This window comes from Astyanax mexicanus, chromosome 7 (assembly GCF_023375975.1).
Source record: "Astyanax mexicanus isolate ESR-SI-001 chromosome 7, AstMex3_surface, whole genome shotgun sequence".
Classification (NCBI taxonomy): domain Eukaryota; kingdom Metazoa; phylum Chordata; class Actinopteri; order Characiformes; family Acestrorhamphidae; genus Astyanax; species Astyanax mexicanus.
In genome coordinates this window covers 13,387,401-13,934,155 of record NC_064414.1, presented here as the reverse complement: position 1 = coordinate 13,934,155, position 546,755 = coordinate 13,387,401, and the positions used below count along the sequence as shown (strand labels likewise).

The following is a 546,755-nucleotide window of genomic DNA, read 5'->3' as shown; positions in this document are numbered from 1 at the left end:
CAGCGGCAGCGTGACGGTTCCAGTGAAATAATTAAAATGTAAAAATACACAACAGAGCACCATGTACCACATGAAGTCGGTCCAAGGTCCCACATTTAAAAGTTTCCTGCCGAAAACAGAAAACCATGATTGTTAAAAAGTTTGTGCATTGTTATGCACACCAGTTAAACCTCACTCTGCATCAGGTGGGTTCAGCAAGAATATCTGACTTAAAATTGTTTTTTGCAGATATACCTTCTTTCGCCACGTTTTTTCCCATTTTACCCAAAAGAACAGCCACACTAGCAAAGTCTTCCGACCTGCGCATCCCACAAACTCCAGCTACACATTGATTTTTTTTAATCAGAACAGTGAATGCTATTTGGGAGAACCGTGTGGATATTAAAGACTGTCTAGATAAGATAAGAACAGAACCAGGGTGGGACAGCGTTACCATATGTGAAGCATACAACATCTCCATGCATTTGGAGGATGAGAAATTTATGCAGTTTTTCTACGAGCTAATGCCAGAAGTTGACATTCTGTACAACGTACTGCAAAAACGAGATGTTGATGCAGCCGCTGCAATTGAAATTATTTAAAAGCAACATTGTGTTATGGGCTCCCATATTGAGTGCATTACGGTAGGGGCGCTATTGCGTCTATAACGGTAGCTGATTGCTGTAGTGTAAGCTAAGTGTAGCGCCCCTTAACTCTAGGCTATGCTATATGAGTTAGGTGGGTACGTGCTCTGTCATATAATTAATGAGCTGCTAGACAATGTTTGTATAATATGGAATTAATTACTGCTACCCGTTATTACCTTGAACCCTTTGTGTAAAACCTTACATCTGCCACAGTTATATGTAACTTGTGTAAATAGTATAAGAAACTTAAACCATCCAATATGTGACTCTATACTAGATCTAGCAAAATAAAACACAGCCTATAATAGAAATAAAAAATAAACCATAGAAATGACTTTAACTGTAGCTAGTATATTTATTTTAAATCCAGCCAGCCCAGTATATACTGGAGTTATTTCAATCTAGCTGTTCAAAAGAGATGTTTCAATTCACAGAACCAGTATATAAAGTGAGTTAAACAAAACAATGGGCATATTAAACACAAATAGTTATTTATACTACCCCCTGCAGTTATTAGATATACCAGATTGATAAGTATCAGACTTATTAATTATCAAAACAGACTTATTGTGGGCCCACACTCAATAAACCTTTGAGACAGATAATTTAGGGTTTCAGTTATTACTCATAAAAATTTGAGAAAAACAAATAAACAATAAATGCGGGGTACCCCTTTTTCTGTAGTATCTGTGTGTGTGTACGTTGCAGGCCTGAATAGCTGCTTGTAGAGAACGTTGTTGCCTCAACTAAATGGCCGCTTCGCGAACTTTCGCGCCAGAAGAAACACTTGGCCTACTCAGGTCCGTGGAGTGGAATGGAGTAGAGAGCTGCAGTCTTGCTTCTGAGAGGGAAATCCAGCGTTGCCAGAGGAAGTCTGAGCCTCGCGGCAGCTCAGCCCGCTATCTGGTGAGGGTGGAGGTGAAAACGGTGCACTTGTACCTGGTACTCAGTCTCGCTGATTCAGTCCGCTGGGGAAGCGAACTTTAGCTGACCGGAGTGCTGTTAGCCGATGGGGCTAATGCTAGCGGAGTCTAGTGCACACCTCAGCAGCAGAACCTCAGTCAGAACTGAACTTTTACGAGGGAGCGTTTCCCTCGTTTCTAACTCTTTGGGCTTCTCAGTCCACTTTAAGGCTCTCGTGTTGACAACCACAGCGCTGACTTGCCAACAAACTCACAAAATATAATGTGTTTTACATTATTTTCCTCCTTTGAGATGCTGCGTTTTTCTCTCCCCATATCTCTCTCCCCGTCTCCCCCGCTCTCTCCCAAAACACACACACAGACCTCCCCCTCCTGCCCCCTACAGACAAAAAAAAAACAATCAACAGACAAGGCAGACTCTATCTATGAGTGACAACACTTTTAGCCAATGAAAACGCTTTTCAACTTACAAGTCTCATACTCAGTATTTTAACACATTTGTTATACACAGTTTCTTTTTGTTGTTTTTTTTACCCATGAACTTATATATTTTAACATTTTAACCATATTAAACAGTTTTTAGTGATTTTAAAACCCTTTACAACAGGGGTCTCAAACTCAATTTACCCGGGGGCCGCTGGAGGTAGAGTCTGGGTGAGGCTGGGCCGCATCAGGTTTTCCACAAGAAAAGCTCTTACAAAAACATTCCAATGTTATCAAATGTCTTTATTTTTTAACACAAAATAAGATGAAAAAATAAATTAATTAACAATTCATAAGAAAAAAATAAAAATCAGTAAAAAATAAATTAAATGAAAATAATAATTATAATAATAATTATAAGAATAAGAATAAGAATAAGAAGAATAACACTGAAGAAACCACATATAGTTGCTGACTAGAGAAATGTAATTATTATTATTCAGATTCAAATGAAATTGATTCCTGAAATTGTCTGTGCTCATCACAAATCTTTCTCTTCACTGCAGGCTTTGAAAAAGACATGTTTGGGGCTGTATAATATATATAATTCCACTTGGTGTCGCTGTCGCGTTGAGTCTTTTCTGCTTCTTTTTCTGTCCTGTGGAACAGCAACTTCCGGGTTCAGACAGCGCGTGAAGCGGGAGCAGCCGCGGGAATTGCGCATGCGCAGCGTGCATATAATGACAAGTTCAAACTCGCGGGCCGCGCTAACATTAAACTTTCATATTAAGGCGGGGCCACAAATTATCGTCGCGAGTTTGAGACCCCTGCTTTACAACATAGGCACTTTACGAAATAAAATAAAAATAAATCCAAAATTTACCAGGGGCTACATCCTCCCCCCTCTAAATGTCTGGATGTCCACATCAGACTCTCTTAGGGAAACAAAAATAAACATAGTAAACTAAAAAAAAACTTAGCTTAGCTTAGTTCACTATTCAGAACTGACTGTACTTAAGGTCACCCTTATTGTTCCCCAACTTTATAGTTATACCTCTGTGGACTATGGTAAGTGGCTGATCATATGACCTACCCTTCTCATCATAAGTAAGCCTTAGGACTGGTTTAACTTGTCTTTTTGGAATAACTGGGGCTCTATTTGATCTTAATGAGCTTGGTCTGGACCTAACCCTCCCACTATGGTTATGGTCTATGCCCAGGTCCACTTCTGAGTCAGAATCAGGGTCAGATTCACTTGTGGCTTGATGGCAGTCACTACTGTCTCTGCAGGATAGGCTACTTTGAGTCGGATGCTCATCCGCTCCCTCAGCATCCTGTTCTTTCTCACTGGAGTCATCATCCAGTCTGTAGCTTGGCACCTTTTGTAGGTGTTCTCTGTATGCTTTGTACGGACTGGGCAACTGAGCACCGTCCATATCAGAGGAAGATTCAGTGGACTCTTGGGACTCATCCCTTGTCTGTGTCACCTTTTGGCTTGGTCTTTTGTGTTTGACCTGCATTTTCTGTCGCACAGGCGACCTGTCTGACATCTCCAGCTCAGTTAGCCTCACAGAGGACTCGATAGGCAAAAGATGATCGCGGTGAAGCGTCTGCTCACGACCATGACGCCCCTCTGGTCTTACACGATACACTGGCAAGTTGGGCAGTTTTTTCATCACGATATGGGGTATGGGTTTCCAGCGACTCTGAAGCTTGTGCTTCCCTTTTAAGCCCAGATTCCTCAGCAGCACCCGGTCCCCCTCAGCCAAGACTTGACCCACCACTTGGCCATCATAAGCCTTCTTGTTACGCTGATGCACCTTGTTCGCAGCCTCAGTAGCCAACTGATAGGCTTCCTGCAGGTCTTTCTTGAGCTTTTTTACATACTGCACATGATCTTTCAGAATGACTCCATCAAGCGGGATCCCAAAGCAAAGGTCTACAGGAAGTCTGGCTTCTCGCCCAAACATCAAATAGTACGGGGAGTATCCAGTGGCATCATTCTTTGTACTGTTATAGGCGTGTACTAGATACGCCACATGCTGACTCCAGGTTCTCTTCTTTTCCAGTCCCAGGGTACCGAGCATAGAGAGCAAGGTGCGGTTAAACCGTTCAGGCTGTGAATCCCCCTGGGGGTGGTAAGGGGTAGTGCGGGACTTCTTGACCCCTTGCAATTTTAGCAATTCTTTTATTAGGCGACTCTCAAAGTCCCTACCCTGATCAGAGTGAATTCTCGCAGGAAGGCCATAATGGACAAAGTATTTCTCTACAAGAATTTTAGCAACGGTGAGTGCCGTCTGGTTTCGGCTGGGGAATGCTTGCGCATAATGGGAAAAATGATCCGTGACCACCAAGACATTGCTGAGTCGGGTTCCATTGAAAGGAAGTCGATGCAGACCAGGTCCATTGGTCCATCGCTAGTTATATGATGTAAGGGAGCTGCTCGTTTAGCAGGTGTCTTGCGGACCACACATGCTCCACAATTACGTACATAGCGCTCGGCGTCTATGCCCATCCTGGGCCAGTAGAACCGGCTTCTCAGCAGATCACTGGTCCGATCTGTTCCTACATGACCCATCTGATCATGCAGTGCATGTAAGACTCTCTCTCTGTACTTTGTAGGCAATGCCAGTTGAAGTCTCTCCTCACCAGACAGTTTTTTCCTTGTCCGATAAAGCAGTCCATCTCTTTTGACCAGTTTTTCCCTCTCTCGCTTCCACAGCAGCAGTTCCGGGTTGGATTCTCCCCCAGCCCATACGCCGTCTTCCAAAAACTCCAACACTCTGCCAAGGACAACGTCCTCCTTCTGTGCTTGAACCAACTCAGCCTTGGATATCATCTCTCCAGATTTTCTTTCTAGGTGTGTAGGGTAAGCATAAGCATCCGGGATACAGTCGGAGGTAGCACCCAACTGCTCCACCAAACTAGCATGTGGGCGTTGTGTCTCTCTTATGGCTACTCGCTGGCATATGGCCCTCACCCCCGTGTGTGAGACACTCTCCCATGTCTCACAGTCCTTATCACATGGCAGGTTACGGGACAGCATATCTGCATCCACATTAGCTTTTCCGGGTCTGTATTGGATGTCAAATTCATAGTTGGCAAGAGCTGCAAGCCAACGGTGCCCAGTAGCATTTAGTTTAGCGGTGGTCAGTACATAGGTGAGTGGGTTATTGTCAGTGCGCACCGTAAAACGGGCTCCATAAAGGTAGTCGTGGAACTTGTCCACGACTGCCCACTTTAGCGCTAGAAACTCAAGCTGGTGGATGGTGTAATTTTGTTCAGAGTTGCTTAACTTTCTGCTGGCAAATGCCACTGGTCTTAACTCTTCCTGGTGCTCCTGGTACAAGACAGCTCCTACCCCTTTTAGGCTCGCATCAACATGAAGGAAGTATGGCTTACTGGCATCAGCGAATGCTAGCACTGGGGCTTCAGTGAGACACTGGATTATGTGATGAAAAGCTTCAGTGCAAGATGAGTCCCACCTTGCACCAAATTGCTCTGACTCTTTTCGATAGGCTTTTACCCTTTCTGTAGCCTGCCCTCGTCCATGCCGTGTGGGAGCATACCCCTTGGTGAGATCAGTAAGAGGTCTGACAATGGCAGAGTAATTTTCTATGAAGCAACGATAGTATCCACAAAAGCCTAAGAAGGAACGCAGAGACTTTAGATCTGTAGGCTGAGGCCACCTAGTGACCGCTTCGATTTTTGCAGGGTCAGCAGCAATGCCCTCAGATGAAACAATGTGACCCACATATTTGACCTTGGGTTGACAGAACCTACATTTGTCAAGGGACAGTTTGAGCCCCACTTCCTCCAGCCTATCTAGGACCCTGAGCAGTCTCTCTTCATGTTCCTCCAGCGACTTTCCGAACACAATTACGTCATCTAAATAAACAATCACTTGTAGAAGGTTCATATCACCCACAGCTCTCTCCATTAACCTTTGAAAGGTTGCTGGGGCCCCCGTGATCCCTTGCGGCATTCTTTCCCACTGGTAGAACCCAAGTGGACAGATGAAGGCCGTCTTCTCCTTATCTTCTTCTGCCATGGCTATTTGGTAGTAGCCGCTTCTTAGGTCCAAGACAGAAAACCATCTACTTCCGGACAAACAGTCCAGTGCATCCTCTATACGAGGGGTGGTGTACTGGTCTGGAACGGTACGTCGGTTCAGCGTCCTGTAGTCAATGCACATCCTAATGCTACCGTCTTTTTTTTGTGCCACCACGATAGGAGACGCGTAAGGACTGCGTGATTCCTTAATTATGCCAGTCTTAAGCAACTCCTGTAGGTGCTTCCTCACATCATCTATGTCGGCTGGGGTCAGTTGCCTTGAACGCTCTCTAAAAGGTCTGGGGTCGGACAGCCTAATGTTGTGCTCCACTCCCTTCGCTAGACCCACATCCCATTCGTGGACAGAGAAAACACCAGCTCGCTGTGACAACTTCTGCCGCAGACGATGTTTCCAGGCCTCAGGAATAGGTGACTCGCCAAACTGTATCATCTGAGGATCAAACTCCTTAGAGACCCCTTTAGACTGAAGAACTCTTTCTACTACTGGAACTGGAGTTATCGGGTCGGCAGGACACAGATGACCCATAACTGTCCCTACTGGAAGGATAACATCTTTGCAAGACTCGTTATGGATAGCTACAGTAAAAGCATTCACATTAATTTCCGAGCCAGGCACCACCATGGATTGTAGCAGTACCCCAGCAGGAAGTGGCACATCAGGGGAATCCTCCACCAGGAGAGTTTCTGTCTCCACTTTTCTTTTCAGCTCTACTTTGCAGACAGCCTGGCTGTTGCAACCAGCAGGTAGGGTTAAGGGCCCAGGGCCAGCCCATCGGACACATCCTAATTCGTCCTCTATTTCGGAGCCTTCCATCTTGTCCAGTACACTCTGACTGGCACGTATGCCTAATGTCTGAGCAGTGTCAATGCCGGATTCCTCCTGGCACAGTTTAGCCAACCGTTTGAAAAGACTTGCATTAGTGCCCAGTATGATTGGGGTCTGGTCAGGGCTGTTCGGACCAGGACAAATTAATGCCAAGACGGAGATAGCTGTTGCGGTGCCTATGGCTTTTTCAGGGAACTCTATGTCCACTACTACGTAGCCCAGATAGGGGTAACTAGAGTCACTTAAACCCCATATGGCTAGACCTGTAACTGGCTGAATGGTCACATCTGGTAGGTGCTGTTTGTACCAGCTTTCAAAAATTATGGTAACCTGCGATCCGCTGTCTAACAGAGCATTGCAGGCATGGCCGTTTACTTTTAAGTGCACAACAGAAGAGGGCCCGATTAACCCTGCTGGAAGGCTGTTAGCTCTCTCTGTGGCTACGGCACTCTTCTTAACTGAGCATGCAGTATCAGGTGGTTTATCTGTTTCGGTAAGAGACCGACTCCCCTTGCTCTTTCTGCAAAGTCGGATGAACTTCTGAATAACCTTACTCTGGTTTTCAGAGTTTCGGCATCTCACAGCAAAATGCCCGTTTTCTCCACACCGGTAGCAAAATTGTTCTTCAGATTCTGAAGAAGGATTGTCAGGCCTTTGAGCGTGTCTTGTTCTCATAGCGGGTTCCACCATCAGCGCAGCAGCAGAGGTATTGCCGATGTTCTCTTTCTTGACAGTGGCTTTTCTTTGCAACCTCTTTACTTGTTTTTTCAAGGCATCAACCTCTGGGTCTACACGGCTAGACAGAGACGGGGCCTGGGAGGCCAACAGAGAATCCCCATTTTCGGCTGTAGTGGGAGAGGGCCGGGTGCTTAAGGAAGCAAACAGTGCTTTAAGATCTTTAATCTCATTTCTTAGTATTTGGATTTCTGTCAGACGGCTTTCCTCTACCCACTGAGCTTGTGCTACTTGAACTGCTGGCTTCACTTTCACTCGAGAGGCTTCAAATTCTTCCTCAGTACGAATTTCATTAAGGAGCTCTAAAAAGGATGGGGGGTTATCTCGTCTTTCTCATAGCTTCAGTTGGACTAGCATCATATCAGAGTGTACAGCTCCACGAAGCAGCTGCTCTTCCCTCGCTCTGTCTACTCTACCTCCTGGAAGGCCGCCTCGCCGTACCACTTTGGTCAGTGCTTGTTCCAGACGTCTGAGAAAACTGGACAATTTCTCCCCTGGATGTTGTTGCAGCAATCGGAAGGCAAAATACAGGTCCTCACCTGACTCGGCTGTCCCAAACGCACTTTCAATAGCTTCTAACAACCTTTCAGGAGTAACATCCGGTTCCGCTGTACGCACTGCCTTCACCAATCCCAGGGCTGGACCTTTTAAACTTTCCATAATGCGACGCCTTTTTTCCTGGTGGGAACATGGACTTTCTTCTATCATCATCCTAGCTTGATCCATCCAACTTTCTAGAGGCTCTTCGCTGCTTGGCACTGGTATAATGCCAGAAAAGGTACGCAAACGACGAAAACAACCACCTTCCTTTGGGTTTTTCTCTATTTTGGCAAACAAATCGCCAACTGCTCGAATGATAGATTCAGCAGAGCTACTTGGATGCTGTGCACCCCATAAGTCCTGAAGTGGGCTATGGGCTTCCGCTTTAAGGGCTGGACATTCACTTAACGTGATAAGGGGCCAGGTTTCATTTGCTGTCACTACTTCAGGTGGAGTCATGCCTGTATTTATCTTTCCCTTGCATTCACATAACACCATCATACGGTCCAGCTTCTTATTAAATTTCCTCCCCCTGACTCTCACTCTCCCCAGACACTTAACACTTTGCAGTGTCTCTTCAATTTCTGAAATTTCGTGACCTACGGGGACTAAGACCATTACTGTGTGCATTTCGTCCAGACCTTCACCATGGCACCAGCCCCTAAGCTCCTCCATCAGCTCTGTGTACAGTTCCATTTAACCCCAAAAATAAACTAGCTAACCAGCTCAAATAATCCCAGCGGTGCCTCCAATGTAGCGCCCCTTAACTCTAGGCTATGCTATATGAGTTAGGTGGGTACGTGCTCTGTCATATAATTAATGAGCTGCTAGACAATGTTTGTATAATATGGAATTAATTACTGCTACCCGTTATTACCTTGAACCCTTTGTGTAAAACCTTACATCTGCCACAGTTATATGTAACTTGTGTAAATAGTATAAGAAACTTAAACCATCCAATATGTGACTCTATACTAGATCTAGCAAAATAAAACACAGCCTATAATAGAAATAAAAAATAAACCATAGAAATGACTTTAACTGTAGCTAGTATATTTATTTTAAATCCAGCCAGCCCAGTATATACTGGAGTTATTTCAATCTAGCTGTTCAAAAGAGATGTTTCAATTCACAGAACCAGTATATAAAGTGAGTTAAACAAAACAATGGGCATATTAAACACAAATAGTTATTTATACTACCCCCTGCAGTTATTAGATATACCAGATTGATAAGTATCAGACTTATTAATTATCAAAACAGACTTATTGTGGGCCCACACTCAATAAATCTTTGAGACAGATAATTTAGGGTTTCAGTTATTACTCATAAAAATTAGAGAAAAACAAATAAACAATAAATGCGGGGTACCCCTTTTTCTGTAGTATCTGTGTGTGTGTACGTTGCAGGCCTGAATAGCTGCTTGTAGAGAACGTTGTTGCCTCAACTAAATGGCTGCTTCGCGAACTTTCGCGCCAGAAGAAACACTTGGCCTACTCAGGTCCGTGGAGTGGAATGGAGTAGAGAGCTGCAGTCTTGCTTCTGAGAGGGAAATCCAGCGTTGCCAGAGGAAGTCTGAGCCTCGCGGCAGCTCAGCCCGCTATCTGGTGAGGGTGGAGGTGAAAACGGTGCACTTGTACCTGGTACTCAGTCTCGCTGATTCAGTCCGCTGGGGAAGCGAACTTTAGCTGACCGGAGTGCTGTTAGCCGATGGGGCTAATGCTAGCGGAGTCTAGTGCACACCTCAGCAGCAGAACCTCAGTCAGAACTGAACTTTTACGAGGGAGCGTTTCCCTCGTTTCTAACTCTTTGGGCTTCTCAGTCCACTTTAAGGCTCTCGTGTTGACAACCACAGCGCTGACTTGCCAACAAACTCACAAAATATAATGTGTTTTACATTATTTTCCTCCTTTGAGATGCTGCGTTTTTCTCTCCCCATATCTCTCTCCCCGTCTCCCTCGCTCTCTCCCAAAACACACACACAGACCTCCCCCTCCTGCCCCCTACAGACAAAAAAAAACCAATCAACAGACAAGGCAGACTCTATCTATGAGTGACAACACTTTTAGCCAATGAAAACGCTTTTCAACTTACAAGTCTCATACTCAGTATTTTAAAGGGATAGTTCGGGATTTTTGACATGAATCTGTATGGCATCAACATGACCAGTGTCGTGCATTCTCACTGACTTACCCCCGACCATGTCCGGTGAGCGGAGTTCTTGTCCAGTATTGTCCGAGCCGAAAGTAGTCCGGCATGTTTGCTGGGGTCACGAAACGAAAGCGTTTTTCTTCCCAAAACAGTACGAGTGCAAAAGAGTGATTTATTTGCATAACAAAAAACGGTGTCTGCAAAAGTCACGCCTCATTATCACTGGGGCACTACTTTCATTTTGGATCAGTGCGCATGTCATTCTAACTGCGAGCAGCGCACTAGTCTTTCAGATCATTGGCTGCGCTCAGCTTAAACCAGCAACGCAAAGAGCAAGCTTTAGAGAGAAGTTTATCGGCTTTTAGAAGCTTCTTGAACACAGATTTATACATTTGTATGTGTGTGTGTTAAAATGGTGCGGACTTGTGATTATCCAGGCTGTAGCAACAAAGATGTGGCTGATTCTCCGCACAGTTTCCATCGTATCCCCGTGACTGACATTGCTCTCAGGCAACTTTGGATACTTGCAATGGGCTTCCATGTGGACACCAAAGTGGTGAAAATGAAGAAGCTTCGTGTTTGCGGTGCGCACTTCAGCGAGGATGACTATGTTTCTCCATGCCCGCTGTTGTTTGTGATGCAGGCAGCAGCTGGCCCGCCGACGTCCTCATCAATTGACAGGTTCTGTATCTCGGGCATAACTAAATCCCACTCGTGGCAGCAGTAACATTCCACCTCTGTCGGCATTAGTTCGCACTTCAAACAAGTGCCACCCTTGGTATCGCAGCAGCAGCGGCTCCAGCTTCGGTCTCAATCATTTCTCTGTCCACCCTCTCTCTTTCTGCACGATCCAATTCGATTTGGGCAAGTTCCTCCTCAGTATACTCAGGCTCATAAAGATACCCCCTTGGCTCTGAGCGGAAATCAATATATTCCTCGTCGCTCTCGTAGTCCGACATGTTCCCGAACAGTAAACAGTGAAATCGAAACCGTAGACTAGCTGCCAGGTTGCGCAATCGCGCGCACTGATCCAAAATGAAAGTAGTGCCCCAGTGATAATGAGGCGTGACTTTTGCAGACACCGTTTTTTGTTATGAAAATAAATCACTCTTTTGCACTCGTACTGTTTTGGGAAGAAAAACGCTTTCGTTTCGTGACCCCAGCAAACATGCCGGACTACTTTCGGCTCGGACAATACTGGACAAGAACTCCGCTCACCGGACATGGTCGGGGGTAAGTCAGCGAGAATGCACGAAACTGGTCATGTTGATGCCATACAGATTCATGTCAAAAATCCCGAACTATCCCTTTAACACATTTGTTATACACAGTTTCTTTTTGTTTTTTTTACCCATGAACTTATATATTTTAACATTTTAACCATATTAAACAGTTTTTAGTGATTTTAAAACCCTTTACAACATAGGCACTTTACGAAATAAAATAAAAATAAATCCAAAATTTACCAGGGGCTACATAAGTATGGCGGCAGCCAGTGTGTCAGTAGTGTGTATGTACTCGGTCATGCTGTGTGGGCTCTGGGAACACTAAAAGTAAGTAAAATAGTTTTCATTGTGCTTACTCTGAGAATTAAACCCTTTTTAAATGTATGGGTAGTCAGCATATGACTCTGTGTGAAGCAGAAACGGTCTTTTAGGGGGTATAATTAAATGTAGTTTTATTGTTTGTAGCTCACAGGGAAACACTGTTGTGCTGGGGAATGCTGGCCACTGAGGGGAGCTGTGGCCGCAGCATTTAAAGGGTTAGTCAGTATGAGTTTAAAGGGGGAAATTCTGAGCATGTATGCTTAATGGTGTATTATATGTGACCTGTAGGTGCTGATTTTGGTGGATAACATGAGACTCTTATGGTTGTCATGGTTGCTGTATATGGTAGGTTGTTTTTTTTTTTAGAAGATAATTACAGTGAACATGTACATTCTGCAAGGAGGTAAAATATATTAATTTCGTTTTTTCTCTTAATTGCAGATTTAATCTATGTCACTGTTTTACAGCTGTGAAATATGTATTTTGCTAGTATCTGTTTGTTGTATATTTTTAGTAAATTGGCCTAATGAAGTAGATTCTATCATTAATGCTATGTTTTCTACAGTTTAGTATTTTTGATTAAATAAAGGTAAAAGCTTTTTCAAATTAATTTGCCCTCCCATTATGGTTGATTTATCTTTTGTCTAGAACCTGCTTAGTGTTGGTCGACTGAGAGAAAGAACAGATGTAATTGCTCAGGAGAGAGAAAACGCTGGGAAAAAAAACGGAGGGAAATTAACATTGCTGCTGTAATGAAGAGAGATTTTGCCAAAGCGATCACCTCATTGCTGCACAACTTGTTGACTCTTCACTCTTCACCTTCAAAGTTTGCTAAATCATTTCCCACTGCCGAACTTGACTGTGCACTCAAAATTTGGCCTCTGCTTCAATTAATCCATGAAAACAACCTAATCTGAAACAGTGTCACTGTTAAAGATCATAATCACTACACCATTGACTACTGCTGAGTCGGAGAGAACCTTCACTCAAAACACCATGGGACAACACAGGTTAAATGCACTTGCTATGCTTTCAATTAAAAATGAATTCTTTCATGGATTAGTGGACTTCGACAGAGAAGTCATGGACAAGTTTGCCAAGATGAAAGATTGCCGTGCATCTTTTCTTTTTAAGTACTGAATGTCACCAGTGCGTCTCTTCTGCATTATTATTATAGCGTGTTATTTTGGTAGTGTGCTTCTGCTCTATAATAATACTCTGGTTGTTATCATAGTTGGAACTGGAACACCAGTTGCCACTGGTTAAATTTATTTACACTGCCTACTACGAAAATGGTAGAATTAACTCAAAATAAATGTTTTGTTTATCACCAGTTAAATATATATTAATCAATACTGTACTTGTACTGAATCCGTGGTTGAATCAGAGAATACAGATCAGCACATCGCGCGATTTTGCGAGATCTTGCCGCTCTGCAACGCTCACGCATCTGGTGTAAATCCGCCTTTCGTGATGCACGCGGTGCGCCCCGCAAGTCCCTCCAGATGGTCACTGCACTGTTGGTCAACCTGGCACTTGTGGACGTGCTGCACTGCGTCACGAACTGCGTGCTGCTGCTCTGGCAGCGTGCTGCACCAAGCCAGCAACAGTATCTGTCTGCGTCCCGCAAGACTAAATGGACAGCCCACTACAAGAACCGCCCATCTGTCTTATTTTCATGCTGCCATCTAGTTTGTCTGCAGTAGATTGCAATAGCTGTTCCATTCTAATTTTTTGCTGTATATATTAGTCTCGCTTTATTATTATTGCCTTAATTTTTTTAACCGGTAAACAATATCTTATTCTGTACTTTAGTTTAAACTACGAGTATTTTTGTTTTTTTTGTTATCTTAATATTAGTGTGTTGCATGCCTAGCACAATTAAGCCCTAAAGTATAATGTTCATTCTTATGGCCATTAACCAATACTTAAATATATTCCCTGTTGTAAAATAAATAGGTTATATAAGTTTTTATTTGATTTGCTGCTTTATGTAGCTCTGGTGACACACATTTGTTTCAATACACTTTCCTGACTAACTCGAACTCTATAAATTCTGTTAAATACAAAAAGTAATTTTCAAGTTAATTAAAGGTAGATTCTGTAGGAAAAGAGAGCAAAATTGGAACGGTCCAATTTTAAAATCACATCACAGAGAGTCTGCTCCGCCCACCCACGGGTTGCCAAGTTGGGCCAGGCTGAATCTACACAATCCAGTGAAAGACGTGTTCAGTATCTTCTACCATGGCAAGAAAGTCATATTATAAACTGACTCATGTGAACTTTGAGTAGTTAGCTAAACTAGCTTTATGCACCGCTAGCTGCGTTAGCCTAAACCAAGCCTGTTATACCTGAAAAATCCCACTGCTCCAAAAATACACACCCCAGAGCTGGAGTTACAACTTTACAGGTTCTAGTAATATAACTACTGCTTAGCTTAGCAAAGCCAGTTTAGACTGGTAGGAGAGACCAAGAACGGAAAGGGACTCTTCTAATACCTGTATCTAATGTTATATTGACTGTATATTACACAACAGACATATAAATAAACAGCTAGATGGTTGCTAGGGATGGCCATAAGTAACGTTTATCATTAATCGTTTAGATAACAAATCACTCAATATATAATCACATTCAGAGCTAAAGTCAGTATAGAGACTAACAATCTGTTTTGGAGTATCAGATGTGAGACGGCTGCTCCTTCATTGTGACTGATTGCAGTTCACGTTAGAATGTGTAGCATGACAGCGTTATCCAGCACATTCAGATCACTTTAGCTAACCTTGCTAACCGATCTATTTCTCTCAGATACCCTCTGCCTTTTTTCCCAGCTGCACACAGACCACTGATATAAATGTGCACTAGGGATGTGCCATATCATATTGTACACGATAATATCGTCAACATTTATAAATATCTTAAACGATATTATACCCTAAAATATCATGACATATCACCCATCCCATTTCACATTATATATTTGCTAGAGACAGATTAAATCTGTTCAGTATAATTTATTTTACTTTAATCCTGGATATATGAAGATATTTGGAGTGCAATATTATTAGTCTCATGACATTCTGGATCATTGACTTCTGTTACAAATCTGATAAAAATTCTTGTATTTTTAAATATCTCAGTTAGGTGTGTGCAATATTATATTGTATGTAATAATCATTTTCTTGCAGTGTATAGGGTATTTTTGGAAAAAAAAAAAGTGTTTTGTCATATCGCTGAGAGTATCGTTATCGCGAAAATACCATGCAATATCGTGATATATTAGGGCCATATCGTCCATCCCTAATGTGCACGTTACAGGTCCCAGGCCTGAGACCCATAGACAGATTATAATCCTGAAAAACAGGTTAAAAAGCAAGAGACCAAAACCATGACTGGTGTCCACGAATGCCTCTCTGGTCTGAGGGGGAAATCATGGCTACCTCAGATAGTCACAGCCTAGTCATGGAATAGTTAGCGCTACACTGCCACCTACTGGCAGAATCAAGGTATAGCAGATGAATTTAACTTATTAATGCTTAGAATGGAAGCATATTAAAACAATGAGTGTTACTTGGCAGATTTGATTAATTATCTTAAATGAAATTAACGCAAATGTGACCACACTTTGTGGGTGTCACACGCTCCCGGACAAAACAAAATGGCTCCTGACATTACCAAAACAAATCTCTAGCTTTTATTTTTTTAACATAAATAACCAAGCATGTTTTAGAACCATTTACCACTTCTAGGTCATTAACACAGGTACTGGATAAAATGGAGTTGAAGTAGGGTGAAATGTTGGGTGTGGAATGTAAAAGGGAGGGATTGGTGTGTGTGTGTGTGGCCCCAAAAGCTCCTATGGTGTTAAGAGGTGTGTGTGGCCTAAGCTCAGGCTGGCCTAAAGTGGGGTAGGTAAATCTGTGTGTTGGTCTCCTATCTCGGGAAGATCTCCTAAGTATCTGAGACTGAATGTCAGTGGTGGGGGTCAGAGTAGGATTGGGAGAACTATGCACCACTGCCGGGTCACCGACTTGCTCAGGCTTACTCTCATCGTCCATCAGTCTTGAATCTGCTAGGGAATGTTCTGCATCAATTTCTTCCCCAAGATGGTCTATTCTATTAATTTCCTCTGTAGGTGTCACTCTTTGGGTAAGTTCTTCCTCTCTTTCAGGGTTGTTGTGTGTGGAGCTTTCATCAGGAATGCAGGTAAGTATGGTTCTTTTTTTCTTTTCTCCCACAGGTGTGACCTGGACTGGAGTTTTTGGATGAGTGCCAATAGGGACTTGACTTCTCTGCTTTCCACAGGTAGGTTTCCGGTCAGGTATTCCTTGCTCTTTTCTTATAGGTATTCTCAACCAATATGTAGGCCTCTCATCATCATCAGTGTCACTGTTTGAGGTCTGTTCCACAGGGATCTCAGGCTTTGGCCGTCTACTTCGCTTCCCTTTTTGAGATGCGTCTCTGGGGTTAGGGGTATGTCTGCAGGTAAATCATTCACCAGGTGCAGAAGGTTTCGGTGTAAAATACGTGACTTGGACTCATCATTTTCAGGTGCTACCTTGTATACAGGGTTGTCATGCAGTTGTTCTTTTACCACATGAACTGTCTTTTCCCAGTACGATCTTAACTTTCCAGGGCCTCCTCTCTCACTCAGATTTCTCACCAGCACACGGTCACCTGGCTGTAAGACCGCTCCCCTCATATGTTTGTCATAGTACTTTTTCCCCCGTGCACTTGATCGTTTTCCGTTTTCAGATGCAATGCGGTAGGCCTCAATCATCCTCTCTCCTCCATTTCTCAGCATAACTCTTTGGGGTTTGAATCTCTTCATCTTCTTCCAGATGGAACAGGATGTCAACTGGGAGACGTGGATGCCGCCCATATAACAGGAAGAATGGGGAATAACCAGTCGCTTCATGCCGCGTACAATTATAGCCATGTACGATTTGTGGCAGATGTTCTTTCCTTCAAGCTTTCTCTTTTTCCTCAAGCGTTCTCAGCATTTGTAGGAGTGTTCTGTAAAATCTTTCACCCGGGTTGCCTTGTGGATGGTAAACACTTGTTCTTGAATGCCCCACCCCTGACAGTTTTTGCAAGGTTCGGAATAGTTCATTTTCGAACTCACGACCTTGATCGTGATGCAACCTGGAGGGAAATCCAAATCTGAGAATAAAATCATTGAAGATTCTCTCAGCAGCTGTTTTTGCGGACTTGTCTTTGGTTGCATACACCTGCGCGAACCTCGTGAAGTGGTCTACAATGACAAGTACATACTCAAAGCCACCCTTACTTGGCTCTAAGTGGATGAAGTCAATGGACACAAGCTCGAAAGGTGAGATGGTGGTTATGCTACCCATTGGTGCTCTTATGTGTGTGGCTGGTTTCTTTTGTTTTATACAGGAGCAAAGTCTAGTCACATAGGCCCCAACTTCCCTTTTCATGAAAGGCCAATAAAAGCGCTCTCTAGCCAGATTAAGGACTCTCTCTGTGCCCACATGCCCCATGTCATCATGCAAGTGTTTGAGGACCATCTGTTTGTACTGGGCTGGAAGTACAAGCTGACGTCTATGGCTGGTTCTGCGATATAAAAGACCATTTTCAAGGCAGAGTTTGTTCCATTCGTGCATCATTCGTTTTACTGTACCACCCACTCCTCGCTTCATGTCATTGGTCAGTACTTGGCTTGTTTCTTTTAGTTTCACTACTGGGCCAATAACTGGGTCTGACCGTTGGGCTTTTGCCAGTTCATCATGGTCGATTGCTGACAGGAGTTTCATGCCACTCTGTTCAGAGGAGTCAACTGTGGACAGGTCAAGTACAGCAATCCATGCAACATCTTGGTTCTGTGCAGCATTACCACCTTCCCATGCTGCATTGACAGCTTCTCTTGTCAATTCTTCTGTGCACTCAGAGACATATCTGTCTACATCAAGAGGACACCGTGACAATGTGTCAGCATCCACATTCACTTTGCCTGGTCGGTACTTTATGTTAAATCTAAAGTCTGACAGCTCACCAATCCATCTATGACCCACAGCGTTTAATTTAGCAGTGCTCAGGACTTAAGTTAATGGATTATTGTCCTTATACATGGTGAAATGCACGGCATAGAACAAATAATCCCGGAACTTATCGCAGATAGCCCACTTTAGGGCTAGAAACTTAAGCTTCCTTGAGTGAAGCTTGTAGTTCCGCTCCGCCGAAGTGAGGGTTCGTGAGCCATACCCAATAACTCTCATTCTACCCTCCTGACGCTTGTAGAGGACCGCCCCAAGCCCTTTCTCTGATGCATCAGTGTGGAGTGTGAAGGGCAGGCTGAAGTCTGGGTAGGCCAGCACAGGTGGATTAGTTAACGTGTTGATCAGTCTTTACAAGATTTGCTGGTGATCTTCAGTCCATTGGATCGGGGTCCGTGAAGGCAACTGGGCGCCTCTTTTAATCTCCCTCTTAGTCTTACTTGATTGTGCAGCCACTTTCTTGTCACCCACTTGCAGCAGCTCATACAGTGGAGCAGCGAGCCGGGAGAAGTCCTGTATGTATGAACGATAATAGCTCAGGAAGCCAAGAAGTCTACGAATATCGCCAACTGTACTAGGTGTTTTATCTCGCAAGGCAGTAACAGCCTCAATGTCTTTGGGGTCAATGCGAACACCCTCAGCTGATACCAGGTCCCCTACATACCTGACTTCTCGCTTAAATAGCTCCCATTTGGTAGGTCTCAACTTCACACCATTATTTTGCAAGGCTCTTAGAACTTTCCTTAAGACTTCCACATGGTTTTCAAATGTCTGAGCATAACAGAGAATGTTGTCTAGATAGGGAATACAGCATTCATCATGAAGCTCATCAAGCATTCCTTCCATACTCCTCTGAAAGGCTGCTGGGGCATTAGTCAAGCCAAAAGGGATCCGTAGCCATTCATGTAGGCCCCATGATGTAATGAAGGCTGTCGAATCACGTGACCCCTCGGCCATGAACCCCTGATGGTATGCCTTTCCCTGGTCAAGGATTGAAAACCAGGAATACCCTCCCAGAGTATCAAGGAGATCCTGGATCCAGGGAAGAGGGTGCCTGTCAGGAACGGTTTTCTGATTTAGGAGCCGGTAATCAATGCACAGTCTGAGCGTGCCATTTCTTCCTTACACACACAACTGGTGCAGAATAAGGAGACTTAGATTTTACTATCCATCCACAGGCTAGGAGATCTTGGATGTACTGCTTCACCTCCTGATGAAGTGGCTTTGGGATGGATGTGTATGGCCTCTGGACAGGGATGTCATCTTTTAATGTGATGGAGAGCTGGAGACTTGGAATACAACCCATATCATGGTCATCACGAGCAAAAACACTGGATTCCTCATATAGCATTTCCCTTACTATCTTTTGTTGCTCCTCAGTGAGGTGGCTAATGTCAACAGGGGGATTCCATCGACTCGGCAACTCTTTTTGATCGGCTGCAGGAATTGGTTCTGGTTCTAGTTTGTTCACATCAGACATAGGAAGCTCTTTGGCTGGCTCTGGGTGGTCCTGTATGTATTACAGCTGCTATGGGCTGGCCACATCCTAGTGCTGTTCGGCGGGGCAGAGTGACATCATGTTTATTGTGATTGCCTATGGGAACATTGACAAATGAACTCTTTGCAGAGCAGACCTCCACTAATCCATCTCCCAAATCTAGCTTTTCTAGTTGTGTGTTCTCTTGACTTGGCTCAAACAGCACAACAGAGACTGGAGACTGAAGAGTGTCTGGTAGTTTACATTTCACATGAGCTACTTGTCCTGCTCGAATGACAACATCCCACTGGCCCACCTTCACCAGAGCAGGGATTACCCTTTCAGTTCTCTGTGTCTGAATAAGGTTAATAATAGCATTAGCCTTGTCATCTTCTATTTCCATTGCTCCGCTCAACAGGTTAGCAATTATAGCCAGAATCTTTGCTCCACTCTGTTGCCCCTTTATCAGCTGCTCTATAACATTAAATCCAAGGATTGGGCGTTCCAATGGCCTGCTGCCCACCAAAAATGGCACCTGTATTGACAGATTTGGGTCACTATTGCCAGGCAGATTTACAGTAACCTCAACCCAGCCATCAAAAGGAACTGTATCTCCATTAACAGCCAGCACATTTAGGGGTTGAGTGCCCATTAGCTCACTGAGTGGTCGAACTGTGTGATCAGGCAAATACATCCTCCTCCAACTGCGATCCAGGATACTCACTTGTGCTCCTGTATCGAGAAGAACACTGGCAGCATATCCATTCATGTAGCACTTCAGCAAGCACTTACTACCCACCAACTCAGCAACCTTGTCATCAGTAGATTTGGCCATACTGGAAACATGGTTTGAAACTGTACAGCTGGTACTGGCATAGTTTATCTCAGGCTTGCTAAACTCTTTCTGGTGCTGCAGGCGTGGTTTGGTCTGTTGCAAGGGCTGGATACGGTTTTCTCCTCTGGCCTGTTTCTTTAAACACCCTACAGCCCTGTGACCTTCTTCTCCGCAAGCAAAACAGTGATTGCAGCTGATGACACCCTGTTCTGTACATTTGGGGCATCTGTACACTCTCACAGTATGTTGTGGCAAGGCCTTGCCCGATGCACACCTACAAAGAGTCTCTGGATTTCTGGCTTGTCTCATGGCCTCTATGACATTTGTCAGGGCTTCTGACCCAACCTACGCTGTCTCTCGCTCTCGTCACTCATTGCCTTCATTATTCGCCTTAACAATATCTCATCCGAGACAGTAGGGTCGGACAGCAAAGGCTTCAATTCGTTTCTTACATCACTGTATTTGGGAGCTATGCCTTGATAAATTGTCCGAAGGAACACGTTTTGGATGTTCTGTGGCTCATACTCAATGTCGGCGTTTGCCTGTTTGGATACAAACATTACCTTTTGCTTCAAGCCAATCAGTCTGTACAAAAGCTGCTGTGGTGTTTCATGTTCATATTGCCTGGTGCTCATGAGCTCTTGAAAAAGCTGCTTTTTTCACCCAGGTGCGTTTGGAGAAAACTCTTAATCTCTGCCACAGTCAAATCTGCTTTATTAATCAGCATGTCTTTGAACTGTCCTGGTTTTATGACACGAAGCACACCTTGAATAATCTCACTTTCAGTGTGGTTTGCTTTAAGGCCTTCATCAATTTGTTTGAACAAACTGCTGTAGCTAATGTCAGAGGTGGTGTCACCTACCTGACCCCCATGAACTTTAAACTCTCTACGTTGTAGGAATGACAGATCTCTAACTGAAACTACTGCTTTAGGTTTGTGGAGTGCAGAATGTGCCTTCATCAGGGTAGGAAGTGTACTACCAGGTTGCCCTGTGTATGACTGTCTGCTAAGTTCAGGACTGCCAGATGACACTTTGTATGTAGCTAACTTCCTGCCTAATTCTTCATAGCTTGTCAACAACTGCTGGTATTCTGATGTGTGAGTGTTGGGACTAGTGGCTGTTACTGGAAACCAATCACTGGTGGCATGTTCTACTTTTGCATGTGCGTGTGGTGGTGTGGGTAATCTGAACTCTGTGGGATGGGGTCTGCTCTGGAACATCAACTATAACCTTAGAACCCACTGGTGGACTCACCACAGTAGATATTTGGCACTGAATAAGGTCATCTACAGCATCTTTTAACATTAACAGATGTGAAAACCCCTTGTCCTCTAAGTCAAGCAAAGTATCACACTTCATATAAATACAGATGTAGTCGATGCTCCCTTCCTCATCGTCTCTTTCTACTGTCATGTGTTCCAATTCAGGTACCTCTGTGATGGTCCTGGTTATTTGAAAGAGTTTGTCAGCCGTCAAGGTGTGCAGTCCCTTCCGAATCTTCCAAACCAGTCCTTTTCTCTCCTTGTCCTCGCTCGCCATGTTGCACACACTTCGATGCTCACTGTCACTGCTGACACGTTGCCTTGAACTTCACCAGCCCTGGGATTCGCCAGCATACACTCGATCACACTCTCCGCCAACACTCGTCTTAGGGTTCGTTGATTTATAGACCAGCATCACCAGATTAGTGCTGATCCCAGCGGTGCCTCCAAAAATCTGTTACAGGTCCCAGGCCTGAGACCCATAGACAGATTATAATCCTGAAAAACAGGTTAAAAAGCAAGAGACCAAAACCTTGACTGGTGTCCACGAATGCCTCTCTGGTCTGAGGTTTATTAAAACATGTTTTCTTTTAAGAAATCTCAATTCGTTTTTCTGTTCAGAAATTACAGTACAGGTGCTGGTCAACGAATTAGAATAATTTGAAATAGTGCAATCATGAAATTCTTTGAATGCATTTTTTGTGCAGAAAGCAAATCAGGTGTTCACCGCACCTGTCCTACTTGTTAGACTAATCACAGAACTCGTTACCTGGAAAAAAGCTGAGCTCAGCTGAGCTTTCCAAAAGGCCCATTTAGGCCATTTAACTGTGACACTGTTGTTTTATTGAATTAGAATAATGGAGAAACCGTTTCATTGAATTAGAATAAATGCTCGAATTTTTGTTTTCTGTGAAGAGTGTTCACTGTGCAGTATAAAGTCAGGGTTGAGTAGAATTTCTAAGTAGTAAAATCAATCATGGGTAAGCAGCGCGACCTCTCAACCGGAATAGTGGCTCAAATTCAAGCCCTTCGCCAACAAGGCTTGACCCAAACTAAAATCGCTGAGCAGCTCGGCATCAGCCAGTCTTCCGTCTGCAAAGCTCTCAAGAAAAACTGCAGCAAGCGCACCAACTGTTCCGGCGTCCGAAAAACTTCTGCTCGCGACAACAAGCAGCTGAGAAAGATCGCAGTCAGCAACCGGTTCAAGTCCACTTCCGAGCTCACCGACTTGTGGAACAAGCAGACCGGCGCTGACGTCTCCAGATCAACCACTTACCGTTGTCTGCGCCAACTCGGCTTCAAATCTCGCGTTCCAGCAGTAAAACAGATGCTGAACAAGAAACAAATGGAGAAACGGCTGAAGTGGGCCAAAGAACACGGCGAGTGGACTGCTGAAGACTGGCAGAAAGTGGTCTTCAGTGACGAATCACGCTTCTGCATCTCCTTCGGTGACCAAGGTCCTCGTGTCTGGCGTCGTGGTGGCGAAACCTACAACCACGAGTGCGTGAAAAGATCCGTCAAGTTTCCCCAGAGCGTTATGGTCTGGGGATGCATGTCCGCTCGAGGTGTAGGGAAACTCTGCTTCCTCAAGAAGACTGTCAATGCTGCCGTACAGGGCCGCTGCTAAGGTTTTGGAGGCCCTAAGCATAACTGGTCAGGAAGACCAGTAAGATAAGTAATCAAAACTATTTAAACCTTTATCATCGAAGTTACTCACCAGAATGGGATGCATGGGCCTCATCTTTCTGCTTCTTTTTCTTCTTCTCAGCTCCAGACTCAAACCGTCGCTTCATAGTTGAATTACCATTTAGTAGCAACTTCGCGCGGTGAACTTGTCTCCTGCCAAACTCAAGTAGCGTTGCTACTTTAGTTAGGAATAAGGTTGCCAGATAAGTTACGATTTTTCATCCTATTTGTTTATTTTATTTTAAGTTTTTAACTTACACAAATATTGCACTGGACAAGTTTTTGTATAGAATGGCCACATACACTTTAAAAATGGTTAAACATGCGCAAGATTTAGCGCCTCCATGCATTTTTTGATTATTTATTTGACTGGAAAATGTCACATCTGGCAACAACCAACAGAGCAAACCGAGCCGTGCCATTTCAGGCAATAGGGGTGGGGGCATTATATTATGCACAAAAATAATAACATGCTGCTTTTAAGTAGTAGAGTAGGTGCCCCATGCAATGTTTAAAGACAAAAAAGATGAGCGTATCATAAATAATTCACATTGGGTTTTAAATTTAATAATGTCATAATTTCAACACATTTCATTCTCAGTCAATTTGGCTCCCTGCAACTGCAAAATGGTTGAGGCCTAACGCTGGCTGCATTGTCTGCGTATGCAGAGCGGCGGCCCTGCTGCCGTATATCAAGATGTTCTGGAAACGTTCCTGATTCCGACTGTTGAGGAACAGTTCGGCGAAGAAGACTTCATATTTCAACAGGATCTTGCACCGGCTCATGCGGTAAAGTCGACCAAAGATTGGTTCACTAAAAAACAGCTTGAAGTTTTGGCATGGCCGGCCAACTCGCCTGACCTCAATGTCATTGAAAACCTTTGGGCCATCGTCAAGCGGAAAATTCGCGACAGAAAGCCTACTACGCTGGACCAACTGAAGCAGAACATCGCCACTGCCTGGGAAGCTGTGAGTGCGGAAACTTGCGACAAGCTGGTCAAATCGATGCCGCGGAGACTTCAGGCAGTCATACAAGCCAAGGGGGCAGCCACAAAATACTGAGAAAGTGATGATTGTAATTATAATAAAATTTATTCTAATTCAATGAAACGGTTTCTCCATTATTCTAATTCAATAAAACAACAGTGTCACAGTTAAATGGCATAAATGGGCATTTTGGAAAGCTCAGCTGAGCAAATTTTTTTCCAGGTAACGAGTTCTGTGATTAGTCTAACGAGTAGGACAGGTGCGGTGAACACCTGATTTGCTTTCTGCACAAAAAATGCATTCAAAGAATTTCATGATTGCACTATTTCAAATTATTCTAATTCGTTGACCAGCACCTGTATAATGTAGGTACAATCATTCTACAAATATGTATACAAAAAAAAACAACATACAGAAAGATATTTAGCTTTCCCCTTGTATCTGAGATCCCCTTCATCCACAAACAGCTATACAAATATTTACCATTATTAGAGGTAATTTACCAAAATATATACACTGTTTATATATATATATATATATATATATATATATATATATATATACTTTGACACACTCTTGCCTGTACATGAAATGTACTCTTACTACACATCTTTCACCAAAGACCAAACATTAGAGGTTCACTTACAAACTAACTAACAGAGAACTGAACAGACAGAGAAACACAACAAATTGCAAAGTCATTCACTGCTATGATTATAATACTAGACGTTAAACACGTTAATATGCAGTTAAATGGACAACAATTACATTGTAACACTCTAAAAACAGCTTAGAACCTCTTAATTTTAAGTATTTTTAAGATAGCTAACCTAATTAAAACACAATTAACTCAAACAAAACTAATCAGATCGGCCATTTTACACTCAGCTGCCATTTTATACGCATATACGCATTTATATGCATCTCCACCAAATAAACATTTATCCAATTTACAACTCAATCTAGGTGACTAAATATGAAATAATATAATCTAATAACTAGTTTAAAGTTATTTTAGTGCATTTTAAGTACATAACTCACCTGAAAAACAGGTTAAAAAGCAAGAGACCAAAACCATGACTGGTGTCCACGAATGCCTCTCTGGTCTGAGGGGGAAATCATGGCTACCTCAGATAGTCACAGCCTAGTCATGGAATAGTTGGCTCTACACTGCCACCTACTGGCAGAATCAAGGTATAGCAGATTAATTTAACTTATTAATGCTTAGAATGGAAGCATATTAAAACAATGAGTGTTACTTGGCAGATTTTGATTAATTAAACATATATATATATATATATCTTAAATGAAATTAACACAAATGTGACCACACTTTGTGGGTGTGCACACACTAAATTTTTTTAATAATTTCAACACCAGTCCCTAGTAAGCTAACCTAGTGGTTGTGATAAATTACCTGACTAGATTAGCTAGACAGTTAGCTTACCTGTTCAGGAGAAAAGTAACAGCTCTGGGACGTGTCTTTTTGAAAGTCTCCAACTTTCAACTCACTGCCAATATTCACTCTTGTTATATTCCTGCTTTTGTCACTGAGCTATTTTTACATGCTGAGGCTTTTTAAGCTGTGTAGCAGCTGAGGTTTAACTGAACCAGCTCTGCTAGCTCTGTTGCTGCAGCATCTATCACTGGTTGTAGTGGCAACCTTGGGGGTGAAGTTAATGTTGGGGAACAAGCAGCAGGTGGAGACAGAGGACAAAACAAACACATATAGCCGAGACTGAGTGAACACTTAAAATAGGAACGTGCTGGGGGGGCGCTAGTGAACCAGCATGGAGTAAGACATTTAGCAAGAGAAGCACGCGTTTGGATCCTCTAAATCCGTCAGTAAAACTTTTTTTTCTTTTTTAAAGAGCAACGAATCCTGTGACTAACTTATACTACAACAGTCTGAAGCCAGAATTAATAACAAATATCGCTTCAATGGCCTCGAATCTTTGTAAAAGCAAGCATGAAGGAGCCATTAGCACGGGTCCGAAGGCCACCGTGACCAGCAGCCCAGAGAAACAGCCCACGGCATGAATGCAAGATAGACATCGAGGCCCTGAAGACGGACCTCTGCTCTGTACTAAGAACGGAGATCGCAGCTTTGATCAGGTCAGAAATTAAAGTTGCTGTTGCCGACGAGCTCAGAGCCATAAGAAATGAACTTAAAGAAACACAAACAGAGATGAGGAATAACACAGCCACAATACGCGCTGAGATGACAGAAGTTAAAAGCACTGTCAGCAACAAAGAAGAAGGTCTTTCATCATGGTCGGACGAGGTGACAGAGCTACAACATGCAGTGGCCAAACTTAAAGAAGAGTTGAAGGAGATTGGACCGGGGACAAGCACGACAGCTGCAGTGAGCCAGCTACTGAAAGAGGCACTGCACATAGAGAAAGAAATTGTGGTTGATCGCTCACACAGAGGACTGATGCCAAGGAGGCTAGATGGGAAACCAAGGGTAATAGTAGCAAAATTGCACTACTACCAGGAAAAACTGTGGAAATACTGCGGAAAGCACGCGAAATGGGTCAGCTCCGTTTCAAAGGCGAACAAATTCTGATTTTTCCGGATTACACCATGAAAGTTGCGAAGGCACGAGCAGCATTTAATGATTTCTGGAAAGCCCTCCGTGGTCGACAAGATGTTCGCTACGAATTACGGTACCCTGCCCGGCTCCGAATCTCATTTAAAGGAGAGGAGAAAGAATTTACAGACCCGGGTGAAGCGATGACCTATGTCAGAGGAGTGATAATGGTTTCAGACTGAATAACCATAGTTTCTTGGGACTGAATCCTTTGTTGCAGAAAAGTTAATCTTGTAAAGGGGTAGGATTTTTCCCGTTTAAGTTGTCATCTTCCCAATTATGGGGATCAGCACGGGGCAGATAGGATAGTTAGCTAATGGTCGCAAGATGTACCTCGTTACCAACACGCTATGTGTGGGTTTGTTACTTTGGTGGGGGGGGTAGTGGTCGCCGAGTTCAGAGGGGTGACGAAGGGTGGGAATGTTTCAGACCTGTTTGTATGTTTATAAGTTCTGTTATGTATGTGTGTACATTGCTGGGCAAATCAGGCTGTTGGCATACATCTCAATTTATATTTCCTTCATAATTAAGTATAATGAAAGGTGTCAAAGAATTACAAGTCAATTTCTTGAGCTGGAATGTAAAATCTTTAAATCATCCTATTAAAAGGAAGAGGGTGCTTAAACAACTTAAAACATCTTAAACAACTTAAAACTGATATTGCATTCCTACAAGAAACCCATATGCGTCCAATTGATCAGTGCAGGATAAAAGAGGGATGGATAGGTCAAGCATTTCACTCTAAATGTAATTCCAAAACAAGAGGAGTAGCTATTATAATTGGTAAACATATTCAGAACAGAAGTGGACTCCGACCTGTTAGGAAGATACGTCTTTGTAGTTGGAAAACTATATGAAACTTCTGTCATTCTAGCCAACATTTATGCTCCTAATACTGATGTAGTTTTTCAAAAAACTCTTCTCGCGACTTCTGAATATGAACACACATCAGCTCATACTAGGAGGGGACATGAGTTGTGTTCTTTCCTCACATTTAGATCATAGTTCCCCTACTAAGAAATATGAATCAAAATCAGCACAAGCAATTAAACACTTTTTAAAGACATATGGTATTGTAGATGTACGCCGCTTTCGTAATCCGACCTCTAGGGGATACTCATTCTACTCACCAGTCCATAAAGTGTCCTCGAGAATAGATTATTTTTTCATTGATAAGAAATTTCTCTCCGCGGTAAGAGTGTGTGAATATCAGTCGATTCTTATTTCAGATCATGGCCCACTGCAAATGAGCATGGCGATTCCTGGAACAAAACCTAACCATCAACCATGGAAATTTAACCCATTATTACTTTCTGATGATGTCTTTGTAGAATTTATCAAATCAGAAATTACTTTTTTTTGCTCTCAAAATCAGACCCCAGGAATGCCAATGTCGACGGTCTGGGAAGCGCTAAAGTCATATTTAAGAGGACAGATCATTTCTTATGCTGCAATGCACAGAAGAACAGAAACCGAACGCCTCAAGCGTCTGACAGAGGATATCTTACAATTAGATAAGGCTTTTAGCCAGTTACCTTCAGAAGACATATGTAAACAGCGCACAGTACTGCAAATGGAATTTAATTTACTATCAACAAGACAAGCAGAGAATCTTATATTAAAATCTAAACATAGATCCTACGAATTTGGTGAAAAGGCAGGAAAACTTTAAGCTCACCAACTACATCAGAAAACAAATAATCAATACATTTCTGAAATAAGAGATGAACAAGGTCTTTTGCACATTGACAAATAAAAGATAAATTCGTGTTTTTTCCAATATTATTCATCGTTATATACGTCAGAAGCACCAGACGATGTAACAGGGTTAGAAAAGCTCTTTCAAGAGTTAGAAATCCCCAAGGTAGATTCAGGCTTGTCAATAGAATTAGAACAAGATATCACTGAGGAGGAGATAGAAATATGCTGAGTGGTAAGTCACCTGGGCCTGATGGTTACCTAACAGTTTTTAAGAAATTTTCTGAACAACTTTCCCCACTTCTTCTTTCGGTCTTTGAAGAGTCACTGGCATCACAAACCCTCCCTCCATCTATGTGTGAAGCAACTATATCACTATATCACAACTATAGGACCCTACACGTTGTGAGTCATACCGCCCAATTTCCCTCCTAAATACAGATGTCAAAATCCTCTCTAAGCTCCTGGCACGCCGCCACTGGCGCTGGTTCAATGGTGACCAGATTAAGGGAATTACTAGAGGGAGTAAGGAGTATAAATTGTCTTTATACACAGATGATTTACAAACCCCTTAACAAGCCTTCCTAGGGTGTTGGAGTTATTTAATAGATTTGGGAAATTTTCAGGATACAAAATTAACCCATCTAAGAGTGAACTGATGCCAATAAATCCACAAGCCAGGAGTATTTCCTATAGCACAACCTCATTCAGAATTAGCAAAGACAAAATAATATATTTAGGTATGTGGATTACACATGATCATAAAGATTTATACAAATATAATTATCTACCCCTGATATCATCACTAAAAAATGACATAAAACGCTGGGACATGCAGTCCCACTCACTATGCGGCAGAATTAATATAGTTAAGATGAACGTAGTACCTAGATTTTTATATTTATTCCAGTGCTTACCAGTTTACCTAACAATGTTTTTTTTTAAATCTATAGATACATTAATAATGACTTTTATTTGGAATAGAAAAACACCACGTATCCGGAAGAATATCTTACAGGGAACACGCTCTTTGGGTGGATTAGCTGTGCCTAATTTACAATCCTATTATTGGGCAGCAAACATCAGAACGCTTTTATACTGGGCGAGAGTCAAAGCCCCGGACTGGACACTTTTAGAACAATCATATTGCAAGCATTCCTCCCTACTCTCATAACTGTGTTCAAAACTCCCACTAGGAAAACCCATCTCCAATTATAGCAGCAATTTCACGGTTATTCAGTCAGTAAAGATATGGAACCAATTCAGACGCACATTTAAACTTACAACAGTCCCACTGTCCGCTCCTATTGATAAAAATCATATGTTTAAATCATCCATACTGGATAATGCTTTTAATGTCTGGCAAAAGAATGGTCTCATCATTACATGACCTTTATATAGATAATACAATTAATAGATACATTCAATATTCCAAGGTCACATTTTTTTTAGGTATTTACAGCTGAGGAGTTTTGTGTCCTCACAATATGAAGAGTTTCCAGCTCAACCCACTCTAAATATGTTAGATTCTGTTTTGCAATTAGGGACAGACTCTGAACACCTTATAATCAAAATATATTATCTACTTTCCACACATAATTTGAAGAACTTGGACTATCTTAAAAGTAGGTGGGAGGAGGACCTAGGCGAATTGATATCAGAAGACACCTGGGAAAAAATAATAAGGAGAGTTCACACCTCTTCTATTTGTCAAAGACATAAGCTTTTACAATTTAAAATAGTACATAGAATCCACTGGACTAGACTGAGATTATCTAGAATCAAACCCGATTTGGATCCTACATGTGATCGCCGTGTACAATTGCCAGCAGATTTGCTGCATATGTTCTGGACTTGCCCAAAACTGAATAAATTCTGGCAAACTATTTTCTCTACTTTCTCTGAAGTATTGGAGAGACCAGTAGATTATTCTCCATACACGGCACTACCGTATTTTTCGGACTATAAGGCGCACCGTATTATAAGACGCACTATCAAAGAATGCCTATTTTCTGCTATTTTTCCATACATAGGGCGCATCGCATTATAAGGCGCGTTAAGTGACACTAGAAAGGGTGCTGTGGGAAATCTTACGAAGAAACCTTGTTTTACCTTGAATATATTGACAAGTATCTCACAATCATGATTACTTATCTTGTATCTAAAATTACATAATCATCTGTGAAACCCTGTATTTTGTATGCATTAACCAATACTTACACCACATTTGATCACTTTATTATTCACAGTATATCTTACACACATTTATATTAACACCATATTGACCATTTTTTACTCACAGTATATCTTACATACATTTTATATAGAAAACTAACCATTAACCACCATATTCTTCACGTATATAGTGAAGCATTGTTTTTAACAAGCATGTGACTAAACACAGGCCTTAGGCTGACAAACTAACCCACATGATACATAAACGTATAGACCTAATTGTATAGCGGACGAATCACGCGCCACTGACACCTCACTGAAACCCATTGTGTGATTGCATGTTTTTCTCACTAACCGCTACAAATTATCAGATAGTGCATTCTGCATGACCTAACTTAATACAAAGGAGGCTTCTGGGCAAACAATACGGTCTTTCTCTCTCCGTGCACGTAAAGTCCTTCACCTGTCAAATTGAGGAGGACATGCGCACAGGGAGTGCAACACTGTCTAATTACTGAACAAAGCGGTGCTGTTTCACTGCTCTCCAAGGCCAAAACACCAGCGAATCTTGAGCCATCAGCAAATTCTTGAGCGCTAACACATAACACCATGCATGCTGACATAAGATGATTTTTAGCAACGCCTCATCGGCAGATATCACGTCATTTTTCGTATATACATGGAGTCAGATCATTAGAGGTTCAGAGCATATGTGGAACGGTCAACGACCGCTCTTTTCTGTGTTCTCCTGGATCCAGTCTTTTGTAATAAATACTTGTTTTGCTTCCAACTTCACTCCATCTGTCTGAGACTCCTCTATTCAGCGAACACGTAAGGGAGTTGTAGCCCGGACGAGAGGTGGGGGTAGCCCACCTCACATTTTCATTTCTACAACAGTTGGTGACCCCCGACATTTTGGACCCCGCCGAGTCTGACAGAAGGGCAGCACCGGACGCTGATCCACCCACGGCCGAACTTAAGAAAAAGGTGAGCAGAGCCTGTTTAATCAAATTCTGCATATTGGTGATTTTAAATTTGGGTGGACCGGCCGTCTGGCGGCTGTGCGGAGTGGGGCACGAAGCGTGCCACAGTATTTATTTAAAATACATTAAGCCGGTTGAGCAAGAGGTCTCCCGAGGCCTGTAGCAGGCTCTTTTTTATTTTTACGTTCATTTAATCCGGTTGAGGGTTCTCCCGAGGCCTGTAGCAGGCTCTTTTTTATTTTTTACGTTCATTTAATCCGGTTGAGGGTTCTCCCGAGGCCTGTAGCAGGCTCTTTTTTATTTTTACGTTTATTTAATCCGGTTGAGGGTTCTCCCGAGGCCTGTAGCAGGCTCTTTTTTATTTTTACGTTCATTTAATCCGGTTGAGGGTTCTCCCGAGGCCTGTAGCAGGCTCTTTTTTATTTTTACGTTCATTTAATCCGGTTGAGGGTTCTCCCGAGGCCTGTAGCAGGCTCTTTTTTATTTTTTTACGTGTTCATTTAATCCGGTTGAGGGGTCTCCCGAGGCCTGTAGCAGGCTCTTTTTTATTTTACGTGTTTATTTAATCCGGTTGAGGGATCTCCCGAGGCCTGTAGCAGGCTTTTGTGTTTGTCCAAAGACGGTTGAGGGATCTCCCGGGCCTGTAGCAGGCTTTCGTATTCATTTTATAAAAATTAAAAAGTGTACCGGTCTGTGTGAAAGCGTCTGTGTCCAGTTCTCCTGACGGAGACACAGAAAATGTGTGTGTGGCAGTGACTGGAAAAAGTGTGTGCGTATGCGTTACAGTGTGAGCGAGACAGACTGAATGCAACAAAAGTGTGTGCGTATGCGTTAGAGTGTGTGTGAGACAGAGTGAGTGCTACTGAAATGTGTGTGCGTATGTGTTAGACTGTGTGTGGAACTGTGTGTGCGGTGTGATTGGTTGAGTGTACGAACTCTTGTGTGTAAACGAAATAGGAATGGATGAGTCCCACTGCAGGGGAGGAGTCCAAGGTGAAGTAGGTGGAGTTGGTCCAGCCTATTGGCTTTAGACTGAGAGGTTGGCTATTTGTGAATTAACACTTGTGAGATATCATAGAAAATAGAACATCAGTTCAGTAGGGAAATAGAGTAATACACAGTTAATATGTGGGACAGAGGTGAACAGGGGGAAAAGGCTTTTGTATGGGTGGATAGATATATATATAAATATAAGGATATACAAAACCTAACTATACAAGGTAAAGATCTATCTGTAAACGGAGCAGTGCAGTAGATATTACTAATGATCATAAATAATTCAATAAATAAAAGAGTAAAGTGCGATGACATAGATTACGAAAGTGACTGATGTTACATATAACTATAATATAATATAATATATGCATAGGTTATAAGACAGTTCTAAAATGAAAATATGAAACTGTGAATACCCAATCATGAGTACAGTGTACTGTAATGTAAGCAAGGTTGGGGAAGGTTAATATTAATAATTAAGTTGTTGAATAATGGTGTGTGACTGGATAGATAATTAGAGAATTTAGAGAATTTAATAAAGGGAGTTTGGGGTTGGTTAGCAACACAAATACAAAAGAAAAAGAAAAAGAAAAAGGGGAGTCAGAATTGAGGAAAATAATTACCTTAATTTCGGGTATTACACTATATCTTGGGGGCCCTAACCTAACAGGGACATATGTCTAACTCTATATTATATAAGCAAATCTAATAATGAACATAATGAAGGTGTGTGGCTGTTTCGGAATCGTTTCCTATTGCAGAAAGAATAAGCAATTTGGATTGGCCATTTTTACAATGCTCTGTCGAAACTCAGCAGTATATTTTTCCCCATATAGTTCACTATTAATTAAATTATATTATAATAATATTGTACAGAAGATGTATGCTAGAAATTCCAAAATATACTATGCCATGCAGCACTGTTGTATAAGCTGTACTCAGAGCAGGACAAATAAACATGGTTTCTTGTTTGATTCTTAAATAATCAGTTCAATAAGTAGAAAAATTCTACATAGTGAATAGTGAATGTGTTAATAAGTGTGCCATTCCAAACACAGCTTTTTCTATCAGGTGATTTAGTCAATTATCTTACTATTCGTTTCTTATTCAGACTGATCTCAGTTCAGTGCTGGCTGAATGAGACTTATATAAGACAAATGTAATATCTCATTTCTCTATGATCTCATGGATATCCGTCTATGCTAATATTTTGATCATCTTAAGAGCGATAGTAGATTTCAGAAACCAGTGAGGAACACCTTATTTTTATTTTTTTTATTATTATTTTTTAAAGGAAACGCAGTGTTGCATCTATTTCAAGCTACAGGGAATTTGGTATCTTTCTGATAAGGAGACATAATCAAATGTTGAAAACATGAGCTTTCTATTTTGCTTTCAATATGCTTTACTTTCTGCAATGAAGAACTTGCTTTACTTTCTTTCTGTATAGTATTAAATTAGACTAGAAAAAGATCTGGAAAACAGCATAAATTTAGTTTTCATGCTTCTACAATGCCACCTATAAAACAAATGCATAATTTTCTGGCTGTAGCATGAACAAAATCAGCTAAGCAATATAAAATTGTTTCATCTGCATAATGGTAAAGTTTGCTATCTGAGAAGCAGAGCCAGCACTATAATTTATGTATATATATATTAAATAAACCTGGACCAAAATTAACCTTGTGGTACACCGTTAAGGTACAGATGCCAACTCTTAATAATTCATTGACATGCACTCTTTTGGGTCTATTTCAGAGCAGTGGCATAAAAGCAAACAATTTAAGCTAAATCAAGTGGAAGAGAAGGGGTGATAATGATGGTAATAAATAAAATATGTATACAATAATAACAAATAATAAACCATGGGTACTTGGTACCTTGCACAGGCTTTCACAGTAAACACCAGAGTGTGCGTTTATGACAGTGTGACATACCTGGGTTTGCGTTCCCTGGCTTGTACCCTGCGGGGGCACTACGGCACTGAATGTTGATTAAACAGTGCTGCTACGCTGTGTGTGGTTCAGTGGGCTAGGCTGGTTAGCCTAAGACGGGTAAGATCCCAACGTACTACAACGGGACAACCTAAGGCAGGCACAGTTTCGATCTGACCACCACATGCATTTTAACAGAAAACGGAGACAACATCGTGGAAGGGAAGCGCAGCCCAGGGGGAGAGTGAGTGGATGAATGAAGTGATGGGGTGTGTGTCCGTGGAGGCCTGGGAAGGGAAGACCAGCCCAATGGACAGTAAAAGGGTGAAACAATTTTGCGTTAAGTTCTCTAAAACAGAAACTCTGTTTCAGAAAAAGGGGGAGAGGTAAATAGATAATCATTATTACCACCATTATTCGCCCAGACATTATTTTTTACCTTTTTTCTTGACTTTTTAAACCTATTACCTTTTTCATCCCTCACCACTATTACTAAAAATTTTTGACCAATCATTATTTTATAGACGTAGAGCATTTTTTTTTTTTTTAAACTTTTAGCTTGTTTATCTTTTTAAAGTATGGTTTTAAAACAACCACTATGCGGATGAGCAATTACTTTCAGCAATATTGTAAAAGTTTTAGCTTTTAAGACACACTCAATCCTAACTTTAAAATATGAAATGTAGACACAAAATTAAACTTTCACTATTCAACATGTAAGCCATTTTTTGAACAAGAAAAACAATGTGTGAGGCTTGATAAATTGTTTAAGGAAATAGAGGTATTGTTGATAATTGTGAAAAGCAATCTGCTGTGCATTGCATATGCATAAATACATATTGAACATATTGATCAGTAAATGAAAAGCATTGTTTGGATTTACTTGCTATAATAACGTGGACAAAGCAAAGCATAACATCTGTGTTTATTGATATTGCTAATATTATTGTTTGTAATGGAACGATTGATACAGAGAAAAATAATCATGTTCCACTTATCCCAATTCTTAAAGCACTAAATAAAATCAACTAAATATAGAAATCAAGTCTTTATAAAATCTTGGGAATTGAAAAAGTCAGAAACATAATTTCTTAGTAAAATAGCACACCGCAGAAAATTAAAGTGGCAGGTAAAATAATATAGCCACAAGCGGTGATTCTAAAGTCCAAGCAAAAGTAACCCAAGAAAGCCCAGTACATCAATATGGAACCATTCCTGAGACAGAAGCCACATTATGTGTAGTTTGTGCAGAATTTAAAACTTTGGGCCCTGATATTGTATTAATCAGTGTGGATATGGAGGGGAAAATAGAGCAGCTGATCATTACGATCTATATAAAAAACATGATTCAGATGTATTTCCAAATGTTTGTTTCTTATTTATTATCTATAAGGTATTACCAATACAATATGAGAAGATCTAAAGGAAGCTCTAAGTGGGAGGCTTAACAGCAGGTGCGTTTAAAGCAGCAGTTTTGTGCTGTGAAGCAGTAAAATATGGTCTGTACAATGATGCTGCAGAGTTGAGGTGTGTGATCTTTAGCTTGGTTAGTGTTTGTGAGAGTGGACGTGTTTGAGTTTGTGTGTGTGCATGCATGAGACATAGTGTGTGTCTGGTGATAAACTTAGGCGTGCAAATTGGAAGTGTTTGTAAGATCTAATTTGGATATAAGAGATTGGTTGGTGTGACAGGGAAGCAGTTACACTAAAAGGGAAAGGGATGTGAACAAAAGGAAGGTAAAAGCAAGTAATTAATGGTGATGATAATTAAAGGTTGCAATTTAAAATTGAAAATTCCTAAATGTTAGGGATTTAAAGCACTTTTGACAGTAAAGATCATGATTGAGTATAACTGAAAATCAGGACAACTGAGGAAGGTAAGAAAACAAAAATTGGGCTTAAATCTGTGCACAGACAAAATTTTAATATGAAATAATTAACTTCCATGGGGAAATTAGAGCTCAAGTCAAGTGTGATAGATGTATTTTAACCATGTATTTTAACTTGCAGAAAGGAGACACGGAGGACGCCTTAAAAACTTCCAAAATGAATAGTGAACCTTAAACATGATTATAACGAATACAAAAGTTTCGTTTCAGATCTGTTTACACAGGGGGAGAAGGAGAACGTGGTGCAAAGGTGGACCAATACAGACACGGAGTGAGGGCTCCTCCGCCACTACGCACGAAAGGGGAACGAGCCTGGCTGGATTGAGCCTTTCCAGGTGACTGAGAGAACAACGTACGCAGATCAACTGAAAGGCGAGGGTTCTACAGCTGTGCAGCAACAGAGATCGCTTAGAGAGCCAGAGGGAGAGGTGAGCACAGCAGCTGAATCGTCTGACCCAGATGGAGGCCCGCAGCAGGAAGGAGGGGCAGCAGAGCTCCCGCAGCACGGGCCTGGCCTGGCCACAGCAGAGAAAAGATTTCTCAGAGCACAGCAGCAGACAGCACACAGCCTGGCTGTGACTGAGGAGCAGAAGTGAGGGAGTGACTCATTCAGCAACGTTTCGATTGCGTCAAAGTACACTACATACAGAAACTCTAAAACACATCTCATTAAAGAACACACATAGTCTTATCACACACCAGCTCATACTTTTCATTCACTGATATTGCAGACATCAAGATCAAGAATAAAGCTCTTCGTACGTGGGGCTGAGGTAGTTTACCTTCAGAACCCTGAAACAAGAAGAAAGAAGAGACGAACAAACACGCATTGCAACTTTAACATTTACACATATAGGGGTATAAACTGTGATTTGCTAAATTAGGGGGGGAACACATTATTCTTCTTTGCAGGTTGCCTTGGACGCCTGGACTTTGAAAAAAAATGGAATTGTAAAAAAAAAAAAATATATATACACTCTGTAATTTTAACACTTACACATATAAGGCTATAAGATAACAAGTTTGCTAGATAGTGGGAAACTTAGAGGGAAAACACATTTTATGGTTTAAAAATGGCTTGGTACGGGAAAAGAGAGTGGGACAGGTCAAAGTACGGAAACTATAACGGACAAGCATTTCCTCTGGCTATTCCAATATGGCTCCAGATAATAATAACCGTTGCCCTCATGGGTATCATGATAATAACATTGGCCATCGTATCAAAGCAAGAACAACTAACAACGGTAGAGGGAACAATTGTAAACACATCAGCAACCGTACACCCGACAAACGCAACAACTACAGACCAGACAACACAGCTTAATAGAACCAAACGATCAACCATCAATCAGCCTAACTTAAAATGCATCAGGCGCTGGGGAGGTATAGAATTAGACTAATATTGGGGTGAGATGACAATATGGACAGTGAACTTATGCGACGTGGTTACTTGTGGTAAGCAGGGGTCCAAGGGGGAAGCGGTGTACTTGTGTTGGTCCCGTGATGATAATCTTAAGTGTAACCATAAGGGGGATTCTCACGAAGACTTTCACATTAACATAAAAAAGTTTTTCACCTCATTGCAGCATTTTTTCAAGTTGAGATGCTAAAATAGAATGTGTATTTTACTATATTGTTTATTTTTTCATATATTTTTTTTAAAAATAGAATTTTATTATCATTTGAATCTTATATGATCCAGAATAATTCTCATTACCGTTACAGTAAATGACGAAGCTAGATCAACGGTTCAAAACATTTTTTGATGACTAATTTCATATTTCCACAACAAAATCCCATCAACTTAACAGCACAGTCCTTGACAATTACTTTGATCTTTTTTATTTATTTATTTATAGTTAAGCAACTCTCATTACCGATACAACATTTGTAAAATATCTTTTAATTTTTTAATTAATGGGAATTATTTTAGAATATGTTTGATCAAAAAACTCATGTGGACAACAGGTGAGGGGTATACTATAGTAAAATGAAGAAAAGTTATGATAAGATGTGAAACATTTAAAACAATTAACATTTTAGATCCATAACGGTAATGAGACGCTCTTAGCTAATTTCACAAATAACTTAAAATGCTAATATGATAACAACCTATAACTTTGCCAGCTGTAAAAAGCCTTATATTGTGATAATATTCATGAAATAATTTATTTTTATATTTTTAAAGTAATGAGTATTAAACCATAACGGTAATGATAATACACAGTGTAACTGAGGACAGTTTTAGCAATATTAACACAGATTTCTCAAAGGGAGAGAATAGTGACCAACTGACCTTATATCCATTTTGAAGCTTGTATCTGAAGTGATGCATCATGGGATAGCTGATCAATTTAAAGGCACAGTGTAATTTTTTTTAGGGGGTAAAATCATGAAACGGTAATGAGAAAAATTCTTCGGACACAGTTATTTTGTTTAAAATCAAGTACATTTTTTGTTCAAAAATATTTATATTATGTATAAATGTTGATATTTTAAATGACTTTAATCTATTTTATTGATTCGATATGCTTAGTACTTTTAATATGGTTTAACTTAAAATTAGAAGGAAGGGGTACGGACACATAACGGTGATGAGAATTTCCATATATATTTTTTTTAATTAATTTATATAAAAATAATTTTCTATGATAATGAAAACAATTGATCCATACAGTACTACCTATTTGCTTTACACACAATATCAGAGTTTTTGTGAATTAAGTACTGATTTTAAAAATTGTCATGGACATGTTGCATGCAGCTTCATGAGAATCACCCATAACACCGATTAAGCAGCTTATAAAGCCAGACCTTGTAACAAGTGGGAACACGTAATTAGGTCGACACATGTCAATTGGGATCGGCCTATACTGGAATGTGAGGAAGAGCAAGAGGAACTGCTGTAAACCAACTAGTCTTGGGGATGACTTTAAGGTTATGATGTCACTTCCTCCTTTGATAGAGTTCATCTCATTAGCCGCCTGGGTGGCAGAGGGGCTGTGAGAGAATTTTTCCTGTCAAAATAGGTTGGAAGGCTGCCGCTCTCACATTTTAGTAAAATGTTCATACACATGTTTTCAAGTGTTGAACATATGTAAATACATGATTTGGAGGAATTACGGTTTGTCGACGTATCTGTTTGATACGTCGAAAGGGGGAATTGTGGGAAATCTTACGAAGAAACCTTGTTTTACCTTGAATATATTGACAAGTATCTCACAATCATGATTACTTATCTTGTATCTAAAATTACATAATCATCTGTGAAACCCTGTATTTTGTATGCATTAACCAATACTTACACCACATTTGATCACTTTATTATTCACAGTATATCTTACACACATTTATATTAACACCATATTGACCATTTTTTACTCACAGTATATCTTACATACATTTTATATAGAAAACTAACCATTAACCACCATATTCTTCACGTATATAGTGAAGCATTGTTTTTAACAAGCATGTGACTAAACACAGGCCTTAGGCTGACAAACTAACCCACATGATACATAAACGTATAGACCTAATTGTATAGCGGACGAATCACGCGCCACTGACACCTCACTGAAACCCATTGTGTGATTGCATGTTTTTCTCACTAACCGCTACAAATTATCAGATAGTGCATTCTGCATGACCTAACTTAATACAAAGGAGGCTTCTGGGCAAACAATACGGTCTTTCTCTCTCCGTGCACGTAAAGTCCTTCACCTGTCAAATTGAGGAGGACATGCGCACAGGGAGTGCAACACTGTCTAATTACTGAACAAAGCGGTGCTGTTTCACTGCTCTCCAAGGCCAAAACACCAGCGAATCTTGAGCCATCAGCAAATTCTTGAGCGCTAACACATAACACCATGCATGCTGACATAAGATGATTTTTAGCAACGCCTCATCGGCAGATATCACGTCATTTTTCGTATATACATGGAGTCAGATCATTAGAGGTTCAGAGCATATGTGGAACGGTCAACGACCGCTCTTTTCTGTGTTCTCCTGGATCCAGTCTTTTGTAATAAATACTTGTTTTGCTTCCAACTTCACTCCATCTGTCTGAGACTCCTCTATTCAGCGAACACGTAAGGGAGTTGTAGCCCGGACGAGAGGTGGGGGTAGCCCACCTCACATTTTCATTTCTACAACAGTGCCTATATCAAAGTGAACAGGGGTGGCGCCATGTTTCCCTTCCCCCACCGGGGGTGGTCGCTTGCCGGTGGAGCGTCTCAGTATACAAATCTAGCTCTTTCAAAGTCAAACGAATGCTGGATATTAATCTACACAGATTCCTCTCCTGAAAACTGTTTATTTGGGTGAGTAACGTGCTTCAGTTTATTTACAGTAAGCTTAGATTTCCAGATTTCCAGCGTTAGCATAGCTATCCGCTAGCACGCTAGCTAGTCACCTAAACTAGTAAAGTTAACCCAAACTTAAACGACAGCGTTACACTGAGTAATCCTGCGTGTTCTGGTAAGACAGTGAGATATTAGCTAGCGATTCGTCCCCCGTAGCTTGTTTTAACACGGTAAACAAGCAGATTACAGGCTGATAAAACTCACCTCTGAGAGAGTTAGCGCTTAGCATCTAGCTAATGCTAGCCAGGCAAAGCAGCACAGACTTACAGGCCGATAACTCACCTCTGAACGGTGAACGCTTAGCGATTAGCATCTAACTCTAATAATACTGCTCCAGCAGTATTAAAAGTGCTAAATTTAGAAAATACTGATCTCTGAACAGTGAAAAAGCTAGCTAGCTAAGCGGTTAGCATCTAGCTAATGCTATTGCTGCTCCTGCCTCGGAGCGGCACGGCTCTGCACGGAGTGTGTGTTTACTGCTCCTTACACCTGACGGGTAAAATTTAGATAATACTGATCTCTGAACAGTGAATAAGCTAGCTAATGCTATTTGCTGCTCCAGCCTCGGAGCTGCACGGCTCTGGACTCTGTATAGCACTGAAACTCTGTATAACGCTGCACGGAGTGTGTGTTTACTGCTCCTTACAACCTGACGAGTAAAATTTAGATAATACTGATCTCAGTGAATAAGCTAGCTAGCTTAGCGGTTAGCATCTAGCTAATGCTATTGCTGCTCAGCCTCGGAGCTGCACGGCTCTGGACTCTGTATAGCACTGAAACTCTCTATAACGCTGCACGGAGTGTGTGTTTACTGCTCCTTACAACCTGACGAGTAAAATCCATACAAAAGGCGCACCGTATTATAAGACGCACTGTCAATTTTTGTGAAAATTAAAAGTTTTTAAGTGCGCCTTATAGTCCGAAAAATACGGTATTTGGTATTGTGCCACCAGGTGGTTCTCAGATGGAAGGATCCTTTTCCCCCTACTTTCTCTCAGTGGATAACTGAAGTTGTGCAACACCTCAAGTTGGAAAAGATTAGATACTCTCTTTAAGGATCTCTTCAGAAATTTTACGCAATATGGCAAGGGTTTCTGACCTATATAGAGAAGTTGGGCACATAGATTTGCCCAATTGTGGGTATGTGCCTTAATTGTTTATGGTATGATGAAGTGATGTGATATTTGAGATGGCCTTTGTTATATTTATACTGTAATTATGTTAAGATTGATTGAAGCAGGTTTGGGGGTGGGGGGAACAGAGAGAGGGACAGAATGTATGTTATGTTCAAATTATGTGTTCAGTTAAAAATATGTATGTGTGTAAAATAATAATAAAAAGACCTTGATAAAAAAAATAGGAACGTGCTTTTACTCAACATGTGTCCTTAATATCTGATGATACATTCTGATCATTTCATTATTTACTACTGAAAATGAGTTACATATTTGTCCTTTAATAATTATAATTATTATATTGAATTATATAAAATTAGGCAACTTTATAAAGTGGACACAGTGTTTAAAATTATTCTGTATATTATACAACAATAAACTATTATAGAAATCTGAAGTGTCCTGTATGCTCATTGAAGCTGAAAATGGATAAAAAAAAAAGCAGTCATATCATAATGATACAGTGGTATGAAAAGGTTTGGGCACCCCTGATTATTTTCATGATTTTCCTTTTATTAATTGTGTTCCTCTGCATGAACGCTTTAGTAGATTTTGAGCAGTGTTTAGGGTCGATCACTAAGGTGTTTCGGGTTCTAACCACCTAAATTCATTTAACAGTACCCTGATATATTATTCAGGCTTTCCAAATATCATACTGATACTCCTGGGGGGATCATTCTCCTTTAAAATACACTAGGATGACAGAGTTAGAAGGGTCAGAACACCAGTTTATTAATGTCGCCATTTTGAAAAAATGAGTGTTCCTTGTAGTCTTGCGACTCTAGAGGGTAGTCCTTGTCGTGGGCGTTCCTTGTAGTCTTGCAAATGTCCGTGAGAACATTCGTGAGTTGGTCTGCACATCCTCTGAGCACTGTGGTCCAGGTATGCTGTCTGGTTCTGGGGATTTCCATGTGTTGACTCTGAGTAGAGTTCTCCGCACATCAGCTGAGGACAGGCACAGTACCTGATCGTTTGGAGGAGGTGAGGTCTTCCTAGCTGTCGTGTAGTTCTGTGCTTCGAACCTTGCGTAGAAGGAGTTCAGTGCATCGGGAAGGGAGGCATCACTGTTACAAGCAGGGGGAGGTGACTTGTAGTTGGTGATGGTCTGGATGCCCTGCCACATGCGCCGAGTGTCAGTAGTGTCCTGGAAGTGGGCGTGTATTTTCTCTGCGTAGGCACGCTTTGCCTCTCTGATCCCCCGGGAGAGCTTGGCTCTAGCAGTTCGGAGGCCAGCCTTGTCCCCTGACTTAAAGATCTTGTCTCGGGTTCTCAGCAGCACACACACCTCTGCAGTCATCCACGGCTTCTGGTTGGGGCGGGTTGTGATGGTTTTGGAGACAGTAACATCATCAATGCACTTGCTGATGTAGCCAGTCACTGAGTCTGTGTACTCCTCCAGGTTGATGGAGTCATCAGAAGTAGCAGTTTCTCTGAACATGTCCCAGTCAGTGTGCTCAAAACAGTCCTGAAGAGCAGAGATGGCTCCTGGAGGCCAGGTTGTTACTTGCTTATTCTCTGATTTGGTACATCTGATGAGCTGTCTGTATGCTGGGATGCAGTGGCGGATGCTGGTCTTTCAAGGAGGGGAAGCTCAATTTCAACAGTACATTTTACTTGTTACAGCACTTTCAGTCAGCCAGTTCACTTTATCATACCAGAACAGCTGAAAATACCTGTTACTTTTCCCCACGTTTTGCACTACATTAAACTGAGCAGTTGATCTGCCCGTCTGTTTAAGGAAGACTATCAAATGGCTTCTCCAAAATCCGGTCCACAACATTAAAACTGTCTGACATTATGTGCAGCTTGCACTGGCGCGAGGCTAGTGTGAAGTGTGTGAAGTCTGTGAGTGCTTTGTGGCGGTGGAGGGGCTCAGCAGCTCCCACTGGACAGAAACTGCGATAGAAAAGAGTGATAGAAGTCAGAAAGAGTGATAGAAGTCAGAAAGAGTAACAGAAGTCAGTCTCCAAACACAAGCAGCTACAGAAAAGCACCAGATATAGAAGCTCGATTTGTGGCTAGTCGTTTTTAATAAAGAAAATGCCGCTATAAGGATTAGGAAAGTCTCCGGTTCAACTCAGAACAGAATGAAAATGCACCTATCACACATTTTTACGCTGATTCGCTCATTTCGCTGTCAATCAAAAAGGGACTCCGCCTCAGACAGATCATCCAATCATCATGCAGAAGCTGAGCGTCCGGGCCGGCCGAGGCCAGCCCACTGCTCCATAGACCCCCAGAGACGCTGAGCGTCCGATGGGCAGGACAAAGTCCAGCATTTATCCAATGACTCCGCTATTGAAGTCTGTGCTCTGTTTAAAGCAGCGCTGTGAAGCTGCGGGAATGAGTGAGAGGAAAGCCGCGGCGTTATGTGGGACCCTAAATTAGGATATTAAGGATCAATATATGTTATATTACTCATATATTAGTACAATTTGGCCATATATGAACGAGTTTATTGAGTTCAGTTAAAACTCTGTCTGCTCTTCCTCAGTAAGGCCCAGTCTGTACCAGGCTGCTGTGAACTGAGGGGGAGACAGATAAGAAATATGCTGAGTCATACCAGGTGTCTCAAGAGGCCCAAGCTCCCACGGGAAAAGCTGGGCAGGAGAAGGAAAGGTGGAACCAAAAGCCCCCACCTTTGTTCACCCAAATACTGTATAAAAGTGTGTGTATTCCTCTGTATTATCAGAAGACTGAATCCTTCTGACTGAATCTGGCTGACTTCAAGACAATAAAAGATTAACTTAGAACTTCGGAACGACTCGTCTTCTCCTTTCTTTGACTCAAGGCACTCGTCTGATGTTTATCTTCTTTCTTTTGAATTTAAAACTTTTGTAGTGATGCATGACTAGATAATCTTTAAGAGTCTATTTTAAGCTAGCCCAAGGCTTCCCTTTAAGGGAGGCCTAAGAGTCGTCAAATAACGAACGACATTTTGATGCCCATAACGTGGGGCACGATAAAGAGCCCATATGCAGTAACGATTAGAGACAAGCAGCTGTGACATCTGGTGACAGAGAACAGACAATCTACTTCAGTGCTGGAAGAGAGGTGAGCATAAAAAACCTTTTTCAATTTAATTACTGAAGAGGAGATATTGTGTTTTCTTGGTCACAAAGATGTCATTGCTTTAGAAGTTATAAGAAACTTACAAATTGAATAGAAAAGTTAATATAACAATTAACTGTACAACAAGCAGACGAGCGCTGTGATTTAAAGAAAGATATATACATGTTTAGGAATATGTATATAATTATATAAAATTGAAAACAATTGACAAAAATTTAATTAAAATACCTGATGGGCATCTTAGCGTCTAGATGCCTAAATTCAAGTGAATTACACTAAAATAATTGCATGTTAATGTCTGTCTAAGTGTATGTTGTATGTTTTATCTCCCGGGCGTTAAAGACGGGACACGTCATATGGTGCGATCTAGAAAGCACGACGTTAGACTTGATAACAGAATATGAGAAACAGAGAAATATAATAAGAGCGACGCCAGAGAGTGAAGCGTGCGCCAAAGAGATATAAATAAGAGCGACGCCTGAGAGAGAGCGTGCGCCAAAAAGGCCTAAGAAAAGAGTAATAAGAGATAAAGAAAGGGGAAAAGATTTGGACACCTGTCTGTCTAACAGAAGGTCATAAGGAACCAAATCCGTCTCTTTGTTCCATGAGCGTAAGTTGAGACACTCTATCCTTGACTGTTTTTGCAGCGGAGATTGATTCTCACTCGGAGAAAAACGCTTAGTGCAGAACGCCACTGTAACTGACGGAGAGATGAGGGAACTATCGTAAATCGACTAGTGGGGTATATGTTTTGTGTTGTCTGTTTACAGTCTGTCTTTAATAATGTCTGAGATCTCCATTTTTGTTAAAATATTAAAATGATGGCTGTGCAACATAGAGGTACCTATGATCATTTTGTGTAAATTATTATTGTCACATGTATGAGTGTGTCAGTGTTGAAAGGGTTTGTGATGATTGATTCCCAGGAGAGAGGTGATTGCATGTATGTAAATGTTATTAGAAATGGTTGAATTTGATATATGTACATTATTGCTGTGCGATATTGCTGCATAGAATGAACTACACTACTTAGCACAGACGTGTGCTGAGAAGAGTTGTTAACGTAAAGCTTAATAGGAAGTTTTGATAGAGTGTTGAGTGTTGACAGAGAGAGAGAGAGATAAATAAATAACAGAGATCTCTAGAGACCTGGGAAAGGTAAATGTTATGTGTTTGTTTGTCACTGTCTTTGTTTAAAAGCATATGCTGTGGTTACCATCTTGAATGTTTTTAGTATATACAGAGCTCTTAATATATGTAAATTTATAAGAATTATATAAGAAAGGGAAGAATTATATAAGAATTAAATAGATATATGACACAAGAGAAAAAGCGCTATAAACATAAATGTTTGTTTGTTTGTTTGTTTGTTTGTCTGTAAACTATATGTTTGTTTATAAACCATCATGAGCTTCTTTGAGCCCGAGCAGTACAGCTAATATAACGGGACAAAGACAGTTATTATAAGTATAAAATATTATTGATTCCATAGACCCCAATACACTGTATTTAATGGTAATATAACTTTTATGAGCTCCTGAGCCGAGTCATAACGGTTGAGGAGACATAGACTGAGATATTTCTGATAATGAGCCTTTTGGAGAGACAGAGATGTTTGCGGTTAAACGCTGATCAACGAAGCGTGTTGAAAAATAAGCTCTGATCTACCTCTAAAGGGACAGAACAGTGAGTGTCACTGATAATTATACTAGTGAAGTGTTCAGTATTACTTATCAATAAAAATGTGTTAAAAATGGATGCTAATAATTATGGAAACATGCTTATGAGCTTGAAATTTATATTGTTAGGGTGATTATATAAGAATTATGACTATACTGAGATTGAATATGATTTACTGTTTCAGCCCTTGCTCAATATGTTTTACAAGTGAAAGTGTTATTTTCCTTGAAAAGTCGTTAGGAACTTAAGTACGCTACAATTAATAGTACGTAAATTAATAACGAATGTTTATATTAGTCTATGTTTGCTAACAAAGCCATTACTGCCTAATAATATGTGCGTCTCTTAGTCTATTCATTTTTACAGGCATTCAGTTAACCTCAGTTTGCAGAGGGAAGAAGAGACCGGGGGCGAGAGAGGGGCAGACAGGCCCTCACCCACACACACACACACTCTCACATACTCTCTTGCAAACACACACTGAAAAACACTCTTACACACTGCGCACCTACACGCAGGCGATAATGCAAGTCAAATTATCCTGCTTCTTTCACACATGGAAAGACTTTAATCAAATTCTTTCAATATGGAAAACCTTCTAAAAAGAGTACCATAAATAATGTGACCTTTGCTGGTACTATTCCTCATCTGTTACGTTGATGAGGTTATGATACATTACAAAATCCTTATTTTTTCATTCTGAAACTCTCACCATAAGACATGGTGTCACACCATATGACAGATCACGCAAAAATCTGTATTGTCTGCATTCAGCTAACACATGAACTTGGATTGGCAAATGACTGAAACCATTTTTGGTTACAGCAGAATCACAAAATTGTTGAATAACATGTGAATCATGCTCAACATAGAATACATTAGCTACTCCACTTACTGTATTCATTACACTTTAGATACAGGAATTCTATTTTTTTTTTTTTCTTTCCTTTTTAGTAAATCATTGCATTTTTTTGTTGTTGAATGAATATTATTGACATGAAAATAAGCCAAACGATGGTGGATCTGAAAGCTGTTGATGTATACTTATAAACAGTGGGCTAGTAAATATTGTGACACATTTTGGTTTCTACTTAAAACACAAACTGAAAACTCATGTGTTTATGATATATGACTCTACTATTGGACTATTTTGTGCTGAAACTGAATGTTCAGGTGTACAATAGTGAACTGCAACTGTGTTAGATGAGCGAATGCTATACAAGTATTTAATTTGTGAATAATATGCTATAAACATGAGTTAAAAGGACAACTGCTGATTTAAAAATAATAACAAATATAATAATTACTTAATTAATAAAAATGTGATATGGCATGGCACCATATAACATTCATTTTTGGGACAAAATGTTTTTGTTAGGGGTGGATTATCAATACATGATTGATAAATAAATTACTTAATTTGTTTCTTTGTATTACAGATCTAACTTTGTGAAATGTGCTTGGGACAGTCACTTCATATAAGCTTTTTCTGGTTTTGATTGTAAATTATAAGAAATTAAATGTTAACCCCCATTAATGCTCTGTAAGTTCATATAAAACAGCACTTTGTACACAATCTCATCAAAAGTTTTTACATATTCTTCTGTAATTCATCTATATATATTTGACACGCCCATGTACAAAACTCACAGGCTGCTCAATTTCTTTGTTTTTCCTGGTTATTTTCTGGTCAATAGAACGCTATGTTAATGACATTGGGTGTGATTCTTTCGTATTTTATTTTATTTTGATGTTTGTTTTGTTGTGCCTTGTGTTAAAAATTTTGGTTAAGCAAAATATTTCTGGTCTTACTGTCCAATGCGCTGTGATTCAAGTTTCCTTATTCTTCTGATGTCGGACTGACTTGTCATTTTATGGCCTACGACCCTTTTCCCTGGAGACTACGGGTCAGGGTGAAGTGCTAGTAACCTCTCCCTTGACCTGCACCGTGCCTTTCTACGTGGCGTAAAGTCACAAAAGGCGGAAGACCATCGTTTTACCTTTTTGCTACTTACTGTTTTCTGGATTTGAACTTTGTACTCGTTTCTTGATCTTTGCATTTCTTCTCCAACTCTGTGGACTACTTAATCGAGCACCCTTTGCATTTTCGTCCCATTGCTCCATTTTAATTGGTTGTGTGTTTTCTTTATTTTTTTTTTCTTCAAGAGTGCCTTTCACTGTTTGGTGAAATGTTTCCACGTTGCATATGTGTATTGTGCGAAAGGGGGGACAGGCTTATTTCCTGGCCTATACTTTTCTCTGCCCACGTTCCCAACATCCTCTGAAGAGGCGTGAAGAGGAGCCTCTTGACTGTGCATTGTCTTGGTAACGCTACACAAACCCATAGGGGACCTATGAGGTAGTTTTTCCAGGAAGCAACCAAATGACGTTGGTACTCCCTCATCAGTAAAGCGCCTTTGGTTCTAGGGGGGGTTGGCTATCCTTGACTTTGTTCCAGGGTGGTTTGCCTTAACCCTTGGTTCTTGGGGTATGCTGCTGCATGTGGGGTCACGTTGGGTCGCTTTGCCAGGTGCCATGTTTGACGTGCCGCTCTATGCTCGATTAGTCGCCAGTTTCCAACTGAGGTGGGGAATGTGGGGCAAAGTAAGATACTTATACCAAAAAGTTGTAATAAATGGCCATCTCAATACTTGAGATGTGTAAATTCCTTTGGACCTGTCTGACCCTCCTAGTGGACAATATATTAATATGGAACTTAAACCATATATGCTATTCAATTTATATATCATATGTAATCCATTTGTATATGTGAGTCTTTATACCTTTTGTAGTTACACCATCATTTATTCATCTGTTTTGGTGTTATAGATGCTATGTATAATCATGTATTTCCTACTACTCTGTCATATTTGCTCGCATGGCTTGATATGGGTTTGGGACTTATAAATAGCACGGAACCTGCACCTTAAAAATGTTAAAACTTAGTTCAAAACTTGATCTTTATTTACTAGATAACAGCAAATAACTTAACCAATCCCACCACAATTGATGCGTGGGATAAATCCCACGCAAGGGGGGAATGTGGGACCCTAAATTAGGATATTAGGGATCAATATATGTAATATTACTCATATATTAGTACAATTTGGCCATATATGAACGAGTTTATTGAGTTCAGTTAAAACTCTGTCTGCTCTTCCTCAGTAATGCCCAGTCTGTACCAGGCTGCTGTGAACTGAGGGGGAGACAGATAAGAAATATGCTGAGTCATACCAGGTGTCTCAAGAGCAGTGTAGGGTACGTTACTTTGAAAAAGTAATTAGTTATAGTTACTCGTTACTTCTCCAAAAAAGTAACTGAGTTACTAACGGAGTTACTCCACTATAAAAGTAATTAGTTACCAGTAAAAGTAACTATCGCGTTACTTTTTATTATTCGCCCGTCAAAAAAAGGAAATCAATTATGCATTTACTATTATTATTAGAAAAATAACAAAAAATAACAAACGAAAATAAACCCAAAATGTTGAGAAAAATATAATCTAACGAATTACAAAAAAATAAAACGAAATTCTCCACACAACCAAAGAAAATTACTAAAACTTGTAATACTGAAAAAAGCGGAAAAACGCGTCTGGGGATGAAATTTAACAAACCAAGCCACACTCAAAAGAAATATGTATATATAAAACAAAATAATGGACAAAAACAACAATTTAATGCCCGTTAAAATGGTATTAATATAACAGCTTCACCAAAAGAGAATAGAGCTTAGATCATGCCCAAAAAATCCGACCCAGCCGGAGCCCGTGCACATTCTGCCCAAGCCCGAACCATAAACTGTCATTATGAGCCTGACCCGATCCGCCCCATAAACTGTCTGTTTTCGGGCTGTTTGAATGAGCGAAATATAATCAGAATTATGTTAATTAACACTGTAACATAGAAGCAAAGAACTATTATTTAATTTAAATGATTTTTAAGAACAGCTACACACAATGCTGCAAGTCAAACGCGGAGGCGTTCACGTGCGCCCAGAGCTACGTGATTACAGTTTTCATTTTTATTATAGTTTAATTTTATTTTGTTTTTATTTTTTCTGTTCATTTTAGGGTGGGCTTGCTAGCGCGAGCGCTTTACACAAGAACTAACGGACCACGAGTGCCGCGCGCTCGGCACAACAACTCCCGCTGTACAACTCCGCTGTACAACAGCGCTTATAAATAAATTAAACACAAAAATGAGGATATTCTATCAGTAATTTCAGTTCGTTTTAGTTAGTTTTATAAACACAAAATACAGTTTGAGATAGTTATGTTTTTTCCTTTTAATTACCGTTTTTATTAGATTCAGTTAACACAAATGTTTTTCACTTTCAATTTTCGCTATTTCGTTCGCTTTAGTGAACAATAATAATTGGTTACTAAGCAACATTGTGATTATCACACCAGAGCTTTATATAAAATAAAAATAGGAGCCTGATTTCGGGTCGGTCCTCAGGTCAGGTGGGATTCGGGCAGAGAATCTAAGCTCTAAAATAGAAAGCAGCAGCACCACAAAAACCGGAGCAGCTAAAAAGAGCTTAACGTCCTTAATTCGGAACTTGGCCTGTCCACGGCAATCACTGAATTGATTAGAGCAGCAAATCGTCACAATTGTGCCTCACTTCACCACGCCAAACCACAGGCACAGCGGCCAGAAGCTCAAGTTCACCGGACAGAGGAGGGGTTAACCAGGGCAAAGCGAAATAAAAAAAAAAAGTTCATAGAGCTGCTAAAGTAACGTGCAGTAACGGGGTGTCGGAAATGGTAACGGCGTTATAGTTACAGTCATAGTAATTAGTTAGATTACTCGTTACTGAAAAAAGTAACGGCGTTAGTAACGCCGTTAGTTTTAACGCCGTTACTCCCAACACTGCTCAAGAGGCCCAAGCTCCCACGGGAAAAGCTGGGCAGGAGAAGGAAAGGTGGAACCAAAAGCCCCCACCTTTGTTCACCCAAATACTGTATAAAAGTGTGTGTATTCCTCTGTATTATCAGAAGACTGAATCCTTCTGACTGAATCTGGCTGACTTCAAGACAATAAAAGATTAACTTAGAACTTCGGAACAACTCGTCTTCTCCTTTCTTTGACTCAAGGCACTCGTCTGATGTTTATCTTCTTTCTTTTGAATTTAAAACTTTTGTAGTGATGCATGACTAGATAATCTTTAAGAGTCTATTTTAAGCTAGCCCAAGGCTTCCCTTTAAGGGAGGCCTAAGAGTCGTCAGATTACGAACGACAGTTACCAGTGATAAGAAGCTGATTCTGAACTAAGTTCAGCGCGTTGTAGCGCATATTTAATCAGTGACATGTACACACCTCCGCGGAATTTGCTGGAGAGGCCAGCATTGCGATCCGCTCTGAAGCATAGCATGCCGCTCACCTCAATGGCGGAGTCCGGGATGGAGTCCGTTAACCACGTCTCCATGAAAACGAACACACAGCAGTTCCTGAACTCGTGCTGGGTTGTCTGCTGGAGCCGGAGATAGTCTAGCTTATTCTCCAGGGAGCGGACGTTGGAGAGGAGGATGGATGGCACCGCTGGCTGGCTGGAGTTACCCATTAGCTTAGCGCGGACTCCGGCTCTTACCGCGCTTCCGGCTCCTCGCGCACACAGTTTTATTTACTTTTGAAAACATTCTTATTTTATTGTATTCAATTCAAGCGTTTCCAAGAACCACAATTTTGTATATGAATGGACATTCATCAAAATAAAATAAAATAAAAAAATAGCTGCAGCTTAAGTTTGTTTGGTTTGAAAAGGACCCCTGTCAATTGCAGTTTGTGGAACAGTCTTTCTGTAGAGCTGTAGAATATGTAGCATCTCTTTTCTTTTTATTGATGCAGCTTATACCACTTCAGTGGTGCTTTGGGTGGTGAATAGTATTCACTGAGTGTCTCTCTGTCCTTCTCTTTTTCCCTTTGCTCTCTCTCTCTCCTGTTAGGCTGCCGCTCTTTCAACAAGTCTCTCTCTACCTTGTGCTCTCTCTCTCTCTCTCTCTCTCACACGATACCCTCGATAATATGAAAAATAATATAACTCAGACACACTGAGTGAGCTTTTCAGAATTGAACAGCGAATATAATATTCACAAAAGTATAAGTTTACGAGAAGCTGAACTACTGTCCTCCCTCTAGACTGAAATACTGCACGATAAGTCTGACCTACAGAGGGCGCATCAGCTCACTTATGGCAATTACAAAACAGTTAGAGAAAAAGTGAATGAAAAATTCGTAAAGGTCCTGAACATTTCACATTATAATAAAATAAGAAAAAAAATGTAATAAAAATAACTATTTTTAGGGTAGGTTACATCCTCACCTGCTGGACTCTGACATCCCATTTAGATACTTTAAACAAAACTTGTGGTCATAAGGTTCAATAATAATTCACTATGAGTCTGCTGTACCTTATTCTGCTGTTGCATTAAATCAATTAACTGACTAGTATTACTGTGGGGGCTTTTGATAGAACTTTGTAGAACTAGCTGTCCATCCCTCATAATTTCTTAATCTCACAGGAGGGTTTCTGTCTCATTGAGGACGTCAAGGTTTTGCTTGTGGCTTTTCTTGGGATACAACTGTCTGGTCTTGCTCAGTTCTACAGGTGTCTGCATTGTTGAGACTGAGACATTATCTTCAGACATGTGACTGTTTGCGAAGTAGATTGAAAATCCTTCTCCTTCTGTACAGAAACATCTTTTAGTGCTCAAGACTGCTTCTCTCACACATCTCTCTTCTTCGCTGATGGTTCTCTGCTTTCTGCTGCATGTAACATGAGGGTTCGTGACGCACGCAGACTCGTCTTGCAAGCTGTCCTGACTGACTGATAGAAATCCACAGGGAAGTAATAAATCTCTGTGCACCACACGTTCTCGTCCCTCTCCATCATCGGAATGGACAACATGCACAAGAATTTCCTCATTGGGCTGCTTGATCACTGTATATACAGTGGGTTCCCAACAATCAGCGATCTTGTGCTTCTTTCTTAGGCTCACATTGTGTACAAGGACACAATCACCTACTTCAAGGCTAACAGCACTCACTTTTTTATCCCATCTTGCCTTGTTGAGAGCATGTCTTTTCTCTGCATTTTCTGAGGCTAATTTCTAAGCATATCACAGCCTTTTCTTCAGTTCAGTGACATAGTGTGAGTAAGTTTTAGGATTGGGTCCAACTGGACTTATTCCAAAGCACAGATCAATGGGCAGGCGGGGTTGACACCCAAACATTGAGAAAAATGGAGACTTTCCTGTTGCTTCATTTTTTGCACAATTATATGCTTGTACCAAAGGACGCAAATACTTTCTCCACTGCTCCTTTTTCTTGTCACATAGAGTAAAGGTCTGCGCGGGACTGCTTTTTTAAACCCGCTTCTGTACCGATACCGCCCACTCCCGTAAAAAATCCATTCTTTTAATCCCGCGCCCACCTGCCACATACAAATTTCCTACAAGAAACGTTTTTCCGAACAGTAGGCTAAATTCAACCGCGGTCACGCCATCTGCACTTAGAAAACGCTCGGTCGCGCTATCTACACCGAAAACTGGAGTGCGCGTCTAAACCGTGTTTTACGGTAGCCGCGTGCACAGCGCACCCGGAGGAGCAGAGGCTGGCGCTTCTCGTGCAGAGACTTAAAATGGAACAGAAACTAGTTTCACACCTAAATAAATATGATTTAATGAGATCTAATCCACAAATATACACCAGAAAGACCACTGCTTATCTGTAGAACAGTGTAACGTTTTGGAAATGTTTGGAGAGCTATTAAATAAGCAAATCAAATGGTTATCATATCACAGCACTAAATTCTTAGAGATCTTATTCTCAGGTAACCCAGATATATGTTTGAAATGATATTACTGTATCATTTTGGAGTAATTGGATACCAAACTTAGAAACACATTCCATAGTATGCATGACATGAGTAACAAGTGATATTACTGTAAAAAATTGGAGTAATTAGATACCAAACTTAGAAAAAATATCTATTCGGTTGTGCTTAAACCACATTTTGGAGTAACATGAGTAACAAGGTTTTATTAATGCAAAATATTGAGAGTACAATCAGTCATGAAACCATCACGCTCTGAAAGTACTCTGAGACTAACAGTTAATGAATAATGAAATGAATAATGAAATTTCCCATGTCAGGACTAATTGGATACCAAACGCGATTTTACGGTAAACAGCCGTGCAGGCAGAGAGCACACTGAAAAACACAGAGAAGTGGAGACCAACACGTTTCAGTTCATTCAAACACACATTAGACACACAGCCCAGACACACAGCCCAGAAACGAGAAGAAAACGGATTAAAATAACTTACCTCACTGTAGATTTTGTGCAGTACACTATCTATTTGATATAATACATAACAATCAGTGTTTAAAAGAGAGAAAGAGAGAGGGAGAGAGAAAGAGACAGTTTTATATTAAATTAAATTTAATTTAATTTCTCATGAGTTTCCCCAAAATGCCAAAACAGATCCAGTACCTTGTAAAAGAGTCCATCCTAGACTATCACTTCAGCAAGTGTGGGCAAATTTCACTGTATAGTTTATTTTATATTCATTACATTTTTTTAAATCCATGCTTCAAATGAAATTTCTCATGATTTTCCCATAATGCGAAAACAGGTCCACAACCATTTGAAAGAGTCTGTCCTAGGCTATCACCTCTGCAAGTTTGGGCAAATTTTACTGTATTGTTTATTATATATTAATATTAATTTTGTAAATCCATGTTTACAATTACATTTCTCATGATTTTCCCATAATGCCAAAACAGGTGTACTACCATTTGAAAGATGTAGTCCCAGGCTATCACCCTTGCACTGTATTATTTTTATTTGTTTAACAATTGCTAGTGTCAGATGTAAATTAATTTTCTTATTTTTCCAATATGCCAACACAAGGTTACTGAGAGGCAATCCTATCAGTTGGTGAAACTATCAGCACTGTGTATTTCTGAAAGCTTACTATATATAGCACCCCTGGCACTTGAGGTATTACAATATTGCAATTACACTTGTTTTGTTATACACTTGTTTATTCCAATTGTGTTTATTGGAGCAACACAATAAACTGCTGAAAAAACTGGAGAACTTTGTGACTTCATGCAAAATTCTATTTTCATGAGCTTTTTGAAGTATGTTTGGGGCCTTTGTCCTACTAACAGACCCATGAACTAGGATGGCAGACTAAACAAACAACTCTGAAGCTGATCAAAGATAGAAAGCACAATAGATTATCATGAACAAGAGAGAAAACTTTGGTGGACTAATTAACAGACCACAGCAGTTGATTACAGAAACATTGTTAGTGTTGTAACAAAATACTCATGACAGAATCATAATCTATTGTTTCCAGAAGAGTTCATTTACAAAAGTACAGAGGCTTCACTATTAGCAAGAAGAATAGAAAGACCAAGCTGGAACTTGACAAGACCATAAGACAAAGATGATGCTGATGAGACAATGATCAACCTTTACCAATGTGATTAAGAATTAAAGTTTGGATAAAGGACAAAATACATTTTGCATTGTCATGTGTTTTCAAGATATTAAACCAATTTAGATTATTAAACCAATTCTAGATTGTTTCTACATTCCGTGTGTAAAACAGATGCATAATTTTCATTAAGTCACAAATGTCAAATGACATTTAGCACTTCCAGTGTTATTTAAGTACCTAGGCTTCTCTTGGAGCATAAATATACAGTATATCTGTATCTGTATTTATTTTATATAGTTTCATTACAAAAATACAGTGAATATTATTGTTTTTCATGTTGCTAATAAATGTATTTAGAAAAGCAAAGTACTTACAGTTACCTTTTTTATTGTTAATATTTTCCACCAGTATAAAAAACATCTGAAACAGTACTTTTAAGTTCTGTTTCTTTTAACACAAGGGATGATTCTGTGAATGGTTGTTTCTGATTTAAATAAATAATGTCACATATGGTTAATTCATTGCAATTACAATTACCATCATTTTACTGACCATACAAAAACACGGACTAAACCATTTGAAAACAAGGGGTGTGTACAGTGACATAAATAATAGCTAATGGATGTTCAATTAATACATTAATAAAAATGCAAATAGTAATTTGAACTAATAGAAATAAAAACATTTTTTAATTGTGAGTTTATATTTTCATGTTTAATTGAGAAATATGGATGGAGCAAAAGCCATCAACCCCCCACCCAAACACAGACGCATACTGTTTAGGCAGGCCTACCTGTTTCAAACAGTGCTTGCTTGTTATGAGTACTCATATGCTTAAGAATGGCAGCACAACAAAAAGGGTAATCTGTGTTATTTATTTAATCGGTAGTTTAATCAGAAGATTGTTTAGAGAACAACACTTTTTTAGGATTTACCATTTTAAAACATTTGGCAAGGTAAGTTGTGTGATGACGTAGCCGTTTTTAGCTAATTCCAGTACGCTGGCTAAATAAAATGCATCAATATATTATGTATATAACTGGAAGTGGATAGTCTTCTTGTGTATTTTTCTTCTCTAGGCCAAAAAAAAAATCACTGCAGAAAATATTCAACAGGGAATTGCCATTTTAGAAGATTCAGACAGAGTGGGCACTGATCAGCATCCTTATGACAAGTATGGCTTCTGGTCTAAATTGTGTCAGGAGCTTGCTGTCCCCAACACTGCATAACCGGAAAAGGTTGAAAAATGCACATTTTCAAAGTTTGAAGGTATTTGTAATAATTATTGTACCAATTAAAACATGTTAGTCACTGCAATACAGTAATAACTGTTTAATACATCATGTGTTTTGGGTTAATTTACATAGAGCTCTAAAGATATGTGTTTAAACATTTAACAAACTCACAAACAAGACCATCCATGAATACTGTAATGATCTACAGCCATATGTTCTACCAATATTTTACATTGGCATACAGTAGGTACTCTAATAATAGTAGTATGTGTATAGAGTGGATAAGATGTGAGAGAGGAGGGGACCGTTCAAGAATGTGAAGCAAGTGTACATTCTACTGACAACTCCCTGGACAAGGTCAGTAATAAAATAACACAACAGAAGGAGTTGTTATGTGTGCAAGCTGTAAAGGCTTTCTTTAAATAAATTAACATTGTGTATTTAATACATAATGCTCTTTATTCTTTGACCTTTTCTGATAGATCGCTTTAAGTTAATTGAAAGTACACATAACTTATACATCAACTGTTATCATGTATGCATTGCAGGGATTTTATATAAACATTATACCAAAAGCCAGAGCTTGACAAGACGTAAAAATAATAAACGGTTCAGTAGATTAGTATAATAATATATGTAGGTAGATGTGCAAGATGCAAGTGACTGATTTAATATAATTAATAAAAATAATAATAGTTTGTCACTTGTAGGGGTTTAATCTTTAATTGTCTATTAAATATTCTTATTGTAATCTCTTTTTCATATTTCTCTGCCTACCTAAAACATATCTTTTACATAAAAGTTAGAGGAAGAGCAAGAAGATGGCAGAGAAAAAAGCAAGAATTGTTCCTTTCAAGAAGCAGTTCTTCAGAAAGGGTAAGTAAAGGATGTATTCTGTTACTTGTTACTGTTTCTATCATTACATAAGTGTACCTATATAAATGTTAGTATTTTTGAACGTATTACATTACATTATATGATATTTAGATTTAGTGTCTACGTCTATAATGTGTCCAAAATGATTTTGTTGCTTAGTATAATAACTGTAAAACAAAGCTCACAATTATCTCAAAGAAAAAACATTTGAGCTGGTGAATTAGAAAAAAACTGATGTACATTTTATTTATATGTATCGATTGTATTGTACTGTAAGTTAATTTTGGAGTTATGCTATAATCGTTTTATAATTTAAAGGTGTTTTCTTTTGCAAGAAATGTTATCTTTATAATCAGTAGTATTCATCAGCAAAACTTGGACTATGCTCACCAATACAATGGTAGAATGAAATGTTATTCAGAAGGGAAATGAAAGGAAAAGTTTAAAATGAATAATATATATTTTTTAATGCAAAGTGTATGGGTAATATATTGAGCTACAGAAATACTGTGTAACACACTTATAATACAAAATGCAGTTTTACTGTGCCCTGTAAAGTTACGTATTGTAGATACGTATTTATTTGTTTATGCTGAATAACATTTTCAAGTCTGACAAGGAAAAGAGACAAAGACATGGATCAGACCCCATTACGAGTGAAACCATACAAGAATGGGTGAGTAAAGGATCTGTAAAATTGTTTTTTTTTTTTACATTTTGACTCCAAATTTACTTATTTAAATATGTTTGTTTTGTTGTTTATGCTTTGAATAAAAGACAAGACCCACATTCCTCTCAGAGTAAAAATTCTTCTGAGCAGGTAAATAAGGAACAAAAGTTATGAAATAATTCTTTATAGTATTTTTATATTGTAAATTTCATATTACATTTGTATGGAAGCCCATTCCCGCCACCTAAAAAAAATAAATAATCCAGCAAAATGTTTTTTTATTATTATTAAGTAAACTGCTATCTCAATATTTTGAGATACTAAGTCAATATTTTGAGATACTAAGTCAATATTTTGAGATACTAAGTCAATATTTTGAGATACTATCTCAATATTTTGAGATACTATCTCAATATTTTGAGATACTAAGTCAATATTTTGAGATACTAAGTCAATATTTTGATATACTAAGTCAATATTTTGAGATACTATCTCAATATTTTGAGATACTATCTCAATATTTTGAGATACTAAGTCAATATTTTGAGATACTATCTCAATATTTTGAGATACTAAGTCAATATTTTGAGATACTAAGTCAATATTTTGAGATACTATCTCAATATTTTGAGATACTAGTAGGCTGTACAGAGACAGAAGCAGGTGAGACAAAGATGCAAAATGGATACCATCATTGAGGACTACTTCAGACGTGGATTCACAAATCATGAAATATTGGTGCTTTTAGAGGAATCACACAATATCAAAATAAGCCTCCGGATCTTGGACGAGGCTGAAGTTAGCTTCTTATTCGCCAGTGTCTTATTCAGATTTCCGTTCCACCTTAAATGCTGGCTGAACATTCATGCGGCCGCCTGTAGATGGCGCATTTTAACAGTAAAAAACAGCATGTAAGCAAAGTGCTGTGAAAACGCTCTGAATAAAGGGGAGAACACAATGCGAGGGACAGAGTTTAACTCTGAGTGAAATATAATGTAAATAAAATTAAATATGAATTAAAACGTTATTGCTCTCACTTTTGGCCTAATTCCCAGGTCATTATCTACAGGTGGCCGCATGTATATTCAGCCAGCATTTAAGGTATCTCAAAATATTGACTTAGTATCTCAAAATATTGACTTAGTATCTCAAAATATTGAGATAGTATCTCAAAATATTGACTTAGTATCTCAAAATATTGACTTAGTATCTCAAAATATTGAGATAGTATCTCAAAATATTGACTTAGTATCTCAAAATATTGACTTAGTATCTCAAAATATTGACTTAGTATCTCAAAATATTGAGATAGTATCTCAAAATATTGAGATAGCAATTTACTTAATAATAATAAAAAAAAATTGCTGGAGTATTTTTATTTTTTAGGTGGCGGGAATGGGCTTCCATACATTTGGGATTATGCTATAATTGTTTTATTATTTAAAGGTGATTTTTTTTTCAAGAAATGTTATCTTTATAATCAGTAGTATTTATCAGCAAAACTTGGACTATGTTCACCGTTAAAAATGGTAGAATGAAATGGTATTCAGAATGCTGCTTTTTTACTTAGTGCTGAGCAACCTGGACAGTGCTTTTCCTTTTTGGTCCGGAAGACACAACTATATGATTTACCAAAAAAAAAATGTAATGTGACTCATCATAACACAGGACATGTAAGGGCTGGTGGCCGACTGAGGCGTCCTCCGGGGCATCGGTGGGCGCGCCAGGCCAGCGCCGAGGGTTAATTGGCTAATTACCAACACCTGCTCTGAACACCTTAAAAGCAAGCCAACCACCCATTTGGCGCTGGATCTTTCACACTCATGGGAGTGAATCTATGCCCAAATGTTCTCTGAGCTCCGGCTCTCATTTCCCTTCTTTCCTATCCACGGCAAGTGCTGTTATTTCCCTCTGGAGTTTGGTGTGGCTGTGTAGAGCAGTGTGCTCCACCGCTCCCCTCTTGTTCTCTGAGTCTTTGTTTGTGTGTGTTTGTGTGTGTGTGAGTGAGTGAGTGTGTGTGTGTGTGTGTGTGTGTGTGTGTGTGTGTGTGTGTGTGTGTGTGTGTGAGTGAGTGAGTGAGTGAGTGTGCGCGGCAGCCGCCGCGAGGCACGCGGTCTGCTCACCTTTTCTCTCTCCTCGCTGTTCCTCTCCTCTCTGGTGGAGCAGCGTTTAATCCATGAGCACCCCACTTCACTTCTTTGTTTAGTTTGGAAGCTCTTTTGTTTTTACCTCTTGCCATAAGAGGTAGCCGCACTTTCCTGCGGTCTTTGTTTACATTTTCTCCCCCTCTCTTTCACGCACGCTCGGCGTGAGGTTTGTTTTCCACCCGTTTTCCTCCTCCGCCCGCTTATAAGGCGGTTAAAGCGGCCGCGTCCCAATCGGCTTGTTGGTTAAGCGGTTAGAGCATTGGGCTGCGTTCGCGACAGCCTGGGTTGGAACCCCGCGTGGAGCGGGGTTTAATAAGAGGAATTATATATATGTTATATGTATATTATATAATATTATATTATTATATAATATTATATATCCTATTAATATATATATATATATATATATATTAACGATTATATATTATTATTATTATTGTTATTATTATTTATCTTTTTCTTGGGTTTACCTGCTTTGAGATCAACTGCTCTGCACTTGGGTCCTACAACCTTTTGGGCTGGAGAGCTGCTGCTCCCCGCCCATTACAGGACACTTTTACAATTTGCATCTGTCCATCTCAGATGAGCTTGCTCACGCAGTTGTTAACATCCTTGCTTTTGAACGACTGAGCCTTTTAGGGATACTCTGTCATGAATCTCACCTGTTTTAAATGAACATGTTCATTACATTACATTACATTTGGCAGACGCTTCTTTCCAAAGCGACTTGCAATAGTGAAGTACAAAAGTAATAGAAGTTAAAGGTAAAGCATCTTTAGATGCTCACCTGTGGAATGTTCCATTCAGGTGTTTTTTGAGTGTTCCTTAACTTTCATAGTCTTTTGTTGCCCCTGTACTAACTTTTTTGGAATGTGAATGAATATTAAAAAAACAAAGTGTTTCCATTTTTAACATTATATATCTTGTCTGTGTAGTGTATTTAATACAATACAGGTTGAAAAGGATTTGCAAATCATTGTATTCTTTTTTTAATTATGTTTTACACAACATCCTGTATTGGGGTCAAAAATTGTGTACTGGACTGTATGTTCTATAAAGGTAGGGTCACTGGCTGGAGACCTATATTAATGTTATATTGAGTTGATAAAGTGCCTGAAATAAAGAACAGTGATCTGGAATTCTATTTAACTGCACACAGCACTGTGACAGTTTTGACGATCACAATAAGCTTATGTGTAGTTTAATCAATTTAAACTAATAAAATATCATTAGAAATAAAAATTAAGCTCATCCTTTTTTATATATTTAACATTGTATTTCAGACTTCAGTGAACAGAAATATGTTTAAAGCATTAAGATCAGCAGTGAAGGAGCCAAACTCAGACTGGAATTATTATGTGCACAGCATACCAGACTCTGATTTTTTCTACATACCAAAAGAATAGTGGAAACATTTAAGGAAGCAACAGTGCAAAAGAAGCTTTATTGGACTTGAATGGACAAATGTGATATCAAAAGGCATCCGTTCAATTTATCCTTACTGCAGTTTTGGCTTCATACGCCACACTGTAAAAAGCATAAATTCACAAAGGAACACTCCATTGTTCAAGTGTGAAGGCTACTGTACATTTAGTGACTGCTCAGTAACTTGCTGAAATTGATCTGAAGGCTAAAGTGGAGTTTTATGGTGATATTGTTTGACACTGCAGAAAGGAACTAAGGCAACATTATTGTAGGAGCCATTTTTGCTCTTTGTTTGATTTGTATTATTTAATTTATTTAATATGTTTTGTAATCATCATCAACTGTCTGTGTCTAAGACTGTGCTCCATCTACAGGTAGAGGGTGGTGTTCCAAACCTATTATGGAAGTTGTCTACCTGGCCTCTGGGGGGGTGCTGACACCAGCTGAGACAGTCTTTAACCATGTGGTGCACCTGAGTAGTTTGTTTGTTTAGTTAACAAAGGCAATTCATTTAAAACCTTTAATTTGTTTCTTTTTCTTTAAAATAAACAACGAAAACATCAGAATCAACTGAACATCTGCATGGATCTGGATTTTTTGTGCATTGCATGTGTTAAGAAACACTCTTCAGTTACTCCCACCTTGGATTAGTGCTGGATCAGTTTTTAACCAGCAAACTTTGTTTTGGTGGATCAGAAGCCTTTTTTGCCGAAACAAAAAGTTAAAGACTTTGGCTGTGGATTTTATGAGACAACACTGCAAGCAAGTAGGACACTTCAATCAAGATCCTGAAAGTCTTCAAATGCTTCACCAGTAAGTTCATTGTGTGGATATTTCAAGTGGACATAATGAAAATAATGGATTCCGTGATATTGAAGAAGTGCTGTGGATTATGAACTCTTTAAAGTGGAACACAGGCTCTATTGTGTGCTTTGTAAACAACAAACAATCAAAATAACCAAACCAAAGTGTGCACTGTTGGATTTAAGTGAGTATTGGACAAAGCTGACAAAGCTGGAAAGGAAACAAACTTTGTGAAGCAGAATGGCTGCCTCTGACTCAGAAATATCCACAGGCTCTGTTTGCAAGGATTTAAATGAAATAGCAAAGTTAAAGGCCTCCAGAGCTGGCAAAATGTCTCATATCACACGTAGAATTAACATAATCAATGCCCTGATGGTGGATGTTGCATATGTGGATGAAGTTAAAGCAAATATGACAAAATTCAACGAAATGCTTACTGACTTTAAATCTCACCATGTATTTGCAATTATTGACTGAAGAAGATAAGACGGAGGATGTGAACACTTGGTATCAACCAAAAGTGGAACAAATAAATGCTTTTCTGTCCAGTGTTACCAAATGGCTTTCTGCAATGGAAAACCCTGTTTCCCCCAATGGTGCTCAAGTCACATCTTCAGATTTTAAACCTACAACTTCAGATGATAATGTTTCGGTAGTTTCATCTGTGAGCAAAGGTTCCAGCAGATCTGGAAGATCTAGCACACGCAGCAATGCATCATCCACAGCTTCTGCTCGTATCTGTGCTGAGGCAGAAAGGGCAGCATTAATGACTAAAGCAATTGCACTGTCTCAAAAACATGCATTGGAGGAGCAGCAGGAGCAGCTTCAAAAACAAAGTGAAGAACTCAGAAAATGGAGAGAGACTTTAGATCTTCAATCCGAAATAGCAGCCACAAATGCTAAAATTGACTTTCTAAAAAGGGCAGAAAATAGTAATGTGAACTCCCCATCAACTGATGCAATGAATGAGTATCTGGAAGAAATGCAGTTCAACAACATTACTTCTCCAATTGTTCGACCTAGGGAAGGAGTCCATGTTCAGTTTCCTGTTCTGCTCAACTCAGTGCAGTCTGATCTGACTATCAACACTGTTCCAACTCAAGATCAGTACCAGCAGAGTTCACAGATCTCTGAACAGCCAACCTCTGAAAAAACAGCTCAACCAAACATGACCCAGGAACATGAAAATGACAGTCTTTACCAGATACTTCAAAAGCAGAATGAATTGACAAGCATTCTTGCAAAGCAGCAACTACATTCATCTTTGCCAAAGCTGGAAATTCAAGTTTTTGATGGTAATATTCTTCAGTACAAGACATTTATTCATTCCTTTGAACAAATGATTGAGAGTAAAACTGACACCAACCAAGAAAGATTGCAGTTTCTTATCCAGTACACCAAGGGTCAAGCAAAAGAACTCATACGAAGTTGCCAACACCTGTCTCCAAGTGCAGGTTACATCAAAGCAAAGAAATTACTCAAGGAACACTTTGGTAATGAGTATAAAATATCATGTGCTTATATTGAACAAGCGTTGTCATGGCCAGTGATTAAAGCAGAAGATCCTAGAGCTTTGAAGGAATTCACATTGTTTCTCAGAGGGTGTTGCAATGCTATGACAGAAATGGAATATATGGAAGAATTAGATATAGGTTCCAACATGAGAGCAATGTCACTCAAACTCCCTTACAAACTTAGAGAAAGGTGGCGCACAAAGGCATGCAACCTGCAAGAACAGCGTGGCAGCAGAGTCAGAATGGCTGATCTCGTCTGCTTCCTAGAGAAACAAACTAGCATCATATCACACCCAGTGTTTGGTGACATTCAAGAGTCAGGCAGTAACAAAGGAAAACCCAAAGCAACGCTGAAACTTAAACCAAAGGATAGTTTTGCCACCAGCATAAACATAGAAACAAGACAACAAACACCCAGGAACTGGCAACCACCAATCATATGCCTGTTCTGCAGTGGTAGACATGAGCTGGCATCATGTTCAACATTCGATAAGCAGCTGCATAAGCAGAAGATAACCTTCTTACAGCAGAATGGAATCTGCTTTGGATGTCTCAAAAGAACTGGAAATTTGAGTAAAAACTGTTCTAATCGTCATACCTGCAGTACATGTAATCAGCAGCATCCTAGTGTTCTTCATATTAAAGCAAAGAAAACAGAACAACCACTGCAAACACCAGTCAGCAGTGCTCAGGTTTCTGTTCAGATGGATGAGCACAATGGGGCCGGCAGCTCTCAAAACTACTCAGACTGCTCATTATCCATCGTTCCTGTGAAGGTAAAATGTTCTAAAGGAAGCCAAATCATTCACACATATGCTTTTTTAGATCCAGGAAGCTCTGCAACCTTTTGCACGGAGAACCTTATGAACAAGCTCAACATGACAGGAAGAAAAACAAACATTCTGCTTAGAACAATGGGTCAAGAAAAGTCTGTTCAATGTTATGTCATCAATGGACTTGAAGTGTCTGCCTTGGATGGAAATAACTACATTGCCTTGCCAGAGGTCTTCACTCAAAAGAACATGCCAGTGGACAAACACAACATACCAACCTCAAGTCAACTGTCCAAATGGCCTCACTTAAAGGAAATCAAGATTCCTCAGATCAAGGCCAGTGTGGAGTTGTTGATAGGAAGCAACACTCCCAAAGCCATAGAACCATGGGAAGTAATCAACAGCAGTGGAAACGGTCCGTATGCAGTAAGAACTCAATTGGGATGGGTTATTAATGGACCAGTGAAAGACAGTAACAGCACTGACAAGAGTGGCTGTCCTTGTGTTACTGTAAACAAAATCTCATTAGAAGAACTGTTGATTCAACAATATAATCATGATTTCCCTGAAAACTCCTCTGTAGACCAAATAGAAATGTCAGTTGAAGATAGGAAATTCCTAAAAATCGCAGAGACATCAGTGAAGCTACAGAATGGACATTATAGTCTTCACTTACCTTTTAGAAGAGAAATGCCAACTATGCCTTACAATCGTTCGATTGCAGAGCAGCGTCTTCTGAGCCTGAGGAAAAGGTTCATGAAAGATGAAATGTTCAGATCTGAATACACTGAATATCTTACAGAAGTGATCAGTAAAGGACATGCTGAAATAGTCCCACAACATCAGCTTGAAGGGGAGGATGGTAAAGTCTGGTACATCCCACATCATGGTGTGCATCATCCCAAGAAAGGCACCATTAGAGTGGTTTTTGATTGTGGAGCAACATTCAAAGGTACATCATTAAATTCTGAACTTCTACAGGGTCCTGATATGACAAGCACACTTTTTGGAGTAATCACAAGATTCCGTCTAGAGCCAATAGCTGTGATGGCAGATATAAAAACCATGTTCCACCAAGTTAAGGTCTCAAGCTCATGTGGATTTTATGCGATTCTTATGGTGGCCTGGAGGAGATATTAGTATTTCTCCTGTTGAGCACAGAATGCTGGTACACATTTTTGGTGCAGTGTCATCTCCCAGCTGTGCAAATTTTGCATTGAGACAAACAGCCAAAGACCACAGATACAGTTTCAAGACAGAGGTGGCAAATGCAGTGGAGAACAACTTTTATGTTGATGATTTTCTTCGATCATTGGCAACGGAACAGGATGCAAAGGACTTTGTGAAAGACCTCACTGCTCTTTGTGAAAGAGGTGGATTTCATCTCACTAAATGGATCAGCAACAGTCGTGCAGTACTGTCATGCATATCAGAGGAAGACCGAGCCAGTGAGGTAAAGAAACTGGATTTGGACAGAGACAAGCTCCCAATGGAAAGAGCGCTTGGATTGTTATGGTGTGTGGAAACTGATGCTTTTAAATTCAACATCGCTGTTAAAAGCAGACCCCACACAAGAAGAAACATTCTTTCAATGGTGAGTTCCATTTATGATCCACTTGGCTTTCTGAGTCCATTTACTCTTACTGCAAAATTACTACTTCAGGAGCTCTGTAGGACAAAACTTGCCTGGGATGAGGAAATATCTCAAGCTGCTTCTGACAAATGGAAAAGATGGATTTCTGATTTCTGCATGCTGGAAGATTTCAAGGTGCCACGCTGTGTAAAACCAAGTTCATTTGGAGCACCTATTCAGTAGGGCTGGACCCGAATATTCGGGTATTCGGATATTCGTTCGTTGAGTAGGTATTCGGTTTTTAATTTTGGTATTCGGATATTCGTTTTTTTTCTCCTTTCCAGAGTTCCACCTCACTCTAACCACTTCTGTTCTCGCGGGTCCCGTCAGAATATCTTGCGCGCGGGACAGAACTGAACTGTTATTGGCTGGAGCGGGAGTTTAATCCAGACGATGCGGGAGCAAATTAATAAATAGTTAAGAAAACTGTAATAACGCGCAGGATGGACCGACACACACACGCACACACCGATGGTGTTTGGACTGGGGTAAGGAACGGGACCACACTATTCAGCGCTGCTGTTTTAACAAATATATAAGTAAATTTGAAGCATTAAATGTAGTTTATTTAATTTATATTAGGAACGTGGGGCGGGAGCGGCAGAAATGTGTATGTGGCGGGCGGGCGCGGGATTAAAAGAAGCAATTTTTTTGCGGCGCGGTAACGAGACAGAAACGCGGGAGCGTGGAAGAGTGGGTTTAAAAATCAGTCTCGCGCAGACCTCTATTATACATGATAAAAAAAATGCAGGCTCTTCGAAACTGATTTATATAATAAAACGTAAGGGGTAATGTGGCAACAGTAGGGGCTAAATCGGTTACAAAAGCCTGGCCTACAAAAATGATGTCTGAACGAATTTCCTCTTATCTAATATAATTTAAAATGGTTTAAAAATATAAAATAATTTCTAAGCAAACGAAATATTTAATATTGAGCTTATAGCCTAAGTGCAAAAATACAAAATCAGTAATACGGCTATATGCCCTGCACAATGCTTAAACCGAAATAGACCAAGTACAATAACGTCATTAACAATGACTTTCCTCTACTCTAATATAATTTAACATGGTTTAAAAATATAAAATAATTTCTAAACAAACGAAATATTTAATATTGAGCTTATAGCCCAAGTGCAAAAATACAAAATCAGTAATATGCCCTGCACGATCCTTTAACCTAAATAGACCAAGTACAGTTTACAATGACTGTCCTCTAATATAATCAACAATGTTTAAGAATATAAAATACTTCCTGAACAAAAGTTTTTTTTGTTTGTTTTTTTAAGCAAATAACCTAAGTGTGAAAACACAAACAGCAATTTACTGGGCTGGCTTGCGCAGCGGAGAAACCGTGCAGCAGCAGCCTCCTAGCCTGCTTACGCAGCGGATAAGCCGCGGTGTAGGGCAGCAGAAATTCCGGGATGAAAACACAAAGAAATCTGGGCTAAAAACACAGAAAAAATATGGGGTGAAAACACAAAAATCCGGGATAAAAACACCAAAAATCCGGGGTGAATATGTCTCGTTGGTCAGAGCAAATTGAACATTTTTCAGTGGATTAAAGGGGCCGTGATTTGCTTTTTTTTTTTTTTTTTTTACCTCTTTTTTAAAAAAACGAATATTCGAATATTCGCTTCGAATCAGTGCCGAATATCCGGAGCTCAAAAAACGCTATTCGGGCCAGCCCTACTATTCAGGCCCAATTACATCACTTTTCTGATGCCAGCGAACTTGGATATGGTACAGTAAGTTATTTGAGACTTATCTCTAATAACAACGCTGTGCACGTGGCCTTTGTTCTTGGTAAAGCTAGAGTTGCTCCTCTCAAGCAAATAACAATCCCACGTATGGAGCTTACTGCAGCTGTACTTGCTGTCAAAATGGACAAGATGTTAAGAAAGGAATTGCAGCTAGAACTCATTGCATCAACCTTTTGGACTGACAGCCAATCTGTTCTGAAATATATTGCAAATGAGGATGCCAGATTCAGAACTTTTGTTGCCAACAGGATCTCAATCATAAGAGAGAACACAGGGCTGTCACAATGGAAATATGTTGGAACAAAGATGAATCCGGCAGACATGGCATCAAGAGGTATGAGTGGCAAAACATTTGTGAAACGTAAGGAATGGATCCATGGGCCAGTGTTTCTGTGGAGGACAGAAGAGAATTGGCCTCATAACCCCATGGAGTCCTTTAATCTCTCACAGGAGGATCTTGAGATCAAAAGGAACTCAACAGTGTACAGTTCAGTCATTGAGACAAAAAATCCTACAAACCAGCTACTCACTTACTTTTCCAACTGGACCAAGTTAAAGAGAGCAGTGGCGTGGTACTTAAAGGTAAAGAGCATTCTTCAGGCAAACTGTGAAAAAAGGAAATTGAACCAAACTTCTCCTTGTACACGCAATTACACCAGGAACCAGAACAAAATGCAGAGAGCTCAAATTGGGCATTCTATAACACTTGATGACATTCTGAATGCAGAAAAGGCTATTGTTATGTTCTGCCAGAAACAAACCTATGCAGACGAAATAGAAAAACTGAAATTGGCATCCAGTAAAGGTCTAAACAAAAGGAGCAGCATCTACAAACTAGACCCAGCGCTGAAAGGTGGAGTTTTAAGAGTAGGTGGGCGTTTAAAGAGGTCTGCTATGCCTGAAGAAACTAAGCATCCAATGATTTTGCCAAAACATAATCATGTTTCCACACTCATCCTACGTGAAATACATGAAAATTTAGGACATGCTGGCAGAAACCATATGCTCTCACAACTTAGGAGAAGATTTTGGATGGTAAATGCCAATTCTGCAGCTCGAAATGTAATTTCCCAATGTGTGGTGTGCAAACGTGCCCGAGGATTATATTATTATATTATATATATTATTATATTAGAGCAGATGAGAGGAAAAGAACCAGCAAAACTCTAGAGACCAAGCTCCCAAGAGCACTTTACTTGGAAAACCTTACTAATTTAGGCAGTGCAATAATTGATTCAGGAAACCGGGATGAGTGTCCAAGTTCTTCAGTTCTCAAAACAGTGTCATGGGCTGCTAGGCGACAGACAAGATGTCATCCAGATGAAGTTGTCAGCCTAAGCAAAATGTTGGAGAAGAAGACAAATTCCCCAGTGGATGTCCTGCAGAAAGTAATACTTCATCCTCGAGGTGTTATGCTGTGGTCAGAAAGGAGCCTTGAAGTGTTTCACAGTCGAGTTAAGGAGGACATTGTCTATCTTGATGCAACTGGCAGCATAATGAAACAGGGAAAATCAATGAAGGCACCCTTTTATGTGTATGAGCTTGTAGCAATCAACCCTAAAAAAGGATCTCCCCCTTTTCCAGTTGGGACCTATTTGACCTGCAATCACACCACAGCATCTGTCCAGTACTTACTTGCATCATTTCACACACATCACAGGAAAATGTATGGGAAATCCGTGCATCCCAAAAGGATTGTCTGCGATGGATCAGTTGTGCTTTTACAAGCCATTGCACACACATTTTTCAACTGCAATTTGAACAGCATCTTGTCCATTTACTACAGAATTGTCATAGGAAAAACCACCATGCAGGACTGCTCAGTCACAATTCTGCATCGCTGCTTGAGCCACCTCATGAAAAATGCAAAATCTCTCTGCAAAAAACAGTATGTATTATTAAATTCAGTATACTTTTATCTATTTAGAATACAATTCAGTGCCTTAACATATTTATGACCTTTTCAACAGCCTTCCAAAGCATTATCGCTTTGGGATGCATGTAAATGGCCTGCTTACATCAGCAAGCACCATGTCAGAGCTGGAAGAAATGATAACAAGTGCCACAGTTGTCATCTCTAGCCCACATGCTGGCCAAAATGTGGAAAAACATTTTCAAAATATTCAGATGATGCTTGCATTTCTTGGCGAACAATTTGTGGTGGAATCCCAAATCGAAACTGAGGGCTTAGCCCAGGTAAAAATCCTAATCCAATTTTAATTCTTCAAAGAATTCTGGGTTCTGTTTTATTTATTTATTTACTTATTTTAGGTATTTCGATGCTAGGTTAAAGTTGTTATAATGTAGTATACTATAATATGGTTTTCCTTCACCATTTGATGAACATCTGAAGGACATTATTTGAAAGGCACCTCTAGACCTGGAAGGAAAAGTCAACACCTATTACTCTGTGTCCTTTATTAAAACACTGGTGGCAAATATGCTGCCCCATGTTGCTCTGTGGTCTGGCCTAATGCTAGGTAAATATAATAATTTTAAAATATGATTTTATTTTGTTTGTTTTAATAATCTGCTTGTCTGTTAACCGTCCATATAGGTAATAGGATCCTGGACAATGTGTTTTAGGCACATATGATTCTTAAATTCAGTGGTTAATGCTGTGATGCATTATGAAATACAGTTTTTTAATGTTATTGTATACTTTTAAAATCACATTTTGTATTGACATACACATGCTGTTACAGGAACACGTATTATGCCAAATGCCACACCTGGAATTATCTCCAGACACTTTACCTGCTTAACTGATGATGGATTACTAAGGGCATAGCCCATAACAATTTTTTAGAAGATTTGTTTGTGTAGAAAAAAATTTGTTGTAATTCCTAAACACTTCATGGGATATTTTCATTTAACCCATTAAATCAAACCTGAAAGTCTGTACTTTAACTTTTCATCTCATATGTTTCATTTCATATCCAGTGTGGTGTCATGCAGAGCCCAAATTATTAAGATTGTGTGAAAGGGTATAAAGTTGTCTGGTTGCCCTTCACCCTTTCCCGGATTCAGTTATCGCCTGCCCTGGTCTGGTTCTTCTGCCACACCCTGATTTAACCTTGAGGGAGATTGAAAGAATCACACACGCAGTTGCTTCCTTTCACAATCTAACTTTATTAAGATTCACACAGTTCTTTATACCAGTTAATACGTGCATCCAGCACAATGTACAAGAAATTTTGAACGCTATGTCCTGTAACAGTGGCTGTGTACAAGATTACCCAATAAGGACAGTACATATTCAAATTACAATACAGCACCTAGAGGCTGCTTGTGCAAGACAAGAGAATAGCCATAAAACGACAACTCAGTAAGGAAGTACATATGCAAATTACAATCTGAGTTTATTCGGGTACAGGCATAGTCTTTTATTTGTGCAGTCAAAAAGAGGAAGTCCCTTCTTGCTTCTGCAGCAAAGGTGTTAAAAAAATTAGCTTGTTAATTTCTGACTTAAGTGTATCATAAAGCAAGCGAGTAGAACACATACTGTTTTTGATACCTTAACATTCTGTCACTGTCCAAATATTTCTGGAACTGTAGGAACCCTTTTGAAATGCCATTGACTATCTATTTTTATACATTTTTTTTTAGACCAGTTTTTTAAGTTAACTTATCAGTTTCATAATGTTCCATTGGTTCCCTAAATGATTGATGCCAGGGAAATGTATGATTCTTTTTCAAATTTAACGCTTCATTTAAAATTCTCTGACACATTTTCATTTGCATTGAAGTCTTATTGAAATAGACTAGACATTAATCACTTATCCAAAACTCCATCCGAAGAATACATCAAATAAATCAAACTTTTGAATTCTATGGAAATCATACAGATTTGTCCATTAGATAGTAATTTGGAAAATTATTGTGTATATAACTTAATTTTACTTTCTGACAGTGAATTCGGTAGTATTTTATATTTCATGACTTAATTTTTTAAATTGACTTCCATTTAAAGTTTAAAGAAAGTTTCCTGCTTCTGCAAAGTACATATTTTGTTTATATTGGATCATTACAACATTTCACAAATTGTGCTGTATTTCAATAGCAAACCTTGGCAAAGAAAGAAACAGGGGCTACTGAGGACACAGAAAAGAAAAGAAAACAAAGAAGATACAAAAAAAAACAAAACAACAACAGTCCTTGGACCAGTGTGGCAGAATTTTAGCCCAAATAAAGAAATACCAGTGCAAAGATTTAAAAGAGCACCAACAGTTTAGCAACATTGGTCCCACTTTATAATAAGTGTCCCTAAGTACTATGTAGTTACATGGTAACAATCCATGTAACTACAGTGTAACTACTGAAGAAGTACACATTGTTACAGATTAACTACATAGGTACAGGTTATGTAATTACACATGTGTATTAAGGTTAATTTTGACTTGTGTAAGTACACATGTGTACCAGGGGGAGTGTACTTACACAAGTAATAGAGCACGTGTACTTACACTTGTGTAACAATGTGTGTGTACTTACACATGTGTAATAGTGTGTGTGATAAGTTGAGTGTAAACTTATCCAACAGATATTGTCTGATATGTAATTAGGGCTGATTGAGTGTTTTGAAAACTAAAATATTTTTTTAGATTTGATCATGGGAAGAAAAGGATGTCAGCATATCATCCCCTCAGGGGGAAAGTACTCATTGATATCCAGCACATTACGTTACTTTGTTAGCTCACCTAAAGACTCCACTTATGTTCATTCAGAACAAAAACCTACAGGTTTCCATCTTATAAATCAAATCATTAAACACTCCTTCTTTTAATATTTAATGTAATGTTTAACTATACTTAAAATGTAATATAATTAAAATGTTTCTAACCTTTATCTAGTTTTAATGGTATGATTATGTTGCCATCACATTATCAGGGATCAACCCCTCTATAACCTTGCAGATCTATAACAGCAAGTTTCAGCAAACTGAATTGTAAAGATAAAACTCCTAAATATCCTATTTATTACACTATCCCAAAAGCAGTACTCTGATTAACAACCTGTAATTTACCAGTACTTACATAATAACTACACAGGAACATTTTAAAGTGTAACATTAAAATGCTATATAATAAATATTTTTAACTTTGGTACATGTATATCATATTTAACAGCAATGTACATACACAGTACTTACACAATAACTACACAGGAACATTTTAAATTGTAACATTAAAATCCTATATAATAAATATGTTTAACTTTGGTACACATATTTCATATGTAACAACAATGTACTTACACAGTACTTACACAATAACTACACAGGAACTGTCCACTTATTTTAAAGTGTAACATTTAATGTACTTACTGTGGGATATATATGTTTAACTTTGGTACACATATATCATATGTAACAGCAATGTACATACACAGTACTTACACAATAACTACACAGGAACATTTTAAATTGTAACATTAAAATCCTATATAATAAATATGTTTAACTTTGGTACACATATTTCATATGTAACAGCAATGTACTTACACAGTACTTACACAATAACTACACAGGAACATTTTAAATTGTAACATTAAAATCCTATATAATAAATATGTTTAACTTTGGTACACATATTTCATATGTAACAGCAATGTACTTACACAGTACTTACACAATAACTACACAGGAACTGTCCACTTATTTTAAAGTGTAACATTTAAAATACTTATTGTGGGATATGTTTAACTTTGGTACACATATTTCATATGTAACAACAATGTACTTACACAGTACTTACACAATAACTACACAGGAACTGTCCACTTATTTTAAAGTGTAACATTTAAAATACTTATTGTGGGATATGTTTAACTTTGGTACACATATTTCATATGTAACAACAATGTACTTACACAGTACTTACACAATAACTACACAGGAACTGTCCACTTATTTTAAAGTGTAACATTTAATGTACTTACTGTGGGATATATATTTTTAACTTTGGTACACATATTTCATATGTAACAGCAATGTACTTACACAGTACTTACACAATAACTACACAGGAACATTTTAAATTGTAACATTAAAATCCTATATAATAAATATGTTTAACTTTGGTACACATATTTCATATGTAACAGCAATGTACTTACACAGTACTTACACAATAACTACACAGGAACTGTCCACTTATTTTAAAGTGTAACATTTAAAATACTTATTTTCGAATAAATGTATTTAGGTTTGGTACGCATATATCATATGTAACAGCAATGTACTTACACAGTACTTACACAATAACTACACAGGAACTGTCCACTTATTTTAAAGTGTAACATTTAAAATACTTATTTTCGAATAAATGTATTTAGGTTTGGTACGCATATATCATATGTAACAGCAATGTACTTACACTGTACTTACACAATAACTACACAGGAACGGTCCACTTATTTTAAAGTGTAACACTTACTCTGACAGATCTGCGTTGGATTATAGTATCCTAAATAGTAATTTAACAGTCACTACCTAATAGATCACTTTATGAAAGTACACAATCACAAACGTACAGAACACAATAGAAATGTTTATCCAATGTTTTAACAATAAAATTATCATGATAAAATAAAACATTTCCAATGAACCTCTATTTCCCTACAGCAAAAGCAAACAAAAAAAAGCTCATGAATTCATGAGGCATGAATAAAAGTTCAGCATCCCTGCTTGAAGAAGCTATCTTATCATTGGAGACAATACACCTCCCACTTGTCCAACACCTGTAACACAGGAAAAGAGAAGTTAGAGATGATGCAAAAAAAAAAACATTTTTTGGACAATAATGCACAATTATTCATGAATTTTACCTGTCAGGTATTAAGGATCAGTAAACTCAAGTGGTGTACAGCGTTACAAAGGAGTTTATAAAGGAGCAGTATTAGCATTAGCTAACTGTAGCACTAGTTTTTTCGCTGTGCAAAGGTGCGTCATTGCTGTTTTAAAACAAGCTACATGAGATGACCTGGTAACTAATATCGGCCCGGCCTACCGAAACACTCAGCAGTCGTTAGTAGCGCTTAGTGCTAGTAAATGTTAGAACCTACGTTTAAAAAACAAATTTCAGGAGAGAAATCTGTGTAGATTAACATCCAGCACTCGTTTGACTTTAAAAGAAAATGCTTTTTTTAAGAATCGCTCCCAGCAGCAATACATGCTGAATTACATGTTTCTTACTATTGTCGCTTACAATATGTTGCGCCTTATTTATGAACATAGAACAGAAAATACACGTTTGTTGATAGTGCGTCATATAATCCATTTCCACATACACCTGAAAAATATATTACAAATAAATAATGCTGAACCATGCTTTGTTTTCTGAAAGCCCTGAAAATGTAATTTTTTCATTTAGTTCTACTCACTCACACAATCTGAGCTCCAATTCATCCCAAACCACTTGGGTTGAGTTTTTGTATCAAGCGTTTGTGAAAACCAAACACTTTTTTGTCTAATAACTACCTGCAAACGTGTTTGATATTAATCTAAAACGCAGTAAATAGTTCAAATAAAGAACAAACATTAATGAGAATGTGTGTCCAAACGTTTGACTGGTACTATATACAGCTCTGGAAAGAAATAAGAGAAAGAAAATGAAAACCTATGGAATATAATCAATTGCTTGATTTTTTGCAGCAGGAGTGGCATAAAGTTATCCAAAAGCAGTGTAAGACTGGTGGAGGAGAACATGATGCCAAGATGCATAAAAACTGTAATTAAAAGTAAGGGTTATTCCACCAAATATTGATTTCTGAACTCTTAAAACTTTATGAATAGGAACTTGTTTTCTTTGCATTATTTGAGGTCTGAAAGCTCTGCATCTTTTTTTTTTTTTTTTTTTAGCCATTTCTCATTTTCTGTAAATAAATGCTCTAAATGATATTTTTATTTGGAATTTGGGAGAAATGTTGTCTGTAGTTTATAGAATAAAACAACAATGTTCATTTTACTCAGAAACTGATTCAGAATTTTTTTTTATTATTAAATTCATTTTTAATTTTATTCCAGAGCTCTATATACATATAGGTTTGCACACCCATTCTCATTTATATTAATATTCACTCTTTTCTGTATTTTATATTTTTGTCCAGATAGCTGTCCAGATAGCTGTCAGGTTTTTCTATTGGAGAAAGAGAACTTTGCTTTAGACATTAAACTTTATGCAAGAACATGGCTTTAGTGTAAAATAACCCCTTATAAAGCCTTGTCCCGTATACGGGCTAAAGGTGTAGGTGATTTTTGCAGTGAAGTAAGTTATTTATATTGTGAAAATGTGAGGGTTTGTTTTCTCTCTACTCAACTTAATAATTCCAAATCAGTAACAGGAATCAACCCAATTTCTGCAGGTTTAAAAATAGACAAAAAACTACACACATAAAACTAATACAACTAAAGGTTTGGAGGACATGACCTGTTTGATTTGTATTCAGGAACATGTTGATTTTAAAATGAAGTTCAGGAAATAGACAATTTTATAATTTTATTTGTTATATTTTGACATTAGCAGATTTACTTTTATGGAGGAAATCTTTAGTAGTTAGAAAGTTAGTTAGAGCCATTTAGTACAGTGCATTGTTCATGGAAAATGTGACTGTTGTTGCCTTTTTTGTTTCCATAAAAATGTAATAATAAAACAATATAATAATAATAATAATAATAATAATAATAATAATAATAATAATAATAATAATACGCTGTACCTTTATAACTTAATTGTAACTTTAAATTTATACACTTTCATTCAGTCAATATATTAACTATGTTATAGCATAATTTAGCCAGTAAAAAAAAGAAGAAGACATCTTGCAGTTCTAAAAGCAGTACTTTGTGTAGAATGCTGTAATGTGTAATTGTGATAGTGTATGAAAGATCTTACCGTTTAAGCCCGTCTGATCTGCAGTGTGCTGAAGCTTCATCTTCCTCCCACAGCAGCAGCAGCAGGAGCAGGAGCAGGGCGGATCTCTGTACAGCAGTCCTTACTTACAAAACCAATTAATTAGTCGTCTGTTTCCTTTACCGTTTTTAAAGCAGTGAATTAAACAAACCATCGTATGCTGTAAAATATATCAGCATTATCCGCGTTAACTCTGTTATTTTCGCTTTTTTCTGACGATCCGCGCGCCTTAGTGGAGGACTTGGATTTTGAATTTTCCGGTATTTTCCACTGATTGGATGAGCACGGACGGATTTGATTGGCTGTTGAGGCAACGCGATATTTCCCCGGTTTTTGCGAGCAGAGCCGCGCGCGGGCGCGCTTGTGTGTGTGTGTGTGTGTGTGTGTGTGTTTGTGTGTTTGTGTGTGTGTGTTTGTGTGTGTGTGTGTGTGTGTGTGTGTGTGTGTTTATGTGAGTGTGTGTGTGTGTGTGTGTGTGTGCGTGCGTGTGTGTGCGTGTGTGTGCACGCGCGCTGACGGTGGAGGAGAGAAGCTGCAGTGTTTGAGTCTGGAACTTTGTCTGAAATAAGAGTAAATGTTCCTGCATGTTTACATTAGATTGCTGCTGCTAATGCTTCATAAAATGGCCCCTCCAAGACCAGCAAGGAAAAAGATGCCTGCCAGAGCAGCTGAGGAAAAAGGTGAGTTAATCAGCCCACACAAAACATTAAAACACTGGACTAGTTGGCTGGTGTAATATAACCCCAAACATTTTTTTTTAATATATAATGTTTACATAAAACACTCGCTATATATTAATTTTGTGGACATTAATTCTAATGAATGTAATTAGCTACTTCATTGCTGGCACACACACACACAAGGGCATAGGAGCGGGCTTGTTTTTTTTTTTTTTTGGGGGGGGGGGGGGGGTGGGTTGGGTTTGGCAGACACCCAATTACTTTTAATCACAAAAAATATTTTTTTTTCTGTATTCTGTTTATTATTAGTTACATGCAAGTAAAGGTGACTTAACAACCTAAGTTACTCTATGTTACTCCACATTACATTTACATAGAAAAAAATATGTTTATATTAATATTATTAAAATTGATCAGTTATCACCTAATATTTAAAATAATATAACAATATATGTTGTATATTTACATTTTCTTCACTCTTAAAAAATACTTAGAAGCATTGGGTCCTGTGCTTTTAATTTGTTTATTCTAAGTGCACTTCTTACGATGGTGTCCTTTTATGTAAAAGAAAGTAACTTTTCGTTTCATAGAGATTTTTGGCAGAAGTCAGGACATGTGGTCTTACTGTGAACTACAAATGAACAGAAGTCAGATTACAGCATTGTATTATACAACATATTATAGAGCTTTCTATAAATGCACTTAATAAGGTAAGTGGTGGTATGATGTGTCTAACACACTGCTGGAGAAACATGAAGCTCCATAGGGGGCTAAGGGATAACAGGTAAACTCAGTAAAGGACTGTTTTTTTAGCTAATCAGTTTAGGGCAGTGTCCAGGGTTTAAAAATTGCTTTAAACTACCAACATACAGTGTTGTACTAAACTATGGCTATCCACTACATCCAGCTTCTAGCTAACTAGTTAGCTAAATTAATTTTCGTTCATTATAGATCACAGTCCTGCAATTCCAAATTAATAAACACTATTTGAAAATTAAATGATCAGGCACATCAGGGCAAGTTGAACATTATATATATATATATATATATATATATATATATATATATATATATATATATATATATATATATATATATATATATATAGTTTATTTTTTCTTAAACCTGGACTCCCTATCTAGCCAATTCCAAAATTAAGCTAACTGACTCAAGCTGCAGTGTGGGTTTGATCTGTGTGTTTTCATTCAGAGAACTGCCTTTATAACCAGCTATCGAAAACATATCCACCACAATACAATAACTACATTTTGCCATATTGTCCAGCCCTGTTCACCATTTCTTTTTAGAAGCAAACTAGACTTAAGTGTATTTTTTTTTTATATAAAAAAGCATTTATTTGTAGTTTTTCAGATTCATATTTGTCCAAACTAAAAACTTGATCTAGTGGATGTTTCTACTTAATTGAGCTTTCTTGTCATGATGGGGACGGAATACAGACACTCACGGAACCAGTTTTGAGATTTTATTAAAAATCCACAGGGTCCAGGGATAGTCAAAACAGAAAGCATATAACGCCAGCAAACAGATACCTAGAGGCTAAGACCATATCAGAGTCGGGAGGTAATACACGAGATAATCCACAGTGAAGTCGAGAACAAAAAGCAAGGTCATTCACGGAAAACAATCACAGAATAATAACGCTTTGTAAAGTGGTAGAAACCAGGCAATACGCGACACAGGTTTGTGCGCGCAGTGTCCTTAAATAGGGTAGGTAATCAATACTACGGGCCTCCTGGAGGAAGCAGGTGAGGTGTCACGTGAGTGGGTGTGTGTGTGATGTCAGCGGGTGGTGCGTTCTGGGTAGTGTAGTTGTTAGACTGAAAACCTCCGTTGGAGCTCAGTGTGGAAGGAACAGAAGCGCCTACAGCACCAGATGTGACATTTCTCTACTTCAAGTGATCTCTCCTTTATCAAATTGATCTAATTAATGTGCACAAAAGATGATGCGAGATGTAGTTCATGTTTTGAAAATTTGGCAATTTTATACTTTTATGTAGATTAACAGGCCGGGATTTTTGTTAATTGTTTGCCTAGCATTACACCACTAAATCTCGTGGATTTCTATTTAGTCATTACATAAAAAGCTTTCATGTTTGATAAGGAACATTACTGAAAAATGTAATTGTAATTGTAATAGAAAATAAAAAAAATAATAATCTGCTAATGTCAAAATATAACAAATAAAATTATAAAATTGTCTCTTTCCTGAACTTCATTTTAAAATCCACATGTTCCTGAATACAAATCAAACAGGTCATGTCCTCCAAACCTTTAGTTTCATTAGTTTTATTTGTCTAGTTTTTTTAATGTCACCTTTACTTGCATGTTTCGGTAGGCCGGGCCGATATTAGTTACCAGGTCATCTCATGTAGCTTGTTTTAAAACAGCAATGACGCACCTTTGCACAGCGAAAAAACTACTGCTCCTTTATAAACTCCTTTGTAACGCTGTACACCACTTGAGTTTACTGATCCTTAATACCTGACAGGTAAAATTCATGAATAATTGTGCATTATTGTCCAAAAAATGTTTTTTTTTTTGCATCATCTCTAACTTCTCTTTTCCTTTGTGTTACAGGTGTTGGACAAGTGGGAGGTGTATTGTCTCCAATGATAAGATAGCTTCTTCAAGCAGGGATGCTGAACTTTTATTCATGCCTCATGAATTCATGAGCTTTTTTTTGTTTGCTTTTGCTGTAGGGAAATAGAGGTTCATTGGAAATGTTTTATTTTATCATGATAATTTTATTGTTAAAACATTGGATAAACATTTCTATTGTGTTCTGTACGTTTGTGATTGTGTACTTTCATAAAGTGATCTATTAGGTAGTGACTGTTAAATTACTATTTAGGATACTATAATCCAACGCAGATCTGTCAGAGTAAGTGTTACACTTTAAAATAAGTGGACCGTTCCTGTGTAGTTATTGTGTAAGTACAGTGTAAGTACATTGCTGTTACATATGATATATGCGTACCAAACCTAAATACATTTATTCGAAAATAAGTATTTTAAATGTTACACTTTAAAATAAGTGGACAGTTCCTGTGTAGTTATTGTGTAAGTACTGTGTAAGTACATTGCTGTTACATATGATATATGCGTACCAAACCTAAATACATTTATTCGAAAATAAGTATTTTAAATGTTACACTTTAAAATAAGTGGACAGTTCCTGTGTAGTTATTGTGTAAGTACTGTGTAAGTACATTGCTGTTACATATGAAATATGTGTACCAAAGTTAAACATATTTATTATATAGGATTTTAATGTTACAATTTAAAATGTTCCTGTGTAGTTATTGTGTAAGTACTGTGTAAGTACATTGCTGTTACATATGAAATATGTGTACCAAAGTTAAAAATATATATCCCACAGTAAGTACATTAAATGTTACACTTTAAAATAAGTGGACAGTTCCTGTGTAGTTATTGTGTAAGTACTGTGTAAGTACATTGTTGTTACATATGAAATATGTGTACCAAAGTTAAACATATCCCACAATAAGTATTTTAAATGTTACACTTTAAAATAAGTGGACAGTTCCTGTGTAGTTATTGTGTAAGTACTGTGTAAGTACATTGTTGTTACATATGAAATATGTGTACCAAAGTTAAACATATCCCACAATAAGTATTTTAAATGTTACACTTTAAAATAAGTGGACAGTTCCTGTGTAGTTATTGTGTAAGTACTGTGTAAGTACATTGCTGTTACATATGAAATATGTGTACCAAAGTTAAACATATTTATTATATAGGATTTTAATGTTACAATTTAAAATGTTCCTGTGTAGTTATTGTGTAAGTACTGTGTAAGTACATTGCTGTTACATATGAAATATGTGTACCAAAGTTAAACATATTTATTATATAGGATTTTAATGTTACAATTTAAAATGTTCCTGTGTAGTTATTGTGTAAGTACTGTGTATGTACATTGCTGTTACATATGATATATGTGTACCAAAGTTAAACATATATATCCCACAGTAAGTACATTAAATGTTACACTTTAAAATAAGTGGACAGTTCCTGTGTAGTTATTGTGTAAGTACTGTGTAAGTACATTGTTGTTACATATGAAATATGTGTACCAAAGTTAAACATATTTATTATATAGGATTTTAATGTTACAATTTAAAATGTTCCTGTGTAGTTATTGTGTAAGTACTGTGTATGTACATTGCTGTTAAATATGATATACATGTACCAAAGTTAAAAATATTTATTATATAGCATTTTAATGTTACACTTTAAAATGTTCCTGTGTAGTTATTATGTAAGTACTGGTAAATTACAGGTTGTTAATCAGAGTACTGCTTTTGGGATAGTGTAATAAATAGGATATTTAGGAGTTTTATCTTTACAATTCAGTTTGCTGAAACTTGCTGTTATAGATCTGCAAGGTTATAGAGGGGTTGATCCCTGATAATGTGATGGCAACATAATCATACCATTAAAACTAGATAAAGGTTAGAAACATTTTAATTATATTACATTTTAAGTATAGTTAAACATTACATTAAATATTAAAAGAAGGAGTGTTTAATGATTTGATTTATAAGATGGAAACCTGTAGGTTTTTGTTCTGAATGAACATAAGTGGAGTCTTTAGGTGAGCTAACAAAGTAACGTAATGTGCTGGATATCAATGAGTACTTTCCCCCTGAGGGGATGATATGCTGACATCCTTTTCTTCCCATGATCAAATCTAAAAAAATATTTTAGTTTTCAAAACACTCAATCAGCCCTAATTACATATCAGACAATATCTGTTGGATAAGTTTACACTCAACTTATCACACACACTATTACACATGTGTAAGTACACACACATTGTTACACAAGTGTAAGTACACGTGCTCTATTACTTGTGTAAGTACACTCCCCCTGGTACACATGTGTACTTACACAAGTCAAAATTAACCTTAATACACATGTGTAATTACATAACCTGTACCTATGTAGTTAATCTGTAACAATGTGTACTTCTTCAGTAGTTACACTGTAGTTACATGGATTGTTACCATGTAACTACATAGTACTTAGGGACACTTATTATAAAGTGGGACCGCAACGTTTTACATCCTGATTACTGGCTGACAAGTGATGAAATTGACTTGGCATGCTATTACCTTGCCAGGGACAATGCACACATTAATGGGTTTCAGTCGGTTTTGCTTTATAGTGGTCTGCAATCAGGAGGGATGGTTGGTACTTCAAAAGGACACTTTGTTCAATTGCTGAACACTGGGGGTAATCACTGGGTTACTGCCAGCAATGTGTTTTGTGGGCAGAATCAAATCTGTGTCTATGACAGTCAACGTCACAGACTAGACGAGTATTCCAAACAGTGTTTGTCATGGATGCTGAGACCAAGCAAGCCTGAAATATGGGTGATCCAGCCAGATGTGCAACAACAGAAAAGCAACATATGTGGATTCTTAGCCATTGCTAATGCTTATGCCATCTGCAAAGGTATTCGTCCTGAGGAATGCTATTTTCCTGAAAAACGCATCCGCGCTCAACTTTATGCCTCTCTGGCTAAGAAAAAGACACAGTTTGACATTAGACCAAGCAAGCAACACAAAGAAAAGAAGGATACACAAGAGACATTTGTTGCAGTTCACTGTCTATGTAGAACTGCTTATGCTGGAGAGCTGATGGTCCAGTGCAAAGACTGTCAAGAGTGGTCTCACCCAACTTGTGCTGATATTCCAGAAAGTGCTCTGGATACAGAAGAACAATGGAAATGCTCAATCTGTTCTTAAAAAAAATCACGGTATCAAGAGAAATATTGCTCTGTGAAGGATGAAGAGGAAAATAGCAAGCCTTGAAAAGTGTGTACAGTAAAAAAAAATCAGAAAAAACAAGTGTTCCTTTAAAATTATTTCTAGAAAAAATTATTGGTCTCTCTCTGTCTCTCACTCTCTCTGTTTATTTGTGTTATATGACTTTTGGTGGCAGGTGGTTGGGTGTATATATTTTTAATGTTCATTATATGATTTATGTAGATATTTTTGTTTTAGAATAGCACTGTTTATACTGTTATACTCTGAAAATGTTTATTTACATTTTATTTGTAACAAAGTTATTTCATTTTAAGAAATAAAACTTAAAATTAAAAAATTTATACTTCTTATATATACTTTTATACTACTTAAATATAAAGAATACAGCACACATAAAAAGTGGAGACTGTTATAGTCAACCACATGGAATTACTTTTGAGTTTAAAAGAAAACTTAATTTGGTACTAATTATATAGCGGTGTTGTTACATTACTAAGTCAGAAATACAAATCAATAAAATAAGTAAATCAGTATTGATGAAAAACTGTGAAATGTCCTAATTTCAAAATATGTACTAGAGATAATCAAGGAAAGCCTCCCTCACAAACTGGGATTACAGGAAAATAATTCCATCCATTTTATTGGATCTGCAGTAAGAAATACTGTAAAACAGTGCAGTTAAATATTTACACACTTTCCGAGGTGATAGTCCAGGACAGACCCTTTAAATGGTTTTGGCATTATGGGAAAAACATGAAAAAATTAATTTTAAGCATGAATAAAAATAAAATAAATTAATATAAAATAAACAATACAGTGAAATTTGCCCAAACTTGCAGAGGTGATAGCCTAGGACAGACTCTTTCAAATGATAGTGGACTGGTTTTGGCATTATGGGAAAATCATGAAAATTTTAATTTTAGGCATGAATAAAAATATATATATATATATATATATATATATATATATATATATATATATATATATATATATATATATATATATATATATAAAATAAACAATACAGTGAAATTTGCCCAAACTTGCAGAGGTTATAGTCTATGCTGCACTCTTTCAAATGGTAGTGGACTTGTTTTGGCATTATGGGAAAATCATGAAAAATTTAATTTTAAGCATGAATAATATACATTAAAAATAATATAAAATAAACAATACAGTGAAATTTGCCCAAACTTGCAGAGGTGATAGCCTATGCTGCACTCTTTCAAATGGTTGTGGACCTGTTTTGGCATTATGGGAAAATCATGAGAAATTTCATTTGAAGCATGGATTTTAAAAATTTTTATGAATATAAAATAAACTATACAGTGAAATTTGCCCACACTTGCAGAAGTGATAGTCTAGGATGGACTCTTTTACAAGGTACTGGATCTGTTTTGGCATTTTGGGGAAACTCATGAGAAATATAATTTAATTTAATTTAATTTAATTTAATATAAAACTCTCTCTTTCTCTCTCTCTCTTAAACACTGATGGGATTGTTATGGTATTCTATCAAATAGATAGTGTACTGCACAAAATCTACAGTGAGGTAAGTTATTTTAATCTGTTTTCTTCTCGTTTCTGGGCTTAATGTGTGTCTGAATTAATATAACTGACTGAAACGTGTCGGTCTCCCCTTCTCTGTGTTTTTCAGTGTGCTCTCCGCCTGCGTGTCTGTTTACCGTAAAATCGCACGTATACGCGCACCTACATTTAAAGCGCGGGTGACTTGACTGGGAATTTCCGAAGCGTGGATAGCTTGACTCCGGTGATAAAAGTTACTTGCGGATTAGAAGTTCCGGAGCACTGTTGTGGACTTTTTGAGCTACTCGCAGCGCATTTCACATGCAAATTTACCCGTGTGGAATTAGCGCATGGTGGCTAGGCGCAGTAAGAAAGTAAGGCACAGCTGATCCTATATATACACAAAGAAAAAAGGAAGAAATGGCTGGTGTAGTAGGACATATTGGACTACTTGATGAGTCTGTGGAGTCCTGGGGTTTATACACAAAACGTTTTGAGTTCTTTGTGCTGGCCAATAGCATCAAACCTAAAGTGATTGTGCCCAAGTTTCTCAGTGGAATGGGTAGTAAAACCTACAACTGCTGCGTAGCCTGCTGCAACCTGAGAAACCTGGTGATTGCTCCTATGATACTATTGTAAATACACTGAAAATGCACTAAAAAGCCCCTCATAATAGCTGAAATATTCAGATTTCACAAACGAAATCAGGAGGAGGAAGAGTCAATTTCACAGTTTGTTGCGGTTCTGAAGCTGCTTTCAGAAAACTGAGTTTGGATGTACTTTGAATTACACCATAAGAGACAGGTTAGTTTGTGGCTTGTGTAGTAAGCTCATTCAGAAGCGTGTTGTGTTGTCTTCAATAAACAGTCCTTTAGCTTCGTTTTTTTAAGCCTGCTTTATTAACACATCTTCTGTTTACAACCCGGCTGCCATATCTATCTGTCCCTCTCTTTTTCCGCTCGCTCTAGTACTCTCGCGCTCTCTCTAGTACTCTCTAGTAACTATACTACATTTTCCTCCCTTGTTTAGAACAAAAGCACATTTGTAACATGTAACAAATATCTCTCAATATAAATCTTAAAACAAATCTTTTTCTAAATAAATCTCAAAACAAATCACATTGTTTCTAACTTTTCAAAGAAAAACATTCTCTTTTCAAATCACAGTACACAAACTTGTCAATAAATCAAATATTTCTTTCCCCCCTTTTAAGTCTCTCTGTATCTGCTGGGCTTTCTGATGACACAACCCTTCCTGGTTGTGATGACCTCAGATACAGGTGGTTCTGGTTCAGGTGAGATCTTAAATGTTGGCGCAGTCTCCTCAGTTGACACATCTACTGTGTCATTGTTGACTTGAGCAATGGGAACCAATAAAGGCTCTGTAACATCAAAGTCCATAACTACAGGTGTGTGATAGATAGATAGATAGATGATAGATAGATAGATACTTTATTGATCCCCGAGGGGAAATTCTTGACATCCAGCAGCAGGTGTGTATAGTACATAAAGTTACAAAAAGATAAAAAATATAAATGATACATATAAATAAAACAAAAAAATAAATAAAATGAAATTATAAAAGTACAGTCTTTAGTGTGTGTGTGTGATGTAAAATGGAGGTAGTGCAGTTGAACACAATAGACAGCGAACACCAGTTGATGTGCATAAAGTAAGGATAAGGATAACTGATGTCAGCCATACAGAAAGTGCAAATACAGTTATATAATAATTTAAATTTAGTAGTGCAAATGATACGTAAACAGTAGATGAATGAACTAGTGAATGAACTACTAGTGCAAAATAGGGTAGAACTATAAAAATAGTGTTATGGGCATCAGCAAGATAGTGTGACCATAGATGGGGATATGTCCATGGTGTGGCCAGAATTGCTGGAAAGAAAAGGTGTCACAGAGTCTTCAGTTTGCTGTGCTGAGATGAGTTGAAAAGTCTTATGGCCTGAGGGACAAAAGACTTTCGAAGTCTGTCTGTGGAGCAGGACTGGGACAGCAGTCTGCCGCTGAATGAGCTCCTCTGCCTGGTGATGGTGCTCTGCAGAGGGTGGTGAACATTGTCCATGATGTTCAGCAGCTTGCTGAGGGCTCTCCTCTCTGCCAGTGGTGTTAAGGACTCCAGCTCTAGTCCCAACACAGAACCAGCTTTCCTCACCAGCCTGTTCAGTCGTCCAGCGTCCCTCTTGCTGATGCTGCCTCCCCAGCACACTACAGCGTAAAAGAGGACGCTGGCTACCACAGACTGGTAGAACATCAGCAGGAGTTGATGTTAAAGGAGTTAAAGGACCCAAGCCTTCTGAGGAAGTACAGTCTGCTCTGGGCCTTCCTGTAGAGGGAGTCAGTGTTCACTGACCAGTCCAGCCTATCGTCCAGGTGCACACCAAGCTATCTGTAGGACTTGACCACTTCCACATTGACCCCCTCGATGGAGATTGGCTGCTGAGCAGAGGGCCTGGACCTTCTGTAGTCTATGCACATCTCCTTAGTTTTGGAGATGTTCAGCTGTAGATGGTTCGTTTTGCACCACACCACAAAATCCTCAACCAGGGTTCTGTACTCCCTCTCATCACCATTACGCACACACCCCACGATTGCAGTGTCGTCAGAGAACTTCTGCATGTGGCATGACTCCGAGTGGTATTTGAAGTCTGATGTGTACAGTGTGAACAGGACTGGAGAGAGAACAGTCCCCTGTGGTGCTCCTGTGCTGCTGATCACTGTGTCAGAGGAGCAGTCCCTGATCCTGACATGTTGTGGTCTCCCAGTAAGGTAGTCAGTGATCCAGGTGACCAGGTGCATGTCCACCTCCATCTTCATCAGCTTGTCTCTCAGCAGTAGGGCCTGTATGGTGTTGAAGGCACTGGAGAAGTCGAAGAACATGACCCTCACAGCACCTCCCCCCTTGTCCAGATGAGAGTGAGCTCTGGGCAGAAGATAGAGGATGGCATCTTCCACTCCCACCTTTTCCCGGTACGCAAACTGCAGTGGGTCCTCAGCATGGTGGACCTGAGGTCTGAGGTGGTCCAGCAGCAGTCGCTCCATGGTCTTCATCACGTGAGATGTCAAAGCAACCGGCCTGTAGTCATTCAGCTCCTTCGGGTGTGCCTTCTTAGGAACTGGAACGAGGCAGGTTGTCTTCCACGTGGCAGGAACTCTCCCTAGACGCAGACTCAGGTTAAACACATGTTGGAGGGGCTCACCCAGTTGAACAGCACAAGCCTTGAGCATTCTGGGGCACACTCTGTCCGGGCCAGCTGCCTTCCTGGGGTGAAGTCTCCTCAGCTGTCCCCTGACTTGGTCTGCAGTAAAGGTTGGTGGACTGGAGGAGCTGATTTGTCTGCTAGCTGATAGTGTTGATGGTGGTGATGATGATGATGAAGAAGATGGTGGGGGTGAGGGTGATGGTGGTGATGATGATGATGAAGAAGATGGTTGGGGTGAGGGTGATGGTGGTGATGAAGATGGTGGAGGTGAGGGTGATGAAGATGATGATGGAGGAGAGGGTGGTGGTGGTGATGATGATGATGAAGATGGTGGAGATGGAGATGATGATGGTGGTGGCAGTGGAGATGGAGATGATGGTAAAGCTGCAGGGGGGTAGAAGGAGGGGGCAGCAGGAGCAGGACAGTCAAACCTGTTGTAAAAGTTGTTAAACTGGTTTGCTCTGTCCACACCCCCATCTGCTGGGTTGCCGCTGTTGTTCTTGCACCCAGTGATGGTTTTCATCGCACCCCAGACTTCCTTCGTGTTGTTATCTTGCAGCTTTCTTTCCACCTTTTTCCTGTAAGACTCCTTGGCCTCTTTAAGACGTACCTTGAGTTCCCCCTGTACGCACTTCAGCTCTACCAGGTTTCCATCTTTGAAGTCGAAGATGTTTAACATTCCTGACCACCCTTGATCCATCCTCTGTGTTGACCAGTTCAAAGGAGTTGTCTGCGGTGTTTCTCAGCAGTACATAGCGAGTGTCTCTGAATGTCGGGTCTAATTTCCCATTCTCCGTACTAGCAATGTAAACTACATCACCAACTTTGAAGTTGTGCTCCTTTGCTCGTTTGGTCTGGTCAGCATACTGTTTCATTTCAGTTTTGTATTTGTCGTGATGGTTTCTGATATCTGTTGCTTTCTCCTTTTCTTTCGGAGTTTTACCTTGCTTCTCCAGGTATGGACACTTAGTGCGGATGTCTCGTCCAAACATGAGCATGGCAGGTGTTTCTCCTGAAGCTCTGTGTGGAGTTGAGCGGTATGACATTAGGATCTTTGGAAGTTCCTCTTTCCATGTCTTCCCTTCACACTTGGCTGCTCTGAAGGCTTTCTTCAGATATCTGTGAAACCTCTCAATTTTCCCGTTGCTCTTTGGATAATATGGTGATGCTCTGATGTGCTTAATTCCACATGACGTAAGAAATGACTCGAATAACTGTCCTACCAACTGCCTGCCATTATCAGTTACAGCCTCTAGAGCAGGGGTGTCAAACTCATTTTGGCCGAGGGCCACATTGGCATATTGGCTGTCCTCTGAGGGCCAGATGTAACTTATAAACGTAATAAAATGTAACCAAATGTAATATAAAATTAATGTAATTACTCCTTAATGTTAAATAACTCTCAATATATTATTTATTCAATCAAATATTACAGTTGCATGGAAAAAATGTTTGCTTGTTGCTCTATTAACATAAATCCTTTGTCATGTTATGAAATACAAAAACTCCATCAATCAAGAACCAAACTATTCAAGTGAATAGAAATGACATCAAATACAAGTTATATTAACTTTGATCAAAACGTTTTATACTGAATTAAGGCTTAATAAGATCAAAAATTGTGAGCTGTTAAGAACGTGACAGATTTAGCATTTCCTCAGATTTAGCAGTTCCTCATCCAACCACTAGTCGGAGCTGCAGCAGCAGCAGCACAAGCACGCAGTCTTACTTAGTCAGAGCTACAGCCCAGCCACGGGCTACAGGGCTCATATGTTTATTAACGTCATTAAAACAGATTTTCAGGTAACTTATTGTCTTATAAATATTCACACATAACTTATATCTCTCCTAAAAAGCGTTTATTTTGGTCAGTAACACTCTTCGTAACACAAAAGGCATACCGGTCTTTCGCCTTGAAGCGCAGCCGTCCGTCTGCATCAACTTCTCTTTTTCTGGACATTATGGGATAAACATTTGTAAATCTCATTTCCACCCGTGAAGTTACGCCTTCCCTCCGGTTTCCAAATCAATGACTACACTGCCGTGTAGTGGCAGTAAGCCGTAACTTCGCGGGTAATACAATCGACAAGCATTGTGGGAAATGTAGTTTTTGGTCAAAGCACGCTTCTGATCTATTTATTATAGACAATAAGATCTTACAAGCTCTCGCGGGCCACATAAAAAGACGTGGCGGGCCACATTTGGCCCACTGGCCTTGTGTTTGACACATGTGCTCTAGAGGGTATCCAAATCTAGCAAATATCTTAGTCAGCTCTCTAACTACAGTGGCTGAAGAAATATCTGAAATGACTACAGCCTCTGGAAAGGAGGTATAGTAATCTATAACAGTTAGTACATGCTGGTTTTGGATAGGACCTACCAGATCAATACCTATCTTAGTCCATGGTCTAGGTGGTAGCTCTAGAGGTTGAAGAGGTTGATCTTCATGTAAGGGTTGGTTGAGAACACAGGTGGAACAGTTTCTAATCAGTCTCTCTACATCTAGGTCCATGTTGGGCCAATAGAATTTGCTCCTTAGATACTGTTTTGTACGGACAACCCCTTGGTGAGTGTCGTGTCCGATCACCAGTGCTTGTTTTACCATTGCACTTGGTAACACTATCCTGTGACCTCTCAGCACAAGTCCATCATGTGTGCACAACTCTCCAGCACATCTGTTGTAAGGCTGCAATTCCTCTGGAACTGGGTTTGGCCATTTTCCTGTTTCCACAATTGTCTTTAGTTGCGTCAGTGTGTGATCTTCTGTCATTTTCTGTTTTATGTTTTTTAGGGGCATAGCTTGTACTCCATGCATTGTCACTGACAACACTCTGTCGACATATGTTTCCACATACTCACTGTGATCTGTCTCTGATAAGGGAAGTCGTGAAAGTGAATCCGCTACATTGGATTTTCCAACTATGGGTTCTATCCTGTATTCATATGGTAGTAGTCTCAAGCCAAGTCTTTGTTCTCGTGGTGGTGACATTGTTGATTTCTCTGGGTTAAACATGTAAATGAGGGGTTTGTGGTCAGTTTGGAGAGTAAACTTGGCTCTCCACAAGTACGTTCTAAAATGTTCCACAGCCCATACGCACCCTAAAGCCTCACGTTGTATCTGAGAATAGCGACGTTCCATTGGGGTCAGTGAACGGCTTGCACAGGCTACTGGTTTGTTCTGTCCATCTGATTGAGTTTGTAGCAGAACTGCACCTAGTCCTACAGGACTTGCATCACTGATGACTACTGTGGGTGCATCTAGTTTAAAGTAAGCCAGGCATGGCTCACTCACCAATGCTTCTTTCATAGCTTGGAATGATCTCTCTGTTTCACTTGTCCACTCCCATGCTTGTCCTTTTCTAGTCAGTTTCCTTAGTGGCTCGGATAAGTTTGCATAATTATGTATGAATTTCATCAGAAATCCACAAGTTCCTAAGAACTGGATGTTCTCGGGTCTAGGTGCTTTGCAGATTGCCTCAACCTTTCTTGGATCTGGTTTGAATCCTTCGGCGGAAATCACGTGTCCGAGTATCTCGATTTGTTGTAGGCCAAATATGCATTTTTCTCTGTTCAGAGTTAGACCTCTTTTCTCAAATCTCTGAAAGACTTGTCTCAGTCTCTGTTCCAGTTGCTCTTAGTTCTCTCCAAATACTACTACATCATCCATGTAGCAAACAGTGCCAGGCATTCCACATAATATGGATTCCATAGCCTTCTGGAAAGCTTCCGGTGCGCTAGATAATCCAAAGGGGACTTTTCTGAAACGGTAGCACCCTCTGTGTGTAATGAATGTCGTCAGTGGTCTGGATTCTGGGGCTAAATCACACTGCCAAAATCCCTTCCGTGCATCTAGTTTAGCAAACACCTTGGCTCCCTGCACTGCATGTAAGATGCTATCTACTGTTGGAACTGGATGTCTTTCTCTGATGACTGCTCTATTCACTTCCCTGAGGTCTATGCAAAGCCTCACTTCTTATGTGTCTTTCTTGGGTACGATCAGGATATTAGAAACCCATTCTCAACCTTCATTCACTTCCTCTTTTATACTTTGTTCAAGCATCTTGTCTAGCTCCTGATTTACAGCTTTTAACATGGGAAAGGGAATTCTCCTTAAACCCTGCGCTACAGGTGGCACTTTCTCATCGACTGTAACTTTATGGCTGTAACCTTTGATTTGACCTAGTCCTTTAAAAACTAGTGGGTACTCTTTAACGAGCTCCGTCTGCTCTACTGTTCTCACTGTCTCTCCTGTGTTAAGAATCTTTAATTCAAAGCTTGTTTTTCTACCTAACAGGGCTTCTACATTTCCTTTTATCACATATATGTTATCTTTGGTTACATTGTTTTTTCACTTCATTTCTGCCTCAAAGTACCCTATACGGTCAAGTGGAGTAGTTTGAGCATAGGCATAAAACCTCTTCTTGGTTGGGCTCAGTTTTGTTCGTGCAGACAATGTTCTTTTGTATAGATCCTCCCCTATGAAGTTTCTACCACTTCCTGTGTCTATTACCATTTTCAGCCTTTAATTAACCATTAATCTTGACTGTCTCAGTACCTTCAGGATCTACAGCATGGATAAATTCATCGGAGTCTGAATCAGAAGCATCCTGTATAACTGCTCTCACAGGTTTACCTGACTGTATCTTTTCTTTTCCTTTATTTCTGTTCTTACATGTATCACTGTTCCTTTCTGTCTGTTGTTTCTTTTTCTTCTTAAAACACATGCGAGCATAGTGTCCTATTTTCTTACAGAAAAGACAAGTCGCTGTCTTTGCTCCACATTCATCTGCTGTGTGAGTGCCCATTCCACATCTGTAACACTGGGTGTCACTGTTGGCTTGCACTTGGCTGCCAGTAAAACCGTTGCTGAATCCGGGCCAAGGTGTTCTCCATTGCTAGGTGACCCCCCAGCGGATGGTGATGTGCTAGGTGCATCACCTTGTCCACGTGTCGGGTCGGCACCAGGAGTTGCTCCACGGTCTCCCCATTGATCTTCACCACCCTGTAGGCACGCTGATCCCTGACCATAAAATATGTTGGAGCTGGTGCCGTGGGTCCCACGGCCCTCCCATCAATCTCGGCGATGGCCTCCCAGATGTTTTTGAGCCTGGGGTCCTCCTTCTGCTCGCGGCTAAAGCACCCCTCTCGGAGGACCTGCTGATGGAGAGAGAACAGAGGATTAGATAGTGGGTCTCTCTCACCTTCGGAGGCGCTTTCCTCGGAGGGGCTGCGGCCGCTCGCAGCCAGGGCAGGTCGGAGGGATGGCCCCCTTCTTCTCCCACTTCTGTGACCGGGCCGAAACTGTGAGGCTCTGTTCAGCTCTTCCTCAAACTGCGGGTAATCCCTGCCGATGAGGAGGGAGACGGGAAGATCGGGGACGAGGCCAATGGTGATGGGCCACTGCTGCTGCGGGCGGCCTAGGGACACCTTTGTGGTCCGTACGGTCTTTTGATCCCCATGGACACAACTGACCTTTATGGTGGTGTAGTCTGCACGTACCCAGGGAATGGCCTCGGGACGGGCCAAGGTGACTGTACTCCCGGAATCCAGGACGGCTTGTACTCGGCGGCCATTGAGCTGGAGAGTGCAGCGAGGGATGGGTCGGGCCAGACCAGTGTGGAGTCCACAGCCTGCTAACCAGGCTTTTGCGGCTGGGCGATGTGGACTTTCTGGGGCTGTGTTCATGGGCTCGTCAATCGGCCCCAGCGGGGGCTCTTTGGGCCTAAAACCAGGTCTAGGACCTCTAGTGGGGTTTAGAGGGACACCGGAAAAAAGGGGCCTATCCTTCTGGGTAGGGAAAGGACCAGGGCTTCTTTTCTCTACGGGTCTTGCCATGGATAAGATGGTCTGCGCCGACTCGGTGGCCTCAACCATCCCTCTCATGGTCGGGGCTCCTTGCAGGCCCACTGCTGTTTGTAGCTCTGAAGGCAGTGTATGGAGGAAGTGGTGAGCTACCACTCTCTCCACTACACCCTCAGAGCTAGTCTGGTCTGGCTGCAGCCATCTTTTGGCTAAGCGGAGGAGCTGGGTCATTTGGGGCCTGGGGGGAGCATTGGGTTTAAAAGTCCATTTATAAAATGATATGGCTGATGCTGCCGGCCCTAGACCTACACGGGCCAGAATCTCCTCCTTTAAAAGCTCGTAATCTTGAGCTTGGATAGGGGGCAGGGAGAAGTAGGCCAACTGGGCCTCGCCGGTAAGAAAGGGGGCCAGGATGTTGGTCCACTCCTCCTTGTTCCATAACTCTCTCTCTGCAATCCCCTCAAATGTGTACAGGTAGGCCTCCACATCGTCTCCCGGAGCCAGCTTGGTCAGGAGTTGGTGAGCACTGCGACGGGGATCAGGGAGCGAAGCCAGCTGTCCTGCACGACGGGAGGAGAGCAGATCCTCCGTCAGCTCCCGGAGCCCTCGCGCCAACTCCCGGGTGACCTCCTGCTGTTGGAGGCTGGTCTCCAAGAGATGCTGGAGTACCTGGTCCATCTCTGAGAGAGTGAGAGAGAGAAAAAAATAGAGAGGGAGAAAGACGTCTTCCTCGTTGGGGGCTCTGTTCGGGAGGCTATAGAGGAGCTTCCGACAGAGAACCGGGAGGTTAAGGCCCAGACTCCAAAAATATTTGTAAAAAAAAATTTTTTTTATTTTTATTTTTTATTATAATTTATATATATTTACACCTGCCTCTCCTTCAAAAGGGTCCAGTTTCCCGCATTCTCCACCAGTGTGAGCAACCTAGCTAGGAGGACCCAGTTGAAGCAGGAGTCAGAGGCAGGTTCAACAAAAAGCTCCCCGTAGGGCGTTTATTAATAAAAGGGAAAAAAGGAAAAACTATGAAAAAGCAAAGTCCCTGGTTCAGATGACCGAGGCTGTAGGAACCACCAGGCTAGAGGTTAGTCCATCCAGTGACTGGAGTTTTAGGACGGGGATCCCTTTGTGCAACGGGTCCAGATTCAGCCTTCTAAGTCAAGGAGAGACAGGAAAAAGTGTTAGTGTGGAGCTGGGGACAAGCCAAACCATACTCAACTCAGCCTCAGTAATACTGAGGCTTTTAAAGGGCAGCTCCACTCTCTGGCAGCATCCTGATTAGTGGCTGCCAGCCGCGCCTCGTCTGCTCCTCCAGCATGCAGGTGATCAGTGCGCTGTCCTTGGTGCTGAAGGAGCGGGAGCTTTGTTGATCCTGGCCATGTGCTTTCGGGCGCTGTCCGGTGCTGCAGGAGCTGGAGCTCCGGATCTGTCTCTGGGAGACAGCGAACCTCCTCCTTGCGGGACCTTCACGCCACAATATATATATATTTATATATATATATATTTGAGAAACATGCTACTATATTTGGAAAGGAGCTTGGAAGCATGAAAGATATCACAGTAAAGCTACTGTGTCAAGCCAGACTGAGACCTGTTCCCTGTGCTATCAAACCCAAGGTTGAAGCTGAGCTGAACCACCTAGTGGATGTTGGAGTACTGGAACTGGTTAGAGTGAGTGAATGGCCACTTAATGATTGTTCCAGTCATTAAGTAAGACGGATCAGTTAGAATCTGTTGGGACTTCAAGGTCACCATAAATCCAGTCCTGGCTGCTGAACGATATCCACTTTCCCTGATTGATGATCTTTTCTCTAGTCTTTCCGGAGGCCAGAAATTCAGCAAGATAGACCTGTGCCAAGCTTACTTACAGATGCATGTAGATCCAGACTCTCAAGAGTTACTGATTATTGTAACACACAAAGGATTCTATAGGTACCGTAGGCTTCCTTTTGAAATTACCTCGGCCCCAGCATTGTTTCAACGAGCAATGGATCAGATCCTCAGTGGACTGGCGGGTGTACAATGCTACCTTGATGATCTTTTGATCACGGGCAAAGACGACAGTGGTCATCTCAGAAATCCTCATGCTGCTCTTCAGAGGCTACAGGACTATGGTATTCGAGTCAGGGAAGGGGATAAATGTAAGTCCTTCCCCCCATCAGTAGAGTACCTTGGCCATGTGATTGACACCACTGGTCTTCACAAGGCCCCATCCAAAGTCAAAGCAATTGTTGACGCTCCATCACCACAAAATGTGAGCCAGATGCAATCCTTCTTAGGATTACTGATATATTATTCAAAGTTTGTGCAAAATTTGGCAAACACACTGCGTCCACTTCATAAATTGCTAGTTAAAAGTCAAAACAGTGGAAATGGATTGATGGATGTGAGAAGGCTTTTAATGAGGCAAAAACAGCCTTAACTGAGTCAAAGACCCTCACACACTTCAACCCTTCTCCGCTGATTCAGTTGGCATGCGATGCATCTCCTTATGGGGTGGGTGCTGTTGTGTCCCACATTCTACCAAATGGGGAGGAAAGCCAATAGCTTTTGCGTCACGGACCTTGAGTAAAGCGGAGAGCAACTACGCCCAAACTGAGCGTGAAGCGCTAGCTATTGTATTTGGTGTCAAGAAATTCCACCAATTTCTTTTTGGACGCAAGTTCATTCTACTTACTGATCACTGACCACTGGTTTCAATCTTTGGTAGCCAGACTGGCATTCCATCACTTGCTGCCAGCCACATGCAGTGATGGGCCTTACTATTGTCTGGTTATATGTATGACTTCAAGTACCGGAGGTCTGAACTTCACTGCAATGCCTATGGCCTGTCTAGCATGAAAAACACCAGCAAGCAGAAATCCTCTACTTCAAGGAGGTCCCGATGCTCCAGTGACTTAAGCTCAAGTGCACATGTGCACACGGACTGACCCTGTACTGTCAGAAATGCTGGATATTGTCTCCTGTGGGAGAAGAGGAGAGATGACAGAAAGTCTAAAGCCTTATCTGTTGAGAAGAAATGAGCTCACAGTGCAGGCTGGTAAACAACTATGGGGGTTTTCGAGTGGTAATACCACCAGCACTGAGATGCCAGGTGCTAAAAGAACTTCACTTGAGGCACTGTGGAATTGTGAGAATGAAAGAGATTGCTCACAGCTACTTTTGGTGGCCTGGGCTAGATGCAGCAATTGAGGAGAAAGCAAAGACTTGTGCAGCTTGCCAGAAACAGAGAAATGTGCCACAATTAGCCCGTCTACATTCATGGGACTTTCCAGATGAGCCATGGCAGAGAATCCACATAGATTATGCTGGGCCTCTAGAAAATCACATGTTCCTTATTGTTGTGGATGCTCATAGCAAGTGGCCAGAGGTGGCAGTGATGAAAAGCACAACTGCAGAGAAAACCATTGAGGAGCTCAGGTCAATCTTCAGTTGTTTTGGATTGCCAACTCAGCTTGTGAGTGATAACTGCTCACAATTTGTGTCAGAAGAATTCCTATCCTTCTTAAATGCTAATGGAATCAAGCACATACGATCAGCACCCTATCACGCCGCAACTAATGGGCTTTCTGAAAGATTTGTCCAGACAATGAAACAAGCTCTATATTTATCTCGAGGCAATGGTTCTCTTAACAGACGACTTAACACATTCCTGTTGGCATACAAAAACACCACACATGCCACAACTAAAGTCACTCCGGCATTTGCAATGTTCAACCGACAACTTTGTACTAGATTGGACCTTCTGAGACCACCAAGCACAAGACAAGCGGTACAGTCACAACAACTCAATTGAAGAGGTGTGGCAAAGCAAAGCACCAAGTTTTCAGCCAAGGTAAGAGTGTTCTGGCACGAAACTACAGCAAGGGTGCAAAATGGGTTCCAGCTACAGTAGTTACACAAACTGGTCCTGTCTCCTATACTGTCCAAACCCAAGATGATGTGACATGGCGAAGACATGTAGACCAACTGTTGACTTCAGCAAAAGCCAATGATGACACACGCCAAAGATGAAACCATCTGACTTTGTATCTGATGTCGGTGTCAACAAGGAACCTTCTTTAGAAAATCAATCAACAGAATTGGCTAAAGACTGGAACCTGACATGCCCTCATTCTCCAACAGCTGTGTTAGAGACGCACGCCTCTACAAGTCCCTCCACAACTGTGCCATCTGAGATTTCTGGACGTCGTTATCCCTCTAGAAACAGGCGACAACCTGAGAGACTAAATTTTTAGTCTAGTGGCTAACCCATGGCATTGGGGCAAAATAATCCCCAGGGTTCAACCCGGGAACTGAGGTAGTCAAACCTCTTTCTCTAGTGTTCAATACTTAGACTGTATTTAGTTAAATAATAAAACTGTGAATATTTGTGTTACTGGTGGGCATTTCAATTAAAGGGGGAGGAAAATGTTGTGTATAGTTTATGCATTTTGACCCTCATGGCATTTTGTCCAGTACAATGCAATTGTAGTCCTGTGCTTGGGTATTGTAGTTTTTTGAGAATGTTAGTAAAAACAAGTAAAGTGCAGACACTCCAGCCTCTCTGTTCATTTTGAGTTAAGTGAATAACTCGCGACGATACACAGTATCGTAGCTGGGTCCTGGTGCAGCCCGTGCGGCACTGTGCTGCTGCTGCTCGTTATCCGACATAGCTCTGATTCTAGTAGTCCTCGTCTCCTGCTTTCAACATTGTCCTTGCGTTTGGGTTCGTGGCAGACCGTCTTCTCGTCGCCAAATGTTGTGTTGTCTTCAATAAACAGTCCTTTATCTTTGTTTTTAAGCCTTTTTGTTTTTTTTACTAGGAAAAATGAAACTGCAAATGAGGTTTTCCCAGAGAACATTTGCTACTGTCTTTGCAGTCTGATCCTTTTGTGGGAAATGCGAAAGCATATTTAGTTAAGTAGTCTGTGAGCACTAAAATATTTCTAGTGTCACTGGAGTCTGGCTCTAAAGACAAATAATCAATGCAAATCAGCTCTAATGGTCAGTAGGCTTTGTCTCATATCCCATATGTCCAGTCTCATCATGAACTCCTTCTAAAGCTCTGTGCCTAAAGCTGCTTGGAACCACCGATTATACTTCTCACCATGCTGATTTGACGCTTGTCGATAGAGAACTTGGTCAATCAGGGTCAACCGGGATCTTTCTTTCCAAAGCAAGAATGTCTCTCTGAGCTCGTTCTGCTTATCCCAATCAGTTAGTTTGACTGTAAAAGCTCAATGACCCTATTTACGGATGGATCTTCTCTCTGTAACTTTTGCCAATCTTTGGGGGTCATACTGGGTAAAACGGAATGCCCAGGCCAAGGTTCTGTCGTAGTTAGGTTGTCTGGAATAGCGCTTTCGTCACAGAGTAGAGTTTCTATTGCTGGAGTCATCTCAGTTTGACGATCTTGTTGCTAATTTTCCTCCTCTGAAGGTACTGCACCTTTCATACACTGGGAACCATGTCTCAGACACAAAGTATTCATGACATCTTGGTTTAGTATATCGAACTCTTGAGGGGAGTTAGAAGAAAAGTGTCTGAAAAATACATTAAAAGTCCTGAACATTTCACATTAAAATAAAATAAGAAAAAATAACAATACAATACAATAACTGTTACATTATATTATATTACCAATAATGTATTAGATTTAATAATTCTAATCACCACATACAATAGTTCCTGTAAATGTGCTTTCTCTCAGTTGTAACCTGCTGAAAATACTCTGCCACTCCTTAGATCGTAAGTGTTACATTTTCATTTTTAAGGGTAAGCAAAAATTTACCAATGATTTTCAGACAAGCCAAATTTGACGAAAGGACTATTATTGATATATATTTTTTAAATCATATCTGCAAACAATATTTATTATTGAATTGAGTGTTTTGTGTTTTAGATTCATAAGAAATCTGTTTGCGCTTTCAGTATTTTTTGGCTCAGTTGCGTTCACTCAGCTGTGCTTCTGGATTGGTTCTGTTCCTGTCTACTTCTGACCCGCTAGCTTAATAATGCTAGCAGCTACCAGGTCATACAGCAGCATTAAGGACTCAGTAGCAGTGTCTGGCCCAGCCGCGAGCCTTCAGGTAGATCCCTCTACTCCCTCCCGCTGAGCGGCTCTGTGTCCCCAGGTACGGAGAGATTAACCGTGCAGACCCGTCTTTGGGTTGAACTAGACCATGATCATGCTGGGTTAAAGGCAAGGGCGTAAATTAGAAATCTGAGGGTGATTTTTGATCCCCATCTAAATTTGCTGGTCATACCAAAAAGCTTCTTCAATCATGCATCCTTTAGCTTAGAAACATGAGCAAAGCCAGAAACGTCCTAGCCTTTTTTTTTTACACTTTTTTTAATGCAGCTTGTACAAAATGCAGCTGCTTGTCTATTAACCAGGACAAAACGTAGAGGTCATATTATCCCAGTGTTGGCCTCTCTACACTGGTTATCAGTGTGATATAGAATTGATTATAAAATTTTTGTTTTGACTTACAAGGCTGTACATAATGAGGCCCCAGTTTACATTTCCGAGCTTTTATGTTTAATTAACAATTTAAGATCACTAAGGTCCTCCAACCAAGGGTTAATGACTGTTCTAAATCAATGTCTTAATTAAGGGTGATTGGGTTTTGTAGCTTATGCTCCCCGACTGTGGAATGATCTCAGACTGACATCAGACTCTCAACATCAGCTTATGACTTTAAGAAATGTTTAACGACTTATTTTTATTCTCTTGCTTTTTGTAGTGTATGAACATTGACAGTTTGTTACACTGATTTGTCTGTGTTTTGATTATTTGATCAATTTTAATATATTTATTGTAAGGGCTGGTGGCCGACGGGGGCGTCCCCCGGGGCATCGGAGGGTGCGCCAGGCCAGCGCCGAGGGTTGATTGGCTAATTACCAACACCTGCTTTGAGCTCTTTAAAAGCAACGCCAACCAACCACTCGGCGCTGGATCTTTGAAGCTCGTGAGAGCGAATCTATGCCCGTTTTTCGAGCGAGCCTCGGCTCTTTTTTCTCTTTTCTTCCCTGCTATCCCTTTGGAGAGAGTATTGTTCAGCACACGCTGGCATACTCCTCCCGCATAAGTATCTTCCTCTATCCCTTTCCTCTCCCTCTCGAGTCTGGTGGAGCTGTGTGCTCTCTCCTGTGTGTGTGTGTGTGTGTGTGTAGCAGCCGCGAGGCGCGGATTGCTCACCTCTCTTTTCCCCCCGCTGTTCCTCCCCTCTCTGGTGGAACAGCATATAATCCACAAACTCCTTAGTTAAGTTTCGTTTCCTTTGGAAGCTCTTTTGTTCTTCACCTCGTCTTATAAGAGGTAGCCGTTAGCTTCCGCGGCGAGTCTTGTTTACATTCTCCCCCACTATTTCACTCACGCTAGGCGTGGCTTTGTTTTGCACCCGTTTTCGTCCTCCGCCCGTTTTCGTTGCTCCGCCCCTTTCGGCGGAGGCTCTAAGGGCGAATAAAACGGCCGCATCCCAATCCGCTCGCTGGTGCAGCGGTTAGAGCACTGGGCTGCGACCGCGACAGCCTGGGTTCGATCCCCGCGTGGAGCGGGGTTTAATAAGGACATATATATATATATTGTGGGGCCTAAATTAGGATATTGGAAATCGATATGCGTCAGTCTTCATACTAAAGCAACACTTGGCCTTATATGAGCAAGTTCATTAAGTCCGCTCAGCATCTGTCTGGGCCTGTAACAGGCATGTCTCGGGGGAGACAGCTACATAAGATAAACAGGCCATACCTTGGCCGAGTTCCCAGAAGATGCTATATGGTGGCTAGGGAGCGTATCTCTAAATTTGTTGGACGAAGACCAGATGTCCACCTAGACGCTAGCTCTCTTGGGAAAGTATGTGCTCGTGAAGGTCATTTTTTAAAAAACCCATACCATGTTGGTTTGGTTACAATTAAACCCAATTAAGGGAATATTGGCATAATGCCATGGCCTTGACTGGAAAAAACCTCCCTAAAAATGATCATATATGGGAACAATTATGTTCAACTGGAAAATGGTTATACAACAGTAAAAGGTGGAGCCTAAGGCCCCCACCTTTGTTCACCCAAATGCTGTATAAAAGTGTGTGTATTTCTCTATGTATTCAGAAGACTGAATCCTTCTGATCGAACCTGGCTGACTTCAAGACAATAAAAGATCATCTTAGAACCTCGAAGAGCTTCGTCTTCTCCTTTCATTAACTCAAGGCACTCGTCTGTTATTTTTATCTTCCTACTTTTGAACTTAGAACTTTTTACATTTATGCATGACTAGATAATTTAAAGAGCTCATTTTAGCTAGCCCAGGCTACCCTTTAAGGGTGGCCTAAGAGTCGTCACATACGGCACGACATTTTGGCGCCACAACGTGGGGCCCGATAAAGAGCCCATACGTAGTAACGATTAGAGACCAGCAGCAGTGACATCGTGAAGAAGACAATCCTCTTCAAATCCTGAAGGACAGGTGAGCATTGAAACCTTTTTCAATTTAATTACTGAAAAAGAAATATTGTGTTTTCTTGCTCACAAAGATGTCATTGTTTTAGAAGTTAAAAGAAGAATCTAAACTTTATAAAAGAAACTGTAATAATTTAGAACAAGCAGACGAGCGCTGTGATTTAAAGAAAGATGTATACATGTTTAGAAATGTGTATATAACATTATAAATTGAAACCAATTGATTAAATTCGATAAAAATATTTGATGAGCATTTTTAGCGTCTAGACGCCTAAATCTAACTAAATTCAATTAAATTCAACTAAATTCAAGTAAATTAAACTAAATTCAAGAACATTATAACAAAAGAATTGTATGTTAATGTCTGTCTACTGTCTGTTATATGTTTTATCTCCCGGGCGTTAAAGACGGGAAACGTCATAAGGTGCGATCTAGAAAGCACGACGTTAGACTTAATATAAAGACATGAGAAAAAGAGAATAAGTACAGGAAAAGAGAGAAAGTATAATAGCGACGCCAGAGAGTGAGGCGTGCGCCAAAGAAATATAAATGAGAGCGACGCCAGAGTGAGAGCGTACGCTAAAAAAAGGGCCTAAAAGAGTAAAAGATTAATGGGAAAAGACTTGGACACCCGTTTGTTTAACAGAGGGTTGTAAGAAAACTAAGTCCGCCTCTTTGTTCCATGAGCGTAAGTTGAGACACTCTATCCTGACTGTTTTTACAGCGGAGATTGATTCTCACTCGGAGAAAAACGCTTAGTACAGAACGCCGCTGTAACTGACAGAGAGACGAGGGAAAGCTATTCAAATCTGACTAGCAGGGTATATGTTTTGTGTTGTCTGTTTAAAGTCTGTGTTTAATTATTGCCTGAGATCTCTAGCTTATTTTTGTAATAACTGCTTAGACTGTGTTAAAACTTAAGTAAACTGTTCACTGTTAATTGTGACTTGTTAGAAAACTTGTTTAAATGTCAGTAATGTTAATTGATGTTGTTTAGTTATGAGCCCACCCAGAAAATTGAGAGTTTGTAATAGAGTCATCATTACATGTTTAGTCTCTATTACCGCACACCGTAGGCGTGACATTTTTTGTAGAGTGGATATTCGTGTTGTTCTTGTAAGAAGAGTTGGTCGTGAAGTGGTTAAGGGCGTAAAACAGCTGCAGATGTTTCTCGACCCGGACACCTATAGAAAAAATGAGTAAAAATATAAAAATGCACCAGCCTACTACATGGTTAAACTCGGTTAAGCAATATGCCAAAATACAGTACAAAAACTTGCTGATAACCATAGCTACAGTGACAGTGGTTTATCAGAAATTTCCAATTGATTTTGAGGCAAGTAACAGAGAGGACAGAATTATGAGGTACTGTAAACAGTACCGACCGAGCAATTGGAAATTGTTCGAAGTATGGGTTGGTGAGAACATGGTTTTTACATCTAAATCATGGCTCTCACTGCTAATGAACGGCCAGTGCAGGTTTAGGGGTATGACTCACTTACAGATGCGTTTACAGGGCTTAGAAGCCCCTGGCCCTACAGTGACACTTGACATTGAACAGACGCGACGAGCGCGCCGTAGAATAAACAGAGCCAGACTTAAAAAATACCGAAAACAACGCAGACAACAAGACGCTAGAGAAATGAAGGTGATTAAGAAGTGGAATGCGTCACGAGCGCTAGAGCAAGGAGCATTCGTCTAGAGCGAAGTGTACAGGCTTGTAAATGTGCTGGCTGTAAATACGCACACACATACTATGTAATCACCATACACACACACTCTTTAACCTCACTCACATGCTGACCCACCCATATATGGCCATGCGCGCACATACACAGACACACAGACACACACACACACACATACTTACACTCTAAAAAACATGAAGATGTTATACTAAGCCATTGAATTAAACCAAAGACAATCATGGCTCCTGTTTCATGATAACAAAAAGGGTGCAATATCTTCATTCTAATCCCGAAATCTATTTTGAAATGTAAATATATTCTCTCAGTTTCTTTTTAGAACACCTCAATCGGCTGAACGACAGTCCCACTTGAGGAGAAAACGAGAGACTAACGTGGTGACACCCTTCACGCAGAAACAGATAAGAGTACATTTTACTCACTCTTAATTCATTTATTATGGGTAATAGAAGCACCAAGACTTGTAAAAATGAGATAGATCCAGCACAGCTCCTTATCGAAAAAGGGGTTGGCACTTATGCTGAACTGACCCAGTGTATGACTAGATGGCATAAATTGACAGCCAAAGCTGATAAGCAATGGCCCCTAGCAGGGACCTTTGACCCAGAGCTGTGTAACATGATACGTGCCTTAGAGCAAGAATCTTATGTGTGGAATAGCCGCCAGAGAATTAAACAACAGAGAAGACTGATTTTGCTGAAGGCATTCATGGACCATGGCCCTAAGCCAATGAATGCCCAGACTAGCCCTACCAGTCCAATTCCAATTCCAGAAAGGCCTCCGCCCTATGCTTCTGAGAGAACTCCAACCACAGGGCTTTACCCTGTAACAACATGTTGGCCGGATGCGTCGATTGAATTAAAAGGCACATTAAGCTTTGATAGCACATCAGATGCCACACCTGATGCCCCAATTGTTAGACCTGACCCATCAACTGGCAGACCTGTGACCACAGCGGTAGAAGATCAAGAGGCTGCAGAGGGGCACAGTAAACACACACCAAAGCTGACACCCACTTGGACAGTGCCAAAAACCGCATTGATGACTCCAAACATGTTCACTGCAAATGGCTCCTCAACAGGACCTGCTAAGGAACTGATGAGAGATGAAATGACATCAAGAAGTGATAGCAGCATGAAAAAACTATCCGACGAGGATGGAGGAGCAAGATCACGCACCCCAGCTGTTGAAGAACAACACTTTCCAGACGCTGAAGAATGTTATCCTCCTCAAGTGCGATTCCTCGCAGCTCCACTACAGCGGAGAGTTACTGGCGTGCTGGAGATAGAACCTGAAGCAAGCGCCAGGCAGAGACGAGACGACTTCCAGAACACTTACAACGAAACAGAAAGGGCTATTGAGGAAGAGTTAAAGAAGTTGAATAATAAAAATGCAGAGAACTTGACAACCCCACGCTTTGTTTATGGCTTGCGTAGGAGCCGATCTGTTGAGCTGCAGACACCACTAATGCCGAGAGAACCTGTTTTGACCACAGATTTCCCTCTCACTGACACTGATGAAGAACCTACAGACTGGAGACCACCCCAAGGCCGGAAATCACCTCAAGGACCGAGACGTTCTAAACGCATTGAACTGAGACAAAAATCCAAGGGCCCTCTCAGACCAATTAAGCAATGTAGGTCATCCCTGATCTGCCCCATAATAGCTCAGGGCCAGAGTAGTTCATATGTGCCCTGGTCATTTATGGATTTGAAAGGCCTGGTTGAGCAACTACCCAACATTACCGCAGGAGGGCAGAAGTGGATCACTGCTTTTGAAGACAAGACATCAGGCTACACCATAGCCATTGGAGACATAAAGGCTATCCTGTCGCACACCGTTGGTAAAGCCAGAATGGAAGACATATTTTCACTGGCCAACTTTAAGAACCTGGCAACAAAGCAATTCTTCGAAGACACACCCTTCAACTACTACAGAAACAGACTCTGGGATGCCATTCGTCAAGAATTCCCAACTGACATGGATCCAAGTCAATTAGACTCACTTGAGCTGAAACCTGACACCCCTGCCAGCGAGTATATCACCAACTTTCAAAAGAAATGGCTAGAGGAAACAGGTACTGCTTGGAACTCTTCCAACCAGTGTCTGTTCAAGATGATGCTCAGAAAGAGTTTGCCCAAGGAAGTGCAGGATGCACTTGATGAAGTAGTGGGCTTGAACAACATGGAATGGAACATGTTCAGAGATCACATCATCCATCATGCAGAGAGATACAAGAAGAAGAAGGCACAGAACAAAGAAGAATTGGATAAAATAACTTTGCAACTACAGAGAGCACAATTAACAGAGTTGAAGAAAAAAGATAAAAAATCAACTGACCTCATGGCAGTGATGACCCCTGAAAAACCCAAGCCACCAAGTGCAACCAATCAGATTTTGCCTGTTCTGACTACTCAAGCACCAGCGCAACAACCAGTGCAAGTCCCACCGGGGATGCAACCACAACAACCTGTACCTGCCACTCAAATGTTTCCTGCCCCTGCAACATCAATGATGCCGATCAATACCATGACACAGAACCAAGGCATGCAGCCCAACACTATTCAGATGACCAACCCCAACCTTAACCAGCTGCAACGACCTATGCCACCTGTCAATGTCTATGTTAACACAGGATCAGGCAACAGGGGAGGACTCAGAGGAAGAGGAAGAGGTAGAGGCCGTGGGATGCCAAGACCCAACTTTAACCCATTCGGAATGCCTAATGCGCAGACCCTGGATCAACTAGACACATTTGCCATTCCAGGTCAAAGTTCCCAACAAGGTCAAGGATACCAGCAAGGTCAAAACTACCAACAAAGCCAAGGCTACCGACAAGCTGGAACTTCTCCTGTTTGCTACACATGTCACCAACCTGGCCACTATTCAAGAAACTGTCCGAATGCTGGATGGTACTGAAGATGCCCGGAAAGCCTTGAGGGGGAGAACATTCAATTGGCAGTATCAAATTCATCTATTAGTGATCCAAAAGTACAGGTTAAAATTAATGGTGAGAAAAACGTATTGTTCTTAATTGATACAGGAGCCACCCACTCCGTAATTGGTCCAGAAGGAGTAAATCTTCCCCTGTCCTCTCATCAACTAAGGGCACAAGGCTTTTCAGGGAAAACACAAACACTAAAATTTACTGAACCTGTACACTTAGCTATAAACGACCAAACCGTGATAGCTCCTTTATTATATTCAGAAGCATGTCCAGCTAATCTCCTAGGTAGAGATATCTTGTGCAAATTGAATGCAGACATTAAATGCTCACCCGCTGGACTATACATAGACTTCCCGACCCCAGCTTATCAGATGTATATAAAAGCAAAAGAAGGAAGCCCTATCAAAGATTTGCCAACGGTTTACTGGCTGAGGCTAATAGATAGCTTACTGGACAGGTTATACCACAAGTGGGAACCTTGGATTGAGAGTCATAGACCAGATATGAAACATGTGACAGATGACCTACACTGTACACTTTTGTACGATCATGACAAATCCCAGACTGAGTATGATGCATGTTGGCAACAGTGCCTGCAAGGTAAATCGATCACTCTAAGAACAGGTGACATGATTATAGGTCCACAAGGAGTCGCTGTAGAAGCCTTGATGACAACTTGTTGCAATGGTACAAGGTTGAGAACTCTGTACCACATGTATCTCTTATGGTTGCTAAGTACAATCAACCAATGGACTTAGGTCCAATGGTGTTAGCTAGCAAAAAGATGACATGGATTGAAACAAATGACGAGTGTGTTTTCGAATCGGCTGATCGAACATACTATAAAATATCAACTAGGTCGGTTAATAGAACAATAGCTGAAAAAGTAGCTGTGGATAGACTAACACCTTATATTCAAGCTAAACTGACCAAGGATCAGGAAGAGCTGCTAAAAGCAGTACCTGAGCAACTATGGACCAAACATCATACAGATGTAGGCTTTATTAAATCTGTGGAGCCAGTTAAGGTGGTTCTTAAGCCAAATGCCAGATTACCTTACCAAAGACAATATCCCCTGAGTAAGGCGGCATTTGAGGGAATTAAACCAACAATTGAGGGTTTGCTACAGGCCGGAGTTCTAATGGAGACTGCTAGCCAATGCAATACACCTATTTACCCTGTGAAAAAACCCAATTCTGATAAGTGGCGATTGGTACATGACCTAAGAGCTGTAAATGCTGTCGTGGAAGGTGAAACTCCTGTAGTGCCTGACCCACACACTCTATTATCAAACATACCATTTGATGCTATGTTCTATAGTGTTATTGACCTTTGCTCAGCTTTCTTTAGCATTCCACTGGACGAGCAATCCCGATTTTTGTTCGCATTCACATATGGAGGCAAACAATACACATACACCCGTATGCCACAAGGCTTTAGCGAAAGCCCTAGTATATTCAACAAAACAGTAGCACAAGACCTAGGCGACATCGAAATCAGCAGTACTTTGATTATGTATTTTGACGATCTACTGATTGCATCAAAAACCAAACAAGAATGTCAACAAGACACAATAACAGTTCTAACAAAATTGGCAGAGAAAGGCCACAAGGTTAGCAAAGCTAAATTGCAGTTTTGTGCGGAAGAAGTAGACTATCTTGGTAGACGCTTAAAGGGTAATCAACGTACAATTATGCCAACACACATTAAAACCATCCTATCTGTTCCTAAGCCAATTACAGTAGGCCAAATGCTTACATTTCTAGGAATGGCTGGCTATAGTCGACAATGGATTTGTGATTTCGCACTTAAAACCGCTCCCCTTAGGAGATTGGTAAAAGCAGCCGGACAGAGAGACCTTAAAGGGATCTTGATCTGGGACGAGGAAGCTGAACAAGTTTTCATGCAGATCAAGCGTGATCTGTGCAATGCTCCTGCATTGGCCAACCCAGACTACTCAAAACCTTTTGAGCTTTTTGTATCTGTAAAGAAGGGGTTTGTTAACGCTGTTTTAAGACAATTGTCAAACCCCATTCAAGGCTACACTCAAGTAAACACCATAGCCTACTTTAGTACGCAACTCGACAAAATTGAACAAGGCATGCCACCTTGCTACCAAGGTTTGGCAGCAGCTGCCTATGCTTTTGAAAAAGCTACTACAATCACCATGGGCCACCCAATTACCATGTACACTAACCACTGTCTGCACACGTTGCTGACTTCAAATTCCTTTGTGCTGACCAATGCTAGACGTACAGGCTATGACGTCATTCTATCTGCACCTGAACTAACCATCAAACGCTGCAACAAAATTAACCCAGCTGACAAGATACCACTCCCCACGGAAGGTACGCCACATGATTGTGAGCAACATACCTCAGATTTCTTAAAGCCAAGACCTGACCTAGCAAGTGAGCCTCTAACGTATAATGACTTAATTCTCTTCGTTGATGGTTCCTGTTTTAGAGGACCAGAGGGAAACCTAGCTGGTTTTGCCGTAGTAAATTATGATCAGACCACAAATCAATTTGTGACTCTTTTTAAAGCCAAAGTACCACAGCCTTGTTCTGCTCAATTGGCAGAACTTAAAGCTTTGACAACTGCTTGTCAATTAGCTAAAGGTAAACAAGCAACTGTGATTTCTGACAGTTCCTACGCCCACGGGGTGGCGCAAGTGTACGGATCTATCTGGGCCCAGCGCGGGTTCGTACGTGCTGATGGTACCGAAATTTCACACGGACAAGCCATTTCAGACCTCTTAGAAGCTATTTTGCTACCTGAAAAACTTGCCATAGTTAAATGTGCCGCTCATAGACATGACGATTCTTTGATCACCCAGGGCAACAATCTGGCAGACCAGGAGGCAAAGGATGCTGCTACTACCACTTTACAATGTCCTGCACAAGACCGAGATAGGCTCCAATTGGCAGAAGAACAACAAACTGACTATGCAGCAGACTTAACTAGTTTAAGTGAATGCCAAGAAAATGCCAGTATCTACGAAAAGAATGTTTGGATTAAAAGAAGAGCTAAACCAGAAAATGGTGTATGGTATGGCCCAAATGGCCTGCCAGTAGCTCCCATTTCCTTATTAAATCTTTTAGTTGCTGATGCACATGGCATTGCTCATGTCCATCGGAAGGAAGTTATTAAACTAATTAAGGCTGAGTGGTGGACTCCCTATTTGGTTCATACTGTAGACCAATTCCTTAACAAATGTGCTGTATGTGTACAATACAACTTTAGAAAGTCTCTGACTGCTCCATTAGGACACATACCTGCTCCTGATGGTCCATTTAGACACCTGGTAATGGACTACCTAGACATGGGAAAGCCCATACGGGCATTTCGCTACATAATTGTAGTCACTGACAGATTCAGTAGATGGACAGAAGCGCAAGCAACCCAAAAAGAAACAGCCACTGCAGCTGCTAGATTCCTGATCCGAGAGGTGATTCCTCGATTTGGAGTGCCTGATACAATTAGCTCAGACAACGGGTCACATTTTGCCAACAAAGTCATCGCAGCCATAGCTAAATCACTTGGCATCAAGCGTAGGCTTGGTTGTGTCTATAGACCACAAAGCCAAGGTATTGTTGAAAGACAGAATGGAGTCTTAAAAGCAAAAATTGCAAAAATCATTGCGCACAGTGAAGGGAAAATCAATTGGCTCGATGCTCTACCATTAGCCTTGATGAGTATGAGAATGACAACCAACAGGGTCACTAATTTGACCCCACATGAGATGGTAACAGGGAGACCAATGCCAATTACTTATCTTAGGGCACCATACCAAGGCCCTAGTCTTGAGCAACTCCAAGACGAACTCCATAATTATGTCACATGTCTTACAAAAATTCACAGAGACCTGAATGTACAAGCAAAAGGTGCAAGTGCTAATAGATCTGTTGAGATCGATAGCTCAGTCTCTGAATTGCTCCCTGGAGATTATGTTTATGTCAGAGTACACAAAAGGCAGTGGGATCAGCCCCGACGGGAAGGTCCATATAAAGTAGTTTTGGCCACACCCACTGCTGTTAAGGTGGAGGGAAAGACTGTTTGGTTCCATTTAAACCATTGCTCCAGAGCTCCCCTAGTGGACCAACCACCGCAGCAATCAGATGAACAACCACCACAACAAACTGATGAGCAACCTACTGAGCATACACAAGGTGACCCTGCTCCTGTCTCACCTAGGGCAGGACCAAGTGGATACCAGATCCAGACACGACTTCGTAAACGACTGGCCACTCCTGATCGTGGTTCAGATTCTGATTCCAGCTAACTCACTGCCAACCAAACTTCCGGTACCTTGCAACTTCTTTCCTTGAGAGAAGACATGCCCCCATGGCATCCTTTTAGGCATCCTGGGTTTTGCGGACTTACAGGTACCACCCTTATTTTGATTATCGTCTCCTGCATTATTGTTTTTGCTATCCTTTTTTCGGAACACTCTGCACAGTCACCTCACGCGGAACTTGAACTTTGTGCAAACTGTTCTTTTGAATTAAATACTACTGGACAGTACTAATTAAGTACTTGGACATTTTTCTCATTTTATTTTTACATTATTGTTGTGAATGTGAACTTTGATTGTGTGATTTGTGTATGTTTTTAGCCGAATTCCACCTGATGAACCCCTGTCAAGCCTTTCATATTCCGACCCTCCCTTATCCATTACCTGTTTTTTCCTTTTTCAAAGACCTACCTTTATATTTAATCAAAGCAGACATCTCTACAGCGCACACATTTATAGCACCATCCTCTAACCACTCTGGACCAAATGGTATTGTAGATACTGGTTTGGAAACATACACTGCTTTTATTCCTTTTCTGGAATCTACTCTATTGATTAACCCTGAGCACCTTTTAGTTGCTGAGATAGTTAGACCAAACTTTACTACTGCCATTGTATGGTACTTTGCTACTCCAGGTGATACCGCCTCTTTAAGTCGTCGACAATATTTTCGTTCGTATACAACAAGCAAGTCCTCACTAAAGGAATACTGCTGTCATTGGATCGCATCCTAATTATGGGACTCGCACAGCTCAAGACCAAGGGTCTTGGCCTTTGGGGGTGCCATAGAGACCACCTTTTACTTTGGTTGACAATAGTCCTGGCAGCATTTATTACCTCTGCTTTAGGTGCCTTAACAATATCCATGATTTGTAGCAGGTACCAAATTGACTCCCTGGACGCTATCACCAGCCCTAAGACTCACAACTCTTCGCTAACCGTTTTCAAACGCTCCCTTGATACAAACAAGTACAGACGTTCCATTGTCCATCAGACTTGGTTTGAAATGGGCAATCGCACGTGTGAACGATACTGTCCCTATGTTGACCCAACAATTTGTATGACGACATCCAACCTGTTTTCATCCTTTTCCTATGCAAACATTTATTTTGAGTGGACACTATATAGCAAATCTGATTATGAGACAACTAAAAAACGCTGCCTGGCATCTCCTGCCAATATCTGTGACCAACCTGCTAACTGTTTCAATTCTGCTCGCCTTAAGAAACGCCCTAGCAAGCTTCTGCGTTGCAGCCTAGCCTTGTTAATGTCATATTTTCTGACCACTACACCCTCAACACGTGACAGATACACCTACTTCCAAGTTGAATTTCGATCAATGACCTCTGTAGCTTTCCTAATTGACACAAAAGGTACATTCTCTGTGAAGGCTTACCCAATTGGCTCCAACTGTTCACAGCAGGCTCATTATACTTTGAATGCATTTTGTGAGCCTTTGATTTGTTATGAACAAGCCAGATTGAACAGAACTCCAAGAGCTGTGGTCCATTCCTGGGAAGCCCAGAGATTATTTACGTTTGATTCCTTGAACCCCAATGACTTACCTGATACAGATAATGATCCTGGTGTAGTAATTTCTCAATATGCAGACCAAAATATGTTTTATCAGTATTTGTCCTACACTGCTGAGTCAGTTGCTTCAACTGACTGTTTAGCTTGCCACAACGGTAACAGCGTCCCTACTATTACCCCCATTGACGGCTTAGATGCTGTGACTAATAGAACAGCCCCATCCCCTTTGCAATGCTTAATGTCTTCATTGAATATTCCCAACCAACACTCAGCTGTTGATCCGAGATGTACTGATACTGATAGCCCAATTGTTCCACCACCTCCAGTAATACGTGATACTGGAGCTCAGTATCCTTTTTGTTTTTGCAGAACCGATACACGACACACTCTTCCTGAACTTGACAAAAGATGTCGTATTAGACTTAACCCTTTTGGTACTGATATACTTACAGGATACAGATATCTTAAGGTTAACTTAGCTAACGGTACCCTTCCCCTAGCTGATCTTTTCTGGATATGTCAATCAGACACTAAGCTGCTCCAGTCCCTTACTAACACATGGACTGGCTGTTGCGCTCCGGTCACTTTAACCGGTTCTGTTTCAGTCTTGACTTTTGATGATACTTTGCCCAGACACAAGAGGGATCTCTCCTCTGGCATCTCAGACATACAAAATGTTCCTGAGCTAAATTACTTAGGCATTCCTGTTAAAATTCCCAAGGAACACCTGGTCATGAGTGATGGCAGCATTGGAGCTGCTGGTATACTGTTTGCTGGAATGCAAGCCTATAGAAATGGCCACTGGATTAATTACATTTGGTACAATCAACAGAGATTTCTCAATCATACCATTACTGCTTTAGAAGCCCTTGGTGAGCAATTAGACGCTACTTCAAAAATGACCCTTCAAAACAGATTTGCCATTGACCAAATGAGAGCACCAGATGATGGTGTCTGTGTTTTGATTGGCGATGAATGCTGTTCCTATATTCCTTTACACACTGGCTCCGACGGTAACTTTACTAAGGTAATGTCTAAACTTAGAAAACTGCGTGATGAACATGTCAGAAACACACAAGCTGCACAAACCTCATGGTTTAATTGGTTGTTTTCTGGTGAGTGGAAAGCTCTGTTAATGAGAATGGCTATAATGCTTTTGTATGTTATTTTGATTTTGATGTTTGTTGCATGTTGTGTTGTTCCTTGCCTGAGACTGTTGGTTGAACGAACTATTTCCTCAATCTCTGGACAATATGCTGTTTTTCATGCGTCCGTTGACTCCTCAGCGGGCCTTGACGTAATTTGTCAAATGGGCCAGGGCGTGCCCCCGGACAAATAAGGCACCTGCGCTCTTCGGGTCAAGGTGAAGTGCTAGTAACCTCTCCCTTGACCTACACCGTGCCTTTCTACGTGGCGCAAAGTCACAAAAGGCGGAAGACATCTTGGCCGCCCACCTGATCTTGTATTTTTACCTTTGTTTTTACCTTTACATTTCTCCAACTCTGTGGACTATTTACTCATACACCCTTGTCTTTCTTATGTCCCAATGTTACATTTAATTGTTTGTGTGTTTATTTTACAAAGCGTGCCTTTCACTGTTTGGTGAAAAGTTGTTACATATGTGTATTGTGCCTAAGGGGGGACAGGCTTATTTCACCCTTTCTTGCCTACTGCTCGTGTTCCCAAATTCCTCTGAAGAGGCGTGAAGCGGAGCCTCTTGACTGTGCATTGTCTTGGTAATGCTACACTATTCCCATAGGGGACCTATCAGGTAGCTTTTCCAGGAAGCAACCAAATTGACCGGTATTTCTCCATCAGTATAGCGCCTTGGCTCTAGGGGGGTTGGCCTTCCTTGCCTTTGTGCTGGGGAGGTTTGCCTTAACCCTTGGTTGTTGAGGTATGCGACTGAATGTGGGGCCTCGTCGGGTTGCTTTGCCAGGTGCCATGTTTGACATGCCTTTCTATGCTCATTAAGTCGCCAGTTACCAGCGAGGAGCAAAAGGGGAATGTGGGGTTTCTAACTAAGATACTTATGTCAATTTTGTGACAAAAACATCTCACTACGGGAGATGTGTAATTTGGACCTGTCTGACCCTCCTTGTGGACAATATACCAATATGAAACTTAATCCAATTATTCAATTTATCATATGAAATCCAATCATAATAATCCATTATGTAATCCATTTGTAATCCATTTGAAAGTGTGCATTTCCATGCCTTTGTAGTCACACCATCATTTAACCGCCTGTTTTGGTGTCATGTAGATGAATATATATAACCATGTATTTCCTACTATCCTGTCATGTTTACTCACCTATATGCATAAGATTGTGTCAAATCAATATGGTTTAAAAATGAACTTGGGACTTAAACTATTTACGAGCACGAAACTTACATATAATAATAAAATAATTAAAACAACTTAGTTGTATGTTTTGAATAACAGCCTGAGATACCAAATTATCCCATTATTGTTCCGTGGGACTAAATCCCACGGAAGGGGGGAATGTGGGGCCTAAATTAGGATATTGGAAATCGATATGCGTCAGTCTTCATACTAAAGCAACACTTGGCCTTATATGAGCAAGTTCATTAAGTCCGCTCAGCATCTGTCTGGGCCTGTAACAGGCATGTCTCGGGGGAGACAGCTACATAAGATAAACAGGCCATACCTTGGCCGAGTTCCCAGAAGATGCTATATGGTGGCTAGGGAGCGTATCTCTAAATTTGTTGGACGAAGACCAGATGTCCACCTAGACGCTAGCTCTCTTGGGAAAGTATGTGCTCGTGAAGGTCATTTTTTAAAAAACCCATACCATGTTGGTTTGGTTACAATTAAACCCAATTAAGGGAATATTGGCATAATGCCATGGCCTTGACTGGAAAAAACCTCCCTAAAAATGATCATATATGGGAACAATTATGTTCAACTGGAAAATTGTTATACAACAGTAAAAGGTGGAGCCTAAGGCCCCCACCTTTGTTCACCCAAATGCTGTATAAAAGTGTGTGTATTTCTCTATGTATTCAGAAGACTGAATCCTTCTGATCGAACCTGGCTGACTTCAAGACAATAAAAGATCATCTTAGAACCTCGAAGAGCTTCGTCTTCTCCTTTCATTAACTCAAGGCACTCGTCTGTTATTTTTATCTTCCTACTTTTGAACTTAGAACTTTTTACATTTATGCATGACTAGATAATTTAAAGAGCTCATTTTAGCTAGCCCAGGCTACCCTTTAAGGGTGGCCTAAGAGTCGTCACATACGGCACGACAATATATATACATATAATTTTATTATTAGAATATTATATATCCTATTAATATATATTTATATATATTAATGATTATATATAATTAATTATTATTATTATTATCATTTTTTCCATTTTTCTTGGGTTTACCTGCTTTGAGATCTACTGGTCTGCGACTGGGTCTGCCGATTGTGTGGTTGGAGCTGCTGTTTGTATAGCACTCCACCCCCACCCCCCTTACAGAAAGATCCAGCCAGAGCCATGGATCCAGCGGACCATGTAGATCTCGAGCAGGTAAAGACTGCTCTTGTGAGTCAGGGAGCCGCTATTGGGAGGCATGAGAAGACCTTGCAGCAGATTCTTTCTCAGCTGCAGGGCCTGACTAGTTTAGTCTCCCAAGCCCCCCCCACACCCCACACAACTGGTTCCTCAGGTGCCTGAGCCACCTGCAGAGCCCTCTCTACCAGCCCCAGAGCGTTATGGGGGCAAACCAGGGGGGTGCAGGGGGTTCCTGCTCCAGTGTTCACTCGCCTTTGAGCAGCAACCATCCCGCTTTCCGACAGAGCGTGCGAAAGTGGCATACATAGTCTCCCTTCTCACCGACAGGGCCTTAGCTTGGGCCACCCCTGTATGGGAGAACCACCCTGACGTGTGTGCTTCGGCGGCACAGTTTGCTTTCTCTCTGTCACGAACGTTTGATCTCCCCGTTCGCGGAGAGGAGGCTGGGTCCCACCTGTTGCACCTCCGTCAGGGGAGGAGGTCAGTGGCAGATTACGCCATTGAGTTTCGCACGCTCTCGGCCGAAAGTGGGTGGAATGCTTGTGCACTGGTCTCGGCCTTTCAGCTAGGGCTCAGTGAGGAGCTTAAAGATGAGTTGGCCTACCGTGACCCACCTGTCTCCCTAGAAGAGCTCATAAAGCTCGCTCAGCGATTAGATAATCACATCCGGGAGAGGAGGAGAGCGCGGAGTTGCTCTCTATCCACTCTTGGGCCTCGCCAGGTCCTTGAGAGGCGGCCAGACAAGGGTGCTCGGCCCGTGCAGTTGGGGCACACTCGACTTCCCCAACAGGAAAGGGAGGCACGCATGCGGGAGGGTAGGTGCCTCTATTGTGGGGATACTAACCACCTCCGGCCAGCCTGCCCTGAACTCTTGGGGAGAAGCCAAGGCCCGTCAAAGCCAGGGGGACCTTTTACGGACATTATGACTCTTCCCCGGAACCAGGGAGTGTTCCTCAGTGCCACGCTTGCGTGGGGATCAACAGAGGTTCGCCTACCCGCGTTTATAGACTCTGGGGCAGCAGGCAACTTTGTGGATCTCCATCTAGCCAAAAGGTTGGCTCTGCCGCTAGTGCCGTTGAGTGAACCTCTGCCCATTGCGGCGATTGATGGTCGGTCACTGGAGCCGGGGAGAGTCTCCCACCAGACCCGCCCTATTACTATGCGTGTCGGTTCCCACTCTGAGCAGATGGTGCTCTACATCATCAGTGCTCCCGACCTTCAGTTGGTTTTGGGATTTCCCTGGCTCCAGCGACACAATCCCCGCATTGATTGGCTGTCTCGATCAGTCATGTCTTGGGGTTCAACCTGCCAGGCTTCCTGCCTGCAGCCACGTAAGGTGCCTCAGGAGGCTGATGCTGATCCCGTGGATCTCAAACATGTTCCTACGGGATACTGGGATCTTCGGGAAGTATTCAGCAAGCAGCAGGCAAAGCTACTGCCCCCGCACCGTCCATATGATATTGCCATAGACCTCCTCCCTGGCACAAGCCCACCCAGGGGTAGGCTGTTCTCCCTGTCAGGGCCAGAACGCCAGGCGATGGAGGACTATATTCAAGAAGCCCTTGCCCTTGGATTTATTCGGCCATCTACATCCCCGGCCGGAGCAGGGTTCTTCTTTGTAGGGAAGAAAGACAGGGGCCTGAGACCCTGCATCGATTACAGAGGTCTCAATAAAATAACAATTAAGGAGCGATACCCTTTGCCCCTAATGACCTCGGCCTTTGAGGCACTGCAGCAGGCTTCCATCTTTACCAAACTGGACCTGCGCAGTGCCTACAACTTGGTTTGTGTCAGACAGGGGGATGAATGGAAGACGGCGTTCATCACCCCATCCGGCCACTATGAGTACCTGGTGATGCCGTTTGGGTTGATGAACGCACCCGCCGTCTTCCAGAGGTATATCAATGAGGTCCTCAGGGAGGCCCTGAACAGGTATGTGTTTGTCTACCTAGACGACATCTTGATCTACAGCAAATCGGTAGACGAACACATTACCCACGTTACCATGTCCTCCAGTTACTCTTAGAGAGCCACCTATTTGTAAAGCTGGAGAAATCGGTGTTCCATGCGCAGACAATATCTTTCCTGGGGTTCATTGTGTCTCACAACACTCTGCGCATGGACCCGGCCAAGACCAAGGCAGTGGAGAACTGGCCCCGGCCTACGTCTGTGCGTCTTGTCCAGCGCTTCCTTGGCTTTGCCAACTTCTTCCGGCGCTTTGTGAGAAATTTCAGCACGGTAGCTGCTCCATTGACCGCCCTGACGGGAAAAAATGCAGGGCGGTTCAAGTGGTCCACTGAAGCCCAGAAAGCGTTCGACAACATCAGACGCCTATTGGTTACTGCCCCGATTCTCCAGCTGCCCAATCCAGATCTTCCATTTATAGTGGAAGTAGATGCCTCTGAAGTAGGGGTGGGTGCAGTCCTATCCCAGCGGTCAGGTCCTGGCCAGCGACTGCACCCACGCGCCTACTTCTCTCATCGCCTAACCCCAGCTGAACGGAACTATGACGTGGGTGACCGCGAGTTGTTGGCGGTAAAACTCGCACTGGAGGAGTAGAAACATTGGCTAGAGGGAGCCAAGCACCCCTTCCTGGTCTGGACAGATCACAAGAACCTGGCCTACATCCAGCAGGCCAGGCGTCTTAACCCCCTGCAGGCCAGGTGGGGGCTGTTTTTCACCCGGTTTGATTTCTTACTGTCTTACAGACCAGGCTCTAAGAACATCAAACCGGACGCTCTCTCTCGCCAATCATCCAGACACACCCACAACTATTGTTCCCCCAGTCCGTGTGCTAGCTCCCATCCGTTGGGCCCTTATGGATGAGGTGCAGCGAGCCCACCTCCCCGAACCAGACCCAGGTGGTGGTCCGCCGGACCGGGTATATGTTCCCCGGCCACTGAGGAATAGGGTACTACAGTGGGCCCATGCGTCCCCTCAAACAGCACACCCGGGCACCACACGCACGCTAGAGCTCCTCCGACTACGCTTTTGGTGGTCGCGTCTGGAGGCAGAAGTACGGGCCTATGTGGCTGCGTGTGCGGTGTGCGCACAGTGTAAGGACCCCAGAACAAAGCCCACAGGTCTGCTTCAGCCGTTAGCAGTCCCATCACGTCCTTGGAGCCATCTGTCCCTGGATTTCATCACTGGGTTGCCTCCATCACGGGGTAACACAGTGATTCTTGTTGTTGTGGACAGATTCTCCAAGGCCTGCCACTTTGTGGCCCTTCCCAAACTTCCATCTGCGAAGGGGACGGCTGAACTAATCTTAGAGCACGTAGTCCGGATCCATGGACTACCTGCAGACATCGTGTCAGACCGTGGGCCACAGTTCACCAGCAGGTTCTGGGGTGCCTTTTGTCGACTGTTAGGGGCCGAAGCCAGCCTTTCTTCAGGCTTCCATCCCCAATCTAATGGCCAGACAGAAATGGTTAACCAAGACCTCGAACGAACCCTTCGCTGTCTGGCCTCCTCCGCTCCGTCCACCTGGTCCGACCAGCTGAAATGGGCGGAGTATGCCCATAATACTCTCTGGCACTCATCTCTAGGGATGTCGCCCTTTGAGTGCCAGTTTGGGTATGCTCCGCCTACTTTTCCCGGACAGGAAACGGTCACTGGAGTTTCCTCGGCCGACCAGACAGTCCGCCGTTGCCGCCGAGCCTGGAGGAGGGCTCGGGCTGCCCTCTTGTCTTCCAGAGCGACCCAGAAGCAGCACGCAGACAGGAGGCGGCGGCCCGACCCCTCTTATCGTGTTGGTCAACGTGTCTGGTTGTCAGCCAAGGACATCCCGTTGCGTGGGACCCCGCGCAAGCTGGCCCCACGTTACCTGGGGCCCTTTAAGATTCTTCGCCGGGTCAATCCGGTGTCATACCGGCTCGCCCTGCCACCTGCCCTTAGAAGGGTCCACCCGACCTTCCACGTGTCCCGCCTTAAGCCCTACGTCTGTTCCTTGGGTCCAGCTGCTCCCCCGGGCCCCCGTACCGTTGGTGGTGCCCCCGCCTACACCGTCCGCCGGCTCCTGGACTCCCGTAGGGTACGCAGGGTCCTCCAGTATCTGGTGGACTGGGAGGGGTACGGGCCGGAGAAGCGGTCCTGGGTACCGGCTCGCCACATCTTGGACCCGGAACTGGTCAGGGCTTTTCGGCGGGACCGTGTGGCGGGTTTAGGGCCGTCGGGTGCCGCCCCTCGAGGGGGGGGTCCTGTAAGGGCTGGTGGCCAACGGGGGCGTCCCCCGGGGCATCGGAGGGTGCGCAAGGCCAGCGCCGAGGGTTGATTGGCTAATTACCAACACCTGCTTTGAGCTCTTTAAAAGCAACGGCAACCAACCACTCGGCGCTGGATCTTTGAAGCTCGTGAGAGCGAATCTATGCCCGTTTTTCGAGCGAGCCTCGGCTCTTTTTTCTCTTTTCTTCCCTGCTATCCCTTTGGAGAGAGTATTGTTCAGCACACGCTGGCATACTCCTCCCGCATAAGTATCTTCCTCTATCCCTTTCCTCTCCCTCTCGAGTCTGGTGGAGCTGTGTGCTCTCTCCTGTGTGTGTGCGTGTGTGTAGCAGCCGCAAGGCGCGGATTGCTCACCTCTCTTTTCCCCCCGCTGTTCCTCCCCTCTGGTGGAACAGCATATAATCCACAAACTCCTTAGTTAAGTTTCGTTTCCTTTGGAAGCTCTTTTGTTCTTCACCTCGTCTTATAAGAGGTAGCCGTTAGCTTCCGCGGCGAGTCTTGTTTACATTCTCCCGCACTATTTCACTCACGCTAGGCGTGGCTTTGTTTTGCACCCGTTTTCGTCCTCCGCCCGTTTTCGTTGCTCCGCCCCTTTCGGCGGAGGCTCTAAGGGCGAATAAAGGGGCCGCATCCCAATCCGCTCGCTGGTGCAGCGGTTAGAGCACTGGACTGTGACCGCGACAGCCTGGGTTCGATCCCCGCGTGGAGCGGGGTTTAATAAGGACATATATATATATATATATATATATATATATATATAATTTTATTATTATAATATTATATATCCTATTAATATATATTTATATATATTAATGATTATATATAATTAATTATTATTATTATTATCATTTTTTCCATTTTTCTTGGGTTTACCTGCTTTGAGATCTACTGGTCTGCGACTGGGTCTGCCGATTGTGTGGTTGGAGCTGCTGTTTGTATAGCACTCCACCCCCACCCCCCTTACATTTATATATAATTATTTTAAGCAATTTTTGAGTTGAGTTGTTCTGGTTTGAGCTTACTCACTGGATCAGGCTATCATCATAAATATTCCTGTGCGTTGCTTCTTTCAGCTTTCCGTCAACCCTGACCAATATCCCTGTCCCAGCTGCTGACCTCACAATCCACAGCACAATGCTCCCACCACCATGCTTCACTGTTGGGATGGTATTTGGCAAGTGATGAATAGTGCCTGGTTTTCTCCAGACATGACACCAGAAAGGTTCATCTTGGTTTCATTAGACCATTAAATCTTGTTTCTTGCAGTCTGAGAATCCTTTAGGTTATTTTATGCAAACTTCAGGTGAGCTTTCATGCATCTTTACTAAGGAGAGGTTCTCACATAAAGTCCAGACTGATAGTGCTGTAATGGTTGACCTTCTGGAAGTTTCCAGCTGAAGACTACTGAGTTTGTTGAAGCAGCCAAGAGTCCTCACTGCTCCCAATTTCTTCAATTTAAGTATGATATGGACAAGTTGCTTTTGGAAATAGATAGGTGGTCTTTTTAAACCATGTCCAATCAACACAGCTAATTTTCGAGTGTAAATACATATAGTACAGACATTGGCGTAGGAACCGGGGGGGATGGGTGGGACATGTCCCACCCAATATTAGAAACAGGTGGATATGTCCCCCCCAAAAATGAAATAGTTTCGCTCAGCTCAGTCGTACTGTTAATGAAGAGACCGACCGCTAAGCGCTAGGAAACCAATCACGGTGCGTTTCAGGGAGAAAGTCCCGCCTTTCAGAATAAACAGCCAATCAGCTCGCTGGTCTTGCGAGAAGAGTTAGCGTGCTGGTGGAGGAGAAGCCCCTCCCCCTCGCTGTGAGATTTAGAAGCGGTGTCCAGCATCAGCTGGTGTTGAAGTAAATCTGGATATACGGCGATTTTTCTAAGAGGTAACGGAGCTAACCATGTGACCTGTGTTGAGATTATTTCTGATAGCTGGTTAAAAAGACTCCTCTCCAAATCAAAACACACAGATTAAACCCACCGTGTGATTAATAAACTGCAGCTGTGTTAGTCAGTTATCTTAACTTTGGAATTAGCTAGACAGGGAGTCAAGGCTTAAAAAAACATAAATGTTATGTTCAGCTTGCCCTGATATGCCTGATCAGCTAATCACTATTTCATTTTCAAATTGTGTTTATTCATTTAGGATTGCAGGACTTATTGTAAGCTATAGTAAACTAAAAAAATAGTTAGCTAGAAGCCAGATGTAGTGGATAGCCAGAATTTAGTACAATACTTTATGTTGGTAGTTAAAAGCAGTTTATTAACCCTGATCTCTGCCCTAAAATTGTGTGTTTTCCACCAGATCCAACTGATTAGCTAATAAACAGTCCTTTACTGAGTTTACCTGTTAAAACCCCTTAGCCCCCTATTGAGCATAAATCATTATGTATGTCAGCAGTGTATTAGACACATCATACCTCCACTTACTTTATTAAGTGACTTTAAAGCAGAGTAGGCAGTGGGGATATGCAGTAGAATGTGTAGGAACAGGGTTGAGAAACACTGCTCTAACCTGACTTCTGTTTATTTGTAGTTCACAGTAAGACTAAATCCTGAGTAAATAGAGGGATTCCAGGCGAATCCAAATGTTTTTTTCTTTAGTCTAATATTTATATTAACTTCTGTCAAAAATCTCTATGAAACGTAAAGTTACATTCTTTTTTCAAAAAAGGACACCATCATAAGAAGTGCTTTCAGTAGAAACAATTAAAAGCGCAGATTATAACTGATCAGTTTTTGTCATATATGTATATAATTGAGACATTTCACGCATATTTGTTTAAATGTAATTTGGAGTAACATGGCGGTTGTAAAGTCACCTTTACTTGGATGTAACTAATAATAAACAGAGTACAGAAAAAAGGGATTACTTGTGATTAAAAGTAATTCCTTAAATGTTGTTCTAAGAAACTATGTGGGCTTTGGTGCATATTAGCAAATGTGTCCCCCCCAATATCAAACCCGCTCCTACGCCCTTGAGTACAGAGTGTAAATACAAAAAGTAAGTTTGTACACATCTTAAATTCTCTGTTTTTTCCCATTATTTAAAAACTGCATTGCAGATGAATTCTAAAGTCATCCATGCTATGAAGAAAAACATATGAAATTATTTAGTAAACAATAAAGTGTCAAATACACCAGATTATGTTTTATATTTTGGATTCTTCAAAATAGAACCTCTTACTTAAATGACAGTTTTGCACATCTTGGCTGGATTTTCTCAGTCAGCTTTATGAGGTAGAGTCACCTGGAATGGCTTTCATTTAATGGCTGTGCTGAACTCATCAAGAGTTAATTACTTGAATTTCTTGTCTCTTAATGTGTTTGAGAGCATCAGTTGTAAAGTTGTGAAGAGGTCATTGGGAACCAGCTTTGTAACAAAGAGTAAAATATTTTAAAGGGGTCTGAATACTTTCCGTACAGCAAAAAAGACAAATCATTACAGCGCTTTTGCATAAACTGTACATATTGTGTGTGGTGATTCACTGACCATAACAAATGCTTTTTTTATTATGAGTGAATGTGGTGATATTCTTAGTCAACTATACTCATATAAAGTTAAGTTTATAAAACAAAAGTGAGTTTTTGTAAAGATTGTTAAATATAAAGGAGAGATTAAGGTTTAAGTTTGTAGATTTTCATCATTTGAAAAAAAAAAAAAAAAAACTGCAGCTACACCTATTAATATGTGGTGTTATACATTAAGAACCACTGCCCTGATCAGAGCTGAGGTACAATGTAGTACAATGCAGACGTTGATGTGTTGAGCAATTTTACTCCATTTATTCTTACTTTTGTTCCTGTACAAAAGGCTGCAATACAATCCTTTTCCAAGTATTTTTGCAGTTTAAACTTTGACCTTTTGTTTTGTTAAGATTGCAACAGTGCTCCATTATGACTAGCGGTTTGAATATAATTTTACATTACGATCCTATTCAAACTGTCGTAAACTCACAAACAGCTACAAACTGGGAAAGGGGGGGAAAGGTGTGTTTTTATGCCTAACTTTGACTTAAAAATATTTTTTGCACACCTTCATATATTCCACTACTCCATAAAGAGGCGTCTGTGTAACGGACTCTGAGTATTAGATTTTATTGTCTGTATTAATTATGGTATCCAGATTGCTGGGTTATTACAGTAACAGTGCTGAGGTCTGACAGGGCTGTGTGTGTGTGTGCACACTCCGCTCCAGTGTGCGGCGGTAAAGCATGAAGTCTAAACATTGTGCTCAGAAATAAGGAGGAGCAGCACCAGAGCTGGTTTATGGCGAGCCTGCGCACTTCCCGTCCTCAATCGGTAAATATCTGCACACCGCTAGAGGGAGCCCGCGAGTGAGTCCTCCGTGAATGGAGTAAAACAGTGATAATATACAGCTCTGCAAAGAATTAAGAGATCACTTTAGTTTCTGAATCAGTTTCTCTGATTGTGCTATTTATAGGTATATGTTTGAGTAAAAAGAACATTATTGTTTTATTCTATTAACTATGGGCAACATTTCTCACAAATTCCAAATTAAAATGTTACCATTTAGAGCATTCAATTGCAGAAAAAAGGAAACTGCTGAAATAACTAAAAAGATGCAAAGCTTTCAGACCTCAAACAATGCAATGAAAACACGTTCATATTTATAAAGTTTTAAGAGTTCAGAAATCAGTATCTGGTGGACTAACCCTGGTTTTTAATCACAGTTTTCATACATCTTGGCATGTTCTTCTCCACCTGCTTTTGGATAATTCTATGCCCCTCCTGGTGCACATATTCAAGCAGTTCCAGTTGATTTGTAGCTTGTAATCGTCCATCTCCCATTATATTCCCGAAGTTTTCAATTTGCTAAAATGAAAGATTTTTAAATGGTCTCCTTTTTTTCCAGAGCTGTATTTATAAACTCTGATTTTGCTCAGTTGCTCAATATAAACACATTTATTTTGGACTCTGGAGCGCCCTCTGGTGGTGTGGAAAACTCGGAAGACTCATTTGTGGGTGTTCTCCTGTGTTGAGGGTCTGTGGCAGTAGCAGGCTGTCAGTAGCTGTGGTCGGTAATTTCAGGCGCGTGTGTGTAATGAAAGACTGAGAGTATGAGCTGAAGCTAACTGTTCTCAGGAGTTAAACACGCGCTGCGGATCCTGAGCTGGCTGAAGTTTAAACAGCGAGTCATGACCGGGTAGCTGCTGCAGTGAGACCCCCAGCCCAGTGTTCCTCCCCGCGCTGAGCTGTGTTTATCTCTGTGGCGAGGCAGGGTGCTGGCTATTAATTAGGAGAAATGAGTAAAAGAGAAGGTAATTTCGGTTCATCAATTACATTCTTGTTGCTAGATGTCTACCTGTGTGCGTTGCTTGGATACACACACCTCGGTTAATAATAATAACACAACTGTATTTTTAATCAGGTAACGCAAGCGCCCGGAAACGGAGGCCGGATTCAGATCAGAAAACTGAGGATTTTGTCAGCCAGTCTGCAGTGATTTCAGCCTTCAGAGGTAATTCACCTACACACAGCTTATTAACTAACTAACTAGGTTAATTTACCTAACAAACACCTTAACTTACTAACAAAACTAAAGCTAAGTAAATTACTAATTAACTAACCCACCAACAGTTAACTAACTATATGTAACTAGTTTAAGTAACACACAAACCAAGTTAACTAACTAATCTAACTAACTTACAAACTAATTGAATTGCTAAGTATCTTACTAACATACAAATTAATCTAGTTAACAAAGTAAATTACAAACTAACTAGGTTAAGCAATTAACTTATTAGCTTATTAACTAACCAACCACCCTTACTTTCACGTGGAGTATAAACTGATCTAGTTATGTTAGTGCCTACTGCGCATGTGTGAATCAGACTTTACTTTTCGGATTTGAGCCATTGACAGTATATATTAACTGGACCAAGCCATCCTGCTGATTTCAACGGAGCCAGGTGAGGCCAATCGTGTCACTTCCTGATCGGCTTCAAACAACCGTACTGTTTATAGGAGCTGCACAGAACTATTCACTCCAAAAAGAACACAGTGAGAAAACCTTAATTCCGTCTTAGAATGGGTCTTTTATTGAATGAACAGCAGATAAAGACTATAATTACTGATAGCCAATATCAGTCCACAGATTTACTGAAGAATATTCTTAGTTTGTCTATATAACAAGTATTTAGAAACTCTGTAATGAAAATAATAAGTGTGAAATATAAACATTCTATCTATACATTATAATTCTCATGGTCTATCTTACTTCTAATTACTGCTATCTTACTATCTACAATGTATTATCACTGTTAGTAGTAGTATTATATTATTATATTTGCATAATAAGAGGTTACTTTGACCCTGTTCGACGGCAATCGACTCTGTACCTTTGATTTACAAGGAGCAACTTCTCCAAACATTACAGCACGGTATTTTGGGTCGCGTTTTTTTCACGTCATCGTTAGCATAGTTGCATAAAAACGTTGTTTTCTAAAGCTATGAACAGATTATTAATCTCATGGATCAAATGACAGAAAACCCATTCTTCGAAAAAAAAGAACATGGGCCGTGTCATAATCAAAAACGGCTTGGAAATACCTTTATCATTGGTTCAAAGAACGGTCAAAATGAATGGTCCTCTCATCCCTCAGCAGCACACTTCCGGTGGCACGTTTGGAAGGGAAAAGCTGGGGGCCTGATTTGAGCACAGAGAGCAATGCTTTGTTTACAACCAGCCTGACGATTTGGGGTAATTATTAGCGGCGATAAAAGTCTCATGGTGTCAGAAGAAAAACCATAGTGAGCCGACGAAAAGTTGGACGTGTGTTTGAGGAGACTGGAGAGTGCGTCGTGATGGCGAAGTTTGAATTTTCCAAGCCAGAAGCATGGCCGAACAGAGATTCGCCAGGTACTGCGCCAGGTCCCTGCTTACAGAGGATGAGAAAACAGTGCAGGTAAATGCCTTGATTTCTTCAATAGTAGCAGAGGCGGAGCACATATTTAAGTCATTTATGTTCGAGAGCGAGGGAGATGCCAGTAAATACTCTGTAGTTATGTTCAAATTCGACAAACACTTTATCCAGAGACGCAACATTATATATGAGCGTTTGAAATTTTTACTCAAGAGTTCAACTTCCCGGCGGAAGTGTGGAAACATTTGTTAGGCAGCTGTACGAGCTAGCTGAAAATTGTGGTTTTGGAGCTCAGAAAGATGAGCAGATGTGAGTAACTGGAATTCGTGACAAGCAATGTCACAAAAACTGCAAATGATCCAATACTGCGGACTGCAATTGAAATTGCCAGGCATTGTGAGTTAATAAAAAGCAGAATACAGATGGAGGAAAAGGTGCTGAGCAAGTGAAGGATGTAAGTCATGCACAGTCAGAAAGACAATTTAGCAAAAATAAATATAACAGCGAAAAAAGGAGCATGATCATGGGGGCTGGGAGCAATGTCCTGCAACAAGAAAAAAAGTGCAACAAAACTGGACACTTTGCTGCAGCATGCTATTTAAAGACAGCTGTGCAGGAGATTACTGAGGATGATGAAGACACGATGTTCTTAGGGTCAGTTGAGCTAAAACAAAGCAAAGACTCTTTGTTAATAGAGGATGAGCTACCTTGGCGCACCACTTTAAATTTAAGTTTTATTCAAAATTTATTTAGGCGCCGACACTTAGTAATGACGGAAGCCACGTATAAAACATTAAAGAACAAGCCCAAGCTCTGTGCAGTGAAAAATATGTTAGTGTCCTGGAGGAATTGTGGCCACTAGAGGGCAGTTTTTAGCTAAAAGTAAGGCTCATGTCAGGGGTCAACTACGAAACTGCTGCTTTCGTGAAGTAGTGGTCAAGACTAATTGGGGAAAACCTCCTTAGCAGAACCATGGCAACTAGATTTTGCTTAATTAAACACATTGACGAGATTAGTACATTTAGTGACCTAGGCACCTTAAAGGGATAGTTCGGTATTTTTGACATGAGTCTGTATGGCATCATCATAACCAGTGTCGTGCATCCACACTGACTTACCCCCCACAGCGTCCTGTGAGCCGAGTTCTTGTCCAGTTTAGGTCAAAGCGAAAGTAGTCCGGCATGTTTGCTGGGGTCAGGAAAATAACTCCTTTTTCTTCCCAAAGCAGTACGTGTTCAAAATAGTGATTTATTTACATCACAAAAAACTAACCCTGCAAAAGTCACGCCTCGTAAATCACTTGGGTCCTACTTTTTCTCGTTCCATATCAATGCGCGCAGCGCTGCAACCTGACAGCTAGCCTACGTGTTTGGGTCGCTTTGTTTACTTCTCGCCTCGAGAACATGTCTGACTACGAGAGTGACGAGGAAAACATTGATCACCGCTCAGAGCCACGGGGATATCTTTATGAACCCGAGTATACAGATGTTGAACTTCGCCAAATGGAATTAGATCGGGCAGAAAGAGAGAGGGTGGACAGAGAAGTGGTGGAAGATGAAACTGGAGCCACTGCTGGAGCTGCGATACCCAGGGTGGCCGACAAATCCTGGTGCACTTGTTTCAAGTGCGAAATAATGCAGACCGAGGTGGAATGCTACTGTTGCCACGAGTGGGACTTAGTTATGCCCGAGATGCAAGACCTATCCATTGATGAGGATGTCAGCGGGGCAGCTGCTTGCATCACAAACAACAGTGACTTCCCTGCACTCCTGAATGCTGGTGTGTTGAGAACTTTTTTTTACGCTATGAGCGAATGCTGTAGAGAACATTGGTAGGCTACAGTTTTATTTACCTGGGGTGCAGGGACAGCAGATTTCTTCAGAATCCGTTTCTTCATCTGTCGTTGTCCAGGACATGTGGATAAAAAGTCATCATCGCTGAAGTGCGCACTGCAAACACGAAGCTTTTTTATTTTTTCCACTTTTGTGTCCACATGGATGCCCAGCGCTAGTACCCAAAGTTTCATCAGAGCAACATCAGTCACAGGAAAACGATGAAAACTCTGCGGAGAATCAGCCACATCTTTGTTGCTACAGCCTGGATAGTCACAAGTCCGCACCATTTTAACACACACACACACACACACACACCTAGCTATATATATATATGTGTTTACAAAGCTTATAAAAGCCAATAGACTTCTCCCTAAAGTTAGCTCGTTTGCGTTGCTAGTCTGAACACAGCTGCTAAGCACTGCCAAAACACAGAACAAGTTGACGCGTGCGCAGCTCGCTGTCAGAATGACGCGCACTGATACGAAATGAGAGAAAGTAGGACCCAAGTGATTTACGAGGCGTGACTTTTGCAGGGTTAGTTTTTTGTGATGTAAATAAATCACTCTTTTGAACACGTACTGCTTTGGGAAGAAAAAGGAGTTATTTTCCTGACCCCAGCAAACATGCCGGACTACTTTCGCTTTGACCTAAACTGGACAAGAACTCGGCTCACAGGACGCTGTGGGGGGTAAGTCAGTGTGGATGCACGACACTGGTTATGATGATGCCATACAGACTCATGTCAAAAATACCGAACTATCCCTTTAAAAAGAGAACCAGTGAAAATCACCCTGAAAGATGGGGCACAGCCATACAGTATCGCTACACAACGACAGGTTCCTATTCCCCTACTTCCTAAAGTTGAAGAGCAGTTAAAGAGAAAGGAGATGATGGGTATAATAGAAAAAGTGACCCATCCGAATGGTGTGCGCCCATGGTAGCAGTAATAAAAAAGAATGAAAAAATATGTGTCTTAAAAAGACAGGACGAGAATGTGAAACGTGAGAAGTTAATTTTGCCTACCTTGAATGAGATTGCCCAAGCTAGCAAAAGGTAGCTCCAGTTTGGATGCCGAGAGTGGGTTTTTTGGCAAATCCCTCTGGAGGAAAATAGTGCGTGTCTGACAACCTTTATCACACCCCTAGGTAGATACTGTTTCAGGCGATGAATTGAAATTACAACTATTAACATATCCTTTATGCACTCATTGTAGTAAGCACTATTGGGTAAAATAAAGTAAATTAATCAGACAATTTCATTGGCGTACAGAAATAATCATTCAACATGTTTCCACTTAGCCAAGATTGTATAAACATACATAAAATGTTGCGCTGGAGTTGTTGGAGATGCAGCGTTGGCATTATTGGAAAATATTGATAATGGCCAAATTTATTGAGAGCGCATTTTCTGTGACCATTATGATTTTTTGGCCCATGATGATGACTGGCTTATAAGCCGTTTTAGATTTCCAAGAGCATAAGAGGATAAGACAAGCTGAATGTGTGACGTGTGGCTTCTTGATAAGCAACTCATTTAAAGCATTTAAATGAATGCATTTATTATCCATCTTAGAATAATACAATTTAAAACATGGGTAATTATATGATCGCATATAGAATAATAATAATAATAATAATAGCCTAATAATTTATTATTATTATTATTGTTTATTATTATTATTATTATAACATTATACTCTGCTTAATCGAGGTAGGAGACATGGCAGGTGTGATGTTTTCGTGCACTTGCGTTTGATTTCAAGTTGATTGCGATGTACTAAGAGAAATACTTGGGATTCTGCCTACGCACGGTTTGATAAATCCGGATTTTTTTGTGCGCACGGAACTTTTTAGGTCTGAGCGTACGGAACATTTTAGTAGGAAGTCCACGCATGTCTTGGTACATAAGGCCCCAGGAGAATCTCGCTATCTTTAAGAAACTCCTGAAGACAGAGTTCTTCAAAGAGCACTTACCGTTCTAACACCTCTAACTAGGCCTGGACAATAATTCGATATCGGTATTTATCGCGATAAGAAATGTTTCAATAACGGTGATATAAGTTTTGTGGTATATCGATATGTATTATTTACAGAATCACGGACAGGCGTTTTTTACTGGCGTCAGCTCGCCGCAGAGCTCAACACATTCAGCCCCCGTAGCTGGGCTACGTCAGTGCGTGATGACATAACCACACAGGCACGTAGCCAAATAGGCTAGGCTAGGCAAGGCTAGGTTAAAATGGCTAGGCTCGGGTCCGCTTCACTACGCAGCAAAAATGTCTCGCGCTGGAGCCAAACGGAGCCGGGACGAGCGGATCCAAGGCTAAGGTAGACTCGGTTCGGTCGGCCCCGGATGCTCGAGGCCGGCCGCGGGTCCGCTCGCTCGGCCGCGGGTCCGCTCCCTTGCCGCTTTGCTGCAAATTGTGCCAGAGAGTGCAGCCGACCAGCAGCGGTAATGTTAATACATCTAATCTGTTCCACCACTTCAAGCAACTCCACTACATACAATATTTTTCTTATACTGACTGAAGCACTTCTATAGCTTATGTTGTAACTAAGTTATTCATAGTTGATAAAGCCTGTAGGTTTGTTTATTTGACGGGAAAATCTTGTTGCTTTTATGTATATAAAGGCTTCTTGTATTCTATATCCTAGTTGAAACACTTTTGTTTTAATCTGTTAAATTTGTTCACAGAGAATAAGAAGCTCTGCCTCTGTTGTAATTTAAAGTTATTTTTATTGGTAATAGTTATATAGGCTTATGTTTGACAGGGATGTCATGTTATTATTTTGCTATATGCAAATAATATTGAGCATTGATTTATTTTGACTACTTTTATTTCTAAAGTAGTAAAGTTTTTGTGAAAGGAGGTTTCAAAGACTTAAATAAAATTTTCAGACAGTAGTAGGTACAGATTTCCATTAGATAGATAGATAGATAGATAGATGTGCATATAATGAGGGTATCTGATGCCAGCCAGCCATCTGATGTTCCCTTAACTTCTATTACTTTTGTACTTCACTATTGTAAGTCGCTTTGGACAAAAGCGTCTGCCAAATGTAATGTAATGTAATGTAATGATTACCACACCGTTGCTAGATTTACCTTGGCAAAAGCTTGCTGCTGACCTGTGCGAAAGCAAAGGTACAGGTGCTGGTCAACGAATTAGAATAATTTGAAATAGTGCAGTCATGAAATTCTTTGAATGCATTTTTTGTGCAGAAAGCAAATCAGGTGTTCACCGCACCTGTCCTACTCGTTAGACTAATCACAGAACTCGTTACCTGGAAAAAAATTTGCTCAGCTGAGCTTTCCAAAAGGCCCATTTAGGCCATTTAACTGTGACACTGTTGTTTTATTGAATTAGAATAATTGCTCGAATTTTTGTTTTCTGTGAAGAGTGTTCACTGTGCAGTATAAAGTCAGGGTTGAGTAGAATTTCTAAGTTGTAAAATCAATCATGGGTAAGCAGCGCGACCTCTCAACCGGAATAGTGGCTCAAATTCAAGCCCTTCGCCAACAAGGCTTGACCCAAACTAAAATTGCTGAGCAGCTCGGCATCAGCCAGTCTTCCGTCTGCAAAGCTCTCAAGAAAAACTGCAGCAAGCGCACCAACTGTTCCGGCATCCGAAAAACTTCTGCTCGCGACAACAAGCAGCTGAGAAAGATCGCAGTCAGCAACCGGTTCAAGTCCACTTCCGAGCTCACCGACTTGTGGAACAAGCAGACCGGCGCTGACGTCTCCAGATCAACCACTTACCGTCGTCTGCGCGAACTCTGCTTCAAATCTCGCATTCCAGCAGTAAAACCGATGCTGAACAAGAAACAAATGGAGAAACGGCTGAAGTGGGCCAAAGAACACGGCGAGTGGACTGCTGAAGACTGGCAGAAAGTGGTCTTCAGTGACGAATCACGCTTCTGCATCTCCTTCGGTGACCAAGGTCCTCGTGTCTGGCGTCGTGGTGGCGAAACCTACAACCACGAGTGTGTGAAAAGATCCGTCAAGTTTCCCCAGAGCGTTATGGTCTGGGGATGCATGTCCGCTCAAGGTGTAGGGAAACTCTGCTTCCTCAAGAAGGCTGTCAATGCTGCCGTATATCAAGATGTTCTGGAAACGTTCCTGATTCCGACTGTTGAGGAACAGTTCGGCGAAGAAGACTTCATATTTCAACAGGATCTTGCACCGGCTCATGCGGCAAAGTCGACCAAAGATTGGTTCACTAAAAAACAGCTTGAAGTTTTGGCATGGCCGGCCAACTCGCCTGACCTCAATGTCATTGAAAACCTTTGGGCCATCGTCAAGCGAAAAATTCGCGACAGAAAGCCTACTACGCTGGACCAACTGAAGCAGAACATCGCCACTGCCTGGGAAGCTGTGAGTGCGGAAACTTGCGACAAGCTGGTCAAATCGATGCCGCGGAGACTTCAGGCAGTCATACAAGCCAAGGGGGCAGCCACAAAATACTGAGAAAGTGATGATTGTAATTATAATAAAAAATATAGCCGCAAGCGGCAATCATCGGGTTCAAGCACCAACTTGCACAATGGTGCCTACTGGAGCATTGAATGGTGATGTGTAAGAAGGTCTAATATGATTGGAGATGCCCTGTCACATTTAGAAATTATCAAGTTTTTCACCTGTTATTAATGTTGAGCAGAGGCCTTTCAACCTGATCAGTGCTTAAATTCACATGTAAATCTAGTGAACTTTGTAGGATATTCATTAAGTGAGTTATAACTAGTCAAAAGGTGTCTACATGTTATTGGTATTGATCAGGTGGCTTCAACCAGAATGTTCACAAAGTGGTATTCAGATTGACCTTTGAACCTTTGCAGAACAAGCTGAAATGTTTGACCAAACAAGTTTAAATTAACACAAAGGAGTGAATGTTCTGATATGACATGTAATTACGAAGTTATTATAAATCTAGTTCTGAATTAAATGGCGCTTCATCAAGCACCAACTAGCACAATGGTGCCTACTAGAGCATAGGATGGTGATGTGTAAGAAGGTCTAACACAATTGGAGACACTCTGTCACATTTAGAAATGATCAAAAGTCTTTCACCTGTTATTAATGTTGAGAAGAGGCACAAAGGAGTGAATGTTCTGATATGACATGTAATGTCAAGTTATTCTTAATCTAGTTCTGTATTAAATGGCGCTTCATCAGAGTGATATTGTACAGAGGTCTTTAACATTGTGAGATTACAGCAAATACTGCAGAGTTACAGCAATTTAGGTTAGAAATTCCAAGGACGCACAGATTGCTTGATGCCTGGACACTATTGTATGTGAAATTTTCACAAATGTTTTTAATGAACATTTACCTAGAGACTCTACAGTGTGCAGCAAGACTGAAATGGAGGTGATAGGCCAAATATCCAGAGAGTAGTTTCAATATAGCTATTTTCAAACAATTAGCAATTATGAATGAACAAAGCACTTTTTAAACATAGTTGTATTGAGAAATTTGTCAGAGCCACTGTACTAAATATGGCAAAAACAATTAGATGTCAAAATAGTACAGCATGATTGACATATACTCGTTTTTTTGGAACAGCGCCCCCCAGTGGGCGGATTGTTTCAGCACTTTGCAGGTCACTACAGTGTCTCCACCTAAACATAACTGCCAAATATCATTCAGCCTGCCAAAATGTCTGCTGAATGCTGATTGGCTGATGGTGTTCAGCCATGTTGATTGATTAAGTTGAACCCTTTGAACATCCTTTAGAGGCTGTATGATAGATTCTGCATGCAAAGTTTCAACTTGCTAGGTTGCACGGTTGCTGAGAAACAGTGCTCCAAATTTACCTCTTGAAGTGAATGGGGCATATATCCGGAAGGACTAATTTGCATATGGCGGCCATATTGTTTACATATTTCAACTTTTTCTTAATGAATATTGAAGCGCATGCTCTCACGAGTGTTTTGATACCAAACATGCCAGGATTGGTCAAAATTCCTAGGACTAGTTTGCAAAAGTAGGTTTTGCATATTATGCAAATTAGCACAAAATCTATATAGACGGAAGTGCATGGTCCAAATTGGAAAGTTGTTGGTATTGACCCAAGGAATCCATCAAAAAAAGAATTTTGAATGTAGGTCTTATGGTTTTTGAGTTATTGAGAAAATTGTGAAAAATGAATTTCCTTGTTTATAGCGCCACCACTTGACCAATCGTTGCCATTTTTGTTGTCCACCGAGATGCACTGATCCTACATCTACCTACCAAGTTTCATTTCTCTATGACTTACGGTTTAGGCTGCACAACTGTTTTTACAGGAGAAAAAGAATAATAATAATAATAAATATAGCCGCAAGCGGCGATTTACGGGGTTCGAGCGTTACAGGCAAAGAGACCCCTGGAGGCCAGTTAGGCTTAAAACATGTTGCCGGTTGACCGGCATCGCCAAACTGGATGAGGATGACTAGCATGACCGTGAAGACCAAGCTAGATTACCAGCATGACTAATCTGGATGACAAACTTGTTGACCATATTGACCAAGCTGGAAGACCATAATGACCAAACTGGATGACCAGCATGGCAAAGGTGGTTGGCCAGTATGACCAAGCTGGAAGACCACCATTACTATGAGGACAAAGCTGAATGACCAGCAGGACCATAATGACCAATGTGAATGGCCAGCATGACCAAGCTGGGTGACCAGCGTGACCATAAAGACCATAATGGCAATGCTAGATGAGTGGTGTGAGTAAACTAGTTGAAAAGCATTGATAAATTGAGCTGTAGTGTTCATCAGGTTTTATGTGGTGTCTTACTGCACTCTAGTGGGCATTTGGTGAAACAAATTCAGTTCTTAAATTGAAAAAACACAAGGCATAAAAAGGGCATATAAATAACCCCTATATAGTATATAAGTTTTGACCCGATTAACATTCCGCCTGTTAAAAGCTTGCTGGAATGTGATTGACTAATAGTGACCACAAAAGTGTCCATATCAAATTTTCATTTGGTGTACCATTAGTGCATGGGCCATAGATGATAATTGGCTAGGATGACCTTGATAGCTTGTATGGTTCTAGAGAAACAGCTATCGAGCATTGGCCCCGCCCCCTGGGGGGGTGTATGTCTACTTAAACTGACAGGGTATCTGAGAATCATGTAATGATCAAAGGACTGAAGTGGTATTAGTGTCAGGTTAAGCATTCAAAAGTTATAAGTGTTAAAGACATTTTACTGCACCACGGTAGAACTCATTTGCATATGGCGGCCGTATTGTTTATAAATGTAAAGATTTTTTTAAATAATTATTGAGGAGTAAGCTCTGCTGAACTGTTTGACACCAAACATGTCATGATTGGTCAAGGATCCAAGGACAAGATCTCAAAAGTAGGTTTTGCATATTATGCAAATTTTAAGAAAAAATTAAGTGGGTGGAGCATAAACAAGAATGACCCAGGCGGCTGACCAGCATGAACAAGAAGGATAAATATGTTCAATTAAGCAAGACAAGCAAGATTGAATAAGTTCAGCAGAGCTTTAATTTAGAATAATTCACCTGTAGCTGTTTCACCAAATGACCACCAGAGCGCAGCAAGAGACCACATATAACCTGCTGGAAATCTATCACTCTATCAGAAAGACAGAACATTCCCTATCAGTGTGTTTCTATTTATTAAAAAGAGAAGAAAAGTCCGATTGGGCTCCAAATTGGTACTCATGATCAAGTGGTCTGTATATACATGTATGTAAATTTGTGTGTTGATAGGGTCAAAGGTTCCTGTCTTCTGACCATTTAGGTTTGAAAAAAGCGATAATACAGGCTTGAGGCCTACAAAATCGCTGTAGTTTTCCAGCCGTTGTAGAGGCAAAACATGTCCGATTTGGCTGAAAATTTGCAATCAAGATCAGTCTATATATGTGTATAAATTTGTGTGTTGATAGGGTGAAAGGTTCCTGTCTTCTGTCCATTTAGGTTGGAAAATAGCGATAAATAGAATAAATTGAAAATAGTTATTTTTTCACTGTAGAGCCTACTGAAGACTTATTTGGCTCATACTTGGCACATGTACTTCAAATGTCATTGTTAATTAGTAGCTTCAACAGTTTTGGCATGTTTTAAACGTTGACAGAGTTTTGGCCAAATAACTCTGAAAAGGCTTTCACGTACATGTTTGATCAAGGTTTATGGGCCTCAAATAGTTAAAATGTCAAGATTTTTTTGATAATTATTTACCTACAGGGTCTCAAGATTGCATCAAGACCAAATGTGTTTTGATTGATTAAGGACTTAAAGACAAGTTCGAAAAGAGCAATTTTTACTCTTTTGGCCACTGATGAAAATCTTTGCATTTTTGGTAAACATATGTAATTACAAAGTTGTAAAGGCTACAGCAAAGTATACAACTAAAAAAGAATAACAAGCTTAGGCCACTTGTACCTTTAGCTATAACTGATTTTCTGCTATAGCGCCCCCTTGAGGCCAATCAACGCCATATTTTAATGGATGATAGAAGGCCCTGAGATACATGTAGGGTATAAGTATCGTCCTGATTGGTCATTGTTTAGCCTGTCAAAAGCTTGCTGGAATCTGATTGGCTAATAACGATCGCAAAAATTTGCATATCAAATTTTCCTTCAGTAAAACATTAGGACATAGGCCATAGATGATACATGCCAAAGGAGAGCTTCATAGCTTGTACGGTTCCTGAGAAACAGATTTTTAGCTTTGGCTCCGCCCCCTGGGGGCGTATGTCTACACAGATTGACATGCTACCTCAGAATCATGTTGGCATCATAGGACTAAAGTGGCTTTAGTGTCGGTTTAAGCATTCAAAAGTTACAGCTGTTAAAGTAAATTTGGGTGTGCCACGGTAAGATTAATTTTGCATATTATGCTAAATAGCAAAAAATCTAAGTGGGCGGAGCTTAGTGGTTCTATTGACCTTTTTGATTTGCCATTAACCAAGGAATCATATAATGCAAGAATTTTTGATCTAGCTATCAGGACGTAGGAGTTACGGGGCCAAACGTGTTGACCTTCGCCATAGCGCCCCCTTGAGGCCGATCGGGCTCATCTTTTGAATCTGAGTAGCGGTGAGAAGTACTACCATATGACCAAGTCTCAGCCCTGTAGGCCTTACGGTTTCTTCTGCCCAATCACTTCTATGGCAGAAAAAGAATAAGAACTATAATAATCAGAACAATTACAATAGGGTTTCTAGCACTACGTGCTCGAACCCCTAAATATAGCCGCAAGCGGCGATTTACGGGGTTCGAGCGTTACAGGCAAAGAGGCCCCTGGAGGCCAGTTAGGCTTAAAACATGTTGCTGGTTGACCGGCATCACCAAACTGGATGACCAGCATGGCAAAGGTGGTTGGCCAGTATGACCAAGCTGGATGACCAGCATTACTATGATGACAAAGCTGAATGACCAGCAGGACCAAGCTGGATGACCAGCAAGACCAGAAAGACAAAGCTGGTTAGCCAGTATGATCAGCATGATTAAGCTGATTGACCAGAATTAACAAGCTTGTTGACCATATTGACCAAGCTGGAAAACCATATTGACCAAACTGGATTACCAGCATGGCAAAGGTGGTTGGCCAGTATGACCAAGCTGGATGACCAGCATTACTTTGATGACAAAGCTGAATGACCAGCAGGACCATAATGACCAATGTGAATGACCAGCATGACCAAGCTGGATGGCTTGAAGGCTGGAAGGCATAAAAAGGGCATTTAAATAACCCATATATAGTGTATAAGTTTTGACCTGATTAACATTCCGACTGTCAAAAGCTTGCTGGAATGTGATTGGCTAAGAGTGACCAAAAAAGTGTCCATATCAAATTTTCATTTGGTGTACCATTAGTGCATGGGCCATAGATGATAATTGGCAAGGATGACCTTGATAGCTTGTATGGTTCTAGAGAAACAGCTATCGAGCATCGGATCTGCCCCCTGGGGGTGTATGTCTATTTAAACTGACAGGGCATCTGAGAATCATATAATGATCAAAGGACTGAAGTGGTATTAGTGTCAGGTTAAGCATTCAAAAGTTATAAGTGTTAAAGACATTTTACTTTACCATGGTGGAACTAATTTGCATATGGCTGCCATATTGTTTACAAATTTAAAGATTTTTTAAATAATTATTGAGGAGTAAGCTCTGCTGAACTGTTTGACACCAAACTTGTCATGATTGGTCAAGGAGCCAAGGACAAGATCTCAAAAGTAGGTGTTGCATATTATGCAAATAATAAAAAAATTAAGTGGGTGGAGCATAAACAAGAATGAACCAGGTGGCTGACAAGCATGACAAAGAAGGATAAAGATGTTCAATTAAGCAAGACAAGCAAGATTGAATAAGTTCAGCAGAGCTTTAATTTAGAATAATTCAACTGTAGCTGTTTCACCAAATGACCACCAGAGCGCAGCAAGAGACCACATATAACCTGCTGGAAATGTATCACTCTATAAGTAAGACAGAACATTCCCTATCAGTGTGTTTCTATTTATTAAAAAGAGAAGAAAAGTCCGATTGGGCTCCAAATTGGTACTCATGGTCAAGTGGTCTGTATATATATGTGTGTAAATTTGTGTGTTGATAGGGTCAAAGGTTCCTGACTTCTGTCCATTTAGGCTTGAAAAAAGCGATAATACAGGCTTGTGGCCTACAAAATGGCTGTTGCTCTTTGGCCATATTAGAGGCAACAAATATCTGATTTGGCTCAAAATTTGCAATCAAGATCACAATATCATTCTATATATGTATGTAAATTTCTGTGTTGATAGGCTCAAAGGTTCCTGACTTCTGTCCATTTAGGTTTGAAAAAAGCGATAATACAGGCTTGAGGCCTACAAAATCGCTGTAGTTTTCCAGCCGTTGTAGAGGGAAAACATGTCCGATGTGGCTGAAAATTTGCAATCAAGATCAGATTATCAGTCTATATATGGTTATAAATTTGTGTGTCGATAGGGTGAAAGGTTCCTGTCTTCTGTCCATTTAGGTTGGAAAATAGCGATAAATAGAATAAATTGAAAATAGTTATTTTTTCACTGTAGAGCCTACTGAAGACTTATTTGGCTCATACTTGGCACATTTGCTTCAAATGTCATTGTTAATTAGTAGCTTCAACAGTTTTGGCACGTTTAAAACTTTGACAGAGTTTTGGCCAAATAACTCTGAAAAGGCTTTCACGTACATGTTTGATCAAGGTTTATGGGCCTCAAATAATTAAAATGTCAAGATTTTTTTGATAATTATTTACCTACAGGGTCTCAAGATTGCATCAAGACCAAATTTGTTTTGATTGATTGAAGACTTAAAGACAAGTTCGAAAAGAGCCATTTTTACTCTTTTGGCCACTGATGAAAATCTTTGCATTTTTGGTAAACACATGTAATTACAAAGTTGTAAAGGCTACAGCAAAGTATACAACTCAAAAAGAATTACAAGCCTAGGCCACTGGTACCTTTAGATATAACTGATTTTCTGCTATAGCGCCCCCTTGAGGCCAATCAAAGCCATATTTTAATGGATGATAGAAGGCCCTCATATACATGTAGGGTATAAGTATCTTCCTGATTGGTCATTGTTTAGCCTGTCAAAATCTGGCTGGAATCTGATTGGCTAATAGCGATCACAAAAATTTGCTTATCAAATTTTCCTTCGGTAAAACATTAGGACATAGGCCATAGATGATACATGCCAAAGGAGAACTTCATAGCTTGTACGGTTCCTGAGAAACAGATTTTTAGCTTTGGCTCCGCCCCCTGGGGGCGTATGTCTACACAGATTGATGGGCTACCTCAGAGTCATGTTGGCATCATAGGTCTAAAGTGGCATTAGTGTAGGTTTAAGCATTCAAAAGTTACAGCTGTTAGAGTAAATTTGGGTGTGCCACGGTAAGATTAATTTGCATATGGCGGCCATATTGTTTGCAAATTTCACAATTTTTTTGATAATTATTGAGGTTGGGACTCTGCTGAGTTGTTTGACACCAAATATGACAGGATTGGTCAATGACCCTAGGACAAGTTCTCAAAAGTAGGTTTTGCATATTATGCTAAATAGCAAAAAATCTAAGTGGGCGGAGCTTAGTGGTTCTATTGACCTTTTTGATTTGCCATTAACCAAGGAATCATATAATGCAAGAATTTTTGCTCTAGCTATCAGGGCGTGGGAGTTACGAGGCCTAACGCGTTGACCTTCGCCATAGCGCCCCCTTGAGGCCGATCGGGCTCATCTTTTGAATCTGAGTAGCGGTGAGAAGTACTACCATATGACCAAGTCTCAGCCCTGTAGGCCTTAGGGTTTCTTCTGCCCGATCACTTCTATGGCAGAAAAAGAATAAGAATAATAATCGGAACAATTACAATAGGGTTTCTAGCACTACGTGCTCGAACCCCTAATAATAATAAGAAAAATCTTAGCAAAAACAATAGGGTTCTACGCACCTTCGGTGCTTGAACCCTAATAATAATAATTATTCTAATTCAATGAAACGGTTTCTCCATTATTCTAATTCAATAAAACAACAGTGTCACAGTTAAATGGCCTAAATGGGCCTTTTGGAAAGCTCAGCTGAGCAAATTTTTTTCCAGGTAACGAGTTCTGTGATTAGTCTAACGAGTAGGACAGGTGCGGTGAACACCTGATTGAATGAAAAAATGCATTCAAAGAATTTCATGATTGCACTATTTCAAATTATTCTAATTCGTTGACCAGCACCTGTAGTCATTACTTGATCAAGGTAGACTACTTTTCCAGATGGCCCAGATCCTTGGTTTGCCAAAGACAACTTCAGACACTATCATACAAAAGCTGAAAAGTGTCTTCACACGCTGTGGAACTCCAGAGAAAGAAAGTTACGACAGAGAACGGTGCTCAATCCCCTGCCGAACAGATTGATGTTTTGCAGCTGAGTACGATTTTCAGCATGTTACTTTAAGCTCTCATTTCTCACAATCCAAAGGTATGACGGAACGAGCTGTAAAGGCTGCGAAGTGCATCTTACAGTAACATGATCCCCACCTAGAGAAATGCTGTTGTCGCAAGTCTGCTACTGCCTGATATTCTTTTAATTGTCAGTTGTGTCAGACTTTCTGCCTCTTGTCAGGCTGCCATTGTAAATAAGAAAGTGTTCTTAATGTCTTGCCTGGTTAAATAAAGAATAATAACTAACTAACTTTCTAACTAATTACTAACTAACTTACTTACCTACTGACTGTTCAGCTATCTTACTAATTAACTAACTTATAAACTAATAAACTGTCTTACTAATTAATGAACTAACATACTAACAAAGTAACTTGCTAACTTTTTAACTAATGGACTGACTGTGTAACTAATTAACTAATTTAATAACTAGCAAACTTACTTTGTAACTGATTAACTAACTGTCTAAATAATTAACTTACTTACTATCTAGCCAATTAACTAACTTGCTATTTAATTAACTAACTTACTAATTAATTAGTTATCTAATGAACAAACTAATGGTGTTGTCACTTTAGTGAGTTGACTTTCCTCCCTGCCAGAATTCGTCTTTCGGACTTCGACTGCAAGTGGGTCTCGCCTTTAATCTGTTGTACCCATTCTGCTGTGTGACAGGGAGATGAACTTTATCACAAAGCTGCTTCTTTTTCTTCTTCTGTTGTTTAATGGGTGATGATAGCCTAACCCCAATTTCTGTAAAAATAAAAAAAAAGTGCATTTTACATCGAATTTCTACTTTAATGACAGAAAAAAAACTTGCCGTGAATAGTTTTTTTATGTTTGTTTTAGCTTTATTAGGAGACGTGCCAGATTATTTTTTAAGGAGATTGTAGGTTACATAAATATGTATTAAAGAGTAACTACACTCTTATACATTTTTATATTAATAGCTGATTAATAGTTTCTCTGTAACCTGTTCACTGCAGCATTGAAAACATTATGCATATTATGCATATTGTGCATATTAAAATGACTTAATTATTATTCAACTGTATAAGATATATATATATATATATATAATTATTAAAACTTTTTAATGTTATTTTTTGTTTTGTACCACAGTGTTTCAACAAGAACTTGACACCAGGCATGATAAATATGAGCGCTTGGTCAAATTAAGTCGAGACATCACGATTGAGAGCAAGAGGACAATATTCCTGTTACACAGAGTAACCAGGTAAGACTTTCCTAAAGACAAGTGTTTTTTTTTTTAACAACACGGTAATAAAAGATGGTTTGGCACTGATTAGACCACAGTGCAATGCGATTGGCTGAAAGGTGTTCTATGAGTGCTGATATCAGCCGGGAGTGCACTGTAACTGATGCTCTCCATGTATTACTCCGCCACATACAGATAACCTAGCAACAATGCAGCGCTTACCAGCCAAACAGCTGAAACTATTTCAACTCGCAGAGTGTTTATAACCAAACAGATCGTGTTTTTTTCATCCTGTTTAGTTCAAAATCTATCAATAAACAGAGATAATGGAACTGTGGTATAATCACAATTATACAACAGTTAGTTCCGACCTCACATTCTGATTGGTTGAGAAGTTTTGTAGTCGTGATGATATTTCGTGATAACATCACGGCCTTCTCACACTAAACTTGTATCTCTCCGCCGACGCGTTGCCGAGTAACGGCGTATATACACAGGACACCCGCAGCAGCGTTAGCTTAGTACAGACTAGCGCTCAGCCGCGGCACGCTCGCCCGCAGTGCAGGCTCGTCTTTAGTGGAAAAAAGGGAACGAAAATCGCTCGGTTAATACTGCCAGAACGCTAACCAGCCAGGCTAGGCTAAGCTTAGTTAATGCTGAGCTAAAGCAAGCTACGCTAACCTAACCACAATCCAGCCAGCTAGCTAAAACCAACACCACACAGGAAAATAAACAGAAGCCGTGATGTTATTTCGTGATAACACACTCCCTCTCGTGTTCTATTGCTTGATAATACACTTGAGCTTCATGCTGTAACGTGTAATATTGGCACTGCTGTGCTGATGTATGACCGCAGTGCCAATCTTTCACATTACAGCACGGACCTCGAGTGTATTATTACTTAAGTATAAGTGATAACGTGTTTCAATGGTTATTGTGTCACATTCTTCCTGCAGACATGTCTTAGAACCATATGGACAAGAGATGCTTCACAAAAGTTTGAAATTTCTATCAGCTGTTGCTGAATGATGTTTTTGGATGCAGTGCGTCTGAGGGATTGGGGATACGGGTGTTCAGCTTAGGCTTGTGCTCTTTACACACTGAAATTCCTTCCCATTCCCCATTTGTGACAAACTGGAGATCCTCTGCACATCTTTACTTCACAAAGACTCAACTTTTCCTGGATACTACTTTTGTTCCAAATCATGATTGTATGAAATTACATTTTATTTAGATTTTTTTTACCTCATTAGAAGCCTTAACATGCCCCGACATTTTTAGCAATGTGTTGCAGGAATATATGTCTATTAATAAATTAATTACAGGAGGTTACTGGGAGTTGGATGCTTAGGTGTTTCTTTAGTATATGGGGATATTTACTAAGTTAAGGGAATTGGGGTATCAAAATTGGTTGTTTTATAGTATGCCAGGTGGTTGCAAATGTGTTTCTAGCCAGTTACTATGGTCTCCAAGATGGTTGTGAATGTCCAGCTAAGTGGTTTCTAGGGTATCCCAGGTGGTAGGTAAGGTTTCGCTAAGTGACTGCTGGATAGTTGCCATATACCAAGTAGTTTCTAATTTGTTGCAAAGCCATTGCTAGGTGGTTGCTATTATATACCACATGGTTGCTAAATTGTAGCTAAGCAGTTTTCAGGTAGGTGTTACGATGTGGTCAGGCAGTTGCTATGGTGTCCAAGGTGGTTGCAAATGTATTGCTAGGTAGTTTCTATGGTAGCCCAGGTGGTTGCTTACTAGTTGTAAGGCAGTTGATAATAGTATCTCAAAGGGTTGCTAATGTGTTGCTAAGTGGCTGTCCTCGGCAGCTACCTCTGAATTTTTTGTTGAAATACACTGCTCAAAAGAATAAAGGGAATATTAAAATAACAGATCCTAGATCTCAATGAATATAATATTCCAGTTTATTTATTACATAGTGGAATGCGTTGAGAACAAAATAACATAAAAAAGATCAATGTAAATCAAAATGGAGGTCTGGATTTGGCATCATATCCAAAATCAAAGTGGAAAATCAAATGACAGGCTGATCCAACTTCAATTGAAATTGAAGACAAGTTTAAATGAGGCTCAGTAGTGTGTGGCCTCCATGTGTTGGAGTCTGTGGTGCAGTGTGGAGTTGGTGGATGGAATGAGACATGATGTGCAGATGCGCTCAATCGGACTCAGGCCTGGGGAACGGGTGGGCCAGTCCATAGCATCAATGCCTTCATCTTACAGGAACTGCTGACACACTCCAGCCACATGAGGTCTAGCATTGTCCTGCATCAGAAGGAACCCAGGGCCAACCGCACCAGCATATGGTCTCACAATGGGTCTGAGGATCTCATCTCGGTACCTAACGGCAGTGAGGGTACCCAAAGAAATGCCACCCCACACAATTACTGTCCCACTGCTTAACCGGTCATGCTGGAGGATGTTGCAACAGCAGAACGATCTCCAAGGTGTCTCCAGACTCTCTCACGTCTGTGGCATGTGCTCAGTGTGAACCTGCTCTCATTGGCAAATCTGCCGATCTTGGTGTTTTATCTGGCAAATGCTAATCCCCCTGCACGGTGTTAGACTGTGAGCACAACCCCCATCTGTGGACGCCGGGCCTTCATACCACCCTCATGGAGTCATGCACATGGGAGGAGTTAACAGTCTTGCTGCTGGGTTGTTGCCCTCCTACAGCCCACTACCTATCTCCTGGGGTACTGGCCTGTTTCCTGGTATCTGCTCCATACCCTGGACACAGTGCTGACAGACACAGCAAACCTTCTTGCCACAGCTCACATTGATGTGCCTACCTGAGCAACTTCTGTGGGTTGCAGACACCACCTCATGCTACCTTTATGGTGAGAGAATTGACATAAGTGACCAAAGCATCAGCCAGAAAGGATGAGAACAGAGAAATGGTTTGTGGTCACCACCTGCAGACCCAGTCCTTTATAGGAGTTGTCTTGCTAATTGCCTCTCATTTCTACCTGTTGTCTGTTCCATTTGCACAACAGAAGGTGAAATTGATTTACAATCAGTGTTGCTTCCTATCTGGACAGGTTGATTTCACAAAAGTGTGGTTGACTTAAGGTACAATGTGTTGTTTTAATGTTCCCTTTTATTTTTTTGAGCAGTGTACATTTAATGTTACAGTGTACCCAATGTGGAAGAGGTGTTAAATGAGGCTGATAACAAGCTGGATGGTGTGAGGCAGAAGATCGGTCAGATCGCTGAGGAGCTGAGAGGGGAAGATATCTACCAGTTCCATAAAGCCTTTACATCAGGTTGGTCTCCACATCATGAAAGCACTGTACATTTTTCAAGTGAATACAATGTTTACAATGGATTATGCTTTACTGGGTGGTTCTGTGTCACCTGCTGATTTACTGAAAGAGTAACATTTAATTCAACATTTGAATTTTAACAGCAGCAAAATTATTAGTATTTCTGAATCATTCAGAACCTGCTCGACGCCCACATCAATCTCTCAACTCAAGAAAGTAACTAAACTCCAAACTCCAAATCCAGACCTGCCTAGGCCTAACACTTTTCATGGGTTATTTTCATAAACTTCACTGAACAAATATTAATTTAATCTAATTGATATAATTTTATTGAGGAGTCCGCTTAAAGCAAACACTTGGACAATTCCTGTGCTTTCTCTCTTGACTAGGGCTGCAGCTATCGATTCTTTTAGTAAACGAGAGTACTCTACTGAAAATTCGCTTTGATTAATCAAGTAATCGTATAAAACATATTTGCCTGCCTAGAAATCTATTAAAAATACACAAGAGAAAACATTTCACTTAATAATGAATGACCAATTGGTTTTATTTTTAAATTCACAAAGTACATTTCCAAATTGCAAACACATAAAAAAAATCATAAAAATAAAAATCTAGAAATCTAGAATATAAAAATAAATAAAACACAAAATAGACATAAATACCACAATAAATAATTTAATAATTAATAGTTTAATAAATTAGGTCAAATTATTTTTTACAAGTATTTATTGTAAGTATCAAAAATATAGGGCATTAATCAATAAAAAAGGCATAAACATTGGCTTTATTTTGTGCATCTTCTGAACAGCAGAGACTGCCAGTTCTGCCAGTGTTGGATAAGCAAGCTGCATTCTGTTCCCACCAAGTCAGTGTATTCTCCTTCTTGGACAGGGGATGTTCATATCTAGTAGAGGTGTGCCAAAAAATCGATTCACATAAGAATCTTGATTCTCATTTACTACGATTCAGAATCGATTTAAAATGTCCCAAAATCGATTCTGAGGGGCGGGTTTTAGACTGATTTTGGGCTGGGTATTTTTGTTGGACCTGGCAACCCTGGGGATAGCGCTTGTCCTTTCAAACGGAGATCTTCCAGACACACACAGAGCGTAGGTGTTTGAGAATCACCGGTAAGATGGCAGAACAAGCACTATATTACATTAGATTAACGTGTAGTTTCAATGTTTTATGGCAGAATGCTTCATAACAAGCATAAAAAAGATCGCTAGTAGTTAGTTTCAGTAACTGTTAGCTAGCTAACTAGCTAACTTTCCAGTTCCACCTTAAATAACGCTACAGGTGGCAGCGGGCTGCAGCATTTAAGGCGGAACGGAAAAATACAATAAGCTAATCAGAGCTAATTTCAGCTCCTCATCACAGAGGAATTAAGGAATGGACCATATGAATTAATTTCTCCACCTCCTGCCCCCTTTCTGAAGAAATACAACGACCTTAAATTAACTAGTTAATCAGCAGCTGCTCCTGAACTTTAGCGCTCCACTGCTATCATCACATCAGCCCAGCAGCGTCACCTACACACCACCGCTAGTAGCCTGGTAATAAAGCAGTGTTATTTATTATTTATTTATTGTTCATTAACGTCATTGTGATATCCCAGTGATTCCTCTGTCACTGAGGACCCACATTCCTGCACATTCTATTGTTTTTGTAACACATTACCTGCTCCAGGACCAGTGTATATTATGGAGGGTTTTTTTTCAATAAGATTCATAAGCCAGAAGCAGAAATTTTTATAATTCAAATCGTTTTGAATCAAAAATCGATTTTGAATCGAATCGTGGCCCCCAAAATCGGAATCGAATCGAATCGTGAGATAGTAAACGATTCCCACCCCTAATATCTAGTTCATTGACATCAGTAAGACAAAATTACATAATACAGTAAGTTCATGGCCGTGTATTCCGGCCAAAGTAGCTATAGCTTAGCTTTATCATGAATTTATTGTTTATCTTCTTAAACTTCACAGCGCTGTGTTTACTGATTACATAAAGCCTGTATTAAGTCTAGAACTTGTCTCAGTTGTAATAAACTAGCCACACATTAGACAGTATTCCTAAAAATCATTATTCCACAGGGCCGTTATGTTATTATATACATTAAGTTAAGTTAAGGTGCAGCATTAAACACCTGCTATTGTGGAAGGCCAGGACCTTGCTGCACCAAATAGATGTCGCTGTGTTTTTCTTGCTGTCGATTGTACATGTGTATATTTCCTTTTCCCTTGTTGCTTCCATATTCCTGCTTCTCAACCAAAAAAAAAAACCTCCTCCATCTTTTTCCTGTGCAAGGGAGATATCTATTTTGTGTTTTATTTATTTAAAAGTGTTGTGCCACATTAAAAGAAGTCTGGGCTCTTAGTTTTAAAATTAAATAAACGATTCCTCAAGTCACAGAAAATTACTGGTATTTTTTAATCAAGTAACTTGAATTACTCGAGTAGTTTTACTTGACAAATATACTGAACTATACTATGGCTAGAGTGAGCTTGCAACACAGCAGCCATGCTCAGTGGCTCAGAGCCTGTGATCTTGGTGAGATCTGGAAGGTTTACACACATGCGCTGGCATTACAGGATGATGTGGGATCGTATAAATAAATTAAGGAGTGTGTTACATTATGCAGTACCAGACCTTTGCAACCTCAATTTTTCCTCTTTGTGTACAAGGGGTTCAGGAGTATGTAGAGGCTGTGTCCTTCCATCACTTCATCAGGCATCGCACCCTGCTCAGTCTGGAGGAGATCAATGCTGCTCTTGTTTTCATCAAAGACGAGACTGTGGTAATAAAGGTAAAGCATGTACCAAATTGTTGATTTGGTTCTTTTCTGCCATTTCTCTGATTGTATTGGTTTGTAGATTATTGATTGTTGGCTTTAATTGAAGTGGCCATTAATCTTCTTTGTCATATGATTGCAAGACAATAGGCCATATTTGGATATTGTGTTTGTATACAGTTGGAAAATACAACCAAACAAATATCACTGTGAAAATCACAATAGATAACAATAGCACAATACTGTGATTCTATGATACTCAATACATCAGAAGACAATTATCGACTATACTTTACGGTACCTGTTACTAAAGAGAATAAAAAAAAAACTTCTAAATAGGCAAATATTAGGAAATATGGATTTACTTTATTTATTCATTTGATCAGCAACACCATATAGAGTATGGTCTATGTTTCAATAAATGTTTCAAATGTTGGTAGGTATTGATAATGTATCACAAACAAAACAATACAATATATGGTGAATATATGGTGAGTGTAGATATGAAATCTGATATTAGACATTTCCTTATCAGGTCTCTCTTTTGTCTGTAATATTTGTTACAGTTAACAGGCATTATTTACCTTCTCTTCATGTCAGGCACCCGGTGAGATTCAAGGAGCATGTGTGTTGACCTTCCAGGTGACATCCACTGACTACTTGCTGGGTGTGGCTGATCTGACAGGTGAGCTGATGCGTATGTGCATCAGCAGTGTTGGAAACGGTGATATGGAAACTCCTTTTGAGCTCAGCAACTTTCTGCGGGACATTCACGATGGGTTCGCTTATTTAGGTAATGTTGGTCCTTATGAAGTCTCTAAGAAGCTGCATACTCTTCGTCAGAGCCTCGGTAAAGTGGAGGATGCCTGTTACATGCTCAGAGTGCGAGGGTCAGAGATTCCCAAACACATGCTAGCTGATGTTTTCTCCAGCAGGACGGCAGTGATGGAGCAGGATGAGGAAGTGGCGTGAAGACTGAGCGAGGCCTTTTGCCTCTCAGATCTTGCCTGTGTTGGTAGTTTGTTCTTATATAGTTTGTGCATGTTAGCTTGGAATGTCAAATTAAGAATTAGGTTCAGATGTATTTTGACTTTTCAAATATTGTTTGATTTAGTGATATTATTGTTTGTTTTCTTAGCATTTTTTAAACACAATGAAAGAAGCAGCTCTCTTTTCAACTAAGCTGTCTGCTTCAGCATTTGGTAATTGTATTAAAATTGCTGTTGAACATTTTAATAAAACTTGTTTCTGTTATAACCATTCACTTTCTGCTGCTGTTAAGAGTAAACAGACATTTTTAAAATGTATCTTTTTATTGGGTTTTCCATTATGTACAACAATATAACAAAATGAAAATGTACGAAGTCCAACATAATTTCTTCCGATTGCCAAGTCTATACACAGAAAGGACGTAACATCATAATATGTAGAGGTAAATATCTAGAAGGAAACTCAGTTAGCCTTTTCCAGATACAATTTGGGAGGGGACCAAATTCTGGTCAATCTTGTAGAGTTCTGAGGCTTCATGTACTAAAGGTGCGTACGCACAAAAACACTGCGTACATATTTTCACGCTCACGGTCAGATGTACTAAATTTGACTTGAACATGAGAAAGTGTGTTCCCCCACGGCACTTTCGTTTCGGGCGTACGCCTTTTTTTTTTTGTACGTATGTATTGTGTTTTTGTCATTTGGCGACACTTAGAGGCGATGCATTGAAATTACAACTATTAACATATCCTTTATGCACTCATTGTAGTAAGCACTATTGGGTAAAATAAAGTAAATTAATCAGACAATTTCATTGGATTACTGAAATAATCATTTAACATGTTTCCACTTAGCCTAGATTATATAAACATGCATAAAATGTTGCGCTGGAGTTGTTAGAGATGCAGCGTTGGCATTATTGGAAAATATTGATAATGGCCAAATTTACTGAGAGCACATTTTCCGTGACCATTATGATTTTTTTGGCCCATGATGATGACTGGCTTATAAGCCGTTTCAGATTTCCAAGAGCATAGGAGGATAAGAAAACAAGCTGAATGCATCACGTGTAGCTTCTTGGTAAGCAATTCATTTAAAGCATTTAAATGAAAGCATTTATTATCCATCCTAAAATAATACATTTAAAACATGGGTAATTATTAGTTATTGTGCTACTTTTTTGTGCGTACGGAACTTTTCAGTTCTGAGCGTACGGAACATTTTAGTAGGAAGTTCACGCAAGTCTTAGTACATGAGGCCCGTGGTGCAGCTCATAGGTTAGTTTTTCCAAAGGTAACCATTTGTCATTCTGCTTTAACTGCATCTTTTTGGAAGGAATGTCCATGTTTTTGACCATAATAATAGAATACACTTTCTGGCGAAATCAAATAAAATATGTGAAAAACATGTAGAACCATGCCCATTTCACGTTTGAATTATTAAGGAATATCATGTACAGTCGAACTGGGGTAAGATACATCTTATGGAAGACTAATTGAAGTACATTTAGGAAAGAACAAATATCTGACCAGACTTTATCTTCAAACGTCAATCCCAGGTCTTTCTCCCAAGTAAATTTCAGAGTATAATAATAAGAAGAGTCCATGTTGGATAGAGTAGTGTAAAGATTCTGTTTTCTGAACTATTCAAAGTAATCTGTTTCTATACTTCATTAGGTTAAATATGTATGATTAGAAAGAAATGTATAAAACTCAGTATTCTACACATATATTTTTGTACTGTATATAATTTGCCATCAGCTCCAGGACTCCTTGCAGAATAGCACAGACTGCCAGACTGATTGTAGCAGGTGTTAATCTCTTAAAGACATTAAAACAGCACTGAGTAAAAGACAGTTCAGAAGCATTCAAAATCATGGACATAGTTCAAATCATGAACCCTCATGGCATTTTCTCATAGTGTTTCCACTTACGGCTCATGTAATAATTGAAGTAAACTCAATTTATGACTGAAACTAAGTATTTAAATCCTTCTAAAGCTCTGAAAGCCATGGTCCCTTTACATTTAACCCCTTCTATCCACGCTTACTGGGTAATATTAACCACTGGAAAGTCGCAAAGAGGTCTTGCAGTGAGGTGTGCTCTCACTTTTGTTAACAGATATATAGACATTAATGTTGTGAGCACAACAGCATTCACAGAGCACAGTGAATCTATAAAAGCCAGACACTGACTACTCTAAATTGCTGCCTTTTGTTGTAGATAAACATGCGAAAAATGTAACTAGCGGAATGAAATCTTCTACCAGAATAATAAACTGGTGAGTCAGTAACTGATTAAATGAAAGCTTCTATCAGTAAAATGAACTAATGTCTGTAATTGGCTGAATATTAGCTTTAACCAGAAATAAAAATACTGGTGTGTGTCAGTAACTGAGGAGAACTTCTTTATACATAATACTTTGCAATTGATGACCTGAACATTGTTCACAAAGGACAATCTGTGTTTAAAGTTAAAACTATACAATTAAACATTTAAATCTGCATAAAATTCCACTTTGCTTCTTTTACATTATTTTACTTGACATTTTAAATATCCCTCATTAAAAGTTGTAATTATTAAATATTTCCTTCAGCTAAAATCCACTTTTTCTTGTTCTTTGTGAAATACAGTAGGTCTCTTTGAGTTGTATATGATGCTGCACATGAAACTTCCTCAACTTCCATTTTCTGCTAGTAAAAGGAAACATTTAGAAAAATGAGTCGATCAGGAAAAGCACCGTGTCTGCATCAACCCATAAATTAATATTTAAGGTCTCACCCACCTTGGCTAAGAAACAAATGGTTAGAATTTGTCTATGTAACACTACCAACGAAGTAAAATTTAGATACAGTGGTGTGAAAAAGTATTTACCCCTTTACAGATTTCTTTTTATTTTTCATTTTTGTCATACTTACATTTTTCAGATTATCAAACAAACTTTAATATCCGTCAAATATTTCCTGAGTAAATATAAAAAGCACTTTTTTACATGATGATTTCATTCATTAAGAGAAAAAAACTATCCAAACCAGTCTGGCCCTATGTAAACAAAAGTGTTTACCCCCCATAACTTACTGAATCAACAACATCAACAACATGAAGCAGATAAAAGATTTAAAAAATCAACACATACTCCCCCAATCTGAAGAAACTTAAATACAAATAAGAAAACGAAGTCACTAATCATCTATCAGTCTGGAACAGGTTACAAAGTAACTTCTAAAGCTTTAAGACTCCAGTGAACCACTATGATTCACTATTATTCACTAATGGAGAAAACATGGTACATTTGTGAACCTTCCCAGTAGAAACCAACCGACCAAAATTACTCCAAAAGGACATGAACAACTCATCCAGGAGGTCCCAAAACAACCAAGAACAACATTTAAAGAACTGCAGGTCTCACTTCCCTCAGTTAAGGTCAGTGTCAACGATTCAATAATAAGAAAGAGAATGTTCAAAAATGGTCTCCATAGGAGAATTTCAAGGCTAAAAACACTTCGTAATAAAAACAACATGGAGAATATCCGGTCATCTGTTCATGACCTCAAGCTCAGATGTACTTAGGTTCTGCAGCAGGACAATGATTCAAAGCACACAAACAAGTCCACCTCTGAATGGCTTAAAAAAATAATAACAATGGTTTTGGAGTGGCCTAGTCAAAGTCTGATTAAGATGCTGTGGATGATATTAAACAGGAGATTCAGGCTGGAAAACCCTCCAATATGGCTGAATTAAAACAATTCTGTTAAGAAGAGTGAAACAAAATTTCTCCACAAAAATGTGAAGGACTCACTGCCAGTTATCAGTAAAGCATGAATGCAGTTGTTGCCACTAAGGGTGACAAAACCAAGTCATTAGTTTTAGGGGGCAAACACAGACAGGGCTAGATTGGTTTGAATTACTATTTTTCCTTTAATAAAATTATCATTTAAAAAGTGCTTTTTATATTTAGTCATATTATATTTGTCTGATTTAAAGTTTGTTTGACATTCAGAAACAAAAGAAATATGTAAGGGGCAATGTTCACTTTTTTTTTTTTTTTTTTTTTTTTTTTACAAAAAACAGCTCACAGAGCATTCATTGATACCAGAGACCACAACAGACATTTTAAAAGGAATGAAAAATGATGAAATGAGACCTTTTTTAATTGATTGACATCCCTAGTACATAATCGATATTTATACTTTATATATAGTATGTATGTATAGTATCTTTATATATAGTGTGTAGTGCAAAATTGGGATGCAGCCATCTTGTACTTTGTTGCCTCAACACAAGGGTTAAATGTATTCAGAGACATTATGAACATGTTATGATGTTATGCAAGATATAAGTAAAATGTACTTGTTACGTGTCTGCATGTTTGCTCTCTCTTTCTCTCTCTCGCAAGCTTGCTCTCTCTCTCTCTCTCTCTCTCTCCCTGTCTCTCTCTCTATAGGTGGCACATCCTGTCAATCATCATTGAGCATGCTGCCATCTAACCAATTGAGCGGAGACTGAGGCGGGGCTTTCAGTATAAAAGCTGCATGAAGGAGCTGCGCGGCAGCCTGCCGGCACACATACTGACCACTCGTTTGCACGCTCAGTTTTTATTGTGGTTGCACTCTGTTTTATTGTGGCCGTTAAGCACTTTTCTTACTGCTTTTGTCAGAAACTAGTCGAGATCTTGCTTTTCTGTGTTAAGGAAGTAGTGCTTTATTCACAAGCTCTGTTTTTGTTCAGTCCTGAATTTTATATCTTTCTCCCCCTCAGATTGAGAACAGGTTAGACTGTGCGCGCACCAAGGGCGTAGGAGCGGGTTTGATATTGGGGGGGACATGTCCCACCCATCCCCCCCGGTTCCTACGCCAATGGCGCGCACCTACATTCCACCACGTAGGTAATTCATTGTATAAACACATTAGATTAAAAGGGCGGGTACCAACATATGTATTTTTGTTTTATTAGACTAGTGTAGCTAGATAGGTTTTTGTTTGTTTATTCCTTTTCCTTTGGGGAGTTAGGCTAGTGTCTTAAAAGAGCTTAGTGTGATTTTGTTCTGTTCTGTTCTTTTCTTTGGTACCGTTCATCTTCTCTTTCTGAGGTGAGGTTAATCCAAATCATGTCTGTCTCTGATGTTTCCCCTGTTTGTTGTTGCATAAGTGTAAAGCAAAGAAAAGCCTAAATAAATCAAAATGACTTGTTCTGCTTTAAGCTGCCTGCTCTTCAGTCAATTCACTCCTTAGATACCAGTTTCAAGTTCCACCTTAAGCGATCCATATCTTAATAATGTTACTGGTTTCGCTCTACACCCCTAGACCATGGCGTATTAAGTAGTGGGAACATAACATGTAGAAGCTGGTCCGGGATATGTCTGTCCTGTTTTGGTCGCTCTTGTATGGTTGTCTGCGTAGTGTATGACCGTTAGTAGGTATGGCGTGTTTTGATTTAAAAGTTTTGATCGGCCAAGTGGTGCTGTGACACAATCAGAAAATGAGGCGTAGACCCTTCTGATCATTTTGGTTGGAATTTTGTAAGCAATGCAGCCATAACAGGCTGAAAAACAAGTCGATCAGGAAAAGCACCGTGTCTACCTCAACCCATTAATTAATATTCATGGCCTTAACCACCTTGGCTCACGACCGTCCAGAGACAGAGCTGAAGCCTTCGGCAAACATGTTTAAAGAAAGCTGCCTCTGAATTAAGACACCAGGACTTCCCCTACAAGTGTATTATAACTTAGTAGGTGCCGTTCATCTTTGGCAAAAGATGGCAAAAGTTTGTTTTTTCGAAATATTTGAAGCATACTTAGATAATTGGTTGCATCCACAGCAATCAAAATAAATTTACAGTAAAAGAAACTGTAATTATTTTGTATCTTTTGGAATAGGAAAATATCTGTTCACAACAAAACATTTGGATGGTGATTTCTTTTACATACATTTATTAAAAAGAAAAAAAAGATCAAGGTCTCTCTCAACTAGCAACAATAAAAATGGAATGAAAATAAACATATAAACAACTTGTATGTTTATTGCCGTTTTATTAAGCTACATACATCATAGGCTAGCCTACTCAGATCATTCTTCTATGACTTAGTACAGACAGAACATTTTAAAAATAAAATAAACTTAGCTTAAATAAACTTAAATAAAAGTGTTAAATACGTTAAAGACACTTCTGCAGCCGTTCTGTACAGACACAAACACCTTTGGAGAGTGGTTTGCTGACTTGTGGAGTTTGAAGATTGAGGTTATGTATGGATAGCCGATTTTTTAATGCTGAAAAAGTATACATATATTTGGTAAAACAACAGAGGAAAAAGAATGCTTACAAATATTTACCCTCTTTTTCCAGGCACAGACTCTTATCAAAAATAAATACAGTACACCACACTCTTAATAGCAACTCACAATTTGTGCTAATTTTGTGCTATCTTCTGTTAATATGCAGTACATTTGCCAGTGATAGATCTGAAGTCATACTCTAAGACTCACAGTATTAATTTAACACTAATAGTGTTGATTTAAATAGCACATTTGTTTACCACATTTTATTGCTAGGCCATAATGACTGAATAATAATCTATCTAAATTAACTATTTAGTTCTTAGCTACACATCAAGTACTGTGCAGGGACAGCACTGCATGTTATTGGATCTTAACAGGTTTAGGATGAAACACATGCAGGACTTGGGTTAATTACATTCATATTTCACGGTCATTGTCCTACAGTGTCCATGTAGAGTTTCATATAAGAAAAGGAGTACCTCTTGTCCTGTACATTCCTCCCTGTCCTGTTGTTCTCTATATGACTCAGCATGAATTCTGTTACTGTAACCTCTCACAGCTAATCAGTACGATACCAGCAACATCACTTACACTACATACATTATTTCAGTCATCTTCTCTTTAACCCCAGCAGGAATTGTAAGCAAGGACAGCTCTCTGGCTTTAGAAACACACACCTCTACTGAAGAGGATGGGACACACTCCAAGGGGAGCAGTACTGCAGAGGAACGCTTCTTGTTCCTGCCCTCTTTAGGAGCTTTCAACTCAAAACACCAACAGCACTTCGGGGGCATGGGCTGAACTCTAACACTAATTATTGTCCTGTTTGCCTGTGTGGACAGATTAGAAGTACTTTAAGGCTTTTTGTCCATCGTGTTGAAGAACCAATTAGTGAATTTTCTGAGCTGGGCTGCAGCTGTTTGACTCTCCTCCTGTAGACGCATATTATCCTGCCGAAGATGTTGCACCTCTACCTGTAGAATGGCTTTATCCTCTTTCTCCTGTGCAGAGTAAGCAGAGAATGCACCACAGGCAAAATGAAATGTTATCAGTTGATGGGTAATAAAACTTGCTTGTATTTCAACAGTTACAAAGTGTTTGCTTGATAATTTCACACATTTATAGAGGAGAATATTCTCTCCTGGGTTTGTTGTTTCAGCACTGCAGAAATCATTTTAAAGATTTTAACCTATAAGCCTATTCAATTCCAGCATCAGCTCACCAACTATTCAGCTCTTTACTGTCTAAAACCAATTTACTGTCAAGACTAGAGGCTTTTACTGATCACAGATTGACGAGATCCCTGACGAACACAGTGATATTTGAGAAGTGAAATGAAGTTTATAGGATTTACAGAAAGCGTGCAATTAGGCAGGTGCAAAAAAAAATGACATCTATTTAGTAGATCCTCTTTTGCAGAAATAACAGTTTCTAAACTCTTCCTATGGGCTTATCTCATGTGGGTCAACATTTTGAAAATTTCCTGTGCGAAAACAAGGCTGTGGTGGGAAGAATTCCGGAAGTGTCATGTGGCACTGCAGGAGCGGAACAGCAAGTTCAGTCGGTGATGCTGGTATGGCATATTGTTATACATATTTAAGCTTCAGAAATATGTTTAAAGAACTAAGGTTTCAAGAAAGAAACATTTATGTAGTTAGTTATGACTTAACTATCTTTCCACATGCAACATCCTCTGTCTTGACGGAATACAAACCAGAATATTTATTAATCTTTATTAAACTGCTTGCGCAGCTAAAATGGCTCCCACCGTTCGCTATGGTTGTTGCTATGATGTTGCTAGGCGCTTTCAATGGTGTATGTGGTGGGTGCTAAGTAGTGCTGGATGATATGGCCAAAATTTATATCACGATATATTCCTTAATTTCGGTCGATACGATATAATTTCGATATCAATATAAATAGGCCTCAGAAAAACTGCTAAGAATCCCTGCAATGGATATCTGTACACTACTGTCTGAAATTTTAATTTAAGTCTTTAAAGCCTCCTCTCACAAAAACTTTAGAAATACTTTAGATAAACAGATAAATATTACTCTCATTACATTGTGGATGTCGCACAACTTCCTCCTATTAAATAGTGAAAAAACAGAAGTTCTCCTATTAGGCCCCAAAGCTGCTAGAAATAAATTATCAGACTTAATGCTTAATCTGGACGACTTCTCAGTCACACCTGGTTCAGCAGCTAAAAACCTTGGAGTTATCATAGATTCAGATCTAGCATTCGATAAACACATATCTAATGTTACTAGAACAGCTTTTCTACACCTCTGTAATATTGCCAAGCTAAGAAATGCCTCATTCTTGCATGACGCAGAAAAATTTGTCCATGCCTTCATTACCTCAAGGCTAGATTATTGTAATGCGCTACTGTCTGGATGTTCCTGCAGTAACTTAAATAAACTTCAGCTAGTTCAAAATGCTGCAGCCAGGGTCCTTACTAAAACTAGAAAATTTGACCATATTAGTCCAGTACTATCAGCACTGCACTGGCTTCCAGTCAAATTCCGCATACACTATAAAATTCTCCTGTTTAAAGCCCTACACGGGCTCGCTCCTGAGTATTTGCGAGACCTCATCTCCTGTTATGAACCACCGAGATTACTTAGATCTCAGGGTGCTGGTTTCTTAGCAGTTCCTAAAATTCAGAGGAGCTCTGCAGGAGGATGAGCTTTCTCTTATAAAGCGCCTCAACTCTGGAATAATCTCCCCGAATATGTTCGGGACTCAGACACAGTCTCAATCTTTAAGTCTTGACTGAAAACTTACTTGTTTAGTTTAGCTTTTGGTAATTAATGTTTTTTCCTTTAGATAAGGCTGCAGATTCAGGGGTTCATGGACAGAGGGAATTGTGGGTAAACTGAGATGCTGGTGCTGTTGTTCACTCAGGTTTGTGGAGGGTGGAGTGGGTTGATGCCAGTGTTTCAGGGAGCCTCCATGTCTATGTTACCTTCTGGCTCTCTGCCTTTAGTTAGGCCGTTTTATTTAGATCTGCCGGAGTCATTAGCCACACTCTGATAATGTTTTATATTCTCTGTTTTACATAAATCCAGTCAAAACTAATTCCATCTCTCTGCTTTCCTCCGAGTTACTGACTGCCCACCTGTCTGACCCGATACCGAGGGATGTTGGACCCTCAGGCTCTCACGTCTCCTGTCCAGCCAGACTGATAGAAGTTTCTGAAGTAAGCTCTTCTCCACCACCACCACAGATCAGCTGCTCATCGTCCATCTTATTCTCCACTACAGTTTACATCCAAGCCATTAGTGGCACGCTATTATAGTCCTGAATATATAAAACCTATGTCGATGTATAAAAGACTTTTTAAATTTTAATTTAAAAGCTGTTTGACCAGTGGTAGGATGGTCCCCCCTTAAATGTGAGTCTTGGTCCTCCCAAGGTTTCTTCCTCCTCCTGCAGCTCTGAGGGAGTTGTAAAAAGCGCTATACAAATAAATTTGATTTGATTTGATTTGATGATTTAGAAAAAATGGTCAGAATAAATCAATGCTCACTTTTATTTGCATGTAGCAAAATAAAAACATGACATCCCTGTCAAACATAAACCTATAACCTATACACATATTACCTATATAAATAACTAAGCTCCACTCTCCGGAACAATTTGGAGCAAGCTGAAGTCTGAAGTTTATCAGACCTTTGAACGCCGAACCACTGAATTAGACCTGCCGCCCTCAACTACTTATTCTGTTTAATCACTTGTGGAAGCGTCAGGTGCACTCATTCTGCTAGGGCTAGGGTTGGTTTTGCTTCTTCGCGGGTGGGTTTTAGGTACGGAGCGGAGCGCAGCCGAGATCCGCTCGGTAAGGGTGGGTTTTAGGTACGGAGCGGAGCGCAGCCGAGATCCGCTCGGTAAGGGTGGGTTTTAGGTACGGAGCGGAGCGCAGCAGAGATCCGCTCGGTAAGGGTGGGTTTTAGGTACGGAGCGGAGCGCAGCCGAGATCCGCTCGGTAAGGGTGGGTTTTAGGTACGGAGCGGAGCGCAGCCGAGATCCGCTCGGTAAGGGTGGGTTTTAGGTACGGAGCGGAGCGCAGCAGAGATCCGCTCGGTTAGGGTGGGTTTCGCTTCATCGTGGGTGGATTTTAGGTGCGGAGCGTAGAGGAGCGGAGCGGAGAGGAGCGGAGCGGAGCTGAGATTCGCTAGGTTAGGGTTGGTTTCGCTTTATCGCGGGAGATTTTAGGTGCGAACCGGAGCGGAGCCGACACAGGTCTAGCCTAGCCTAGCCTAGCCTATCTTATCTGGCTACGTGCCTGTATGATTGCGTCATCACGCACTGACGTAGACCGGCTAAGGAGGGCGATTGTGTTCAGCGCTGCAGTGAACTGACGCCGCTAAAAACGCCTGTCTGTGAATAATACATATCGATATGCCACAAAAATGATATCACCGTTATTGAAACATTTCTTATCGCGATAAATACCGATATCGAAATATTGTCCAGGCCTAGTGCTGTTTCTGGTGGTTGCTATGGTGTTGCCATGTTTTCTGTGGTGGTAACTATCATGTTGCTAAGCAGTTGCTAGGTGGTTGCTATTGCGTTGCTATATGGTATCTATGGTGGTTCCTTTGATGTTGCTATGCAGTTGCTAGGTGGTTACCAAGGCATTGCTATGGTATCCACAGTGTTTGCTATGGTGTTGCTAATCAGTTGCTAGGTGTTGCTAAGGTGTTGGTAGGTGGTTGCTAAGGCATTGCGATGGTATCCGTGGTGGTTGCTATGGTTTTGCTAAGCAGTGTTGCCATGGTGTCTGTGGTGGTTGCTACGATGTTGCTAAGCAGTTGCTAGGTGGTTGCTAATGTTGCAAAAACATGTCGTTGCTATGGACGATAGTTTGCTCTGGCCGTGCAGGTTGTCCAAACTTTTGACCAAAAGCTGCTTTATCCAATAGCTCACAGTACTGGAACGCTGGCTGGGGTGCCGGGGTGTCCAAACTTTTGATCAGTATCTGCTCCATAGAGCAGCTCCTCCATACACTCACAGTACTGGAGGAGCAGGGGAGAGAAGAGGTTCCGTGCGCAGAGCTGCTGGTGTGCGAGATCCAGCACTGGGGCCCCCATTCATTTCTATGGGGAAACTTCCTACAACAATTGTACGAAAACCGTTCATCGTATCGTTTTGTATATTTTCGTAAAGAGCGCGATAAGTTCTATAGGACATCTGATTTTCATCTTCATATCTCCAAAAATCTGACATACACAGGCTTTCTAATTTCTCCCCATTCATTTTCAATGGTTTCGTAGGTTAGCTAATGTTGGCTAAAACCTTAATTTACCTTTGATATTAGTAATATACCCCTTTATCCATTCGCTGTATCCTTTTAACAAAACTGCTCTTGGTAATTAACATCCTTCTTTAGCCCATTTTTCTACATCGTTCATGGTAAAACATGGTAAAAGCTGAATATTTGTGGTCCACGCCATTGCATAATTAATAACCAGATAAGCTGCAATGTAGGAACTCGGGCTGGCAGATAAACTTGTTCAGTGGCTGGTTCATAGTCTATTTTGATGGACAACTGGTCTCTAATGTTACGTCCAAAAAATCATATACACAATTTCCATTGTAATAAAAAGAAAACAGGACACTGTTTTAACTGGTAAGAGACTGTTTACCTTTCGTAAGTCATGCTGCAGCTGCCTCAGGATTACTTCCAGCTGGTTGACTTTGCCAGTCAGAGTGGCAGGTGAGTTTTCCCTACAGAGAGACAGACTGTTAATAAGTTAAGCATTATCACAGTCTGAGCATTCCAACAAAACCTTATAGGAGACGCATCAGACAGCTTTAATATCTTTACCTGATAACACTTAACAATAAGGGTCATAATTATCAGTACTAATCAAAGTAATAAACATTGATAAATGGTTAACCCTCCTATTATGTTCGTCAGAACCAGCAATGGTGTTCCTGGGTCATATTGACCTGTCGCTTGTTAAATTATCCAAAAGATAAAATCCTAACAAGTGCACGGTAAGCCCGGATAAGCTGAATTTATTTAAAAAAAAATTGAGGAAACCGGTTGCCTTAAAAAAGGTAAGTAACGGGTAAAGAAAACTTAAGATAGCATAACTTAAAACAACAAGTTATTCCAATTAAAAAGGGAAGTTGATTTAACTTTTTTATTTTTGTTATACTCTGAGACCAGATAATTTGAGTTTACTTTACTTTTTTAAGGCAGCCGGTTTGCTAAAATGTTTTGAGTAATGGGGAATGAAAACTTGAGTTAGCATAAATTAAAACATCAAGTTATTACAACAAAAGGAAAAGTGGACTTATTTCTAAGGGAGCCCAGGGGCAATCACTACACACTGATGGTGAGTGTCTGTCAGAAACTGTTGGACACACCCAGTATGCAAATAGATTGTGACAGAAGCCAATGGAAAAAAAGCTGTGAATGACAACAGACTAAACTCAGTTATTATAAGTCTGTTCAACTCAAAGATCTCTGTTTGAATGTGTGTGCCCACAAATGCCACAAAACTAACTTAAAAAATAGTTGAGCATTGTTTAGAAATCTCCAATTTTGTGTAAAACATACTTGCATAAGGATAATTCACTCGTTTTCCATAAAAAATACATTTTCAAATCTTTTTTTAATGTTTCACTACTATATTACTTTTGAAAGACCAACATATAAAACAGTAGTTTTACATAACTTTAAAACATAACACTTCAATTTTGTTTTCGTTTACATTTTTGCAGGGGGTGTTTGCAAATATTTGGGATGAACCATTTTCATATTATATGTTGATTACGCTAATTAAGGCAAGCAGAAGAAGTGTCATACTAAAAAAATACTTACAACCTTTTTTTGGAACGTCAAGACGGGTCAATTTGACCCGTAACATAACAGGAGGGTTAAGCAAAATCTTAACTAATATTTAATTGACACTAATTAAGACATTGTTAAATCTTACTACATTTTAATGCTTAACCTTTTTATGCAAGAATTATGACAACACCAGAATCATTTTTTTCTTTGTTTATGCTCATAAAAAAGACTGAAAAATTAACACATGTTGCATCCATAACAGTAAAACAAATGAGCATAAAAAATAATGACTTTTAAATAGCCTTCCTGTAGTGATCAATATGTGTTAAGGGGTTAAGAATGTTGTAAATAATAATAAATTGAAACATTAGTAAAAAAAAATATTGATTAATAATGTCTTAACTAGTATAAATTCAATGCCTGTTTGGGGAACAACACAATATGAATATGACTCACGGTTTCACACTGTACTAAACGATAGCATTAAATCAGTTCTGGATGGGAGCTCCATGAGATCAAGCAAAATAAAATAGAAGTAAAGAAAATGTCTCTCAGTGTAAGAGAAAGAAAGCTTGGAAGGAGGTAAAAGTGGCCCAAAACAGATCTTTTACATCACATGTGACACAGGTGTGTTGTTTGTGTGGCTGTGTGAAGCTGAGGCAGAAAAACAAGGTAACTGTTTCGACTGATTGTTGTCTCTGGTCCAGGATTATTAGAAGGCTTGTGATACAGCCATGTTTTAATGAACTGGCCAGCTACAGCATGGAAAACAAATAAAAACTAAAGCTCTGACTTAAACAAGTCTGAACCCATTCATAGCTCTTGAGATTCTAACATCAATTGAAATAAGAGAAATGCTGTTGTGCATGCATGTCAGCTATCACGTGTGAACTGTTCAGACAAATGTCAGATATAGGTCATAAAATGACTGTATAAACATCAAATAATACAATTTAATTTGGTTAGAAAATCACATTTATTACTTTTACCTGCTGTGTGAATGTAGCCCAGGACTTAAAAGAGGAAGACACTGGATACAAAAACTAATAGCAATATTACACTAATCCCTGTTCTAAGATAGGGATCTGGGCCAGGCTCTACCAAGCTGAAGTGCTGGACTCACCCTGTCTTCAGTGTGGATTCTCCTACTGCAGCTACGTGTCTAGTGAGCTCCTGGGAAATCTGCAGAGCCTCAGCTCTCTGTATGTCTGTCATGGTGCAGAAAGAAGCCACACGCTGGTCTAGAAGCACAACACACAAACAATTAACATCTGTGAAAGGGCTAAGAAAATAAGCAAGTAAATTTTGCTAATTTCAAAGTCATATGGAAACAACAACAAGAACATCCTCATTTTAATCCATTTAAATGTATTCACAACTTTCTGTTGATGAAAAATTTAGGAAACCCACATTTATTACTACTAAAATTAGAATCAGGTGCAGCACATAAGTTACAGATGATTTAAACACTGTCAAAGACCTTACAATAAAGATCAAAAGTAAATATTCTGACATTCTTCACAATACAAATTTGTTTTCTTCACAATACAAATGTAGGTGCTGGTGGCATAAATCTCATTAAGTAATCAGTCTCATAAAATTACTTGCACCTTACAAATATTGTAGTTTAAATTAATATTAAAACTACAATTGTTCTTATAAAGTTTTTAATTAATAAGTCACAATATCAGGATTTTAATCAATGATTAAAATTCTGATATTGCTGACTCAGATTCTGAAGGTTTTAAATTGAATTATTTTATATGGTTATTGGCAGCAACCAGCATTCATGAAATCAACACAGACACCTTGGTGAAATTAATGGACATTTATTAACACACAAACAGCAGTCAGTATATTTACAATATGAGAGCTAAATGGTTATTTAGCTAAGGGTGTGTGTGTATAAGAGAGTGAGAGGGAGAGAGAGGGAGATTGCGTGTGTGCGCGCGTGCGCGAGAGATGAAAGGGGGTTTTCGTGTATGTGGAGTGTGCGCACGTGTTCTCGCGGGTGCGCGCGAGAGGAGGAGCGTGCGTGCGTGCGTGCGCGCGGACAAAAGATAATGGCACAAATTCGTTTATATATATTTATATTTATGTTTTCTTTAATGATTTATTCATTTTAAGTTAGGCCTTGGTTAAAGTGCATGCTTTAGTTAATATATGACGCTGTAGTTTATGCAGAATTATCATTGCTGTTTGTTGGTATTAAATACTTTACATTTGTCAACTTTAAGTTCAAATAGTATTTGATAGATTAAAAACAGTTTAGTGACTGAGTAAAGCCACAGTGCAAAAGAAGAATATGTGGTAACATTAAGCAACAACTTATACATTCCAGAGATATTTTTGTCCATTTCCATTTAAATATACTACAGAATCACAGAATGCACAACTCTCAAGCAGTACACCTTTTGACACATATTTATTTCTAATGATATGACAGATATACCCCCCTCAGGCAGACACTCAGTATATTTATCACCTAATATATGTATCCAAATGGACCAGACACCTATACATGCATGATAGATTATTAAAACATAACTGTATTGAACTGAAAAAAAAAACTTAATTTACCTAATATAGATACTTACCTTCTGTATGCACTCCAAATACTTATCTTACTTAAATCCTACCCCTGTAAATACATATATTATTTTTTACAAAAAATATCTAAGATTTTCTAACAATAAATCAAACCTTAATCTCAATAGAAAAGGTAGAAAAGGGTTTTACCATATTATACCTCTTCTTACACAAGTTAGAATAGGTCTATGGGCTATATAATGAAGTTATTTTCAGAAAAAAACACTCTCCCACCAGCTCTGTCCCTACCAGTTTCAGTCTCTTTCAGAATGAGCTGTTTAAGGGCTCTGTCACGTTTATGCACATAAACTGTTGATGGCCAAGCCATCTATGTGCTGAGCATTTACCACCCATTAGTGTTAGCTTGTGCTAAATGGCACAACACAAACAAGCTATTTCATGCTTAACTGCGATAGAAGCCTAAAACCCGTCATTTGAAAGTTCTTACATCTCCCTTATCTGCTGACTTGGCACAGAAGATAAAGATCCCTCCCTCAAACAAAGTCTGCTGGCTAATCCTACTGTGTACTATTTGAGGTTCTCAAACATGGTGTTTCATTAATGGCTCTAGTAGTGGGGCTTGATGTGTGGGCGTGGTGCCAGGTGGTTCTCTGCAGATTTCCTTATTTTTTGGTCTGAATAACGGAGCATCCAAATGTCTCATTGTAACATATGATTTCTAAAACCAAACACTTTCATCTGATGGACAGATTTTTTTTGTTGCTTGGAGTTCTTATAGGGGCAGTCGAGGTCACTGAACTTTGTTTAAAGAATACTTTCAAAACAGTTTTAAACAGTTGGACCATTTAGTTGAAACTTACATATTACATGCAGGCACACACTCACTCACACCCACACACAAAAGCTTCATACCTTCAAAAGCTCGAGCTGCATCAACCAGATGAGACCAGTCCAGGTCTGTGGCTGTGTCTGGGAGGGGCATGAGCCCTGGGTCATTAAACTTTGACCTGTCTGCCAGGGAGCCATCAGAAAACCAGAACTCATCTGAGAACACACAGACACACATCCCTCAGTCATGCCTCTCTGACACAGTAAAGTTAATTTTCCTTCCAAAGCCAAGTCTGTTTTAACCCTGCTTTCACTGATCAGGCCACTGTAAACTCTAACACAGAAAAGCCTCTCTTTGACAGCATGAGAGCCAACTAGCAGTCCAGGTTAGACCATCTGGGCAGGTCAGTAGGGTTGACTAAATTACACTGCGTTCCAAATTATTATGCAAATAATATTTTCCCCTGATTTTTTCTAAATGGTACATGCAAATGACAGTCAGTATAATAAAAGTCATCACCTGTATAGTATACATTGTTTTTTAATGAACAAACCTCCCAATGATAACAGGAAATGATGCTAAAAATCAAAATGACCTGTTTCAAATTATAATGCACAGTATTATAGAGTTTTAAAACATTTTATAGGTTGTAAAGAACTGAAAATGGTAATTTGTTGAATTGGCAGCATTATGAGGTCATATTCACTGAAATCAAAAGCTCTTTCAATCAAAAACATCCTTACAGGGTAAGTTACATGTTAACATAGGAACCCTTCTTTAATATTACCTTCAAAACTCTTGCATCCATTGAACTTGTGAGTTTTTGGAGAGTTTCTGCTTGAATTTCTTTGCATGATGTCAGAATAGCCTCCCAGAGCTGCTGTTTTGATGTAAACTGCCTCCACCCTCAAAGATCTTTAGCTTGATTATACTCCAAAGGTTCTCGATACGGTTGAGGTCAGGGGAAGATGGTGGCCACACCATGAGTTCCTCTCCTTTTATGCTCATAGCAGCCAATGATACAGAGGTATTCTTTGCAGCATGAGATGGTGCATTGTGATGCATTAAGATGATTTTGCTCCGGAAGGTACGGTTCTTCTTTTTGTACCATAAAAGAAAGTGGTCAGTCAGAAACTCTGTATTGCTAAGATCAATTTCACACACTCAGAAACCCTAAAGGGGCTCCCAGCTCTCTACCCATGATTCCGTCCCAAAACATGACTCCTCCTTGCTGACATCACAGCCCTCATCAGTAAACAAGACTGTCTGGGCCACTCTAACCGTTTCTGCTTGTGAGCTCTGGTTAGGGATGGCCGAATAGTAGGTTTGTGCACCACAGCAAGAATCCTACACCTTAAGGTTCGCAGGACTCCAGAGGCACCAGCAGCTTCAAAAACTGGTTTGTAGTGCCATTTTAGCAGCTGCTCTCTTAATTTTTCTCATTTTGCCTTTATCTGCACAAACCCGTCTGTGCTCTGAAACGGCCACAAATCTTTTCACAATCAGTGATCACATTCTGTGAAATGTTTTCATAACGCTTTTAGGCAGCAGAGAGATCCCTTTTTCTTTCCCATGTTGCTTGAAACCTGTGGCCTGCCTGCTTAATAATGTGGAACATTTTTCTTAAGTAGTTTTCCTTTCATTGGGCTCACCTGGCAAACCAATTATGACAGGTGGCTGAGATTGATTTTAGTGATCCAAAGAGCCCTGAGACACAACAACATTCTTGAGTTTAATTGAGAAACAAAAAATGTGCATAATAATATGGAACAATTACTGATTGTTTAATTGCTGTATGATGATGTTTGTAGTGTTCTTTGTGAGGAATAGCCATGTGAAGGAGCTGATTGGTGAGCCCTCAGTTCAGGTTAGAGGGACCTGTCTGTTCTAAAGATCTGTGTTTAGTTATTCACGCTCCTGCTATTTATTAGCACTGTGATCTTAGAAGTTCTGAAATGTCTGTGTTCCACTGAAAAGTCTGGTTCCACTGTCACTGTTTGTTTTTATAGAACACGCTATTTGAATGTGCTCTGTTGCTCTCTTGTGTGCAGAACAAAATATTTGGGATATTTAGCCCCCAAACTTCCACTGTAAAGGCTAGTAAAGTTACTGCGTTTAAAATAAACACTGTGAAAATTAAAAAGTTCTCAATAGTTAACCAGTCAGGATCCATTTAGGGCAGTGCCTCGAACACAGACTGCGGCCCATCTATCAGTGACCCCCACTCTACAGAATTCCTTATTCTGCTGTTCATCCTCTGAATCCAAACCGTTTCCAAACAATCGAGAACTGTGTTTATGTGGTAATGACTTATTCAGCAGCCAAATCACACAGTAATTGGGTCCCTTGCCTAAAAATACAGAGCAAAAAACAAAGCTTTCGTTTTTTTTGGTGTGGGAAATTGTTAAAAATATTTATTTCTTAGTTCTCTGATAAGTAATTATTTTCAATTGAGTAATTATTTCTACATTCATCAAGTAGTTCCGGTCACGGCACATAGATATTTTAACAGCCCCATTTAGGTGCCAATTTGGAAAAGGGAAGAAAACACAAAAAGGAAAAAGCCTGAGCTGCTGTTTTTCAGGTAAGTTGTACTTTTAAAGTATGTCTAGTGAACATGATACATTTGTTAATGAAGCAACACATATACACTGCATATTTGTTACACTGAGAAATTCCCAGAGCTAACAGTGCTAACGCTTCAGAGCTAACAGTGCTAACGATATCTAGCTGTAGCAAACAACAGCAGGCACGGGAGCAAGGGTAAAGCACAAGTGGGCACACAAACACAGTTCTTTGTATAATTTACACTTTTTGAGTGTTTTAGAATGTTTTAAAACGTAAATTGTTTAAGTAACGAAGTTGACCCTTGTTTCATTTGAGCTTTATACTTCAGTAGGCTATCCTGTACACTTTCTTATTAGGTATCATCTATATATATTAGTAATATTTTCCAATATTCCTGTGTTCATTACAATGGTTGGCAAGACCATGTAAGTCGAGTTTAAACGTCAAATCTTTGTAAGGGACCGCCCACCACCGTGAACTGAAAATGGCGGGTGGGGAATGCTGCATGGGGATGTGAATTGGGTGGGGAAAAACTTTAACGCCACTTAAAATGTATTTTACCATGTTTTAACATAACATTTATCACATGAACGGGCATTAAACAATCAATTACAACTAAGAAACACAGTGTTTTAATAATAATGAGTTAAATTAATCTCAGTTTGCTACGTTGGCTGAGCTAGTTTAGAGGCTCTGTGCAGCTGCGCAGCTTCAATACGTCTCCTCACTTACTGAGGAGGATCCAGTGTGAGACCAGGAGACTGCCTGCACAAGGCTCGCTAAACAGAGCTCCACATGCAGCTGTGTTTGTGTGCAGAAAAACGTTGCATCGTGTAAGTTGGCTGCCAGCGGACGAGCAAAAGATTAATTCATCAACCCTTTCGAGGCTGTGAAAGACATGCACCATTTTTGTCACACTAAATTCCTATTCAGTGTCGAGTTTATAGTGGTTAAAATAAACATAATAAACTAACAAACATTAAAAAAGAAAGTGTTCTGCTATACAGTATGTGCAGGTTTTAAATATTTATGTTTATTATTATTTTATATTTTATTTTGTATTTTTCATGTTTATTCCCATGTTTTATTTAGAAATAATTACATTTAATGCACATGCACATTTTCAAATCCTTCACAAATTATGTACAACAAGAACATTTAAATATCTAATGTCTAATTTAAATGACTAAAAAAACTTTAATATTCTAAAAAGAAGAATTAGTTTTATTCACTTAACCATCACAATAAAACTGCAGTTATAGAAGTGGCTCAGGTAAGCGTCTGTCAAGTGCTTGTTATATGTTGTTACTTTTTTTTTTATATGTTTTGAGTTTTGTATAATTGTATAATTATTACATTATTGACAGTTGGCATACAGTTGCAACTGGGGACTGTACAAATTACATACAAAAACAATTTAGACAATGTTTATCATTTAAGTGCTCTCAGGTTTATTCATTAGTTTATTTCATGTTCTATGTCATGGTATCGCCTCACTATGCAGACTCAGTTCAGCTGTAAATACAGTTTAACATTAAACGTCATTTCCTATTTTAAGATTGTATTATACCATGCAAATGCATTTTGGGTAGAATATCCAATGATCAATGTAATAAAACTGTCACACCTTGGCCTGTGTCTGTGCAGTGTCTTTCCTTTTTTGTGGTTCCTTTCTGCTCCTGACCTGTTCTCTATTGTTTACCTGTCATGTTTCCCAGACATGTGGAGATCTGTCCAGATCTAGTTTATTTGTTTTGTTTAACCTCAGACCAGCTGTGTTTTTTGTCTTCAGTGTTTCAGGTTTGCTTTTTGAAGTTTGTTTCTTTGTTTGTTATTTTTGCTTGTTTGTTGCAGTCTTTTAGTTTATCCTCAGTTTTTTAGTGTTTTGTTTTTGTTAATTTAAAATATGGAAAATAAAGACTTGCGTTTGCATCCTGCCTCCTCCTCTGTGTTACATGACGCGACCCAATAAGGATGCAGCAAGTCAACTCATGGCAATGGAGGAGCAAATGGAGTTTTTAAGAAGCCTCGTATCCAGGCTACAAGATGGACAGCCGCTCTTGTTACCCTCCTTGATGCAACCCCCCAGTGAGTACGATGGTGAACATAATGCAGTACCCCATCTACTTGGAACATTTGTTGTGCCCTACCCCTCCAGAACTTATCAAGGTACTTTTTATAAAGACTTTGCTGAGGGGTAGGGCTTCAGAGTGGGGAGACATTATTTTTGAAAGAAGGCCTGAAAGGGCAAAGACTGTGGAGGGGTTCTTTGAGTTGTTGAAACTGAGGTTTTCTAAGCGTGCAGCTCCAGCTCCAGCAGCACCCGCTGCGCCAGCACCAGCTCCAGCACCTGCTGCTCCATCTCCAGCTCCAGCACCAGCAGCTCCCACTGCTCGAGCTCCAGCACCAGCAGCACCCGCTGCTCCAGCCTCAGCTCCAGCCTCTGCTCCAGCGCCAGCAGCTCCCGCTGCTCCAGCTCCAGCACCAGCAGCTCCCGCTGCTCCAGCCTCTGCTCCAGCTCCAGCAGCTCCTGCTGCTTCAGCTCCAGCAGCTCCAGTTCCAGCACCAGTTCCGGCCGCCCCGACTCTGTGCCCGCGGCTCTGGCCGCCTCTGGACCTGTGCCCGCGGCTCTGGCCGCCCCTGACTCTGTGTCCTCGGTTCTGGCCGCGGGCACAGAATCAGGGGCGGCCAGAGCCGCGGGCACAGAGTCGGGGCGGCCGGAGCCGCGGGCACAGAGTCAGGGGCGGCCGGAGCCGCAGGCACAAGTTCTGTAGCAGAGGCAGCAGGAGCTGCTTGAGCTGGTGCCGGAGCTGGGGCAGCGGGCGCTGGAGCAGTGGGTGCTGCTGGTGCTGGAGCAGTGGGAGCTGCTGGTGCTGGAGCTGAGGCTGGAGCAGCGGGTGCTGCTGGTGCTGGAGCTGGAGCAGCGGGAGCTGCTGGTGCTGGAGCTGGAGCTGAGGCTGGAGCAGCGGGTGCTGCTGGTGCTGGAGCTGGAGCAGCGGGAGCTGCTGGTGCTGGAGCTGAGGCTGGAGCAGCGGGTGCTGCTGGTGCTGGAGCTGGAGCAGCGGGAGATGCTGGTGCTGGAGCTGGAGATGGAGCAGCAGGTGCTGGCGCAGCGGGTGCTGCTGGAGCTGGAGCTGCACGCTTAGAAAACCTCAGTTTCAACAACTCAAAGAACCCCTCCACAGTCTTTGCCCTTTCAGGCCTTCTTTCAAAAATAATGTCTCCCCACTCTGAAGCCCTACCCCTCAGCAAAGTCTTTATAAAAAGTACCTTGATAAGTTCTGGAGGGGTAGGGCACAACAAATGTTCCAAGTAGCTGGAGCACTGCATTATGAAGGCCCCGCAGGACCCATGTTCACTATCGTACTCACTGGGGGGTTGCATCAAGGAGGGTAACAAGAGCGGCTGTCCATCTTGTAGCCTGGATACGAGGCTTCTTAAAAACTCCATTTGCTCCTCCATTGCCATGAGTTGACTTGCTGCATCCTTATTGGGTCGCGTCATGTAACACAGAGGAGGAGGCAGGATGCAAACGCAAGTCTTTATTTTCCATATTTTAAATTAACAAAAACAAAACACTAAAAAACTGAGGATAAACTAAAAGACTGCAACAAACAAGCAAAAATAACAAACAAAGAAACAAACTTCAAAAAGCAAACCTGAAACACTGAAGACAAAAAACACAGCTGGTCTGAGGTTAAACAAAACAAATAAACTAGATCTGGACAGATCTCCACATGTCTGGGAAACATGACAGGTAAACAATAGAGAACAGGTCAGGAGCAGAAAGGAACCACAAAAAAGGAAAGACACTGCACAGACACAGGCCAAGGTGTGACAGTTTTATTACATTGATCATTGGATATTCTACCCAAAATGCATTTGCATGGTATAATACAATCTTAAAATAGGAAATGACGTTTAATGTTAAACTGTATTTACAGCTGAACTGAGTCTGCATAGTGAGGCGATACCATGACATAGAACATGAAATAAACTAATGAATAAACCTGAGAGCACTTAAATGATAAACATTGTCTAAATTGTTTTTGTATGTAATTTGTACAGTCCCCAGTTGCAACAGTATGCCAACTGTCAATAATGTAATAATTATACAATTATACAAAACTCAAAACATATAAAAAAAAAGTAACAACATATAACAAGCACTTGACAGACGCTTACCTGAGCCACTTCTATAACTGCAGTTTTATTGTGATGGTTAAGTGAATAAAACTAATTCTTCTTTTTAGAATATTAAAGTTTTTTTAGTCATTTAAATTAGACATTAGATATTTAAATCTAATGTCTGTGCCCGCGGCTCCGGCCGCCCCTGACCCTGTGCCCGCGGCTCCGGCCACCCCTGACCCTGTGCCCGCGGCTCCGGCCACCCCTGACTCTGTGCCCGCGGCTCCGGCCGCCCCTGACTCTATGCCCGCGGCTCCGGCCGCCTCTGACTCTGTGCCAGCGGCTCCGGCCGCCCCTGACCCTGTACTTACTGCCACCCCTGTCCATGTACCTGCACCACCCGCCCCTGTTCCTGTGCCCACTCCCAGAACTTTGTACACTCCCAGGCCTGCTCCCTCTGCTACAGAACTTGCTCCAGTGCAAGCAGTCCCTGCCACTCTTGTGGTACCAACTGTGCCCGTGGCTCCTCCTCTGTGTTACAAAAACCTAATATATATTTCTGTTCATTTAAACCTGGTTACCTACAATGGCTTGTGGTTAAAGAACACATAATTGTTAAGTATTGAAAATAATTATAACTACTAATTTTCTTTTTACGGATGCTTATCTGGTGTGTTTATGTTCATGCATACATGTCTAAGTAAGGAGAGTAAGCATGAAAACTGTATTTGAGTGGTTGTAGGAAGGGTAACAAAAATAATATATGTTAAAATAAAGCTTTAATTAGAACATGTTTACAAGTAAGGCTATAGGTTTTGGACCATATCTGCTTTGGGTATGAAGATGTTTAGCATAGAAGGTGGGGTGGAGCTGGGCCAGTGCCGGTCTAACTGTAAATGAGTCTGTGCTGTATTTGGACCAGATTTAAAAAATGAGTCATAGACAGAGGTGGAAAAAGTACTGAAAAATAATTAAAACCACACCATAAAACATTTTCAAGTTTCTATTTCTATATTTCTATTTCTTTTTTTCTTTACTGCTAAAAAGTTATGGTCATATATGACTATAAACTGTATTTTTATAGTTTTACTGTTCATTATTATTTTTTAACTTGCCATTGCTATGCTTTAACTGCTATTAACATGTGTTTTTTACATTCAAGCAGATCGTTTAATGTTCCCAATAAAAACTTAAGGAATTATCATTAAAAACACGAATACCTGATCAGGGGAGGGATGAGGGTTGTATTCAGTGAGGGAGAGAGGCAGGGCGAGGTGAAGCTGTGCAGAAACACTGGGAGAACTACCGGAGCTAATTAGATCGCAGCATAGTCTTTTTCGATATAAACGATATTGTCATATTACATCTTGTATATAAAAATATATGAATATTACCTAAAATCTTAATATTTCACCCAGCCCTACTGACAGTTATCTACGAGTGTGTGAAGAGGCAGTACTTACTGCGAAGGTTGGATACAGGCTGGCTGAGGCTAATGCGAGGAGGTAGAGTGCTGTGGTACGGTCGGGTGCTGCTGAAAAGGATGTCGTTGGGCACAGCCTGATCCAGCATTGAGCTTCGGGAACTGCTGAAGGATGAAGCTTTGCGGTTACTGCACACACTCTCGTCTGAGAGAGTGCGGTACAGAGAATGGCGTGCAGATGGGCTGCGAGTAGGTAGTGCCTAAAAATAGACAAATGTATAATATAGATTAAGGGTAAAACTCCAAATAAAGAGTATGGCAGAAGTATAAATTAGAAAAGTGTGTTTTCTGAAGAGAACGTACAATGGTTGCACAGCTAACATGGCAGGTCCTTGCTATAGTGTCGCTAAGTGGATGCTATTAGTTGTGATGGCGTTGCTAAGTGGTTGCTAGGTGGTTGCTAAGGTGTTTCTAGGTGGTTGGTATGGGGTTTCTAAGTGCTTGTAGGTGATTGCTTTGGTGTAGTAAGATTAGTCACTAGGCTGTGGCAAACTTGCTGTTGCCATGGTAATTTGTTGGTTGCTAAGGGGTCGCTAGATCTTTAAAGCTCAGTTACCCGGCCTGATGGAGTACTTGAAGTCTGGTAGCTGTCGGTACACAGAAACTCTATGGCTTAGGAGTGTACAATAGAGAACAGGGGTTAGTGAGAGAAAAAGGAATGAACAAACTGACAAATAAATTATTGCAGGTCTAAATGACAGTGAGTTTATTGTTGAGGAACTGCACTAACATGATATATCCAAAAAGGTGTGAATAAGTTGAGGTAAAGTATAGTACATCCTGCAGAGAAATAAGATTAACTAGAGTGTATTACCTAAAGGAAACTCAGGCAAGGGTTGCTAAGTAGTTGCTAGGTTGTTGCTATAGTTCATTGCTGTAATGTGTAGTCGAAAAGAAAAACAATTATTTGTAATTTCTCTTATATATATATATATATCCATAAATTGTTAATTAAATGTGTTCTGATCTTCATCTAAGTCACAACAATAGACAAACACAGTCTGCTAAAACTAATACCACACAAAAAAATATATGTTTGCATAGTTTCATTGAATACAACAGTGATGTTTTTCTAAGAGCTGATTGGAGGCAGGATGTGATGAGATTGGATGTGTTGGTTAAAGCTGCCCTGCCCTTTAAAAACACATACCAGTTTTGAATTTGCTGTTCTTAAGAAGCATTGCTCGATGTGAATCATGCCTCACACAAAAGAGCTCTGAGAAGACGTATGTTCAAGAATTGTTGACTTGCATGAAGCTGAAAAGGGTTACAAAAGTATCTCTAAAAGCCTTGATGTGCACGGTACAGTCAATCTACAAATGGAGAAAGATCAGCACTGTTACTACTCTCCATAGGTGTGGGAGTAAAGATGACTGCAAGAACACAGCGCAGAGAGATCAATGAGGTGAGGAAGAATCCTAGAGTGTCAGAATTTTCTGACACATGCTAACATTTTTGTTGGCAAATCTACAAGAAGGAAAACATTAAACAAGAATAGAGTTCATGGGAGGACACCACGGAGGAAACCACTGGTGTTCACAAAAAATTGCTGCACATTTATAGTTTGCAAAAGAGCACCTGGATGTTCCACAGCAGTACTGGCTAAATATACTGTGAACAGATGAAACCAAAAATTAAGTTGTTTGGAAGGAACAGCTAATGCTATGTGTGGAGAAAAAAGGCACAGCACACCATTGTTGTGTGTCCAAAATGAGAGAAAACTCCATATTGTAACTGAAACGAAGCTGCTTTCATTGTGAGGAGCAACCGCTTGCTGTGACCCAGAGATTGTGTACTACCGGGTCCGTTCCAACAACATAACAGGAAAAGGGGGAAGGCTACACACTACAAAGTGAGCATAGTTATTAAAGGCATAGTACTGGCAGTTGCTCTACATCCCTTTTCCCTAGTATAGTACATAACAGAACTAGTTTAGCAATAATCTGTAGCATACAAAATGCTGCAAAATATTTATATAACAAAAAGATAACTTGCAGTTAAGCATATTTTAAAATAAATTGTGTATGTAAAAACAACACTTTTACACTTTCAATAAATGTCTCTGAGAACAAAAATATAGTGCAAGACTTAGTGACTGCAAGTTCTCAATGCCTAGTCCATGTACTTGGGGTTGGGACGAACAGTGCGTCCTGAGCGTGTTTTGTAAGGACTGGGAGTAGTAGGGTTTTCAACTGATAGTTGTGCTGGAGTTTTTTGAGGTGGTTCGGCGCGCATAACTGGAGTATGTTCCATCAGTCTCAAAGCTTCCCCACCAAGTTGCAGGTTCTCTTTATTGTGCTGGAGTGTCTCCTTCACAGGCAAGAGGTGTCTGCGATTTCTCCTGTACACCTTCCCTTCTGATAGGACTGTGTATGACCTTGGTTCACTTCAAGTGTCTTTCCCGATGCCCATATGATCATGACCTTTTGTAGTTTGCATTCGTACTATTTGACCTTCACTCATTGGAGTTAGTGGCCTGCTGGACTTATCATAGCTTCTCTTCTGGCATAGTCGTGTTTTTTGAAGTTGTGCATGAATCTGGCTGGTTGAGAATGAAGATGGTACAAGTAGATGTTTGTGGATAGGTAATGTTGTGCGAGTCTGTCTGGATAGAAGCCTCTGTGCTGGGGAACCAAATATGGAGTCACGTGGCACGTTTCTGAGATTCAGCAAGTTGTGACATCAGTGCCATCTCGCTTGGATTTCTCCAACAGTTGTTTTGCACTTCGAACAGCTCGCTCGGCCAAACCATTTGATTGTAGATATTCTGGGCTACTGGTTTTATGCTCAAAATCCCAAGTTGCAGGGAAGGTTCTGAATTGGTGGCTTGTGAATTGTTTTGCATTATCAGAAATGAAGACATGTGGTGACCCATTGGCAGAGAAGTGTCTCTTTAGTTTTCCAATGACCTTGCTGACGTCAGGTCACGGAGAAAGTTGACTTTAAACCATCCTGAATAGGAGTCGGTGAGTACCAGGTAGTGATGACTGTTCCATTCAAAGATGTCAGCTGCTACAGTTGACCAAGGCAAATCTGGGATCCTGTGTAGCTGTAGTGGTTCTTTCTGCTGATGTGGTCTCGTACTGTTGCAGATTGAACAAGACTGCGTTTGATCTTCTATGTCTTTGGTCATAGTGGGCCAGAAGATTATACCTCTAGCTCTGCGCTTTGTAGACTCAGTACCTGGGTGTCCCCTGTGCACAATCTTTATGAACTCTGACTGTAGTGATTGGGGAATCACTGCCTTGGGGCCATTTCTCACAATTCCTTCATCCACAATCAGCTCACGTCTGAATGGGTAAAATGGTTGAATTGTGGGTGGTACACTGTGCATTTTGCTTGGCCAACCTTGCTTGATGATGTTGCTTAGCAGCTGTAGCATGGCATCTTCGGCAGTGTTCTGTCTCAGCTCCTCCAGGCGGGATGAGGAGATATCACAGATGTTCATGACCTCCAAGGTGTTTTCCTCACTTGCGTGTTTCAATGTGGAAGGGCTTGGTGCTCGAGATAGTGTGTCATTTGTTTGCCTTTCTTGTACACCAAGTTAAAGTTGTATTTCTGTAGCCGTAACATCATGCGCTGCAGTCGTGCAGGAGCGGTGTGGATCGGCTTTCTGATGATTGTCACCAAGGGCTGGAGGTCTGTTTCAATGATGACTGACTTGCCAAAGATGTAGTCATTGAACTTACAGCAAGCAAACACAACAGCAAGTAGCTCCTTTTCGATCTGCGCGTAGCACTTTTCTGTTTCTGTTAGGGTGCGTAAGGCATAAGCTATAGGCTTGCCTTCTTGTAAGCATGCTGCTCCACTGTAATATGACAGAACTGGTGGGTTTGATATGCACTTGTTCAGTGTTTCGAATGCATCTTGATGTTGTTTCAGCCAACACTATTCTTCTTGTTCTTGTGTGTCAAATGGCGTAGTGGAGCTGATACCTCACTTAAGTTTGGAATGAATTTCCCCAAGTAGTTTGTCATTCCAAGAAATCTTTGGAGTGCAGTGACATTTGTTGGTACTGGCATTTCAGTGATTGCTTTTGTTTTGTGAGGGTCGGCCTGCAGACCAGTGCTGCTGAATACGTGGCCTATGTAGCTCACTTCCCTGAGCTTGAACTTGCATTTGAGCTGGTTTAGTTTTAGATCAACTTGTCTGGCACGATCAAGGACCTTTTTTAAGTTTTCGTCATGCTCCTGCTCATTTTTTCCTCCCACTAAGTTATCATCAACAATGACTGTGCATGGATATCCTGCAAAGAGCGCTGCAATACTTCGCTGGCTGAGTTTATTCCAAATGGCATCCTGAGGAACCTGAATCTGCCAAAGGGGGAATTGAACGTGGTGAGCAGTGAAGATTTGTGGTCTAGCGATATTTGCCAGAAGGAATTCTTTGCATCTAGCACAGAGAAAACAACACAATTTGACATTTGAGCTGCGACTTCTTCAACAGTGCGCATTGGGTGGTGTGGTCTTTTCAGAGCCACATTAAGATCTCTGGAATCTATGCAAATCCGAATATGGTCAGTGTTCTTCTTGTGGGTTTCTACCATTGATGAAACCCATTCAGTTGGTTCGGCTTCGACTTTGTCTTGCATGGCTAAAGGAATTCGCCGTGCTGGTCGGACGACTGGCTGCACTGTTGGGTCTATTTTCATTGAATATGTCACAGAAGTTTGCCTACTTCATCTTTAAAAAAGATCTGCGCAACCTTCAAAGATTTTGGATTTGAAGTCAGAGCTATCAGTGGTATTGAGCTGGTGGGCCTCTTTGTTTAGCACTATGAGTCCCATGCGTAAACACTCCGGTAGGCCAAGTAGTGGCTGAGCATTTTTTTCAATCACATAAAATTGTAGATCATAGCTCTGACCTGCTGAATTACATGGTAATGTGACTGCTCCTAAAGTGCTTATCTCATTGCCACTGTACGCAATTAACTTTGGAGATGTCGAGTTGTTCTCCTTGACGTGCGAGATTGAATGTGTCGTATGAGATCACATTGCACTTGGCTCCAGTATCGACTTTTAGATCAATGGCTTTGCCATGTATGTGAACAGTGCTGTACAATTCATTCTTATTGATTTTAGCAGCATCAACACTGTGTCGAAGTGTGACACCATCAATGAAGAATGATTCCTCAGCAGTGCTGTTGGTGTCGTTTGGCTGGATTTGATGCACCAACTTTGTAGGTCTGTGTTTATTTTGAACCTTGTAAGTGGACCTACAGCATTTTTTAAAATGGTTCCACTTCTTACAGCTGTTGCACTGTTGGCCATAAGCGGGGCATAGCTCTCTTTTAGCTGCATGGCTGCCTCCACAGTTGCTGCAGCTTGTTATGGTACGTGGAGCTTTAGTTTGAGGTCAAAATTTCGGCTTGTGACCTTTCCACTGTTGCTCTGGTGCCTTTCGTACACTGTCAACAGTAGTTGCAGACTGCTGTGGCATTGCCAGAGTTTTATTGTGCTGCTCTGTTAGTTTGTGGATCTGGCATGTTGCTATAGCCTTTGCAAGGGTTAGTTCAGAGTCACGCAGCACAATTTTTCTGAGATTATCATTACTGATGCCACAGACAAGTCTGTCTTTGATGAGCTCCTCTTGTAAAATACCGAAATTGCAGCTTTTCACTTTAATTCTGAGGTCACTGACATATGATTCAATGGACTCACCTGGTCTCTGGGACCTTGTGCTGAATTTGTGTTGAATTTTCAGATCTCTCTGAATTTCCTCTTTAAACAGACAGGGTCCTCTCTGCTTTCTGCTGGCGTTATGCCGTTCTCGCCGTGTTCTCTCACCTCTGGTGCGTAGATAAATGAACGTTCACGTTCTATGGCTTCTGGACCAGCGAGATTAAACAAGATGTACGCTTCTGTCCGTAGCGGTTTATCTGCGTGCGCAGCTGCAATGAATATGTCATATTCTTGCTCGAAAATGCGCCAGTTTTCGGCAATATTCTAGTTAAATACGAGAGGGTCTGGTCTGCGGAACTCTCAGGCCATGCTGCAGTGTAGGCTGGCAGATTAGCACTTTTACTCACAGCTTGTCACACCATTCTTGTGTTTTTCTTTTTGTCTTGAAAGTCTCGTGGCTCATTTATCTTCCTGTCTTCACAAAGTTAAATTCACTTACTTTTGACACCATATTGAGTGTCCAAAAATGAGAGAAAACTACATATTTTAATTGAAACGAAGCTGCTTTTATTGTGAGGAGCAACAACTTGCTGTGACCCAGAGATCGTGTACTACCGGGTCCGTTCCAACAACATAACAGGAAAAGGGGGAAGGCTACACACTACAAAGTGAGCATGGTTATTGAAGGCATAGTACTGGCAGTTGCTCTACAACCATCATCAAAACCTCATCCCAACTGTGAAATGTGGTGGAGGGGGCGTCATGGTTTGGGGCTGCTTTGCTGCCTTAGGGCCTGGATAGTTTTTTTATTTTAATAAATAAATTTAATTTAAGTGCTTTCTACATTTACCCAGGTTATCTTTGTCTGATATTAAAGTTGGTTTGAAAATTCTGAAAAATATCAGTATGACAAAAAAAGAAAAAAAGAAAAAACGCCACTGTATCAGAGAGTATTGTATTAAAATTTGTGAATGTTTTCCCAGGATTTCCCAGTCCTAATGATTTTAATCTACAATTGTGGTGTAGATTGTCACAATACATGAAATTTAAATAAAAGTAAGGAATGACAGGGACCCTACAAAACTATTATATTGTTGTTGCAAACTATGATACCAAAAAGCATCACAAATTAAACCGTTAAAAAAACATAGAAAGGGTGGGGGGGCGCAAGCGGACACTGGATGGTTTAGACGTGCTTCCCCTGTGCTCCTCTCCACTGTGTGAAGTATTCGGTCATTACTTAATTTTTTACATGTTTAGCTCGCTTTCTTTTATCTTTACCACCTTCTAAAAGACTGAAGATGCCAAAACCACAGAAGACCGCGGTTTCTCCCAAGCCAGAGTGTGGAAAACAAGTGGATAAAGATCCTGGAGAAGACGGCGTGCTAGCAGAGCTAGCTGAGCAAGAGGAGTCATCTGTAGACCCAGTTACCGAAGGGACAGCACCAAGAAACATCCTCTCCGCGATACAGAACTTGAGCAAGATGATGACAGACCAATTTGATGTCTTAGAGGCAACTCTGATATCCACCCAGGTGTCCTTGCTGAGTCTGGGGAACGGTATTACAGAAAATGAAGAAGCTAACTCTAGCTTTGATCGCCGTCTCTCCACTCTTGAACAAGCATGCATGAAAATGCGTGCAGAGAACGAAACACTCTGCTCTAAAGTAACTGATCTAGTGGCTCGCTCAAGGCGTCAGAACATTAGAATTATTGGTTTACCCGAGAAAATCGAAAACAGACACCCAACGTAGTTTCTGACAGAGTTTCTCCATGAGCTTTTGGGTGCTAGTAACTTTCCTAAGCCAATTGTGATTGATCGAGCTCACCGTTTGGGGAGGCTCCCCTCGGATGGAAATGCCCGGCCGCACGTAATGACAGCCCGGATACATCACTTCCAAACAAAAGAAAAGATTCTACAACTGGCTCGCCGACAGTTTCTGCTGAAGTACAAAGTAAAGCAATCCATATCTTTCCTGACTTTCCAGCGGATGTTTTGAAGCAATGACGGCCGTTTGTGGAAGCTAGAAAAAGACTCGTAGAGGCTGGCGCAAGGGTTGGCTTCGTTTATCCAGCTCGGCTCCGGGTTACCCTGGATGATTCCACAGAGGTATTTTCTTCCCCAGAAGAGGCAATGGCTTTTGCTAAAACTTGCTAAAATATGTTATGCCAATTTGCTGACAAGTGCTATGTGGTACATGACACTTAGCTAAACGTGTTGATCGGAACATTTTATGACCTTGTTCATGCATCTTTAAATACTGGAGAGGTAATGTTAGGGGCCGTTTAGCGCAGTTGAACTGTAAGTTAGTGATTCTTATGGCCCGGCCGCCTCCACGTGAGTGTATGGGGACTATGTTCTCACTTTGTTTGGGAAAGTGGGACTTGGGGTGTTCCCATCGTTTTGTTTTAATTGTTTTGTTATAGGTTTTTATTATTGTATCGCTGGGGCGTCATGCATGCATTTGTTCATGAGTCTGATTAGAAATGCATCCTAGTGTTCCTTCGCGAGGTGGTGGCATTACATTTACCAGCTGGAATGTCCATGGACTGGGCCATGTCCTTAAATAAGCAAAGGTTTTCTCCCACTTAAAATCCCTGTCTGCAGACATTTTATTTTCACAAGAAACTCACATTAAACCCTCTAGGGCAAAATTGTTGAAATGCAGCTGGGTTAACCAGATATTTCAGTCCACATTCTCTAGCAAAGCCCGGGGGGTGGCGATTTTGATTTTTGGCAACCTCCATGAATCTAGTGGATATATGGAGGCTCCAACATCCTACAGACCGAGATTACTCATTCTTTTCACAAAGACATTCTTCTTTCTCAAGAATTGATTACTTCTTAATAGATTCCAATTTGATTTCAAATGTAGTCTCCTTCAAATATCATAATATCCTAATCTCTGACCACTCCCCTGTCTCACTGGTTCTTAATCTTAACCATAAACAGCAGCAGTACTCATCCTTTATTGCTTTGTGACCTATCATTTAATCAGTTTATATCTTCTAAAATGGCTGACTTATTGAAATTTAATGACCACGCGGAAGTAACAGATTCTACCTTATGGGAAACCTTTAAGGTGGTAATGAGGGGACACATCATTTCCTTTGAAACCTCAAGGAAAAAAGAAAAACAAAAGCGGCTTTTGGAAATTGAGGAAGAGCTAATACAATTAGAAGCAATTTACAAATTGGCCACTGACCCTTCCACCTTGCAAAACATTCTTAGGCTAAAATACGAATATAATAGCATTCTGTCTGACCAAGTAAGTGCCCAGCTTTTTAAATTGCGACAAAACTATTTAAAATTTGGGGATAAGCCCCAGGAACTACTTGCTAGACAGCTGAGGGGTCTACAAACCAGTAGGCCCATACATCAAATTAAATAAAAAAATTGGAGCAATGGTCACTTATCCTAAAGGTATAAATGAGTGCTTTCGTACATTTTACCAGCAATTATACACATCTAAAGCCAAGGGCAATGCCTCTGACTGGATGGCACATCTAGATCTTCCAAAATTGAGTAGTGTAGCTGTTAAGGCGATAGATGCTGATATTAACATAAAAGAGATTTTAGATGCTATAAAATAATTTCCTAATTCTAAGAGTCCTGGCCCAGATGGTTATGGTATAGAATTTTTTCATTAAAAATTTCCAGAACAATTTGCTTTCCTACTGCTGAGAGTGTTTACTCAATTCCCAAATTCTTTAATTCTCAATATCTCACTGATCTTAAAAGAGGGTAGAGACGAAACTGATCCTTCATCTTTCCGTCCTATTGCCCTGCTGAACACAGATATGAAGATTTTCACTAAATTCCTAGCAACCAGACTGAATAAGTATATTGCCACCATTATTCATGCTCATCAGACCGGATTTATTCCTGGTAGATTTTTTTTTATGTCAGAAGGCTAATTAATATAATGTACAATAATTATGAAAAGGACCATGAAGTAGCTGTACTATGCTTAGATGCAGAGTGGCAGTATATGTGGAGAGTGTTGGAGGAATTTGGATTTGGCTCGCAATTTATCTCATGGATTAAAATGATATATGCCCGCACAACCTCTTGTATCTTAACTAATCGTGACAAGTTGACTTCTTTTTCACTGCATAGGGGGACATGCCAAGGCTGCCCACTTAGCGAGTTGCTGTTTGCAATTGCAATCGAGCCCCTGGCTATTAGTATCAGACAACATGCTCTTAAACCCATACATCTAGGTAATGTAGATCATCACCTTTCTCTGTATGCGGATGATGTAGTACTTTTTATGTCTCAACCTGCACAGTCTATCCCCATTTTACTAGATCTGATAAAGTCTTTCAGTGAAATTTCTGGTTACACAATTAACTGGCAAAAGAGTGAATTTATGCTTTTAGGTAGAGACCCAGAAGCTAATTTACAAAATGAACTTTCTTGTTAAACCAGAAAAGCTTAAGGAAGATATAGAGCGATGGCGCACCCTCCCTGTCTCTAAGTAAGGTCGTTTGAACCCTATTAAAATGGTCACTCTCCCAAGGTTCCTATATCTCTTTCAAAATCTTCCCATTTTTTTAACAAAATCATTCTTTAAAACTTTAGACTCCATGATTCTTCCTTTCCTTTAGAATTTCAAAGCTCAGAGAATATCAAAAGCTCACATACACAAGTCAAGAGAGAAGGGTGGGATAGGTCTGCCATGTTTTCTGCATTATTACTGGGCAGCAAATCTAAGGACCTTAGTCTATTAGTCTCAAGAGACATTCCTGCTTGGGTTGCTATTGAAAAGAAAAGTGTCATGAACAGTTCGCTTCCAGCACTTCTTTTTTCAGCGCCTGGTCTAGCTGCAAACATACAGCTGCACAACATAATAAGTTTGGGCAGCTTGAAAATCTGGCAGCAGATTAGAAAGAACAGTAAATGGTTAGACACGACCATCCATACTCCAGTTTATCGTAATCATGCATTTCCCCCATCTTTCTTAGATGTATTATTTAATAGCTGGAGACAAAAAGGCATTGATTAATATATTGATTAAATAGATTTATACATTAATAAACTGTTTGCTACATTTACTCAATTAAACGAAAAAATCTCTATTTCATCAACTAATTGTTTTTAGCTACTTACAAATCAGGAACTATATCCTTCAGAATATACCTAACTCATATCCCTGCAGAAAAAAGGTGTTATATATACACTTCTGTTAGGCCCACCAGATTCTAAAAAGTTGGTCTCTGATTTTGTTAAGATATTTTCAGAATACACTAGTTCTGCTACACAACTTAATAAAGCAGCCTGGGAGAAAGATTTGGGGATCCCAGATTGATGATGATGATTGGAATGAGAGCCTCGGAAGAATACAATTCTGTTCGGTGAATGTTAGTGATAATTGCAAAGAGATTGATTCTATGGCTGTGGAAATCAGTAACTGTTCCCACCTGTTCCCACCTTCAAGGAATGACTGGTGTATTTTACTTGGAGAAACTGAGATATGGCCTGATGAACAAACTTGAGGTTTTCCATAAGATTTAGCAGCCGTTCCTGGATCGCCTGGCTCAGAGTGAGGGAGATTGGTTGTTAGCCCAGCCTCCATAATATGCCACACACATTGTTACTATGCACCTAGTTTGAGATGTATAATAGCGATGCAACAGCTTTATCACTGTGATGAACGCCCAGCAATGCTGTGTTTTGGTGTTTGTTTTTTGTCTGTTAGTTATGTTTGTGTTTTGTGTTTTTTTCATTAACCTTCATGTTAACCTTCATGTTAGGATGTTGTGTATGTACATTGTATGTAGTGCATTCTTCCGTAAAATCTGAATAAATATATATATTAAAAAAAAGCATAAAACAGAGACAAAAATAGTGCAACAGTACAAAATGACACATTCAGATACTATTTATTACCTTCCTGTGGTTCTGCTCCCCAGGTGGGCTCATCATCAGTTTCAGGTGGTCTTCTGGTAACATTCCTGCTTTACTCCTCCCCTCTCTGTTCTCTGCTACCGTCATGCTCTGGCATGGTGCCATCAGGTACAGCTGCCTGGAGAGGATCATAGGTCAAAATAAGGTTTAATCAGAGGTGATATGAAATAATATGATAAATAAAATCAGCCACTTGCAATAATTTATAGCTCAGACAAGCATACTATTCTTATTGAGTTTTTTTACTGCCACTTGGTCTGTCAAACCTGTAGCTAAGACTGGACAATGATGAGATATTGATATTTATCACAATAGAAAATATTTCAATCTCAATGATCCCACTTTAAACACATTTATAGTATTTCAATATGAACAAGGGCTGGTAACTACAGTGGCGTGAAAAAGTATTTGCCCCCTTACAGATTTCTAGTCTGGCCCTATGTAAAAGGTGTTTGCCCTCCTATATTAACTGTGATTAATCTTTAATTTTTGGAAAGATTAGTTTAATTTAAATACTAACCACAATCAGGCCTGATTACTGAATCAGGAAATCACTTAAATAGAATCTGTCTAACAACATGAAGCAGATAAAGATTTCAATCAACACAACAAATCAACACATAATCTGAAGAAGCTCAAAAACAGATGAGAAAACAAAGTCATTAATCATCTATCAGTCTGGAACAGGTTACAAAGTCATTTCTAAAGCTTTGGGACTCCAGTGGACCACTATGATTCACTATTATTCACTAATGGAGAAAACATGGTACATTGGTGAACCTTCCCAGTAGAAACCAACCGACCAAAATTACTCCAAAAGGACATGAACAACTCATCCAGGAGGTCCCAAAACAACCAAGAACAACATTTAAAGAACTGCAGGTCTCACTTCCCTCAGTTAAGGTCAATGTTAATGATTCAATAATAAGAAAGAGAATGTTCAAAAATGGTCTCCATAGGAGAATTTCAAGGCTAAAAACACTTCTTAATAAAAACAACACGACAACCCATCTCATCTTTTACCAACAAACATCTTGATGATCTACAGAACTTTGGGTAAATATTCTTTGTACTGATGTGCCAAAAGTGGGGCTTTTTGGAAGGTGTGTGTCCCATTACATCTGTTGTAAAATTATCACATAACTTAAAAAAATAAACATCATACTGAATGTAAAACATGGTGGTGGTAGTGTGATGGTCTGGAGCTGCTTTGCTGCTTCAGGGTTTGGATAACGGGCTGTAATAGATGGAAACAGATATTCTGATGTTTACAATCCTGAAAGAGAATATCCGGCCACCTGTTTGTGACCTCAAGCTCAGATGTACTTGGGTTCTGCAGCAGGACAATGATCCAAATCACACAAACAAGTTCACCTCTGAATGGCTTAAAAAAACAAAATGGAGGTTTTGGTGTGGCCTAGTCAAAGTCTGATTAAGATGGTGTGGATGATGTTAAACAGGACGTGGCTGAAATAAAACAATTCTGTAAAGAAGAGTGAAACTAAATTCCTCCACAAAGATGTGAAAGACTCGTTGCCGCCAAGAGTGACAAAACCAAGTTATTAGGCTAGATTGGTTTGAATTGTTTTTGTTTCTTTAATAAATAAAATTATCATTTAAAAAGTGCTTTTTATATTTACTCAGGTTATATTTGTCTGATATTAAAGTTTGTTTGACCTTCAGAAAAATATCAGTATCACAAAAAAGCAAAAACAAAAGAAATATGTAGGGGGCAAATACTTTTTCACACCACTGTACATGCCGGTGTAGAGTGACATACAGATATAATACACACATGATATCAAACAGCAGAACCTATAACCAGCATCATTCTGTTATCAAAATCAGCAAGTCAGTCAGTGTGTAATTACATACACAACATATCATTGATTATACTGCTTATATTGATTTGAAAAAAATCTATTTTATTTTTTACAAGTAAGTTAAGTAACAGTTTAATGCATGGTACCATTCATAATACTACATTCATTTCATTTCATTTCATTTCATTTATTAAATTTGACAAGGCAGGACACAACAGCATAAAAACTATTTTTAAGCAGTGGGACCTGAAATGTGTCAAATATTCAACAATCAGTATAAAAACAGAAACATATTAACTTTAGAACAATACCATAAAAAGTCTAATACATAAAACTAAGTAAGTCACTTATAATACAATTTAAGAGCACGAGGAATAAAAGAGAGTTCATGTCTTTTAGTTTTGCTCACAGGTACTACTAATTCCCGCTGCCGACGAAGTGAGTAAGTAGATGTTGGGGCTAAAGGCAAAAAGTCATGTAGAGGGGATGATTCATCCTTAAGAATGTCGGTGAGGACGCGCAGGGTAGCCTCATCACGCCTTTCACTGAGTGGTGGAAGAAATGATGATGGGATGCCAATAATTCTGCAGCACCGTTTTTGAACCCTTTCCAACTCTTCTGAGAGTTTTTTTGTCAGCCCACCCCAAACTGGGCTAGCATATTCAAGGATTGGGCGTATGAAAGTCACGTATATCTGTTGTAGCACGTCACAAGGAAGACCAGCTCTTTTGGCAACAGCAAGATAATGTATCCTGGGTCTTGTCTTTAAAATCAAATAGTTAATGTGAGCATCCCAGGATAGATCAGACGAGATCTGAACTCCAAGCAATTTGAAAGTGGTGACTCTACTAATGTTTTGGCCAGAAATGATCGGAGAAGGTGGAGAAGGGATATTGTCCTGACGTCTAGCACTGATTACCATATCCTTGGTCTTAGCTCCATTCATTGTCAGTGAGAACTCCTGTCCCCAGTCAGCCACTGAGTCTAGGGCTTTCTGAGTCAAGCCTGGTAGAGACCCCATCAGAAGCTCTGTGATTGTAAGATCATCTGCATATTTCACCGGAAGAAGAGAAGTAGGTAGACGAGAATCCAGGCTGTTGATACAAATAACAAAGAGCAATGGAGATAACAGACCCCCTTGTGGGACACCAGAAGGTATTGCATAGGGCTCAGATATACAAGAACCCCACTGAATCCTCTGCACTCTGTCAGTCAGATAACTCCTCACAGTGAGCCAAAGGGGGCGTCTGATAGCCATATTAGCAAGTAACTGTAGCAGTTGACAGTGCTTTATGGTATCAAATGCACGTGAGAAATCAACAAACACAGCATGAACATCCATCTTAGGTTGGTTGTTAAGTGCTTCATGCCAGCTTTGCAGAATCTGAATCAGAGCAGTCACAGTTGATCTTTTTGTCATGAAACCATGCTGGGAAGAGGCAATTTTAGAAGCTGTGTCCTCCAAAAGGACATCTCTCAGAATTCCTTCATATACTTTGCCAACACAGCTGACTAAGGATATCTGACGATAGTCAACTGGAAAGCTAGGCCTAGCTTTTTTAGGCACAGCTTTGACCAGTGCTTCTTTCCATGGCTTAGGAAATGTATTGTGTTGGATACATGCATTGAATATATCACACAGCACCGGTGCCAATTCTTCATGAAAGGACTTTAAAACCCAAGAGGGTATACCGTCAGGTCCAGCTGCCTTTCCCCCTTTGACTCTACGGAGTCTACCTTTGACCTGACCAATACTCAGAAAGGGTATGGAGCCATTCAAGAGTTTGTGGGAAATATCCTCCTCAGAGGGAGTAGTATGAGCCACTTGGTCCCATACTGACGTGAAGTGGTTGACCAAAATATCACATTCCTGCTGCAAAGACTCGGGATCTTGTGATATTATAGCCTGCTTAGAATTCTCTTTTCCCATTAGTGCTGAAATAGATTTGAACCACTGTTTAGAACTGGAAAACCGCAGTTCCTCCACCTCTTTCTTGTAGTACTCCTGCTTTGCTGTCTTGATCTTTTTTACGATGACTGATTGTAGATTTCTATAAGCAGTTTTATTTCCAGAGCAAAACTCAAACTGTCTCTTTTTTATCAGATGTTTAATTTGCACGGTCATCCACGGCTTGTCTTTATTAGTAATCGCCACCTTCTTTAGTGGGACAGCTGTATCCAGAATAGAGGAAATCATGGAGGAAAAAGCTTTAACCTTTACCTCTGGGTCTGAGGCCTCAAAAATGGGAGAGAAATCAGTAGTGTTCATGAGAAGGCCCAACTGCCTCAATGCCTCAGGAGTACGTTTACGGCATATGATGGACTGCGTGGGCTGAGAGGGCCATTCACCAGCATTCCACAAGATGGTTTGATGGTCAGAAGTGCCAACTGGGGGCAAGTGCACTGGTAGATCATACATGGAAGGAATGTTGGTAAAAATTGCATCAAGCTGGCTGGCCTTCCTTGTTGCCCCAGCCACCACTTGCTTCAATCCATGTCTGACACAGATGGTTTCGGACCTATACCTGTTAGTGTCCCCAAGAATGACAACTGCAGCATTCTGATATTGGCATTCAATATTCCCAAGACAACGATCAAGATATGATGTAATCAACGAATCTGGTTTTGCAGATGTTGAAGAGTGAGGTGGAATATATAACACTGCAGCAATGATGCAATTTAGCCCTCGAGGTAGACGCCTAGGTCGCATCCAGACCCATAAGGCTTCAAACTCCTCTTCCTCCAAGTGAGACAATCTCTTCTGTAAGATGTCACTCCTAGCATACAGGGCTACCCCCCCTCCCCTACTGCTCTCCCTATCCCGCCGATGTAAAGTATATCCAGGCAAAGTGATAATAGAGTCTGGAATGTCAGGATTCAACCAAGTTTCAGATACAGCAACAACAGCTGAATTGTTGTTTACTGATACCGTATACAACTCGTCACATTTGTGGCGCAGTGAGCGCACATTAGATAGAAGAAATCCAGGCAAAGATGGCTTTGGGTTACTATGAGCCATTTTTATGTGGACTAAGTTCCTAGGGTGAGAGAATCCAGTAGATGTAACCAATTTTTGACAAGTCAGCTCCGGCTTGGTGCCAATTACGGTTACACAGTCGTTTGGACGGTTCCCCACAATTGACTTTATTGGTCGAATAACATTCTTTCCAGCTTTCTTACCCCTAGGGCGAGATCTTAGTCTCAGTATTCCCAGATACTTAAGTATAGACTTAACATCCGAGGGCAAGGGTGTAGCAGATTTCCTTAAGCTTTTTAGAAAATAATTTTCAGTGCTATAATCAAACTGAGCCATTGTCCCAGAAACAGTGTTAAAAAAACAGTGTAAAGATCAGCAATGGTCTCCATGCAGAAGTAGGCCTTGTTTCCTAGAATCCATCCAAAATCTCCAAAAATAGATTACATCCAGGCATATTGGCATTCAAATTCCATACCCAGGCCTGCAAGGTTTTGACTTAATTGAGTATTTAAAAAAAACAAATTGAATTAAAACCAATATAAAATTCAACAATAGTCACCATGCAGCAGTAGGCCTTACTTCCTAGAATCCTTCCAAAATCTCCAAAAATAGATTACATCCAGACAAATAGGCCTTCACTTTCCATACCCAGGCCTACACGTTTGACTTGATTATGTTAATAAAAACAAATTGTGATTAAAATCAGTATAAAATTCCAGCAATAGCCACCATCCAGATCCACCGTGAAGACCAAGTTTCCTAGAATCCATCCAACATCTTAGAAGGTGTATAACATCCACAGCTCTTAGTCCCAAAATTACTCATATTCACTCTCAGCAGTTTTATTTCCTAAGTAGTTCTCAGGAAGTCAATAAAAAAAAATAATAATAAATCAATAAAAACTAAAAAAATTAAGATCCTCATTAGAGCCCAAAGTGCATGCGGCTGCCCATAAAAGCGCCACCTACTGGCTAAATAACAGTTGGACACTGTAAAAATGTAATTGCAAAATTGGTTAGGTCAGAAAACTAAATCACACAACACTTACATAATAGTACATTACATAATAAAAAATAGGAATTTGATGACAAAATTGTCTGACAAAATGGGTTTTAATAGGAATTATTGTAGAGGGAAAAACAGAGTCCACTATGATTTATTTTATTAAGGGCATAAGGACATAAATAATATATATATATATATAGATATAAATAATATCTGTCCTGCAATTTTGGTTTAGTTCACATTAATTATGTTAGTAAAGGAAGTGTAGTAAAGCAGGGTGAGGACATTTTCCCGAGATATTCTGAATGATTTAGAGCTTAGATCGGGTCCAAAATATCCAGCATGACCAGGCCTGTAAACTGCGCTTTTGAGCCCGAGTCCCTAGTTTATTTAGTAAGCAGAGTGTTAAAACTGAGCTTTAAAAAAACAGGCTTGGGCAGAGAACCTAAGCTCTAGTATGGGTTATTGCTTAGAATTATTGTAAATGATTTTAATAAAGTTCTGACTTTCAATTCACTTAAGAGCAGGGATTTATGTGGTACACGGTGCTCTGTTTTGTATTCACATCCATCCCTGCTCCTTAAACACACATGGATACGAGTGATTTGAGTTTTTATTAGTAATATTACTTTAATACTTTCTACTGCTATGTAGTTTTTCGTTTTTATATTTTAGATCATATTTTTGTTAGCATTTTGGGTTTAGTTTAGTTGGTTATTTTCCATTTCATATTTAATAAAATTGCGGTATTCATTTTTTATTTCAGTTTTTTTAAGAGCAGACATTATTTGTCTTGCAGAGTAAGACTTATCTGACTTAATGTGTGTTATAATCAGTGGGCCTTATAATCCAATGCGCCTTATAGTGCAAAAAATACCATATGAGCTCTTCCTGTCATCAACATACTGATGACTGTTCCAGAATTCATATATTTAACTGATTCTTACAGAAATGCTATAAAAGCAGGAAGAGCACCTGGGGAGGCAGCAGTCTCTCTGCTGCTGAGAAAGAAGTGAGACAAGGAGAAACGGTAATTAACACTGCTCAAAGTTTAACCTAAAGACTGCAGGTTTCTCTCTACAGACTGAGAGTAAAAGCCATAAGACTATATCTAGGGCTGGATTAACTTTGGATATAGTCAGTTACTTTATTATAACCTGAAATATAACTCCATTTGCTCAATATGCTCAATTTGATCAATTATTTTGGTTTCATTCACAAAAAAACTGGGAAAGGTCATCATGAGTTTTATCACATTCTTTATTTTCTTTACATTTTCTAAATGTTTAAGTCTTAATAAAAAATGTGAATGCAAAAAAGCTCTTCCATAACCCTGTATTAAGATCAGGGTGAAGGTGAGATTACAGAGCCCACACGGCGGCGCCCCACTTTAGTCATACTGGAGTCTGTGAGTGGAGTGTCAGTGAGTAGTGTTGGCAGGGTGTTAGACAGGGTGTTACACACACACACACACACACTCTCTCTCTCTCTCTCTCTCTCTCTCTCTCACACACTCTCTCTCTCTCTCACACACACACACACACACTCTCTCTCACAGCGTACAGGGAGCGCTGGTTCGCTCCCGTTTTAAAAATGTGTCTGAGATGGATGCTCCTTCTAAGTTCTTTTTTAGTCTTGAGCAGAAAAATGGACAGAAAAGGTTCATGCATGCCGTGCGAACAGAATCAGGAGATCTTGTGTCTGATCTTACTGAAATTCGCAGGCAGACAGTTAGCTTCTACTCGAAGCTTTACGACAGTGAGCAAGTGGAAGCACAGGAGGTGGAGGAAAGCTTTCTCTGTAACCTGCCTAAGCTTTTAAAACAGTCTGCTGCAATGCTGGACAGGGATTTGTCCATGGACGAATTGCACACAGCTGTCCAAGGTATGGAGAACGGGAGGTCACCAGGTATTGATGGTCTCCCTGTAGAATTTTACAAGTCCTTTTGGTCTGAACTGGGGCAGGATGTGCTCAAAAGTAGCTTGGTAGAGGGGAAGCTTCCTTTAAGCTGTAGAAGGGCAGTCCTCACTCTTTTGCCCAAGAAGGCAGACCTAACTGACCTGAGTTACTAACGGAGTTACTCCACTATAAAAGTAACTAGTTACCAGTAAAATTAACTATTGCGTTACCTGCCCCGAGAGAGAGAGAGAGAGAGAGAGAGAGGCGCAGCGCATTTTGCCTGATTTCTCTTGATTAATAGTACATTTGTTGGCTTTAGTGAGTTTAATATCATGAATTTAACTACACTTGTCTGACCTTATTTATTAAAACGTTTTTTTTTAGAAGAGAGATGTTATTCTGCGCGCAATGCCGCGCGCGCTGCGCCACGCACCAGTTTGCGTGCCTGCAACATTTAGGCTAGGGCGGAGACAGAACAATAACAAAACAATGCCATGTGCTCAAAAAAGCACATGGCTGGAAACACAAGACAGGAAAACAGGGCAGGAGCACAGAAAACCAAAAGAGGGAAAAACACAGGACAGACACAGGCTAATATGTGACACTGGTGATAAGAAACGAATTCTAATATATAGCTTTATATTTCTGTGTATTTCAAATGGTTTAAGTTTTATATAATTGACGGGCAGCACCAGACGCCAACAATGTGCTTTATTTTTCAGATATAAAAGTGAAATTCAGTTAAATAATAGCAAAGTTAAATAAAATAAATTTATGTTTAGTCAAAGTTCTTTTCTCTTTTAATTTTCCATATCAAAAACTCCAGAGTGAGAATAAGCATCTGTTGAAATTCTTAAACAGCAGAATGCCTGTCTGCTACAGTTATAGTTACAGTTATTTAGTCTGTGTACTAAACATAAATATAAATCCTTATAACTGACAGAAATAAATATAACTAATAATAATTTATAGTTACTGTGCAGATTTTTAAGTATATTTAATTTTTATAGTTGATTGCTGAAGGCTCTGGGTGAGCTTTATTTTTCTGTGGTAAAGAAGGGTGATCAATCGCGCAAAGCTTTTTTCCGCCACCAAGACACGTCAGAAATTTACCTGAACACACATCATTTCCAGACCACCACGCCCATCAGCGTTAATATATTCCAAAAGTCCAACGCTATTTTAAGGATGCGTGCAAGATAGACTGTTGACGAGTGGCAACGCGCCACGCTACACGCCATGCGCGGGGTGTACGATAGGGTCTGTATGCGCGAAGTTAAAAAAAAAAAGTTCATTCAGCTGCTAAAGTAACCTGCAGTAACGGGGTGTCGGAAATAGTAACGGCGTTATAGTTACAGTCAGAGTAATTAGTTAGATTACTCATTACTGAAAAAAGTAACGGCGTTAGTAACTCTGTTTATTATAAAGCCGTTACTACCATCACTGCTAATAATACAGCTGAGCTGAGCGAATCGATTCGGGGCTACTGAAAGCCCAGGCCAGGTGACGCCCCTGTGTATTATCATACATGAACAAACAGCTCTTACAGAAAATACCGACTAGAAAAAACTTTCTGGCATCGATTTGGTGCCCCCTCTAGTGCAGCGCCCCTATGCGTCGCATACGCTGCATACCCCCTTTTTGCGCCACTGCACACACTCTCACTCTCTCTCTCTCTCACACTCTCTCTCTCTCTCTCTCTCTCTCTCTCTCTATCTCTCACTCACACACACACAATCACACACACTCTCTCTCACACACACACTCTCTCTCACACACACACTCTCTCTCTCACACACACTCTCTCTCTCTCTCTCTCTCACACCCACAATCACACTCTCTCTCTCACACACACACACACACTCACACTCTCTCACTCAAATTCAAATAAGCTTTATTGGCATGACCATGTTCAACAGTTTTGCCAAAGCATTATCACAACATAAGACAAGGGCACACTAGCAGGGCTAGCAGGAACTTCAAGCTACACCAGACTGCTCTTTTACTTTTTTTACTTTACTTTCACTTCAGATACGCTGTAGCAGCAACAGCAAACGCGCTTTTCAGCGCGATTTTTCGGACAAGGTTGGGCGATTCTCACTTGAGCGGGGCGTGGCAAACCCCCTCTTTCACACTTTCTCTGTTTGCGGACCTCGGGGGCGTTACTCACGGCTTTAAAAGACAGTCTGGTGGCGCTGATTTCCTAAATAAGACAAGGGCACACTAGCAGGGCTAGCAGGAACTTCAAGCTACACCAGACTGCTCTTTTACTTTTTTTACTTTACTTTCACTTCAGATACGCTGTAGCAGCAACAGCAAACGCTCTTTTCAGCGCGCTTTTTCGGACAAGGTTGTGCGATTCTCACTTGAGCGGGGCGTGGCAAACCCCCTCTTTCACACTTTCTCTGTTTGCGGACCTCGGGGGCGTTACTCAAGGCTTTAAAAGACAGTCTGGTGGCGCGGATTTCCTATATCGCCCGCAGCTGTGCGCAATGTAGAATCCTATTTCGTCACTCACACTCGCCGAGGCGTCAGCTGTTGTGTGAAGACCCTCTCGTGTGAAGACCAACGCGGGTAAAGACCTGCGAGTCTACCTGCGCGAGTCCACCGAGCAAGGCCACTGACAAGGCAGCCCGTCCTACTGCCTCACAAAATGTGCTCCCAACACATCTCAGTTATTTTCGGCACGCACAGAAGGCGTAAAAACACAAACAGGCGCCAGGATCATACTAACCTGCGTCCACTAAAACAAACCACGTCCACTACTACCTCATTCTCTGTTGGGCTATGGAACTGCCAGTCGGCTGTTAATAAAGCAGACTTTATCGCCTCTTATGCGAATCATCAGTCATTACAACTGCTGGCACTGACTGAAACTTGGATCAAACCTGAAAATACTGCTACTCCGGCGGCTCTTTCCAATTATTATTCCTTCTCCCACACTTCTCGTCTCTCTGGACGAGGAGGTGGAACGGGCCTATTAATCGCTAATGGCTTAAAATATACTCCACTATTACCGGCAAACACATTCAATACATTTGAGTATCATGCCACACTGGTTAATACTCCAGCAAAACTTGCCATTATTGTTCTCTACCGTCCTCCTGGACAAATGGGCGAATTCACGCATGAACTTGACATGCTGCTGTTTTCTATCCCTGAGCAAGATTGTCCCATGCTCATTCTAGGGGATATGAACATCCACCATGACAGTACCAGCTTCACAGACTTCCTATCCCTCATGCAGTCTTTCGAACTGGAGCAGGTCCCCAGCCCTCCAACACATAAAGCTGGCAAACATCTAGACCTGATCTTCACTCGTAACTGTGACACCGACTCTCTAACTGTCACTCCTTTGCACGTCTCAGATCACTACTTTATGAAACTCAATGTTCATATTTCAAATAAACCCACAGCTACTCCTATTATGGTCTCGTTCCGCCGAAATCTTCGAAATCTCTCAGCAGACCAGTACTCCTCGCTGGTGACTGACAATATGCCTCCACCAGGCTCATTTTCATCACTCAATGTAAATGATGCCACTGATACTCTCTGCTCCACACTAAGCTCCTGTTTGGACAACCTCTGTCCTCTTACATCTCGAGCCATTAGCTCAAACAAACCGCAGCCATGGCTTAAAAATGACACACTCAGGGAACTACGCTCCAAACTCCGAGCTGCCGAAAGAAAATGGCAAAAAAACAAGCAGACCTTCTTTTTCAGCCAACCTCACTACTGCTAAAGCTGAATTTTATCACAATAAATTCTGCTCTCTCACAGACTCCCGGAAACTATTTGCTACATTTAAATCACTACTCAACCCTCCGCCTCCTCCTCCGGCTACATGCCTTACGGCTGAAACACTTGCCTCATTCTTTACTGGCAAAGTAGCGGCCATCAGCAACCAGTTTACTGATGCACAATGTAGCAGTCCTACTACATCCTCTACTGCCCGGTGTCCCTCCACCGAAGGCGTTGCTTTCTCCTCGTTCACTCCTCTCACTGAGAATGAGACACTGGCTCTCCTAACACGTAGCCATCCTACTACGTGTCCGCTTGACCCAAACCTACTGCAAACTATCGCACCTGCAATCATTCCGGCTATCACTCACACGATCAATGCCTCTTTAACTTCTGGTGTATTCCCGACTGCTTTCAAACAAGCACATGTGACACCACTGCTTAAAAAGCCTTCTCTCAACCCCGCCCAGGTTGACAACTACAGACCGGTCTCACTGCTACCCTTTCTCTCTAAAACACTAGAAAGAGCAGTTCTAAATCAGGTCTCTGGCTTCCTCTCCCAGAATGACCTTCTGGACCAGAACCAATCTGGGTTCAAAAAAGGACACTCTACCGAGACGGCTCTGTTGTCTGTGACTGAAGCGTTGAAAACTGCAAGAGCTGCAGGTCAGTCCTCAGTGCTCATTCTGCTGGACCTCTCGGCCGCATTTGACACAGTCAACCATGACTTTCTCCTAACTATACTCTCAAACATGGGGATCGCAGACAATGTGCTGTCATGGTTCAGATCGTACCTCACTGGGCGCTCGTTCAAGGTGTCGTGGCAAGGACAGCTGTCCTCAGCCCGCTCCTTATCCACTGGGGTTCCCCAAGGTTCGGTACTGGGACCCCTTCTCTTCTCCATATACACCACCTCTCTTGGTCAGGTTGTCCGCTCACACGGATTTTCCTACCATTGCTTTGCTGATGACACCCAGCTATACCTGTCGTTCTCACCTGAAGATCACTCAATCTCTGCACGGATATCGCAGTGTCTCTCTGACATATCCTCATGGATGAAGGAGCATCACCTTCAATTAAATCTCTCAAAGACTGAACTTCTCTATAAGTATCGACTCTCTCTCTCTCTCACCGACAAAGGTTGCTAGGAACCTGGGTGTTATGGTTGATGACCAGCTCTCCTTCACGCACCATGTGGCCTCAGTTGCTCGGTCCTGCAGCTTTGCGCTCTATAACATCCGAAAAATTAGACTGTTCTTGACGCAACAGGCCACCCAACTCCTGGTGCAAGCGGTCGTCATCTCACGCCTCGACTACTGCAATGCGCTGCTAACTGGCCTCCCGGCCTGTGCAGTAAAACCACTCCAGATGATCCAGAACGCAGCAGCACGTCTGGTCTTCAACCAGCCAAAACGGGCACATGTCACCCCGCTGCTCATTGAGCTCCATTGGCTACCAGTTGATGCTCGCATCAAATTCAAAGCTCTTACTATCGCCTACAAGGTGATGACAGAACAGGCTCCTTCCTACCTGCACTCGCTCCTGAAGGCTTACGCTACCTCCTGGCCGCTGCGCTCCTCCAATGAACGTCGCCTCGCTTTGCCAAACATTCACACAAAGCAATCCAGACTGTTCTCATACAGAGTTCCCCAATGGTGGAACAAACTACCTTCCACTACCAGATCAGGAGAATCTCTCGCTATCTTTAAGAAACTCCTGAAGACAGAGCTCTTCAAAGAGCACTTACTCTCTTAACACCTCTAACACACTAACTACTTCTAACCTCATTTCCTTCTTCCCCTCCTTCACTCCTCTATCCTATTATTCCCCTTTGACCTCCTTTTATCCCTATCCAAAGATGTTTTACCTTTAAACTTATTTTACATTGTACTTGACTATTGTAAGTCGCTTTGGACAAAAGCGTCTGCCAAATGTAATGTAATGTAATGTAATGTAATGTAATGTAACACAAGTGGACAAGTCTAAACATTAAGAAAAACAGATGTATAACCAAAAATAAATACATAGACATGAAATCTACTGAACACTATTAAAACATTTGAACAGCTTTATGAACAACATAAAAAAAAAAAATATTTATACTATATAAATGGGTACAGAGAAAAAATAAAAAATAAAGATGTTCACATTCAGGGCTGTGTGGTGTGGTGTGTGTGTTTGTGTGGGTGTGTGTGGGTGTGGTGTGTGTGTGTGGTGGGTCACTCACTGTCCCGCATGTTGTGGCAGGCTGAAACGTATTGTGCTGCCAGGGCGCTGCAGTCTCTCTCTTCTCCTAACAGGACGGGTAGTTTGTGGGTATCAGAGAGACGGCTGAACTGGGGGTGAATTTGATTAATTTGTCTATAATAAATTTCCCGTATTTGTTTGTATTTCTCACACTGAGTGAGAAAGTGCAGCGCTGTCTCTACAGTGTTGCTGTGGCACTGCTGGCACACTCTCTGCTCTATAGGGAGCCAGGCCTGTCTGTAGCGGCCGGTCTGTACTGCCAGGCTGTGTTCACTCAGTCTGTACTTTGTCAGCGTGGTTCTGTGATTGAGATCAGTCACTGAGCTCAGATATTCAGCTACAGTGTACTGACGCTTTAGGGCCAGATAGCACTGCATTCTGCTCTGTGCTTGTGTTTTAGTGTTCCAATGGGTGATGTATTTAGTTTTTTGGAATGTGAGAATTTGGTTTGGTCTAATTGAGTTGAGTACAGGCTGGTCCTGATGGTGAACAGTGTTAGTGTGTGTTAGTGAACTCAGGCTCAGCACCAGCTGTGTGAGGGAACTCTTTTTGTTGCTCAGCTCTTGGCTCTGCAGGGCTTTATAGTGATAGGAATGGGGGTCACTGTTTTTTAGGTGTAGCCAATATTTAACAATTCTTTTTTGAATTTTGAGTAGTAGTGGGTCCTAATTCAGCTCTACAGGCGTTGTTCGTTGTTTTTCTGTGGACCTGTAGAATACTCTTACAGAATTCAGTGTGCATAATTTCAGTGGGATGTTTCTCCCATTGGTCAAAATTATAATTTGATTGTGCCCCCCATACCTCACTTCCATATAGGAGAATTGGTTCTATAACTGATTGAAATAATTTGAGCCAGATTTTGATTGGTATTGGGATGGGAATTTGGCGTTTAATAGCGTAGAACGCCCTGCGTGCTTTCTCTCTCAGTTCATTTACTGCTGGACTGAAGTTTCCGGTGGAACTGAACTTCAGACCTAAATAAACGTATTCTTTACAGCTATCTAATTTGTGTGTCCCTATTGTGAAACAGGAGGTGCCTCCCTGAGATCTGGATCTGTTTTGGAAAATTATAGTATTGGTCTTTTTAAGGTTTACTGCCAGGGCCCAGGTCTGGCAGTACTGCTCCAGCAGGTCCAGGTTCTGCTGTAGACCCTGCTCTGTGGGGGACAGCAGGACCAGGTCGTCTGTGTAGAGCAGGAATTTGATTTCTGAGTCGTGCAGAGTGAGACCCGGGGCTGCAGATCCTTCTAGAATAGTGGCCAATTCATTAATATAAATGTTAAATAGTGTTGGACTTAAGCAGCAGCCCTGTCTCACTCCACGCTCCTGAGAAAATAATTCTGTTCGCTTGTTGCCAATTTTTATTCCGCACTTATTATTTGTGTACATAGATTTAATAATGTCATATGTTTTACCCCCTACACCACTTTCAAGAACTTTGTAGAATAGACCGTTATGCCAAACTGTATCAAAAGCTTTTTTAAAATCAATAAAACATGCAAATATTTTCTTTTTGTTCTGTTTTACGTGTAAGTCAATTAGGGTGTGTAGGGTGTAAATATGATCTGCTGTGCGGTGATTTGGAATAAATCCAATTTGACTTTTACTCAAGACACTGTGCTTCATAAGGAAGTCTATAAGTCTCGAATTCAAAATTCTACAGAATACCTTCCCCAGATTACTGTTCACACAGATTCCTCGGTAATTGTTAGGGTCGAATTTGTCTCCACTTTTGAAAATGGGAGTTATAAGACCTTGACTCCAGATTTCAGGGAAGTAACCTACACTCAGACTCAGATTGAACAGTTTAAGAATTGCCAATTGGAATTTTGTACTAGTGTTTTTGATCATTTCATTTAAAATGCCATCAGATCCACAAGCTTTTTTAGATTTCAGGGTTGATATTTTAGATTGAATTTCCTGCTCAGTAATGGGGGAGTCCAGGGGATTCTGAAAGTCTTTTATTGCTAATTCTAATGTTTTTAGTTCTTCTGTTATATTTTTCTGATCAGTTGTTATATTGGTGGGTATTTTATTATATAGTGATTTAAAATGTGTGGTCCAAATTTCTCCATTTTGAATAGCCAAATCCTCTGATCTAGATTTATTGAGATAACTCCAGTGTTCCCAAAATCTATTTGTGTTGATGGACTCCTCAATTAGTGTCAGCTGTTTGTGTGCATATTGTGCTTTTTTGATTCTGAGTGTACGTTTGTAGAGGTAGAGTTATAATGTTTCACAGTACTGAAGGCGTAAATCTGCGTTATATGGGTCTCTGTGTTTCTGATTTGACAATTTACGTAATTCTTGTCTAATTCTTTGACATTCTGTGTCAAACCATTTATCATCTTTAATTTGTTGGGGTTTGTTCTTTAATTGTTTTAATTTGCATATTTTTGCAGTTGAAATGAAAATATGGTTTATATTTCTAACTGCCAGATTGATGCCTTCATTACTGTGAGTGTATGTGGTGTCCAGAAAGTTGTCTAAAAGTGTTTGAATTTCTTGATTTCCAATTGCTTTCTGAAACTCTTCTGTGCTGTTTTGGGCCCATCTGTATGGTCTCCGGATGTTGTACAGCTTGCTGGGCTGTGTGTGTGCTGTGCTGTTAGTCTCTGTCCTTTCAATGAACACAGTAATTGGACTGTGGTCAGACAGAGGGGTTAGTAGTTTTACAGTGAATGCACTGAGAGAGAAAGGGTCTAAATCTGTGATCATGTAATCTACAGTACTGTTGCCAAGAGGTGAGCAAAATGTGTATCTTCCTAAAGAATCCCCTCGTGTCCTACCGTTGACAATGTACAGACCGAGGCTTTGACAGAGCTGCAGGAGGTCCCTTCCATTTCGGTTCACCTGTGAATCAGAATTATATCAAGGAAGGTTAATTATGTTTCTTGGGTATTGATGACCGAATATATAATTATTTCCTTTCTCTGTGTTGAGGTCAGGTAGAGATCCTGTGCGTGCGTTGAGATCCCCACAGATCAAAATGCTTCCCTGGACCTGGAAGCTGCTGATCTGATCATGTAAAATAGGAAAAATATCTTCATTATAATATGGGGATTCACTGGGAGGAATATAGACACTACATAAATAGATGTCTTTTGGAGTGTCAGTAATATCTTTGTTAATTTTAAGCCAAATATGTGATTTTTCCAATTTTATTGGGACTACAAATTTTGATAATTCTGATTTATACCATATAATAATTCCACCAGAATCTCTACCTCGTTTAATATTAGGGTGTTTAACAGAGATAATTGCTTTATAGTTTGCGGGGCAGTGAGTGAGTGAGTGATGGTGTCAGATCTACACCAGGTTTCTTGTAGGATTATGATGTCAGTGTTTTTGTGTTATATGTGAATTCATTGTTTTTAGTTTTGTACCCGAACAGAGATGAATTTATGCCCTGAATGTTCCACATTGAAATTGATAGTGTTTTAATTTTAAAAAGTGTAAAAGTGGGAATTATTTTTAAGAATGAGATAAACCAATGTATTTAAGAATTCAAAAATGTATATGTAATTATAAACAAACCATTAGTAATCTATGTACAATTACATTCATGTACATTTGTAACAATATTATTTATTTATTTATATATTTATTTATTTATTAATATGTGATGTATGTTAAATGATTGTCACTTAGCTCAGTAGTCTGCTACATAAAAGGCTGAGTAGCTGTTTGGTCTCGCCTAGATCTGCAGCACTGGTGGAGTTGTTTACCACTGCAGCATAGGTCTGCCTCTGTGGCTGTGGTTGGGGGCCGGGTGCTGGTGGTGGGTGCCTCAGTTTAGGTGCTGGCTGTGGATGGATCAGTTTGGGTGTTGGCTGTGGGAGCAGTTCCCTGGGGGCTGGAGGTCGAGATGCAGAGCTGGGTTTGGCAGGTCTGCGGGGGGGGGGGGGAGATCCAGTGTGCTGGAGCTGCTCTGGGTGTGGGATGGCTGTGTGGAGGTGGGGGGTAGAAGTGATGGAATGCTGGGAGTTGTCTGTGTGATGGAGTGTGGGGTCGTCCGATGTTGTGTAGGCTGGAAGGTCTGCTGCTTCTCAGGGGGCTGTCTGGGGTGCGTCCGAGGGCCACGTCTTTTAGATTTTTGGCAAATGTTGCTACACAGTCTTTGCGCAGGTGGACGTGGTCATGGAGACTGTGGACATTGAGGTTGGGGTGGTGCACCAGGTGCATGTTAGCCACTGATGCACAACTGCGGGAGATTTCTGTATTAATCTTGTGGATGGTAGCAGGGTGGAAGTCTCTTCGGGGTAAGATGGTTGAGATGGAGATCTTTGTGGTGGGAAAGGTCTGTGTGGCGGTTTGTGCTACTCTCATTACACATTCAGCTACTCTGTCTTGCTCTGCCCTTAAGTCATTAGTGCCAGTATGGATGATGATGTGGTCTGGCTCACCTGAGATGGCATGGGTAAGGAGCTGAAGGGCATCTCTGGTCCTGGCACACCAAACTTTAGAAACTTTTTTCCCTGGGAAAAGCTGTTGCTCATTCAGGAACTTCCCATTTGAGTCAATTAGAATGATAATGTTAGAATCTGCAGGTACTGGACGGGTCTTTTTTCAGCGTGGGCGGGGTGTTGCTCTGAGTGGGCAGGTCCTTGTTCAGAGTGGGCGGGATGTTGCTCTGAGTGGGCGGGTCTTTGTTCAGCGTGGGCGGGGTGTTGCTCTGAGTGGGCAGGTCCTTGTTCAGAGTGGGCGGGATATTGCTCTGAGTGGGTGAGTCCGTGTCCAGAGAGGACGGCTTCTGGTTTCAGGTGGGCAGGATTTTGGGCAGAAAGTTCAGGGTTCAGATCAGAGTGGGCAGGTCCTTGCTCTGCTGATTGCTGATTGGATTTGAGGTTTTTTATTTCCTCCCTCAGGTGGTTGATGGTCTGGTCTCTAATCTGCATCTCCTCTCTTACTGTACTGAGTTCCTTTCTCAGAGACTCTCTGTCTTGCTGAAGCTCCAGCACCTCTCTTTTAAGCTCCAGCAGGGAGTTCTCCTGCAGCTTCAGCTGGTGTTGAATCTGCTGGGAATGGTCGTTGAATGGCGGGTTGGACAGAAATAATTCTTTTAGTTCGACCAGTTCTACCTCGTGCAGGGAAAGGCTTTCTCTCAGTTGGGACACTGTGCTCTGCAGTTGTTGGTCCTGATCTGTCTTTCTCTCTGAGGGGTGTTGCTGGTCTCTTCTCCCCTCTCCTAAACCCTGGTCTGAGCTGCTGCTGTCCTCCTCAGTTTCTCTCCTAGTCTCTGCCAGTGCTTTGATAAAGTTAAAGTCCTGCTGGACAGAGCTAAGACTGGCCTCACTACCCTGAAACATGATGGTCCCATTGTGATAAACATTTACAGTGAGGAAGCTGTCCCCATCTTCATTATCTATCAGTATCTGTCTCCCGTTACAGATGCCTCTCTTTCTGTAGTTCTGGTAGTGAGCACAGATGGCGCTGTGCCAGGCTTCAGTGTGCTCTGTGTACAGCAGGAGGTTTGTGACAGTAATTTTATCTCCTGTTTGTGTGGAATCTGCTGTGAGGGTCTCTGTGTTTTCCCTCAGTGTTCTGTGTTTAAAAGCCTTTCTGGCCTGAGAGGTTTTCAGCTCTGCAGGGTAGCTGAGTGTTAGGGGGAGGAGCTTCCCCGCTGTTGCATCAGCCATGGCTAATTTTCTGTTGCTAGCTAGCTAGCTAGATTAGCGCCGGAGCTAACTTAAAAAGCAGTTATTTCTTCAGCTAGTTAGTTGAGTTGGAGGTGCTTACCTCTGTGGTTTATTAGAATTTTGAAGACTTCTGTTCCTTTTCCAGTGAATTTCTTCTCCTGTTCAGTAGCTGCTGCGGCTTTTCTGTTAGCTGCTTCCAGCTAAGTTTAGCTTTTGCTTATTTTCTTCTGTAACTGACCTTTTTTCTCAGCAGAAAGTTGATCAGTTTACTCTTTCTTGGAAATAAGAAGTTTTCAAAAGGTTTCCTTTGGTTTATCTCATTTTTAAAATCCTTTTATTTGCAAAAGTTTTAAGAGCTGTAGTGAAGCATGTCCACTCTCTCTCTCTCTCTGTCTCTCTCTCTCACCTGAGCGGAAGTGAGTGCGTGAGTGTGTGCGGAGCGTGTGAGCGAGCGGCTGACTGTTTGCCGGCTGAGTGAGTTTTTCTAAACTTTTCTATCCCCTTTATTCACTGTCAGTGTAATATTAGTGGTATTCTAGTGTTTAGCTGGGGCAGCGTCTCCCCGTTTAACTTTCAGACACGGTTGTAAATGTTTCCCGGACCCCTCCGTGTCAGTGGAGGCATGTTTAATAGCGGTTAGCAAAGAAGTAGGAGCTAAAAACATCAGGTCAGCTTCCAGAATGAATAAGGCCATAGTAGTGTTTGTGTCCGAGGTAGAAATGATTCATAAGGCTAGTGGAAAAAGGTCTCGGTATTAAAGATGAGTTTGTGCCCGTTCTTGCTTTGTCCAGTCCATCTAAACGAGTCGTACTTTCTAATGTCCCGCCAGTAGCGTCGGATGAAATGCTTAAGAACATTTTAGAAAGATATAAAGTACTGGGTCCAGTGAAATTGATTTCTCTCTTTTGTAAATCTGCCGAGTTTAAACATGTCTTGTCATTTAGACGCCAGGCGTCTATGATATTAAACACACAATATGACCCGTTAAGTGTGTCTGTATCTGTGACAGTGGAGGGAAGGAGCTGCACTATTATTATAAGCTCGGAGTCTATGCGCTGTTTTTCATGTGGAGAATTTGGCCATATTAGACAAATGTGTCCTCAAAATGTTCACACTGAGTCTGGAGCTCGGCCGGATGGTCCGGGGGTGAGCAGCACGGAGGACTCGCACGCCCAGCCTAGCACTGAGCGCGCAGCTCCGGCTCCACACGCACGCGAGAGCGCTGCTGGAACAGGGCCAGCGGTGACTGTGCCGGCGGGCAACCTGAACACTGAGCTGGGAAGGGAGCGCTCAGCGGCGGCTGCTCAGGCGGCTGAGAGCGGGGCTGGAGCAGAGCCTGTCGGTGACGGGCGCTCTGTTTCTGGGCAGCCCGCTGAGGTGCTTACACAGGCCGGCGGAGCTGAGAGCGGCCCCGCCGTTGATATTAATGTTCAGGTGGAGGAAACACAGGAGAGTGTTGCCCACGGAGATGGACCGGAGCTTTGTCAGTGCAGCATTCCTGACCGCTCCATTTTTGATAATCTCTTTTTAATATGAGATATTTTTTTAAATATGTTGAGGTGGAGGAATTGAGTATTGGGGCATTCTCATTGGAACAAGAAAAGGCGTTCGATAGGGTGGATCATTCCTACCTACTGGACGCTCTTGAGGCCTTTGGGTTTGGCCCACATTTTATATCATGGATTAAACTGCTCTACACTGATGTCTACAGCCTTCTTAAAATAAATGGTCATCTCACAAGAACATTCAGTGTCCAGCGTGGCATACTGCAGGGTTGTGGTCTGTCTGGCCTCCTCTATCCACTGGCGATTGAGCCACTGCTGAGGAATCTGAGGAAAAAGATCAGTGGAATATCAGCCCAGAGACCCAGTAACGCACCCACTGAACCAGTTAAGTTGACTGCATACGCGGATGATGTGACAGTTTTTATAAAATCTGATGATGATGTTGTTTGGATGACACACTGCCTCCAGCTTTTCCAAGCAGCATCATCAGCAAAAATAAACTGGTCCAAAAGTTCTGCTCTTCTAGTGGGCCAGTGGGGAGAGCAAACAGTTCCATCACTTCCTCCTCAGTGTTCCTGGCGCTCAGATGGTATGAAAGTACTGGGAGTTTTCTTAGGGACTGAGTCCTTTATGAAAAACAACTGGGACGGATTGGAAGACAAAGCTGTGGGTCGGCTACAGAGGTGGAGGTGGGAGGTGGGTGATTAACAATCTCATAGCTTCCATGCTATGGCACCGAATGACAGTTCTGGACCCCCCCACTACCCTTGTGCGATCTGTTCAGAAGGCCTGCATTGACTTTTTTTGGGATGGTTTTCACTGGCTTCCTCCTGGAGTACTACTACATCTACCTCTGGATGAGGGAGGTCAGGGACTAATTCAGATTTCTGATAAAGTGAAGGCCATGAGACTGAACACTATCAAAAAACTGCTTTATCAGGATGACTCTACCCCTTGGGTCCGGTTCGGACTGGCATTGCTCAGGACCATGGGCCGGTTGGGCCTTGATAAACAGCTATTTTTAATGTCATGTGATGATTTAAAACGGATATCTGTGCCGGGTTTTTATGGTTCTGTACTTAATTCATGGGGCTGCTTTACAGTGCAAAGAGAAGATGGGGCTCATTTTGGATTAGATGAACCCATATTCTCTAATCTTTTCTTTAACCGCAATGTGGACTGTCTCAGTTCTACTGCTTCTGCTTTTATCAGAGCAAAAGTGGTAAAGATCAGAGACATTGTGGATTTGGCTGCAGGACTTTGGCACTCTGCTGCTGAAATTAAAACCATGGTCGGTATTAGCCTGGTTTCTTCCTAAACACTGCAAAAGCCTCTTTTTCCCAACCTTATCGTGACTTTATATCTGTTGCTTTGGCTGGTGGGACTCACTCTCAGTGTTTTCCACAACTAAACATCACACCAAATGTTTTTATGGATGGAGAAACTGGGGGGTGTGGTCTTCTGTCTGCTGAGGGCCTCCTGAGTGTGCCTCTCTCGCGTGCTGGTAAGAGGGTCTTGTACCAGTGTATATATATAAAATCTGATCATTATGCTGAGCTGCGGGGGAGGGTGGACTCCAAGTGGAGAGACCACCTCTCAGTTCCTGATAGTCTGAGGCCATCATGGAGGCTCCTATATAAGGCCCCTCTGCCTAAACGCTCTGGAGACCTTCAGTGGAGGATTTTACATTGTATTTTATCCACAAATGCACATGTTTCTAAAATTACTCCAGATGTATCACCTTCATGTGTATTCTGTCAGTCTGTTGATACTGTTTTTCACGCTTTTACTTTATGTACCAGACTGACACCACTGATAAACTTATTGTGTGCAGTCCTTTATCCTATAATATAATGGCAAAAAGCAATAATATCCACTAAAAAATCAAAGTAAATTCTGTAATTGGAATATATAAAACGTTAACATTTTCTGAACAAACAAGGGGATGAATGGTTTACTCCAGGTCAAGAACTCCCATCGCTTTCCTCTGGCTCTGTTGGGTCGGGCTCAAGAAAATGGTCTGTGACGTAGACCTACATTTTTTTATGTAAGAAATCACACTGTGACCTTTGTGATTTTGACCCTGTTAAACAGCGCAGGTTCTATACTGATGACGCAGAGACTATCTATTAAACCCAGTTACACCCTACACACATTACAGTTACCTGTACAGCCATTTCTTCTCGGCTATTTTTACATTTATTGCATCTCAGTAGCTAAAGTACCTCAATCAGCTTCCAAACTATTTTAAGCTGACCAGCAGACACAACATTACAACACAAGTACAACACTGTCAGCTTGCACTTACAGCTGCTATCTCAGTATAATGGAACAATACGGTATTAGACCCAAGACGACTGTTGACACAATTTCCTTACCCAAAGAAGCCACCGTCCTTCTGGGAGAACATCCTGTTGTAAGATAAGATTAAATTAGAGCTTATTTATTAAATAACATAATTGTACCATTTACAGAAATATTCAAGGCTGTTTTGTTGCTTTTGATGCTCAAATCTGTATGTTGCATTATGAAATCTAAATACAGCTATACAGTTAGACACTGTACCTCAGTTTGGTGAGCTCCTCCTCTGCGCCATTGTCTTCTTGATGTTCTGTAGTCCAGCTTTCCTGCTCCACAATTTCCTGTCCATGAAGGACCATGTGGGCCGCTGCAGTGGCAGCCATGTCTGGGGGTGGAGGAGGCGCACAGCAGGGTGCTGTGTCTATGCCACTGTCTGTGGAGGCTCCTTTGATATATGTGAGGCCAAGCATCTCAGGGTCCATCAGGTCACCTGATCCAAAATGCTTTTCATCACTGTTACTGCTGGAGGCACTGCTGGACAGAGTATTGCTACTAGAGTGGCTACAATTCTTATCTCCACCCTGATTGACACAAACATACACACAGAACATTCAGATTAATCAGGTACACATGTCCAGAGGAATTAAGCAGGGTTTTGTACACTGTAAGAATGCACAAATGCGGAGGATTTTCCACTGAATGCCACCAAACCAGATAAGACCTGTTGTGGCACAGACTCCAGCAGCAGATCGTGCCTGTAACTTGTGAATCCAAGTCAAAACGTCTCACAGATGTTTGATCAAATTGAGATCTAAGGAATTTTGGAAACCAGGGTACCCTTGATCTCTTAACCTAATAGTTACAAAGATATTTCTAATAAAGGGTTATCCAATCTCTACTGATTAAAAAAACCCTGGAGAGATGTGAAGAATGAGAGAGGTGTAAAATACCATCTGTGCTTGAAAATATCACATCATGAAAAAGTGCAGTACTCCAACAAAGTATTAGTTAGACAAACACTTTTTCTATTGTTTCCTTTGTAAATCAATGTGTCCCTTAATTGTTTTCATGCCTTTTACATTTGTCTACAATGTATTAAATAAATTATATAAAGAAATAAAGAAAACATTTAACGAAAATGTGTGTCCAAATGATTGACTGGTACTGTATGTTAAGTGTAAGAAAAGGATCACATCCAAACCTAATGATCCAATAAAAGTGAGAGGAAAAACTATTAGAAAGAGAAAATATGGGACAAAGAAATTCACCCTACGAGCCGTTAAGAAAAAAAGTGAGGTCTGACACCAGTTTAGATTGCAGTGTGCTTCTGACAGCACAATCAAACAGCAGCACCAAGGGCAGGCTGACCTTATCACCACTCATTCATCAGAGTGAAGCCAATGCACACTGACAGCTATACCAGCAGGGCTACACGTGTTTGTTCATGAACCATAACCAGCCGAGGTGATGTTCTGTACTCAACCCAAAGAAACACACAAGCATCAATTCTGATTAATATGTGAACACAAAACACAAAAGTATTCAACCAGACAAAAGTTTAAGGAAACACACAGTTTATTTGCCCTTTTTTGTACCATTTAAGCGCGTGACCTGAAATGGTACAAAATCCAGTGAACATAAATGGTAAAAAATGTAAAGGAAAGGAAAAAAGTTCTCGAACTAAAAAAATATGTACTGTAAAATATGAAAACGTATTTTTTTTTTAAAAGGAGGGGGTTAGGAAACTAGACACACTTTAGTTTAAGACTAGAGACACTGCCTATTGAGCAAGTGATATGCTTACTTACAGTAGCAACCAATCACTACCTGACACCAGTTCTTTGCACGTTTTGATACACAAGAAAGAGGACCAATGGCCCAGCCCACCAAACCTGAGGAGCATCAGCCATATCTTATTCTTCAGCACCATCAAGTAAAATCAACACTGAGAAAGATAGACTTTTCCAAGGCAAGGTGTCAGGTAAACTTATGTGCGGACCAATTAGCAAGTTTATTTCTAGATTTTAGATCTTCTTGCAGCAGGCTGTAGTTCCTACCCGCCTAAAAAGTCAGCAGTAACCTGCCTTAATGATTACCAACCAATTGCTCTCTCTCTTGTCATCACAAAATGCTTTGAGAGACTTACCCTTAAAAAAAAACTCAATTCATACAAACACCAGGAATTGTTCCATAGGGAATGCCATATCCATTGCACTCCACACAGGCCTGTCTCACCTGGAGCAACCTGGTGTCAGAATGCTATGTATCGATGATAGCTTTTGCCATTTTTTGTTTGTTTATATATTTGTCCGTTTGTACTTGTTTTAAGGGCCATACATGTGGGGGGGGGGGGGGGGGGGGTGTTCTTGACCTGTGTGGATGTATAATGACTTTTTAAAATAATTTAAAAGCTGTCTGAGCACCTTTTACCCACCTGGTAAGATGTGGACATCCTAGATTCTGTCCACAAGGCTCTGAGCCTGCTAGAGATTTTGGCCATAACTCCCTTATTCTGTCATTTATGAGTAAAAAGAAATCTTTCAGTGTAGCAGAAAGTGATTTGATTTATATCGTGATACACATCGATATCGGCTGATATGGAAAACTATATCGTGATAAGATTTTTTTCCATATCGCCCAGCCCTACCCCACATCATTCACATGTGCTCAGTCCAATCCTCTTTACACTTTTTTACGCATGACTGCACCCACATCCATGCCTTTAACACATTAAAACATAATAAATATGCTGATGACACTGTAGAGATAGTCTGCATATCAAACAATAATGAGGTTATCTAAATCTCAGAGAGAAGATTCACCATCTGGTCCTAGTTTTGAACTCTGTTCTGAAGTATATTTATGACCGTGTGATATTTTAGCTTCTCTTTTTTAATAAACTTGCAAAATTTTCTACATTTTTGGGTTTTTTTTCTGTAAAGACGGGGTGCTGAGTGTACATTATTAAGAAATAAAATTACCTTTTTTGTTTTTAGTAAATGGCTGCAATGAAACAAAAGTGGAAAATTTTAAGGGGTCTGAATAGTTTCTGTACCCACTGTACAATGTACCGTGACAAAAAAGCTTTGTTCTAAAAAAACACAGAAAACTCTGAAACTATTAAAAACCTTTTGTTTGAAATAACAGATGAAGCCAGAAATCAGTGACTCCTGTTTGCTACACCTTCAAAAGAATCTTGGAAACTAGAGAAAACTGGTACAGGAAGAGGTCTGGCTGATCCACATGACAACAGTGCCTTTAGCTTAGCGTAACATTAGATTAAATTTCAGTTTCAGCAGTTAAAAGAAAAAATAAGAGCTCTGAAGTGCAGTAATAAAGCTATTGCTAAGATGAGATAATATAAAGACAGCTTGTGTGGGCCAAACAGCACTACCACTGGACTACTAAACATTTCACTAGTAGTTGTCATCTACAGCAAACAACATTAAGGCCTCGTTCAACACAAACAGTTTCCAGATCTGCTGGAAGGAAACTTACCCTAATGAGTTTGCTGGGTGAGTCTTTGCCTCTCTCTTTCATAGAGTTGAGTATCTTTGTGGGAGGGATGTGCCACTTGGCCTCTGAATGGGAAACACATTAAAGACAGAAAGGAGTATTTGGAATAGGCCAAAAAAGCTTAATGCATTTCATTTAAAAATTGCATTTGACTGCATTAGTGTTAAAAATTCCAATCATGTCACTAAAGAGTAGAAGAGTGAGGTTATAACGGTACACAAAATCAAGGCTAGGTTCACACCAACCCAGATTCACTGAATTAATTTTAGTGTTGTCAGTGGTGCCAAAAGTATTCTCTCATCTGGTTTCAAACCCTTTAAACCTATTCTTAATCCATACATAGGGTTTAAGATGTTGACAGCCCACCCTTTACAGCTATAACAACTTCTAAACCTTGTGTAAAGCTCATTATATTAGCATATAAAGTACTACCTTGTACCACATAATCCATTTGTGAGAAGTTTTCAACATACCAACCATGCTTGAAAAGGTCTTGAACAAACGGTAGATAGAACAGGATTATTCGGCAGGTATAACCATGTTTGCTTCACTGTATTCTCTAACAGGCTACTAGTAACGTCATAAAAACTAGACAAACTAAATGGAATTACCAAATAAGTCCACTAGGGGGCAGAAAAGCACATTAAATCAAATCACGACTATAAGCAACACATTGACACTTCCTCAAGCTCATTTGTGAGATCAGAGACTTGTTTGCAAGACCATCTCCATTCCAATTCGTCCCAAACATGTTTAATCAGGTTGAGGTCAGGCCAGTCAAGTTCTTCCACACCAAACTCATTCACCCAGGTCTTCATGGATCTTGCTTTTAAGAGTTCCATTTACCTAAGGGGCCAAACCCAATTCCTCGAAAACAACCCCACACCATAATCCCCCTCCACCATACTTTACACTTGGCACAATGCAGTCAAGGAATTAAGAAAGTCTTCTTCTGATGTACCATGCTTGGTGAGGTAAATTGAGAAGGAAAATATTAGAATAACAGAAATACTTTTTAAGCAGAGAGAGTGTGCTTGTGAAATTTTCATATTTACACTAATATAGTGTACTAATACACATACATTACATCTCCGCAAAACGCAAAAGAGTATCATAAAATGATTGAGAGCTTTAAAACACACACACACACACTAACACCGCAAATAGCTGGACATAGCAGGAAATTTAGCATTTTGAATTTGGCCCCTCACTCTCTTACCTGCAGAATGTGCTCTCTCCAGTGTGCTCTCTCTGTCTCTCAGTTCATCACTCTCTCCTCTCATGGCCTTGTGCAGGAGTGGTGACTGGGAACTGCTTGGGAAAAGAAGCATATAGCATGCGTTTGTTTTACAGCAGTTTGTATTCTTCAATATATATATATATATATATATATATATATATATATATATATATATAATATAAATAATAAATACATAATCTCTCCATAACTGACCCTTTTGTGGATGCTGCTTTTGTAGCGAAGCATGATTATAATAGCCTGTTGACATCATCTGTTTCAAATCACATCTTAATTTTGTTTTAATATATGTCAAAAGGATGTATATCAATAAATGAAATATATTCATACTAAGGTTGGGACAAAATATACTGTTCTTGAGCTAATCTACACTATGTGCCTCAGCAATCACTGACTCTGCAAATAATTTGTAAAGCCCATTTTCAACTTTTCTGTGAAATGATATATTGCGCCTTTTTTCTCTATTGTTTTGTGTTGTTCCAATACACACAAAGGAAATAAACAGGGGGTGACAACATTTTTGGCAATGACTATTTTTGGCAATGACTACATATATATAGAAACATGTTTAAGCACATTGGTCACTTATTTTATAATTAAGGTCATATATTAACACCATGTTCTACCAAAGTGTTTATGCCCTTTGTGTATATATATATATATATATATATATATATATATATATATATATATATATATATATATATATATATATATATATATATATATATATATATATATATATATATATATATCAATCATTCTCGGAGTGTATTTATAGGGCTATGTTTTTGATACTGGATGCCTAAATTTAATTCAGGATATCCACCCATATAATATAATATGATCCTAAATTACCCAATAGGAACCCTCAGCAATACTGAACAGATCTGCCGGATAGGTTCAGTTTACTTCGTGTTGAAAACAGTAATTGTGGTGGTAATGTGCACACTTTACCCCTCATATCCCGGCTGTTGGCTCCAGGTTGTGCTCACAGATGGTCCTGGATCACTAGAGGAGGACTGGTTACTTGGTGAGCTGCGGTAATGCTGACTGACTTCGGTCTTGCTATTGGAGATATGAGGATTTTCCATGTCCTGCAAAGCTCTTGAGTTAGCGGGAAATCGAGAGAGAGAGAGAGCGAGAGAGAGAAAGATTCTGCTTATATATGCTTATTATACATGCTTTGTGTTCTAAGAGTTACAGGTATTAGAAAATGTACTTATTAACTAAATACACTTGCTTTTAAGAACCACAAATTAGGGGCTTATTAATGTTTTTTCTGTGCTCAGTAAAGCACCATATTTGGGTCTGTTATGCTGAAATCACTTATAATTGCTGTAATAGTTGCAAAAAAAATTCACAGTAAATTCTTACTTGTCACAACCCTATTAAGCTAAGTATTGAGCACAAAATAAAAATTGTAATTCTACATGTTATTCGTGTGTATCCATAAGAGTTTTAGATATTATCAGGTTTATTTCTGTATTGTGGAGTTAATAAGGTTTTAATACGTCACTAAGGCAATAAAAAGTGTACCATATTTTAAAGTGAGGTTCCACTCATCACTAATTTCACGCTTAAAAAAAGCACAAAATGTGTACACATGTACACATTTTGTGTAACGGGGACGCATTGTGACCTCCTAGATTCTATGTTGTAAAGTACAGAAATAGTTTGATCTCGCATTTCGCCCAAGGTCTGTGTGAGTGTGTTCACAGCTGTTTTTAATTTCACTCAAACAACAATAATCTTTATAATTTTTTTGTATTAATTATTTGATTAATTGAAATAACTATGATTTTTCACAGAAATAGAAATAGTGTCTAGAAATAACAGCCTATCAATTAGTGGTATTGATTTTGGATCATGATAGATACTTCAAAAGCTTTCAACACAAATTATGTACTAAGCACACACAGAACAAAGCCGAAAAAGTGGTAAATAAAGAATTTCCAAATGTGTAATTTACTGAGCAAAGAATAAGACATTAATATGACTCGAATACATGTTCCTTAAAATATTTTTTATAATTACTACCCTCTGGTAGAAACAATTGGCTTGTTTCAGCTTTAGGCATTTAACAGATAGCTTAACACTTGCAATACTGATTTGCTGGTATATTGTGGAACCCATTTTCCTATTGAAAAGTAGAAAAACACAGAAGCACTTGTTGCCCTCTAGAATTTCTGATTTATAAGAAATACAAAAAATTACCAAAAGCAAAAGCAATTTGGAAATTTGTGAGTTGACAGTTCCTTATCACAGCTTGTGATGCGCCTCACATTACATTTGCCAACCAAGTCGCAAGATCTGAAAATATAAGCCAGACTTTGTAATAGTTAGGGTGTTGAAACCTTTGCACAGGCAGCACTGAGAGGCAATATAGAGAGAATATTCAGCCTCAAATGCTGTGATTTTACATTTGTTTCATGTGCTTGTTTCACATGCCGTTTGACATGTGCCTTTCAGATAACTAAACAAATGTTCATTTTTGATTATTTCATCTGAAAGTTGATCAGTTAAGCCTTTGTGAAAATTTCTCAACTGAGGTATAAAACTCCAATCATTGTTAGGCTTATCACTGTAAAATCTTTTAAGTTTAACCCTATTCCGCACAGTTTGGCCCCTGCATGATTAGGAATTGAAAAGATATTACAGCAAATTCTTGTAGATCCTGAATAACAAGATGTCCCTTGTTTATGATCACTTATTACTTGTGAAATTCGTTATTTTCACCCTCATATTTTGTTTAAAATTATGTATTAATAATGAGATTTTATTTTATTTTTTAAATAATTTGTTATTTGTACCTCCGGACAGGAGGATCGGAAAAACTGCACACAGCGCATTTTAGTAACGTTACCTCCACTGTGTTAGGTAATGTGAGAGTAACATTAAATTAAGCTGTGAACATGTTAATAATCCACAAACTGCAGAGATGACAGAACCAATCCAGGCGCTGTTCCTGTTTCAGGCTTTATGGTCAGGTAAATTAAGGTCACTGGTTTATACTGATTACAACACACCTGATCCAAACATCTTATTTTTTCACTGCATAATAAAATGTATCAGAATGTATAAACAAATCCCTGTAACCCACACTACTGACCCGCTGTAAAATCCAGAGAGGCTGGGGAGGAAACAGGCTGGATGATGAGCTCCAGTAACGGTAAATGATGTATTTTGAGTTTGCTGGTGTAGCTGGTCTGTCAGCATATCCAGGGTGGTGTTGGGTCAGTATAATTAAAGCTCATGCTGATAGAGGTGTTGTGTAGAACAGATGAACACGCCACTATCACTGGTCTCAGCTACACTGGTAAAAGGTGTTTCAGCGCTTAAAACTGGTTCTGGGTAATTCCGCACTGTTGGAGTTTTCAAAAATCTCCACCTTGGAAGGCGTTTTCGAAAACCTCTGTTTACAGTTAGCGAAAACGCCGTGTGGACGGAAGGCCAAAACAGAGACAAAAACCTCCGTTTTCAAAAATACCCAGGTTCTTGTGGACGGGGCCTAAAACTAGACTAAAATGTGACTAAAACTAATAATATCCGATAGACTAAAATGTAACGAAAACTGTTATACATTTTAGTTAAAAGACTAAGACTAAACTGTATCAAAATCACCTGTCAAAATGAACACTGTGATATACTCTTGTATTTTGCTTTATGTAGTTGCCTGCATTCAGGGAGAGGAATAATCCTTTGATTAAATATAATTATATTAAAAATTCAAGTGCTATTGCAATTTAAATTAAACAGACAAATAATGTATGTGTTTTTAGTTTATATATTTGTCCATTTGTACTTGTTTTAGGGCCATACATGTCGGGGGGTTCCGGACCTGTGTGGATGTATAATGAATTTTAAAAATTAATTTAAAAGCTGTCTGAGCACCTTGTACCCACCGGGCAAGATGTGGACATCCTAGATCCTAGATACATATTGATATCGGCTGATATGGAAAACTATATTGTGACAAGATTTTTTTTCCATATTGCCCAGCCCTAACATACAGTTTAGTAAACATTTATGAGGATTATTCCTGGATACAAATAGGTAAGCACACTCCACTGCCCTGCACCTCTGGGTCTTCCTAATGTCACAGGGTTAAATGTGATTGGGTTGAATTTTTCAATTTTCAATTCTATCAATTTTTTAATACAACAGGGTTGAAATGTTGAACGTGGGTGGCCTAAACCTGAATCTCCAACTATTTATATTATATTATATTATATTATATTTATTTTGTTTTGTTTATATTTTGTTTTGTTTTGTTTGTTTTGAAGGGTAAAGTTTTTTCTATGATACTCTTTTTAATGAACAGGGACGCAAAATAATGTGTTGCTTTATTACTAAACCCCTCTCCGCACTGGGCATGACCAATCCTGTGGTAAGATCACATGGGGCTCTGGAATTTCTAATAGTAAAAATTATAGTGTATCACAAGTAAACTGCACTAAAACACACAGGCACTTTCATTAAGATACTTTTGCAGGGACAGTCCTAGTATATTTAGGCAGCTCGTTCCCATTCATTTAATGAAAATGAAGCCAAAATCTTCCTCCATGTTGGCGATCCTGAAACCAGAGTCTGCGCAGTAGAGACCAGAGGAGGGAGAAAGACTGTGAAAAGACAGCCTACTCATTTAAATAACCCCGCCCCTGAGGGCTGCCTCTGCAGAGCTCGCACAGTAGGTCACAGGCTGACGGTCTGTTATTGGTCCCACCCATTCAGTCATTGGTCCCTGGTTCTGTTTTGTCATTGAAACCTATGGGGATGGGTGGGGTTACACAGCTTTCTGAAACCGAACAGCAGGGGGCGCCCGACCTGTGGTGGCTTCACTTTTGAGAGACGATGCTCTGTCCAGCTATACACAGTCTATGGTGATTAGTTACTACTTAGTGATTAGTTATTTACTTAGTAGTTTGTATTTAATAACAAGGATGTGTCTAGACTATGCTCAGACCTGGAGCATCTGAGAGCAGATTAAAATGACAAAATACAATAAGTATAAATAATATAGATAAATAAATAAATCTGGAACACCTAGAGCCAAGACTGTGGGAATACCTGGAACTGTCTGGCAGCTTTCTGTCAAAAGATGTGCTGCGAGGGATGGAGGCCTGGCTGTGCTGCAGAGCGGACTGGCCCTTGCCTCGCTCTTTGCACTGTGTGGGAGATCCTCGTGGAAGGGGCTGACCTGCTATGGTGGTGGGAACCCGGTGCCAGGTGGTGTTCCTCCTGAAGGGGGTCTTATATTCGCATGGTGTTCCCTCACTGTCCAGTTTGTACTCCACCATGGGGATGCGGTATAGCTCTGAACAACCCCTGAAACAGAAAAATGTACATGTTCATGCCAAATACAATACAAGATGATTATAAATAAGCAATACTTCAATATACACTGTAGATGGTAAGAATGCCGTAAGGAACTGCAGTTTTTTTTACATATTGCACATCCTGAAATCAACTTAATATTCTAGTAATCACTGTAGTTACAACAGCAAATTCTCAATCAGCTGAATTTCTCTCTGACCCATAAAGAAACCAACTACTAGACAACGATTAGAGGAAAAATAGTATACTGGTACCCAAATGCTGTCATTAACTTAAACCATGTAGTCAAGTTTTAGGACTTTCACTGTACAAGGCAACAGCAATTAACTCTAAAATTTTAGATTTTTAATTTGGTATAACAATGTACAATGTATTTTAGTAGTAGTTTGTATTTAATAGGAGGGATGTGTCTGGACTGCTCAAATAAATGACAACATATAAGATGTAAAAATAAATACATGAAGAAAATTAAATAGATAAATATAAAAAAAGGACTAGAAGTCCTTTTTCACTTTTCAATTTTTATTATTTAATCATGACTGCTGATTTTATTTGGTAGCCCTGTTTTGATCTAATTGACTTGATTTTCTGTTCTATAGATTTGTTTCCATTATTTCTACCTTATTTATTAGGTAGAGCTGGTGATTTGTGAGTTGATGGTTGAATCTTCAAATGTTACTGAAAAGGAGCAAAAAAAAAATATTTTGTGATGCTTGGTGCATGGATAAGAAGAAAATATACTTTGAGGCACTTTCACAGCAGGTACTGTTTGGCGAATGGGGGAGTTATAGAGGAAGAAACATAGCAACTCTGGAAGAGAGAAAATAAAATGGTCTGTACAGGAAAAATTTACTGTACAGGAAACCTGATATCGTGACCACTTGATAGTGCTGATTTACGTGCCATGCAGGTTACTGATGTTTAAATGGTTTTGCCAGTGTCTTTTCTTTATTTATAGCTTATGGAATGTATTTGCAGTCATTTTAATATTACTGGTAATGCTCAGTTACAGGTATAGTTTAATGCTGATGATATTCTAAGGGCTGATAAAAAGGGTAAACCCTGGCCGATTGCTGATGATCACTGGGACAGCTACATGCTTAGTTATTGTTTCAGATGAATTTTTGCAGTTTGCAAAATGTAAGCCAAGTTGGCTAGGATCCTCCACTGGGAAGAATCCTGAGGCTCAGTAAACAGCTAAAACATTCTATTCCTCTTGCCAGAGAGGAGACTGGGTCAGAGATCTTTTCATCACATTCTTCTGAGAGTGTCTTTCTTCAGCAGGTCTAAGCGTTTCAGAACCAGAGACCGTGTGACCTGGAGGGGGCTTGCGTATGAGGGACAGTTTCAAACTGTGGCTCTATATAGGCAGGAAGTCAGAAGGCAGCAGGTGATCCATAAATATGGGCGTTCTTTATTTATTTTAGGGTGGAGAATCTGTGATTAGGGAGATTTGTCGAGGCTAAGAGTGGTGTTTAGAGCGCTCACCACCACGCAACTTCACACAAAATATGCTCTATGACTCCGTCCTGTAGGTGTGATGAGGACACAACCATCCCAGCTTTTAAGTTTATTTTTTTTAGACATGCATTGTTTTATTCATATTCCTCTATATTGGTTACGTTATGTTTAGCTTTAAAAGATACTACATGTCCTGTGGTTCCAGAGGGAGACTTTTATTGTGAAGCAACCAGGAAAAGGAAAGGAGTTATTGTGCGATTGTCTGTTGGCGGAGGACAATAAAAGAAATGTTCTTAAGTTGTATAGTTCGTCCTTTTTAAGTTACATTGGTAGCAGGGGATGGTTAGTAACTACAGAGTCCCACCAACATTTGATAAAAGGAACCGGTATGAAAGTTGGAAGAATGAAGTCGCTATTTGGACCAGAGATACGGAACTGGAGAAAAGTAAGCAGGCGTTTGTTCGTGGCTCTGGTGCTGTCGGGAGGAGCGAGGGGGACGGCGATGGAAATACTGGTACATGACTTGAATAAAGACACCAGCATGAACACTTTTCTTTTTAAAACTCGATTATTTGTTTCTCAAGGAAAACATACAATGCATACTCAAGTTTTGATGTTAAGGATGACCCGGGCAATGCACCAGGAGGTTGCTGTCTCCTCAGTTTTGAGGATCTGCTCACACCTGCGGGTGATTTGATTTAATGTTTTGGTGTGCACTGTTTTCACAGATTCACGAGGTCTTCTTCGTTCATAACTTTTCCAAGTGTTATTATATCTTTATCTTGTCTTTGCTGGCTTTTGACCTTTTGCATTCTTGTTTTGACTTTGGAAGATAATACACTTTGGAAGATAAGAACAGGTAGCACAGTTACCAGATTTCGAAATGGAGAGGACCTTCAAGCTGAACTGGTTTGTTGTGTTGGCACAATGTCACTAGATCAGTTTGTTCAGAGTGCTATCCCCCTGGACAACTTGCTTTAAGAGAAGCGAAGACTAAGGGGGTACTCACACACAGGTCTAGCCCCGCCTCTCGTTGCTTCCATAAATCGATTCAGCTCTGCTGCAAATGAACCAGAGTCCATGCAGCTTGGCTGGACACAACTGTCTCAGGAGGTGAAACAGCGCTGGCACAGAGAGAGACTCTGCCTGTTTTGCGGCCAACCTGGCCATGTCTGCTCATTCTGTTCAGCATGTCCCAGCCCTGTTGGGATGTCAGAGGTTAGTGTATCTCTCTTTTCTTCTTCCATTAGACAATTTTATATTTCTGTCAAACTGGCTTGGGGTTCAGACTCTTTTTGTGTTTCAGCGCTCGTAGATTCCGGAGCTGCAGGGAACTTTATGAACAGGGGGTTTGCCAACCATCTGCAGCTGCCGCTGAGGACTTGTTTAAGCCAGTCAAAGGTGAAGGCACTGGATGGATGTCCTTTAGTAGCAGGGACTGTCACTCAGGTTACAGAGGAACTACCCATGAAGGTGGGCCAATTTCATGAAGAGACACTATCCTTTCTGCTCACTGACTCTCCTGATTACTCCCTGATATTGGGTTTCTCTTGGCTTTGATGACCCTGTTATTTAATGGAAACAGGGTGACGTTATCCAATGGACTACGTACTGTAAACAACGCTGTATGATTCGTCCCTTCTTAGCAACTTTAATTGAAAGCCCTCAGATGGAGGAATGCACTCTTACTTATCCAAGTCAATATGCTAGCGAGTTAGCGAAGGTATTCAAACGCAAGGCTACTCAGTTGCCACCTCACAGACCTTGGGACTGTGCTTTGACTTACTCCCTGGCACTTCACCTCCTCACAGTAGGGTTTATCCCCTTTCAGAACCAGAGACCCAGGCTCTTGAGAAATATGCATATATAGCCCTAGCCTTAGCTTACATTAAACCTCCCATTTCTTCTGCAGCTACTGGCTTCTTTTTTGTTGAAATAAAGGATGGTGGTCTGAGGCCATGTATTGATTATAGAGGGCTGAATACCATTTCAGTCAAGTATCCCTATCCACTACCGCTTGTACCAGCTGCTCTCAAAAAGCTCAGGAGCCTTTGGCCATTCCAGGGCGTCCTTGGTCCCATTTGGGCATAGACCTTATTACTGACCTACCCATTTCCAGGGGATTTACAACAGTTCTGGTGATCATAGACAGATTCTCGAAAGTCCGTAGACTCATTCAACTATGTAAGCTCCCCTCTGCCTGGGAGACAGCTGAAACTGAAACGGGAGGGTTACAGGCCTGAGGAGCGATCATGGGTGCGTGCAGATGACATCTTGGACCCGTCGCTGATTGCGGATTTCCACCGCAACCATGCAGGCCATCTATTGCGGACTATATAATCGATTTTAAACAGTGATACTCAGTGATGGGAGTAACGGCATTGAAATAAACGGTGTTACTAACGCTGTTACTTTTTTTCAGTAACGAGTAATCTAACTAATTACTATGACTGTAACTATAACGCCGTTACTATTTCCGACACCCCGTTACTGCACGTTACTTTAGCAGCTGAATAAACTTTTTTTTTTAACTTCGCGCATACAAACAAAGGGCCCTATCGCACACCCCGCACAAGGCATGTAGCGTGGCACGTTGCCACCCATCAACAGTCTATTTTTAAGCCTTGCACGCCTCCTTAAAATAGCGTTGGACTTTTGGAATATATCAACACCGATGGTGGTCTGGAAATCATGTGTGTTCAGGTAAATTTCTGGCGTGTTTCTATCTTGGTGGCGGAAAAAAGGTTTGCGCAATTAGTTTTTTATTTATTTATTTATTTATTTATTTATTTATTTAGTTTAGTCATGTTTAATTCGGTTGAAAACACATATACATACACATAAACAGAAAAGTTTTCTGTTAATAAGCATATCAACAACACAAATATGAACCGAAAATGTATAGGCTGAAGCTTTGGCTTATTTTTGCCTATCCTTTTTACATTATCTCACATTCTATATTCCATTATTTTGCAAATCAAAAACACAAAATGAGTCAAAATAAAAAAATAAAAAATAAAAAAAAAATCTCACTATGCCACACATTCCACATATAATCACTGTTCATGTTTATAGGAGTTTATTACTTTTCTCTTGTAAGTTTTTTTAAATTTGCTGAGTGAACTACACATTTTCAATTCATTGTTAAAACCATTCCACAAAGTGACCCCCCTGACTGATACACATCTATTTTTTATATTTGTTCTTGCTCTTATTTTTTTAAACATACTTGTTGCTCTCAGCTCATACTTATTCTCTCTCAATTCAAATAGCTTCTGAATACAGTCAGGAAGCGAATTGTTTTGCATTCTATACATTATCTGTGCAATGTGTAAGTCAACTAGATCAGTGAATTTTAGAGCCCATAAATTAATAAATAATTTGTTTGTTGATTCATAGAAGTCTGCTTGGTTAATAATTCGTATTGCTTTTTTCTGTAGCATGAAAATTTGATGCGTGTTAGTTTTATATACGTTTCCCCATACTTCCACACAATAGGTCATGTATGGAACTATGAAAGAACAGTACAGTATAAATAATGATTTTTGATTCAAAATATGTTTGGTTTTATACAGTATTGCAATGGTTTTAGAGATTTTAGTTTTTACATTATTTATATGTGGTTTCCAACATAATTTATGATCAATTATCACACCCAGAATTTTTTTTTCATATACTCTTTCAATTTCAACATCATCTATCCTAAGTTTAGCTTCATTTCTGATTTTTCTATTACCAAATATTATAAACTTTGTTTTACCTAAATTCAACGATAGCTTATTGATATCAAACCATCTCTTTAAAGTACTCAATTCTCTTTCGACTGTATTCAGAAGCCATTCCAATTTCTCCCCAGAACAATATAAGTTTGTATCATCAGCAAATAATACAATTTTTAATAGTTTTGATACTTTACAAATGTCATTTACATACAATGTGAACAATTTGGGTCCTAACACTGAACCTTGAGGAATCCCACAAGTGACCTTCAATAAATCCGATTTACTATTGCCTATTGATCACCCTGCGCTCCAAAATACCCCATACCATCACTTCCTTACCACAGAAAAAATAAACCTCACCCAGAGCCTTCAGCAATCAACTATAAAAAATAAAATATACTTAAAAATCTGCACAGTAACTATAAATTATTAGTAGTTATATTTATTTCTGTCAGTTATAAGGATTTATATTTATATTTAGTACACAGACTTAACTGTAACTTAAAATATAGCAGACAGCCATTCTGCTGTTTAAGAATTTCAACAGATGCTTATTCTCACTCAAATGCTGGAGTTTTTGAAATTGAAAATTAAAAGAGAAAAGAACTTTGACTAAACATATATTTATTTTATTTAACTTTGCTATTATTTAACTGAATTTCACTTTTATATCTGAAAAATAAAGCACATTGTCAGCATCTGGTGCTGCCCGTCAATTATATAAAACTTAAACCATTTGAAATACACAGAAATATAAAGCTATACGTTAGAATTCGTTTCTTTTCACCAGGGCAAATTTATTAAAATATTAAATATATTAATTCATTAATTAAAATATCGTCCAGCGCTCTAAAATGTCGTAGGCAGGCAAACTGGTGCGTGGCGCAGCGCGCTCGGCATTGTGCACAGAATAACCTCTCTCTCTTCTAAAAAAAAAAAACATTTTAATAAATAAGGTCGGACAAGTGTAGTTAAATTCATGTTATTAAACTAAAGCCAACAAATCAGGCAAAATGTGCTGCGCCTCTCTCTCTCTCTCTCTCTCTCTCTCTCTCTCTTTCGCAGCGCGGAGCTGAATTCAGCGCGAGGCTATAAATAATATAAAACTCAGTTCAGTTAAATTAAAAATAAGTAAGGACCTGTAAGTTTATCAAATACTGTCAAATATAAAGGATAGGTTGAGGTTTTGGTGAGCTGTTTTCATGATTTGAAACTGAAACTAACTGAAACTTGTATTATTCTGCGCAGAAAGCCTGTGATTGTTTTGATGAGTTTTTTAATGGATTGTTGTGTTTGTCCATTCTTTTGTTTTGTTTATATATACATTTTTCCTTTGAGTGTGGTTTGGTTTGTTTAATTTTTATCCCCAGACGCGTATTTGGTTCTTCCGTTTTTTTTAGTTATTTTCTTTGGTCGTGAGTGTGCAGTTTTTATATTTTTGTCAACATTTTGGGTTTATTTTCGTTTGTTATTTTTGTAATAATAATAGTAATTACATGATTTATTTTCTTTTGTTCATTTTTTTTACGGGGCAAATAACAAAAGTAACAGTTAACTGTTACTTTTACTGATAACTAGTTACTTTGCTAGTGAAGTGAAGAAGAAGTGGAGAAGTAACTAGTAACTATAACTAAGTACTTTTTCAAAGTATTGTGCCCAACACTGGCGATACTCATGGATGCATAAGTACAACATGGAACTTCCCGACGCAGTATTAGCATTCAAACTTCTAGATATGGCCTGCTTTGATGTGAAAGACAGACAGCTTGCTTTGACTGCGAGTACAGAATTGACTTTTTGTGTAAATGAAGTCAGCACAGAAGAGGATTTTTGGGTGCAAAGTCATCTGATGATCATTGGTAATTAACCAGGAAACTGCATATGTAACAGAACAGAGACGACAGAGGGGCATCTACTGAGGCTACACCTACTGAGGCTGAAATCTTCATGACAGAGTGTTTTGGTTTTGATATAGTCGATAAATATATCCACGCTATGTGACACTGCACACCCATTAACTAGTTCTGGAAAAAAGTTTTCAACCTCCTGTTTCATGCCTTAACCACCCAAATCCAGCCAACACCATCACTCTGCCTACTAGGAGACACATCAACCATTAATACAACACCAGAAAATAATAGAATAATCTTGATGTTGCTAGTCATTGCCAAGAAAACCATCCTCATGAACAGAAAATATATATATATATATATGGGTGGTTGACATATTTGGCTGAAAATCTCAAAATTAAGTCACAGAAATCATTAACACTTTCTCTTATCTTTCTTATCTTTCCAAATATACAGGGGTTAGACCAGCGTTTCTCAACCTTTTTTCTATCACGACACCCTTTAAAAGTATGCAAAATCTCAAGGCACCCCAGTTTACAAATGGGGGGCGGGGGGGGGGGGGGGATTGCTGGCGCAATACTTCAGGTGAGAACGAGGAGAGTTGCTGGCGGAATATTTTATTTCAGGTGAGAAGGGGGGGTGGGGGGTTATTTACAATTAGCGCGAAACCTGCTGACTTTTCAAACGAGTGAAATACTCTGCTACACTCACTGCTGAACTACCACTGGATGAAGAAGTTAATGGCTCCGATTCAGAGTTATCTGAACCTGCAGTCTTCTTTTAAAAAAACGTTCCATGCGAGCTTGAGCGCTTCACACTACTCTCGCAGTGCATCGCGTGGGGGAAAAACTTTACAGTGTGTCCCAATTTAGGGGCCGCATCCTTCGGAGGCTGTATTCGAAGACAGATTGCGTCACAGCTGCGCAGTAATACACCGCCTATCTCTGTGGGTCGCATCCTCCAGAGTATGCTGCCTGTGAATTGGGACACACACCGACACGCGCTGACTCTGGAAAGGAAATATGCAGGTGATGCGCAATATTTTGACGGCACCCCCGATGAAGCCAGACGGCACCCCAGGGTGCCGCGGCACCCTGGTTGAGAAACACTGGGTTAGACAATGAAGCGGAAACACCTGGTTTTAGACCACAATAATTGATTGTTTTAGTGGAAACAGGAGAGTTGAGGTGCACATTGAATTCTGCCGTGATTTGGGCAGTTGTGGTTTTATATTTTTTTAATACAATCCGGGTTAGCACCCGAACATCCCTTTCAGACAGCTTCCTCTTACAGCGTCCACAGTTAATCCTGTTGGATGTGGTTGGTCCTTCTTGGTGGTATGCTGACATTACCCTGGATACTGTGGATCTTGATACATCACAAAGACTTGCTGTCTTGGTCACAGATGCGGCAGCAAGAGGTGCACCAACAATTTGTCCTTTTCTGAACTCTGGTATGTCACCCATGATGTTGTGCATTGCAATATTTTGAGCAAAACTGTGCTCTTAACCTGCTAATTGAACCTTCACACTCTGCTCTTACTGGTGCAATGTGCAATTAATGAAGATTGGCCACCAGACTGCTCCAATTTAGCCATGAAACCTCCCACACTAAAATGACAGGTGTTTCAGTTTCATTGCCCAACCCCTGTATATATATGGTCTTGTAGATTTAAATGTACATTTATTCACTAGTTTACGGTCTTAGTAACTAAACTTGTCATATGGTGTGGCATGAATGTTATTGTGTATTAAATTAAAAATGGGTATAATGTGATAATGTAAGTAAATTTATCCTGATTCTTTATCATTACTATATAAAGTATAGCATTGCTCACGTGCAAATATGTTATCTTTTGTATTATTTTTTATTATCTACACACATAGGAAGATGTTTAATCGAATTATTTCTATATACTTGTTACCTTTGCTGGCACTATTCTCCATATGTCACATTGAAGAGTTTATGATAAATAAACAAAATCCTTTTCTTTTTTTTATTTTGAATGTCACACCGTATGACATGGTGTCACGCCCTATGATGAATCACACCACACAACCATGTGTATGCAAAAATCTGTATTAGCTGGATTTAGCAAACAAACAAACATGGTTTGGCAAGTGACTGAAATTATTTTCAGTTACAGCAGAATCACAAAATTGTTGAAGAAAAAGCGAATTCTACTCAACGTAGTAAAGAATGTTTATAAGACATTGACTAATCCACTTACTGCATTCATTAGATGTTGCAGTTTTATTTTAAACTGTCGAATATTAGGTACAGGAATTCTAATAACCTTTAATAAATCATTTAACTTTTTTATATTTAATGTATAATTTCTTTTTAAAATAAGAATCAGCAAAACAATGAAAGCTGTTGATATATTGTTAAAAACATTGTGACACATTTGGCTTCTACTTTAAGAAACAAACAGAAAAAACATGTGTTTATAATATATGCCTCTACTGGTTTTGTGCCGAAGCTGGATGTTCAGGTGTGCCACAGTGAACTGCAGCTGGGTCAGATTGAACTTTTCCTTTGAGTGAATCTGCAAGGGGATTGTTCCCTTGTTGCCATATAAATATTACATTTGTGAATAATATACTATAAAAATGTGTAAACAGATGAAATATTTAAAACACTTAACTATTACCTATAATGTATCTAAGAGCTTTATGCATGTAAATCAATGTTGGGACAAAATGTTTTAGTTAATGGTGGCTTCAGAATATTATGCTCAAACTTTTAGCCAAGCAGACTCACAAGTATACACCTGAGTTATCAATATATAATTGATTAAACAGAAAATAAATTAATTTGAAATATGATTGGGAGAGTCACACCATTTAAGCTTTTTCTGGTTTGACTAAAATTGTGAAAAAATGTAATGTTAATCCCAAGAATGCTTTGTAAATTCATATGAAACAGCACTTTTTGAACAATTTCATCAAAGTTTTTGACATAATTTTCTATAATTTACATATATTTGACACACTGGGCCAAAAAAAGGCCACATCATATCAACCACCCTTATATATATATATTTTCTCCCCCCTCCTTCATCTCACACCCCAGTCTCTCTAACCCTGAACCCCCAACTGTATTTGCACAAAGAAAAAAAAATAGTTTAAAAAAGAGTTCTTTTTTAGTTCTCATCATATCAACACCTGGTTTGATAAATTGGTAAACTTGGTAAATCAGGTAAGCTGCTAACGGAACTGAACATATACACAAGCTGGCTGAAGAGCATCCAGGAGAAATCTGGAACCACACTTTGTTCTTCAGCTTGGATCACAGGATATAACATACTTAGTTAAAAATGAGAATTTCTTGTTATATTTTACTGTATGTATGTTTATTTGCATCTGTTCAATGTATTATCTGCTGTAGTCAGAAAACTGTGTAACAATTATTTCTGTGTATGGGATAACAAAGAAAATATGCTCTGAAAAATAATGTGGGTATGTTGATAACGACACTCCAAGTACCAACAGTCCTGGGGTGAATTGATGCACACACTAATCTTCTATTTGTATTTGTACACGAATCAAGCAATAACCATTATGAACACCTTTGCATACTTTCTCAGAAAGAACCCAAAGGACCGCCACAGAGCAGCTATTATCATTATTCTCAGCACTGCAGTGATTAGCACTGATTAGCATGGTGGTGGTGTATGGGGTGTTAGTGTGTGTTGTGCTGGTACAGTGAATGGATCAGATACAGCAGTGCTGCTGGAGTTATTAAACACTGTGTTTAATCTCTCACTGTCCTCCACTCTATTACACACTCCTACCTACAGCTGCTTCACCCTACAGATAAAGTAAAGTCAGAGACAGAAGCTCTGAATCTGCTGCTGCACAGACTGTGTTGGTCATCCTCAGGTCCTTCATCAGTGCACACAGGAGGCTGCCCAGAAGATGCTGCACAATAGCTAAACGCATTGTATTGGGGAATGCAGGCAGTGAAAAGAGGTGTGCTATTTAAGAAAGGTTTGTACTCTGTATCATGTTTCAAACTACATCCCATTTCACACAGGAGTTCTCCTTTAAGACCAACTTCCTGATTCCTTATGTGCTATATAATATGGATGACTTGACAATGTAGGGGATAAGAGCAAGTCCAAGCTTTTAACTGGTACTGTAAAATGCTGCACTTAAGTGCCACCATCAGGCAGCTGGAAGTCATTTAAAACCAGTTGTACTTATTGACCTTTGCTTAGACCCAAATTACTATTAAAAATTAGTTCAATTTTCAAGAAAAACTCTTGGTGCCAAGGAGGTGCTAACAACCTGTTTTTTTTTGTTTTTTTTTTTAGAATTAAGTTATCAGATTATATATAAAGTTATCATTTAGTGAAATAAACCATAAATATATTGTATATTCTTTTTTAAATGTTTCTATATTTACATTTATTTTTCCAGTCTATAAACATTTGGATCTAATACAGCACATATTCTCTTTCTTCATTATTAAATCACAGACTTCTGTCTATATTACTTTTGAATCTGCACTCTTAACTTAAAAATAAAAATTTATATCATATCTAACCCACCTAATCAAAGTAAGGGTGTGTGTTTTTGTTAAAGAAGTGGACAAGTAACACATGTTTAGCTTAATATCTATCCATCATGTTTAAGCATCACCAGAAATGGCTTACATGTGTTTCTCAGTGGTGTGTAAAAGAAACAAAACAGGTTGATTTAACCCCTGTCCCATGGCTATATTCAGTCTAGTTTTACCTAAACAACTATAACTAATATTGTACCCTATATTTCAGCAAATAAACTCAAATAGGTTTAAAATTCAGATTTTCAGTGCTTGTTTATTATCTTTAATGAATTTATTAGTGGATTCCTCCATTAAAGCTCCCAGTTCTGCAGTGAAGGAAAAGCTCTGGCTCATGTCCATATCCCGCTGTTCCTGTGTAAATAAATAGACTTTCTGGGTCAGGCTAATATTATACCCACATCTCGCTTTACTCTGGAAAGGCCACTGCAAATTCTTAAAAAGGCACACAGGGAGGTAATCCACAGCAGAGTAAAAGGATTAGAATGTTCTCTTTTTTCCAAATAAAAATTGTTGACAATCTGACAAAGTATGACATTAAAGCATTTTTCAGATTATCAAACAAACTTTAATAACAGATAAATATAACCTGAGTAAATATAAAAAGGACTTTTAAAAAAATTATGATTTCAAAAAAATATATCCAAGCCAATTTAGCCCTTTGTGAAAAAGAGTTTGCCTATGGAAGTAAAACAGTGTCACCAGACTTTGAAATTTAAAAGCACTTGAATTTTTAGCACTGAATTATTTTACATTGAATTATTGCATGTGATTTTTTTTTGCCTCTGAATTAAACACTTTAATTTTTCAGTATATCATTTTCACTTATTTTATTTTAATGTAAAAAAAAATCAAAAGTAAAAATTCAAGTTTAAAAAATTCAATTAAAATAAATTCAGGTTGCTCAAATTCGACGTGTCAAATTCGACTGCTAAAATACAACGCTCAAAATTCGCTGTAAACATCCGGGACACACAGGATGAGCAATCGATTCAGTCTTCAATCGAGCCAACAACCAGCCAATCACATCACGCTCCGAAGATCACGTGACAGATAGCGCCTCACGGCTCAGAGCCGCTCAACGCCAGTCACAGCCCCCTCCGCCGCTGCTCTCGAGTAGGTGAGTTTAAAACAGCTGAAAACAGGGCATTTACCTCACCACTGTGGCCATGTAATATCACTTAAACAGTGCAGAAATCCTCACTTTAACCACGGTTTGCGCTGTGGTTTGTAAACATATTCAATTAAGATAGATATCCAGATATACCTTGTTAAACTAACTAAATAAATAAATAAAGCTCCTCTGTTCATTTCAGAAAGAGCTTCAAACACGAACACTAGATCAATTATTTATAAATACAGCCAGACTCCTGTTCCCCGGGAGAATATACCTGTGACTCCTACCACAGACTCTGTAGTTCCTTTTTCTGACTCTGCCGTTCCCGTCTATGGACAATCCCCGGTCCGGAACTACATCTCCCAGCATGCACCTGACAACACCACGTGTTCGGACTCATTCGGCTCATTCGTGCGGTCTACGTCACCGGAATTCTAGACTGTGTTCAGGTGTTAGTAATTTAGTTTAGGTATAAATACCTGTCTGTTTGTCTCGCGTGTTGCGAGGTATTTTCCCTGTTCACCAGCGATATACTGAGCGTTATTTTCCTGTCTGTATTACCCGTGTATGACCATTACTTGTTCTTTTCGACTACGTTTTTGCCTTATCCTTTTGTTCTGTTTGTATTGTGATTTTCTGGTTATTTGAACTCTGCTTCTGGTTTATGGTTCGTTTTCGGTTTGTGATTCAGCTCTGATGTTTTGGTTGGTTGTTTTCCTGGCTTTGACCCACGCCTGTTATCTGACTACGCTATCTGCTTACGTGCTTAATAATAAAGCCTCGTTTTGTTTTTACAGCGAGCGTCTGACTCCCGTCTGTGGCGTTACAGAATACCTCGCCATTATGCAGACGGCGGACTTCGAGGCTCTTAAAAACGCGGTTAGTGATCAGGATAAGATGCTACAACAACCAGCAGCTTTTTGAAGGATTTTCTCAGTCTGTTACTACTATGGCTCAGCGTCAGGAAGTTCAGCGGGACCAGCTGGCCCAGGTTATTGAAGGTATGAAGCAATTATCTACTCAGTTACAAACTTTGGGTGCTTCTGCTGCTGTTCAGTCTGCTCCCAGCCCCGCTTTAGCTCAGGAGTCTACTAGACACGTTTTTTCTGTGAGTAAACCTGATAAGTTTGATGGCTCCCCTAATTTGTGCAAGGGATTTCTGTTGCAGTGTTCTATCTATTTTAGTAATTCTCCTCCTAGCCACGACAGCTCACGTATTGCGTTCGTAGTTTCCCGTATGACTGGTAAAGCACTAGATTGGGCTACAGCAGTATGGTCTAACTTACAATTATGCACTTATGAACAGTTCATTGATCAGATCAGTACTGTTTTTGACCACCCTCACGAGGGAAAATCTAATGGAGAATTACTGGCTAAAATTAAGCAGGGTAATCGGTCTGTGGCTGAGTTTGCTTTGGAGTTTCGGACACTGGCTGCTAGTAGTGGGTGGAATGAGCCAGCCCTGGTGGTGATGTTTCGTAATGGTCTTAATGCTGATGTACTAACAGAGCTAGCTTGCAAAGATGATAATCTTTCTCTGGATGATTTGATCAAGTTAGCTATTAGGTTAGATCAGTTATTGCGTGAACGTAAACCCCGTAAATTTTTTCAAAACGCTGGCCCAGTTACTCATAGACCTTCCACTACTTCCACTCTTCCTCATCCCCCTCAAACACCTTTGCACCGCCGTGAAGAAGACAGGATCCCGGAACCCATGCAGTGTGACTCATCTCGTTTGTCTCCTGAGGAAAGACTTCGTCGTTTACATGGTGGTCTATGTATGTACAGTGGCGGGGCTGGTCACGTTTTACGTGATTGTCAGTCCCGTCCGCATAGACGTCAGGCGCTGACCCCTGGAAAGTGGTGAGTCTTCCCACTCAGGGGTTAGTTTCACAGTCTTTCTTGTTACCTGTTACAAGAAAGACTGTGTTAAGTTAGCTACCAGTTTTCTACATGTGGAACTTATTAGTTTTCTCATCCTAGACACTTCAGAATTTCCCATAATTTTAGGTCTGCCCTGGTTAAAACAGCATGACCCTCTGATCTCGTGGTCAGACCAAGAGCTGCTTTCTTGGTCCCCCTTCTGTTTGGAGAACTGTTTAACTACCCCTGTTTTGTCTGTTGGTGCCACTTCTGTTGAGAACCCTGCTATTAATACTAAGTTACAGATCCCTCCTGAATATTAGGATCTCCAAGAAGTATTTAACAAAGTAAATGCCACCAAATTGCCTCCTCATAGAGAATATGATTGCGCTATTGAGCTCCTTGATGGGGCTACTCTACCAAAGTCCAGAGTTTATCCCCTTACTCAGGCTGAGGAGAAAGTTATGGAAGAATACATAGAGGAGTTCCTAGCTCAGGGTTTCATCCGACCGTCCAAATCTCCAGCAGCTTCTGGGTTCTTTTTTGTTCAAAAAAAGATGGAGGATTACATCCCTGTATAGATTATAGAGGTTTAAATCAGATTACTAAACCATATCCCTATCCTCTACCTCTTATCCCAGTAGCTTTAGAACAGTTAAGAGAAGAGTTAAGAGAGTTTATCGGAGGTTTATTAGAAATTTCAGCAGTATTGCTGCTCCGCTCACGGCTCTTTTGAAAGGAGCTACCAAAACTTTGACATGGTCTAGTCAGGCTGAGCAGGCTTTTCAGACTCTTAAGGATTCATTCACTTCAGCTCCTATCCTTAAACACCCTGATCCTAGTCAGCCCTTTGTAGTAGAAGTTGATGCTTCAGAAACCGGTGTAGGTGCAATCTTATCACAAAGATTAGGGGATCCTCAGAAACTTCACCCTGTAGCTTTTTTCTCCCACAAACTCACACCCACTGAACGAAATTATGGCATTGGTGATAGAGAACTACTGGCCATTAAACTTGCATTTGAGGAGTGGAGACATTGGTTAGAGGGGGCTAATCATCCATTTATGGTGTTAACTGACCACAAGAATTTAGAATATTTGAATTCAGCCAAGAGGTTAAACCCTCGTCAAGCTCGTTGGTCCCTGTTTTTCTCTCGTTTTGATTTTTCTATCACTTATCGGCCTGGTTCTCGTAATGGTAAAGCTGATGCCCTGTCTCGTATGTATACTGATGAGGCACCTTAAGACACTTCCTCTGAGACCATCCTGCAACCCGGTGTGGTCGTGTCCAGTATCAGATGGGAGGTCGATGATGAGATCGAGAGGGCTTTACAGGATATTGAAATACCTTCTCAGTGCCCTTCAGATAAGTTATATGTACCTGTTAACTTTCGAGATCGTTTGATTACGTGGGCCCATTCATCTATTACTTCTGGGCATCCTGGTGAGACCCGTACTCAGCAACTTTTGCTTAATAGATACTGGTGGGAGAGCATGTCTAGTGATGTACACAAATTTGTGTCCTCATGTTCTGTCTGTTCTCAGTGCAAAACCCCCAAGACTCTGCCCGCTGGCAAACTAGTCCCCTTACCTGTTCCCAGTCGTCCCTGGTCTCATTTGGCTGTAGATTTTGTCACAGATCTTCCCCTGTCTCAGTCTTACACTACCATTCTTACAGTCATTGATAGATTCTCCCGTGGAGTTAGATTTATTCCCTTTCCATCACTTCCCACAGCGTTTCAGACAGCTGAGGTCCTGTTTAACTATGTATTTTGCATTTTTGGTATTCCTGAGAATATTGTATCTGATAGGGGCCCTCAATTTACCTCTCAGGTCTGGTCAGCCTTTTTTGAACTTTTAGGTGTCTCTGTAAGTCTGTCCTCTGGTTATCACCCAGAAACTAATGGTCAATGTGAAAGGATGAACCAGGAGCTAGGTAAATTCCTTAGGCTATATTGTTTTGAGAATCCAACAGACTGGTTTCGTTTTCTTCCCTGGGCGGAAATGGCTCAAAACTCCCTCACTAGCTCTACCACAGGACTGACCCCTTTCCAGTGCATATTAGGATATCAACCCCCCATAATGCCTTGGTCTGGTGCCACCTCTGACATACCTGCCGTCGATGATTGGATGAGGAGAAGCGAGGAGGTGTGGGAACTTACTCATCAGCGTATTGATGCTGCTCTTCGTCGACAAAAAGCCAAAGTGGACCGCCATCGAGGAGAGACCCCCTCCTATCAAGCTGGAGACAGAGTCTGGTTGTCAACCCGTGATCTTCGTCCTTCAGAGGGAAGTAAAAAACTTTTCGCCAAGTATATTGGTCCTTATAAAATTTTGAAACAGGTTAATGAAGTTACTTATCGTTTAGATTTACCCGCTCATTCACGTTTGTCAAACTCATTCCATGTTTCTTTGCTCAAACCCGTTATTTCAGGTCCGTTGGACGAGGCTACGCCTGGGGAGACTCCTCCACCTCCGGTGACTGTTGATGGGTCGACTGTTTATGCTGTTCGGCAGTTGCTGGACTCGCGGCGGCGTGGGGGCACTCTGCAGTATCTGGTCGACTGGGAGGGTTATGGTCCAGAGGAGAGGAGCTGGATCCCTGCATCGTATGTAGCAGATCCTGGCTTGATTGCTGACTTCCATCAGCGTCACCCCGAGAAACCGGCTCCTCGTCCTAGAGGTCGGCCACGACTCAGATCTCCCAGTTCCTCCAGCACTCGTCCCAGGGGCCGCCCTGCATACAGATCTTTGAGCTCATCAGGTGCCCGTCCTGGTAGCCGTCCGAGAGGTCGTCCAAGGAAATCCAGTTCTGTCCAGCAACGACGTGGCCTCAGTAGGTCACCCGGAGACGTCACCGGGGAGTTGGTTGCGAGTCGTCACGGGCAGCCTCGCTCCTCGGCCTGCCCGGACTCTTTGGGGGGGGTACTGTGACGCCTACCACAGACTCTGTAGTTCCTTTTTCTGACTCTGCCATTCCCGTCTATGGACAATCCCCGGTCCGGAACTACACCTCCCAGCAGGCACCTGACAACACCACGTGTTCGGACTCAGCCAACCGCGGCTCATTCGTGCTGTCTACGTCACCGGAATTCTAGACTGTGTTCAGGTGTTAGTAATTTAGTTTAGGTATAAATACCTGTCTGTTTGTCTCGCGTGTTGCGAGGTATTTTCCCTGTTCACCAGCGATATACTGAGCGTTATTTTCCTGTCTGTATTACCCGTGTATGACCATTACTTGTTCTTTTCGACTACGTTTTTGCCTTATCCTTTTGTTCTGTTTGTATTGTGATTTTCTGGTTATTTGAACTCTGCTTCTGGTTTATGGTTTCGTTTTCGGTTTGTGATTCGGCTCTGATGTTTTGGTTGGTTGTTTTCCTGGCTTTGACCCACGCCTGTTATCTGACTACGCTATCTGCTTACGTGCTTAATAATAAAGCCTCGTTTTGTTTTTACCGCGAGCGTCTGACTCCCGTCTGTGGCGTTACAATACCGGGGCCCATGTAATATACCGGGGCCGAGTTCAGCAGCAGTCCGGTGTTTAGAAAGCTCCGTGCTGCTTCACCTGTGCACAAATATCACATTTCTGTATATTCTGCAGTTTGGGTACTTGTGTCTTTGCCTTTTATTAGTCTGAATAAAGCCAGACCGCATTAAATCAGCATGTTTCTCTCACGGAGTGAATTAGAGTTACAGTGCAGCTGAAGCTCCGGTCGGAGGAGGACCCGCGCAGCCAGCTAGCTAATGCGAAGTGGCGTGATGGATTTACCCAAAAAAAAATTTTTAAACCAAAATAGCTTTTCTCAGTTGACAAATGGAAACATTTGCAGAGCGAATTTCCATGACTTTTCCAAAACTTTCTGGGTATTTTTATTTTTCCAAACCTTGTCCAGGCCTGGACATTTTCAAATTCCATAACTTTTCCAGTTTTTTTTACACCGTACGAACCCTGTGTTTATAAGAAAATCCTGAAGGAGAGTATCCGACCATCTGTTCATGACCTCAAGCTCAGGTGTACTTGGGTTCTGCAGCAGGACAATGATCCAAATCACACAAACAAGTCCACCTCTGAATGATCAAAAAAACAAAAAAAAATCAAGGTTTTGGAGTGGCCTAGTTAAAGTCTGATATAGATGCTGTGACATGATCTTAAATTAAAACAATTCTGTAAAGAAGAGTGGACAAAAATTCCTCCATAGAGATGTGAAAGACTCACTGCCAGTTATCAGTAAAGCTTGATTGCAGTAGTTGCTGCCAAGTTATTAGGTTTAGGGGGCAAACACTTTTTCACACAGGGCTATATATATATACAAACACACACACACATATATATAATCTTTTCTCTGAACCCGACCATTTGTCTTGTGAACAAAAATATTGAACAGATCAATGTAAAGTAAATTAAGTTAATTAAAGTAAGTTAATAAGACTTCATATTTAGTTGCAAATCATTTTCTTGCGATAACTGCGTCACGTCTATGACATTAATAAACTTTTATTTATTTTTTTGTAATGCTTTTCCAGGCAGTGTGTTTGGGTCATTATCTTGCTATATGATGAAAGATCTAACAGTCAGTTTGGTTTCATCTTTCTTTAATGATTCTACTGAGTTCATTCCCTGAGTTTCAATCCCTGAGAAAGCCATGCAAGCTCAAGTCATGACATTACCTCCACTGTGTTTCACTGATCTGCTTGTATGTTTGGAATCATGAGCAGATCCTTATTTCCCACAATTTTAGCCTTTTTATTACTGAAAGTTAATTTTTGTCTCGTCAGTCCATAGGTTTGTCTTTGTACTTCTTGGAAAATTTCAGCCTGGCCTTCCTATAAAGCAAGGGTCTGCAATTAGTTAATTATGCAATTATTAATTACAAGCCAGATGTTTCACAATTGGAAAGTGAGGCAGAATAGGGTAGAGTGATGGTAGAGCGATGGCTGAATAGGGTAGAGTGATGGTAGAGCGATGGCTGAATAGGGTAGAGTGAGGGTAGAGCAAGGAAGAATAGGGTAGAGTGATGGTAGAGCGATGGCTGAATAGGGTAGAGTGAGGGTAGAGCAAGGAAGAATAGGGTAGAGTGATGGTAGGGCGATGGCTGAATAGGGTACAGTGAGGGTAGAGCAAGGAAGAATAGGGTAGAGTGATGGTAGAGCAAAGGCAGAATAGGGTAGAGTGAGGGTAGAGCAAGGAAGAACAGGGTAGAGTAAGGGTAGAGCGAAGGCAGAAAAGGGTAGAGTGATGGTAGAGCGAAGGCAGAAAAGGGTAGAGTGATGGTAGAGCGAAGGCCGAATAGGGTAAAGTGATGGTAGAGCAAGAAAGAATAGGGTAGAGTGATGGTAGAGCGAAGGCCGAATAGGGTAGAGTGAGGGTAGAGCGAAGGCTGATTAGGGTAGAGTGAGGGTAGAGCAAGAAAGAATAGGGTAGAGTGATGGTAAAGCAAAGGAAGAATAGGATAGAGTGATGGTAGAGAGAAGGCAGAATAGGGTAGAGTGATGGTAGAGCAAGGAAGAATAGGGTAGAGTGAGGGTAGATCAAAGGAAGAATAGGGTAGAGTGATGGTAGAGAGACGGCAGAAAAGGGTAGAGTGAGGGTAGAGCAAGGAAGAATAGGGTAGAGTGATGGTAGAGCGAAGGCTGAATAGGGTAGAGTGAGGGTAGAGCAAGGAAGAATAGGGTAGAGTGAGGGTAGAGCAAAAGAAGGATAGGATAGAGTGATGGTAGAGCGAAGGCAGAATAGGGTAGAGTGAGTGTAGAGCAAGGAAGAATAGGGTAGAGTGATGGTAGAGCGAAGGCCTAATAGGGTAGAGTGAGGGTAGAGCAAAAGAAGGATAGGATAGAGTGATGGTAGAGCGAAGGCCGAATAGGGTAGAGTGAGGGTAGAGCAAGGCAGAATAGGGTAGAGTGATGGTAGAGCAAAGGAAGAATAGGGTAGAGTGATGGTAAAGCAAAGGCAGAATAGGGTAGAGTGAGGGTAGAGCAAGGAAGAATAGGGTAGAGTGATGGTAGAGCAAAGGAAGAATAGGGTAGAGTGAGGGTAGAGCAAGGAAGAATAGGGTAGAGTGATGGTAGAGCGAAGGCTGAATAGGGTAGAGTGAGGGTAGAGCAAGGAAGAATAGGGTAGAGTGATGGTATAGCAAAGGAAGAATAGGGTAGAGTGATGGTAGAGCAAGGCAGAATAGGGTAGAGTGAGGGTAGAGAAAGGAAGAATAGGGTAGAGTGATGGTAGAGCAAAGGAAGAATAGGGTAGAGTGATGGTAGAGCAAAGGAAGAATAGGGTAGAGTAAGGGTAGAGCAAGGAAGAATAGGGTAGAGTGATGGTAGAGCAAAGGAGGGATAGGATAGAGTGATGGTAGAGCGAAGGCAGAATAGGGTAGAGTGAGGGTAGAGCAATGCAGAATAGGGTAGAGTGAGGGTAGAGCAAAGGGAGAATAGGGTAGAGTGAGGTAGAGCTAAAACAGAATTGGGTAGAGTGAGGGTAGAGCAAGGCAGAATAGGGTAGAGTGAGGGTAGAGCTAAAACAGAATAGGGTAGAGTGAGGGTAGAGCAAGGCAGAATAGGGTAGAGTGAGGTAGAGTAAGGCAGAATTGGGTAGAGTGAGGGTAGAGCAAGGCAGAATAGGGTAGAGCAAGGAAGAATAGGGTAGAGTCACGGCAAAGCAAGGCAGAATAGGGTAGAGTGAGGGTAGAGCAAGGCAGAATATGGTAGAGTGAGGGTAGAGCGAATGCAGAATAGGGTAGAGTGAGGTAGAGTAAGGCAGAATAGGGAAGAGTAAAGGCAGAATAGGGTAGAGTGAGGGTAGAGCAAGGAAGAAGTCAAGTCAAGTAGTTTTATTGTCAATACTGCATATGTACAGGACATACAGAGAATTGAAATTACGTTACTCTCCTTCCTAATTTTACAGCAAGTACAGATAATAGATATAATAAAGGAGAATGGGAGACACTATGTGTACAATACAGCAGGGACACAAATAGACATACATGAGACAAAAACAAGGTGCAGTAGTGTGGGGGAGAAAAAGATATATAAATAAAAGTAAAAAAATAAATAGATATATAATATAAAAGAGTGGGAGACACTATATGTACAATACAAAAAGACACAATAAACATACATAAGACATTAGTGCAATATTGATGGTGACTGAGATGGAATGACAGTATAAATAGTATATAACAGTAGTGCAAATATGGTATATGGTATATAGCTTAAGGCTGGTAAAGTGAATGGGTGCGTAAGTTCTTAAAGTCCACAGTTTAATTAAAGTGGAATTAAAGTGCGTATTGACAGTGCAAGTATAGCAGTAGTGCAGGTATTGGGTGTGTAGTGCAAGTCCGTTTGGAAGGGACCAGTACTTTGTGCATTGTAGTGCAGAGTTTCAGTACTGTATTATTGGGGGGTCAGGATGCTGAGTGAGTGTGTGCTGGGGGCAGGATTGGGATGGGGGGTAGAGCAGGAAGAGAGTTCAGCATCCTCACAGCCTGATGGATGGGGCTGTCTCGCAGTCTGCTGGTCCTTGCCCCGAGACTCCGCAGTCTCCTCCCTGATGGCAGCAGGCTGAAGAAGCTGTGTAGTGGGTGGGAGGGATCTCCTGCCAGACGGAGGGCTTTCCGTGTGAGGCGGGAGCTGTACAAGTCCAACAATCTTCTCAGCTGCTCTTACGATGTGCTGGAGGGTCCTGCGGCAGGATGCTGTGCAGGCCCCGTACCACACGGTGAAACAGCTGGTCAGGATGCTCTCGATGGCCCCTCTGTAGAAGGTGGTCATGATGGGGGTGGGGGCTCCAGCTCTTCTCAGCTTGCGGAGAGAGTAGAGACGCTGATTTGCCTTCCTGGCCAGTGATGCTGAGTTGGTGCTCCAGGAGAGGTCCTCTGTGACGTGCACACCCAGGAACTTGGTGCTGCTCACCCTCTCCACTGCAGTTCCGTTGATGGACAGAGGAGTGTGCAGTGTGTGAGTTCTCCTGAAGTCCAGAACAATCTCCTCGGTCTTCTCTGTGTTCAGAGAGAGATTGTTGTGTTTGCACCAGGAGGCCAGGGGGCTCACCTCGCTCCTGTAGTGGGACTCATCGTTGTTGCTGATGAGGCCCACCACCGTTGTGTCATCCGAAAACTTGATGAAGAGGTTGGAGATGTGTGCTGGTGTGCAGTCGTGGGTCAGCAGAGTGAACAGAAGGGGGATCAGCACACATCCTTGGGGAGCCCCTGTGTTCAGTGTGGTGATGCTAGATGTGTTGCTGCCAACTAACAGCCAGTAGCACAGTGATGTGCTCAGCCCCAGACTGTCCAGTTTGTGAGGCAGAATAGGGTAGAGTGATGGTAGAGCGAATGCAGAATAGGGTAGGGTGAGGGTAGAGCAAGGTAGAATAGGGTAGAGCGAGGAAGAATAAGGTAGAGTGAGGGCAGAGCGAGGGCAAAGGAAGGCAAAATAGGGTAGAGTGAGGGTAGAGCAAAGACAGAATACAGTAGAGTGAGGGTAGAGTAAAGGCAGAATAGGGTAGAGTAAGGGTAAAGGCAAGGAAGAATAGTAAAAGCTTAAAACAAAAAAATTCTCATTCTGTGAAAGTGCAGCCAAATCAAACGCCATGTGGTGAAAAATCTTTGAGAAGATTAATCTAATTTAGGTTTCATACAGATATTTCACTTTTCAAACAGCTTAATTATACATTTGATCTATGCAGACCATACTTACAAACTAATAAACAGACTATATGAAACTATTCAGCCATTAGGGTACCTACAAACTTATACACACACATACATACGCTATATAAAACTATTCAGCCATTAGGGTCCCTACAAACTCATTAGAGCTTAGATTCTCTGCCCGAACCCGACCGGACCCGAAGCCTGAACCAAACTCGGGTCGGGCCGAGATTTCCCACCTCATTCCTCGGGCCGGGATGGGTTGGGTTCCAGAAAATAGTCTGAGAGGCATCTGTTTTTTAATTATATATATATATTTTATATAAATCTCTAGCGTGATCATCACAATGTAGCTAAGTAACCAATTGTTATCATTAACGAAAACGAACAAATAACTAAAACTGAAAGTAAAAAAACATTTTTGTTAACTGAAACTAATAAAAACGGTAATTAAAAGGAAAAAAAACATAACTAACTGGAACTGTATTGTGTGTTTATAAAACTAACTAAAACAAACTGAAATTACTGATAGAATACCCTTGGTTTTCGTGACAGTTAATTTATTTTAATAAGCGTTGTTTTCATTCGAGCAGTTTTACTGCGCGCGGTGTTGTGCCGCACGCGGAGCGTGTTCCTCAGATTGATCTGATACGATGTGTAAAAACTAATAAAAACTAGCAAACCCACTATAAAAACGAACTAAAACTAACTGGAGGAGAAAAAGTGAAAACAAAATAAAATTAAACAATAATGAAAATTTCAAAACTATTATAACCTTGTAAGCTACAAGTTAAACATTTTAAAGAAAGTTACACCAGTTAGAATGTTATAATCACGCAGCTCTGGGTGTGGGCGAGCTCCTCCTCTTGTCCGCGACTTGCAGCTGTGTTTTTTTTTTTAAATAATAGGTCTGCGCTCCTTCAGTGTTTCAGTGTTAATTAACATCATTCTGAACAGATTTCGCTCATTCAAACGGCCAGAAACAGCCAGTTTATGGGGCGGGCGGGTCGAGCTCGGGCTCATAATGACAGTTTATGGTTCGGGTTGGGTCAGGCTCGGACAGAACCTGCACGGGCTCGGGCCGGGTCGGGTCGGATCTGATTTTTTGGGCCCGATCTAAACTCATACACACACATAAACACACTATATACAATTATTCAGTCATTTGGGTACCTACAAACTCATACACATACACACACACACAATATAAAACTATTCAGCCATTTGGGTGTTTCTGCTGTTTTCAGCCATTTACAGTGACTGACCTAATTTAACAAAGGCCCGGGCAATGGGTTGTAGCACTCTTACAATTTGTGAAATGAAGATGAAAGAGACTCTATATCAGTGATTGCTGTATATAAACATCTGTTTCAAAGAGCCAGTAACTTGTTAATCACTGTTCCTGGCTACATACAGATACACTATGTAGCTTACAAGCATAGATATTACCTTAATTTCCATTTAAATCAAATCAATTAGTCAGTTATTCAGTCAGACTGACCATGCAAAAAATAGTGAGGAAGGCTTTAGGGGAGCTTTTCTACTTTTGGCACTGGAAACCTTCTGTGTGTGCAGGGCAAGATGCATTCAATTACACATTAGGCAAACTTATCCAGAGCGACTTACAAAAGTGTTTTATTGTTTATATTGAAAATATTCTAGTTTGTAGAGACTAAGACACTCAGACACTGATAAATACAAAACGGTTCAATATCCGAAAAGGGTTGTCTCACTGGATCTTTAAACTGCACAATCACAATAATACCTCAAAGTCTTTCAAAGCTTAGTTTTAGAAGAAGTCCTGAAAGATTCTGAAGTGGTCATTACAGTTGCTTGACTTGAAAAAGATGAAAAAGATATTTGGAAAAATATGAAGGTCATTGCAGCATGCAAACCCAAGAACACCAGTAAACTAGAGGACATTGCCAATGAAAAATAGGCTACGATTCATTGCTAGACACAAGCATTCCTGAGATTTTCTTTAAGAATTCCTGTACTTTATAGTGTATGAACAAGAGTCAATGTTCACCAGACATCCATACAAAAAACATAAACCAAAAGAGTGCCAGCCAAATTACCTTCTTGGTGCACCGTCCTCATAAGGCTGGATGATCACCACTTTGACAGTGACTGAAGTGCGCAGCAGGTCGATCATCTGCTCATGAGTGAGTGTTGCTACAGCCACCTTGCAGATCTCCACCAGCCGGCTACCCTGCCGCAGACCTGCTTTCCAGGCAAATCCAAAGGCCTCCACATCCGCCACAATGCCTTCAAAGTTCACATGGAAGCCCAGCTGCCCCAGACTGTTCCGCCGTAGTGTCATCTCCAACGTCTCACAACCCCTGCTGACAATCTGAACACACACACAAACATATTGTCACACTAGCAGCTTCAGTGATATAAAAAAGTAAAAGAAGAAGACTCTCCAAGTCACCCACAAACGCTCCTCTGACTGAGGCTTACTGTCTCATCTCTCATGATATAATATATCCTGTCCTTCTGGAAGTAAGTTGGATGATATTCATGCATAGGGTATTTTTGTCTCATCACATTATCTTCCTCTACTGTCCAAACACACAAACACAGCCTTTGAGGGTTAGTTAAGGTGGTTTGGGTATGTCACAGTGTAGAGAAAGAAAAAAGGATGTATGACTAGGCTTTGACAACTACTGCCTAGCAACACCTGAGCAAACACCTGGCATATCATAGTAACAGCCAAGTGACACCATAAAACATCTTTTACTGACTTTCTGTCAATTTTATACTTTCTGATGTTTTTTCTTTTAGATGGTTTTCTTTCACCCCACCAAAGCCCTGTTTTTTGCCTGACAGCCACCACATAAGCTACCACATAATAGACCAAACAGCACCTTACCTGCCCCAGACACTGCTCATAACACACAAGAAATACCAAAAATGATCTACTATGGTTATCAGCTTACATAAAGATTGCTGGAAGCGCAGACCTGGTTATCTGACTGCTCTGACCTACTGGGAGCAGCGTGTCATTCAATTCTAAACAATATAATAAATTACTTTACTTACTCTGACAATCCACCTCCACTGTTACATGTACCCATTTTAAAAATGCATCATTTCCATTTTAGTTTGCCTTTTTATTTTAGGACACTGATTTCATAAAAGTTGCTAATTTTTAGGCTATATATTATTTATGTTGAGTTTACAAAAAAAATCTGGCATTTGACTTGAACTCAATGTGTGCTTGTGCAATAAACAGAAGTACCCTAAGGCTAGAGAGACACTTATTTGAGAAAACTCATCAAATTAAGATGTGATATTAATTTGACAAATATGTCTTTAATATAATGTCTACCCATCAACACAGTTCTTTTATTTTAAAAAAATACGAGTCTGGGCAAACTGAGCAATCTGCATACTGTGAGTGTTTACATACTGAGTGTGGCGAATTTCATAATGCTATTGTTTGACTCCTAAAATTAATCAGAAATGTCTCTGAGTGTTTTGTATGCTCTGAGCACCTAAGAGCAGCTGCATGTTTTGTTTGCACTTTGCCTTCACCAAAATGTGATTAATTCCAAGATTATCTCCATATTGTCCTTGATTCACTTCAGGTAGCCTAGTTCTTCTTATCAAGGACTGACACCGGTGGCAAAAGTCGTGCTGAGAAAGAATCACCTTTACTTCTAAAAGACACAGCAGTCAGGATCACGCCTTGGCCATGGCTTAATTTCAGCTACAGAGTGCTTTTTCTTATGTTAGACAACTGCCATCATCAGGACCTCATCCAGTAGATTTTGACTACACTGCTATTATTTCACTGTTTACTTACTGGAAACTAGCAGCTGAAAATGAAAGATGCCAGTGACTGCTACAGGTTAAAGGATTCAGTGCAAGAGTAGCATTCTTACCCTACTAGGTTAATTTTACACTCTAATTGCAACATTAAATAAAATAAGTGTTTTAAAACACTTATCACACTCTGTATCAGTTTACTTCCTCTCCACAAACTGCTGCATTAACAGCTGAAATATATAAGCTGTAAGGTGAGGGGAAAGAACATTAACTGAGGTAGCTAGTTACATAGCTTTTTTTACTGTGGGTCTCAGTGATCTCGATATGGTTTTAATTTAAAAGACCATTTAGGGTTATATTTTCAGTAGTAAATGATAAAATGATTAGGATGTGTCATTAAAATATTAAGGAAGGTCAAGCAATGTCAGCAGAGCTAGCGCCAGTATTTTCTTAGTAAAACTGTGTGGTATGGTAAACTGTGGGTGTGGTCTATGTCTCTGCCTGCTGCTCATTCCCCAACACCAACTCCACCCTCTTTTATTTGTAATTTTAAAACAAATTTTAAAACAAATGTACAAGTTTCATTTATGTTTTTTGCTATTGCTAAATGTAATTGCAAGAGATTCAGTCTGAAAAAGTTCCCATATGGAAACAATTCTTAAATCCCATTTATTTTCTTAAAAAAAAAAAACTAAAACGTGACACAAAAAACTAAACCAAAAACGAAAAAAAAAGGGTTCACAGGGTTCTAACAAGTGTACACATCTCCTTTACTGTGTCAGTCAATATATACTGTAATAAGCTGCTTGTATTAAGCTAGATTTTATTTGTTTTTTTGTATTTAGAAAAAAAAAAAAAATCTTTTAACGCAAATATGCATGTGTACTTACTCTTAAAACTAGTATTCATTTACACTTAGATGTTACCTCTAGTGGAACTCTGATACAGTCTCTGAAGACATAATCTGAGAGGAATACTGATCATGTGATCACAACATCAATTTCAAGTTTCAGTTTCAGCTCATGTGAAGTTAAAGAAGCGTAATTAGAATACAGCAACATGAGGCCAACAGCACAGCCAGGTAAACTATTCACCAGTCCGAATGTTATCTAATCCTTCAGAGAAATCTTGTAAGAGGCTTATCACAGATTTTTCAGGGGGTTATGGTGAACCAATTAAAAACTCACACGTGGTTTCACTCTAAGAAGTTTACAAGTTGCAGGTATGGCAGTCACACTGAACATACATGCAAGAGATATAAAGTTAATTCTTAATCACAAAAATCCCCAAATACTTTCATCTTAAACAAATCCCTGAGACCAAGCAAAAAAATACATCCTTTTAGATTAGATCTCTAATAACGAAGGGCAACTAACTTGTTCTACTGAGGCAGGAAAAAAAAACTGCATTGCTCACCTCAAGTCGTTGAACGATTTCTCTGATGTCCAGCCCACAGCTGCTCTGTGCTAAGAGCATCACACATTCCCCACGTTCATAAAAAACCTTAATGCTTGTAGAACTGGAGGTCCAGCCAATCACGTCCCGGCAGGAACAGTTAAAAACCACATTCTTGGACTCCTCCTCAATGAGCACAATAAACTCATTGGAGATACCGAGCAGGCACTCCGCATCTGTCGACTGTCCAAAGTCCCGTGCCATTACGCTCCATGTGACGGCTCCTACGCTGTGCAGGTGTGCATCCTTTCTAGGCTTGACACGCTCCTTCCTCTTAGCACCCAGAGTGATGAAGCTGAACTTCACTGCCGAGTCTACAGTGGCAGTGCTCACAGAGTTCTCCGCTAAGTCTTTAAGGTACTCTTGGCGTGTGCGTGTTGCCATGGCACAAAATTTCTCTGACTTGTGGGCCGCATTCTCACCATTTATCACTTTGGCCAGCAGAAAGTCCCTGAAAACAGCTGACTTTGGGAAGGTTACACCTTTAGGAATGGGAGGACCAAATGGAGGCACATCTTTTGATCGAGATACAGCCACACTGCAGGGAAGATGGAGAGAGAAAAGGATCACATTAAGAATGAGGAAAAAGGGTGAAAAATAGTGTTCCAAGAAGGAGTTTAACAGGGTAAGATCTTTCTCTTATAAAGCCCCAACTTTGGAACAACCTTTCAGAAAATGTTTGGGCTCAGACACAGTCTCAATCTAGTCCAGACTGAAAACTTACTCGCTTAGTTTAGCGTTTGGATATTAATGTTTTATATCCGTGTGTTCATAAAACTACTGCAGATCCATGTGTTTGTGGAATTGTGGCAAACTGAGGTAAACAGCTTATGCTGTTGTCCACTACAACCCACTGCAGGCTGATATATTTATATCTGCCACATTAGCCACAGTCATTGGCCACATTCCCATAATGTTACACATTGCCTCATTGGGAGTTCTGTATTGTATGATTCTGCCTGATTCTCTATCCTGTGATCACATTTCGCTATATAAATAAAATAAATTCGATTTGATGTACATGTTTTCCATGAATCTAGTCAAAAATCTTTCTGCCTTCCTCCGATTTATTGACTGGCCATCTGTCCGGCCTGACACTAATGGACGTTTGTTAAAGTCAGCTGCCTACTGCTCAGTTTGTCACCTGCCTCGGACTAGTTGTTCACCCTCGACTACCAACTAAACTATACGTTTACTGAAGAATCTAACTAGGAATTTTCTAACTGCTTCTATTGATGGTGTGGCTAATTACTCAAATATATATGACCTGTGTGGAGTAGTCGGTAGAGTCGGACAGGTTTGTGAGTTGGTTCCTCCCAGTGTTTCTGAAAAGCTACTTTGTAATAAAATCAGTTGTGAAAAGCTCTATATAAACAAATAAATTAAATTTAAAGTGATGAACTGGTAATCTGAAATTAGAATGTCCGAACAATCTTTAGATTTTCAAAAAATGAAAATTAAAGGTTAATTGTTTTACATCAAACATATAAAGAGTCAGTGTACAGTAACATTACTTCATAAATGAACTACTTATTTAAGAATCTCTGTATGAGCAACTGCAGTACTTGGTGGCAAAATTAAATGTCATTGCTGACCTTTTCTACCTTTCCCAAATAAATCTGTGGAGTAAAAATCTCCTCAGGGATGTACCTGTAGCAGACAGTTTCAGTGCACGGATTGTGGACTTTGACAATGACGAATACATGCTGGAAGTGAGAGCGAATATTTTTTGGGGTGAAGGGAAGTGCTCCCGGCTCTTGAAAGACGATGGTGACGATATCGTTTCCAATGTGTCTCTTTCTGAGCAGCTAGAGGAAGAAACAAAGAGTCAGAGATCAATGATTGACACTCACACCAGTGCTTATACTGCTAAATGATTTGTTTTACTCCGGACTGTCTGTCTGCACATCAAGCAAGTTTGACAAATACATGAATATTGACATAAAAAAGTGACAGCCTAACATTATTTTTAGTCCTGTAATACAAATTATAATATTTGATAATCATTCTGATAATTAATCATTTTTAGCAATTATTCTTTACTGAATAAAGTCGCTGTCCTTTCTGTATCATCTCGGCGTCCAGTTGGCATAGTGGGCGGTTAGCCAGCTAAACAGATTGTGTTAGTACCGCCTGCAGAGAGTTCAGCTTGTCAGCTAGTTTAAGCGTCTGCTTTTTACCCTCTGTCCAATCTTCCCCAGAGACGTCACTGTATTTCTAAAGAAAGCTTTTGCTGGTGGGCTGGATGTACTTTTTAAGGCCCTAAATATAATGAATAAAACTGTTGAGTAACAGTTTTAGGGTTTTTCCCAATTTTTGCTTTTGAAAGAGGCCATCATTTTTCAAGTATGCCAAGGTAAGAAGGATTATTTATTACATGAAAGAAAAATATAATTTGTGATTATACATACACTGATCAGGCATAACATTCTGACCACCTCCTTGTTCAAAGTGAGCAGAGAAACTACCACTCAATTCGTAGTTTCTCTGCACACTTTATTGTCCGCCTTTTATTCTACTCTTCAATGCTTAAGACCCCACAGGAGTGGTTGGTTATTCTCAGCACTGCACTGATTAACACTGCTTAGCATGATGGTGGTGTAAGAGGTGTTGGTGTGTGTTCTGCTGTGAATCAGATACAGCAGTGCTGCTGTATCTCCACTCTATTACCCCCTTTCCTCCTATCTGTCCCATCTTTTTAAATTACTCCTGTGGGGTCCTGAGTACTGAAGAACAAGGTGAAATTATCCTAATAATAAAATATACAGAGAAACAGATACAGCTGAAAATATGGATACTGAGTGTAGAAACTTGGAGGTGGTCATAATGTTAGGCTTGATTTGTGTATAAGGTACATTTTTCATGAAACCAGAGGGCATAACTGGTACACTGAAAAACGCTGGAAAACCCAAAAGTAATTCATGAATCCACCTCCAGACTGTGAGTAAGACAATCATAATTATAGTCTCTCTAAATCTAAATAAATAATATATTAGATATAAATATATTAGATATAATATAAAACTTTACCTCTGGAATATCCAACATAGGATATCATTTTCTCCTCAACCCTTTATACAAAGAAATCAAAGCTTTCCCCTCAGGAAAAAAATACACAAATGCTATCGCCTAGCCATTTTTATGATATGTGACAATATGATATGTGACAATTATGATATGTGACAATATCTTAATGATATGTGACAATACTGTCAAGAAAAAAGAACAGGGCATAAAAGATGCACTCTTCTGTTTTTAAATGGGGCTCCTGGATAGTTAAGTAGGGCATTATCCACAGAGCTGGACAGCAGCTAGCTGATTTATGAAGTTTGCAGAGCCAAATCAGACAAAGTTGGGACAAAACAGAAAATGCAGATAAGAGCAATATTTCTTCTTGCAACACAAAAAGACATTTTGGTCCTGAGGATACCAAGTCCTAAAGAATTTCAGGTGTTATCTACTGCATCTCAGCAGTGCACTGACACACACCTATACCATGACAAAACCTGACTTTTGGATTTTTTTTTTGCTAAGAAGTCTGGAAGGTACTTTTCATGTTTAGTCCGCAGCTTATTTCTTTCATAAAAGGTCTGGAATACAGATTTGTCTGAGCACAATAAACTGTGTTTCTGATGTGTAAAGGTTATTTTTCAAGTAAAGTCTAGAAGAGAAGTGGACGATGCTTCTGGACGTGGTGAACATAAGGCTTGTGTTGTGTACAGTAAAGCTGTAAGTGGTATTAGTGAATATAGTAACTCTGTATTGTAGAGCTTGTTGGTGATAAAGGACATGGTGATCATAAGGCTTGTGTTGTGTACAGTAAAGCTGTAAGTGGTATTAGTGAATATAGTAACTTGTATTGTAGAGCTTGATGGTGATAATGGTGTGTATCTTGTTCATGTGTTTCTATCAGCTATTGTTGAATGATGGTTCTTGACTGTTTGAGGGATCGCAGATACGGGTGTTCAGCCTAGTCCTGTGCTTATACTCTTTACACACTGGTTTCATGATGTTACACAGACGAGTATTTAGCAGGAAAGGTTAGTATAGTATTCTATAAGCTTAATTTTACAGTGATTTACAGCAACTATTTTTCTGTGGTGAGTATGACCAGCCCTCTAATGATATGTCAGTGATCATTACAGTGAGTCCAAGAAGTATTTGATCCCTTGTTGATTTTCTTCGTTGGCCCACTAATAAAGACATGATCATTCTATACTTTTAATGGTAGATGTATTCTTACATGGAGAGACAGAATATTAAAAAGAAAATCCAGAAAATAAATCTAAGGAATATATATTAATTGATTTGTATTTCATGGAGTGAAATAAGTATTTGATCCCTTAGTATTCATTAGCAGTTCTGGCTTTTACAGACCAGTTAGACACTCCCAATCAACTTGTTACCTGACCTGAAGCCACCTGTTCTCACTAATCACTTGTGTGAAAAACACCTGTCCACAGAATCAGACAGATCACACAGATTTCAAGTCTCCAACATGGGTAAAACCAAAGAGCTGTCACAGGACCTCAGAGTCAGAATTGTTGACCTTCACAAAGCTGGAATGGGCTACAAAAAGATTAGTAAGGTGTTGGATGTGAAAGTAACAACTATTGGTGCAATTATCAGAAAGTTTAAAGAGTATAACATGACAATCAACAGACCTCGGCCCGGTGCTCCAAAGAAGATTTCGCCTCGTGGGGTGGCAATGATGCTGAGAACGGTCAGAAATCGTCCTGCAACCACTCGGCAGGAGTTAGCAAATGACCTGAAGGCAGCTGGGACCACAGTTTGCAAGGAAACAATTGGCAACACTTTGCGCAACAATGAATTCACATCCTGCAGTGCCCGAAAGGTACCCCTGCTGAAGAGAGCACATGTGGAGGTGCGCCTCAAGTATGCCAATGATCATTTGAAAGATGAACCAAGATATTGGGAGAAGGTTTTGTGGTCAGACGAGATCAAAATTGAACTTTTTGGCCTCAACTCCACCCGCCATGTGTGGAGGAAGAAAAATGCTGCCTATGACCCCAAGAACACTGTGCCCACCGTCAAGCATGGAGGTGGAAGCATAATGTTTTGGGGGTGTTTCTCTGCCAAGGGTACAGGGCTACTTCACCGCATCACTGGGAAGATGGATGGAGCCATGTACCGCACAATCCTGAGGGACAACCTCCTCCCCTCTGCCAGGGATCTGAAAATGGGCCGTGGTTGGGTCTTCCAACATGATAACGACCCTAAACATACAGCAAAGGCAACAAAGGATTGGCTCAAGAAAAATCACATTAAGGTCATGGAGTGGCCCAGCCAGTCGCCAGACCTCAATCCGATCGAAAATTTATGGAGGGAGCTGAAGGTCAGAGTTGCCAAGCGACAGCCCACCAACCTTCATGATTTAGAGAGGATCTGCAAAGAAGAGTGGGCCAAAATTCCCCCTGGTGTGTGTGCTAAACTTGTGGTTAACTACAACAAACGTCTCACCGCTGTGCTTGCAAACAAAGGCTTTGCCGCTAAGTATTGAGTGTGTTTGGCAAGAGGGATCAAATACTTATTTTCCTCATTGAAATACAAATTAATTAAAATATATTCTTTAAAATTATATTCTGGATTTTTGTCTTGATATTCTGTCTCTCCATGTTAGAATATATCTACCATTAAAAGTGCAGAAGGATAGTGTCTTTATTAGTGGGCAAACAAAGAAAATCAGCAAGGGATCAAATACTTCTTGGACTCACTGTATATATACAATATACAGTATTTTGCATTACTCTTATTTTGTTTTTAAATCTTATAGAAGAACATGCAGCTCTTAGATAAAGGTGCCTGGCTGAAAGATTCAGACTTTTACTCTTCCTCACCATTTATCACAATGGACATTAAACAGTGCAACTGCAGTTCTGCTTTGAAATCATAGAAAACAACAAACCTCAACCTCTCCTTTTTATTTTTCAATCTTTACTGAAATTAACTTTTATTTTACTGAACTTCACTTTTACATGTGTAAGTTCAGTAAAAATGGTGGTTATAGTTTGTTGTTTATCTTAGTTTGAACTGCACTCTAGAGTTTCAATAGTACTGGTTCCCAAGGTAAGGAACCCCTGAGTTATAAGATCAGAATGACACAAATCTTACTGACATGATATGTTTTAGTCTGTACAGATGATTGTACCATTATATTTCTAGTCTGTATGATTCATAGGTTTATATGTCTGTAACAGACATCTGTTTTGCATTCACAAAAACAAACATCCACCTACTCAGTGTACAGCAGCGCTCAGTAAGCCCATCTGTTTCAGATCAGTGTGCTTTCGTATTCATTTGTTAACTGAAAAAGCCGCAGAAAAACAGAAGCTCTAAGGGTTTAGCTATCATGTAAAAAATCATCATTCCTGATCTTTTACAAAAACCCACAGAGCTCCTAATTTGACCTTGAGATGTCCTTTCGAGACGTGAAGATAAAGACACTGACCTGTTGTCTGTTGTTAGGCGTGTATGGGAGGAGAGTGGACACATGAAACATCAGCTCATAGTCTTTGTAAGTAGTGTAGAAGGAGTGGGTGCCAGTGGAGTCTGCTGTAATTGCAAGAGACATAAGAGGCTCAATTAGACAGATATAGCACAATGCTGCGAAGATAACAGATCCAAACCGATGGAAGAAGACAGTAATATGTCTATGCACTTTTACAAACATATACATATACCTTCAAAGGCTACATTCAAACAGCAGGTAAAAGTGTCCCAAATCTGACCTCCTGGCCAAATCCGATGTTTATTTTAGGCCGTTCACATTATCTATTAAATGTGACCCATATCTGACATTTGTCTGAATGGGTTGTGCTTTGTAAGTGACACATGTGCTAAACAGCAACGATCATGTTGTTTCAGTTTCAATCACTTTCAGAATCTCAAGAGCTACGAATGAGTTCAGCCTGCAGTTGGGTTAATTACCATGTAAAATGTACATGTTATTCGGACACAGACAGGTTTTCAGATTTTTTAAAGCTGCACCTGCAATTGCCAATTCATTAGAGGCAGCTGCAACACAAGCCTTCTATTATCACTGGAAGAGAAACATCAGTTTAAATATACCTTACTACCCCACCAATGAACCCCACTGCTGTCATCCATTTTACTGTCTTCTCACAGTCTTTTTGTTTTTTTTTCTCCTTGAAGTAAAAGTTTCATGAATTCTGATTCTAAGAGTCCCACTGACATGAATTACATATTTATTATATTTTACATATTGAAGTGGCCCAAATCTGAATTAAAAAGGTCAGATTCATTGTGATTTGTTGTTCAGACTGCCACACAAACGTGTCACATGTGACGTAAAAGATCAGATTTGGGCCACATTTACCTGCTGTGTAAACAGTGGTAGTGTGCCTAAGAGACACCTAGTTCTGTCAGATGTCCTGTGCCATTGACAAAAGAAAGTCATTCTAGTCAAGCATCCTGAGCTGCCTTTAACTTTAATCAAAGTGTATGAAGACATATTTAAAGTGATGAGGTGAGAAAGCATCATCTACTTTACCCACGCAGAGAAAGCAAGGCTAACTGTACACTCTCTCAGACTCCAGCTGCTGATGGTAAATCAGCATGATCCAGGATTTAAACTGGAGATTCTCAGATCTGAATGGCAGCAACTAGCAGTTTTTATCTGCCAATACTTGTGCATTTTGCACGTATCTTAAGATTCAGGATGTTAATTTTTACCACATGCTCTTGTGCTATTGTGTACATACTCTTATTATCCAGCTGTGCCCTGTACTTGCTGAAGCCCTTCAGACGAACTCTCTGGCCCAGAAGATCAAGGAATTCTTCCATCGCAGGTCCCGCACTCTCGTTATTGTACATTTCCTCCTCTGTGCTCTGACCCGCTTTACAGTACAATACACCCACTTTGTGCTGGAAACTCAGCTGCAAAAACAAACACACACAGTATTCAATTACTTTTTGGTGTAAAAAAGATATATTCCATAAAAAAACATCAGAGCAATTTTTCATGATAATATTGTACAGTGATATGCCCTGTGATTCCTACCTCAACATAACAATTCGCAATGCCATTACATATTATCTGAACTCACATTTGTTTAATGCCAGCAGAATCTGGACTAAAAATATAATGGGATCTTCATCTAATTTCTAAGAATCTATAAAGAAGAACCAATTAAACGATTAAAACACATAAAAGACAAATATCTTTGTCATAAAAGTAGAATGTATGTGAGCCTTTACTAGTATGGGACAATGCATGTGTACAAGGGTGTAGGAGCGGGCTTGATATTGGGGGGGACACATTTGCCAATATGAACCCAAGCCCACCCAATAGTTTCCTAGAACAACATTTGTGGAAATTACTTTTAATTAAAAGTAAATTATTATTATAAGGTGATTTTACAACCTAAACATGTTACTCCACATTACAGCTACTGTTGTTAGAAAAATTATGCAAGCAATGTCTGAGTTATCACCTAATATTTAAAATAATATAACAGATTATTATTATTGTTATTATTATTATTATTATTATTATTATTATTATTATTATTATTATTATTATTATGTATTGGCATGTCAATTCTGTTGTATATTTACATTTTCTCCTGCACTTTTATTTTTTTCTACTGAGAGCTCTTCTTAAGATGGTGTCCTTTTATGTAAAAGAATGTAACTTTACGTTTCATAGAGACTTTTATAAACGTCAGGATATGTGGTCTTACTGTGAAATACAAATGAACAGAAGTCACGTTACAGCAGTGTTTCTCAACCCAGTTCTTACATATTCTACTGCATATTAAAACTGTTCTGCATATTCTAGAGCTTCCTCTGGTGGATATACATGATTAATTTAGGCTCCATAGGGGGCTAAAGGATTTTAACAGGTAAACTCAGTAAATGACTGTTTATTAGCTGATCAGGTGGAAAACACTAGTTTAGGGCAGTGATCGGGGTTAAGTAACTGCTTTAAACTACCAACTTAAAGTACTGTACGAAATTCTGGCTATCCTCTACATCCAGCTTCTAGATAACTAGTTAGTTAAATCAATTTTCGTTCATTATAGCTCACAGTAAGTCCTGTAATCCTAAATGAATAAACAGTTTGAAAATTAAAGTGGTTAGCTGATCAGGTACAGGGAAACATTACATATATAGTTTATTTTATTCCTTTAACCCTGACTCCCAATCTAGCTAATTCCAAAGATAAGCTTACACACTAACACAGCTGCAGTTTATTAATCACAGTGGGTTTAAACTGTGTGCTGATTCAGAGACGTGTATTTTTAACCAGCTATCAGAAACATATCATCACAGTTGAAGTGGTTAGCCTATCGTTACCTTTCTTTTAGAAAAATCTCCGTATATCCATATCTGTTTTAAAATCAGCTGAAGCTGCTGCGTCCCGATCCCGCTGCTAAATCTCACAGCGAGGGGGCGGGGCTTCCCCAACAGCAAACTGCCTCTGCTCCGCGCGCCGCAAAACCAGCAAGCTGATTGGCTGTTTCTACTGAGAGGCGTGACTTAATACCTGAACCGGCTCCGTGATTGGTCCGGTCTGTCTCCTCATTAATAGTACAGCTGACCTGAGCGAACTGATATCATTTTTGGGGGGGACAAATCCACCTGTTTCTAATATTGGGTCCCCCCCGGTTCCTACGCCTATGCATGTGTATGAGGTAATGTATGACTTCTTTTATGTTTTTCCGTGATTTATGTATCCTAAACCTCTTTTGGGATCAATAAACTATCTATGTATGATTTGCCACCTGCCTTGAACTAGATAACAATCAATGAATAATAGGGGTGTCACGATTCTCTAAATCCTCAATTCGATTTTATTTAGGGTCACGATTTGATTCAATTCTCGATTTTCTTTTTTTTTGTACAGCAGAGAGTTCTATGCCAGTTTTAGATTAGTCTAGTCATTGGTTTGATTCATCAAATTTACAATATCTAATACTTCAAAAGGTGGATTTGATATAAGTGATGCAAAGTGATACAAGTGATCTGTAATACACCACATTAGGCACTAATGATTTAAAATATAAATTTAAATAATTTAATTAACATATATTTGTAATGCCCTCTAGTGGCTTTTTGTGGTAGCAGCAGTGTGCACATAACAAAATAAATAATAAAAAAAAATACTGGAACAGTCATGTAAAAAATAATAGAACAATTAGAGCCTTAACAAACTGAACTCTGTCCTACTATAACAGTTACACATGAAAAATAAGACTTTAAGACTTTTTCTTTAACCAAGATATGTTATTAACTTTATCAGAGAGAAAGATGCTTCTTAACCCTGTCAGACCCTGCATCCATTGCAATGGACATTCTTCTTTTCATTCTTCTTTTTTGTCCATTCTTTCACTTTACACAAATTCAGACCTATTATTAATAAGAATGGACATTTATTAGCCAATCAAGCAGTAGATTAGCCCCGCCCTCTGCATTGCAAATATAAAAATCTGCTCACTGAAGTCAAGCATCCTAGCATCCCAGCTAATTTGGAAGAGTAAACACATTTTCCCCGCAGTTTTAAAATGCTTAGAGGTCATTTGTAAATATATATATATATATATATATATATATATATATATATATATATATATATATATATATATATATAATGTTAAGTGTTGCATAAAATAAAAACACTTTAAAAAATAACAGTTTTTAACAAATGACTGCACTGCAATTAACAGACAAAATACAAATAACATGTTTGATTTTTATTTTTTAATTACTTGTTATTTAATGTATTTTTTTACTGAATCCTGTTTTTAAGCTCATTACAGACAGAAACAGCCTTTATATATATATTTTTTTTTTCATCATCAGAACATACGTCAGGTCTGAAAGGGTTAAGGTACCAAAACTATTAACATATTTAAGGCTAGACAAAAAAAAACTGTTATTTTTTTATTTTTACTAATGGCGCCATTTGCGCCATTAGTGTAGCTTAAATATAATACCACAAATACTATTTTACTTTTGTAGAAATACAGTATTTTATAATAAAATTAACAATAAAGATCAAACGACAACTTCTGACAAGTCGTTTAGAGGGTAATTTGGTGGCCAATCCAGTGCAGTAATATCATGGTTAGTAAACCACTCAGAGGCAGATTTAGTATTATTGGCCTTGTGAGGTTTTATGTCCTGCTGGAAAATAAAATCAGCATTTCTGTAAAGATTGTCAGTTGATGAGAGCATGAAGTGCTCTCCTGGTGGATTAATCACAGTGGACCAACATCATCAGATGGCAACGTCCCTAACCCATCACAAACTGCACAAAAATGATACTGACTGCAGACACCTTGGATCATGTGCCTCTCCACCATTACTACAGACCCCAGTACCCTGATTTACAAAAAAAAAAACATAAAATGAATGTTATAAACAGCCAGCCAACTCCTGTCTCTTAAATGGCATTATTATATTTGCATAAATATTTGCATTATAAAATGCACAAACAGCAAAATATACATAATATAACACACAAACTACCTTCTGTCTCCTTTAACAGCAGCAGAATCTTTCTGATCAGTCAGTGTGGCTTCATATCACAGTAATGCCTGACCTTCACAGAGAGAAACTGAGTGGACGTGACAAGAGAGAGAGAGAGAGAGACGGAGACTGTGATGGTTGAGAGAATAGAAATATGAGACAGTGCCTTCAAACAAGCACATGAGTGCTGCTGTCTCTTTCTGAGCCAAGTGCTTTACATTATGCCATCTCAGGCGGGTGACATCACTGTGCATTTGTGCCCCCGTCAGCCTGGAGCCCCCGTCACAGCACTATTGTGACATCTGTACATCAGAGACACCAACAGCTATATACTGGTCAACTGCCCAATCAGCCCAGACATCCTCCTCACTCCGAACTCCTGTGTCTCAGGACTCGCTTTATCATGCCTTTACATGTATTAGTATGGTGGCCTGCAGAGTCACAACACAACAACATTCACAAAACAAACACTGCATAAAAAACACTGCTCTTTCAAAACCCTGCATTAACTCACACCAAATGCATTTAAAAATGCTCAAGACATCATTTATAGCATCAACGATAAGGTGTTCCTGGAATGTAATACACATTTTCACTGGCCATTGTTTCTTGGTGTAGGAAAATATCACGATTATATTGTACCAGGATATTTTGTTTTGTTTTATTTCTTTGTTTGGTTTAGTCGCTCAGACGCCGTTTATTTATGCAGTTTATTTACAAATATTTTAGATATTTGCATTTTTTATGTAATATTAGTTTTTTGTTTTTGTACTGCTGGAGTTCAATATTTCAATTTTATATTTTGGAATTTGTTAGATTATGTTTCTTTAAGCATTTTAAGCTTAGATTAGTTGGTTATTTCCAGTTTCATATTTATTTTTCGTTCATTTTGTTCTAACAGTTATTTACTTTGGGATATTTGCTTTTTTGTAATATTCGTTTTTTGTTTTTGTACTGCTCTGTTCACTATTTCGTTTTTATCTTTTAGAATTCGTTAGACTATATTTCTTTTAGAATTTTTAGCTTACTTTAGTTGGTTATTTTCCAATTTCATATCTATTTTTCTGTTATTATTAAATGTTGTTATTAGCTTATTAGTTTATTTGCCATTTAGCATACAGAACGTCTCACTGATCTTTTTAATGAATGTTGATTTATTAATTTAATAGCTGTACCTAACTATTTCAAGCCAGACAGACACTGCGTGATTTTTAATGAGAGCTCATCTGCACATTTGAATGGTTTGTCCTGTAGGAAAAATGCACGCGATTTATATGCTGACACTGTAGTTCATCATCTCTGCACCCAAAACTGTCCATATCTTGCCTGACAGACATTCAAAATCCCCCGCGAGCATGCCAGGTGTGCAGCGCACTGATTAATCCATACATTGAGCTTTAAACATGCGGATGAGCTGTTACTGGTGGAACTTAACAAAAATCACAGTGATTTGTTACATTAAAACATAGGTCTATGTCACAGACCATTTTCTTCAGACGAACCTGACAGAGCCCCGCGGAAAGAGGTGGGAATTCTCGGCAAGCCCGAGGTCAGTCAGGCTCGCATTCAGGCTGGGGTTCAGGCTGGGGTTCTGGCTCGTGTTTAGGGTCAGGTTTAGCCTCAGGTCAGTCAGGGTCACGTTCGGGCTCAGGTCAGTCAGGCTGAGGTTTAGGCTCAAGTTCACGCTCTGGTTCAGGCTTGGGTCAGTCAGGTTGGGGTTTAGGCTCGTGTTCAGGCTCGGGTTGAGGCTCGGGTTCAGGCTTGGGTTCAGGCTCAGGTTCAGGCTTGGGTTTAGGCTCGGGTTCAGTCATGCTCACATTTAAGTTCGGGTTTAGGCTCGTGTCAGTCAGGCTCGGGTTCAGGCTCAAGTTCAAGCTCGGGTTCAGGCTGGGGTTTGGGCTTGCATTCAGGTTCAGGTCAGTCAGGCTCGCGTTCAGGCTCAGGTTCAGTCTCGGGTCAGTCAGGCTCGGGTTTAGGCTTGTGTTTAGGCTCAGGTCAGTCAGGCTTGTGTTCAGGCAGGATTTCAGGCTCGGGTCAGTCAGGCTGGGGTTTAGGCTCAGATTCAGCCTCTGGTTCAGGCTCGGGTCAGTCAGGCTGGGGTTTAGGCTCTTGTTCAGGCTCGGGTTTAGGCTCAGGTTTAGGCTCTAGTTCAGGCTCAGGCTCGGGTTCAGGCTCGGGTTCAGGCTCGGTTCAGTCATGCTCACATTTAAGTTTGGGTTTAGGCTCGGGTCAGTCAGGCTCGGGTTCAGGCTCAAGTTCAAGCTCGGGTTCAGGTTGGGGTTTAGGCTTGCATTTAGGTTCGGGTTTAGGCTTGGGTCAGTCAGGCTTGTGTTTAGGCAGGATTTCAGGCTCGGGTCAGTCAGGCTGGGGTTTAGGCTCAGATTCAACCTCTGGTTCAGGCTCGGGTCAGTCAGGCTGGGGTTTAGGCTCTTGTTCAGGCTCGGGTTTAGGCTCAGGTTTAGGCTCTAGTTCAGGCTCAGGTTCAGGCTCAGGCTCGGGTTCAGGCTCGGGTTCAGGCTCAGGTTCAGTCATGCTCACATTTAAGCTCGGGTTCAGGCTCTGTTTCTGACTCGGTTCAGTCATGCTCACATTTAAGTTCGGGTTTAGGCTCGGGTCAGTCAGGCTCGGGTTCAGGTTGGGTTTCAGGCTCGGGTCAGTCAGACTGGGGTTTAGGCTCAGGTTCAGGCTCGGGTCAGTCAGGCTGGGGTTTAGGCTCTTGTTCAGGCTCAGGTTTAGGCTCGGATTTAGGCTCGGGTTAAGGCTCGCACTCAGGCTCGGGTTCTGGCTCGGGTCAGTCAGGCTCGCATTTAGGCTTGGGTTCAGGCTCGTGTTCAGGCTCGGGTTCTGTCTCGGGTCAGTCAGGCTGGGGTTTAGGCTCGTGTTTAGGTTCGGGTTCAGGCTCGGGATCAGGCTTGCGCTCAGGCTTGGGTTCAGGCAGGCTGGGGTTTAGGTTCGTGTTCAGGCTGGGGTTCAGGCTGGGGTTTAGGCTTGGGTCAGGCAGGCTGGGGTTTAGGTTCGTGTTCAGGCTCGGGTCAGGCAGGGTAGGGTTTAGGTTCGTGTTCAGGCTGGGGTTCAGGCTGGGGTTTAACCTCGGGTCAGGCAGGCTGGGGTTTAGGTTTGTGTTCAGGCTCGGGTTCAGGCTCGGGTCAGGCAGGCTGGGGTTTAGGTTCGTGTTCAGGCTCGGGTTCAGACTTGGGTTCAGGCTCACGTTCAGGCTCACATTTATTTTTCTGTTATTATAAAATTTTGTTATTAATTTTCCATTATTTTGAAGAGTAGACCTTATTTGCCTCACTGAATAATACTTTGACTTTTATTTCCCCAGAGGAGACTTGTGACTTGACTAGGACTCGTGCCCAAAGACTTGTGAGCATCAGAGAGATAATAAGAGGCACAATCCATCAAACTTTTTGACAGGTGACCTTTGACCTTTGCTAGGTGCCTTTTTTGACCCCTCCCCCACACCACGTGCCTCTAATTTCTGGAATGTGACCTTTGACCCCTCAGATCACCCTATGATGACATCTGTTAGTAATTATGTTTTCATTCATCTGTAATTACCTTTGACCTTTGCCATGTGCCCTTTGACCCCTCCCACACCCCGTGCCTCCTTTTCTGGAATGTGACATTTGACCCCTCAGATCACCCTATGATGCTGTCAGTTAGTAATTATGTTTTCAATCATCTGTAATTACCATTGACCCCTCAGATCCCCTGACCCTTGAACTCTCTTAATTATTTTTCTGATATCAATGACCACGAGTCTCCGGTAATTATTAACTGGTGGTGTGTAATTACCCCTGCCATTCGTCATTCATGTTTTGGATATGAGGTAATTTAAACCATGGTGACACACCGCCCCGCCCATCCCTCCGCCCTTCCTGCCCCATCCCCACCTCTTCCCGTCCCGCCCAGCCCCGCCCCCATCATTATTCAGATTGTCCTGATTGGTCAAAAAAATATTCCCGCCAAAAGTATTGACCAATAAGGTTGTTATTCCTATGGAGCAATCACAGCAAGCCTACGAGTGAAATGTGTATTTAAGAGATAGGGGTTAGCGAGATGTGTGAAGGACCGAGAGAACGGAGCAATGGAGTGTCTTTCTAATGCACCGAAAAAGCCATTTCCTGCAATGTCCAGAACTATGATAAAGTTGAGCGAGTTGGACAAGACTCAAGTCTGGCGTCTAGTAGACGGGACCTACTTTGGTTTTGTTTTTGATGAGGACTCTCCATACGTCACTCTTTTTAACAGCGAGACAGGAAAAGTTGTGGATGCGTCAGATCGAGTCGCAGTGCATTATAAGAGCTGGACCATATTTTCAGGACACTGTAAAAGCATGACCCATCATGTGAAAATGTTCTGCATGGATGAAAATCCTAGCTTCTCTGCAGTGATGGAGCCATGGAGACCCTCAATAAGAGAGGAAGATCCACACTTCCTAAAAGTATATGCCAGCAGGGGTGAAGATGGAGAGTTTGTGATATGCCTGTCTAAGCTATGCTGTCGCAAGCGGACATCAGATGGCAAGCGGGTTTATAAAGATGCCCACGTCAAAGTAAGGTGGCGTGACTGGAAAGAACTGTATGACGATTGGGTAAGAAACATTGATCGGTTGATTGATGAGATGGAAAAAATTAAGGGTCTGGAAAGATTGAAAATGAGGTTGAACGACTATTTTGAATGCAACATTAGCCACCCATTTACCAACAACGTTGTGGGCGTGGACATTGACCTTGTGTATGTGAAAGAAGTCAAGGGAGGAGTCAGAGTTTTGACCCGCCCACAAATGACGCAGCATATAAACCCTATGGTTATCGAGTCACAGGCTTCTTCGTCTCCTGGGGCAGCATCAACAACCTCTGAAAAATGACTCAAGAACTCTTAAACCTGTACTCCTATGTTCCTAACATGGACTATATTACATCAGGATCAACTCTGAAGCCGGAAACATCGGATGAAACTGACGGATGTATAAGCGCGGCTGTGCTTTCCATCATCCGGGGTGTGACCGGTAATCTGCTGGATCAAATTATTGTAAAGGATATGAATCAACACTGTAACGGTTGTGCAATTGACCACCCCAGTCAAATACAACACAGTTGTCTCTTTGACCCTGAAGACTACTATCTACACTTCAACGCTAAAAGACTTTTGACAAAACTGTTTAAGCCTTGGCTGAAATACACCTTAGCCAGAGCGCTAAAGCTGTGCGGAATTTCGTCCATACCGTGTTTGGAAAAAATCCAAGCCGTCGCTGAAGCGGTCGTGTGTGAATTGCGAGACGAACCTGACTTCAAGGCGGCTCTGAGAAACATCAAAGATAAAACTTTACCGGTTTACAACGAACAAGTGAGCGAAGATATTATTGATTACTGGAATTTCCACAGCTCTCTGGAATCAACCGATCCGCCGCTTGTATGGGTAACTTCATCACATCCCTCAAAGCCTTCTCCAATAAACGACTGAAAGACCGGGCTGCATCTCTACTCTGCAAAGTGATTGAACTCAGAGTTAATAATGAGACATTTAATACAAGTCGCTTGATTATAGATCAACACACAGTTTCAGAAATAGAAAAGAAAATGGATGTTGTACGATGTTCAACAGCTGAATGGGACAATCTTCTCTCTACGTCTGTAAGTAGCTCATACCCGTTGGACGAATTTATACATCAAGTTTTAAAGCAAATGTTTGAAACATCATTTGATTATAGTTCTAGTCATTTACTATGTATCTTTACCTATGTAATCGATGCGTGTGTTTTAAAAATGTCAAACAAGGAAAATGTCGATGTTGGAAAAACTATAGACTGTATGTTATCTTTTTTAATGGAAAAAAATGTAAATATTTTTCACATAACTAGACTTTTGAGTTTGTAAGAATAAAAGATGATTACACACTCATTTCATGTCCATTATTGCGGAGACACGGTAAAATGACTGAGCGGCTGTTGAAAAATATATACTATAAGCCCTCAAACCCGGGGTCTTATGGAGGGGTTGAGAGTTTACAAAGAGCTATAGTTGAAAAAATAGGTGCGAGAGCAAACGATGGCGATGTGAAAAACTGGTTGGCGGCCCAGGATGCGTATACTCTTCATAGGTCTGTTTCTGTGAAATTTAAAAGAAACAGAGTTTTTGTCAAAAACATGGATGAACAATGGCAAGCTGACTTGGTGGATATGACTAACGTGTCAGAAAAGAATGACGATATGAAATTCATGTTGACGTGTATAGATATTTTATCTAAATATGCTTGGGTACGTGTAATGCGAAACAAGAGCGGCGCTGAGGTGACCAAAGCGTTTGATTCCATTCTAAAGGAAGGGAGAGTTCCTAAAAAACTGCAAACGGATCAAGGAAAAGAATTTTTCAACAAAAACTTTCAAGGTTTAATGAAAAAACACAACATTGTTCACTTTGCTACCGGTACTGGTCAGAAAGCATCCATCTGTGAAAGGTTTAACAGGACGCTCAGGAATAAAATGTGGAGATATTTCACAGCCGTTAATACTAGAAAATATATAGATGTAGTTCAGGATTTGGTTCACGCGTACAATCACAACTACCATAGCAGCATCAAAATGAAACCTGTCGAGGTAAACAAAACAAATTCCTTCCAAGTTTTTAAAAACTTGTACGGTTTGATACCTGCAAGAGCAAAGAAACTACGCTTCAAGTTTAAGATGGGTGACACCGTCAGGATTTCTCGAATAAAAAGACAATTTGAAAAAGGATACGAGCAAAATTACACGGATGAATATTTTACAATTTCCGAACAGATACCGAGAGAACCACCGGTATATAAACTGCAAGACGCAGATGGTGAAAAAATAGAAGGTACGTTTTATGAACCGGAACTGCAAAAAATTATAGTGGGAAAAGACAAATCCTATAAAATAGAAAAGATATTGGAGGAAAAGATTCAAAATCGGAAAAAGATGTGTTTAGTGAAATGGGTGGGATGGCCTGATAAATTTAACTCTTGGATCCCAGCCAAGGATGTTGTGGACATTGTCAAAGAATAAATTGTTTCATTGGTAACAAATTGTTCATCATAAACTACGCACCATGGAAGAGAGCGGTTTCTTTGTGACTCTCCCCAGCAACTCTTCCAACGACATTTATCCAAATAATAAGATTTCTTGTTATACGACTAAATTTGCAAAACCCATCGAACTGACCGGTGACTGGGAGGTAGCGCTCACAGAGGTGCAATATCCACATACCTGGTACTCGTTGAAGGATTGGGAAAGCCTGTTTTTCATTCGCTTAAAGGATGGAACAAACAAAGAATTTTATACATGTCAAATGTATCATGGGTATTACGGCAACATAGAACATGTGGTTTATGAGATGAATAGAGTTTTAAAAAGTTTAGCTATTGACTTAAAAATTATTTACAATGCGCTGACCAACAAAATTCGCATGCAAACCGATAAGCCTTATACACTGGAGACTACTCCAGGAAATTTATCCCGCATACTCGGCATGGATCAAAACAAACCACTCACGCTTGATGACCCTGAAGCTCCTTATCCGGCCGACATTCATGGAGGATTTTACACCATGTACGTGTATACAGACATCATACATTATCAAAGGGTTGGGGATAGTTTTGTACCGTTGTTGAGGTGTGTACATATAAGAGGGAAGAACAACGAAATCGTCACAATAACTTATGATAAGCCACACTACGTACCTGTGAGTAAGAGTCTTATAAGCGATATTGTTGTCGAGGTAAAAAGCGACCAGGATAACCATATTTCTTTTCTCTACGGAAAATTTGTTGCCAAGCTTCACTTTAGACCGGCAAAACATTCTTTTCGGGTTTGAACAATGATTGGCGGAAGCTACATAGACCCTCAGACCTATGTGGACTATTACAAACATCAGGCAGGCAATGGACTTCCCGGGTTCCATGGAACCCCGACCATGTACGGATCGGGGTTCGGTGGAATCTTTAAAGCACTTTTTAGAATGGCTGTACCGCTTATTAAAAGAGGAATAACGATCGTGAAACCTCATTTAAAAACCGCAGCAAAGGGTATCGTAACTGACGTTGTGAGCAACATCGTATCAAACAGAGCTTCGCAAAAGCAGGAGGGGTCAGGACTAGCTGCAATTACACGCAAGAACACTAGGAGACCTCCAGGGAGGCGGATTGTAATAGTGAATAAAAAACGCAAGACCTCTGAGAAAAAGGTCAGACTGACAAAGACGGCCAAAAGGAAGAACAGGAAGCGCTCTCCTTCCTTCTCCTTCAAACGAAGAAATCTGAACATATTCTAAAAGCAATGGCTTTCCTGCATAATCTTTCTTCAGAATGCACCAAGTCGGAATTGGATATTTTTACGCTGCCGTACACTCAAACTAGCATTGAAAAGTACACTTATGTTGAAATACCGCCTCTTTCAGCTGTGACGGACAACGGACCTTTGGAGTTTTACGTGGCTGGTAACGGTGAAGACTACCTAGACTTGAACAATACGTTTTTACATCTGAGGTGTAAAATCACAAATGCTGACGGTACAGATTTAGCTAACGATGCAAAGGTCGGAGTTGTAAACTATCCTATAGCGTCTCTTTTTTCACAAGTAGATGTTATGCTGGGTGATCGACTCATTAGTCAGTCAAGCAATACCTACCCTTACAGAGCTATAATGGAATTACTCTTAAATTACGGTAAAGATGCCTTGGAAACGCTATATACAGCAGGTCTGTTTTACAAAGACACAGCGGGTCATATGGAATCAACAGATCCTCAGGGTCAGAACAGTGGACTCAATAACAGGGCCCTTTTTAGCTCTGAAAGCAAAACCTTTGACTTGATCGGCCATATCCACTCCGATATATTTTTTCAGGATAAACTTTTACTGAATGGAGTTGACTTGAAAATTAAAATGGTGCGAAGTAAAGATGAATTTTGTCTAATGAAAGAAGGAGCCAGGGATTACACTCTTAAACTACTATCGGCTTCTCTCTATGTGAAAAAAGTTTCAGTTTCTCCGGCCGTCAAATTGGGTCATGCGCAGGCATTACTTAACGCGACTGCTAAATACCCCATCGAAAGAGTGTGCATGAAGACGTTCAGTCTACCGGCAGGGAGCCGTATATGTACACAAGAGAATTTGTTTCTGGGACCTCTCCCTAAACGTCTTATATTTTCGATCGTGGACAATCAAGCGTACTCGGGTGATTTTCGTTATAACCCTTTCAATTTTAAACATTATGATACAGAGTTTATAGCTCTTTATGTTGACGGAACACAATACCCTGCAAAACCATTTCAACCTAATTTTGAATCCGGTAACGTCGTCCGTGAATTTCAGTCTTTGGTTTTGGCATCCGGAAAACATCTTAAAGATCAGGGTCTTTCAATAAATCGTCAAGAATACACGCAAGGATACACGCTGGTTGCTTTCAACCTAAGTCCTGACGATGATTGCGGGCAGCATCTATCGCTCATAAAGTCGGGAAATATGAGGTTGGAGCTAAGATTTCGAAACCCTCTTCCGAGGACCGTAAATCTAATTGTATACGCCAGTTTTGATTCAATTCTGGAAATCAACAATCGACGAAACGTGCTCATCGATTATCAGTAAATCATGGACACCAGAGAACTTTTAGAGTTGATGAAAAGCTGTCCTTTTGTAAAAAAGATATTTTACGGTGTTTTACCCTGTGACGAGTTACCTGAAGGTGTGATGATGCAGTTTCCTGCACTTTTCATCGTAAACACTCACCCCAGTCACATGCCTGGAGAACACTGGTTGGCAATATGTCTCAACGACGGTACTTCGGGAGAATTTTTTGATTCGTACGGAAACTCCCCAATTTATGAACTCTTTCCTGATTCTATTTATTCTTTTTTAAAAAAGAACTGCGTTGAAATAAAACACAACTCGAAGCAAGTGCAAAGCTTTGACTCAGTTTGCTGCGGACAACACTGCATATTCTTTTTATGTCACAGAGCTAAAGGATATTCTTTTAATCAAATTATGTCTTTGTACACCAATGATTTGAAAAGAAACGATGACATGGTTGTATCTTTTGTGAAAAAAATGTATCCTAGAGTAAATAAACACTGTGTCATGAAATGTGTTCAATGCGTTAACTCTGGTGAAAAATTTAGAATGTAATTCATAATGAAATAACGACTATGAAAATATAAAAATTCGTTGTAAATGCATTTATTGAAATAAACAATAAGATTACAAAACATTTTTTACATTGCTTCATCATTATTACATCATTATATGCATACACACACACACACATTTAGAAATTTAACCATGTTGTAGGGTTAAAACTAGGAGACTTAAAAACTGGTTCAAGAGTATCAATTGAAGAGTCAGAGTCGCTACTTTTTGAACTTGGGGGTGTCGAAGCGGCGGGGGAAAACAAATACTCGGATTTCTTAATGTCCGATATTTTACGTCGAACGCCTACGTTAGGAATAGCTGAAAAGGGCATGTTTAAACCTGCCACGGTTTGTAACATTTCCGACCACCCTAGGGGTCTCCGATCATCAGACACTTTTTGAGGCGCTGTGAGGTTTTTAACCAAGTCCAACATGTGCGATCCTTTGATTGTTTTGCCTTTGAAAATAAATTCACCCTTGTCATTCCACGAAGCTACGTCGCTAGACTTTGATATTTTCTCCATGATGTAAGAAGCATTTTTTCTTGTTCTGGCTGCAACATTTCCAACAACCTCTTTTACAACGTCATCTTCGTATGAGTGATGATCCCTAGTCACATCCGTCACGGGATTATTTTCAGTTTCAACGGGTAGGGATAGTGTTAGCTGACTCTTTTGCTCATCCCCTTGTTTGACTAAACTTAGAAATCTTTGCAAGGATGAAGCGTAAAGTTTTGCCTTTTCATAAGGTGTCAAATCAGACCTGGACAGAATATGACGCATTGTTTCATCTAAATCATTTTCCACAGTCTTTCTAACATTTTCTGTATCGCTTGTTATGGCTTTAAGCCTATTCAATTGATGTTGAGGTACCAAATACATTTTGTCCGCAGTTTCCATGCTATTTCCGTGGTCCTAACAAACTGCTAAGAAAAGGGACAGCTACACTTAGCAAAGGTAGAAGAAACCCTCCAGACTGATTAATAGACTTTCTTTTAGCTTCCACAGATTTTCTTTTATCAGCAAAAATCTTAATCGATTTCTTTTGCCTTTTCAATTGACGATACTGTTGCGACGTTAGAGGAATGTGTCCTCTCAGTAGATTAAGAGCTAATTCACAGATGGCTAGTATGAGGTCTCTGGGAGCATTGTGCAATATAAGCTTTCTTTCTCTAGGCGATGCTTGATATAGCGATCGCAACGTCTGGTAATTTCTTTGTAGTCGAGCGGACATTATGTCAAAAAACTTTTTTCTTGGGTATATAAACGGCAGGATTCTCCCAGGAAAACAACCCTGATCTGAGACGAAGTTCTTCTGGCGTTGATGCTTTCAAGTCTACAAATAAATACCCGTAAGGTCTGGCTGTGGCATCCTGGAAACACTCCAACATAAATTTTCCGTTTCCGGGATACATTTGACGCGCCAGCACACTGATCTGTAATTTATCTCTAGGATTTTTAAATAGAACCATATAATTGGTGTTTAAATTTATAGTTCTGCTACTTTTCCCTTGAAAAAACAAATTTTGAACCAAATAGATGACGCTCAGGTTTCTATGGTGTGTATATTTTGTGAAAGCATTCTGTACCTCCAAATTATTACTAGCCGAAAGCATTAAATCATCAAAAATGACCAGGCTTGATGTGTGCGGTGGAAAAATATTATCGTCGCACAAAGAGTCGGGTATACCTTGAACAAAGCGAATGTTTACAACGTTCATCAACTCATCATAGAGAGGTTGCCAGCAGGAATAACACCATACAATTTGATCCGGAATTTTTGACATTGAAACCGCACAATTTTCTAGTAACGTTTTGATAAAAAACGATTTCCCGCTATTGCTGGGTCCACAAACGATACATGAAAAAGGAATCTGAAGTCTAGCGTCAAACGAGTTGGGTATCACCATTTTACAAGGTAATTTTCTGTCAATAACCGTAAGGTAAAGTTGTCAAATCTGGCAGCAGAATACGCTTGTCATACACAACTCTGAACCGTTTCTTTTGTGGTTTGTTTTTCAAATGAAAGCCTCTTTTATCTTTTACAATTTGGTTATAAGACGTCATAATTTCAGCGTCACAGTCGGGGTTTTTAAAGGTTTTGTCAACCAGTTCTGTCAACGATTTCAAATTTACATATTGAGCATTGGTATAGTTTAACGTTATACCTTTGACCTTCATCACACTCTTTCCTTTGAGAGTGCGATACCCGTAGGTTTTTGGTCCCCCGCTAACAAATTCTACAATTTGATCACCGGCATCCAATTCACTCGTCAGACCCCCCAAGTAATCGCCTAGAGGCGGCATCCAATCACCCTGTTGACTTTTGAAAATCACAGAGTCTGTGTCCGTATAGAGACACCTCTGTTGGAGTCGATCCATCAGGTTGTACAGTTCAAGTCTAGCGTACGCTGTGGTAAAAATTCCTATAAAAACGTTAGCATTACCCGGTTTCAGAAACCTCTCATCACTGTATCGCCACTGAACCATCGCCACATCCTTGTTCAAAAATGAGAAATGACTTACATCATACACGTCAGAAAACATGTATTGTAAAAACTCGCTAGGGTCTTGGATTAGAGTCGTGTTTGACCTGTCGGATCTCTGACACATCTTTCCCCACAAGGAATTTAAAGCCAGTTTTGCTACAGATCTCTTGGCAGGATTTACAACTATGTGTGAAGGATCAAGTTCTATGCCTTCATTCTCGCGGTACTTTTCAACGTATTCTTTTTTGCCAACCTCATCAACTACCCAAGAGGGGTACCCTGAGCTTTCCTGTTTTGTTTTTAGAAACATTTTAATGTAATCTGCAAACAACTCATCCGTCTGGTTAGGAAAGTGCCAGATTTCGAAAACCTTCAGCACTCGGTAACCTTTCTCAAGAGCCTTCAAAACCTCTATGCTAGCCCAAGTTCCAGTCAGAGCCCTCTCCTCGTCCGTGTGGTTACAAATTTGCTGTTGTAGTTCAGCACACATTCTACACAAAGGAAACAGGAGCTTGCTTTTCACTCTAAAAGGAAGAACAGGAGCCCATAATCCTTTGGGAGGTAAGATTTTTAGTCTCATGAGACCGAAATAATCTTTCAACGGCTTAAAGTTGCGAAAGATGATAGTGGGGTGACCTACGGGGTACCTCTTTGTCTTGTTTACGTATGGATAGAGAGATGTGAAATCATAGTAATCTATTCTCTCACCGGGTTGAGCCACATAGTGTAAATGCAACGCATTTGTACGACCGCCAAACAGAGCGTCTCGCGGGTTCATTCGCTCAGGAAAGTCAAAGTGATCAAGAAATTTTTTAACATCATGATTTGATCTTTTCATCTCATTCCATGTATGTTCCCATATTACTGTGACGTGCAAGTTGTGAGTGTTTTGTAAAATCTGAATCTTTTCCAAAGACTGCTGCAAAATTTCACCAAAGGTTTGGTAAGTCTTACTTAGAGGATGAGTCAGGTTTGAAGGGAAGCATTTGTCACATCCGTGATAAAAACATCCGAGAAACTCAAAAGCTTTTCGGACACCACCATCTTCAAAGTAACCGTCTACAAAGTAGTTGCCAATCTTTACCTCGCCTTCATTAAGGGCATGCTGAATGGGTATATTGTCTCTGCCAGAGATGTATTCAAGCCATTGTATTGCGGGCGTGGAGAATGATTTCTGCCTATTGATGTAATTGTCCAGAGGCGGAATGGTTAACATGTTCTCAGGCAGGAAGTTGGTTCTAAAGATTTTCAAACATACGCTAGCTATGGTGATGCACTTGAACGGATCTACACCCGTGCTACTCAGTATCTCATTCCTGAAAGCCATGCACCCCATTCTGAGTATGCGAACATCATTTTGACAATAAGCAACCAACTCTTGCTTAAAGTCAAAGACCTTTCCGTCGAGTGTTTTGTACCACTCAAAAAATTCATCTCTCTCTTTTGACATCATGCTATCTACACCGTAAAACTCGGGATGTGGATATGGACCTACATAGTTTTGATTTTTTTGGATATTCCAGAAATGCGGAAAATACCCCTTTTTTTCAGCCGTGAATCCCATAGCCTTGGGAATTGCGCTAAGTTTCATGGGCAGAAACGAGAGACTGTCGATGTATCTCTGATCAAACTTTTTATCTTCAAAGCACAAGATTTTACCGCCTTGTGCTATGAGGCAAGGCGTAACACCTTCTACGACTAAACGGTTCAACAGTATGTAGGAATCGTACCCTCTAGCGTTGTGGGCTATAAAAGTATAACCTTTGTATTTGTTCCTCCGAAACTTTTTGAAAAATGCGGAAACACAATCGGTACCTTCAGCAGACCAAACATTACCTTTAAAATCAATGCAACATATATAGTTTGCTATGTGGTAGCCCGTCTCCTGATTAGATTCAAAATCATAAAAGATGTACTTTTCATCCGACTGTTCTCGTTTTAAAGGTTGCATAAAACATTGATGATCAAAGTTAGACTCAATTTTAGCGCCGCAGTGTCTACATAGGGCTTTACGACACTCGTGTTTTTTTGAACCACGATCCTGCAATGTGTTGCACCCGGTACAGTAGAACCTAGTTTTACACAAAGATTCATCCGTACCATTCTGAGATTTATGCTTTTGAAAACAATACTGGGATCTACAGATCCTCAGACAGTCTTTGCACTGTACAGTTTGCTTAGCACGTTTGGGACATTCGCTGTCGAGACACACGTTGCAGTGGTAATCACATTTATGATGTTTCTTATTGTTAAATCCTGCATAACAGTATGAACATACATACGTTGTACCTAGTACAGCTTTGAGGTTTTTCACTCCATAATAATGATTCTCGTGCAAAAACAGAAACAAGGTTTTGCTGTGGGGTGTTTTGGTAGTCTGAAAAAAAGAATACCCTTTTTTGACCTTGGTGGTTCGGAACAACACTACAATTTTGCAATTCAACTTTTGCTCAAATCGTGTAATGTCTGCAAAGCTAACCGTATCATTTACAGATAATCCTACATCAGATTGTAATTGTCTCGCGTTTTGTTCTATTTGATAATCACTTTGTTCCGGATTCAGCAATTTGGAAACGTTTAAAGCAAAACAAAGGTTGTCACGGTTATCAAAAACGTAAAGATGTCTAATTTTTTGTTGTACAACGTCAGAATTGAACATCTTGGACATACTATTGCGTGTACCACCATGTGGTGCATGTACAATTCGAATCACCAGTTCTATAGTTTCGTCAGAAAGTATTTCAAACCTACTCTGTATCGATTTTTCTATCATGGTCAGAATCGAATCGAGTTCTATGTTACCATTGATTACCTCAACACGCGATGAAACATTGAGAGATTCGCCTTGTATTTCAACATGAACTACGTCACGCGGGCCTACTTTAGCGTTCCCAACTTCAAGCATGCGGTTTAAAACCTCCAACACATAGTTGTAAAAATCCCCAAATGAATCAACGTTTCCTAATGAGGAAAAGTTTATCCTCCGTCTAATTTCTGTTGTATTGAAGTTATCTATATGATTTATAACTATGTTTGGATCTAAAACATGTCCGGGTTGATCATCTCTCCCAAATCCCATTTGCTCTCCCTCACTCACACTAGGCATGTGATGTATTTCCGGCTGTTGCTCATTACAGCTGTTGAGTGTATCGATATCCTCCATTTCATCAGTAGATGTAGAAGGGCTATTTGAAATATTCTCGTTAACAGGACTACTTGGTAAATTGTGTGAATCCTGACCCATGTTTGCAAGAATTTCATTTAATCTCAAGAGACTCTGGTTTAGTTGTTGTAATAATTCCTGAGATGTTTCAAACGAATCATTTATAGGGGATGGTACAGTGGCGACACAAGGTTGTGGTTCTGTCATGCTTTCATTCATCTCATTTATCATTTCCATTAGAAAAGGGTTCAGAGCTGTGCATGTGTTGTGCTGCGTTAGAGCGGTTTGAATGATGGATAGATTTTCTGACATATTTTCAAGATTAGAAGCTAATTCATGATCCCTGTGTTCATCAATAGACCCCAATCTTTCGTTAACCTCATTAATCTCATTTACCATTTCTAACAGAAAAGGGTTCAGAGCTGTGTTGTGTTCTATTAATGCATTTTGTATGTTGGTTAAGCATTCGCTTAATCCCGAAAATAAATTGTATGGTGTTTCTGATGTATTTTCTAGATTAGATACAATTTCAGAGCTGTGTTCATTATTAGAAGTCAACCTTTCATTACTACCATTAATCTCATTAACCATTTCTAACAGAAAAGGGTTCAGGGCTGTGTTGTGTTCTACATGATTTGTTTGTAGGTTTGAGGTACTTGGTTCACTGATTAATGAATGTGGGTTATTGTTTGTTTCATTTGAATAAGGTGAGTTGTTGGATTTTTTAGATTTATTCTTATTTAACAAAGAATCACAACCGGGGCGTTTCTGTGACATTATTATCTATATCCTCAATACAATGTCTAACCAAGAGCATTACACGGTCTGTAAACAAAGGTAAAGCCAACCTAAACTCCTCCCGTGATCTGCTTGCAGCTGCACGTTCCAGCCTCCGTAGCGAAATTTCCACGGCCCTTTTCAGATAACGAAAGTCGTACAGGTCGTCCAGTTCGCATTCTTCTTGTTGTTGGAGATCTGTAATACAAAAAAAAAAAAAAAAAAAAAAAAAAAAATTGAATTATTATTGCTGTATGCATGAGTGTGTGTGTGTGTGTGTGTGTGTGTGTGGGACTATTGAAGACCAGGAGCCATGGGCCCCCATGGGGTGGGGGCTATGGGTGGAGTGTGTGTGTGTGTGTGTGTGTGTGTGAGTGTGTGGGACTATTGAAGAACAGGAGCCATGGGCCCCAGGGGTGGGGGGGGGCTATGGGTGGAGAGTGTGTGTGTGTGTGTGTGTGTGTGTGTGTTTCTGTATGCGTGTGTTTCTCACCGGATAAATTTCGGTGATCAGACAATGCCGGACTGTTTCCTATCGAAAAAAAGATTTCAATTAGCGCACGTTATTTAACAAAGGATAATTATTACATAATTTCAAAATTTGACTCACTAGGTGTAGTTGGTCGGTAATCATTTGATTGCTGACTTGTCACTATGGAAGGAAAAAGAGAAAACATGTTTTACTTTTTCGCGATTCCCTGTAAGAGTAATCCTGTATGTATAAGTTTCTTACCAGAATTAACATCATCAAATTGTAGATTGTCAGACAATCCCGGACTGTTTCCTATCGAAAAAAAAAAGATTTCAATTAGAGCACGTTATTTAACAAAGGATAATTATTACATAATTTCAAAATTTGACTCACTAGGTGTAGTTGGTCGGTAATCATTTGATTGTTGACTTGTCACTATGGAAGGAAAAGAGAAAACATGTTTTACTTTTTCGCCATTCCCTGTAAGAGTAATCCTGTGTGTATAAGTTTCTTACCAGAATTAACATCATCAAATTGTAGATTGTCAGACAAAGCCGGGGTGAAACTGTTTTCTAATGAACAGAAATCACATGAGTTAGAATATTTTAAATGAAATATTTACATATATTACATATTTCATTAAGTTTCACTCACCATGAATGGTTAATCCGTAGTTACTAGGTTCCGGATGAAAAGCTATAGAAACTAGAAAAGGCAAAGTTCGTGAACGAACTTTAAGTTGGCTTGTCAAATAGTTACTAAGTTGTGTAGTGTGTGTGTGGTGTGGAGTGTGTGGGGTGTGGAGTGGGTTGTGGAGTGTGTTTGGTGTGGTGTGTTTGGAATGTGGTGTGGAGTGTGGTGTATGTGTGGTGGAGTGTGGGGTGAGTTGTGTGTATCAGGTGTGGAGTGTGTGTGGTGTGGTGTGTAGAGAGTGTGGTGTGGTGTGTGGAGTATGTGTGGTGTGGAGTGTGTGTGGTGTGGTGTATGTGTGGTGGAGTGTGGGGTTTGTGTCAGGTGTGGAGTGTGTGTGGTGTGGGGTATGTGTGGTGTGAAGTGTGTGTGGGGTGGAGTGTGTATGGTGTGGGGTATGTGAGCTGTGGAGTGTGTGTGTGGTATGGAGAGTGTGGGGTATGTGTGGTGTGGGGTGTGAAGTGTGTGTGGTATGTGTGGGGGTGGAGTGTGTATGGTGTGGGGTATGTGAGCTGTGGAGTGTGTGTGTGGTATGGAGAGTGTGGGGTATGTGTGGTGTGGGGTGTGAAGTGTGTGGTATGTTTGGGGTGGAGTGTGCGTGGTGTGAGGTATGTGAGCTGTGGAGTGTGTGTGTGGTATGGAGTGTGTGGGGTGTGGGGTATGTGTGGTGTGAAGTGTGTGTGGTGTGGGGTATATGAGCTATCGAGTGTGTGTGTGGTTTAAAGTGTGTGTGGTGTGGGGTATGTGTGGTGTGGAATGTGTGGTGTTGTGTGAATTGTGTGTGGTATGTGTGGGGTGGAGTGTGTGTGGTGTGGGGTATGTGAGCTGTGGAGTGTGTGTGGTTTAAAGTGTGTGTGGTGTGGGGTTTGTGTGGTGTGGATTGTGTGTGGTGTGGGGTATGTGTGGTTTGAAGTGTGTGTGGTGTGGGGTATGTGTGGTGTGTGGGGTGGAGTGTGTTTGGTGTGGGGTATGTGTGGTGTGGAATGTGTGTAGGGTGTGGTGTGGAGTGTGTGTAGTGTGGGGTGTAGACTGTGTGTGGTGTGGGGTGTGTGTGGTGTGTAGTGTGTGTGGGGTGGAGTGTGTTTGGTGTGGGGTATGTGTGGTGTGGAATGTGTGTAGGGTGTGGTGTGGAGTGTGTGTAGTGTGGGGTGTAGACTGTGTGTGGTGTGGGGTGTGTTTGGTGTGGAGTGTGTTTGGTGTGGGGTATGTGTGGTGTGTAGTGTGTGTGGGGTGGAGTGTGTTTGGTGTGGGGTATGTGTGGTGTGGAATGTGTGTAGGGTGTGGTGTGGAGTGTGTGTAGTGTGGGGTGTAGACTGTGTGTGGTGTGGGGTGTGTTTGGTGTGGAGTGTGTTTGGTGTGGGGTATGTGTGGTGTGGAGTGTGTGGGGTGGAGTGTGTTTGGTGTGTGGTATGTGTGGTGTGGAATGTGTGTAGGGTGTGGTGTGGAGTGTGTGTAGTGTGGGGTGTAGACTGTGTGTGGTGTGGGGTGTGTGTGTGGTGTGGACTGTGGAGTTTGTGTGGTGTGGAGTATGTGTGGTGTGGAGTGAGTGTGGGGAGTGGACTGTGTGTCGTGTGGTGAGTGTGTGGAGTGTGTGTGGTGTGGGGTGTGAAGTGTGTGGTATGTGTGATGTGGAGTGTGTGTGGTGTGGGGTATGTGTGGTTTGAAGTGTGTGTGGTGTGGTGTATGTGTGGTGTGTGTGTGTGGTGTGTGTAGTGTGGTATTGGTTCTGGTGTGGGTTGTGTTCAGCAGTCTCTTCTCCATACAGATACAGTACTGAGGAGCAGGGCAGAGAGGGGGGCCGTGCGCAGGATCGGCTGGTGTGTGTGAGATGGCCAACATTCCGCCCATTCATTCCTATGGGGAAAGTTCGTACGATACTTTTACGAAAACCGTAAATCGTATCGGTGAGATCAGCATATCGTCTGAAACGTCTCTGCAAGTTCTGTATGTCTTGTGAATTTCGTGGTTCTAGCTTGAAAATTGTGACTTTTACAGCAGTTTGAAAAAAGTGTGAATGGAAGTCTATGGGGAAAAAAGTGACTTTGACGGAACCGTGCTAGAACCCTGGTTCTCCGATCGCTTAGAAAAGCACAAGCAACTTAAGTGGCTATGGGTTCTACCATCCTGTGAAGTTTGGTGGTTCTAGCTCGAAAACTGTAGGAGGAGTAGCGTTGAGAAATTTTAGCGTAGAAGAATAATAATAACTAGATTGCAGTTCCTACAGAAACTGCGAGTGTGATTGCAGTGCTGGCTGGTATCTGCTATGGTGTTGCTAAGGTGTTGCTAAGTGGTTGCTAAGGTGTGGCTATGGTATCCGGGGTGGTTGCTAAGGTGTTGCTAAGTGGTTGCTAGGTGGTTGCTAAGGTGTTGCTAGGCGGTTGCTAAGGTGTTGCTATGGTATCTGGGGTGGTTGCTAAGGTGTTGCTAGGTGGTTGCTAAGGTGTTGCTAGGCGGTTGCTAAGGTGTTGCTATGGTATCCAGGGTGGTTGCTAAGGTGTTGCTAGGTGGTTGCTAGGTGGTTGCTAAGGTGTTGCTAGGCGGTTGCTAAGGTGTTGCTATGGTATCCGGGGTGGTTGCTAAGGTGTTGCTAGGTGGTTGCTAGGTGGTTGCTAAGGTGTTGCTAGGCGGTTGCTAAGGTGTTGCTATGGTATCCGGGGTGGTTGCTAAGGTGTTGCTAGGTGGTTGCTAGGGTGTTGCTATGGTATCCGGGGTGGTTGCTAAGGTGTTGCTAGGTGGTTGCTAGGTGGTTGCTAGGGTGTTGCTAGGCGGTTGCTAAGGTGTTGCTATGGTATCCGGGGTGGTTGCTAAGGTGTTGCTAGGTGGTTGCTAAGGTGTTGCTAGGCGGTTGCTAAGGTGTTGCTATGGTATCCGGGGTGGTTGCTAAGGTGTTGCTAGGTGGTTGCTAAGGTGTTGCTAGGCGGTTGCTAAGGTGTTGCTATGGTATCCGGGGTGGTTGCTAAGGTGTTGCTAGGTGGTTGCTAGGCGGTTGCTAAGGTGTTGCTATGGTATCCGGGGTGGTTGCTAAGGTGTTGCTAGGTGGTTGCTAGGGTGTTGCTAGGCGGTTGCTAAGGTGTTGCTATGGTATCCGGGGTGGTTGCTAAGGTGTTGCTAGGTGGTTGCTAGGTGGTTGCTAGGGTGTTGCTAGGCGGTTGCTAAGGTGTTGCTATGGTATCCGGGGTGGTTGCTAAGGTGTTGCTAGGTGGTTGCTAGGTGGTTGCTAGGGTGTTGCTAGGCGGTTGCTAAGGTGTTGCTATGGTATCCGGGGTGGTTGCTAAGGTGTTGCTAGGTGGTTGCTAGGTGGTTGCTAGGGTGTTGCTAGGCGGTTGCTAAGGTGTTGCTATGGTATCCGGGGTGGTTGCTAAGGTGTTGCTAGGTGGTTGCTAGGTGGTTGCTAGGGTGTTGCTAGGCGGTTGCTAAGGTGTTGCTATGGTATCCGGGGTGTTTGCTAAGGTGTTGCTAGGTGGTTGCTAGGTGGTTGCTAGGGTGTTGCTAGGCGGTTGCTAAGGTGTTGCTATGGTATCCGGGGTGGTTGCTAAGGTGTTGCTAGGTGGTTGCTAGGTGGTTGCTAGGGTGTTGCTAGGGGGTTGCTAAGGTGTTGCTATGGTATCTGGGGTGGTTGCTAAGGTGTTGCTAGATGGTTGCTAGGTGGTTGCTATGGTGTTGCTAGGCGGTTGCTAAGGTGTTGCTATGGTATCCGGGGTGGTTGCTATGGTGTTTCTAGGTGGTTGCTAGGTGATGTATATGCATAAATTTGATTAAATGGTGTTTGCACGTTGCTACGCAACGTGCAAATACATCAATCAGCTATGCACGCTAGGTTGCTCTGGCCGTTCGGGGGTGTCCAAACTTTTGACCCGTGGCTCCATTACACACAGTACTGGGGGGCCGGGGTGTCCAAACTTTTGACCCGTGGCTCCATTACACACAGTACTGGGGGGCCGGGGTGTCCAAACTTTTGACCTAACGCTGATTTATCCCATAGCTGCTCCATTACACACAGTACTGGAGTTCTAGCTACCTGTCCTTCGATCTAGCTGCCGTCCTCCGATTGGCCCCATTCATTCCAATGGGGCCACTTCGTACGACATTCGTACGAAATCCGTACGTCGTAACTTTTCGTAACGCATATTTTCGGAAAGAGCTCAATAAGTTCTACAGGTCCTCAATTGGTTTCATCTTAGTATTTCAAAAATTGCGACGTCCACGGGCGTGCAAAGTTCTGCCCATTCATTTTCAATGGGCAAAAAAACGCGTACTTACGAAGTTTTTACGAAAAACGTAAGTCCGATCGGAAAGCTGTATACAAGCCCACCATTCCCGATATGGACGCACGTTTTCTCTTTTGAACGAAGTCGATATTTCGAAAACTGCGGCACTAGTTAACCGGACAAAAAACAGGTGGAATAATAATAATAACTAGATTGCAGTTCCTGCAGAAACTGCGAGTGTGATTGCAGTGCTGGCTGGTATCTGCTAAGGTGTTGCTAGGTGGTTGCTAAGGTGTTGCTAGGTGGTTGCTAAGGTGTTGCTGTGGTATCCGGGGTGGTTGCTAAGATGTTGCTAGGTGGTTGCTAAGGTATTGCTAGGCGGTTGCTAAGGTGTTGCTATGGTATCCAGGATGGTTGCTAAGGTGTTGCTAGGTGGTTGCTAGGGTGTTGCTAGGCGGTTGCTAAGGTGTTGCTATGGTATCCGGGGTGGTTGCTAAGGTGTTGCTAGGTGGTTGCTAGGGTGTTGCTAGGCGGTTGCTAAGGTGTTGCTATGGTATCCGGGGTGGTTGCTAAGGTGTTGCTAGGTGGTTGCTAGGGTGTTGCTAGGCGGTTGCTAAGGTGTTGCTATGGTATCCGGGGTGGTTGCTAAGGTGTTGCTATGGTATCCGGGGTGGTTGCTAAGGTGTTGCTAGGTGGTTGCTAAGGTGTTGCTAGGCGGTTGCTAAGGTGTTGCTATGGTATCTGGGGTGGTTGCTAAGGTGTTGCTAGGTGGTTGCTAGGTGGTTGCTAGGGTGTTGCTAGGCGGTTGCTAAGGTGTTGCTATGGTATCCGGGGTGGTTGCTAAGGTGTTGCTAGGTGGTTGCTAGGTGGTTGCTAGGGTGTTGCTAGGCGGTTACTAAGGTGTTGCTATGGTATCCGGGGTGGTTGCTAAGGTGTTGCTAGGTGGTTGCTAGGTGGTTGCTAGGGTGTTGCTAGGCGGTTGCTAGGTGGTTGCTAAGGTGTTGCTATGGTATCCGGGGTGGTTGCTAAGGTGTTGCTAGGTGGTTGCTAGGTGGTTGCTAGGGTGTTGCTAGGCGGTTGCTAAGGTGTTGCTATGGTATCCGGGGTGGTTGCTAAGGTGTTGCTAAGTGGTTGGTAGGTGGTTGCTAAGGTGTTGCTAGGCGGTTGCTAAGGTGTTGCTATGGTATCCGGGGTGGTTGCTAAGGTGTTGCTAGGTGGTTGCTAGGGTGTTGCTAGGCGGTTGCTAAGGTGTTGCTATGGTATCCGGGGTGGTTGCTAAGGTGTTGCTAGGTGGTTGCTAGGTGGTTGCTAGGGTGTTGCTAGGCGGTTGCTAAGGTGTTGCTATGGTATCCGGGGTGGTTGCTAAGGTGTTGCTAGGTGGTTGCTAGGGTGTTGCTAGGCGGTTGCTAAGGTGTTGCTATGGTATCCGGGGTGGTTGCTAAGGTGTTGCTAGGTGGTTGCTAGGTGGTTGCTAGGGTGTTGCTAGGCGGTTGCTAAGGTGTTGCTATGGTATCCGGGGTGGTTGCTAAGGTGTTGCTAGGTGGTTGCTAGGTGGTTGCTAGGGTGTTGCTAGGCGGTTGCTAAGGTGTTGCTATGGTATCCAGGGTGGTTGCTAAGGTGTTGCTAGGTGGTTGCTAGGTGGTTGCTAGGGTGTTGCTAGGGGGTTGCTAAGGTGTTGCTATGGTATCTGGGGTGGTTGCTAAGGTGTTGCTAGATGGTTGCTAGGTGGTTGCTATGGTGTTGCTAGGCGGTTGCTAAGGTGTTGCTATGGTATCCGGGGTGGTTGCTATGGTGTTTCTAGGTGGTTGCTAGGTGATGTATATGCATAAATTTGATTAAATGGTGTTTGCAAATACATCAATCAGCTATGCACGCTAGGTTGCTCTGGCCGTTCGGGGGTGTCCAAACTTTTGACCCGTGGCTCCATTACACACAGTACTGGGGGGCCGGGGTGTCCAAACTTTTGACCCGTGGCTCCATTACACACAGTACTGGGGGGCCGGGGTGTCCAAACTTTTGACCCGTGGCTCCATTACACACAGTACTGGGGGGCCGGGGTGTCCAAACTTTTGACCTAACGCTGATTTATCCCATAGCTGCTCCATTACACACAGTACTGGAGTTCTAGCTACCTGTCCTTCGATCTAGCTGCCGTCCTCCGATTGGCCCCATTCATTCCAATGGGGCCACTTCGTACGACATTCGTACGAAATCCGTACGTCGTAACTTTTCGTAACGCATATTTTCGGAAAGAGCTCAATAAGTTCTACAGGTCCTCAATTGGTTTCATCTTCGTATTTCAAAAATTGCGACGTCCACGGGCGTGCAAAGTTCTGCCCATTCATTTTCAATGGGCAAAAAAACGCGTACTTACGAAGTTTTTACGAAAAACGTAAGTCCGATCGGAAAGCTGTATACAAGCCCACCATTCCCGATATGGACGCACGTTTTCTCTTTTGAACGAAGTCGATATTTCGAAAACTGCGGCACTAGTTAACCGGACAAAAAACAGGTGGAATAATAATAATAACTAGATTGCAGTTCCTGCAGAAACTGCGAGTGTGATTGCAGTGCTGGCTGGTATCTGCTAAGGTGTTGCTAGGTGGTTGCTAAGGTGTTGCTAGGTGGTTGCTAAGGTGTTGCTATGGTATCCGGGGTGGTTGCTAAGATGTTGCTAGGTGGTTGCTAGGTGGTTGCTAAGGTATTGCTAGGCGGTTGCTAAGGTGTTGCTATGGTATCCGGGGTGGTTGCTAAGGTGTTGCTAGGTGGTTGCTAGGGTGTTGCTAGGCGGTTGCTAAGGTGTTGCTATGGTATCCGGGGTGGTTGCTAAGGTGTTGCTAGGTGGTTGCTAGGTGGTTGCTAGGCGGTTGCTAAGGTGTTGCTATGGTATCCGGGGTGGTTGCTAAGGTGTTGCTAAGTGGTTGCTAGGTGGTTGCTAAGGTGTTGCTAGGCGGTTGCTAAGGTGTTGCTATGGTATCCAGGGTGGTTGCTAAGGTGTTGCTAGGTGGTTGCTAGGGTGTTGCTAGGCAGTTGCTAAGGTGTTGCTATGGTATCCGGGGTGGTTGCTAAGGTGTTGCTAGGTGGTTGCTAGGTGGTTGCTAGGGTGTTGCTAGGCGGTTGCTAAGGTGTTGCTATGGTATCCAGGGTGGTTGCTAAGGTGTTGCTAGGTGGTTGCTAGGTTGTTGCTAGGGTGTTGCTAGGCGGTTGCTAAGGTGTTGCTATGGTATCCGGGGTGGTTGCTAAGGTGTTGCTAGGTGGTTGCTAGGTGGTTGCTAAGGTGTTGCTAGGCGGTTGCTAAGTTGTTGCTATGGTATCCGGGGTGGTTGCTAAGGTGTTGCTAGGTGGTTGCTAGGTGGTTGCTAGGGTGTTGCTAGGCGGTTGCTAAGGTGTTGCTATGGTATCCGGGGTGGTTGCTAAGGTGTTGCTAGGGTGTTGCTAGGGTGTTGCTAGGCGGTTGCTAAGGTGTTGCTATGGTATCCAGGGTGGTTGCTAAGGTGTTGCTAGGTGGTTGCTAGGCGGTTGCTAAGGTGTTGCTATGGTATCCGGGGTGGTTGCTAAGGTGTTGCTAAGTGGTTGCTATGCGGTTGCTAAGGTGTTGCTAGGCGGTTGCTAAGGTGTTGCTATGGTATCCGGGGTGGTTGCTAAGGTGTTGCTAGGTGGTTGCTAGGTGGTTGCTAGGCGGTTGCTAAGGTGTTGCTAAGGTATCCGGGGTGGTTGCTAAGGTGTTGCTAGGTGGTTGCTAGGTGGTTGCTAGGCGGTTGCTAAGGTGTTGCTATGGTATCCGGGGTGGTTGCTAAGGTGTTGCTAAGTGGTTGCTAGGTGGTTGCTAAGGTGTTGCTAGGCGGTTGCTAAGGTGTTGCTATGGTATCCGGGGTGGTTGCTAAGGTGTTGCTAGGTGGTTGCTAGGGTGTTGCTAGGCGGTTGCTAAGGTGTTGCTATGGTATCCGGGGTGGTTGCTAAGGTGTTGCTAGGTGGTTGCTAGGTGGTGGCTAAGGTGTTGCTAGGCGGTTGCTAAGGTGTTGCTATGGTATCCGGGGTGGTTGCTAAGGTGTTGCTAGGTGGTTGCTAGGTGGTTGCTAAGGTGTTGCTAGGCGGTTGCTAAGGTGTTGCTATGGTATCCGGGGTGGTTGCTAAGGTGTTGCTAGGTGGTTGCTAGGTGGTTGCTAGGGTGTTGCTAGGCGGTTGCTAAGGTGTTGCTATGGTATCCGGGATGGTTGCTAAGGTGTTGCTAGGTGGTTGCTAGGTGATTTATATGCATAAATTAGATTAAATGGTGTTTGCACGTTGCTACGCAACGTGCAAATACATCAATCAGCTATGCACGCTAGGTTGCTCTGGCCGTTCGGGGGTGTCCAAACTTTTGACCCGTGGCTCCATTACACACAGTACTGGGGGGCCGGGGTGTCCAAACTTTTGACCCATGGCTCCATTACACACAGTACTGGGGGGCCGGGGTGTCCAAACTTTTGACCTAATGCTGTTTTATCTCATAGCTGCTCCATACACTCACAGTACTGGAGTTCTAGCTACCTGTCCTTCGATCTAGCTGCCGTCCTCCGATTGGCCCCATTCATTCCAATGGGGCCACTTCGTACGACAATCGTACGAAATCCGTACGTCGTAACTTTTCGTAACGCATATTTTCGGAAAGAGCTCAATAAGTTCTACAGGTCCTCAATTGGTTTCATCTTCGTATTTCAAAAATTGCGACGTCCACGGGCGTGCAAAGTTCGGCCCATTCATTTTCAATGGGCAAAAAAACGCGTACTTACGAAGTTTTTACGAAAAACGTAAGTCCGATCGGAAAGCTGTATACAAGCCCACCATTCCCGATATGGACGCACGTTTTCTCTTTTGAACGAAGTCGATATTTCGAAAACTGCGGCACTAGTTAACCGGACAAAAAACAGGTGGAATAATAATAATAACTAGATTGCAGTTCCTACAGAAACTGCGAGTGTGATTGCAGTGCTGGCTGGTATCTGCTATGGTGTTGCTAAGGTGTTGCTAAGTGGTTGCTAAGGTGTGGCTATGGTATCCGGGGTGGTTGCTAAGGTGTTGCTAAGTGGTTGCTAGGTGGTTGCTAAGGTGTTGCTAGGCGGTTGCTAAGGTGTTGCTATGGTATCTGGGGTGGTTGCTAAGGTGTTGCTAGGTGGTTGCTAAGGTGTTGCTAGGCGGTTGCTAAGGTGTTGCTATGGTATCCAGGGTGGTTGCTAAGGTGTTGCTAGGTGGTTGCTAGGTGGTTGCTAAGGTGTTGCTAGGCGGTTGCTAAGGTGTTGCTATGGTATCCGGGGTGGTTGCTAAGGTGTTGCTAGGTGGTTTTTAGGTGGTTGCTAAGGTGTTGCTAGGCGGTTGCTAAGGTGTTGCTATGGTATCCGGGGTGGTTGCTAAGGTGTTGCTAGGTGGTTGCTAGGGTGTTGCTATGGTATCCGGGGTGGTTGCTAAGGTGTTGCTAGGTGGTTGCTAGGTGGTTGCTAGGGTGTTGCTAGGCGGTTGCTAAGGTGTTGCTATGGTATCCGGGGTGGTTGCTAAGGTGTTGCTAGGTGGTTGCTAAGGTGTTGCTAGGCGGTTGCTAAGGTGTTGCTATGGTATCCGGGGTGGTTGCTAAGGTGTTGCTAGGTGGTTGCTAAGGTGTTGCTAGGCGGTTGCTAAGGTGTTGCTATGGTATCCGGGGTGGTTGCTAAGGTGTTGCTAGGTGGTTGCTAGGGTGTTGCTAGGCGGTTGCTAAGGTGTTGCTATGGTATCCGGGGTGGTTGCTAAGGTGTTGCTAGGTGGTTGCTAGGGTGTTGCTAGGCGGTTGCTAAGGTGTTGCTATGGTATCCGGGGTGGTTGCTAAGGTGTTGCTAGGTGGTTGCTAGGTGGTTGCTAGGGTGTTGCTAGGCGGTTGCTAAGGTGTTGCTATGGTATCCGGGGTGGTTGCTAAGGTGTTGCTAGGTGGTTGCTAGGTGGTTGCTAGGGTGTTGCTAGGCGGTTGCTAAGGTGTTGCTATGGTATCCGGGGTGGTTGCTAAGGTGTTGCTAGGTGGTTGCTAGGTGGTTGCTAGGGTGTTGCTAGGCGGTTGCTAAGGTGTTGCTATGGTATCCGGGGTGGTTGCTAAGGTGTTGCTAGGTGGTTGCTAGGTGGTTGCTAGGGTGTTGCTAGGCGGTTGCTAAGGTGTTGCTATGGTATCCGGGGTGTTTGCTAAGGTGTTGCTAGGTGGTTGCTAGGTGGTTGCTAGGGTGTTGCTAGGCGGTTGCTAAGGTGTTGCTATGGTATCCGGGGTGGTTGCTAAGGTGTTGCTAGGTGGTTGCTAGGGTGTTGCTAGGGGGTTGCTAAGGTGTTGCTATGGTATCTGGGGTGGTTGCTAAGGTGTTGCTAGATGGTTGCTAGGTGGTTGCTATGGTGTTGCTAGGCGGTTGCTAAGGTGTTGCTATGGTATCCGGGGTGGTTGCTATGGTGTTTCTAGGTGGTTGCTAGGTGATGTATATGCATAAATTTGATTAAATGGTGTTTGCACGTTGCTACGCAACGTGCAAATACATCAATCAGCTATGCACGCTAGGTTGCTCTGGCCGTTCGGGGGTGTCCAAACTTTTGACCCGTGGCTCCATTACACACAGTACTGGGGGGCCGGGGTGTCCAAACTTTTGACCCGTGGCTCCATTACACACAGTACTGGGGGGCCGGGGTGTCCAAACTTTTGACCTAACGCTGATTTATCCCATAGCTGCTCCATTACACACAGTACTGGAGTTCTAGCTACCTGTCCTTCGATCTAGCTGCCGTCCTCCGATTGGCCCCATTCATTCCAATGGGGCCACTTCGTACGACATTCGTACGAAATCCGTACGTCGTAACTTTTCGTAACGCATATTTTCGGAAAGAGCTCAATAAGTTCTACAGGTCCTCAATTGGTTTCATCTTAGTATTTCAAAAATTGCGATGTCCACGGGCGTGCAAAGTTCTGCCCATTCATTTTCAATGGGCAAAAAAACGCGTACTTACGAAGTTTTTACGAAAAACGTAAGTCCGATCGGAAAGCTGTATACAAGCCCACCATTCCCGATATGGACGCACGTTTTCTCTTTTGAACGAAGTCGATATTTCGAAAACTGCGGCACTAGTTAACCGGACAAAAAACAGGTGGAATAATAATAATAATAATAATAATAAGAAGAAGAAGAATAAGACTTAAGAAGAACAATACTGTGATTGCATTACTGCAATCACACTAATAATAATAATAATAATAATAATAATAAGAACTAGATTGCAGTTCCTACAGAAACTGCGAGTGTGATTGCAGTGCTGGCTGGTATCTGCTGTGGTGTTGCTAAGGTGTTGCTAAGTGGTTGCTAAGGTGTGGCTATGGTATCCGGGGTGGTTGCTAAGGTGTTGCTAAGTGGTTGCTAGGTGGTTGCTAAGGTGTTGCTAGGCGGTTGCTAAGGTGTTGCTATGGTATCTGGGGTGGTTGCTAAGGTGTTGCTAGGTGGTTGCTAAGGTGTTGCTAGGCGGTTGCTAAGGTGTTGCTATGGTATCCGGGGTGGTTGCTAAGGTGTTGCTAGCTGGTTGCTAGGTGGTTGCTAAGGTGTTGCTAGGCGGTTGCTAAGGTGTTGCTATGGTATCCGGGGTGGTTGCTAAGGTGTTGCTAGGTGGTTGCTAGGTGGTTGCTAAGTTTTTGCTAGGCGGTTGCTAAGGTGTTGCTATGGTATCCGGGGTGGTTGCTAAGGTGTTGCTAGGTGGTTGCTAGGGTGTTGCTAGGCGGTTGCTAAGGTGTTGCTATGGTATCCGGGGTGGTTGCTAAGGTGTTGCTAGGTGGTTGCTAGGTGGTTGCTAGGGTGTTGCTAGGCGGTTGCTAAGGTGTTGCTATGGTATCCGGGGTGGTTGCTAAGGTGTTGCTAGGTGGTTGCTAGGTGGTTGCTAGGGTGTTGCTAGGCGGTTGCTAAGGTGTTGCTATGGTATCCAGGGTGGTTGCTAAGGTGTTGCTAGGTGGTTGCTAGGGTGTTGCTAGGCGGTTGCTAAGGTGTTGCTATGGTATCCGGGGTGGTTGCTAAGGTGTTGCTAGGTGGTTGCTAGGTGGTTGCTAGGGTGTTGCTAGGCGGTTGCTAAGGTGTTGCTATGGTATCCGGGGTGGTTGCTAAGGTGTTGCTAGGTGGTTGCTAGGTGGTTGCTAGGGTGTTGCTAGGCGGTTGCTAAGGTGTTGCTATGGTATCCGGGGTGGTTGCTAAGGTGTTGCTAGGTGGTTGCTAGGTGGTTGCTAGGGTGTTGCTAGGCGGTTGCTAAGGTGTTGCTATGGTATCCGGGGTGGTTGCTAAGGTGTTGCTAGGTGGTTGCTAGGGTGTTGCTAGGCGGTTGCTAAGGTGTTGCTATGGTATCCAGGGTGGTTGCTAAGGTGTTGCTAGGTGGTTGCTAGGTTGTTGCTAGGGTGTTGCTAGGCGGTTGCTAAGGTGTTGCTATGGTATCCGGGGTGGTTGCTAAGGTGTTGCTAGGTGGTTGCTAGGTGGTTGCTAAGGTGTTGCTAGGCGGTTGCTAAGGTGTTGCTATGGTATCCGGGGTGGTTGCTAAGGTGTTGCTAGGTGGTTGCTAGGTGGTTGCTAGGTGGTTGCTAGGCGGTTGCTAAGGTGTTGCTATGGTATCCGGGGTGGTTGCTAAGGTGTTGCTAAGTGGTTGCTATGCGGTTGCTAAGGTGTTGCTAGGCGGTTGCTAAGGTGTTGCTATGGTATCCGGGGAGGTTGCTAAGGTGTTGCTAGGTGGTTGCTAGGTGGTTGCTAAGGTGTTGCTAGGCGGTTGCTAAGGTGTTGCTATGGTATCTGTGGTGGTTGCTATGGTGTTTCTAGGTGGTTGCTAGGTGATTTATATGCATAAATTAGATTAAATGGTGTTTGCACGTTGCTACGCAACGTGCAAATACATCAATTAGCTATGCACGCTAGGTTGCTCTGGCCGTTCGGGGGTGTCCAAACTTTTGACCCGTGGCTCCATTACACACAGTACTGGGGGGCCGGGGTGTCCAAACTTTTGACCCATGGCTCCATTACACACAGTACTGGGGGGCCGGGGTGTCCAAACTTTTGACCTAATGCTGTTTTATCCCATAGCTGCTCCATACACTCACAGTACTGGAGTTCTAGCTACCTGTCCTTCGATCTAGCTGCCGTCCTCCGATTGGCCCCATTCATTCCAATGGGGCCACTTCGTACGACATTCGTACGAAATCCGTACGTCGTAACTTTTCGTAACGCATATTTTCGGAAAGAGCTCAATAAGTTCTACAGGTCCTCAATTGGTTTCATCTTCGTATTTCAAAAATTGCGACGTCCACGGGCGTGCAAAGTTCTGCCCATTCATTGTCAATGGGCAAAAAAACGCGTACTTACGAAGTTTTTACGAAAAACGTAAGTCCGATCGGAAAGCTGTATACAAGCCCACCATTCCCGATATAGACGCACGTTTTCTCTTTTGAACGAAGTCGATATTTCGAAAACTGCGGCACTAGTTAACCGGACAAAAAACAGGTGGAATAATAATAATAACTAGATTGCAGTTCCTACAGAAACTGCGAGTGTGATTGCAGAGCTGACCGGGGTACCCAAACTTTTGACCAGTTGCTCCATTACACACAGTACTGGGGCACTGGGGTGTCCAAACTTTTGACCCGTGGCTCCATTACACAGTACTGGGGCTCTGGGGTGTCCAAACTTTTGACCCGTGGCTCCATTACACACAGTGCTGGGGCTCTGGGGTGTCCAAACTTTTGACCCGTGACTCCATTACACACAGTGCTGGGGCTCTGGGGTGTCCAAACTTTTGACCCGCAGCTCCATTACACACAGTGCTGGGGCTCTGGGGTGTCCAAACTTTTGACCCGTGGCTCCATTACACACAGTGCTGGGGCTCTGGGGTGTCCAAACTTTTGACCCGTGGCTCCATTACACACAGTGCTGGGGCTCTGGGGTGTCCAAACTTTTGACCCGTGGCTCCATTACACACAGTACTGGGGGGCCGGGGTGTCCAAACTTTTGACCTAATGCTGTTTTATCCCATAGCTGCTCCATTACACACAGTACTGGAGTTCTAGCTACCTGTCCTTCGATCTAGCTGCCGTCCTCCGATTTGCCCCATTCATTCCAATGGGGCCACTTCGTACGACAATCGTACGAAATCCGTACGACGTAACTTTTCGTAACGCATATTTTCGGAAAGAGCTCAATAAGTTCTACAGGTCCTCAATTGGTTTCATCTTCGTATTTCAAAAATTGCGACGTCCACAGGCGTGCAAAGTTCTGCCCATTCATTTTCAATGGGCAAAAAAACGGGTACTTACGAAGTTTTTACGAAAAACGTAAGTCCGATCGGAAAGCTGTATACAAGCCCACCATTCCCGATAAGGACGCACGTTTTCTCTTTTGGACGAAGTCGATATTTCGAAAACTGCGGCACTAGTTAACCGGACAAAAAACAGGTGGAATAATAATAATAACTAGATTGCAGTTCCTACAGAAACTGCGAGTGTGATTGCAGTGCTGGCTGGTATCTGCTGTGGTGTTGCTAAGGTGTTGCTAAGTGGTTGCTAAGGTGTGGCTATGGTATCCAGGGTGGTTGCTAAGGTGTTGCTAAGTGGTTGCTAGGTGGTTGCTAAGGTGTTGCTAGGCGGTTGCTAAGGTGTTGCTATGGTATCCGGGGTGGTTGCTAAGGTGTTGCTAGGTGGTTGCTAGGTGGTTGCTAAGGTGTTGCTAGGCGGTTGCTAAGGTGTTGCTATGGTATCCGGGGTGGTTGCTAAGGTGTTGCTAGGTGGTTGCTAAGGTGTTGCTAGGCGGTTGCTAAGGTGTTGCTATGGTATCCGGGGTGGTTGCTAAGGTGTTGCTAAGTGGTTGCTAGGGTGTTGCTAGGCGGTTGCTAAGGTGTTGCTATGGTATCTGGGGTGGTTGCTAAGGTGTTGCTAGGTGGTTGCTAGGTGGTTGCTAAGGTGTTGCTAGGCGGTTGCTAAGGTGTTGCTAGGTGGTTGCTAAGGTGTTGCTATGGTATTTGGGGTGGTTGCTAAGGTGTTGCTAGGTGGTTGCTAGGTGGTTGCTAAGGTGTTGCTAGGCAGTTGCTAAGGTGTTGCTATGGTATCCGGGGTGGTTGCTAAGGTGTTGCTAGGTGGTTGCTAGGTGGTTGCTAGGGTGTTGCTAGGCGGTTGCTAAGGTGTTGCTATGGTATCTTGGGTGGTTGCTAAGGTGTTGCTAGGTGGTTGCTAGGTGGTTGCTAGGGTGTTGCTAGGCGGTTGCTAAGGTGTTACTATGGTATCCGGGGTGGTTGCTAAGGTGTTGCTAGGTGGTTGCTAGGTGGTTGCTAGGGTGTTCCTAGGCGGTTGCTAAGGTGTTGCTATGGTATCCGGGGTGGTTGCTAAGGTGTTGCTAGGTGGTTGCTAGGTGGTTGCTAAGGTGTTGCTAGGCGGTTGCTAAGGTGTTGCTATGGTATCCGGGGTGGTTGCTAAGGTGTTGCTAGGCGGTTGCTAGGTGGTTGCTAAGGTGTTGCTAGGCGGTTGCTAAGGTGTTGCTATGGTATCCGGGGTGGTTGCTAAGGTGTTGCTAGGTGGTTGCTAGGTGGTTGCTAAGGTGTTGCTAGGCGGTTGCTAAGGTGTTGCTATGGTATCCGGGGTGGTTGCTAAGGTGTTGCTAGGTGGTTGCTAGGTGGTTGCTAAGGTGTTGCCAGGCGGTTGCTAAGGTGTTGCTATGGTATCCGGGGTGGTTGCTAAGGTGTTGCTAGGTGGTTGCTAGGTGGTTGCTAGGGTGTTGCTAGGCGGTTGCTAAGGTGTTGCTATGGTATCCGGGATGGTTGCTAAGGTGTTGCTAGGTGGTTGCTAGGTGGTTGCTAGGGTGTTGCTAGGCGGTTGCTAAGGTGTTGCTATGGTATCTGTGGTGGTTGCTATGGTGTTTTTAGGTGGTTGCTAGGTGATTTATATGCATAAATTAGATTAAATGGTGTTTGCACGTTGCTACGCAACGTGCAAATACATCAATCAGCTATGCACGCTAGGTTGCTCTGGCCGTTCGGGGGTGTCCAAACTTTTGACCCGTGGCTCCATTACACACAGTACTGGGGGGCCGGGGTGTCCAAACTTTTGACCCGTGGCTCCATTACACACAGTACTGGGGGGCCGGGGTGTCCAAACTTTTGACCTAATGCTGTTTTATCCCATAGCTGCTCCATACACTCACAGTACTGGAGTTCTAGCTACCTGTCCTTCGATCTAGCTGCCGTCCTCCGATTGGCCCCATTCATTCCAATGGGGCCACTTCGTACGACAATCGTACGAAATCCGTACGTCGTAACTTTTCGTAACGCATATTTTCGGAAAGAGCTCAATAAGTTCTACAGGTCCTCAATTGGTTTCATCTTCGTATTTCAAAAATTGCGACGTCCACGGGCGTGCAAAGTTCTGGCCATTCATTTTCAATGGGCAAAAAAACGCGTACTTACGAAGTTTTTACGAAAAACGTAAGTCCGATCGGAAAGCTGTATACAAGCCCACCATTCCCGATATGGACGCACGTTTTCTCTTTTGAACGAAGTCGATATTTCGAAAACTGCGGCACTAGTTAACCGGACAAAAAACAGGTGGAATAATAATAATAATAAGAATAAGACTTAAGAAGAACAATACTGTGATTGCATTACTGCAATCACACTAATAATAATAAGAAGAAGAAGAAGAAGAAGAATAAGACTTAAGAAGATCAATACTGTGATTGCATTACTGCAATCACACTAATAAGACTTAAGAAGAACAATACTGTGATTGCATTACTGCAATCACACTAATAATAATAATAATAATAAGAAGAAGAAGAAGAAGAATAAGACTTAAGAAGAACAATACTGTGATTGCATTACTGCAATCACACTAACTAGAAAAGGCAAAGTTCGTGAACGAACTTTAAGTTGGCTTGTCAAATAGTTACTAAGTTGTGTAGTGTGTGTGTGGTGTGGAGTGTGTGGGGGTGTGGAGTGGGTTGTGGAGTGTGTTTGGTGTTGTGTGTTTGGAATGTGGTGTGGAGTGATGTGGTGGAGTGTGGGGTGAGTTGTGTGTATCAGGTGTGGAGTGTGTGTGTTATGGAGTGTGTGTGGTGTGGTGTGTAGAGAGTGTGTTGTGGTGTGTGGAGTATGTGTGGTGTGGAGTGTGTGTGGTGTGGTGTATGTGTGGTGGAGTGTGGGGTTTGTGTCAGGTGTGGAGTGTGTGTGGTGTGGGGTATGTGTGGTGTGAAGTGTGTGTGGGGTGGAGTGTGTATGGTGTGGGGTATGTGAGCTGTGGAGTGTGTGTGTGGTATGGAGTGTGTGTGGTGTGGGGTATGTGTGGTGTGGAGTGTGTGGTGTTGTGTGAATTGTGTGTGGTATGTGTGGGGTGGAGTGTGTGTGGTGTGCGGTATGTGAGCTGTGGAGTGTGTGTGGTTTAAAGTGTGTTGGTGTGGGGTATGAAGTGTGTGTGGGGTGGAGTGTGCGTGGTGTGGGCTATGTGAGCTGTGGAGTGTGTGTGGTTTAAAGTGTGTGTGGTGTGGGGTGTGTGTGGTGTGGGGTATGTGTGGTTTGAAGTGTGTGTGGTGTGGGGTATGTGTGGTGTGTGGGGTGGAGTGTGTTTGGTGTGGGGTATGTGTGGTGTGGAATGTGTGTAGGGTGTGGAGTGTGTGTAGTGTGGGGTGTAGACTGTGTGTGGTGTGGGGTGTGTGTGGTGTGTAGTGTGTGTGGTGGAGTGTGTTTGGTGTGGGGTATGTGTGGTGTGGAATGTGTGTAGGGTGTGGTGTGGAGTGTGTGTAGTGTGGGGTGTAGACTGTGTGTGGTGTGGGGTGTGTGTGGTGTGTAGAGTGTGTGTGGTGTGGACTGTGGAGTTTGTGTGGTGTGGAGTATGTGTGGTGTGGAGTGAGTGTGGGGAGTGGACTGTGTGTCATGTGGTAAGTGTGTGTGGTGTGGGGTGTGAAGTGTGTGGTGTGGGGTATGTGTGATGTGGAGTGTGTGTGGTGTGGTGTATGTGTGGTGTGTTCGTGTGTGTGTGTGGTGTGGGCTGTGGAGTTTGTGTGGTGTGGAGTGTGTGTGGTGTGGGGTATGTGTGGTGTGGAGTGTGTGTTGTGTAGAGTGTGGTGTGGTGTGTGGAGTGTGTGTGGTGGGGTGTATAGTGTGTGGGGTTTGGTGTGTGTGGTGTGGGGTATGTGTGGTTTGAAGTGTGTGTGGTGTGGTGTATGTGTGGTGTGTTTGTGTGTGTGTGTGGTGTGGGCTGTGGAGTTTGTGTGGTGTGGAGTGTGTGTGGTGTGGGGTATGTGTGGTGTGGAGTGTGTGTTGTGTAGAGTGTGGTGTGGTGTGTGGAGTGTGTGTGGTGGGGTGTATAGTGTGTGTGGGGTTTGGTGTGTGTGGTGTGGGGTATGTGTGGTGTGGGGTATGTGTGGTGTGGAGTGTGTGTTGTGTAGAGTGTTGTGTGGTGTGTGGAGTGTGTGTGGTGGGGTGTGTAGTGTGGTGTGTAGAGTGTGTGGTATGTGTGTGGTGGAGTGTGTGTGGTGTGGGGTATGTGAGCTGTGGAGTGTGTGTGTGGTTTAAAGTGTGTGTGGTGTGGGGTATGAAGTGTGTGTGGGGTGGAGTGTGTGTGGTGTGGGCTATGTGAGCTGTGGAGTGTGTGTGGTTTAAAGTGTGTGTGGTGTGGGGTGTGTGTGGTGTGGGGTATGTGTGGTTTGAAGTGTGTGTGGTGTGGGGTATGTGTGGTTTGAAGTGTGTGTGGTGTGGGGTATGTGTGGTGTGGAGTGTGTGTTGTGTAGAGTGTGGTGTGGTGTGTGGAGTGTGTGTGGTGGGGTGTATAGTGTGTGTGGGGTTTGGTGTGTGTGGTGTGGGGTATGTGTGGTGTGGGGTATGTGTGGTGTGGAGTGTGTGTTGTGTAGAGTGTGGTGTGGTGTGTGGAGTGTGTGTGGTGGGGTGTATAGTGTGTGTGGGGTTTGGTGTGTGTGGTGTGGGGTATGTGTGGTGTGGGGTATGTGTGGTGTGGAGTGTGTGTTGTGTAGAGTGTTGTGTGGTGTGTGGAGTGTGTGTGGTGGGGTGTATAGTGTGGTGGGGTGTGTAGGGTGTGTGGTGTGTGTGGGGTTTGGTGTGTGTGGTGTGGGGTATGTGTGGTGTGGGGTATGTGTGGTGTGGAGTGTGTGGGGTGTGTAGAGTGTGTGGTGTGTGGAGTTTGTGTGGGGTGTGGGGTATGTGTGGTGTGTGGGGTGTGTGTAGTGTTGTATTGGTTCTGGTGTGGGTTGTGTTCAGCAGTATCTTCTCCATACAGATACAGTACTGAGGAGCAGGGCAGAGAGGGGGGCCGTGCGCAGGATCGGCTGGTGTGTGTGAGATGGCCAACATTCCGCCCATTCATTCCTATGGGGAAAGTTCGTACGATAATTTTACGAAAACCGTAAATCGTATCGGTGAGGTCAGCATATCGTCTGAAACGTCTTTGCAAGTTCTGTATGTCTTGTGAATTTCGTGGTTCTAGCTTGAAAATTGTGACTTTTAGAGCAGTTTGAAAAAAGTGTGAATGGAAGTCTATGGGGAAAAAAGTGACTTTGACGGAACCGTGCTAGAACCCTGGTTCTCCGATCGCTTAGAAAAGCACAAGCAACTTAAGTGGCTATGGGTTCTACCAACCTGTGAAGTTTGGTGGTTCTAGCTCGAAAACTGTAGGAGGAGTAGCGTTGAGAAATTTTAGCGTAGAAGAATAATAATAATAAGAAGAATAAGAAGAACTATAAGTTGGCTTTGACAAGCCAACTTAAATATAAATAAACATTTGAGTTTCATATTGAAGGAATCAAATCATCACGTTTGAAATTAAATAATTATTTTTAATCAAAAATTAATAAAATCTTACTTTGAAATGGATGATATAGCACACTTTCGTCTGTCACAGCATCACAGTCTGTCACAGTTTCAACAATGAAACATTCTGATCCTAAAATAAAATAAAAGATGATTGTATATACTACATATTTCATATATTACGTAGAAAAGTAGTCTTAAATATCACTTACATTCAGTTTTGCATAGGATACATAGAACAATGTTAACTACTCACATTAATTAAGCTGAAAGATGAGTGATTCCTATTAAATTCCTATTAAACCATAAGAAACAGTCATTTAACTACTTAAAGGTAATTTTAATAAAAGTAATATATTGTGATAATTTCATATTAAAAGTTTTTTTCTCTCACCAAAGTCCATATTGCGGTTGAAATCAAGGAGCGTCAAAGCGTTTGAGGTCTTCAAGCGTCGGGGGCTGTCTCCAGAATGTATATTGTGGATTACCAAGGGGTTTTTATACAGTGATTTTGATTGAAGACCTCAGGTTATGACATCACAGAAAAGAGTGGGAGGTGTGTGGTGTGTGTGAGTTTGTGTGTGTGTGTGTGTTTCATTCATATCAAGCATCCGCTTCAAGGTATGAAGTTATCGCTATTTCAATTAGAAATTCAGCTCAAGTTATTGACGGTCGAGTTATAGTATTCATTATCAGTTTTTTTTTTTTTTTTTTTTTTTCAAAGGATTCAAAACATCAAAAGACACTGCTCTGTTTTAAATTTTAGTGATCTGATCAGAACATTCATGGATAGACAATGCAGGAAACTGCATTTACCCCCAGGGTCTATTGAATCATCAATAGTCTATACTCTGTTGGGAGTCACATGAAGCAACATGTGAGAATCAAACAATGGGCTAGTTCACTAGTTCCTTTACCCATCAATACACTGATTGATTTAACTAATTCATATCATACTCTCAGGAAATGGCTTCCTACCTCCCACTCCACCAGCAACCACTTACCTCTCTCTTTAGCCTCAAGCAGTGGGGTAACCATCTCAACTCACATGAAAGAGAGGTAATTTAGCTAAAGTATAGAAAAGTATAGGCTAAAAAAGTATTAAAATGTAATATAAAAGTTTAATGTTTAAGAATATAATTAATGTTGGTTTTGTATGTTTGACAATAATCAGAAAATCTATTTGTTCATGTAGAACAAACTGTCAATTATTGCAAAGTAGACACGATTCATTCTTTTGAAGTCTTCTGAATTAAAAACAACCTGGAAATCGCACGAGTGCAGGTCATTTTCAATTGCATAGCATTTTAAATCTTGAATGACACTGAGGCTTACATTACATCCGAGGCTTGTCATAACCGGCGCGAGATTAAAACGCCTAGACTTTCCTGTATTCAGAGGTTTCCAAATTAAATTCATGTTCTCCTGAAAAAATGGGCTGCATTCTGTATTTCTGTAATTGACGTAGGCATTAAAAACAGAGCAGTGTCTTCTGAAGCTAAACCATTCTATATGGTTCAAAGTAAAACGAGCTGAGGCATCATCGTATCTAACCGTTTTTCCGACGTACATAGCAACGCTATATATATCCTTAAGAAAAACATATCCGAAGTAAGTTCCATCTGACAAACGCCAGACTTGAGTCTTGAGCGCTCCTTGAGCGACTGGTTCAGGAATGCTCTCCATTGTTCGGTACCTTTTTAGATTCTCGTCATCGTGCTCTTCTTCTACAGATCCTCCCATATGGTCTAACGCGTAGGATTTCTGGCTTTCATCCAGACGGTCCGGGTTCGAATCCCGGTATGGGAAGCTTTGGTTTTCAGCAACCTCAGAAAGACACTCCATTGCTCCGTTCTCTCGGTCCTTCACACATCTCGCTAACCCCTATCTCTTAAATACACATTTCACTCGTAGGCTTGCTGTGATTGCTCCATAGGAATAACAACCTTATTGGTCAATACTTTTGGCGGGAATATTTTTTTGACCAATCAGGACAATCTGAATAATGATGGGGGCGGGGCTGGGCGGGACGGGAAGAGGTGGGGATGGGGCAGGAAGGGCGGAGGGATGGGCGGGGCGGTGTGTCACCATGGTTTAAATTACCTCATATCCAAAACATGAATGACGAATGGCAGGGGTAATTACACACCACCAGTTAATAATTACCGGAGACTCGTGGTCATTGATATCAGAAAAATAATTAAGAGAGTTCAAGGGTCAGGGGATCTGAGGGGTCAATGGTAATTACAGATGATTGAAAACATAATTACTAACTGACAGCATCATAGGGTGATCTGAGGGGTCAAATGTCACATTCCAGAAAAGGAGGCACGGGGTGTGGGAGGGGTCAAAGGGCACATGGCAAAGGTCAAAGGTAATTACAGATGAATGAAAACATAATTACTAACAGATGTCATCATAGGGTGATCTGAGGGGTCAAAGGTCACATTCCAGAAATTAGAGGCACGTGGTGTGGGGGAGGGGTCAAAAAAGGCACCTAGCAAAGGTCAAAGGTCACCTGTCAAAAAGTTTGATGGATTGTGCCTCTTATTATCTCTCTAGCATCTCTGGTTTAAACCCTGGATCCACTAGATAGCAGGGTTGTACTTTTCTTTAATACTTTAATACTATGATAGTCTTTCCCATTTGTGAAGTAGGTGCTATTTCTCCCTGCTCACCTAGTAAGCAAACATTACCTATTAGGTCAGTGTGCCATGTCCCATTCCTCTAAAGAATTTTAAAAAAGTGATGAAGGAATGACAGATCAAAAGTTAGGTACTTCAGTAGTACTTCTACGTAGCATGCACAATAATTCACACGAAATACAGTATTAAAAAAACTAAACAGACTCCAAGCAGGGGTTAGGAGTTTAATTAAACAGATTATATTAGATTTAGATCTGATGACCGTTTAGAAATGCATTGGTGTGAATTTTTCAAAACATGACAATGCTAGCTGAAAAAAGTCTATTTTGGCCATTAATACAGAATTCTTATTCATTTTCTTTTGTTAAAGTGAAATATATTGGGAATTTATTTGCATTAATTAATAAAACATTACGCCTCATACGGGAGCCGCATAGGCAGGCAAGCAAACCTTTCAAATGTTATGAACAAACATACAGTGGTGTGAAAAAGTGTTTGCCTCTTCCTGATTTCCTGATATTTTGCATGTTTGTCACACTTAAATGTTTCGGAATATCAAACCAATTTAAATATTAGCCAAAGACAACACAGGTAAACACAAAATGCTATGTTTAAATAAAGGTGTTTAGGTGTTGTAGAAAAACCTACAAACCTACATGGCCCTGTGTAAAAAAGTGATTGCCCCTTGTTAAAACATTCCGTCACTGTGGTTTCTGATACCTGAATACACTGTCTCTAGCCACACCCAGGCCTGATTATTGCCACACCTGTTCTCAATCAAGACATCACTTAAATAGGACCTGCCTGACAAAGTGAAGTCCACCTAAAGATCTTTAAAAGCTACACATCATGCCGAGATCCAATGAAATTCAGGAACAATTGAGAAAGAAGGTAATTGAGATCCATCAGTCTGGAAAGGGTTATAAAGCCATTTCCAAAGCTTTGGGAATCCAGCGAACCACACTGAGAGCCATTGTCCACAAATGGGAAGACATGGAACAGTGGTGAACCTTCCCAGGAGTGGCCGGCCGCGCAAAATTACAGCAAGAGTGCAACGATGACTCATCCAAGAGGTCACAAAAGACCCCACAACATCATTCAAAGAACTGCAGGCCTCACTTGCCTCATTTAGGGTCAGTGTTCATTCCTCCACCATCAGAAAGAGACTGGCCAAAACAGCCTACATGGCAGAGTTCCTAGACGAAAACCACTGCTGAGCAAAAAGAACATTAAAGCTCTTCTCAATTTTTCCAAAACACATCTTGATGATCCCCAAGACTTTTGGGAAAACATTCTGTGGACCGATGAGACAAAAGTTGAACTCTTTGGAAGGTGTGTGTAAAAGAAACACTGCATTCCAGAAAAAAAGAACATTATACCAACAGTAAAACATGGTGGTGGTAGTGTGATGGTCTGGGGCTGTTTTGCTGCTTCAGGGCCTGGAAGGCTTGCTGTGATTACTGGAACTATGAATTCTGCTGTCTACCAAAAGATCCCAAAGGAGAATGTCCGACCATCTGTTTGTGACCTCAAGCTGAAACGAACTTGGGTTCTGCAGCAGGACAATAATCCAAAACACACCAGCATGTCCACCTCTGAATGGCTGAAGAAAAACAAAGTGAAGACTTTGTGGCCTAGTCAAAGTCCTGAGCTGAATCCGATTGAGATGCTGTGGCATGACCTAAAAAAGGCTGTTCATGCTCGAAAACCCTCCAATGTGGCTGAACTACAACAATTCTGCAAAGACGAGTGGGCCAAAATTCCTCCACAGTGCTGTAAAAGACTCATTGCAAGTATAACCCTAGCCAGCGGTACAAGATGTACGCCAGTGTGGGGTATGGACCAGTGCTCTAGGTTCTGGGAGTAGTAATAGTCTAACTAGCTTGAATCAAAAGACTTCAACCCAGATAAAGACTTATGACCTTATATTTACTTATCAACAAAATAGGAAAAAAAACACTTTTACAGCTTGTTATTGAATAACAGAGGAATACCAAAAGAAAACATCAGAAAAAAATTTGCAGTACATTTCTTAAAATCCCATAATGTGAAAATAAAAATAAAATAAATAAAATAAAATAAAAAACCTTCAAATGTTTTATCTTCTTTACTTTTAACGTCTGTATTCACACTGCTTTAGTGTAATGGTTCACTTAATTTAATTCACTGTTTATCAATACTTCCTATGTTTGAGCTCTTCCTGTTCAAATTTAATTTGTCAGATTATTATTATTCCTTTGGTTAATTATGTTTTACTAGCACTGTCTTTTTTCTACTTTTTACTCTTTAAGTTACTATTTTAAGCATTTGCTTAAAATTTAGCTGCAACCTCACATTTTATTTTCTGTTGGTTTAACCAATTAACTTGAGTTTGTCACAGAAGGTGATGTTTCTTTCACCTTAGCTTAACTCATAATCAGTCAATTTCCAAAAAAAAACACATAACAATAACACAATACTTGTCAATAACAACAAAACTTAATCATGCTCAATTTACTTTCAAATCAAAGTTCACTCAGTAACCTTTTAAAGTCCTTAATAGGTTTGGCTATATCAAAAAGTAAATAGCTCTGTTCTTAAGTTAGGTGAAAAAGGAGAAAAACATCCTGAAGAAAAAAATGAATGTTCTTAAGTTAGGTGAAAAAGGAGAAAAAACATCTTGAAGAAAAAAAAAAGGAAAAAAAAAAAAAAATCCTGGTTGTATCCAAACGTGTTCCTGCTTGAATACAGTAGCTGAATTTCGGTAGCTGGAATTAAAGTTGGTCCTACCGTTTCAGCTTGACACGACAAATTCCTCTCACCAAATTAATGAATCCACATTTGGTGCTCCTCTAAGACTCTAAACTCATGGGTGGCTCGCCATCTTGGCTCTCTCACGCAGTGACACAGAGTCTGTGGGGCCAAGAGAAGGGGCAAAAACCTGACCTGGTGTTTAAACAGCATCATATTAGAAAATAGCTTACGCTTACTTACATTTACATTGCTTACACAGTTCCAATAACACTCTCACATCATGAAAACAAAATGTTTTTTTTCCTTTTACATAGCTTCTATGTACATGAATTCAAAATGGCTGGCTACACAGATCCATGCTTAACTAGGTCACTCAAGAAAACCATCATAATGAACTCAACAAATACAGCACTAGCTGTCTTTAAAACAAAGTAATATGAACTTTAAACAGACAATTGTACCCTTTTAAACCTTAATCTTGTACTTTCTTCTCATATGAAGTAGTGTTTTTAATTAATTTATTTTTTTACTCACCAAATCCTCCTTTACAGGATTACTTCAAGTCCTGGTGGAAGACTGCAGGTTTTAAAACCAATATATCACTCCTTAGCAAGGTTTATTTCCTAATAAAACCATCTTTTAACCTTGTTTTAAACTTGCTTCTCCTCTCTCTCCTTACAGCGCTCTCACTTTGTCTCTCTCAATCACACTGATTAACAGGTGGAGCTATGCTAACACTGTGTGTGTGCATTTGCATCAAACTCTTAAAGGGACAGTAACCTATTTTTCTATGGGTTTAAGAAACTACTGGGTTACACTCTCCCCTCCTTACACTTTGCACGTCCCTGTGCACAGTAACAATTCACTACACCCCTTGACTTTGCAGACTAGTACGTTTAGAGTCAGCAAGAGATTCAGTAATGGCTGAACTTAGGCTCTGGAGCAAAGACTGAACTATAGAAACTAGAGGATTCCCTAATTCAGGGTAAGTCAGTATCTTGGGCTTTGTCCTTTGCCTTACAGATCTCCGTAAAGGAGTACATTCATCTTCGTAATTTCCTCTTGAGTTTCCATACATTTGTTCCCTTACATCTGGGTCCTCAAGTAACTCTTCTGGACCGGCATCATGATTTTGTAGTTCTTTTGGAATCGTCCTTAATGGGTGTATCCTACCATCTATTAGGGCAGGTTCCAACTCTAATTCTGTTTCATTCACATCTCTTTCACAGGAATCATCGAAAGGAGCGCATTCACTCACTGGATCTTCAGGAAATGGATCATCAACAGGTAAGTTTCTTTCCACAGGTCTACTTTCATTTTCTTTACTTGCTTCAGGAATAACAGTGTCAGGTAAGTATTTCTGCAAGCTGGGTTCAAGAATGTCTCGATCCTGTGTCTCCCGTCTATGTGTTATAAACACATGCTCGAAAGAGGGTGGCATTAAAATTCTCTCTTCAGTGACCAATTTAGGGATCTGCACAAAAGGACCAACATAGTGGTGAGTTTCATAATCCTCTTCATTATCCACATTATCATCCACTTCTGAACCATTTGAACATTCAAAATGAACATTTGGAATCTGAAGAGTTGGAGGTCTTTTTCTAACCTCAGGTTTCTCTGGTTCTTTATGGAACGCAGGCAAGAATCCACATGACAAGAGCAGGTCTCTGTGTAAAGTTCTTGTGGGTCCATCTGTGTTTTCGGGCTTTACTGTGTACACAGGTAATTCACCAGCTTTGCTCACTACCACATATATGGAGGGTTCCCATTTGTCGGCTAATTTGTGTTTCCCTCGAAGGCGCATGTTTCTGACTAATACACGATCTCCAACACAGAGCACCGACTCAGTAATTCGCTTGTCAAAATGAGCTTTGTTCTTCTCTCCTGCCTTTTCAGCATTTCGCGAGGCTATGCTGTAACCCTCCTGTAGTCTGCTTTTCAAATTCTTCACATACTGTGAATGTGACCGCAACTGACTCTTGTTCACTGAAGTGTTGAAAACTAGGTCGATAGGTAACCGAGGTTGTCTTCCAAACATGAGTTCATATGGTGTGTATTGTGTTGATTCATGTTTTGTACAGTTGTAAAAATGTACCAAGGGTTTCACAAAGTCCCTCCAGTGTGTTTTCTCATGATCTCTCAAGGTTCCCAGCATGCTTAGGAGTGTCCGGTTAAAACGCTCAACAGGGTTACCTCTGGGATGCTATGGCGTTGTACGTGTTTTATGAATTCCCATAATACCACACAACTCCCTTATTGTCTGCGATTCAAAGTCTGCCCCTTGATCGCTGTGTAATTTCTCTGGAATGCCATAAGAGACTATGAAGTTTTCCCAAAGACATTTAGCCACAGTAGAGGCCTTTTGATTAGGAGTGGGAATCGCCACTGCAAACTTGGTGAAAAAGTCAGTGATCACTAAAATGTCTTTGGTATTATGTGAGTCCGGTTCCAGTGACAAAAAATCCATGCAAACTAATTCTAACGGTCTTGTGGCTTTAATATTGACTAAAGGAGCAGCCTTTTCAGGCAATGTCTTCCGGCAGATGCATCGCACACATGTCTTTGTCTTTTTTTCAACATCGGCACTCATTCTAGGCCAATAAAATCTTGCACGAACAAGATCAAGTGTACGCTCTATTCCAAGATGGCCCATGTCGTCATGGAGACTCTTAAGAACCATGTCCCTATATATTTCGGGGAGGACTAATTGTTGACAAGTCTCACCACTATCTTGCCGTCTTCGGTAAAGAATTCCATCCCTCAATTCCAGCTTTTTAAATTCACGTAACATCAAGGAAAGCTCTGGAAGTTCTGCTTGTACTAATGGAGGAACAGTTTCTTTAGTCTCCAATTGGTGGATAATAACACCAATAACAGGATCAGCCAACTGTTTGTCTCTTATCTCTTGGTCCGAAAGCACAGGAATTGTTGACAAACCAACAGGGAACTGGTTTGGGTCAAAACTATCTGGTATTGCTTCAACATTCGTGGCTAACGATTCAACCAGAGAAAAACTTGTTGTGTTAGTGCCACTATCAGTCACTTGCTGGGCCTGATGTTTCTCAAAGACAGCCTGAACAACATCTGGCATGATCATATTGTCATCTTTATGTGAAGCGTGACAACGAATGAACTGGTTGATCCTCTCATGTTCTTTTCTTGCATGCAAATCATCCATCTCCTTGCCATGTGGCCTTCTAGAGAGCCCATCAGCATCAAGGTTTTGTTTTCCAGCCCTGTACTGAAGCTTGAAATTAAATGTCGAGAGCGCTGACAGCCACCTATAACTGGTTGCTAGTTTGGCTGTAGTCAGTATATATGTCAAAGGGTTACTGTCTGTAACCACGGTGAAGGGACTGCCATATAAATAGTCACTAAATTTTTCAGTGACAGCCCATTTAAGGGCCAAAAATTCAAGTTTATGAGCTGGGTATCGAGACTCACTTGGGGACAACCCACGGCTGGCAAATGCAATAACTCTCATAACTCCATCCTGATCCTGGTATAGGGCTGCACCCAACCCAGTTGTGCTAGCATCAGTATGAAGAACATATGGTAGTTTAGAGTCAGCAAATCCTAGGATTGGAGCAGTGGTGAGCTTTTCAATTATCAAATTAAAAGCTTCCTGGCAGTCGCCAGACCAGCGACTTCCAAATGGCTCTTTTGGATTGTGATAATCTGCTCTCTTTTTGAGAGAATTTCTCTTGTTCAATGGTGGATAACCAGCTGTTAAATCGTTCAAAGGTTTCACAATCTTTGAGAAATTCTGGATAAATCTTCGATAATATCCGGCGAACCCTAAGAAAGTACGCAAATCTTTGAGTGTTTTAGGAGTTGGCCAGGTTCTCAAAGATTGTATCTTCTCTGGGTCTGTCTCGATTCCGTGTTGGGATATGATGTGGCCTAAATACCTCACGGATGTCTGGAAAAACTTGCATTTTTCTTGAGAAAGCTTCAGCCCATACTCTTTTAAACGATCAAGTACTCTGAGCAACCGGCTCTCATGCTCTTCCAAGGTGTCAGAGAATATTATCAAATCATCCAGAAAAACTAGAACTTCCTTCAAGTGCAGGTCACTCATGCACTTTTCCATTAGTCTCTGGAAAGTACTGGGAGCATTCGTTATCCCTTGCGGCATTCGATTGAATTCCCAGAACCCCAATGGACAGACAAAAGCGGTCTTGTGCTTATCGGATTCTGCCACTTCAATTTGATAATATCCAAATTTCAGGTCTAACACAGAGAACCATTTGGAGCCTGCTAAAGCAGAGAGTGTTTCTTCCAAGTTGGGAAGAGCATAAGCATCCTTGATGGTCTGTAGGTTCAACTTCCGATAGTCAATGCACAACCAGACATCACCTGTTTTCTTCTTGACTATGGGTGACGAGAAAGATGACTCTGATTCCCTGATTATCCCAGCTTCAAGGAGCTCCTGTAAATGCTTGCGAACTGCTTCCAAGTCCTGGGGATGAATGGGTCTGGCTCTATGAGTAAATGGAGTTTCATCACTCAGCTTGATATGATGAGTTACTTTATCAGTTCTGCCAAAGTCTAAACTATATTGGGAGAAAACCTCTTGCATGTCATTCAGCTTCTGAGAAATCCTTTCTTTCCACTCAGTAGGTAACGGTGAATCCCCAAAATCAAGGTTTAGACCATAACAACTAACTGACTCATTTGGAGTTTTTATAGCAGCTGGGTTGGTTTGAAACACTTGCCGCAGTGAATGTAACTCAGCAACAACTACATTAGATGGAAGTAGAATGTCATGATCTGTTTCATTCTTCAGAACTACAGGAAGCTTGGAATATGGGTTTTCTGGAAGGGCAAGTAAGCAACTTGTGACTAGCAAACCTCCAGGCAGAACAGATGTAGAAGATGGTTCCATCAAAACCCATTTGTCATTTGCACGACTGAAAACTCTGGTTGATGCTTCTAGTACACAACTTTGACCAGCTGGGATAGTTTTAGGTCCTGTGCGAGGCAGATGTACTAAGCCTATTCGACTATTGTCTTTCTGCTTGGCCCTGCCCGCAAGTACGTTCAGGACTGACTTGAGACCATATGGCAAAGATTTATTAGGATTATTTGATTGTACTTTGGACAGTTCTTCATAGGCATGATCTAGAGTATTGGTGCCTATCAAAATCACGGACTGGCTTCCACTGCATGTATCAGGAACAACCAAGGCAAGGGTGGACAACTCAATCTGGGCTCCAAAGAAGCTTTCAGGAAAGGTGACTTCTACCTCAATGTAACCCAGATAAGGGACGCATTGTCCATTTGCAGCCTTTACTTCCAGTAAATCGCTAAGAGGATGAATGGTTAGATGTGAGAGATTGTGTTCATAAAAGGATTGAGGAATGGTAGTAACCTGAGAGCCTGTGTCTAAAATGCTCGCACATTTTTTTCCTGCTATGTAAGTTTCTGACATGCATTTCTCTCCAACTAAACCCTTTGGGAGTAGGAAGTTGCCATGCTCCATGACAATATGCTGGTTGGTTGCTCTGCACTTGCTGGGACCTTTTATACTTGTGTTAGCCCCTGTTTGTCCCACGACAGAGGCTACTGCCAGTTTAAAGTCAGAGACTTCTGCTGAGAATCCCAAGCATTTTGTTTCTCCCTTAACTGCTTTCATTTAAGGGCTACATTTCATTTAACTGGCACATTTACTCGCAATGTGACCATCTTCGCCACAGCTGAAACAATACCAGGCCCTTGGCCGATCTGTGAACTTGTGAAAATCATTAGGTGTGATGTCTTGCGATGTCACTTGGACTGACTGGGATTTTTTGATGTTGGTCAATGGTTTTGTCTCAGAGGGTTTCTTTGAACTCAGTGTGGTTACTTGCATCTGTAAGTCAGCCACTTGTTTCCTTAATTCTTGCACTACCCTGTTCTCACTCGGAACTGTTTGTTGTTGTTTTATCTTCAGCTTTGTTATCTGGTCCTGCAGAGCATCAACTTGTTTCTTTAGATCTGAGACAAGGTTACATTTGAAGTAGGACTGGAAATGTCCATCAGCTGGGACGTCACCCGTGAGCGTACAGCACCCATGTGTTTTCGCATCCTGCTTTCCTTAGCCATTTGCTTGTTTTCTTCTGCACGTAACAGAAATAGCAGCTCTGAAAATGAGGGTGGTTTATCTTTTTTTTGCTCAAGCTGGAGTTCAGCAATCAACCGATTATCCCAGCAGCCTCTGCAGAACTGACGTAACAACTGCTTATCAATTTCACTGGTAGACACACTGCCTTGCTTGGCAGCCACAGTCAGCACAGAGTGCAGCCGATGCAAGTAATGTGTAACTTTCTCTCCAGCATCTTGAAGGGTATTTAGGAACTTAATAAACACTTCATCACCATCTTCCACAGTTCCATAAGCAGAATCTAATAAGCACAAGTAAGATATGGGTGAAGCTTGTGAACCCAGTGACTTAACTAAGTCTATAGCTGGAGGCAACAAACTATCAAGAATTTTCCGAGTTCTGTGCAAGTCAGAAACAGAGGGTTCTTGAAGAAGGAGCTCGACACTACTTCGCCAAGATTCATAATCAGCTTCATTTCCGGGGCGTGGTACTTTCCCTGAGAAAGATCTCAGTCGGAATGGGGAGTGCATGTGTGAAGCATTCTCCTCACTTCGGACGATGTGTTCAATGATTACTCGTTGAACTTCAGGAGGGTTCATGTTTTCTACTGAGATTGTAGAAGGTGGTGTCATGGTCACTTGTGGGTTTTGATCAGAATGGAGAGATTCAGAAGGTGGGACTGGCTGGGGAGGCAATTGCTCTTGGTTGATCACGACTGTTCTAGGAACTACAGGGTAAGTTTTAACTGACCCTACCTCTCTACATCTGGAAAGTTCCTCCTCCAACAGATCTTCAAAAGACTTCCCACTGAGCTTAGATACTCTTCGTAATTCTTCCAAGTACCCCTTGGTGATGCTACCAGTAACAGTGGGGACATATGCACTGGACAGTGCTCTAATCTCAAAGGTAAGTTCAGGTTGACGGGAATGCACAAGTTTGTAGGGTAACTGTGCCTCTAAAGTTTTGACTGCCAGACCACTTTCAAACTCAACGATGACTGCTTTATGATAAGGTGAAGTAGGTTCATCTATTCGAATTACCCTAGTAACTTGGCCATATCTGTTTAAGAAGTCATTTAACTCGTTGTCTAACTCAGTACCAGTAGTACCGCTAACTAGCAATGCATTTGGTACTTTAATTCCTTCTGTTTCCACTAATTCCATTCTGACAGTGATCTACTCTTGTTGTAAAGGGTTTGTTTTAATGAGCTTTACTTTGCTAATTAAACAAGTTTAAACTACTCCTGGCTGGCTCGCCAATATTTGTTATAACCCTAGCCAGCAGTACAAGATGTACGCCAGTGTGGGGTATGGACCAGTGCTCTAGGTTCTGGGAGTAGTAATAGTCTAACTAGCTTGAATCAAAAGACTTCAACCCAGATAAAGTATACAGACTTATGACCTTATATTTACTTATCAACAAAATAGGAAAAAAAAAAACACTTTTACAGCTTGTTATTGAATAACAGAGGAATATCAAAAGAAAAAATTTGCAGTACATTTCTTAAAATCCCGTAATGTGAAAATAAAAATAAAATAAATAAAATAAAATAAAACACCTTCAAATGTTTTATCTTCTTTACTTTTAACGTCTGTATTCACACTGCTTTAGTGTAATGGTTCACTTAATTTAATTCACTGTTTATCAATACTTCCTATGTTTGAGCTCTTCCTGTTCAAATTTAATTTGTCAGATTATTATTATTCCTTTGGTTAATTATGTTTTACTAGCACTGTCTTTTTTCTACTTTTTACTCTTTAAGTTACTATTTTAAGCATTTGCTTAAAATTTAGCTGCAACCTCACATTTTATTTTCTGTTGGTTTAACCAATTAACTTGAGTTTGTCACAGAAGGTGATGTTTCTTTCACCTTAGCTTAACTCATAATCAGTCAATTTCCAAAAAAAAACACATAACAATAACACAATACTTGTCAATAACAACAAAACTTAATCATGCTCAATTTACTTTCAAATCAAAGTTCACTCAGTAACCTTTTAAAGTCCTTAATAGGTTTGGCTATATCAAAAAGTAAATAGCTCTGTTCTTAAGTTAGGTGAAAAAGGAGAAAAACATCCTGAAGAAAAAAATGAATGTTCTTAAGTTAGGTGAAAAAGGAGAAAAAACATCTTGAAGAAAAAAAAATGGAAAAAAAAAAAAATCCTGTTTGTATCCAAACGTGTTCCTGCTTGAATACAGTAGCTGAATTTCGGTAGCTGGAATTAAAGTTGGTCCTACCGTTTCAGCTTGACACGACAAATTCCTCTCACCAAATTAATGAATCCACATTTGGTGCTCCTCTAAGACTCTAAACTCATGGGTGGCTCGCCATCTTGGCTCTCTCACGCAGTGACACAGAGTCTGTGGGGCCAAGAGAAGGGGCAAAAACCTGACCTGGTGTTTAAACAGCATCATATTAGAAAATAGCTTACGCTTACTTACAGTTGTGGTCAAAAGTTTACATACACTTGTAAAAAAACATAATGTTATGGCTGTCTTGAGTTTTCAATAAGTTCTACAACTCTTATTTTTCTGTGATAGAGTGATCGGAACACATACATGTTTGTCACAAAAAACAGTCATAAAATTTGGTTCTTTCATAAATTTATTATGGGTCTGCTGAAAATGTCACCAAATCTGCTGGGTCAAAAATATACATACAGCAACATTAGTATTTGGTTACATGTCCCTTGGCCATTTTCACGGCAACTAGGCGCTTTTGGTAGCCATCCACAAGCTCCTGGCAAGCTTCAGGTCGAATGTTTGACCACTCTTCTTGACAGAATTGGTGCAGTTCAGCTAAATGTGATGGTTTTCTTGCATGAACCCGTTTCTTTAGCACTGTCCACATGTTCTCAATGGGGTTTAAGTCAGGACTTTGGGAAGGCCATTCTAAAACCTTAATTCTAGCCTGGTTTAGCCATTCCTTTACCACTTTTGATGTGTGTTTTGGGTCATTGTCTTGTTGGAACACCCAACTGCGCCCAAGACCCAACCTTCGGGCTGATGGTTTTAAGTTTTCCTGCAGAATTTGGAGGTAATCCTCCTTCTTCATTATCCCATTTACTTTCTGCAAAGAACCAGTTCCACTGGCAGCAAAACATCCCCAGAGCATAATACTACCACCACCATGCTTGACAGTAGGCATGGTGTTCCTGGGATTAAAGGCCTCACCTTTTCTCCTCCAAACATATTGCTGGGTGTTGTGGCCAAACAGCTCAATTTTTGTTTCGTCTGACCAGAGAACTTTCCTCCAGAAGGTTTTATCTTTGTCCATGTGATCAGCAGCAAACTTCAGCCGAGTCTTAAGGTGCCTTTTCTGGAGCAAGGGCTTCTTTCTTGCACGGCAGCCTCTCAGTCCATGGCGATGTAAAACACGCTTGACTGTGGAGACTGACACCTGTGTTCCATCAGCTTCCAAATCCTTGCAGACCTGCTTCTTGGTGATTCTTGGTTGACTCTTGACCATCCTGACCAATCTCCTCTCGGCAGCATGTGATAGCTTGCGTTTTCTTCCTGATCGTGGCAGTGACACAACTGTTCCATGCACTTTATACTTGCGTATAATTGTCTGCACAGTTGCTCTTGGGACCTGTAGCTGCTTTGAAATGGCTCCAAGTGACTTCCCTGACTTGTTCAAGTCAATAATTCGCTTTTTCAGATCCACATTGAGTTTCTTTGACTTTCCCATTGTAGCTTTTGTAGCTGAGTCTAATCACTGGGTCAAATGAGCCCTATTTAAATGGGCTCATGAGAAGTCAACAGCTGTAGTCAATCAGAATCACTTACAAGAAGTGAAGAGGCCATGACATGAAGCTAATTTGATTGACACAACTCGCTACATCACCAAAATTGACAAATTTTGTTGCTGTATGTATATTTTTGACCCAGCAGATTTGGTGACATTTTCAGCAGACCCATAATAAATTTATGAAAGAACCAAATTTTATGACTGTTTTTTGTGACAAACATGTATGTGTTCCGATCACTCTATCACAGAAAAATAAGAGTTGTAGAACTTATTGAAAACTCAAGACAGCCATAACATTATGTTTTTTTACAAGTGTATGTAAACTTTTGACCACAACTGTACATTTACATTGCTTACACAGTTCCAATAACACTCTCACATCATGAAAACAAAATGTTTTTTTTTTCCTTTTACATAGCTTCTATGTACATGAATTCAAAATGGCTGGCTACACAGATCCATGCTTAACTAGGTCACTCAAGAAAACCATCATAATGAACTCAACAAATACAGCACTAGCTGTCTTTAAAACAAAGTAATATGAACTTTAAACAGACAATTGTACCCTTTTAAACCTTAATCTTGTACTTTCTTCTCATATGAAGTAGTGTTTTTAATTAATTTATTTTTTTACTCACCAAATCCTCCTTTTACAGGATTACTTCAAGTCCTGGTGGAAGACTGCAGGTTTTAAAACCAATATATCACTCCTTAGCAAGGTTTATTTCCTAATAAAACCATCTTTTAACCTTGTTTTAAACTTGCTTCTCCTCTCTCTCCTTACAGCGCTCTCACTTTGTCTCTCTCAATCACACTGATTAACAAGTGGAGCTATGCTAACACTGTGTGTGTGCATTTGCATCAAACCCTTAAAGGGACAGTAACCTATTTTTCTATGGGTTTAAGAAACCACTGGGTTACACAAGTTATCGCAAACGCTTGGTTGCAGTTGTTGTTGCTAAGGGTGACCCGACCAGCTATTAGGTTTAGGGGGCAATCACTTTTTCACATAGGGCCATGTAGGTTTGGATTTTTGTCTCCCTTCATAATAAACACCTTCATTTAAAAAATAAATTTTGTGTTTACTTTTAATGTCTTTGACTAATATTTAAATTGGTTTGATGTTCCGAAACATTTAAGTGTGAAAAACATGCAAAAAATCAGAAAATCACGAAGGGGCAAACACTTTTTCACACCCCTGTAACATGATTTTGTTCATTCTCATATGGAAACCATATAATGCATTTAACAGTCATTATTTAATAGAACTTGAATAAATGTTCTGACATAGACCACTGAAGTTGTGTCATCATTTTGTAGTCGGTGCCATGTTATTTTTGCCCATATTTGGGGTTCCATGTCTAAGCGGTCCATGTGAATTGGGAATATTAATGGGCTTTTCAAAAACTGGCCTCTGTCACATTCTATGGTAAATAAATATGTTCAGAACCCTGTACGTTTTACTCTGTGTACATTTACCTCCTAAATATCACTGGATCCTCTGAATTTCGAGATAGTTTAAGGGGAGTAATTAGAAAAATGCTAACTTTAAGCTAATGCTTTACTATCATCGCAGCACAGGGGCTGGAAATGACCCCGGACTGGATTCTGCATAACAACAGTGAACTCTGGTCAGATCGTGTTTTGGATTATTATGTTTCTTCACAGAGGATCATTAAAGTATTTAAACAGGTGAAAACTCTTTCAGTAATGTTGAGCAGTGTGATGTTGAGCAGTGTGATATTGAGCAGTGTAGACTGTGTTAGAGCTTTAAAAGGCAGATAATAAGAGAAAGTGGCTCTCAGTTCAGCAGCGCTTCCCTGAAGGGTTTAGTATTTAATTACGTAATTAGTTTATGCTAATTACAATATCTGATACAATATCCAAATAATCAACTAACAACTAACTAATCAACTAATTAACTAACTACCTGCCCTCACCGAGGCGACAACCAACCAGAAACACCCATTTATTTCACTGCATAATAAAGAGGGTTAATGTTAAAATGTGTTACAGCTGGCTCTGGAGTATCACTGACCTGTTTTAGTGATTTTATGCTGTGACACTCTCAGCTCTCCTCACTAAGGGCAGTTAGTTTATTAGTTGTCTCAGCTGTGTTTAATACGCTGTATAGTTACGCTGGTGTTGCGCCAAAAATAGTCCCCGGCTGATCTCTGGAGCTGGGCTGGGAGGTCAGTACACTCCGCTGTAGCATTAGCTTAAAGTTAGCATTTTTCTCATTACGACTCTTAAACGATCTCATAATTCAGAGGATCCAGTGATGTTCAGAAGTAAAATGTACACAGAATAAAACGTACAGGGTTCTGAACAGATTTATTTACCACAGAATGTGACAGAGGCGGGTTTTTAAAAACCCTATTCATTTTTCTCCCATCACATCAACCCTGTTACATCAACTCCACCACACTTAACCCTGTCACATAAACCCCGCCACACCCAACCCATCACACCCAACCCTGCCACATTTAACCCCGTCACATCAGCCCCACCATTCTCAACCCTGTCACATCAACCCAACCACGCTCAACCCTTTCACATCAACCCCACCACTCTTAACCCTGTCTCATCAACCACACCACACTCAACTCTGACAAATCAACCCCACCACACTCAACCCATGTTAAGTGTGGCCGACCCTGCCACACTTAACCCCGTCACATCAACCCCACCATTCTCAACCCTGTCACATCAACCCCGTCACATCAACCCAACCACGCTCAACCCTTTCACATCAACCCCACCACGCTTAACCCTGTCACATAAACCCCGCCACACTCAACCCATCACACCCAACCCTGCCACACTTAACCCAGTCACATTAACCCCACCATGCTCAACCCTGTCACATCAACCCCGCCACACTCAACCCTTCCACACCCAACCCCTTTACCCCAACCCTGCCACACTCAAGCCAGTCACATCAACCCCATCACATTAACCCCACCATGCTCAACCCTGTCGCATCAACCATGCCACACTCAACCCATCACACCCAACCCTGCCACACTTAACCCTGCCACACTTAACCCCATCAAATTAACCCCACCATGCTCAACCTCGTCACATCAACTCCACCACGCTCAACCCTGTCACATCAACCCTGCCACACTCAACCCCATTACATCAACCCCGCCACACTCAAGCCTGTCACATCAATCCTGCCACACTCAACCCATCACACCCAACCCTGCAACACTTAACCCATCACACCCAACCCTGCCACACTCAACCCAGTCACATTAACCCCACCATGTTCAACCCCGTCACATCAACCATGCCACACTCAACCCATCACACCCAACCCTGCCACACTTAACCCTGCCACACTTAACCCCATCAAATTAACCCCACCATGCTCAACCTCGTCACATCAACTCCACCACGCTCAACCCTGTCACATCAACCCTGCCACACTCAACCCCATTACATCAACCCCGCCACACTCAAGCCTGTCACATCAATCCTGCCACACTCAATCCATCACACCCAACCCTGCAACACTTAACCCATCACACCCAACCCTGCCACACTCAACCCAGTCACATTAACCCCACCATGTTCAACCCCGTCACATCAACCATGCCACACTCAACCCATCACACCCAACCCTGCCACACTTAACCCTGCCACACTTAACCCCATCAAATTAACCCCACCATGCTCAACCTCGTCACATCAACTCCACCACGCTCAACCCTGTCACATCAACCCTGCCACACTCAACCCCATTACATCAACCCCGCCACACTCAAGCCTGTCACATCAATCCTGCCACACTCAATCCATCACACCCAACCCTGCAACACTTAACCCATCACACCCAACCCTGCCACACTCAACCCAGTCACATTAACCCCACCATGTTCAACCCCGTCACATCAACCCCACCACTCTCAACCCTGTCACATCAACCACACCACACTCAGCCCTGTCACATCAACCCCGCTACACTCAACCCCTTTACACCCAACCCTGTCACATCAACCACACCATACTCAACCCTGTCACTTCAACCCCGCTACACTCAACCCCGTCACATCAACCCCACTGCGCTCAACCCTGTCTCACATCAAACCTGCCACACTCAACCCATCACACCAACCCTACCACCCAACCCTGCCACACTCAACCCCATTACACCCAACCCTGGCACACTTAATACCATCATATCAACCCCAACATTCTCAACCCTGTCACATCAACCCCGCCACACTTAACCCATCACACCGTACCCTGCCACACTTAACCCCGTCACATCAAATCCACAATGCTCAACCCTGTCACATCAATCACACCGCACTTAACCCTGTCACATCAACCCTGCCACACTCAACCCATCACACCCAACCCTGCCACACTTAACACTGTCACATCAACCCCACCATTCTCAACCCTGTCACATCAACCCCACCACGCTTAACCCTGTCACATAAACCCCGCCACACTCAACCCATTACACCCAACCCTCACTCAACCCCATCACATCAACCCTGTCACATCAACCACACCAGGCTTAACCCTGTCACATAAACCCTGCCACACTCAACCCATTACACCCAACCCTGCCACACTTAACCTCGTCACATCAACCCCACCACTCTTAACCCTGTCACATGAACCCCACCACGCTTAACCCTGTCTCATCAACCACACCACACTCAACTCTGACACATCAACCCCGCCACACTCAACCCATGTTAAGTGTGGCCAACCCTGCCACACTTAACCCGTCACATCAACCCCACCATTCTCAACCCTGTCACATCAACCCTTTCACATCAACCCCACCACGCTTAACCCTGTCACATAAACCCCGCCACACTCAACCCATCACACCCAACCCTGCCACACTTAACCCAGTCACATCAACCCCACCATGCTCAACCCTGTCACATCAACCCCGCCACACTCAACCCATCACACCCAACCCTTCCACACTTAACCCCTTTACCCCACCCCTGCCACACTCAAGCCAGTCACATCAACCCCATCACATCAACCCCACCACGCTTAACCCTGTCGCATCAACCATGCCACACTCAACCCATCACACCCAACCCTGCCACACTTAACCCCGTCAAATTAACCCCACCATGCTCAACCACGTCACATCAACTCCACCATGCTCAACCCTGTCACATCAACCCTGCCACACTCAATCCATCACACCCAACCCTGCCACACTCAACCCAGTCACATTAACCCCACCATGTTCAACCCCATCACATCAACCCTGCAACACTAACACATCACAACAAACACTGCCACACTCAACCCCATCACATCAACCCTGCCACACTCAACCCCATCACATCAACCCAGCCACACTTAAGCCTGTCACATCAAACACGCCACATTAAATCCATCACACCCAACCCTGCAACACTTAACCCATCACACCCAACCCTGCCACACTCAACCCCATCACATCAACCCCACCTTGTTCAACCCCGTCACATCAACCCTGCCACACTTAACCCATCACACCCAACCCTGCCACACTTAACCCCACTACACCCAACCCTGTCACATCAACCCCACCACACTCAACCCATGTTAAGTGTGGCCGACCCTGCCACACTTAACCCCGTCACATCAACCCCACCATTCTCAACCCTGTCACATCAACCCCGTCACATCAACCCAACCACGCTCAACCCTTTCACATCAACCCCACCACGCTTAACCCTGTCACATAAACCCCGCCACACTCAACCCATCACACCCAACCCTGCCACACTTAACCCAGTCACATTAACCCCACCATGCTCAACCCTGTCACATCAACCCCGCCACACTCAACCCTTCCACACCCAACCCCTTTACCCCAACCCTGCCACACTCAAGCCAGTCACATCAACCCCATCACATTAACCCCACCACGCTTAACCCTGTCACATAAACCCCGCCACACTCAACCCATCACACCCAACCCTGCCACACTTAACCCTGCCACACTTAACCCCATCAAATTAACCCCACCATGCTCAACCTCGTCACATCAACCCTGCCACACTCAACCCCATTACATCAACCCCGCCACACTCAAGCCTGTCACATCAATCCTGCCACACTCAATCCATCACACCCAACCCTGCAACACTTAACCCATCACACCCAACCCTGCCACACTCAACCCAGTCACATTAACCCCACCATGTTCAACCCCGTCACATCAACCCCACCACTCTCAACCCTGTCACATCAACCACACCACACTCAGCCCTGTCACATCAACCCCGCTACACTCAACCCCATTACACCCAACCCTGTCACATCAACCACACCATACTCAACCCTGTCACTTCAACCCGGCTACACTCAACCCCGTCACATCAACCCCACTGCGCTCAACCCTGTCTCACATCAAACCTGCCACACTCAACCCATCACACCAACCCTACCACCCAACCCTGCCACACTCAACCCCATTACACCCAACCCTGGCACACTTAATACCATCACATCAACCCCAACATTCTCAACCCTGTCACATCAACCCCGCCACACTTAACCCATCACACCCAACCCTGCCACACTTAACACTGTCACATCAACCCCACCATTCTCAACCCTGTCACATCAACCCCACCACGCTTAACCCTGTCACATAAACCCCGCCACACTCAACCCATTACACCCAACCCTCACTCAACCCCATCACATCAACCCTGTCACATCAACCACACCACGCTTAACCCTGTCACATAAACCCCGCCACACTCAACCCATTACACCCAACCCTGCCACACTTAACCTCGTCACATCAACCCCACCACTCTTAACCCTGTCACATGAACCCCACCACGCTTAACCCTGTCTCATCAACCACACCACACTCAACTCTGACACATCAACCCCGCCACACTCAACCCATGTTAAGTGTGGCCAACCCTGCCACACTTAACCCGTCACATCAACCCCACCATTCTCAACCCTGTCACATCAACCCTTTCACATCAACCCCACCACGCTTAACCCTGTCACATAAACCCCGCCACACTCAACCCATCACACCCAACCCTGCCACACTTAACCCAGTCACATCAACCCCACCATGCTCAACCCTGTCACATCAACCCCGCCACACTCAACCCATCACACCCAACCCTTCCACACTTAACCCCTTTACCCCACCCCTGCCACACTCAAGCCAGTCACATCAACCCCATCACATCAACCCCACCACGCTTAACCCTGTCGCATCAACCATGCCACACTCAACCCATCACACCCAACCGTGCCACACTTAACCCCGTCAAATTAACCCCACCATGCTCAACCACGTCACATCAACTCCACCATGCTCAACCCTGTCACATCAACCCTGCCACACTCAATCCATCACACCCGACCCTGCCACAGTCAACCCAGTCACATTAACCCCACCATGTTCAACCCCATCACATCAACCCTGCAACACTAACACATCACAACAAACACTGCCACACTCAACCCCATCACATCAACCCTGCCACACTCAACCCCATCACATCAACCCAGCCACACTTAAGCCTGTCACATCAAACACGCCACATTAAATCCATCACACCCAACCCTGCAACACTTAACCCATCACACCCAACCCTGCCACACTCAACCCCATCACATCAACCCCACCCTGTTCAACCCCGTCACATCAACCCTGCCACACTTAACCCATCACACCCAACCCTGCCACACTTAACCCCACTACACCCAACCCTGTCACATTAACACCACCACATTTAACCCATCACACCAAACCCTGCCACACTCAACCCATCACACCCAATCCTGCCACACTTGAACCCCATCACATTAACCCTGTCATATCAACCTAATCACACCAAACCCTGCCACACTCAATCCATCAAACCCAACTCTGCCACACTTAACACAGTACACCCAATACACCCAACACTGCCACACCCAACCCTGTCACATCAACCCCGCCACATTTAACCCAATACACCCAACCCTGCCACACTTAACCCATCACACCCAACCCTGCCACATTTAACCCCATTACACCCAAACCCATCACACCCAACCCTGCCCCATTTAACCCCATTACACCCAAACCTGTCACACCCAACCCTGTCACATCAACCCCGCCACATTTAACCAATACACCCAACCCTGCCACATTTAACCCCATTACACCCAAACCTGTCACACTCAACCCTGTCATGTTAACCCCACTACGCTCAATCCCGTCAAACTCAACCCCTTCACATTAAATGCCCACACATTCAACCCTCTGTCACATTGGAAAGACACAGAGATTGTATCAAGGAATCATACTGTATTGAAATGTGCATTGTCTGAGTTCACTGGTTGTCTTTTTTATATTTTAAGGATATGGAGAAACATATATATATAATTTACAGGAAAGTCAGACAAAATAGACAAGCCTACTAAAATGTTGATGTTAATGCATCATTTTATATAAAATATGAAGGTGAAACCTGGAAAAGGTTTCAGTCAAATTGTGATCATACCTGTGGTGGGAACATGTATTTTGAAAGTTTAACTAATTAACATAAAATGATCAATGAAAATATAAAATAGACAAACAAAGAAGATAAATTAAGAATCACTGATGTATAATGCAGACTACTGATTGAAGAACCAGATTTGTGTTCTCTAAAAGTGTTACCAGTATTTCTATTGCAACTTTTACAAACAGTTTAATCAAAACATATTACCCAGCCAAACATTAACAAAATAGCAATAAAAGTCACAAATATATAAATGTAAATGTGCCACAACTAAATAGGCAAAATTTAATGGCAGACAGAAACCTATTTATTCACTTTTAGCATTGTTTTTTCCCTCACAAGGAAACTAGAAGGACATCCTAATCTGCTTTGACAAGCACCACTGACTGAATCAGTGAAACACAGCCCTGCACTTTTAAATCCAGCTCTCACATGCATGACCTTCAGCGCTAAAATCCGGTTGAAATAATGTCAGTTGTGGATTCAACGTTGAAAAAAAAAATGTTTAATGTTAAATGGTTGTTAAAAGGTTAATAAAATATGTCTAAATTAACATTAACATTTAAACTTGAAATCAACATATACTTGGACTCATGTTATCGGAATTGTGCGTTCCACCTAACACAATTTCTAATCTAAAAAACAGAAAACATCTCTGTTAAGAGTACAGTTTTTAAGTCATGAGGTGAGATGAAGGGTAAGAAACTCACGCCCTGCTCATCCAACCTGATGAGCTGCTCTGGTACTCTGGGTGAGTTAAGGGCTAGTCGCAGGCACTGGATGCTGAGCGCTGGAACCACATACTCCAGCACCTCTTTCAGTGGGAGGCCGCGAGCTGTACCATGCCTCGCTGTGGAGGGGACAGCATCTTCTAGAATAGCACCTCGGAGAGTAGTCAACTATAAAAAAAAGAGACAGAAAGAGACAAAGTCACAAAGTGCAAGACTGTTGATCTAAAATCATAAAGTAAAAATATTTGAAGTTAAGATATTTTGCAATTACAATACAGAAATGAACAACACAATGCAACAACACATTCTTCCTTCAAAATATAGAAGCCAAATGGATTTAATCAATTTACATATAGCATCAGATCAGATTACTAAAATGTTATGCTGCTCTCTTTACCAATCTGTAGCAAGCCTAATACTGTATGTCTAATAGCCTGATGTAGGCAAAACTGCAAAAAATGTGTCACTATCTAAAAAAACACCTTTGATGTCATTGTTATCACTTTTCAAATTCATTAGAAGAATGGGACATGGCACCCTGACCTAGTAGGTAACGTTTGCCTGAGGGTGAACAGTGAAAACGCAGTGTTCTCGTAAGGGAAGTGATGGCTCAGTGGTAAGGGCACTGTTTTATTAATGACAGGATTGTGGGTTTGTTGGCCAAGTTCCCTAAACTGCCACTGATGAGCCTTTGAGCAAGATCCTTAACCTTCTCGGCTCCCAGGCACCTCAGTGGTGGCTGCCCACCACTCTGGGCACACAGTCCATTGTGTGTGTGCTCAATGATAACTCAGGGGGGATGTACTGTAGGCTACATAAGACTTAGCTCTAGCAACCGTGTTGTGGGAGTTGTGAGGACGGCCTGCTCTAGGTGTGTCCAAATTCTTTAGCAAGGGATATTCAGTGACTTGTTTTTTATATCAGTCCCCTGAATTATACTCTTCAAAAAACTTTTTTCAAAGTAGCATGTAGTGTTTGATTGTCTTTATGGTGAATTAGTTTGCAGCCAGGAATACTGCAATTAACTGTGAGACTAATAGCTTATGATTTGAATTAAATAATAATGCAAGCATTTTTATGATATTTATTTTATTTACGTGACAAATGGATCTGATCTAGAGTGAGGGAAGTCGTCTTGCAATACAAGTCTTCAACAATGGCCAAAAATTATGTTTTTGGTTTGAGACAGAATCAACATACTACCGTCCCAGTAAAAGTAGACACAATTTACTTTTGTGAAGCCGAATCATTTGCTCCAGCACTACCACATGCAAGCAGCTAATCTGGGACTGTTTGCATGGCAGTGTGGGTGAGTAAGGCCCCAGTGAGCCAGAGGGTAATGAACCACACTGAAAAACCTAGTATTTGAGCCTGGAGAAGCATGTTTTACACAGCAATGCCAGCTATTGTAAGAGAAGGGGAGAATTCCAGTTAAAGACAGCTCTGAAGTTTGGATAATCCAAGCTCACAAAGGGGCTGTACTGTTATTAGGTTTCCCGGCAATGTAGAAGGCCTTAAAGCATGTGCTAAACTGCTGATGGACCAGTGCTAGCGTCACACGCTGTGTTGTGTAAGAGGCTTCACTGCCCTCACTCTCGGACTGAGATGACACACCCCTTCTGGCAAATACTATGTGTGTGCTGCATGTATATTATTGACCCTCTGTGTATGTGTTTTAATGGTGTCAATTGATTACAATTTTCTCTTCTTAAGACTTTACAAAGAAATGCAGTGTGAAAATAACTTGGGGTGTAGTAAAACCTAACACAAAGGTTTGTTAAATATAGCCCACCTCTGCTCGAATTGCAGAAACTCCAGCAGCTGTAAACTATTTACACACATCTCTCTCTGATGAAGACAGAGATTTCTGATGTGATTGGCATGCTCTTAGACATTTTTTAAGTGTCTACTGGTCACACAAAAAATAGGTAGAATTCACCAATTACAGATGAAATGTAGATAAGAGAAAGTAAGAGTAAGAGAAAAATAAACTACGATTAAGAGCCCAACCCAATAGCTTGGGAAGAACCCAGTAAGAAGTTGGGGCCACATGGGAACATGATTAAAAAAATAATGTGTTAAAGTTTCCGGAATTGCATAAAAAAATGAATACAAATTTATCACTAAAATCCCAATAATGGCATGGCATTAATGTCTGTGATGACTGTATTTACATTTCTGACCAAACTTTACTTTTGGTACATGCAACTATTTTTATATTGTCCTGCTTAATTTATGTCATGTACATAATGTCATATACTGTCATATGTATATTTACTGTCCAGTAAATGGACTATTAGAAAACAAAATAAGAGCATTTCGACCAGTCTCTTTCTGAATCATTGAATCATTAACACTTGCCTTAACTGAGGCAAGTGAGACCTCTTTCTTCTTTAAATGTTGTTTTGTGTTCTTTTGTGATCTTCTGGATGAGTGGGTCGGTCACTCCTGGAAAGTGATCTATGTTTTCTCCATTTGTGAATAATAGCTCTCGTTGTGGTTCGCTGGACACTTAACATTTTCTAAACTGATAGATGTCAATGATTTTGTTTTCTCATCTATTTTTGAATTAATTCAGATTGCAGCATAATCTGTAAAATTCTGAGATCTTTTAGCTGCATCATATTGTCAGACAGGTTTTATTCCAGGCAAACAGAAAGTGGCCAGGATCTCCATAAATAGCTCTGGCCAAGCCGAAGATATGTTGGTTAGTAGGTGGTTCTCTCTCTACACAATCATGGCTCTTTAAAGTCGCTGACTGGTCCAGATAGGAAACCTGCTAGATGTCTGCCAGCACCAGTGACTTGTTGATGATCACTTGGTAATGTCTGAGCAACGATTCAGCAATCACTTAGTGATTGCTTGACAATTGCTCGACGATCGCTCTGCAACTGTCTTTCAGCAGTTTACACTACCTGACTGAGTGAGGTTTTTGTCACGAATCTACAAAAAAACATTTGACATGTGGAAAAAGTGGAAAGCTAAAATTTTTAAGTGAAAACTAGGCATTAAATGTAGCTGATGTGCAGCACCATTGTGTACCCTCAGAACAACAAAATGGTCAGATTTTGTTTTTATTGCTTAACTAAGTCTATTCATCCTCACTTTTTATGCATTTCCACTCCAGTGTTGTTTCGTAAACAGAAAATCACTGCATTAGTCACAAGTAATTGCATAGACACATGGTAAACCAGGAGCAGATGAATGAAGGATTTCTGGAATATAAAGCCCTTAAATTTGTCAGTAACCTCTTGAATTAGTATAACTATACTGTATTTGATTGTGGAGCATAAAGTCGCTGTTTTCATTTTTTGTGTATTAGGTAATTTCTTTCTAAGCGGTTTCTAAGTACAAAAGAAGACAAGAACTGGGTGTTTTAAAAAAAAGGCATCTGGGACAGGACCTTTACCTGACTCGTCCTGACAATGACACGATAATTGTATGGTGATCCCTCTTTCTCTTTCCCATCTTCAAGCTTCTCTCTTCGCACGCTAATGGCCACAGGCCCCAGGTTATCATCCACCCCAAAGTAGTTCTGGTGTTCTGTAAGTTATCAGTGAAAGAGAAAAGCAGAACAGACAAAACACAGAACAGACATTAGCTGTTGACTCAGAGGTAAAAAATTACCTGTATGTTTTCGAAAGACACACACACACACACACACACACACACACACACACACACACACACACACACACACACACACACAAAGATATAAATTAATCAACCAATCTATATTTAAACTCGGAATACATTGAGGGGCACTCTCGTTTGCCCTCATTTATCCAAGCATTTCACATATGGGATTCAGAATGTAATTATAATATTCAGAAATATAGCAGGAAAATTAAAACATACCATACATTTAATGATAAAAAGAATACCTACAAAATAAATAAAACTATGAAACTGAAACAGAGAATAATAAAATAACTAAATAATATAAGTAAATAAAAACTTTGATTGATATTAGAAATGAAGAGTTTAAAATTATGACCGACATCATTGAGTGAAGTTCAGTGTTTGCTGTAGTGAATTCTAGCTCACTAGATGTGCATCCACACTATGGGCTACTCGTTAACTGTCCTTGCTACTCATGCATAGGATGACCTTGACTCTCTGCTACATATAGTGTGATGCTAGCCAAGACAGGTGTCTGTTAGCTGACATAACAGAAGCAGCTATTTGCATTTTCCTTCAAACTGCCCTTAAATGTGTTCACTGTTTGATATGTTAACAAACATAAAAAATAACCCCAAAAGTTATCAAATATTATTTAGGTCATGTCCATCTATTGTATATAAAGTCGATAATGTAATAACTGTGACAGACCTAGTTGTATCCATACTGCTGTGTGACACGCCTGCATGTGGCTTTCAGAACGGATTTTACAGGTTCTTTTTCTCCTTCTATTGTTTGATGGGTGATGATAGCACTTGGTGTGAAAGTCTACACCATCTGCTTTTGTCCGAACAATGCTTTAAGTATGCTTTTATACATAATGCTTTATGTCTGCTATTTTGGTTCAGACCAAACAAGACAGGTGTAAAAGTCCCCTAAATAATAACAGAAGAAAAAAAGTCAAGAACACTCTTAAGGGAGTAGGTGCATTTACAATAGGTGACATCTACATAATTGTAAACTTATTTTTTTCTACAAGAATTACATCATTGTACCATTTAAGGGTTCAACAAATTGAGTATAGAGAATGAAAAAAAATCACAAGCTGATTTATACCATTTCATTGGTGTAACATTGGTGAAAGCAATGCTATGGCATGAGCCTGGGTTTACCGATTATATGACTGTTGATAGAAGTAGCAGTGTGAATTATTGACTGTATAGAGCTATTCTAAATGCTGCAATACTGTTAAAGAGGCGCTTTTAATGAGTAAGGCTGTCAATGTTAACACGCTAAATTATGCAACTAATGAACAATAATGCATTCATTTTTTTCACAAAGTAGATTACTATTTTATTTATTTAAACATCCACAGACAGACTCACACAGCTGCTGGGACTTTTCCTCATTCTAGGTTGTTGAAGTTGGGATAGGGAGCTACACTAGTGTTTATTTCCTCCAATAGTCCTTTTCATTAAATTCAGCACATCAAATAGTAAAGAAAAACATCAAAACTACCCCAAGATTTTATAATACAGCAAAAAGCATCTTCCAGACACACTGAACACACTATTTATGTCCTCCACCCAAAAATATACCAGCATATATACCAGCATTATTAAAATGTACACACATTGTGCACACAAACAGAAGTTAATGTTACCAATCTATAACTACTTTTTATTTACATTTTCGATCAAAAGACGGTCAAACTTCTACTCAACCTCTACCCAGCAATCTCCCTTTTATAAATTCACAGTGACAGATTAACTGGGGCACAGCACAGCACAGGACTCTAGGATGGAGGCTCAGATGATTCCTACATTATCATTACCAACAACAAGCTATTATCTTTGATTACACTTCCCACTAGGAGTCTGTTAGGGGTTAAAACCTCTGGAAATGGCTTAACCTCCTTTCTTTAAAATGTAAACATCCCTTTTTGAAAACAAAGCAATACATCTAAAAGGACAGACAGTAATAAAGATACAGTGGCTTGCAAAAGTATTCAGACCTCTTGAATATTTCCATATTTTGTCACATTACCACCACAAACAAAAAAATATTTAATTGGAATTTAATGTGAAAGACCAACACAAAGGGATATACAGTTGTGGAGTGGAAAGAAAAGTATGCATAATTTAAAACATTTTTTACAAATAAAAAACTGAAATTGCGGTGTGCAAAAGTATTCTATTAGTGCAACCAATTGCATTCAAAAAATGCCTGATGACTGCTAATGACTAAAAAGAGACCACCTGTGTGTAATCTATTCTTAGTACAAATGCAGCTGCTCTGTGATGGCTTCAAAGGTTGGTTAAGAAAATTTTGGGGAGTAAACAGCATCATGAAGTCCAAAGAACACACCATACAGGTCAGGAATAAGGTTGTGGAGAAGTTAAAAGCAGGATTAGGCTATAAAAAGATTCCCCAAGCTTTAAAAATCTCACAGAGCACTGGAAATAGAAGAAATAGAAATAGTATGGCACAACTGTAAACCTACCAAGACCAGGTCGTCCACCTAAACTTACAGGCCGAACAAGGAGAGCACTGATCAGAGATGCAGCCAAGGGACCCATAGGTACTCTGGACGAAATGCAGAGATCCACAGCTCAGGTGGGGAAATCTGTCCTATTAGTAGTGCACTGAACAAATGTGGTCTTTATGGAGGAGTCCACACCTTAACCCAATAGAGAACTTGTGGCAAGATCTAAAAAAAACTGCTGTTCACAAACGCTCTCAATCTAATCTGAATGAGCTTGAACTGTTTTGCAAAGAAGAATGGGCAAAAATTTCAGTCACTAGATGTGCAAACAGAGACATACCCTAAAAGACTTGTTATTGCACTTGACTCAGGGGGGCTTTAGTTTATTATTTTTTTTTTTTTATGTTTTGAATCATAAATCATTTTCTTTTCACTTCACAATTATATACCACTTTATGTTAGCCTTTCACATTAAATTCCAATTAAATATATTTCCGTTTGTGGTTGTAATGTGACAAAATATGGAAATGTTCAAGGGGTATGAATAATTTTGCAAGCCACTGTATGATAATTAGATTTATGAGACTTTAAATTGCATTATACTGAGGCTTTATATATGTATATCCAATTTATGTAAGAAAAAAGAGAACTGAACTAGAATATTTCAAAGCAGCATTAGCGTTGGGCGGAATCCATCCGGCGATAAAACGTTATGGAGGAAAATATATATCACGATAACTATGATAAGCCAGGCGATAGGATTCGATAAACTTTATTTTCTATTTCCTGTTAAGTAGCGCTGTGAACAGGCGCAGCACGCGATCAGGCAGCACGCTGAACAGGTGCCTTCACTGCTTTTTACATTCTAATAAACTAATAGGTAACGCATGTTAGCCGTGTTAATCCACTTTCTGTGTAAATTAACGTTAACTTCAGCACGAGTGATGGGTTAGTACATAAACACACAGAAAAGCAGCACCTTCCGTTTTTTTCCTAACCCTCACTGTTTCTGTTAGAAAACCCTGAGGGCAGAATTATCCTCTGTCTCTGTGCTGGATATTTTACTAAATACAGAAGATTATATAATCTGTGTAGCTGTATTTGAACAGAGCTAAACATTGCTGTATGTAATGTAAGTTTAGTCTACTGAAAGCCAGTAATGTTAGTATAAATCTGTACTGCAGTAGAAGTGGAGCATTTCAGAAACATGACTTTATTCGTCTCACCTCCATTACAGGTCACTTGCTTTAAAATATTTAAATGTAGCATAATTTAAATGCAACAAAACTTAAAGGTTATTATTTTAATACACATTAGCAGTAAATCATCTCAAAATAACAACAAATATAAAATAGAAAAGAAGTAAAATACGGAGCCCCTAAAGGGACGTGGTGTATTTTTTTTTTTACATAGAAAGTGGTGAGCACCGCTTACTAAGTCGTGAGCACGACTTACTAAGTCGTGAGCACCACATACTAAGTCGTGAGCATGACTTACTAAGTTGTGAGCACCAGATAACGGTAGCTAGCAAGCTATAGTTTAAACTGGCATATGTTCCACAGTGTAATGTGATTAACTAGCTAGGTTAGCTAATATTATATGCCAGTTTAAACTATAGCTTGCTAGCTACCATTATCTGTTAGTATGTGGTGCTCACGACTTAGTATGTGGTGCTCATGACTTAGTAAGTTGTGCTCACGACTTAGTAAGTGGTGCTCACGATTTAGTAAGTGGTGCTCACGACTTAGTAAGTGGTGCTCACAACTTAGTAAGCGGTGCTCACCACTTTCTATGTAAAAAAAAAATAATACACCACGTCCCTTGAATGCACATATATACATTTTAGTCAAAAGACTGTTTCAAAATCACCTTTCAAAAACACTGTGATATACTCTTGTATTTTGCTTTGTATATGTAGTTGCCTGCATTCAGGGAGGGGAATAATCCTTTGATTAAATTTAATTTTTTTAGGAAGATGGTGCTCACGACTTAGTAAGTGGTGCTCACGATTTAGTAAGTCGTGCTCACGACTTAGTATGTGGTGCTCATGACTTAGTAAGTTGTGCTCACGATTTAGTAAGTCGTGCTCACGACTTAGTATGTGGTGCTCATGACTTAGTAAGTTGTGCTCACGATTTAGTAAGTCGTGCTCACGACTTAGTATGTGGTGCTCACGACTTAGTAAGTGGTGCTCACGACTTAGTAAGTGGTGCTCACGACTTAGTATGTGGTGCTCACGACTTAGTATGTGGTGCTCACGACTTAGTAAGCTAACCTAGCTAACTCACGACTTAGTATGTGGTGCTCACGACTTGAAATAAAGTAGTTACCATTAGCTAACCTAGCTAACATTAGCTAATACATTTCACAATGAAATATAGATAATATTAGCTAACCTAGCTAGTTAATCACATTACACTGTGGAACATATGCCAGTTTAAACTATAGCTTGCTAGCTACCATTATATGGTGCTCACGACTTAGTATATGGTGCTCACGACTTAGTATATGGTGCTCACGACTTAGTAAGTCGTGCTCACGACTTAGTATGTGGTGCTCACGATTTAGTAAGTCGTGCTCACGACTTAGTATGTGGTGCTCACGACTTAGTATGTGGTGCTCACGACTTAGTATGTGGTGCTCACGACTTAGTAAGTTGTGCTCACGATTTAGTAAGTCGTGCTCACGACTTAGTATGTGGTGCTCACGACTTAGTAAGCTAACCTAGCTAACTCACGACTTAGTATGTGGTGCTCACGACTTAGTAAGTCGTGCTCACGACTTAGTAAGTGGTGCTCACGACTTAGTAAGCAGTGCTCACCACTTTCTATGTAAAAAAAAAATAATACACCACGTCCCTTGAATGCACATATATACATTTTAGTCAAAAGACTGTTTCAAAATCACCTTTCAAAAACACTGTGATATACTCTTGTATTTTGCTTTATGTAGTTGCCTGCATTCAGGGAGGGGAATGATCTTTTGATTAAATTTAATTTTATTAGGAAGATGAGGAGGAGGTGGGTGCAAGGCTGTTCGACACGCAGGTAGAGAGGAAGTGACAGTTATATAGGTTGGAGAGTGGGAGGAGTAAGGGTGTGGATAAAACTCCCAAAATTAAGTTATATAACTCCACTTAGAGTTTGAATGTGATTGGGCTTTCAATTTTCACTTCTAATATTTTTTCCACATACAGTGTTGTGACTAAAGCGGATTTTTTTCTTTTAGGAACTTGCAATTTAGACCCGATAGCTGCTGTGCTTTCAAACACATTGCTTTTAGTGGGTTAATCAATATTTATTTCAACAATGTGCATATGTGGCCGAGCATTTTCTAAAGTTTAACTGGAAGGTGAGTCTTTCCTAACTTTTACAGACAGGAATATGCCTGGAGGATAAAAATGGAATTAGTTCTATTTTTGCATAATGCAGGAACTTTGAATCAGTTTAAGTAACTTTAGACAAAACTTTAAACCATTCTGTTAAGTACATATATGGACCTGAAAGAGGTAGTGGATAATATATTTTATTATATCACATAAAAAAAACATAAATTATGTGAAACTCAATTCTGTTATTAAACAAATCAACTGATCTGTGAAATAACACACCACTACAAAAAATAAAAGGTTCATATTTTAGCTAGAATATATATTTTTTACTAGCTTAGGTACAGTAATATTTGAATACAGGTGTCAGAATAATCTGAGCAGACAGTCAAACAGGAGTAGAAAGTCTGGGCTAGAGTCTATACCAGGGTTAATGTGTGTGTTACAAGGTATTCTGTAATCTGTAATTTGTCCGGCAGGTTTTGGTTTCACACTGCAGTTTAGTGACTGACCACACGAGAACTTTACTACATCCTGTCCTCATCACCTACGTGGGTGGAGTCTCCCTATGCACTAGTTGGTTTGTAGAATGCTGTCAGTTGCTTTTCCAGCTATTGTGCTGAATTCTGCCTCCCTGCCAGAATTCACCTCAAGCACAGTGCAGCAGTGTTCACCTTGGATTCCTTTTTCTGTTCCTAAGTAAAACAGTGGGACACAATAAAATTGCAGAGGGGAGTGTGTGTGTGTGAATGTGTGTGTGTGAGAGAGAGAGAGAGAGAGAGAGAGAGAGAGAGAGAAAGAGAGTATGTGAGAGAGGGATTTTATGAGAGTGACTTTGAGGGAGTGTGAGAGAGTGAGTGAGTGTGTGTGATAATTTCTTATAGGTAATTGGTAACTTTCTCTCAGAACGGCAAACTCAGTCTTCATCATTTTATGCAAATATCACTAAACAAAATACATGTAGAACTATAATTAATTAGAGCTGGAAAGATAAAAGAGAACACAAAAGAGTCCTCACTAAAATCACCAGGTTCATTCCCATGAAAGACAGACTGCACCACAATGCATGTTTTATAAGTAATTTTTTAGCATGCTCAGTTCAATTCCCTATTCTCACCAAAAAGCAATGCTTTAAATCTAGCTGTTCTCCTGCCACTGCATTACCATCGATCCCTTCAAGGGAAACAGCTGCACTGCCTGCCCCTCTCTATTCTCATGACAAATTACAGTCTTAAGACAGCAGCACAATCTCACTATTCACTGCTCTTACATGGAACACACCCTACAGTAAAGAAATGTAACAAAACTGAAATCTGAATAAATGTGCTCTGACAGACACTATTGATACTAACTGGAAGCTATAAATGTAATCACACCTGCCTACAAATAATCTGCAAATCAGATTAATTTTTACGGGCCCCTAAAGCAACATTATGTAAAAAAAAAAAATGCTACTTATTAAGGCAAGAGATCCTAAGGCGTGGCCACGACTTACTAAGGCGTGAGAACGAGATAATTAAGGCGTTGAAATCAGATCCTAATGCGTTGGAACGATATAATTAAGGCATGGGGACAAGATAATTAAGGCAAGGCCACAATGTATTAAGGCATGTGAATGAGTGTCACTCCACAGTGCTCTCCTTCCACACTCCCGAACTCCACTTCCCAAAAACCCACTGGCGATGACATCACATCAGCCGCTCACCTTCACCCAATCGCGATACGCTCCCCCGTTCAGAGTCACCTGTGTTCTAGGAAGTTCTGGTTCATAGTAATTCTAGTTTTGTATATATAGGTTTCAGTTGGCGTCTGTACTTTGCGAGGTATTGTCGACTCATGTTGCGTACTGAGCATTTTTCACAGCCTTTTTCTGTCTGACCTTTTGTTATGACCTATTTTTCTGTGTTACGTGCATATGCACGTAGAAAGTGTTTTTCTCTCTTTCTCCCCGTTTCTCTCTCTCTGTCTGTCTCTCTGGCTGATTAGGTCTGGTGGGATGACCCAGTAGGAGGAGCGTCGTCTGGCCGCCCAATAGATCTTCCCCGCTGGATCTTCACCCGCCAATGACCTGCATGTTCTGACCGGATGGGGCGGGCCTTTTCAAATATAACGCAGCTCACTCGCGTCAGTCGGGAGATGAGAGCTGAGAGGAAAGACCTGTGTTTGCGAGAGCTGTGATTATTTAAGCTGTTTCTGTCTGTTTCTGTGTTTCCTGAGAATAGTTGTGAGTAGTGGATGTTTGGCTGAAAGTGGAGTAGGTAGTTTGTTTCTGTGAGAGTGAGGTGTTTGTCTGAGTGTTCTCCCTCCCTCACCCTCCACTCTGTTGCACTTTGGTGGACAGATAAGTTGGGCCCTTCACATTATTCATCACGTAGGTAACACAATGTCTAGACACACCAGGTAAGGGGCGGGTGCCACTATTGTATTTTTGGTTTAGTTTAGTTTTTGGGTTAGGTAGTTTAGCACTTGTATTATTTTCTTTCCTTTGGCACCGTCCACAGTCCACCTTAGGCATTTTGGTTTGAAGAAACGGCTTATTGATTATTATTATTATTATTATTATTATTATTATTATTATTATTATTATTATTATTATTATTATTAATATTTTTTTGTTATATGCTTGTTTATTTTTTGTGTCTTTCATTTGCTATTTGTGTAATTGTACACTTTTGTAATTGTGTAAAACATCCAGTAAAATCCCTGGTTTTCTCTTTTCTACTAAAGCTCTGCTTCCAGTCCCTTTATTCAATCAATTTTTATTTTTGTTTACTTCCTGATTCACCCTAGACCACAACACCTTTAATTGGGAACGTAACAATTGGGGGCTCGTCCGGGATAAATTAATTGATTGGCTATTAATTAATTAATTCTTAATTGATTGATTAATATTGATTAATTTTTTTTTTTTTACATATTTCATCTCTTGTATTGAATACTGTATTAAATGTGGCTGGAAGTAGGGTGATTTTGTGTAAGAGGTAGTTTTTTTTGGACATTTGTTGATTTTTGGTACTTTTTTTTTTGTAAGATGGGTTCCTTTGATGTGCAGGCTTTCCTTGAGTCCCCTAGTTTAGCTGTTTTAGAGTCTTGCAAAAAGGATGAGTTGCTTCAAATAGCTGGCCACTTTAAACTTACTGTTACCAGAGCAATGTTTAAGAAAGACATTCGGAATTTAGTGACACAATATTTAATTGATGTGGGTTTGGTTTCTGTACAGCCCGTGGCAGACACTACTGGTGAGGCGTCCTCTTCTGTGGAGGTTAGCGCAGTGGTTGACGAGGGCCTCCCGCACTTGGGAGTTCTGGACAGCTCGGACGGGCCAGATGAACCGGTTACTCCGTCAGCGGCGGCAGAAAGTGAGGTAAGGGCTGTTCTTCCTCCCTATGACCCTGAATCCCCGCCCTCCGAGGCGGAGGGTCCTTTTGACTTTCGCCTAGCTCGTCTCCAGTTGGAGGTGAAGGAGAGAACTGAGGCGCGTCAGCTTGACCACGAGTTTCGGTTGGCCGTTCGTAAGTTGGAGTTGGAGAATGAGCGTGAGATACGGCTCCGCGAACTGGATTTGAAGACGAGGGAACTCGCCTCAGTCCAGCTCAGTCAGCCACTCGCGCTCGCTCAAGCAAGCGCTGCGAGCGTTGCTGCCCCGTCTAACCCAGTCCCGTCCACCGTAGGCTCCACCCCCACTGTGCAGTCTAGCTTAAGCTCCACCCCCACTGTGTCATCTCCGTTGTTTGATATCAGTAAATATGTGGCCCTGGTTCCTCCTTTCAGAGAATCAGAAGTAGACACCTATTTTGGCGTTTTTGAGAGGCTCGCTGTTATGTTGGGATGGCCAAAAGAGGTTTGGACTCTCTTACTCCAGTGTAAGTTAGTTGGGAAGGCTCAGGAGGTTTGTTCAGCTCTTTCTCTTGAAGATAGTCTTCAATATGATGTAGTTAAGGCTGCTATTATGCGTGCTTATGAATTAGTCCCCGAGGCTTATAGACAGCACTTTAGGAGCCTCCGTAAACAAGCATCTCAAACGCACGTAGAGTTTATCAGAGAAAAGTCGGTCCTTTTTGATAAGTGGTGCAGCGCTTGTAAGGTTGACAGTTTTAATTCTCTGCGTGAGTTAATCCTCCTAGAGGAGTTTAAAAATTGTCTACCAGAACGAGTAGTAGTGTACTTAAATGAACGTACGGTGCCAACTGTATCTCAGGCTGCCGTTTTTGCAGATGAGTTTGTTCTGACCCATAAGCAGACTTTTAAACCTGTCGCTCCGCAGGCTGTAAACGTTTCTGGTGGGGGAGCTAAAGTTGTTCGCGGTGCTGGTTCTCCGCCGCGCTCTCATGTCGACAGAGAATGTTATTATTGCCACAAAATAGGTCACATAGCTGGTAACTGCCTTGCCCTTAAGAAAAAGATGGGGAGTAAGCGTGTTGATGGACCAGCTAAGCCTGTAGCTCTTGTGGATCGTAGCTCTGTACTGGTGAGTGAGTATGTTAGCTCTTTACCGGACTCGTGTTATAGCCCATTCATTTCACGTGGTGAAGTTAGCTTAAAGGCAGGTGAACCTGCGGTCCCGGTTAACATCTTGAGAGATACTGGTGCTGCGCAGTCCCTTATTTTAGCAAAAACTTTGCTGTTTGGAATGGATTCTTTTTGTGGGTCATATGCTGTCTGTAAAGGCTTGGGCAATGAGTATGTGAAACTGCCGTTGCACACTGTGTGTCTGTCTTCTGATCTGCTTTCTGGACTGTTCAGGTTTGCTGTATGTGATGCGTTACCCGTGGATGGCATTACCGTAATTCTGGGCAATGATCTCGCTGGTGGGAAAGTGTTCCCAATTTTAGAGATTTTAGATTCGCCCGTTTTATGTAGTTCTGATGTGTGCGAGAGAGAAGAACCTAATGTTTTTCCTGCTTGTGTGGTTACTCGCGCCCAGGCGCGCAAGTTTGGAGATGTTGAGCTGTCTGATACCTTCTTAGCTCGTGATGTAACGGATGAGGTCGCTGATGCACTCTTAGCTGAGGGTTTCCCTGCGAAACAGAAAGTTGAGCTAAGTGAGTTACTGGATTGTGGTCTTAGTCGGGAGTCACTTATGAAGGCTCAGAAAGACGATCCGTCTTTAAGAAAATATTTTGAGAAGGCTGTTGAGGATAATAGTGATTCAGACAGGACTGTGTGTTATCTTGACAACGGACTTTTGATGCGTAAATGGAGCGCGCACAAAAACCCCGAGCTCCACACATACTACCAGGTTATCGTCCCCCTTGCTTATAGAAGACACATATTAAGCATAGCTCATGATGCGCCGTGGTCGGGACACTTAGGGATAACCAAGACGTACAACCGTGTTCTGAAATATTTTTTTTGGCCATCACTTAAGCAAGATGTTGTGGAGTATTGCCGTACTTGTCATGTGTGTCAGTGCACCGGGAAGCCTAATCAGGTGATTCCCCCAGCTCCTCTTTGTCCAATTCCCGTTATGACAGAACCTTTTGAGAGGGTGCTGGTAGACTGTGTTGGTCCGTTGCCAAAGTCTAAAATGGGTAATGAGTTTCTTTTGACAATTATGTGCACAGCTACGCGCTTTCCTGAGGCGATTCCCCTCAGAAAAATTACAGCGCCAGTGATTATTCGTGCTCTGATCAAGTTTTTCTCTACCTTTGGGCTGCCGAAAATTATCCAAACAGATCAAGGGACAAATTTCATGTCGAAAGTTTTTAGTCAGGTCATGAAAACTCTAAACGTGCAGCACGTTGTTTCCTCTCCCTATCGTCCTGAGTCGCAAGGGGCTCTCGAGTGCTTTCACCAGTCACTCAAAGCAGCTTTGAGAAAATTTTGTTTTGAAACGGGTAAACAGTGGGACGAGGGTGTTCCAATGATGTTGTTCGCTTTGCGGGAAGCTGTACAAGAATCTTTAATGTTTAGCCCTGCAGAGCTGGTGTTTGCTCACACGTTGCGTGGTCCCTTGAAAGTAATGCAGGAATCACTTATGGAGATCAGCAATGCTGGTCAGCCCAAATCAGTTTTAGAGTATGTGAGTTCGTTCCGTGAGAGGTTGCACAAGGCTTGGGAAATAGCAAGGGAGACTTTACAGTCGTCCCAGGAGCAAATGAAAAAAGTCCATGACAAACGTGCTGTATCACGCAGTTTTAATCCAGGGGATCAGGTGCTCGCTCTCCTGCCTGTTCCTGGCTCCTCTCTTTCTGCTCGCTTCTCAGGTCCTTATTCTGTAAAAAAAAAGTTAAGTGACACAAACCAAAAATCTCATTAATACGCCTGATAGAAGGAAAAGTTCTCGTGTTTGCCATGTTAACATGCTGAAGCTGTATCTCACCAGGGAAAGTACAGCTGATGCCACGAAGCCGGTTTTGGTTGCTGCTACAGAAGACGTGTCAGACGACGATGACTCGTCGCAGTTGCGTTCCTCCAGCATTGTTAGTGCTCGCGTCCCTAACTCTCAAGCAGTAAGTGAGCTACCCACGAGTTTAAGCCACCTAACTCAAAGTCAAAGAGAAGACATTCTCTCTTTAGTTGAGGAGTTCCCTGAGCTGTTTAATGATGTCCCTTCACAAACATCTGTGTTATGTCACGACATAAAGGTGACCTTTGAACGCCCGATTAAGCAGCACCCATATCGTGCTAATGCAAAAAAGAGAGAACTGATGAAAACTGAGGTAGAGTATTTGTTGGAACATGGCTTCGCAAAACCTAGTGTGAGTCCTTGGAGCTCGCCATGTTTACTTATCCCTAAACCTGATGGTACTTTTAGGTTCTGTACCGACTACAGAAAGGTTAATGCTGTTACAGTCCCAGATTCCTATCCATTGCCACGAATGGATGACTGTATAGATAACATTGGTTCTGCTAAATTTGTGACAAAGCTTGACTTACTGAAAGGATATTGGCAGGTTCCTTTGTCCCCAGAAGCGTCGGAGATATCAGCGTTCGTTACACCTGATCATTTCCTACAGTACACTGTAATGGCGTTCGGTTTTAAAAACGCTCCGGCTACGTTTCAGCGGCTAATTAACACTGTTTTAGGTGATGTCCCACACTGCTCCGCTTATTTAGACGATGTTGTACTTTACAATCATGATTGGCCCTCTCATGTCTCCACCTTGCGAGAGGTTTTTAACCGATTGAAGTATGCTTCTCTGACACTGAACTTAGCTAAATGTGTGTTTGCCCAGGCTACTGTTTCATACCTTGGTATGGAGGTTGGGAAGGGTCAAGTGCGCCCTCTGGCGGCAAAAGTTGCTGCAATTCATGTGTTCCCAGCACCAAAGACTAGGCGTAGTTTGCGTCGGTTTCTTGGCATGGCAGGCTACTACAGACGTTTTTGTAGAAACTTCTCAGATGTGGTAGAACCTCTCACTAAGCTCCTGAGTCCTAAAGTGGATTTTGTTTGGTCTCCTGCTTGTGAACACGCTTTCACTAGTGTGAAGGTTTTGTTAACCGAAGCCCCTATACTTTTGGCTCCTGATTTTAGTAAGCCATTTTTGCTGGAGGTAGATGCTAGTGATGTGGGCGCTGGGGCAGTTCTTCTTCAAGAAGATCCAGATGGCATCCTTCATCCCACTTGTTATTATTCCCACAAATTTAACAAGCACCAACGCAATTATTCCACCATAGAGAAAGAGGCACTAGCCCTGATTCTAGCAGTACAGCATTTTGAAGTTTATGTTGGGGGTTCTTCTTTTCCTGTGGTTGTGTTTACTGGCCATAACCCATTAGTTTTTCTGTCCAGGATGTTCAATCAGAATCAGAGACTGATGCGGTGGGCTCTTCTACTACAGGATTACCAGCTGGAGATTCGACACAAAAAAGGTGTCGATAATGTTGTGGCTGATGCACTTTCTCGTGTATCATAGTTTTTTTAACACTCTCTTGGTGTTGTTGTTTAAATGAAGTACTGACGAAAAACATTTTTTTTTTTTGATGTAACTGATCGCAAACTGTGTTGCTCTTTTTAGGGGGGGCGTGTTACGTGCATATGCACGTAGAAAGTGTTTTTCTCTCTTTCTCCCCGTTTCTCTCTCTCTGTCTGTCTCTCTGGCTGATTAGGTCTGGTGGGATGACCCAGTAGGAGGAGCGTCGTCTGGCCGCCCAATAGATCTTCCCCGCTGGATCTTCACCCGCCAATGACCTGCATGTTCTGACCGGATGGGGCGGGCCTTTTCAAATATAACGCAGCTCACTCGCGTCAGTCGGGAGATGAGAGCTGAGAGGAAAGACCTGTGTTTGCGAGAGCTGTGATTATTTAAGCTGTTTCTGTCTGTTTCTGTGTTTCCTGAGAATAGTTGTGAGTAGTGGATGTTTGGCTGAAAGTGGAGTAGGTAGTTTGTTTCTGTGAGAGTGAGGTGTTTGTCTGAGTGTTCTCCCTCCCTCACCCTCCACTCTGTTGCACTTTGGTGGACAGATAAGTTGGGCCCTTCACATTATTCATCACGTAGGTAACACAATGTCTAGACACACCAGGTAAGGGGCGGGTGCCACTATTGTATTTTTGGTTTAGTTTAGTTTTTGGGTTAGGTAGTTTAGCACTTGTATTATTTTCTTTCCTTTGGCACCGTCCACAGTCCACCTTAGGCATTTTGGTTTGAAGAAACGGCTTATTGATTATTATTATTATTATTATTATTATTATTATTATTATTATTATTAATATTTTTTTGTTATATGCTTGTTAATTTTTTGTGTCTTTCATTTGCTATTTGTGTAATTGTACACTTTTGTAATTGTGTAAAACATCCAGTAAAATCCCTGGTTTTCTCTTTTCTACTAAAGCTCTGCTTCCAGTCCCTTTATTCAATCAATTTTTATTTTTGTTTACTTCCTGATTCACCCTAGACCACAACACCTTTAATTGGGAACGTAACATTCTGTATCACGGTTATTGCCTTTCGTTTTTGCCCTTATCGGATTTGTTGCATTATTGGACTGTCTTTCTGGCTTTGGATCTCAGACTGTTTTCCCTACTATGTTGCCTGTTTTTAGTGTGAGAGTTGTTTACCCTGTTATCTGGCTGTATAATCCTGTTAACCACTCTGTAAATAAACCTGTCATTATCTTTTACTCGGCAAGCATCACTCCTATCTGTCTGTCTTACAATGAGGTCCTAAGGCGTGGTCACGACTTACTAAGGCGTGGGAACTAAATAATTAAGGCCTGGCCATGACTTATTAAGGCATGTTAAATCCATTAATTTGTTTCACAGCAAAAAAAGCAAGCAGCTCCCAGGGGTTGTGCATAATATGACTGCCTAAGGAAGGTAAACGGGTCTGCATACTGTCTGAGCCAGTCAGCTTTTATAATGTCTTAAGTCATGGCCATGGCTCAATTATCTCATTCACATGCATTAGGATCTCGTTCCCACGCCTTAATAAGTTGTGGCTATACATTAGGATCTCATTCCCACGCCTTAGTAAGTCATGGCCACGCCGTAGGATCTCATTACCCCGCCTTACTAAGTCGTTTTGAACATGATGTCACCTTAGGGTCTCTGTACATTTAAATGGCATAATAAAACAGGAAAGGACATTAAATCTATTATAGCAATACATGAAAAGTGGCAATGTGTGCATTTCTAGAATTTCCCCTCAGGGATCACTAAATCTATCTATCTATGTCAGCATTGGTCACAGTATTGCATTGCTTTGTGGAACTGGAGCTTTAGTGTTTATCCACTTCACAGCATTGTCATTGTTGGAGAAAATGATTAAAAGGGTGTGACCATTTTTATGGCTCAGGATTAAAGCAATAAAATACAAGACTCATTTTTGCATTCATAAAAACACTGTCAAGTCTTACCTTTTGTGTAAAAATATTTATGATAATAGTATGCTCCCAGATCGATGTGTTCGATTATGTATCTCTTGACTTTTTCGCGGTGGATGGGCTGGTTTTCTCGTGGTACTTCCAGCACAGAAACGCCAGCATTGGTGCAGTGTGAGCTTAGTGAGGATTCAAAGGAACAGTTTTCTCCACCCCCACTGTGGGTAGCATTGTTGATCCTAGAGAGAGATATCCTCCTTTCTCCCTCACCACCAATCTCGTTGCGGAAATGAGGGCAACTCAGCACCAGGCCGTTGCTCTTCCCATCACCCTCGTCAGCATCCAGGTCCTCTTTAGGATTCAAATCTTCGTGGCTACCTAGTGGAGATTCAAATAAAGGAGCGGGGCCAGTAGCATTTCCACTTTCTCCAACACTATCAGTGACCTGGTACTGTGAAGCAGCTGAGGCACCTGTAGTGGTGTTCTTCCTCTGGCCAAGGTTGGCTCGGTTTGCCACAGCTTCACTAACTTTAAAGAGGATACTCTGGACGTCGTAGTGAGCAAAGCACTTTTGGAAACTGAGAGGTTGCCGGTCGTCTTGCTCTGTGGAAAGCCGGAAGCCATCGTGCTCACTCTTAGTTCTGAGTTTCCGGAAGAGAGATGTTTCAGATGGGTCCGTCCTAAGACGCCGCATAAAGGACTTGTCCCGCTCACGAGTGTAGAAAATGGAACTATCCACATGGTCATAGCCTGAGATGCGAACAATTTCTCCACGGGCTATGCGGGCAGCAGTCTGCAGGCTAGGTGAAAGAGTGGTGTCGCAGCACAGAAGCTCAGAAAAACCAATCGGAGGAATGCCTCGATGACCCAATGCATCTACTTTGCAACCCTTTATTAACGTAAAGAACCCATCAGGACCTAGGCCTTGACGGTCAATAGAGGAAGTGCTGCCATACTCCCGATGCAGCGAGGCACCAGTGTTTGGGTTGATAGCATTTTGGTCCATTAAGTCCTCTGCATCAATATCACTGATTGTCACATCACTGTTACTGCGCTGTCTAATGGGGTGAAGTCCTTTTATAGGGGACCGGCTCAACAGTTCATTCAGTGAGTATTTAGTGTCAGAACAATCAGGTTCTAAAAGTGCTTCATTCACTTCACAGATTTCTTTTTTTTGATCCAACTGTCCATTTTGAAAGCCCATGATGATGCTTTCATAGTTCGGCCCACCTCTGCACTCCCAGTTCTCTTGTCTAGGGAGCCATTCAGACGCCCTGGCACGCATACCCATTTTGGGCATGGCAGAATTTCCATTGGCTTTTGCATCCCATTCAGGCTTTCCCTGAGTACCAGCAGGTGGGGTTCCCATGTTGCCATTCAAACTCTTTAGCTTCTGATTGAGCTCCTCTGAAGAAAGCATCACTTTAGAGGAGCCCTGAAGACCTACAGTGACTGTGGGCAGTAGATTGGTCTTGCTGTCTACTCCAAGGTTCAAGCTGATATCCTCCTGGCAGCTGCTTGGGAAATTAAGATTCTAAGCCGCATATCAATTACATTGTTCTATGTCCTGTGAGTCTTTGGAAAGAGAGGTCTGTGGTCCCCACAAGTTTTAAAAACGTTGCAATCCGACCAACCTTCAACAAAAATCCATTTCTTCAAGCATAGCGGCTTTAGTGACCAACACTGTTCAGGCTTTGTTGATCAGTTTGATGTTACTTAAGATGAACCTGCAAAGGTAAAAGAAAATAATTAATTATAGTACATCTTTTGTAAAAATATGTACATTACCAGCCTTATTGTTTAGTAGTCCAGTAGCAATGCTACATTATCCAGGCAATTTTATCTTATCAATGACTATTACTGCACTTCACACATCAGACCTCTAATTCTTCTCTTTACTGCTGAAACTGAGGCAAATGTATTAAGGAGCAAAATCCACAGTAAATATACAAAAACACAAAAAGACTGGCAAACTGAAACAAATTTTAAACAACTGCAAAGAATAATAAAGTAATCAAGTATATTAAAATTATATATTTTCTATATATTTTTTATCTTTGCAACATACACTTTTTCTTTTGATTCTCTAAATTTTGATTGCAGATTTTATTTTTTGCAAAAAACTTTTGGCACAAAATTTATTTCATATATTTTTCTCCCGCCCTCCTACAGGTAGAGGCTGAAACAGATCATGTGTCACACTTTAGCCCGTGTCTGTCCAGTGTCTTTCCTTTTTTTCAGGCCTTTCTTGAAAAATAATGTCACCCCATTGTAAAGCCCTACCCCTCAGAAAAGTCTTTATAAAAAGTACCATGATAAGATCTGGAGGGGTAGGGCACGTCAAATGTTCAAAATAGATGGAGCACTGCATAATAAAGGCTTCACAGGTGCCATGTTCTCCATCATACTCACTGGGAATGAACATTAAGGAGGGTAACAAGAGCGGCTGACCATTTTGCAGCTCAGAGACTAGGTTCCTTAGAAACTCCTGTTGCTCCTCCATTGCCAAAAGTTGACTTGCTGCATCCTCAGTTGGTCGTACTTTATGTAACGTAGAGGAGGAGGCAGGATGCAAACGTTAAACTAAAAGACTGAAACAAACAAGCAAAAATAACAAACAAAGAAACAAACTTCAAAAAGCAAACCTGAAACACTGAAGACAAAAAACACAGCTGGTCTGAGGTTAAACAAAACAGATAAACTAGATCTGGACAGAGTAACAAGACAAGATCAGACAAAAAGCACGACAAACCACAAAGGAGCACATGGGGTATTTATACACAGGCACACACTAGGGACACCTGTGGAGGTAATGAGGGAGGCGGAGTTACAAATGAGACTGGAGGGGTTACAGATGACAAGGCGGGGCTACGGCGGAGACAGGACCAAAACACAGTAGCACATGGCTGGGAAACATGACAGGTAAACAAAACAAGAGAACAGAGGACAGGAGCAGGAAGGAACCAAAAAAGGAAAGACACTGGACAGACACAGGCTAAGGTGTGACATAATGCATACGTTAAAGTTTAAGTTAATAGGTTTAAGATTCAGAGAAGTCGGTCAAAACTGCTTTTTGCATGCAGAATCTTTTAATTTAAGGTAGATCATTTATTGTGGAAAAAAATGATGAAAAAAGGATTTAGTTTAGGATTAAACGTCTTCACATTAGCAAAATATATATCCAAAACCCTCTAAATCTTTTTATATCTATATCAGTGTTATATATCTATAACACTAACTGTGAAGCTCAGATCTTTAAAGCTAATTGTTTTTTGAGCCCTATAAAAGACTTTCAATCAGTTTGCACACGGTCCCTTAGCTAATGTAGGAATGAGACTTACACAATTTTAACTGGCCTTGATTTCTAAAGCGTGCTCTGCACTCAACTATTTGGTTTGTATATTTATCATATGGGTACTTGTATGTTTGTGAACTTAGGAGCTGCAATATATAAATTTGACTTATTCCGTTCTGTAATTTTGTGTCAAAGCAAGAAAAGCAATTAATATATTAGAATTACTAGAATTACAAAATAAATTGAAAAATAATATAATAATAATATATATAATAATATTGATATATAGATTTTCTTATTCTAACATAACTTACTTTGTTACAGTCCTACTAAACTCTGTATTGTAATGTGCCATCACAATTCTGTTTCCAGACACAGTTAATGTTTACATTTCAGTCATTTAATTTTTGAAAGAGGACAAACAACATCTGGAGGAAATGTAGGCCACATCAAGATTAGCAACAACACATGCTGCACAATCTCTGCATGCATGAAAAATTAAGCAGGAGCAATGAGTTATTAAATATATGAAACAGTAAATACAGTAAAAATGCAGATAATCAGAATCAGCTCTAAACACTAGACAAGACTGGTTCAAGCTTATTTTTTCTTTGCTTAATATTTTTGCGAAAGTCTAAGTAAAATACTGACAGGCACTTTTAAATTAATAAAAAATAAATGTATAAATCTGGAACAGAATATCATTTAAAATATCTTGTGTAGTGTAGTGTCTCTGACTACCTTGAAGTGTATTTGATCATATACCAGATAAATGGTTGCAAAAAACAATCATAACAAATGCAGTTTCTAAGTTAAATGTTTAAAGAACACTAAAATCGTGTCATTTTGTAGTCAGCACCATGTTGTTAATGCCCATATTTGGTATTCCGTCTCTAAAATGAATTTCTCAATTCATTGTTTAAGATCATTGTTTAAGAGTCATAATGTGAATACAGCTACAGACAATCTAATGCTACTGCACACTGAATTGCCCGTAGGGGCTACAGTGTTCGTATTAAACCACCACTTAAGCTCTGGTCGATGACAGATGATTAATAAAGTATTCAAAGAGATTAAAACCACTTTCAGTTTGGTCATGTTAAGCATTGAAGCTTGTTACTTTTAGAGCTTGTAAAATGCAAATAACAAGAGAAAGTGAGCATTAGCTGCTCAGTGGTTCAGTCCCGGTTCTAAAAAAACGCTTATTGGCAGGTTTTACTGTTTAATTTCAGCACACCTGATTCAACTAACAAGCCTGTGCTGAGCAAGCTGGGTGTGTTACAACAGGAAAACACTAGTGCTACCCCAGAACCAAGACTGAGAAGAGTCTAAGAAAAGAATCTAAAACGCAATGTAAAGAGACTTAACATGGGTTTTCTTCCATTTAAAACCTTTTATAAGGAAAAAGTTATAAAAAAAACTACAAGCGCCCCTCTTTAATTAAACTCCATAAGAAACTCTTAGACCATATTCATGAGCGTAGGAAGTGATGTAGCTGTTGACACTTAGGACACTTCCGTTTAGCGGTAAACAGTGTTCAAAACAGTGAAAGTTAACTATGAAGGACCAAAAATTAAGTATAAATAAATAAATACACATATAAATGTAGAAATAAATAAATATATAAATAAATAAATGAATAAATAAATAAATGTTGAAATAAATAAATAAAAATATAAATACATGTTAAAATAAATATATAAATAAATACATATATAAATAAATACATGCATAAATAATTTTATTGGTAAATAAATAAATTAATGTATTTATTCATTTATATGTGCATTTATTTATTTCAACATTTATTTTATTTATTCATTTATTTATTTCAACATTTATTTATTTATTCATTCATTTATTTTAACATTTCTACATTTATTTATTCATTTATTTCCACAGTTCCACATATTTATTCATTTATTTATTTACCTATACAATTATTTATACGTGCATTTATTTATTTATTTATTTATATATTTATTTATTTCAACATTTATATATATATTCATTTATTTATATATTTATTTATTTCTACATTTATTGCATTTATTTATACTTATGTAATTTTTGGTCCTCCATAGTAAACACACGTCCTTTTGTTTTTCACACTGCTAACCTGCCATGTAGTTACAGTGTCAGCTCACAACTTCTCCCTCCTTCTTATCTATAAACCATGCAGAGTACGTGTTGGATAGCGTTTGACTTGCTACAACCTCAAAATACACTATAGTGATGCTTCTCTACTATAAGAACAAATATTCCCAACTTTTCCACTGAGAAAGTAATTATATGCGTCCAAACTGCGGTAGGCTTTCACTGTCTCTCTGGTGTAAACACACTCCGTTTCAACAAGGTAGTGATATACATCTGGGTAGGTCACCTCTGGCAAGCGTTTTAAATCAGAGGAAAAAAAAACTTCCCTCTTAAATCCTTATCAAATGGATCAGGAGAAGAGGTTTGATCACTAATTATTAATTTCTGACTATAGCATGTTTGCTCTGTGTTCGGGAGATTTGCGAAATATGCGCTCCTAATTTTGACAGCTGGATATTTAAAAATAGCGCCACCAGAAGCGTAGAAGGAACAGACATGTGCAGTACTCATTGAAAGGGTCTATAAGATGTCTATGCCGTTTCCTCTCCTCACAGGCAGTTAGCTAGTTAGCTAAATAGGTAGCTAGCTAAGGATAGCTAAACACTGGCCACAGTTAAATTGGAATAGAAATTACTTTTGAAAATGACTGGATTTTTTAAAATTAAAACGGAATACTTAACGGTCTAAATAAGCCACTTTAAAATAGTTTGTTGTGGAAAAATCTAAATAAAAAAGCTTGATGATGAGGTGTGAGAAAATTTAGACAGCACAATATTTGTCCTCAGGTGTTAAATTTATTCCCACCGTTAGCTTAGCTTTAGCTTAGGGTTAGTTTAAAAAATAGCCTAGTGTGAGACAAGGTCTTGCAAGATTAAAAGGGCATATACAGTATTTCTCGTCAGGTGTTAAATGTGCATTCCTGCTGTTAGCTTAGCATTAGTTTAGCATAAGTGGGAAGAATTAAGTTAAATTAAAATAGCCTAAGTGTGAGACAAGATCTTGAAAGATTAAAGGGCACAGCTTTCTAGTCAGGTGTGTATTCCTGCCGTTAGCTTAGCGTAAGCTTAGCATTAGCTTAGCCTTAGCATTAGCTTAGCAGTAGTTTGAAGAATTAAGTATATGTAAATATTATATAAGTAAGCCAATTTTAAATAGTTAGTTGTTTGAAAAAAATATTCAAATGGGCTAGGGGTGAGACAAGGTCTTGCAAGATTAAACAGCCGGATATTTTTGGTCCAGAATTAAATGTGTATTCCCACCATTAGCTTAGCTTTAGCATGACAAATTAAGCGTTTGAAAATATAATATAAATAAGCCATTTTAGAAATTGTTTGTTGTTGGAAAAATTTAATTAAAATAGCCTAGAGGTGAGACAAGGTCTTGCAAGATTAAAACAGCACAATATTTCTCCACTGTTAGTTTAGATTTTAGATCTTAAACATTAAATAAGCCCATTTTAAAATAGTTTGTGGTTAAAAAAATATTAAGTAGCTTAGGGTGAGACAAGGTCTCCCAAAATTCCAACGATTAAAAAAAAAATACGATTAAAATAATTAATATTAATCTATTAATCTATTAATATGCAATCTATTTCTGCTTACAAATATGGGATATGACTGCAGATTGTATTCATATTTCTAATTAGTTTTTTCTACTTGTGCACATGAAGTCATTAAATTTGAAGGGACAGCCACTGAGGGCTGAGCAGATGTGTGCTAAACATTTGAAACATGCACCACAAAGACGTGGAGGACACACCGCTGTCTTTCAGGACTGAGAATCTGAGTAAAGGTGAAATGGTGTTTAGTGACGGTGTAATGGTGATAAGGATAGGTGTAATGTTAAAGGTGTAACCGTGTTTGGTTAAAGTGTTATTGTGTTAAGTGAAAGTGTATTAGTGTTAAGGGAAAAGAAGCATTTCCCGTTTTTGAACTGTTGGTTCTACATTTTTAACCTGCAGCTTATTAATGCTCTAGTGTAGGGGTCGGCAATAGGTGTGGATGTGGCCCACAAGCATGAAACATTTGCCCCGTGAGGTTGTTCGAACTATAAATAAAAAAAGAAATGAATAAAATGCCTCTCTGGTCAGATTTTGTGTACATTTTGTGTACTGTCTCTCTGTCGCGCTTGGCTTTAGTTTCCGCCCCTATCATCATATAACAGCGTTTTTTCAAATGTGTAAATTACCATTGATAATAATAACAGTAATAATAAATGAGCAATGAAAAAAATAAAAATACGTTTTACAATAATCTCTAACAACTCTAAACTATATCCTGATATATTGATTTAGGGTTTTCAAATATCCTGACTAAAACATTTTTATGGCTTTTTCTGCCATTTTTACGTTTAAATATACACCATGGTGACATGGTTTGACAGGATAGCACAACTCGACAGAACAATTCAGTAGCTGGGGCAGCGCATTGGACGGCGACCCTGTTCAATCCCATGTGAGGAACGCAGCTTGTGACCCACCATGTAATGACTTGAGAAATTATTTGGCCCGCGTCCAAACTTAATTGCCGACCCCTGCTGTAGTGTTACGGTTAGATAATACAGTGTCCAGATTTTGCAGTGGTGGCGTCTTATGGCGTCATTTTACTGCCAATGGTCGAGAGCGAAGTTTTTGAATGCAAGAGCCTATTTTATGCAGTGTTCACAGTTTTTTTTTGCTCACGTGTAAAATAAAGGTGTGCTCCCAAAAATTGACCATGCTCTCTCTCAGATTAACTCTCCTCTTGTAGCGAATCTGCGCACGCGCTCTCAGATATATCATCTGATATATCATATATCAGATATACCATGCTATCTGGCTGTTCTTAAGTCAATATTTTGGGATACTAAGTCAATATTTTGGGATACTAAGTCAATATTTTGAGAAACTATCTCAATATTTTGAGAAACTATCTCAATATTTTGAGATACTAAGTCAATATTTTGAGATACTATCTCAATATTTTGAGATACTAGTAGGCTGTACAGACACAGATGCTGGTGAGACAAAGACGCAAAATGGAAACTATCATTGAGGACTACTTCAGACGTGGATTCACAAATCATGAAATATTGGTGCTTTTAGAGGAATCACACAATATCAAAATAAGCCTCCGGATCTTGGACGAGGCTGAAGTTAGCTTCTTATTCGCCAGTGTCTAATTCAGATTTCCATTCCACCTTAAATGCTGGCTGAACATACATGCGGCCGCCTGTAGATGGCGCATTTTAACAGTAAAAAAAGAACATGTAAGCAAAGCGCTGTGCAAACGCTCTGAAAACAGGAGAGAACACAATGCGAGGGACAGAGTTTAACTCTGAGTTAAGTATAATGTAAATAAAATTAGATAATCAAAATATTGACTTAGTACGGAGCCCGGGAGGGGCCGTGGATAAAAAAAATAATAAAATCGAGTGAACGATGTAGCAGTTCGTGCTCACGTTTTCTTTAATTCGAGTGAACGATTTGCAATTCGTGCTCACGATTTCTTTAATTCGTGCTCACGATTTCTGTAATTCGTGCGCACGATTTCTGTAATTCGAGTGAACGATTTCTGTAATTCCTGCTCACGTTTTTATGCGCAATAAGACAAGAAGCTCGGAGGGAAAGGAGCATTTTCTCTCTTGATCTGTTACAGGGGTGCAGTGATGATAATCAGTTATCTACCTTTATAACCTGCTGATATTAATGCACTAGTGTTACAGTTAGATGTACAGTACAGTGAGCAGATTTTGCCTGGTGGTGGAATCTCTACAGCGCGTGGGGGAGAGCCGTCCGCGGCACGGGTTCCCTGGCCGCGAGCGCAGGTCTTCACGGAGCTTATTTACCAACAATATAGACAAATATAGTCAATTCCAGTCATGATTAAAGGAAACAAACATTACTAATGCAGGATAACTGTGTGTTATTAAAACCAGATCAAAACAAAGTTATAATGCAATGTGGAACTGTTTATAATTTCTTATTTTCAACAATAGTATAACGTAAAGAAGTATAATTATATAAATGTACAGCTATAAGACTTAGGTCCAAATGTACACTGTAAAAGTTAATAAAGATAATACAAAATTAATGCAAGGTGTGACAGTTGTCTATGAATGGCTCATATAAGAGCTGCTTTAAATATGTAACACTATATAAAATCAAAATAGCTGGTCTAAAATACTATTAATACAATGTATTAAGATATTTAGTAAATAGGCATTTCATATAATAATTTGGATCAATTTGATAATTTATTCCAATATGTTTCCTAAAATAATTAAGTTTCTATATCTGATGAAATGTCCTGAATATCTGCTTATTCTCAAATCACAGTGTCCTGCCCAGAAACATGCCACAAGCTTCAAATAAAAAATATAATAATTATAAACTTCTTAAATGTATATTTTCTGAATTATGTGTTTATTTATTATACAAATTATTAAAATATAGATTAAATCTATCATAAAAGTAATAATGATGTAACCAGATTTAAGAAGGTGTGCATTTCCTTGGAGGCTGGCTGAATGTTATTTAGAAATTAATAAACACATTTGCACATTGCATTATAACTTTGTTTTGATCTGGTTTTAATAACACACAGTTGTCCTGCATCAGTAAAATGTTTGTTTCCTTTATTCATGACTGGAATTGACTGTATTTGTCTACATTGTTGGTAAATAAGCTCCGTGAAGACCTGCGCGCGCGGCAGGTGTCTGGCGGCGGGGGAACCGATGCCGCGGACGGCTCTCCCCCACGCGCTGTAGAGATTCCACCACCAGGCAAAATCTGCTCACTGTACTGTACATCTAACTGTAACACTAGTGCATTAATAACAGCAGGTTATAAAGGTAGATAACTGATTATCATTACTGCACCCCTGTAACAGATCAAGAGAGAAAATGCTCCTTTCCCTCCGAGCTTCTTGTCTTATTGCGCATAAAAACGTGAGCACGAATTACAGAAATCGTTCACTCGAATTAAAATAAAACGTGAGCACGAATAGCAAAACGTGAGCACGATTTAGAGAAAACGTGAGCACGAATAGCAAATCGTGAGCACGATTTAAAGAAAACGTGAGCACGAATAGCAAAACGTGAGCACGATTTAAAGAAAACGTGAGCACGAATAGCAAATCGTGAGCACGATTTAATTATTTTTTTTATCCACGGCCCCTCCGGGGCTCCGTAACTTAGTATCTCAAAATATTGCAATTTACTTAATAATAATAAAAAAATGGCTGGAGTATTTTTATTTTTTAGGTGGCGGGAATGGGCTTCTGTACTCAACTTCCCCCCTGTGTGCTCGCGGAGCATTCCCTGCTCGAGCGCGGAGCTTTTCACAACAACAAAGCTCGGTGTCTTTTTTTAGCTGTTTAGTGTTTTTTAGCTCACGCCAACGATTGAAAGAGATTCCTATATGTATTCTTGTTCGGTCTCTAGGGGATTAGTCTCTCTTTCTCGCTTTCTTGCTTTCACAGACATATTCGGTCTCTTTCCAGCTTCTGCCACAGTGTCTGTATGTTAGTTAATAGTGTCGTGTTCGAATGAACAAATCTTTTGAACAAATCTTTTTAGTAAACGGATTCTAATGGTTCATCTAAATCTGAATCTAAAAGAGCTGCTGTGCCCATCACTATTAGTTAGTGTATTTAAAGAATGAAACAACTGGGTTTTTGTAGTCCTTGTAGAACTGTTCGGAAAGCATGTCGCAGCATGTCGCAGTTCTGGAAAGAGGCGCGGTTCTCGCAAGGGGGACAAAATGTTGTTATTAATGTGATTATTTAATTAGATTAAACTAATGCAAGGTTTGCATTATAAAGCTATGGTAAGACCTTTTTCAGCTCAATCTCTCCATCACAAAGAAATGCAGTTGCTACTGCAGGGCTGCCACAAACAGTTTTAAACGGCAAACGGTTTATCAGTTTCAATACTTTTCACCTGGATGATATTTCTGTCATTTAGATGTAATTATTGGTATGATGTGTGTTTGGCTGGATGATCTGAAATGTGGGAGTGACAAATATGCAAAAATAAAGAAGAAACTGTGCAAGAGGCAAATACTTTCTCAACGCACAGTGGCTGTCTTTCATTAATGTGAAGAAATCAACAGCTATTATCAGTGGTTAACCTCCAAGGTCGAGAGTGGGGGTGGAAGACTAATTACATGGATGAACTCATTTTCTGCCTTCACGCTCTGGCTGGCTTGTTTTCGCCCCTCTTGGCCCACAGCAGAGCTTTTCAGCAGGTCTTAAAATACTCCTTTGGCATCATGGCCTGATTAAAGGCTGGAACGATGTCTGTTGTCACAAGCACTGAAATGTGGCCATGGATGTCCTTCTGCCCCAAATCAGACTTGCTTGACAGTGCTTTAAGAGGCTTAATTTAATAGGAGTGCACTGGTGTGGGAAATTTGTGCTGATGTCGAATATCCAATATTGCACACATATACACATCTGGGAGGATAATCAAATTAAACTAATTTGTAATCGAATTACTGTTTTTAATACAATTTTCAAAATGTTATAAACAAGATTGTGCATCTTTACATATAGAACCTGCCAGAGTGAATCTCAGTAGACAGTTGTTTCTGATAGAAACCTGATTTTCTTATTTTACAATTTTCCTTACATGATAGAAGGTTAGGCTTGCACTGTCTTTAATATAAAAGTTTCATGTAGTGTTAAAGGGGGCTGCTTACTTTTTGAATCAAAAATATAAAAAAAAAATTAAATTAAATACATGTTAAAAAAACAGTAATTGTCATCCTTTAAAATGGTGCTGTCTGTTTACAAATTAAATAATAGATTTTTATGTAAGAACTAAAGATCATAGTAGTTGAGAATTACTCACATACTTGAGGAACACTGAGAATATACGTATCTGCAGATATGGGATAGGTTTAAAAATATTTTTTAGACTCAAATTCGGTCTTTACAATAAATACAATAAATAAATAAAGTGTTGGTTTGAAATATTGGCCAAATCTAAGCATTGGACAGATGCTGATGATTCTTAGTAGAGATTGATCAATCAATTTTGGGGCCATTTATGAATGCCAATCGCCATCAGAATTAAATGGCTGATATTGAGGATGGGGCCAAATACAGTGTTAGCCTCTCTAGGAAAATTTGGCAATTTTCTCATTTTGGATGCCTCTAAAAAACACTGGAACTCTGAACTGGCTGTACAGAAATGAAGGTCTTCACTCAAATACATGTGTTAGATTGAAATTCCAGCGCTAAAACTCCATTATTTTGAATGTTTGCGATTTGGTTTGGTAAGTGATGTTTGTTAGCTTTGCTACTAACAGTACAGGCTGAAAGAGGGAACTCTGGACTTTCAGCTCCAGAGTTCCATCTAGTGGTTAAACCAGTATCAGCTGCTTCTCCAAAGTTTAACTCCTGAATATAAACTAAACCCCTCTCAAGATCAGCAAATTAGAGAAAAACAATCTATCATTTCAACATATACATTACAATCTGGGCATGTGCAAGACTCACAGGGCAAGACGTGCATTGTTATTTAAAGCAAAGTTACTGGGATTTTACAGGGATGCACCAATGTGGGAATTTGTAGGTTATTCAACTAAATGAGAAAATGCAGCTTCCTATGACTGAGAAGCCTCTACAATAAGACAAAGATGCTGTATTCCCACACTCCCAAATATTATCCGATCGGCTAAATTTTAAAAAAGACATATCGGCCGATATACACTGCTCAAAAAAATAAAGGGAACACTCAAATAACACAATATAACAATATAACAAAAGTAAATCAAACTTCTGTGAAATTAAACTGTCCACTTAGGAAGCAACACTGATTGACAATCAATTTCACCTGCTGTTGTGCAAATGGAATAGACAACAGGTGAAAATTATTGGCAATTAGCAAGACACACTCAATAAAGGAGTGGTTCTGCAGGTGGGGACCACAGACCACTTCTCAGAACTTATGCTGTCTGGCTGATGTTTTGGTCAGTTTTGAATGTTGGTGGTGCTTTCACACTCGTGGTAGCATGAGACGGACTCTACAACCCACACAAGTGGCTCAGGTAGTGCAGCTCATCCAGGATGGCACATCAATGCGAGCTGTGGCAAGAAGGTTTGCTGTGTCTGTCAGCGTAGTGTCCAGAGGCTGGAGGCGCTACCAGGAGACAGGCCAGTACACCAGGAGACGTGGAGGAGGCCGTAGGAGGGCAACAACCCAGCAGCAGGACCGCTACCTCCGCCTTTGTGCAAGAAGGAACAGGAGGAGCACTGCCAGAGCCCTGCAAAATGACCTCCAGCAGGCCACAAATGTGCATGTGTCTGCACAAACGGTTAGAAACCGACTCCATGAGGATGGTATGAGGGCCCGACGTCCACAGATGGGGGTTGTGCTCACAGCCCAACACCGTGCAGGACGCTTGGCATTTGCCAGAGAACACCAGGATTGGCAAATTCGCCACTGGCGCCTTGTGCTCTTCACAGATGAAAGCAGGTTCACACTGAGCACATGACAGACGTGACAGAGTCTGGAGACGCCGTGGAGAGCGGTCTGCTGCCTGCAACATCCTTCAGCATGACCGGTTTGGCAGTGGGTCAGTAATGGTGTGGGGTGGCATTTCTTTGGAGGGCCGCACAGCCCTCCATGTGCTCACCAGAGGTAGCCTGACTGCCATTAGGTACCGAGATGAGATCCTCAGACCCCTTGTGAGACCATATGCTGGTGCGGTTGGCCCTGGGTTCCTCCTAATGCAGGACAATGCTAGACCTCATGTGGCTGGAGTGTGTCAGCAGTTCCTGCAAGATGAAGGCATTGAAGCTATGGACTGGCCCACCTGTTCCCCAGACCTGAATCCGATTGAGCACATCTGGGACATCATGTCTCGCTCCATCCACCAACGTCACGTTGCACCACAGACTGTCCAGGAGTTGGCGGATGCTTTAGTCCAGGTCTGGGAGGAGATCCCTCAGGAGACCATCCGCCACCTCATCAGGAGCATGCCCAGGCGTTGTAGGGAGGTCATACAGGCACGTGGAGGCCACACACAATACTGAGCCTCATTTTGACTTGTTTTAAGGACATTACATTAAAGTTGGATCAGCCTGTAGTGTGTTTTTTCACTTTAATTTTGTGTGTGGCTCCAAATCCAGGCCTCCATTGGTTAATAAATTTGATTTCCATTAAATTATTTTTGTGTGATTTTGTTGTCAGCACATTCAACTTTGTACAGAACAAAGTATTCAATGAGAATATTTCATTCATTCAGATCTAGGATGTGTTATTTGAGTGTTCCCTTTATTTTTTTGAGCAGTGTATATATATATATATATATATATACAATATATACTTTACCACCATAGGGCTGGGCGATATGGAAAAAAATCTTATTACGATATAGTTTTTCATATCAGCCGATATCGATATGTATCACGATATAAATCAAATCACTTTCTGTTACACTTAAAGGTTTCTATTTTTACTCAGAAGTGACAGAATAAGGGAGTTATGGACAAAATCACTAGCAGGCTCAGAGCCTTGTGGACAGACACTAGGATGTTAACATCTTGCCAGGTGGGTACAGCTTTTAAATTAATTTTAAAAAGGGGACAAATATATAAACTAAAAAATATGTAAGACCCTTTACATTATATGTCTGTTTAATTTAAATTGCAATAACACTTTATTTATTTTTATAAAATTATATTTAATCAAAAGATCATTCCCCTCCCTGAATGCAGGCAACTACATAAAGCAAAATACAAGAGTATATCACAGTGTTCATTTTGACAGGTGATTTTGATACAGTCTTAGTCTTTTCACTAAAATGTATAATAGTTTTAGTTACATTTTAGTCTATCGGATATTATTAGTTTTAGTCAGATTTCAGTCTAGTTTAATTTTGGTCATATAAAAAGTATGTATTACATATGTTTTACTGTTTTTCTATTTTCTATTTGTTGTAATTTTAGATAATTTACTGCTTATGTTTTTTTTTAAATAAGAGCCTTTAGTTTTTTTTTCATTTAAATTAAGCTAACATTTAAATATTTAAAAAAAAAAGTGGCCTATAATGGAGGTGGGAGGAATAAAGTCAAGTTTCTGAAATGATCCACTTCTACTGCAGTACAGATTTATACTAACATTACTGGCTTTCAGTAGACTAGACTTACATTACTTAAGTGTATTTAAAACTCCAGTTCAGTAACAGCAATGTTTAGCTCAGTTCAAATACAGCTAGACAGATTATATAATCTTCTGTATTTAGTAAAATATCCAGCATAACAGACTCTCTATCTGTTAAAAACTATAAAACACAAAGACAGAGGAGAATGCTGCCCTCAGGGTTTTCTAACAGAAACAGTGAGAGTTAGGAAAAAAGATGGAAAGTGCTTCCTTTCTGTGTGTTTATATACTAACCCCTCACTCGTGCTGAAGTTAACCTTAATTTACACGAAACGTGGATTAACACGGCTAACGTGCGTTACCCATTAGTTTATTAGAATGTAAAAAGCAGTGAAAGCATCTTAGCTAATGATGACAGATTGCACAGATCCCTTTTACACCTAAACATCGCTAACTTTAAACTGGAGACAAGCTAATCTAACTAGCAGCAAACAGAGCAGCGTTTACCTGCCTTCAGAAATCTGAACAAGCTCACCTCTCTAAATATCTTGGAGACGCATGCCTCATATTTAAAAGGTGAGTTTTCCAGTGTAGCGCCGCTGAATAGTATAAATGAAGTTTATCCAGTAAATGGGAGAGAAGGAGCCGCTATGTGAGGAGTTCAGAGTGGAGGGGCTCGGGGGGTGGGGCGGAGGGGGATGGTGGAGAGGGGAGGGGAGGGGTTGTACTGGGCTGAGCAGCAGTTCAGCGTGCTGCCTGATCTCGTGCTGCGCCTTTTCACAACGCTACTTAAACGGGAAATAGAAAATTTAGTTTATCGAATTTCTCGCCCCGACTTATCGCGATATATAGTTTCCTCGATAACTATCGATATCGTTTTATCGCCCAGCACTATACCACCATTTACCATTTTTACCATTATTGTTTGTGTTATGAAATTTGATGGATGAATCAAAACTATCTGACAGCCTCACTGGTAAAGTAAATAAAAATAAGGTCTTGGACTCCTGATGTAGCACATCAGCAATAAAGATAGAGACTCTCAGTGCGGGCATAGCTACATATGGTCTATTTATGGAAGCAAAGATACTGTTCATGGTTTATCATTACACAGGCACTTGTGTGTATTAAAAAAAGATATTTCATATATATATATATATATTATCTCTGTTGTATGCCACATTGTCATGTCTACATTTCTGGATCATGCATTAATTGATCTATTAATACAATTAGGTTCTTGCAGTACATTATGGATGAATTATGAGAGGTTTCAAGGGGACGTTTTAGTCAGTCGGCTAAGCGGTAAGCTCAGAGTGTGTTAGCACTGATGCTAACTGTTTTCAGAGCTATATTAATTACTGAATTTTGATAGCAAAATTGATGCCACTTTGCTGGTTAGATACTCCATGTTGCTAAGTATTAAGTGTTGCTGTTTGATAGGATATGTGTATGATGTGTGAATGTTACTCAGGTCTTTAGTTATTAAGCTCAGAACACCGGTGCATAGTTACCAGCTTATTGTGACTCTGAATGTGAATTTAAAATTTTCCATGGCAATTTGTATCAACATTGAATTACTTTTTAGCCCTACCCATAACTTTAACTGAATGTACACAACAAACCTAACTTATAGACTTCCCTAACCGTAGCAATACAACAAATATCAGTTCCAGGATCAAGTGACCGTGTTTGTTCATGACCGCAGTGCCAGCACAGCCTTCTTGGTGGCCTCCCTCCAAAATGGCCATCTGTTGAAGGAGCAGTAAGAGGCAGTGCCGCAACCCTCAGGGAGACCATGCAGCTGAGCAGACTTCAACAATACCACCAGAGGCAATTACCATAACCATGTATCCCAACTGCTGCCTCACTACTCTTCTCATACTACTCATGAACTGCTCTACACAGTAAAAGACAGAAGGAAAAAGAGTAACAGATTTATGTGTTCAGCTCAGTGTCAATGCAAACTAATCAAAAATTCTAAAAAAACAGCAGGTTAAGGTTAAGAAGGTCACGTACGAGTGCATTTTCCATCAAACTTACAACACAGCCTTTTAAGGTCACCCAAAAAAAATATTTACAGTCACAAAACGTTTTTGTCAGGTCATCAATGCTGCGCACATATATACAATTTCAGTGTTTCAGACCTGACAAACTGCTGAATCACTCATATCCTGTATCCTGCATCAGCTCTCTGCACACTTATCCATATTGAGTCAAAACTAGAGGTAGGACACAATACTAATTCAGTACATTTCTGATACTCAATACTGTGCGTCAAATATTGATATATTGCAAAGATTTTAGTGTAGCATAGCATGTTTTACTTTCACATTTTAACAGCAGCACTTTATGGCTATGCTATAGCATTTAAACAATAATGCCACACGTGTAAGAGTTGCAGTCAGTGTGTGTTAAAGAGACAAAAGTAAGCTAAGCTTACTTAGCATATTAGTGAAACTGACGTCAATAAATCAATAATTTCTGGTATTTGTTTATTTAGGAGTATTTTATCCTCCTTAGTAACACAGATGTTGTGAAGTATTGTAAAAAATTGTCTTGTGATATATTGAGTAGCGCAGAATCAGGTAAAGTTTTAGGGTTGATTGATGGTTAAGGTTAGGGTTAGGTATAGGTTGAGTTGCATTTAACAGACATTCAGTTAAATGTCAGTTAAGTATCTATTAGTCAACTGTTATGTTATTTATCCATAATAAAGTGTTACTGGAAATCTAGCAGATTTACTAATACAAGAAAGACAAAGCACAGATACAATACAATTTGGTTTTTAAAAACCTTTTCTGAAAACTTATTTTCCTTATCTCTACACCCAAATCCTTTTACAACTGTTGACATCTGCACGTCTGCCTGGTCCAAATTTATTTTTTTAGTGCTCCATTCCCTGCATTGTCAGAAACAGCAGTCACCTTGGTTTTTCCATTTGGCGGGTTTGTAAGAAACTTCTGTGCGAGCAAATGAGGAGGTGGAGCAACGTCTGGCAACCATTGAGGCTCATTTAGTTGAAATGCATACAGCTGCCCTCTGAACCCCCCACAGCTCTCCTCATCCTTCACTATCCCACTGGACACACAGCGACCAACTGTTGAGATGTTATTATCATATGTAAAGGGTGGAGAAGAGGGTGCAAGACTATGACATTCAAGCGATCAACCTCACTGAAGAAAAAAACAACAGAGAAAGATCAGGGGAAGAAAACGGAGTGGGTCAACTCTTGTCACCCCAGTGAAAAGCCCTATGTTCTAATCCATATTACAGCAAGAACAATTCAACAAAGTAAGGAAAAAATTACTTTAAGAAACGAAGTTCAATCAATCTGAAATACCCAAAAACTTTGAAAGTATCCTCAAGTGCAGTTTTGATGAAACTGGCTCTCCTCAGGAATGCCCTAGGAAAGGAAGAGTTACCTCTGTTGTACAGGATAAGTTCATCAGAGTTACCAGCCTCGGAAACCACAAGTTAACAGCAACCCAGATAAACGCACCTAAATGCTATTTTGGATCGTTTAACTCTTTTAAATTACTACATGATTCCTTGTGATTTGGATGACTATGAAGTAGTATTCATGTACAATGTACAAAAAATAAAAGCACCTTTGGCTGGCACTGCACTTTTCTAGATGTGACAGGTTGGTTTCATAAGTGAGAATGTCATAATTATCTATGAAAAACATTTAAATGAGAATGCGAAAGCTGTAGAAGAAAAAATATATATACATTTTATTAAGTGCAACACACCATGTGTTGCTACTGTCTTAGCTGGAATTATTTATTTATTTATTTACCTTTATTTAACCAGGTTAGTCACATTGAGATTACAAATCAACTAATCTACACCCTTATAACATAGAGAAGTAAATACACACATACATACAAACAAAATACTTTAACAAGAACAAGCATATGTATAAACATTTGTGACAGATGATTTAAATTCTCTCAGTGAGATTAACTGATCTAATCTAAAATGTTTCTGAAGATCATTCCAGGTTGAAGGTGCGTCATAACTGAAAGACTTCTCTTCAAATTCAGACCGAACAGCAGGAAAATCTAATGTTATATAACTCCTAGAGCGTAAATTATACAAAGAACTGTTTCTTATTTATGTTGTTAATTATGGTGACAATTAGCTAAAAATTTCAACCCTGTCACACTGGGAAGGCGCAGAGATGCCTAGATCCAGGAATAATCCTTGTAAGTGTTTGTTGAACTGTATGTACTGTACATTTAATAGGACTGGCAGAAAAATCTAAAAGCCTACTAAATCTTTTATGTTAATGCATAATTTGGGATAAAATATGAAACATTAATTTTACAGGTAAAAAATAAATATTCTGCATTAAAGTGTGAGTAGTCTCTTTAACCATGTTATTTGATATGTTTTTTTATTAATATGTTGATTATAAGATGAAATATTAAGTAAATGTTTGTTGAACTGTATGTATAATTTACAGGACTGGAAATCATAATATTCATGCATATTTTTAGACTAAATATGAAGGAAAACTACAAGAATTTGCATCATTATAATCACTCTGTGGCTGAGCTGTCTGTGATGGGGTAAAACAGCTTTCAGTGAGATACCCTAAGTGATGGTAACAATTAGGTGGGAAAATGCATTTTCTCAAAGGTTTAACTAATCAACTATCAGATAAAATTGTCAAAAAAACTGTTTTTTTTTTCTTCATAAAAATATGATCCAAAAGAAAGCAGCCTCAGAGAATCACCCTTATATTAGCTTGGGCATTTCTGCAGACTTTATTAAACCAGGATCAGTATTGGCATTACGGAGCCCCGGAGGGGCCGTGGATAAAAAAAATAATTAAATCGTGCTCACGATTTGCTATTCGTGCTCACGTTTTCTTTAAATCGTGCTCACGATTTGCTATTCGTGCTCACGTTTTCTCTAAATCGTGCTCACGTTTTGCTATTCGTGCTCACGTTTTCTCTAAATCGTGCTCACGTTTTGCTATTCGTGCTCACGTTTTATTTTAATTCGAGTGAACGATTTCTGTAATTCGTGCTCACGTTTTTATGCGCAATAAGACAAGAAGCTCGTAGGGAAAGGAGCATTTTCTCTCTTGATCTGTTACAGGGGTGCAGTAATGATAATCAGTTATCTACCTTTATAACCTGCTGTTATTAATGCACTAGTGTTACAGTTAGATGTACAGTACAGTGAGCAGATTTTGCCTGGTGGTGGAATCTCTACAGCGCGTGGGGGAGAGCCGTCCGCGGCACGGGTTCCCTGGCCGCGAGCGCAGGTCTTCACGGAGCTTATTTACCAACAATATAGACAAATATAGTCAATTCCAGTCATGATTAAAGGAAACAAACATTACTAATGCAGGATTAAAACCAGATCAAAACAAAGTTATAATGCAATGTGGAACTGTTTATAATTTCTTATTTTCAACAATAGTATAACGTAAAGAAGTATAATTATATAAATATACAGCTATAAGACTTAGGTCCAAATGTACACTGTAAAAGTTAATAAAGGTAATACAAAATTAATGCAAGGTGTGACAGTTGTCTATGAATGGCTCATATAAGAGCTGCTTTAAATATGTAACACTATATAAAATCAAAATAGCTGGTCTAAAATACTATTAATACAATGTATTAAGATATTTAGTAAATAGGCATTTCATATAATAATTTGGATCAATTTGATAATTTATTCCAATATGTTTCCTAAAATAATTAAGTTTCTATATCTGATGAAATGTCCTGAATATCTGCTTATTCTCAAATCACAGTGTCCTGCCCAGAAACATGCCACAAGCTTCAAATAAAAAATATAATAATTATAAACTTCTTAAATGTATATTTTCTGAATTATGTGTTTATTTATTATACAAATTATTAAAATATAGATTAAATCTATCATAAAAGTAATAATGATGTAACCAGATTTAAGAAGGTGTGCATTTCCTTGGAGGCTGGCTGAATGTTATTTAGAAATTAATAAACACATTTGCACATTGCATTATAACTTTGTTTTGATCTGGTTTTAATAACACACAGTTGTCCTGCATCAGTAAAATGTTTGTTTCCTTTATTCATGACTGGAATTGACTGTATTTGTCTACATTGTTGGTAAATAAGCTCCGTGAAGACCTGCGCGCGCGGCAGGTGTCTGGCGGCGGGGGAACCGATGCCGCGGACGGCTCTCCCCCACGCGCTGTAGAGATTCCACCACCAGGCAAAATCTGCTCACTGTACTGTACATCTAACTGTAACACTAGTGCATTAATAACAGCAGGTTATAAAGGTAGATAACTGATTATCATTACTGCACCCCTGTAACAGATCAAGAGAGAAAATGCTCCTTTCCCTCCGAGCTTCTTGTCTTATTGCGCATAAAAACGTGAGCACGAATTACAGAAATCGTTCACTCGAATTAAAATAAAACGTGAGCACGAATAGCAAAACGTGAGCACGATTTAGAGAAAACGTGAGCACGAATAGCAAATCGTGAGCACGATTTAAAGAAAACGTGAGCACGAATAGCAAAACGTGAGCACGATTTAAAGAAAACGTGAGCACGAATAGCAAATCGTGAGCACGATTTAATTATTTTTTTTATCCACGGCCCCTCCGGGGCTCCGTATGGCATAAACAGAGCAGTTAATCAGCCTGTAGAACTATAGCACTGGGTTTTTGTGTTCATTTTTATGTAGCTAAAAAAAATACTTGGCCTAAGGCCACTTTTATATTCTATACAGCAGCAATTGAATGGCATCTGCCAATTCTGGGCGCCTTTGCACCGCCCTTCCCTAACAGTGAGTGACTTCAGCTGTCAGCAGAGGACAGTGAGTGGATCCAGTCATCACTCCATCGCTTCACAGAGCAGAGCAGCACAGAGAGATATAACACACCATTGCTAGGCAACCACAGTCTAATATGACTGTCCTCAATGACTGTGTTATTGGTGCAGTCTCAGCCATGCTGAAAGGGCAGGGCTTTTAAAGCTGTGAGGCCTTTATTAAAGGATAAACCCAGCGCTGGATCAGATTCAGGATCAGGCATAAGCTTAAATCTAAATCTTGATTAAGGATATTAGTGTTACTAACAGCACAGTTGGTCCACTGCACCTTTTAACTCTAAGGTAACTGGTATTATAAATCCATTATAAATTATTATTCCAACTGTGCTACAAGCTTATATTTTGAATTATTTTAGTCTATATTAAATAAAAATAGCTTATGTTAGGGCTGCACAATATACCATTTTTGCATTGTCATCGCAATGTACAATGTACAGGACATGCATGCAATCTTGTGTAATGTTAAATTTTAAAGTTTAAGAATGGTTTTGCTAATTGATACAAAGGGAAACTTATTTCATGTTCTCATTTCCAATCCAATACATATCTTCCAGAGGCAGATTATTATTGTTTATTTTATTCTAGTTTTGGATACATGAAATGCATTATTAATGTTATGACGTAAAGGATCATTGACTTTTGGAGAAATCTAGTCAAAATTGTTGTTTTTAAATATTGCAATTTATTTTGCAGAACAACAAAAAATTTCAATGGCAGTTTTTTTTCCAATATCGTGTAGCCCTGGCTTATACAATAATCAAAACCTGCAGCCTCACACAGGATAAACCTTAAAGGTTTCCTTCCGCTAAATCCACTTTTTCTTGTTCTTTGGGAAATACTATAGGTCTCTCTGAGTTGTTTATAATGCTGCACATGAAACTGTTCCTCAACCTCCATTGTCTGCAGTAGCTAGAAAAATAAAATATTTAGAAAAACGAGTCGATCAGGAAAAGCACTACGTCAACCAGTGCATTATTATTCATGGCCTGGCCCACCTCGACTCACGACCGCTCATAGGCAGAGCTGAAGCCATGCAGTGACACAGACTCGTGAAAGGAGCTAACAGTGCTAGGAACAGCATGGCAGTTCGTTCCTGTGTTATTTGTGCAAATAACACATCAGTGTTTATGCTTTTCATAGTAATTCAGAGCTAAGTAAAAATGGTTCGAATTTGTCTATGGAACACCACCAGCCTGAGCGGCTCTGCTGCAGATTTTTACTTTCTGTGCCTGGATTACCCCCCTTCTGTGTGTACTATACTTTACATCGAATCGATTTTGTGTTTTACAAAGACTCTAAGACTAGGTCAGTGGCTGAACAGCACTTAGCAAGGCATTACACATGTTGTAAAGTAAGATATGACATTGCAAAGACTGTTACTACTGTAAAAATGTCTTTATTTGAAAATATTTCTAACTGTTGTCCACCTCCTGGTGTCGCAGTGCTGATAGCCAATCATAGGTAATATGTTTGCATGTATGAATATCATATGATATCACATATATTTCAAAAAACATTTAACATGTTCACAGGTGAACAGATTTGATTAGACTTTCTATTTCTTATATATGATGGCATAAATACACAGAGGCTAAAATTAGCACATGAAAAATAAATGGCTTTTTGTTGATGGTGGTCAAGGTGTGCTTTCAGCTATGAGACATTGTATAATTAGGAAACAAGCCAAATAAGTTAAGACTGTAATAGTTTAGCCTGAGGCAGAGGTCTGGTACAGGCACTGTGGATACATATGTGGATACAGATCCATTCTTTACTGTTCTATCTATATTTCTATATCTAATTTGTTTAGTCTATTTTTTTTCTTTATTTTCAATCCTCACTGAAAGTGGCATAAGGAACATGCTTTGTGTGTGTAAAAAATAGGTGCAGATATACGCAACTCACATGCAAATGCCCATGCAAAACAAAACAGCCAATGTAACGGTTCATTTACTCTTATCTTAAAAGGCCTGTTAAACCAGCAGCAGCAACAAAGAAAAAAGCTGGAAAAAGCAAAGTTCAGTTACTTGTTACTCTGCAGGAAGTATATATTGATTCCCACCACTAATCGTAAAAGGGGTCTTACCAGTTGCTGGTAGCAACTGACATCCAGCGATTAACTTTTACTTTATACAGAAAATCAAAGAAAACCCTATCCAAGAATTCTGGAACTTATAATATTACTAAGTTGTATGCATAGCCCCCACATGTCTGTATGCACTCCCAGCAGTGTCTGGGCATGCTCCAGTAGATAATGTAACTTAACTGTAGCGTGTGAGATGCACTGATGAATAAAGTCCCAGGAATGTGAGAGCCAGTCAGTGGCATCAATGCCTTCATCGTCCAGGTACTGCCTACACATTCTGACCACATGAGTCTGTGAATCATCCTGCACTGGCAGGGTCCAGTGCACCAGCAACAGGTATGACAATGGTTGCAGTACCTAACAGCATCTAGGGAACCATTGGCTAGAACATGGAGGTTTACATGACCCTCCAATCAAAAAATCCTCAGACCACCACTGTCCCATCATCGAATCAGTCATGCAGGATGATTCTACAGACAGCATAATATTCACCATGGCGTCTCCAGACTTCCAGATCGAGATGCACAGTGAGTACAGGGCCCACTAGTCCCACAGGTCCAGCCTGATGAAGTCTTTTTCTGACAGTTTGTTCAGAAACATGCACACCAGTGGCCCCCTGGAGAACACTTTGCAGGGCTCTGGCAGTGCCCCTTCTGGTACTCCTCACACAAAGAAGCAGATATCAGTCCTGCTGCTGAGCCAATAGTCTTCTATAGCCCTGTCCTCCTCTCTTCCATACTTTTAAAAGGTCTTATTTAATCGTTTTTTCATTCATTTTAAAATGTCTAGTGAATGCCACTTGAGCTGATCCATTATAACATTGCTTCAAACCGAAATGATAGGATTTCATATCTTGCTCATGAATACTCATACATGCAAACTAGGGATATAATGGTATGGAAAATGAACGGTTTGGGATAATAAACCCCACGGATCGGTACGTTATCTTATATATATAGGCTGGGCATTCTCCATAGCCTCGCCTTTATTAATTTCATAATAACAATGGAACTTCATTATAATCATGTTTTATTTTTTGGCATGGAATGTTATAACAAGGCTCGATCACTTTTATTAAATGCTTGAAACCAGGGTTCTCTTCTGCTCCTCTCCTCATCATGAGAGGCCCTTTTAGATCTTGTTGGAACAAACAAACAATGAGCCTGATTGTGGCACTTTAACAGGAACAAAAACAACAACATTACTGATTAAACTACACATATTTTTTCCTAAGCATATTACTGGATGCATTTTAGTGTTTGAGTTATTTTTAAGAAATATCGGCATTAGACTGTCAAAATTTTATTATATTAGTGGTGTCAATCACTTAAAAATTTAATGCAGTATTTCCCAGTATTATTGTGAGGGGACAGTACTAAAAAGGTAGTGTCGTTCAGGTCTGGCAGACTACATCATTTTTACTGTATTATAATATCTCAGAGAAAGAGCGAGAGAAAGAGAGAGACGCTGGGAGTGAGAAAGAGAGAGCGAAGAGAAAAAGAGAGACAGGAAGAGAGAGAGACAGACGGTGCGAGTGAGAGAGGAAGAGCGAAGGACAGTATGAGTGAAAGAGAGTGAGAGAGAGAGAGAGAGAGACGTTGGGGGTGAGAGAGAGCAAACAAGCGAAAGAGAGACAGATGAGCGTATTATCTGCGTTTTTGCATGTGCTCTCTGCTTGTGTCCCCCAGCCTGCACTCTGTTTCCAGGCAGAGCTAAATTTCTCAGCGCAGGCTAAGTTAGTAGAAAGTTGCTAAAAGCAACAGTGCTACAGCTGCACTTCCGCATTACGTTCATTGGTTCCACAAGTCTCCTATAGACTGTTGTTCCAACTACTTTTGTGCATGGTACAACCGACTCTACTACCATACTGTACATCATGGAAAAAACGTAGACAGACTGGTCGTTTCAAGAAGCAAGATAGAAGCAATTATGCACCTAGTCTATCGACACCCTTTGGGGGCTCACCTGGCCTATGAAAACACCCTGGCACGCATCAGTGGCCGTCGATTCGAGCAGAAGTAAGGAACCATTGCCAGAGGTGCCCTCGATGTCAACTCACCTCCCCCTTGAGACCGCCAAGGGCCCCCTTAGTCCCTCTTCCTATTATTGAAATCCCGTTCGAACGGTTTGGTCTAGACATAGTAGGGCCCCTTCCCAAGTCCAGCCGGGGACACGAGTACATACTTGTCATGGTAGACTATGCCACCAGATACCCGGAGGCCATTCCCCTTAAGAAAGCCACCTCAAAAGCCATTGCAAAGGAACTGTTAACCCTCAGCACCAGGGTCGGCATACCCCAAGGTATCCTAGCCGACCAAGGGACCCCCTTCATGTCCCGACTGATGGCCAACCTCTGCTGGCTCCTCCGAATAAAGCACATTAGGACATCCATTTATCACCCGCAGACCGATGGGTTGGTTGAACAGTTCAACCAGACCCTTAAGCGGATGCTCAGGAAGGTGGTCGATGAGGACGGGTGGAACTGGGACCTCCTGGCTTTGACCGGCTTTGCTCCCTTCGAACTGTTGTATGGAAGAAAAACCCAGGGGCTTACTTGACGTGGTGAAGGAAGCCTGGGAGAACCAGCCCTCCCCCCACCGGTCCCTCATTGAACATGTAAAAGGCATGCAGGATCGCATTGACCGCATCCTGCCAGTGGTGAAGGAACATATGGAAGCAGCACAAAGGGGTCAGCAGACAGCCTATAACAAGACAGCCCAAGTAAGGGTGTTCCAACCGGGTGACCGTGTTGTAGTCCTGGACCCACAACAGCCTGCAAGTTCCTGGCCAGCTGGCAAGGCCCATACACAATAAAGGAGAAGATCTTGGATGTCACTTACCGCGTCCACCAACCGAGACGCAGGAAGCCCGATCAGCTCTACCACGTGAACCTTTTGAAGAAGTGGGTTGAACCCGTGCCCCTTGCATCGGCTTTTGCAGACAAACCTGACTGGGCCGAGGTGGAACTAGTTACTTCTCCAAAAAAGTACCTGAGTTACTAACGAAGTTACTCCACTATAAAAGTAACTAGTTACCAGTAAAAGTAACAATTGACTTAATTTTGTTACTCGCCCCTTAAAAAATGTAAAAAAGAAAATAAATTATGTAATTTCTATCTTTATTAGAAAAATAACAAACAAAAATAAACCCAAAATGTTGACAAAAAAATTATCTAACGAATTTCAAAACATAGAAACGAAAAAGGTTAAAATGGTATTAATATAACATAATATAATATAGCAGCTAGATCAAACAGTTTAGCGTCAGTCATAAGGAATTTGCGCGCGGCAATGCGATTTAAAAAACAAAAAATAAATAAGGTCCTATCAAGTGAAGTAAAATATATGGTATTAAAAGGTATTAAATTCACATATTTATTGATATTTAATCAAGAGAAATCAGGCAAAATGCGCCGCACCGCGCTGCGCTCTCTCTCTCTCTCTCTCTCTTTCGCAGCGCGGAGCTGAATTCAGCGCGAGGCTTTAATAATATAAAAACTCAGTTTAGTTAAATAAATTAAGATGAGTGAGGACCTGTAAAGGTAATCAAATATTGTCAAATATAAAGAATAGTTTGAGGTTTTGGGGAGCTGTTTCAATTATTTGAAACTGAAACTAACTGAAAGTGATATTATTCTGCGCACTAATAGATAGCCGTTGATTGTGTTTTAAATTTGTTTTTATTTTATATTAATTATTTTTTATTCATTTTAAATATTTTTAGTATTTTATTGATCAGTTTCATGTGCAGCATGCATATATATAACTCAGAGAAATCTATTGTATTTCACAAAAAAACAAGAAAATGTGGATTTTTAGTGTGTTAGACTTGTGACAGAATTTATGGATGTGCCATCCTGGAGAAGTTGGACTACCTGTGTAACCTGAAAGAGCTGCAGGTAACACCTCAGGCTACCAGTAGTGACAAGGACACTAGCAAAATGCAAGAATAGCATCAGGATGAAGGATGAAGAGAGAGTATATGTCTGTGGCACCACCTGCTAAACTATTCCTTTTCTGTATGTTGTTTTGCTGTTGCATCTTCAGTGGTTCACCTGTTCTCACTTTCATTTGCACCAAAGCAGTTTTCACAATTACTTATGCTTCCTAACTGGGCAGACTGATAGCTGTTAAGCATAACTGACTTTGTATTACACTGTGATAAGTAAGTGTTTCCTTATTTTTTGCAAACTGAGTAATTTATTATGTTTTGTTTTTCATACCTATTGTAAAACAGTCCAAGACCACAGACTCTTAACTAAACTATTTTACGTTCTGAGAACTCTCCTTAGTGATGCCCGGCTGTTAGCATCACAACTAACGCACTATTTTAGGCTTAATAATGCACAGTCAGAACAATCTACAGCCATGATGCATCCTACCAAACAGTTAGACCTGCCCTATTTAACAAGCCTGTCAACAACTACCAATGAGAAAGCCAGATCAGAAAAAAATGCTAAAATCCACTTTTTCTAGAAATCAGTTTAAATCCTATAGCAGCAATCCTGTTCAAATTAAATAGCCTTTGATGCATCATATTTGTGATGCTGGATTAATCCATTATTATTATTCTGTCAGTGCTTAAGGGTCTTTTTAAAATACCATCATGCTATAGAGGTTATCCTACTGTGAACATCTTGTACATCTCAATATGTGAATATCAGGCCAGCTAACTATAGACTTCTTTTCTGCAGTCAGCAGCCTTTATAGGTTAAAACAGGATCTAAAAAAAAACAACCTGAAAAAAAAAAATCCCTGTCTCACAAATAGAACCAAACTATTCTGGGCTTCCATTAGCACTGCATGGCTGGTCAGATCTCTTTAAACACATAATACATCCATGCATGCTCATGATTCTTTGTGCTACAGCCCTCTATTCCGCTCCATCTGAATCTAATTTGACCTTCGCATTCAGCGATTGCTGCACACATCAGTGAGTCCACTAGTGAGAGGCAGAAGAGAAAAAATAGCTCTGAGTAAAATTCTTTTGATACATTAATCATTTATTTATCAACTTTGGACAGTGCATGTGCCATAACCATTAATTTAACTTAAATATTTTTAGTCTGCAGATCAATTATTATATTAGGCTTTTAGAACAGAGCTAAAATCTTACTGACCACCCTGATGAAAAGACTTTTCTAATTCAGAATAAAATACTTTAAATAGTATAACATAGGCCTAAAAAAAGATGTATTCAAGAGGGTATGAGGGTAATCAGGTGATTGCTAATGTGTTGATTTTGCTAGGCAGCTGCTATCATAAACTTCAGAGGTAATCAGGTGGTTGTTAGGTATCCTATGTTGTTATTATATCACAGCTGGTTGCTAAGATGTTGCTAGGAGGTTGCTGTGGTATACTAAGTGGTTGTTAAGTTGCTGCTTAGTCAATGTTGTTGCTAGGTGGTTGCTACTTTTATCTACATTGTCATTATGCTTTACTTTCGGTATTCCAAGTGGTTGCTAAGCTATTTATTGCTCGATAGTTGCTTTGATATTGCATGTGGTTGTCAAAATGTTACCAAACGGTTGCTAGGCAGTTGTTCTGGTATCCCAGTGAGTTACTAGGCTTTTGATACATGGTCTATAGGCCGCTTATTAATTTATACATGCTTTAATTTATAATACCACAGTAGAGTAGTGTTACATTCCTTATTAAATTCCACTCTAATCCACAATCTGTTTTCAAAAGCAGCACCACCTGTTCCTCCTGCCTTATTAGTCAACCAATGCACTGGAAGTATGTACTGTAAAAGTTTGGACACACCTTCTGATTTAATGTTTTTTCTTTATTCTGTTATTTAATTTTATTTTCTACATTGTAAATTAGTATTAAATACATTTAAAGAAATAAGGGGCACATATAGAATTACGTAGTAAAGAGTAAAAATAGTGTCCTCCACAATCTCCTGATCTAAATCTGATGAACTGAGATGGTGTACAGCCTAAAATGCTCCATTATTATTTTTCCTCATAAGTTGCCGCTCTTTTCCCTCGCCACTTTAAAATACCCTCTTCTCAACTAAAACCTCCACCACCTGCTCCTTCTTCCTGTGCGCGGCTGACGGAACGCTGAGCGTGTTGTCACATTAAAAGCGTGAGTTTTTTTATTAAATAAAACATTACTCGAGGCACAGAAAATTACTTGATCAATTTTTTTAATTGAGTAACTTAAATAACTTGAGTAAACATTTCATAACTTTATGTTTAATATCGTTCAGTAAACGGTCACCTTTAGTATTAATTACGTTTAAAACGACACATTAAACTTTTTTTTTTTTTTTAATTACATATTCTAGTAAACTGGCCTTTTATATTAGCTTTTAGCCAATAAAAATTGTTTGAAATATGTCACTTTACATGTATTGTATATAAAATAAGTTAAATTATGATAGCAAAATTCTCACGATACTGAGATGCATAATAACTGAGATACACGATTTCTGAGATGCATAATATTAGTTTGTTGATACTGTTTGTTTTATATAAATATAAATGAAGTAAAAAATGAATACAAACAGCCCCACGTTTTAATACAATCACACTTCTTGTCTTTATTTTCTTAAATGAGATATTTTCTCCCAGAAAAGTAAGGATAATAAAAGGTGGGTAATGTTCTCGAAATGCTCAAGTTTCTTTTGTATTCCCCAGGTTTTATTTCTCCAAACTTTTAAAGAACAAATCCCATGTCATATAATCTGTGCTGTGTTTATTTGATTTATTTACATCTGCAATGTTCTGTTCTACTTTAGTTATTTAGTTATTTATGTGTTCTGTACTTTTTTTGTATGTTTTAGGCAGCCTCTTTATATTCTGGCACTAGTTTTTAAAGGCATATATCATGTAATGTTCTTTGTATAAATTTTTTTTGCTTGTTTTTTATAAAAGTGCATCATCTATTAATTACCAGAAAATATAGTTCTGTGTCAGTATTTAAATTGCCCACAAATGACTTCCAGGGATTATTGGAGGTCCATGACCATCAAGCATTTTGAACTCTCTTTCTACATGGTACTAAGCAATAAACACATGATTAAGAAGAACCATCTGTGGTTAGGTGTCCCAATAGAGCTAACTCTCTGGGTGGGTGGGAAGGAAGAGATGAGTGTGGGCACCTGATAGTTCATATAGGAGAACAGTTAGCACACATTCACTGGGTGAAAACTGTTTTGCCCTATGTCTCCTATAGACAGTCTTTCTTCAGGTCCTATACTTGTGATACTCATGAAACTTGTGAAATGTGAGTCACTCTCACTAGCAGAAGGAGATCTTGTGTCACTATAAAGAGTCCAGAGCAGAGGATTAATTTGTGACTCCATACCAACTTGGAGTCATCTGCCACTTTGCTTTTCCTTCTGCAAGGTCATTCTTTATTCTACCTTTTATACAGCAGGTCTTTAGTGCCCCCAAGGCATGGCATACTGTTGGCAATGTGGCGGTAAGAAACTAAGCCCATCCTACTGGGTTTCATCTGTTAGCACATCAACACAGACCGAGAATGTGTGAATAATGAGCCTCCGGTCCACAGCAGTCACAAAGCTCATATCTGCAGTGAAGGCCTGAGTTTATGTGTGGAAGCTCAGACTGCCTTAAGTGAGCACCAACATGAAGTCAATGACTCTGGTAGGGTGTAAAGGTAGGGGTGAACCATAATGATATGTCTCTCACTAAACCTAATCAAAGTCCTTGTAGGCAAGTCAGACTATTCTGAATGAGAACAGGCAGTTATTTACAGTCATGTAAGACCAGCCTTTGGCCACCTATTTGAATGGAGAGACACCAAAATACTGGAAACCAAAGGTCAGATTACCATTTTAACAACATAGTTTAAAATTACTGATAAAATCTGATGAAAAACCTCATGAACAGTTTGTAGCATTTGATTCAATAATGGCCAAAAAAACTGCTTCTCGGCTTGTTTTGGCTACTGCGCCTGCAAAGATCTCCAGAGTGAAAACTGAAAAAAGAAATAAATAAATAATTACATAAATGTAAAGAAACACTTGGGTTTTGTTGCTTTTTGTTCTGTTGTGCTCAATTCTTACGAAAACTACCTTGACTCGTCCATCAGACTGCCAGATGGAGAAGTGTGATACTTTCAACCACTGCGCTGCATTTTTTAAGGTGTGCCATGGAAAATGATCCAATTCCTAATTGGTCATTACTTGGCACATTGTCAAGTGACAGTATTTTCTTCTGCGTCAGTAGGGGCAGCAGATTGCTAATTGTCTTAATACTCTGAGACAGGAGATGTGACCCAGCTGTAGTGATGAACGAGGCGGATGATTAGTGATGGAGAAGTTTTTGAAAAAGAATAATCCAAACTCTGAACAGGGCCCAGGACAAAATCCAGACCCTGATAAAGGCTCTACTACAGGTGGAAGTAAAAAGAAAGCAAAGACAATAAACTCGGGGCAGTACTGCAAAAGCAGTGACACCATTCATTGTGCTTGATGTGGTGAAAAGCTAGCTAACATTGTGCGTTGTAAAATCGTAAAATTGGGTACTACTGTATGTGTAAGACAGAAATGAATTGAGACAGACATCTTCTGATCAAGACCAGTCAGAACCAGTTTTTGGAGAACTGTCTAGGGTGCCTTTCTCCATGACCTTGAGGTGGGGTTTGTTTATAAAAGCTTGTGTCTGGGAAATAATCTTTGAACTTCTTTTCTTGAACTCCTTGAGAGTAGAAGTCGTTCCCAGAGCTTTAATAGAGTTTTAATAAATTGTTAATTGCTGAAGATCAAGTATCCTGTCTCTCTATATATTATGTCTACTTTCTCCCAAACTCTCTATATATATTATCTCTAGTTTTTGTGGTTTTCCCAACACTGTCTTCAATCCCTCCCAGAATATCAGCTTTGTGTTCATCTAAACAGGCCCAGGTTTCACACTGAGTGACTATCAATGAATTAAGTGAGCATTTTGTTATATTAAGCTAAAAAAGTGTCATTTTATAACATTTTTGGTTGGTGGTGTGCCATTGGATCTGTGCAATGTATAAAAATGATTTGCATTGCGTTTAGTGATGTATGACTTAGATGCAGCTGTTCACCCATGGAAACCTATTCCATGAAGCTCTACCCACAGTTCTTGAGCAAATCAGAAGACCACAAACTTGGAGGTCTGTAGTGATGGACTCTGCAGAAAGATGGGTCCTCTGCACACTATGCTCCTGAGCATTCAGTGCCCCTGCTCTGTTATTTTATGTGTTCTTACAATTTGTTGCTGTTGATCCTAATTGCTTTCATTTTGTTATAAAATCACTGAAAGCTGGCTGTAGAATATTTAGTAGTGAGGATTTTTAGAAACGTAGTGTATATCGTAGTTAAGTGTTACTTTTGTGTTTTAAAATCAGTTTTAAACAATCTAAATTCAAGAAAGTATAGTTCACTGATGTGCATTCATAAACTCGTATTCATAAATATTGCAATAATTTGACAATTTGTGGTCTCCATAATGTTTCGCATGCACATGCACCAGTAGAGCTGCGAAAGCCTTTAGCAATTCTATATCCTAATGATGTGAAGGGTTAAACGAAGCATATTTTCCCATGCTTTATAAAAGAATGCAGTGAAGAATGCATAAATAAATTCAACTAGGCTTGCAGCCTTAGCAACCATTCCTGCCATAGAATAGAAACACTGTAGACGTGTGCAGCATCACATGGTCTTTGTGAAGTGATTAGAAGATGCTGCAGACAGCAAAACCTGAACTCACATTAAATTTCTACAGTAAAGTTTTTTAGCACAATGAGTAATAAAATAAAGCCTAATTATGGAATGCTTAAACTAAAGAAAAGGACCTGTGGAAAAAAACTTGTAAAGTTGTTCTTAGCATATTCTTATCCTTCTTCCTTTGATTCATTCTGTGACTCATGTTTTCCTCAAGCCGGCCACCAAAATCCCTCTACATAATGGATTAGACGTTTCTGTGGACTAAAACAAATTCTACATCACAGCTCTGATGCTCCCATGGCTGCCACACTCTCTCTATTCTGGAGTTTGCACATTTCAGAGTAATGTAAAGCATCTCCTAGTTTAAGAAAGGGAGTATTCATTCTGTCCCGTCAGCAGTCCTGTCTGGAGTCCTGTCTAGTCCTATTCCTATGACAGCGTTCTCTTCCTCAGTAAACCCTCGCTAGCAGTTCCTGCCACTCCTGCTTACAGTCCCACCCACTCCGATGACAGCTGCACAGACGGCTCCTGTATGGGATCTTGACGCTGCTGTCCAGCCAGCCTCCTAGTTCCCTGCCAAGCCTGTACTCCTGCTGCCTGTCATGCTCCATCTGTGACTGTCAAAGTCCTGCACCTAAATGTGCTGTACAGACGATGAGTGTATGTAATTCTTTGTTGTAGTACCTGTTTGTATTAGGCAGTGCAATGCTACACTTACATTTCAAAATTAAAATACTCTGATTCTCACAACCATGGGCTGCAGATCAAATAAACACTGCTACACCAACACAAACATAAAAAACACAAGTTATTAACTATGGAAATCACAAGGCATCTCACGATAACAATATCACAATACTGTAAAACTCAATATACACGGGTTGGAAAATGAAACTGAAACACCCGTCATTTTAATGTGGGAGGTTTCATGGCTAAATTGGAGCAGCCTGGTGGCCAATCTTCATTAATTGCACATTGCACCAGTAAGAGCAGAGTGTGAAGGTTCAATTAGCAGGGTAAGAGCAGAGTTCTGCTCAAATGCACACAACATTATGGGTGACATACCAGAGTTCAAAAGAGGACAAATTGTTGGTGCACGTCTTGCTGGAGCATCTGTGACCAAGACAGAAAGTCTTTGTGATGTATCAAGAGCCACGGTATCCAGGGTAATGTCAGCATACCACCAAGAAGGATGAACCACATCCAACAGGATTAACTGTGGACGCTGTAAGAGGAAGCTGTCTGAAAGGGATGTTCGGGTGCTAACATGGATTGTATACAAAAAAACATAAAACCACGGCTGCCCAAATAACGGCAGAATTCAATGTGTACCTCAACGCTCCTGTTTCCACCAGAACTGTCCGTCGGGACAATAAATTATTGTGGTCTTAAACCAGTTGTTTCAGTTTCATTGTCCAACCCCTGTATCTCATGGCGTCTGTGTTACTGAATAGGATAAAATACTCCTAAATAAGCAAATCAGGAATTATGGATTTATTGGTGTCAGTTTCACATAATTTAACAAACAACACCCTATTCATTTGATTAGTAAATAATGAAGCAGTAGCCCTAGTAAGTCTAATTTAGGGTGAGTCTTAGGGAGTTTAGAGCCCTTAAGTTTAAATAAAAATATTCATTTTGATGGCATGTATAGATATTGTATTGCAAACAAAAACAATACAATATATTGCAATATAAATATTTAGTCCCACCCTATTATTTATATTAAATAATAAGAAGTATGATAATAAAAGCATTAATTAGTTTGGCAACAATACTTTAGTAGTGTCTAATGAGGAAGGCATCACACTCAATATATTATTTACTCTTTTACCCTCAGGATGAATTCTGTTTAAAGCCAACAGATTGAAACCACAGATGATGAATACTTGGGAGGATGCCTAGTCAACATAATCTCTCATTGTATGTCTTATAGTCTATTAGTTAAATATTTGGTGCTTTGGCTACAATTCTCTCATACTGGTCACTGGATATTCAACATGGCACTTCATTTCTGAGGATCAGAAAAACAGAATTATTCCTCTCCACAAAGATGACTTATAAGACTTTCCCTACAGCATGTCACAGGCAGAGATTGGCTTTAAAAAATAGACGCCTGAGAAAATGGAAAAATTAGAAATAAAAATAAATAAATAGACGCATGAGTGCTGCAAGAAGTGGGAGGTCGTCCCTAAAATGTTTAGGCCATACGCCATATACCATACTAGAAGGAAGCCTTCTCGGAGGCTGCCGAGTAAAACAACCTGGTGAGAAGTACCAAAATCTCTAACATCCACATGTGGTGTCATGTGGTGAAGGAGTGGAAGAGGATTCCAGTGGCAATCTGTGAAGCTCTAGTGAACTCTATGCCCAGAGTCAAGGCAGTGCTAAAAATTAAAGTTGGCCATACAAAATACTGACATTGAGCATACTTTGGCCATTTTCCCTTAGGGACATACTCACTTTCATCCCCAGTGGTTTAGACATTAATGGCTAGATGTTGAGTTATTTTGATATATTTTGATATATTTGATATTAAGTATTTATACCCCATGAACTTTTTCACATTTTGTCACCTTACAGCCACAAATGTAAAATGTATTTTATAAAGATTTTAAATGATGAACCAACACAAAGTAGCACATAAGTGAAATGAAAATGATACATTGAATACAAATCTGAAAAGTCTGATGTGCAAAAGTATTCAGCCCCCTTTACTCTGAACCCCCTAAATAAAATCCAGTGCAATCATCTGCCTACAGAAGTCACTGAATACGTTAGAGTGCAGTGTGTGTGTAATTTAGTCTCAGTATAAATACACCTGTTCTGCGAAGGCCTCAGAACTCACCGAACAGGTCAGATGTTGAGTTGTGGAGAAGTTTAAAGCAGAGTTAGGTTATAAAAACATATCCCAAGTTTTAAGCATCCCGATGAGCACTGTTCAATCCATCATCCAAAATTTGAAAATTTATTCTTCAACGGCAAACCTACCAAGAAATGGCTGTCCACCCAAACTGACAGATCGAGCAAGAAAAGCACTAGTCAGAGAAGCAGCCAAGAGGCCCATGGTCACTCTGGAGAAGCTTCAGAAATCCACAGCTCAGGTGGGAGTATCTGTTGACAGGACAACTATAAGTTGTGCACTCCACAAATCTAACCAAGTCCTTGTCTACAAAATGCTCGCTACTAACCCTAGCATTGTGGCTAAATGGAGCGCCGCTAGCCACCGCCGAAGAACAGCTGTCCACTTAAGAGTCAAGATATGAAAGTAAAAGTGGATCTTTTTCTTATTCTTCACCCTATAAAATTTACTACACCCAGTATTACTACACCCAGAGGCAATACAAAAGTGGTCCCCTTTGCATCGATTTTTGGTTTGACTTTTATTGTCCATTGAGGAACTACTGTAGGTTAATAGTTTATGTTAGTTCGAGAACCAACCTCGTGATGTCACTTTCAGCACCGAGACAAGATGGCACTACAAAATTACATTTAGATTGCTCACTGACAACTGTTAAATGTATAAGATTTGTTAGAGTGAAAACACATCTTGTGAATTATACTAAATACTTGAAGTGTTTTATGTCCACTTTAAGGTCATTTTTTCATAACTCACTGGCCATGAAAGACTCACTGCAAGTTACCACAAACACATGATTGCAGTTGTTGCTGGTAAGGCTGGCCACTCTCTACCTCAGTAACTGCTGTGATCATGTATGCTCACCTTATCCTCACAATGCACATTATTATACCGTATCGGTACTGCACTGTCCTTTCTTTTAAATTGTCTGGTCTTTAGTATTTATTGTTATGTTATAGTCTTATGTTGCATCACACCCTGCACTTTATGTTGTCTATTGTTTGTTGTCCCATGTTGCACCATGGTTCCAAAGGAATGTGATTTCACTACACTGTGTACCTGTATTCAGCTGTAATGACAATAAAAGCCTCTTGACTCATTTTATTGTTTGTACACAGTTGGTTGAAAGTTAAAATGTAAGGTAAATAAATTATACATTTAAGCAATAATACATGAGAGGGAGTGCTATAACATGTAATATTGGCACTGCTAATATTACACGTTACAGCACAAACCTTGAGTGTATTATTGTGATTATACCACAGTTCCATTATTACTGTTTATTAAAAGATTTTAAGTTAAAGAGGACAATAACATACAATCTGTTTGGCTATAAACACTCCACAAGTTAAAATAGTTCCATTGCTGCTCTGTTTGTAGCTGCACTGTTTGGCTTGTAAGCGCTGCGTCATTGCTAGGTTACCTGTAGGTGGCGGAGTAATACATGAAGAGCTACAGTGCATCTCCGGGGGCCAGTTGTTCAGAGGTAATCTGATCGGATTTTGGTTATCGGATTGGATCAAATCTGGAAAACGGGTTGTTCAAAAGGGAAAGAAGCATTCTGAAATCGGATCAGATCACGTAATCCAATCCTAGTTTGTAAATGGATCAAACCTTCAGTTTCTGTTGTTCAAAACTTTTCAGTAGGATTTGGATAACTTTGATCCAAAAAAACAGGATTACCCTGATCCCAACAAGGGGTAGGATTTCAAGGGGGATTTCAGGAAGTAAATGTGGTAAAACTTTAAAATCAAAGTTTTAAAGTAAAAAAAAATACATTTGTACAATTTAGTGTATATACATTTACTTCTATTTTGCACTTGACCTGTTTAACCGTTACAGTAATAAAGTAGACATTGGCTACCAATTAAGCCTTTTACTATAGTAACGTAAAAATAAAAACAATCTTGACCCCATTAAATAAACCCCCCAAAAGATTTCAATAACAAACAAAAATAATATATTCATTTTTTCATCTACGTCACTGTCATTCATCACTGTATATTAATGTCAAAGAAACATTTATCAGATATGAAGCTGTCAAAAATAATTTCGAACAATTGAAAAGAACACCAGAGTTTGTTCTGGTTCTTCAACAGGCTCAGGTGCATCATGAACATCACAGAGAGGGACATTGCGTCTGGTAGCAACATTGGGCAGGACAATACATGCAAGTGTTATGTTGCATGCTCCCTGTGGTTCGACTCGCAAATAGTTAAGGCATGCAAAGCGTCTCTGCAGAACACTCGATTGCTCGTATTGTTTTGCAATAAGCAGTATCTTGTTACTGCAAGAAAAGGAGTCATCAACCCCTGTTGGTTCTTCTATCTGTTTTTTACATAGCTGGTAATCCGGATTAGGTAATCCTGAAAACTGTGTTTCTGGATCAGGTTGATCCAATCCAATATTGCTTTGAAAAACTGGCTTAAAAGTAAGACAGATCACCTGATCCTGGATAGCAAAAAATGTGATTACCAAATCTGGATAATTTTGATCCGGATTACATTTTTTGAACAACTGGCCCCGGCTGATAATGGCACTTATAGAACGCCTCTTAGCCAATCCCATTGCAGGGTTGGAACTAACTGTGGTATAATAGTTTTTATAGTTATACTGGGGTGTCTAGTCTCTCTGTAACCATATCGGTGCATCCCTAATAATAATAATGCCTACATTACTGATTGATGTTTATAAGAAATGCTTGGCCTGTACATAATAAAGGGACTTTTCTGCACTTTGTTCAATACAGTCTGAGGTTTCCATCAGCCCACTACCAAAAAATCTAAGTCATTATTTTTTTGCACAATGCACTACTTCACTCTGAATGACTGTTCAAACCTCAAATAGCTGACTTATGCAAGGTGGAATGCCCTCTTTATATGGAAGTAAAACAGTGTCACCAGATTTTGAATTTTAAAAGCACTTGAATTTTTAGCACTGAATTATTTTACATTGAATTATTGCATGTGATTTTTTTTTTGCCTCTGAATTAAACACTTAAATTTTTCAGTATATCATTTTCACTTATTTTATTTTAATGTTAAAAAATTCAAAAGCAAAAATTCAAGTTTTAAAAATTCAATTAAAATAAATTCAGGTTGCTCAAATTCGACCTGTCAAATTCGACAGCTAAAATACAACGTTAAAAATTCACTGTCAACATCCGGGACACACAGGATGAGCAATCGATTCAGTCTTCAATCGAGCCAACAACCAGCCAATCACATCACGCTCCGAAGATCACGTGACAGGTAGCGCCTCACGGCCCAGAGCCGCTCAACGCGAGTCACAGCCCCCACCGCTGCTGCTCTGGAGTAGGTGAGTTTAAAACAGCTGAAAACAGGGCATTTACCTCACCACTGTGGCCATGTAATATCACTTAAACAGTGCAGAAATCATCACTTTAACCACGGTTTGCGCTGTGGTTTGTAAACATTAAATTAAGATAGATATCCAGATATACCTTGTTAAACTAACTAAATAAATAAATAAAGCTCCTCTGTTCATTTCAGAAAGAGCTTCAAACACGAACACTAGATCAATTATTTATAAATACAGCCAGACTGTGTGGAAGATAATTACTACTGTAGAATCTGAGATAGTAACTTAGTTAGCTAAATTATAGCTACCTATCTAGCTAGTTAGCTGTGGGACTGTGCGATTATAGACAAGATACTACCTAGTTAGCGGTTTGTTTAGCAATACCTTATTTACACTTTGCTGCAAAGTATGTTGCTTAGTGTAATGGCCACTGTCTAAATAAATATATTGAGCTATATTACACTTACTCTACCCCTCTCAGGCTGGTCCTCTCATTAAATAAAGGAGATTTATTAGAATTGCTTTTTGTCTCTTTACTAACTAATTTAACAGAGATAATTTAAGATATGACCAGTATTTATTTTATGATATTAATTGTAATGTTTATATTTAATATATATTTTATATATTTGTTAACAATTCAACTCAGGCTTTAACTGAGGATATCAACAGTAAATAATAGTCCTAAAATGCTTGTGTAATTAAGATACAGCATGATTAGTCCTGTTTACTAGTGCATCTCAAAAGTGAAAAATATATATGTGTTTAATATTGTTCAGTAAACGGTCACCTTATGTTTAAAGTGACACATTTAACTTTTTTATTTTAAGTTTAAACTACATATTCTAGTAAACTGGGTTAAGGTTAGGACAGTAATTCTGGTTTAATTATTAACTTTTAGCCAGGTAAAAATGATTGGGAATATGTCACTTTTACATGTAGTGTAATGTATAATTTCTGTTAAATTATGATATTCTCATGATCTTCAGATTTTCTGAGATGCATTAGTAATTGGTTTGTGCCAAAACCAATGCAATAGTAATTGCAAAAATGTTTTATATAAATATAAATGAAGTAAATACTGAATCCAAACAACACCAAGTTTAACACAGTCATACTTCTTGTCTTCATTTTCTTAAACAGGATATTTTCTCGCAGAAAAAGAAAGGATAATAAAAGGTAGGTAATGTTCTTAAAATGTTTAATTATATCCATGTATCAAATGCAGTAATTTTTCAAGTTTCTTTTGTATTCCACAGGTTTCCTTTCTCCAAACTTTTAAAGAACAAATAAAGAAATCCAATTTCATGCAGTCTGTGCTGTGTTTATTTGATTTGTTTACATGTGCCATGTTCTGTTTTTCTTTAGTTGTTTACATGTGTTCTGTATTTTTTTGTATGTTTTAGGCAGCCTCTCTATATTCTGGCACATCATATCATGTTCATCTTGTTTGTATAAATAATAAAAGCTGTTGCAAATAGTGTGGTTCCTATTCATAATCCAAATAATTCTGCATAAAATCTTCAAGTGGTGACTTCAGAATATGGACAGATCTTTGTATTCTTTGACTTCGTTCTTTTCGTGGTGAACTCTCCATAGCTGCAAGCTGAAACTTCTCCATCTTCTTTTCAACCTTAAATAAAAACATCAGATTCACTTTTAGCGACAGCATTTACAAAATGTGATAATTATTATTAACATAAAACATTTAATAAATATTACTAATAATACTCTCTCACGGGTTGCAATATTTGATTCTCATTTATTAACATGACCTAAATATAAATAAAAATGTATAAAATACATCACTAATAAATATTGCACTGATTACAAATTAGATAATGCCCACACATACATCTAGACATAGTTACCAGCCTGAGAGGTATATAGTAACTGTAACAAATCTCCTTTATTTAATGAGAGGACCAGCCTGAGAGGTATATAGTAACTGTAACAAATCTCCTTTATTTAATGAGAGGACCAGCCTGAGAGGTATATAGTAACTGTAACAAATCTCCTTTATTTAATGAGAGGACCAGCCTGAGAGGGGTATAGTAAGTGTAATATAGCTCAATATATTTATTTAGACAGTGGCCAGTACACTAAGCAACATACTTTGCAGCAAAGTGTAAATAAGGTATTGCTAAACAAACCGCCAACTAGGTAGTATCTTGTCTATAATCGCACAGTCCCACAGCTAACTAGCTAGATAGGTAGCTATAATTTAGCTAACTAAGTTACTATCTCAGATTCTACAGTAGTAATTATCTTCCACACAGTCTGGCTGTATTTATAAATAATTGATGTAGTGTTCGTGTTTGAAGCTCTTTCTGAAATGAACAGAGGAGCTTTATTTATTTATTTAGTTAGTTTAACAAGGTATATCTGGATATCTATCTTAATTGAATATGTTTACAAACCACAGAGCAAACCCTGGTTAAAGTGATGATTTCTACACTGTTTAAGTGATATTACATGGCCACAGTGGTGAGGTAAATGCCCTGTTTTCAGCTGTTTTAAACTCACCTACTCACCTACAGCAGCAGCGGTGGGGGCTGTGACTCGCGTTGAGCGGCTCTGGGCCGTGAGGCGCTACCTGTCACGTGATCTTCGGAGCGTGATGTGATTGGCTGGTTGTTGGCTCGATTGAAGACTGAATCGATTGCTCATCCTGTGTGTCCCGGATGTTGACAGTGCATTTTTATGGAACGCCCTTTGGGTCTTTACGTCTACATTGACGTCCGTGTTAACACGTCCAATTTGAACGTCTTAAGACGGCAAATCTTACCGTGTTAACACATTACTTTTGGACGTCTTAAGACGTCCAAACGTCTTAAGACGGCAAAATGTGCCGCGTTAACACGTAACTTTAAAATTGGGTGCTACCACTGCACTCACATCTGAGGGGGGGGAATCCAAACACTGCAAAAAAGCCCCTCCAAAGACCCACCCTGACCTTGCCCCAAATTACTCTCACAGATAAACCCACCCGGCACACATGGACCATTGCGATTACAACTTCACAGCTGCGTATAAGACATGTGATGCATACGTATCCTCAGAAACAGCCTACGTAGAGCCCATGTGACCACAACGTAGAGCCCATGTGACCACAACATAAAGCACATGTGACCACAGCGTAGAGCCCACGTGACCACAACGCAAACCCTACATCAACAAGGGGTGGGTACATTTGAGGCAACCAATAGTATGGAAGTACTATCATCTAAACGTCTTAAGACGTCCAAAAGTAACGTGTTAACACGGTAAGATTTGCCGTCTTAAGACGTTCAAATTGGACATGTTAACACGGACGTCAATGTAGACGTAAAGACCCAAAGGGCGTTCCATACATTTTGAACGTTGTATTTTAGCAGTTGAATTTGACAGGTCGAATTTGAGCAACCTGAATTTATTTTAATTGAATTTTTAAAACTTGAATTTTTGCTTTTGAATTTTTTAACATTAAAATAAAATAAGTGAAAATGATATACTGAAAAATTTAAGTGTTTAATTCAGAGACAAAAAACATCACATGCAATAATTCAATATAAAATAATTCAGTGCTAAAAATTCAAGTGCTTTTAAAATTCAAAATCTGGTGACACTGTTTTACTTCCATACCTCTTTAACCTAAAAGAGCCCATGTTGTGGTATGTGTGATACAGACCCTTTAAAAGTTCCTTACAGCACTCTGTCCTTCACTTAAAAAAAAGTTCCTTACAGCACTCTGTCCTTCACTTTAAGGCTGCGTCCAGAAACCCCAAAAGTGTCTCCTTTTTCCTACCGATCCTCCTCCTCTCCTCCGTGACCCGGAAACTGATTTCGTGACGCCATCTTGCCGCCTGTCCGAATACCGTAGGAGACGAAAGAAGCCGCTTAAAATCCACCTGTAGTAGGCTTCCAACGGAGGTTACATCAGTGTATCCTACTCCGGAAGACTTTTAAGGATTTTCCAATGACATCACTGCATCCACGCCCACAGAGCACGCGAAAATGGGGAAGGCAACGCCCAAATATACGTCATAAACATATTAATTAACTAGGTTCCTTATCTAATTAAACAGCCAGTAAAGCAGTAATATAATTTATAGTTTAGATAAACTGTATGCTCAGTAAAACTATATTTATGACCCTATGTGTATCATGTTATACATATAAAAACATATATTATTTATAATATATATATATATAATATATATATATATATATATATATAATTTTAATTAATTAATTTATTTACTTATTTATTTTAACTTAGGGACTGAGGTCTGAGGTCAGACAGGGCTGCCAGAGTCACTGGTCAGAGATGCGGCCAAAAATGCGGCTGGGAGTAAACAGGATTTTATTGGAATATCTGAATTTTTAGCTGTGTGTGATAGTAATGTTCTGAAACGTGCTGAAAGTGAGCGTTGTGATTGGCTCAGTTCAACGGTAGTCAACATCCTATCTAAAAGGGATCAGCTGTCCCATTTCCCCAATTACAGCTCCTTCCCTCCATTCCTCCTCCTCCTCTCCTCTCCTCGATTCCTCCACCTCCTCTCCTCTCCTCGATTCCTCCACCTTCTTCCGGGGTAGGAGAGGAGGAGTAGGAAAGGAGGAGTAGGAGAGGAGGAGTAGCAAAAGTTTCTGGACGCAGCCTAAAAGTTCCTAACAGCACTCTGTCCTTCACTTTAAAAGTTCCTTACAGCACTCTGTCCTTCACTTTAAAAGTTCCTAACAGCACTCTGTCCTTCACTTTAAAAGTTCCTTACAGCACTCTGTCCTTCACTTTAAAAGTTCCTAACAGCACTCTGTCCTTCACTTTAAAAGTTCCTTACAGCACTCTGTCCTTCACTTTAAAATTTCCTTACACCGCTCTGTCCTTCACTTTAAAATTTCCTAACAGCACTCTGTCCTTCACTTTAAAATGTCCTAACAGCACTCTGTCCTTCACTTTAAAAGTTCCTTACAGCACTCTGTTCTTCACTTTCAATGTTCCTTACAGCACTCTTTACTTTTCACGAAACTAGAAAGTACCGCAATAAAAACAGTAAAATACTCCATTTATTCAGTACTTTAATACAATCGGCACCAGGTGCCGAATTTGCCAAAAAATAACACCATATTGTTTTCTCAGCTTAATCACCTAAGGATGGAAAAACTTATTAGCATAAACCATACATACGATTAGAAAGAGCTAGAAAGAAATCTCTCCATTTCTAATAACTACAGCGCTATTGCTCTCCAGTGAGGATCTGTAATTAATTCATTGTGAAAAACACTCAATAATAAATTTTTCTTCAAACTTTCTTACACAGTAATATTCTGTGACTCCTTTACTGCTTTATTTCTGTTTTCAGCACAAAACGTTTTCTAAAGTATAATCCAGTGTCTGAGACGAGCTCTGTGTGTCTCTGAGTTTCCCCGCAGAATGTTTTGAACTATTGATTCGAATTAACACTTGGTAATCAATTTACTGAATGAGTCGAAATCTACACTCAACCCATATCATGTTAGTTCCTCAAAGCACCCTCGGCTTTTCAGCGACTGAGTAAATTAAAACACAAAATAATGAGAGATTTTCTGGTTAGGAGTGGGTCACCTCTCAGACAGCTCACAGACCAAGTTAACTCTCAAAGAAATTCCATAAACTTATTATGTTCTTACTTGAAATTAAGAATAAACATAATTACAACACTGCTCATGAAGTCCCTCATTGACATACTGATCATCCTGAGAGCATCACAGGACAGTGTGTGAATGAAAGTGTGACCTAATTTCCAGAATGTAGTGGTGAAGGGATAGAGCTGAAGTTTCAACTAGCTCCTTTTTAAAAGTGTATTATTGGCTTCAACAGGTCTGATCCAGCCATTTTAAATACTTTAAATGTTTATCGTTTCATATAACTACTTTAGACACCATTTCTTAAACAAATAAATTAAATACAAGTTTTGATCATAAGCCCACTATTATTTCAAGGACATTCTGGCCAGTGGGCCAAAAAGCAGATGGCCATGACTATTCCATTTAATTCAGGCTATGTTACACATGAATAAGAGATAGAGGCCAGAGATTTATATTTTTATTTATTTTAATGCTAGGTTATATGACATCTATGCCATAAATATAACACGATAATGGGGCACAGGGGCATAGCAGCAAATTCTGGGCCCTGTACACTGTCATTGTCAGTGGGCCCCTATCCATGCCAGTACACAAAGAACATGAGAGGGAAAGAAATCAGGATTTTTACGAGCCCCTCTCTGTACTCGTGCCCCAGGTAGTTAGAGTTAGAGTAGCAGGTGTAGCGTAATTTGTTTCAAATAACGTAACAGACCTTACCGTTTTATACGATCATGATAAAAACACTTGTATTTGCTGTAAAAAATGATATTACATTTCGTAGATTTGGATTTTTCCTCGCGACACCTGTAAGGAGACAATAGAGCGTTCTCTTCTCGTGCAGCTAACCATCATTTACTGTGATTAACATCAATTAAAATCTGGGATCGGCCAAAGCATCATGTGTACAGTGTGCGCTATGGCTAATGGCCTACTGGACTGGCCGATAGCGATGGTTTCAGTCACTATGCAGGTCTAACCAAATTTAGAACCAGAAGGAAGCAGTAAAACATCGTGTGAAGACGAGAACCAGCAGCAGCATCACTGTTAAACAAACGTTTACCACAAGATCTTCCACAGAATCCCAAAACCTTCACAACACAAACAGGAAAAAGAGCCCTCTTGTGGAGATAAACTACAATACACACAAGACACTATATATTATATCCATAAAGCAATATTGTTTCAGTTAGATAGAGGGTATTCCCTATTTACTGGTATATATGCCAGACAGCAAAAGGACGTTTCATCAACTAATGAACAATTTTCCATCGTCAACGCTGATCGACGTTACAATGTATGTGGATTCACTGTTGATTCAACGTCATGGTTTTATATGTATGGTTTGAATTAAAATTTACTTACATTAAATATATATATCTTGTTTGTATTCTATCCTATAACATGTACTATGTTGATATTGCAATGTAGAAAGGGACAATTAATTAAACAAAATAATAATAATATTAATTTTATTGTTTGAGGGAAGCACCTTTCACCTAAAAGAAGCATTTTTGTTAGTGTAGATTCAGAGCCCGAACCATTCAAATCTCTTAATACACGAACGTTTATTGAATGTCAGAATTTAAAGATAAACCGATATGTTAAATAAAGGTTGTTTAAAGGTTGTTTGTTTTTCCATTATCAACATAAAATATGTAATCTAACCAAAATAAAAAATATTTTATTAATATTCAATGTTCTTTACTATCAGGAATGTAGGCATAAGCCTAGTTTGACTTTCTATTCTTATATACTATTTTATATCTCTATTGCTATATTTGGTGGGTCTGTGTCCACCTTGGAGAGTCTATTCTGTACATACTACGGAGTAAAAAAAAGGGCCATAAATACTGGTTCAAATGTAGCCTAAACTAAGTGATCTTACTTTTCATACAGTTCTTGTTTAATAAGATAAGCTTAGACATGATATGAGTACTTTAATCTATAAGGTAGCCTGTAGTCCTGTAGACAAACATCATCCATCCTAAGAGGAAACTGGTGCTGTGTTATAAAGCAGCTCACAGAATCAAAAGTAAGTTTATATATTAAAACACAGAGGAGACAAACACACGATGTTTTTTATAAATATTTACAAAACAAATATAGAGTGGTAACGCAGATAAGAATACGCGCCAAAGCAAAACAAAACAATTATAAAAGCCACAGGCTTACAGCTTACTTAGCTAGAGTAACAGCGTGTATAATAACATTAATAACAGCACAGACTCTTATCTCTTTCTTGTTTTTTTTTTTAACTGTTTCTCCTGGAACACGGAAGGCTAATTGTAGCTAATGGATCACAGTGGATGTAACACATCTCACCCCACAACAATAAAAGGTAACTTCAACAATGGAATGCACTGCTGCCAGGCTTCAAGTGAACCCCAGTAACACATAAACTAAGGCTCGAGCTTACCTTCAGCATTAGGAATAAGGAATATAAATCCGCTCGCTGTGAGAAGGCAGTAAATTTATGTTGTAGTAAATCCTGTAAAAGCTCCAGTTCCCCCAGACACTCACACAGCCCGGCCCCGCCGCAGCTCCATCCCACTGACCTCCCCTCCCCGTAACCGTGCCGGCCGCTCTTAGCTCCGCCCCCTCCCTCCAGTTCACGCGATGATTTGTTGAAACGATGCCAAGTTCCATAACCTTAGACCTAATAACCCTGATGGCAAATAACATTTAATAAATGATAATGTTTTGCTTGCATTACATGTTTATAATAAAAATAAAAAAAACTCTTTAACATTGCCCTATAGATATTGGTTAATGTTGACAAACGTTTTACGTTTGGTTTTAAATCTAAAATCACAATGCTTTTAAATAGAAGGTGCATTTGAAAGCATTTAAAAAGTATATTTAAATGTAAATAAAAAGTCCGTGTTAGATTGGCAGGTTATTGGTTAGATTGAATTACATTATTATTTATTACATTATATTTATATCACAAATGTTAGTAATTCTGATTACATTCAAGATTTTTTACATGTAGAAATGCTGGCACTAAACAGTAATGATAATGTAGTGTGGTTTAGGCATTCTAGAGCTTTTTTACTTTAGTATAATATGTCAGGGTGGGTTTAAGGTTTTTTTAATGAGAATATTTTAAATGACAGTTTTACTGAGAGCTAGTTTAGCTCCATATTCCACACTCAACAACCTGGAAAGAGGAAACGTGTGTGTGTTTGTGTGTCTGTGTGTGTGAGCGATAAAGAGAGCATAAAATTCAGCACAAATAAAAAGTAATCTACCTTCTGAACTATTCATGCATTGTTTTATCATTAAATAAAACACTATATTGCTAAATGTGTCACCCAGCCTCTACAAACATTGATTAATGACGTGATTAATTAACATAAAAAATTATGTGTGCATTTATATGTTAAAACAGCCCTAATAATCACGTTATTATTATTATTCATTATTATTATTGTTATTATTATTATTACTTTATTGCAAGAATACGGAAAAAAGAACAAAACACAAATGATTACATATTTAACGTATGTAAAGTTTATTAAAAACAACATAAATAAATCAATTCTGATATTGGAGGTCAATGTTTCAAAGCAATAAAGAGAAAAAATAATATAAAGGGCCTGCCCACATCCTATGTCCCCTTTAGATCAAAAAGTGACTGCAAACCGCTAGAGGGAGCCCGCGAGAGCGCCCAGAATGAATGATGGTGATTAAAGCTAAACATAAGGGAGGTAAATCCTGCCAAAAATAAAACAGAAATGAAAACACTAAAATTAAATGTATTACCAAACAGGTATTTCACAGTCAAATCTGAAACGAAAAAGCTAATTGTGAAAAGAAAAATGAAAGCTTTATCTTGGGCTTGCCTTTTCTTGAGGAACTGCACGATAGATGTCAAAACTAAAATTAAAATGCAATGGTTCTATTTATTTTTCCTTGCAATAGGCTGCATGTCTGAAAGAATTAAAATAAAAATACAAAATGGGAAAAATCAATAGCAAAATGACGGTGTGTGATTCAGTTTTTGGCATGGACGGCGCTTTAGTCAAAAAAAAAAGGGCAAAGTATTGGCACTATGTGCTGGTGATTTATTTTTCATTTGCTTTTCGTTTTCAGCTTTACCAGCATGTAAATACATGTATATTAACAGTAGGTAAGGCTACAACTATGAAACCTCCCACAAAACCATGAATGCGGTTTGTACATAGATAGATAGATACTTTATTTATCCTGAAGGAAATTCAGGTACTGATGTCTAAGACATTACATTAAATACAACCCCATTAAAATCCCTGGAATGTAATCAAGAAGAAGACCGATGAAAACAAGCAATCAAACAAAGCTGAACTACTTGAGCCATGAATGACATAAAGTTATTCAAAAGCACTGTGTAAGACTGGTGGAGATCATGCCAAGACGTATGAAATCTGTAATATAAAAAAAAATCAGGGTTGTCCCAATAAACACTGATTTCAAAACTTTTAATAATAATAATAATAATAATAATAATAATAATAATAATAATAATAATAATAATAATAATAATAATAATTATTATTATTATTATTATGTTGTCACAATTCAGCACTAATCGATTATGCCTATTAGGCAATGTTAAATAAACTTTGTTTAAAGGTTGATTTGTTCATCATTAACCATACATTATGTAATGGAACCAAAACAAGCAAAGTTTATTCAGTGTTCTTTGTAACAAGGGAAAGCACCGCCTAAACAGCGTGTAAACTACAATTCCCATCAGCCCCTGCTGGCTTATTTCGTATGAAAACGCGACGGTGGCGCTGTTGCTAGGAGATACTGTCGCGCCGCCAGTTTTACTGCTAAACTGCGTTTCCTTTAGTTTTATATACATATAGATATAGTTGTATACATTTCTGCTTTTATTAAATTCGTTATTGAGCATAGCCTCGGGTTGGAGCATGGCAGGAACACCTGAAACTCTGTTTTTCTTCGAGGTTTTTGTGGATTATGTTCGATTCAATGGAGCTGGGAAAGTAGATAAAGTAAAACCTGCTGTTGGTGTGCGCTTCTTGGATTTCCCCACACTTTTGATTTACAGCTCAGAAGATCATAATTTCTTATCAAAAACGAGTTCTGATAAAAGACTCTCATCATCATGTGCATCTTCACCAACAGGAGAGGAAAGTGTTGCCTTTTGCTTCAAAAAAGGCAAGTCCTGCTTGTTTAAAATCAGTCTGGATGCTCTTCACACTCACCTATCCAGCACACCTGTCTACACCATGCTGCTGGATGTAGGGGGAGATGATGTTCCTAAGCTAATTGGAAGTTCATTTATGTCTCTGGCAAAACTGACAGCCTCTATCAAACTTGACGTGGAAAAACATGGTATTTGGACGCCAGCAGCTTATGGAGAAAACAGGATTAATTGCCTTTTGAACCTTATGGGTGAAAGAATAGGAACTATATCCCTTGCCTGTAAACTGGTAAGTTTGGCGGCGAGTTCAATTCCAAATATAACTAAAAGAAATTTGGAATTAAGTACCGGTTCAGAAACAAACCCCACAAAATCGGCAATAGCTGAAGAGAATCTGAACAATAAAATGTCAGTGGATAAATTTCAACCACCACACCCTGAGAACAGCACAGTTACCTCCACTTATGTTCAGCAGCCATTGTGCATTAATAAGCACCCAGTGTTGTCTGAAACATCCAAAACAAACAAGCTGCATATTTCTTCAGTCTGTTCCCAAGAAGAACAACACATAAAGGAATACAGAGCTTCGTTTCATGAAGTGAAGTCTGGTGGTGATCAGCTGTGCAGCACATTTTGTCCTCCTCCTCTGTTTTACAATTCCAGTAGGAGGAATCCACAACAGCTCTCTGCTAAAAGTTACCAGATGGTAAACACCACAGCGGAAAGTCTCAGGATGATGGATCTGACAACCAAAGACTGCAATAATGAGACTTGTCAAATGGAATGTGTCCATAGAGTTAAAGAGGAACCAAAGAAGAGTGAAGAGGCTGGTTTACATCCCAGTTCCGGGACACTGATTAGCCAAACTGAGCCCACTGTTCTCAGGGATGCTATTAGGCAGTTGCCTCTGCTCAGCACGCTTCTTATTGAACTCTCACATCTAAATGGACAGTTACAGTTGCAGCAACCACTGCCAGTTCAGTCTGCCCAAGAAGGCTTTCTTGGCCTTATGTCTGCAATAAGTCCACAAACTAATGTTCTCCAAACAGCTTTATCACTAGTTCAAGGACCTGATCACTCAATCACTAATAGAGACTTATTCGCTGAATGTACTGGTAGAAATACACATGGAAACTCTCATGTGTCTTCTAAAAGCTGCATATCACCTTTTATTTCTACAAAGAAACAACCAGTTGGTTCAAAAAGTCACCGGGAACTGTCACACCCCAAGCAAAAGCTTAGGTATGGTTTAACTCACAGTTTTCGCCTTCGCCTTAGACAGATCAAGCCAGGTTTGATGAGGCACCACGAATGCATGGAAAAGTCCAAAACTAGAGTAATAGTTAATTCACAGAAAAAAACATCTGCCAAAGAGGATCATACATCAGCTAGCCAGAGTTTCAGCAGAGATTTGGAGAAATGTGGTCAAACAACTGAAACTGACTGTTTGCTACCTGAAACTGCTGGATTATCACATTCACAAAAGTCATCAATGGGAAAAGACTTCCACAATAAGAGAGATAAAGTCCATGTTCAGAGTGCACCTGGCCAGCATTTTGACCACAGTACCTACGAGAAAGAAACAGATCCATTTTATTTAGTTCAAAAAAGCACTGACTTGCAGGGCTCCAGTGAAAGTGATGTGGGAAATAACGGACACTACAGACCTTCTCACAGGTCAGACTCTAATAGCGAGAGTAGTCCAGAGCCATGTAAATACCAGGATGATTTCACCAGTTTGGACCCCACAGATGGATCACCTAACCCCCTCAGTAGCCCTGAACCATCCAGACCACAAATGACACAGATTTCCAGTGGCAGCTCCAGCTTAGGCAGCTCCAGCTCGGTCAGCTCTGTGCACAAAAGCAGACCTCACCCTGTTCCTGTTAAAACACAGACATCTCCAAAACGCTCTCTCAAAGGGACTTGCATGATAAAGCCTGTAACAGCTGCTCTCAGTGACAGTACACCATCAGGATTATCAGATGATGCTAAGAGCAGAAATTCTGTACATCCTCACAGAAATTCTGAATCATACAGGAGTTTCCCAGAGAGTCCCACAGTATCCAGGAAAGTTGAGTCCCCAATGAGTGACCAGGCTAATGAGATTGCACCAATGAAGGAACAGTATGTAGACAAGTTTCAAACCTCTGACGAATTTATGCTGGAGTCAGTATCCTCAACAGGCCCTAAGGAGAAGATGGATAAACTTAGTTCTTTAGGGTTTCAGAATAAATATCTACCCATCTCAAAACTGGTAGTCAACCAGCTCCCAGGCTATACACTATGATAACTAAACCCTATCCTGGTATGCAATGTAGTAAAATAACCTAATGGGGGGTATGAAAAAAAGGTGTACTGATGTATTGTGCAAAATGTATTTCCTTTGACCTGTTTATGAAATACTTCATATTTTGTGCATAGTATGTACTTTTATTTTTGTGTTTTGTATTTTGCATTTCTTAAGTTTTATGTGTTTAGTATAAACCAGAGGTGGGACAAAATATTAGTATCTCACTATATATCGTTTCCTTTTTGTTAGCAATACATTATTGATATCTGACATCAAAAAGGTATTTTTCATAAACATTACTCGGTGTGGTGGTGCTAATTAAATGAATAGGATAAACCTGCTGTGAAGAACATTGAGTGTGAAATTCTGTAAAACTTACAACAAAAAATCTATAACTCCTTGTATTTGCTTATTAAGGTGTATTTTTGATATGTTTCAAAACAATTATGCTTATATTTTTGTCATGCCTACACCTATTGTGTCTTTCTCATTTCCATAAATGGGAGCATACAGTCTGTTAACTCATGATAACAATACAAAGTGTTTTTAAAACACAGCTGTATATTCTTTACATTGTTTAGTGAATGTCATTTGGTCATTGGGTATTATAATAGGAAGTGAACACACAGAAATGCAATAATGTAAGAACATTTCTTAAAGAAGTAGGTTCCACTACTAAGTTTAAATAATTTGGATGATGTGCTAAAGAGTAAAGCAGGCCAGTTTGCAATTTAGTTGGAATAAAATAAACACCACAAAAATTAGAGTAATCTCCACAGATCGGTTTTCACAAACACATAGCTGACATAGTTATAGTGTTTGATGGGAGCGATCTGGGAAGCCTCCACCCATGGATTCTGGACATGTATATCCTTTAATCGTCATGTATATCTTTTTATTTGATAATTATGATAATTCAATAATAATAATAATAATCATTTAACTGTAATCATTAGCAATAAATTGTGCAGACACACCACAGTTTATATTTTTAGAATCTGTTATTCCACTAGGATCTTTGTGTTGTTAGAATATCATGTTCATTTAGAAGAGGCAAGGTTGTTTTATGCTGTGACAGGATGCAAGGACAAGATGTTGACAACTGCAGAGGGAGATTTAGCCCGGATGAGAGATAGAGGAACTAGCTATCTGTGTGATTGTGCTAGTAACCTCTCCTTAGATGCACTCCTGTTCTACATGGTGCAAAGTCACAGACAGGCCAGAAAACACAGAAAACACAAAAAAGGCCACAGGAATGGACAACAACATGCTGTTTGTGCATATACTTTGTTGATGCAACATATATAATGAATTGTCATGTATGACCAGTAGTGTAATGTTGATACATTTGAATAACCAATCCTAGAGATATTCATGTCACTATTGATTATTATAGAACTAGTGAGAACATGCATTCTGATAAAGTAGATTTACATGTAATTGACATTCAAGTATAATTTTTAATGCAGAGACAGAGAAGTTTGACTGTAGCTCTTGATCATTTACAACATTTTTTCTGTAATGCTTTTTATCTTACTCCCTTACTTTTTGTCTAATAAATCTACTGGTGTGTCTGTAATACTACAATGATTTTCTTCAGTAAATTTTATTCTAAATTGGATATCCTGATTCCTGTTTTTCTTGTCCATCTGGCCGTGCTGTGGTAAATTACCCTACAGCTTGTTATGCTGGTATGAGTGGATCAGATACAGCAGTACTGCTGGAGTACTCCTCAATGTCACTGCTGTACTGAGAATACTCTGCAGCGTCCTGTGGGCTGGATCCTGGTAGCGGCGTCCCTTGGGCACTGATAAAGGACTAGAGGATGACCCAACTGTGCAGCAACAGATTCAAGGTGGAGCAGCTGTAGGTAAGAATGTCTAATAGAGTGGAGGACAGTGAGAGATTAAACACAGTGTTTAAAAACTCCAGCAGCACTGCTGTATCTGACCCACTCATACCAGCACAACACACACTAACACCTCATACACCACCACTATGCTAATCAGTATCACTGCAATGCTGAAATTAATGACCCACCACCCAAATAATAATAGCTGTTATGTGGTGGTCTCTCCTGAGCGGTCCTGAGCACTGAAGAAACAGGGTTTACGTTTAAATAATAAACCAGTCTGTACTGGGTATAGAAACAAGGAGATGGTCTTAATTTTATGCTTGATCTGTCTACATTTATGGCATTACTCAGACACACAACAAATCAAAGTGCTTAACCAATAGATATCAATGCAAGAAAATAATACATTAAAAAGCATTTATTTGAAAACAAAAGTGAAAAAAAAATGAAATTCTGCATAATATTTAAATAGTGTCAGGTGTCTTTGGAAGCTTGGTACACTTGGAAGATCGTTACTCACGTGAAGGCATTTAAAATAAATGTGTTGTTTAAAAAAAGGTGGGTTCTTCTGGCCATTTAACCACTGGAGGCTAAAAAAAATAATTATGTGTAAAACTTAATTATTTGTTATTTTTCCCTTTTGGTATACTAATAAATTAAGTTTTTTTTTTTATTATTTGGCTTTTAGGGTGTTTTCTCCCTGATTTAGTGATTTATATTATTTATGTCGGTTATTATATGAGAGTTGGGGCTCTTGTGGACGCACCAGCAGTGCGCATGCGCATGAAATACCCACACAGGAAGTTGTTTTGCAGCTGTAAATAGAGCCATGCTGAAGCACGTGTTCCTCACAGGCTCTCCAGGTACAGTAATAATAATAAAAATATCATACTGTGTATAATCTAAACGGTATTGATAGACAGGGTTTTAACTGTTATATAATGGTGTTTCTGTTTACGTCTCAGTATTTAATGTTACATGTTGGAGTGAAGCTAAGATGGAAGCACTGCTAATCTGAGGAAATGCATCAGACTTTATAGTAATAAACCCGCTTTAAACTGAGTTTATTTGGGATTTTAACACTAACAACTTGTGAGCGGATGACAGTAGTCTGCAGATACTTCAGTAACAAGGACAGAGGAAGCACAGAGACTCACCTAAATCGTTATTTAACTTTTTGTCTGAACAGTACTTTGCATGCTATCTTTGTTAATACAAACAAAGTTATTTTATTTGTCTCCTAAATGAGAAATTTTGCTTGGACAGAGGGCATGCTGCACATCACACAAGAAAAAAAAAACACATGGCCAACATAACATTACTTCCCAGTGCATTACATTTTTGTACTTTTACAAAGACCCACAACATTGCTGTTATTTAACATCTTTACTGACAGAGGTACAAAAGAATGTTTGTACCTATTGTACCTACACAACGGGACCCTGTATCTCCTACCCGAATTAATGAGCTGGTACTCAGGATACAGCACATGTGTAGTATCAGATCCAGTGTTCATAGCTTGCCTACATAACGCCTGCTCCCACAGCTCTTGCCGAGAGAGGAGCAAGGTTGCCCATAATTTCCCCTGCTGTCTTTACTAGGCTCATAATTTGCGTCTTTGATTCAACTGTCAGATTGCCAAACCAACCAGTAATGCTGTATCTCAGAATTGACTCAATGGTTGCTCTGTAAAATAAATCAACATAATATTCTTACAGACACCAAATAATCTAAGTCTACGAGGAAAATGGAAAAAGTCGCTGGTGAATTTTAGAGCACACAGTGGTCACCTGTGTACTCCAGGTCCAATTGCTATCTATATAAACTTCAAGATATTTAAAGGAGCTCACCTGCCCAATCATATGGCCATGAATGGACAAGGTCGGTCATGATTACTGACTGATAAAGGGAACACCAACATTTCTGCAGTCTTACTTGTGTTATTCTGTAATTTATATGCATCACACCAGGCCACAAGATTTTCTACAGCTATACCGTGAGTGTGTTAGAGTAATCTCCACAATGAGACACACCCCCTCCTTTATTCAATCAGAATAACATGCATGTTCTTCAACACCTCTACATCTTCATTTACCTTCAAATCAGTACATTAAATACATATTATTATTCCCAGATAAGAGTAGAAGGTGTTAATACCTCTGTAACATCAGAGTCTGTATACAGCAATGTATGTGACATTTTTACTTCCAGTCATGAGGCTTTACTATTATACAAAATATATATAGCATTTCAGCTGCATTACAAACAATGATGTATAGAACAACAAACAGGCATACACTTTATGTATTGGATACAATGCAAAATCAATTTTTTATAAAGTTTTATTACAATTTAATTTTAGTAGCATTTTAGGTGTGTGATTTGATATTAGTTGTATAATTGTATAATTGTTGTATAATTGTATAAATTGTATACATTAAAAAAAAATTATAATTGTATAAATTAAAAAAATGCGCTTTTAAATGAATTAATAAATAAATGTATACACACAAATAATTGTCTAGATAAATCAATAAATTATTTAAAACATTTCGTCATCAAAAAGTGTGCACTTAAAATTAAATCATTAATCTGTTTCCATATTTCTCAACTTTTATTTGGGGCTATTTCTGCATTTATTTATTTATACATTTATTGAATGATGTTTTTCCACATTTATTTATTTATGCGTTCATTTATTTCAGCATTTTATGTATTTATATATTTCAGCATTTATTTATTTATTTATTCATTTATTTATTTAAACATGTCTCCATTTATGTATTTATTTCCACATTTCTTCATTTATTTTTTAGTTAGGTGCACGTCCGGATGGCTCTCCCACATAAACTGTGATACAGGGGTCTTTACTTTTACGTGGAACAACGAATAAAATACACAAAATAAACGCTGATTTTTTAATCCTGTGTTTTTGAGCGTTTATTTTTATTTTATCATATGTGTATTATACAGATAGATGTCACCAAGCATGCTTACCATTTAGAGTTTGCATGTTTTTTTTACAAATTCAGTTTTTTTTTTACATATGCATTTTTAATAGGTTTTAGATTCATTGCACAAAACACAAATGAGCTGCATACAATCTAAAGGTAAAATGCAATGGTAGTGCATGACTGCTGACACCTGGCTGTACTATACACAATAGTCTTTAATATACTATGTAAAGCATAAATATGAATATATAGTAATTATTCTGTTATCAGAATTCTGAAGGGTGTGAATGTTTGGTGATACGAGCCACACATGTGTTTGGGAACGCCTGTCTGTGTCCTGCACAGCTGTTTTAGTGTTCTATATATTATGGCTACGATGCTGTTCAGTTTTAAAATACATGATAAATGTATGGTGTCCAAACTTGGTGTGCATATTTGTTTACCTCTAGCAGTGCTATACACAATAGTTTTTAGTGTTTTAGTATTGCACCAGAAATTCTATTGAATTTTTTAACTTGATATTAATTAATAATAATTAGATTTAGCAAAGGGTGTGCTTACTGTGACACTTGCTGTACTATATACACAGTTTGTAGTGCTGTTTGTAATGCAGCTGAAATGCTATTAAGTATAAAAATATATTTAAAAAAAAAATGTAAAGGGTGTGCTGTGTTTCTCCTCATAACTGGAAGCAAATGTCACATACACTGTTGTGTGCAGATTCTGGTCTAGACTGTGATACCTCCAAAACTGAAGTTATGGAGGTATTAACTCCATCTACTCTTATGTGTGTGTGTGTGTGTGTGTGGACGGATGTAGAGGCGGTGTAGAAACACATGTATAATATTCTAATTGGATAAAGGGGGGGTTTGTCTGTATTAACACAGATAGCAGATAGCATGCAAAGTAAATTTCACCCTAAAAGTAAAAGAAAAGGTGTGGATGAGTCTTTGTTTTTTTTTTTATTTATGTCGAATATTTAAAAATTTTAATATTCCAGTTCCAATTCATGAATTTTCCTTACTCTAGATAGAAGAGGATTATCCTTTATTAATCCCATAGTGGGTAAATTAGCATATCAGTTAGCAGTTATCATAACAGGCCTAATAGTACAATTACCCACATTTTCTTGCCTAAATCTTTTTATTTTTTAGGCGTGGGGAAAACCACGCTAGTGCAGGAAGTGTGTAAGTCGCTGGTTTCTGCAGACGTGAGCGTCCACGGCTTTTACACAGAAGAGCTGAGAGAGAGGGGGAAGAGGGTGGGCTTTGATGTCGTGAGCCTAACAGGAGAGAGAGGACCCCTGTCCAGAGTCGGGTACTCCCTGCTTTACTGTTTTCTTTGTTTACCTGATAGTGATGTGTCTCTATTAATGTTTCTCATGTTCTTTATTTTATCACAGGACTGATATCCCGGCTGGCAGGCGTGAGTACAGGGTCGGCCAGTATGTTGTTGACCTTCCCTCGTTTGAGAATGTTGTTTTGCCACTTTTTCAAAATGTAAGTAAAAATACAAATTAATTTTTTAATACAAATATTACCCTCTTTGTACCCTGACAAAATGCAATTGTGTAGGAAAAAAATCATAAAGGAGAACTCCAGTGTGAAATGGACTTTGGGTGAATTAAAACGTGATAAAAAGTACTTCCTCTTGTTAAATAGCCCACCTTCGCACTCCCGCAGCTCAGAGTAGCTCCACACTTCATTTGTAGAATCCAGAGATCCCTGACATTTAAAACGAGCATTTTAGAATTTTAAACTGCACAAAAAGCCACCATTAACATCCAATAGCGTAGGTAAATCTCTGGGCACCGCCATCTTAAAATTTAGTCACAAAAATCATTTGTCATGCATGACTATGTGATGTGAACAGTGGCTTTTAATAAACTTTTTGTGCAGTTTTAAAATTCTAAATGTCTCGTTTTAAATATCAGGGCTCTCCGGGTTCTACCAATAAGGTGTGGAGCTACTTTGAGCCTGGATAACGATGGACAAAGCAATTTATCTGCAGGCGCAAGGCATGCCCCGTATCACTCATTCTAAAAGCCTGTTTGGTCAAAGTGCACAAAATACTGGATCTCCGACAGCTGTGGGAGAGTGGAGGTGGGTAAGTACTTTTTATCTCGTTTTAATACACACAAAGTCCATTTCACACCAGAGTTCTACTTTAAAGAGTAGCTTCTATTTACTTTAAACCACTTGGTTGAATATAAGTTACAGTTTTATTACTCCACACGGTGGCGCTAATCAAATGAATAGGGGAAACCTGCACTGAAATGCAGTGAAATGGAAACCTGGTTGTGAAATTCTGTGAAACTGACACTAATAAAGCCATAATTCCTGATATGTGCTTATTTAGAAGTTTTTATTCTCTTCAGAAACGAATTCGGAGAGAATTTTCTTGTGATATATTGAGAATCGCAGAATCACAATATCGGGATACCCCCCCCCCCCCCCCCCCCTGTAAACACAACTTGTTAAGGAACTGAGTGTAAAGTAAAATGTATTAGTTAAAGTTTAAATATTTGACATTCAACATTCCCTGAAAAGCTGAATGTGTATTTAATTTCTAATTGGGTTCATTTGAATTTGCAAAATATTTCTTATGAATTTCTTATGAATAAATCTCTGTTCAATGGGCGGGTCTAAAATTTCATTTGAATATTAGACCATGTCCACACAGTTCTCAGAGAGTTCTTTCCTATTTCTACTTTTTGTTTGATATTTAAACTATACTATGCTGAAAAATAATTAAATCACATAAAATCTGTTATGTGATGGATACATTAAAATCTTTTTTATTGCTAGATTCAGCCCTCAGTAATTACTATTTTACACCTTAATCTTACACCAATCAGGCATTACCAAACAAATCATTATTACCACCTTCTAGTTTCTGCACCCACTATCAATTATTTCAGCTCCACTAATCACTTTGTAGATCTATAATTACAGACTGTAGTCCAGTATCTGTCCTTCTCCTTTTACTCTGTTTTTCCCTGTGCTCAGGACCCCACAGGAGAGACCACTATAGAGCAGCTATTATTATTTGGGTGGTGGGCCCGCAGTGACACTGATTTGCATTGTGGTGGTGTATGAGGAGTTTTTGTGTGTTGTGATGGTACGAGTGGTTCAGTGACACAGGTACACTGGTGGTGCATTAGGCTATGTTCAGACCAGCCTAACAATACTATTTTGGGCGTATCTAGACTGTGTCCAGATTTATATTTAATAGTCTGGAGAGCCTGAATCAACAGAAATCTTTTACCAACACAAACAGTGTAGCAACGGATGAGCGCACACTTTACTGTATCTATAAGCTGGAGTGAGGTTTTTCTTGGAGGAAACAGTGTTTGAGGTTTGAAGCAGCACTGCTGTATCAGATACAATTGTACCAGCACAACACACACTAATACCCCATACAGCATCACTATGCCAGTGTCCCACATTTGTTATTTTAGTTGTTGGTTTAAAGATGCTCTTAAGAAGTCATCTTCAATTACCCTGTTATTCATGTCATTCCTGCACTTTCTAACAGGTAGGTAAGGGCAGTAGAAGTTTGTTTATCATAGATGAGATTGGAAAGATGGAACTCTTCAGTCAAGCATTTATTCGTGCTGTGAGACAAGCGCTGGACAACTCGGCCTGTTCCATCCTGGGAACCATTCCCGTTCCTAAAGGAAAACCCCTGGGTCTGGTAGAGGAGATTCGAGCAAGGAAGGATGCTAAAGTCTTTATTGTGAGTTGTGGCAGTTTATGTACACTAAATATGGGCATGAAAATAAGTATTTGATACAGTGCTGATTTTGCAATGTTTCCCACCTACAAAGAATGTAGAGGTCTGTGATTTTTATCATAGGCACACTTTAAGTGTGAAAAAAAATCCAGAAATCACATTGTATGATTTTTTAATAATTTGTCTTTTATCACATAAAACAATATTTGATACAATAGAAAACCAGAACTTATTACTTGGTACAGAAACCTTTGTTTGCTATTACAGAGGTTAGATGTTTACTGTAGTGCTTGACTTAGTTTGCAGACAAGTTTGGTTTTATCTGACCACATGACCTTCTTCCATGCCTGGATCCTCTGGCGAATTTCAAACATGCCTGATTGTGTGTGCCCTGCAGGATTTTAATAATTCTTATAATATTTAAAATATATAAAAAGTTGTATTTAAATATTTGCAGAATTGTGAAGGTGTCATGTTGCATGTTCTTTATTCTCTAATGTTGATATGCTAATGTACGCTCTGACTTTATATACAATAGTTGTTTTGCAACAAAGTAAGCTCAGTGATAATAAATCTCATTTGCTTGTTTGTGTTTTAAACCTTGCAGGTTACAAGGGAGAACAGAGATACTATTATTAGTGAAATTTTGGTTGCAGTAAAGGAATGTCTGAAATAAACAACATGCCAAAAGAACAGCGGCCAACAGTCAACCTTTTTTTGTTTGTTTATTAAAACATGTTTTTGTAACATTCTAATCTTCACATTAGAGAATAGTGTTCTTGCTCTCTTCTGCCTGTTATTTCTTAGAACAATGTAGCACTTTGTAATATATTTAAAAAAAAAATTGCAAAGTGAGCATGTATTATTTAATGTACTTTCAAGGTGGTTTTCTTTGATAAGTTTTTGAGGCATTGCATGTAATGTAAATTATTTTGATCTGTTGCTGATGTAAACAGAGATATTTGTGCATTTTTGTAGCAGTTATTAAATTCTGACTTCAACAGTTGGAGGGAGAGAAGAGATTTTTCTTATGTATCCTCATGTAACTTTTATATCATGTAACATATTTTTTGCGCAGTAAGGCTAAAAATAAACATCTATTTTCTGGTCTGCTGGGTGATGAGACCTGTATGTAAGTAAAAAAACAAAAAAAAACAAACTGTAAATCTAAAAAAAAAAAAAAAATGATAGATGAGTCAGACAATATAAACAAGTGCTGGATGTTGAGCTTCTAGGTTTCTCTCCTGAAAACCATTTATTTGGGTAAGTAAAGCGCATCTGTTTATTTACATTAAGCTTAGATTTCCAGATTTAGACTGAAGCTGGATAGCGCTACGCTGAGGAGTGTTCCGGTAAACCAGGGCAATGTTAGCTAGCTAGTTTTTCCCATGCAGCTTGTTTTACATAGTAAATGGGCAGGCTACAGTTTGATATACCCACCTCTATATGACGAAAGAACTAGCGGGGTTAGCGGCGAATGTGCCCAAATGGTTTGTGACCATTTTGGTTTGTGACATTTCTGGCTATAACTTAATTGTCCCTTTTTCATCTTAACTTATATACACCAACTCATATATACACTCAATTAGTCTCTCAGGAGGTTTATGTGTGTGTGTCGACCTTCTACCACTCAATTTCTCCTGGTCTGAATTAAGCACTGGTTCTTTTAAGATATCTCATCAATTCCTCCGTAGAACAGCGCCATCATCTGTCTGGATTGTGTATGACCTCAGTTGTACCTCTTCCAGCACAGTAGCTTTTTGTCTCCAGGTGTCCTCTTTGTCCTTGAGCCTCACTCCGTCCATGTAACCCCGGGAGCTGCCTTGCTTTTGTGTCAAAGTAGAGCTTCTGTTTTGACCTTTCACACTCCTTGAGGTGTTTCACTATCCTGCCTTCCTTTGTTTTAAGAAGGTCTTCTCTCACAGACAGATTGGAGCAGAAAAGGTTTTGATACTTGCACAGCTAATTGGACTGTTGTCAGTAAATACCTCTTTAGGTACGCCATATCTGGAAAAAACGTAATGCATGTGATGATGTTCTCTGCTGTAAAAGAACCTAAATCAAATACTTCAGGATATAGTGAGTAATAGTCAGTGACTATCAGAAAATCTTTGTTGTTGCAGGTGAACAGATCAGCACCTACTTTCTGATAGGGTCTCTGTGGCACTGGATGAGGCCAAATCTGAAACCCCTTTGTTGATTCTGGGCCAGTACATAACTTCACGTGCCCCATCTCTTGCTCTTCTCCATGCCCAAATGACCCTCGTGGCCATAATTTTTTTTGTAACATTTTTGGAATTATTATTTTACTTCCCTTGTATATTACATTATTTACTACAGTAAGCTTAGCTCTACAATTCAAATAGTCTTCGATATCTGAGAAACACTGCTGCCGCACTTGAGGCCATCCCGTTAACACCACCTGTTTTAGTTGTTTCAGAATTTTCTCTTCTCGGATCAGGTGCATTTTTGAATCTGAAACAGCTAATGATAACGTCACCATACTCACATAGGCCTGCACATCCTCCGCTATTTTGTGGATTGATGGGGCTTTTGGATCCACAGCTCTGGAGAGTGTGTCTGCTGTATACATAAACTTCCCTGGTATATAGGAGATATTCAGGGTTTATTGTTGAAGTTTGATGATCAGCCTCTTTATGCGCAATTAAGTGAATTTGAAATGCCTTTTCTTGATTCCAATCCAATAAGTTTTTTTTTTTAACTTAGCCATCTCAGTGGTGCAGTCTTTTCAGAGAGACTGGGTATGAACTTTCCCATATAACTGATCATCCCCATGAACCTCTGCACATCATTCTTGCACTGGGGTCTCGGCATATTTTCAGTGTCAAAAACTTTTATTGGATCAGGTCAGATGCCCTTACTGCTGATGATGTTTCCCACAAATGGCAGTTTAGACACACCCAGGTGGCACTTGTTCAGTTTCAGGTTTGCCTTTCGTGTAGCTTCTAGGACTTGTCTGAGTCTGGAGTCATGCTCTTCTTTTGTGGCTCCCCATATAATGAAGTCATCCATGGACGTGTCAACTCCTTCAGTGTGCTCATAGACTAGGTGTATTGTTTTATGGTACATCTCAGGAGCTGATGCAATCCCGAAAGGCAATCTCAGGAACCGGTATCTTGGAAATGGTGTGTTAAATGTACACAATTTAGAGCTGGCACCATCCAACTTTAGCTGCCAATATCCAGAAGAAGCATCCAATTTGATAAAGAACTTTGCATTTGCAAACTGACCCATTATGACTTCACGTGTAAGTAGTTTGAAGTGTTCTCTTTTATTGCCTTATTGAGATCTTATTGGATCTAAACTAATTCTTAGCTTGCCATTTTTCTTGTCAACTGTTACAAGAGAACTGAAACCACTTAGTGGGCTCATCAATTTTTTTGAATGACCCCAAGATTTTCATTTTGTCTAGCTTTATTTTCAGTCCATGTCTAAGTGAAAATGGCACTTTTCTGCAAGGGTGTATTACAGGTGGTACAGTCTTGTCAATTTGAATGGTGTGCTCACCAGGTAGACAGCCCAGTCCTTTAAACAGATCCATGTACTCTTGCATCAAGCTGTCATAGTCATTTCCAAGTCCACTTTCAACTACTTGGACCCTAGGACTCTTTACTAGATTAGGTTTTTCACATGCCACCAAACCAGGTATGGCCTGTACCTCTTTTGGCACCATGATGAACAACAGTCTCTTTGTACGTATGTTACCCAAGCTAGACATTTTCCTTTACCTGGAATATCAGTTCTAGCATAGCCAGTAACCTTTACTTTGGCATCATGCAGTGCAGGTCTTGGTTTCAGTTCATTGTACACACTTGGTATTCAGTTTGAACTTTATCATTTTATCTTGCACTTGCGGAGGTATCATCCAGTCTTTTTTGCTTTTGTTTATTTTGTAACAACATTTCCACATAGAATCTCAATTTTCATTCACTGCATGCACTTGACTTTGTTTCTTTCCGCTTTTACAACAATGTGCATAATGATTAGGTTTTCCACATTTATTGCAGTTTTTTCCATATGCTGGACATTTGCTGACTTCCACAGCGATCACATTGTTTTTTGTTTGGATCTGGCGGGTTCCTGGCTCCCCAAGTCAGTAGCTTGTCTTTCTGTGCATTGCTTGTTTTTCTCACATGCTTCTTCAGAGCATCTATGGTGTAATTTTCAGTCCCTGTGTCATGTGGACCCTGTCTGTTCTCATGTTTCTGTGTTTATTTACCTTTTCTGGCCCTGTCTCATGTCTGTGTTATATCCCCACGTGACCTGTGCTCCTCTGTGTCTCCTGTCTCAGTAGTTTTCCACTTACCTGTGTTCATTTGTAGCTCCGCCCCTCAGTACCAGGTGTTTCCTGTTTCCTGTGTGTGTCCACCACTATTTATAGTCCGTATTCCCTTCTCTCTTGTCGATCCTTGTACGTTTTTTCGTCTGTTATGGTTGCGTAACTGGCTCCTATGTTTCCCGTGTTTCTTGTTTTCAGTTTAGTTTCAGTTTATTTGTTTATTTTTGTCTTTTGTTATCTGTTCAATAAATATACTCACATTTGCGTCCGGTCTCCTCGCCATTCCTTGCTGCACCCTGACAGAAGGGAAGAACATGGAGGCTGACGGGGATAGGACAAGGACGTGACACGGTCTCAGCGGCTCTACACAATACTAGTGCCTTTTTCTAGGTTTAAATCTTGCACTCTAAGCAGTCCTTCACGCAATGCACTACTCAGAATCTCACAGACAATTCTATCTTTAATCAGACAGTCTGTTAACTCACATGTTTTGCTGCTGTTCCTCAGCTCCATCACATACTGGTCAATTGCTTCTCCTTGTTTTTGCACACGTGAAGAACCTGTACCTTTCATAAGTCACGTTTTGCTTTGGAATGCAATAAGTCTAAAATCTTTGCATTACTATGTCCAGCTTTATTGCGTCTCCATCCTCAAACACAATTATTGTTCACTTCCAGGGCTGACTTTTTCAGCATCAATCACAGATAAGTATAATTCAAACCTTTGCTTAAATCTCCTTCAGTTCTCTGCAACGTTACCAGTTAACTGTAGCATCAGGGGTGGTTGTAAGCCCTCCATTCTCCTGCTCGCTAGTCACTTTCTATTGGTTAGCCTGCTAGCTAGCACAGCACAGCTCACAAAATCAAACAGTGTACTTTATTTGGTATTGTTCCTTCTAAATCAGCACCTCTGACACCATGTCTTGGGTTCGCAATAAGCACACCATAAGTTTAGAAAGGAAACTGCGTTTACTGGTTGTTTAACAGAGTCATTACACCAGGCTCACTCTATGGTACAGCACCTGCACTAGTTCACTCTTTAGCATCTTGCACATAACATGAGAACTAAATGCTTATTGGCTGCATATCACTGCAAGGGTTGTGCCAGATGGGAGAGTATTTGGTAGGTGTGAGTAATGCAACATAGAGTACCAGTCAAAAGTAAAGACACAATCTCTCATTCAATGTGTGTTTGTTATGATTATTATATTGTACATTTAATATTAAAGACTGTATTAAAGCTATACAGCTACACATTTGGAATTATTCTGTAAAAAAAAAGGATCAAACAAACCATAATATGTTTTATATTTTAGATTCTTCTAAGTATCACATTTATCTTTGAGGACAGATCTGCACACTCTTGGTATTTTAATCTCAGTGTCTTCATAAGGGAGAGTCACCTGGAATAGTTTTCTCAGCATCTTAATTTTTTTTTCCTAAACTGCTTTTAACCAGACTCATATTTTATTCCCAAAAGAGCATTAAACACATCAGATGTTGACATTTTACCATGTCAACATGGTAACAGCACCAGTGGTATCAGAGGAGGAGCTCAGGCGTACTCAGCTCCTCTCCTGTTGCCTCTTTCCTCAACAGGCTGCAGCTGTGCTGTGATTACTGAACACAGAGCGTCAGGCCTTCCTTTAACACCAGCTTTTAAGTCGGACACATGAAAGAACCACATGGTAATAAAGGCACAGGCCATGGGTGGCTGATGTACCCCCACAATGATAATATAGTTCTAGAATAAAGATCTATTGTTTTCGTTGCAAAGTTTTCTTTGCAGGACCTGCCTGCCCTCACCTGTTCAGTGTTCCAGCCATCGCAACACACACATTCCCAATCACTGCATTCATTTCAATAATAATTTATTTCCCATTTCCTTTACACATATCCTGTTCCTACAGTCCCGACATCTGATCCCGGGTCTGCTTTAATGAATCTGTGTGTGGCAGAGGGGAGTGATGAGAGTAACACTAGAGGACAGAGGTTAGAACCCTGAGGGCCACCACAACCCTATACCCATCACACAGCCTTTCTAATGACTCTAATGAAGGTTTAACATAGAACAAGAAAGGCCTAAACCACTGAACATTTGCAGTGCCTACTCCCCCCCCTCCTTTTAATATAAAATATTAGTTAACCCAGTGCTATTCTATCCCTTCATGAAATAGTCCATTCTGCTTAATTGATAGGAAAATACGATAGTCCACTCTGGAGTTTCTGGTTTGCCTACAAAAACTTACCGTCAGTTAAGTTGTTGTAGGCAAATCACCATTAGCAGCTAACCACTGGTACTAGCCTGACAAACCCTAAATGCTCATCCCACATAGCTTGTTTTAACTTGGTTAACACGCAGACTACAGTCCAATGTACTTATCTCAAAAGAGCTAGCGGTTAGCTTCGGACTAAACTGAAACTCCTGTATAACGCTGCACGTCAGCGGAGTAGCTTTACTGCTCCTTACAACCTTACTGGTAAAATATACATAAGGCACACCAGATTATAAGGTAAATACTGGCAATACTGGTGTGTAACAGGGATGCAATGGTACAATGTGGCCAAGGTGCTACTACTCACACTTGCAGAGCCAATTAACAAATAGAAAAAGGCACAGATTAATTCAATTCACAAAATGTATTATAAAAAAGGAAAACATATTCCTACCACTAGTCAAAAACAGGCAAAATTAAATAAAGTGCAATAATATGTAAGAAATGCTTGCACACTGTGCTTTATCTGCTGACTGTCTTTTACCTTGTTTATTATACTTAACGCTGAAGCCAAAATGGTCCCAAACAGCGGTTTTATAAGCTGACTGCACCTCTTTAAATGTTCCTTTCTCCGTTTTGCGTTCACTAGCCTGATCATGCAGCTGAGAAAGTTTTGTTTAATTATCGCTCAAATCTTCAGCACCTGCCTTCAGAGCGCTGATTTGCTACTGGGAAATTCAGAAATCATTCTGATTGGTTGTTGCATGGTTATGGAGAGACACGCTGAGAGAAGTATATAAAAAAGTCCTGAGAGTGAGTGTCTTCAAGTGCTGCTTCACTGCGGGAGCATTCATGCTGGGACATTCAGCACCATGTACAGCAGGAGAGCGTTCGTTGGCTCTATTAGTGCATCGTGATATCGTGGTTCTTCCAGGTGTATCAAACCAAACAGGCCGAACCGATCGGTTCGATAAAACACAGAGAAACGTTGCATCCCTAGTGTGTGTGTTCATTTAGGTTTATCACTTGTAGTGTCAGTTTCCTGTACAGGTATTAAGCCTAGTAAATTTTGCTTCTCATGGGAAATCCCTATTTATAACACTGTGCAGGCCAGGACCAGGCATAATCCCAGTCTGGAAAGCTGCTCCATACAGTTTCCTCTTTACATGCTGACAGAGGGTCAGTAAAGGTCAACTCTAGCCTCTAACAAAATTCCAGACCCTTTGTTAGCTCAGCCAGGCTGGTGGGAGGTCACGCTTTTTAGGCCGCTGGCAGTAAAGGCAACACATCACCCTGTGACCTGCCATTGACCAGTTCCTCTCCCATTCATGTGGCCAGAAGAGATGGATTGTTCTCCCACTTGTTAAATTAACAGCTGACAGGCAGTCAATAATCCTTTCAGTTGAGCTCAGCTCATTTGTCAGTGTCACATCAAACAACAGGAGGTCACAAGCAGAAATTAAATTAAGGTTATGAAATGTTGAACACAGTATAGGACAGTAGGATGCTAGCATTAAATAATTTGCAAATTACACTACCCTTATTGTTTAATAGTCCAGTAGAAGTGCTGCCTGACCCAGACAAGCTGCTTTTTTATTTTCTCATTTTATCAATGACTTTATTACTGCACTTCACCTGTCAGACCTCTAATTCCTCTCTTCACTGCTGAAACTGATACTTAGTCCAGGTCAGCCAGACCTGACTCTTCCTGTATCAGTTTTTTCCAGTTTCCAAGAGTCTTTTTTAAAGTTGTGGGAAACAGCACTCACCGCTCTTTGGCTTTATCTGTAATTTCTCTAAAGCAAATACTTATACTTTTAATAGTCCTCTGTGTTTCTGTGTCTTTTTCCAGTTATGATGAAAGTCTGAATGTGCTCTGTGTGTGTAAATGCTGCATTAAGTTGAGCATCTGCTCTAGTACTGCTTTACTACAGTCAAAAAACACATTTTATTTCCATAACTACAGACCAGCTGTAAGTTGTCAACAAATGACTTATAGTTATATAGTTCTTTTTTTCTGAAAAGTGATGAACACTGAACATCTGAACTATTGATTATATCTGTGTTGGAACAGCAGACCCAGAATGAAACCAGCAGCAGAACAGCACGAATGGAAAACACATTATTACTACTCTTCACCTCTGCAGAGTCTGTCCTGCTTCAGGGCACAACACATTTAAGCATTTAATGCTGTCTAATCCACTATCAACACAAAGAATGGTGGAGCCATTGTTTACCGCTCACATCTCCTGCTGCCTCTTTATTTCTCTTAAACTGATCTGCTCTGTATCAGTTTATCACACGGCCTGTATTGGTTTGCTTTCTCATCTCATTTAAAGAGGGATCTGTGCAGTGCTTTGTATTTCACACGTAATCAAATATTCAGAAATTATGTATGAATACAGAACAGACCCTCTGAGTTAATAGGATTAGAACCATTGGGCCATCTAGCTTCAAGTCATAACAGCTTTTCATATGCAAAAGTGTGGAATGCTGACCTCAGAGATTCAGGCTTCAGCTCTAAAGCTTAGAGGACGATTAGTGAAGCTTTACCACAATACCATGTATCCTTTTCCCCCTGTCTTTAACTCTTTCATGCATGGTTTGGACAGCTATTTATTAGTTATTTTCTATATGCTTCGGTTTTACTGTTATGGATGCAGGACAGCCTTTCAAAAGGTTTCTAACAACCCTGCACCACACCACCATGCCACCAATAACTGCAGGTAAAACAAATCACACCAAACCAAAATGGCCTGCCGAAGGTCAGAAACTCCATCAGCTTCTGGGACTTCTGTAAAATCCATCTTCAAAAACGCATCTCTGCTGCTAAATAAAATATGAGCGCAACAAGGAGCATATATGGACATTATGCACTCTAGGGATATTTCCACTACAAAATGTTTTCACTCAAACTACATAACAAGAATACATCTTAAAGTATTTTTTGTAAAGCACACTTGTTTATTTTTTGTCATTTACAGTGCTTTTACTGTGAAATTAACAGGGTATGGAAGCACAATTGTTTAGTTTTGTGTATATCTTATCATATATAATGTATTTCTTAATTTCGATTGATACAATATAGTTTTAATATATTATATGAACATTATTAAAGCCACTGCCTGCGGTGTACATCATGCACTGATACAGCTGGTTGGAGTGGTAAGAATTTTTGTATCAGCAGCTGAAGATTCTTAAAAACTGCTATTCGCATGAGGCGTGTCGAGATGCTCTTTACTATCTTACACCCCCTCAACAGTCTATTTTCACGCCTTGCACCTGCACTGTTAAAACAGCGTCTGAGTTTTAAGCTGTTTCTCAATCTGCGTTCTTGTCTGTCCTTGTGTTCTTGTGGACTCGGGAAACGTCATCAGTTTCAGCCCAAGTACTGTTCCAATTAGATCACAGTTAGCCAAGTTCACCACAAATACCCGGATGTGTTCTTGCTCCTTTCACTCTATCAAGGATGTGTGGAAGGTGACTTGAGTGCACTTTTTACAGTCTGACATCCTAGAATGCACCTCGCAGCAGTATCAGTGGAGGTGAGAGTTCCTACCTGTAAATTATACGTTTTGAAAATAGTACTGCTGTGATAAAATAAAGTTCAAAGTTATTTTTAGGCGGGAATTTAGTGGTTTAGACTTCAGATATGTGGTTTATTTGTGAAAATGTGCTCCTGCAAAAACACTTTTCGTTCCCCTGAGAGGGTGACATCATCAAGTACGCAGCTGTTCCAATTACAGAATAAAAGTCTTGCATCCTCATGTCCTCGAGAGTATGCTCTCATGAACCAAGTCCGTTCTTGCCAATTCTGGGAGTCCAAACTTGTGTACTCCTTGTTGAGAAATTGCCTAGAAAATTACACCGATGGGCGTGATGGTCTGGAAGTGAGGTGTGTTCAGGTATGTTGCTATTTTGGCCGTGGAAAATGTAATAATGTATTTAAGAATGTAAAATAACATTGCTGTTCCCCTAAATGAGCTGCAAGAGTACCTTCACAGCATGAACACGCAAGTCAGTATCCTCTCCTGAGATGCCCAAAGAACTGCACTGTTAAGATACGAACGAGCCAAAGTCAGAGAACAGCTGCCTATTAAATGGAATAGCAACTGGCTCACTGAGTGGTTTATTTCCCCCTACGCCTAAAACACACCCATGAATAATTAAAAGAATTAGTACATGCCTTTGCCTTTTTTGTCCATGAGTGGACACTGAATAACTCTTAAACTATTAAAAAACAAACCATTCTAAAGCCTAAAAGGTGTATAAATCCAGTTGGGGTCAATCACTCAGCAGCTTAGAAATACCACTGGGGGTTGTAGTGACAGACAGCCACAGAAACAAGGAGGGAAATTTACATTTTTACCACATATAGCCTCCTCCCAAAACAGCAAGAGCTGCATCTTTTGTTTCTGCTATTCCCAGAAGACATCTGTGTTTGAGATCAATGGATAAATATGAGGCAGTATTTCAGCATTTTATAAAAAAGTGTATTGTTGATACATTACATTAGACATGTCAATGTTTCTGTACTGTGATTTATCCAAGCAGAATAAAGCAGTATAAAAAATCATTCAGAAGAAAACACACGTCCACTTCAGAAACAGCAAACAGTGAACATTCAGTATACAGTGTGAGAAAAACAGAAACACAGTGTAAGGTGCAGTCATATTAGAGTCTCTGCTACTCTCTGAAAAGTCGTAGATTCTTTGGTAAGGGAAACAGTATGGACAACATGGGATTTAATCAGTTGGAAAAAAATAGATAACTTCAAATCCACTTATTACAAACAACACAACAAAAAACAACAGAAGTTTAACAGAGAGATCATAGGCTAGAACAACAACCCTGCCATACACACAGAATGCTAAAATATGTGAGAATCAAGTCAACTAGCAAATAACAGTGCCTTTACCAGTAAAAACTGTTTTATTATATACTGCTAAGACAGTAGTATAGCTCTTTAAAGAGAATATTAGAGAAAAAAAGTATAAGACTTCAGTGTAGGCCAGTATTAATAATGCTACTAGACCTACATAAGCGCTTCCTAACAACTAAAAAACGTTTATGAAGCTTTATAAACAATATTACACTATATGTATACTGTTTTGCTTTGGCTTCCATGTTTTATTTAGAGCATAGACAGTGTAAAGGTACAGTGTAATGTCACTGAAAATCTGTCATTTGATATAAACCTTGTGAACTAGACATCAGAGCCTTTTGAAATAACCATCTATAAATGTTTATGTATGTTTATGTCAGGTTTTATAAGGTACTTTATGTTGGTGTCATGTAGCTTTATTAATACTGGCCTACAGTGATGTGTTCCCAAAACCTTTATTCTAAAACATCAGTTTTTCAAAGTTTTTAATGTTAAATGACTCAAAAGATACAATTTCTCAAAAAAAATACTACTTCTCATTATGTTACCATAAATATATATCATATAAAAACACACTTTACAGTCCTGCGTCCTGCACATTCAGTGACATACTAGCCTGCTGTGTCACACAGGATTCAGTTATTCCTTCCCAAAGAACTTCCTAAGGGTGTGTTTGTGCTGAGGTGGTGGGAGGCTGGCATAGCCCCGGAGAGGCAGCTGGGAGAACTGCGGTCTGCAGGCACTGGGCTGAGGCAGGGCAGCACTGCTGCATGCGGCCAGCTTCTCTCCATCCCCTATAAACACAGTCACTGAGTAGGTAGTGTTGTCGTTTTGGATTGTGCCTGAAGGGGGCAGCGCACAAGGCTTAATCTGCTGGTAGGTTGCTACAGTGTGAAAGAGACAAACAACAGTCAGGCTGCGTCCCAATTACACACCACTCACTAATGCTATAAGGTATATACTGCACACTAATGCAATAAGGTACATACTGCACACTAATGCAATAAGGTATATACTGCACACTAATGCAATAAGGTACATACTGCACACTAATGCAATAAGGTACATACTGCACACTAATGCAATAAGGTATATACTGCACACTAATGCAATAAGGTACATACTGCACACTAATGCAATAAGGTACATACTGCACACTAATGCAATAAGGTACATACTGCACACTAATGCAATAAGGTACATACTGCACACTAATGCAATAAGGTATATACTGCACACTAATGCAATAAGGTACATACTGCACACTAATGCAATAAGGTACATACTGCACACTAATGCAATAAGGTACATACTGCACACTAATGCTATAAGGTACATACTGCACACTAATGCAATAAGGTACATACTGCACACTAATGCTATAAGGTATATACTGCACACTAATGCAATAAGGTACATACTGCACACTAATGCAATAAGGTACATACTGCACACTAATGCAATAAGGTACATACTGCACACTAATGCAATAAGGTACATACTGCACACTAATGCAATAAGGTACATACTGCACACTAATGCAATAAGGTACATACTGCACACTAATGCTATAAGGTATATACTGCACACTAATGCTATAAGGTATATACTGCACACTAATGCTATAAGGTATATACTGCACACTAATGCTATAAGGTATATACTGCACACTAATGCTATAAGGTATATACTGCACACTAATGCTATAAGGTATATACTGCACACTATTGCTATAAGGTACATACTGCACACTAATGTTATAAGGTACATACTTACATCTAATGTCAAATGGCCCTTGTTAATCTATTTGGTAAAAAATAATAAGGCTAAATCAATTTAGGGTAAAATAAATCTTAGCTAATTGCTAACTGTTCATAGTTAAGATGTAATTATCATTCCATTTTTTTGTCTCCGTTCATTATTATTTACTACGTTCTTAAGCATTAAAAGATATTTTAAGTTAAGATATTACTTAACCATTTCCTTAACTATGCATTTTAAGAAATTAAATTAAATTATATTACATATTTAAGTATTGAGTGGTTTTCTCTGTTCTTTGTAATGTATTTGTCACAATTACACTGTCACAATTAAGTACTAAAATAAAAAGTACACATACTACTAACAGCCATTACAAATACTAGACATTTTAATTTGATGTAATGAAGATGTGAGTTCTTAACGTTGTAGTGTGAGTAAATCAGTTGTACCTGATGTAAAAGAGTAGGAGCGACGCTTGCTGGTAGTGCAGTCTTGTTTGGAGGAGGAAGAGGAAGGTACAGCGCTGGGACTTTGAGACTGGAGCTTATGTTCCATCAAATCACCCAGAGAATCTGATTTACCAAAAACATCAACAAACCAGGGTTAAAAGGAAAGGACTTAATATGAAAAAAAAAAAAAAACTGACACAGTGCTGTCAGACAAGTGCCATTCTCCTGGCAACCACCAAACTCAGGCTCATCCATCGGATTGCCAGGCGTAGAAGCATGATTCATGACTGCAGAGAACACATCTCCACTGCTCTAGAGTCCAGTGGTGCTTTACACCACTGTAGCCGACACTTTGCACTGTGCTTGTTGATGTAAGTTTTGGATGCAGCTACTTGGCCATGGAACTCATTCCATAAAGCTCTCTACACATTGTTCTTTTGGCAATATAGTGTTTTATATCAGTTGTGGCTGGTGCTAAAAACATAATGCATATAAATGAATAATATAGCCTAAACTCCTACAGGGACCACACTGGCCTTCTTTTGTAGAACAGTGGCATGATGGATCTCCCAGGTTTCCACAGTGCTGAGAGGTACTTATATCACTACTTTCTGTAGACACAGCAGTTTTAAAGCTTTTAATGTCTTGACATGATTAACTAACAATAAAATCCCATGTTAATCCAATAAATATGATTTAACAATAAATAGGTTTACCTGCATTTGCCTGGATTCTCAGAATCCATGTTTTCATCAGGAAAAGAGAGGAGGCACTGAGGAGGTACTCTGATCCATCTCGTAGCCTGTAATAAAAAAAACATGGCACATAAATTAATCCTTAAAGAGGAGCAGCACAGGAGAAGAGGCTAACAGTGAATTAAGACTGGTGTTGCCAGAAAGCATGATCTGCACAGACTTAAAATAAAAGAAATGCCAACATGATTAAAAGTTCAGTGGTGGTATTCAAGGTGTAAAATGTACTTTTCACTCAACGTTCAGTAAAGTTCAGGCATTCTCTGACCCGGCATCTATTCCATCCCTTTAATGTTATATTTACATATTAGATTTAATGTTAATTACGATGTTAGCATCCGAGTTTAGCAGCTCAGTGAGTGGTTTATCAGTATGTGCTCTGACCTCAGACTAAAACAGTTTGGTTTCTTGGTGTATTCCGGTGCTGGCATACATTCTGCACCAACTAGGCTCAGTGGCAGGCTGGTCACAGAGCTCTGGGGAAATTACACAAAAAAATTATAACTGAGTTGACTACTGCTCTGCAATTGTGACAAACAAAAATGGAAAACAACCAAAAATGTAGCAAAGACAAGCAGGCTCTTTTTTCTTACCCTTATTGTGTCTTTCCTGTCTTGGTAAAAACTCAGTGTTCGTCTGTACAGAACAGCATGGCAGGAGCTCCACGCCCTGCTCGGCGCCTACAAAGACCATACGTTACTACAGTGAGGAAAATGAGTATTCAACACCCTGCAACTTTGCAAATTCTCCCACTTAGAAATCATGAAGGGGTCTGTCCACTGTCTGTCATCTTAGGTGTTTGTCCACTGTGAGAGACATAATCCACAAAAAAAAATCACAACGTATGATTTTAATCATTCATTTATGTGTTATTACTGCAAAAAGTATTTAAACATCTGTGAAAATAATAATAAATTGGTACAGTAGTCTTTGTTTGCAATTACACATTTTCTGTAGTATTGTACCAGGTTTGCACACACTGCAGTAGGGATTTTGGCCCATTCCTCCACACAGATCTTCTCCAGATCAACCAGGTTTCTGGGCTGTCGCTGGGAAGATTTTCTATAGGGTTTAGGCCTGGAGACTGGCTAGGCCATTCCAGAACCTTGATATGCTTCTTTCTTACAGAGCCACTGGCTGTGTGCTTTGGGTCATTGTCATGTTGGAAGACCCAGCCACGACACATCTTTAACGCTCTAATTGAAAGAAGGAGGTTGTTCCCCAAAATCTCACAATACATGGTGATCCTCTCCTTAATACAGTGCAGTCGTCCTCTCCCATGTGCAGAAAAACACCCCCGAAGCATGATGCTTCCACCCCCAAGCTTTACTGTAGAGATGATGTTTTTGGGATGATACTCATCATTCTTCGTCCTCCAAACACGGCGATTGGACTTAAGACCAAAAAGTTGTATTATGGTCTCATCTGACCACAGAACTTTCTCCTATGACTCCTCTGGATCATCCAAATGGTTATGGGCAAACTTAAGATGGGCCCGGGTGTGTGCTGATGTAAGCAGGGGAAACTTCTGTGCCATGCATGACTTTAAACTATGATGTCTTAGTGTATGTCCCAAAGTAACCTTGGAAACAGTGGTGCCAGCTCCCTTTTTTAGGTCATTGACCAGCTCCTTCCGTGTAGTTCTAGGCTGATTCCTTACCTTTTTTTAGGATCATTGATATGCCACAAGGTGACAGCACTATATCAGATCTTGCATGGAGTCCCAGTCCGAGGGAGATTGACAGTCATGATAAGCTTCTTCCATTTTCTAATAATCTGCTCCAACAGTTAATCTTTTTTCACCAAGCTGCTTGGCAATTGCCCCGTAGCCCTTTCCAGCCTTGTGGCAATCTACAATTTTGTCTCTGGTGTCTTTGGACAGCTCTTTGGTCTTAGCCATGTTAGTAGTTGGAGTCTTACTGATTGTGTGAGGTGGACAGGTGTCTTTATGCAGCTAACGACCTCGAACAGGTGCTTCTAATTTAGGATAATAAGTAGATTGGAGGTGGACTTTAGAGAGGCAGACTAACAGGTCTTTAAGGGCCAGAAATTTTAATTTGTTTAAATACTTATTTGCAGTAGTAACACACAAATAAATTATTTAAAAATCATACATTGCGATTTCCAGACTTTTTTAGATTATGTCTCTCACAGTGGACAAGATGTAAATTTCAGACCCCATGATTTCTAAGTGGGACAACTTGCAAAGTCACAGGGTGTTCAAATACTTATTTTTCTCTTTGTACACTTAATGACAAGATGATGAACAGTCACATTAAACTACAACCCCAATTCAAATAAAGTGGGGGCGTTGTGTAAAACATAAATAAAAATACAATGCGATGATTTGCAAATCGTTTCCAATCTATTTTTAATTGAATAAACTACAAAGAGAAGATATTCAATATTCAAACAGATGAACTTTATTGTTTTTTGCAAATATTCACTAATTTTGAATTTGATGATGTAACACGTTCCAAAGAAGTTGGGACCTTATCTGTTAACAAGACTCAATTAACATATGGGAACTGAAGACACTATGTATGTGGAATTCTTGCCTATTCTTCAGTTGCTCAACAGTCTGGGATCTCCTGTTGTCGTATTTTGCGCCTCATAATGCTCAACACAGTTTCAGTGGGAGACAGGTCTGGACTGCAGGCAGATCAGTTAAGTGCCCGCACTTTTTTTCTACGAAGCCATGCTTGGATGCCAGCATATGTTGCTCCAAAACCTGTATGTACCTTTCAGCATTAATGATGACTGTGCAGATGTGCAAGTTACCCATGCTATCATCAGAGACGCTGCTTTAGAATTTTGTGCCGAGAACAATGCGGACAGTCCTTTTCCTCTTTGAACATGATGTCCATGATTTCCAAAGACATTTCGAAATGTGGACTCGTCACACTACAGGACACTTTTTCACTTTGCTTCAGTACATTTCAAATGAGCTCAGGCTCATTGATGTGGGTTTTTAATACAGCAGGATCGAAGGTCACAGGCATTTCTTGCCATTTACTTGCAGAGATTTCTCCAGAATTTCATCCCAACTTCATTGGAACTGGGTTTGTAAGATGTTTTATGTAAAATTATCTGTTTAGTCCCTGTATTGGGATTTGTTAAAAACCTTTTTTTGCTAGAATGTTTTTTTTTAATAGTACTGTTTTTTTGAGCTAATAAACATTAGGGCCCTATTTTAACGATCTATAGCGCACTAGTTATTTGTGCTTTGCAGCTGGATTTAGGGGTGTGTCCTGTGTCTTTGGTATCGTGAGGGCGTGAAAAATACGCCTTCGGCAGCTCCAACGGCACAAAGGGTGTGTTTTAATTCCCTTAATTATTCATGGGTGTGTTTTGGGCATAACGTGAAATAAACCAATCAGTGTGTCTGTATCCATCCCCTATAAGACACAGGTGCGTGCTGTTTATTCCTATTTTAAGAGCGCATAGGAAACTGACTGCGCATCACGCTTTATTGTTTATGTAAAAACTGGGTTTGCAACACTATATATTAATCAAGCAATCGATAATATACACTGGAGGGGGACCCTCATTTACAATGCCTTTGAGCATTTACAGTTTAAAAGGGATTAAAAATATAAAAACTATGTAAATAAAAATGACATTTACTATAGACGAATAAAATATATACGTAAAAAAGGGAAAATAGGACATTTTAAAAAGATCATAAACATTGACATAAAAAGGAAAGAATTTATATCTTATGAAGAAAATAATAATAGCGGTGAATATAAAGTAAAATGATAAGAATGATAAGAGATTATCAAATTTTTATCAATAAACTAAGAACATGGGAATCTTAGGGAATATATATATATTTGATCAATAAAAGAATAAAAATTATTAAATGAGAAAAAATATATATAAAATATAAACTCATTAAAAAACTCATTTAAAACAATCGCAGGCTTTCTGCGCATAATAATAAAGGTTTCAGTTAGTTTCAGTTTCAAATCATGAACAGCTCACCAAAACCTCAACCTATCCTTTATATTTGACCATATTTGATTAACTTACAGGTCCTTACTTATTTTTAATTTAACTGAACTGAGTTTTATAATATTTATAGCGTCGCGCTGAATTCAGCTCCGCGCTGCGAAAGAGAGTGAGAGAGAGAGAGAGAGAGAGAGAGAGAGGCGCAGCACATTTTGCCTGATTTCTCTTGATTAATTATCAGTACATTTGTTTAGTGAGTTTAATAACATGAATTTAACTACACTTGTCCGACCTTATTTATTAAAACGTTTTTTTTAGAAGAAGGATGTTGTTCTGCGCAATGCCGAGCGCGCTGCGCCAAGCACCACTTTGCCTGCCAACGACATTTTAGAGTGCTGGACGAGATTTTAATTAATGAATTAATATATTTAATATTTTAATAAATTTGCCCTGAAACGAATGCTAACATATAGCTTTATATTTCTGGGTATTTCAAATGTTTTAAATTTTATATAATTTACGGGCAGCACCAATGTGCATTATTTTTCAGATATAAAAGTCAATTTCAGTTAAATAATAGCAAAGTTAAATAAATAAATTTATGTTCAGTCTTTTTTAATTTTTCATTTAAAAAACTCCAGCATTTCAGTGAGAATAAGCATCTGTTGAAATTCTTAAACAGCAGAATGCCTGTGTCTGCTATATTTTAAGTTACAGTTATTAAGTCTGTGTACTAAATGCGTGTGTTTTTCCGCCGCTAAGATAGAAACACGCCAGAAATTTACCTGAACACACGTCATATCCAGACCACCACGCCCATCTGCGTTAATATATTCCAAAAGTCCATTGCTATTTTAAGGACGCGTGCGCAAGGCATAAAAATAGACAGGGTGTACGATGGCAACGCGCCATGCTACACGCCTTGCGCGGGGTGTCCGATAGGGCTCTTACTCACCCGCCTGCCTCCAAGCAGCAGCTTGTGTTTCCTCTCAAGTGTTCCCTCCATGGACGGAAACTCCTGTCTTCCGCTCTGTTATGAATATAGGGACACGGTACATATCAATCTTCCTCTTTTTTCCCAAAATCTACAACCTAATTTTTGATGTTTGGAAACTTTACAGTAGAATCCACAGTGAGACTAATATTCTACCTATTCTAACAACCCTCAGTGTTAAACAATCACCAGATATGGAGTTCTTTCTCAGAGTTAAAATTCATCTCCCCACAATGTTAAAATTCCATGTCCCACACTGTATTCCTAAGACGCTACAACTATTTATTTGGCTTCACTCTCAGCATGCTCTGCAATCACTTTTATTTTTTGTTTGGGGTTTTTAGGGGGTTTTGTGTGTGTTTGTGTGTGTGTGTGTATGTCATATGTGTGTTTGTTTAGAAAGATGAGAGTAAGTTGTGGTGGCTTTTGGTGTTGGGTTGGAAGTTAGAAAAGGGTTTGCAGCAATGTGCTGCTAATTTATGAGAAAATCAGTGTTGTTTTGTTGTTTAAATTCTCTAACTAAAGTTCTAACTAAAGTTTGTTCAAGATTATAATTTGTCCTGTGCTTTAACTAACTTTTTTCTCAATTCATTTAATGACAAATATACCGTGGCTTACAAAATTCATACTCCTTGAATTTTTTCAAATTTTGTCATCTTACAACCACAAACTTAAGTTTCTGAAAATACAATCTGAATAGAGTGACATGCAAAAAGTATTTAGTCCCCTATTGTCAATAAATTGTTGAACCATCTTTTGCTGCATTTACTGCTGAAAGTTTTTTGCTGTATGTCACTGCTTTGATCTAAAACATTCCACTGTAGCTCTGGCTGTATGTTTAGGGTCATTGTCTTGCTGGAATCTATTTCCCAGTCTTCGACAGGTTCTGATAAAGTGATAAATTTATTTATTTTAATGTCAAAGTCGTGATTTGCGGTGTTGGCATCATTTTAAATAAAAATAATTGAGTTTAAAAAGCTATAAAAATAGAACATAGTTTTAAACAACATATGACAATTTTATATGAGCTAATGCTGGACGCACAGTGTTAGTATAAATAAAGTCAGAGCTATAAAACATACTGTCATACACTAAAAAAGTCTTACCTCTGGGCTAGTCGTGGTTTGCTCCCTGGTGTTGGGGTTGGATATCTCAGTGGCAGCTCCCATCAGATCCATGTGAACAGACAGAAGGCTCATGGATGTATCCTGTAAGAAATACCCGTCATGTTAAAGAACACAGAAATCCATCATCTCTCTGGCTTATGTTCAGAACTCAAGCTTGTTTTCTTAACAACAGCTTACACACCTCACCTTAATACCCCCTTTATCATCACCCTCCTTCTCTTCTTCCTCCTCCTCCTTCTCCTCCTCCTCTTCTCTATACTGGTAGATGTATTTTTGCGGGTCCTTATGCTCTGGCAGTTTTACAGGTTGTGATGCTGTTTCATTGATCAGCATTGACTCTTTGGGAAACTGATCCTGCTGAGGGAACACACCCCAGGATCTTCTTTTCTTATTACATAAAATATGAGCCTCTGTGTTGAGGCTGGAGTCTGTCCTGTGATCAGTGAGAGCCTGAATGCAGCATGGAAGTCTGAACTCAGCTGTTAGGAGGTTGGGTGCAGAAGTGGTAATCATCTTTCTGATCAGCACCGCTTGTTCTTTGGGTGAGTGCTCCCTCTGCTGCCCAGGAGAAGAGCTGCTGGTCTGAGAGCGGTTGCTGTGGTACATGATATCGGAGCAGATGCTCTGACGATAGCTATTAGTCTGATTCCAGATATCCTCCAGCTCCTTCTCTTCCTGTTCAAACTGCTGGTGGTCAGGGTGCACAGGGCCATCCACAGGCGAGTTATTGGGCTCTTTATTCAGACACTCCATGTTTGTCTGAGACTCTTCTACTTCTAGAGAATATAGTTTTCCCAAAGCTTTCCTCGGCCCTGGGTACTCAGAGGTGTCCAAGTATGGGATCTCAGTGCATAGCTTAAAGCTTCCAGAGCTTGAGTGTCCAGAGTCCACTGAGTCTTCTCTTCCATTGGCTTTAAAGACGACGTGTGAGGCATGGCTCTGTGCAGCTGGAGGACTCTGTCTTTGTGGTTGTGAGCAAGTGGGCTTAGCTTTATGGTAGTGATGACCATGAAGATCCTGGATCAGAGTGTGGACACTGGGGCATATGTGATTTTCTGCTGTCAAGTCGTTATGTGGGGCTGAAATTCTTTCTTTCTCATTCTGGTCTCGACTTTCCTTGATTCCATTAGGAGGATGAACAGGCTGGTGAGCACACTCTAGTCCTGTTTCTTCGTGTAAACTGCTGATCCTAGAGATGCGCTTCAGCTGGATACTGGTTAAATTTCTAAGAAATGAATTTTGACTTTCCTTAAAAGAGATGTGTTCAACAGGTGGAGGAGCTGGAGGAAACTCAGTTGAAGAAATTGAAGTAGCATCTATACGAATTTCTTCATTGTCCTGACAGTCAATCTCAAGTGTTGTTTTCACTGGGGTAACCTTAGTGTGTTTAGCACCCTCATTGTGGTGTGTTGGTTGTGACTGGGCGAGTTTGAAGGTGCTTAGAGCTTTACACTGCTCTAAGTGAGAATCCTTCTCTTGGAGAGCTGTCTTTCTGGGCTCAGCTGGGACAATGGTGATGATATCTTGAATTGAAGGGATGTGGCTCATGTCTTTGGGCAGGTCAAAGCTTAGCACTGAGCCTAATGAGAGGAATCTGCAGTGGTTCTTCACATGGCCAGTGGTGGCAGCGGCAGACTGCTCCATCACAACATTTGAATGAGGAGAATCCAGTCCTTTCAAGCATTCAGCAGCTGTGTCTTTAACCAGGTGGTTCTTCACATAGTCCTTGAGCTGAGTCTCTTTGTTCTCTGACTTTCTCTCGCTCTTTCTCTTCTTCTTCTCCTTAAGGGGCCAGGTATGCATGCTGTACATGACAGGCTCATATGCTGGAGGAGAAGATACCTCCTCCAAAGGTTCTACTCTCAAGATTCTTTGTACAGTGTGCCCATGAACATCTTTCTTCTTCTTTCTCTTTTTGCTTTTCCTTCTCAAGCTGCTGAAAATGGAGCTGGTATTGTTATTCACCAGTAAGTCAACAGAAGAGGTGCTGTCCACCTCAGGAGAGGAAGAGGAGCACAGAGAGGCACAGGGGGAGAAGGAGGTGGAGTTGTGCATCATGTCGTGTAGTTGATGCAGTGTCATATTCTCATAGACGGGAGTTGCTGCTCGAATGGCATCCTTAACATGCAAGTATGTACTTACCTAAAATGAAAGGAGAGGATTATGTTAAAGATTTCATAAAAGTGTTTATTTTCCTGACTATCCCCATGTGTAAGGTCATTATTAAGCAAGCATAATTCAAATGAATTCATTTTCTGCCTGTACTGTAGTAAAATATTTCATGACAAAAGACATAATTAGTTTTGTGATGCCTTCAGGATATTAATATTTACTCTTTTAAGCTATAACCTAAAATATAATATCAAATACTACAATGTAACATCAAATGTCATTCATTTCATAATTTAATTAATTAAACCGTGTAATTCTGGCAAAGTTCTAATTAAATTTTTTCTCAAATTTTGTATTTTTTTTTAGGTTCTTTAGTAAGCATGTACAGAGGAGCCAGAGAATTTTTAAGATATCAAACTTTCTTTTTAAATCAGTCTTTTGCTAATTTATTTAATTGAAATGCTAATCCACAATTTGTAATTTACGCCCACTGAAGTATGTTATAGTTGCTGTATCTTAGTAGATTTTACTTAAATAATGTTAATCATATTAATCCATGCATCTTCCCTACTGGTACCTGGCATCATTTATTTGCATAATGGGCTTATCACCCACCACTAATTCACCATCCATTATGCAAAAAAAAATAGTTTTATTACATTTGGTTAGAATAACTTTGGTAATATAAATCAGAAATTACAATTTAAAGTCAATAAAAAATAAACTCAACTACACTGAGAAAATAAAACTGCATTTTAGGTACACTTAATTAGTAAACATTAAGTAAACATAACTTAATTTAACTAATTTACAGTTTAAGGTGTAGGAATGCCTTTTTATTTACATAATGTAAATACTATTTATACATCGGTTACTGATTATTACTGTAGACTCTAAACTAAATCAAATAATACAAACAATATACTGAAAGGAAACTGTAAGAAATGTTCAGTTTCATATGATTACACATAGTCTAAATCTGCTAGTAGTGTGTAGGAAACACAAAAGAACACTAGCATGATTGTACAGGCACACGTCTGGCTTTTTTCTACAAGACTTTAATGAAAATCGTCTGCTCTTCAGCATGTCGTCATACTCAGCTGTAATGGCTCGGCCTTTCACCCGTGTGACTAATCTCGTGTTTCTGCGGCGGCTTTAGACCATAAATCATGCAGTGCGGTTAGGAGGCCCAGAGAAAGTTCACTGCACATTCCTGCAGCAGCCCTGCTGTAACCCATTTAAATACTGGCCTTTCATGGGATCTGAGGGTGATGTCACATCCTGCTGTCACACTATGGACATAATTGTTTTTTATCAGTCCCAAAAAAGCTTATAAAATGGTTGAAACTGCACACTCTCAAAAGTGTTAAGTAACTTACAGTACACACAAAAAGATTAAATCATGTCTTAACTGATTATTAATTGACACTAGATTATTATTATAATGATTAAACATTACTACATTTTAATGTATAAGAATTTAATGCATTTTTATAAAGAATTCAGCCTTGTAACTCTGCATGAACAGATGTCATCAGGAAAACAGTATAGAATACCAAGAGCAAATAGAAATAATTATAGGAGGTCATTTGTATCAAATGCATTAGAATGAATCTGTATTTTTTATTTTGATATATACAGTACACTCTAAAAAACAAAGGTGCAAAAATATGTGCAATTTAAGCAAGAGGTGCTTCTATGAAGAATCTAAAACATAAAACATATTTAAACTTTTTTGTTTACTAAATAATTTCATATGTTTTATTCAAAGTTTGGATGACTTTTATATTATTATACAATGTTAAAAATGATAAAATAATGAAAAAACATTGATTTAAAGGTGTGTCCAAACTTTTGACTGTTATTGTATGTTATACCTAGTACTTGTCTTTATGCTATGAGTGACAGAAGATGAATAAACATACGCCATTCTATTATTGTCTAATGAATTAAGACATTCGTTTTAGTTAACTAGTATTAAATAATAATTAGTTAAAAATGCTGTCATAGGAAATGTTAATGCACCCTTAATTGAAAGTGTTTTAATTATTTTGACATTAGGGCCAACAAGTATTAATCACATTAGTGCTACTAAGGGCTGAAGCATGAGGACTACTAAGAATGAGTAACATAAAAGACAGTAATAGCAGAAATCAGTCCTGATCAGTTTCTGCCACTGTGTGTTTATGCACAAAGAACTCTGGGGTCTCATTATCAGTTATTCTCACAAGCTAAAAGCAGATATGCATGTTTAAATAACTTCAGATATCTATTTTTCGATATATATATATATATAAAAGTCAAATCTGATTTCAGCGTGCCTTAAATCATCCACGTGATTTCAGAACTCTCTGCAACTTTTCAGAAAAACAATATTTTCTTGCTTTTACTTCCCAAAATATCCCAAGAATATTTTTCTAATCTGAGCTGAAATGTGGCTTTATGTTTGCTTTGGATAAAATCCCCCAGCCTAGCTAATGTCCTCAGTGTTTGGGCCAGGTCTGCCCTGAATTAGGGTCTCTGAAACTGTATTTAAACTATTATCTGATTGCTTTGTGGTAATTATTTAGAAAGATGTACTATGATGCACAGTATACACAGCTACTGGATAACTGTTGGCTTGTTTTAAAGTGGTACAGAAGGTCTGTATTTGTATCTGTATTTTTCACACTATAAAGCCCTATCCAGACGAAATTCGTTTTTCAGGGGGACATCTGTGAAAAATATTTCACACTTCTACTCAGTGATAAAACGATTGCGTCCAAACTGCAGGTGGAACTGTAACTGCTTCATTTTCAGTGTTGGGCACTTTACTTTGAAAAAGTAATTAGTTATAGTTACTCGTTACTTCTCCAAAAAAGTAACTGAGTTACTAACAGAGTTACTCCACTATAAAAGTAATTAGTTACCAGTAAAAGTATCTATCGCGTTACTTTTTATTATTCGCCCATCAAAAAAAAAGGAAATCAATTATGCATTTACTATTATTATTAGAAAAATAACAAACGAAAATAAACCCAAAATGTTGAAAAAAAAAAAAATAATCTAACGAACTTCAAAAAAATAAAACGAAATTCTCCACACAACCAAAGAAAATTACTAAAACTTGTAATACTGAAAAAAACGGAAAAACGCGTCTGGGGATGAAATTTAACAAACCAAGCCACAATCAAAAGAAATATGTATATATAAAACAAAATAATGGACAAAAACAACAATCTAATGACCGTTAAAATGGTATTAATATAACAGTTTCACCAAAAGAGAATAGAGTTTAGATCGGGCCCAAAACGTGCACGTTCTGCCCAAGCCCGAACCATGAACTGTCATTATGAGCCTGAGCCCAACCCGATCCGCCCCATAAACTGTCTGTTTTCAGGCTGTTTGAATGAGCGAAATATAATCAGAATTATGTTAATTAACACTGTAACATAAAAGCATAGAACTATTATTTAATTTAAATGATTTTTAAGAACAGCTACACACAGTGCTGCAAGTCAAACGCGGAGGCGTTCACGTGCCCCCAGAGCTACGTGATTACATTTTAATTTTATTTTGTTTTATTTTTTCTGTTCAGTAAGTTTTTAGGGTGGGCTTGCTAGTTTTTATTAGTTTTCACACATTTCACATCTTCTGTTTCTCTTTCATCTGCCTGGCGCTCATATTGTAATCCCATACATAGTTCTGCAGTTTCTCAATGTTTTCTGTCGTATTTTGCGAGCGTTTTACAAAAGAACTAACGTCACGGACCAGGAGGTGCCGCGCGCTTGGCACAACTCCGCCCGCTGTACAACAGCTCTTATAAATAAATTAAACACGAAAATTCAGTAATTTTAGTTCGTTTTAGTTCGTTTTATAAACACAAAATACAGTTTGAGATAGTTATGTTTTTTTCTTTTAATTACCGTTTTTATTTCAGTTAACACAAATGTTTTTTCACTTTCAGTTTTCGCTATTTCGTTCGCTTTAGTGAACAATAATAATTGGTTACTTAGCAACATTGTGATTATCACATCAGAGCTTTATATAAAATAAAAATAGGAGCCCGATTTTGGGACGGTCTTTGGGTCAGGTCGGGTTCGGGCAGAGAATCTAAGCTCTAAAAGAGAAAGCAGCAGCACCACAAAAACCGGAGCAGCTAAAAAGAGCTTAACGTCCTTAAATCGGAACTTGGCCTGTCCACGGCAATCACTGAATTGATTAGAGCAGCAAATCGTCACAATTGTGCCTCACTTCACCACGCCAAACCACAGGCACAGCGACCAGAAGCTCAAGTTCACCGGACAGAGGAGGGGTTAACCAGGGCAAAGCGAAGTTTAAAAAAAAAAAGTTCATAGAGCGGCTAAAGTAACGTGCAGTAACGGGGTGTCGGAAATGGTAACGGCGTTATAGTTACAGTCATAGTAATTAGTTAGATTAATCGTTACTGAAAAAAGTAACGACGTTAGTAACACCGTTAGTTTTAACAACACTGTTCATTTTAAAGGTGGAATGGAATAGTAAGGAACTATCAGTGTATTGGTGTATTTGGGATAGTTTAAACGAGTAGCTACTAGACAGTTTTAGTATGTGTTCACCTTCTACATTTCAGAGTTTGGTTTAAACATGTTTACTCTTGCTTTAAGTTTTAAGGTTTTGGAAATCCCTGTGTACCTCTAAATATTTTTGCTATCCATATGTGATCCCTAAACTATTACCTATTAACAATCCAACCTTGAGAAGAACCATCACAGGTTTATCAGTTCACTTTACTAGAGCATTTTCTTATGCTTTTCATGTAATGAAGAATAGTTTATCTGTATCATCTGAATGATATAGGAGACTTTTCCTAACTTGATGTGAAGGGGACAACACCACCAATCCCACCGCCATTCATATCATCTCTCTATGTTGTAACTTACTGTGTACTTGTCACCGAATGGAGCATTTTATTTCTAAGATTACCTGTAATTAGACACACACCTGTGAATAACACCTCTACCACAATAAAGTATATTAAAGCTTGTTTTGTAACTGAATCTGATTAAAATAATGATAATTTGACAATAAGGGCAAAACAACCCAATAAGAACTGTTTTTGTTAGTCAGGCTCTTACACAGCAAATCATCATGCACACACTAACATAAACACACACACAAACACACACACACACACACACACACACACACACACACACACACACACACACACACCAGTGAACTATTCACTCATGCAGAGCCACTGACCAGAACCATATTTACCTCTTCTGCACTGTGTTGATAAAACTTTTTCTTTCGCTTTAAACTACCAAGAAGTCCCTGGCAGCGTTTCCAAAAGCTTTTACAGACAGAATTGTGAGGCTTGGGAGGCTGAAGAAGGTAAGAAGAAAAGAGAGGGATGGTGGCAAGGTACAAGAGAGGGGAAATGAGGAGTGGAAGAATGATATGTATAGACAATTAAAGAAATAACAAATACACTGCAAAGATTAAAGATCGTTTAGGCTTTTGGGGACACTGATAATGAGAACGAGTATGCATTTTTAAGACTGGGTGAAGAATTTTGAGTTTACAGTAAGGTCTGATCAATACATTTGCTGAGCAGTGAAATTGATGTATTATCTATATATTATTTTTTGATGTGAAGAATAATCTAAACAATACATTTTCACGAATAAAAGAGGACAACAGTACAATACAGATTACTGAACACGTCTCTTATGTATAGACCATGTTCCTACATAAAACAAGGAAGGGAGAATTATCAGCCACTGTACACATTACTGTGTGAAGTATCAACGGCAACATATCATAATAATATTGTATTGTGAGATGCCTTGAGATTCCCATCCCTACTAACAGCACCAACTAATACAAAAAAAGAAGTTTTAGCCAATTAACTACACATTATTTGACTTTATTATTTAGGCTTTAGCTTATACAATTCATAAAAGCCATGTGTGCATGAAGTTTATCACTGTGTGATAAATATTTTTGTTATAAAAGACTTATACACAGCCATCCAAATCCTCTTGATGTACACTTCTTTATTGAGGTGTACATCAAGATGTATCGACAATTATAGGGCTGTGACACACACAGCTGTAATAATATTGGGTGGTCTGTGTGAGATTATTCTTACCCTGTGCACATCCTCTGGTAATTCCTCCACTTTTTCATGGTCTGGTTCCTGTAACTGCAGCTGATTGTCCCCTGAATTGCTGAAGCTGAGAATCAGGTTGACTGTGCCTCCGAGTGAAGGTGTGTTTTGCTCTTTCAGCTCCAAGTTAGGAGAATGAACTTGTTCAGAGGCAGGCTGGGACTCACTGTCTTTGGGACAGATGCTTTCCATCACCTCATATCCATCATCCAGCTGCTTCCTGTCTTTAAGACCACCAGGGATCACAGTAGTAGAATCTTCTGTCCTCTTCGGTTGTTCAGAAAGGGTCTCTGACTCAAGCTAAAATCAGTGTACCTTATTAGAAGGCATTCCCATGTTTTGATGCTATGTACCTCACTATAGTAATATTTGTATCCTTACCAGTGGAACAAGAGCCTCTGAGTAAATGTCATCGGTGTGTGGCTCCTCTGATCTCTTTCTGTTTAGCCATTGGTCTCTCTGGACCCTCCAGTGGACTAGAATCCATCCTAGCATGCTCCTGAGCTCTTCCATCCTCTCTTTGATCTATAGGGATAATACATAGTTCAGAATCAGTGGGTCAGTTTCCCAGACAAGACAAGACAAGGGATGTGGTGAGGATTGTAACCTCTCTCTAGAGAACTTTCCAGAAAAACAACTTACATAAGATCTAAGGGGGGTGAGACCTGCCAGTGATTTAGCTACTAAGATATATGATATTCACAGTCCCACAAAATTTACCAGATCAGTCTAGTTTAAGTATGAAACACCATTTATCCAAACCACCCAAACCCACATATACACCATCATGGACATAAACAATGAAAGGAGTCCCTTAATTCGTTCTTTGAAGAATGGACAGTCTATTAGTCAATGGATTCAAATAGTCCCACTAGTCCAGCCAGAGTCCTTAGCAGGGTTTAGAGCGGGTGAACAGTCTTTCTAGTGGTTGTCTGCTGACAGAGGTTGATAAGTCCTTGCTTCAGGCTTGACTCCTCTTGGGGTCTCAAAGTCACAGGGATTTGTGGACATACATAAACTCCCTCTGCACACACAAACTCCAAGAGGAGTCAAGCCTGAAGCAAGGACTTATCAACCTCTGTCAGCAGACAACCACTAGAAAGACTGTTCACCCGCTCTAAACCCTGCTAAGGACTCTGGCTGGACTAGTGGGACTATTTGAATCCATTGACTAATAGACTGTCCATTCTTCAAAGAACGAATTAAGGGACTCCTTTCATTGTTTATGTCCATGATGGTGTATATGTGGGTTTGGGTGGTTTGGATAAATGGTGTTTCATACTTAAACTAGACTGATCTGGTAAATTTTGTGGGACTGTGAATATCATATATCTTAGTAGCTAAATCACTGGCAGGTCTCACCCCCCTTAGATCTTATGTAAGTTGTTTTTCTGGAAAGTTCTCTAGAGCAGTGGTTCCCAACCTATGGGTCGCGACCCAACCTATGGGTCGCCAAAGATCCACGATGGGTCGCGAAGCCCTCTTGATTTTAAGGGGTTTAATATTAATACTATATATAGTCTAGGGTAAGCAAAATTCGCCGCGCTGCGCTCTCTCGGTCTCTCTCGGTCTCTCTCTCTGGCGCGCGCGCGGGCGCTCTCTCCGGCAGCGCGGAGCTGAATTCAGCGCGAGGCTGAATATAATAATATAATAATATAAGAATATAAAACTCAGTTTAGTTAAATAAATGAAAATGAGTGAGGGCCTGTAAAGTTAATCAATTATTGTCCAATATTTGGACAGGTTGAGGTTTTGGTGAGCTGTTTTACTGATTTGAAACTGAAACTGAAACTGATATTCTTTTTTTTTGTTTGTTTGTTTTTATTTTATATAAATTATTTTTTATTCATTTTAAATAGTTGTATTATTTTATTGATCTAATTATTTTTTTCTTCATAAGATAAAAATTCCTTATGTTTTATGTATAAATTTTTCCTTTTTTTCAGTTTTTATTTGTCATTTCTAAACCCCCCCCCCCCACCCCAACCCAATTATACACTTACATCTTTTACATTTGGGGGGGGGGGGGGGGGTGGGTTATGTTGGGTCACCAAAGCTTACAATGGTAAAAATATGGGTCCCTGAAGAAAAAGGTTGGGAACCACTGCTCTAGAGAGAGGTTACATAAATGGCGCCCGAACAGGGACCTGCTTTTTTCTGGTAGGCTAGCTACTAGTTTGTGGAGTCGACTATGGAGGCTCGTGAGGCTAGTACAGGTGATGCACCCTCACCCCCATTAGATTTCACTGCAGGTCCTTTTGTGACCCGGAGAGGATCGGTCAATGAAATTATTGATACATTGAGTCGTTTGTATATTGACTCTGAAGAGGAAGAAGTGGAGCAAACATGTCTCGAGGAACAAGAGGAGTTACCAGAGTGGCCCTTACCACCTCCAACACTAGATGCCCCTATCGACGACAGTCTACATGCTCGAGTTGCAGAATTAGAAAAGTGTTATACTAGCCTTGAGACTAAGGTACAAGAGATGGTAGAGCAGCAGCGGACAGAGATGGTCGAAGAGATGGAAAGATGGAAGGAAGAGGTACGTAAAACATGGACTGGATTGGAACAGAATGATAAGAGGATTGAACAACGGCTGTCTTACAATCAAGAAAGACAAGGAGAGAAATTAGCTAAATTAATTGACATGGAAATAAGGGAACTTGGAAAATCTGTAGTGGACTGTCTCAAAAGGAGGGACAAACAGTTAGAGAAGCGTTTACAGTCTGTCCCACCTACAGCTTCTACACCAATCACTCCGGCTAAGACTGTCAGACATACTCTTGGGTTGGGCCGATCCAGTCTTGTTCCTGAGAGTTGGTCAAGTGCACAAGTGAAACCACCCATAAAGCTGGAATTTCCCAAATATGGGGGACCTGGGGAGGAAACAGATCCCATCACCTTCATTGAAAAGTGTGAAGAGTTTTTAGCTGTTCGGCCCCTGACCAATCAGGAAACCTTAGCAGCCCTGACATCAGTACTCTCGGGTACAGCCAAAGATTGGTGGAAGGCCGAAAGAAAGAGTGTGAAAACCTGGGGTGCCTTCAAGACCATCTTCCTTAGGTCCTTTCTGTCTGAGGATTATGAAGCTGAAGCTGAAAGGCGTCTAAGAGATCGACATCAAGGTATCAATGAAAGTATAAGGGATTTTGCATTCCAGTATCGGGCCTTGTGCCTCCGCTGGAAAGAAAATATGCCTGAAAAGGAATTGTTGCAAGCAATCTTAAGGAACTGTAACCCCAGGCTTGCCAGTCTGCTGAGGGGAGCCGTCAGTTCAGTGGATGAACTGGTAAGAGTGGGAACCTTAGTGGAAAGAGATTTGTTGGAGGCAAAGAGCTATTGGAACAGGGCACATCAGGACACTTCTTTGGAGAGAACCCCGGCGGGGAAGGGAGCAAAGCGAGGTCATCCCCAAAGTTTGGGTCACACCAACATGGTTCAACATGCCTCACCACAGATCAAAACCCTAACATTACCACTTTCTGTTCGAGGTCAGCAGGTTACAGCCATGATCGACACAGGCAGCACCTTTTCTTTGATACAAGAAGGTACCTGGGACCGTATGAAGAGAACTCAAGAGGTTTGGAGAAGTGGTAGAGGTCAAAAGTTTATTTTAGCCAATGGTCAGACACAAACGGCAAAAGGAGTGGTTGAGTTGGACTGTGAGCTGGGTAAATGTCAGGCAAAACGCCCATTTTACGTGATGGAGAATAAAGATCATGTATTTTCCCTGGTGTTGGGGTTGGATTTTCTGCATGACACTGGCCTTATTCTGGATTTTCAGAAGGATGTCTACATCCTGCCAGGAGGCGATACTGTTCCGTTTGGTGGTGAAGGAGAAAGCCCTCCTTTTAGTTATGCTGACATGAGACTGTGCATAGCCCAGGAGGACTATGTTCCCTTGGACTATGAAGAAGAGCAGGAGATAAATAAACTGGTAGAAGGAGCAGACGTCACATCCCAGGCAAAACAAGACCTGCACAAGCTTTTGTCCCAGTGGCCATCAGTATGCACTAATCAATTAGGTCGCACCATGATAGTCTTACACCACATTACTACCAATGACAATCTTCCCATACGTCAGAAGCCTTACAAAGTTTCAATAGAGAAGCAACAACTCATCAAGGAAGCCATTGAGGACATGCAGAGAAGAGGCATTGTTAGACCTTCTACTTCACCTTGGGCATCTCCCGTTGTCCTGGTCCCTAAAAAAGAGGGTGGTGTTCGGTTCTGCGTGGACTATCGTAGGATGAACTCCAAAACCCACCTAGATGCATACCCTATGCCACAGGTACAAGAGATCTTAGAGTCCTTACATGGGGCTGCAATCTTCAGCACCTTAGATCTTAAGAGTGGTTATTGGCAAGTTGGTCTTGAACCTGATAGTATCCCTAAAACTGCCTTCATCACATGTCAAGGACTTTACGAATTTACAGTGCTCCCATTTGGGATAAAGAATGCGGCTGCCACTTTCCAGCGATTGATGGATTCGGTACTAGTTAATTTGAAAGGGAAATCGTGCTTTGTCTATATCAATGACATTGTAGTTTATTCCAGTACCATCGAGCAACATCTAGGCCACCTGGAAAAAGTGTTCAGATGTCTCCACCAAGCGGGGCTGACACTAAATTTGAGAAAGTGTAATTTGCTGCAAAGATCTCTCATCTTTTTGGGCCATGTAATATCTGGAGAAGGCATCTGCACTGAGCCGGGAAAGGTAGAAGCAATACAAGCCTTTCCTGAACCACGGTCAATCAAGGAATTGCAACGGTTCCTTGGAATGGCGGGCTGGTATCACCGTTTTATTACACACTTTTCTGAGAGGGCTGCTATACTTAATGCCCTAAAGAAGAAGAACGCCCCGTGGATCTGGACGCAGGAATGCCAGAAGGCTTTCGAGGACATAAAGCAGGCTTTAATTACAGCACCCGTGTTGACTCCCCCTAATTTTTCGGAACCGTTTCAGATACAAACCGATGCTAGTGATCAAGGATTGGGTGCTGTGCTGTCACAAGGGACAGATGGTCTTGAGCTTGTCGTAGCCTATGCTTCCAGACTCTTACAGGGAGCAGAAAGAAATTATTCTACAGCAGAGAAAGAGTGCTTAGCGGTGGTATGGGCCGTGGAGAAATGGAGAGTATATTTGGAGGGACGACATTTCACAGTGATAACCGACCATTCAGCTCTCTCTTGGGTCTTCAACCACCCTAAACCAACCTCCAGATTGACTCGGTGGGCTATCAGGCTGCAAACATTTGATTTCACTGTTCAGTACAGAAAAGGTAAATGCAACATTGTACCTGACACCCTGTCACGAATACCAGACAGAATGACAGAAGGGGTAATGGCACCTTGTCAAGTTACAGGCTCTTCCGATGGACTCCCTGTAGACTGGGCAGAAATAGCCAGAGCACAAGAGGTAGATGGGACATTACAACCACAAAGAGATGAGGCTGGTAATCAGGAAACTCGAAAAGACAGGATTCATTTTGTAACTAAAAACGACATACTGTTCAGAGCTGTACCGAATCAACAACTGGGTCACACCTTGCAGGTGGTACTCCCAGTACAGCATAGGGAAGCTTTCCTGCAGTATGCGCATGACAATCCATTAAGCGGACATCTGGGACAAATGAAGACCCTTCTACGGCTATTAAATATAGCGTATTGGCCATCAATTCGGAGAGATGTTTGGACATACTGTAAAAGTTGTGAAATATGTCAGAAATATAAACCTCGTATTTCCAAGTTGTCAGGCAGACTTCAATCCACTCCTGTGGTAGAACCAGGCTACATGCTAGGGGTGGACCTCATGGGTCCTCTGCCTAAAAGCCCAAGACAAAACGAACACCTCTTAGTCATCGTGGACTACTGTAGTAAATGGGTCGAGATGTTCCCATTGAGAGAGGCAAAATCCTCACAAATTGTCCAAATATTGATTAAGGACATCTTCACCAGGTGGGGAACGCCAGCCTACCTAGTATCCGATAGGGGAGCTCAATTTACCTCCCGGCTCTTGCATGCTACTTGCCGTCAATGGGGGGTTGTCCAGAAACTCACCACCGCTTATCACCCCCAAACGAACCTGACTGAACGTGTCAACAGGACGCTTAAAACCATGATTGCATCATATGTCAAGGACAAACATCGTTTGTGGGACCAGTGGATTCCAGAGTTCCGCTTCGCCATCAATTCAGCTTGGCAGGAGAGTACAGGTTTCACTCCTGCTGAAGTGGCGTTGGGAAGAAAACTCAAAGGACCATTGGAAAGGTTATTGAGTCAGCCTCCTAACCCAGATCATGACGCATACAAAGTGGTCTGGGTAAAAACGCATCCTCTATCTAGGGCAGACAAGGGTTTTGCTGCTAAGTTAGCTGAGAAGTGGAAAGGCCCTGCCAAAATAATTAGGAAAATTAGTCCTGTGAATTATGAGATTGAATACCTTGATGACTCTAGTCGGGTTGACACCATCCATGTAGAAAATCTAAAGTATTACTACGGTTGGGTTGGGTCAACTCTTAAGGGGGTGGGTGTGTAACCAAATTGGCTACATAGCCTTATTTATAGAGTTTTTGAGCGTTCTGGCCTCCCGGCCACTAGGGGGGCTTCTAGATTTTTTTGCCTATGCTTTGGCTGCATACAGGAGGTTTAAAGAGAGAGAGAGTTGACGGGTGAACACATTGCACTCTGTACTGCGTCTCCCTGGGAGGAAACCTCATGGTTTCATGCCTTCTGTAAGTACTTTTGTCATTGTGTTAAACTGTGTTAAACTGTTGTTGAGGGGTGTGATTACACATGTAAGGAATACAGATTGTGAAACTTAGTGAGTAGAATGCTAATGCTAACATGCTGATGTGGAAATGTTTGTTTTATGCATGTGCTAATTTGATTATGCTTAGGTTAACTTGCTAATGCTAACATGCTAAGGCTAACGTGCTAATGCTAACATACTAATGCTAACATGCTTTTGGGGAAATATTTGTTTTATGCATGTGCTAATTTGATTATGCCAATGCTAATTTGCTAATGCTAATATGCTAAGGCTAACTTGCTAATGCTAACATGCTAATGCTAACATGCTTTTGGGGAAATGTTTGTTTTATGCATGTGCTAATTTGATTATGCTAATGCTAACTTGCTATGGCTAACTTGCTAAGGCTAACAGGGTTGCTTGATTATGCTAGTACTAATAGTGAGGGGCGGTCTGATAGGGCTACTTTTGTTGTAATAATTGGAGTTTGTGTGTGCAGAGGGAGTTTATGTATGTCCACAAATCCCTGTGACTTTGAGACCCCAAGAGGAGTCAAGCCTGAAGCAAGGACTTATCAACCTCTGTCAGCAGACAACCACTAGAAAGACTGTTCACCCGCTCTAAACCCTGCTAAGGACTCTGGCTGGACTAGTGGGACTATTTGAATCCATTGACTAATAGACTGTCCATTCTTCAAAGAACGAATTAAGGGACTCCTTTCATTGTTTATGTCCATGATGGTGTATATGTGGGTTTGGGTGGTTTGGATAAATGGTGTTTCATACTTAAACTAGACTGATCTGGTAAATTTTGTGGGACTGTGAATATCATATATCTTAGTAGCTAAATCACTGGCAGGTCTCACCCCCCTTAGATCTTATGTAAGTTGTTTTTCTGGAAAGTTCTCTAGAGAGAGGTTACAGGATTAAGAGCCTTGCTCAAAGTCCTAACACTAGCTGCCCACCAAACAGAATTAGGACTGGGAGATCTTGTTTTGCTAGTTATGATGCCTGTTTAAGCATAAAGTCCTGCCCCTTAAGAAAACAAGCCAATCAGTTTGCTGCTTATGTTGCAAATGGAGGAGCGTCAGTGTGCCAGTGGGGAACCCCACCCTCAATATTGAGATCTTCACAAGCGCAATGTTTTTTTGTGCATATGGAGCCGAATGCTACAAATTAATCATGAAGTTTTTGTCAGATTTTATCAGTAATGTAAAATATGTAATTCAAATGTTAATCAAACAAATGGAAGGCTGGTCCTTTATAAGTGAGTGTTGCTGCCATTGCAAAGATGGAAAAGTGTGTAGTCCAAGACTTAATTTCTGTCCGGGAAGACGCACCCATTACTTTTGATTAAAATAACTGCAGGACTATCTAACTAGTATTTGAAGTATCATAACCTCCCTGCTCTGCTCTCTACTACTCTGGTCTGCTGCTGTGCTGGTCTGCTGCTGTGCTGCTCTGCTGCTGAAAGCTTGCTTTAATCTTCAGCTTCTACACTTTTCTCTGTTTTCTTCTCTTTTACTCTCTTCACACTTACTAATCCACTTTTAGTCTGCTTCCTCTTTGCTCTACACACCTATTAATCCACTCTCAGTCTACTTTTATAGACTTTTTCCTCAGGTTTGCTGGATTAGCTGTTTGCTGCTGCAGTTTGTTTGTGTAAGTTTCTAATTTCAACTGAAACAAGGTGAGTGCTTTTTTTCTCCATGGCTTCTGCTCAGGTTTACACCTGTTTAGAGTGTGGCATGTATAGCTTAGATCCCTTATCCACCGATACTGGTAACAATAGTGGTATTTGTACTAAGTGTGAGATAGTTAGCTCCTTGGTGGATAAGGTGAATAAGTTAGAGCTGCACATCCGGGGTTTAATAAGGGATAGACAGCAGGATTCACTGTTAGCAGCCCCGGGTGTCTCAGGGAGAGTTAGTACCCCCTCGACTCCGGCCTTAGAGCCCTCACAGCGGGGCGAATGGGTAACGTCTCGGCGGCATAGTCGAAAGGCTAAGGCTAATGCTACCGCAAAGGCCACAGCCAGCCCACCTAAACACCACGCTCCCCCAGTTCACGTGTCAAACAGGTTTGCCCCGCTCAGTGAAGCACCAACTGAGGAGCCTGTTAAAGGTACTCTGGTGATAGGAGACTCTATCGTCCGACACGTGAAATTAGCTACTCCTTTAGGGGCACCAGCGGCAACAGTTACTTGTTTACCGGGAGCCAGAGCACCGGACATTAGTGGCAACCTTAGGTTAGGGAATAGGAGATATTCGAGGGTAGTAATTCATGTAGGGGCCAATGATATTCGTCTGCGGCAGTCTGAAATAACTAAGGCTAATATTAAAGAGGTGATTAAACAGGCCCAGACGCTGTCCGAGGAGGTAATCTGCTCTGGCCCCATCCCAATGAGGCGTGGTGATGAAGCTTACAGCAGGCTTTCTTCGCTGAACCGCTGGATGTCCAAGGTGTGCAGAAAATCATGTGGGCTTTATAGATAACTGGCTACACTTTGAGGGCAAGCCTGGTCTTTTAGGTAGGGATGGTGTCCACCCCACGCGGGAGGGTGCTGCCTTACTTTCATGCAGCATAGCTCATAGTCTTTTAGTTAGTCGGCAGAGTAGTATTAGAAGCTGCTGACAATCCAGAGCCGGGACCAGGCCGCAGACAGAGAGGCTTAACCGACCGTCTGCGAGCTGCAAAGAGACGTTACCTAGATACCAATGTATTCAGACTGTGTCTGTCCCCCGAGTCAAACAAAAACATCAAAAAACTAAAACAGTAAATCTAAATAACTTAACTTATATTAAACAATCATATCCAGACTGTAGTACTAACATTTCAAGCCTAAAGATTGGTTTACTTAATATTAGATCTCTAAATTCAAAAGCAGTTCTGGTGAATGAAATGATAACTGATCAGAAATTCGATGTTCTGTGTCTGACAGAAACCTGGATTAGGCCAAATGAATATGTAGCATTAAATGAAGCCACCCCTGCAGGCTATAATTATATACACAATCCGAGATTGTCCGGTAGAGGAGGTGGGGTCTGCATATTTTTCCAAAGTACCTTAGTTAGCAATCAGAAACACTATGAAAATTTTACTTCTTTTGAGCTTCTTTACACCAGTATAATTAATCCAGTTACAAAAAAGAATGCATTTTCTTTAATTAACATCTACAGACCACCAGGGCCCTATTTAGAATTTTTAAAAGAATTTAGTGATTTTGTCACAGACTTAGCAGTAAGTAATGATAAAGTGATTATAGTTGGAGACTTCAACATTCATTTCGAAAAATTGGATGATCCATTAAAAAAGGCATTCACATCGATTTTAGACTCAGTTGGTATTACTCAAAATATAACAGGACCTACTCATTACTGTAATCATACTCTGGATTTAGTTTTGACCCTGGGTGTGAGCATAGATAACCCGAATATTCGTTCTCAAACCTCCGCAATTTCAGATCATTACCTTATTTCATTTAAATTACATCTTAGTCATAATATACGTACATCCCCTAGCTACTCTGTAAAACGTTCAATTACGCCTTTTACAGCCCAACAATTTACAGATAAGCTTCCAGACTTATCAACTCTAATGTACTCTCCTGTAGACCCAGTAGAACTAGACAAACTAACCGAAGGTTTAGAAAATACCTTTCGCTCTACCTTAGATGTTGTAGCACCCCTTAAACACAAAATAGAGAGACAGAAAAAGCTCGCACCGTGGTACAATGATCAAACTCGTACCTTAAAGCAGTTAGTACGAAATTTAGAGCGTAAATATCGATCAACTAAACTGGAAGTGTTTCACTCTGCGTGGAAAGACAGTCTTGTTAAATATAGAAAAGAACTTAATAAAGCCCGCTCAGCATATCTGGCCTCACAGATCGAGATAAATAAAAATAATCCTAGAGTTCTCTTTAGTGTTATTTCCAAATTAACTAAAAACCAGGCAGGTACTGAACCTCAGATTCCAGCCATTTACACCAGCAACGATTTTATGGACTTCTTCAATAGTAAAATTGAAAACATTCGGGATAAAATTAAACAGATAAATATTACATCCTCTCTGTCATCTGGTCTGGCTGATCTAGAACAAAACTCTGTTACTGAAGTTAGGTTGGAAGTCTTTAACCCACTTCCACAGCTAGAACTAGAGAAAATTATCTCCTCTTCAAACAGCACAACCTGCACACTTGATGCTGTTCCCACAAAATTATTAAAACAGGTACTGCCAGATATAATTAAACCTCTGTTAATGATAGTAAACTCATCGCTCGCCCTGGGCCATGTACCCAAAGCCTTTAAAACAGCTGTAATTAAACCTCTGATCAAGAAACCAAATCTTGATCCTAGTGTACTGTCTAACTATAGACCTATTTCAAACTTACCGTTTATTTCTAAGATTTTAGAAAAAGCTGTAGCCCAACAACTTTGCTCTTACCTGCAAAGAAACCAGATCTATGAAAAATTTCAATCTGGATTTAGGCCTTATCATAGCACTGAGACAGCTTTAGTTAGAATAACAAACGATCTACTTATAGCCGCCGACCAAGGCTGTGTTTCCTTACTGGTACTTCTCGATCTGAGCACAGCCTTTGATACAATAGATCATACTATCCTTTTAGAAAGACTAGAGAACATGGTCGGTGTAACCGGAACTGCCTTAGCATGGTTTAAATCGTACTTAACCGATCGCTATCAGTTTGTGAGGATAAATGATATGTCTTCCAGTTATACCAAGGTAAGATATGGAATTCCACAAGGCTCTATATTAGGACCGTTATTATTTACATTATATATGCTCCCACTGGGCAAAGTTATTAGAAAACACAATGTGAATTTTCATTGTTATGCGGATGACACGCAGCTCTTCATATCAGCCAAACCTGATGACAGAGTGAGATTAAAGAAAATCGAGGATTGTGTAGAAGATGTAAAATCATGGATGTCGCACAACTTCCTCCTATTAAATAGTGATAAAACAGAAGTTCTCCTATTAGGCCCCTATTAGGGTTCTGTATTCTGTATTTTCTATGTGTAATGTTTTGCCTGATTCTTTGTCCTGTAATCATGTTTCTGTAAAGCTGCTTTGTGCCAACACCTGTTGTAAAAAGCGCTATACAAATAAATTTGATTTGATTTGATTTGATAACCTCACCATCTTGGCCAAGTGGTGATCCTCACTGAGGAGCTTCGCCCCTGCAGCAGCTAGCAGATCAAAGTCCTTGAACTTTAGTTCTATTTGCTGGTCCAAATGTTCAACAATGGAGCCATGGCTTTCTCTGTCCTCACACAGAGCACTCTCTGAGAATATGCGGGAACGAGTGTCTTCTGTCCAAGATCTGCAATATGGGGAATAAAAATGCAGTATAGGAAACAATAGGGGAAAAGCATTCTATGATCACATCAGCACACCAAATAAATGCATATGCACGTCCACTCATTCATAGCTCTATAAAATGAGCACTCTTCAATTAACAGATTCCATGTGCATACACTTACATACAAGTACAAAATAAGTTTTTATTTATACATACATCATTTCCAAGTAGCTCCTAAAGAAATGACGAAGGTGGCTGAATTGCAGCAGTCTTCTCTGGTTTTCAGCCATACTCCTGCCTAACTCCTCCCATGCTTGCAGGCTGGTTTCAACTTCAATCTTTAGAGCATGCAGTCTCTCTGGGCACAGAACTGCTAACTGAGCAGACAGACTCTCCATGACCTTCACCTCCTCTTCCAATGCATTATAGTGCACCTATGGAAAAACAAAGATACACTTTAAAGCTAAAGTAAATTATCGCTAGTTATGCATGCAGGAAGCTGGATGCAGTTATAGTAGTGGCCACACAGTTAAGTGATTGATAATAATCCCCATGAAAAGCATGTGTCAAGAGAATTAAATACCAAAACACCATGTTCCTTGCTATAATCAATCAATTTATCAACATTCATACTCAGAGTACATTAAGGGTGGCCCTCTTTTACAATCAACTAGGAGTTTAAAAAAAAATTGTGACCCCAGTGAGCTAAGTTTTAGAGTGCACTGTAGCTAAAAGCAGATTTTCCCAGTTTAGTAAAAACTGAAGGGGGATCCAGTCACTTGAGCGAGTCTGGTAAGTTGTGTTATTATTAATAAGCATTTGTGTAAAATATGTGGCATATGGCCTGAAAGTGCTTTAAAAAATAAAATAAACTTTAAAATAAACCAGAGTGTTTTCCGACACACAGAAAGAGAAGATCCCCCAACTTTTTCATACAGCAAACAATTATGTCCTGTACGGTCACTAGTAATGAATGAGTTGCTGATGCATATCTGTAAATCACATCACCATAATCTAGCATAGATAAAAGTGTTGACTGTATATCATTAAAAGTGAGCTGCAGTTTATCTACAGCAGCACTACTGTGGTCAGCTGAGCAACATAAAACTATGTCATCAGAATATTTTTTTTTCCAGTCAGCAATGGAGGTGACAATATAATTTATGAATACATTAAATAATATCGGCCCAAGTACTGATCCTTGTGGGACACACTCAGAGATGGGTAGCGGTTCGGAGCATACTGTGCACACATTACTTGCTCTTCTGAGACACAATCAACCAGAATCAGAGAACTACATTTACAAGCGGAACTAGCGTTATAGTTCATGCCTTCTGACCACCAGAGCAGTTATGTAGTGTATCAAAAGTACCAACATGTTACGAAGGCAGACTCACCACTGCTTAGCAAAGCCGCTGACAGGACAGAACTACCCAGGCCTGAAAATGAGGCTACGTTCATCCTGGGTTTATTTTAAAGGGGAAAGTCTAGCCACATGTCTATGAACTGAACTGACTGACAAAGGGTTTGCGTATGGAAATGAATAATAAGTCTATTTCTGAGTGGATGAGCAAACAGGCCAGTCATCTAAATATAAGAGAATCTTAATGTCTGATGCCAACAGAGGATAGGGCTGCTGGAATGCCCCTGATAAAAATCTACGTGGCCAATCCAAGGCAAAGCTGAATGTATGCACATTTAACTAAAACATGCGGTTTTGAAAGGCTTGTGTGATGTAGTAATGTACACATACGTGTTCCACAGGTCGAGTGTTGTGGAAAGAAAAATAGTACAAGGTAAACAGCACCCTGAAAAACTGAACTTATTTAGCATTTGTAGGGGACAGCTGGAGAGTTCTTATTAAGATCTTAATAAGATCTTATTTGGCGTGCTATTGGCTAAGCTGCGAACAAGGTCACAAAGTCACTCAAAAATAGTGAATTTCAGAGAATAGCTAGGTTTTCAGTATTCACAGGGAGTTCAGTACTTGCAAAGTGTCTAAAGTTACTAGCTTCGAGCTACTAGCTTGATGGTAGTAGAGTAGCGCTGTGTACACAGACCTGGGCTGCAAAGATGGAAAACACATGGGCAGGTAAACAACAAAATCCCACACAGAGGGATGAAGTGCGAGTAAAAATATCTTATCCTGCTCAAGGCGAGTTGAGTGTGGTCTCTTTTTCTACATCGAGAAAAAGGAGCACAAGTGAAGTGTGGCCCTCTTTACAGCCAGGGGTCACGCATGACTGTGTTGGTATGCAGGTCTTGATAGATGCTAAACATGGGAATGGTCAAATACTACCCAACCGCTCTGGCAGACAGAAGGCATGAAACTGACATTTTATTACACAAAACAGAGTTCACTGTACTAGATCATTCACCACTACACAGTATATTCAGGGTTTCCTCCATGTAAAAGGACCATATGTGCTACATATGTCAGGACTGTTAATAAATGTTCGACAGACCTCATGGGACAAATACTCAGCAGTGTTTTCCTCACACAACATTGGGTGTAGAGATTGGCGGATGCCTTTAGGGTTACAGCACAGCTATTTCAGTGTGAGCGATTAGGTCATTTCTAGGGATATGGAACCGATACACACTAACTGCCCAAATATGAGTCATGCTGAATAGTTCCCACCTACCTGTCCCACCCTAAAACTCTCACACAGTCACACACATAAATACACAGGCTCACACATACACACACACACACCACAAAAAACAAACAAACACAATGTGATATCTTTTGTGGAAAATAATATAGATCATACATTGCAGTTGATTTTATTCACTTTCTCTAACCAAAAAAGGATATGAGCAATTGGAAACAGAACAAACAGAAAACCAAAACAGGAAAAGGACTGTAGAAACAATGTGCTAAAGTTAAGTCATCATGGGATAACGCAGAGAGCTGAAAGCAGAGAGCTGGTCAGCCTGTATCCATTACATCAACACCCAGAGACTATTATATCTCTATAGACAAGACGGCTGGACCAATCAGTTGTTCAGACAATGCACTTTTAAACCTTAAAACCATTGTATATACAGCTTAATTATTCAGGAATCTGTCAACGCACCAACAAGATTCATACATTGTGACAAACAGGAAACCCGACTGTTTCTAACAGTAGCACTGACCTGACGAATAGGCTTATCTTTATATTCCCATGCTTTAGTATTTCATTATAAGCAGCTGATAGTAAATATCCAGTGTACTAAATCACTTTCATTAGGTACTAATATGCACTCTAATCTAACTATTACCTAAAAGAAAACTCTTGTGTGAATAGATTTGAAGGCTGTACATTCAAAAATAAGTAAAACAAAAACACCACACCAAAATAGGCTGGGGTTTAAGGGGTTAATCATCTGTTCAACAGGTCCTGTAGCTTTAGTAGTTCATCCAATACAACTTTTAATGAGACTGGCAGTGTCACTTAACATTGGACACTAAAGTCTGTGGACTTTTGATGGTTCGAAAAAAACAGAACAACATGACTGGCTAAAAGTAACCAGCAGCAAAATGTATTGACATCATGTTAATTTATTGTACGATACATCCATAACATAATTATTGTGACAGGCCTTCCTATGGAGTATAATAGGGGTTGGAATCACATGGCATCTCATGATACAATATTATTACGATATGTTGCCCACAATAATGGGGAGATTATGATACTGTGAATCTGAGACAATTCTCTATGATACTTTACAGCATCTGTGTTATTGAAGAGGATAAAATACTTCTAAATTGTCAAATACCAGGAATTATGGATTTATTGGTGCCAGTTTCCCAGAATTTCACAATGAATATTCTTTACTGCAGGTTTACCCTATTCATTTGATTAGCGCCACCACAAGGAGCAATATCTTTAAGTATCAATATCAGTCTGGCCCTTACCTTCAGCTGGTCCTGCTGCTCCTGTAGGCTGGCCAGACCACACCGTTCTGGTTCACACCGTACAGCCATCTTGTTTTCCATCTCCAGGATGTCTATGGCTAGTTCTGCACAGTGCTGGAGACACTCCTCCACCCGTATGGCTATAGTGGAATGCTGACATGTAGAAAGAGCAGGTGAGGGGTTTTAGGTGAATATTGTCAAAATGACCAGAGTCACAATCGGCTTCTGTTACAGTACTAACAGCTCTCATCTGGGTATTGGAATTGTACATATGGTAACTGCAACACCAGCAACAAACAAAATACCAGTTTAAGTTTCGCCTAAAGGATTTATCATAGTAAATAAAGACGAAAGAGCATATTTCAAAAAGCATTCTTTATCATCTTCCTTACACCAATGTAGGCATCAATACCTAAACTATAAATTTCACAAAAGTCAGATATATAGCAGGTCTTATTTGTAAATGTGTAAAAAAAATTCTATAGCAATTTTATAATTTGTTTGGCTAAACTACTCACAAATACTCACAACTGCCCTTATCAGCTAAAATCAAACAGAAAAGATACAATCTAAACACATTTGGTAACTTCTGCATAACACATCCTTTATAGCAAACAAATATTAATATTTCAGTACATCTTAGAGCACAGTTTTTATATATACACAAGATGCATGCAGCAACAACAACAACAACAATAATAATACTAATATTAATAATAATAGATATTTTGTATTATACTTGTTCTTATTTCTTTCATTGAATTAGTTATTTGATTTTCTTTCCTGGCCCCTGCAAGTGCTGTGAAACCTATTATTTTATTTTACCCTCTTTAGGAGTTCTCTAATGCAGTGGTCATGTTCCTGGCAGCGGCCTCTTTCTCGCGCTGTATCATTGAGCATCTCCACCGCCTCCCTCAGCTCCTCCACAGGGTCTACCAGGCATTCAACCAGCTCGCTGTCGGCACTCCCCGCCCGAGGCAGCAGAGTTGGTTCACAATCCAGATCACTCTTAAGAGGCTGCACAACCAACAAAGAACATACAAATAAAATATAACCACAACCACACTCCCTTAACTTCAGTTGAGTTACACAATATTTCCAAAAGCATTTGCTCGCCTTTGCACGCATCTAAATTACCACAAAGGTAACCACACCACACTCTTTGGTAAAGGTCTTTATGGAGCTTGCTTTGTGCACCGGTGTGCAGTCATGTTGTAACAGGAAGGGACCTCCACAAACTGCTGAGAGCATGAAATTGTCCAAAATCTTTTGGTATGCTAAAGCATTAACTCCATCAGAAGTGTGATTCGTTATTCCAGGTCTCGACTGCTCTAGAGTCCAGTGGCAGCGTGCTTTACACTACTGCATCCTTTTCTCTGCATTGCACTTAATGATGTAAGGCTTGGATGGAGCCATTCCTATTGTAGAAGCAATTTGCATGTCTAGGTGCATGGTTTTACATACATGTGGTCATGGAAGTGACTGGAACACCTGTATTTATTGATTTGGATGGGTTAGTGAATATTTTTGGCAATATAGTATATGTTTTTATCTGACATTCTATCATATCTCATAAGTCTGAAATAACATGGTTATTTTGATGACAGTGTATTGTCATTATAGTATTGTGTATTGGATCATACCTGGCCCAGAGTGTTGTAATGGTTCTCCTCCAGCTCCACTCTCTCCAGAAACTCTGTTAGCATGCGTGTGTCCTTTAGCTCAGAGCTCTGCTGTGTCAGTGCCATCTGAACTCTGCTAAATCTGAGAAGCAATAGAAACACAAAATCAACCCTGAAACCAAATCAACGTTTAGTCATTTCACTTTAGTCACAGTCCAGACCACTAATTCAAGAGTGCCAGTACCAAAAAGGTTAGTCACTCCTAGTTAAAACAACATGTGCTCCACCTATGTAGAGAACTTTAGCATAAAACTATGTGGCATTTGAAAGTGATGTCTGAAAGTGTGTATGTGGGGATCAAATAGAGTATAATTGTGAGTAAACCGTGTTTCAGTTTTTTTTTAGATTTTCCATAAATGGTCAATGCAAATGACAATCGATATTATTTCTAAGTTATGACCCGTAAAGTATGAATCCAATTTTCTTGAACAAACTCCTAATTATAACAGTATAAAAAAAAAAACACAAAATTAACTATTCCACATTATTAACAGGCCACATTATCAAGCAATATGGGAAAGAAAAAGGATCTCTCTCCTGCTGAAAAGTGTGAAAGTGCAATGCCTTGGACAAGGTATGCAAACATTACCGGGTACATATGAATGGAGTCATGTTTTGAGCTGGAATCATAGCAAGAGCTGCTATCCCCTTTAGGGTCCCTGAGTGTGTGAAATTGATCTCAGCAAAGTATACAGAGTTTCTTATTGACCACTTTCTTCCATGGTACAAAAAGAAGAACCGTACCTTCCGGAGCAAAATCATCTTAATGCATCAACCGTATCGAGAACCTTTGGGAGGCTATTCTGACATACTGCAAAGAAACTTAAGAAGAAACTGCCCAAAAACTCAAGTTCAATGTCAAATAAAGGCAATATTTCACATGTAACTTTGCCTGTTAAGATGTTTTTAATTAAAATAGATTTAGATTTTTAGTAAATGTGACCACTTAATGCTGCAAATAAAAAAATATATACTTTTTCTATTTTGAAACTCTGTTGTGCATAATTGCAAATTACATTGCATTTTAAGTTTTTTTATTTTATTTAAAAAATTTATGTTATCTTTAAGAGGTTTGTTCAAATAAATATGGATTTATACTTAACATGTCATGACTTTATTTGCATTGACCATTTAGGAAAATTTGAAAAAATATATATATAAAAAAATCACTTGCAAAATAATATGGAAAACAGTGTACTGTCTATAAAACGCTGCTAATGCTAATCTTTAGGTTTAGACTGAAAACTTGTTTAGTTTAGCTTTTCATAATTAATGTTTCCCTTCCAGGAGTTCATGAACATAGGGAATTGTGGTAAACCGAGAGGCTGGTGCTGTTGTTCGGCTACTGCACTCGGTGAAGTGGGTGGATGCCAGTGTTTCAGAGTGCCTCCATGTCTATGCTACTTTCTGGCTCTCTCCATTTAGTCAGATATGGCTGAATATATCTGACTAAATAGAGCCAGAAAGTAACATAGACATAGACATCTTTCTTCTTACTGACTGTCTAACTATCCTGCCCTATACAGACTGACGTTTTGAAAATCAGACTGTCACATGATGTATCATGACGTTTATGAGTAGTCTAATCAGAGGACGATGAGTCTTGTTTCCTCCAAGTGTTTCTTACTCCAGCTCTAAGGGATTTTCTTGCCACTGTCACTCATGTTTCATGTAGATTTTCATCTGTTTTATCAATATTAAAATACAGGAATTTGCCAGAAATAAATGATTCAACATGTCATGATTCAATCTGTGTATCAGTGATTGAAGTCAAGTAAATGATATTTGTATTTAATTTTATCAGCTAAATATAATATATAGAGCAGCCCCGACAGTCCTAATTAGAGTTCATACTTTTTATCTATGTCCTCCATCCGCGTGTAGAGTAGCTGGGCATGGCAGTGACTCTGGCAGCAAAGGGCCTCAATTTCCTGCCTGAGACTGGGAAGCTCCTGGCCGTGAGTTTCCAATTCCTTTTCCAGCAAGGAGCTCTCTCTCTCTGCCACACTCACTGACTCAGGATCTCCTGCCAAGGACACCTGCTTGATAGACAGCTCCACTGCCTCGAGCCAGGCTTCTAAACTGCCCAGCCTCTGCAGCACCCTGACCACCTGAAAACATGCAGAAAGAGAGAGCAAGGAACACGGAAAATATAGATGTTTTTATTCAAAGGATAACCGTTCACCCATTCTTCAGATTACACACAGCCAGTTTATGGACAGACTACCAACTCCCTATTTCCCTTGTAATATAAGTAAATTAATACAAATTTATACAACATTCCTTTCATTTGAGAAAGTAGAATACATTTTTTTAATAAAACCAATGTCTGGCCAGTACAAGGATATAATTTCCAATATCAAAAATCAGTAATTAATTCATCTCGGAAAACAGTAAGTATCCACTGTTATTAAACATGCTATTAAATTGATTATTTTTCAAATGTGCCCGACAGCAGTAGTACCTATATATTTACATTTTAACTGGTTTTAGATAGATGGACTCGGGAGTGCTCTTTAGTGTCTGGCTTTTCCTCCTTACAAGGTCTGTCAGTCTATGAGCGTACCTTGCGGTTGAGTTCCTCTGCAGCACACAGGACCACCCCATTCTTCTGATGACGTCTATTGAGCTCCTCCCACAACACCTCGAGCTGGCTGAGGAACTCCTGTATCTTGGTACTGCCAGGGTGCTGCGCTCGGACCAGGCTGTGGCCCTCCTTATTTAAAAAAAAAACAACAACACAAAAACACTGGTATAAATATGAGCTAGCAAGAAAAATGTTCTGCCTGTAACTTCATTGTGCATTTAGTGTAATATTTAATGAATTAATAATGTAAAATAACAAATATGTCATCAATGCCAATACAAACAATGCAACTGCCAATAAGTCCAGAGGTTTTAATGTGTGCTTGGTGATCTCACCTTCTTGACCAGCTCTATGCGGTCTTTGTTCGACAGGATATCCTTTTCCAGAGAGGCCTGGTACTTCTTTGCTACCTCGTAGCTGCCAGGCTCCTCCATACTGCTGCAGACATTTGTTGCCATGGTGACGCTGTCCTTGAGCCAGGAGAGAGTCTAGAGGATGGAGGAGAAGGATGAGGTGAGGTGTGTGATTCCACAAGGATATGGGAACACAAAGGTTGTGTCATAGAGAACAGTGGTTTTTGGCCAGGCTCTGAATCTTTGGCTGCTCCAGTCAGATGTGCTAACGCTTGGCTGGGATTCTTGGGGTGAGGACAATTCCTGGAAGTCAGCAATTACAGCAGAAACTAATGCTGGTGTATGACAAATAACTTTGTGTCATAAAAACACAGTTGCTTGCACATAAACATGATGTAGTCTTTCCTTGTTAGCCATTTTCACTGTGCTGCCATGACCTTAACCTGGTACACTATGGGATCCATTCAAATGAAGTATTATGGTAGGAGGCTACACCTACAGTATTTGGACAGGTTTAACGAGACTTTTTTCCGTCTGTGACGACCAGACTGGACAGACGAGAGCTTGCTGAAGGTTTCTAAGTGCTACTGGTTGTGTAAGAGTTGTGTAATGATGGAGTCATAAATGGGCACCTTATCTGCAGACACAGTGAATTTCTGGAGCTGTGTATAGAATTGTGGAAAACTGCTGGGCTTTGAAGGAGTCCCACTGCAAAGAAAAAAAACAGAGAACGGCCTTTTAGACAATAGTATAAACTGAAAAATTTACTCAGGAAAAGAGGGTAATGTTAGTCAAGCGACACATTACCTTTTGGTCTGAAAATTGGCCATGGAATCCCGGGGGCACATGCATCCAAGGCTCTCTCCTGGATCTGGCTGAGGTTCCTTCTGGCTGTTTGGGGACAGCCTGGTGTTTTTTTCCTGTGGAGGAATAAAAAATCTTATCTAATATATTTATACATGTATGGGATTCTTTGTATAAGATCAGTATAAAAAACATGGTAACTTGTTTAAACTGTAATTTGTCACTATTAATGGCTGGCTATTTCAAGACATTTCCATAGACATGCTGGACTGAGTAAGATGAAGTTAAGCAGTGAGTCTTTCCCTCAAGCATTTGGACAGAGTGAAGCCAGCACCACAGGAAAAAGTCAACACAGGAAAGCCATTACTCTCACAACTCAACATATTGTATATTTCACCCTGAATTATGTCCAGCATTTGAGGAGAGCATAAACTTTTAATTAGAGTATATTTCTGCAGTACACAAACCTGCAGTTTCAGGACTGTAGAACTTTTGGAAACTGCTTTATAGTACACTCTGTAGTAATCTAACACTTAGTAGAAGCTTTCTTGGCACAGGAGAAATGTAGGAGCTTGTACCTCACAAATTAACTAACTGAAGTGGTGAGGCTAATAATGTAAACAATTATGAAGAGCAATAAAGCTAATATAACAAGCTACTCAATACTGTAATTCTGTTAGACAAACCAAGTCTCCCTTGGTTTGAAATGAACTCCAGCAATATCATTTACAGTTGTGGTCAAAAGTTTACATACACTTGTAAAAAAACATAATGTTATGGCTGTCTTGAGTTTTCAATAAGTTCTACAACTCTTATTTTTCTGTGATAGAGTGATCGGAACACATACATGTTTGTCACAAAAAACAGTCATAAAATTTGGTTCTTTCATAAATTTATTATGGGTCTGCTGAAAATGTCACCAAATCTGCTGGGTCAAAAATATACATACAGCAACATTAGTATTTGGTTACATGTCCCTTGGCCATTTTCACGGCAACTAGGCGCTTTTGGTAGCCATCCACAAGCTCCTGGCAAGCTTCAGGTCGAATGTTTGACCACTCTTCTTGACAGAATTGGTGCAGTTCAGCTAAATGTGATGGTTTTCTTGCATGAACCCGTTTCTTTAGCACTGTCCACATGTTCTCAATGGGGTTTAAGTCAGGACTTTGGGAAGGCCATTCTAAAACCTTAATTCTAGCCTGGTTTAGCCATTCCTTTACCACTTTTGATGTATGTTTTGGGTCATTGTCTTGTTGGAACACCCAACTGCGCCCAAGACCCAACCTTCGGGCTGATGGTTTTAAGTTTTCCTGCAGAATTTGGAGGTAATCCTCCTTCTTCATTATCCCATTTACTTTCTGCAAAGAACCAGTTCCACTGGCAGCAAAACATCCCCAGAGCATAATACTACCACCACCATGCTTGACAGTAGGCATGGTGTTCCTGGGATTAAAGGCCTCACCTTTTCTCCTCCAAACATATTGCTGGGTGTTGTGGCCAAACAGCTCAATTTTTGTTTCGTCTGACCAGAGAACTTTCCTCCAGAAGGTTTTATCTTTGTCCATGTGATCAGCAGCAAACTTCAGCCGAGTCTTAAGGTGCCTTTTCTGGAGCAAGGGCTTCTTTCTTGCACGGCAGCCTCTCAGTCCATGGCGATGTAAAACACGCTTGACTGTGGAGACTGACACCTGTGTTCCATCAGCTTCCAAATCCTTGCAGACCTGCTTCTTGGTGATTCTTGGTTGACTCTTGACCATCCTGACCAATCTCCTCTCGGCAGCATGTGATAGCTTGCGTTTTCTTCCTGATCGTGGCAGTGACACAACTGTTCCATGCACTTTATACTTGCGTATAATTGTCTGCACAGTTGCTCTTGGGACCTGTAGCTGCTTTGAAATGGCTCCAAGTGACTTCCCTGACTTGTTCAAGTCAATAATTCGCTTTTTCAGATCCACACTGAGTTCCTTTGACTTTCCCATTGTAGCTTTTGTAGCTGAGTCTAATCACTGGGTCAAATGAGCCCTATTTAAATGGGCTCATGAGAAGTCAACAGCTGTAGTCAGTCAGAATCACTTACAAGAAGTGAAGAGGCCATGACATGAAGCTAATTTGATTGACACAACTCGCTACATCACCAAAATTGACAAATTTTGTTGCTGTATGTATATTTTTGACCCAGCAGATTTGGTGACATTTTCAGCAGACCCATAATAAATTTATGAAAGAACCAAATTTTATGACTGTTTTTTGTGACAAACATGTATGTGTTCCGATCACTCTATCACAGAAAAATAAGAGTTGTAGAACTTATTCAAAACTCAAGACAGCCATAACATTGTTTTTTTACAAGTGTATGTAAACTTTTGACCACAACTGTATGTATGTATTAAATCAATTTTTCAATTGTTGGTTCACTAGAGATCTTTGCTAAACTTGACAGTTTTGAGATTGGCCTATAATTATTCAACTCTGTTGTCTCACCACCTTTATGCAGAGAAATTACATGAGCTGTTTTCCAGCTAAACTGAGAGATTAAAAATGTCTAAAATGTAATTTAAAATAATTGGGGCTGCAAGACGCAATAAAAAGGGACCCTGCCCATCTTCTCCAGAGTATTTTCGTGGAGGGCATTAGCAACTAAATATGGAGAAAATGGCTGAAGTTTGTGCTATTTCTATAAAAGATTTGGCCAGCTGCAGCAAAATGTCAGTTAAAAGCTTGACATACAGTGCATCTGGATAGTATTCACGGCACTTCACTTTTTCCACATTTTGTTACGTTGCAGCCTTATTCCAAATTGTATTAAATTAATCTCTTTTTCAAAATTCTACACAAAATACCCCATTATGACCATGTGAAAAAAGTATTCTTATTAAAATTAAAAAACAAAGAAAGCATATTTACATAAGTATTCTCAGCCTTTGCTTAATACTTTGTAGTACCCTACAGTACCCTGTAGTACCCTTAATACCCTTGGCAGCAACTACAGCCTCAAGTCTTTTTGAATATGATGCCACAAGCTTGGCACACCTCTCTTTAGGCAGTTTTGCCCATTCTTCTTTGCAGTACCTCTGAAGCTCCATCAGGTTGGATGGGAGACGTCTGTGCACAGCCATTTTCAAATCTTCAGAGATGTTCAATCGGATTCAAGTCTGGGCTCTGGCTGGGCCACTCCAGGACATTCACAGAGTGGTCCTGAAGCCACTCTATTGAGATCCTGGCTGTGTGCTTCGGATCGTTGTCCTGCTGAAAAGTGAATGGTCGCCCCAGTCTGAGGTCAAGAGCGCTCTGGAGCAGGTTTTCATCCAGGATGTCTCTGTACATTGCTGCATTCATCTTTCCCTCTATCCTGACTAGTCTACCCGTTCCTGCTGCTGTAAAACATCCCCATAGCATGATGCTGCCACCACTGTGACTGTCCCTTGACTGTAGGGATGGCATTAGCTAGGGTGACCAAACGCCCGTATTTCCCGGGACATGTCCGTATTTCACGTCCTGTCCTGGGCGTCCCGTTTTTTTTTTCAGAAAGTGAGGAAATGTCCTGGTTTTTAAATGACCTTCATTGAACCAGAGAGCAGTAGAGAGCGTGACTGCCAGCGTGGAGCCCTCCCTCCCCCCTTCCGGTGCAATCTCACAGTAAGAGCACACACACAACGCTCCACCCCTCAACTTAATTTATGTAAATGTGATTTCTTAGTTTTTTATTTTTAATACATTTTCAATACTCTTTTGAGAAACCTTTTTTTCACATGGTCATAATGGGGTATTTTAATATAATACAATTTGGAATAAGGATGTAATGTTGTGAATACTTTTCGGATACTGTATTTCCTTCTGGTCAGAAATCAGATGAATGTTAACTAAGACACTGATTGGACAAGGAGGGTTATTTTTATGGTAATTTACTATTTTCCATAAGTTTTGAGGGTTTCTGGAGCTGGTGATTAAGCTGAGGTAATATTCGGATTTAGATTTCTAACAGCAGAGGTACATTTGTTTCTCAACTGTTTAAAGGTAAGCCAATGGTCTTTCTCCTCTAAGTGTCTAGCAGTTGATCAAGCTTTATTTCTGGCCTTAAACAATGAGGAAATTTCACCCGTAAACCAGGAGCTTGATCTGTCTCTTGTTCTTGACTTTTTGAATGGGGCATGTTTGTCTACCACTGTTAAGAAGGTTTTTACTGAAACAGGAACATTTACATGTTTTCAGAATGTTTCTGGAACATTAATTCTGTGCCGTTATATGTTAACCTTCCTGGAACATTTAAAACATTGCTTCATGTTCCAGTAATGTTCTCTTTTAGCTAGGATGACAGTTTTGTGTGCAGATTGTGTGTGAGTGTGAGATAAATAAGCATTAAAACAGAACTGTACATACGTTCTGTAACTGAACTGGCAAAGCAGATTCACAAACCGTAATTCCTTTCAGATGGTTCTGCTCTTCCTTCATGCCCTTTCCCATGATTCTGTGCGAGTCTGTTCCCACAGTTTTACGTGGCTCTTGGTTCAGGGTTGGAAGGTCACAATCTTCCCTGGTGGTTAAGTGCAAATGGACTGCTTTCTCGTTCCTGAAGCAGAAACACACAAAGGTCAGATAAACCCGCCAGAATATTCCAGAGTAAACAGTGCAGATTCTACTTATATCCATGTACTGTTATTTTACTGTTATTTTCACTGTCCAGTTCAAACAGCTAAAAGAATTAAGCTGGTAAAATATAAATAGACAATAAAAGCCACAGAGAGCAGCAGAGAGGACTTCCTGTTCCCAAAACAACCAAAACGATTTGTGCAAATGTATGTATGTATGGAAGCAAATCATTCACTATTTATACCCCTTTAGATACACAGGACTGAAATTCTAAATAGTTTAGTTTGTTTTCACTCATATATTTAATTTACAAATCAGAAACAAAAACATTAATATCACTCAGACAGAAAAGCCTGAGAGGAAATCTGATAAGTTCATCAAATCTAGACAGTAACTGTAATGGCTATAAAGTAAAAACAACAGTACAGAAAAAGACTTTTGAGCCTGCTTGGAATTCTTGCTCTTTCAATGGATGACAAAAAACAGATTTCATCCAGTGGATTTGAATACAGTGTAGAACATTCACCCCCACTCATTAAACACACACACGGACACGCTGCAGACCTGACTTTTACCTCAACCATAAACAGAATAAAGAATAAAATAACATTTCTGTTCCCTTAAACGATCTTCACAGCGTGAACGCACAGGTCAGTATTCTCTGCTGCGACGCACAAAGTGTGTTTTTTCTTTTAAACACAGCATAATATCTTTCCCTCAGGAGTACAGAATACTTAAACACATTCTTTACTGCAAAATGAGTTATACAATTAGTAATTTTTATTCTTAAAAAAGGTTTCAGTCCTTTGGAGAAAGACATGAATATTCCAGAAGCAGATCACTATATTAACTCACCAGTGAAAGGGAGCAGTTTATCATTTTACATGGTGAATGTAAACACCCTATAGCAAAATACAGAGCTGCAAAAACACTTCATTCGAGAAATATTTCATTTTATGGATCTGAAAATAAAAAATAAAAATAGAAAATCTAAAAAGCACCTGTATTTTTTTACCATAATTTAAGTTAAGGGTGATGTCCACAGCACAGGGTGTCTGTGAGCTGATGTCTCGAAACCGAGCTGCTGTGGGTTGGGTAATTGGCCGTGTAAATTGGGGAGAAAATGGGAAAAATTAGAAATAATTTTTTTAAATAAATAATTAATAATTAGTTGAGGCATTCTGTCACTGAAAAATTTAAACAACAAATATATAATAAATCTTAGCGCATCTCATAGATTCAACCGCGATTTTCTTACCTTCAACTGTTTCTGTGGATATTTTTGAAGCTGTGAACATATTACTGCTCTAAGGCCTAATTTACATGGCAAATTAATCTTCTTCCTTTTTGCTTTCAAAACTCAAGCTTCTCCAGTAGGGGCACTGTTACACTGTTACATGTTTCATGACAATATAAAGTCCTTTTCCATCTGTAACGTTACACTATTGTTTACTCTCTTTTCCACATGTTCTGTTGTTACTGTATTTTGTTTCCTGAATACCTAACACCTTTACCACCCAGTCCTGATTATAAATATAAGAATATAAGAAATCCTATCCATTTAAGCACACAATGCCACATAATGGCTCACATTCTCTTCTGCCCTGAACATGATGTGCGAAGTTAAAAAAGAAAAGGCCAGTAGAAATTAATAAGCAGTATTTCAGGCATTCTGAGTCATTATAAAGCAGTTGTAAAGAGAAAGTACTGACCTAGGATACATAATGAACAAGCACCAACCAATATACAAAACTTCAATAACAAATTCATTCATTATCCAAGCTTTCCTCTTCAGAGAAATTTAGTGGGGTTGTATATTTCTCTGTAAAAACTAAACCATAGCCACCCTTTCACATATGTACTGGACCTGCTCTAAATTAACGACATTTTGGCAATCAATATTTTCCTTTCTTTCAAATGCTTTAGAAAATATTATCCCACCTTCACCAGAAGAGGCCATATTTGGGGTGAAATTACAGGATTGTTTCATAGATAAATCAGTAAAAAATGTGATAGCCTTTACAACCTTGTTAGCAAGACGACTGATCTTGCTCAAATGGAAAGACACATGTCCATCTAATTTTAACCATTGGATAAAGGAACTAATGTATTTTTTTAATTTACCAAAATTGTGGGAACAGCTTGAAATTATATGCTATCTGGCAGCTTTTCATTGCATATGTTGGACAAATGGATATTGATGCATGACACTGTATATACCACCACTATCTGTCATTATTGCTACTCTGTGACTGATACAGCCACCTTTGTTAGATTGTAATTGTTTATTTGTACCAAAGGAAATGTATAGGTACAGTAGGGAGTGGGAGGGATTTTGTTTTTTGTTTTTTTTCCTCACATTTTCAATGTAACAATTAATTCAGAAAATAATAAAAAGACCTTTGATAAAAAAAATTAAATAAACCAGACAAGGGGAGGAAACTTAAAGACATTAAGAAAATAAAATGTTTATTATACGTTGAGTAATCGTTTGGAAAAGGTTTCCTTGGTCATGTTTCACTGTGGTTAATTTACACAAAGCAAATGCAGAAGGATAGAAAGAGGTTCCTGTTAAGGGAGGAGAGGACTGTGTATTAGCATGTGTGTTAGTTAGTGTGAATTACCTGACTGTGTTCTGAAGGAGAAGCCAGCTGTCTTTCACCTCGGCCTGCTTCTGAGATACCCGGGTAGACAGAGCCAAATGCAGTTTAGAAAGCTGAGATACTGTTACATCCAGCATCTGCAAAATGTGTATATATATATATATATATGCATCAAGAAAAAGCTGTTCATAATGAATAATTATGACATTATGACTTATGATATACACTTATATGTATTTTGATATATGGTTGTTTTATTCATAATATAACAATATGCTGAAAGGTTCTGTGGAGAAGCACTTTTTTATTTCCCATTTCAAAATAAAGGTATTAAAGTTATTAAAACTTTCTCTACATTTTAAAGCATGGCCTAAAGTGATTTTAATGTTCATCTTTAGGTATATATTTTTCAAAGGACCCACCATAATTTGACTGGCAATCCCCCGAATCTCTCCGTCTCCACTTACTTTAGCTCTCTTATTGACAGAGAGGCCTTTCCTCTGGATAACAAGTAAGAAAAGAAGAAAACAATCCCATCATTTCATTCACATCTTCATACATATGTCTGTTCCCAGTAATGCAGGAATTATTCATATTGAAGTCATTCTACAGTCTAATGGAGGCTGAACCAAAAGGCTACTGATAAATACCATGTTATTTATGGAAAAGATGATATTATCAGCCTGCTGATAGAAGGAGGAGACTTCTAAAGCCAGATGTAGATTTTCCAGACAGTCTTTTAAGTTGGACTGAACTTTGAGCCACCTGCAACACAAACACAAAACAAACATCATACTGAAACTCCTGCATGAGGTTCTGCTTCAGTAAATGATATATATATATATATATATATATATATATATATATATATATATATATATATATATATATATATATATATATATATATATAAAATCCAGGCTAGTCTTATTAATAAAAGCTTCTGGTTATAAGGGCCATTCCACAAAATTGGTGCCATTTGCTAGTTATAATTTGTACAGTGTTATGCACATTGTATTTTTCTAAAATATGCAGAGATATTACAGTAACTAATTTTCACATTAATAAATCAATTAACCAGGCGACAATCCTCATTCCTCTTACTAGAACTCACTACTGTTACTGGCACTCACTCCTGTTAATAGAACTTACTCCTGTTACTGGCACTCATTCCTGTTACTGGAACTCTCTCCTGTTACTAGAACTTACTCCTGTTACTGGCACTCATTCCTGTTACTGGAACTCTCTCCTGTTACTAGAACTTACTCCTGTTACTGGCACTCATTCCTGTTACTGGAACTCTCTCCTGTTACTAGAACTTACTCCTGTTACTGGCACTCATTCCTATTACTGGCACTCACTCCTGTTAATAGAACTTACTCCTGTTACTGGCACTCATTCCTGTTACTGGAACTCTCTCCTGTTACTCGCACACATTCCTGTTATGGCACTCATACTGGCACTCCGCAAGCTGAGAAGAGCTGGAGCCCCCACCCCCATCCTGACCACCTTCTACAGAGGGGCCATCGAGAGCATCCTGACCAGCTGTTTCACCGTGTGGTACGGGGCCTGCACAGAATCCTGCCGCAGGACCCTCCAGCGCATTGTGAGAACAGAGCAGCAGAGAAGTTCATTGCCACCTTTCTCCTCTCCCTTCAGGACTTATACAGCTCGCGCTTCACACGGAAAGCCCTCCGCCTGGCAGGAGATCCCACCCACACACAACACACCTTCTTCAGCCTGCTGATATTAGGTAGGAGACTGCGGAGTCTCGGGGCTAGGACCAGCAGACTGAGAGACAGCTCCATCCATCAGACTGTGAGGATGCTGAACCCTCTCCCTGCTCTACCTCCAGCATACACTCACTCAGCGCATCCTGACACCCATTTATTGCATAATAAATGTAAATGTTAAAATGTGTTACAGCTGGTTCTGGAGTATCACTGACCTGTTTTAGTGATTTTATGCTGTGACACTCAGCTCTCCTCACTAAGGGCAGTTAGTTTATTAGTTGGCTCAGCTGTGTTTAATACGCTGTATAGTTACTGCCGGAGTTCGCTGGTGTTGCGCCGAAAATAGTCCACGGCTGATCTCTGCAGCTGGGCTGGGAGGTCAGTTCACTCCACTGTAGCATTAGCTTAAAGTTATATAATTATAATAATCATAATTCAGAGGATCCAGTGATGTTCAGGAGTAAAATGTACACAGAATAAAATGTACGGGGGTCTGAACAGATTTATTTACCACAGAATGTGACAGAGGCGGGTTTTTAAAAACCTCATTCATTTTTCTCATAGGGAAAAACTGAGGACTGTATGAGGACTACAGAATGACGCACGACTTCAGTGGTCTATTGAATCTTCACACTCTGCTCTTACTGGTGCAATGTGCAATTAATGAAGATTGGCCACCAGGTTGGTCCAATTTAGCCATGAAACCTCCCACACTAAAATGACAGGTGTTTCAGTTTTATTGTCCAACCTCTGTATATATTAAAGTTATTTTGTGTGCACATTTATACATGTAATTTCCTAAAGACATAAATAACACAGATTAGGAGAAATATGCCTTAAAATAACTCACATCTTGTTAATGTGTTTCCTCCTGGTGGAGATGTTCTTGCTCTCGCTCTTCCCCTGCTTCTCCAGTTTGAGGGCAAGGTTGTTGATATCTTCCAGAAGGCTTCTATACAGCTGCTCATCCTATTTTAACAGAAATAGAAACATTATGTTTTTAAATATTTAGGAAGTAATTCCTGGTGTCATTAAGAGGCAGTGAATCTAAACAGCTGCAGAGAGTCTGCAGTGATCCCTGCTGCATTCCAACTGCTCCTGCTTCTGAAAGGCCTCACCTGTTTCAAATCTAGTATCCTCCGAGTCAGCTGCAGCTTGTCGATGTTTTCCCCGAGGAGGCCAGCCAGTGATTGCTTCTCTTCCTGCAGACATGAATAAAAGTGTTTGCTTCACAGCCACAAGCTGTTTTAAAGCAGCCATTGTTTTCTTTAAGCAAAGCTACTGTTGCTCTAAATTAGCCTAACTACCAAAGACGGGCGAAAACTGTGTAAACTTGTTAAGCAACAAGACTGTCTGCTGGAGTGCGTTAAGTACTATTATTAAACAGGGGCTTGAAAATTACATTCTAACCCCAATGGGGTCCTGACAGAGTCACGAGAGTGGTGCTATATTGTGTATGTGACTGGAAATCTTGAAGCTCAGGAGAGCGCATTTCAAAAAACAAACAAAGGTAAACAACCTTAATATAGATCTTTACTAACTTTTTTATTTGGTTATATTTGGCCAAGATTGAGGAACAATGCTGCCGGTCTTACACGTCTGTCTCCAGGACAAAGCGCACTTTAGGAAAAATACTGGACAAAATGAATAATGAAAAAATAAAAGACTTTCTAAAAATGTGCTTGTAATATCAAATCAATGTAAAAACATATGCATACATCTCTATGTATTTTACCATTGGTTTGACAACACAAAGTCACAATTTGAGAAAATTCATTCATTAATCAGCTGATGGATTATGGATTAGTAAATTTAGGGGCTAAAAAATATTTTTTTTACACCCTAAAAAGGGGTCTGACAAACAGAGTAAGTGAAGTTTGCCTATTTTGCCGTCTTTGAAACAACAATGTTTACTACTGTCTTGAGTATATTTAATTGATGTACCCTTACTGTAATGCGTTACTGATCAATGCTGCAATGTCCAATGCAAAGACAGTTACCTTCTGTTTAATCCACGTTTCCAGCTGATCCACCTTTTTGTTAAACTCTTGCACATTTTGAGCTTCACCTGCTGCTTTAATCTGACTGTCTGCTGTCTGTTTAAGTGAGCTCCACAGGTCTTTCAGTTGGATGAGATTTTTCTTCACCAGATCAGATTCTGGGTTTCGTTTACAGATCAACTTCTCCCCCATCTGTATAAACACAAACAACACAGAAAGATGTGTCCCAGCCTCACCTACTGTGTGTCAATCAAGAATATAACTTAGAGTAGTTAGTGTACAGCTTGTACAGCTGTCCTCTGACAATAAATCAACATACAGCCGTTATTGTGTAAGTAGTTGCAACACAAGTAGCATTGGATTCGATATGTTGAAAAACTGCAATGCAGTTCATTTTTTAAAGAGCCAAACAAGGTTATCTTAAGTCTCGTCAGACCACAGGACATGGTTCAGGACATATTCTTGGGCATGTTCTTGGACTGCTTGTCTTCAGCAAACTGTTTGCAGGTTTTCTTCTGCATCAGTAAGACGATGGTCACGCAGACCGAGTTGATGCACTTCGTCAACCTCTGCAAGCATTTTTATTTCAATTTTATTTCAGATTTTTCCCCATTTTCTCCCAATTTTCTCCCATCCAACTGTCCCACCCCTTTTGTGCATCCCCATCAGCAGCTGATGGCAAAGCTGCATGAGCGGGGGTTCGAACCTGCGACCTCCCGCTCATAGTGGCAGCGCTTTAGACCGCTGGACAACTCTGCGCCCCCACCAATAAACACCCCATTCTCACCTGAGACCTTGTAACACCAATGAGTCACATGACACCAGGGAGAGACAATGACACTATTGGGTGTAATTTGAACACACTCACTTGTGTTGCAGCTATTTACACATTAATAATGTGTGTTGAGTTATTTTCAGAGGACAGTAAATCTATACTGCTGTACAATAACCAAAACCTCAGAATATCATCAGCTATATAGGGCAACATCATTACCTGGTGAAGCTGAATGAATGTGTTCTCAAAGTCCTTTAGGTCTCTCTGAAGAGTCTGGGATATTTCTTCCCACTCAGCCAGGGATCTTCTTTGCATATTACTGCTGTCTCTGAGAAATTTCAGCTTTCTGTGAATCCAGGCCTCGGCCTACAGGAGATCAGAAGAGATCAGAGCCACAGGTAAATCAATGCCAGTTTGGTTATCAGATTGGTTAACAGTGCAGATGATGTATTTTTCATATGTTTATATGACAGCAACAAGTTTTCAAATGGAAGTTTTTAATTATTTTTATAACATAACTATGGCCATGTGGGTCTCTGTGTACAGATACGTACAGTATTTGTTTGTATGTGTTGTATTTTACCCAATTAGACTCTTTCTTTTACTCCCTGAAGGTTTTACCACACAGTATTTCCTGCTCTTGGTCTTTTGGACCTCAGCCTGGGGGCGCTGCCTAAGCAAACCTATTTTGAGCCCAGAGAACTTTATGATGTATATCTGAGAAGAATTTCGGAAAGGCGCACTGTGAAGTGTGAAGCTCTTTAGTTATTGTACCTCACCATGTAACAAAACGCAGCCATTACTTCTGTCTTCACTTACATTAACACATCAAAATTATCATCAGTAGGAACTCTCTTCTCTTTACAGTGTCACATTTTTCACAACAGAGGATTCTTTTGGCTGGGTTGTAAGGAACATTGCATAAAAAACATAAAACTGCAAATTCTGGCTATGGGGCTGTAAACTGGAACAACAAACGGATGGGAACTGTGTGAAAGTGTGTGTTTATTTGGTATAAACACAATGAATAACTTCACATACACACTGTTTAAAATTCATCTTACAGTGAGACAAAACACAACAAAGCACAGGACAAAATTCATTACAAAAAGCACAGATGCTTAGAAAAAAGATCAATACAGAAGAGCACTCTGAAGAGGTTTTATATATAGACTAGATATACTGAGTAAAAACAGTCTATCCTTCTAATTTTTTTAAGGTTTTAAGATTTTTCAAACAGCATGTATTATATACAAAATCGAGAGAACAGGAGATATGCTTACTATTTTAACATGGATTTTAAAACTTCTTATTTTTAATTTTTCCTGAATTTGCTTTAATGACACTGTGCATTTAAGCTGGTATAAAGTTTTCATTCTCAGTGAGCTGAAACATGCTGGTACTGCCCTGTATCTTTAATAAAGCAGCAAATCGCCAGTCAACCAGTGCTGCTGGTCCTTTTAAATTGTTTGGATAATTCTCACAGTAACCCTGTTTGTATTTGATCATCTCAGTGGTTAACGCTGAGCGTTCCACAGTGAGATCCGGGTCCGTCTGTGGCTGCTGTCCCTGAGCTGAACTCAGCGAGAAATATTCCTGTATGCTGGAGTCAGCAGCACAGCAATGAGATAAGGCAAGTGTGTTCAGGCTGCTCTGCTTCATCTCTGAGCGCCAAAAGCGTGAACAGCCGGGGCCAAACAATGATCTCATCCCCAAATAATTGCTCCTCTCGAGGCTAGTCCCCACTCCCCATAACCCCACCCCCTTTCCCTGTTCTGACTCTGCTCTCCTCAGGCAGAAAAAAGAACAAAGAACATAACAAGCACAAAACAGAGAGAGAGAGAGAGAGAGAGAGAGTACAGTGGGAGGGTCAGAGTACAGTTCATCTCTAACAAATATCTACCTGCCAAAGAAAACAGGTTTTCCATATTTCTACTATTTTACTATAGAAATTTTCTAATTTGGTTGGAAGGTTCTTAAAAAAAAATTAGGACACATTAATGTACACAAAGTCCAGTCATGATATTATAAATGCCTGCTTGTTGCTAAACTTACTGTCCATTACAGACTATATCTGTTTCTCTGCATACTTTATTATGCACCTTCACCCTGCTGTAATTCAGTGCTCAGAACTCCACAGGAGAGGCTACCACAGATGAGCTATTATTATTTGGGTGGTGGGTCCTTTTCAGCACTGCGGTGACACTGGTTAGCATGATGGTGGTGTTAGTGAGTGTTGTGCTGATTGTGCTGAACTCAGCATGAGTGTTTAAATGCTATGTCACGGTATAGTACCAGCACAACACACACTAACACCCCATACACCACCACCATGCTAATCAGTGCTAATCACTGCAGTGCTGAGAATAATGACCGACCATCCAAAAATAATAATAGCTGCTCTGTTGTGGTTTTCTCTTCTGTGAGGTCCTGAAGAACAGGGAGAAAGGAGGATAATATATAAACAGATACAGGACTACAGTCTGTGATTATTATAGAACTATAAAGTGTCCTATATGAAGCTGAAAAGTAGACATTAGGTGTAGAAACAATTATTGTGATAAGACTGTGTAAAATAAAGTTTAGTACAGTACCTGAGAAAGCTCCTGACTGAAGATTGCATTTTGCTGAGTGTAACAGCAGTCATTCTGAACTGCCAACACTTTTGACACCACAGAGACTTCTGGATGACTGCAAGGTGGACTGTTTCTCATGATGTCTTCTTTGGGTAATCGGGATTTGGATTCTGCTGTCTGTGTGCAAAAAGACAGACGTCTTTCAGTTACTACATTTCATCTGCTCTCCAGTAGTCATGAATAACAGCACGCGGAATAAAAAACAAGCCCAGACAAGAGCCGAGGTCACTTCAGATGACTATTGGCCACAAAACCACAAACGAATAGTCATATAGTGATGATGTCACCAGTGACTAAATTGAGGAAGGTGCCAACTAGTGCTCATAAATTATTTGCCTTATTGGTGGGAAGCAGTCTTTTAACTAAATACACAGTACTTGAGTGATCATGTTAGACAAAACTAGCCTTAACTATACACTGTAACAAACTGATGTTGTTTTACTGGGAAATTCTAACACTTAGGCAGGAACATTCCTGCTGAAAAATAAGCATTTTGGTTATCTACAGCACCCCAATAGTGCAAATAGTAACAAATGCTGAATGATCAGCTGCTTAGTGAGGGACACTGGTATTATTATGTTATATTCTGTTTAATATCAGTTTATAACTTGTTCATTACGAGGTTCACTTATGTATATTGATAGAGTTTCTAAAATTATGTTTCTTGCTACTTCTCAATATTTCTTAATACTTTACACAATAGGTCCAGCTTTCTTATTGGCTCCTGGCATCATTTACAGGCATAATACATACATTCCCCTAGACCTTCAGTACCATCAGTGTGTAGTCTTGTTCATAAGATTTTATGAACAAGCCTTGTGACAACATTTCTTATAAAAAGGGCTATATAAACCCATTTTAACTAAATTTAATCAAATTTTCAATTGAACTTGGGTTAAGACTAATTGTAGGTTTACAGTGCATGCAAAGAGTTCCACAAGTATGAAAAAAAGCATCTCCAGCTTTTCACTGCTATGTATTTTACAGTATATTTTATCACAGCATGATACTGTTAGTTTACAATATACTGTACTTAGCTATCACTCAATATGACTCATTCAGGAAAGGCCAGGTTTTGTGCTTGTTTTTAATACAGGACCTTTTGCCAGCCAATGCTGAATTACATGGGGAAATGAATCAGGCGCACAGCAACTGGTAAAGAAAATGCTCTTGCTCTTATGGTGTACAACACCATGGCCAGGCAGTCAACCATTACAAAAAATATTGTGTAATACGAACTGAAAACTCAAGGGAAGGTAGCCCTAGTGGGCAAGAATACACACTGGTGGCGAGTTAGGGTTGGGAAACACACCCATTATGCAAACATATGGCAGCAGGTGCCAATAGAAAAGTTAGATTTTTTGTGTAGTAAGTATTAAGAAAAGTTAAAATGCACCAAGAAAAAAAAGTCTGTTTTATTTAAAAATGTGATATTTTAAAACATTACTCAACTCTTTTGAGGAACATTTGTAGCCACATATACATTTACATTCGAGTTAAATCAACTTAAAATAATTGAGTTTATACTGTTGCCATTGGCAGCTTCTTTTCAATTGGCTCCAGACACCATGTATGTGTGTAATAAATGTATCCCCACTTTGTGACACTAACTATATATATAGAAAATGTGAATATATATATAATTTAAATAATGAAATGCACTCCCTATCAGCTCTTAGAAACTAAAGAGATTCTCTCCATTCTCCAGTTTCATACCATTCACTAGAACTGTAACCTGTCAGCGAATCACGCTAGACTACTCTGCAATCAGTTCAGCAGGATGGACTGTAAAACTGTCCATTTTAGCACATAATTACCAATTTTACACAACAGCCCCACAACAGCCCCAATTTTTCACCGCCCCTTCTACTGCAAATCAAAAACACTGTATTTGTGAGGTACAGCAACAGAGTGGAAAAAGGATGGACAGATTAGATAATGTGAGGATGCCAAATGATGTGTTAACGGACACTGTGAAACACTGCCATCATTCAGCACTGCGGATGTCTGTGTGTGTCCTGTCGTCTACAGACTGCCATCCTGTCTGACTTCATGTTTTCCACATGCCGGCAAAAGGGGGAAGATCCTGCCTCACTTTCACATGTGGAGCGCTGGCCTCTCTCACAGCACTCAGCTGTTCATTACACAACTGAAGTACTGGACCTGAGGGAAGACACTCATAACAGCAACAGCTTTGTTTGGTATCACTACTTGGATGGTCTATTATAGATGCCTCACAGATGCTTAACTAACATTCAACTGAATATATATACAATACAACTCAACTGCAAGCTGAATATAAATGACTAAATCCTTTAACCTAATCTTTACGCTAAGCCTAACCTAAACCTTAAATCAAGTCTAAAACCTCACCCTACGTTAACCTAAAACTTAGGTCATAATATGATAACCTGTTTGGAGCTGCAAGAGCAAAGTAAAGTTAATGAGAATAGTGAAGATAAACAATTTGAACAGCTGCCATCAGACAAACAGTATAGGATGCCAAGAGCTACTAAAATATACTATAGTTTTTCATCATAGTTTGGATAATTTTAGTATTAACCTACAATGCAGAACATTTTTAAATAATGAAAAAGCGCTGAATTTATGGTGTGTCCTAACTTTGACTGGTTCTGTATGGACTATGTTGTAGATATATTAATGCCATGAGTGAACAAAGATATTTTTTCAAGGACAATAATTGAATTCTGTTAAATTACATCTTAAATATAACTATATACCTAACTCTTAGGTTGATGTTAGGATCATCAACATTAAATAATATATCTACTAATATATCTACTTAAACAACTCAAGTCAAAAACAGGTTAATCATAGTCATACCACCGATTCGATCAGCAGACCGAAAAGACCGAAAGCACTTCGCTTTTTAAACTCAAACAAAATAACCATAATAACCAAAACTAATCAACTAATCATTAAAATAGTCAACTACCAAAATGATGATTAGTTGCAGCCTAATTTTAAACAACAGGCAACATTTCTGCAATCAGGATACCAATAATCTGCAGTAAGCTGCACAGGCACAGTAAAACAGTTTAAGTGGTATACTGAGCTAGACACTGTGGTACGTCCTAAAGGACTCCTAAATAATTTAAGACAAAGTATAAAAATATTCTTAACATAAAACATACCTTCTAAAAATTGTAAACCAATATGTAAACCAAATCAACAAAAATAAAAAAAAATTCAAGCATGATTTAATAAATACTATATCAAAGATCAGAGTAGCTCTTTACAATGATTATGTGATGCAGACTAGTTATCTATCATTCACAAAAAAACCAGATTGATATACTATACTGTACGAGACTATACTATAATTAGTATTTCTATACTAAATTATATTTGGAAATTAAATTAGCCAGATGTAAAACTGATTTAAACTATTTCTGTAACATCTGTAAAATACTGTATAGTTAACCTTTTATTATGACCAGATATATCTAAGCATTAAGCTTAATAATTGATTCATTAGTTTATAAGTTTAATACAAACAGCATGTAAAAAAAAACATCACATACTGCTGATTCAATGTTCAATTAACTATATGTTTTTATATTATTTTAATATTTAAGGCGAGCAACTTTAGCCTAAAAACATGTAGAAGAGCTCAGCCCGACCAGTCCAAGCCTGTAGCTAAATTAACGTTTATTCAGTAATTATTTATGGAGGTCTTTTGTAAACCAATCAATATGAAACAAGTTAATCTTTGAAGTTGTTTTGTGGTGTAAAATTAAACAAAAGATTACTTTAATTTATTGAAACTAATGCTGAATCTTACAAAGCTTAACGTGAATACTATCTACTGCTGAAAAGATCCACTTGTGATGCAAAAGGAAAATAATACGTGATACATAAAGCTTTCTTTCATTTAAAACTTATTATAAAAAAGCTTTGTTTCCTAAGTAGAGGTTCACCCTGTTTTAGTACGTTAATTTTCCGTATAATATATTGCAACAGGGTAAAAATGCTCAGTGCAATAATTACTTTATTATTTTTTTGCTCTCACAGATTCACTCTTTCAGCAGTAGATAGTTCTGTTCAGTTCAGACAGTAATAAATGAGTGAAGTTTGCACGTTATGCTTTTTCACATAAGCGTTCGGGCTTAAAATCTCTTAAATGTGTAGTTTTAGTATATGAAAGTAAACTTTTACTCATTTAAACCACAAAGCAACTTCTCAGATGTGTATCATCCAGAGTGTTTATTTAGTTAATAACAGCGGATGAAGTGAATTATGAGTACCTTGGGTTTGGGCTGTTTTTCGCAGTGAACCCGCTCTATCCTGGGCAGGAGAGTTGGGGCAGTGCAGCTGCTGCTGGTGTTGTTGTTGTTGTTGTTGTTGTTGTTGATGTTCTTCTCTGAGTTGTGGGTTTGCAGGAACGCCCTGGTTCTGCTGAGCTCCAGGCGGTTGGAAATGGTGATCTTGCGGGCGGATCTGGAGGTGGTGTTGGGGGAGAGCTGGTTTCGGTTCAGGTGGTCCTCCCTGGCTCTGTGCTCGTGGTGAGGGTGGTCTGCAGGGCGGCGGTACTGGTCTGTAGACTGACCCGGTCTGCTACACACGGACACCTGCTGGCCGAGGCTGCGCGGGTGCGCGCGGTTGTTCAGAGTCAGTGCTGGCGCGCAGTCGGTGGGCAGAAGGGGGCTTCTGGGTCCGGCTGGTGCTGAGAGTTTGGTTCCGATGGTGAAAGGCTGGATTTTCCTCACGATGCTCTCAGTCATGATCTCAGTTTCCCAAACGGGCTTATTAAATAATACAATAATAAAATAAGTCAAATCAGAAGAGAAGAGTCCGGAGCTGCTGAGGATCAGGATCAGTTGTCCACCTTCTTGTGCATGTTGAGGATGCACAGCACGCAGCCCAGAATCGCCTCCTTGGACTCCTGAGACCGGAGCCGCTCCCAGCAGTGACGGAGCGCAGCCGCGAGCCGTGAGCAGGCGGCGGAGAGGAGTCTGCGGAGTAGCTGCGCAGCCGAGCGACCCAGCCTGCTACCGACTACCGAGAGCAGCACTGAGCGCAGCAGCAGCAGCACAGCGGGCATGCTTCCTACAGAGAGAGAGAGGGGGGGGGGGGGAGTGAGGGGCTGAGAGAGAGAGAGAGAGAGAGAGAGAGAGAGAGAGAGAGAGAGAGAGAGAAAGGGGCTAAGAAAGAGAGAGACAGATCAAAAGAAAAGAGAGAGAAACAGATAGAGAAATAGAGAGAGAGTAGATTGAGTTAGTAAGAAAGTGGTAGGAAAGTAAGTGAGGGGCTGAGGGAGAGAGAAAGACAGATACAGAGAAAGAAACAGATTAAAACAGAGAGACAGGTGAAAAGAAAAGAGAGAGAAACATATTTAGAAAAAAAAGATTGAGTAGATTGAGTCAGAAAAAGAGAGAGTGGTGAGAGATCTGGAAAGAAGGGAAGGGAGGGGTAGTTTTCGTGAATGAGGGATGAAGTCACTGCATTGACTCGCTGTCTGTCAGAGCATGTGTGCGGCGGCTCCAGCAGGGGGGAGGGAGAATGTTTGGTGTGTGTGTGTGTGTTATAAACTCTAGTTGTCTTCCTTTTTTAACTAGACTGAGATAGTACTCTGTTAAGTGTGTAACACAGGTCACAAAACAATTATTCAACTTTTAAAGACTACTTGATAATATTTGATCTGGACTTGTTCCCTTTATACAACACCAGCTTTACACGCCCAATATAATGAAATGCTCTCTTCTTTTTCCATAGTGTGTCTAAGATAAAATGCTTAAAAATCTGTTAAACTCACCGAACGCAGAAAGACGCTGATCACACAGGCTTGGAGCAGAATGTAATGCAGAATTAGGAGGCCTGATAGTGAGAGTGATGGAGAAGAGCAGAAGAAGGTCTGGATTTGCTGGTCTGGCTGTAGTGTTTAGTGTTTGCTGTCTGTTAAGAAATGAAACCTCTCTGGGGTTTCTCTTCTGAGTCTGTGTATCACAGACTCAGGAACAGTTGTCAATGCTGAGGTCTGCTGCACTTTCCTTAAAGGGAAAGACAAATGTTTGGAACAAGCTGTGGCTCCATGCCTGACCTGAGACCATCTGACGGCAGGGCTGCTGGAACATTTGTGCAGCTAAGGGGTCAGATTTAGGGCGTTTTCACACATGTCTCGAAAAAATGAGTTTGCACCCATTATCGCTGGTTTGTTTTCAATCATAAGGGAAAGAGCTTTTTGTACAATCTGCATTTCACTATACACAAGCTCCTCCAAACCAGCAGTCATTCTGGTATGGGAAGATACTGTCAGTATCCACACTTACTCCACAAAGCTGAGCTTATCTCAGTGCACCTTATTACAGTACCTTCACTCCAGTCCTATCACAATGCGCTTTATTACACTACCCTCACTCCAGTCCTATCACAGTACGCTGTATTATTACAGTACTCTCACTCCAGTCCTATCACAGTGCGCTTTATTACAGTACCCTCACTCCAGTCCTATCACAGTACGCTGTATTATTACAGTACTCTCACTCCAGTCCTATCACAGTGCGCTTTATTACAGTACCCTCACTCCAGTCCTATCACAGTGCGCTTTATTACACTACCCTCACTCCAGTCCTATCACAGTGCGCTTTATTACACTACCCTCACTCCAGTCCTATCACAGTGCGCTTTATTACAGTACCCTCACTCCAGTCCTATCACAGTGCACTTTATTACACTACCCTCACTCCAGTCCTATCACAGTGCGCTTTATTACAGTACCCTCACTCCAGTCCTATCACAATGCGCTTTATTACACTACCCTCACTCCAGTCCTATCACAGTACGCTGTATTATTACAGTACTCTCACTCCAGTCCTATCACAGTGCGCTTTATTACAGTACCCTCACTCCAGTCCTATCACAGTGCGCTTTATTACACTACCCTCACTCCAGTCCTATCACAGTGCGCTTTATTACACTACCCTCACTCCAGTCCTATCACAGTGCGCTTTATTACAGTACCCTCACTCCAGTCCTATCACAGTGCGCTTTATTACACTACCCTCACTCCAGTCCTATCACAGTGCGCTTTATTACAGTACCCTCACTCCAGTCCTATCACAGTGCGCTTTATTACAGTACCCTCACTCCAGTCCTATCACAGTGCGCTTTATTACAGTACCCTCACTCCAGTCCTATCACAGTGCGCTTTATTACAGTACCCTCACTCCAGTCCTATCACAGTGCGCTTTATTACAGTACCCTCACTCCAGTTCTATCACAGTGCGCTTTATTATTACAGTACCCTCACTCCAGTCCTATCACAGTACGCTGTATTATTACAGTACTCTCACTCCAGTCCTATCACAGTGCGCTTTATTACAGTACCCTCACTCCAGTCCTATCACAGTGCGCTTTATTACAGTACCCTCACTCCGGTCCTATCACAGTGCGCTTTATTATTACAGTACTCTCACTCCAGTCCTATCACAGTGCGCTTTATTATTACAGTACCCTCACTCCAGTCCTATCACACTGCACTTTATTATTACAGTACCCTCACTCCAGTCCTATCACAGTGCGCTTTATTATTACAGTACCCTCACTCCAGTCCTATCACAGTGCGCTTTATTACAGTACCCTCACTCCAGTCCTATCACAGTGCGCTTTATTACAGTACCCTCACTCCAGTCCTATCACAGTGCGCTTTATTACAGTACCCTCACTCCAGTCCTATCACAGTGCGCTTTATTATTACAGTACCCTCACTCCAGTCCTATCACAGTGCGCTTTATTATTACAGTACCCTCACTCCAGTCCTATCACAGTGCTCCTTATTACAGTACCCTCACTCCAGTACTATCACAGTGCGCTTTATTATTACAGTGCTCTCAATCCAGTCCTATCACAGTGTGCTTTATTACAGTACCCTCACTCCAGTACTATCACAGTGCGCTTTATTATTACAGTGCTCTCAATCCAGTCCTATCACAGTGCGCTTTATTATTAAAGTACCCTCACTCCAGTCCTATCACAGTGCGCTTTATTATTACAGTACCCTCACTCCAGTCCTATCACAGTGCGCTTTATTACAGTACCCTCACTCCAGTCCTATCACAGTGTGCTTAATTACAGTACCCTCACTCCAGTCCTATCACAGTGCGCTTTATTACAGTACCCTCACTCCAGTCCTATCACAGTGCGCTTTATTATTACAGTACCCTCACTCCAGTCCTATCACAGTGCGCTTTATTATTACAGTACCCTCACTCCAGTCCTATCACACTGCACTTTATTATTACAGTACTTTCACTCCAGTCCTACCACAGTGCTCTTTATTATTACAGTACCCTCACTCCAGTCATATCACAGTACGCCTTATTACAGTACCCTCACTCCAGTCCTATCACAGTGAGCCTTATTACAGTACTCTCACTCCAGTCCTATCACGGTGCGCTTTATTTTTACAGTACCCTCACTCCAGTCCTATCACAGTGCGCTTTATTACAGTACCTTCACTCCAGTCCTATCACAGTGCGCCTTATTACAGTACCTTCACTCCAGTCCTATCACAGTGCGCCTTATTAGAGTACCTTCACTCCAGTCCTATCACAGTGTGCCTTATTACAGTACCCTCACTCTAGTCCTATCACAGTGCGCTTTATTACAGTACCCTCACTCCAGTCCTATCACAGTGCGCTTTATTATTACAGTACCCTCACTCCAGTCCTATCACAGTGCTCCTTATTACAGTACCCTCACTCCAGTCATACCACAGTGTGCCTTATTACAGTACCCTCACTCCAGTCCTTTCACAGTGCGCCTTATTACAGTACCCTCACTCCAGTCCTATCACAGTGCGCTTTATTACAGTACCCTCACTCCAGTCCTATCACAGTGCGCTTTATTATTACAGTACCCTCACTCCAGTCCTATCACAGTGCGCCTTATTACACTACCCTCACTCCAGTCATACCACAGTGTGCCTTATTACAGTACCCTCACTCCAGTCCTTTCACAGTGCGCCTTATTACAGTACCCTCACTCCAGTCCTATCACAGTGCGCTTTATTACAGTACCCTCACTCCAGTCCTATCACAGTGCGCTTTATTATTACAGTACCCTCACTCCAGTCCTATCACAGTGCTCCTTATTACAGTACCCTCACTCCAGTCCTATCACAGTGCGCTTTATTATTACAGTACTCTCACTCCAGTCCTATCACAGTGCTCCTTATTACAGTACCCTCACTCCAGTCCTATCACAGTGCTCCTTATTACAGTACCCTCACTCCAGTCCTATCACAGTGCTCCTTATTACAGTACCCTCACTTCAGTCCTACCACAGTGCGCTTTATTACTGTACCCTCACTTCAGTCCTACCACAGTGCGTTTTATTATTACAGTACCTTCACTTCAGTCCTATCACAGTGCGCTTTATTACACTACCCTCACTCCAGTCCTATCACAGTGCGCCTTATTACAGTACCCTCACTCCAGTCCTGTGAAGTGCAACCAGGTCCATGTAACAACACTAGTGTGAAAACACTCTAGTTATGCATAAGAGCAATTTCTGACAATTAAAAGAATAAATGGTTCACATAAATCAATGCAATAATTTATAACCATAAGATTCCAGTGTATTGTACTAAATGAAAGACTGGATAAATTGGATGTAAATGAAAACATGTTTAAATCTAATAAAATAAAATCTTTTAATTAATTTTACTACATTTTAAGTACATTTTTAACTGAAAAATAAAATTTACTTTTACTATGATGGCTTCATTCATTCGCCTCTAAGCTGAGAACATATGGGCAAGTTGTCCTTGTTTAAGACACAGAGAATGACTCTTGTAAAAAGCTCTGGTTTCACTATGAAGTCATCCACACATGATCTTTAAGCTACAGCCTGAACAATTGAGATACAGTGGATGTGAAGAACGGGCTGGGGGAGGAGAAAGCACACACTTCTGGAAAATATGTCCTCATTTCTGAAGGGTGGCAGACAGAAGCCTGTACTGTCCTTATACTCAGCCTTCATCACACTCAAACTGTATGAAAAATAAGAACCTTTAAATGATCACACTCATTTCTCTAACATTGACAGACACATTCAAACACATGACTTAAAGCAACTTTATACAAATGTATGCTTATTGAGGCAGCCTGGTGGAAAACAAGGCCCTGTTTATCCTCACAGATGTGTGTTTTTTTCAATTTTAATAAAAGTTTAAATGTCTGCAAAGAATGAAATAAAAATTTCTAGATGGCGTTTCTTTTGAGAGTTTATATCATATTCTAACATGCCACTAAAGATAACCAAACAACATATTACAAGCAATGTAAATGTCCTGCACTTTGGATTAAATAAATCATTAAGTAATTAATATATCTAATTAATACATCAACTTTTCAAAATTCTATTCTATTGATATTTTGATATTGATATTCTTGTCTCATCTTGTCAACATCTAGACACAGCTTAAAATTAACTCTGATTTTTAAGTTTGTCACACACAAATAAACCTGCTGTGAGTTACTATGGACATATATTTCTGAACAAAAATAAGCACTGCTTTATTCACACTGTCACTTTCTTTAGCTTAATTTCCTAAATAAAGCTCTGAGTTTACTTTGTGTTTCAGAAACGTTGGCCAGGGCAGTGTATACTTTTTACCATTTGTGGTTGTTGTACATTGTATGCTGGGGAGGCGGCTTGTCTGTGATTGGCAATGCACAACTGCAGACCAGTGCACAATTCAGTATGAGATACTTTAACTTGGTTCACTTTTAGCTCTTTCAGTTGCCCATTCACACAAAGAACTGTTAAATAACTGCATAAGAAGAGGCAAGATTTTTTATATAATTAAAAAAAATGACACAATTCAGAGTGTGTTGAGTAAGACCCTATGTCACTGGCCTCATTAAAGGAATCTCAGCTTTTCCCACAGACTGAGTTAATCTGATGTGAAACTGTAATCAAAAACAAAAAACACCTATTTATAGCGATGACTTGATTACAGATGGAATCAAATGGAGACAGTTGACGATTACCAACACAGATGGGCTAGTTTTAGATCTGAGAATGCTCTTTGATTTATGCACATGTTGGAATAAGTCTAGGATATAACAGCTGGCCATTCTGAACCCTCAGGACTTCAAACAGACTTTAACAATCCATCTAGCTGAACTTTGCAGTGTCTGATAAATAAAAAAACTGCTGCTTTTGTTATTAAGCTGTTGTATTATTGGAATAAAGTAATTTTAATTTGATTACAGACAATATGAACCCAATTCCAACCCAACTTCACTTCATTTAAATAATATACCTCCATTCCTACATTTCAGGTTTTCTGCACAAAAAAGTTGGGACAGAAGCAATTAAATAAATTAAATAAGTCATTTCAAACAAGTGATTCAAAACAGGTGACTATAATCGTGATTTGGCACAAAAGCAGTATAAAGAAATGGCTGAGGCTTTGAAAAGCAAAGAAAGAAGATTTCCAGTTTGTAACAAACTAAACTAAATTATTGTAATTAAATTAAAGTATTAAAATGTAGAGTAGAGAAAAAGTATTTGCCCCCCTACAAATTTGTTTTGTTTTTGCTTTTTTGACATTTGACAGTAAGTATAAAAAGCACTCTTTAAACGATGATTTCCTTTATTAAGGGAAAAAAATATCTAAACTATCTAGCCCTTTTTTGAAAATGTATTTGATTCCCCCCTCAAAAAATCACCAAAATGATTTCAAAAATATGGATGGATATCACATGCAGGAGGTTACAAAAATACCCAGACCAAAAAAACTGCAGGTCTCTGTGTTCGTTTTTAAAAATGTAAATTCTTGTGTATTGTTTTTTAATAAAGAGATCAATTGCAGTAAAATGTAATGTAATAGTGGGTTTGCATTTCATGTCGGCACTTATTCTGCATGCTGGTGAGAAAAAGCAATGCATCTTGTGGATTGCATCTTTTACATTTTTACGCGTTAGCGTTTGCTTTTAATTTGGCACTAATTATCATGTCTGGTGCTGAAAGCGCTCCCATGTCTCCCACATTCAGCTCTATCTGCGATTCTCACGCTTGCAACTACAATACCCAGAATGCACCACACTATGACACCACACTCACTCCTGATCACATGACACATCACATAACTCCACCAGGAAGTCCCAAGTACTGATTATCCTTCATTATAAAAGTACCACGCTCACACCTCGCTGAGTATCTGTTTGGTTTCTCCTGCAATACAAAGCGTTTCTCTTGCCCTTGTCTATATCCGTGTATGATCCTGTTTTTGTTTTCTACCGACTTCGATTTCTGCCTGTTCTCCTGTGTTGGATTTCCGTGTATGACCTGGAATGTGTATTCTACTTGGGATTATTGCCTGCTCTGTGACTATAGTTGACTACTCCTCCTGTTTGCCTGCTAACTTTCAATAAAGCTATTTTATTGTTTCCACACAAGTCTGGTTCCTGTCTGGCCCTGACACTAATTCCTCTTCATAGAAATGTAGAAATGTTTGTGTATTTACTAAAAAACAGTTGATCAAATAAAACATCAAATATTTTAGTAAAAAGAAATCAATCAACAGACACGTTCAAACAAACTTTAAATGTATAATTCTATAGGATACTGTTTAACTGCTTAATATGGTGGAAAGGTGGGAAAGAAAAAAAATTGAGGCTCTGTTGATCCTTTATCAAACAGAAGAGAGGGCTTAACAGTGCTGGTATAACTGTAATGTTTACATGTACAGTATCCAACAAAAGTGAGAATACCTCAGATAGATACTTTATTGATCCCAGAGGAAAATTCTGGACATCCAGCAGCAGATATACATAGTACACAAAAGTTTCAAATGAAGGATAAGATATAAAATAAATAAAATATGAAGTATAAAAGTAGAGTCTTTTAGTGTGTGGGTAACTGAGGTAGTGTAGTTTAACACAGTAAAACAACAATGAACACCAATTGTTGTGCATATTGAGAGGATAACTGATGTCAGCCATACAGACAGTGCAAATACAGTTATATAATAATTTATTTTAGCAGTGCAAATTTTTAGATATGTAAACTGTAGACAGTAAATAAACTAGTAATGCAGAAAAGAAAACAATGAAAATAATGCAATAGGGCATCTCTGACCACTTGGCTCCCCTACGTTTGTTTTCAGTTTTAATAAATATTACTTGCATTTGCTCCACGTCCTTTCCTGCCGCAGCCGTGACACCACTGAATGAGTTCCTCTGCCTGATGATCATGCTGTGCAGTACAGAGGATGGTGAACATCTTACCAACCTCTCACATGTCTGTAGATATTTTATTATATCTTTTTATGGGACAACATTATAGAAATGAAATTTGTAATTTTATAGAAATGGATGTAAGATAGTCAGTAGTCTGTAGTAAAGATTTATTTTCTTCTAAAAAAAACAACACACAGTAGTGAATGTCTAAATAGCTGGCAATGTGAGTGAGTACACACCACAGTAAACATGTCCAACGTGTGCCCATGTGTGTCATTGTCAGTGTCCCTCCCTGGTGTCATGTGACTTGTTACAGTTACAAGGTTGCAGGTGTGAATGGGTAGCTTGGCTGTTCAATTTGGTGTTTTGGGTTCAATTCTCTCATACTGGCCACTCGATATTCAACATGAACTTCACCCGCACAAAAAAAAACTTATATATGCATACACATACAACTCAATTCTAGTATTTTTAGCAACAATATGTCATGGAATGTACTCCTTAATAAGGGAAAGAAACTGCAGCCACGCCCCCGTGATCCAGATGCAAATGAGAACAACCCAGGGGACACAGAACATCCACAGCCCACTGCCGAGTGGGACTGGTCACATATGATGGAGCTAATCAGTGGAGACCAGAGAGATTCAAATGCAGCCATTTGTTTTTTGAGGTGGCAGACATTCTTTCCAGACTAATGTGATCTAAAAATACATTTCTATAACGAGTGATACTTAATGAGAATAGTTTTCTTAGCTATGCACGAGATGTGTGATATATTTTTTTCCAAGTTTAATTCACTTACATCATCTAAAATGCACAGTTTTGGTGAAACTGGGATGCCGCAGTTAAACCAGGTGGATAAGTCTTTACATATCGTCTGCCAGAACCTCTGAACAGACATGCAAAACCATATAGCATGCATATAGTTCTCGGTATGATTGCCTGGACAGTAGAGATATTTGTTTCTTTAAGACCCATTTGGAACATTCTGTGCCCTGTATAATGTGTTTTATGCAGAATTTTGTATTGTTTAAGTTGTAAATTTGGACTTTTAGTAATTTTGAAAGTATTCAAACATTTCCAAAAGTTTTCATCTGGGTTAATGGAGAGATCTCGCTCCCATTTTATAATTGGGAGGGATATTGAGTCATTAATTTGCAATAATAACATATATTTTTGATAACAATTTAGGAGTACAAAGATTTCAAAAATCTATTATCAATACAGGGATTTCTAATTTTAGATTCTTTAAATTAAATCTTGCCTGTATGATGGACCTCAATTGCTGATATTCAATTTTTGTATATTTTGTAATTCAGATAATTGATTTAAGGCAGAATCAGCATAAGAGATATAGAGTTCCAATGCCAAAAAACTCTCTGAGGATGTGAGAAATAGAAACATCTTTACAAAGATGTTCTAGGCTTTAAGAGGATTAATAACTCCCTGAAACTGAGCTACAGCACAATGGCCAAGATCATACAATGACAGACTAAACATGATTCATTTGACTTTTTAAGTGAGCAAAAGAAAACTGTGAAGAACATGCCAGCATTAGTCACTGTAAATGTTTCTGTTCTGTTAATAATCACTGTAACTCTAACATTAAACCTACACTCAACAGCAAATCTGTTTTGAAGGTTTTAACAGAATAAAGTGAATAAAGCTCATTTAGTTTGGTAGTAATGCCACAAACATGCCTGTTATACTGAGCATAGCATGAGCTGAATTCACAACGTGTTGTTTTCTCTCTTAGACCACCCCCCCCCACCACCAGTTTAACAGAACATAAACTGACGGAGCCGGCCTGCACTCTCTGGCACTCAGTATCTATGACCTCATCCTTTAATCATTGATTTAATATGCTCAGAAATGTGCACGAGATATGTGCTGTGGAACTCACACACACTTACAGACTGCGGGGAGAGTGCATGCCTGGTGCCTGACGTCTTCACACACCTGGAGCTAAGTGGCCGGGTCGCATTTCATCGACCCTGCAGAAGAATTCATCTTATCTGATAAGAGAGAAAGAAAGAAGAAGTGAGTGAGGAAAAGATGGCAAGGACAAGAAATATAAAAGACACCAGATAGCATCCTTATCAAATTCCACACTATATCTAAAAGAAGGTAAGTGTTTGAGTAAAAGGAACATTGTGGTTTTATTCTATAAACTACTGAGAATATTTCTCCCAAATTCCAAATAAAAATATTGTAATTTAGAGCATTTATTTGCAGAAAATGAGAAATGGTAAAATTAATGAAAAAGATGCAGTGTTTCAAACAGTTCATATTCACTTAAAAAAGTTCATATTTGTTTAGAAACAACAACAATACTAAAGTTTTGTCTAAGGAAGCGTTTAGAATCAATAATTGGTAGAATAACCCAGATTTTTATTCCATAGGTTTTAAAAGCCTCCAGCCTTGCTGAAGCCTCCCCAGATCATCACCGATTCTCCACCAAATTTCACAGTGCAGGTCTCCATTTAACATTTGAAGGCCAGGTGTTGAACAAAGCTGAAACTTAGACTCATCAGAGAAAATGATCTTACTCCAGTCCTCTATAGTATATACTATATACTCTTATTATCTTTTAAAACTTCAGCCTGGCTCTTCTTTGCTTCTTATAGAAGAAGGTCCTTTTTCTAGCAAGTCCTGGCTCTAGGATATTGTTTTGAACTGTTCTTTTTTTTCATGCACTTTACCCCACTGCCATTTGCTATTATTTTTATAGATCTCTTGATCCTTTGGTTGCTGACAGACATTCAAATAAGTTGACAGTCAATCTTCAGACCTGAACCCTATTGAAAAATGTCTGAATGTAATCACGTAAGACGTAAGTTGGTCAAAAGCCATCAAACAAAGCTTGAATTGTTTGGTCACACAAAAGCAGTGTAAAAGACTGGTGGAGAGCATGCCAAGATGCATGAAAATCAGGATAATTCCACCAAATATTGATTTCTGAAATTTTAAAACATTAGCATTGTTGTTTATAAATTAATATGAACTTGTTTTCTTTGCATTATTTGAGGTTTCAAAGCACTGTACCTTTTTCATTATTTTGACCATTTCATATTCGTTTTAAATGACAATATTTTTTCATTTGGAATTTGGCAGTAATGTCGTCGGTTTATAGAATAAAACCACAATGCACAATGGGCAAAAAAAGGTCACCACCTGAATTATATAATTATATTTAGTATACATTTCCCCAGATTTCACAACCAACTCTGCTAGGCTAATTAACAAATATATATATATATATATATATATATATATATATATATATATATATATATATATATATATATATATATATATATATACACGTATATGCAATACACATACTTTTTCTTGCACACACACACATGCAATATTCCCCAGTGTAATTAGAATTGAGCCTGGGGTTGTAATCAGAGAGGAAACTTCCCTCAGTGAGGTCACTCCATCATGTGTCATCATGGTGTTGGAGTAGGTCTGCTCCATTAAAGGAAAGCTGCATTAAGGACCAGTTAAAGCGACCCAGACCGGCTGGACCTTATTTCCTCCCTCTTCAGAAATATCAGTCATTCTGATAGCGTGGTTCACCTTTGGCCATGATGTCATCTCAATGGCTGATTAGGTGACCACAGCCCATAATAACCAGGGATGTTGCTCACAGCATTGCAGTTTATTAGAAACATAAAGAGCTTTAATTAAATGCACAGATGCAGCTGCGAGCCCGGACACATGTTCTCACTGGAGATGGATGGAGGCCTGCGAGCATCTCTGCTTTAATTCCTCACCAACCAGGTATGACTATTATTTTAATCACACTCAGGAACCTTTTAACAGTCTGTTAGCTCTAATCACAGAACTCACAGAACTAATACTCCATCAGACGCTGCGCTGATGTAATGACCTGAGCTAAGCTGTGGCCTCATTCCCTGTCAGATAAATACGTGTTTAAAAGAAGCTGCCACCCAGAGTTGGGCAAATGGTGCCAGCAGTGAACAAAAACAAACAGAGGCAAGATTTAATAATGCTGATCAATAAATCAATCAATCTTCAAATACACTGAGGATGAGTCTCATTTTTATTGAAGCCAAGCATTTAAAACTTAAAGGCCCTGAAAAAAAATACTAAATACTAGTTTTACTCATGTTAAACTGAAATGAGGAAAAAAAACTAAATGAAAAAGCATTAAAAACAAACAATAATAAAATCACACTCACATAAAGAGATCTTACCAGATCTATTCTTGCCAGATTCAGTGCCTTTAAGAATGAGCTGCTTAAGGACTCAGTGACACGGGTGCCAAACATAGAACAGACAAATGTGGATGCCAAACACTCAAATTATTAGACAAAGAGTCAGGCTTAAAAGAATAGTCAGGTACAGGCAGGGTCAACAACCAACTGAGCAGGCAAAGGGGTCATACATGAGAAATCCAGTTATACATGAGAAATCCACAACAGGGCAAAAAGGGCAAGGCAAGAGAATGGTCAAAAATACAAAAATAGGTCAGCAACAAGAAAACAAACAAACAATAAAGGGCTTGGCAAAAAGGATAAACAGAGAGGCAAAAAGTGTCAGTAACGAAAGGTCAAAAACAACAAAGGAAACACGAGGTAGAAGGGCTAAGTGACTAGATTCAGTAACGTGCGAGGATAGAGTAAAAGTAAGGGTTATTTATGCTAAATGAGTGCAGGTTTGAGCAATCTCAGTTGCAACGATGAGACGGAATTAGGGTGCGTCACGTGATAAGGCATGTCCGGAGGGTTGAGCGCTGGTGCATCTTGTGAAATAAGGTCTTTTTTTAGAGAGAGCTAGAGTCAGTGGCAGACAGACAGACAGACAGTAACAGGACTGACAACCTGTTATTTTTATGCAAATAGACTGTTGCACACCAAGCCTTGTATATGCTGAGCATTTACCACGTTAGTGTTTGTTTGTGCTAATAACACTAATGGCAAAACAAAAACAAGATATTTCATGCATAAAAGGCTATTGTTAGAGCCATTATGGAAATAAGTAAATTGTAACTTAAATGTTGTAATATTTAATGTTTGTTGGAATATTTGAGAAGACTGGCTGTTGCCTATTCAGTAATGTTTTTTGTTTGGTAAGTGTTTGCTTAATTATATTAATTTATTCGTGACATCATGCATCATGCAGCCATTAGAGGGTTATAGCACAAAAATCTTTGACCTTGACTACATGGAACTAAGCCATTCTCCTAAAAATATGTAAAGAACTTTTATTTTTCTTTGTAATCTGAATATTTTGATTCAGTAAACAGCTGAAACTTTTAAAGAAGTCTCGCGTCATTGACTTAAGCTCAAGAAACTGGTCATTATTTGAATTTTGGAGAAACTGCACCTACAGCTATAGAAGCACAAAAGTCATTGTTTCAAAGTTCTACATGTTCTACGTTCCCCTCATCTGCTGACTCTCCACAGACAGTAGATACAGAACCCTCCCTTGAAGCACAATGAAGCACAGAGCAAAATCTTCAGCTAATCTGGTGGGTGGGGTATTGGTGGGGGTTGACAGGTGATGGGTGGTGCCAGGGTGGTTTTATGCAGGTTCCCTTATTGTGAAGTCAGAATAAGGGAGCATCCAAATGCCTCTAGTCTTTCAGCTGATTCACAGAAAAAGAAAACAGATGGATGGTACTTGGAGTGCTTATAGGGGCAGTCGAGACCCAGGTGCAATAAGAGTACTAAAATAAATATACAAATAAACTGCTCACGCTAGTTAACCCGTTAAGAAGCTCATTTTGGAAAGATGAGAAAACTGTTAGTGCAGAACATCTTTCCACAGTTATGTAAGACAAACCAGAGTTAAGCTAGAACACATTTTAAAGTTGGAAGTGAACCAGTATTTACAAATAAATAAACAAAGAAAGTGCAAAGCTTTTCCAGCTGTGGAATCCTTACTATTGGACTGCATGACTGACCTCAGCACTGCAGACTACAAAGCTCAGTTCGAGGCAATGAAAGGACAGCAGATGACCTCATTCTATGACACATGAAGGTAGTCAAGAGAATCCTACCAGTGCAGTGCAGTGTGTGTGTGTTGGTAATGACAGGGGAGTGTGATGAGCAATACACCCAACAGATCTGCACTAATTACAGGACGTGGAGTGACGGCTTGGTGCTACTATGAGAAAGTGCCGGCCTGTTTTGAGTTCTGAGGCGACAGCAGTGCCTTCTCAATGAGATCATACTGAGACAATTATATAAGTGTCGCATCTGAATATGGAAAACATCCTTTATAATCTACAGTTTAGTGACCCACTAGTGATTAAGGGCAGTGCACACCTCAGCACTGCACCTGGCCCTGTAGGTCTGTGCTGTATTCCATTTACTCCGGATGCTGGAGCTGGGAATGACATCACACCTGAGTTTACTGTGCTCCAGTTAATCATTCATATATCAGCTAGCATTGTTAGCACAGTCCCAGATTATCAGTTCTAACTGTACCAGTTTGTAGAAATATACAGTATTTTGTACACCTAAACTTCATAAAAAACATCTCCAAAGACAGGACAGTACTGGGAGTAGGACTGATTTAACGAGACACTACAAAATACAATTTTAATGCTTTTACTACTAATGATGTGCAGGACTGTCATCTTGGATTCAGAACTCAGGATTAGTAAGGCTTTCTCAGCTGTGGGAGCACTCCAGTTAAAATCTTGTTTAAGGAAACTAGGAAGAAAATACTAGGTTCCAATCCAAAATCAGGCGGTCTCATTAGTGTACTAGAGCATCTCACACAGTGCTTTACAGACAAAATAAAATAGATAAATATATAAAAATAAATATTTAACACCCAAAAGAGCTAGTTAAGCAGGCTACTCTAAAGAGCTACGGCTTTGCTGTCTCTCTAACCTTCTAACCTTCATCTGGATAGGTTGTCTGGTTGGGTAATATTAATATGGCTAGCCTTAGCTAGCTAGCACAGTCTAACATATATCTTAAATTGAAATGTTGATCTCTACTGATTGTGTTAATCTATGCACGGTGAGGTACAGGATCTTTGGGGAAATTATGGAAGGTTTGACCTTTATAAGATTTCTTTCTTTTTGAAGAAGTGCATTTGGGAATGCAGCAGTGAGGCAGAATTGCTAGCACCCAGCAGTACAACCATTTTCCATCTCCCACAGCCTTGGTTTGGTAAACGATGGTGACATAGGTAAATAAAGCATATTAAGCTGACTATATGGATGTTGCACAACTTTCTCCTATTAAATAGTGATACAACAGAAGTTCTCCTGCTAGGCCCCAAAGCTGCTACTTCTCCGTCACACCTGGTTCACTTCAGCAGCTAAAAATCTTGCCGTTATCAAAGATTTAGATCTAGCATCCGATAAACACATATATAATGTTACTAGAACAGCTTTTCTACACCTCTGTAACATTTCCAGACTAATAAATGCCTTATTCTTGCATGACAGAAAAATTAGTCCATGCCTTCATTACCTCAAGGCTAGATTATTGTAATGCGCTACTGTCAGGATGCTCCTGCAGTAACTTAAATAAACTTCAGCTAGTTCAAAATGCTGCAGCCAGGGTCCTTACTAAAACTAGAAAATTTGAGCATATTACTCCAGTCCTATCAGCACTGCACTGGCTTCCAGTCAAATTCCGTATAGACTATAATTAACGTATAAAGCCCTACACGGGCTCGCTCCTGAGTATTTGCGAGACCTCATCTCCTGTTATGAACCACCGCGATTACTTAGATCTCAGGGTGCTGGTTTCTTAGTAGTTCCTAAAATTCAGAGGAGCTCTGCAGGAGGAAGAGCTTTCTCTTATAAAGCGCCTCAACTCTGGAATAATCTCCCCGAATACATTCAGGACTCAGACACAGTCTCAATCTTTAAGTCTAGATTAAAAACTTACTTGTTTAGTTTAGCTTTTGGTAATTAATGTTTTTCCCTTTAGATAAGGCTGCAGATTCAGGGGTTTATGGACAGAGGGAATTGTGGTAAACTGAGATGCTGGTGCTGTTGTTCTCCCACTGCACACGGTCACTCAGGTTTGTGGAGGGTGGACTGGGTGGATGCCAGTGTTTCAGGGAGCCTCCGTGTCTATGTTACCTTTTGGCTCTCTCCTTTTAGTTAGGCTGTTTTATTCAGATCTGCCGGAGTCATTAACCACATTTTGATAATGTTTTATAATCTTCGTTTTACATAAATCCAGTCAAAACTAATTCCATCTCTCTGCTTTCCTCCGAGTTACTGACTGCCCACCTGTCTGACCCGATACCGAGGGATGTTGGACCCTCAGGCTCTCATGTCCTCTGTCCGGCCAGACTGGAAGTTTCTGAAGTCAGCTCTTCTCCACCACCACCACAGATCAGCTGCTCATCATCTATCTTACTCTCCACTACTGATTACATCCAAGCTTACACAAACTCTAACTGCTTCCATTTGTGGCGCTGCTATACTTCTGAATATATAAAACCTATGTGGATGTACAAAAACTTTAGAAATTTAATTTAAAAGCCGTTTGACCAGTGGTAGGATGGTCCCCCCTTATAAGTGAGTCTTGGTTTCTCCCAAGGTTTCTTCCTCCTGCAGCTCTGAGGGAGTTGTTCCTTCTTTGTCTTGTGATCATGTTTCTGTAAAGCTGCTTTGTGACAACACCAGCTATAAAAAGCGCTATACAAATAAATTTGATTTGATATATAATAATAAAGCCTCATACCTTTGGTTGTCCCGTTTTTAACCTTCCTGTTTAACTGTGACTTTTGCTGTCTTAGATTGTCTGTCTTTATTTGTCCTGTTCTGTCATGTGTCGTATTGCACAGTGCTCTGTGTCTCCACATCTTTTTAGGGTTTGTGGGTGTTCTTGGTTTCATGTAGAGATGCAACTAATAATGTTTTTTGATCGACTAATCTCTCGATCAGTTTTCTGACTAGTCGATTAGTCAGCAGTTATTCCATGCCCTCCATCTCTGCCTCCTGTGGGTATGACTTCTGTTCCTAGCTTTCTTTATCTTCCTTTCAAAACAGAAAGAAACAGCTGAATATGGGATTTAAATGCCAGAAGATATTTAAAATGTTCTAAAATTTAAAGTAAATATGTATTATATTGTGTTACCTGTGTGAATGAGAAGCTCTTATCCGGCCCCCACTGCGGTACTGTCCCCAGCACCTTGTGCAGTGTTGTATCGTTATAAATAAAAAAAAAGTCGAAGTTTGGAGTCGACAATTTTTTATAATCAACATTGTTGATTATGATGACTAATGGTTGCAGTACTATGTGTAAATATACTTAGAACATTAAAAAAGAAAAAGCCTCACTATATGTCTGAGTTTGACAGCAGGCTCCACTATTTCCTGGGAGCAGTGTTAACGCTACTTTCAGTGAAAGCAGAATATTCACTGGATCAGAAAAGTGTTTTTACACTGCAGACGAACCAGACCATGGTTCAGTAGATCCAGAAAAAAAACACCTTTTCTACTCGGACCAAACTCTGGTCCTTTGGTCCGGACTGTGGTTCTTGATGTGTGTTTCTTTCAAGTCTTCAGTGATGTGTTTATGCTTAGTTCAGTGTTGAAGTGTGCAATTAGTTTAGCATACAGTTCAGTCTTTCTTTTAGGAATGGACTTTCTGTAATTTCTGTGTGTCTAAATACCTGTGAAAAATGCATTTATGTCCAGAATCTTGTAACTGAAACACACCCTGGTAGATTTAATGTAGGTAGATTCCTTAATGATAAGTGAGGTCATCTTGCTTTTTTATTCTTGGTTTTGTGTCTTTACTGTTCTACTAATTAAAAAAAAGTAAAGTAGCATTGTCTAGCATTTTCACTGGAAAATAGCATCTTCAGAATAATGTTGATGGTTCAAATGACATATAATGGGTAGAATGGCGTATCTGTCTTTACCAGTCTAGGTCTGACCCCTCACTAGAACTGTATAAAATCTCATAACATTACAGTACTACAACAGTCCACACATGTGTTTGATTTTTTATTAAATTAAAGTTCTGTAACTCTTAGCTTTAATGTCAGGCTGTACAGGTGGGCAGTCATGTAAAGTGGGAGCAATGTAAAAAAATGGAATAAGTTCTGATTTGATTTACAAAGAACTGAGAGTTAAACATGAGCAGAGTGTGGCTAATCACTTCAGCAGGTCTGAATAAAACCAGAAGGTAACATAGACATGGAAGCACCCAGAAACACCGGCATCCACCCACTTCATCGTCCACAAGCCTGAGTGATGGTGTGCAGCATGACAGCACCAGCATCTCAGTTTACCACAATTCATTGAATTATTAAAACATTTTTTTATTTTAATAAATAAGGAGATTTTGAGCAGATTTGATTGTGCATTTTTCCCAGTCCATTTTCCCAGCTGCAGTCCGCATCAGTGCTCCAACATTAGTGAATCAGGCCGACCAAGCTGTCCCACAGTCAAGAGCAGCTGCTGGTGTTAGCAGCTGATGATGTTTGTTCTTTTTCAGCTGTTTCTGTAGGTTTGGTATGAGAGGAACATGAGTTCTGGGGGCTCTGGGTGGTGCCTTAACCTTGCCCTATGTACATGGTGTGTGTGTGTGTGTGTGTGTGTGTGTGTGTGTATGTGTGTGTGTGTGTGTGTGTGTGTGTGTGTGTGTGTGTGTGTGCGTGTCTTCAACTTGTGTTTCATTGTGTGACAGTTGGCTCTTGCTTGAGATTAGAGTATAACCAGTGGACGACCTGCAGACAGAAACAGTGATCTTTTCCTCAGGATTAGGATTTAGGAACCTAACCTCAAACTAAACTAGTGTTGTCAGGTGTGACCATCACCTAAATCAGGGTTACTCAGCCTGTGGCCCGAAGACCACTAGTGGGCTGTAAAGCCCTTTATGGGGGTCTGCAGGCCTCTCCTCAAGGGGAGGCATGTAATTGGAAAACAGTAATTTAATAAAACTATACAATAAAGGGTTCAACTGTATTCAAATTAAAAAGATATTATAATCACTGATGGAACAAAGCTAAACTTAGACATAACACATCATTAGGTGAAGTTGCGGGCACCTAATTTAGACAATTAGCTAACCCAAGATGGAGAAATTAAATACGGTGACATTGTTTGTCAGAAAAACCAGCAACTAATAATGAAGACACACAGTTGCATTTTCCCTGTGTGTTGTATTAAATAACATTATAAATCATTATTTTTACAGTAGCTTGAAAAAGTATTTGCCCCTCTACAGTTTTTTTTTTTTTTTTGCTTTTTTGTCTCACTGTGGTCCGCTCAGCTTTCGAAATGAATTTGTAACCTTTTCCAGAGTGATAGATGATCATTGACTTTTCTCATCTGTTTAAATTTCTTCAGATTGGGGCATAATGTGTTGCTTTCTGAGATCTTTTAGCTGCTTCATGTTGTCAGAAAAAAAATCATCATTTTGATTTTTATATTCACTCTATATTTTTTTATATCACTATATTTTTCTGACATTAAAGTTTGTTTGATAATCTTAAAAATGTAAGAATGACAACTATGCACAAACAAAAGAAATCTCTAAGGAGCAAATACTTTTTCATGCCACTGTATATATTAACATAGATATAATATATTTAGGTGAATAGCCACACCAGCAGTGGAAGCTAGTTGAATATTCCTAGTGAGAGTTTATATAAACTTTTATGTAATCTGTAATGGAGGGTGAACAGCTAGTCGGAGGCGTGTTGCAAAAAACTGAGTGCTGAGCAGCTGATCTGTGGTGGGTGATGGGGAATCCTGACTTCCAAAAACCTCAGTGTCAATAACTTGGAGGAACTCAGAAAGATGAAATTAGTTTTTACTCTATTTATGTAGAGAAGAGAATATAAAACATTGAATGTGGTTAATGACTCCGGCAGATCTGAATAAAACAGCCTAACTAAAAGGAGAGAGCCAGAAGGTAACATAGACACAGAGGCTCCCTGAAACACTGGCATCCACCCACTCCACCCTCCACAAACCTGAGTGCAGTGGGCGAACAACAGCACCAGCATATTAGCAATATAATATAATTTAACATGGTTTAAGAATATAAAATACTTTCTAAACAAACAAACTTTTTAATACTGAGCTTAAAGCCTAAGTGCAAAAAAAGCTAGCAAAACACCTATGCACTGAACATTCATAAAACTAAAATAGACCAAGAACACTAACATAATCCATAACGACTTTCCTCTACTTTAATATAATGAACAAAGTTTAAGAATATGAAACACTTTCTGAACAAACATCTTCATATTTAGCATATAGCCTATGTTCAAAAACACACACAAAAAATTGAATATGGCTATGCACTGCACAAAGTAAACCAACACAAATAACATAATTTACAATTATTTCATCTACTCTAATATAATTTACAACTTTCTGAACAAAAGAATTGATGGGAAATTTGTTGGGAAATCTCAGGTCTGGCTCAGGCAGAGAATCTAAACTCTACCGTGAGCACCTGGAACTGCAGCTTTAATTATGGGAAAACATTAATCTCCAAAAGCTAAACTAAACAAGTATGCTTTAGTCTAGATCTCAGGATTGGGACTGGTTCCTGAGCATTTTCGGTTGGGGAGCTTTATAAGAGAACGCTCTTCCTCCCATTAAACTCCTGTGAATTCTGGGAACTACTAGGAATTGTGGCAGTCCATAATAGGATATGAACCATCATCACAGTATGTGTGATTAAAGTGTATGAAAGGCGTGGGGGAGTGGGGTATGGAGGGATGAGGTTGCTGGAAATCAGCAGTCTTTAGGGGGCACAGCTAAGCACAGCTGCTGTAAGGCTGCAGTACAATCTCTCTATTGTGTGGACAGACAGCAGCTGACACCAGCCTGCTGCCAAACTGCCCAAATGCAGCCTTTGCTCAGAATGCAGATCCTGCCCGACACAGCGATTTCTGGAATCTTATTGGACAGCTGGGAGCAGACCTGCTTCACCAGTCAATCAGAGGAGTCAGCTGTCACACGCCCCCGTCACACACGTGTGCCCTGTTCACACGCACAGCACTGCTGATTCATTCGCTCTGGAAATCCCTGCAGGTTTACACAACAATCCATTCAACTTTAATGCTGCATATATTTCCTGTGATAATGGTCTAGTCCTGTTTTATTTTTGCAGCTGGGTGATTCTCTGAGACGGGGGCTTTTAGATCATATTTTTAATAAAATACTAAAATACAAATATTTTTGATAATTTCATCTGATTGATTAGTTTCCCCATATATAACCATAATTTGGCTGTAAAGCATTGGGGAGTTTAATTACAGCATTTGATTACAGTTTTCACAGAATTATCCATAATTATGCATTCAAATTTTATTTTTATATTTTCTTGTAGGTTATATATACAGTCCAATAAACACTTGGTTACTTTATTATTCTTTGCAGCTATTTGAAAATGATTTCAGATTGGATTTTGCCAGTCTTTGCTTTTATTTTTGTGTTTTTGTGAATTTTCTGTGAATTTTTTAAAAATGTTTGTTAAAGACTTTTGACTTTGTGAAATCCCTGGTTTGCTTCTGCTTCAGTGTTTTAAGTCTTGGCACACTTTTTACGAGTGGGCGGGGCTTAGAAGAAGGCGTTCCCCTTGGTTTCCATTGGTCAGCTGCTTCTGGACTGATTGCTGGTTCCCTGAACCCTCGTCTGAGACTGACCATGCCCACCCCGCCAGCTTCAAGTGTTCTTCCAAACACGGAGAGCAAACAGCTTCCAGTGCACAGCAGCAGCAGCAGCAGCAGATACGTTTACAATTACATTTCATACAAACATCATGTTTAATGTTATATTAATTCTCTAGGCAAGTGTTTCACTCCATTAAAAAGCTCATGTTAGGCAACTAACTAACTCACTAGCTCACTAACTAGGTAGCTCACTAGTTCACTGACTAGGTAACTAGTTCACTCACTAGCTCACTGACTAGGTAACCCACTAGTTCACTCACTAGCCCACTAGTTAACTGACTAGGTAACTAGTAAACTCACTAGCTCACTGACTATGTAAGTAGCTAATTCACTAGCTGACTGACTAGGTAACTAGCTAACTCACTAGCTCATTGACTAGGTAACTATCTAATTCACTAGTCCACTGACTAGGTAAGTAGCTAACTCACTTGCACACTAACTAGGTAGCTCACTATTTCACTGATTAGGTAACTCACTAGTTCACTGACTAGTAAACTCTGAGTTACTAGCTCACTGACTAGGTAACTTACTAGTTCACTGACTAGGTAAGTATCTAACTCACTTGCACACTGACTATGAAACTCACTAGTTCACTGACTAGGTAAGTATCTAACTCACTTGCACACTGACTATGAAACTCACTAGTTCACTGACTAGGTAACTTACTGGTTCACTGACTAGGTAACTAGGTAACTCACTAGTTCACTGACTCGCTAACTGACTAGTTCACTGACTAGGTAACTCACTAGTTCACTGACTAGGTGACTCGCTAGTTCACTGACTAGGTGACTCACTAGTTTACTGACTAGGTGACTCACCTGCACACTGACTATGAAACTCACTAGTTCACTGACTTGGTAACTCACTAGCTCACTGACTAGGCGACTCGCTAGTTCACTGACTAGGTAACTCACTAGCTCACTGACTAGGCGACTCGCTAGTTCACTGACTAGGTAACTCACTAGCTCACTGACTAGGTGACTCGCTAGTTCACTAGTTCACTGACTAGGTAACTCACTAGTTCACTGACTCGCTAACTCACTAGTTCACTGACTAGGTGACTTGCTAGTTCACTGACTAGGTGACTTGCTAGTTCACTGACTAGGTGACTCGCTAGTTCACTGACTAGGTGACTCACTAGTTCACTGACTAGGTGACTCACTAGTTCCAGTACACGAAGAATGTGAGCAAAAAAGGAGACATTAGGTTTTAAGCTGCAATTTCTGGCAAAAAGCATAAGCACAATTACTTTTGATTAATATAGAGATCAAAGTTATTTAACATAATTATTCATTGGCTTTGGTAACATCATGAATTTATTGAGCGTTGACAATAGCTAGGTCTGGACTACCCTTGCAGCCAGTCTCCATTGAGGGGGTTGATGTGGAGACAGAAAAGACCTACAAGTACATTGGTCTGCAGCTGGACGACAAACTGGACTGGTCAACAAATACAGACACCCTGTACAGGAAGGGACAGAGCCGGCTCTATTTCCTGAGGAGACTGCGGTTCTTTAACATCTGTAAGAAGCTTCTGCAGATGTTCTACCAATCAATCATGGCCAGCATTCTCTTCTACGCTGTGGTGTGCTGGGGAGGCAACATGAAGAGGAGAGATGCATTACGGTTGGACAAGCTGGTCAGGAGGGCCGGGGCAGTGGTTGGAGTGGAGCTGGACTCTCTGGTTACAATAGCTGAGAGAAGGACTTTGGATAAACTGCTTTCTATCATGAACAATGATAGTCACCCACTTCACACCACCATCATGAAGCAGAGGAGTGTGTTCAGTGGCAGATTGCTGTCACAGAGCTGCACAACAGACAGACAGAAAATCCTTCATTCCGAGAGCCATCAGACTCTTTAACTTCTCCCATCGGTGACGGGATGCTGCTGAGTTTAACTGAGTTTAACCCAGTCACACCACATGGACATTATTCAACCACTTAATTATTTACACTAACACTTCCCCAACCTCACTTACATTCAAGTACACTTTACTCATGATTGGGTATTCATATATTCACATTCTCTTTTTAGAACTGTCTTCTAACGTATGCATACTTATATTATATTTCTATGTCACATCAGTCACTTTCGTAATCAATGTCATTGCACTTTACTCTTTTAATTATTTAATTATTTACGACCATTAGCACCATCTACTGCACTGCTCTGTTTACAGATAGATCCTTACCTTGTATAGTTAGGTTTTTATAGCCTTATATATTTTCTATTCTTCTGTGCTTTGATTTGTCTGAGTATGTTTCTTATTGTATTGTGTTGTTGCTGCTGGATGCCTACATTTTCTTCGAGATAAACTATCTATCTATCTATCTATCTGTCTGTCTGTCTGTCTGTCTGTCTGTCTGTCTATCTTTTAAGCACAGCACTGCATTGCAATGCTTAGGCTTTTTCCCATACGAAAATAATACATTGATTTATTTCTAAATATATTACTAGTGTGCACTTGAGCCTACAGTGATATGGGTTAGCTATATACATGCTGATGTACAGTATGCAGCAGAAATATTGCTAGGTGAATCATTTATTACGTTTTCGCATATCTCTGCTGTGTTTGTAGACAATAGGCTATAGCACACGCTCTGAACCAAAAGGCTAATTAACGTACTTTAAACTTAGGTATACAACTTGCATTTAGGCAGCAATTATACCAGTCAGCATCTCTCTCTTTCGAGAACCAACATACCAACGTAAGGGGGGTCGGAGGGGGGGCTCTCCCTTGAATACTTGAACAATGATCTCACCTTTTCTTTGCTCATCTCTAACCTCATGCTCATCTTCAGAAGAGCCGCCAGGACTGACCTCTGCTGCTGCTGCACCACTGTTTGTTTCTGAAACTGGTGAATGTCGATAACTAATGTTTCAATCTGGGCTCACTGACATTACACTTGTCGCCGGTCGCTGTGTCGGGTGGACCAAACCCTATTGCTGAAGCTGGCGGGGTGGGCGTGGTCAGTCTCAGAAAAGGGTTCAGGGAACCAGCAGTCTTTCCAGAACAGAGCCTGTAAAAAAGATGGACGCCGTGTCACCGTTCCCATTCATATAATGAAAATGAAGCCAAAATTTTCCGCCATGTTGGCGATCCTGACACCCGAGTCTGCGCAGTAGAGACCAGAGGAGGGAGAAAGACTGTGGAGAGACAGCCTACTCATTTAAATAACCCCGCCCCTGAAGGCTGCCTCGGTCACAGGCTGCAGAGCAGAGCGGAGCGGAGCTGACGATCTGTTATTGGTCCCGCCCATAACCAGCCCTTTTACAATAACCACACCTTTTTTGTATAGAGCTGAATAACGTTTTATAAAAGGAGTTCTGTGGGGATATAAAAATTTAACAATATAAGCAGAAGTTACACTAGCTGCTGCATTTAAATAAAGGAGGTAGAATTACAGTATATTGGGAGAAAAAAACGTGATTGAAAGTTGTCTGTTTTGTCATTGAAACCTATGGGGATGGGTGGGGTTACACAACCTTCTGAAACCGAACAGCAGGGGGCGCCCGACCTGTGGTGGCTTCACTTTTGAGAGACGATGCTCTGTCCAGCTATACACAGTCTATGGTCCAGAACCAGCTGACCAATAGAGATTCAAGGGGAACGCATTCTTCAAAGCCCCGCCCACCCATGAAAAGTGTGCCAAAACTCAGAAGCAAAACACTAAAGCAGAAGCAAACGAGAGATTCCAGAAGCAAAAGTCTTTAACAAAAAAATCCACAGAAAATTCACAAAAACACAAAAATAAAAGCAAAGACTGGCAAAATCCAATCTGAAATATAATAATTTTCAAATAACTGCAAAGGATAATAAAGTAACCAAGTATTTAAATAAATATATAGTTGCTATATATTTTTTCTCTTTTTAATTTGCAACATACAATTTTCTTTTTGTTTCTTTACATTTTAATTGCAGATTTTATTTTTTTTGGATAACATTTTTGGCACAAAATTCACTCTATATATAAAAAACACTTCATAACATAATAATAAATGAGCATTATTGAAATTTCTTGACCTAGAGGCACAATATCACAATCATTGTAATAAGAGAACACTTTACTCTCTCTCTCACTTTCACCCTGTCTTTTGCCCTCTTTCTCACACACCCCCTCTCTCTTACCCTCTCTATCTTCTCCCCCTTTCTTTTTCTGATCTTGGGCTGTCTGGTTGCTTGGTAACAGTGTGGATTGGTTGGTTGAGCTGATCCAGAGTTCACTCGCCCCCAAATCACCAATTTCTATAAACTACACTTTATTTTTCTGTGCCAATATTTACATAAGCCACAGTACACTGAAGGGCATTGTACTGATATTAATATTTAAGATCATGAGAGACACGATTAATTAATTAATTAATATATATAATTATATATAGTTAATATAATTTAAAACATTATAATATTATACTATTTACATTATAAAAAAAACTAATACCAATTTATAATCAGTTGAGACATTCTGTCATAAGTACTCTTAATTAAAGCACCCTTATTGTAAGGTGTTTGCATTTAATCAAATATAAGCTTGAGGTTAAAAACAAGTCTAGAATCAGAAAAATGTAATCAGAATTAAATGTGTGAAGCAGTGAAGCTGACCAAAATGTAAGAGAAGAAGAAAGAAAGCAGATTAATATTGTTAACTCTGCAGGGTTTAGGAAATAGAAAAAGACTAACCCTGTATGAGCACGTTCTAAAAGCATATCTAACACACATGATCAGATTAGCTGCAGTTCATTCCACAACCAGGAGATGGAGCCACACCTTCAGGGTATCTGCTGGAATGGGGCTGTTTAATTTAGAAAATTTAGACATCCCAATCCAACCAAAATTGCCAAAGGCTTAATACCAATATTATCTTACAGACTTTACAATAAGCTTATGATATTATTTATGTGAACTAATCATTTAAAAACAACCAGAAATTAAGTTTTTTTAATAAAGAAAACAAACAGCTTGTAGACAAAAAATATAAGCTACACTGGGGTTATCTGACCACAAATCTACAGAATTACAGTCTACGCTGACTAAAATAATCAACATACCTGACAATAGCGAAGGAGGAAGAAAAAGCAGCAACTATTGTTCAGCACCTTCAGGAACTCCATCAAGACACTGAGTAAACTATTCTAGGTGACTCTCCCTCATAAAGATGCTGAGATTAAAATACCAAGAGTGTGCAGATCTGTCCTCAAAGATAAATGTGCTACTTAGATGATTGTAAAAAATAAAAACTATTCTAATTATGTTTCTGTTTAAGGCTTTTTGTTTGGCATTTGCTCCTGTTTAGCTTTAATGTCTTTAATATCAAATTTACAAATGTGGAAAAAAAACTTTGACTGGGAATGGTATTGTAAAATGTCTTTCTTAAAGTAAATTAATGCAAACTGATCTGTAGAAAAATACAACATATTTCACCTTTAAACAAACTTTACCAACTATGTAAACCTCCTGTTCACTGAGAACCAACAGCTGCTGAAAAAAAGACTAAAGGACACTGCATGTAAAACAAGCACATATTTTATTCAGTAATACCATATATAATGCAATTGCATATCTTTGGTGAAAATAAACTTTTATAAACATTTTATGAACAGAGGTAAGCATACTAAAACACAGATTGTGTCTGTCTGACAGACAGGGAAACAGTAACAAACTGAAACTGAGCCGGCAGCTTGATTAGGAACACGAGGGCAACACCACATTTCATCTCAAAACCTTTAAATTGAAGCTGTGTCTTCATATATATTGTGAAAAGCGTGGAAACCTTAAAAACTTTCAAAGGAATGTATACAAAAGTTTGTGAACCCTTTGGGATTACCTGGATTTCTGGATTACATTTTCTGATCTTCATCCAAGTCATAACAATAGATAAACACAGTCTGCTTAAACTAATACCACACAATAAATAAATATTTCTACATGGTTTTATTGAAACAACATTAAATTTCACAGTGCAGTGTGGAAAAAGTATGTGAAGCTTTGGATTTAATAATTGGTTGATCCTCCTTTGGCAGCAAAAACCTCAACCAAACGTTTCCTGTAGTTGCAGATCAGACCTGCACAATAGTCAGGAGGAATTGTGGACCATTTCTATTCAAAAAACTGTTTCAGTTCAGTAATATTCTTGGGATATCTTGTGTGAATCGCTCTCTTGAGGTCATGATGCCACAGCATCTCAATTGGGTTGAGGTCAGGACTCTCCAGAAGGCGTATTTTCTTCAGTTTGAAGCCATTCATTTGTTTATTTACTTCTATGTTTTGGGTCGTTGTTCTGTTGCATCATCCGTCCTCTGTTGAGCTTCAGTTGCTAGTCTTTGTTAATCTTGGAAAAAAAAAATGTGTTGATGATGGCAATCCATCCAGGCCCTGAGGCAGCAAAGCAGCCCCAAACCATGATGCCCCCTCCACCATGTTTCACAATTGAGATGAGGTTTTGATGGTGTGCTGTGCTTTTTTTCTCCACACAGAGTTGTGTGTTCCTTCCAAACAACTCAATTTTGGTTTTATCTGTTCACAGTATATTTAGCCAGTAGTGCTGTGGAACATCCAGGTGCTCTTTTGCAAACTTTAAATGTGCAGCAATGTTTTTTTTGGACAGAAGTGGTTTCCTCTGTGGTGTCCTCCCATGAACTCCATTCTTGTTTAATGTTTTCCTCATTGTAGATATGTTAACAAAAATGTTAGCATGTGCCAGATGTTTCTGAAAGTCTTCAGCTGACACTTTAGGATTCTTCCTCACCTCATTGATCACTCTGCGCTGTGCTCTTGCAGTCATCTTTACAGGACGATCACACCTAGGGAGAGTAGCAAGGGTGCTGAACTTTCTCTATTTGTAGACCATCTGTCTTACCGTGGACACATAAACATCAAGACTTTTAGAGATACTTGTAACCCTTTCCAGCTTCATGAAAGTCAAAAATTCTTGAACGTAGGTCTTCTGAGAGCTCTTTTGTGTGAGGCATGATTCACATCAACCAATGCTTTTTAAGAACAGCAAACTCAAAACTGGTGTGTAGTTTTACCTGTGAAAGTTAACATGTTGTGTTCAATAAATCCATGCAGACATATACTGTTTTGTGTGGTATTAGTTTAAGCAGACTGTGTTTGTTTATTGTTGTGTATTAGATGAAGATCAGAACACATTTAATGACCAATTTATGCAGAAATCCAAGGGTTCACATGCTTTTCCTTGCAACTATATATAGCACTCCAGGCCAAAATGTGCAGACTGATCACTAAAGATATGAACAGATCAGATTAGAACACTTGTGGAGCTGATCTGACTATGTATTCTTTGTTATCATGGGCCCTTTAACACACACTCGTACTCTGTACTGTATGTTATTATATGCTGTGTTTCAGTTGGCACACTGTCCTCACACACAACTCCTTTAATCAAATTTGAATGAAATCTAATATCTGGCACTTTTAAACAAGGAACACTTTTTAAAAGTGACTTCCTATGCTTTTGGCAATTTTAAATGGCAGCTGAAAACAAAATAAAGCAAATAACATAAAATTAAATAATAAATGAGTAGCCCAGTGAACGAATATGCAAATTCTGGACAATGCTCCTTCTTCATCTTTCTATCATTATTGAAACAAATACAATCATCAGTAACTAAATTTAAAGATCATTTTGTGGCAGTGATTAAATCGATTTGGCACAGGTTATGCAACTGGCCTTAGGCTTAACAACGCTGAAATGAGTGCTTTTAATATAGAGAAGACAGTTCTGTTTAAAAGCGTTCTTCCCTGAAGGGTCAGGTTCTACACCAGCACATCAAGAACCACAGAGCGGTGATTTACAGAGCTGTACTGACCTCAGACTCAGACACTAATACGATCAGCCATCCCTGTGACCTCTGTATTATTATCAGCTCATCCAGCAAGAAACCCAAACGAGTATGATTTCCACAGCTTCCTGTTCTCCCTGCAACCAAATATCAAGGTAATATGTTATTATAAAATGGTGAAAAATACTCACCAAATTTAACCCTTAACTATGAATTACATAAACACTATTGTAGCGGATGTTTTAGCCCATTACTGCCAAACAACTTGAACAACACCCTTGAAACTCACTGAAAGATTTCAGTGTTGTGCAATGAACTTAAACGCACATATACTGCAGCTTCAGTTCAGGGACATTCCAATCCAACTAGTGAATTGGGATCAAGCCCATTCAAGCTGATTTTAATGGTTAGCATATTGGATATTAGAAACTCAATCTAGTTCTGAGTTTAGTTTGAACCAGATACGTCATGATGAATACATTATCGTCCTATCCTCCAGCATACGGACGTAACCTGTATTTTAATGCGACAAACAGCAAGGGCAGCAACAGTGTTCTAGGCCATCATGTGCACATGTTTAGCATGTTCTACCCTGTTGAATTATGCAGTCAGTCTGTCAAGTTTTTTACTATAGCAGAGTAAAGTTTATCAGCCAGTTTATTGTCAAATAAGTTCACTACTTTTAAACACAGTGTTTAGTACGCCATCTGGTGGCTAATGATGCCATTAACAGACTTTTACAGTGGAACATAAAAACATAATAAATGTAACCATATAAAATTATTGACTTACTACTAACAAAGTGGCTTGACGGCAGTGTTTAAACAAGGTCACTACTAAATTAATCAGTCTATAATGTCTGTGTATAAACTCTAATGGTATCTGATAAAAATAACTTGATCAATCCTACAATCTGTATGTAGTAGTGAAGCACTACTGCCATCTTAACAATTACTGAAATCATAACTCAAAAAGAAAATTTGGTTATAGGTTATAGGACAAAATATATATGCTTTGAAACTTAAGCTCTAATAAAGACAAATAAATTTGATTTTCAAAAACAGCACAGGCCTGGGGACTGATCTCCTTCTTCAGTTCCTCAGAGGTAAAGCAGCCGTAACGTTTCATCATCATGTGCTGAAGAGTCAAATTAGCTTAGCGCAAACAATCACCATTATCAACATCAAAATGAAGGCTTGATGCATTTTTACCCTTTTTTACAAGAAAAAAAACAAAACAATGATAAGCGCTTTAAACTGGCCGTAGCCTGTCTTAAAGGGACCTGATAATAGAAGCTCTTCTGTTTCTATGCAAAATGACTGCATATTTTTTGACCTAAAAATGTAAACTCCGCTGGGTTCAGATGCATGAGATGCTATTAGTGCATTGGTTGGGACTGGCAGTAAAATACATGTTAAACATACTGTACACATATTTACACAAACATAGCTACACCGGCTACTGTTTTTGCATAGGTTGTAAACAGAAAAAAATGCTTTGCTGCCAAGATCAGTTTCAGTTTGCACAAAAAAACACTGAGAAAGAATAGAAAGAGAAACACCAGTGGTCAAAAGGCAGTGGAAGAGAAAGAGGCAGGTTCACATGAAAATGATGTGAAATCATTTCTTAAGGTAACAGGCTCTAGAATAAATAAGCTTAGCACAGATTCTCAATTGTAAAATCCTCATAGTGGCAGTCCTGGAATTCCATCACGTTTACTTCATGCCAAAGTATTCTTGATGTTTGATGAGGAGTCATCAAATTGAAAATCAGATGAGCTTTATAGCCAAAAAAAAAAATCCCAAAAATGCACCCCTGATTCACACCACTTCCCTCCCCACTGAATTATTAACACTGGTAGGAGAACCAAAGCATAAAAATGATCACCCATGAATTTAACAATGAAAATGAAAAAATGTTAACAGGTACATAAATGGTCAGATGATAATTATTGCATCTCGTTTTATGTTTGATGAGAAAACAAGACAGAATGATATTTTTGGAGTTTTTTGTCTTCTAGTGCTTAGTAATTCAATAGTGAGACAAATGAGTGGGTAAGTTCCATGTACGTTTCAGACATGCACTCGTTCACTCTATAAACACCACGGGTTTACTCAGAAAAGGAGGACACTGATTTAAAGAGGAAGCATGCAAAGAAGTTACAGTGAAGGAAAGAAACTGTACTTTTGCCAAAACTCCATTCTGAGTAGCTTGATCCTTGACTTTTAGGAAGGGAGGGAGGAGTGTGCATGTTTGCCTGGTGAAACGCACACCACTTTCAGAACAGGTGTGAAAATCTCACTTGTATCTGCCCTCACACAAACGGTTTCATATGGCTTAGTTTCTCCTGTGTGAATGGTACTATTGCCATAGCTTGAGCTGGGGAGAAAAAGAGATTATCAGAAATAAAAAACTAAAAAGAGCATCGTACAACAAAAAATGGTCCTCATTAATCAGGAAATAAAGGAAGAGGCACAGTCACCGCGATACAGTCCAGGGGTCGGAGAACGGGTGAATGTCTGGGTATGAATGTGCCTCATTTCTGATGTTTTACAGTCTTTTTGCTCTTGGCAGATGAGGCTCGTTTGGACAGGTCCAGGCAGGTGCGGACTCCGGCCAGGTGCAGCAGGGACCCGGCCGCCTCCTTCAGCTCCTCGTCCAGCTCGGGCCTGGCCTCGCGTCGTGCCTTCTTGCAGGGACGAGGGCACTGGAGGTTAGCTGGGTGCCGGGGGTCCAGCACAGGCCGAGATCTGTGCTCCTCCTCTGAGTCCTCGTCGCTGTGAAAGCCCTCGCTGCCGGCCCGCCGGACCTGAGCAGAGTCACCATCACCACCCTCTTCTAGTAAGAAGAGTGAGGGAGATGAGGAAGAGGAGGAAGAGGAAGAACGAGAGGAACAGCGCTGAAAGGAGGAGCTGCTGTAGTTGTGGTCCTGCTTGGGGTCGCTGCTTACCAAGACCGAGTCATGCCGGGACAGATCCATAGGGCTGTCAGGGTCACCTGAAATCAAGAAACAAAAATATCAGTATAGGTTGCATTTCCCTTGCCTTCAATCATAAAGATTTAAGCTAATTAGCATTTTGCCTGTTATATTTAACATGTAGGGGGAGATGGGATTTCAGAGCTGATACACTATATTAGGTCAGGGAATATCCATGGCTCGTTCACCCCTACTAGCCACACCCAGAATGAGGGTAAATATTTCTTTTTATATAATTAAATAAGACAATATATTTTAGCTTTAGGCCCTGAGAAGGGATCCTGCTTTGTGAGATATGATCTGAAAACCTGCATATGATCAAAGTGGTGAAATAAGTGAATAAGTATTCAGATTATAGTGCTGAGCTGTTGTTCATCTGGTTTATTTTTGTCTATTTAAACTACTGTGACAACGTACAGGGACTCAAAAACAGCATATAATATAAAAGATCTAAAAAAAGAAAGTGCAAATAACGGGTAGGAATGAAGAGGAATTAAGGAGTAAGAAAGATTTCTTACATGGGTCGATGTGCTGGTGACCAGGGGCAGAGTTTAAGAGCATCATAGCAGTGGCAGCATCAATGTCAGACTCTGAAAAAAGAGAAAACAAGGATTCAGCAATCTCAGCTCTGTGTGTGTGTGTGTGTGTGTGTGTGTGTGTTTGTGAAGGGGAGTCAGGGGGCTGGGGTTTCTCAGTTCCCATGCCACCCTCAGGAAACTTGAATTATTCATTAGCAACCAGATAGAGGAGAGTAAACTGGCTCTGTAGTCAAGGTTACAGAGAGAGGGGCACAGACTGAAAGAGCTATAAAGACCCCGTCATTTGAGACTACAGTGTATCGTCTACATCAACCTATCCTCTAAAACATCTTTTCAAAACAAGACCCTGATACTCATGCATATAACTTCTCAGAGAGATAAGATACAAGATAAACAAATCTCTGCACCTTCCAAATTTTGTTTAAAGAATAAACTGAAATTGTCGATCCGAACAACCAATGATTTATAATGGAAAATCATGCAAATTATCAAGGGTGCCCAAACTTTTTTATATCTCTGTATGTACGTACAGAGATACTTTGGTCCAGAAGGAAACGTAAGACTCCATTAGCTTAAACACAACCAGATAAATACAAACAGGAACAAACAGGAGGAATAGATATACAAAGGGTAAAAAACGTTGGTATAACATTGCAGTAAACTGTGCAATCAGCATCAAGGTAAAGAGCAAAAGTGCAAAATGCAAATGACATTGGAAATAAGGTTGAATTGATAGTGGCCTTCAGCTCGTCTGCATTGTTGGGTCTGGTGCCTCATCTTCCACTTGACAATACCTCATAGATTCTCTTTGGGGTTTAGGTCATACAAGTTTGCTGACCAATCAAGCGCAGTGATACTGTGGTTATTACAGCAGGTACTGGTACGTTTGGCAGTGTGCCAAGTCCTGCTGGAAAATTAAATCTGCATCTCCCTAAAGTTTGTCAGCAGATAAAAGCATGAAGTACTGTAAAATCTCCTGGCTTTGGACTTGATATAACACATTGGACCAATACTAGCAGATGACATGGCTCTTTGAACCTTTACTGATCGTGGAAATTTTACACTAGACCTCAAGCAGTTTGAACTCTTCCTCCAGACTCTGAGAGCTCAATTTCCAAATGAAATACAAAATTAACTTTCATCTGAAAACAGGACTTAGGAGTACTAAGCAAAAGTCCAGTTTTGTTTCTTCTTGGCCTGGGTAAGATGCTTCTGACATGGTCTCTGGGTCAAGAGTTAGAACACTTTTCAGTCTCTGTATCTCAGTTGCTTGTGTACCTTTTTCTACCACACTTTTACCTTCCACTCAATATTTCATTAATTTGCTCGGATACAGCACTCCTTTGTGGCTTATCCTTCTTGTGGACAACTGTCAAGAAACAGTCTTCCTCATGATTGTGTAAATGTACAAAACAAACACTATGCTCATAAGCTGAACAGAACAAGAAATGTCTCACCTTTGAGAGAGCAGCCCTGAAGAAATAGGTTACGGGAAGACGAAAAGGCACTGCCAGACAGAGAAAGAGAGGGAGACAGAAAGAGAGACAATCATAGCTAGTTAAGACAATAAAGAACAGAGAACAGAACAGATTTTTATTTAAGATCAGTGTATGTTTCTGTGTCTCACCTAGGTGGGGAAGCAGGAGGTGTACAGATGCCGTGGGGTGCAGGGAAGTGCTGTTTTTTCAGGGCTTGGATCAAATTAGGCCTGTATTCTGGGTCCACACACCACAAAGAGCCCTTCCCGTTTACCTGCCACCATCAGAAATCAAGCAGTATAAGAACAAATTAAAAATACGATGTGAGTGTGACTGCCACTTTAATTCACATTTTGTTTAGATTGTTTTTGTATTGGAGTGTACTGTTTGTGAGATTATTTTAACATTTCCTCATGTTGAAAGTGTACATGGCCGTTACCCTGCGTTTGTGCTGGCAGGTGACCATTCATTTCCCCTGGGAGGGCGCAATTTTTACCTGTGACACATTTATTTACTTTTATATGATGCATATTTGCACAAATACAGGGGCAGTTTGAAGAAATATGAAGTATTGAATAAAGCAGCTGATAGCTCAAGAGGTAGCTTTCTAGATTAGCCCCTGTACTAACCGTCAACACCAATACCTACATGCAACACATTCGAGCAGCCACAAACACACCCACGAGAGATGAACACAAACGACTTGCTGCTAGCCAGTGTGAAGGCAGGATTAGTGGTGTTTTGACTGCCAGATCACAATAATTATATTGGTAAGACCAACACGGCACTTCCAGTAGCCAGTCAGAGCAGTCAGATGACCAAAGCTTAGTACTTCTAGTGATGTAGAGGTTTTCTAAATTAGCAAATTTTCATCCTTGTGTAACATTTATCTTAATTCACTGCGTATATTAGGTGTAAGCTTTATTATATTGACAAGAACTTGGCAATACAATACATATCATGATACAGGGATTGTGATATGGTAAGCAAGCTAAATATACTGCAATTTTAGGCAACAGGAACAGTGGATATGCTGCTATCTAGTGGGTGAGGTTTAAACACAACATTAAATGAACCAGTCTGACACCAAGCATGTAAACTAGCAATTAAAAATCTATACTGTGTTTGTTAAAAAATGGTAAAACATCACAACACTTCTATACACCAATATTTTCTTACAACCCTATTTAGTTAAGTTAAGGTTATCAGACATAGATAAGATGCACATAGATATGAACAGACAGACAAACATTAACAGAAGTACACAGACAGGATCGACAAAGGCCAACACTACAAAATATATATGGGGCTTACAATTCACACGCTGTTATAAAGAAAATGCCTAGTTATATATCATACGAAATAGAGTGGAAAGTTATTCCAAATTTAGTATGTTGTGGAAACAGATGAAGTTCTCAAGTACGACCAAGTTCCATCAAATAGTTTTGTACTGTATTTTAAACTTGCAGTCATTCTCTCCAGGTTACAATGATCTGTAAGCAGGTTAAGCCAGTGTTTTATAGAAATTTGAGTTCTGTTTTTTAGCAATGGTAAAAGATATCATTAAAAAGCATCTAATATGTTTGGGTTCTGTTAATGAGATGGTATCCTTAAGTCATGCTATGATGGGATAAACAGGGATGTCCAGACCCAGGATCTCAGATAACCTGCCTGTGACCTCCGACCAGAAAACATTCGCAGACAGAGCCAAAAGGCATAAAAAATAGTTATGTATTAATTCTGGGCAGTAGGGGCATGTGTTACTTTGGCTAAATCCCATTTGATGCAGTCTGTCAATCGTGTAATCGAATCTATGACGGATTTTATATTGTATCAACTGCAGTTTTGAATTGCCTGTCATTGACATCATGTTACCACAGATGAAGTGCCAAGATTGTTGTGAGGAGCCGATTGTTTTCTTTGTAGTGTCTTTGATCTGTATATACTGAAAGAAACAGTGATCTGGTAATTTAGATTTTTTCTTAAGCATGTCAAAGGTCACGAGCAGGTCATTAATATATAACTGTCAGAGGCTGGCTACTCCTCTCTGACTCTGAGCTGTGAATGAAAAAGGTTTGTTATTGATTAGAAACATAGGGTTATTCCACAATGGGGTGTCTTCTGAAGGGGAGAAGCTGTTGAGTATTTCATTGGTCTTCCACCAAGCAGTCAGGGTGGTTTTTATTGTGTTGTATTGATAACAGCTTGTAGATTTTTATAGTTTTATCTATAAATGAAATACTGTTGATATCAAATTTCTTCAGTATTTTTTCAGTATCTAACCATGGTTGGTTAGTATTACCTATCCAGTGTCAGATGTAGAGCATTGGGTGTGATAAGAAATAGTAGTAAAAGTTTGGGGCACCAAGGCCTCCAAAATGTTAAGGTTTTTGAAGAGTAGCTACCTTGAGTAGCATTTTGTCAGCATTCTGTTAATACTACATTTAATTAAACTAAATTTATATCAAGGCCAAAGAAAGTCATAAAAGATGACACATGGAATTTACACATGCTAAATATTTGGTACTTCACCAAATTGTAGTATTATGGTCTCTTCTTTCCACTTTAAACACAGTGAGCTTCTGAATGGGTGATACAGTAAATGCATGTGTCCAGAGCGGTGGGCAGCCATCGCTGCGGCGCTCAGGGAGCAGTGAGAGTTAAGAGTCTTGCTGAACCCAAGTATCGAACCCACAACCCTGTCAACAAACAACGGTCACCATGGCTTCAGTGCAGCTTATAACTGAAACAGGTAAACTATGAGGTCATAAGCATCTGTTACTAGATAGGCATTATAAATAGAGTAACAAAAATGTAAAATATGATATCACAACATATACATTTAATTACAAACGTGATTCAAAATACATAATAATGTCTTGTCAGGATTGGCCTGCATGCATGACAATTTCCTTTTTGGACTCTAGTTTTCTTCCTACATTTCCCTCTCTCAAGAACAGTGAGAGCAGAGCACAATGCACTGATAAGACGACTCTAACTTAGCCTGCACGTCAGCATTCTTCCAGGGAGGGGCTGTGACCTTGACTAGGCTCCAAGTCTCGCTGGTCCTCCACCACTGTACATACTCATATTGTCTTAGTCCTAATCATGTGTTCATTAATATTTTACAATAGTTTACAGTTAATTATCATGTACATATTCACTTACTCAGTCATATTTTTAATAATAATTCTTCACAGCTTAAATAAGAATAATTTATTTTATGTCTTTCAATAATATAAATATAATAAACTATTTAAACAAATCAAAGGGTTAACTCTTATTACAGTTTTTGTTGAAAATATTTGAAAAAGGACATAGCATTTTGCCAGTGAACTCTGGATGGGAGGTGTTCAACTGGCTCTTTGTGATAAGCCACGCTCAAACACCCTAGCATGTTGAAATAATCAAGGGTCTGTTTGTTTGGGCCAGAGAGGGAAAAGAGACCTCAGTGTAAAAGCCATGAGACAAGAACTGATTTTATCAAATGTCAGTAATTACATTTACATGTTCACTAGCCAATATATACAATATATTTAATAATTTCAGTTGATATATGATTGTAATATCTATATTAACAATATAAAAGTCACACACAGAAAGCACTAAAAGATCAGGATATTTAAAGACATTTAAAATATTGCAGACTAAACATCGGAAGAAGCAGCTTATTAACTAATTAGCTAATTTTTCAGGCATTAAAAGCCAGAGTATACCTATTACACCAACAGAAACATAACAAAAACCTACCATTCAGAATATTTTGTTTCTAGAGCCCCATCCCATGAGTGTCATGGTGGCTTTGACGAGTTGTATGATGGTTCCACACAGTCTTCTTTAACATTTTTTTTTTTAGAATTGTTCATCTGACGGGAACCCATCAATAGGCTTCTGCAGTAGGGGGCTTTATCAGAACACATCCACTTTTATTTTTGTCATTTAAAGGGTCCCTAGTCAGGATTGATGTCTGCCATAACCAAAACAGGGCAGGAACACAGGGCTAATTCTAAAACAGCATGAATGTTTTAGAACCTATAACACACTTATTGGACTCATCATATTTGAGTTGATACCAGAGAGCAACACTAACTGTTATCAATCTGTTAATAATGGACTAATTCTACTGACTACCAAACCGGAGTTAACCACACATTACAATGAACTGGCTTACAGGTAAGACTGGAGAAATCCTAACCAGGGAAAGTGAGCAGGGGCAAGAATTCAAGCTAAGCCAGCTACAATTTATTGTGTATGCTAACAGTACCTTGCCCTGAGGAGGCAAGAAGCAGAGTATATTTGCTTTGTTACATTATTTAAGTAAATTATTTAAGAGAACCCCTCCAGAATCTTCCAGGACTTTTGTGGACTTTGAGGTATGCTTAGGATAACTGTCCGGTTGAAAGGTCCAATGATGTCCAAGCATCAGTTTTCTCACAGAAGAAATGATTGGTACTTGGTAGAAACTAGAGTTCGGTACTTGACTGAATCCATTTACCCTCTAGATTTCAAGTGCAGGAAAAATCAAAGCAGTCCAGAGCATCACTATATGTAGGGAGTTCTTTTCATTGCTTTATTCTTTCTCCCCAGACATTACACTGACCCCTAGGACTGAAAAGTTTTGTTTGAAGTCATGTTTTGTTCAACGCAGCACAAAACAGAATGGTTTATTTGTGCAATCTGAAACCTCAGGGTCTACTGCCATCAAATCCTGCATTTGTGCAAGATAATGATCACTTTCCTGAACATGTCGGACAACACTCATGCTGTAATTATAACATGCAATCAAAAATCACATTCAACAAACTTCTAACCAGTCCAACTGGGTATTTTATCTTAAACAGACATGATATAACAAATGAATCCTCGGATGTGCCACCTTAAATGTGCAAATGCGTGCACTTGTAAGGGGTTCTAAATTTAGATAAAACCCTTTTATTACAGGAGAAATGCAATGTGAAACAGACTTGGAATGCCGTGAAACTAAATAGCGATTTCTTTGCATGGGCAACTCCATGTCCCAAACACTAGCATTGCAAGCCTGTTGGGAGCATAAGCTGAAAGCACTGTATTTTGGAATGCTGGGATGCCGGGGTGAAAGAGGTCAAATGTTTGCAGCTTTGTTTTGGGCCACAGTTTAAAAGCATTAAGATAATAGGGTTGCTGTCTGCTCACAGACTTGAAAAACAGAACAACACTAATGACTAAAATAAACATTTCTGATAAAATAAACACAAGAAAACACAAGGGTTGATATCAATTTCACCAAAAATGATTGTCTTTCGTCTAATCGATATCGACAGGACTATTAGACAGCCTCCCGTGCCCTGGATACTCTGCTTGCTGTCCTTTGAAATGGACCTCACAAACGTGCATACTGCCTAGAGGAACTAATGTGTGTTAATGATTCTGCAAAACACCATCAGCATGCCATATGACACTGCTTATCTTTATTAAACATTTTGATGCCTCACAGAATGCACTATTGCAATGCTAAGAGCATATCAATAATGTAGTGCATAAGGCATTATTACTTGAGACTGATGACTTGCATCTATAGCTTTCTTTATCTTGTTGAATACTGAGAGTGCAACTAAGCCCCAAGCACCCATGTTAGAAAGTTGCAGTCTCCCTGAAACTTTCCCTGCTACCTGACCTGCAACTTGACCAGAGCACCACACCCTCAGCAGATGTCATGCCATTGAGAAAACAGCAGTGTCCCTGACCGTGTTTACAGCATCTATGTGGAAACAGCAGATCAAAGTCTCACAAAACAAGGGCCCAGAACTGGTAAGTGGACATAACAAAACTTTGGTAAACTGAATAAGCTTGCTCATGAATATCATCCTGCCCCGTCCACTTCAAATAAAAACAGTCTGATTTCCGGACACACTTATCCAATTATGTGAGCTCAGGACCAGCAGCATTAAAATCATACACAGGCAACCTTAATGATGTGTGTGTCCCATTTAAATTGAAAATATTTGGACAGGTGTTAGTGTATCTCTTTTAAACGTGGACATTTAAAAACAGTTTTTCAGTTCAGTACCACTGTCTACACCCCCAATACTACTCTTTGTGGTTACAGTAACTCCATGGTCTGACCATGGTTCTATCCTATTTTATGTTGCTTGTTGGCCCGAACGGGTTGCTGGGTTGAGTTGCATTTCTGCCTTCACCTACAAGCCTCTGCGTGACCCATCTGTGACCAGTCACTGATCTCACGTTATAATGCCAGCTCTCTGTGAAGGGGTTAGGTCTGAGCTGCAGCACTGTGCTTGTGTGAAATTTTTTTTGAAGAAGCTGGCAGCATTCTCTGAAGTCAGGCTGGAACCGTCCTGCTGCAATAAAGCTTGCATTGTGCACAGGCTTTACACAGTTATCCCGAGTGAGAGACGTGTATTTTTACAATTATGCACGAAGGGGATCTGGGCATTATAAAGCACAATCTACATGGCAGAGAACGACTATGGACAAATTCAAAGCCTGCCTGGTAAGTGTCAAATAGGTCACCACAGATCTTTGCCATCTCAGCCATGGAAGCACCTGTAGGTTATTGCAGAATGTTACTATGTGAAATGGCCTCCAGATGGGCTATAGAATAAATTCCCTAACTCAAAAGCACCCTGAGGCAAACAATGCTTTAACCAGTCCCCAATACCAGCATCAGGGCACACCTTGCCCAAGGCTGATCTTTTAAACAGGCCATTTATCTGATTTATTTACATTACACAGCCACACAGCATTCAAATATTGGAGTGTCCCAGGCCTCCATCATGCTGAGCAGGGAGTTCTTGCTACCACGTAAAAGACGTTGCCCCTTCATGTCCTGGATGCTTTTCCCTTTGGTCAGCACAACCAGCAGCACAACCAGACTAAACAGGCCAGAGAACTGTTAACCACCAAAGGCCTAACTTTTTTGACTAGTAATTATAACACCATAACCTCTACTGCTTTAAAATGAAAGAAACAGACGAATTAAGATTAAAATTAAAATGCCTTTTAAATAACCAAAAGATGTTTAAATGTGGTGATATTTAGTAAGTAAATGTGTAATCTGTTGTGTCCATCACTTTTGAAGTTGAGTGTACAAATTAACAACTAGTCAACACTGAAATGTGGAGATTTTTTTTTTTTGAGTAAATCTTTTTATTGTCTGTTTTGCATTGTCATTGAACATTGGGGAGCGCAGTAAATACAGCATATTAAGTAGCATTGTTCTGGTTCACAGAATATAACACACAAACAGTTCACAAAGTAAATAAAATAAATAAATTAATGTGAAGTAAAAAAAAAAAAATAATAATAATAATAATAATAGAAAAATATATAAATAAATAAATACAAATAACTAAATGAAAAAAAAAAACATTCCTCGGACACACAACATAAAGACATGTGTAAATTCTTAGTGTAATTTTGATTAAGGAGAATGTTCCAAGCTTTGAGTATAGGGAGAAAAATTTTACCATTATTCTGGAATTGCAGCAAGTGAAAGATTATCCATGAAAGTGAAAAAGGGCTGCCATGATTTTTTACATTTTGAAAGAGAACCATTCAGAGTGCATCGAATTCGTGTGCTATACCGAAGGACATCCCTAATCCATTCAGAATACATAGGTGGAACCGAAAGTTTTCACTTCAATAAAATGAACTGTCTTGCCAACAAAGTCACAAAGGCTACAAAATCAGAGTGATGTTTTGACATTAACAAGGCAGATGGAAGGACACCAAATATTGCTGTAACGGGGTTAGGATCCAGCTGTATCTCAAAAACCTCAGATAATGTTGAGAAGATTTCAGTCCAAAACTTGAACAGTGATGGGCATAGCCAGAACATGTGTATTAGGGAGGCAGTGTCTCGATGGCAGCGATCACATAATGGGTCTGTATCTGGATAAATTTTGTTAAGTCTGGCTTTAGTCCAATACACTCGGTGAAAGAGTTTACATTGAATCATTCCATGCTTAGCACAGAAGGAGGATGAATGAATTCTGTATAATATTTGTTGCCACTCATCCTCAGTTAAGAGTACATCTAGATCCTTCTCCCATTGCTTTCCCATTGATTTCTTAAACATGTAGCTTGAACCGAACTAATTAAGTTATAAAGTTGAGAAATCATTTTTTGAAATATTGGCAGTGGTTTTAGAAACGTGTCGAGTGCCGTGGGTTCAGGGGCTGAGGGAAACTGGGGATTTACAGAGCTGGCAAAACTACGTACTTGAAGGTAACGGAAAAAGTTATTTTTATGGACTGAGAACTTTTCTACTAAATACTGAAAAGATACAAAAGTGCCCTCGACATATAAATCGTGCAGTGTTTTAATCCCTGCCCTATCCCAATCAAGAGTAGATGGAAGGAAGAGATGGTTTGAGATAAGTGGGCAAGACAGGGAGAGATTTTGAAAATTAAAATGCCTTCTAAACTGTTTCCAAATTTTCACAGATGATTTAACAACTGTGTTTTAATAGTGGTGGGAGCCTTATGGTCTAAAGGGGTATATAAAATAGCATATAAAGAAAAAGGATGACAATAGGCAGCTTCCAAATGTAGCCATTCTGGGGGAGAATGAAATGAATTGTAACTAATCCAGAACTGCAATGCACGTAAATTGGCTGCCCAATAATAGAATTGTATATGTGGAAGTGCCATACCGCCTAATGATTTCGTTTGTTGCAATAATGATTTACGTAATCGAGGGGGCCTTTTGTTCCAAATGAATTCCAAAATTAAGGTATCTAATTTTCGAAAAAATAATTTAGGAATAAAAATAGGTAGGGTCTGAAAGAGATATGATGCATGATTGCGGCTAAAGATAATGGTAATAAGGACCAGCGGGCTAAATCTTTTTTTAATGGAGGTTATTAGGGGACAGAAATTACATTTAAAGAGATTCTCAAATTTATCTGTGATAGAAACTCCAAGATACTTAAATTTATCATGTACTACTTTAAAAGGCAGGGTATGTAGTGAGTATTTGGTGGCAGCTGAATTGAGGGGGAATAATTCACTTTTGGACAGATTTAATTTGTATCCCGAAATAGAACTAAAAGAATCAAGGATTGACAGTATAGTGGGTATTGAAGTGGGTAAATTGGAGACATAAATAAGCGAATCATCTGCGTAAAGTGAGAGCTTTTGCTCCCTATTATGTCTGAATATACTAGTTATGTTGCCGTTAGATCTCAGCGCCTCGGCAAGAGGTTCTATGGCCACCGCAAACAATAACGGACTCAATGGGCAGCCTTGCCTTGGTGATCTTTGGAGTGGGAAGTAAACAGAATTAAGATTATTGGTCCTAACTTATGATTTCCTCCTCTGTTATGGGTTCATCCATTTCCATAGTTTGGTCTGCGCTCAGAGTTGGTAGTTTAAATTTACTGAAAAAATTGTCCAGTGCCAAATTATCACAAGGGCGTTCTGATGTATACAATGAAACATAAAACTGTCTAAACTGGTCATTTATAAGTCTAGGATCTGATGTAATATCGGTAGGAGTTTGAATTTGATTTATTTGTCTAGCTACAGCGTGCTGCCTTAGTTGGTGCGCTAACAGTTTACCTGATTTTTTCCCAGTTTACCTGTTCATAATGAGTGGCCCTAGATTTGAGCAATAATTCCTCCACATAATTTGTGCATAGAAGATCAAACTCTGTGTGGAGACTGAGCCGTTTTTTATATATCTGGGGGTCAGGAGAATTAGCCAGCATGCCATCTAAGTCTGAGATCTGTTGAGTGAGCTCCGATATTTTTCTTCTTCTTATGTAATTTTCATACTTTGTAAATGCAATAATTTGTCCTCTGATATAAACTTTTAACGTCTCCCATAAAGTAGAGGGTGATACCCCAGGGGTCTTATTCACACTAATGAAAAAATCCATTTCCGCAGTGATAACTTTGACAAATCTATCATCTGATAGTAAACGGTTGTTAAAACGCCATGGTGCTTTTGGAGAAAAATCCTGAGGAACAGATAAAGTCAATATGAGAGGGGCATGGTCAGAAAGAACTATGGCATTGTACATACAATCCTGAACCTGTGACAAAAGCCTATTATCTACTAAAAAATAATCTATCCGAGTAAATGCTTGGTGGACATTTGAATAAAAAGAATACTGTTTAGGGGGTTGAGATATCGCCAAACATCCGTTAAACCAAAATCATTCATGAATGTTTTAATGGTTTGGGCAGACTTGGATAATGTATTGGTCTTGGTGGAGGACCTGTCCATCTTCGGATCTAACCAGCAATTAAAATCTCCACCTACCACCACGTGTCTTGTTGACAAGTCCGGTAGGTTGGCAAAAACTTCACCAAAGAAATGTTCATTATCCCAGTTAGGGCCATAGATATTAACTAAAGTGACATGTGTATTATAAATTCTCCCAGTGACCACAACATACCTACCACACGAATCTGCTATAATATCAGAAGCTCTGAATGGTACTGCTTTATGTATAAGAATAGCAACGCCTCTAGCTTTAGCATTAAATGTACTGTGAAATATTTGACCTACCCAGCCTTTACGGAGTTTATTATGATCCAATTTCTTTAGATGCGTTTCCTGCAGGAAAACAATCTGAGCTCCAAGATGCTGCAAATGATGTAGTATTTTGCTACGTTTAATTGGTTGGTTAAGACCCTTAACATTCCAGCTAATGAACTTGATATCACGTTCTCCCTGTTGTCTTACATTATCAATCACTTCCATACTGCAAAGTGCAGATATTGATTATTGTATATTGACAATCGAGAGTGCCGAGGATTAAAAAAAAACAACAAATATATATTTAAAACCAAAAAAAAACAGAGAGAAACAGAGAGAATCAGAGAAAAACAGAGAGAAACAAATAACTAAAAAAACGTGTTTGATAGGCTTGTATAAGAACTCCTAAGAACCTAAACTGCATGCGGCGAGAATCTTGCTCCCCACCCTCTATCCCCCCTCCCCACTGCTGAAGTATCTCCCCAAACGAGATACGCGCAAAACTACCCTCCCCTTTCATAACTGCGATAAGACGCAAAGGATGGCCGTACCAACTAAACATTCCCTCACCCCTATTCCATTAGGGCAGTGGATCATGACACATGATAAGCATAATTTTTTCCCAACAATGAAAAAGAAAATAGCATTAATGCCGTAACCTTATAACAAGCAGAAAGGTTCACCTTTATCTGGGCTAAGATTAGTATAACCAAATTACAGGTTACAGGGCCGTACTTAACCCGCAGAGTAATAAGTTACCTGTACATGTCCATATCAAGTCCACAAGGTGATAACCTGCTGCGATGTGCACCTTTATGTTCTAAAAAAAAAAAAAGTTCAGTCTTTCCCACCTGCGGCCGGTGCTAGTGACTTTAAATCCTTCTGTATGAACTCCTACGCTGCCAGCGGGTCCTCGAATTTACGAACTCGTCCATCTGGGAGAGTGATCCTTAGTTCCGCTGGGAAATAAAGCCCTGTGTAAAGACCTGTGTAATCCCGGAGCTGGCGCTTAACTTTGCTGAACTCGGCTCGTTTTTTGGCCACGGAGCTGGTGAAATCAGGAAAGATGCACAGTCTCTTACCCTGGTATTGTAAGGTTGAGACTTCTCTTGCACGTCGTAGAATCAGCTCACGGGTCTGGTAGAGATGAACTCTAATCACAAATGGTCGCGGGGGTTCGTCGCTATTGGGTTTGGCGCAGAGAGATCTGTGTGCCCGGTCTAACATGGGTTTCTCCTCCAGATGAAGCAGCTCTTGCAACAGCTCACCAACAAATTCAGTTGGACGAGGTCCTTCTGCTCCCTCCATAACACCAAATAAACGGAGATTATTCAGCCTCTGACGCCCTTCTTAGTCCTCACATTTTGTTGTTAGTGCCTTGACTTCTGCCTGGAGCGAGAGCAGAGACGACTCCATCTTGGTTATAGCGTCACTGTGAGAGGAGGCTGTCTGCGAAAGTTCGGTCAAAACTTCATTATGGCCATCGATCCTCTTGGTCAGTGAGTCAATGGAAGAACGAAGCTCCGCGGTTAGCCCGTCAATCTTACCACATATTTCTTGACTCATCGTACTTATTGCTTTCTGGAAGGACTCGTAGCTCAGAATGCCCTCCGGTCCGGCACTCTCAGACTGCGGTGAAGCTGAAGAGTCGACCGCCGTGGTCTTGCCGCGGCCTGTACAAGATGACTCCGACTTGGGACGATTAGACCCATAGTAGACCGCGCCGCACACACGGTATGATGTTAAAGTGTCCAAAAGTTCACAGAGACCAAACTTTGGTGTATAAATATGAAAAAAGGTGCACAAAAAAGTGAAATTAGCCCACTGCCCCACGGAGCTGATCAGTTAGGCGTCATACCCGTATGTGCCCCTAGCGGCCACCCCCGAGATATTTTTTTATAATTAAACATAAAACAATAAAGATAATATTGACTAATCATTGCAGCCACAGAAGGCACCTGATGGCATGCTACTTGCCTACTCTGCCTCCATGTTGTATCGCTGAGGACAAGTCCTAGATTAACTCCTCCATGTGACGCTCAGTGAGTTTCCAAAAGACTTTGTGACTTATTTTATGTTTGATTTGAGAGAGGGGGCTGTGTCTAACAGTCTACCCTGTGCTGCATTGTTGTTCTGGCTTGTGTGGGAATGCAGTGTGTAGAAAGCACTGAGCAAAGAGAGCTCAGGCTAACAGTAACTTCATGTGGACTTGATTAATTACAAACACAATAGCTGTTCTATTAGATACACTGAGGAGATTTACCCAATTTAACAGTCAGTTACATCTGCCTATACCAAACTAACAGACTACCTAATTTTGCTGATCAGTTCCACCAGTTTAATAGATTTAATTGTTAGTGATGTTAACAAAATGCTTTTTTCTTAGAAGCATATTTCCAAATATGACTACAACCCCTGGCAAAAATTATGGAATTTCCAGCCTCGGAGAATGTTCATTCAGTTGTTTAATCTTGTAGAAAAAAAGCAGATCACAGACATGACACAAAACTAAAGTTATTTCAAATGGCAACTTTCTGGCTTTAGGAAACACTAAAAGAAATCAAGAAAAAAATGTGTGGCAGTCAGTAACTTAATTATTTAGACCAAGCAGAGGGAAAAATGATAGAATCACTCAATTCTGTGGAAAAAAATATGGAATCATTAAAAACAAACAAACAAAAGAACACTCAAACACATCACTAGTATTTTGTTGGCTTTTATAACAGCTTGCAGTATCTGAGGCATGGACTTAGTGAGTGACAAACAGTACTCACCATCAATCTGCCTCCAATTTTCTCTGATTGCTGTTGCCAGATGTGTTTTTCAGCCTCTGAGGTGGGTAATTCCTTAATTTTTGCCAGGGGTTGTATATGACACATAGGTGACCATTTATGAACAGTCTCCTTAAATCTGTAAATGTCAGGAAACTGCTGCTCTGAGCTTATAATGGCAGTTATCAGGCAGAAATCAAGCCTAGTTTTAGAAACGTGATTTAAATACATTGAGGAGTGTGTACTTATACTTGTATCTTTTATTTAAGTATGTTGCCAGTGCCATTAACCATTCAGCAAAGCATTTTTCTCACAAATCCTCCATGAATGGAAATTGTTCCATTCTGAGGCAAAATCATAGGGTTGTAAACAGGCTTGTTAAACAACATCTGAGCAGCATTAAATCCACTTACTTATTATACATTAAACAACAACAAAATAACTGAATAAAAAGAAATGAATTTCTTAGTCATAAATGCAGCAAGAGCCTTAAACAGAAAAACAAGGGGGAATGAAGATGAAAATAGACGGGCTTTCTAACCAAACATGAAGATAGTAACAATAGTGTAGCGTGTGCACTAATCATCTTCCTTAAACCTGTCTGTCATAGGGGTAAGAATCATCTCACGATACTTCACCCATGATACTCGATCTATCACTAAACAATTCTCTATGATACTTCACAGCATCTGTGTGTTACTGAAGAGGATAAAACACATTAAGAAATACATTAAAAACTAATTCTGGATTTATTGGTGTCAGTTTCACAGAATTTCACAACCAATATTCTTCACCACAGGTTTACCCTATTCATTTGATTAATATCACCACTTGAAGTAATAAAGCAGTAACTTTAGTAAATTAAATTGGGGGCAAGGCTTGGGAGGGAGTTTAGAGCACATATGTTTCAATAAAAATATAGATATTTAATGCCACATATCTATAATGTATTTTAAACGAAAACAATATATCATGGATATGGATTTTTAGTTCCACCTCTAGTCTGTCATCCTCACTACCTACACGAATAACTACATGTAACTATACATGAATAAAAATATTTTTCTTAATGTGCATGTTTTTTTTTTTTTTTTTAACAAGCCTACAGCCAATTCAGACCTATCAAAATAACATACATTTTTGGTGATTATTACGCAAATGATGTTTGTTCAATTATACGTTATTACCCAAGCTTATGATCTAAAGAGGCTGAGCTTACCTTTCCAAGGCTCTTCTCCACCTTACGGAAGCACTTGTTGAGAGACAGGTTGTGGCGTACTGAATTCTTCCATCCAGTGGGAGCGCTTGAGAAGTAGGGGAAGTGCTCCAGAATCCAGCCGTAGATGTCCTTCACAGGCAGTGACTTGCTAGGGGACTGCTCAATGGCCATGTAAATGAGCAGAGAGAAAGAGAACGGAGGCTTGGACTTGAGCGAGTGTCTGTCTCCCGCACCAGATGACAGGGAGGAGGCAGATGAGGCAGCTAAGCTTGCGGATTCACCCTCAATGTCAAAGAGTGGGCTGGGGCTGGCCTGGGCCACTGGTCCACCGAGTGTAAAGTTCTGCAGGAGGTTCTCATGGAGCCAGTTGAGGTTGGTCAGCTCCTCATCGTCTGTGCTCGAAGTGCGGTCTAAACTGGTTGCCAGAGGGCTAGAAGCACACTCGGCCTCGGGCAGCGTACCCACCCCACACAACCCCCGCAAGCCAACTCTATCCTCCAGCACGGCTGGAGATTCTGCCTTCTTTTCTGGTGACATCCCAATGATTGGACCCATTAAACCAAAGAGGTCTGCACAAAAAGAAAAAAGATAAATATTTCAGGTTCAGGTTCAGATACTGACATTTATTCATAAGAAAACAGCAGGGGAAAGAAAACACATAAAAGTGATGTGTATTAAAATACTAGATGTATAACAAGATGAGACAATGCATCACAATGGAAAAATGTGACTGCAATCATGAGAACAGACAATCCCATATTCTGTTTATTATGCGATTATTGTTTTAACAACAGAGGCTGGAATACCACTACTGCAGGCCAGAGGACATGTCAATAATTTTAGACTGAAGTGAAACACACTATCGCTTTTTGATGTCAGTCACTGTCAAGCAGCCAGAGTCAGCAGTCCAATTTTTTGTTGCAGCCTCCTAAAGAAGTTTGTTACGTGGTGACACAGATAGTTTGACTAAGGTTCTGCCGACTCGCACCCAGACAAACTCACGCCGCAACTGGATGATTCTTTATCACTCCTGGCCCACAAGAGCCCAAACCTGGAGAGCAAAAACACGTGCTGCCGGCTACTAGGTCAAAGATAATAGAAATGAGAGATCCTTTAGTCAGGACTCAATGCTTTTAAACACTTTGGAAAAGATAAAAAAAAAATTGTTAGAGAAACGTATTACAATTCCTTCCTTCCTTTAAAATTTTAAGAGTTTTAGCTTGTTTAAGCTTAAACAGTACTTATGAATAATAAATAGAACACACACAAATATTTATACAGAGATCATTTTTATACAAGGTGCATTCTGCATTGTTCAGACACTTAAGAATTACATTTTTTTTTTGTCAGCAGAGTGCATCACTGCACCCTACAAAATACTCATCTCTCTCCTCTCTCTCTCTCTTACTCTAATCAAGGGTCAGTGAGGAGCTCTCCTCAAGCACAGAACATGATTTTTATCCCTCCTCTCATCCACGCCCTCCTCCTCATACAGCTGTTAAATCAGCCTTCAAGATAAAATCTAACCACATCACCCCAGCCATGCTCAGAGAATCCATTAAGCTGAATCAATAAAAATAATACTACACAATGTAATAAACACTGTATTTTAGGTGTTAAAATAGTTCAACAAATAAAAATAGTTTAAAACAGTAACAAACCAAGACTTTGAATTTTAAATTAATAAAGAGCATATCATTTAATGCATAATTATAAATATTATTATATATAATAATATAATAATATAATAATAATATATATATATATATATATATATATATATATATATATATATATATATATATATATATATATATATATATATTGTATCATTTTCTTTTGTGTTATCGATACATAGCATCAAATTGATAGATTTTTTTCTGCAAGCTGACATTACACAGTTTAAAAGGATTTTAGTGCAACGTAGTTCTAGTGTCTTCTACAGAGCCATTTTAAAAGCAGCAGAAGTATACTTATTTATGGCAGTTTATATCTATTTTGCAACATTCTAACAATAATGCCACACTTGGCTGCAGTCAGTGTATGTGTTTACGAGACACAAGCAAGCTAAGCTGTACACTTTGTTGTATACTTTTAATACTGGTTGTTTAACTGTAAAACTGAAACCAACAAATCCATAATTTCTCCTATTTGCTTATTTTGTTGTGAGTGCTGACTTACTTTCCTAAACCTCAGGATTTTTTTTTCAGAAAATAAAAGGTCTTGAATCTTTACTATAAACTTAATATCATAACAGAATTTGTGACTTTTAATGCTTCTAGGCTTGAGGATTCTGCCTTCTTCTATGCATTCTCACACTTTTATACTATGGCTCAACCAATCAGATTGCATCACATTAAAGCAATTACATTACTAAGTGTTTATATTACTCAAATTCAAAAGCTACAATTATTCATACACTAGGTATACAACTTGTTTTAAACATGTAAAAGTTCTGTTACAAATATTAATGAAGAATTAAATCCAAATTTACAACATACATTTTCAATTAAAACAAAACAAACAGCTCTCACATGAGTAATTTATACTCTTTAATTTTAGAATTGTCTTGTGATATGTCGAGTAGCACAGCATATTGTGATAATATTATTATCATGGGCAAAATATTGAAAAAAATGGATGCCCTGTGATTCCCACTCATACAGTGTGTGTGTGTGTGTGTGTGTGTGTGTGTGTGTGTGTTTCAACTAACATCTGATAACCCACTGTTAAATCCATCTGCACAAATATTATGCTCGTATGGGGGGTGAGCCCTGGTCACAGCATTAAGGGAGAAAGCAGGTCAGTGGCGTTAAGAGAGAATCACCCAGTGCCTCCTGTCTACTCACACCAAGCTTAAATCTATGCCCTCAATGTCACCATGACAACCCAGCTTTCACTTCAATTAGAGGGTGGGCGGGGTGGTGTCAGGGAGAGCTTGGAGGTCTGAACTAAACGAGTGCAGGGGAAAGTCCATTCAGCTCAGCCATCCACCACATCCATCATCTTCCACTTCATCCTCCCCCTCAGACACACAGCAGTGCAGAGATACACCAGACACACCAGACTGAGCCTGGGGGGTGGGGTCATGGTGCAGGATTTCACTAGTGGCTTTAGGGTGAAACTGGGTCACACCCATTCATGGTCAGTCTGAAAGCAGAGCAATGTGTGAGAGACAGGATGAAGACAGGTAGACAGAGAAGACCACTCCAGAGAAGCTGGTGGTCTGGTTAAATGGATGAGAGCTGGCTGATTCAAGTATAGACCTGTTAAAATGTTTTTTTTTTCAGATGATATTATTTCAGAAATAATTGCAATTGGAATTAAAATTATAAATTAAAGGACCACCACAGAACAGCTATTATTATTTGGGTGGTGGGTAGGGCTGGACCCGAATATTCAGGTATTCAGATATTCGCTCAGTGAGTAGGTATTCGGTTTTTAATTTTGGTATTCAGATATTTGTCTTTTTCCTTTTCTTAGCTCCACCTCGCGCTAACATCACACATTCGTTCCGGTTAATGGCGGTAGTGCTGTGCGAAATGACGATAAATATCGTGGAGACGGTAGAAAAGTGTCTATTGTGCTACTTACCTCCTATCGTCCCTATTGTTTCTACAGTAATTTCATCAATTTTCCATGCAAATATGTAAAGTAGGCTAAGATGAAATGTATTGGCGTTAGGGTTGGGTTTCTATTATGGTTTTCTATTTTTGGTGAGGATCTTGGGCCGATTTTATGTGGTACATGGCGCTCTTTTACGTATTTTTACATTTTAATTATTTCACTAGAACAGTCACGATGCTGCTGCTCCTTCGTTCTATAGGTGTTGCGTCTCATAGCGCAGGTAAAGCTTTATATTCTGTCTTTAAGCTACTGCTTTGAGTGTACAGTATTTCATATATATATTCGATTGTATTTCTTTTAGCATTTTGAGCTTAGTTTAGGTGGTTATTTTCCTATTTAATATCTATTTTTCTGTTTTTATTAAATGTTGTTATTAGCTTAATAGCTTCTAGCTTGTTGCTGCCTTCTTTGTTATTTAGCATACAGAACGTCTCACTGGTCTTTTAAATGAATGTTGATTTATTCATTTAATAGCTGAGAGCTCATCCGCACGTTTGAATGGTTTGTCCTGTAGGAAAACACACGTAATTTATATGCTGACAGTGTTATCTGACTGGCAGGCTGAGAGACTGCATGACATGCAGCCCGTAAGCAGTAAACGCGGGGATGAGTGCGTCACTTTTCTCGGGCCGGGTCGGGCTCCAAGAAATAGTCTGTAATGTAGTCATCTCTTTTTTAATACTATATTTATTTTATATAAAGCTATGGTATGATAATCACCATGTAGCTAAGTAACAAAGTATTATTGTTAACGAAAATTAACGAAATAACGAAAACTGAAAGTGAAAGTTTTCCTTAACTGAAACGGTAATTATTAAAAGAAAAAACTAAAATGAACTGAAATTACAGACTGAAAACCTTTTGTTTGTTAATTTATTTATAATTTATTTATATAAATGTGGTATATCATGATATATATCGTTATCGTGATATAAAAAATTCCATATCGTGATATATGATTTTTCCCATATCGCCCAGCACTAAATGTCAAGAAGCCAGAGATGCTCACAAGTCTTTGTGCATGAGTCCGAGTCAAGTCTCAATTCTCTTCTGGATCTGGCTGGATTTTTTCTGCTGCATTTGACGGAAAGTCTAGCAGCTCCTCAGTCAGAGAACAGTGTCAGCATATAAATCACGTGCGTTTTCCTACAGGACAAACCATTTAAAAGTGCAGATGAGCTCCTTAAAAATTACACAGTGTCTGTCTGGCTTAAAATAGTTAGGTACAGCTATAAAATTAATAAATCAACATTCATTAAAAAGATCAGTGAGAAGTTCTGTATGCTAAATAATAAATAATCTAGCAACAAGTTAGAACCTTATAAGCTAATAACATTTAATAATAACAGAAAAATATATATGAAATTTGAAAATAACTAACTAAAGTAAGCTTAAAATGCTCTAAAAAATAATAATAATAATCTAACGAATTCCAAAATATGAATTCGAAATATTGAATTGCAGCAGTAGAAAACATAAATGAATACTTAAAAAACCCCAAATGATAGAACAGAATAAACTAAAAAAATAATGCTAAAAGAAATAAAATCAAATAAATTTCAAAATATAAATTCAAAATATGGAACTGCATTGAAGTGCTTATATATATATATATATATATATATATATATATATATATATATATATATATATATATATATATAAAATCACAGATCATTTTCTTGAGCTCGACCTCCCGAGGAAAGGGTGGGAATTTTTTTTTTTTTCGGGGCCGGAGGTCCGTGAAAATTTTTGCGATGGATTAAGGGGGCCGTGAGTTCCATTTTTTTTCGTACTTTAATCTGTTTAATCCGTCTTTTTAAAAATGAATATTCGAATATTCGCTAACAATCAGTGCCGAATATCCGGAGCTCAAAAAACGCTATTCGAACTGCATTGATTAGCACTAGTACTGGGCACTCTAAACTACTGGTTTATTGGGTATACCGCGGGGTGAACCTGAACCAGTATGCATTTCTCTCATACCGCCACACCACTAGAGGCGCTGCGAAGCACATTTGGAGTCAAAGACTGGTCTAGCACTGTTCTGCCTGGAGAGAAATAAGAGACAGCTTCTGCTTCTCACTGTATGAGTGTTTTATCTCAGTAAAATAGAGCAGAAATTATAGCCCTTTCAAATATATTATTACTGTAGCTAAAAGGATGATTTGAATGTATTTTTTGACTGGAGAAAGAAGGGAATTGTGGCTGATTTTAATACTGTAATGCCTATAATGGCTTCAGGAATAACAGATTGTAAATTTATATTAAACTTGTGCAATAGAGCTTTTGAGAAATATCTCTTTGAATACTTGAACATATTTTATGTCGATCTATAGTGTTTATGGAACCATTTCTAATATGTTTTATATTTTGTAAAGGAAGTTGTTAAAGTTGTTGGCGTATCTCTTTTTAGGGCCTACTGTTTACATCCTTCAGCTGTTTTTTCTGTTCATAAAGTCTGATTTCTGCATATATTGTGTAATTTTGAGGGACAAAGTAAACCCAATAGCAGAAACAGCAAGCTAGCTAAACCCGGTTCTCCAGCTATGACTTAATCCTGAATTGTTTTTTTCTGGTTTAACATCAAAACGCGTGTTTGTGGGGGGAAGGTGGTAACATTAGTCAAGTGTAGCTCTTTAGAGTAGCCTGCTTAATTAGCTAGTTAATTTCCTACTGTGGGGAGCCTGGTCTTACAAGAGTGTACACTCTCATGCTTAGCTGGACTGTATTTGTCATTTAACAGTTAATCAACATACTGTGCACTCCTCTCTAATATGAATAAGCTGAAGCACAGGGTTTAGGGCTAGAGGAAGACTACAGAGTCAGAGTGGGGAAGCACCATGGAAACAGTGAAAATTAATAAATAAGTCATTCTGTCTATGATGAATCATAACTCTGAGAAAAGGAAGGCGATTAGACTTGTCAGGCACTAACAGAACTGCCCGCATTCGTCAAGGCAAAGCTTCCTCTGGCCAAAATCTTTTTCTTTTTCTTCATTGTGGTTAGATTCATTGTCTTTGGATGAATGCTTTACAAACAACTGAATCTGTACACATACATGTTACATTTACTCTCTTACAGGAGTGGGAGAAATAAAAGTAATTTCACTAAATTTCATGGTATAACTGCGATAATAATATTCTTGGCAATATTTTATTAATTTCAAGAATTTACTACTGCAACAAAATTAATTATGAAGTTATATTTCAAGTTAATATAACAGATTCAGACATTCATTCAAAAAAACTTTTTTTATTATTTGCCAAGAGTTTACAAAATAAAATAATAAGATATAAATAACAATATATAACGTAATATAAAAAAATGTAATTTAGCAAAAAAACGTTATCACTATATGGATTTTTACATTTAAATATAAATATTACTGTATGCCGATGTATGGTTTATGATTCGACATGGCACACCAATACCCCTCTTATTAGAAGAGTCAGTGCCTCTGTTAACTCTACATAGATTAAGGCTGCAGGTGTGTAGCACTGCTTTTAACAATTGCAGGTATGAAATCTGCTCATCACACTTGCATGCGTTTTAATGGGGTAAGTGTACTTGTGTGCTCTAACTACAATAAAACCCTGACTCTGTTAACCCATTAACACTCCTGCAGTCCTGCTCTTTATCCCCAGGATAATTCATTATCTCCTTTTAGTTTTACAAAGTACTCACCTTAACAAGCTTAACAGAGGAGTCTTAATAACCCACAGGTGCTGCAGCAAGGGAACGCCAGAGCACTCAGCCTCTAAAAGCACACTTTCACATCTCAATATCAGACCAAAGAGGAGAGCCACCAAGCGGGCACACAGAGAGCCTTTTACATGATTAGCTCGCGGTCGCTTATCATCGCTGTTATGATTATTATAATTACCACCACTCTTACAAAAAGGCATCAAAGCAGCAGCTGGACGAGAGATACAGTGGTTAATGGGCCACTTGTGAGAAAGGGTGAGGGGAAGAGACGGAGCTAATAAGAGACAGAGCGGGCAAAGGCGGCACGGCCCGGTCAGGACTCATCTGCAAGTTAAAAATCCCACTCAACTACTGGGTCTTTACAATTGTGTATGGGAAAACAGATACACACTGGATGGACAGGTGCCAGGAATGGCTTCCTTCCAGCTCCTATCATCCACAAAGAGCTCTGGTACATGCCACAAAAGTCCAGGTGGTAATCAGAAACGGCTTCCCCAGCAGTCTAGACAAGGCAGGTTACTCACCTACAGTATGTGGCTTCAGAGGAATGCAGAAAATACCACAAAAAAAAACAACAGATGATACAGTTTACTGCAGTGTCAGACTCTTTCTTCAATTTTTATAATCTCTTTTATTTATTTTATATATCTCTATATCTTTTAACTTAATGACCAAATTAATTGGATCTTGCACCTGTGCAAGACATGTTGCAGTGCTTATTGCTATCTTGCACCCCACCAACAATCTATTTTCACGTCTCTGCCTGCGTTGTTTAAATAGCAGCAGTGCTTGTGAATATCTACACCAATGGGTGTGTTGGTTTCAAAAGTTAGACGTGTTCAGCTAAATTTCTGGGGTATTGCCATCTTGGCAACGGAAAACGCAGCATGGTGGATGGCTCGCCAGTTAAAAAATAGTGCCCAAAGAGTTCTAATGCTGTCTTCTGCAAAATCAGACTGGGACCCTACTCTGAAACAAAAAAATAATAATAAATGAAAAGAAGTACAATGCCAATTGCAAAATAGTTTGGGAGTAGTGTAAAATGTAAATAGACGTTAAAAAAAAAATAATAAAAAATAAATAAATAAATAAAAAACAGAATAAAATGATTTGCAAATATCATAAATCCATATTTTATGCACAGTTTCAAATATGTTGAACATTAACTTGTTTAGAATTGATGGCAGCAACACATCTCAAACAACTGGGACAGGGCAAAAAAAAAGGCTGTAGAAGTAAATGGTACTAATGAATACCAGCTGGAGGAGCAATTTGTAAGAAAATCATGGTATAAAAAGAGCATTTCAGAGACTTTTAGAAGCCAAAAATGGGAAGAGATTACCAAAACTGCGTACATCTGGATCTAAAATGTATGAAAAACTATCAGAAAAAACTCCTCAATGCAAAACTGTGAAGCCTTTGATATTTAACCATCTCAGTGAATAATATTATTCAAAGACTCTAAGGACCATTGGTCAGTACTGGGTGCTGGGCCCTCAGGAGGCACTGCATTAAAAAAAGAAATTATTCTGTACTGGAAATCAATGCATGGGCTCAGGAACACTTTCAGGATTCAGTGAACACTGAACACAGAACAATCAACAAATGCAACTGCAACATGCATACAAGAATCCACATCAACAGCATCCAAAATCTTCTCTGAGGCAAAGCTTGTTTAATATGGACTGATGCAAAATGTAAACACTGTTCTGTGGTCAGGACCATCTAGCTTGTTGTCAGTGCACAGTTCAAAAGCCTACGTATCTGACAGTATGGGGTTGCATTATTGAATTTGGCATTGGCATTTCACACATCTGGAAAGGCACCATCCCTGCTGACCAGTACATATAGGTTTTAGAACATGTGCTTCCATCCAGAATACATCTATTTCAGGGAATGCCTTGCATGTTTTAACACAATGTTGAGCCTCATTCTGCATCCATTACAACAACATGGCTTGGCAGAAGAAGAGATCTGGATGCTGAACTGGCCTGCCTGCAGTCCAAATCTTTTACCAGTAGTAAACATTTGGCTAATCATGAGCTAAAAAACAGCACTGCTTTTAAAAAACAGCAACAACTGGATTCCTCACAACCCAGATGTTTACACACTGCTGTTAAAAGTAGAGGAGATGCTACACAATCTATTGTGAATAAAATGTGAATTATGTGATTAATTGCAAATATTTCCACCTAACTAACCAGACTAACTTAATAGTGTAGTGTGGTGTACCTGGCAGACTACAGCCTTGTTACTTTATTAAAACATCAGTTTTGATGAAATAAGATTTTCATAATGTACTGAGTAAAAGGAGTTTTAGAGTTAAAACGAGGAAGCTTTAATGGAAGAAATTAAAGCCAAAAATAAAAGGAATCTATTCGACAGTAGTGATGCTTTGTCTGAATTTAACTTAAGCTTTATATAACTGTCAGTACCTCATCAGGCTCTTTAAAAAAGAGAATTATGAGGGGGAGGTAAGGCCAAACTTGGTAGTGATTAATTTGTGGTAAAAGAAAAAAACATCAGTTATAGTTTCCAGATCAGTCATGTGCCCATTTTACACATGGTCCCAGCTTTTTTAGGGTTAGGGTTGTAACAGCTGTTGAGCGGTCTGGTGAACAATTAACTGTTTCTGACAGACTTATCTGACCATTTAGAGATAAGACAAAGGCGTGTCACACACCTAAATGAAAACACAAAATGAACAGAAACACATTCTTTTAAAACTGTTCCAGACAAAGTGATTCGTTATAAAACACGTCTGTCACATCACTGCGAAGCTTTTGAGTAAGCTAATAATAAACAGAAGAAATTAAACAGAAGTAACCCTAAAAAAACAGTCATAAAAATAAAGAATTTAAAAATTAAGCCATTACCACTGTTGCTTAGCATTGTCTTCATGGTTATGTAAGACTAAAGGAACACATGAGAACACCCCTCTTCCCACACTGTGTCACAGGACTGCCTCAATATAGTGCCAGGCCCTAGCCACTGGACCTTACTAGATGAAAATGTTCGTTCAAAGTGAGTCTGTAGTGTTTGGCAGACTGATGAAAGCATAGCCTATATTTTAATTTTACACACACTGTTCAAATACTAAAAATAATAAAGAAGCACAACTCAGTCTGTGCCATTACCAATTGTCACCCTAATAACCTAATATATGCTACTAAATTACTGTACAAAGTTTTGCCCTTTATTAGATTTATTGTGTAGAAAAGCAGCAAAAGCAGGCTTTAAATGAACAGTGTGTAATTACTGTGTAGGTATATACGCTTTTTTTTATAATAATTCAGGTTTAACAACTTCTTCTGGCTGTTAAATTCTTCTGCTTCTCTGTTATTATGAACAACATGTTCCTGTTTGGGCATAAACTGTGGTATTAGATTACAACTCTTAGACCTGCAACTTCCCATTACGTACAGTTGTGGTCAAAAGTTTACATACACTTGTAAAAAAACATAATGTTATGGCTGTCTTGAGTTTTCAATAAGTTCTACAACTCTTATTTTTCTGTGATAGAGTGATCGGAACACATACATGTTTGTCACAAAAAACAGTCATAAAATTTGGTTCTTTCATACATTTATTATGGGTCTGCTGAAAATGTCACCAAATCTGCTGGGTCAAAAATATACATACAGCAACAAAATTTGTCAATTTTGGTGATGTAGCGAGTTGTGTCAATCAAATTAGCTTCATGTCATGGCCTCTTCACTTGTAAGTGATTCTGATTGACTACAGCTGTTGACTTCTCATGAGCCCATTTAAATAGGGCTCATTTGACCCAGTGATTAGACTCAGCTACAAAAGCTACAATGGGAAAGTCAAAGGAACTCAGTGTGGATCTGAAAAAGCGAATTATTGACTTGAACAAGTCAGGGAAGTCACTTGGAGCCATTTCAAAGCAGCTACAGGTCCCAAGAGCAACTGTGCAGACAATTATACGCAAGTATAAAGTGCATGGAACAGTTGTGTCACTGCCACGATCAGGAAGAAAACGCAAGCTATCACATGCTGCCGAGAGGAGATTGGTCAGGATGGTCAAGAGTCAACCAAGAATCACCAAGAAGCAGGTCTGCAAGGATTTGGAAGCTGATGGAACACAGGTGTCAGTCTCCACAGTCAAGCGTGTTTTACATCGCCATGGACTGAGAGGCTGCCGTGCAAGAAAGAAGCCCTTGCTCCAGAAAAGGCACCTTAAGACTCGGCTGAAGTTTGCTGCTGATCACATGGACAAAGATAAAACCTTCTGGAGGAAAGTTCTCTGGTCAGACGAAACAAAAATTGAGCTGTTTGGCCACAACACCCAGCAATATGTTTGGAGGAGAAAAGGTGAGGCCTTTAATCCCAGGAACACCATGCCTACTGTCAAGCATGGTGGTGGTAGTATTATGCTCTGGGGATGTTTTGCTGCCAGTGGAACTGGTTCTTTGCAGAAAGTAAATGGGATAATGAAGAAGGAGGATTACCTCCAAATTCTGCAGGAAAACTTAAAACCATCAGCCCGAAGGTTGGGTCTTGGGCGCAGTTGGGTGTTCCAACAAGACAATGACCCAAAACACACATCAAAAGTGGTAAAGGAATGGCTAAACCAGGCTAGAATTAAGGTTTTAGAATGGCCTTCCCAAAGTCCTGACTTAAACCCCATTGAGAACATGTGGACAGTGCTAAAGAAACGGGTTCATGCAAGAAAACCATCACATTTAGCTGAACTGCACCAATTCTGTCAAGAAGAGTGGTCAAACATTCGACCTGAAGCTTGCCAGGAGCTTGTGGATGGCTACCAAAAGCGCCTAGTTGCCGTGAAAATGGCCAAGGGACATGTAACCAAATACTAATGTTGCTGTATGTATATTTTTGACCCAGCAGATTTGGTGACATTTTCAGCAGACCCATAATAAATGTATGAAAGAACCAAATTTCATGACTGTTTTTTGTGACAAACATGTATGTGTTCCGATCACTCTATCACAGAAAAATAAGAGTTGTAGAACTTATTGAAAACTCAAGACAGCCATAACATTATGTTTTTTTACAAGTGTATGTAAACTTTTGACCACAACTGTATACATAATTACTGCTTCCTGCTACAGACATTCAGTTTAATAGTCGCTGTTTGAACGTCTGTCTTCATATAAAAGAGTGTTTCTCAGTTCTGATCCTAAACAACTTCCCTCTGCAAACTTAGTGATTTTTTTCTGCTTCCAGCACACCTGACCAACTAATCAGCTCATTAATAAACCAGCTTATTAATGATCAACTCATTAGTAAGTCTAGAGCAGCAGGGGTGAGTTAAAGCAATGTGCAGCCCAGTGTCCAGCGCTTCATGACTCCAATTCCAATATCCAATTCCCCAGCCTGTCACAGGAATTAGTGCCAAATTAAAAGCAAACACTAACATGGAAAAATTTAAATGCAATCCACAAGATGCATTGTTTTTCCTCACTTACATGCAGAGCATGTGTCAAAATTAAATGCAAAACAACTATTACATTATATTAGGAGTGAAACGATTACTCGAGTAATTCGAGTAACTCGATAAAAAAAAATTGATTGAGTAATTTTCTGTGCCTCGAGGAATCGTTTATATAGGAGGAGGTGGTGGTTTTTAGTTGAGCAGCAGGAATATGGAAGCAAGGTAAAAAAGCGAACTTGAGAGAAAAAAAGATTTTAGGTTCGAACACCTCAGTGACGTTTTCGGTGCAGCGCGGTCCTTACCTCCTACAACACCAAGTCTTTAATGCTTCACCATTAAAGCAGAGACCAGGTAAATTTAACTTATAACAAATCAATTAGATTAACATTAATAATATAACAACAGCGCTGTGGAGTGCTAATTATTAGGAATACTGTCTGTGTGTGCTTGGTTTATTACAACGGAGACAGGTTCTCAATTAATACAAGCTTTATGTAAACAGTAAACACAGCGTTTACATTGGAGTTCAGAATATAAACAATACAATAAGATAAAGTTACTTTAAACAATATGCATGATTTCTCTATCTACGGGTACATTTGGCCAGTGAGACAAAAAGATAATTTCAGACACTGTGTTGATATAGGGAAGTGTGTGTGTCTCTTGGTTATTGGATAAATTATCAATTGCCACTAGTGCCTAATGTGCCCCAATGCGGTAGGTATCAATCTTAGGATTCATAAATGCATGGCCATTAACACAACTGTATTATTAGTCTTAGTGATATCAATTAATTAGACCCAAGAAGTCAAAAATTTAATTTTTAATACTTTTTGTCACAATTATTCCACAGATCTTAATGTATCTTGGAGAACATTGCCTGCCCAAGAAGGAGAATTCACTGACTTTGTGGGAACAGAATGCAGCTTGCTAATTCAACACTGGCAGAACTGGCAAAGCATCTGCTCGTGGACTGCCAACGGGCTCAGGACACCTGGACCTGGATTATAAATCATGGTGTATTTGATGAAAATATAGATCCTAAGAGAAAAGAAATTTATTGGTATATTTTGTGTATTGTAAATTGTAAGCTCTGGAAGACTAGGTGTAAAATGATAATACAACAAATTCAGATTCCTGCTCATATAGTCACTAAACAAATAATAACAGCGTTAAAGAGACTGAAAACACTGGACCAAAAAAAAGTCCCTGGACAAATTTAAAATTGTAGCATTTATTATTAATTATGTGTAAGTATGAGTTGATTTGCATGTGATGAATATTTTAATCTATGAGTGATTGTTGAATTGTTGACATGTTGAATTTAATACATGTGAAATATTGTAATATGTACTAAAAAAATTTCAATAAAGTTTCTTTAAAAAAAGCAAAGTCTGCTGTTCAGAAGCTAAGACGCACAAAATAAAGCCAATGTTTATGCCTTTTTTATTGATTAATACCTTATATTTGATACTTACAAGAAATCCAGTACATTACATTTAACTGCACTTAATCTGTTTTTTGAAAAACAATACACGACAGTTTACATTTTTAAAACTAAATGCGTCAGAACTGCACACAAACCTCCTTAAAATACAATCAGCACAACTGCATTGTATTCCACTGTGTGGTGCTGTGAATGTTCAAAAGCGAATCACAATGCACAGGATTAGTGCTGGGCGCTATGACCAAAAAATGCATATCATGGGATTTTTCAAAATTCTGACAGTTTCACGGTATATCACAGTATTTTTTTTATTATTTATTTATATATTTCTTTGCATGACAGGGCTTTTATATAGGTCTGTGACTTACTGTTGCTGTTAGGAGTACATATAATATAAAAAACAAAGGCTTTAAATTAAGACTTTGATTACTATTAGGTTTACTTTGTCCCACATAATTAAGTGCTTGCTTCTGATTGGTTTCTCAGCCTCATCCCAATTTTAGTAATGGGTTCTGATTGAACAGTGATTACATTTCATTTTGGCACAAATAGCATTCTGGTTCTATTTTAAGGAAGTTTGTGTGCAATTCTGACTCAAATTCAGCGTTTGGTTTGAAAATGTAAATTCTTGTGTATTGTTTTTCAATAGAGAGATCAAGCGCAGTGAAATAGGGGATTTGCAATTCATTTTGGCACTTATTCTGCATGTTAGTGAGGAAAAGCAATGCATATTTGTGCACTCTGTAAATGGAGTGCACAAAAACCAAGCTTCATAATGATGCTGAACACTTTAATATGTTGATGCTGAGCATTTTAATACGTGCAAGTAGAATATAAAAATTAACTGGTGTCCCTCAACTTTCTCAGCAAAAAGAGAAATGTAATATAATATTAGGACATGCTTTTATTTTGATATTATGTAATTCATGTAATACGTAATAGGTCGCTAAAGAGGATATTTTATTAAACAAAATGACAGAATTTACAGACAATGTTTTCTATTGTGATATATATTATCTGTATATGAAATGGCCTATATAAGGATGTGAATTTGTGGTCATATTACAGCTTTAATCAATAGTGTACAATGCTATGTTCTATGTGAAACCCTTTAACCAGGAAAAAATGGAGAAATCTGTCCACTGTTTCCCATGCTATTTATTGCAAACAGTGATGAAAGGAAAGCATGGTCTTAGAGCAGAGTGTGCATTCACCAGTCCTGGAACTAAGAACTTCTACACCTAAGTGGCACACCTAAAGTCTTATTATTAACCTTTACTATGGATGTGTTCACAGCAGCAACTGGCAATGCATTTTCTCCTTAACCTGCACTCCATCCATCCATTTAGCCACCAGAGAGAAGCAGAGAGCAGCGTTCTCAATAAGGTCTACCAAACCCTTATGCTTACATTTTCTTAAATCTCAGCAACCACATTATCAAACATTTGCTGATAAACACAATACATACAATTACTGTACCAAACATGTACCCACCAATTGTCTGCAATGTTGTCAAACTTCCAATCAGAGTCAGTGCAGGAGAGATCAGGGTGGAGACAGACTGACCTACTCTTCTGGTGCCACCGCCCCTAGTCACAAACTGAGCAATTCCGACCACTTTGTTACCGCACAGCCCAAACGACCAAAACACAAGATAGATACCGTGGATTTTATCACAGGAGACCCAGTTTGTCCAGGAAGGATGGGAATCATAGGGCATCTAATAATACTAATACTAATAAGATACTCTCACACCAGAGCCGTGGAGCTTTAAAACAAATCCGGACTGGACTGCTCTAAACCTAAAGCTGTTTAGTTTTGAGAAAGTCCTATTGGTCTCGAATATGTTCACAAGCTAACATCTCCACACATCCGTGCGTGTGTTCTCATGTAAACAATCCCATGCAGAAACACAATAGCTATTATCGATGTCGGCAAAAAATATTGCGGTTAAATAAGTTGATAACATAATTATCGCGACAGGCCTAGTGTCACAGAATTTAAAATCCAAAATTCTTCACCACAGGTTTATCCTATTTATTTCAGTATAGCACCACCACATGGAGAAATGAAGAAGTAATTTTAGTAAGTCTAATCGGGGGTGAGTCTTAAGAGTGCCTATGTTTGAATAAATAAATATCCATATTTGAATTCACATATGGTAAGATATGATACAATCAAACAGATGATACATCACAATATCAATATATTGTCACCAGGCAATTGTGAAAAAAACAACATATTTATAAAATCGGAATACAATAAAAGTTTACATTTTCTGCAATCCAAAAAGTGAGATCTAATGTGAGTACAACAGTTTAGAGAAAAAAAATCTGAGTGAATATGGGACAACACTAAATTAACCACTTCTGACACCAATTTTCATATCTAAATTACTAATTATATATATATATATATATATATATATATATATATATATATATATATATATATATATATATATATATATATATATAAACTAATACTAATTTACATCTAAACTAATAATTCAAAATTGATACTGTGCTTTTGAAAATAAACACAGTATTGTAAAAGAAAATACTGCCATACAACATTTCATTAAACCCTGTAGGGAAAATATAACTGTGGTAACTTCACTTTTAAGAGATGTTGTGCTGTTTATTTCTACAGTCACTGCATAAATACAAGTTTAAAATAAAAATATATTGCCTGCTCCTTCTAACTTGTTCCTTTTTAGGATCATCCAATGTAGTGCATTTATCTTCAAGAACATTTTAATATAAAAACATGTTATTCAGCAATGAGTGACCTGCATAAATGGTCATTGTTAGCAGTGAGAAAAGGCACAGCCAAGAGTCTCACTCTCAACAAGGCCAATGGTAAGATCAGCATCACTGTCAATGTTTGGGGGTTTGTGAGCAGGTTTGACTGTTAATGGTAGCAAGCCTTAGCCCCTCCTCTGCCATGACAGACGGCGGGGACGTTACGGGGGGAGGGAGATAAGAGCAAATGTAGCAGGCAACAGGGTCCAACTGCACCAGGACCACGACCAATTCATGAACACAAAACAAAACAAAAAAACAACAGAAAACCCATACACAAATCAGATAACTGTGCCTTGTTGTAAACAGTGTCAGTATGTTTAACACTTGACAGAACAGATAAGAGGATCTCACTCAGATCTAGGAGGAGGATGCAACATGCACTCTTGTAAGAGGAAAGCTTTTACGCATTTGCAACCCAAATTCAGAGCAGCAACCTATATTGGATTACCGCACGCTGATGTCACGTAACCAAGACAACTGAAGCCTCGTGGGCTCCTGGGGATGTCCCTCCTCCTGGTCGGTTGCTTTGGGTAAAAAAAATACATAATGGGGATGGGCGTGCGTGCGCGTGTGTGTGTGTGGTGGAGGGACTGTAGCTGATAAAAAAAAAAAAAATGTGTGCAGCTGCAGCTGAAAACAGTCACCTACCAACAAAAGCCAGATCATATCAAGACCCAACTGCTGAGCCTTGTTAGATAACGGTGGAGAATGGTAAGGTGGGTTTAACACAGTACCGTGTTGCACGTTAGATGAGGTGGTGTGGTAAACTGCCTCTTGTTTACAAATGAACAACAAAACAAGGTCTTTTGTTCATGGTGTCTAGGGGTGACAATATAGCAATATTGTGATATATCATATTGATACATGGCACCAAATATTAATATTTTAATTGAAACATAGGTACTCTAAACTCCTTAAAACTGGCCAGCCAATTAAAATTACTAAAGTTACTGCTTCATTACTCCATGTGGTGGCACTAATCAAATGAATAGGTTAATCCTGCGATGAAGAATATTAGTTGTGAAATTCTGTAAAACTTACACCAACAAATCCATGATAAAGAGTAAAGAGTATTTTATTCTCCTCTGTAACACATATGCTATGAAGTATCGTAGAGAACTGTCTTGCGATATATCGAGCATCACAGAATCACAGTATTGTGATATCATGATAATTGTGAAATGCCCTATGAGTCCCAATACTAATAGGCACAACTGGCAGAATCAAATTGGAAAATGTTGCAGAACTTTGAGGATAAAGTCTCTTTATAGGAAGCCGGCATCTTCTAGAGTGAGAATGTAACATTTAGGACCTCCCCCTAGATGTTAATTGCACTTATGTTGACCATCTACAACAACAGGACATCCCCCATTGTTGCAACACCCATCCGGTGAAACTTGAACTCGCACATCCGCTCTGTATCCTGATCTGATCAGCGGACTTGTCAATGCCTTGCTACGACAGTTGTTTTGGCCCCAATAACAGTGCCATGTTCACAACCAGTGAGAACAAAACAATAAGTGAAGTGAAACACTTAGTGAAACTTCAAAGTAGGTTGCACAAGATCCTTTATGCTGAAATAAGTGTCAACTATTTCTGTTTCTGTGTTATGAAGTAATAACTAGTTGTGTCAACTAGGATTGGGAGGTATCAACATTTTACAGTGTTAAAACATTATACAGCATTACCAATGGCAGGGATGTGTGTACTGCGCTTGTGTTTACATGGCTACAATACCCTAACATGCTGGGTTATTTTTAAACTAAAAATGATTAAATACAGATTTCATTTTTTTCACAGACTAATTGGACACTGCACATACGTTTAACACAGAAATACAGTAAATGAAGGCTTCTTCAATATTCGGTTTACTACAAAACACACTCCAATCTCTCTGACTGAAAGAAGAATGAAAGAGCAACTGGCCAATACAGATACACAGTGTAAACAGCTCAGTACAGCTGTCAACTAACCTGAGTACTGATTATAAAAACCCATGTCTTAGAGAGTAAAGTCGTAGTTAGTTAGGTTGATAATGTTATCACAACAACAGCACAGCACAGACTGATAACATTAGCTTAGCTAACAGGCAAGCTAACACTCCAGCTCCACATGTTTCAGCTACACGAAGCTCAAATTGCACACTTCTTTGACAACTAGGGTTGGCCATGACTATCCAACCTGTTTTCAGAGAGTCACGTCGAATTCAGTGATCCTGTGTTACTTTACATGCAAATAAATAAAAACAACTTTTTGGCCTGTATTAATGACACTGAGCATACTGTCCTCATATTGAGGGATCATTGATTTCTTATAATTTAAAACAAATTCAAACACACAGCTAAAAAACTCCAGCAGCTGTAAACTATTTCACTTTAAAAATGAACATATAAAGTTTCCACATTAATCGTGTGCGATAAGACATGTAAGGACTATAAAATCCACTGTGTTTCCCAAACTTCTTAACAAATATACAGTGCATTCTGTGCATTGACTAATGGCTAGCTGGCTGGCACTTATCCCTTAGCCAGCTTTATTCAAAACCATATCTTGTAGGTACAAGCCTAATGCATCAGTTTACTGTTTGATGTCAAACATTGACCTGTCATCCTGTTTATTATTATGGGCTCACTAAAACAGCCAATAACTTAGTAGAAAGAATTGAAAAGATTGTATTCTTATTTATTGTCACCAAAATATAACAACCAACAACACATGGAAATAATTAAGGCTTTTGAAAGAGTCTCCAAACACCAGTGTTCTGTTGAGCTATGCTACTCCTTGATATGTGCTTCTTATCAGCAATGTGCTTGTGCTGACCCACATTTTAAAAATGTTTGTGGTCCATTCAGGTTTATTAAACAGTCATTATTTGCATTTTTGGGGGATGTCAAAAGTGAACTGGCAATTAAGAATAAACAAAAGAATAATAATAAACACTTTAACAATACAAAAAAATATTTATGTTAACTCCTTTTACCTCAGCTTTACCCTGTTATGCTCATGCAGTGACCAAGGCTATCCAAATATCCTTCGTGGCTTCCTGTGGGGAGTACGTTCTAATAGGTGCTTTTTGCGTTTTTACAAGGTGGCACAAATTGACACTGTAGCACAACTAACACTGACACAATTTCAGTAGTTTGGGAATAGTAGTAACAGTTGTTCAATCCATAGGAAGAAACGCTGGATCACAATGGGTAACAGATTGCTGCATGTCAGAAAGGTCAAGCTTTTTCAATGAAGGAGGGACTCAAACCGAACAGAAAGCAAAATAGGACAATGGACAGTGATCAGCACAACACTTAAAGCTGCAGATTTCTCTCAGATTTCTTTCTTTTTGACTGTACTAGTATTCCTGAGTGGGGAGAGGACAAAGTACTCTAATTAATGTCATAATTGTGCTTCTGAGACCATCCCTGTAAAGCCAAATAAGTTAATTGTAAAAACAGTGGTCTGGTAGGTCCTTCCTGGGATATTATTTTAGCTTTTACTGGTTACCTGAGCAAACGTGATGCTGCTACTGATGCTGATAAAAGAGCTACTGCGAACATGGAGATACCAGAACATCAGACTCTTTCTTAGGTGACTTTTCCAATAAATTTGAATACAAATGCATTCAATCATACATCTTTCCACTAAACTTTTAACAACTTCCCCACATGTATGAAGCTCTTTAGTGCTCCCGTAATAAAAAGCTGGATAAGAGGTCAGCGTTTGACATTAAACAGTAAACTGATGCATTAGGCTAGTATTTACAACAAGATATGGTTACAAATAATACTGGCTAAAGGGATAAGTGCCAGTCAGCCCTTAGTCAGCACTAAACAATATGTGTAATGTTGTGAATTTGTTGCGAAGTTGAGAGAATGAGGTGGAGTTAATAAACTAATATGGTAGAATCTCAAAACGGTAGGGGTGTGCCATATTGTATCAAACACAATAATATTGCCAACATATTTCAATATCGTGAATGTATATCATGCCATATCAACCACCCCCTTTGTTTTAGCAAAAGACAAATTCACACAGTTCTCATTTCCTATTATATATCTAATAAAGGCAGATTTTTTCTGTCCAGTATAATTAATTTTACTTTAATCCTGGATATATGGACATATTTGAAGTGCATTATTAGTTTTATGACATTCTGGATTATTGACTCAAGTCTGATATAATTCTTGTATTAGGGGTGTTGCCCTGTCATATTGTATGCAATAATAAAATGTAACTTTCAATTTATTTATTTACAGTGTTTTTTGTTATGTCGTCAAGATTATTTTATCATTATTGTGAAAATATCATTAAATATTGTGATACTATTTTAGGGTCATATCGCCCACCCCTACTTAAAAGTACTTTACCCCACGCCTTTCCCAGCTACAGACAATTCTTACCAGTGAAATTTCTGTCACTTTCTAACTACCTGTTAATAGCTGCACAGGCCTTACAATGTTTACTTCTACCAGATGTTTGAGAGAAGCAGGGGAGAGGTGATGATCAGTATGATGCTGTGGAATATTCTTCGTGAGTAGGTGAAATGACTCATGTTTTGTTAACTGTAAATTATGAATAGTCAGCTGAAGTCTGTGGGTTTCAAGAAGGAAATAAAAAAAAACTGTGTTGGCCTTTTTTATACAGCACAGTCTGAGCAACAGCCCAACCGTCTAACCGTCTAAACCAACGCGGTACAATATCTCTCTTCGCCCATGCCACCCATGTTACGTCAAAGTTGCCCTACATTTTCACACAGAGGGCAAACAGGCAGAGGTATCTGAGCTAACGTTCTCACTTAAGATGTTCCGACTTTAGGAACCAAATCTGCTTCCTGGAAGTGGGTGATTAGGCTGCTGTTAATAAACTACATGAATATAAATAAATATTCTTTATAAATATTATTTAGTATAAATAAAACTGTGTGTGTGTGTGTGTGTGTGTGTGTGTGTGTGTGTGTGTGTGTGTGTGTGTGTGTATATAGTGTGCAGTAGGTGGAGGCTTCTCTCTGCTGTGGTGGAATTCAGCGCTCCTCAACAAAAGAAGTAGAGTTCTATAAGACCATTAACCCGCGATATTAAAACAATAAGACACGCATGGGATGGTTCAGAGTGTGGAGAAAATAGTGTTTTATGGAATTTAGAAACAGAAAACCAGCTAAATTACAGATATCGGCAAATATTGTGAGACTTCAGACGAAGCACAGCCGGACAACACCACCTCTAACCTAAATAACATGGTTAGCTAGCTCTGGCTCTGGCTCTAGCTGCTTAAGCCTCAAAACAAGTTTGTTGTGAGGAGCTCTACCAGCGCAGAGCTAACTACAGCCACATATATAGCTAGGTTACATATTAACATAAATTCCATATTTCACACTCTTATATGCAGCTACTAGCTCTGGGATATGAGTCTGAAACTGAAGCTGTAAGTTCGTGCCGCTGTATGTACAGCTGGACGTTGGGAACGGCAGCGTTTGGGGAACGAAAACCTAACTTTTACGAAGCCGCACAAACAAACTAACTAACCTAACTAACTCCACTCCTATTACTCAGCACTCCGCTACTCCGCCCAGATAAACTGTACTCACTCTCCTGCAGGCCGGCCGGTCGCTCCGTTCCCTCGCGCGGCAGAGCTGCTGCAGTTTAGCCCGCTGTTCACGTGTCGGCAGATCTGCGCCTCAGATACGCAGCCCGTCAGTAATCAGCAGCTGCTTCCTCCATTCGCGCAGCAGCGCTCGGCTCGGCTCGCGCCGCGCAGCAACGCTACCGAGCCCCTTTGCCGTTGCTACGGCAACAGCCCCACTTCAGCCAATCATAACTCCTCCCCTTCGACGACGTCCCCTGGCAACTGCCGCAGCGCGCGCGCGCGCGCGAGAGAGAGACAGAGATATAGAGTATAGAGACAAAGAGAGAGAGTACAGAGAGACAGAGAGAGAGATACGGAGAGAGAGTACAGAGAGACAGAGAGAGAGTATAGAGAGATATAGATACAGAGATAAAGAGAGAGTATAGAAAGACGGAGATACAGAGAGAGTATAGAGAGACACATAGATACAAAGAAAGAAAGGGAGAATAAGAGAGAGAAAGAGAGAGTATAGAGATACAGACAGAGATACAGAGAGAGATACAGAGAGAAAGAGGGAGTATAGTGAGACAGAGATACAGAGAGAGATATGGAGGGAGAGAGAGAAAATGAGAGAGAGAAAAAGAGAGTACAGAGAGAGATACAGAGGGAGAGTATAGAGAAACAGATACAGAGAGAGATACGGAGAGAAAGAGTATAGAGAGACAGAGAGAATATAGAGCGACACGGAGATACAGAGAGAGATACGGAGAGAAAAAAAAGAATGGAGAAACACAGAGAGATACGGAGAGAAAAAAAGAATGGAGAAACAGAGAGAAAGAGAATATAGAAAGACGGAGATACAGGGACAGAAAGAGAGGGTATAGAGAGACACAGAGATACAGCAAGAGATATTGAGAGAAAGAGAGGGTATAGAGAGACAGAGATACAGAGAGAGATACGAAAAGAAAGAGAGAGTATAGAGATACAAAGAGAGAGAGAGTACAGAGAGAGTATAGAGATACAAAGAGAGAGAGAGTATAGACATGTAACATGCAGTAGCGTGGCAGAAAACATGTGAAGTGAACTCAAACAACAATTGTCCAAACAATGGAAAACCTTGGACAAGTGACTAAAGTAGTGAATTCCCTGAGCTGTACAACGCTTTTCTACACTCATATAGAGATAACATGAGGAAGACCAGAATCAAAGCTCTTTTGTGAGATAGAGAGACAGATATCGGTCTACAGACACTTTAGCTACACCACATACCACCACGCCCGGCATCAGTAGCAGCGCATCACAACTACAAATGGCATGCGTCCAGCAGAGCGGAAAGCAACGCAGCATATCACTGCTTATGTGAAAGCGGCTTGATACCCATTAATATAATCCAGTGTGACCAATTACTTTCAGAAGGCCCTATGACTTCCTCAATGCGTATGACACGGACAGAATTGAGAAATAAAA

General features: G+C 40.0%; 6 protein-coding genes, 3 long non-coding RNA genes and 1 other non-coding gene across 21 annotated transcripts; 5 read left to right on the top strand and 5 right to left on the bottom strand.

Moving 5' to 3' along the window:
- Window positions 1–126,603: 126,603 nt before the first annotated feature.
- Window positions 126,604–155,578, top strand: tsnax (translin-associated factor X). The gene is made up of 6 exons (XM_022663773.2): window positions 126,604–126,889; window positions 127,000–127,089; window positions 144,363–144,477; window positions 147,607–147,737; window positions 150,427–150,548; window positions 151,134–155,578. The coding sequence occupies exons 1-6, from the start codon at window positions 126,874–126,876 to the stop codon at window positions 151,503–151,505; spliced, it is 846 nt and encodes a 281-aa protein (XP_022519494.1). The 5' UTR covers window positions 126,604–126,873; the 3' UTR covers window positions 151,506–155,578.
- Window positions 155,579–158,440: 2,862 nt separating this feature from the next.
- LOC103029984 (signal-induced proliferation-associated 1-like protein 2) lies at window positions 158,441–390,700 on the bottom strand. Of its 5 annotated transcripts, none has more exons than XM_049481725.1 (21): window positions 390,583–390,700; window positions 342,324–344,014; window positions 326,501–326,634; window positions 323,071–323,259; window positions 257,135–257,309; window positions 255,862–255,965; window positions 251,043–251,200; window positions 249,354–249,930; window positions 246,242–246,516; window positions 220,676–220,933; window positions 216,563–216,712; window positions 215,567–215,658; window positions 214,330–214,412; window positions 211,096–211,412; window positions 210,909–210,941; window positions 187,677–187,812; window positions 176,144–176,363; window positions 168,068–168,199; window positions 165,729–165,846; window positions 163,449–163,530; window positions 158,441–158,798 (listed from the first exon to the last, which is right to left on the bottom strand). In XM_049481725.1, the coding sequence occupies exons 2-21, from the start codon at window positions 343,705–343,707 to the stop codon at window positions 158,652–158,654; spliced, it is 4,764 nt and encodes a 1,587-aa protein (XP_049337682.1). In that variant the 5' UTR covers window positions 343,708–344,014; window positions 390,583–390,700; the 3' UTR covers window positions 158,441–158,651. The 5 variants fall into 5 exon arrangements, with proteins under 5 accessions (XP_049337682.1, XP_049337684.1, XP_049337681.1 ...); XM_049481724.1 differs by lacking the exon at window positions 158,441–158,798 and adding an exon at window positions 158,822–161,237; XM_049481727.1 differs by lacking the exons at window positions 158,441–158,798; window positions 168,068–168,199 and adding an exon at window positions 158,821–161,237.
- On the bottom strand, window positions 277,194–278,648 carry LOC125803013 (uncharacterized). Its single transcript, XR_007440067.1, has 5 exons — window positions 278,607–278,648; window positions 278,468–278,524; window positions 278,346–278,387; window positions 278,214–278,264; window positions 277,194–277,678 (listed from the first exon to the last, which is right to left on the bottom strand). It is a non-coding gene; the product is annotated as an uncharacterized LOC125803013 (long non-coding RNA).
- On the top strand, window positions 300,380–300,451 carry trnae-uuc (transfer RNA glutamic acid (anticodon UUC)). Its single transcript has one exon. It is a non-coding gene; the product is annotated as a tRNA-Glu (tRNA).
- A 2,245-nt stretch (window positions 390,701–392,945) lies between the features above and the next one.
- On the top strand, window positions 392,946–397,232 carry map10 (microtubule associated protein 10). The gene has a single exon (XM_007238455.4). It carries the CDS (start codon window positions 393,083–393,085, stop codon window positions 395,606–395,608), a length of 2,526 nt encoding a protein of 841 aa, XP_007238517.2. The 5' UTR covers window positions 392,946–393,082; the 3' UTR covers window positions 395,609–397,232.
- A 993-nt stretch (window positions 397,233–398,225) lies between these two features.
- Window positions 398,226–405,265, top strand: ntpcr (nucleoside-triphosphatase, cancer-related). Its single transcript, XM_007238454.4, has 5 exons — window positions 398,226–398,329; window positions 401,575–401,737; window positions 401,823–401,919; window positions 403,958–404,158; window positions 404,763–405,265. Exons 1-5 carry the CDS (start codon window positions 398,296–398,298, stop codon window positions 404,829–404,831), a joined length of 564 nt encoding a protein of 187 aa, XP_007238516.1. The 5' UTR covers window positions 398,226–398,295; the 3' UTR covers window positions 404,832–405,265.
- A 9,871-nt stretch (window positions 405,266–415,136) lies between these two features.
- Window positions 415,137–473,426, bottom strand: LOC103028505 (spectrin beta chain, non-erythrocytic 1). Of its 8 annotated transcripts, none has more exons than XM_007238451.4 (31): window positions 472,852–473,426; window positions 468,542–468,700; window positions 466,167–466,313; window positions 465,173–465,364; window positions 464,291–464,374; window positions 464,023–464,141; window positions 462,090–462,204; window positions 461,862–461,939; window positions 461,461–461,576; window positions 458,663–458,816; window positions 454,253–454,365; window positions 454,078–454,153; window positions 453,428–453,580; window positions 453,072–453,221; window positions 452,360–452,616; window positions 450,467–450,587; window positions 449,649–449,840; window positions 448,824–448,976; window positions 445,133–445,350; window positions 444,754–444,937; window positions 433,222–433,365; window positions 432,823–433,140; window positions 431,946–432,053; window positions 424,779–426,734; window positions 424,572–424,673; window positions 423,427–423,501; window positions 419,111–419,197; window positions 418,902–418,993; window positions 418,482–418,567; window positions 417,766–417,888; window positions 415,137–416,439 (listed from the first exon to the last, which is right to left on the bottom strand). In XM_007238451.4, exons 1-31 carry the CDS (start codon window positions 473,326–473,328, stop codon window positions 416,195–416,197), a joined length of 6,594 nt encoding a protein of 2,197 aa, XP_007238513.3. In that variant the 5' UTR covers window positions 473,329–473,426; the 3' UTR covers window positions 415,137–416,194. The 8 variants fall into 8 exon arrangements, 7 of the variants coding, with proteins under 7 accessions (XP_007238513.3, XP_049337195.1, XP_007238514.3 ...); XM_049481238.1 differs by having other exon boundaries at window positions 415,137–416,349; XM_007238452.4 differs by having other exon boundaries at window positions 461,461–461,510.
- Window positions 439,183–440,381, top strand: LOC125802918 (uncharacterized). Its single transcript, XR_007439955.1, has 2 exons — window positions 439,183–439,574; window positions 440,091–440,381. It is a non-coding gene; the product is annotated as an uncharacterized LOC125802918 (long non-coding RNA).
- Window positions 473,427–473,649: 223 nt separating the features above from the next.
- Window positions 473,650–478,101, bottom strand: LOC125802919 (uncharacterized). Its single transcript, XR_007439956.1, has 3 exons — window positions 476,834–478,101; window positions 474,360–476,375; window positions 473,650–473,994 (listed from the first exon to the last, which is right to left on the bottom strand). It is a non-coding gene; the product is annotated as an uncharacterized LOC125802919 (long non-coding RNA).
- A 22,859-nt stretch (window positions 478,102–500,960) lies between these two features.
- On the bottom strand, window positions 500,961–545,461 carry foxn2a (forkhead box N2a). Its single transcript, XM_007238449.4, has 6 exons — window positions 545,311–545,461; window positions 522,725–523,293; window positions 508,399–508,523; window positions 508,229–508,278; window positions 506,751–506,822; window positions 500,961–506,252 (listed from the first exon to the last, which is right to left on the bottom strand). The coding sequence occupies exons 2-6, from the start codon at window positions 523,277–523,279 to the stop codon at window positions 505,792–505,794; spliced, it is 1,263 nt and encodes a 420-aa protein (XP_007238511.1). The 5' UTR covers window positions 523,280–523,293; window positions 545,311–545,461; the 3' UTR covers window positions 500,961–505,791.
- Window positions 545,462–546,755: the final 1,294 nt, after the last annotated feature.

Excerpts from the sequence above, each read along its gene's own strand:
- LOC103028505 (XM_007238451.4), bottom strand. The coding sequence starts at position 473,328 with ATGACTGAGAGCATCGTGAGGAAAATCCAGCCTTTCACCATCGGAACC. Across the intron at positions 466,314-468,541 it reads TCAGTCAGGAGCTTTCTCAG|GCCGAGGCCTGGATTCACAG; the intron begins GTACTGTACTAA and ends GATCTCCTGTAG. Across the intron at positions 426,735-431,945 it reads ATCAACACAGTGCAGAAGAG|GTAAGTACATACTTGCATGT; the intron begins GTAAATATGGTT and ends CTTTCATTTTAG.
- LOC103029984 (XM_049481724.1), bottom strand. The coding sequence starts at position 343,707 with ATGCTTTCTTCAGAGGAGCTCAATCAGAAGCTAAAGAGTTTGAATGGC. Across the intron at positions 255,966-257,134 it reads GGCACAGCTGGATAATAAGA|CAGACTCCACTGGCACCCAC; the intron begins GTATGTACACAA and ends TTGCAATTACAG. Across the intron at positions 249,931-251,042 it reads ACTGAAACTGTCTGCTACAG|TGTGGCTGTATCTCGATCAA; the intron begins GTACATCCCTGA and ends TCTTCCCTGCAG.
- map10 (XM_007238455.4), top strand. The coding sequence starts at position 393,083 with ATGGCAGGAACACCTGAAACTCTGTTTTTCTTCGAGGTTTTTGTGGAT.
- foxn2a (XM_007238449.4), bottom strand. The coding sequence starts at position 523,279 with ATGGGTCCAATCATTGGGATGTCACCAGAAAAGAAGGCAGAATCTCCA. Across the intron at positions 508,524-522,724 it reads TGGAGAAGAGCCTTGGAAAG|GTAAACGGGAAGGGCTCTTT; the intron begins GTAAGCTCAGCC and ends TGATGGTGGCAG. Across the intron at positions 506,823-508,228 it reads TCAGGGCTGCTCTCTCAAAG|AGTCTGACATTGATGCTGCC; the intron begins GTGAGACATTTC and ends CTCTTTTTTCAG.
- tsnax (XM_022663773.2), top strand. Across the intron at positions 144,478-147,606 it reads CTGTTACACAGAGTAACCAG|TGTACCCAATGTGGAAGAGG; the intron begins GTAAGACTTTCC and ends TTAATGTTACAG. Across the intron at positions 147,738-150,426 it reads CCATAAAGCCTTTACATCAG|GGGTTCAGGAGTATGTAGAG; the intron begins GTTGGTCTCCAC and ends TTTGTGTACAAG.
- ntpcr (XM_007238454.4), top strand. The coding sequence starts at position 398,296 with ATGCTGAAGCACGTGTTCCTCACAGGCTCTCCAG. Across the intron at positions 398,330-401,574 it reads GTTCCTCACAGGCTCTCCAG|GCGTGGGGAAAACCACGCTA; the intron begins GTACAGTAATAA and ends TTTATTTTTTAG. Across the intron at positions 404,159-404,762 it reads AGGATGCTAAAGTCTTTATT|GTTACAAGGGAGAACAGAGA; the intron begins GTGAGTTGTGGC and ends TAAACCTTGCAG.